Source organism: Ips typographus, linkage group LG13, assembly GCF_016097725.1.
Source record: "Ips typographus isolate SLU linkage group LG13, UJ_Ityp_2.0, whole genome shotgun sequence".
In the NCBI taxonomy this organism is placed as follows: Eukaryota; Metazoa; Arthropoda; class Insecta; order Coleoptera; family Curculionidae; genus Ips; species Ips typographus.
In genome coordinates, this window is record NC_138434.1 from 3,582,610 (window position 1) to 4,151,120 (window position 568,511).

At 35.7% G+C, this 568,511-nt stretch overlaps 14 protein-coding genes, 4 long non-coding RNA genes and 1 pseudogene across 32 annotated transcripts; 13 read left to right on the forward strand and 6 right to left on the reverse strand.

Annotated features, from left to right (window-relative positions):
- Positions 1–13,369: 13,369 nt before the first annotated feature.
- Positions 13,370–295,558, reverse strand: Taf1 (TATA-box binding protein associated factor 1). Of its 3 annotated transcripts, XM_081991790.1 has the most exons (23): positions 295,547–295,558; positions 120,711–120,768; positions 120,400–120,553; positions 120,130–120,340; positions 119,870–120,076; positions 118,954–119,163; positions 110,993–111,181; positions 110,631–110,941; positions 86,736–86,923; positions 86,482–86,680; positions 86,217–86,430; positions 81,625–81,988; positions 77,026–77,709; positions 70,453–70,746; positions 66,738–66,965; positions 66,187–66,684; positions 54,424–54,636; positions 54,141–54,363; positions 53,717–54,084; positions 53,518–53,660; positions 43,092–43,217; positions 38,678–39,059; positions 13,370–13,868 (listed from the first exon to the last, which is right to left on the reverse strand). In XM_081991790.1, exons 3-23 carry the CDS (start codon positions 120,543–120,545, stop codon positions 13,651–13,653), a joined length of 5,616 nt encoding a protein of 1,871 aa, XP_081847916.1. In that variant the 5' UTR covers positions 120,546–120,553; positions 120,711–120,768; positions 295,547–295,558; the 3' UTR covers positions 13,370–13,650. The 3 variants fall into 3 exon arrangements, with proteins under 3 accessions (XP_081847916.1, XP_081847915.1, XP_081847914.1); XM_081991789.1 differs by lacking the exon at positions 295,547–295,558 and having other exon boundaries at positions 54,141–54,372; positions 110,631–110,935; positions 120,711–120,774; XM_081991788.1 differs by lacking the exon at positions 295,547–295,558 and having other exon boundaries at positions 54,141–54,372; positions 120,711–120,774.
- Positions 121,134–134,132, forward strand: LOC145737196 (protein GPR107). The gene is made up of 7 exons (XM_081991797.1): positions 121,134–121,438; positions 121,496–121,606; positions 121,665–121,813; positions 127,285–127,444; positions 127,498–128,154; positions 133,484–133,761; positions 133,822–134,132. The coding sequence occupies exons 1-7, from the start codon at positions 121,358–121,360 to the stop codon at positions 133,967–133,969; spliced, it is 1,584 nt and encodes a 527-aa protein (XP_081847923.1). The 5' UTR covers positions 121,134–121,357; the 3' UTR covers positions 133,970–134,132.
- deltaCOP (coatomer subunit delta) lies at positions 146,362–163,900 on the reverse strand. Its single transcript, XM_081991867.1, has 10 exons — positions 163,786–163,900; positions 163,672–163,711; positions 158,658–158,881; positions 158,422–158,601; positions 158,151–158,362; positions 157,942–158,091; positions 157,670–157,880; positions 146,910–147,124; positions 146,652–146,856; positions 146,362–146,601 (listed from the first exon to the last, which is right to left on the reverse strand). Exons 1-10 carry the CDS (start codon positions 163,786–163,788, stop codon positions 146,512–146,514), a joined length of 1,530 nt encoding a protein of 509 aa, XP_081847993.1. The 5' UTR covers positions 163,789–163,900; the 3' UTR covers positions 146,362–146,511.
- Positions 162,728–163,498, forward strand: LOC145737213 (uncharacterized). Its single transcript, XR_014180321.1, has 2 exons — positions 162,728–163,048; positions 163,100–163,498. It is a non-coding gene; the product is annotated as an uncharacterized LOC145737213 (long non-coding RNA).
- Positions 164,294–210,948, forward strand: LOC145737250 (uncharacterized). Of its 5 annotated transcripts, none has more exons than XM_081991863.1 (10): positions 164,294–164,460; positions 164,512–164,796; positions 164,922–165,011; positions 165,068–165,247; positions 184,765–184,931; positions 193,981–194,203; positions 194,673–194,812; positions 194,869–195,150; positions 207,079–207,333; positions 210,231–210,948. In XM_081991863.1, the coding sequence occupies exons 2-10, from the start codon at positions 164,529–164,531 to the stop codon at positions 210,864–210,866; spliced, it is 2,241 nt and encodes a 746-aa protein (XP_081847989.1). In that variant the 5' UTR covers positions 164,294–164,460; positions 164,512–164,528; the 3' UTR covers positions 210,867–210,948. The 5 variants fall into 5 exon arrangements, with proteins under 5 accessions (XP_081847989.1, XP_081847988.1, XP_081847990.1 ...); XM_081991862.1 differs by having other exon boundaries at positions 164,517–164,796; XM_081991864.1 differs by having other exon boundaries at positions 164,517–164,748.
- Positions 216,030–250,106, reverse strand: LOC145737249 (N-acetylneuraminate (7)9-O-acetyltransferase). Its single transcript, XM_081991861.1, has 6 exons — positions 249,807–250,106; positions 249,657–249,753; positions 249,358–249,603; positions 237,583–237,835; positions 237,291–237,526; positions 216,030–217,531 (listed from the first exon to the last, which is right to left on the reverse strand). Exons 1-6 carry the CDS (start codon positions 249,943–249,945, stop codon positions 216,127–216,129), a joined length of 2,376 nt encoding a protein of 791 aa, XP_081847987.1. The 5' UTR covers positions 249,946–250,106; the 3' UTR covers positions 216,030–216,126.
- On the reverse strand, positions 257,990–344,593 carry LOC145737198 (putative G-protein coupled receptor B0563.6). Its single transcript, XM_081991799.1, has 7 exons — positions 344,510–344,593; positions 316,381–316,551; positions 310,554–310,718; positions 258,962–259,096; positions 258,559–258,910; positions 258,302–258,500; positions 257,990–258,245 (listed from the first exon to the last, which is right to left on the reverse strand). The coding sequence occupies exons 2-7, from the start codon at positions 316,496–316,498 to the stop codon at positions 258,042–258,044; spliced, it is 1,173 nt and encodes a 390-aa protein (XP_081847925.1). The 5' UTR covers positions 316,499–316,551; positions 344,510–344,593; the 3' UTR covers positions 257,990–258,041.
- Positions 262,974–264,002, forward strand: LOC145737199 (osteomodulin-like). The gene is made up of 2 exons (XM_081991800.1): positions 262,974–263,208; positions 263,259–264,002. Exons 1-2 carry the CDS (start codon positions 263,174–263,176, stop codon positions 263,956–263,958), a joined length of 735 nt encoding a protein of 244 aa, XP_081847926.1. The 5' UTR covers positions 262,974–263,173; the 3' UTR covers positions 263,959–264,002.
- LOC145737019 (uncharacterized) lies at positions 269,553–270,208 on the reverse strand. Of its 2 annotated transcripts, none has more exons than XR_014180191.1 (3): positions 270,066–270,208; positions 269,891–270,004; positions 269,553–269,800 (listed from the first exon to the last, which is right to left on the reverse strand). It is a non-coding gene; the product is annotated as an uncharacterized LOC145737019 (long non-coding RNA). The 2 variants fall into 2 exon arrangements; XR_014180192.1 differs by having other exon boundaries at positions 269,553–269,803.
- Positions 269,872–270,704, forward strand: LOC145737020 (uncharacterized). The gene is made up of 2 exons (XR_014180193.1): positions 269,872–270,012; positions 270,081–270,704. It is a non-coding gene; the product is annotated as an uncharacterized LOC145737020 (long non-coding RNA).
- On the forward strand, positions 281,616–294,845 carry LOC145737197 (COP9 signalosome complex subunit 2-like). Its single transcript, XM_081991798.1, has 4 exons — positions 281,616–282,248; positions 293,840–293,989; positions 294,047–294,327; positions 294,386–294,845. Exons 1-4 carry the CDS (start codon positions 281,690–281,692, stop codon positions 294,701–294,703), a joined length of 1,308 nt encoding a protein of 435 aa, XP_081847924.1. The 5' UTR covers positions 281,616–281,689; the 3' UTR covers positions 294,704–294,845.
- LOC145737279 (COP9 signalosome complex subunit 2 pseudogene) lies at positions 297,728–298,332 on the forward strand (annotated as a pseudogene). The gene is made up of 2 exons (XR_014180343.1): positions 297,728–297,877; positions 297,940–298,332. The product of XR_014180343.1 is annotated as a COP9 signalosome complex subunit 2 pseudogene (transcript).
- On the forward strand, positions 303,529–304,160 carry LOC145737200 (COP9 signalosome complex subunit 2-like). The gene is made up of 2 exons (XM_081991801.1): positions 303,529–303,699; positions 303,763–304,160. Exons 1-2 carry the CDS (start codon positions 303,550–303,552, stop codon positions 304,078–304,080), a joined length of 468 nt encoding a protein of 155 aa, XP_081847927.1. The 5' UTR covers positions 303,529–303,549; the 3' UTR covers positions 304,081–304,160.
- On the forward strand, positions 319,079–320,423 carry LOC145737302 (uncharacterized). Its single transcript, XM_081991935.1, has 2 exons — positions 319,079–319,706; positions 319,984–320,423. The coding sequence occupies exons 1-2, from the start codon at positions 319,079–319,081 to the stop codon at positions 320,421–320,423; spliced, it is 1,068 nt and encodes a 355-aa protein (XP_081848061.1).
- Positions 323,688–324,826, forward strand: LOC145737303 (uncharacterized). Its single transcript, XM_081991937.1, has 4 exons — positions 323,688–323,935; positions 323,977–324,145; positions 324,210–324,528; positions 324,774–324,826. Exons 1-4 carry the CDS (start codon positions 323,688–323,690, stop codon positions 324,824–324,826), a joined length of 789 nt encoding a protein of 262 aa, XP_081848063.1.
- Positions 344,594–390,773: 46,180 nt separating the features above from the next.
- Positions 390,774–420,984, forward strand: NaPi-T (Na[+]-dependent inorganic phosphate cotransporter). 2 transcript variants are annotated; one of them, XM_081991578.1, is made up of 11 exons: positions 390,774–391,118; positions 406,091–406,302; positions 406,356–406,437; positions 406,490–406,689; positions 409,338–409,422; positions 409,475–409,695; positions 409,809–409,955; positions 410,015–410,147; positions 415,076–415,231; positions 420,536–420,621; positions 420,680–420,984. In XM_081991578.1, exons 1-11 carry the CDS (start codon positions 391,082–391,084, stop codon positions 420,878–420,880), a joined length of 1,560 nt encoding a protein of 519 aa, XP_081847704.1. In that variant the 5' UTR covers positions 390,774–391,081; the 3' UTR covers positions 420,881–420,984. The 2 variants fall into 2 exon arrangements, with proteins under 2 accessions (XP_081847704.1, XP_081847705.1); XM_081991579.1 differs by lacking the exons at positions 406,091–406,302; positions 406,356–406,437 and having other exon boundaries at positions 390,775–391,118.
- A 21,857-nt stretch (positions 420,985–442,841) lies between these two features.
- On the forward strand, positions 442,842–551,134 carry LOC145737195 (vasoactive intestinal polypeptide receptor 2-like). 6 transcript variants are annotated; one of them, XM_081991794.1, is made up of 13 exons: positions 442,842–442,943; positions 532,423–532,574; positions 532,631–532,737; positions 539,847–540,008; positions 540,061–540,146; positions 540,220–540,385; positions 540,438–540,603; positions 546,500–546,630; positions 546,679–546,894; positions 546,949–547,091; positions 547,144–547,268; positions 550,688–550,812; positions 550,871–551,134. In XM_081991794.1, exons 2-13 carry the CDS (start codon positions 532,427–532,429, stop codon positions 550,994–550,996), a joined length of 1,701 nt encoding a protein of 566 aa, XP_081847920.1. In that variant the 5' UTR covers positions 442,842–442,943; positions 532,423–532,426; the 3' UTR covers positions 550,997–551,134. The 6 variants fall into 6 exon arrangements, 4 of the variants coding, with proteins under 4 accessions (XP_081847920.1, XP_081847918.1, XP_081847921.1 ...); XM_081991792.1 differs by lacking the exon at positions 442,842–442,943 and adding an exon at positions 519,711–519,972; XM_081991795.1 differs by lacking the exon at positions 442,842–442,943 and adding an exon at positions 519,711–519,972 and having other exon boundaries at positions 550,700–550,812.
- Positions 476,490–476,920, forward strand: LOC145737402 (uncharacterized). The gene is made up of 2 exons (XR_014180367.1): positions 476,490–476,658; positions 476,717–476,920. It is a non-coding gene; the product is annotated as an uncharacterized LOC145737402 (long non-coding RNA).
- On the reverse strand, positions 487,457–488,230 carry LOC145737304 (uncharacterized). The gene is made up of 2 exons (XM_081991938.1): positions 488,028–488,230; positions 487,457–487,694 (listed from the first exon to the last, which is right to left on the reverse strand). The coding sequence occupies exons 1-2, from the start codon at positions 488,228–488,230 to the stop codon at positions 487,457–487,459; spliced, it is 441 nt and encodes a 146-aa protein (XP_081848064.1).
- Positions 551,135–568,511: the final 17,377 nt, after the last annotated feature.

Here is a 568,511-nt window from a genome sequence, read left to right on the forward strand (position 1 = left end):
TGTTCGATTTTTGGTAAAAATGTAAATTTTCCACAAAAATGGTATTTTGTATCAGGATCACAGAAGTATTAAAGAGGTATTTTTTGTCTTCTTGACAATATGGCGAATGACGAGTGTATCGGGAGTAACTGAAGTTTACCTCTTTGCATTTTCTGCTCTCCTAATGAGATGTTCGATTTTTGGTAAAAATGTAAATTTTCCACAAAAATGGTATTTTGTATCAGGATCACAGAAGTATTAAGGAGGTATTTTTTGTTTTCTTGACAATATGGCGAATGACGAGTGTATCGGGAGTAACTGAAGTTTACCTCTTTGCATTTTCTGCTCTCCTAATGAGATGTTCGATTTTTGGTAAAAATGTAAATTTTATACAAAAATGGCATTTTGTATCAGGATCACAGAAGTATTAAAGAGGTATTTTTTGTCTTCTTGACAATATGGTGAATGAGAATGTATCGGGAGTAACTGAAGTTTACCTCTTTGCATTTTCTGCTCTCCTAATGAGATGTTCGATTTTTGGTAAAAATGTAAATTTTCCACAAAAATGGTATTTTGTATCAGGATCACAGAAGTATTAAAGAGGTATTTTTTGTCTTCTTGACAATATGGCGAATGACGAGTGTATCGGGAGTAACTGAAGTTTACCTCTTTGCATTTTCCGCTCTCCTAATGAGATGTTCGATTTTTGGTAAAAATGTAAATTTTATACAAAAATGGCATTTTGTATCAGGATCACAGAAGTATTAAAGAGGTATTTTTTGTCTTCTTGACAATATGGCGAATGAGAATGTATCGGGAGTAACTGAAGTTTACCTCTTTGCATTTTCCGCTCTCCTAATGAGATGTTCGATTTTTGGTAAAAATGTAAATTTTCCACAAAAATGGCATTTTGTATCAGGATCACAGAAGTATTAAGGAGGTATTTTTTGTCTTCTTGACAATATGGCGAATGAGAATGTATCGGGAGTAACTGAAGTTTACCTCTTTGCATTTTCTGCTCTCCTAATGAGATGTTCGATTTTTGGTAAAAATGTAAATTTTCCACAAAAATGGTATTTTGTATCAGGATCACAGAAGTATTAAAGAGGTATTTTTTGTCTTCTTGACAATATGGTGAATGACGAGTGTATCGGGAGTAACTGAAGTTTACCTCTTTGCATTTTCTGCTCTCCTAATGAGATGTTCGATTTTTGGTAAAAATGTAAATTTTCCATGGAAATGGCATATTGTATCAGGATCACAGAAGTATTAAAGAGGTATTTTTTGTCTTCTTGACAATATGGCGAATGACGAGTGTATCGGGAGTAACTGAGTTTACCTCTTTGCATTTTCCGCTCTCCTAATGAGATGTTCGATTTTTGATAAAAATGTAAATTTTCCACAAAAATGGCATTTTGTATCAGGATCACAGAAGTATTAAAGAGGTATTTTTTGTCTTCTTGACAATATGGCGAATGAGAATGTATCGGGAGTAACTGAAGTTTACCTCTTTGCATTTTCTGCTCTCCTAATGAGATGTTCGATTTTTGGTAAAAATGTAAATTTTATACAAAAATGGCATATTGTATCAGGATCACAGAAGTATTAAAGAGGTATTTTTTGTCTTCTTGACAATATGGCGAATGACGAGTGTATCGGGAGTAACTGAAGTTTACCTCTTTGCATTTTCCGCTCTCCTAATGAGATGTTCGATTTTTGGTAAAAATGTAAATTTTATACAAAAATGGCATTTTGTATCAGGATCACAGAAGTATTAAAGAGGTATTTTTTGTCTTCTTGACAATATGGCGAATGACGAGTGTATCGGGAGTAACTGAAGTTTACCTCTTTGCATTTTCTGCTCTCCTAATGAGATGTTCGATTTTTGGTAAAAATGTAAATTTTATACAAAAATGGCATTTTGTATCAGGATCACAGAAGTATTAAAGAGGTATTTTTTGTCTTCTTGACAATATGGTGAATGAGAATGTATCGGGAGTAACTGAAGTTTACCTCTTTGCATTTTCTGCTCTCCTAATGAGATGTTCGATTTTTGGTAAAAATGTAAATTTTCCACAAAAATGGCATTTTGTATCAGGATCACAGAAGTATTAAAGAGGTATTTTTTGTCTTCTTGACAATATGGTGAATAAGAATGTATCGGGAGTAACTGAAGTTTACCTCTTTGCATTTTCTGCTCTCCTAATGAGATGTTCGATTTTTGGTAAAAATGTAAATTTTCCACAAAAATGGCATTTTGTATCAGGATCACAGAAGTATTAAAGAGGTATTTTTTGTCTTCTTGACAATATGGTGAATGAGAATGTATCGGGAGTAACTGAAGTTTACCTCTTTGCATTTTCTGCTCTTCTAATGAGATGTTCGATTTTTGGTAAAAATGTAAATTTTATACAAAAATGGCATATTGTATCAGGATCACAGAAGTATTAAAGAGGTATTTTTTGTCTTCTTGACAATATGGCGAATGACGAGTGTATCGGGAGTAACTGAAGTTTACCTCTTTGCATTTTCTGCTCTTCTAATGAGATGTTCGATTTTTGGTAAAAATGTAAATTTTCCACAAAAATGGCATATTGTATCAGGATCACAGAAGTATTAAAGAGGTATTTTTTGTCTTCTTGACAATATGGCGAATGACGAGTGTATCGGGAGTAACTGAAGTTTACCTCTTTGCATTTTCTGCTCTTCTAATGAGATGTTCGATTTTTGGTAAAAATGTAAATTTTCCACAAAAATGGCATATTGTATCAGGATCACAGAAGTATTAAAGAGGTATTTTTTGTCTTCTTGACAATATGGTGAATGAGAATGTATCGGGAGTAACTGAAGTTTACCTCTTTGCATTTTCTGCTCTCCTAATGAGATGTTCGATTTTTGGTAAAAATGTAAATTTTATACAAAAATGGCATATTGTATCAGGATCACAGAAGTATTAAAGAGGTATTTTTTGTCTTCTTGACAATATGGTGAATAAGAATGTATCGGGAGTAACTAAAGTTTACCTCTTTGCATTTTCTGCTCTCCTAATGAGATGTTCGATTTTTGGTAAAAATGTAAATTTTCCACAAAAATGGCATATTGTATCAGGATCACAGAAGTATTAAAGAGGTATTTTTTGTCTTCTTGACAATATGGCGAATGACGAGTGTATCGGGAGTAACTGAAGTTTACCTCTTTGCATTTTCTGCTCTCCTAATGAGATGTTCGATTTTTGGTAAAAATGTAAATTTTCCACAAAAATGGCATATTGTATCAGGATCACAGAAGTATTAAAGAGGTATTTTTTGTCTTCTTGACAATATGGTGAATAAGAATGTATCGGGAGTAACTGAAGTTTACCTCTTTGCATTTTCTGCTCTCCTAATGAGATGTTCGATTTTTGGTAAAAATGTAAATTTTATACAAAAATGGCATATTGTATCAGGATCACAGAAGTATTAAAGAGGTATTTTTTGTCTTCTTGACAATATGGCGAATGACGAGTGTATCGGGAGTAACTGAAGTTTACCTCTTTGCATTTTCTGCTCTCCTAATGAGATGTTCGATTTTTGGTAAAAATGTAAATTTTCCACAAAAATGGCATTTTGTATCAGGATCACAGAAGTATTAAAGAGGTATTTTTTGTCTTCTTGACAATATGGTGAATAAGAATGTATCGGGAGTAACTGAAGTTTACCTCTTTGCATTTTCTGCTCTCCTAATGAGATGTTCGATTTTTGGTAAAAATGTAAATTTTCCACAAAAATGGCATTTTGTATCAGGATCACAGAAGTATTAAAGAGGTATTTTTTGTCTTCTTGACAATATGGTGAATAAGAATGTATCGGGAGTAACTGAAGTTTACCTCTTTGCATTTTCTGCTCTCCTAATGAGATGTTCGATTTTTGGTAAAAATGTAAATTTTCCACAAAAATGGCATTTTGTATCAGGATCACAGAAGTATTAAAGAGGTATTTTTTGCCTTCTTGACAATATGGTGAATAAGAATGTATCGGGAGTAACTAAAGTTTACCTCTTTGCATTTTCTGCTCTCCTAATGAGATGTTCGATTTTTGGTAAAAATGTAAATTTTCCACAAAAATGGCATTTTGTATCAGGATCACAGAAGTATTAAAGAGGTATTTTTTGCCTTCTTGACAATATGGTGAATAAGAATGTATCGGGAGTAACTAAAGTTTACCTCTTTGCATTTTCTGCTCTCCTAATGAGATGTTCGATTTTTGGTAAAAATGTAAATTTTCCACAAAAATGGCATTTTGTATCAGGATCACAGAAGTATTAAAGAGGTATTTTTTGTCTTCTTGACAATATGGTGAATAAGAATGTATCGGGAGTAACTGAAGTTTACCTCTTTGCATTTTCTGCTCTCCTAATGAGATGTTCGATTTTTGGTAAAAATGTAAATTTTCCACAAAAATGGCATTTTGTATCAGGATCACAGAAGTATTAAAGAGGTATTTTTTGTCTTCTTGACAATATGGTGAATAAGAATGTATCGGGAGTAACTGAAGTTTACCTCTTTGCATTTTCTGCTCTCCTAATGAGATGTTCGATTTTTGGTAAAAATGTAAATTTTCCACAAAAATGGCATTTTGTATCAGGATCACAGAAGTATTAAAGAGGTATTTTTTGTCTTCTTGACAATATGGTGAATGACGAGTGTATCGGGAGTAACTGAAGTTTACCTCTTTGCATTTTCCGCTCTCCTAATGAGATGTTCGATTTTTGGTAAAAATGTAAATTTTATACAAAAATGGCATTTTGTATCAGGATCACAGAAGTATTAAAGAGGTATTTTTTGTCTTCTTGACAATATGGTGAATGACGAGTGTATCGGGAGTAACTGAAGTTTACCTCTTTGCATTTTCTGCTCTCCTAATGAGATGTTCGATTTTTGGTAAAAATGTAAATTTTATACAAAAATGGCATTTTGTATCAGGATCACAGAAGTATTAAAGAGATATTTTTTGTCTTCTTGACAATATGGTGAATGACGAGTGTATCGGGAGTAACTGAAGTTTACCTCTTTGCATTTTCTGCTCTCCTAATGATATGTTCGATTTTTGGTAAAAATGTAAATTTTCCACAAAAATGCCATATTGTATCAGGATCACAGAAGTATTAAAGAGGTATTTTTTGTCTTCTTGACAATATGGTGAATGAGAATGTATCGGGAGTAACTGAAGTTTACCTCTTTGCATTTTCTGCTCTCCTAATGAGATGTTCGATTTTTGGTAAAAATGTAAATTTTCCACAAAAATGGCATTTTGTATCAGGATCACAGAAGTATTAAAGAGGTATTTTTTGTCTTCTTGACAATATGGTGAATGAGAATGTATCGGGAGTAACTGAAGTTTACCTCTTTGCATTTTCTGCTCTCCTAATGAGATGTTCGATTTTTGGTAAAAATGTAAATTTTCCACAAAAATGGCATTTTGTATCAGGATCACAGAAGTATTAAAGAGGTATTTTTTGTCTTCTTGACAATATGGTGAATGAGAATGTATCGGGAGTAACTGAAGTTTACCTCTTTGCATTTTCTGCTGTCCTAATGAGATGTTCGATTTTTGGTAAAAATGTAAATTTTATACAAAAATGGCATTTTGTATCAGGATCACAGAAGTATTAAAGAGGTATTTTTTGTCTTCTTGACGATATGGCGAATGACGAGTGTATCGGGAGTAACTGAAGTTTACCTCTTTGCATTTTCTGCTCTCCTAATGAGATGTTCGATTTTTGGTAAAAATGTAAATTTTCCACAAAAATGGCATATTGTATCAGGATCACAGAAGTATTAAAGAGGTATTTTTTGTCTTCTTGACAATATGGTGAATGACGAGTGTATCGGGAGTAACTGAAGTTTACCTCTTTGCATTTTCTGCTGTCCTAATGAGATGTTCGATTTTTGGTAAAAATGTAAATTTTATACAAAAATGGCATATTGTATCAGGATCACAGAAGTATTAAAGAGGTATTTTTTGTCTTCTTGACAATATGGTGAATGACGAGTGTATCGGGAGTAACTGAAGTTTACCTCTTTGCATTTTCTGCTCTCCTAATGAGATGTTCGATTTTTGGTAAAAATGTAAATTTTATACAAAAATGGCATATTGTATCAGGATCACAGAAGTATTAAAGAGGTATTTTTTGTCTTCTTGACAATATGGTGAATGACGAGTGTATCGGGAGTAACTGAAGTTTACCTCTTTGCATTTTCCGCTCTCCTAATGAGATGTTCGATTTTTGGTAAAAATGTAAATTTTCCACAAAAATGGCATTTTGTATCAGGATCACAGAAGTATTAAAGAGGTATTTTTTGTCTTCTTGACAATATGGTGAATGACGAGTGTATCGGGAGTAACTGAAGTTTACCTCTTTGCATTTTCTGCTCTCCTAATGAGATGTTCGATTTTTGGTAAAAATGTAAATTTTATACAAAAATGGCATTTTGTATCAGGATCACAGAAGTATTAAAGAGGTATTTTTTGTCTTCTTGACAATATGGTGAATGACGAGTGTATCGGGAGTAACTGAAGTTTACCTCTTTGCATTTTCCGCTCTCCTAATGAGATGTTCGATTTTTGGTAAAAATGTAAATTTTATACAAAAATGGCATTTTGTATCAGGATCACAGAAGTATTAAAGAGGTATTTTTTGTCTTCTTGACAATATGGTGAATGAGAATGTATCGGGAGTAACTGAAGTTTACCTCTTTGCATTTTCTGCTCTCCTAATGAGATGTTCGATTTTTGGTAAAAATGTAAATTTTCCACAAAAATGCCATATTGTATCAGGATCACAGAAGTATTAAAGAGGTATTTTTTGTCTTCTTGACGATATGGCGAATGACGAGTGTATCGGGAGTAACTGAAGTTTACCTCTTTGCATTTTCTGCTCTCCTAATGAGATGTTCGATTTTTGGTAAAAATGTAAATTTTCCACAAAAATGGCATTTTGTATCAGGATCACAGAAGTATTAAAGAGGTATTTTTTGTCTTCTTGACAATATGGTGAATGAGAATGTATCGGGAGTAACTGAAGTTTACCTCTTTGCATTTTCTGCTCTCCTAATGAGATGTTCGATTTTTGGTAAAAATGTAAATTTTCCACAAAAATGGCATTTTGTATCAGGATCACAGAAGTATTAAAGAGGTATTTTTTGTCTTCTTGACAATATGGTGAATGACGAGTGTATCGGGAGTAACTGAAGTTTACCTCTTTGCATTTTCTGCTCTCCTAATGAGATGTTCGATTTTTGGTAAAAATGTAAATTTTCCACAAAAATGGCATTTTGTATCAGGATCACAGAAGTATTAAAGAGGTATTTTTTGTCTTCTTGACAATATGGTGAATGAGAATGTATCGGGAGTAACTGAAGTTTACCTCTTTGCATTTTCTGCTGTCCTAATGAGATGTTCGATTTTTGGTAAAAATGTAAATTTTATACAAAAATGGCATTTTGTATCAGGATCACAGAAGTATTAAAGAGGTATTTTTTGTCTTCTTGACAATATGGTGAATGACGAGTGTATCGGGAGTAACTGAAGTTTACCTCTTTGCATTTTCCGCTCTCCTAATGAGATGTTCGATTTTTGGTAAAAATGTAAATTTTATACAAAAATGGCATTTTGTATCAGGATCACAGAAGTATTAAAGAGGTATTTTTTGTCTTCTTGACAATATGGTGAATGAGAATGTATCGGGAGTAACTGAAGTTTACCTCTTTGCATTTTCTGCTCTCCTAATGAGATGTTCGATTTTTGGTAAAAATGTAAATTTTCCACAAAAATGCCATATTGTATCAGGATCACAGAAGTATTAAAGAGGTATTTTTTGTCTTCTTGACGATATGGCGAATGACGAGTGTATCGGGAGTAACTGAAGTTTACCTCTTTGCATTTTCTGCTCTCCTAATGAGATGTTCGATTTTTGGTAAAAATGTAAATTTTCCACAAAAATGGCATTTTGTATCAGGATCACAGAAGTATTAAAGAGGTATTTTTTGTCTTCTTGACAATATGGTGAATGAGAATGTATCGGGAGTAACTGAAGTTTACCTCTTTGCATTTTCTGCTCTCCTAATGAGATGTTCGATTTTTGGTAAAAATGTAAATTTTATACAAAAATGGCATATTGTATCAGGATCACAGAAGTATTAAAGAGGTATTTTTTGTCTTCTTGACAATATGGTGAATGACGAGTGTATCGGGAGTAACTGAAGTTTACCTCTTTGCATTTTCTGCTCTCCTAATGATATGTTCGATTTTTGGTAAAAATGTAAATTTTCCACAAAAATGGCATTTTGTATCAGGATCACAGAAGTATTAAAGAGGTATTTTTTGTCTTCTTGACAATATGGTGAATGAGAATGTATCGGGAGTAACTGAAGTTTACCTCTTTGCATTTTCTGCTCTCCTAATGAGATGTTCGATTTTTGGTAAAAATGTAAATTTTATACAAAAATGGCATATTGTATCAGGATCACAGAAGTATTAAAGAGGTATTTTTTGTCTTCTTGACAATATGGTGAATGACGAGTGTATCGGGAGTAACTGAAGTTTACCTCTTTGCATTTTCTGCTCTCCTAATGAGATGTTCGATTTTTGGTAAAAATGTAAATTTTATACAAAAATGGCATATTGTATCAGGATCACAGAAGTATTAAAGAGGTATTTTTTGTCTTCTTGACAATATGGTGAATGAGAATGTATCGGGAGTAACTGAAGTTTACCTCTTTGCATTTTCTGCTCTCCTAATGAGATGTTCGATTTTTGGTAAAAATGTAAATTTTCCACAAAAATGGCATTTTGTATCAGGATCACAGAAGTATTAAAGAGGTATTTTTTGTCTTCTTGACAATATGGTGAATGACGAGTGTATCGGGAGTAACTGAAGTTTACCTCTTTGCATTTTCTGCTCTCCTAATGAGATGTTCGATTTTTGGTAAAAATGTAAATTTTCCACAAAAATGGCATTTTGTATCAGGATCACAGAAGTATTAAAGAGGTATTTTTTGTCTTCTTGACAATATGGTGAATGAGAATGTATCGGGAGTAACTGAAGTTTACCTCTTTGCATTTTCTGCTCTCCTAATGAGATGTTCGATTTTTGGTAAAAATGTAAATTTTATACAAAAATGGCATATTGTATCAGGATCACAGAAGTATTAAAGAGGTATTTTTTGTCTTCTTGACAATATGGTGAATGACGAGTGTATCGGGAGTAACTGAAGTTTACCTCTTTGCATTTTCTGCTCTCCTAATGAGATGTTCGATTTTTGGTAAAAATGTAAATTTTATACAAAAATGGCATATTGTATCAGGATCACAGAAGTATTAAAGAGGTATTTTTTGTCTTCTTGACAATATGGTGAATGAGAATGTATCGGGAGTAACTGAAGTTTACCTCTTTGCATTTTCTGCTCTCCTAATGAGATGTTCGATTTTTGGTAAAAATGTAAATTTTATACAAAAATGGCATATTGTATCAGGATCACAGAAGTATTAAAGAGGTATTTTTTGTCTTCTTGACAATATGGTGAATGACGAGTGTATCGGGAGTAACTGAAGTTTACCTCTTTGCATTTTCTGCTCTCCTAATGAGATGTTCGATTTTTGGTAAAAATGTAAATTTTATACAAAAATGGCATATTGTATCAGGATCACAGAAGTATTAAAGAGGTATTTTTTGTCTTCTTGACAATATGGTGAATGACGAGTGTATCGGGAGTAACTGAAGTTTACCTCTTTGCATTTTCTGCTCTCCTAATGAGATGTTCGATTTTTGGTAAAAATGTAAATTTTATACAAAAATGGCATATTGTATCAGGATCACAGAAGTATTAAAGAGGTATTTTTTGTCTTCTTGACAATATGGTGAATGAGAATGTATCGGGAGTAACTGAAGTTTACCTCTTTGCATTTTCTGCTCTCCTAATGAGATGTTCGATTTTTGGTAAAAATGTAAATTTTCCACAAAAATGGCATTTTGTATCAGGATCACAGAAGTATTAAAGAGGTATTTTTTGTCTTCTTGACAATATGGTGAATGACGAGTGTATCGGGAGTAACTGAAGTTTACCTCTTTGCATTTTCCGCTCTCCTAATGAGATGTTCGATTTTTGGTAAAAATGTAAATTTTATACAAAAATGGCATTTTGTATCAGGATCACAGAAGTATTAAAGAGGTATTTTTTGTCTTCTTGACAATATGGTGAATGAGAATGTATCGGGAGTAACTGAAGTTTACCTCTTTGCATTTTCTGCTCTCCTAATGAGATGTTCGATTTTTGGTAAAAATGTAAATTTTATACAAAAATGGCATATTGTATCAGGATCACAGAAGTATTAAAGAGGTATTTTTTGTCTTCTTGACAATATGGTGAATGACGAGTGTATCGGGAGTAACTGAAGTTTACCTCTTTGCATTTTCTGCTCTCCTAATGATATGTTCGATTTTTGGTAAAAATGTAAATTTTCCACAAAAATGCCATATTGTATCAGGATCACAGAAGTATTAAAGAGGTATTTTTTGTCTTCTTGACAATATGGTGAATGAGAATGTATCGGGAGTAACTGAAGTTTACCTCTTTGCATTTTCTGCTCTCCTAATGAGATGTTCGATTTTTGGTAAAAATGTAAATTTTCCACAAAAATGGCATTTTGTATCAGGATCACAGAAGTATTAAAGAGGTATTTTTTGTCTTCTTGACAATATGGTGAATGAGAATGTATCGGGAGTAACTGAAGTTTACCTCTTTGCATTTTCTGCTCTCCTAATGAGATGTTCGATTTTTGGTAAAAATGTAAATTTTATACAAAAATGGCATTTTGTATCAGGATCACAGAAGTATTAAAGAGATATTTTTTGTCTTCTTGACAATATGGTGAATGACGAGTGTATCGGGAGTAACTGAAGTTTACCTCTTTGCATTTTCTGCTCTCCTAATGATATGTTCGATTTTTGGTAAAAATGTAAATTTTCCACAAAAATGCCATATTGTATCAGGATCACAGAAGTATTAAAGAGGTATTTTTTGTCTTCTTGACAATATGGTGAATGAGAATGTATCGGGAGTAACTGAAGTTTACCTCTTTGCATTTTCTGCTCTCCTAATGAGATGTTCGATTTTTGGTAAAAATGTAAATTTTATACAAAAATGGCATATTGTATCAGGATCACAGAAGTATTAAAGAGGTATTTTTTGTCTTCTTGACAATATGGTGAATGACGAGTGTATCGGGAGTAACTGAAGTTTACCTCTTTGCATTTTCTGCTCTCCTAATGAGATGTTCGATTTTTGGTAAAAATGTAAATTTTCCACAAAAATGGCATTTTGTATCAGGATCACAGAAGTATTAAAGAGGTATTTTTTGTCTTCTTGACAATATGGTGAATGAGAATGTATCGGGAGTAACTGAAGTTTACCTCTTTGCATTTTCTGCTCTCCTAATGAGATGTTCGATTTTTGGTAAAAATGTAAATTTTCCACAAAAATGGCATTTTGTATCAGGATCACAGAAGTATTAAAGAGGTATTTTTTGTCTTCTTGACAATATGGTGAATGACGAGTGTATCGGGAGTAACTGAAGTTTACCTCTTTGCATTTTCTGCTCTCCTAATGAGATGTTCGATTTTTGGTAAAAATGTAAATTTTATACAAAAATGGCATATTGTATCAGGATCACAGAAGTATTAAAGAGGTATTTTTTGTCTTCTTGACAATATGGTGAATGACGAGTGTATCGGGAGTAACTGAAGTTTACCTCTTTGCATTTTCTGCTCTCCTAATGAGATGTTCGATTTTTGGTAAAAATGTAAATTTTCCACAAAAATGGCATTTTGTATCAGGATCACAGAAGTATTAAAGAGGTATTTTTTGTCTTCTTGACAATATGGTGAATGACGAGTGTATCGGGAGTAACTGAAGTTTACCTCTTTGCATTTTCCGCTCTCCTAATGAGATGTTCGATTTTTGGTAAAAATGTAAATTTTATACAAAAATGGCATTTTGTATCAGGATCACAGAAGTATTAAAGAGGTATTTTTTGTCTTCTTGACAATATGGTGAATGAGAATGTATCGGGAGTAACTGAAGTTTACCTCTTTGCATTTTCTGCTCTCCTAATGAGATGTTCGATTTTTGGTAAAAATGTAAATTTTCCACAAAAATGGCATTTTGTATCAGGATCACAGAAGTATTAAAGAGGTATTTTTTGTCTTCTTGACAATATGGTGAATAAGAATGTATCGGGAGTAACTGAAGTTTACCTCTTTGCATTTTCTGCTCTCCTAATGAGATGTTCGATTTTTGGTAAAAATGTAAATTTTCCACAAAAATGGCATTTTGTATCAGGATCACAGAAGTATTAAAGAGGTATTTTTTGTCTTCTTGACAATATGGTGAATAAGAATGTATCGGGAGTAACTGAAGTTTACCTCTTTGCATTTTCTGCTCTCCTAATGAGATGTTCGATTTTTGGTAAAAATGTAAATTTTCCACAAAAATGGCATTTTGTATCAGGATCACAGAAGTATTAAAGAGGTATTTTTTGTCTTCTTGACAATATGGCGAATGACGAGTGTATCGGGAGTAACTGAAGTTTACCTCTTTGCATTTTCTGCTCTCCTAATGAGATGTTCGATTTTTGGTAAAAATCCAAATATATATATGATCTCCTATAGCACGGCGGTCCGCTCAATAGAAGGCATGGCTGGAAAACCCTTCCAGCAACGCTGGGCTGCTCCTGGCATGAGACAGGCAAAGGACCTAATATCTGGTCCGTGCCCCAAACGAACTAAACTTCTGCTAAACCTAAACAGAGGCAAGCTACGAACTGGTCTAATGACGGGTCACTGTCACCTGGCGCGGCATATGCGCAGACTGGGAATTCACGAAGACCCGGCCTGCAGAGGCTGCTTGGAGGACGAAGAAACACCGGGGCATGTACTCAGTGACTGCCTTCGTCACACCTACCTGGGACAGCCAACACTGTGTCACAGGGAACTAAGGGAGCTGCATCCGACTAACAACACCCTATTTTGTACGATTCTAAGCACCCTCAACTAGACTGCAACCCTATTTTGTGGGATTCTAAGCACCCTCAACACAGGGATAATAATGCCTTGAGGAAGGCTTGGCTTGAGATTGCCAATCGAATGAAAACAACAGGTGATTAACACTGTGTCACTCGTCACTCGTCACATGTGAACGACAAGGAGTTTTCCGTGCGTAAAAAGCATTCATTCCGCACGTTCCGCACCCCGCGCTCCGTAATAATTCCAGGTACATGAGAACCGAGCTTAAAACGGCCTTAAGAAAATGTCGGTCAGTAATACGAAAATAACCGCTTTTATAAAAAATGCCAAATTACTATTTTCGCTTTATTAGGAGTAGAAGAGAGTAAGTGCAAGCACACCTATTCACTGAATGAATGCCGATTAAACTGAAGCTCTCATGATCGTGTGACATTTGTAGGTTAAAATTTGCGATCTAATTTCAGACATGCGTGTTTTTTCACCTGCTTGATTCTCAAAGGGTAAAATTTTGACTATATATCAAGAGAAAATTCAATAACCAAGTAAACACGTACACAATTATTGTTGAAAAATTAGTAAGTAAGGTTATATTTACTGAAACTCGGAACTAAACTAAAACCAGACTCCATCCTCGTCTTCCGGCATATTCTCGTAATCCTTTTGCATTTCCTGCGGTCGGTCGTTATCGTCGTCACTCTCGCTGACAGCCAAATCGTCGTGAATTTTAATATCCTGCCCTTGAATGGGATCGTTCACTTTCCGCACCGAAGCCAGACCGGACATGAGGAAATCGGACGGATCGTAATTCGGATCCACGTCCATACTTTCTTCTGTTCAACAAATTTAAATTGTACAAACTGTAGTGGGACTCCCGAAATCTCGAATGATCGAGATTTGGTATATTTTACAGTACTTTAGACAGTCAAAACATCAATATTATGACTGTAAAGGTACGGATAGACATGCTCTTTACTAGCACGAAAGCATGCCATTATTGAGCAGTTGCTGAACAAAATCACTTGCGTTAAAACTAAACAGAGCTCTATATGGTTTGAAAGAGTCGCCCAAAGTATGGAATGACACATTTCATAGCTTTTCTGAGGCAAATAATTTAAAAGGGTCTAAGTACGATTCATGCTTATATGTGGGAGAGAAAGTTTATCTTTTACTTTATGTTTAAAACTTTATGTTTATCTTAAAAATTCTTTCAATGCAAAAGAACTAGGAACACCAAGTTTTTTCGTAGGCATGGAAATTTTTAAATCAAATGGGGAATTAAAAATTACTCCGAGTAAATATATTCAGAAACTGTTAGTAAATTTCAGTATGGAAAACTGCAAACCCAAGTCTACACCAATGGATAAAGGATTTCAACTTGAGGAAAACAGTGTAATAATTGATGTTCCACTTAGACAACTTATCGGAGGACTTTTATATTTAAGCAAATGTACAAGGCCAGATATTACATATGTTGTTTCATATTTGAGTAGATTTTTGGACAAGCCTACTACACAAGTTTGGATTGGAGCCAAGCGTATTTTACGTTATTTACAGGGAAGTAAAGACAAGGATTCAGGATCTTTTTAGAGGTTTCTGGCAATTTTTTAAAATTTTTAGGCAATTCAGGATCTTTTTAGAGATTTCTGGCAATTTTTTAAAATTCTTAGGCAATTCAGGATCTTTTTAGAGGTTTCTGGCAATTTTAGAAAATTTTTTAGGCATTTCAGGACATTTTTAACTGTTTCTAACAATTTAAAGAAAAATTGTACACAGTTCAGAATCTTCTTAAAGGTTTTAGGCAATTTTTATAAATTCTTGGGCAATTCAGGACATTTTTAGAGGTTTCTGTCAATTTTTTAAAATTCTTACGCAATTCAGGATCTTTTTAGAGGTTTCTGGCAATTTTTTAAAATTCTTGGACAGTTCAGAACCTTCTTAAAGACTTCAGGCAATTTTAGAAAAATTCTTAGGCCGTTCAGGACATTTTTAGAGGTTTCTGGCAATTTTTGAAAATTCTTAGGCAATTCAGGATCTTTTTAGAGGTTTCTGGCAATTTTTTAAAATTCTTAGGCAATTCGGGACATTTTTAACGGTTTCTAACAATTTAAAGAAAAATTGTACATAATTCAGAACCTCCTTAAAAGTTTTAGGCAATTTTTTAGAATTCTTAGACAATTCAGAACATTTTTAGAAGTTTCTGGCAATTTTTGAAAATTCTTAGACAATTCAGGATCTTTTAAGAGGTTTCTGGCAATTTTTTGCAATTCTTAGGCAATTCGGGACATTTTTAACGGTTTCTAACAATTTAAAGAAAAATTGTACATAATTCAGAACCTCCTTAAAAGTTTTAGGCAATTTTTTAAAATTCTTAGACAATTCAGGACATTTTTAGAAGTTTCTGGCAATTTTTTAAAATTCTTAGGCAATTCAGGATCTTCTTAGAGGATTCAGGTAATTTTCAAAAAATTCTTAGACAGATTAAGACCTTTTTGACTTTAAATCACGTCACGTGATTGCCAGCATACTATTCTAACCTTAGCGAGAGTCACGTGAGATTGGTAAGTAAATTTCATAATTGAAAACAATCAAAATAGACATATCTTTGAAAGCATTCTCTGATTCTGATTGGGCTTCTGATCGTTTAGACAGAAAAAGTGTTAGTGGTTCAACAATTTTACGTGGTAAAAATCCTGTTGTTTGGTTTTCGAAGAAACAAGGATGTGTGGCACTATCAACAGTCGAAGCAGAATATGTGGCTGCTGCTGCCTGTGCACAAGACTAAAGTTTGGTTCACATGAATCCGGAACATTCGCGGAATGCGGACAGCGGAAAATCGTTCAGCCAATCAGCGTTCTTCCGTAAGCGTTCTGTCCGTCTATCCGGACCATATTTTGATATTTTCCGCGCATAAACGTCGTAATCATAACAAAGCAAATATGTCTGTGGAGATGAACGAAAACGATTTTAAGACTACGCTAATTGATTTTGTCCAAAGTTCCCTATTTTGTGGGATTCTAAGCACCCTCAACACAAGGATAATAATGCCTTGAAGAAGGCTTGGCTTCAGATTGCCAATCGAATGAAAACAATAGGTATTCGGTACAGCCAGAGAGAAAAGCTCTGTAAAAGTTTGAACTGCCAGAAACACAGTTTGAAAAGACAGTCAGCGACAAAATCGTCTGTTAAACTCACTTGGAGTGAGAAAATGACAGTTTTAAGCACATTTTTGGAATCCTCATTAAATTTCCTATCCACTAACCTCAAAAAACACTACCAAATTGAGTACAGTCAGAGAGAAAAACAGTGTCAAAGTTTGAACTGCCAGAAACATAGTTTGAAAGGACAGTCAGAGACAAAATCGCCTGTAAAACCCACTTGGAATGAGGAAATGACAGTTTTAAGCACATTTTTGGAATCCTCATTAAATTTCCTATCCACTAACTTCAAAAAACACTACCAAATTGAGTACAGTCAGAGAGAAAAACAGTGTCAAAGTTTGAACTGCCAGAAACACAGTTTGAAAGGATAGTCAGAGACAAAATCGCCTGTAAAACCCACTTGGAATGAGAAAATGACAGTTTTAAGCACATTTTTGGAATCCTCGTTAAATTTCCTATTCAGTTACTTGGAAAAACCGTATAAAATGTGGTACAGTCTGGGAGAAAAGCAGTGTCAAATTTTGAACTAAAAGAAACACAGTTCGGAAGGACAGTCACGGACAAAATCGCTGGTAAAACCCACTTCTAGTGATAAAATGTTTGTTTTAAGTACATTTTTGGAATCCTCATTAAATTTCCTATTCAATAGCAAAAAAAATCACAAAATTCGGTACAGTCAGGGAGAAACGTGCTGCCAAAGTTTGAACTGGCAGAAACACAGTTTGAAAAGACAGTCAGCGACAAAATCGTCTGTTAAACTCACTTGGAGTGAGAAAATGACAGTTTTATCCACATTTTTGGAATCCTCATTAAGTTTCCTATCCACAAACCTAAAAAAACACTAAAAAATCGAGTATAGTCAGTTAGAAAAACAGTGTCAAAGTTTGAACTGCCAGAAACACAGTTTGAAAGGACAGTCAGAGACAAAATCGCTTGTAAAACCCACTTGGAATGAGAAAATGACAGTTTTAAGCACATTTTTGGAATCCTCATTAAATTTCCTATCCACTAACCTAAAAAAACACTACCAAATTGAGTACAGTCAGAGAGAAAAACAGTGTCAAAGTTTGAACTAACAGAAACACAGTTTGAAAGGACAGTCAAGGACAAAATCGCCTGTAAAAATCACTTGGAATGAGAAAATGACAGTTTTAAGCACATTTTTGGAATCCTCATTAATTTCTTATCCACTAACCTAAAAAAACACTACCAAATTGAGTACAGTCAGAGAGAAAAACAGTGTCAAAGTTTGAACTAACAGAAACACAGTTTGAAAGGACAGTCAAGGACAAAATCGCCTGTAAAACCCATTTGTGGTGTGAAAATGACAGTTTTAAGCACATTTTTGGAATCCTCATTAAATTTCCTATCCACTAACCTAAAAAAACACTAAAAAATCGAGTATAGTCAGTTAGAAAAACAGTGTCAAAGTTTGAACTGCCAGAAACACAGTTTGAAAGGACAGTCAGAGACAAAATCGCCTGTAAAACCCACTTGGAATGAGAAAATGACAGTTTTAAGCACATTTTTGGAATCCTCATTAAATTTCCTATCCAATAGTCTAAAAAAACACTAAAAAATGGAGTATAGTCAGTTAGAAAAACAGTGTCAAAATTTGAACTGCTAGAAACACAGTTTGAAAGGACAGTCAAGGACAAAATCGCCTGTAAAACCCACTTGTAGTGTGAAAATGACAGTTTTAAGCACATTTTTGGAATCCTCATTAAGTTTCCTATCCACAAACCTAAAAAAACACTAAAAAATCGAGTATAGTCAGTTAGAAAAACAGTGTCAAAATTTGAACTGCTAGAAACCCAGTTTGAAAGGACAGTCAAGGACAAAATCGCCTGTAAAACCCACTTGTAGTGTGAAAATGACAGTTTTAAGCACATTTTTGGAATCCTCATTAAGTTTCCTATCCACAAACCTAAAAAAACACTAAAAAATGGAGTATAGTCAGTTAGAAAAACAGTGTCAAAATTTGAACTGCTAGAAACACAGTTTGAAAGGACAGTCAAGGACAAAATCGCCTGTAAAACCCACTTGTAGTGTGAAAATGACAGTTTTAAGCACATTTTTGGAATCCTCATTAAGTTTCCTATCCACAAACCTAAAAAAACACTAAAAAATGGAGTATAGTCAGTTAGAAAAACAGTGTCAAAATTTGAACTGCTAGAAACCCAGTTTGAAAGGACAGTCAAGGACAAAATCGCCTGTAAAACCCACTTGTAGTGTGAAAATGACAGTTTTAAGCACATTTTTGGAATCCTCATTAAGTTTCCTATCCACAAACCTAAAAAAACACTAAAAAATGGAGTATAGTCAGTTAGAAAAACAGTGTCAAAATTTGAACTGCTAGAAACACAGTTTGAAAGGACAGTCAAGGACAAAATCGCCTGTAAAACCCACTTGTAGTGTGAAAATGACAGTTGTAAGCACATTTTTGGAATCCTCATTAAGTTTCCTATCCACAAACCTAAAAAAACACTAAAAAATCGAGTATAGTCAGTTAGAAAAACAGTGTCAAAGTTTGAACTGCCAGAAACACAGTTTGAAAGGACAGTCAGAGACAAAATCGCCTGTAAAACCCACTTGGAATGAGAAAATGACAGTTTTAAGCACATTTTTGGAATCCTCATTAAATTTCTTATCCACTAACCTAAAAAAACACTACCAAATTGAGTACAGTCAGAGAGAAAAACAGTGTCAAAGTTTGAACTAACAGAAACACAGTTTGAAAGGACAGTCAAGGACAAAATCGCCTGTAAAAATCACTTGGAATGAGAAAATGACAGTTTTAAGCACATTTTTGGAATCCTCATTAAATTTCTTATCCACTAACCTAAAAAAACACTACCAAATTGAGTACAGTCAGAGAGAAAAACAGTGTCAAAGTTTGAACTGCTAGAAACACAGTTTGAAAGGACAGTCAAGGACAAAATCGCCTGTAAAACCCACTTGTAGTGTGAAAATGACAGTTTTAAGCACATTTTTGGAATCCTCATTAAATTTCCTATCCAATAGTCTAAAAAATCGAGTATAGTCAGTTAGAAAAACAGTGTCAAAATTTGAACTGCTAGAAACACAGATTGAAAGGACAGTCAAGGACAAAATCGCCTGTAAAACCCACTTGTAGTGTGAAAATGACAGTTTTAAGCACATTTTTGGAATCCTCATTAAATTTCCTATCCAATAGTCTAAAAAAACACTAAAAAATGGAGTATAGTCAGTTAGAAAAACAGTGTCAAAATTTGAACTGCTAGAAACACAGTTTGAAAGGACAGTCAAGGACAAAATCGCCTGTAAAACCCACTTGTAGTGTGAAAATGACAGTTTTAAGCACATTTTTGGAATCCTCATTAAATTTCTTATCCACTAACCTAAAAAAACACTACCAAATTGAGTACAGTCAGAGAGAAAAACAGTGTCAAAGTTTGAACTGCTAGAAACACAGTTTGAAAGGACAGTCAAGGACAAAATCGCCTGTAAAACCCACTTGTAGTGTGAAAATGACAGTTTTAAGCACATTTTTGGAATCCTCATTAAATTTCCTATCCAATAGTCTAAAAAATCGAGTATAGTCAGTTAGAAAAACAGTGTCAAAATTTGAACTGCTAGAAACACAGTTTGAAAGGACAGTCAAGGACAAAATCGCCTGTAAAACCCACTTGTAGTGTGAAAATGACAGTTTTAAGCACATTTTTGGAATCCTCATTAAGTTTCCTATCCACAAACCTAAAAAAACACTAAAAAATGGAGTATAGTCAGTTAGAAAAACAGTGTCAAAATTTGAACTGCTAGAAACCCAGTTTGAAAGGACAGTCAAGGACAAAATCGCCTGTAAAACCCACTTGTAGTGTGAAAATGACAGTTGTAAGCACATTTTTGGAATCCTCATTAAGTTTCCTATCCACAAACCTAAAAAAACACTAAAAAATCGAGTATAGTCAGTTAGAAAAACAGTGTCAAAGTTTGAACTGCCAGAAACACAGTTTGAAAGGACAGTCAGAGACAAAATCGCCTGTAAAACCCACTTGGAATGAGAAAATGACAGTTTTAAGCACATTTTTGGAATCCTCATTAAATTTCTTATCCACTAACCTAAAAAAACACTACCAAATTGAGTACAGTCAGAGAGAAAAACAGTGTCAAAGTTTGAACTAACAGAAACACAGTTTGAAAGGACAGTCAAGGACAAAATCGCCTGTAAAAATCACTTGGAATGAGAAAATGACAGTTTTAAGCACATTTTTGGAATCCTCATTAAATTTCTTATCCACTAACCTAAAAAAACACTACCAAATTGAGTACAGTCAGAGAGAAAAACAGTGTCAAAGTTTGAACTGCTAGAAACACAGTTTGAAAGGACAGTCAAGGACAAAATCGCCTGTAAAACCCACTTGTAGTGTGAAAATGACAGTTTTAAGCACATTTTTGGAATCCTCATTAAATTTCCTATCCAATAGTCTAAAAAATCGAGTATAGTCAGTTAGAAAAACAGTGTCAAAATTTGAACTGCTAGAAACACAGTTTGAAAGGACAGTCAAGGACAAAATCGCCTGTAAAACCCACTTGTAGTGTGAAAATGACAGTTTTAAGCACATTTTTGGAATCCTCATTAAGTTTCCTATCCACAAACCTAAAAAAACACTAAAAAATGGAGTATAGTCAGTTAGAAAAACAGTGTCAAAATTTGAACTGCTAGAAACCCAGTTTGAAAGGACAGTCAAGGACAAAATCGCCTGTAAAACCCACTTGTAGTGTGAAAATGACAGTTTTAAGCACATTTTTGGAATCCTCATTAAGTTTCCTATCCACAAACCTAAAAAAACACTAAAAAATGGAGTATAGTCAGTTAGAAAAACAGTGTCAAAATTTGAACTGCTAGAAACACAGTTTGAAAGGACAGTCAAGGACAAAATCGCCTGTAAAACCCACTTGTAGTGTGAAAATGACAGTTGTAAGCACATTTTTGGAATCCTCATTAAGTTTCCTATCCACAAACCTAAAAAAACACTAAAAAATCGAGTATAGTCAGTTAGAAAAACAGTGTCAAAGTTTGAACTGCCAGAAACACGGTTTGAAAGGACAGTCAGAGACAAAATCGCCTGTAAAACCCACTTGGAATGAGAAAATGACAGTTTTAAGCACATTTTTGGAATCCTCATTAAATTTCTTATCCACTAACCTAAAAAAACACTACCAAATTGAGTACAGTCAGAGAGAAAAACAGTGTCAAAGTTTGAACTAACAGAAACACAGTTTGAAAGGACAGTCAAGGACAAAATCGCCTGTAAAAATCACTTGGAATGAGAAAATGACAGTTTTAAGCACATTTTTGGAATCCTCATTAAATTTCTTATCCACTAACCTAAAAAAACACTACCAAATTGAGTACAGTCAGAGAGAAAAACAGTGTCAAAGTTTGAACTGCTAGAAACACAGTTTGAAAGGACAGTCAAGGACAAAATCGCCTGTAAAACCCACTTGTAGTGTGAAAATGACAGTTTTAAGCACATTTTTGGAATCCTCATTAAATTTCCTATCCAATAGTCTAAAAAATCGAGTATAGTCAGTTAGAAAAACAGTGTCAAAATTTGAACTGCTAGAAACACAGTTTGAAAGGACAGTCAAGGACAAAATCGCCTGTAAAACCCACTTGTAGTGTGAAAATGACAGTTTTAAGCACATTTTTGGAATCCTCATTAAATTTCCTATCCAATAGTCTAAAAAAACACTAAAAAATGGAGTATAGTCAGTTAGAAAAACAGTGTCAAAATTTGAACTGCTAGAAACACAGTTTGAAAGGACAGTCAAGGACAAAATCGCCTGTAAAACCCACTTGTAGTGTGAAAATGACAGTTTTAAGCACATTTTTGGAATCCTCATTAAGTTTCCTATCCACAAACCTAAAAAAACACTAAAAAATGGAGTATAGTCAGTTAGAAAAACAGTGTCAAAATTTGAACTGCTAGAAACCCAGTTTGAAAGGACAGTCAAGGACAAAATCGCCTGTAAAACCCACTTGTAGTGTGAAAATGACAGTTTTAAGCACATTTTTGGAATCCTCATTAAGTTTCCTATCCACAAACCTAAAAAAACACTAAAAAATGGAGTATAGTCAGTTAGAAAAACAGTGTCAAAATTTGAACTGCTAGAAACACAGTTTGAAAGGACAGTCAAGGACAAAATCGCCTGTAAAACCCACTTGTAGTGTGAAAATGACAGTTGTAAGCACATTTTTGGAATCCTCATTAAGTTTCCTATCCACAAACCTAAAAAAACACTAAAAAATCGAGTATAGTCAGTTAGAAAAACAGTGTCAAAGTTTGAACTGCCAGAAACACAGTTTGAAAGGACAGTCAGAGACAAAATCGCCTGTAAAACCCACTTGGAATGAGAAAATGACAGTTTTAAGCACATTTTTGGAATCCTCATTAAATTTCTTATCCACTAACCTAAAAAAACACTACCAAATTGAGTACAGTCAGAGAGAAAAACAGTGTCAAAGTTTGAACTAACAGAAACACAGTTTGAAAGGACAGTCAAGGACAAAATCGCCTGTAAAAATCACTTGGAATGAGAAAATGACAGTTTTAAGCACATTTTTGGAATCCTCATTAAATTTCTTATCCACTAACCTAAAAAAACACTACCAAATTGAGTACAGTCAGAGAGAAAAACAGTGTCAAAGTTTGAACTGCTAGAAACACAGTTTGAAAGGACAGTCAAGGACAAAATCGCCTGTAAAACCCACTTGTAGTGTGAAAATGACAGTTTTAAGCACATTTTTGGAATCCTCATTAAATTTCCTATCCAATAGTCTAAAAAATCGAGTATAGTCAGTTAGAAAAACAGTGTCAAAATTTGAACTGCTAGAAACACAGATTGAAAGGACAGTCAAGGACAAAATCGCCTGTAAAACCCACTTGTAGTGTGAAAATGACAGTTTTAAGCACATTTTTGGAATCCTCATTAAATTTCCTATCCAATAGTCTAAAAAAACACTAAAAAATGGAGTATAGTCAGTTAGAAAAACAGTGTCAAAATTTGAACTGCTAGAAACACAGTTTGAAAGGACAGTCAAGGACAAAATCGCCTGTAAAACCCACTTGTAGTGTGAAAATGACAGTTTTAAGCACATTTTTGGAATCCTCATTAAATTTCTTATCCACTAACCTAAAAAAACACTACCAAATTGAGTACAGTCAGAGAGAAAAACAGTGTCAAAGTTTGAACTGCTAGAAACACAGTTTGAAAGGACAGTCAAGGACAAAATCGCCTGTAAAACCCACTTGTAGTGTGAAAATGACAGTTTTAAGCACATTTTTGGAATCCTCATTAAATTTCCTATCCAATAGTCTAAAAAATCGAGTATAGTCAGTTAGAAAAACAGTGTCAAAATTTGAACTGCTAGAAACACAGTTTGAAAGGACAGTCAAGGACAAAATCGCCTGTAAAACCCACTTGTAGTGTGAAAATGACAGTTTTAAGCACATTTTTGGAATCCTCATTAAGTTTCCTATCCACAAACCTAAAAAAACACTAAAAAATGGAGTATAGTCAGTTAGAAAAACAGTGTCAAAATTTGAACTGCTAGAAACACAGTTTGAAAGGACAGTCAAGGACAAAATCGCCTGTAAAACCCACTTGTAGTGTGAAAATGACAGTTGTAAGCACATTTTTGGAATCCTCATTAAGTTTCCTATCCACAAACCTAAAAAAAACACTAAAAAATCGAGTATAGTCAGTTAGAAAAACAGTGTCAAAGTTTGAACTGCCAGAAACACAGTTTGAAAGGACAGTCAGAGACAAAATCGCCTGTAAAACCCACTTGGAATGAGAAAATGACAGTTTTAAGCACATTTTTGGAATCCTCATTAAATTTCTTATCCACTAACCTAAAAAAACACTACCAAATTGAGTACAGTCAGAGAGAAAAACAGTGTCAAAGTTTGAACTAACAGAAACACAGTTTGAAAGGACAGTCAAGGACAAAATCGCCTGTAAAAATCACTTGGAATGAGAAAATGACAGTTTTAAGCACATTTTTGGAATCCTCATTAAATTTCTTATCCACTAACCTAAAAAAACACTACCAAATTGAGTACAGTCAGAGAGAAAAACAGTGTCAAAGTTTGAACTGCTAGAAACACAGTTTGAAAGGACAGTCAAGGACAAAATCGCCTGTAAAACCCACTTGTAGTGTGAAAATGACAGTTTTAAGCACATTTTTGGAATCCTCATTAAATTTCCTATCCAATAGTCTAAAAAAACACTAAAAAATGGAGTATAGTCAGTTAGAAAAACAGTGTCAAAATTTGAACTGCTAGAAACACAGTTTGAAAGGACAGTCAAGGACAAAATCGCCTGTAAAACCCACTTGTAGTGTGAAAATGACAGTTTTAAGCACATTTTTGGAATCCTCATTAAGTTTCCTATCCACAAACCTAAAAAAACACTAAAAAATGGAGTATAGTCAGTTAGAAAAACAGTGTCAAAATTTGAACTGCTAGAAACCCAGTTTGAAAGGACAGTCAAGGACAAAATCGCCTGTAAAACCCACTTGTAGTGTGAAAATGACAGTTTTAAGCACATTTTTGGAATCCTCATTAAGTTTCCTATCCACAAACCTAAAAAAACACTAAAAAATGGAGTATAGTCAGTTAGAAAAACAGTGTCAAAATTTGAACTGCTAGAAACACAGTTTGAAAGGACAGTCAAGGACAAAATCGCCTGTAAAACCCACTTGTAGTGTGAAAATGACAGTTGTAAGCACATTTTTGGAATCCTCATTAAGTTTCCTATCCACAAACCTAAAAAAACACTAAAAAATCGAGTATAGTCAGTTAGAAAAACAGTGTCAAAGTTTGAACTGCCAGAAACACAGTTTGAAAGGACAGTCAGAGACAAAATCGCCTGTAAAACCCACTTGGAATGAGAAAATGACAGTTTTAAGCACATTTTTGGAATCCTCATTAAATTTCTTATCCACTAACCTAAAAAAACACTACCAAATTGAGTACAGTCAGAGAGAAAAACAGTGTCAAAGTTTGAACTAACAGAAACACAGTTTGAAAGGACAGTCAAGGACAAAATCGCCTGTAAAAATCACTTGGAATGAGAAAATGACAGTTTTAAGCACATTTTTGGAATCCTCATTAAATTTCTTATCCACTAACCTAAAAAAACACTACCAAATTGAGTACAGTCAGAGAGAAAAACAGTGTCAAAGTTTGAACTGCTAGAAACACAGTTTGAAAGGACAGTCAAGGACAAAATCGCCTGTAAAACCCACTTGTAGTGTGAAAATGACAGTTTTAAGCACATTTTTGGAATCCTCATTAAATTTCCTATCCAATAGTCTAAAAAATCGAGTATAGTCAGTTAGAAAAACAGTGTCAAAATTTGAACTGCTAGAAACACAGATTGAAAGGACAGTCAAGGACAAAATCGCCTGTAAAACCCACTTGTAGTGTGAAAATGACAGTTTTAAGCACATTTTTGGAATCCTCATTAAATTTCCTATCCAATAGTCTAAAAAAACACTAAAAAATGGAGTATAGTCAGTTAGAAAAACAGTGTCAAAATTTGAACTGCTAGAAACACAGTTTGAAAGGACAGTCAAGGACAAAATCGCCTGTAAAACCCACTTGTAGTGTGAAAATGACAGTTTTAAGCACATTTTTGGAATCCTCATTAAATTTCTTATCCACTAACCTAAAAAAACACTACCAAATTGAGTACAGTCAGAGAGAAAAACAGTGTCAAAGTTTGAACTGCTAGAAACACAGTTTGAAAGGACAGTCAAGGACAAAATCGCCTGTAAAACCCACTTGTAGTGTGAAAATGACAGTTTTAAGCACATTTTTGGAATCCTCATTAAATTTCCTATCCAATAGTCTAAAAAATCGAGTATAGTCAGTTAGAAAAACAGTGTCAAAATTTGAACTGCTAGAAACACAGTTTGAAAGGACAGTCAAGGACAAAATCGCCTGTAAAACCCACTTGTAGTGTGAAAATGACAGTTTTAAGCACATTTTTGGAATCCTCATTAAGTTTCCTATCCACAAACCTAAAAAAACACTAAAAAATGGAGTATAGTCAGTTAGAAAAACAGTGTCAAAATTTGAACTGCTAGAAACCCAGTTTGAAAGGACAGTCAAGGACAAAATCGCCTGTAAAACCCACTTGTAGTGTGAAAATGACAGTTTTAAGCACATTTTTGGAATCCTCATTAAGTTTCCTATCCACAAACCTAAAAAAACACTAAAAAATGGAGTATAGTCAGTTAGAAAAACAGTGTCAAAATTTGAACTGCTAGAAACACAGTTTGAAAGGACAGTCAAGGACAAAATCGCCTGTAAAACCCACTTGTAGTGTGAAAATGACAGTTGTAAGCACATTTTTGGAATCCTCATTAAGTTTCCTATCCACAAACCTAAAAAAACACTAAAAAATCGAGTATAGTCAGTTAGAAAAACAGTGTCAAAGTTTGAACTGCCAGAAACACAGTTTGAAAGGACAGTCAGAGACAAAATCGCCTGTAAAACCCACTTGGAATGAGAAAATGACAGTTTTAAGCACATTTTTGGAATCCTCATTAAATTTCTTATCCACTAACCTAAAAAAACACTACCAAATTGAGTACAGTCAGAGAGAAAAACAGTGTCAAAGTTTGAACTAACAGAAACACAGTTTGAAAGGACAGTCAAGGACAAAATCGCCTGTAAAAATCACTTGGAATGAGAAAATGACAGTTTTAAGCACATTTTTGGAATCCTCATTAAATTTCTTATCCACTAACCTAAAAAAACACTACCAAATTGAGTACAGTCAGAGAGAAAAACAGTGTCAAAGTTTGAACTGCTAGAAACACAGTTTGAAAGGACAGTCAAGGACAAAATCGCCTGTAAAACCCACTTGTAGTGTGAAAATGACAGTTTTAAGCACATTTTTGGAATCCTCATTAAATTTCCTATCCAATAGTCTAAAAAATCGAGTATAGTCAGTTAGAAAAACAGTGTCAAAATTTGAACTGCTAGAAACACAGTTTGAAAGGACAGTCAAGGACAAAATCGCCTGTAAAACCCACTTGTAGTGTGAAAATGACAGTTTTAAGCACATTTTTGGAATCCTCATTAAATTTCCTATCCAATAGTCTAAAAAAACACTAAAAAATGGAGTATAGTCAGTTAGAAAAACAGTGTCAAAATTTGAACTGCTAGAAACACAGTTTGAAAGGACAGTCAAGGACAAAATCGCCTGTAAAACCCACTTGTAGTGTGAAAATGACAGTTTTAAGCACATTTTTGGAATCCTCATTAAGTTTCCTATCCACAAACCTAAAAAAACACTAAAAAATGGAGTATAGTCAGTTAGAAAAACAGTGTCAAAATTTGAACTGCTAGAAACCCAGTTTGAAAGGACAGTCAAGGACAAAATCGCCTGTAAAACCCACTTGTAGTGTGAAAATGACAGTTTTAAGCACATTTTTGGAATCCTCATTAAGTTTCCTATCCACAAACCTAAAAAAACACTAAAAAATGGAGTATAGTCAGTTAGAAAAACAGTGTCAAAATTTGAACTGCTAGAAACACAGTTTGAAAGGACAGTCAAGGACAAAATCGCCTGTAAAACCCACTTGTAGTGTGAAAATGACAGTTGTAAGCACATTTTTGGAATCCTCATTAAGTTTCCTATCCACAAACCTAAAAAAACACTAAAAAATCGAGTATAGTCAGTTAGAAAAACAGTGTCAAAGTTTGAACTGCCAGAAACACAGTTTGAAAGGACAGTCAGAGACAAAATCGCCTGTAAAACCCACTTGGAATGAGAAAATGACAGTTTTAAGCACATTTTTGGAATCCTCATTAAATTTCTTATCCACTAACCTAAAAAAACACTACCAAATTGAGTACAGTCAGAGAGAAAAACAGTGTCAAAGTTTGAACTAACAGAAACACAGTTTGAAAGGACAGTCAAGGACAAAATCGCCTGTAAAAATCACTTGGAATGAGAAAATGACAGTTTTAAGCACATTTTTGGAATCCTCATTAAATTTCTTATCCACTAACCTAAAAAAACACTACCAAATTGAGTACAGTCAGAGAGAAAAACAGTGTCAAAGTTTGAACTGCTAGAAACACAGTTTGAAAGGACAGTCAAGGACAAAATCGCCTGTAAAACCCACTTGTAGTGTGAAAATGACAGTTTTAAGCACATTTTTGGAATCCTCATTAAATTTCCTATCCAATAGTCTAAAAAATCGAGTATAGTCAGTTAGAAAAACAGTGTCAAAATTTGAACTGCTAGAAACACAGTTTGAAAGGACAGTCAAGGACAAAATCGCCTGTAAAACCCACTTGTAGTGTGAAAATGACAGTTTTAAGCACATTTTTGGAATCCTCATTAAGTTTCCTATCCACAAACCTAAAAAAACACTAAAAAATGGAGTATAGTCAGTTAGAAAAACAGTGTCAAAATTTGAACTGCTAGAAACCCAGTTTGAAAGGACAGTCAAGGACAAAATCGCCTGTAAAACCCACTTGTAGTGTGAAAATGACAGTTTTAAGCACATTTTTGGAATCCTCATTAAGTTTCCTATCCACAAACCTAAAAAAACACTAAAAAATGGAGTATAGTCAGTTAGAAAAACAGTGTCAAAATTTGAACTGCTAGAAACACAGTTTGAAAGGACAGTCAAGGACAAAATCGCCTGTAAAACCCACTTGTAGTGTGAAAATGACAGTTGTAAGCACATTTTTGGAATCCTCATTAAGTTTCCTATCCACAAACCTAAAAAAACACTAAAAAATCGAGTATAGTCAGTTAGAAAAACAGTGTCAAAGTTTGAACTGCCAGAAACACAGTTTGAAAGGACAGTCAGAGACAAAATCGCCTGTAAAACCCACTTGGAATGAGAAAATGACAGTTTTAAGCACATTTTTGGAATCCTCATTAAATTTCTTATCCACTAACCTAAAAAAACACTACCAAATTGAGTACAGTCAGAGAGAAAAACAGTGTCAAAGTTTGAACTAACAGAAACACAGTTTGAAAGGACAGTCAAGGACAAAATCGCCTGTAAAAATCACTTGGAATGAGAAAATGACAGTTTTAAGCACATTTTTGGAATCCTCATTAAATTTCTTATCCACTAACCTAAAAAAACACTACCAAATTGAGTACAGTCAGAGAGAAAAACAGTGTCAAAGTTTGAACTGCTAGAAACACAGTTTGAAAGGACAGTCAAGGACAAAATCGCCTGTAAAACCCACTTGTAGTGTGAAAATGACAGTTTTAAGCACATTTTTGGAATCCTCATTAAATTTCCTATCCAATAGTCTAAAAAATCGAGTATAGTCAGTTAGAAAAACAGTGTCAAAATTTGAACTGCTAGAAACACAGTTTGAAAGGACAGTCAAGGACAAAATCGCCTGTAAAACCCACTTGTAGTGTGAAAATGACAGTTTTAAGCACATTTTTGGAATCCTCATTAAGTTTCCTATCCACAAACCTAAAAAAACACTAAAAAATGGAGTATAGTCAGTTAGAAAAACAGTGTCAAAATTTGAACTGCTAGAAACCCAGTTTGAAAGGACAGTCAAGGACAAAATCGCCTGTAAAACCCACTTGTAGTGTGAAAATGACAGTTTTAAGCACATTTTTGGAATCCTCATTAAGTTTCCTATCCACAAACCTAAAAAAACACTAAAAAATGGAGTATAGTCAGTTAGAAAAACAGTGTCAAAATTTGAACTGCTAGAAACACAGTTTGAAAGGACAGTCAAGGACAAAATCGCCTGTAAAACCCACTTGTAGTGTGAAAATGACAGTTGTAAGCACATTTTTGGAATCCTCATTAAGTTTCCTATCCACAAACCTAAAAAAACACTAAAAAATCGAGTATAGTCAGTTAGAAAAACAGTGTCAAAGTTTGAACTGCCAGAAACACGGTTTGAAAGGACAGTCAGAGACAAAATCGCCTGTAAAACCCACTTGGAATGAGAAAATGACAGTTTTAAGCACATTTTTGGAATCCTCATTAAATTTCTTATCCACTAACCTAAAAAAACACTACCAAATTGAGTACAGTCAGAGAGAAAAACAGTGTCAAAGTTTGAACTAACAGAAACACAGTTTGAAAGGACAGTCAAGGACAAAATCGCCTGTAAAAATCACTTGGAATGAGAAAATGACAGTTTTAAGCACATTTTTGGAATCCTCATTAAATTTCTTATCCACTAACCTAAAAAAACACTACCAAATTGAGTACAGTCAGAGAGAAAAACAGTGTCAAAGTTTGAACTGCTAGAAACACAGTTTGAAAGGACAGTCAAGGACAAAATCGCCTGTAAAACCCACTTGTAGTGTGAAAATGACAGTTTTAAGCACATTTTTGGAATCCTCATTAAATTTCCTATCCAATAGTCTAAAAAATCGAGTATAGTCAGTTAGAAAAACAGTGTCAAAATTTGAACTGCTAGAAACACAGATTGAAAGGACAGTCAAGGACAAAATCGCCTGTAAAACCCACTTGTAGTGTGAAAATGACAGTTTTAAGCACATTTTTGGAATCCTCATTAAATTTCCTATCCAATAGTCTAAAAAAACACTAAAAAATGGAGTATAGTCAGTTAGAAAAACAGTGTCAAAATTTGAACTGCTAGAAACACAGTTTGAAAGGACAGTCAAGGACAAAATCGCCTGTAAAACCCACTTGTAGTGTGAAAATGACAGTTTTAAGCACATTTTTGGAATCCTCATTAAATTTCTTATCCACTAACCTAAAAAAACACTACCAAATTGAGTACAGTCAGAGAGAAAAACAGTGTCAAAGTTTGAACTGCTAGAAACACAGTTTGAAAGGACAGTCAAGGACAAAATCGCCTGTAAAACCCACTTGTAGTGTGAAAATGACAGTTTTAAGCACATTTTTGGAATCCTCATTAAATTTCCTATCCAATAGTCTAAAAAATCGAGTATAGTCAGTTAGAAAAACAGTGTCAAAATTTGAACTGCTAGAAACACAGTTTGAAAGGACAGTCAAGGACAAAATCGCCTGTAAAACCCACTTGTAGTGTGAAAATGACAGTTTTAAGCACATTTTTGGAATCCTCATTAAGTTTCCTATCCACAAACCTAAAAAAACACTAAAAAATGGAGTATAGTCAGTTAGAAAAACAGTGTCAAAATTTGAACTGCTAGAAACCCAGTTTGAAAGGACAGTCAAGGACAAAATCGCCTGTAAAACCCACTTGTAGTGTGAAAATGACAGTTTTAAGCACATTTTTGGAATCCTCATTAAGTTTCCTATCCACAAACCTAAAAAAACACTAAAAAATGGAGTATAGTCAGTTAGAAAAACAGTGTCAAAATTTGAACTGCTAGAAACACAGTTTGAAAGGACAGTCAAGGACAAAATCGCCTGTAAAACCCACTTGTAGTGTGAAAATGACAGTTGTAAGCACATTTTTGGAATCCTCATTAAGTTTCCTATCCACAAACCTAAAAAAACACTAAAAAATCGAGTATAGTCAGTTAGAAAAACAGTGTCAAAGTTTGAACTGCCAGAAACACAGTTTGAAAGGACAGTCAGAGACAAAATCGCCTGTAAAACCCACTTGGAATGAGAAAATGACAGTTTTAAGCACATTTTTGGAATCCTCATTAAATTTCTTATCCACTAACCTAAAAAAACACTACCAAATTGAGTACAGTCAGAGAGAAAAACAGTGTCAAAGTTTGAACTAACAGAAACACAGTTTGAAAGGACAGTCAAGGACAAAATCGCCTGTAAAAATCACTTGGAATGAGAAAATGACAGTTTTAAGCACATTTTTGGAATCCTCATTAAATTTCTTATCCACTAACCTAAAAAAACACTACCAAATTGAGTACAGTCAGAGAGAAAAACAGTGTCAAAGTTTGAACTGCTAGAAACACAGTTTGAAAGGACAGTCAAGGACAAAATCGCCTGTAAAACCCACTTGTAGTGTGAAAATGACAGTTTTAAGCACATTTTTGGAATCCTCATTAAATTTCCTATCCAATAGTCTAAAAAATCGAGTATAGTCAGTTAGAAAAACAGTGTCAAAATTTGAACTGCTAGAAACACAGTTTGAAAGGACAGTCAAGGACAAAATCGCCTGTAAAACCCACTTGTAGTGTGAAAATGACAGTTTTAAGCACATTTTTGGAATCCTCATTAAATTTCCTATCCAATAGTCTAAAAAATCGAGTATAGTCAGTTAGAAAAACAGTGTCAAAATTTGAACTGCTAGAAACACAGTTTGAAAGGACAGTCAAGGACAAAATCGCCTGTAAAACCCACTTGTAGTGTGAAAATGACAGTTTTAAGCACATTTTTGGAATCCTCATTAAGTTTCCTATCCACAAACCTAAAAAAACACTAAAAAATGGAGTATAGTCAGTTAGAAAAACAGTGTCAAAATTTGAACTGCTAGAAACCCAGTTTGAAAGGACAGTCAAGGACAAAATCGCCTGTAAAACCCACTTGTAGTGTGAAAATGACAGTTTTAAGCACATTTTTGGAATCCTCATTAAGTTTCCTATCCACAAACCTAAAAAAACACTAAAAAATGGAGTATAGTCAGTTAGAAAAACAGTGTCAAAATTTGAACTGCTAGAAACACAGTTTGAAAGGACAGTCAAGGACAAAATCGCCTGTAAAACCCACTTGTAGTGTGAAAATGACAGTTGTAAGCACATTTTTGGAATCCTCATTAAGTTTCCTATCCACAAACCTAAAAAAACACTAAAAAATCGAGTATAGTCAGTTAGAAAAACAGTGTCAAAGTTTGAACTGCCAGAAACACGGTTTGAAAGGACAGTCAAGGACAAAATTGACTCTAAAACCCACTTGGAGTGACAAAATGACTGTTTTAAGCAGTACATCGAGTCTTGCGGTCAATATCTCTAAACATTTTCGCCAGTTTGGCGATTAAAGGCCGTTTACAAAATTTTTTAAATGTGGTTACTTTTGATTCTCTTGTTTAACATTAAACAATTTCTTTAGATCTTTTGTGGAAGAAGAGCGGGATTAGCAAGTTTACACTTAAAACTACCCAATTTAAGTAAAAAACATACACTGCAAGATACAGGGTGACCCAAAAAAAAATTTGAAAAGAAAATCATATGTTTTATCATAAATCTTAGCATGTTCAGTCATTTTAATGGAAAATAATGATATTGGATAGAGAAGCACACTATTTGTATAGTAATCCAATTCATATGTCTAGACGTTTTCGCCAGTTTGGCGATTAAGGGGCGTTTACGATATTAAAAAAATGGTTCTTTTTAATTCTCTTGTTTTAAATTCGAAATTATTGAATTTAAAACAAGATTAGCAAAATTACATTTCAATTCACCCATTATAGGTAAACATTTATAAACCGCGAACCTTTATAAACAGAGTGGGTTAAAAAATCAAACAAAAGATAAATCAAATGTTTTACCATACAAATAAAACATGTATCTTTATTCGGTAAATTTAATCGAAAATAATGGTTTTTAATTTAAAAAAAACGAAGTCCACAGCATTCATATCCGATGACTTTGCGGGCTACAAACCCATTTGTTCTTAATTCAACCGCAACCCTTCTTGGCATGCTATCCACCAAATTTGCAATAAAATTTTGGGGAACTACCCCCCCCATTCAACCCTCACCATTTATGTCAACTCATTCAAATTTTGAAATTCATGCTCTGCGCCATTTATTCTCAATTTCATTCTACTCCATACGTGCTCTATTACGTTCATATCCGGTGACCTTGCAGGCCACTCCATTCGTTCGATGTTGTTCTCTCTCAAAATTTCTTGTACGATTCTGGCTCTATGTTGACGAGCATTGTCGTCAATTAAGATAAAACCGTTCCCAAAGTTTCGAGAAAAGGGAACAACGATATCACGTATACATATATCCCTGTAGATTTAGATTTCTAAATCTAGATTTATTTTAGATTTATTTTATTTGACAACATTATACATGAAATGTATGTGCAGCAAGTCAACAATTACAATAGCCTAAAATATAACATTAGCACTCATAAAACTTATACATCACACATATACCAATACAGAACAATTCTCACTTTTTTTTAAAAAACATAATTAAAATATTCCTGTTCCGAATAAAACGAAGCGTCAATAAAAACCTGCTTGACCGCCCTCTCAAAAGCACAACCCTCCAAGGCTTTAAAGCGATCAGGAAGCTTATTGTAAAATTTCAAGTTAGGGGAATTTTTAGCAACAAACCAGCATTTCTGGTATTAAAGGAATGCACTTGAGAGTGCATAGTATAACGTGACTTATTCTTATGAATTTCAATTATACAGCCAAACATATATTCAGATGGAAATGATAAGATTTTTAAATCTTTAAAATGTTGTCTACAAGATTCTCTAGGTCCAAGCCTCAACACAGTTCGGATCGCTCTTTTTTGGAGCCGGAAAATTACAATAAAATGGGGAGAGCCACCCCAAAGAGTTATCCCATACTGCATTTTAGAGTGAAACAACGCGAAATATACACTTCTTAAAACATTTAGTTCCAATGTGTCCCTCAGACGTCGCAACATAAATATGACGGTAGAAAGCTTCTTGGAAAGGCATTCAATATGCACATTCCAACTCAAACGATCATCAATAGTGATTCCCAACAATGTAACGCTACTACCCTTAATCACGACGTCCGAAGTAGACACAATCAACTCTTGAGTTTTACTGTGATTCAAGAATAATTTATTATTAGAAAACCAAGACTCGACTCTTGTTTGCACCTCCCCAGAACGAGACAACAGCTCCGAGAGCGTAGCTCCGCCAGACATAACGGTCGTGTCGTCAGCGAACAGATAGCAGCTGGCTGGCCTGAAAATCATTGAAGTAGATTATGAAAAGAAGAGGACCTAAAACTGATCCTTGGGGAACACCTCGCTTCAACGGCAAGACAGAGGACAGTCTCCCATTTGCCTCAACGCACTGAGAGCGGTCCAGCAGATAAGATTCAAAAAACCTAAGACAAGCAGGACTAAAACCTCCTGTACCTCTGCGCATTCATACTATCCTCAATCAAAATGACTAAATCTGCTCTTCCATTCCTCATAATTCCGCCGCAAACTGTAATTCCACCTTCTCCAAAAGCAACCCTAGCATCCATGCATTCTTCCATATATCGTTCATTTCTTTCTCTCCATACCAATAATCGCCCGTCAGATTCATACAAATTGAACCGACATTCATTTGTGAACATACACTTACTCCATTCATCAATTCCCCATCATGACATCAATAATGTCATTCGATGCCAAAAATTCGAAGCGTCGAAATAAATTGTCACTATTGATAATAGCATGTTGCTATGGTACTCAACACACGTCTACAAATGCATGAACATAAGATTTTATTTTGATTTTTTTTAGTTCACTCTGTATGAATGCAGTGTATAAGTTTTTACTTAAATTGGGTAGTTTTAAGTGTAATTTTTCTAATCTCGTATTTCATCCGAAAAAGATCTAAAGAAATAAATTGTTAAATTTAAAACAAGGGAATTAAAAATAACCACATTTTAAAAAAAAAATCAATAAAACTGGCGAAAACGTCTAGAGATATGAATTGGATTACTAAACAAATAGTGTGCTTCTTTATCCAATATCATTATTTTCCATTAAAATGACTGAACATGCTAAGATTTATGATAAACATATGATTTTCTTTTCAAATTTTCTTTTGGGTCACCCTGTATCTCGCAGTGTATGTTTTTTACTTAAATTGGGTAGTTTTAAGTGTAAACTTGCTAATTCCGCTCTTCTTCCACAAAAGATCTAAATAAATTGTTTAATTTTAAACAAGAGAATCAAAAGTAACCACATTTTAAAAATTTTGCAATAAATTGTGTAAACGGCCTTTAATCGCCGATCTTTAAAGAGATATTGACCGTAAGTCTCGATTAAGGCTATTGTAAATCGTAAACATTTTTTTTGCGAGTAATGGCGTTAGACCGAATTTTTCATTTTTTAACTACACCTCAGTCACACCCTGTATACTCGGATCCGTGGCACCTTTCAAAAAGATCCTTTAGGTCAAAAGAAAGAGGAAGAAAATACCTTTTAATCCTCAAAATAATTATTAGAATCAAGTAAATCAATTTGAAGAAGCAGCCGCTCAAAAAAGAGCAAACATTTTGCTGTCTCATTCTTTTTGACGAGCAGTTTATATCACAAAACCAAGAAGCAAGTTCTTAAAACACCAACAATTCTGTTATAAGTTAAAACACTGCTTTAGGATTTAATAGTACCCAGGATACACACATTGCTTTTCCTTTCTTGCAAATTTTATGGAATAATTCTTGAAACGTTGGTATTGGGCTGTTAATGACTCGTTTGAATGCACCTATCTGTGATGTTCTTTCCAGATAATTTAAATTGAATGTGGTTGTTGTTCCCAAGCTAAAGTTTGATTGGAACTTTCCGTCTTTGTTTACCACCAAATGTTGCAAGTTTTCCAGTTTGGTAAAGAAAAATCTTAAATTCTACGAAGGTCTCGCAATAACAACACTAATTAATAAAATTAAACAACCCTAAATTAAGTTTTTATTTCTTCTGTATAGTAGAAGGCAATATATCGGCCGATGCACGTCATTGACGTTTAACGTGCACCGTTGCTAGATGTTTAGTTTTTTCATTAAAACACGAACTTTACATAAATTTTGTTTTTATTTACTTCTTATACAGGGTGATTCCAAAGTTGGTGCTTTCCTTTCACCTGCGAATAGTGCATAAAAAAATAAGGCTTTTTTTCCTTTGACGCTTTTTCGAAATATGAACAATAACGAAGATACAAGGTGTCAAAGTTTTACTGAGAAAATAAAAATTTAATGATTTCGGCCAAACCACTTGAAGTAATTAGACAAAATTTTGTAGGTGTCCGTAGCTACGTGGAAAGGAAATTTTCCAAGAAACAACAATTTTCTTGCGTTTACCAGTGGCGCCTGTATAATTTTTTTAAAACATTTTCGAAAAAAATTATTACCCTACTGGTTTTTTTTCAACATAAAATTTACTATTGAATTCCTTGTTCAATTCTAAAAATAAAACCCCTTTTATTAATTTTTGCTACGACGCACCGCTTTCGAGTAAAAAAATAAAAACCGTCTTAATGCGTGCCTAAAATTAAATGCTGTTTTAATTTAAAATGTCAAATTATTAAAACTTAGTTCAAAGGCGACTGAAATCTTTTGTTTTTGTTTATGTCGGTTGATAAGGAATAACTTGTAATTAGTTAAAGTAAAATTTAAGTTATTTTTTATTTTGTTTTTTTTTCAGTAAAACTTTGACACCCTGTATCTTGGTTATTGTTCATATTTCGAAAAAACGTCAAAAAAAAAAAAACCTTACTTTTTTGAAGCCCTATTCGCAGGTGAAAGGAAAGCACCAACTTTGGAATCACCCTATATAGAAGTTGACGCAGTTTTTTAACAGAGAATTTTGAATAACAATATTAGTCAATATTGAGTTTTTTTTGTCTCTCTCTGTAAGCAGTTTTTAGTCAAGTCATCAACAACAAAAACAAAAACAGGAAACGATCAACTAGCAATCTGGCAACAACGCACATAGCTCGTTTAACGTCAAGATCGAGAAGGTCACGTTTGTGTCAGAATTGCGTTCAGTTAATAAGCGCGTGTTAGAAAGAGAGCGCTACAGGTCGCAACTAATCGCTAAGCAATACGAATGCATTTTCAAAACGTCAAACTCACTGATGACGTGCATCGCTCCCATTAGTGCCCTGGACCATATGTAGTTTTTGGTGTTTTTCAACTTTTTAAAATTCCTAACCTTAAAATGTTTAGCCGACTGTCAGTTGGGACTATGCTCCATGTTGCCACATCTTCCACGAGCAGATGTGAACCTGGTGTATTGTTGGTTGCAGTAATAAACGGACCGATAAATTATACAGATCTCGAAAAAAAAAGCATTTATTGCATGCAAAACATGTGAGATTCTTCGAGAATGTTTTTTTTTTCAAAACAATATAGTTTTCTCATTTTCATTTATAATTGCTGAATGAAAGATACATATTGTGAGGTTCAAAGGAGGAATTTGTCAATACGGCAACGTCCAAACAGGTGATTAAAAAGATGGATAGCCTAGCTTGTAATAAACGACGTGCGTAAATTTCAATATGGCGGAGCACTTGATGACGTAACCGCCACGGAAAAAAAAATGAACCATATTTCTAGCACGGTAAGTACACACGTGCTATTAGGTAGCAACTGCTCAATAATGGCATGCTTTTGTGCTAGTAAAGAGCATGTCTGTCCGTACCTTTAGACAAAAAATTGGTGTTCAAAATGATTTCGTAGAACCTAAACTTCAATGAAGGAAAAAAGGGACAAACAGCTATATTAAGTGGATTTCGTAATATTTGTATCGAAATTTGAAGAATCCCACCCCAGGACTTACCTTTAAAAACTAAATTATCGGGGACAGCCAGATCGCCCGGTTGATAGAAACTCATCGAACCCAATTGCACCATCGCTTCGGCCGCTTGTTGACTGTCATCGTCCGCGCCCTCTACCGGCATTTCGGCGGAAATCAGAATGCCCTTTTGGTCCGGTTGGTCGGACTCGAATTCGGTCAGTGGCACCTCGTCCAGTTCGTCTTCGCTCGAAAATTGCAGGTCCAGTTCGAGCGTGGCGGCCCGTTCGGATTTCATGCGTTTTTTCGTCGTTTTTGGCACCAGCATGTCGTCGAATTGCACGTCACCCTCCACGTCCACAAAATCGTAGTCGTCTTCTTGGCTTTTGCCCGGCGACATTCCGTGTTCCGGAGAACTTAGCTGACTCTGAGTATTAAAGACAGAACGTTAGACTAGCAATGAAACTGGCTTAGAGAAGTCTTAATAAATGGCACCTCAATTTCGGAATTTTGCTTCTACAATCACGATTTATTGCAAAGTTAACTGATTTTTTTTATGTTTTTTAATGTTTTTTTTGGCTCAATTTGTGGACAGCGTTGCCAAAGCCAAATCGGGGTAGATCTATCTCATTTCCAATAACTTCAACCCGCTCGCTCCTCCCATGAAAATCTACCCCGTTATTATATGGAACAAACAAGAAACAAAAAAAAAACAAATAATATTGCATTTTCGCATTTTCTCCGACTTCGACCAATAACCAATGTTGCCAGGTCTACCGTTAAAACGGTATATCTACCGTTTTTTGTCGTTTTTCTACCGTTCTCCTGTTTTTTTGTATATTATCTACAGTTTTTAATTACGTTATTGCCATTAAGTTGGTTGTGAAACTTTTCATATACTTTTTCAATTTATTGAATAGGAACTTTATTAAGGATTCTAAAAATGCGCTTAAAACCGTCCTTGTCTTACTCCAAATTATTCTCTAAAACCACGTGATGTCTGTCACTATTGTTAGAACTGTCAAAATTTTACTAGAATTTGCAAGAATTACATTTTAACACAGTTTTCGAAACAAGACGATTTTCTGAGATTTAACAGTTATTTTGACAATTGTGACTTCCTAGTCTAGCTAAATATCCTTCTGAAACCACGTGACAACTATTAATAACGTCAAAACTGTCAAACTATGCTCTAAAGTTGCAAAAATCAGGGTTTAGAAACGTTTTCTTGTAGAACTTGGTATAAAACGTGTTTCTGAGAATTATGTCAGTTATTTTGATAATTGTCACGTGGCCATCTAGATAAATAGTATTCTACGATCACGTGACAACTGTCACTAACGTCAAAACTGTCAAACTATGCTCTAAAGTTGCAAAAATCAGGGTTTAGAAACGTTTTTTTGTAGAATTTGATATAAAACGTGTTTTTGAGATTGATGAACGTAATTTTGACAATTGTCACGTGGCCGTGTAGCTAAATAGTGTTCTACGATCACGTGACAACTATCACTAACGTCAAAACTGTCAAACCATACTCTAAAGTTGCAATAATCAGGGTTTAGAAACGTTCTCTTGCAGTGTTTGATAATAAAACGTATTTTTGAGATTTATGACAGTTATTTCGACAATTGTCACGTGACCGTCTAACTAAATAGTGTTCTACAATCACGTGACCTGCCACTAACGTCAAAACTGTCAAACTACGCTCTAAAGTTGCAAAAATCAGGGTTTAGAAACGTTTTCTTGTAGAATTTGATAAAAAACGTGTTTTTGAGATTGATGACCGTTATTTTGACAATTGTCACGTGGCCGTCTAGCTAAATAGTGTTCTACAATCACGTGACAACTGTCACTAACGTCAAAACTGTAAAACCATGCTCTAAAGTTGCAAAAATCAGGGTTTAGAAACGTTTTCTTGCAGTATTTGATATAAAACGTGTTTTTGAGATTGATGACCGTAATTTTGACAATTGTCACATGGCCGGATAGCTAAATAGTGTTCTACGATCACGTGACAACTGTCACTAATGTCAAAACTGTCAAACTGTGTTCAAAAGTTGCAAAAATCAGGGTTTAGAAACGTTTTCTTGTAGAATTTGATATAAAACGTGTTTCTGAGATTTATATCAGTTATTTTGACAATTATTACGTGGCCGACCAGCTAAATACTGTTCTACAATCACGTGACAACTGTCACTAACGTCAAAACTGTCAAACTATGCTCTAAAGTTGCAAAAATCACGATTTAGAAACGTTTTCTTGTAGAATTTGATATAAAACGTGTCTCTGAGATTTATGACAGATATTTTGACAATTATCACGTGGCCGTCTAGCTAAATAGTGTTCTACAACCGCGTGACACCATAGTATAGCTAAATAGTCTTCTGAAATCACCTGACAACTCTCACTAACGTCAAAACTGTCAAACCATGCTCTAAAGTTGCAAAAATCAGGGTTTAGGAACGTTTTCTTGCAGTGTTTGATAATAAAACGTATTTCTGAGATTTATGACAGTTATATTGACAATTGTCACGTGACCGTCTAACTAAATAGTGTTCTAAAATCACGTGACAACTGTCACTAACGTCAAAACTGTCAAACCATGCTCTAAAGTTGCAAAAATCAGGGTTTAGAAACTTTTTCCTGTAGAATTTGATATAAAACGTATTTTTGAGATTTATGACAGTTATATTGATAATTGTCACGTGGCCGTCTAGCTAAATAGTGTTCTATGATCACGTGACAACTGTCACTAATGTCGAAACTGTCAAATCATGCTCTAAAGTTGCAAAAATCAGGGTTTAGAAACGTTCTCTTGCAGTATTTGGCATAAAACGTGTTTCTGAGATTTATGACAGTTATTTCGACAATTGTCACGTGACCGTCTAGCTAAATAGTGTTCTACGAACACGTGACAACTCTCACTAACATCAAAACTGTCAAACTATGCTCTAAAGTTGCAAAAATCAGGGTTTAGAAACGTTTTCTTGTAGAATTTTATATAAAACGTGTTTTTGAGAATTATGTCAGTTATATTGACAATTGTCACGTGGCCGTCTAGCTAAATAGTGTTCTACAATCACGTGACAACTGTCACTAACGTCAAACCATGCTCTAAAGTTGCAAAAATCAGGGTTTAGAAACGTTTTCTTGCAGTATTTGATATAAAACGTGTTTTTGAGATTGATGACCGTAATTTTGACAATTGTCACATGGCCGGCTAGCTAAATAGTGTTCTACGATCACGTGACAACTGTCACTAACGTCAAAACTGTCAAACTATGCTCTAAAGTTGCAAAAATCAATGTTTAGAAACGTTTTCTTGTAGAATTTGATATAAAACGTGTCTGTGAGATTTATGACAGATATTTTGACAATTATCACGTGGCCGTCTAGCTAAATAGTGTTCTACAATCACGTGACAACTGTCACTAACGTCAAAACTGTCAAACTATGCTCTAAAGTTGCAAAAATCACGATTTAGAAACGTTTTCTTGTAGAATTTGATATAAAACGTGTCTCTGAGATTTTAGTTCCTCCTTAAGAGTAGAAACGGTTAAACTTGTGGATACCTAAAACAGGTTTCTGTAAATCAAAATTGACAATTAAGTTTTAAATCATGTCAATAAGAACGATTTTCCGATGAAACTACAATCTATTGCTTTTATCTTGAACATCTTAGATAATTAGCCAGCTTAATCATATCAACACACTCCTCTACGCTTTTCGTGAGAATTTTGGGCAACTAACCAGCACAATCATTTCAATATATTCTTCTGCTCTTTTTTCGAAAATTGTAGGCACTTTGCCAGCTGATTCAACAGATTCTTCTTCTCTTCTCTTGAAAGTTTTGGGCATTTTGCCAGCACATTCATTGCAACACATTTTTCGACTCTTCTCATAAAAAATGTTTGATAACTAACCAGCACAATCATTTCAACACATTCTTCCGCTCTTCTTTTAAAAATTATTTTAGGCACTTTGCCAGCTCAATCATTTCAACACATTCTTTTACTCTTCTCTTAAAACTTTTGGAAAATTAGCCAACTCAGCCATTTCCACACATTCTTCCTCTCTTCTTTTGAGAATTTTTGACACTTGGCCAGATCAGTTATTTGAATACATTCTTCCGATTTTCTTTTGAAAATCTTAAGCAATTAGCCAAAACATTCGTTTACTCTTCTCTTGAAAATTTCAGACAATTAACTAGCACGAACATATTTTAAGACATTCTTCTGCTCTTCTTTGGAAAATCTTAGAAATTTAGCCAGCTCAATAATTTCAAAATGACACTTTGAGCTATATTGTGTAGACATTTACCAGTATCATTTGAGAGTGGATTTGAACATAAAACACGCATTTAAATACATTTTGACCTCGTAGGTGCGGAAAAAGACATTGATACTTACCCCGCAAAGTGGACTTTTATTCGTAAATTTTAGAAAATAGTTTTACTTACGCCTCTGTCATGCTCACTGGTCGGATAACCGTCCTCCTCGCCTCCGATCCAAGATTCGTCGTCCTGAGCCGCCTTCTCTTGTTCCGACGCCAACTTGTTCTCCAAAACAGTGAGATGCTCGTCAAACTGTCAAAACAATGTTACTTATTAAGTCTGTTCGCAGAAATAATCTCCAACTAATAATCAGAGAAATATGTCCAGAAAATCTCAATGTCACGTGTGATTTGTTAAGTTTTGTTCTTATTCGTGTCAAGTCCCCAATTCAGTCATTTTGACAGTTACGTCACTCTAGTTTTCACTAAATTGTAGAATTTTGAATTGTCTTTTGACATCCGTAAAAAGTTCATATAGTCAACTGTCAAAATAACGTCAAAATTTAACAATAAAGACAACATTGCACTTATTGGTGTCACTCGACTTGGTTCATTTAGACAGCTCGTAATTCAGTCATTTTGACACTTACGTCACTCTAGTTTTCACCAAAGTGTAGGAATTTAAATTGTTCTTTGACAGCCGTAAAAAGTTCATATAGTCAACTGTCAAAATAACTGTAAAAATTTCGTACAGTCAGCGAGAAAAGGAGAGTCAAAGTTTGAACTGCCAAAAACACAGTTTGAAAGGACAGTCAGGGACAAAATCGCCTGTAAAACCTACTTGGAGTGAGAAAGTGACTGTTTTAAGTACATTTTTGGAATCCTCATTAAATTTCCTATCCAATAACCTGAAAAGACGTTAAAAAATTTGGTACAGTCAGCGAGAAGTGTCAAAGTTTGAACTGACAGAAACACAGTTTGAAAAGACAGTCAGGGACAAAATCGCCTATAAAACCTACTTGGAGTGAGAAAGTGACTGTTTTAAGTACATTTTTGGAATCCTCATTAAATTTCCTATCCAATAACGTGAAAAAACGTTAAAAAATTTGGTACAGTCAGCGAGAAAAGGAGTGTCAAAGTATGAACTGCCAGAAACACAGTTTGAAAGGACAGTCAGGGACAAAATCTCCTGTAAAACCTACTTGGAGTGAGAAAGTGACTGTTTTAAGTAAATTTTTGAAATCCTCATTAAATTTCCTATCCAATAACGTGAAAAAAACGTTAAAAAATTTGGTACAGTCAGCGAGAAAAGGAGTGTCAAAGTTTGAACTGCCAGAAACACAGTTTGAAAGAACAGTCAGGGACAAAAACGCCTATAAAACCTACCTGGAGTGAGAAAGTGACTGTTTTAAGAACATTTTTGGAATTCTCATTAAATTTCCTATCCAATAACGTGAAAAAACGTTAAAAAAATTGGTACAGTCAGCGAGAAAAGGAGTGTCAAAGTTTGAACTGCCAGAAACACAGTGTGAAAGGACAGTCAGTGACAAAATCGCCTGTAAAACCTACTTGGAGTGAGAAAGTGACTGTTTTAAGTACATTTTTGGAATCCTCATTAAATTTCCCATCCAATAACCTGAAAAAAACGTAAAAAAAATTGGTACAGTCAGCGAGAAAAGGAGTGTCAAAGTTTGAACTGCCAAAAACAGTTTGAAAGGACAGTCAGGGACAAAATCGCCTATAAAACCTACTTGGAGTGAGAAAGTGACTGTTTTAAGCACATTTTTGGAATCCTCATTAAATTTCCTATCCAATAACCAGAAAAAACGTAAAAAAATTTGGTACAGTCAGCGAGAAAAGGAGTGTCAAAATTTGAACTGCCAGAAACAGTTTGAAAGGACAGTCAGGGACAAAATCGCCTATAAAACCTACTTGGAGTGAGAAAGTGACTGTTTTAAGCACATTTTTGGTATTCTCATTAAATCTCCTATTCAATAACCTGTAAACACGCTAAAAAATTTGGTACAGTCAGCGAGAAAAGGAGTGTCAAAGTTTGAACTGCCAGAAATAGTTTAAAAGGACAGTCAGGGACAAAATCGCCTGTAAAACCTACTTGGAGTGAGAAAGTGACTGTTTTAAGCACATTTTTGGAATCCTCATTAAATTTCCTATCCAATAACCTGAAAAGACGTTAAAAAATTTGGTACAGTCAGCGAGAAGTGTCAAAGTTTGAACTGACAGAAACACAGTTTGAAAAGACAGTCAGGGACAAAATCGCCTATAAAACCTACTTGGAGTGAGAAAGTGACTGTTTTAAGCACATTTTTGGTATTCTCATTAAATCTCCTATTCAATAACCTGTAAACACGCTAAAAAATTTGGTACAGTCAGCGAGAAAAGGAGTGTCAAAGTTTGAACTGCCAGAAATAGTTTAAAAGGACAGTCAGGGACAAAATCGCCTGTAAAACCTACTTGGAGTGAGAAAGTGACTGTTTTAAGCACATTTTTGGAATCCTCATTAAATTTCCTATCCAATAACCTGAAAAGACGTTAAAAAATTTGGTACAGTCAGCGAGAAGTGTCAAAGTTTGAACTGACAGAAACACAGTTTGAAAAGACAGTCAGGGACAAAATCTCCTGTAAAACCTACTTGGAGTGAGAAAGTGACTGTTTTAAGTAAATTTTTGAAATCCTCATTAAATTTCCTATCCAATAACGTGAAAAAAACGTTAAAAAATTTGGTACAGTCAGCGAGAAAAGGAGTGTCAAAGTTTGAACTGCCAGAAACACAGTTTGAAAGAACAGTCAGGGACAAAAACGCCTATAAAACCTACCTGGAGTGAGAAAGTGACTGTTTTAAGAACATTTTTGGAATTCTCATTAAATTTCCTATCCAATAACCTAAAAAAAACGTTAAAAAAATTTGGTACAGTCAGCGAAAAAAGGAATGTCAACGTTTGAACTGCCAGAAACATAGTTTGAAAGGACAGTTAGTGACAAAATCTCCTGTAAAACCTACTTGGACTGAGAAAGTGACTGTTTTAAGTAAATTTTTGAAATCCTCATTAAATTTCCTATCCAATAACCTGAAAAAACGTTAAAAAATTTGGTACAGTCAACGAGAAAAGGAGTGTCAAAGTTTGAACTGCCAGAAATAGTTTAAAAGGACAGTCAGGGACAAAATCGCCTGTAAAACCTACTTGGAGTGAGAAAGTGACGGTTTTAAGTACATTTTTGGAATCCTCATTAAATTTCCTATCCAATAACCTGAAAAAACGTAAAAAAATTTGGTACAGTCAGCGAGAAAAGGAGTGTCAACATTTGAACTGCCAGAAACACAGTTTGAAAGGGCAGTCAGGAACAAAATCGCCTGTAAAACCCACTTGGAGTGAGAAAGTGACTGTTTTAAGCACATTTTCGGAATCCTCATTAAATTTCCTATCCAATAACCAGAAAAAACGTTAAAAAATTTGGTACAGTCAGCGAGAAAAAAGAATGTCAAAGTTTGAACTGCCAGAAACACAGTTTGAAAGGACAGTCAGGGACAAAATCGCCTATAAAACCTACTTGGAGTGAGAAAGTGACTGTTTTACGCACATTTTTGGAATCCTCATTAAATTTCCTATCCAATAACCAGAAAAAACGTTAAAAAATTTGGTACAGTCAGCGAGAAAAAAGAATGTCAAAGTTTGAACTGCCAGAAACACAGTTTGAAAGGACAGTCAGGGACAAAATCGCCTATAAAACCTACTTGGAGTGAGAAAGTGACTGTTTTACGCACATTTTTGGAATCCTCATTAAATTTCCTATCCAATAACCTGAAAAAACGTAAAAAAATTTGGTACAGTCAGCGAGAAAAGGAGTGCTAAAGTTTGAACTGCCAGAAACACAGTTTGAAAGGACAGTCAGGGACAAAATCGCCTGTAAAACCTACTTGGAGTGAGAAAGTGACTGTTTTAAGTACATTTTTGGAATCCTCATTAAATTTCCCATCCAATAACCTGAAAAAAACGTAAAAAAAATTGGTACAGTCAGCGAGAAAAAAGAATGTCAAAGTTTGAACTGCCAGAAACACAGTTTGAAAGGACAGTCAGGGACAAAATCGCCTATAAAACCTACTTGGAGTGAGAAAGTGACTGTTTTACGCACATTTTTGGAATCCTCATTAAATTTCCTATCCAATAACCTGAAAAAACGTAAAAAAATTTGGTACAGTCAGCGAGAAAAGGAGTGTCAACATTTGAACTGCCAGAAACACAGTTTGAAAGGGCAGTCAGGAACAAAATCGCCTGTAAAACCCACTTGGAGTGAGAAAGTGACTGTTTTAAGCACATTTTCGGAATCCTCATTAAATTTCCTATCCAATAACCAGAAAAAACGTTAAAAAATTTGGTACAGTCAGCGAGAAAAAAGAATGTCAAAGTTTGAACTGCCAGAAACACAGTTTGAAAGGACAGTCAGGGACAAAATCGCCTATAAAACCTACTTGGAGTGAGAAAGTGACTGTTTTACGCACATTTTTGGAATCCTCATTAAATTTCCTATCCAATAACCAGAAAAAAACGTTAAAAAATTTGGTACAGTCAGCGAGAAAAAAGAATGTCAAAGTTTGAACTGCCAGAAACACAGTTTGAAAGGACAGTCAGGGACAAAATCGCCTATAAAACCTACTTGGAGTGAGAAAGTGACTGTTTTACGCACATTTTTGGAATCCTCATTAAATTTCCTATCCAATAACCTGAAAAAACGTAAAAAAATTTGGTACAGTCAGCGAGAAAAGGAGTGCTAAAGTTTGAACTGCCAGAAACACAGTTTGAAAGGACAGTCAGGGACAAAATCGCCTGTAAAACCTACTTGGAGTGAGAAAGTGACTGTTTTAAGTACATTTTTGGAATCCTCATTAAATTTCCCATCCAATAACCTGAAAAAAACGTAAAAAAAATTGGTACAGTCAGCGAGAAAAAAGAATGTCAAAGTTTGAACTGCCAGAAACACAGTTTGAAAGGACAGTCAGGGACAAAATCGCCTATAAAACCTACTTGGAGTGAGAAAGTGACTGTTTTACGCACATTTTTGGAATCCTCATTAAATTTCCTATCCAATAACCTGAAAAAACGTAAAAAAATTTGGTACAGTCAGCGAGAAAAGGAGTGCTAAAGTTTGAACTGCCAGAAACACAGTTTGAAAGGACAGTCAGGGACAAAATCGCCTGTAAAACCTACTTGGAGTGAGAAAGTGACTGTTTTAAGTACATTTTTGGAATCCTCATTAAATTTCCCATCCAATAACCTGAAAAAAACGTAAAAAAAATTGGTACAGTCAGCGAGAAAAAAGAATGTCAAAGTTTGAACTGCCAGAAACACAGTTTGAAAGGACAGTCAGGGACAAAATCGCCTATAAAACCTACTTGGAGTGAGAAAGTGACTGTTTTACGCACATTTTTGGAATCCTCATTAAATTTCCTATCCAATAACCTGAAAAAAACGTAAAAAAATTTGGTACAGTCAGCGAGAAAAGGAGTGCTAAAGTTTGAACTGCCAGAAACACAGTTTGAAAGGACAGTCAGGGACAAAATCGCCTGTAAAACCTACTTGGAGTGAGAAAGTGACTGTTTTAAGTACATTTTTGGAATCCTCATTAAATTTCCCATCCAATAACCTGAAAAAAACGTAAAAAAAATTGGTACAGTCAGCGAGAAAAAAGAATGTCAAAGTTTGAACTGCCAGAAACACAGTTTGAAAGGACAGTCAGGGACAAAATCGCCTATAAAACCTACTTGGAGTGAGAAAGTGACTGTTTTACGCACATTTTTGGAATCCTCATTAAATTTCCTATCCAATAACCTGAAAAAACGTAAAAAAATTTGGTACAGTCAGCGAGAAAAGGAGTGCTAAAGTTTGAACTGCCAGAAACACAGTTTGAAAGGACAGTCAGGGACAAAATCGCCTGTAAAACCTACTTGGAGTGAGAAAGTGACTGTTTTAAGTACATTTTTGGAATCCTCATTAAATTTCCCATCCAATAACCTGAAAAAAACGTAAAAAAAATTGGTACAGTCAGCGAGAAAAAAGAATGTCAAAGTTTGAACTGCCAGAAACACAGTTTGAAAGGACAGTCAGGGACAAAATCGCCTGTAAAACCTACTTGGAGTGAGAAGGTGACTGTTTTAAGTACATTTTTGGAATCCTCATTAAATTTCCTATCCAATAACCTGAAAAAACGTAAAAAAATTTGGTACAGTCAGCGAGAAAAGGAGTGTCAAAGTTTGAACTGCCAGAAATAGTTTAAAAGGACAGTCAGGGACAAAATCGCCTGTAAAACTCACTTGGAGTGAGAAAATGACTGTTTTAAGAACATTTTTGGAATCCTCATTAAATTTCCTATCCAATAACGTGAAAAAACGTTAAAAAATTTGGTACAGTCAGCGAGAAAGGGAGAGTCAAAGTTTGAACTGCCAGAAATAGTTTAAAAGGACAGTCAGGGACAAAATCGCCTGTAAAACCTACTTGGAGTGAGAAAGTGACTGTTTTAAGCACATTTTTGGAATCCTCATTAAATTTCCTATCCAATAACCTGAAAAGACGTTAAAAAATTTGGTACAGTCAGCGAGAAGTGTCAAAGTTTGAACTGACAGAAACACAGTTTGAAAAGACAGTCAGGGACAAAATCGCCTATAAAACCTACTTGGAGTGAGAAAGTGACTGTTTTAAGTACATTTTTGGAGTCCTCATTAAATTTCCTATCCAATAACGTGAAAAAAACGTTAAAAAATTTGGTACAGTCAGCGAGAAAAGGAGTGTCAAAGTTTGAACTGCCAGAAACACAGTTTGAAAGGACAGTCAGGGACAAAATCTCCTGTAAAACCTACTTGGAGTGAGAAAGTGACTGTTTTAAGTAAATTTTTGAAATCCTCATTAAATTTCCTATCCAATAACGTGAAAAAAACGTTAAAAAATTTGGTACAGTCAGCGAGAAAAGGAGTGTCAAAGTTTGAACTGCCAGAAACACAGTTTGAAAGAACAGTCAGGGACAAAAACGCCTATAAAACCTACCTGGAGTGAGAAAGTGACTGTTTTAAGAACATTTTTGGAATTCTCATTAAATTTCCTATCCAATAACCTAAAAAAACGTTAAAAAAATTTGGTACAGTCAGCGAAAAAAGGAATGTCAACGTTTGAACTGCCAGAAACATAGTTTGAAAGGACAGTTAGTGACAAAATCTCCTGTAAAACCTACTTGGACTGAGAAAGTGACTGTTTTAAGTAAATTTTTGAAATCCTCATTAAATTTCCTATCCAATAACCTGAAAAAACGTAAAAAAATTTGGTACAGTCAGCGAGAAAAGGAGTGTCAACATTTGAACTGCCAGAAACACAGTTTGAAAGGGCAGTCAGGAACAAAATCGCCTGTAAAACCCACTTGGAGTGAGAAAGTGACTGTTTTAAGCACATTTTCGGAATCCTCATTAAATTTCCTATCCAATAACCAGAAAAAACGTTAAAAAATTTGGTACAGTCAGCGAGAAAAAAGAATGTCAAAGTTTGAACTGCCAGAAACACAGTTTGAAAGGACAGTCAGGGACAAAATCTCCTGTAAAACCTACTTGGAGTGAGAAAGTGACTGTTTTAAGTAAATTTTTGAAATCCTCATTAAATTTCCTATCCAATAACGTGAAAAAAACGTTAAAAAATTTGGTACAGTCAGCGAGAAAAGGAGTGTCAAAGTTTGAACTGCCAGAAACACAGTTTGAAAGAACAGTCAGGGACAAAAACGCCTATAAAACCTACCTGGAGTGAGAAAGTGACTGTTTTAAGAACATTTTTGGAATTCTCATTAAATTTCCTATCCAATAACCTGAAAAAACGTAAAAAAATTTGGTACAGTCAGCGAGAAAAGGAGTGCTAAAGTTTGAACTGCCAGAAACACAGTTTGAAAGGACAGTCAGGGACAAAATCGCCTGTAAAACCTACTTGGAGTGAGAAAGTGACTGTTTTAAGTACATTTTTGGAATCCTCATTAAATTTCCCATCCAATAACCTGAAAAAAAACGTAAAAAAAATTGGTACAGTCAGCGAGAAAAAAGAATGTCAAAGTTTGAACTGCCAGAAACACAGTTTGAAAGGACAGTCAGGGACAAAATCGCCTGTAAAACCTACTTGGAGTGAGAAAGTGACTGTTTTAAGTACATTTTTGGAATCCTCATTAAATTTCCTATCCAATAACCTGAAAAAACGTAAAAAAATTTGGTACAGTCAGCGAGAAAAGGAGTGTCAAAGTTTGAACTGCCAGAAATAGTTTAAAAGGACAGTCAGGGACAAAATCGCCTGTAAAACTCACTTGGAGTGAGAAAATGACTGTTTTAAGAACATTTTTGGAATCCTCATTAAATTTCCTATCCAATAACGTGAAAAAACGTTAAAAAATTTGGTACAGTCAGCGAGAAAGGGAGAGTCAAAGTTTGAACTGCCAGAAACACAGTTTGAAAGGACAGTCAGGGACAAAATCGCCTGTAAAACCTACTTGGAGTAAAAAAGTGACTGTTTTAAGCACATTTTTGGAATCCTCATTAAATTTCCTATCCAACAACCTGAAAAAACGTAAAAAAGTTTAGTATAGTCAGCGAGAAAGGGAGAGTCAAAGTTTGAACTGCCAGAAACACAGTTTGAAAGGACAGTCAGGGACAAAATCGCCTGTAAAACCTACTTGGAGTGAGAAAGTGACTGTTTTAAGTACATTTTTGGAATCCTCATTAAATTTCCCATCCAATAACCTGAAAAAAACGTAAAAAAAATTGGTACAGTCAGCGAGAAAAAAGAATGTCAAAGTTTGAACTGCCAGAAACACAGTTTGAAAGGACAGTCAGGGACAAAATCGCCTGTAAAACCTACTTGGAGTGAGAAAGTGACTGTTTTAAGTACATTTTTGGAATCCTCATTAAATTTCCTATCCAATAACCTGAAAAAACGTAAAAAAATTTGGTACAGTCAGCGAGAAAAGGAGTGTCAAAGTTTGAACTGCCAGAAATAGTTTAAAAGGACAGTCAGGGACAAAATCGCCTGTAAAACTCACTTGGAGTGAGAAAATGACTGTTTTAAGAACATTTTTGGAATCCTCATTAAATTTCCTATCCAATAACGTGAAAAAACGTTAAAAAATTTGGTACAGTCAGCGAGAAAGGGAGAGTCAAAGTTTGAACTGCCAGAAACACAGTTTGAAAGGACAGTCAGGGACAAAATCGCCTGTAAAACCTACTTGGAGTAAAAAAGTGACTGTTTTAAGCACATTTTTGGAATCCTCATTAAATTTCCTATCCAACAACCTGAAAAAACGTAAAAAAGTTTAGTATAGTCAGCGAGAAAGGGAGAGTCAAAGTTTGAACTGCCAGAAACACAGTTTGAAAGGACAGTCAGGGACAAAATCGCCTGTAAAACCTACTTGGAGTGAGAAAGTGACTGTTTTAAGTACATTTTTGGAATCCTCATTAAATTTCCCATCCAATAACCTGAAAAAAACGTAAAAAAAATTGGTACAGTCAGCGAGAAAAAAGAATGTCAAAGTTTGAACTGCCAGAAACACAGTTTGAAAGGACAGTCAGGGACAAAATCGCCTGTAAAACCTACTTGGAGTGAGAAAGTGACTGTTTTAAGCACATTTTTGGAATCCTCATTAAATTTCCTATCCAATAACCTGAAAAACGTTAATAAATTTGGTACAGTCAGCGAGAAAAGGAGTGTCAAACTTTGAACTGCCAGAAACAGTTTGAAAGGACAGTCAGGGACAAAATCGCCTATAAAACCTACTTGGAGTGAGAAAGTGACTGTTTTAAGCACATTTTTGGAATCCTCATTAAATTTCCCATCCAATAACCTGAAAAAAACGTAAAAAAAATTGGCACAGTCAGCGAGAAAAAAGAATGTCAAAGTTTGAACTGCCAGAAACACAGTTTGAAAGGACAGTCAGGGACAAAATCGCCTATAAAACCTACTTGGAGTGAGAAAGTGACTGTTTTAAGCACATTTTTGGAATCCTCATTAAATTTCCTATCCAATAACCAGAAAAAACGTAAAAAAATTTGGTACAGTCAGCGAGAAAAGGAGTGTCAAACTTTGAACTGCCAGTCAAGAACAAAATCCCACGTAAAACCCACTTGGAGTGAGAAAATGACTGTTTTAAGCACATTTTTGGAATCCTCATTCAATATCCTGTCTAATAACCTGAAAAAACGTTAAAAAATTTGGTACAGTCAGCGAAAAAAGGAGTGTCAAAGTTTGAACTGCCAGAAATAGTTTAAAAGGACAGTCAGGGACAAAATCGCCTGTAAAACCTACTTGGAGTGAGAAAGTGACTATTTTAAGAACATTTTTGGAATTCTCATTAAATTTCCTATCCAATAACCTGAAAAAACGAACCTGAAAGTTCGCTCTCACTGTATTGATTAGGACATTTTCGATTACCGAAACCACCAAAATATGAAAAACACAAATACAACTCACGCAAAATAATATCTTAATCGATAAATTCAAGTTGAAACGGGGAAAATTCGAAGAAATTGTCAACAAACAACCAGAATGATTCGTTTCGTTCAGTTCACAAGTAAAATAGACTTTACTTACCTCATCACAAGCAGCTTTGCAGGTCCTGACCAGCAATTCAGCCTTTTCGGTAAATGGCGAGTCTTTACCGTTGTACAGAATGCAATTTTCCAGTATTTGCTCCACGTCGACCATAAAATCGTGCCGGTTGTGGTAGCGATGTGCTGTAACCAACACCCAATAATTTCCACTCACTTTCGACAGTTCACCGAACTCTTACTTAAAATCCTTTTCGTGATTGTATCCAAATCCATAGGCCGTTTCACGATCGTGTAATAGTCCTTCACGTTTTTCTTATTCACCGGCTTGTGGAAAGGCCAGGACTCTGACAAAGCCTTCAGTTTGGTGTTCATGATGTTCTCCAGTAAATAAGTGAACGCCACTTGATCGTTATCCAGCAATGGATTAATAGCCTTTTCCAGACGCATCAATCTGTCTTCCTTCTCCCTCAACCTATCGACGCACTTGTTTAACATTCTAGTGGCTGCAATTGAAAAACTACTTTTAGAGCCGTTGTATATGTTGGAGTTTTCCACTATTTGATTCACGTCGGCCAGGAATTCTTCCCTGCTTTGATACTTCTTTTGCCTACAGGAGTAAAATTCCACTGTAACCACAATAAAAACTAAAATTAATCAGAGTACCGTAAATTCTCTCGAATTGTCTGCAAATCCATTGGTCGTGTAACAATGTTGTAGTAGTCGGTAACCTGTTTTTGGCTGACCGGAAAAATAAACGGTTGCACGTCCGGCATGTCCCGCATTTCGTTTAAAATCGCTTCTAAAATGCTGGACAGCACAACCACCGGATCTGTACGACGTCGATTAGCGGATTTGCTAGGTCTTTTCAGGTAGTCACAATGTACATCTGAAAGAGCTGTTTAACCTCGACTAGATTATGTTAATTTTTCGGTATGAATGAATGAACCTCGTTTCCGTTTTTTCCCCAGAGCATCACGAGGCACTTTCAGCAATAGACTGCGCCGTTTCATCTCTTCCGCGTGCTTAATCAACTTGCTGGACAGCTTGACTTTAGTCCCGTCCACATTAACTAAATCCTCGTCGTCTGTGTTTAGCTGCTTTTCGATTTCTTCTTCTTGTTCCTCGGTCAAAGCCACGTTCATTGCAGTTCCTGTACCGCCTAAATTCAGACAAACAACAAACAAATACCTTTATTTCCAAATTATGCAGGCATTACATACAAAAACAAGAAAAATATATTGTCACGAAATAGACTTTTAGTTATCTAGAAAACTCAAATTTTGCCATTCCTTTGTCGCTGACTGTACCAAATTTTTTAACGTTTTTTCAGGTTATCAGATAGGAAATTTAATGAGAATTCAAAAAATGTACGTAACAGTCACTTTCTCACTCCAAGTAGGTTTTACAGGCGATTTTGACCCTGACTGTCCTTTCAAACTGTGTTTCTGGCAGTTCAAACTTTGGCACTCCTTTTCTCGCTGACTGTACCAATTTTTTTAAAGTTTTTTTACGTTATCCGATAGGAAACTTAAAGAGGATTCCAAAAATGTTGCTAAAACAGTCATTTTCTCACTCCAAGTGGGTTTTGACCGCGATTTTTCCGTTGACTGTTCTTTCAAACTGTGTTTCTGGCAGTTCAAACTTTGACATTCCTTTTTTCGCTGACTGTACCAAATTTTTTAACGTTTTTTCAGGTTATTGGATAGGAAATTTAATGAGGATTCCAAAAATGTACATAAAACAGTCACTTTTTCACTCCAAGTAGGTTTTACAGGCGATTTTGTCCCTGACTGTCCTTTCAAACTGTGTTTCTGGCAGTTCAAACTTTGACATTCCTTTTCTCGCTGACTGTACTAAACTTTTTTACGTTTTTTCAGGTTGTTGGATAGGAAATTTAATGAGGATTCCAAAAATGTTCTTAAAACAGTCACTTTCTCACTCCAAGTGGGTTTTACAGGCGATTTGGTCCCTGACTGTCCTTTCAAACTGTGTTTCTGGCAGTTCAAACTTTGACATTCCTTTTTTCGCTGATAGTACCAAATTTTTTAACGTTTTTTCAGGTTATTGGATAGGAAATTTAATGAAAATTCCAAAAATGTGCTTAAAACAGTCATTTTCTCACTCCAAGTAGGTTTTACAGGCGATTTTGACCCTGACTGTCCTTTCAAACTGTGTTTCTGGCAGTTCAAACTTTGACATTCCTTTTTTCGCTGACAGTACCAAATTTTTTTACGTTTTTTCAGGTTATTGGATAGGAAATTTAATGAAAATTCCAAAAATGTGCTTAAAACAGTCATTTTCTCACTCCAAGTAGGTTTTACAGGCGATTTTGTCCCTGACTGTCCTTTCAAACTGTGTTTCTGGCAGTTCAAACTTTGACATTCCTTTTTTCGCTGACAGTACCAAATTTTTTTACGTTTTTTCAGGTTATTGGATAGGAAATTTAATGAGGATTCCAAAAATGTACATAAAACAGTCACTTTTTCACTCCAAGTAGGTTTTACAGGCGATTTTGTCCCTGACTGTCCTTTCAAACTGTGTTTCTGACAGTTCAAACTTTGACATTCCTTTTCTCGCTGACTGTACCAAATTTTTTTACGTTTTTTCAGGTTATTGGATAGGAAATTTAATGAGGATTCCAAAAATGTGCTTGAAACAGTCACTTTCTCACTCCAAGTAGGTTATATAGGCGATTTTGTCCCTGACCATCCTTTCAAAGTGTGTTTCTGGCAGTTCAAACTTTAACATTCCTTTTCTCGCTGACTGTACCAAATTTTTTTATGTTTTTTCAGGTTATTGGATAGGAAATTTAATGAGGATTCCAAAAATGTGCTTAAAACAGTCACTTTCTCACACCAAGTGGGTTTTACAGGCGATTTTGTCCCTGACTGTCCTTTCAAACTGTGTTTCTGGCAGTTCAAACTTTGACATTCCTTTTCTCGCTGACTGTACCAAATTTTTTAACGTTTTTTCAGGTTATTGGATAGGAAATTTAATGAGGATTCCAAAAATGTGCTTAAAACAGTCACTTTCTCACTCCAAGTGGGTTTTACAGGCGATTTTGTCACTGCCTGTCCTTTCAAACTGTGTTTCTGGCAGTTCAAACTTTGACATTCCTTTTCTCGCTGACTGTACCAAATTTTTTTACGTTTTTTCAGGTTATTGGATAGGAAATTGAATGAGGATTCCAAAAATGTGCTTAAAACAGTCATTTTCTCACTCCAAGTAGGTTTTATAGGCGATTTGGTCCCTGACTGCCCTTTCAAACTGTGTTTCTGGCAGCTCAAACTTTGACATTCCTTTGTTCGCTGACTGTACCAAATTTTTTAACGTTTTTTCAGGTTATTGGATAGGAAATTTAATGAGGATTCCAAAAATGTTCTTAAAACAGTCATTTTCTAACTCCAAGTAGGTTTTACAGGCGATTTTGTGCCTGACTGTCCTTTCAAACTGTGTTTCTGGCAGTTCAAACTTTGACATTACTTTTTTCGCTGACTGTACCAAATTTTTTAACGTTTTTTGCGTAGTCTTCATATAGAAAACATAAACATTAAAATCAACAACGACAGGTTAATACATGAAAGTAGAATTAAATATCTTGGAGTTATGTTGGATTCTGAACTAACTTTTCGTCCGCATGCTGACTATATCATGAGAAAATTTTCACAAAGAGTTGGATTTATTTATAGAGTTGGCAGAAATCTTTCTATGTATACCAAGTATCTTATGTATAACTGTCTGGCGGCACCGTATCTTAAATTTTGTTCTGCATTGTTGTACAATTTGCCAAACTACAAAATGAATGAATTTCAAGTAATTCAAAATAGAGCATTAAGAACAATTTTAAAATGTAACAGATACACTCCTGTAAAGTTGATGTTGAGTGTTGCCAATGTCATGTCGGTTGAACAAGGAATTATCTATGATGCCTATGTTTTTCTCTATAAATTAAGAAATAAATTACTACCTGCCTATATCTGTGATAGAGTAACATATTTTAAGGACGTTCATAATTATCAAACAAGAAATTGTAACGATTTTATCTTAGTTGATAGGTATCGCTCAAACAAAATGTCAAACTCCATCTTATGTAGAGGACTATCTGAGTACAATAAGCTACCAAATGATTTGAAAAACTGTGATAATTTTAAAAATTTTAGTACCATGTTGAGGAATTATGTGCTGTCCAACGTGTAAGGTAGTCGCCTCATGGATTTATCGGTTAAATTTTTTTAAAATGTATTGTATTGTAAATTGTATTTTAATTCTATTGAATATTTTGTACTATATGTTTACACTGTTTACTTTTTAATCGTTTTTTGTATATAGCATTTGGCTAAATAAATAAATATTATATTTTTTCAGGTTATTGGATAGGAAATTTAATGAGGGTTCCAAAAATGTGCTTAAAACAGTCACTTTCTCACTCCAAGTAGGTTCTCAGGCGATTTTGTCCCTGCCGGTCCTTTCAAACTGTGTTTCTGGCAGTTCAAACTTTGACATTCCTTTTCTCGCTGACTGTACCAAATTTTTAAACGTTTTTTCAGGTTATTGGATAGGAAATTTAATGAGGATTCCAAAAATGTTCTTAAAACAGTCATTTTCTCACTCCAAGTGGGTTTTACAGGGGATTTTCTCCCTGACTGCCCTTTCAAACTGTGTTTCTGACAGTTTAAACTTTGACATTCCTTTTTTCGCTGACTGTACCAAATTTTTTTACGTTTTTTTTACGTTATCAGATAGGAAATTTAATGAGAATTTCAAAAATGTACTTAAAACAGTCACTTTCTCACTCCAAGTAGGTTTTACAGGCGATTTTGTCCCTGACTGTCCTTTCAAACTGTGTTTCTGGCAGTTCAAACTTTGACATTCCTTTTCTCGCTGACTGTACCAATTTTTTTAAGTTTTTTCAGGTTATTGGATAGGATATTTAATGAGGATTCCAAAAATGTGCTTAAAACAGTCACTTTCTCACTGCAAGTAGGTTTTACAGGCGATTTTGTCCCTGACTGGCCTTTCAAACTGTGTTTCTGGCAGTTCAAACTTTGACATTCCTTTTTTCGCTGACTGTACCAAATTTTTTAACGTTTTTTCAGGTTATTGGATAGGAAATTTAATGAGGATTCCAAAAATGTGCTTAAAACAGTCACTTTCTCACTCCAAGTAGGTTTTACAGGCGATTTTGTCCCTGACTGTCCTTTTAAACTGTGTTTCTGGCAGTTCAAACTTTGACATTCCTTTTTTCGCTGACTGTAACAATTTTTTTAACGTTTTTTTCAGGTTATTGGATAGGAAATTTAATGAAGATTCCAAAAATGTACTTAAAACAGTCACTTTCTCACTCCAAGTAGGTTTTACAGGCGATTTTGTCCCTGACTGTCCTTTTAAACTGTGTTTCTGGCAGTTAAAACTTTGACACTCCTTTTCTCGCTGACTGTACCAAATTTTTTAACGTTTTTTTACGTTATCAGATAGGAAATTTAATGAGAATTCCAAAAATGTACTTAAAACAGTCACTTTCTCACTCCAAGTAGGGTTCACAGGCAATTTTGTCCCTGAGTGTCCTTTCAAACTGTGTTTCTGGCAGTTCAAACTTTGACATTCCTTTTTTCGCTGACTGTACCAAATTTTTTAACGTTTTTTTCAGGTTATTGGATAGGAAATTTAATGAGGATTCCAAAAATGTGCTTAAAACAGTCACTTTCTCACTCCAAGTAGGTTTTACAGGCGATTTTGTCCCTGACTGTCCTTTTAAACTGTGTTTCTGGCAGTTCAAACTTTGACATTCCTTTTTTCGCTGACTGTACCAAATTTTTTAAGGTTTTTTTTACGTTATCAGATAGGAAATTTAATGAGGATTTCAAAAATGTACTTAAATCAGTCATTTTCTCACTCCAAGTAGGTTTTACAGGCGATTTTGTCCCTGACTGCCCTTTCAAACTGTGTTTCTGGCAGTTCAAACTTTGACATTCCTTTTTTCGCTGACTGTACCAAATTTTTTAACGTTTTTTTCAGGTTATGGGATAGGAAATTTAATGAGGATTCCAAAAATGTGCTTAAAACAGTCACTTTCTCACTGCAAGTAGGTTTTACAAGCGATTTTGTCCCTGACTGTCCTTTCAAACTGTGTTTCTGACAGTTCAAACTTTGACATTCCTTTTTTCGCTGACTGTACCAAATTTTTTAACGTTTTTTCAGGTTATTGGATAGGAAATTTAATGAGGATTCCAAAAATGTGCTTAAAACAGTCATTTTCTCACTCTAAGTAGATTTACAGGCGATTTTGTCCCTGACTGTCCTTTCAAACTGTGTTTCTGGCAGTTCAAACTTTGGCACTCCTTTTCTCGCTGTCTGTACCAAATTTTTTAACGTTTTTTTACGTTATCAGATAGGAAATTTAATGAGAATTCCAAAAATGTGCTTAAAACAGTCACTTTCTCACTGCAAGTAGGTTTTACAGGCGATTTTGTCCCTGACTGGCCTTTCAAACTGTGTTTCTGGCAGTTCAAACTTTGACATTCCTTTTTTCGCTGACTGTACCAAATTTTTTAACGTTTTTTTCAGGTTATTGGATAGGAAATTTAATGAAGATTCCAAAAATGTGCTTAAAACAGTCATTTTCTCACTCCAAGGAGGTTTTACAGGCAATTTTGTCCCTGAATGTCCTTTCAAACTGTGTTTCTGGCAGTTCAAACTTTGACATTCCTTTTCTCGCTGACTGTACCAAATTTTTTAACGTTTTTTCAGGTTATTGGATAGGAAATTTAATGAGGATTCCAAAAATGTGCTTAAAACAGTCACTTTCTCACTCCAAGTGGGTTTTACAGGCGATTTTGTCCCTGACTGTCCTTTCAAAGTGTGTTTCTGACAGTTCAAACTTTGACATTCCTTTTTTCGCTGACTGTACAAAATTTTTTAACGTTTTTTCAGGTTATTGAATAGGAAATTTAATGAAGATTCCAAAAATGTGCTTAAAACAGTCACTTTCTCACTCCAAGTGGGTTTTACAGGCGATTTTGTCCCTGACTGTCCTTTTAAACTGTGTTTCTGGCAGTTCAAACTTTGACATTTCTTTTTTCGCTGACTGTACCAAATTTTTTAAGGTTTTTTTTTACGTTATCAGATAGGAAATTTAATGAGGATTTCAAAAATGTACTTAAAACAGTCATTTTCTCACTCCAAGTAGGTTTTACAGGCGATTTTGTCCCTGACTGCCCTTTCAAACTGTGTTTCTGGCAGTTCAAACTTTGACATTCCTTTTTTCGCTGACTGTACCAAATTTTTTAACGTTTTTTTCAGGTTATTGGATAGGAAATTTAATGAGGATTCCAAAAATGTACTTAAAACAGTCACTTTCTCGCTCCAAGTAGGTTTTACAGTCTCTATGATCAGCCGTTTTTGAGTTATTTAATTTGTTTCAAAGCAAACTTTGGACCATCCCCACCACTTTATATGAAGAGGTAGAAAAAAATGTTAAATAGCAAAATTGTTCGTTGAGAACAGACAATTTTTAGAGTTTTTGGACATTTTTCATTTTAGTGGTCCCTAACGGTGGATTTAGAAAGCTGAAAATTATTTTCTCGCGGCTAGACAGATTTTTTTCCCAAAGGGCTACTATGTCTAGTTTCCGAGAAAGAACGGCTTATTGGAACACCCAGGGTGCGTATTCTTGAAACGAGGGAAGGGAGTTATCAAGAGAGGTATTGTTAAATATGATATCCCATACCATAAGACTGCTAAATTTGAGAATAGCTTTGAGTATGTGTCCATTCAAATATTGAACTCAGCACTCTATCAGCCACTAATAAACTATTCCAGAACGGTACTTAGAAATAGATTAAAAAACATATTTCTTGAAGAAATGCGCAATGTTTGATTGTACTTACAAAACTGTAATCATTAAGATTATATGTAGTGGTTTGGGATATTTTGTTTTTTTCTGTATGTGAATTGTTATTGTAATGCTACTTACGGGCTCCATGGAAGAACGCTATTGCGAATGGCAGCCTTTTGTGTAAGATGTAGATATATTTTGCACAATAAAGATTAAAAAAAAAAAAGAGAAAGGCTTGTACAATGTGACAGGGACCCGTTATTGTCAGCTTCTTCTGACACATTCTATCAACACTTCTCCTGAGATTTCCGTTCCCTACTTTCAAGAATTAGACTCCTGTACTGGTGATTATTCAATACGTATATAATATTGTTACGATTTTCCCGTGGGTTCACACAAAGTCAGTTTAACTCAACAATCAATAAATTTATTACACTTCAAAACACTCCGTACAATAATTAACACAGCTACTAAAAACACTACTACAATTCCACAATTATTCCACTATTTAAACTTAACCGCGTTCCCAAATTCACTACTACACTACTCTCTCGTCGACGGTCGACGCCGCTTCTTTTATATTCACAAACCACGTTCTAGAATGACCGCGAAACGCTTCGCGATTTGCCTTGACCATTCAAGAATCTTCCAGGTAGCGTTTTCTAACTGTGGCCTACTTTAATACGCGCCCGGCCAGATATTGCGGCGCATCGATTTCATCCTGACTCGAGCATAGTAGGCCCAAACCGTAACACTGCCCCCCTCTTAAAGCTGATCGTCCCGATCCGCTTCATCTAATCCCTGGTATTTCTTGAGTCTGTCCAGATGGACAATTTTCATCTTGCCTTTGGGGCTGCGTTGAACTCTGTAGGCGACGTCGTTTAACCTTTTTACCACATTGTAAGGTCCCTCCCAGTGTCGTTGCCATCTTTGACTTAATCCTTTGCTCCTTCTGGGTTGAAACATCCACACAGCATCACCTTCCTTATAATTGCCACCAGTTGGTCTGTGGTCCAGCGTCATCTTCATACGGTCGTTGTTTGGTTTCATCTTCTCTGTCTCAAGTTCCCGAATTGTGATGGATCCCTTCTGTAACGAACACTGGTCACACCGTTTACACCATTCCTCAACGTCCTTTCTGAAGTTAATCCAGTAAAACCGATCTCTTATTCTAGCCAAAGTCTGGTTTACTCCAAAGTGTCCTCCTCCGCGACTGTCATGTAGTTCTCGCAGCACATTCTCTTTGCAGGAATTGGGCACTATTGTTTGGTAAACAAAGCGTTTTCCGTCTGGACTTTCCCATTTGCGAGTAATTAAGTCATCTCGCAGTCGAAGCGAATTCCACTGTAACCAGTAACCCCTTACTGTTGGTCCATATCTGGAAATCTGTTGCCAATCCGGTTTCAAATCCTTCTCCAACCATCTTCTGATTACTTTCAAATCAGAGTCTGAGCGCTGTCCTTTTATTATGACTTCCTTAGAAACGCTGCTCTTCATTCTTTTTGTAGCCTCTTTATCTGTCACCATCGCGATTTGACCAATCCTCCAACCATTATGAATTTGTCCTTTCCGATACCTTAAGTCACTATCCAAAGCTTGACGATCCTCTACATATCGCGGTAAATGTCCTTCCGGGTTCTTCATTTCCTGCTCCTGGTTACGCCAGTTCTGCGGGGTCGGTAAACGAGACTGCTGTCTGCAATTCCATTGGTAATGTCCTTTACGTCCACAAATATAACATGTAATGTTTCTTTTAGCAGAGGAGTTCCGGTGATTTGTTCTAATGTCCTGATTTCGTCGGCACTGTGGGTTTGGAGAACAAGACCGCTGTGTGCAATTCCTTCTAATGTGTCCCGTACGTCCGCATCGGTAACACTCCACTCTCGTGATCGGACGTGACCGTTCTAACTGTCTGGACTGACCATTTCCTAATGCTGCCATTTGTTGCACTAATTGGCCGAACAATGATTCAATTTTATTTATTGATGTAGCAACATGATCGGCTGACGGTACTCCTTCCTCTTGAATAGGCTCTGGCTTTAAATCATTGCACGCAGCTTCAATTTCCAGCGCTCGAATCAGTAATTCGCTGTTGTTGCTCCCTTTGAACATCTTCAGCCATTTCTTTACCTCCAGATCTCGAATCCCATCTACAAAATACTGTGCCACAAGTTCTACTTGGATTTCATCCGGGACGGCTGGGTAAGCCAGATGCACAAGGCGACGAATTTCGGTTTCAAACTCTTCTAGATTTTCACCAGTTTTCTGCTGTCTTGCCATTAATTGCGTTCGATACAGTCCTTTCTTATGTTGATCCCCATAACGACGTTCTAATGCAGCTACTAATGCTTCATAGTTGCTTCGTTGGGCGATAGGCAGAGTCTGTAACAGCTCCAATGCAGGTCCTCGTAATGCCACCACCAGTGCTACAGCCTTTTCCTCGTTACTCCATCTATTTGCATTTGCAGCGGCCTCAAATTGGAGTTGGTACGTTGCCCATGAAGTTTGACCGTCGTATGTGGGAGGCTTGATCTTGTTGAGCCCGTTTCCGGTGATCACTGTAGAGCTGGCTCCTCTGCTGTCAATTTTCTGCTCTAAGTCACGTAACTTTATCTCGACATCATTCTGGATTTTATTAATGTCGTCCCGAACATCATTAATGTCTTCCCGAACATCCTTTAATTTTTCCTCAACATCACACTCCATCTTTTTAAGACTATCGGATACATACTCTTGGATTTCTGTCTTGTTCCGTGCTAGAACGTTCAATATTTCTACGTTACGTTTTTCTTGCCGCTCTCTATCTTCTTGACGCATTTCTATATCTTGTTGTAGCATTCTTTCTTGTTGTTGTCGAATCCTTTCTTGTTCTTCCTTCTCTTGTTGTCGAATCTTTTCTGTTTGTTGTCGAATCCTTTCTTGTTCTTCTTTGTCTTGCTGTCGAATCTCTTCTTGTTTTCCAAGCATTGCCATAATAGCTGCAAGTTGGGCCTCCATGTTTGCACTTTGACGTCTTGTTATTGGCATAAAATAAATTTAACACACCACTGTTCCGAAAATCTCTAGTCCGGTTCTGAACACAAGTCTTTAACCCGAAGTTTAGTTCAAATTCACGTCGCACTAAAGTCTGATCGCACTTCTGACACCAATTGTTACGATTTTCCCGTGGGTTCACACAAAGTCAGTTTAACTCAACAATTAATAAATTTATTACACTTCAAAACACTCCGTACAATAATTAACACAGCTACTAAAAACACTACTACAATTCCACAATTACTCGCTATTTAAACTTTACCGCGTTCCCAAATTCACTACTACTCTACTACTCTCACACTCACTGTCGTCGACGACGAAGCCGCTTCTTTTATATTCGCAAACCACGTTCTAGAATGACCGCGAAACGCTTCGCGATTTGCTTCGAATCTTCCAGGTAGCGCTTCCTAACTGTGGCCTACTTTAATACGCGCCCGGCCAGATATTGCGGCGCATCGGTTTCATCTTGACTCGAGTATAGTAGGCCCAAACCGTAACATTATTATTAATATTTTTATTTTTTTTTATGTCGGCTGTCACGATCTAACCAAAATTGGACAATTACTAACCTGTTTTGAAAAAAAAGTGGGAGTGTCTATTATGGTTTTTATTTAGCCATTTGGTTTTTCCTAAATTCGGAATTACTTACTATTACAGTATTTTTTTAGAAAATGCCTGGAAAAATTCTCCACAGACAAGCCCAGCGGTTAATTCTTAACCTTTGTGAATATTTTGAATTGGAAAAAACCAATGGAGGATCTTTAGAAGCTTTATCATCTGTTCAGGAAGAAAATAAGAAATTTTAAGGCCTTACATATTCTTACTGATGTATTTTTTTTTGATACTAGAAGGTTGTAGCTGCTTTGAAAATTTCCCGCAAAACTGTTTATTCGATTCGGAAAAAACAAGCAAGTAATCTTATGATTTTCTCACCTAGAAAACGTAAATCGAGATGTTATCGACGGGCCAAGACCACTGATTTATCTGAAAGCATTAAAATGGATGTTCGAAATACATTATATGATATGTACAACGATAGCATGTTAATAATAGTAAAATATATCTACTTTTGTAAGAAACATCTATTAACATTTCATTGTTTCCAAAGACTGAGATTTTTGGGTTGCAATATAGATTTATCATACAAATTTCTTGAAACATATCAATAATAAAGTCACAGAAAAATAAAATAAGCGTCTAAAATGTTTTCCAGCGAGTTTAAAATAAAATAAGTGGATTGCAACCTGAAAATAAGATATGAGATACTACAGCATCACTCAGAATGTCTTATTGAATTTTTAATTTGTTGTATTTATTTTAGAGAAACATGTAACCATCCAGAACCTAAATCAAGAGCTTAAAGTTAAAAAAATACTACATATTGGTGATACATCTCTGCGAATTTTGGTAAATAAATTAGGTTTCAAATTTAGACGGAATTCTATGATTCAAGGAGACTTTTCATAAATAAAAAATGTTATTTCGGTTAAGATATTTTTGATTTGCTTTTATATGAGGTTGTTTTAGTGCAAATTTGGAGCCAAAGATCTCTACTTTCTGACTGACAATACACGAAAAATTTAAAACGTGACGAAGCTTTAGACACGCCCTTTTCTATAATATGAACACAACAGTTTTGTTGACGAAAACTTGATTTGATTCATATGATTATAAATGACGTAGCCTTCGTGACGCACGGGTAAACTCACTCCGCGAGAACTGTATAATATCTAATTAACCTCAGGATTAGAAACTTTAGGGGTATTTAGATTTTTTTAAATTTTCCTATTGGCAGAAAGTAATCAAACGAGAGTATTGAATAAAATTCCATTCACTTACCAGATCCCTGATACAAAGGACACGCCTTATTAGTCCTCATATGTCCAACCTGGCCGCATGCACCGCATTTCAGTTTCAAATCGGGTTTCAGTTTGGTTTTCCTGCGCGACTTGGACGGGCTTTGAGTGGCGTTTTTGGTAGGAGTGGAGGGCGAAGGGGCGGTGGGCGATTCGTTGGGATTGGGCAACTTTTCTGCGGTCACGTTGGGCGCGGACGCGAAACTAAGACTCGGCGAGTGCTGATGCGCCATGCTCATGCGTTCCTTTTCCTGGTTGCGTTTGATGCGTCGCAACTGTTCTTGGATGCGCCGTTTTTCGCGTTTCATCTCTTCTTTTTGGGCCTCGTCCAAAGTAGCGAACTGTCGTATGAAGCTTTCGTCCTTAGTGGTGCGGATTTTGACGTAGGCGTCGATTACTGCGGGTTTTCGAACGTATTCGACTCGAGTGAATTCCTTGCCTTCTGGATTCTTAAAAGTCCTGATTATTTTCAGAACTCGTCCTACACGAAAACTTGTTACATTCGATTTTTTTCAGGTTATTTAAAATAACAACCTTGAGCGTAGTTGCCTTGTTCCTGACTTTCGTCGTCTTCCTTCTTAGTCTTTTCTTTGTTTGATTTCTCCTTGTCCCCCTCCATTATCATCTTTCTCAACTCCTGTCTTTCCTGTTCTTCTCGCTCTAAAGACAACTGGGTGCTGGTTTTCTTGTTGGCCAACATATTTTCGATGTTCTTCCCCATTTCCTCAATATCTTCGTCGCTTTCGTCCTCCGAACTTTCACCTATCCCATTCCATTTTCAAACCATTCAAATATACAGGGTGGTCCAGTTTTAAATGTCAATAATTCACCAATCCATAGCCAATTAAAAAATAAGTTGACATTCATTATGTCATTTTCCTGAAAAGTGCTTCCTAAGGAAAATACAGTCCTTCAAATTTCTGTTTAAAAAATTGTTTTTTTTTTGTCATAACTGTCAGACCGTTGGAGCAATATTGATCAAATTTGGAACAAGCACTTTATTACACGTTATTACGGTCAAAGACCCAAAACTAACCCAACCCAACTTAAAAATTGTCTTGGAAACGGAAAATTCACTTAAAAAGTTTAAAAAATATTATTGTAGCCAGTTTTCATAGTTTCCAGACAAACTAAAAGACTTTAGTTTTGAAAAAGAAAAAAGAAAAGAAAAATCGAAATCATCATTTTGTATTGCTAGAAGCCTCTACAAGTCCTATTTAGTAGCCAGAAGTCTTTAAAATTTTCTTAAGCTTGTCAAGACAGTTTTTAAAGTGTCAGATGCCTCTAGAAGCCATTTTGTATTGCCAGAAGATTCTACAAGTCATTTTTAATATGCCAGACGCCTCTAGAAGCCATTTTGTATGGCCAGAAGCCTTTACAAATCATTTTTAGTCGCCAGAAGCATTTAAAGCTTTCTTAAGCTTGTCAAGACAGTTTTTAAAGTGCCAGAAGCCTCTAGAAGCCATTTTGTATTGTCAGAAGCCTTTAAAGTTTTCTTCAGCTTTCCAAAAGACATCTAAACGTGCCAGAAGCCTCTAAACAACCATTTTGCAGATGCCAGAAGCCTCTGAAACCTTCTTAAGGTTCTCAAAACTGTTTTCAATATGCCAGATGCTTCTAGAAGCCATTCTGTATGGCCAGAAGCCTCTACAAGTCATTTTTAGTGGCCAGAAGCTTCTGAAACATTCTTAAGCTTGTCAATACTGTTTTTAATGTGCCAAATGCCTCTAGAAGCCATTTTGTATTACCAGAATCCTCTAAAACTTACTAAAGCTTGTCAAGACGGTTTCTAAAGAGCCAGAAGCCTCTAGAAGCCATTTTGTATTGTCAGAAGCCTCTAAAATTTTCTTTAGCTTTCCAAGAGATTTCTAAATATTCCAGAAGCCTCTAAACAACCATTTTCAGTTGCCAGAAGCCTCTGAAACCTTCTTAAGGTTCTCAAAACTGTTTTCAATATGCCAGATGCTTTTAGAAGCCATTTTGTATGGCCAAAAGCCTCTACAAGTCATTTTTAGTGGCCAGAAGCTTCTGAAACATTCTTAAGCTTGTCAATACTGTTTTTAATGTGCCAAATGCCTCTAGAAGCCATTTTATATGGCCATAAGCCTCTACAAGTCATTTTTAGTGGCCAAAAGCCTCTAAAACCTTCTTGGGTGTGTGAACCTTTTTAAAGTGACTGAAAACACACTCATCTGACATGAAACACACTTTGGCTCATAATTTGGGTATTTGGGCCGTTACGGCCCAGAAATGTTTACTGAAGCCGGTAAATTGCACGTAAAACCCAGGGCTGTACTGGAAAATTTTTAGAAAAAATTATTCCGCTTTTTGCTGTGAAACGTAAAAGCAACTTTGTTCCTAAATATCTCAAAAATTGTACAATTTTTGTGAAGCACAAATGCATTGTGTAGGCTTTTCGAAGCAGAATCGAATGACCCTAAACTATACAGGGAGACCCATTTAAATTAAGAAAGTTTCCACGATCCATCCACTGCATTTTTTTTGATTGCTTAACGTTTTTACGGAAATTTGACAACCTGGCAAAAATTGATAATTAATAGTAATGAAATTCCTCGTACGAGGAAATAATGAATATTAAAGCGTTTTACTTGATCGGTCCGATTAATATTGTAATTTATTGACGTGGAATATCTCGAAATCGGTATGCGTTACAGAGTGTGGTTTGGCCATTTTTGAGACAACAAAGATAAATTATCACCCCGTAATAAGCTTTTGTGACAATGTAATAATTAGATATGCGCGAGAAAAGTGCATAACTTGTCCATAAATTACCTTGGGTGTTATTCTGACCTTCATCGAAAAGATGAAAATTTCAGAAGCTTAAAAATTGTGTTTGTAACCAGTTTTCATGCAAATCGAGAGACTTTAATACTGAAAATTAGGTACTTGTAGACATAAAAACTACTTTTCTCAAGAATTTGTTACTACAAATTCATACATTTAAACCTTAAAAATTGACTTGAACCCCAAAATGTGACTGAACTAATGAAAAGTGACATCAGAAGCTTAAAATTTGCATTTGAAGTAAGTTTTCATAATTTGAAGACAAATTTCAATATTTTAGTCTTGAAAATAGTCTTAGATGCAGGACATTAACATTAGATTCATGAAAATTGCCTTGAAAACGAACTTTTCGTGCTTTTTACTTTGCTTTTCATTTTCTTCGAATTCTGGACTATTTTTAGTGCTTCAAAACTGCTTTCAGCTTGGAAAATCGAGTTTCAAGACTATCTTCACCAAGTTATTGACATAGCAAACTTAAAAAACCAATTTTTACATTCTTCATAGACTTAAAATAGCATTCCAAGCTTTGTCACTATTAAATCGACTTCTAGACACCTCAGTGCTAAAAAATCGGGTATTTCTTAATAAACTAGACTGTTTTTAGTGTTTTAAGGCTGTTTTCAGTGCCTCAAATCGAGTTTCAAGACTATCTTTACAAAGTTTTTGACTTATCAGGCCTAAAAGCCAGTGTGTCCACTGACCTTAGTCTTGAAAATGATATTTCAAGCTTCTTCACTATTAAATTGACTTCTACACTCATAAGTGCAATAAATTGTAGAACCTCTAAGAAATTCAGACTGTTTTTAGTGCTTTTTAAGACTGAAAAATCGAGTTTAAGACTATTTCCAAAAGTCAAGTTTCTTCAGTAATAAAAGTAAAAAATGTTGGTACCAAATACTACAATAATAGTCTTGAGAACTAATTTCTAGAAATAAAATAGTCCGAAAATTTAATTTACTTCAAGACTTGTTGTCCAGTGCAGAAAATTGAGTTGTACACCAATTAAAGTCTTGAAAATATACTTTTGGACTCTCTTTAGTCCTAGTAAGGTCCGTTCTAACATTAAAAGTCAACTTTTATACTATTTTTAGTAGTAAAAAATGATTGCCTTGATTTCCGGACTTTTTTTAGTTCTTGAATGCCAGTTTCAGACACTCAACCAGGATGGCAGTCTGAGAAAGCGAATCATGAGACCATTCCTAGTAGTAAAAAAGTTTTTAGACTATTCAGTACAAATTTGGACTTTCACAAGTCTTGAATGTTCAGTTTCAAACTATAAAACGATTTTTTAAATGGAAATTTGGAGGACTGTATCTTCCTTAGGAAACATTTTTCAGAAAAATGACATAATGCAAGTCAACTTATTTTTTGATTAGCTATCAAATGGTGAATTATTGACACTTAAAACTGGACCACCCTGTATATATTTTTTTTTAAAACTTACCCTCGTCAGTACTCAAAACTTCAGCGCTAGCCAGGACGCGATTCTGTAAATCAAAGATTCGCTGACACTCTTCCTTGTAACGTTCTTGGTGTTCGGCGATCGAAAATCGATTTCCTCTGGAAAATTTGTCCATTCCTTCTTCACCTGCTTTGGCTTTTTCGGTGGACAATGTCCGCACCACGTCAATAACCTCCCAACGGGAGAGTTTCTTGATTTCCTCCTCGGGCACGCCGAATTTACGCAGCAACGCTTTAGCGTTGTTTAGGGAGAGTCGTCTTAAATCGGCATCCGTACCTGATCAAACATGTTAAGTCATTATAAATACAGTATCACATACATAATACCGTATTTTCAAAAATATACGTTTTCAGGAATTTTCATCCAATCAAGACAATTTACTACTAATAAAAGTGTTGTTGACATTGATAAAACCCATTGACATAGGGAAATATAACCACAGTTTCATTGTTACTGACCACCACACCCAAATTATTATGCTTTATTTCATAATTACATTGAGTTACACAAAGATGTATAAAACAAAAATAAAAAGAAATGACGTCACAAAAACATTACCCACACAAAAAAGAACTACCCCAATCTTATGTGCCTAACTAAAATAATCCTGAAGACTATATGGTTCGAGATCTATAAGAAACGTTTTTAATTTTCTTTTAAACATTTTTTCTACAGTAATCTTCTTAATATCAAGTTTTCGTTCAAAATTGGCTTGGGAACTGCTAAAATATCATGTTATATGATTCATGAGTGATCGCCTTAATGGATCTAGAAGCTTTTGACAATTTAGAACAAATGTTGGAAGGTTTGAGACACTCGTAGAAGCCTCTAGCAATTTTTTAGACCATTTGCACTATTATTTAGAGAGCTCTGGCACTTCCAAAATGGTTATAGAGGCATCTGACGATTCAAAACAATTCTAGGCAGGTTTGACACTTCTTGGCCTCCGGCATTTGTTAGAAAGTGGTCAGTAGCACTACTGGCAGATTCAAAATAGTCCTAGAGGCCTCTGGTACTTTTTACAAGGTTCTCAATAACATTTAGAAGTTTATCGAACTTTCTAAATGATTCCAGAGGTCTCTGACAATTTAAAACAACTCTGGGAAGGTTTAAAACACTTAGTAAAAGTGTCTGGCCCTTTTTAGAAGTTTCTCAATAGCATTTAGAGGTCTTTGGCACATTCAAAACTGTCTTAGAGGCTTTTGGCACTTTTTACAAGGTTCTCAATAGCATTTAGAGGTTTATCGAACTTTCAAAATGATTCCAGAGGGCTCTGACAATTTAAAACAACTCTGGGAAGGTTTAAAACACTTGTAAAAGTCTCTGGCACTTTTTAGAAGTTTCCCAATAGCATTTAGAGGTCTTTGACACATTCAAAACGGTCTTAGATGCCTCTGGAACTTTTCACAAGGTTCTCAATAGCATTTAGAGGCCTTTGGCACATTCAAAATGGTTCTAGAGGCTTCTGGAAATTTAAAGCAGTTCTGGGAAAGTCTAAGACAGTTGTAGAGGGTGCTGGCATTTTTAGAAGGTTCTCAATCGCATTTAGAGATCGTTGGCACATTCAAATCCGTTTTAGAGGCCTCTGACAATTTGAAACAAAGTTCTCAATAGCATTTAGAAGTTTATCGAACTTTCAAAATGATTCCAGAGGTCTCTGACAATTTAAAACAACTCTGGGAAGGTTTAAAACACTTGTAAAAGTGTCTGGCCCTTTTTAGAAGTTTCTCAATAGCATTTAGAGGTCTTTGACACATTCAAAACTGTCTAAGAGGCCTCTGGCACTTTTTACAAGGTTCTCAATAGCATTTGAAAGTTTATCAAACTTTAAAAACGATTCCAGAGGCCTCTGACAATTTAAAATAACTCTGGGAAGGTTTAAAATACTTGTAGAAGTCTCTGGCACTTTTTAGAAGTTCCTCAATAGCATTTAGAGGTTGTTGACACATTCAAAACGGTATTAGATGCCTCTGGAACTTTTTACAAGGTTCTCAATAGCATTTAGAGGTCTTTGACACATTCAAAACGGTCTTAGAGGCCTCCGGCACCTCTTACAATGTTCTCAATAGCATTTAGAGGTCTTTGACACATTCAAAACTGTCTAAGAGGCCTCTGGCACTTTTTACAAGGTTCTCAATAGCATTTGAAAGTTTATCAAACTTTAAAAACGATTCCAGAGGCCTCTGACAATTTAAAATAACTCTGGGAAGGTTTAAAATACTTGTAGAAGTCTCTGGCACTTTTTAGAAGTTCCTCAATAGCATTTAGAGGTTGTTGACACATTCAAAACGGTATTAGATGCCTCTGGAACTTTTTACAAGGTTCTCAATAGCATTTAGAGGTCTTTGACACATTCAAAACGGTCTTAGAGGCCTCCGGCACCTCTTACAATGTTCTCAATAGCATTTAGAGGACTTTGACACATTCAAAACAGTCTTAGAGGCCTCTGGCACTTTTTAGAAGGTTCTCAATAGCATTTAGAGGGCTTTGACACATTCAAAACAGTCTTAGAGGCCTCTGGCACTTTTTACAAGGTTCTCAATGGCATTTAGAGGTCTTTGGCACATTCAAAACAGTCTTAGAGGCCTCTGGCACTTTTTACAAGGTTCTCAATAGCATTTAGAGGTCTTTGGCACATTCAAAACAGTCTTAGAGGCCTCTGGCACTTTTTACAAGGTTCTCAATAGCATTTAGAGGGCTTTGACACATTCAAAACAGTCTTAGAGGCCTCTGGCACTTTTTACAAGGTTCTCAATAGCATTTAGAGGTCTTTGACACATTCAAAACAGTCTTAGAAGCCTCTGGCACTTTTTACAAGGTTCCCAATAGCATTTAGAGGTCTTTGACATATTCAAAACGGTCTTGAAGCCTCTGGCACTTTTTACAAGGTTCTCAATAACATTTAGAAAGTTTATCAAACTTTCAAAATGATTCCAGAGGCCTCTGACAATTTAAAACAACTCTGGGAAGGTTTAGAACACTTGTAGAGGTCTCTGGTACTTTTTAGTAGTTTCTCAATAGCATTTAGACGTCTTGGACACATTCAAAACGGTTTTAGAGGCCTCTGGCACTTTTTACAAGGTTCTCAATAGCATTTAGAGGTCTTTGACACATTCAAAACGGTCTTAGAGGCCTCCGGCACCTTTTACAAGGTTCTCAATAGCATTTAGAGATCTGTGACACATTCAAAACGGGCTTAGAGCCCTCTGGCATTTTCTACAATGTTCTCAATAGCATTTAGAGGGCTTTGACACATTCAAAACGGTCTTAGAGGCCTCTGGCACCTTTTACAAGGTTCTCAATAGCATTTAGAAGTTTATTGAACTTTCAAAATGGTTCTAGAGGCTTCTGGAAATTTAAAGCAGTTCTGGGAAAGTCTAAGACAGTTGTAGAGGGTGCTGGCATTTTTAGAAGGTTCTCAATCGCTTTTAGAGATATTTGGCACATTCAAAACCGTTCTAGAGGCTTCTGACAATTTGAAACAAGTCTGGGAGGGTTTTAGACACTTGTAGAGGCCTCTGGCACTTTTTGGAAGATTCTCAATAGCATTTAGAGGTCTATGGAGCTTCCAAACTGGTTGTATAGGCCTCTAGCAATTTAAAACAGTTCTGGGAAGGGTTAAGACACTTGTAGAAGCTTACAGGTACTTTTTAGAAAGCCTAAGAAACTTTAAAATGGCCCTAGAGATGTATGGTAACTTAAATCAATTCTAGGAACGTTTAAGTTTAAACTCTGCAGAAGCCATAGTATATGACCAACCAATCGAAGTGTATATACCGTTGGAAAGCCCATTTTGCTATTTAGTTTCTCAACACTTTCATCTTTATTTACACCGTTTAAGCTCAGACTTTGTACGTTAAATTTCGAAATGTTTAAAGCATCTGAAACCATTTTTAAATTCAGTTAACACATCAGTAGCAAACAAAAGAAGCGTTATTAGACAAAAACTTACACTAAAATTGCGTAATAATGATTTTCCAGACACATTTTTCTTAACAGCATTTTGAGCACAGAAGTACTTTATACAGGGTGTCTCTAAAAGGTCTGTACAAAATCCTAAGACATATTCCTGACAATTCTTCCGTTTTCGAGATACAGGGTGGTAAAGTTAAAAATTAAAAATCGATTTTTTTAAATAAAATGTATATTTTGTAACGTATTACTTTCAAATCTGGTACTCAGGGGTTTTTTTGAGATACGATACCCGAATTTGGACACATTTTTACTGCGGCCGTTAAAGGCCGCTTTACAGTGTACTTCTGATGGTTTTAAGTGACCATAACTTTTTTCTCGGTGTGATTTTGATGTTTTAAACATTGTAAAGCTAAAAAGGTACTCCTGCTAAGAACCGCAGGTTTGAAATTTGTTCAAATTGTCCAAATTTGGGTTTCGCATCTCAAAAAACCTCTGGCTAGCAGATTGGAAAGTAATATTCTACAAAATGTACAATAAATTAAAAAAGAAAATAGATTTTTATTTTTTAACTTTACCACCCTGTATCTCGAAAACGGAGCAATTTCGGACTAAGGTAAGTTGCTTTAAATCCGCTTATTTTGATGTCAGTAATATGTTATAGGATTTTGTACAGACCTTTTACGAAACTGATAAAAACATCAAATTAGTTGAAAAATCCAACTGACATGGCTGTTGTTATAAAACACAAATTTGTATTCGATCTTTGTCTAATGAAATGAGATAAAGGACGTGACGCAACAGTCAAATATACAGGGTGGTCCAGTTTTAAGTGTCAATAATTCACCATTCGATAGCCCATCAAAACATAAGTTAACATACATAGATGTCATTTTCCTGAAAAATGCTTCCCAAGGAAAAAATACAGTCCATAAAAGTTTAGTTTAAAAAATCGGTTACTTGTCATAACTGTCAGACCGCTGGAGCAATATTTTAATCAAATTTAGAACAAATATATGTGCAATTAATACTCATTATGTGATGTTAATGACGTTTGTCGAAACTGTCCAGTGATGTAAATACAGAAAGATGGTTTCCATTTTAAAAATTATTTTTTTACTTTACTTGTTCAATTTGACAAAATAAGTGTCTCTTAATATAAAATTCTGATTTCAAACTTGGTTTGCGAGATAATTGAGTTATTACGTTCAAAACAAACCCAACCCAACTTAAAAGTTTTCTTGAAAACAGTGAAGATTCACTTAAGAAGCTTAAAAAACGTCTTTGTAGATAGTTTTCATAGTTTTCAGACAACTTGAAGACTTTAGTTTAGAAAATTGACTTGGAAACTGTGAAAATTGACTTTAGAGGCTTAAAAACTGTCTTTGTAGTCAGTCGTTATAGTTTTCAGATAAGTTGAAACACTTTAGTAGGGAAAATTGACTTGTAGCCATGAAAAACTACTTATCTAGAAATTTTGACTACAAATTCACATATTTCAACCTAGAAAATTGACTTGGACACCAAAAAGAGACTCTGTATTAATGAAAAGTGACATACATAAAATGTGTTTTCATAGTTTTCAGACAAATTGAAGACTTTAGTTTTGAAAATTGACTTGGAAACTGTGAAAATTGACTTTAGAGGCTTAAAAACTGTCTTTGTAGTCAGTCGTTATAGTTTTCAGATAAGTTGAAACACTTTAGTAGGGAAAATTGACTTGTAGCCATGAAAAACTACTTATCTAGAAATTTTGACTACAAATTCACATATTTCAACCTAGAAAATTGACTTGGACACCAAAAAGTGACTCTGTACCAATGAAAAGTGACATAAAAAGCTTAAAATTTGCACTTAAAGCAAGTTTTCATAATTTGAAAATACATTTCAATATTTTAGTCTTGAAAATAGTCTTAATTACAGGATAATGACATTAGATTCATGAAAATTGACTTGAAGACTAACTTTTCAAGTTTTCTTACTTTGCTTTTTATTTTCTTAGAATTCTGGACTATTTTTAGGGCTTTAAAATTGCTTTCAGCTTGGAAAATCAAGTACCTATTAGGGCTATCTTCAACAAGTTTTTGACATAGCAGACTTGAAACACTATTTTAACATTTTCCATACGCTTAAACATGCCATTTCACGCTTTGTCAGTATTAAATTGACTTCTAGACGCTTCACTGTGATTTTAAGACTGAAAAACCGAATTTTAAACTATTTTTTATAGTAAAAGTTATGTTTCAGACTCTTCATTGATGAAAGTAAACAATTTTGGCATTAAATGCTACGATATTAGTCTTGAACGCTAATTTTTAAAATTAAACGCCAGTAAACATTAGTCCAAAAATCCCGTTTTTTGGCTATTGACTAATATTCAGTGTCAAAAATTAACTCGTAAACCTCACAGATGACCAGATTTGAATACTTTTGAACTATTTTAAAGTAAAAAACACAATAACCCAAATAGACATTTTTGTCAATTTTTTTTTTCAATTTTTTCAACTTTGGAGGTTTGTGTCTTCCTTAGGAAGCGTTCTTCAGGAAAATGACATAATGCATGTCAACTTATCGATTGGGGAGTTATTGACATTTAAAACTGGACCACCCTGTACACAAAATGTAGTTCAAATGCACCCTTACCTGTAACGGTACGTTTCGGTTGGGACTCTTGCTCCTCCTTGCTCTGAGTGGGTTTGTTCGGTACTCGGACGTAACTGAAACCTTCCCCGCACCCCGTAGGGTCCGCCGGCCCAGTCAATTGAAGCAAACATTTGCCCTTCATCGCTTGAATGTACGCCCTGGTCGTGTTCCACGGCGCCACTTTGACTTCATCGTCCATTTTCAGTTGCATCTCTTCGTCATCGTCCTCGGCCGGGGTGAGAATAAATTTCTCGCCGTAACCGGCATCTTTGAGACGTTGTTCCGCCGCCACCATGCTAAAGTAGCTGCAGCACTGTTCGGGAGAGACCATTGCTCTGATTTCTTCCTCGGTGGGCAGGCGAAATTCCGGCTTGATCACCCACCAATTCGAGTCCATGCCGGTTCGTTTAAAGTCTGCGCACAGTTTGAGACGTTTTCTGATGCTACTCTCCGAGTGCGAGGGAAAGGCGCGCTTAATATCGTCCATTTTAATACGTCTAGGATTGTCGCGGCTTTTCCAAAACAATCGGTAAATAAAAACTTGCAAAAAGTCTCGGACGAAGTTATTGGCTCTTTTGGAGTTAGGGCCGGGTACTTCGTACAAAGGACACTGTTGTCCCGCCACAAAAAGGGCGTCCACTTCCCTAATGTAGTATTGCTGTCTAGTCCGTATAACCAAAAAATCTAAAAAAAAAACACCAACACTAGCATACAACTAAATAAAGGAATGCACACACTGGCGCGAATAATTCGGTGCGACAGCGAAATTTTCGCCTCGCCAAATATTCGTCGACTCAAAGTCTTTGGCGTATAACGAGGAGCAACAAACTGGCGCGAAAATTTCGCCTGGCGACAACGAAACTCGAAGATTCAGTGACTTTTTCTTGTAACTATTCAAATAAGGGTGTAATTAACGGTTGAATGGAAAAGTGGACAAAATCACTTCTTTGTTCTGCATAGCTGAAGTTTAACGCCCTCTAGCGGAAAAACAGTTACAACTATGACATTATGTAGTCATATTTTTGGAAAGCTCACGATCTGGACTACAATTTACATTTAGTGACTTTTTCTTGTAACTATTCAAATAAGGGTGGAATTAAGGGTTGAAGGGAAAGTAGACATAATCACCTTTTTGCTTTGTCTAGCTGAACTTTAACGCCCTCTAGCGGGACAAACAATGACAACTATGACATTATGTAGTCACAGTTTTGGAAATCCCATAATCTAGACTACAATTTACATTCAGTGACTTTTTCTCGTAACTATTCAAATAAGGGTAGAATTAAGGGTTGAAGGGAAAGTAGACATAATCACCTTTTTGGTTTGTCTAGCTGAACTTTAACGCCCTCTAGCGGGACAAACAATGACAACTATGACATTATGTAGTCACAGTTTTGGAACTACACATAGTTTGGAACACTAACCTAAAAAAACGCTACCAAATTGAGTACAGCCAGAGAGAAAAAGTGTCAAAATTTGAACTGCTAGAAACACAGTTTGAAAGGACAGTCAAGGACAAAATCGCCTGTAAAACCCATTTGTGGTGTGAAAATGACAGTTTTAAGCACATTTTTGGAATCCTCATGAAATTTCCTATTCAACAGCAAAAAAAAAAACAAAAAACATATCGGTACAGTCATGGTGAAAAATGGTGTCAAAGTTTGAACTGCCAGAAACACAGTTTGAAAGGACAGTCAAGGACAAAATCGCTTGTAAAACCCACTTGGAATGAGAAAATGACAGTTTTAAGCACATTTTTGGAATCCTCATTAAATTTCCTATCCACTAACCTAAAAAAACACTACCAAATTGAGTACAGTCAGAGAGAAAAACAGTGTCAAAGTTTGAACTAACAGAAACACAGTTTCAAAGGACAGTCAAGGACAAAATCGCCTGTAAAACCCATTTGTGGTGTGAAAATGACAGTTTTAAGCACATTTTTGGAATCCTCATTAAATTTCCTATTCAACAGCAAAAAAAAACAAAAAACATATCGGTACAGTCATGGTGAAAAATGGTGTCAAAGTTTGAACTGCCAGAAACACAGTTTGAAAGGACAGTCAAGGACAAAATCGCTTGTAAAACCCACTTGGAATGAGAAAATGACAGTTTTAAGCACATTTTTGGAATCCTCATTAAATTTCCTATCCACTAACCTAAAAAAACACTACCAAATTGAGTACAGCCAGAGAGAAAAAGTGTCAAAATTTGAACTGCTAGAAAGACAGTTTGAAAGGACAGTCAAGGACAAAATCGCCTGTAAAACCCACTTGTAGTGTGAAAATGACAGTTTTAAGCACATTTTTGGAATCCTCATTAAATTTCCTATCTAATAACCTAAAAAAAACACTACAAAATTAAGTATAGTCAGAGAGAAAAACGCTGTCAAAGTTTGAATGGCCAAAAAGACACAGGGACAAAATTGCCTGTAAAACACACTTGTAGTGTGAAAATGACAGTTTTAAGAACATTTTTGGAATCCTCATTAAATTTCCTATCCAATAGCCTAAAAAAATATCACTAAATTCGGTACAGTCAGGGAGAAAAGTGCTGCCAAAGTTTGAAAACACAGTCAGCGCCAAAATCGTCTGTTAAACTCACTTGGAGTGAGAAAATGACAGTTTTAAGCACATTTTTGGAATCCTCATTAAATTTCCTATCCACTAACCTAAAAAAACACTACCAAATTGAGTACAGCCAGAGAGAAAAAGTGTCAAAATTTGAACTGCTAGAAACACAGTTTGAAAGGACAGTCAAGGACAAAATCGCCTGTAAAACCCATTTGTGGTGTGAAAATGACAGTTTTAAGCACATTTTTGGAATCCTCATTAAATTTCCTATCCACTAACCTAAAAAAACACTACCAAATTGAGTACAGCCAGAGAGAAAAAGTGTCAAAATTTGAACTGCTAGAAACACAGTTTGAAAGGACAGTCAAGGACAAAATCGCCTGTAAAACCCATTTGTGGTGCGAAAATGACAGTTTTAAGCACATTTTTGGAATCCTCATTAAATTTCCTATCCACTAACCTAAAAAAACACTACCAAATTGAGTACAGCCAGAGAGAAAAAGTGTCAAAATTTGAACTGCTAGAAACACAGTTTGAAAGGACAGTCAAGGACAAAATCGCCTGTAAAACACACTTGTAGTGTGAAAATGACAGTTTTAAGAACATTTTTGGAATCCTCATTAAATTTCCTATCCACTAACCTAAAAAAACACTACCAAATTGAGTACAGCCAGAGAGAAAAAGTGTCAAAATTTGAACTGCTAGAAAGACAGTTTGAAAGGACAGTCAAGGACAAAATCGCCTGTAAAACCCACTTGTAGTGTGAAAATGACAGTTTTAAGCACATTTTTGGAATCCTCATTAAATTTCCTATCTAATAACCTAAAAAAAACACTACAAAATTAAGTATAGTCAGAGAGAAAAACGCTGTCAAAGTTTGAATGGCCAAAAAGACACAGGGACAAAATCGCCTGTAAAACACACTTGTAGTGTGAAAATGACAGTTTTAAGAACATTTTTGGAATCCTCATTAAATTTCCTATCCAATAGCCTAAAAAAATATCACTAAATTCGGTACAGTCAGGGAGAAAAGTGCTGCCAAAGTTTGAAAACACAGTCAGCGCCAAAATCGTCTGTTAAACTCACTTGGAGTGAGAAAATGACAGTTTTAAGCACATTTTTGGAATCCTCATTAAATTTCCTATCTACTCACCTAAAAAAACTACCAAATTGAGTACAGTCAGACAGAAAAACAGTGTCAACGTTTGAACTAACAGAAACACAGTTTGAAAGGACAGTCAAGGACAAAATCGCCTGTAAAACCCATTTGTGGTGTGAAAATTACAGGTTTAGGCACATTTTTGGAATCTTCATTAAATTTCCTATCCAATAGTCTAAAAAAAACACTAAAAAATCGAGTATAGTCAGTTAAAAAAACAGTGTCAAAATTTGAACTGCTAGAAAGACAGTTTGAAAGGACAGTCAAGGACAAAATCGCCTGTAAAACCCACTTGTATTAACCCTATTCCGTCAACCATTCCGCAGCTGTGTCACTCGTCACATGTGAACGACAAGTAGTTTTCCGTGCGTAAAAAGCATTCATTCCGCACGTTCCGCACCCCGCGCTCCTTTATAATTCCGGATACATGAGAACCGAGCTTTAAGGCGCTACTGAATTTAAAGTTCCCACATAATTATATTTAATAAAAAATTGTTAGAATGCCTTACTTTTCACCTTCCTCATCTTCTAAAGCAGCCAATAATACTATTGCTTCTTCTTCAGAGCTTGAAGAATCCATCTTTATATATAATCAATAAAAAAATATGTCTTATGAAATTTTTGCGCAAGTGTACCCACATATTTTGACTTCCTACGTGTCGCAAAATATTCGCGCAAATGTGATAGGAGAGACGAATTTCTCTACCGCCTGTGTCGCGAAATATTCGCTTCGTTATCGCGGCGAATCAATTCGCGTCAATGTGTGCATTCCTTTAAGGAATAAAAAAAAAACACAAAAAAAAAACAAAAAACAAACAAAAACACTAAAACAAAAAATGTAAAAAAAAACAAAAAAAAAAACACTCAAACCTGTAGGTGGTAATTGATGGTCGTAGATTGGGGCCCTGTACATGTTATTCTCGATAGCCTGAATGGATTGACCGGGATGAAGAATGCCCAAAAATGGAGAGGTGTGCGCGTACGCCGTTTCACCGTATTTGTACGAGGGAGGGCCGCTATCTTTAGCGGCTTTGCGTTTGTAGTAATTTTTGATTTTCGAGCACATTCCCACTTGGTTCATTAACGGGGGATGTTCCTCGCAAAACTCAACCAGCACCACATCACCGTCGCGTCCGGTCAAATCTTCCGGTGTTCGCATGAAGAACACATCGCCGCCCCCAGAAGCCATACGTTCTTGTTCGCGTTGCTTTGCCTTCTTTTTGATGTGTTTGACCTGAATTTAAAAGCTCGCTTTACTGAATATTAAGCCAAATATTGCATGCAATCAAAGCTGAAAGGAGTTTTGACCGGCAACATTAAAACTGCTTGTCACAGTTATATTTACGGGCCACTGGCACTTTCTTGACGGATCTAGAAGCTTTTGACAATTTAAAACAATTCTTGGAAAGTTTAAGATACTTGTAGAAGACTCTGGCAAATTCTAGAAGGTTTGTAGTATTATTTAGTAACCTCTGACACTTCAAAAATTGTTCTGGAGGCATTTGACAATTTAAAATGGTTCTTGGAAGGTTTAAGACAGTTGTAGAAGGCTCTGGGACTTTTCAGAAAATTCTAAGAAGCATTTAGAGGTCTCTGGCAGATTCAAAATGATCCTAGAGGCTTCTGGCAATTTAAGATAGTTCTGGGAAAGTTTAAGGCAGTTCTAGAGGGCTCTGGGACTTTTCAGAAAGTTCTCAGTAGCATTTAGAGGTCTCTGGCAGATTCAAAATGATCTTAGAGGCTTCTGGCAATTTAAGATAGTTCTGGGAAAGTTTAAGGCAATTCTAGAGGGCTCTGGGACTTTCCAGAAAGTTCTAAGTAGCATTTAGAGGTCTCTGGCAGATTCAAAATGATCCTAGAGGCTTCTGGCAATTTAAGATAGTTCTGGGAAAGTTTAAGGCAATTCTAGAGGGCTCTGGGACTTTTCAGGAAGTTCTAAGTAGCATTTAGAGGTCTCTGGTAGATTCACAATGATCCTAGAGGCTTCTGGCAATTTAAGATAGTTCTGGGAAAGTTTAAGGCAGTTCTAGAGGGCTCTGGGACTTTTCAAAGAGTTCTCAGTAGCATTTAAAGGTCTCTGGCAGATTCAAAATGATCTTAGAGGCTTCTGGCAATTTAAGACAGTTCTGGGAAAGTTTAAGGCAATTCTAGAGGGCTCTGGGACTTTCCAGAAAGTTCTAAGTAGCATTTAGAGGTCTCTGGCTGATTCAAAATGATTCTAGAAGCTTCTGGCAATTTAAGATAGTTCTGGGAAAGTTTAAGGTAATTCTAGAGGGCTCTGGGACTTTCCAGAAAGTTCTAAGTAGCATTTAGAGGTCTCTGGCAGATTCAAAATGATTCTAGAAGCTTCTGGCAATTTAAGATAGTTCTGGGAAAGTTTAAGGCAGTTCTAGAGGGCTCTGGGACTTTTCAGGAAGTTCTCAGTAGCATTTAGAAGTCTCTGGCAGATGCAAAATGATCTTAGAGGCTTCTGGCAATTTAAGATAGTTCTGGAAAAGTTTAAAACAGTTCTAGAAGGCTCTGGGACTTTCCAGAAAGTTCTAAGTAGCATTTAGAGGTCTCTGGCAGATTCAAAATGATCCTAGAGGCTTCTGGCAATTTAAGATAGTTCTGGGAAAGTTTAAGGCAGTTCTAGAGGGCTCTGGGACTTCTCAGGAAGTTCTAAGTAGCATTTAGAGGTCTCTGGCAGATTCACAATGATCCTAGAGGCTTCTGGCAATTTAAGATAGTTCTGGGAAAGTTTAAGGCAGTTCTAGAGGCCTCTGGGACTTTTCAGGAAGTTCTCAGTAGCATTTAGAGGTCTCTGGCAGATTCACAATGATCCTAGAGGCTTCTGGGAATTTAAGATAGTTCTGGGAAAGTTTAAGGCAATTCTAGAGGGCTCTGGGACTTTTCAGGAAGTTCTCAGTAGCATTTAGAGGTCTCTGGTAGATTCACAATGATCCTAGAGGCTTCTGGCAATTTAAGATAGTTCTGGGAAAGTTTAAGGCAGTTCTAGAGGGCTCTGGGACTTTTCAAAGAGTTCTCAGTAGCATTTCGAGGTCTCTGGTAGATTCACAATGATCCTAGAGGCTTCTGGCAATTTAAAACAGTTCTGGGAAAGTTTAAGGCAGTTCTAGAGGCCTCTGGGACTTTTCAGGAAGTTCTCAGTAGCATTTAGAGGTCTCTGGCAGATTCACAATGATCCTAGAGGCTTCTGGGAATTTAAGATAGTTCTGGGAAAGTTTAAGGCAATTCTAGAGGGCTCTGGGACTTTTCAGGAAGTTCTCAGTAGCATTTAGAGGTCTCTGGTAGATTCACAATGATCCTAGAGGCTTCTGGCAATTTAAGATAGTTCTGGGAAAGTTTAAGGCAGTTCTAGAGGGCTCTGGGACTTTTCAAAGAGTTCTCAGTAGCATTTCGAGGTCTCTGGTAGATTCACAATGATCCTAGAGGCTTCTGGCAATTTAAAACAGTTCTGGGAAAGTTTAAGGCAGTTCTAGAGGGCTCTGGGACTTTTCAGAAAGTTCTCAGTAGCATTTAGAGGTCTCTGGCAGATTCAAAATGATCTTAGAGGCTTCTGGCAATTTAAGATAATTCTGGGAAAGTTTAAGGCAGTTCTAGAGGGCTCTGGGACTTTCCAGAAAGTTCTAAGTAGCATTTAGAGGTCTCTGGTAGATTCACAATGATCCTAGAGGCTTCTGGCAATTTAAGATAGTTCTGGGAAAGTTTAAGGCAGTTCTAGAGGGCTCTGGGACTTCTCAGGAAGTTCTAAGTAGCATTTAGAGGTCTCTGGCAGATTCACAATGATCCTAGAGGCTTCTGGCAATTTAAGATAGTTCTGGGAAAGTTTAAGGCAGTTCTAGAGGGCTCTGGGACTTTCCAGAAAGTTCTAAGTAGCATTTAGAGGTCTCTGGTAGATTCACAATGATCCTAGAGGCTTCTGGCAATTTAAGATAGTTCTGGGAAAGTTTAAGGCAGTTCTAGAGGCCTCTGGGACTTTTCAGGAAGTTCTCAGTAGCATTTAGAGGTCTCTGGCAGATTCACAATGATCCTAGAGGCTTCTGGGAATTTAAGATAGTTCTGGGAAAGTTTAAGGCAGTTCTAGAGGGCTCTGGGACTTCTCAGGAAGTTCTAAGTAGCATTTAGAGGTCTCTGGCAGATTCACAATGATCCTAGAGGCTTCTGGCAATTTAAGATAGTTCTGGGAAAGTTTAAGGCAGTTCTAGAGGCCTCTGGGACTTTTCAGAAAGTTCTCAGTAGCATTTAGAGGTCTGGTAGATTCACAATGATCCTAGAGGCTTCTGGCAATTTAAGATAGTTCTGGGAAAGTTTAAGGCAGTTCTAGAGGGCTCTGGGACTTTCCAGAAAGTTCTAAGTAGCATTTAGAGGTCTCTGGTAGATTCACAATGATCCTAGAGGCTTCTAGCAATTTAAAACAGTTCTGGGAAAGTTTAAGGCAATTCTAGAGGGCTCTGGGACTTTCCAGAAAGTTCTAAGTAGCATTTAGAGGTCTCTGGCAGATTCAAAATGATTCTAGAGGCTTCTGGCAATTTAAAATAGTTCTGGGAAAGTTTAAAACAGTTCTAGAAGGCTCTGGGACTTTTCAAAGAGTTTTAAGTAGCATTTAAAGGTCTTGCACACATTCAAAACGGTCATAGAGGCCTCTGCCACGGTTTACAAGATTCTGAATAGTATTTAGAGGTCTTTGGCACATTCAAAACGGTCTTAGAGGCATCTAGCACTTTTTACAAGGTTCTCAATGGCCTTTAGAGATCCATTGAACTTTCAAAATGGTCCTAGAGGCTTCAGCCAATTTAAAACAGTCCTGGGAAAGTTTAAGACAGTTCTAGAGAGTTCTGGAACTTTTCAGAAAGCTCTTAGTAGCACTTAGGCAGATTCAAAATGGTCCTAGATGCCTCTGACAATTTAAAAAGTGCAAATATTAGTGCATTAATGGTGTAGACATGGACAAAGTTAATTAAGGCCTTTACTGACCAAATTTACCAATAGAAAAGCCTCTACCACTCCTCATCACTTATTTTTAGTTATAACAGCCCAATGGACCTATCCCACATATCATAAATTTTTGTTTTAATGACTGGAATTCTTCTTGAAGAAAAAATTATGGTCGTAAATGTTCCTACATTAGTTTGAATTTGTCCATTAAATTTAAAATATCTGTTTTGGCGCGCATGTGACGTACGTAATTCTGGGCGATTTTATTGGCTGTTGCACGCCAACTGTTTCACTTCTTGTCGCTGATTGGTTGATAGTGTAGTACGTCACCGGCGGCGGGCGTTTAAAACATGAGATTAATGTAGTTTTTATCATCATTTTTTTTCTATTTAGACTTAATATTTTTGAAAACAAAAAAATACGGGTATAATATTTTCAATCAGTCTTTGTAGTTATGAAATAAAAAAAAAATTGTGGGACAGGCCCATTGCAACGTTGCCACATGTACAAAATTCATGACTCACCAAAGGTAAAGCGGGATGTGGACCAGGTTGGGCCAATGGTCCGTGCGAAAATCGTTTCATGGGAGGTCTATGGAAATTGCGTAAACGCATCGGACCCATGTGAGTTTGTATAAAGGGCACGCGCAGCTCGACGACCGGCGTCGAGTGTTGAATTAGATTGGCCCCGCCAACTTTAAGACGCAACGTCGATTCGGACGTTCTCGGTTGGTAAAAACTGCAATAAATTAGTCCATGAAATTCATTGGCAAACCACGCAAACGCTTACATGTCATTGGAAATGTTGAACGGATCCCGGTCGGGAGATTTCGGAGGTGGAGGAGGCGTGTCCTCCTGCAAGACGTTGATCACACCCGCTTTTCCTAACAGAATTTTGGATTTCTTTACGTGCGGATGAGGAATTTTAACTTTAACCGGTGTTGACTGTCCCGCCACTTGTTTTGACGGATCTATATCATCTGGAATACCTACAGAAAAAAACAAACAGAAAACCTCACCAATTAACTGACAAGCGTACAAAACCTAAAATAATGTTTTCGTCGTTCAAGTCCAGGGTTAGAATGGACGGTTTTGGAATTGTGTTCATGTTGTCCGTGTCCCAGATCACGTCGTCTTCCCATTTTCCATACACCAAGTCCTCGTTTTCGACCGGGAAAATCGAGTACCAAGTGTCGTCCTGTTCTTGATCCGGTCGCGGCTTTACCGGCACCCTATACAAAACAGGACAGGGTGTCCTGATTTAAAGTGTTTTTGACAGGAAAACACCCATTTCCCGGCTAGATAAGAAAAAACTTGTATACGTGGCACTTGAGGCACGTTTTTTGATGTGATTCCAGTGGCGTGCTTGGTTTTTTGCTTATGTCTTCCGTTTTCTCAAAAATTTACCTAACTTTTTATTTTAAATTGAAATGACAGTTGGCTATAACTTTAAAACAATGTCTGTATTGTTACGATTTTCCCGTGGGTTGACACAAAGTCAATTTAACTCAACAATTAATAAATTTATTCACACTTCAAAACACTCCGTACAATAATTAATTCAGCTACTAAAAACCCTACTACAATACCACAATTATTCCGCTATTTAAACTTTACCGCGTTCCCAAATTCACTACTACACTACTACGCCGTCGTCGACACCGCTTCTTTTATATTCGCAAACCACGTTCTAGAATGACCGCAAAACGCTTCGCGATTTGCCTCGAATATCAAAGATGCTTCGAGGTGTCGCTTCCTAACTGTGGCCTACTTTAATACGCGCCCGGTCAGATATTGCGGCGCTTCGATTCCATCCCGAATCGAGTGCTCGTTCAAAAGTATCGAGCATAGTAGGCCCAAACCGTAACACTGCCCCCCTCTTAAAGCTGATCGTCCCGATCCGCTTCATCTAATCCCTGGTATTTCTTGAGTCTGTCCAGATGGAGAATTTTCATCTTGCCTTTGGGACTGCGTTAGACTCTGTACACGACGTCGTTTAACCTTTTTACTACATTGTAAGGTCCTTCCCAGTGTCGTTGCCATCTTTGACTTAATCCTTTGCTCATCCTGGGTTGAAACATCCACACAGCATCACCTTCCTTATAATTGCCACCAGTTGGTCTGTGGTCCAGTGTCATCTTCATACGGTCGTTGTTTGGTTTCATCTTCTCTCTCTCAAGTTCCCGAATTGCGATGGATCCCTTCTGTAACGAACACTGGTCACACCGTTTACACCATTCCTCAACGTCCTTTCTGAAGTTAATCCAGTAAAATCGATCTCTTATCCTAGCCAAAGTCTGGTTTACTCCAAAGTGTCTTCCTCCGCGACTGTCATGTAGTTCTCGCAGCACATTCTCTTTGCAGGAATTGGGCACTATTGTTTGGTAAACAAAGCGTTTTCCGTCTGGACTTTCCCATTTGCGAGTAATTAAGTCATCTCGCAGTCAAAGCGAATTCCACTGCAACCAGTAAACCCTTACTGTTGGTCCATATCTGGAAATCTGTTGCCAAACCATCTTCTGATTACTTTCAAATCAGAGTCTGAGCGCTCCCCCTTTATTATGTCTTCCTTAGAAACGCTGCTCTTCATTCTTTTTGTAGCCTCTTTATTTGTCACCTTCGCGATTTGACCAATCCTCCAACCATTATGAATTTGTCCTTTCCGGTACCTTAAGTCACTATCAAAAGCTTGACGATCCTCCCGAACATCATTAATGTCTTCCCGAACATCGTTTAATTTTACCTGAACATCACACTCCATCTTTTTGAGACTATGAGTTACATACTCTTGGATTTCTGTTTTGGTCCCCGCTAGAACGTTCAATATTTCTACGTTACCCTTTTCTTACCGCTCTCTATCTTCTTGACGCATTTCTATATCTTGCTGTCTCATTCTTTCTTGTTCTTCTTTGTCTTGTTGTTAAATCCTTTCTTGTTCTTCCTTGTCTTGTTGTCGAATCCTTTCTTGTTCTTCCTTGTCTTGTTGTCGAATCCTTTCTTGTTCTTCTTTGTTCTGTTTAAGCATTGCCATAATAGCTGCAAGTTGGGCCTCCATGTTTGCACTTTGATGTCTTGTTACGTAACTTTACCGCGTTCCCAAATTCACTACTACACTACTACGCCGTCGTCGACACCGCTTCTTTTATATTCGCAAACCACGTTCTAGAATGACCGCAAAACATATTGCGACGCTTCGATTCCATCCCGAATCGAGTGCTCGTTCAAAAGTATCGAGCATAGTAGGCCCAAACCGTAACAATATGTCTATAGTTAATCTCTCTCTCTCTAAAATGGCGCTACAGCTCAAATTGAGCTTTGGCCTCCTTTATCTTCCGCCTCCAACACTGTCGATCCCAGGTTCTGACACCTATCAAGTTTTGCGCGTCTTCTGTCACTCCATCCTCCCATCTTTTCCGTGGTCTCCCTTTTGGTCTTCTGCCCTGCATCCTACTATTGAGGGCCCTTTTTGGTAGTCTGTTATCCGGCATTCTTACTACGGGGCCTGCCCATCGTGGCCTCTGTAGTCTGACGAATTCTGAGATAGGTGCCTCCTTGAACAGTTGGTAGATTTCATGAATCTTCTTTTCCATATCTCATTTTCATTTAGTGGCCCAAAGATCCGTCTTAGTGTTCTTCTTTTAAACACCTCCAGTTTCATGTCATTTTTCTGCAAAACGTTTCCTAAGGAAGATACAGTCCTCCAAATTTCAATTTAAAAAATCGTTTTATAGTTTAAAACTGAACATCCAAGACTTGTGAAAGTCCAAATTTGTGCTGAATAGTCTAAAAACTTTTTTACTACTAGGAATGGTCTTATGATTCGCTTTCTCAGACTGCCATCCTGGTTGAGTGTCTGAAACTGGCATTCAAGAACTAAAAAAAATCCGGAAATCAAGACAAAGATTGTATTGTGCATGAAACTCATTTTTTACTACTAAAAATAATATAAAAGTTGACTTTTAATGCTAGAACTGACTTTACTAGGACTAAAGAGAGTCCAAAAGTATATTTTCAAGACTTTAATTGGTGTACAACTCAATTTTCTTCAACTTTCAACAAGTAAAGAAGTAAATTAAATTTTCGGACTATTTTATTTCTAAAAATTAGTTCTCAAGACTATTATTGTAGCATTTGGTACCAAAATTTTTTACTTTTATTACTGAAGAAACTTGACTTTTGGAAATAGTCTTAAAACTCGATTTTTCAGTCTTAAAAAGCACTAAAAACAGTCTGAATTTCTTAGAGATGCTACAATTTACTGCACCTATGAGTGTAGAAGTCAATTTAATAGTGAAGAAGCTTGAAATAACATTTTCAAAACTATGGTCAGTGGACAAACTGGCTTTTAGGCCTGATAAGTCAAAAACTTTGTAAAGATAGTCTTGAAACTCGATTTGAGGCACTGAAAACAGCCTTAAAACACTAAAAACAGTCTAGTTTATTAAGAAATACCCGAATTTTTAGCACTGAAGTGTCTAGAAGTCGATTTAATAGTGACAAAGCTTGAAATGCTATTTTAAGTCTATGAAGAATGTAAAAATTGTTTTTTTAAGTTTGCTATGTCAATAACTTGGTGAAGATAGTCTTGAAACTCGATTTTCCAAGCTGAAAGCAGTTTTGAAGCACTAAAAATAGTCCAGAATTCGAAGAAAATGAAAAGCAAAGTAAAAAGCACGAAAAGTTCGTTTTCAAGGCAATTTTCATGAATCTAATGTTAATGTCCTGCATGTAAGACTATTTTCAAGACTAAAATATTGAAATTTGTCTTAAAATTATGAAAACTTACTCCAAATGCAAATTTTAAGCTTCTGATGTCACTTTTCATTAGTTCAGTCACATTTTGGGGTTCAAGTCAATTTTTAAGGTTTAAATGTATGAATTTGTTGTAACAAATTCTTGAAAAAGTAGTTTTTATGTCTACAAGTCAATTTTCAGTATTAAAGTCTCTCGATTTGCATGAAAACTGGAAACAAACACAATTTTTAAGCTTCTGAAATTTTTATCTTTTCTAATTCAATTTTCAAAACTGAAGTCGTTTTTTTATTTGGCCTGGAAACTCTTGTTCCTCTTGTTCTTGCCTGGGTTGAGTGAATCATTTTCTGCTCTAGAGCGTTTTCGCTTTCTACTACCAATCTACAAATTCAAATTTTCGATATTTTAATAAACAAAAAAGTTGTGAAGAGTTTTCAGAATGGACGAAATTCGAAAACCGCCCTCTAGCGCCGACAAAATATCGAAATACGGTTTTTCTACGAGCGTGCGCGAATGATAACATTTTCGCACTATTTTCGTTCTCGAAATATAGACTTTTCCGCACTAGTGCGTGAAGAGATCATTTTTCCACACTAGAGTTATTGAAAACGCTCCTGAAAAAAATGAGGTTCTTATCACGTGCGTAAAGTGCCTTTCCCGCACTTGTGTATACTAGTTTTTTCCTATCTGTCTGGGAAATGGGGTAAAACTTGTCAAAACACGCTAAATCCGGACAGCCTGTACAGGGTGTCACAAATTCGATGCATTAGCATCGCTATCTCAGAAACTAAAGTTGCGCACTTTATTGCTAAATAATTTGGTAAAAAAAATTCAAAAATTTGTTCATTACATCCGGAGATATCCGACAAAAGCCGAAAAAGTCAAATTTCTATTTTATTAATAATTATATTGGAAAAATCAATGACACCTTCTGGAGGCCCTTTTTAATGCTCTTCAAGAAAATTTTTTAGTTTTCACGACGTTTCGTTTTTTGAATACCATCATCAACGTTAATTTTTCAGATACGGAACTTTTTATTTCGTTTTTTTTTAGTAGTTACAGATAGAGTTGGGCAAATCTCACAATTTTCGTATTTCTTCCGAAACTTTCGAATTAGCCACTTTCCTTTGTGGTTGAATGACGTATGTGACATTGACAATATTGACATTTGGTCTCGTGTCGAACTGTCAATGTTGTCATTCAATTGCTTTTACGTGCAATTTATTTATCCTAACTAGGGTTGTTAGTTTGAAAATTTCAAATTGAATCAGAAATGTTGTGAAACTTCTGAATTTATCGGAATTTTATGAAATGTCTGAAATTTCAATAAAAAGTCAATAAAATTTAAGAAATTTCAAAAACTGTATGGTTTATGAAAGTTTCATTGAAATTTCAATTAAGGAAGAATTATTATTGACAAATGACAACACTCTAACCTCAAAACTCATAAGTATTTGAATTTTGTTAATTTGATTCTCAATCTCCAATTCTCCAACGACTCAAAGTAAACCCGTCCGAATTGATTCCATTAGCCGGATAGGCGCAGGTACGTAAATTAGTGTGGTGTCTTTTCCTACTAAACTAAACCCTACTTGGAATTGTAGTAAAATTTGAATTTGATAATGAAGCCCAAAGCAAAAGTGGGGGAGTATTCTAACAGCCACGAAAGTAACGTGAAATGCAAATTTTGCCAGAAGACATACCTAGAAATTTCCTGATTAGTATGAAATTATTGAAATTTCATGAATATTTATAATCAATCAATCAATCAATCAAAAAAGTAGCTTTACTGTTGGAAACTTAAAGTCATTGACAAATCCCTGAAAACAGCAAAAAAAGAACATACATAATTATGAAATACAATATGAATCACACATAATTACACCTTACCATTAATAAAAATAAAAACAAAACAAAAAAGCAGTTACCCTGTATAAGAGAGGAGAAAGAGGATCAAAAACTCAAACAGTGCTGCTTGGTCAATTTATGGCAGAACAAGGCGCCTCAAGAACTGGAGCAGAATTTGTCCAGAGAATAGTACAGTCAAGCAAAAACCTCTCAGCCTCAATCTATGCGCAGATGGCCGGCCTCTCACGTGGAGAGGAAGGTTATTGAAAAGTCCCTTGCCACCGTAAATAAGCGAGGAGTTAATGTTCTCCGTGTGAGGAATGGGAAGCCTCAAAACGAATCTACTGCGAGTCACCGAGCCGGAGCCCAGCGGAAGACAAATCGTCTCTAAGATCAAAATGCAGCACAAGGTGAGGAAACCATGTTCAATGAAGAGGGGTCTACATGAGGCCCTGTATCCAACACGACACAAGCACCTCAATGCTCGCTTCTGCAGGAGAAACACATAATTGAAGCGGCTTCGAGAACAAACTCCCCAGAAAGCTATGCCGTAGCGGAGATGACAGTCAATCAATGAGAGATGAGATTACCCTCAATGCATGGCAACCCGACGCCAGTCTAGAGCACAGAGACCAATAATAAGACCAAGAAACTTGTTCATTCCAGGGGCGCACCCTCAACAAAAATCTCCTGCAATGTGCATCCAAAATGTAGGATCTTGGTCTTACTGATATTTAATGACAGTAAGTTGGAATTGCACCAATGTTTGATTATGGATTCGGCACTTTTGCCGCTCCAAAGAATGGTCGCGTCATCAGCGAAAACAGTGAATTGTCCGTTAATAGGGAGCGAAGCATCATCATTGATGTATATCAAGACCAGCAAAGGTCCAAGAAGAGAGCCCTGAGGGACACCCGAAGTTAACATTAACTCTCCAGAACCATGGCCGCCGATGAAGACCTCCTGGCTCCGGACGGACAAGAAAGAGCGAAACCACAACAAAGAAGCGGCTCGGAAGCCATAAGCTTCAAGCTTCCAAAGCAAGATCTGGTGGTCTAAATATCGCCGCAATTCATGCGACCATACAGATCCTGAAGAAAAGAAAAAATTGCATCATTCGTGCCCATCGCCCAACTCAGATGGGCTGAGAAGCTCATGACGCTCCAGAAACGACATCATCCGCCTCTGGACCAGCTTCTCCAGCATCTTAGACAGTGCCGGAAGCAGGGCAATCGGCCGATAGTTAGCCGGGCAGGAACGGTCACCGGACTTGTAAAGAGGAATAACCTGAGCCCTCTTAAGACATGATGTATCTTCTTCTTCAGGTGCCGTCTCCGTTTCGAAGGTTGGCAATCATCACAGCGATTCTTATTTTTGAGACCGCAGCTCTAAATAGTTCGTTGTTATTGCAACCAAACCATTCTCTAAGGTTCTTCAGCCATGAATTACGTCTTCTCCCCACAGATCTCTTTCCTACGATTTTTCCTTGCATAATAAGTTGCAACACTCGATACTTTTCCCCCCTCATGACATGTCCCATATATTGCAATTTTCTGGCCTTAATTGTCGTAATAACTTCTCTCTCCTTATTCATACGTCTCATCACTTCCACGTTGGTTATTCTGTCCATCCATGAAATCCTCAGTATTCTTCGGTATACCCACATCTCAAACGCTTCCAGTCTCCTTACTTCGGTTACCTTCAGCGTCCAGGCTTCCATCCCATAATATAGTACGGACAGCACATAGCATCTCATTAGTCGTATTTTCAGTTCCAGGTTCAGATCCCGACAGCAGAAAAGCCTTTTCATTTTTATAAATGTGCTTCTGGCCTGTTCGATTCTGATTCGTATTTCTTGTGAGCTGTCGTTGTTTTCATTAATGGTCGTGCCCAGGTATTTGTATTCTCTTACTCTCTCAATAGGTTGATTTTATACGTATATCCTACGAATGTCCTGAGTTGTTTTTGTCATCAACATATATTTTGTTTTGTTTATGTTCAGTGATAGTCCATATTCTTCGCTTACCGTGACCATTCTATTAATTAGCGTCTGCAGATCTTTGTATGTTCCAGCCAGAATAACTGTATCGTCAGCATACCTCGTAGATTATTTATTGTCATGCCGTTGATCTTAATGCCTATGTTCTGATCATCAAGTGCCCTATTTATTATGTCCTCCGAGTACAGATTAAAAAGGATCGGTGATAGTATACACCCTTGACGAACACCTCTCTGTATTTTTATTTCTTCTGATGTCATGTCTTCCATTCATACTACTGCTTTTTGACCATAGTATAAGTTTGATATTATTCTTATGTCTCTGAGGTCTATTCTTCTCTTTATTAATGTTTCTATGAGCAAGTCATGCCTCACTTTATCGAAAGCTTTATTGTAGTCTATAAAGCATGTATATATGTCTTGATTTATATCTAGGCATCTTTGTGACAGGACATTGAGTGAAACTAGCGCTTCCCTTGTTCCTAGGCCTTTACGGAATCCAAATTGTGTACTGCTTGGCATTTTCCTTTTTTGAAAGAGTTATAAAACTTGATAGCAACCAGTCATTTGGTATTATTCCTGTTCTATATATGGTATTGATTAATTCTACCAAAATATGAACCCGGTCTTCCTCTATCAGCTTAAGAATCTCCACTGGCAGTTGGTCCGGACCTGCAGCTTTTCCGTTCTTCAGCATCTCCAGTGCATATGTCACTTCATCCTTAATTATGTCCGGGCCTAAATCCCCTTCTATATTATCAAGATTGGTTTGTCGTCTTTCATCTTCGAATAGTTGTGTAATGTAGTCTTTCCATATTTCTAGTTTTTGTACTGTTTCTGTGACTATTTTTCCGTTCTCGTTGTATATTATATTGAGTTGCTTTTGTTTATTGGTGCCGGCGAGTTCTTTGATCTTTTTGTGTATGTTGTAGCTATCATGTTTGGCTTGTAATTTCTCAATTTCTTCGCATTTTTGTTTATAGTAGTCTTCTTTTGCTTTCCTGATTTTTGAGCGGAGTATTCGTTGTGTTTCTTTATATCGTTGTTCATTTTTTCCTTTATAGCTTCTCCTCTTATCCATGAGATCAACGATTTCGCCAGTTATCCATTCTTTCCTTCCTGCGGGCTTCTCTTTCTTTAACATGTCTATTGAGGGTTCCAATACGGCTGATTTAATTCCGCACCATTTTTCATTTATGTTTCTGCAGATCCGGTATTCTTCCTTACGTTCGAGTTTTTCCAGATTTTTGTTTATTCTTGTTTGTAGCTCATTCCGTATTTCCTGGTTCTTTAAGTGTTCTATATTTAACCGGGTTTCTTTCTTCTTTATGATTCTATGAGTTTAACGTGCATTCGAGCGACTAGGGGATTATGGTCCGAGGAGACATCAGCACCCGGGTAAGTCTTAACTGCCTTAACTGTACTTAATTTTGTAGTATTTTTTTAGTGTATTAGATAGGAAATTTAATGAGGATTCCAAAAATGTTCTTAAAACTGTAATTTTCTCACTTCAAGTGTGTTTTACAGGCGATTTTGTCCCTGACTGTCATTTTAAACTGTGTTTTTGGAAATTCAAACTTTGACAGCGTTTTTCTCCCTGACTGTACTTGATTTCGTAGTGTTTTTTTAGTGTATTAGATAGGAAATTTAATGAGGATTCCAAAAATATTCTCAAAACTGTAATTTTCTTACTTTAAGTAAGTTTACAGGTGATTTTGTCCCTGACTGCCCTTTTAAACTGTGTTTTTGGAAATTCAAACTTTGACAGCGTTTTTCTCCCTGACTGTACTTGATTTTGTAGTGTTTTTTTAGTGTATTAGATAGGAAATTTAATGAGGATTCCAAAAATGTTCTTAAAACTGTAATTTTCTCACTTCAAGTGTGTTTTACAGACGATTTTGTCCCTGATTGTCCTTTTGATCTGTGTTTTTGGCAATTCAAATTTTAAGAGCGTTTTTCTCCCTGACTGTACTTGATTTCGTAGTGTTTTTTTGTGTATTAGATAGGAAATTTAATGAGGATTCCAAAAATATTCTTAAAACTGTAATTTTCTTACTTTAAGTAAGTTTACAGGTGATTTTGTCCCTGACTGCCCTTTTAAACTGTGTTTTTGGAAATTCAAACATTGACAGCGTTTTTCTCCCTGACTGTACTTGATTTTGTAGTGTTTTTTTGTGTATTAGATAGGAAATTTAATGAGAATTCCAAAAATATTCTTAAAACTGTCATTTTCTTACTTTAAGTAAGTTTACAGGTGATTTTGTCCCTGACTGCCCTTTTAAACTGTGTTTTTGGAAATTCAAACTTTGACAGCGTTTTTCTCCCTGACTGTACTTGATTTTGCAGTGTTTTTTTGTGTATTAGATAGGAAATTTAATGAGGATTCCAAAAATATTCTTAAAACTGTCATTTTCTCACTTTAAGTAAGTTTACAGGTGATTTTGGCCCTGACTGTCTTTTTAAACTGTGTTTTTGGAAATTCAAACTTTGACAGCGTTTTTCTCCCTGACTGTACTTGATTTTGTAGTGTTTTTTTAGTGTATTAGATAGGAAATTTAATGAGGATTCCAAAAATGTTCTTAAAACTGTAATTTTCTCACTTCAAGTGTGTTTTACAGACGATTTTGTCCCTGATTGTCCTTTTGATCTGTGTTTTTGGCAATTCAAATTTTAAGAGCGTTTTTCTCCCTGACTGTACTTGATTTCGTAGTGTTTTTTTGTGTATTAGATAGGAAATTTAATGAGGATTCCAAAAATATTCTTAAAACTGTAATTTTCTTACTTTAAGTAAGTTTACAGGTGATTTTGTCCCTGACTGCCCTTTTAAACTGTGTTTTTGGAAATTCAAACATTGACAGCGTTTTTCTCCCTGACTGTACTTGATTTTGTAGTGTTTTTTTGTGTATTAGATAGGAAATTTAATGAGAATTCCAAAAATATTCTTAAAACTGTCATTTTCTTACTTTAAGTAAGTTTACAGGTGATTTTGTCCCTGACTGCCCTTTTAAACTGTGTTTTTGGAAATTCAAACTTTGACAGCGTTTTTCTCCCTGACTGTACTTGATTTTGCAGTGTTTTTTTGTGTATTAGATAGGAAATTTAATGAGGATTCCAAAAATATTCTTAAAACTGTCATTTTCTCACTTTAAGTAAGTTTACAGGTGATTTTGGCCCTGACTGTCTTTTTAAACTGTGTTTTTGGAAATTCAAACTTTGACAGCGTTTTTCTCCCTGACTGTACTTGATTTTGTAGTGTTTTTTTGTGTATTAGATAGGAAATTTAATGAGGATTCCAAAAATATTCTTAAAACTGTCATTTTCTCACTTTAAGTAAGTTTACAGGTGATTTTGGCCCTGACTGTCCTTTTAAACTGTGTTTTTGGAAATTCAAACTTTGACAGCGTTTTTCTCCCTGACTGTACTTGATTTTGTAGTGTTTTTTTGTGTATTAGATAGGAAATTTAATGAGAATTCCAAAAATATTCTTAAAACTGTCATTTTCTTACTTTAAGTAAGTTTACAGGTGATTTTGTCCCTGACTGCCCTTTTAAACTGTGTTTTTGGAAATTCAAACTTTGACAGCGTTTTTCTCCCTGACTGTACTTGATTTTGTAGTGTTTTTTTGTGTATTAGATAGGAAATTTAATGAGAATTCCAAAAATATTCTTAAAACTGTCATTTTCTTACTTTAAGTAAGTTTACAGGTGATTTTGTCCCTGACTGCCCTTTTAAACTGAGTTTTTGGAAATTCAAACTTTGACAGCGTTTTTCTCCCTGACTGTACTTGATTTTGTAGTATTTTTTTGTGTATTAAATAGGAAATTTAATGAGGATTCCAAAAATGTTCTTAAAACTGTAATTTTCTCACTTCAAGTGTGTTTTACAGACGATTTTGTCCCTGATTGTCCTTTTGATCTGTGTTTTTGGCAATTCAAATTTTAAGAGCGTTTTTCTCTCTGACTGTACTTAACTTTGTAGTATTTTTTTAGTGTATTAGATAGGAAATTTAATGAGGATTCCAAAAATATTCTTAAAACTGTCATTTTCTTACTTTAAGTAAGTTTACAGGCGATTTTGTCCCTGATTGTCCTTTTAAACTGTGTTTTTGGAAATTCAAACTTTGACAGCGTTTTTCTCCCTGACTGTACTTGATTTTGTAGTGTTTTTTTGTGTATTAGATAGGAAATTTAATGAGAATTCCAAAAATATTCTTAAAACTGTCATTTTCTTACTTTAAGTAAGTTTACAGGCGATTTTGTCCCTGATTGTCCTTTTAAACTGTGTTTTTGGAAATTCAAACTTTGACAGCGTTTTTCTCCCTGACTGTACTTGATTTTGTAGTGTTTTTTTGTGTATTAGATAGGAAATTTAATGAGAATTCCAAAAATATTCTTAAAACTGTCATTTTCTTACTTTAAGTAAGTTTACAGGTGATTTTGTCCCTGACTGCCCTTTTAAACTGTGTTTTTGGAAATTCAAACTTTGACAGCGTTTTTCTCCCTGACTGTACTTGATTTCGTAGTGTTTTTTTGTGTATTAAATAGGAAATTTAATGAGAATTCCAAAAATATTCTTAAAACTGTCATTTTCTCACTTTAAGTAAGTTTACAGGTGATTTTGGCCCTGACTGCCCTTTTAAACTGTGTTTTTGGAAATTCAAACTTTGACAGCGTTTTTCTCCCTGACTGTACTTGATTTTGTAGTGTTTTTTTGTGTATTAAATAGGAAATTTAATGAGGATTCCAAAAATGTTCTTAAAACTGTAATTTTCTCACTTCAAGTGTGTTTTACAGACGATTTAGTCCCTGATTGTCCTTTTGATCTGTGTTTTTGGCAATTCAAATTTTAAGAGCGTTTTTCTCTCTGACTGTACTTAACTTTGTAGTATTTTTTTAGTGTATTAGATAGGAAATTTAATGAGGATTCCAAAAATATTCTTAAAACTGTCATTTTCTTACTTTAAGTAAGTTTACAGGCGATTTTGTCCCTGATTGTCCTTTTAAACTGTGTTTTTGGAAATTCAAACTTTGACAGCGTTTTTCTCCCTGACTGTACTTGATTTTGTAGTGTTTTTTTGTGTATTAGATAGGAAATTTAATGAGAATTCCAAAAATATTCTTAAAACTGTCATTTTCTTACTTTAAGTAAGTTTACAGGTGATTTTGTCCCTGACTTCCCTTTTAAACTGTGTTTTTGGAAATTCAAACTTTGACAGCGTTTCTCTCCCTGACTGTACTTGATTTCGTAGTGTTTTTTTGTGTATTAGATAGGAAATTTAATGAGAATTCCAAAAATATTCTTAAAACTGTCATTTTCTTACTTTAAGTAAGTTTACAGGTGATTTTGTCCCTGACTGCCCTTTTAAACTGTGTTTTTGGAAATTCAAACTTTGACAGCGTTTTTCTCCCTGACTGTACTTGATTTTGCAGTGTTTTTTTGTGTATTAGATAGGAAATTTAATGAGGATTCCAAAAATATTCTTAAAACTGTCATTTTCTCACTTTAAGTAAGTTTACAGGTGATTTTGGCCCTGACTGTCCTTTTAAACTGTGTTTTTGGAAATTCAAACTTTGACAGCGTTTTTCTCCCTGACTGTACTTGATTTTGTAGTGTTTTTTTGTGTATTAGATAGGAAATTTAATGAGAATTCCAAAAATATTCTTAAAACTGTCATTTTCTTACTTTAAGTAAGTTTACAGGCGATTTTGTCCCTGATTGTCCTTTTAAACTGTGTTTTTGGAAATTCAAACTTTGACAGCGTTTTTCTCCCTGACTGTACTTGATTTTGTAGTGTTTTTTTGTGTATTAGATAGGAAATTTAATGAGAATTCCAAAAATATTCTTAAAACTGTCATTTTCTTACTTTAAGTAAGTTTACAGGTGATTTTGTCCCTGACTGCCCTTTTAAACTGTGTTTTTGGAAATTCAAACTTTGACAGCGTTTTTCTCCCTGACTGTACTTGATTTCGTAGTGTTTTTTTGTGTATTAAATAGGAAATTTAATGAGAATTCCAAAAATATTCTTAAAACTGTCATTTTCTCACTTTAAGTAAGTTTACAGGTGATTTTGTCCCTGACTGCCCTTTTAAACTGTGTTTTTGGAAATTCAAACTTTGACAGCGTTTTTCTCCCTGACTGTACTTGATTTTGTAGTGTTTTTTTGTGTATTAGATAGGAAATTTAATGAGGATTCCAAAAATATTCTTAAAACTGTCATTTTCTCACTTTAAGTAAGTTTACAGGTGATTTTGGCCCTGACTGTCCTTTTAAACTGTGTTTTTGGAAATTCAAACTTTGACAGCGTTTTTCTCCCTGACTGTACTTGATTTTGTAGTGTTTTTTTGTGTATTAGATAGGAAATTTAATGAGAATTCCAAAAATATTCTTAAAACTGTCATTTTCTTACTTTAAGTAAGTTTACAGGTGATTTTGTCCCTGACTGCCCTTTTAAACTGTGTTTTTGGAAATTCAAACTTTGACAGCGTTTTTCTCCCTGACTGTACTTGATTTTGTAGTGTTTTTTTGTGTATTAGATAGGAAATTTAATGAGAATTCCAAAAATATTCTTAAAACTGTCATTTTCTTACTTTAAGTAAGTTTACAGGTGATTTTGTCCCTGACTGCCCTTTTAAACTGAGTTTTTGGAAATTCAAACTTTGACAGCGTTTTTCTCCCTGACTGTACTTGATTTTGTAGTATTTTTTTGTGTATTAAATAGGAAATTTAATGAGGATTCCAAAAATGTTCTTAAAACTGTAATTTTCTCACTTCAAGTGTGTTTTACAGACGATTTTGTCCCTGATTGTCCTTTTGATCTGTGTTTTTGGCAATTCAAATTTTAAGAGCGTTTTTCTCTCTGACTGTACTTAACTTTGTAGTATTTTTTTAGTGTATTAGATAGGAAATTTAATGAGGATTCCAAAAATATTCTTAAAACTGTCATTTTCTTACTTTAAGTAAGTTTACAGGCGATTTTGTCCCTGATTGTCCTTTTAAACTGTGTTTTTGGAAATTCAAACTTTGACAGCGTTTTTCTCCCTGACTGTACTTGATTTTGTAGTGTTTTTTTGTGTATTAGATAGGAAATTTAATGAGAATTCCAAAAATATTCTTAAAACTGTCATTTTCTTACTTTAAGTAAGTTTACAGGCGATTTTGTCCCTGATTGTCCTTTTAAACTGTGTTTTTGGAAATTCAAACTTTGACAGCGTTTTTCTCCCTGACTGTACTTGATTTTGTAGTGTTTTTTTGTGTATTAGATAGGAAATTTAATGAGAATTCCAAAAATATTCTTAAAACTGTCATTTTCTTACTTTAAGTAAGTTTACAGGTGATTTTGTCCCTGACTGCCCTTTTAAACTGTGTTTTTGGAAATTCAAACTTTGACAGCGTTTTTCTCCCTGACTGTACTTGATTTCGTAGTGTTTTTTTGTGTATTAAATAGGAAATTTAATGAGAATTCCAAAAATATTCTTAAAACTGTCATTTTCTCACTTTAAGTAAGTTTACAGGTGATTTTGGCCCTGACTGCCCTTTTAAACTGTGTTTTTGGAAATTCAAACTTTGACAGCGTTTTTCTCCCTGACTGTACTTGATTTTGTAGTGTTTTTTTGTGTATTAAATAGGAAATTTAATGAGGATTCCAAAAATGTTCTTAAAACTGTAATTTTCTCACTTCAAGTGTGTTTTACAGACGATTTAGTCCCTGATTGTCCTTTTGATCTGTGTTTTTGGCAATTCAAATTTTAAGAGCGTTTTTCTCTCTGACTGTACTTAACTTTGTAGTATTTTTTTAGTGTATTAGATAGGAAATTTAATGAGGATTCCAAAAATATTCTTAAAACTGTCATTTTCTTACTTTAAGTAAGTTTACAGGCGATTTTGTCCCTGATTGTCCTTTTAAACTGTGTTTTTGGAAATTCAAACTTTGACAGCGTTTTTCTCCCTGACTGTACTTGATTTTGTAGTGTTTTTTTGTGTATTAGATAGGAAATTTAATGAGAATTCCAAAAATATTCTTAAAACTGTCATTTTCTTACTTTAAGTAAGTTTACAGGTGATTTTGTCCCTGACTTCCCTTTTAAACTGTGTTTTTGGAAATTCAAACTTTGACAGCGTTTCTCTCCCTGACTGTACTTGATTTCGTAGTGTTTTTTTGTGTATTAGATAGGAAATTTAATGAGAATTCCAAAAATATTCTTAAAACTGTCATTTTCTTACTTTAAGTAAGTTTACAGGTGATTTTGTCCCTGACTGCCCTTTTAAACTGTGTTTTTGGAAATTCAAACTTTGACAGCGTTTTTCTCCCTGACTGTACTTGATTTTGCAGTGTTTTTTTGTGTATTAGATAGGAAATTTAATGAGGATTCCAAAAATATTCTTAAAACTGTCATTTTCTTACTTTAAGTAAGTTTACAGGCGATTTTGTCCCTGATTGTCCTTTTAAACTGTGTTTTTGGAAATTCAAACTTTGACAGCGTTTTTCTCCCTGACTGTACTTGATTTTGTAGTGTTTTTTTGTGTATTAGATAGGAAATTTAATGAGAATTCCAAAAATATTCTTAAAACTGTCATTTTCTTACTTTAAGTAAGTTTACAGGTGATTTTGTCCCTGACTTCCCTTTTAAACTGTGTTTTTGGAAATTCAAACTTTGACAGCGTTTCTCTCCCTGACTGTACTTGATTTCGTAGTGTTTTTTTGTGTATTAGATAGGAAATTTAATGAGAATTCCAAAAATATTCTTAAAACTGTCATTTTCTTACTTTAAGTAAGTTTACAGGTGATTTTGTCCCTGACTGCCCTTTTAAACTGTGTTTTTGGAAATTCAAACTTTGACAGCGTTTTTCTCCCTGACTGTACTTGATTTCGTAGTGTTTTTTTGTGTATTAAATAGGAAATTTAATGAGAATTCCAAAAATATTCTTAAAACTGTCATTTTCTCACTTTAAGTAAGTTTACAGGTGATTTTGGCCCTGACTGCCCTTTTAAACTGTGTTTTTGGAAATTCAAACTTTGACAGCGTTTTTCTCCCTGACTGTACTTGATTTTGTAGTGTTTTTTTGTGTATTAAATAGGAAATTTAATGAGGATTCCAAAAATGTTCTTAAAACTGTAATTTTCTCACTTCAAGTGTGTTTTACAGACGATTTAGTCCCTGATTGTCCTTTTGATCTGTGTTTTTGGCAATTCAAATTTTAAGAGCGTTTTTCTCTCTGACTGTACTTAACTTTGTAGTATTTTTTTAGTGTATTAGATAGGAAATTTAATGAGGATTCCAAAAATATTCTTAAAACTGTCATTTTCTTACTTTAAGTAAGTTTACAGGCGATTTTGTCCCTGATTGTCCTTTTAAACTGTGTTTTTGGAAATTCAAACTTTGACAGCGTTTTTCTCCCTGACTGTACTTGATTTTGTAGTGTTTTTTTGTGTATTAGATAGGAAATTTAATGAGAATTCCAAAAATATTCTTAAAACTGTCATTTTCTTACTTTAAGTAAGTTTACAGGTGATTTTGTCCCTGACTTCCCTTTTAAACTGTGTTTTTGGAAATTCAAACTTTGACAGCGTTTCTCTCCCTGACTGTACTTGATTTCGTAGTGTTTTTTTGTGTATTAGATAGGAAATTTAATGAGAATTCCAAAAATATTCTTAAAACTGTCATTTTCTTACTTTAAGTAAGTTTACAGGTGATTTTGTCCCTGACTGCCCTTTTAAACTGTGTTTTTGGAAATTCAAACTTTGACAGCGTTTTTCTCCCTGACTGTACTTGATTTTGCAGTGTTTTTTTGTGTATTAGATAGGAAATTTAATGAGGATTCCAAAAATATTCTTAAAACTGTCATTTTCTTACTTTAAGTAAGTTTACAGGCGATTTTGTCCCTGATTGTCCTTTTAAACTGTGTTTTTGGAAATTCAAACTTTGACAGCGTTTTTCTCCCTGACTGTACTTGATTTTGTAGTGTTTTTTTGTGTATTAGATAGGAAATTTAATGAGAATTCCAAAAATATTCTTAAAACTGTCATTTTCTTACTTTAAGTAAGTTTACAGGTGATTTTGTCCCTGACTTCCCTTTTAAACTGTGTTTTTGGAAATTCAAACTTTGACAGCGTTTCTCTCCCTGACTGTACTTGATTTCGTAGTGTTTTTTTGTGTATTAGATAGGAAATTTAATGAGAATTCCAAAAATATTCTTAAAACTGTCATTTTCTTACTTTAAGTAAGTTTACAGGTGATTTTGTCCCTGACTGCCCTTTTAAACTGTGTTTTTGGAAATTCAAACTTTGACAGCGTTTTTCTCCCTGACTGTACTTGATTTTGCAGTGTTTTTTTGTGTATTAGATAGGAAATTTAATGAGGATTCCAAAAATATTCTTAAAACTGTCATTTTCTTACTTTAAGTAAGTTTACAGGCGATTTTGTCCCTGATTGTCCTTTTAAACTGTGTTTTTGGAAATTCAAACTTTGACAGCGTTTTTCTCCCTGACTGTACTTGATTTTGTAGTGTTTTTTTGTGTATTAGATAGGAAATTTAATGAGAATTCCAAAAATATTCTTAAAACTGTCATTTTCTTACTTTAAGTAAGTTTACAGGTGATTTTGTCCCTGACTGCCCTTTTAAACTGTGTTTTTGGAAATTCAAACTTTGACAGCGTTTTTCTCCCTGACTGTACTTGATTTCGTAGTGTTTTTTTGTGTATTAAATAGGAAATTTAATGAGAATTCCAAAAATATTCTTAAAACTGTCATTTTCTCACTTTAAGTAAGTTTACAGGTGATTTTGTCCCTGACTGCCCTTTTAAACTGTGTTTTTGGAAATTCAAACTTTGACAGCGTTTTTCTCCCTGACTGTACTTGATTTTGTAGTGTTTTTTTGTGTATTAGATAGGAAATTTAATGAGGATTCCAAAAATATTCTTAAAACTGTCATTTTCTCACTTTAAGTAAGTTTACAGGTGATTTTGGCCCTGACTGTCCTTTTAAACTGTGTTTTTGGAAATTCAAACTTTGACAGCGTTTTTCTCCCTGACTGTACTTGATTTTGTAGTGTTTTTTTGTGTATTAGATAGGAAATTTAATGAGAATTCCAAAAATATTCTTAAAACTGTCATTTTCTTACTTTAAGTAAGTTTACAGGTGATTTTGTCCCTGACTGCCCTTTTAAACTGTGTTTTTGGAAATTCAAACTTTGACAGCGTTTTTCTCCCTGACTGTACTTGATTTTGTAGTGTTTTTTTGTGTATTAGATAGGAAATTTAATGAGAATTCCAAAAATATTCTTAAAACTGTCATTTTCTTACTTTAAGTAAGTTTACAGGTGATTTTGTCCCTGACTGCCCTTTTAAACTGAGTTTTTGGAAATTCAAACTTTGACAGCGTTTTTCTCCCTGACTGTACTTGATTTTGTAGTATTTTTTTGTGTATTAAATAGGAAATTTAATGAGGATTCCAAAAATGTTCTTAAAACTGTAATTTTCTCACTTCAAGTGTGTTTTACAGACGATTTTGTCCCTGATTGTCCTTTTGATCTGTGTTTTTGGCAATTCAAATTTTAAGAGCGTTTTTCTCTCTGACTGTACTTAACTTTGTAGTATTTTTTTAGTGTATTAGATAGGAAATTTAATGAGGATTCCAAAAATATTCTTAAAACTGTCATTTTCTTACTTTAAGTAAGTTTACAGGCGATTTTGTCCCTGATTGTCCTTTTAAACTGTGTTTTTGGAAATTCAAACTTTGACAGCGTTTTTCTCCCTGACTGTACTTGATTTTGTAGTGTTTTTTTGTGTATTAGATAGGAAATTTAATGAGAATTCCAAAAATATTCTTAAAACTGTCATTTTCTTACTTTAAGTAAGTTTACAGGCGATTTTGTCCCTGATTGTCCTTTTAAACTGTGTTTTTGGAAATTCAAACTTTGACAGCGTTTTTCTCCCTGACTGTACTTGATTTTGTAGTGTTTTTTTGTGTATTAGATAGGAAATTTAATGAGAATTCCAAAAATATTCTTAAAACTGTCATTTTCTTACTTTAAGTAAGTTTACAGGTGATTTTGTCCCTGACTGCCCTTTTAAACTGTGTTTTTGGAAATTCAAACTTTGACAGCGTTTTTCTCCCTGACTGTACTTGATTTCGTAGTGTTTTTTTGTGTATTAAATAGGAAATTTAATGAGAATTCCAAAAATATTCTTAAAACTGTCATTTTCTCACTTTAAGTAAGTTTACAGGTGATTTTGGCCCTGACTGCCCTTTTAAACTGTGTTTTTGGAAATTCAAACTTTGACAGCGTTTTTCTCCCTGACTGTACTTGATTTTGTAGTGTTTTTTTGTGTATTAAATAGGAAATTTAATGAGGATTCCAAAAATGTTCTTAAAACTGTAATTTTCTCACTTCAAGTGTGTTTTACAGACGATTTAGTCCCTGATTGTCCTTTTGATCTGTGTTTTTGGCAATTCAAATTTTAAGAGCGTTTTTCTCTCTGACTGTACTTAACTTTGTAGTATTTTTTTAGTGTATTAGATAGGAAATTTAATGAGGATTCCAAAAATATTCTTAAAACTGTCATTTTCTTACTTTAAGTAAGTTTACAGGCGATTTTGTCCCTGATTGTCCTTTTAAACTGTGTTTTTGGAAATTCAAACTTTGACAGCGTTTTTCTCCCTGACTGTACTTGATTTTGTAGTGTTTTTTTGTGTATTAGATAGGAAATTTAATGAGAATTCCAAAAATATTCTTAAAACTGTCATTTTCTTACTTTAAGTAAGTTTACAGGTGATTTTGTCCCTGACTTCCCTTTTAAACTGTGTTTTTGGAAATTCAAACTTTGACAGCGTTTCTCTCCCTGACTGTACTTGATTTCGTAGTGTTTTTTTGTGTATTAGATAGGAAATTTAATGAGAATTCCAAAAATATTCTTAAAACTGTCATTTTCTTACTTTAAGTAAGTTTACAGGTGATTTTGTCCCTGACTGCCCTTTTAAACTGTGTTTTTGGAAATTCAAACTTTGACAGCGTTTTTCTCCCTGACTGTACTTGATTTTGCAGTGTTTTTTTGTGTATTAGATAGGAAATTTAATGAGGATTCCAAAAATATTCTTAAAACTGTCATTTTCTTACTTTAAGTAAGTTTACAGGCGATTTTGTCCCTGATTGTCCTTTTAAACTGTGTTTTTGGAAATTCAAACTTTGACAGCGTTTTTCTCCCTGACTGTACTTGATTTTGTAGTGTTTTTTTGTGTATTAGATAGGAAATTTAATGAGAATTCCAAAAATATTCTTAAAACTGTCATTTTCTTACTTTAAGTAAGTTTACAGGTGATTTTGTCCCTGACTTCCCTTTTAAACTGTGTTTTTGGAAATTCAAACTTTGACAGCGTTTCTCTCCCTGACTGTACTTGATTTCGTAGTGTTTTTTTGTGTATTAGATAGGAAATTTAATGAGAATTCCAAAAATATTCTTAAAACTGTCATTTTCTTACTTTAAGTAAGTTTACAGGTGATTTTGTCCCTGACTGCCCTTTTAAACTGTGTTTTTGGAAATTCAAACTTTGACAGCGTTTTTCTCCCTGACTGTACTTGATTTTGCAGTGTTTTTTTGTGTATTAGATAGGAAATTTAATGAGGATTCCAAAAATGTTCTTAAAACTGTAATTTTCTCACTTCAAGTGTGTTTTACAGACGATTTTGTCCCTGATTGTCCTTTTGATCTGTGTTTTTGGCAATTCAAATTTTAAGAGCGTTTTTCTCTCTGACTGTACTTAACTTTGCAGTGTTTTTTTGTGTATTAGATAGGAAATTTAATGAGGATTCCAAAAATATTCTTAAATCTGTCATTTTCTCACTTCAAATGTGTTTTACAGGCGATTTTGTCCCTGACTGTCCTTTTGAACTGTGTTTTTGGCAATTCAAATTTTAAGAGCGTTTTTCTCTCTGACTGTATTTAACTTTGTAGTATTTTTTTAGTGTATTAAATAGGAAATTTAATGAGGATTCCAAAAATGTTCTTAAAACTGTCATCTTCTCACTTCAAGTGTGTTTTACAGGCGATTTTGTCCCTGACGGTCCTTTTAAACTGTGTTTTTGAAAATTCAAACTTTGACAGCGTTTTTCTCCCTGACTGTACTTGATTTTGCAGTGTTTTTTTGTGTATTAGATAGGAAATTTAATGAGGATTCCAAAAATATTCTTAAAACTGTCATTTTCTCACTTTAAGTAAGTTTACAGGTGATTTTGGCCCTGACTGTCCTTTTAAACTGTGTTTTTGAAAATTCAAACTTTGACAGCGTTTTTCTCCCTGACTGTACTTGATTTTGTAGTGTTTTTTTGTGTATTAGATAGGAAATTTAATGAGAATTCCAAAAATATTCTTAAAACTGTCATTTTCTTACTTTAAGTAAGTTTACAGGTGATTTTGTCCCTGACTGCCCTTTTAAACTGTGTTTTTGGAAATTCAAACTTTGACAGCGTTTTTCTCCCTGACTGTACTTGATTTTGTAGTGTTTTTTTGTGTATTAGATAGGAAATTTAATGAGAATTCCAAAAATATTCTTAAAACTGTAATTTTCTCACTTCAAGTGTGTTTTACAGACGATTTAGTCCCTGATTGTCCTTTTGATCTGTGTTTTTGGCAATTCAAATTTTAAGAGCGTTTTTCTCTCTGACTGTACTTAACTTTGTAGTATTTTTTTAGTGTATTAGATAGGAAATTTAATGAGGATTCCAAAAATATTCTTAAAACTGTCATTTTCTTACTTTAAGTAAGTTTACAGGCGATTTTGTCCCTGATTGTCCTTTTAAACTGTGTTTTTGGAAATTCAAACTTTGACAGCGTTTTTTTTCCCTGACTGTACTTGATTTTGTAGTGTTTTTTTCAGGTTATTAGATAGGAAATTTAATGAGAATTCCAAAAATATTCTTAAAACTGTCATTTTCTTACTTTAAGTAAGTTTACAGGTGATTTTGTCCCTGACTGCCCTTTTAAACTGTGTTTTTGGAAATTCAAACTTTGACAGCGTTTTTCTCCCTGACTGTACTTGATTTCGTAGTGTTTTTTTGTGTATTAGATAGGAAATTTAATGAGGATTCCAAAAATATTCTCAAAATTGTCATTTTCTTACTTTAAGTAAGTTTACAGGTGATTTTGTCCCTGACTGCCCTTTTAAACTGTGTTTTTGGAAATTCAAACTTTGACAGCGTTTTTCTCCCTGACTGTACTTGATTTCGTAGTGTTTTTTTGTGTATTACATAGGAAATTTAATGAGAATTCCAAAAATATTCTTAAAACTGTCATTTTCTTACTTTAAGTAAGTTTACAGGTGATTTTGGCCCTGACTGTCCTTTTAAACTGTGTTTTTGGAAATTCAAACTTTGACAGCGTTTTTCTCCCTGACTGTACTTAATTTTATAGTATTTTTTTAGTGTATTAGATAGGAAATTTAATGAGGATTCCAAAAATATTCTTAAAACTGTCATTTTCTTACTTTAAGTAAGTTTACAGGTGATTTTGTCCCTGACTGCCCTTTTAAACTGTGTTTTTGGAAATTCAAACTTTGACAGCGTTTTTCTCCCTGACTGTACTTAACTTTGTAGTATTTTTTTAGTGTATTAGATAGGAAATTTAATGAGGATTCCAAAAATGTTCTTAAAACTGTCATTTTCTCACTTTAAGTAAGTTTACAGGTGATTTTGGCCCTGACTGTCCTTTTAAACTGTGTTTTTGTCAATTCAAACTTTGACAGAATTTTTCACCCTGACTGTACTTAATTTTGTAGTATTTTTTTAGTGTATTAGATAGGAAATTTAATGAGGATTCCAAAAATGTTCTTAAAACTGTAATTTTCTCACTTCAAGTGTGTTTTACAGATGATTTTGTCCCTGATTGTCCTTTTGATCTGTGTTTTTGGCAATTCAAATTTTAAGAGCGTTTTTCTCTCTGACTGTACTTAACTTTGTAGTATTTTTTTAGTGTATTAGATAGGAAATTTAATGAGGATTGCAAAAATATTCTTAAAACTGTCATTTTCTTACTTTAAGTAAGTTTACAGGTGATTTTGGCCCTGACTGTCCTTTTAAACTGTGTTTTTGGAAATTCAAACTTTGACAGCGTTTTTCTCCCTGACTGTACTTAACTTTGTAGTATTTTTCAGGTTATTAAATAGGAAATTTAATGAGGATTGCAAAAATTTTCTTAAAACTGTCATTTTCCCAGTTCAAGTGTGTTTTACAGATGTTTTTGTCGGATGTAATGTTTGATTTTTTTTCCCAAATTATTTAACAATAAAATGCCTCCAATTTGTAACACCCTGTAGAAAAGAAGTCCCAAATAAAAACTTTTCAATTACTTACACTGAAGTTTTTTGTTTAAGTCCCGCCAATGCGGGATTGACAGCAGGTGGTAACCGAATGTTACTGCCCACTTTACCAGGCTGACTGAACGCTTGCGCGGTCCTATTTCCGCTGCTAGGCACCCAACCAGCTGCATTTGTTTTGCTATTCAATTTCTGCAACACTTTGTGTTTGATATCGTTGCCGTCCCAAACCACGTCATCCTCCCAGTGCAATTGGGTGACCATGAGAAAAGCATCGTCGGGGTAACCCTGGCCCTCTGGAGGTTGTTTTATTGTCTGGAAACTGAACTGGTCCTGGTCCTTCTGCGTCTACCAAAATGTTATTCGAAAACCGGACAAATTAAAAAAACTAGAATCAACCTCTTTTTCGTCCCTCATTTTGAAGCCGTAAGTGAAACCGTCGCCACTTTCCGGTACCTCGAGCATGTCATACCAAATTTGGGCGGGGCCGAACCGCCAATCGGCCGCTTTCGGTCCCGACTCGTCCTTTTTTTCCGCGTCCTCTTTATTTAATTCATTTTGCTGTTCAACAGGTTTCAAGAATTTTTCCTGAAAATAATTTCACTGAAACGCACATTTTCAAATAAGCACACAAACAAAATGTATTCGTTCTTACAACAAAAGGTTTACACACAAATAGTAACTGAATTTGACTATCCATTGAAACTACAATGCAATTTTCACTTTATTACAGCGACAATTGAGCTGAATTCATAGTTTGAATATACTTGTAGCACTTTCATTCTTAGTTTGACAAATAAACGGAAGCCGCATGAACCTCAAGCAGTAAGGCCGGGATTACCCAACTTCATAGTCGTAATCGTAAACATAATTTTTGTACATAACAACACATAGTAAACAAAATCGTCCTGTTACTTGTTTACCATGTGTTGTAATGGACAAAAATTAAGTTTATGATTACAACTATGACTAAGAAGTTGGGTAAACCCGGCCTAACCAGCAAGAAATGAATCATTTTAATTTCTTATCTTGCTTCTTACTGCTTCGTGCATCGTCGGCTGCCTGTTTCACCCATTCGTGGGTTTTCGAATTGTCACTTGTCAAGTATCCGATCTTTTCTGGTTTTCACTTGATGGCTTACTACTTCCGCCTTTTACTAATAGGGCGCGTAACACACATGCAGCTGCTCTGATAGAATAGTCATCGACAAAATCCATTTTCAGCAAACATTCCATGAATAGAATAGAAATAAAAAATTCTAACCAAATTTATATTGTAAACAAAATAATGTCAAATAATCTGTAACGTATTTTTTGTTTTCGGCTTTAGAAGCGTTTAAACCTAAGAAGTTGTTTCACCCTATATACATTGTACACAGTGTTTGCTGTTTTATCTGACTGTCCTTTTGAACTGTGTTTTTGGCAATTCAAACTTTGACAGCGTTTTTCTCCCTGACTGTACTTGATTTTGTAGTATTTTTTTAGTGTATTAGATAGGAAATTTAATGAGGATTCCAAAAATATTCTTAAAACTGTCATTTTCTCACTTCAAGTGTGTTTTACAGGCGATTTTGTCCCTGACTGTCCTTTTGAACTGTGTTTTTGGCAATTCAAATTTTAAGAGCGTTTTTCTCTCTGACTGTACCTAACTTTGTAGTATTTTTTTAGTGTATTAAATAGGAAATTTAATGAGGATTCCAAAAATGTTCTTAAAACTGTCATTTTCTCACTTCAAGTGTGTTTTACAGGTGATTATGTCCCTGACTGTCCTTTTGAACTGTGTTTTTGTCAATTCAAATTTTAAGAGCGTTTTTCTCTCTGACTGTACTTAATTTTGTAGTATTTTTTTAGTGTATTAGATAGGAAATTTAAGGATTCCAAAAATGTTCTTAAAACTGTCATTTTCTCACTTCAAGTGTGTTTTACAGGCGATTTTGTCCCTGACTGTCCTTTTGAACTGTGTTTTTGGCAATTCAAATTTTAAGAGCGTTTTTCTCTCTGACTGTATTTAACTTTGTAGTATTTTTTTAGTGTATTAAATAGGAAATTTAATGAGGATTCCAAAAATGTTCTTAAATCTGTCATTTTCTCACTTCAAATGTGTTTTACAGGCGATTTTGTCCCTGACTGTCCTTTTGAACTGTGTTTTTGGCAATTCAAATTTTAAGAGCGTTTTTCTCTCTGACTGTATTTAACTTTGTAGTATTTATTTAGTGTATTAGATAGGAAATTTAATGAGGATTCCACAAATGTTCTTAAAACTGTCATTTTCTCACTTCAAGTGTGTTTTACAGGCGATTTTGTCCCTGACTGTCCTTTTGAACTGTGGTTTTGGCAATTCAAATTTTAAGAGCGTTTATCTCTCTGACTGTACTTAATTTTGTAGTATTTTTTTAGTGTATTAGATAATAAATTTAAGGATTCCAAAAATGTTCTTAAAACTGTCATTTTCTCACTTCAAGTGTGTTTTACAGGTGATTTTGTCCCTGACTGTCCTTTTAAACTGTGTTTTTGAAAATTCAAACTTTGACAGCGTTTTTCTCCCTGACTGTACTTAATTTTGTAGTATTTTTTAGGTTATTAGATAGGAAATTTAATGAGGATTCCAAAAATGTTCTTAAAACTGTCATTTTCTCACTACAAGTGTGTTTTACGTCGTGTGATTTTGTCCCTGACTGTCCTTTTAAACTGTGTTTTTGGCCATTCAAACTCTAGCGTTTTTCTCTCTGACTGTACTTAATTTTGTAGTATTTTTTTAGTGTATTAGATAGGAAATTTAATGAGGATTCCAAAAATGTTCTTAAAACTGCAATTTTCTTACTTCAAGTGTGTTTTACAGGTGATTTTGTCGCCGACTGTCCTTTTAAACAGTGTTTTTGAAAATTCAAACTTTGACAGCATTTTTCTCCCTGACTGTACTTAATTTTGTAGTATTTTTCAGGTTATTAAATATGAAATTTAATGAGGATTCCAAAAATGTTCTTAAAACTGTCAATTTCTCACTTCAAGTGTGTTTTACAGGCGATTTTGTGCCTGACTGTCCTTTTAAACTGCGTTTTTGGCAATTCAAACTTTGACAGCATTTTTCTCCCTGACTGTACTTAATTTTGTAGTATTTTTCAGGTTATTAGATAGGAAATTTAATGAGGATTCCAAAAATGTTCTTAAAACTGTCATTTTCTCACTTCAAGTGTGTTTTACAGGTGATTTTGTCGCCGACTGTCCTTTTAAACTGTGTTTTTGTCAATTCAAACTTTGACAGCATTTTTCTCCCTGACTGTACTTAATTTTCTAGTATTTTTCAGGTTATTAGATAGTAAATTTAATGAGGATTCCAAAAATGTTCTTAAAACTGTCATTTTCTCACTTCAAGTGTTTTACACGCGATTTTGTCCCTGACTGTCCTTTTAAACTGTGTTTTTGGCCATTCAAACTTTGACACCATTTTTCTCCCTGACTGTACTTAATTTTGTAGTATTTTTCAGGTTATTAGATATGAAATTTAATGAGGATTCCAAAAATGTTCTTAAAACTGTCATTTTCTCACTTCAAGTGTGTTTTACAGGCGATTTTGTCCCTAACTGTCCTTTTGAACTGTCTTTTTGGCAATTCAAATTTTAAGAGCGTTTTTCTTTGACTGTACTTAACTTTATAGTATTTTTCAGGTTATTAGATAGGAAATTTAATGAAGATTCCAAAAATGTTCTTAAAACTGTCATTTTCTCACTTCAAGTGTGTTTTACAGCTGATTTTGTCCCTGACTGTCCTTTGAAACTGTGATTTTGAAAATTCAAACTTTGACAGCGTTTTTCTCCCTGACTGTACTTAACTTTGTAGTATTTTTTTAGTGTATCAGATAGGAAATTTAATGAGGATTCCAAAAATGTTCTAAAAACTGTCATTTTCTCACTTTAAGTGTGTTTTACAGGTGATTTTGTCCCTGACTGTCCTTTTAAACCGTGTTTTTGGAAAGTCAAACTTTGACAGCGTTTTTCTCCCTGACTGTACTTAATTTTGTAGTATTTTTTTAGTGTATTAGATAGGAAATTTAATGAGGATTCCAAAAATGTTCTTAAAACTGTCATTTTTTCACTACAAGTAATTTTTACAGACGATTTTGTCTCTGTCCTTTTAAACTGTGTTTTTTGGCCATTCAAACTTTGACAGCATTTTTCTCCCTGACTGTACTTATTTTGTAGTATTTTTCAGGTTATTAGATAGGAAATTTAATGAGGATTCCAAAAATGTTCTTAAAACTGTCATTTTCTCACTTCAAGTGTGTTTTACAGGTGATTTTGTCCCTGACTGTCCTTTTAAACCGTGTTTTTGGAAAGTCAAACTTTGACAGCGTTTTTCTCCCTGACTGTACTTAATTTTGTAGTATTTTTTTAGTGTATTAGATAGGAAATTTAATGAGGATTCCAAAAATGTTCTTAAAACTGTCATTTTCTCACTACAAGTAAGTTTCAAAGGCGATTTTGTCCCTGACTGTCTTTTTAAACTGTGTTTCTGGCCATTTAAACTTCGACAGCGTTTTTTCTCCCTGACTATACTTGTTTTTGAGGTTATTAAATAGGAAATTTAATGGCGATTCCAAAAATGTTCTTAAAACAGTCATTTTCTCAGTACAAGTGGGTTTTACACGCCATTTTGCCGCAGACTGATCGATGATGTGGCCGTTTTAAAAGTTAAAATGACATTCTGAACCTCACGTGACTATATTTACACTTAAATTTATATATTGAAGGTCCCTTAACTGTTATTAAGGTTAAACTGACATTTGGAATGTCACATGACTATTTTTAGGGTTAAATTGACATTCCTAGGATCTCGTGGCTACTTTTTAGGTGAAAATGACATATTGAATTGACAAATTGAAACAATGTAAGTGGTTACCCCCAGTCAATTTTGACAGGTGTCACGTGATTTCAGGACCAGATTGAAACTGTCAATAAACGTCATAATTGTCAAATATGGCCTGTCGACAACTGTCAAAATAGTCTAGTTGAGGGCTATCAAAGTAAGTAAGTTGAATTCGGGTTTCAATGTAGTCCACTCTGTATTTATCTTCAAATAACTCGGTTATCAGACATTTGCGCTGCATAACTATACAGGGTGGTCAAAAGTGAATTTCATCGTTTATATAATTGACAAGTCGAGCCACTCGTAACTGTCAAAATAACCGAGTTTCGGGCTGTCAAAAGTCATGAAACATCTTTATTATCATTGTCATTCTTGATCTGTCATTTGTCAAAACAGGTTTTTTAGGTTCTTTAAATCTGGATTTGTCCCAAATGTGGCGTGGCGCCAGATCGTCAAAAAAATGCAACTTGTCAATTTTAGAGCCAAATGTCAAAAAAGTCAACCTGTTCAAATCGAGGAGGACAAAAGGCTGGTGGCCTTTCAAAGCCACCAATAAGAAAACACAACAAATCGAATTAGGGGTATACAGTCTACCACTGTTAATTACAGGGTGTACAATTGTTAGGGAAAAATCGAGGCAGAACTGCAAATATTGAAAAAAGGAGGCAGAACTCAAAAACCTTTGAAAAACTCCCCTAAAATCATTGATTTACCCTTAATTTCTGGCTTCCTAAAATAACAAACTTAATTGAAAAAATGTCCGAAAATCGTCAAATACAGTCAATCACAGTTTTTCTGTTTTGGAGTTGTCAAAATTGACTTTTTAGGCATTTATGCTGTTTTAAAGTAGTCCAGCGACGTCACAGAGACTGTTTGTATCTAGAAATTGTCAGAAATTACGTCATAAGGAGTGAAAATTGTCCGAAAAATGTCAAATACAGTAAAAAATGTTTTTCTTTGTTAGAGTTGTCAAAATTGACTTTTTAGGCATTTCTGGTGTCTTAAAGTAGTCAAACGACGTCACAGAGACTGTTTTCATCTAGAAATTGTCAGAATTGACGTCATAAAGACTGAAAAATGTCCGAAAATCGTCAAATACAGTCAATTACAGTTTTTCTGTTTTGGAGTTGTCAAAATTGACTTTTTAAACATTTATGCTGTTTTAAAGTAGTCCAGCGACGTCACAGAGACTGTGTATCTAGAAATTGTCAGAAATTACGTCATAAGGAGTGAAAATTGTCCGAAAAATGTAAAATACAGTAAAAAAATTTTTTCTGTGTTAGAGTTGTTAAAATTGACTTTTTAGGCATTTCTGGTGTCTTAAAGTAGTCAAACGACGTCACAGAGACTGTTTTCTCTAGAAATTGTCAGAATTGACGTCATAAAGACTGAAAAATGTCCGAAAATCGTCAAATACAGTCAATTACAGTTTTTCTGTTTTGGAGTTGTCAAAATTGACTTTTTAGGTATTTCTGCTGTCTTAAAGTAGTCAAACGACATCACAGAGACCGTTTTCATCAAGCATTTGTCAGAAATGACGTCATAAGGACTAAAAATTGTCCGAAAAGTGTCCAATACTGTAAAACATGTTTTTCTGTGTTAGAGTTGTTAAAATTGACTTTTTAGGTATTTCTGGTGTCTTAAAGTAGTCAAACGACGTCACAGAGACTGTTTTCATCTAGAAATTGTCAGAATTGACGTCATAAATACTGAAAAATGTCCGAAAATCGTCAAATGCAGTCAATCACAGTTTTTCTGTTTTGGAGTTGTCAAAATTGACTTTTTAGGCATTTATGCTGTTTTAAAGTAGTCCAGCGACGTCACAGAGACTGTTTGTATCTAGAAATTGTCAGAAATTACGTCATAAGGAGTGAAAATTGTCCGAAAAATGTCAAATACAGTAAAAAATGTTTTTCTGTGTTAGAGTTGTCAAAATTTACTTTTTAGGCATTTCTGGTGTCTTAAAGTAGTCAAACCACGTCACAGAGACTGTTTTCTCTAGAAATTGTCAGAATTGACGTCATAAAGACTGAAAAATGTCCGAAAATCGTCAAATACAGTCAATCACAGTTTTTCTGTTTTGGAGTTGTCAAAATTGACTTTTTAGGAATTTCTGCTGTCTTTAAGTAGTCAAAGGACGTCACAGAGACTGTTTTCATCTAGAAATTGTCAGAATTGACGTCATAAATACTAAAAAATGTCCGAAAATCGTCAAATACATTCAATCACAGTTTTTCTGTTTTGGAGTTGTCAAAATTGACTTTTTAGGCATTTCTGCTGTCTTTAAGTAGTCAAACGACGTCACAGAGACTGTTTTCATCAAGAATTTGTCAGAAATGACGTCATAAGGACTGAAAATTGTCCGAAAAGTGTCCAATACAGTAAAAAATGTTTTTCTGTGTTAGAGTTGTTAAAATTGACTTTTTAGGCATTTCTGGTGTCTTAAAGTAGTCAAACGACGTCACAGAGACTGTTTTCATCTAGAAATTGTCAGAAATGACGTCATAAATACTGAAAAATGTCCGAAAATCGTCAAATGCAGTCAATCACAGTTTTTCTGTTTTGGAGTTGTCAAAATTGACTTTTTAAGCATTTATGCTGTTTTAAAGTAGTCCAGCGACGTCACAGAGACTGTTCTGTATCTAGAAATTGTCAGAAATTACGTCATAAGGAGTGAAAATTGTCCGAAAAATGTAAAATACAGTAAAAAATGTTTTTCTGTGTTAGAGTTGTCAAAATTTACTTTTTAGGCATTTCTGGTGTCTTAAAGTAGTCAAACGACGTCACAGAGACTGTTTTCATCTAGAAATTGTCAGAATTGACGTCATAAATACTGAAAAATGAACGAAAATCGTCAAATGCAGTCAATCACAGTTTTTCTGTTTTGGAGTTGTCAAAATTGACTTTTTAGGCATTTATGCTGTCTTAAAGTAGTCAAACATACAAAATAGAGACTTTCAGCTCAAATTTGGGAGACCCTAGAAGGTCGAAATTGCCATGAAACTTTCAAGCATTCAAACGGGTTTTCCGTTACAATTTAATTTAGTTTCATGCTATTTTCACCCTTAAACTGTCAATAACAAAGAGATTAAAACGGTCAGCTATCACTTTTTTTGTATTTTTAGGAGACCAGACACTTTGTTTACATGGTTTCGAAATCCATTAAAATCGTGTCAATACGTAGTTTGTTGTGCAGCATTTCCGTAAATATCAGCAAGATAGCCAATACTAAAAACGCATAAAAATTCCGCCATTTAAACAAAAAAATGTGTACTTTTTGGCATTGTTAAAAACCTTTTTAGAGATGTTATTTTCGACTATTAATATGTCAAAAATGACAAGTGACAGAAATAATCTGATTAGCTTATCTTGTTCAGATCACAAATATTTACAACTTTTATATGAACATCACTTTGTTACAAGCAATAATAAATCGGCTAAATTAAATAAAAGAAAACCTCACTCTGTACTTAATTGGACACACAATAACAATCTTACCTCGTCATCACTTTTAACAGCTTCGGGAGGCACATTAGTAGCGTAATCAAAGAACCAGCCCCTGTTTTTAGGTTTCTCCTCATCCGAAGAGTCAGAATCGGGCTGGCTGTCTTTTTGTTTCCTCTTGCGCCGCTTTTTTCTCACATTCTTCCAAATGTTCGGCAAACTGTTGGGTTTGCCCGGTCCGAAAAGTCTTGAAAACCTCAAAACCTACCCCCCACAAAAGTCTGTAAAATAAACTGCCACCTCAACCCGGACAGTCATTTTTAAAATGTTGCCATTTCTAAACGAAACGACAGATTTTAATGCGGTTTGGACCGGATTGAGCTTATTTTATCGGCTTTTGGTTGATGGAAAAAATTCGGACTTAAATGCACCGCCACTGTACTATACAGGGTGGAAAAGAAACGCGTGCAAAAAAGTGAAATTTTCAAGTAATCCCCAATTAATCAATATTTTTTTTTTGGTTTGTTTTAACATAAGGAAGTGTTGCTTAGGTCAAAATCTCGGGACGTTTTTGGCCTTTCTCCAATTAACATCCTGTGACTCAAGAAATATGGATTTATCCAAAAAGTGCTCAATCTCGAATTAATTTCTTGAGACATGGGACGTTAATTGGGAAACTCCCAAAATGTTGACCTAAATAACACTTCCTTACGTTAAAACAAGACCAAAAAAAAAATGATTGATTAATTGGGGACTTTTTTGCACCCACTTCTTATACACCCTGTATAAGTCAGTTAGAGTGCATTAAAGCAAAAGTTTTTTACATCAGTAAAGAGCCAATAAACCAAACCCAATAACAGTCCAAACTGCATTAAAATCTGTTGATTCCTTTGGAAATGGGGAGGTTTTAAAAATGACCCAAAAAATCACTGTCCCGGTTGACATGGCAAGCATTTTATGAAAAACTCACTTTTCCATGCCGAAAATCAGGAAATAATTCTGTAACATCAACGTTAGCATACTTTGAGGGTAGCATAGCAGCCAAGGGGGTGTCCAGACGGCGTTTTTCCGCCCCATCTTGATTAACTTCCACTTGTGATTGGATTGAAGGAGTAGGGGGCGGTGGCATAAGGTTTTTATCTTTGTGAGTCTCATCATCCGCATCATAGTTGTCGTTCTGTGCTCGTGAATATCTCGTCAAAACAATTTAAAAAATAAATTGTCAACTACCTCATCATCTGCATATTCATTTATGTCGAAAAAGTCAGTGGCCGAGGGTGACTTTTGATCTTCACTGTAAAACCCCTCAAAATCATTGTTGGGCTTGGATTCGGCCCTCAACCTTTCCGAGTCCTGACTCTGTGATTCATAATCACTGTCTGAATCTTTACGTATCACCTCCTCACCTATCACATCCTTTAAAATGGAACCAAAAGCCAATCTACAATTTTTCGCGCTCACAGTAAAACAGAATAGGTTTGGGGTTGCAAACTGACGTACCGGCCTAGCGATGCCAACTGTTTTTGTGACTCGGGGTCAAATACGTCACTTTCCAAATTGCCAGACTCATCAATGTTTCCAAACAAGAATCCAGTCAAGTTTACACCGCAAGAATCCTCAAAACCGTCCTCATCGCTATCAGTCATACTGTTTACTAAGGGAAATTGATTACACAATGTTTTAACTATGAAAACTGAAAAGTTCAGGTGCACAAGTTACCTACTTACAAAGGATAACAGAATTGAAAGTGAATTTGTTGATGCAGTAGCAAATGGAAAGTTGTGGTCTTAAGTTTTTCAATAAAAACTTACCCTAGTTTCCAAATAAGCCTTGAAAGTTTAGATAAACAAATAAATAATCACAACACAACTTCAACCACCAACACAAAATGGAGTATAAACTAACCTCAATTTAATAGTGATGTTGATGACAGTTGACAGTTGACAGAACATAGGCCATCTTATTTTATCAGAATGAGTTAGAAGAAGATAGACAGTGTAAACTTTCTAAAGTCACTTTGCGGTTATGTAGTTTGTAAAAAAAGTTTTCAAATAATTTATTCATTTAGTAAGTAATTATTTTACTTTATAATTATTCCTTCCCAATAAACCCATGTCCCAAGCACTCCAGGCAGTACTACAGTTCCAAAACTCAATAATTTTTCTGATATTTAAAAATGAAAAAAAAAAAATGACATTACTGACAGGACTGACAGGCAATTTTTAACCTAACTTTCTTATACGTCATTCAATAATCAAACATCTTGTGTGTACTCCCCTTTATGGGTGAATTAATGGCAAAAAAGTCTCAAAATGTTTTCCTATGGAGCCTCCTACTGCTAAATCAAGTTATTCTAGCAAGCTTTAACATTACTCTTTAAATACTAATTTAGTTTAGCGTGAACTAAAGTGATAAATCAAGTGTGTTTTTGTGTTCAGCGAAGCCCTACCACGGAATAATGAAGAACCTCGCTGTACGTTTGTGCGTTTTAACGTTCATTTCAATGTGTTCAGCCCGCATTCATCAGCTAGAAATTAAGGTATGTGTTTTAATAAACATTTTATATCACTCACTTATTGGACTATGCTTTTTCTAGAATGATGCCAGAAAGTACATAGGTTTGAGTACCTTTGGGTTCCTTCAAGGTGGTTTCCTAAGCGTGGTATTGACTAATTTCCACGCCAGTGCGGAAAATGAAAGCGCTCTGGTCGGTTGTGTTTAACATTAATTTTTATTAATTCAACTAACTTTGGTATTGGGGACAGTTTGGTTTCAGTTTGGATCGCAGTCTTAACGACGGCATGAACCCGTACCTGGACAGTCATCAAAATGTTTGCATCCTGCAAAGGAACATCACAAGCAGCAGTTTGAATGAAGATTATATCTTTGTTTTGTTGGATTTTAAGAATAACAGGTAACTACACCATTTATTATAATTAGAGTCCTGATTTCTAAGGTTTTTTTGCTTTTTTCTTCTTTTTGTGCTTATTTGCTGCTATTTTTTGTGCAGTTTTATTTTTAGGTTAATTTACAATTGCAATAGTTGTATTGAGATATTGAAGGCTTCTGAGAGACAAAAATATACCAATTATCTGTTGCAAAATGAGTAAATATTAATTTACAAATTTAAACTGACCAAATAATTTCAAAATGCTCCTGAAGTAGTCTAAAAAATGTAAACATTTTCCAGATTTCTATAGAAGCTCCAAAATGCCTTGCAAAAGCTTACAAAACAGCTTAAAAGCTTTTAGAGCAGTCTGAAAGCTTGTAGAGTAGTTTAACAACTTCCAAAAGTTTCTTGAACTTTCTACAAGGTTTCAAATGCCTTAAAAGCAGTCCAGAACCTTCAATGCTCTTTAAACTGTTCAAACACTTTCCAAATGCTCATAAAATCGTCTAAAAAGATTTTAAAACACTACAGAAACTCCAAAATGGTTCACAAGCAGTTGAAAGCCTTCCAAAACAGTCTAGAAGCTTTCAAAAGCTTTTATAACAGTCTGGAAGCTCTCAAAACATTTCAAGACAGGCCAAAAGTGTCAGAAGTCTTTAAATCAATCTAGAAGCTTCTGAAAGCTTTTAGAACCTCCTAAAAGATTCCAAATGCTCTTCACCTAGTTTAGAAGCTTCCAAAAAATTCTAAAACCGTCTAAGAATTTCCAAATGTCTCTTAAGCATTCCAGAACCTTCAATATGCTTTTTAAACTGTCCAAAAACCTTCCAAACACTCTTCAGGTAGTTAAAAAAAGTTTTCAAAACAGTTTTAAACCCTCTGTATGCTTCTAAAGCATTTTACCCCCCTATTGACCAGGATAGACTGATGTTTTTTTGCATTTGTATTATCTACAGACTCCAGGCTGTACACCCTAAAAAAAAATCAGGGCTGTAGCTGTCCTAGTTCAGGAGATTTGATTTTTTAAAGTTGTGCTTGTTGAAACTTGGATTTGTAATCAACAAGCATACATTTTACCCCCTACAGCCCTATTAACCAAAATTGACTAATGTTTTTTTTTGACGTCTGTATTATCTACAGACTCCAGGCTGTCCACCCTAAAAAATCAGGGCTGTAGCTGTCCTAGTTCAGGAGATATGATTTTTCAAAGTTGTGCTTGTTGAAACTTGGATTTGTAATCAACAAGCATACATTTTACCCCCTACAGTTCTGTTAACCACAATAAACGAATGCTTTTTTTTGCGTCTGTATTATCTACAGACTCCAGGCTGTACACACTAAAAAAAATCAAGGCTGTAGCTGTCCTAGTTTAGGAGATTTGATTTTTTAAAGTTGTACTTGTCGAAACTTGGATTTGTAATCAACAAGCATACATTTTACCCCCTACAGTTCTGTTAACCACAATAAACTAATGCTTTTTTTTGCGTCTGTATTATCTACAGACTCCACGCTGTACACACTAAAAAAAATCAGGGCTGTAGCTGTCCTAGTTTAGGAGATTTGATTTTTTAAAGTTGTGCTTGTAGAAACTTGGATTTGTATTCAACAAGCATACATTTTACCCCCTACAGTTCTGTTAACCACAATAAACTAATGTTTTTTTTTTGCGTCTGTATTATCTACAGACTCCAGGCTGTACACACTAAAAAAAATCAGGGCTGTAGCTGTCCTAGTTTAGGAGATTTGATTTTTCAAAGTAGTGCTTGTCAAAACTTGGATTTGTAATCAACAAGCATTCATTTTACCCCCTACAGTTCTGTTAACCACAATAAACTAATGTTTTTTTTGCGTCTGTATTCTCTACAGACTCCACGCTGTACACCCTAAAAAATTAGGGCTGTAGTTGTCCTAGTTCAGGAGATACGATTTTTCAAAGTTGTACTTGTCAAAACTTGGATTTGTAATCAACAAGCATACATTTTACCCCCTACAGCTCTGTTAACCACAATAAACTAATGCTTTTTTTTGCGTCTGTATTATCTACAGACTCCAAGCTGTACACACTAAAAAAATCAGGGCTGTAGCTGTCCTAGTTCAGGAGATATGATTTTTCAAAGTTGTGCTTGTTGAAACTTGGATTTGTAATCAACAAGCATACATTTTACCCCCTACAGTTCTGTTAACCAAAATAGACTAATGTTTTTTTTTGCGTCTGTATTATCTACAGACTCCAGGCTGTACACACTAAAAAAAATCAAGGCTGTAGCTGTCCTAGTTTAGGAGATTTGATTTTTTAAAGTTGTGCTTGTCGAAACTTGGATTTGTAATCAACAAGCATACATTTTACCCCCTACAGTTCGGTTAACCAAAATTGACTAATGTTTTTTTTGCGTCTGTATTATCTACAGACTCCAGGCTGTACACACTAAAAAAAATCAGGGCTGTAGCTGTCCTAGTTCAGGAGATATGATTTTTCAAAGTTGTGCTTGTCGAAACTTGGATTTGTAATCAACAAGCATACATTTTACCCCCTACAGCTCTGTTAACCACAACAGACTAATGTTTTTTTTGCGTTTGTATTATCTACAGACTCCAAGCTGTACACACTAAAAAAAAATAGGGCTGTAGCTGTCCTAGTTTAGGAGATTTGATTTTTTAAAGTTGTGCTTGTAGAAACTTGGATTTGTATTCAACAAGCATACATTTTACCCCCTACAGTTCTGTTAACCACAATAAACTAATGTTTTTTTTTGCGTCTGTATTATCTACAGACTCCACGCTGTACACACTAAAAAAAATCAGGGCTGTAGCTGTCCTAGTTTAGGAGATTTGATTTTTTAAAGTTGTGCTTGTTGAAACTTGGATTTGTAATCAACAAGCATACATTTTACCCCCTACAGTTCTGTTAACCACAATAAACTAATGCTTTTTTTTGCGTCTGTATTATCTACAGACTCCACGCTGTACACACTAAAAAAAATCAGGGCTGTAGCTGTCCTAGTTTAGGAGATTTGATTTTTTAAAGTTGTGCTTGTAGAAACTTGGATTTGTATTCAACAAGCATACATTTTACCCCCTACAGTTCTGTTAACCACAATAAACTAATGTTTTTTTTTTGCGTCTGTATTATCTACAGACTCCAGGCTGTACACACTAAAAAAAATCAGGGCTGTAGCTGTCCTAGTTTAGGAGATTTGATTTTTCAAAGTAGTGCTTGTCAAAACTTGGATTTGTAATCAACAAGCATTCATTTTACCCCCTACAGTTCTGTTAACCACAATAAACTAATGCTTTTTTTGCGTCTGTATTCTCTACAGACTCCACGCTGTACACCCTAAAAAATTAGGGCTGTAGTTGTCCTAGTTCAGGAGATACGATTTTTCAAAGTTGTACTTGTCAAAACTTGGATTTGTAATCAACAAGCATACATTTTACCCCCTACAGCTCTGTTAACCACAATAAACTAATGCTTTTTTTTGCGTCTGTATTATCTACAGACTCCAAGCTGTACACACTAAAAAAATCAGGGCTGTAGCTGTCCTAGTTCAGGAGATATGATTTTTCAAAGTTGTGCTTGTTGAAACTTGGATTTGTAATCAACAAGCATACATTTTACCCCCTACAGTTCTGTTAACCAAAATAGACTAATGTTTTTTTTTGCGTCTGTATTATCTACAGACTCCAGGCTGTACACACTAAAAAAAAATCAAGGCTGTAGCTGTCCTAGTTTAGGAGATTTGATTTTTTAAAGTTGTGCTTGTCGAAACTTGGATTTGTAATCAACAAGCATACATTTTACCCCCTACAGTTCGGTTAACCAAAATTGACTAATGTTTTTTTTGCGTCTGTATTATCTACAGACTCCAGGCTGTACACACTAAAAAAAATCAGGGCTGTAGCTGTCCTAGTTCAGGAGATATGATTTTTCAAAGTTGTGCTTGTCGAAACTTGGATTTGTAATCAACAAGCATACATTTTACCCCCTACAGCTCTGTTAACCACAACAGACTAATGTTTTTTTTGCGTTTGTATTATCTACAGACTCCAAGCTGTACACACTAAAAAAAAATAGGGCTGTAGCTGTCCTAGTTTAGGAGATTTGATTTTTTAAAGTTGTGCTTGTAGAAACTTGGATTTGTATTCAACAAGCATACATTTTACCCCCTACAGTTCTGTTAACCACAATAAACTAATGTTTTTTTTTGCGTCTGTATTATCTACAGACTCCACGCTGTACACACTAAAAAAAATCAGGGCTGTAGCTGTCCTAGTTTAGGAGATTTGATTTTTTAAAGTTGTGCTTGTTGAAACTTGGATTTGTAATCAACAAGCATACATTTTACCCCCTACAGTTCTGTTAACCACAATAAACTAATGCTTTTTTTTGCGTCTGTATTCTCTACAGACTCCACGCTGTACACCCTAAAAAATCAGGGCTGTAGCTGTCCTAGTTCAGGAGATATGATTTTTCAAAGTTGTGCTTGTCAAAACTTGGATTTGTAATCAACAAGCATACATTTTTACCCCCTACAGCTCTGTTCACCAAAATTGACTAATGTTTTTTTTTTGCGTCTGTATTATCTACAGACTCCAGGCTGTCCACCCTAAAAAATCAGGGCTGTAGCTGTCCTAGTTTAGGAGATTTGATTTTTTTAAAGTTGTGCTTGTCGAAACTTGGATTTGTAATCAACAAGCATTCATTTTACCCCCTACAGTTCTGTTAACCACAATAAACTAATGCTTTTTTTTGCGTCTGTATTATCTACAGACTCCAGGCTGTACACACTAAAAAAATCAAGGCTGTAGCTGTCCTAGTTTAGGAGATTTGATTTTTTAAAGTTGTGCTTGTCAAAACTTGGATTTGTAATCAACAAGCATACATTTTTACCCCCTACAGCCCTATTAACCGCAATAGATTAATGTTTTTTTTCGCGTTTGTATTATCTACAGACTCCAGGCTGTACACACTAAAAAAAATCAGGGCTGTAGCTGTCCTAGTTTAGGAGATTTGATTTTTCAAAGTTGTGCTTGTAGAAACTTGGATTTGTATTCAACAAGCATACATTTTCTGTTAACCACAATAAACTAATGTTTTTTTTTGCGTCTGTATTATCTACAGACTCCAAGCTGTACACCCTAAAAAAAATCAGGGCTGTAGCTGTCCTAGTTTAGGAGATTTGATTTTTCAAAGTTGTGCTTGTCAAAACTTGGATTTGTGACCAACAAACATACATTTTACTCCCTACTTTTGCTTTTTTTCACGATTTTAGTGTTTTTTAATCCAGTTTTGATTATTTTGTGTTGTTTCTGTAATTTCTAATTCAAGAGACTTTGTTGTAAATACAAACAGAGTGACACAAAGTAGCATTTTAGGTTAGGTTAGTATATTATTACTCTTCTGAAGATGCCCTAACAGGCAAAACTTAAGTAACTTTTCATTTGTAATTTCTGTTAAACTTATTTGTGTTCTCAGTTTCAATGTTTTTCTAATGCAGATTGCAAGTTAAATGCGCCGACTACCAGCCTATTCAAACCATTCACATCTATAAGAGTAAAGACGAGAAAAAGACCTCGTTTACAACCAACGGGTGCAAGGATGTTAACTTTGGTATGACCAGATTTGTGACCAATGGGAAGACTTTCTACAACGCCTCTGTAAATATGACTCCTAAAAGGGAGAAAGTAATATTTAAATCAAATTTTCACAGTTTTTCATGTCCGTGGAAACCATAAGAGAAGAAGGGTTGTACAACTTGTTCTTCCACAGTTGCCCCAACTACAACGCCAACACGGAAACTGTAGTAAACTTTGAAATTGAAATAACCGAACATAACGTCAACAGTTACTTGTCAGCGGGAGACATTCCCCTTCCGGCTCTGTTTTGTATGCTTTCCATTCTCTTTTTCCTCTCCGGGATGTTTTGGGTGTTTTTGTTGAAACAATCCAAACATCCCGTGTTCAAAATTCACTACATGATGGCCGTTTTGGTTTTCCTGAAAGCGTTCTCGTTGGCTTTTCACGGTATCAACTATCATTTCATCGAACAGCTCGGGTTTCACCTGACCACCTGGGCCATACTGTTCTACGTCGCTCATTTGCTAAAGGGGGCGCTGTTGTTTGTTGTTCTGGTGCTGGTCGGTACCGGTTGGACTTTTATCAAGCACGTGCTCACCCCCAAAGATAAAAAACTGTTTATGGTGGTGATTCCGTTGCAAGTTTTGGCCAATATTGCCGGAATTATTTTGGAGGAGAGCGAGGAGGGCGATCGGGAATATTTGGCCTGGAGAAACGTGGTCATTTTGGTTGATTTGTTGTGTTGCGGCTGTATTCTTTTTCCCGTGGTTTGGTCCATTAGGCATTTGCAGGTATTTTCAGTGTTAGAAAATCGTGGAATTAAATTGTTCTATACGCCAAAATAGTGGAGAAATTGAGCTAATGCCTTGATATTATATGGTCAGATAGGTATGATAAAAACCCGTATAATAGAATGAACACATACGGTTTTAAATGTCAATAATTAATTTTTTAGTTATTTTCCTGAAAAATACTAACTGTCATGTCACATTTGGAACACTTATTATGAAAGAGTCCGGATTTCTAGAAATTCTGCTGTTTTTCATCTTTCTGTCACTTATATTTTCATCGGAACGGAAGTTGATGTCAACTGGCTTAGTTTAGTTGGAACACCCTGTATATTGTATTTTAAAATAAAGCAAGCATAGATCTTGCTTCAAAAATTTCAAATTTCTACAGATTTTTGATCTTGATACGCTTTTAATGAGCGGTTTGGGTGGCTAACCCTGTACGATATACATTGTGGATTTAAACGTGTCAGGATGGCCATTTTAACTAATTGTGGCATGGAGAACACGAATCTGGTGTCCGTTTTAGTGTAACCGCCACCATTTTCTCACTGACTTTGAAATTAGGACATTTTTGACAGTTTTTAAGACAAATGACACTTTTCGTCACATTTCTACCATTAACCTAAACTAAGACAGTTAGTTAAAGACAACTTTCAATTTTTTTTTTTTCAAGGTCGCTTGGTGCGTTGTATCGGTTGTTGTTTTCCATTTTGTTCCTGACTGTCCTTTCAAACTGTGTTTCTGACATTCTGACAGTTCAAACTTTGACACCACTGACTGTACTAAGTTTTGTAGTGTTTTTTTAGGTTATTGAATAGGAAATTCAATAAGGATTCCAAAAATGCGCTTAAAACTGTCATTTTTGCACTCCAAGTGGGTTTACAGGTAGTTTTGTACCTGACTGTTCTTTCGAACTATCTTTCTGGTAGTTCAAACTTTGACACTGCTTTTCTCCCTGACTGTACTAAATTTTGTACTGTTTTGTTAGGTTATTGAATAGGAAATTTAATGAGAATTCCAAAACTGTGCTTAAAACAGACATTTTTTCACTCCAAGTGGGTTTTACAAGCGATTTTGTACCTGACTGTCCTTTCAAACTGTCTTTCTGGTAGTTCAAACTTTGATACCGTTTTTTTTCCCTGACTGTACTCAATTTTGTAGTGTTTTCTTAGGTTATTGAATCGGAAATTTAATGAGGATACCAAAAATTGGCTTAAAACAGTAATTTGCTCACTCCAAATGGGTTTTACAAGCGATTTTGTCCCTGACTGTCCTTTCAAACTGTTTTTCTGGTAGTTCAAACTTTGACACTACTTTTCTCCCTGACTGTACTAAACTTTGTAGTGTTTTCTTAGGTTATTGAATAGGAAATTTAATGAGGATTCCAAAAATATGCTTAAAACAGACATTTTTGCACTCCAACTAGGTTTACAGGCAGTTTTGTACTTGACTGTTCTTTCGAACTGTCTTTCTGATAGTTCAAAATTTGGCACCGTTTTTCTCCCTGACTGTACTAAACTTTATAGTGTTTTTTTAGGTTATTGAATAGGAAATTCAATAAGGATTCCAAAAATGCGCTTAAAACTGTCATTTTTGCTCTCCAAGTAGGTTTTACAGGCAATTTTGTACCTGACTGTCCTTTCAAACTGTCTTTCTGGTAGTTCAAACTTTGACACAGCTTTTCTCCCTGACTGTACCAAATTTTGTAGTGTTTTTTTAGGTTATGGAATAGGAAATTTAATGAGGATTCCAAAAATGTGCTTAAAACAGACATTTTTGCACTCCAAGTGGGGTTACAGGCAGTTTTGTACCTGACTGTTCTTTTGAACTGTCTTTCTGGTAGTTCAAACTTTGACACCGCTTTTCTCCCTGACTGTACCAAATTTTGTAGTGTTTTTTAGGTTATAGAATAGGAAATTTAATGAGGATTCCGAAAATGTGCTTTAAACAGACATTTTTGCACTCCAAGTGGATTTACAGGCAGTTTTGTACCTGACTGTCCTTTCAAACTGTCTTTCTGGTAGTTCAAACTTTGATACCGTTTTTTTCCCTGACTGTACTCAATTTTGTAGTGTTTTCTTAGGTTATTGAATAGGAAATTTAATGAGGATTCCAAAAATGTGCTTAAAACAGTAATTTTCTCACTCCAAATGGGTTTTACAAGCGATTTTGTCCCTGACTGTCCTTTCAAACTATGTTTCTGGTAGTTCAAACTTTGACACCACTTTTCTCCCTGACTGTACTAAACTTTGTAGTGTTTTGTTAGGTTATTGAATAGGAAATTTAATGAGGATTTCAAAAGTGTGCTTAAAACAGACATTTTTGCACTCCAAGTGGGGTTTACAAGTGATTTTGTCCCTGACTGTCCTTTCAAACTGTTTTTCTGGTAGTTCAAACTTTGACACTACTTTTCTCCCTGACTGTACTAAACTTTGTAGTGTTTTCTTAGGTTATTGAATAGGAAATTTAATGAGGATTCCAAAAATATGCTTAAAACAGACATTTTTGCACTCCAAGTGGGTGTTACAAGCGATTTTGTCCCTGACTGTCCTTTCAAACTGTCTTTCTGGTAGTTCAAACTTTTACACTGCTTTTCTCCCTGACTGTACTAAATTTTGTAGTGTTTTTTTAGGTTATTGAATAGGAGATTTAATGAGGATTCCAAAAATGTGCTTAAAACTGTCATTTTTGCACTCCAAGTGTGTTTTACAAGCGATTTTGTCCCTGATTGTCTTTTCAAACTATGTTTCTGGTAGTTCAAACTTTGACACCACTTTTCTCCCTGACTGTACTAAATTTTGTAGTGTTTTCTTAGTTTATTGAATAGGGCATTTAATGAGGATTCCAAAAATGTGCTTAAAACAGACATTTTTGCACTCCAAGCGGGGTTTACAGGTGATTTTATCCCTGACTGTCCTTTTAAACTGTCTTTCTGGTAGTTCAAACTTTGACACCACTTTTCTCCCTGACTGTACTAAACTTTGTAGTGTTTTGTTAGGTTATTGAATAGGAAATTTAATGAGGATTCCAAAAATGTGCTTAAAACAGTCATTTTCTCACTCCAAATGGGTTTTACAAGCGATTTTGTCCCTGACTGTCCTTTCAAACTATGTTTCTGGTAGTTCAAACTTTGACACCACTTTTCTCCCTGACTGTACTAAACTTTGTAGTATTTTGTTAGGTTATTGAATAGGAAATTTAATGAGGATTCCAAAAATGTGCTTAAAACAGTCATTTTCTCACTCCAAATGGGTTTTACAAGCGATTTTGTCCCTGACTGTCCTTTCAAACTATGTTTCTGGTAGTTCAAACTTTGACACCACTTTTCTCCCTGACTGTACTAAACTTTGTAGTGTTTTGTTAGGTTATTGAATAGGAAATTTAATGAGGATTCCAAAAATATGCTTAAAACAGACATTTTTGCATTCCAAGTGGGGTTTACAAGCGATTTTGTCCCTGACTGCCCTTTTAAACTGTCTTTCTGGTAGTTCAAACTTTGACACTACTTTTCTCCCTGACTGTACTAAACTTTGTAGTGTTTTCTTAGGTTATTGAATAGGAAATTTAATGAGGATTCCAAAAATATGCTTAAAACAGACATTTTTGCACTCCAAGTGGGTGTTACAAGCGATTTTGTCCCTGACTGTCCTTTCAAACTGTCTTTCTGGTAGTTCAAAATTTGGCACCGTTTTTCTCCCTGACTGTACTAAACTTTGTAGTCTTTTTTTAGGTTATTGAATAGGAAATTTAATGAGGATTCCAAAAATGTGCTTAAAACAGACATTTTTGCACTCCAAGTAGGTTTACAGGCAGTTTTGTACCTGACTGTTCTTTCGAACTGTCTTCCTGATAGTTCAAAATTTGGCACCGTTTTTCTCCCTGACTGTACTAAACTTTATAGTGTTTTTTTAGGTTATTGAATAGGGAATTTAATGAGGATTCCAAAAATGTGCTTAAAACAGACATTTTTGCAGTCCAAGTGGGGTTTACAAGCGATTTTGTCCCTGACTGTCCTTTCAAACTGTGTTTCTGACATTCTGACAGTTTAAACTTTGACACCGCTTTTCTCCTTGACTGTACTAAATTTTGTAGTGTTTTTTTAGGTTATTGAATAGGAAATTTAATGAGGATTCGAAAAATGTGCTTAAAACAGACATTTTTTCACTCCAAGTGGGGTTTACAAGCGATTTTGTCCCTGACTATCTTTCAAACTGTGTTTCTGACAGTTCAAACTTTGGCACCGCTTTTCTCCCTGACTGTACCAAATCTCATAGCGTTTTTTAGGCTACTGGATAGGAAATTTAATGAGGATTCCAAAAATGCGCTTTAAGCAGTCACTTTCTCACTCCAAATGGGTTTTACAAGCGATTTTGTCCCTGACTGTCCTTTCAAACCGCTTTTTTGGTAGTTCAAACTTTGACACCGCTTTTCTCCCTGAAAGAGAGCAAAAATATTCGTAAAGAACTGCTAAACTGATCCCTGGAAGTTTCACTTTGAGCTTTTGAAAAATGACACTTTCAGGTTTTCAAGTGTCATAACTCCTAACCAGAATGAGATGCAGCTAAACGGGTTGCAAGTTTAGATAAGACTTTTTGAGATTTATTGGCGTTTCAAGATAAGAAATGCTCCCTCTGGTGATCAGTTTTGAAAACAGTTTCGGGCATTCCAGCTGTCATTTCGCCCTTTTGTTCACATTGATTTTGGTTAGGAATTTATCACAGGTTTCATAAATATGAAGTGACAGTGTCGCATATTATTTATAATGTTAGGTTAGGAACGTGTTGCGCGATTTTAGTTCAACACTGGCGCTGCGATCTTCAGCTGCCTGGACTATAAGGCCCGCCAATAGTGATATTTTTAATTTTGACAGGTGTCAAGTGACAGCTGTCGTTTTGCTCTATCTTATCCAGTTTAAGAGGTATAGGACACTCCATAAACTAAAAATGTCACTATTTCAAACGTCAATATTTCGAAAACCGTCGCAAATAGGTTATGATAGATCAAAAATATTTGAAATCGATTATACAGGGTGTTCCATTTAAAATAAGCAAGTTGACATCTACTTCCGGTTAAACCGGAAGTGACAGAAAGATTCCATCCAAAATGTTCAAATTTCTACAAATATTTGATAGATAGATAATGGTTTGTCCATATTGTCTGTATACTTTAACGGATACAGGACAAGCTTATTTTATCTGTAAAGTAAAGAAAATAGTGTCATCAACTCAGTTTCCTTAAAAAATTGATATAGAACATTTTAATGCTACACTAACAAAAATTAATTAATAAATTAATATTGTAAAGCAATCATTGTTCTGGTGTATTCTAGGAAGCCTCTCAAACTGACGGTAAAGCCGCAATTAACTTGAGAAAACTACGTTTGTTCCGGCACTTTTACGTCATGGTCGTGTCCTACATTTACTCCACAAGGATTATTGTGTACCTACTGAAAATCACGTTGGCTTTCCAGTACGGCTGGTTGCACGAAATGTTCCGGGAAATGGCCACTTACGTGTTTTTCGTATTGACTGCGTACAAATTTAGACCGGCCTCGCAAAATCCTTACTTTGCTATCAGCGACGACGAGGACGATGACATGGACGAAGTGTTAGTTGTTCTATCTCACGCTTTTAAGCTTTTCCTTGACGGTTGACTTGTAAAATGTAGATTGACCGAGTCCGGAGCCACTGAAGGATTGAAAAAGGTCAATTCCAGGGTGACCAAAGTACCGTTACACATGGCAATGACTGAAGTAACCGAAGAGGAAAAAGACGCTCTTCTCAAACAGAATGAAAGCAGCCACGACTATGATTAAACCACTCAATTTCAGTTGATTCACTGTGATAGGGAATTTTTAGTTGTTTTTTTAATGTTTTGTGTGTTACTTAACTTTAACAATAAGAATAGTAAATTATACATGTTGAAGAACTGATGTATATAAGTTGATGTAATTTCAAATAAATTGCTCGCCAGGTCAACCGGGATAGTTCATTTTTGGGTCATTTTTATAACCTCACCATTTCGGAAACGATTGGACACATTTTAATGTCAGTCAATAAAGTTGATAGTTGAAAGCACAACATACTTTTATTAATAGTGTACCGTCGTACTCCTTAATGACACACTTCTTGTACAACACTGTATATTGTTTACAAAACAATAAACTGACACTGACACTTAACCTCGTTATCTGACAACTTCGACTTCACTACAACCATCAACTCAACAACTAACTAACCAGGCCTGGTTCAGCTGCTTATATAGGCTTCCATGGTTTCTAGAAAGTTCCCAAATATTCATGAAATTGACTTTCTCTCTCACACTCATTAAGCTGTAACATAAATCTCTCTCTCTATATAAGCAACGGAGCCAGGATTTTCTAGAACACAGACAAAAGAATGTAGAACGTAAACAAAGCAACGTAACATACAGGGGTAACAACAAATAACTAAAGAAATCCTAACTAATAGTCAAAAGTTCGCTTCGCAACACTGCCCCCCTCCTAGAGTTGATCGTCCCGATCATCAACTTCACCAGCTTTGGGTGGTCGGTAAGGTGCAAGTCGATCCAGGTGAACTATTTTCATTTTCGCCCGATGTCCTCGTTGTATTCTGTAGACGACGTCGTTCAGACGCTTTATAACGTCGTAGGGTCCCTCCCATGACCTCTGTAGCTTCGGTGACTTTCCTTTCTTTCGAGCAGGATTGTATAACCAGACCTGATCACCGGCTTGGAATCCGCTGCTGTTGGCCCTTTTGTCATATCTTGTCTTTAGTCGGTCGCTTGCAAATTTCAACTTCTGCCGGACTTCCTCATGGATCACGTGCAAGCGTTGCGCCAATTTTTCTGAATAGCTATCACAAGAGGCTGGGGGTTCTTCCGGTCGTCCAAAAAGAAGATCCATTGGCAAACGAAGCTCCCTTCCAAAGACAACACTAGCTGGTGTTTTGCCAGTGGAATCATGTACTGCCGATCGATAAGCCATCAGGAACAACGGAATGTGCTGATCCCAATCTGTCTGATTGTTATCGACGACTGTCCTTAAGTAGTTGTCTAGTGTCCGGTTGAAACGTTCCACCATTCCGTCTGACTGTGGGTGTAATGGAGTAGTTCTGGTTTTCCTAATTCCCAATCGGTCACACACTTCCGTGAATACTGCCGATTCGAAATTACGCCCTTGATCCGAATGCAGCTCCCTCGGTACTCCAAATCTGCAGAAGAAGTTGTCAACCAGAACTTCTGCTACAGTAGCGGCTTCCTGGTTTGGTATTGCGTACACTTCTGGCCATTTACTGAAGTAGTCCATTGCGACCAAGACATAGCGATTTCCGGAATTAGTTTTGGGAAAAGGTCCAGCTACATCAACGGCAATCCTCTCAAACGGAGCTCCGACAATATACTGCTTCATACATCCTCGGCTTCGAGTTTTGGGACCCTTGCTACTGAAACAGTCTGCGCAACGCCGACACCAATCTTCTACATCTGAGCGGCTTTGTAGCCAATAGAACCTTTCCCTAACTTTATTTAACGTTTTGTTGATGCCAAAGTGCCCTCCACCAATTCCATTATGGGCTTCTTTCAGTACGTCACTAACTCGGTTTCTTGGCAGAACTACCTGTAGTCGTTCTTCTTTCCCATTTTCTTTTTAGTAAATCTCCATCAATAATAAGGGACTCCCATAATGCCCAATATCCCTTTAATGTTGGAGACTTAGCGGAAATCTGCTCCCAATTTGGTCTTTCTCCACGCTCTTTCCAGTTAATTATCTGTCCTAAATCGGGGTCGTTGATCGGCAGCCAAGTTTTCCCAATCCCATGCGATGTCATTTATTGACTTGGAAAACCTGTCTTGTTTATTTAGACGACATCATTATTATGGGCAAAACATTTGAAGAACACCTGCAAAACGTTGAAGAAATCTTCAAGAAGTTCAGAGGGGCAAACCTGAAATTAAATCCGAATAAGTGCAGCTTTTTCCAAGAAGAAGTCGAATACTTGGGACACGTTATATCGTCAAAAGGAGTAAAAACCGACCCGAAGAAAACTGAAGCTGTAAAAAATTGGCCTGTTCCGAAAGACAAGCATGAATTAAGAAGTTTTCTGGGATTGTGTTCCTATTACAGAAGGTTTGTTCGTGGATTTGCTGATATAGCCAGACCCCTACACAAATTGACGGAGAATAACCAGCCCTTCGAATGGACTACAACATGTCAGGAAGCCATGGAAGAACTGAAAGTAACCCTTTGTTCTCCACCAGTTTTGGCTTTTCCACGACCTGGGCGAAGAGTTTATTGTGGCACGCAGATGCTAGTAATATTGGTTTAGGCGGAGTTTTATCTCAAACCCAAGACGGTGAAGAACGAGTGATCGCCTATTTCAGCAAATCACTATCAAAGCCAGAGAGAAATTATTGCGTAACCAGGAAGGAGCTGTTAGCCGTAGTGAAAACAGTCGAGCAGTTTCACAAATACCTGTACGGACAACGATTCAGACTAAGGACGGACCATGCCTCTCTGAAATGGCTATTTCAATAGTATATAGAACATCATTACATGGCGCTGCGGTAAAACAAGTGAGTTGACGAGGAAAAGTGATAAGATTGAGACTATAAACACATAGCACACAAAACATGGATCTAAAGCAACCAAATGAATTATGTTTGGATGGGGACATTGCAAATAATTTAAAAAAATGGAAGCAACGATTTGAAACCTTTATGGAAGCAACAGGTATTGATGGTAACAAAGATATAAGTGAAGAAAGAAAGGTTGCAATTCTACTACATATTGTTACGATTTTCCCGTGGGTTCACACAAAGTCAGTTTAACTCAACAATTAATACATTTATTTACACTTCAAAACACTCCGTACAATAATTAACTCAACTACTAAAAAAACACTACTACAATTCCACAATTATTCCACTATTTAAACTTTACCGCGTTCCCAAATTTACTACTACGCCGTCGTCGACACCGCTTCTTTTATATTCGCAAACCACGTTCTAGAATGACCGCAAAACGCTTCGCGATTTGCCTCGAATATTCAAGATGCTTCTAGGTGTCGCTTTCTAACGGCGGCCTACTTTAACACGCGCCCGGCCAGATATTGCGGCGCATCGGTTTTATCCCGAAGCGAGCGCTCGTTCAGAAGTATCGAGCATATAGTAGGCCCAAACCGTAACAATATTATTGGTGATGAAGTTCAAGAAATCTTTGCCACGTTTGAAGTTTCAGCAGAAATTAAAGGTGCTAGAGGTACTAGAAAAATATTTTATTCCAACAAGTAATGAGACCGTGAATCGACATGTTTTTAACACTAGAAATCAATTAGAAGGTGAGCCAATTGATGTGTTTATCACTGAGTTGAAAAAATTAAGCAAAAATTGTCATTTTTGCACTCCAAGTGGATTTTACAAGCGACTTTGTCCCTGACTGTCCTTTCAAACTGTCTTTCTGGTAGTTCAAACTTTGACACCGCTTTTCTCCCTGACTGTACCAAATCTCATAGCGTTTATTGAATAGGAAATTTAATGAGGATTCCAAAAATGTGCTTAAAACAGAAATTTTTTCACTCCAAGTGAGTTTTAGAGGCAATTTTGGCCTTGACTGTCCTTTCAAACTGTGTTTCTGACAGTTCAAACTTTGACACCGCTTTTCTCCCTGGCTGTACTAAATTTTGTAGTGTTTTCTTAGGTTATTGAATAGGAAATTTAATGAGGATTCCAAAAATGTGCTTAAAACAGTAATTTTCTCACTCCAAGTGGGTTTTACAAGCGATTTTGTCCCTGACTGTCCTTTCAAACTATGTTTCTGGTAGTTCAAACTTTGACACCACTTTTCTCCCTGACTGTACTAAATTTTGTAGTGTTTTTTTAGGTTATTGAATAGGAAATTTAATGAGAATTCCAAAACTGTGCTTAAAACAGACATTTTTTCACTCCACGTGGGGTTTACAAGCGATTTTGTACCTGACTGTCCTTTCAAACTGTCTTTCTGGTAGTTCAAACTTTGATACCGTTTTTTTCCCTGACTGTACTCAATTTTGTAGTGTTTTCTTAGGTTATTGAATAGGAAATTTAATGAGGATTCCAAAAATATGCTTAAAACAGACATTTTTGCACTCCAAGTGGGTGTTACAAGCGATTTTGTCCCTGACTGTCCTTTCAAACTGTCTTTCTGGTAGTTCAAACTTTTACACTGCTTTTCTCCCTGACTGTACTAAATTTTGTAGTGTTTTGTTAGGTTATTGAATAGGAAATTTAATGAGGATTCCAAAAATGTGCTTAAAACAGTCATTTTCTCACTCCAAATGGGTTTTACAAGCGATTTTGTCCCTGACTGTCCTTTCAAACTATGTTTCTGGTAGTTCAAACTTTGACACCACTTTTCTCCCTGACTGTACTAAACTTTGTAGTGTTTTGTTAGGTTATTGAATAGGAAATTTAATGAGGATTCCAAAAATGTGCTTAAAACAGTCACTTTCTCACTCCAAATGGGTTTTACAAGCGATTTTGTCCCTGACTGTCCTTTCAAACTATGTTTCAGGTAGTTCAAACTTTGACACCACTTTTCTCCCTGACTGTACTAAACTTTGTAGTGTTCTGTTAGGTTATTGAATAGGAAATTTAATGAGGATTCCAAAAATGTGCTTAAAACTGACATTTTTGCACTCCAAGTGGGGTTTACAAGCGATTTTGTCCCTGACTGTCCTTTTAAACTGTCTTTCTGGTAGTTCAAACTTTGACACTGCTTTTCTCCCTCTGTACTAAATTTTGTAGTGTTTTTTTAGGTTATTGAATAGGAAATTTCATGAGGATTTCAAAAGTGTGCTTAAAACAGACATTTTTGCACTCCAAGTGGGGTTTACAAGTGATTTTGTCCCTGACTGTCCTTTCAAACTGTTTTTCTGGTAGTTCAAACTTTGACACTACTTTTCTCCCTGACTGTACTAAACTTTGTAGTGTTTTCTTAGGTTATTGAATAGGAAATTTAATGAGGATTCCAAAAATATGCTTAAAACAGACATTTTTGCACTCCAAGTGGGTGTTACAAGCGATTTTGTCCCTGACTGTCCTTTCAAACTGTCTTTCTGGTAGTTCAAACTTTTACACTGCTTTTCTCCCTGACTGTACTAAATTTTGTAGTGTTTTTTTAGGTTATTGAATAGGAGATTTAATGAGGATTCCAAAAATGTGCTTAAAACTGTCATTTTTGCACTCCAAGTGTGTTTTACAAGCGATTTTGTCCCTGATTGTCTTTTCAAACTATGTTTCTGGTAGTTCAAACTTTGACACCACTTTTCTCCCTGACTGTACTAAACTTTGTAGTGTTCTGTTAGGTTATTGAATAGGAAATTTAATGAGGATTCCAAAAATGTGCTTAAAACTGTCATTTTTGCACTCCAAGTGTGTTTTACAAGCGATTTTGTCCCTGACTGTCCTTTCAAACTGTCTTTCTGGCAGTTCAAACTTTGACACCGTTTTTTTCCCTGACTACTAAACTTTGTAGTGTTTTTTTAGGTTATTGAATAGGAAATTCAATGAGGATTCCAAAAATGCGCTTAAAACTCTCAATTTTGCACTCCAAGTAGGTTTACAGCCAGTTTTGTACCTGACTGTTCTTTCAAACTGTCTTTCTGGTAGTTCAAAATTTGACATCACTTTTCTCCCTGACTGTACTAAACTTTGTAGTGTTTTTTTAGGTTATTGAATAGGAAAAACATTTTTATGATTTAAAAAATAAAGGTAAACCTCTTGATTTCGAGAAGGGAGAAAATGTATACGTTAAGGATCTTGTACATAACATGACTCCTGCAAAAGTAATTGGACCATCTCATAGACCTTCTTCACATAACCCTGTAAGTTCTGATGATGAACTAGATTTTGATGTGAACCAAGTTCCAGATAATCAACCTGATTTTGTAGAAAATTCTTTGCAGAATTTTAATAATGTTGGACCTTCAACTGAAAATAATCCTACAACTTCAAGGTCTGGACGGTTGATTAAAAAGCCGGAGTATCTTAAAGATTATGTTCCTTAAAATAACTAATTGTATTATATTTTTATTTTTTATAAGAAAAAAGGTATGTCAGGTATCATAGTAATAATAACTATGATAGGTAGTTGGTTGGTGGTGACAGAAAGAGGCAGTCAATAAAGTTGATAGTTGAAAGCACAACATACTTTTATTAATAGTATTTAGAACATCATTACAGTTTGGACTGTCATTGGGCTTGGTTTATTGGCTTTCTACTGATGTAAAAAACTGGCTTTTCTACTTCAATGTCGTGACAGCAAGACCACCTCAAAGTTTCTCAGGATTAAAAGCACGTTCCAACTCAACCACGGTCTGACCGAACAAGCTCTTTTACGTGAAAGAATACAGGACATTCGCCGGGACTGATTACCATAAACTTCTGGATATCAACAACAAGTGGACCGTTTAACACACCAACGCTGGAGTATAACTGAAGCCATATAGCGACAGACACAACAGAACCGGCAGTTGGTTGAATTACGGGTTTCCCACGGGAAACGCGCAAGAGGTCTAATCGTCAAGAGGTATAATCGAAACCGAACGCAACCGAATGTAGTCGGATGACGTCTTTGGTTGGATTGCACCAATTTAGAAAATTTGGAAGTAAACAAACTAATAATATAGAATACATTATTATGCAAGAAAAACATTAGAAATTGAGATGTTGAGAACAAGACAGTATTTATTTGATTACTATATGTGATCAGTCACTGGCTTAGCATAGGTTCACCTAGCATTTTTTTTTAATTTTAGTTAAAAAATAACCATTGCGATGTAACCACCTTACTGATACTTTATGTAATCGGCCACTGGGTTAGCATAGGTTCACATGAGCATTTTTTTAGTTATTACATTTAAAAAATAACACCTATCTTAAATACGATATGAAATTACTTTGGTGCGGGCAGTCATAAACTAGTCTACCGGCGCATCGACGAGTGTGCCCGATGTCGATTATACCAGCTGACGAGTGTGCCCAATGACGCCGTCCCATTTCCCACTACCCGAAAGTGGAGAATCGGACTGTCTATAAAACTGGCGTGCGCCGCCAGTTCGTGGTCTGTTGAGATCGCCAGCTCTCCCCGAGCAACATCTCAACCTCCCAGCAGCACCGCCGACCATAGTAAGTATACCTGTTTGGTGGCTAGCCCTCCTAGTGCACTGTGTACCTGTTATTTGAACACCGAGGCTCGCTAGACCGGGTGTTTGTTTACTCCAACCCTGTACCGCCGTTTGTTGTAGCGTCGTGGTTCGCTAGACCGGGCGCTACCTTAACGTTCACGTCCCAGTTTTCATTGCAAACGCTACATGGTTCGCTAGACCGGGCGTTTGCACCGTTAGTCCCAGCCCGGCCCTTTTACTTCAGTAGCATCGTGGCTCGCTAGACCCGGTGCTACGCCATAGATCAGGCATTGTAGGTTTCTATACAAACACTACATGGTTCGCTAGACCGGGTGTTTGTTTACTTTTCCCCGGTAGGCCAATTTCCGGCCCTAGTTCACTCTGTAGCGTCGAGGTTCGCTAGACCGGGCGCTACACGATAGTTCCACATTCAACACAAACGCTACATGGTTCGCTAGACCGGGCGTTGGTGTCATTTAGTAGTCCGGCCGCACGTCCTGGCCCTGTCTTTTGTTGACTACGCTACATGGTTCGCTAGACCGGGCGTAGGAAGCAAGTTTCTAAATCCTGTTGCCGACAAGAACCACTACAAGGCTCGTATAGACCGGGTGGTTCAGTAGTACCCTCTTCCGAGTCTTTTACCGACACCGTAACTTTATTTGCAGTAGGACGGTTAATTGCTTAGCTGTAAACGTAGACCTACGTTGTCCCCGTAATTAACTTTGAATCATCATTGTACCCGTAACATTCATTGCATTGCGTGGCCTTTAACTTTCTGCATTATACCGTTGACCTGTTGCACACTCCCACTCTCGTTCTTGTCTAATTAAGGGGAGGGGGGATTTAAGATACGTTTAATTAGATAATTAATTGGTTTAGTTAAGTTTGCTGGCGTTGTAGACTAAGCAAAGAGAATAGACGTTAGTCGATTGGTACTTTTGGCTTTTATTAGCGTTGACACCAACTGAACCACTGTTACCACAGATTGACGGGAACCTTGTCTCCAGCTGTTTAAAAGCTACCAAGGCATACGAATTGTGTTTCCTGGTTCACATTTCGAAAACTCTAAATTCTTGAAACCAGGTGACGCCCGAGGCAATTCTCATTAACTTTAGTTCTAGAACACACTTTATTAGAACTCTCGCATAAATAGCGTCACAAGTAGAAGCGCCACCTGAAGACAGATAACGTAGAACTATTATTAATCTTACTGAAAAAGAACTGTCTGCTGATGAACAGAGTGTTTTGAGCAAAAGAGGAAATTTAGCAATAGTACCTGCAAAGCTGCCGGTGGAGGAAATTATTGCAAATGTGGAGAGTGGGATACGGTTGTTGCCAATACATACCGCAGAGCACATAAGAGTAGAATTGCACGTATTCTGCAGCGAGCAAAGCCCCCAAAAAGCAATCTCACTTTTGGAGAAAGAACAGCTCTTAACACACTCAATCAAAAGACAGAGAGATCCTCGTTTTACCTGCTGATAAAGGAAATCAACAGTGATCATATCAACAACTGATTACGAACGGAAGATCGAAACCCTTCTGGATCCCTAACCTACCAGAAGTTGCCTTGAAAGATTCCACGACTGTCGCTGCTGAAAATATCTCGATACTCAAGAAGTCAGAGGACCTTTCACCCAGACTTTGTGGTTTACCTAAAATACACAAGCCTGTACCTCTGAGACCCTTCGTTAGTGCCATAGGAGGGCTTACGTATGAGATAGCAAAGTACTTTACAACACTCCTTCAATCAAAAATAGGAAATACTTGTACAGCTTCATAAAAGACACATTTTGTGGACTAATTGCATGCCTTAACTTTATCTCCAGGTGACGTCCTTGTGAGTTTTGATCTTGTTGCTTTATTATTATACTGTGGTACCCATCAAAACGGCTCTGGAGTAGATAGAACAAGATTTTCCACTGGACATCGCCAAATTGTTCAGACACTGCCTAACCACCACTTATTTCCAATGGTAGGGTGAATTCTTCTAACAGAATGATGGTGTAGCAATGGGTAGAAAACCGCGTCAAAATCGCGTCTAAAACCCACTTGCAGTGAGAAAATTACTGTTTTAAGCACATTTTTGGAATCTTCATTAAATTTCCTATCCAATAACCTGAAAAACCCAGTACAATGAGGAAGAAGAGCGGTGTTAAAGTTTGAACTGCCAGAAACACAGTTTGAAAAGACAGTCAGGGACAAAATTGCCTCTAAAACCCTCTTGGAGTGAGAAAATGACTGTTTTAAGCACATTTTTGGAATCCTCATTAAATTTCCTATCCAATAACCTGAAAAAACTTGTACAATGAGGAAGAAAAGCGGTGTTTAAGTTTAAACTGCCAGAAACACAGTTTGAAAAGACATTCAGTGACAAAATCGCTTCTAAAACCCACTTGGAGTGAGAAAATGACTGTTTTAAGCACATTTTTGGAATCCTCATTAAATTTCCTATCCAATAACCTGAAAAAACTTGTACAATGAGGAAGAAAAGCGGTGTTTAAGTTTAAACTGCCAGAAACACAGTTTGAAAAGACATTCAGTGACAAAATCGCTTCTAAAACCCACTTGGAGTGAGAAAATGACTGTTTTAAGCACATTTTTGGAATCCTCATTAAATTTCCTATCCAATAACCTGAAAAAACTAGTACAATGAGGAAGAAAAGTGGCTTTTAAGTTTGAACTGCCAGAAACACAGTTTGAAGACAGTCAAGGACAAAATTGCCTCTAAAACCTACTTGGAGTGAGAAAATGATTGTTTTAAGTACATTTTTGGAATCCTCATTAAATTTCCTATTCAATAACCTGATAAAACCAGTACAATGAGGAAGAAAAGCGGTGTTTAAGTTTGAACTGCCAGAAACACAGTTTGAAGACATTCAGGGACAAATTCGCCTCTAAAACCCACTTGGAGTGAGAAAATGACTGTTTTAAGCACATTTTTGGAATCCTCATTAAATTTCCTATCCAATAACTTAAAAAAACATTACAAAATTTAGTACAATCAGGGAGAAAAGTGTGTCAAAGTTTGAACTGTCAGAAACATAGTTTTGAAAGACAGTCAATTACAAAATTGCCTCTAAAACCCACTTGGATTGAGAAAATGACTGTTTTAAGCACATTTTTAAAATCCTCATTAAATTTCTTATCCAATAACCTGAAAAAACCAGTACAATGAGGAAGAAAAGCGGTGTTTAAGTTTGAACTGCCAAAAACACAGTTTGAAAAGACAGTCAGGGACAAAATTGCCTCTAAAACCAACTTGGAGTGAGAAAATGACTGTTTCAGGCACATTTTTAAAATCCTCATTAAATTTCCTATCCAATGACCTGAAAAAACTAGTAAATGAGGAAGAAAAGCGGTGTTTAGTTTAAACTGCCAGGAACACAGTTTGAAGACAGTCAAGGACAAAATTGCCTCTAAAACCTACTTGGAGTGAGAAAATGATTGTTTTAAGTACATTTTTGGAATCCTCATTAAATTTCCTATTCAATAACCTGATAAAACCAGTACAATGAGGAAGAAAAGCGGTGTTTAAGTTTGAACTGCCAGAAACACAGTTTGAAGACATTCAGGGACAAATTCGCCTCTAAAACCCACTTGGAGTGAGAAAATGACTGTTTTAAGCACATTTTTGGAATCCTCATTAAATTTCCTATCCAATAACTTAAAAAAACATTACAAAATTTAGTACAATCAGGGAGAAAAGTGTGTCAAAGTTTGAACTGTCAGAAACATAGTTTTGAAAGACAGTCAATTACAAAATTGCCTCTAAAACCCACTTGGATTGAGAAAATGACTGTTTTAAGCACATTTTTAAAATCCTCATTAAATTTCTTATCCAATAACCTGAAAAAACCAGTACAATGAGGAAGAAAAGCGGTGTTTAAGTTTGAACTGCCAAAAACACAGTTTGAAAAGACAGTCAGGGACAAAATTGCCTCTAAAACCAACTTGGAGTGAGAAAATGACTGTTTCAGGCACATTTTTAAAATCCTCATTAAATTTCCTATCCAATGACCTGAAAAAACTAGTAAATGAGGAAGAAAAGCGGTGTTTAGTTTAAACTGCCAGGAACACAGTTTGAAGACAGTCAAGGACAAAATTGCCTCTAAAACCTACTTGGAGTGAGAAAATGATTGTTTTAAGTACATTTTTGGAATCCTCATTAAATTTCCTATTCAATAACCTGATAAAACCAGTACAATGAGGAAGAAAAGCGGTGTTTAAGTTTGAACTGCCAGAAACACAGTTTGAAGACATTCAGGGACAAATTCGCCTCTAAAACCCACTTGGAGTGAGAAAATGACTGTTTTAAGCACATTTTTGGAATCCTCATTAAATTTCCTATCCAATAACTTAAAAAAACATTACAAAATTTAGTACAATCAGGGAGAAAAGTGTGTCAAAGTTTGAACTGTCAGAAACATAGTTTTGAAAGACAGTCAATTACAAAATTGCCTCTAAAACCCACTTGGATTGAGAAAATGACTGTTTTAAGCACATTTTTAAAATCCTCATTAAATTTCTTATCCAATAACCTGAAAAAACCAGTACAATGAGGAAGAAAAGCGGTGTTTAAGTTTGAACTGCCAAAAACACAGTTTGAAAAGACAGTCAGGGACAAAATTGCCTCTAAAACCAACTTGGAGTGAGAAAATGACTGTTTCAGGCACATTTTTAAAATCCTCATTAAATTTCCTATCCAATGACCTGAAAAAACTAGTAAATGAGGAAGAAAAGCGGTGTTTAGTTTAAACTGCCAGGAACACAGTTTGAAGACAGTCAAGGACAAAATTGCCTCTAAAACCCACTTGGAGTGAGAAAATTACTGTTTTAAGCATATTTTTGAAATCTTTATTAAATTTCCTATCCAATGTTCCAATTTGCAGTATATAAAACACTTCACAACCCAAATATACTGGCAATGTTAAAAGTAAAAACAGGAGAACGGTAAAAGAACCACGAAAACGGTAATATACTTACCCAGCCCCGGTTGAGATGGCGCGCAATTTAAATACGTCAGGTATAAGAAAACTCTACAAAAATCTCTTAATACTTTAATAGGAGAAATAAAATCAAAGATACTTGTATACAAAAGTAACATTTCAATATAATATGTAACGAATCCTTTTTTTAGTAGACATTTATCGTAAAACTAGTGTTTTAAAAAAAAAAAGGGAGCGGGGATTATTCATTAAACTATTTCATACTTATCAGGGTGCAGGACGCAGTCGACTGAATGTTTAACAGGAGCGTCATCGTCGATCGACAAAACGTCCACAATCTGCAAAAGAATGGTCAGGAAAAATCAAAAATTAAAAGCGAAATTAAGACCTTAATATTGGCGTAGGGAGTTTGCGAAGCAAACGTAACCTGAAGGGGGAAAAAGTCTCCTGGAATCGATCTTGGTGCGTTGAATTCCAAGGAACCGCTCTTGTTACTCGAATCAATGAAGGGTAAACTCCAAATCAGAAGGTTTTTCCTTGATTCGTGATTGTAGGTGCCGTCGCACTCGCCCACTGTAGGACTACACCCAATCCTGCAATTAACCCGCTTTACCGACATTCTTAGCAATCTGAAACGCCATCTTACGGCAACGGGATGGAAATATTGACGTCGGCCAGTTCCAAATTTGTGTGGGCCAGTTCGTACTCGATGTTGACGTCACAACTGCCGTCGCCCGCCTCTGACGGCCAGCAATTGATTAGCAAAGGCACGAAAGTGTCGTCGGTGCTTTGAAGTCGCCATTTTAGCACACCGACGTCGCAGTGTAAGGGAAAAGGCTTTGCCGATTGTTTCAGACCAATCTGTATTTAAGTTTTAATCAAATTTTCATCACTACAATCCGAGTTTCTTAATTTTTTTTTTTGCTTTTTATAAGTGATTTTTTTTCTGCTTAAAATGCTTATTTGCTGCTATTTTTTGTATGGTTTTTGGACGTCGCTCAACGAGAGCAGGTAAAGGCAGTTGCCCTTAATATAAATTCAAAAACTAGCATCAAAATGAAAACATACAGGATTTTCATAATAAAATGGTGGGAGAAATTTACGAAAAACCGAAGGAGATTACGTTTCAATTGATATAATCAAAAAGCAGTAGTTTTGCTTGACTCGTCTATCTGAGGCCGTATTCCCTGCCAACGAATATTGGCGCGCGGCGAAAACGGGGATTCTTCGATCACTAAAAGGTCGAAACCACTTGCCTAGCCGTTGGTATCCGTTATTCGAGCACCTAACCGAGGAAATCCGCAAGAAAAACGCTACAGTATTCAGTTCAACCTCGACAGGAAATTGCGATCCTTTCCGATAGCCAGCCATCAACTCTTTGAGCTCATCTAACATCAACTCGATGATGGTTCTGGAGAAGGAAAGTTCAATGATCTAGGAAGGAACAAGGTAACCCTCGTCTGAGTTCCGGGGCACGTCGGAGTAGAAGGTAACGAACAAGCAGATACTCTGGAGCATCAGCGCCACTGATCGGGTCAGACCCATTCAGCAGCCTTGGAAAGTATATGTCCAGGAAGTACTTAATAAAGCTGAAGAAGATCTGAAAGACTTCCAGGACTAAGGCAGGCCGAAGATCTCCTCGGCAATTTTAACGGAGCAAGATCAAAGACACTGATTAACCTCAGCAAAATTAGTCTCAAGGCATTAACGGGTCATTGTCGACTCAGAGAACACCTAAGCTAGGCCTAGAAGAGGACAGTGCCTGCAGGTTTTGCGGAAAAGAACCAGAAACACCCCACCACATTTTGCTGGAGTGTTATGCTGTACGCCACAGAAAATTAAAAGAAAATTAAGCTGGCTGTGGAAGAAATACCTGGAACAGACCCACTCAAGATCCTGAAATTCCTAAACGAACTAAATCTTGAGGGGCTGCTATGAACAAGGAAAACGTTAAAACGAAAACAAAAAACTAGAAAATGCTTCTAAAGCAGTCGAAAACCTTCCAAAAGCTTTTAAAACAGTCTAGAAGATATCAAAACATTCCAAAAGTTTCTGTATGCTTTTAGAGCAGTTTAAGAGCTTCCAAACGTATCTAGAACCGTCTACAAGTTTTCAAATGTCAGGAAACAGTCGGAATATCTATTATTTTTACGATTGATTTATTTTTTCTTTTTGCGCAAATTAAAATTTATAAGGGATGCCAGGGATATTCAGGTGGAGGTAGAGATGTCAATTTTTTGATAAGAATTTTTCAGAGATAGATATCGAATTTTCTTGCGAAGCTAAAGCTGCGGACTGATGGAAGAATAGCTTGTAGAAAGCTTAAAACAGTTAATACATCTTGCGTAAAAGGCTGGCCGGAAATACGATACTTTTCGCCCCGTCGCCCATTTGATGTTCGAGAACTAAAGCTAAAGGGGGTGTAATCTGCTTTGGGCAGTTCCAGTCAGGTACCAATTGGAAGCATTTGTTGCTTCTTAAGCAAACTAGTTGGGAACGCTGCTAAGAGATTTCATCTTAGAAGAGCTAGAGACTGAGCTGATTGCTGCTGTTCAAAAGCGATACTGATACCCCGACGATGTTGCGAGCGAATTCCAGAAAACGTGAAGTAGGAGTCATAGTGCGACACACCACGTGATCTGTAGACGTTTTGTTTCTTGGACTAATTCCGTAAACGTGTCAGAGACAGTAAGTAATTAGGTTAGTATAGACATGTCGTAAGGCTACAGACTTCTCCAGCCTTACGAGAAGTTAGTTTTTGCCATTTCCTCTAAGTTGTTTTAATTTTTTAGTTTATAGACTGTTTTAGGCCAGAAGCGTATAGGGTAGGTAAAATAGGTGTAACCGGTGGCGGCAGTAAGTTTTTGTTTAAAAAAAAATTGTTTAAAATTAATCAAAAACAATGTCAAAAAGACTAATACGTTTAGAAAGGCGATTTTATCAAAAAGTGAAATAACTAAGAAGACGATTTATTTTTTGATTTAATTTGCCAATTAACCGAGTTACAGAGGATTGAATTTTTGTAAATCAACATCAGGACATTTTGTTCCTACTAAACGTTCCCAGGCCAAAATCTATCTTCTGAGGTCCTTTAGAGCAAATTCCCATTCTGATGATTTGGTAGGAAATTAAATTTCCTACAATTTTTATTTCTTGACATTTCCTTGAAATTTGTCAATTATCCAAGTTACAGAGGGTTGAATTTTTGTAAATCAACATCAGGACATTTTATTCCTACTAAACGTTCCCAAGCAAATATCTATCTTCTGAGGCCCTTAAGGGCAAAATCCCATTTAGGCAATTTGGTAGGAAATTAAATTTCCTACAATTTTTATTTCTTGACATTTCATTGAAATTTGCCAATTAACCAAGTTACAGAGGGTTGAATTTTTGTAAATCAACATCAGGACATTTTGGACCTACTAAACGTTCCCAGGCCAAAATCTTTCTTCTGAGGCCCTTTAGGGCAAAATCCCATTCTGATGATTTAGTGGTAAATTAAATTTCCTACAATTTTTATTTCTTGACATTTCCTTGAAATTTGCCAATTAACCGAGTTACAGAGGGTTGAATTTTTGTAAATCAACATCAGGACATTTTGGTCCTACTAAACGTTCCCAGGCCAAAATCTTTCTTCTGAGGCCCTTTAGGGCAAAATCCCATTCTGATGATTTAGTGGTAAATTAAATTTCCTACAATTTTTATTTCTTGACATTTCCTTGAAATTTGCCAATTAACCGAGTTACAGAAGATTGAATTTTTGTAAATCTACATCAGGACATTTTGTTCAGAAAGGGTTCAGAAAAAATCCTGTTTTTTAAAACTTGGAAAACGAAACTAAAAATGACAGAAAACCTACTCAACTAACTTGAAACACAATTTGGGCCATAATTTGGGTATTTGGGCGGTTGCGGACCTGAAATTTTCACTGAATATACCAAATTGAACCAAAAAATCAGCGCCGTACTGGAATATATTCAGAAAAAATGCTGTTTTTTGTTAAACTTGGAAAACCAAACTGAAAATGACAGAAAACTCACTCAACTAACTTGAAACACAATTTGGGCCATAATTTGGGTAATTGGGCGGTTACGGAGCTGAAATTTTCAATGAATTTACTAAATTGTACCTACAAATCAGCGCCGTACTGGAACATTTTCAGAAAAATCCTGGTTTTTGTTAAACTTGGAAAACCAAACTGAAAATGACAGAAAACTCACTCAACTAACTTGAAACACAATTTGGGCCATAATTTGGGTATTTGGGCGGTTGCGGACCTGAAATTTTCACTGAATATACCAAATTGAACCAAAAAATCAGCGCCGTACTGGAATATATTCAGAAAAAATCCTGTTTTTTGTTAAACTTGGAAAATCAAACTGAAAATGACAGAAAACCTACTCAACTAACTTGAAACACAATTTGGGCCATAATTTGGGTAATTGGGCGGTTACGGAGCTGAAATTTTCAATGAATTTACTAAATTGTACCTACAAATCAGCGCCGTACTGGAACATTTTCAGAAAAATCCTGGCTTTTGTTAAACTTGGAAAACCAAACTGAAAATGACAGAAAACTCACTCAACTAACTTGAAACACAATTTGGGCCATAATTTGGGTATTTGGGCGGTTGCGGACCTGAAATTTTCACTGAATATACCAAATTGAACCAAAAAATCAGCGCCGTACTGGAATATATTCAGAAAAAATCCTGTTTTTTGTTAAACTTGGAAAACCAAACTGAAAATGACAGAAAACCTACTCAACTAACTTGAAACACAATTTGGGCCATAATTTGGGTAATTGGGCGGTTACGGAGCTGAAATTTTCAATGAATTTACTAAATTGTACCTACAAATCAGCGCCGTACTGGAACATTTTCAGAAAAATCCTGGCTTTTGTTAAACTTGGAAAACCAAACTGAAAATGACAGAAAACTCACTCAACTAACTTGAAACACAATTTGGGCCATAATTTGGGTATTTGGGCGGTTGCGGACCTGAAATTTTCACTGAATATACCAAATTGAACCAAAAAATCAGCGCCGTACTGGAATATATTCAGAAAAAATCCTGTTTTTTGTTAAACTTGGAAAACCAAACTGAAAATGACAGAAAACTCACTCAACTAACTTGAAACACAATTTGGGCCATAATTTGGGTATTTGGGCGGTTGCGGACCTGAAATTTTCACTGAATATACCAAATTGAACCAAAAAATCAGCGCCGTACTGGAATATATTCAGAAAAAATCCTGTTTTTTGTTAAACTTGGAAAACCAAACTGAAAATGACAGAAAACTCACTCAACTAACTTGAAACACAATTTGGGCCATAATTTGGGTAATTGGGCGGTTACGGAGCTGAAATTTTCAATGAATATACCAAATTGAACCAAAAAATCAGCGCCGTACTGGAATATATTCAGAAAAAATCCTGTTTTTGTTAAACTTGGAAAACCAAACTGAAAATGACAGAAAACTCACTCAACTAACTTGAAACACAATTTGGGCCATAATTTGGGTATTTGGGCGGTTGCGGACCTGAAATTTTCACTGAATATACCAAATTGAACCAAAAAATCAGCGCCGTACTGGAATATATTCAGAAAAAATCCTGTTTTTTGTTAAACTTGGAAAACCAAACTGAAAATGACAGAAAACTCACTCAACTAACTTGAAACACAATTTGGGTATTTGGGCGGTTGCGGACCTGAAATTTTCACTGAATATACCAAATTGAACCAAAAAATCAGCGCCGTACTGGAATATATTCAGAAAAAATGCTGTTTTTTGTTAAACTTGGAAAACCAAACTGAAAATGACAGAAAACTCACTCAACTAACTTGAAACACAATTTGGGCCATAATTTGGGTAATTGGGCGGTTACGGAGCTGAAATTTTCAATGAATTTACTAAATTGTACCTATAAATCAGCGCCGTACTGGAATATATTCAGAAAAAATCCTGTTTTTTGTTAAACTTGGAAAACCAAACTGAAAATGACAGAAAACTCACTCAACTAACTTGAAACACAATTTGGGTATTTGGGCGGTTGCGGACCTGAAATTTTCACTGAATATACCAAATTGAACCAAAAAATCAGCGCCGTACTGGAATATATTCAGAAAAAATGCTGTTTTTTGTTAAACTTGGAAAACCAAACTGAAAATGACAGAAAACTCACTCAACTAACTTGAAACACAATTTGGGCCATAATTTGGGTAATTGGGCGGTTACGGAGCTGAAATTTTCAATGAATTTACTAAATTGTACCTATAAATCAGCGCCGTACTGGAACATTTTCAGAAAAAATGCTGTTTTTTGTTAAACTTGGAAAACCAAACTGAAAATGACAGAAAACTCACTCAACTAACTTGAAACACAATTTGGGCCATAATTTGGGTATTTGGGCGGTTGCGGACCTGAAATTTTCACTGAATATACCAAATTGAACCAAAAAATCAGCGCCGTACTGGAATATATTCAGAAAAAATGCTGTTTTTTGTTAAACTTGGAAAACCAAACTGAAAATGACAGAAAACTCACTCAACTAACTTGAAACACAATTTGGGCCATAATTTGGGTAATTGGGCGGTTACGGAGCTGAAATTTTCAATGAATTTACTAAATTGTACCTACAAATCAGCGCCGTACTGGAACATTTTCAGAAAAATCCTGGTTTTTGTTAAACTTGGAAAACCAAACTAAAAATGACAGAAAACTCACTCAACTAACTTGAAACACAATTTGGGCCATAATTTGGGTATTTGGGCGGTTGCGGACCTGAAATTTTCACTGAATATACCAAATTGAACCAAAAAATCAGCGCCGTACTGGAATATATTCAGAAAAAATCCTGTTTTTTGTTAAACTTGGAAAACCAAACTGAAAATGACAGAAAACTCACTCAACTAACTTGAAACACAATTTGGGCCATAATTTGGGTAATTGGGCGGTTACGGAGCTGAAATTTTCAATGAATTTACTAAATTGTACCTACAAATCAGCGCCGTACTGGAACATTTTCAGAAAAATCCTGGTTTTTGTTAAACTTGGAAAACCAAACTGAAAATGACAGAAAACTCACTCAACTAACTTGAAACACAATTTGGGCCATAATTTGGGTAATTGGGCGGTTACGGAGCTGAAATTTTCAATGAATTTACTAAATTGTACCTACAAATCAGCGCCGTACTGGAACATTTTCAGAAAAATCCTGGTTTTTGTTAAACTTGGAAAACCAAACTGAAAATGACAGAAAACTCACTCGAACTAACTTGAAACACAATTTGGGCCATAATTTGGGTATTTAGGCGGTTGCGGACCTGAAATTTTCACTGAATATACCAAATTGAACCAAAAAATCAGCGCCGTACTGGAACATTTTCAGAAAAATCCTGGTTTTTGTTAAACTTGGAAAACCAAACTGAAAATGACAGAAAACTCACTCAACTAACTTGAAACACAATTTGGGCCATAATTTGGGTATTTGGGCGGTTGCGGACCTGAAATTTTCACTGAATATACCAAATTGAACCAAAAAATCAGCGCCGTACTGGAATATATTCAGAAAAAATCCTGTTTTTTGTTAAACTTGGAAAACCAAACTGAAAATGACAGAAAACTCACTCAACTAACTTGAAACACAATTTGGGCCATAATTTGGGTATTGGCGGTTGCGTTTTTGATTTAGTTTAAGTGCCTCTCATTTTGTACCGTTACAATATTTGACCAGCATTGAGAGAAATAGTCAAAGACTGCTCACGTCTGACGTAATTCCCCAAGTCCGGGAGAAATTTTGTGGTACTCCGTTGTTTGAAGCAAAGCCGATCGACTGCAACGATGGATGCCCAGATTGATGAGCCTATAAGAGGATCCATCAAACAGAAGAGGAAAGAACTCTACAGATAGTTCAACTGGAAGTGGAACGAAGGGGTAATCTACTGTGGTGGATGGAACTCTGAGTAAACCCGTACGGACATTCAAAAAGAAGAAACCAACGTTGAGGGAATAGGTTGCGCTTCTGGTTAGCAACTTTTCTTTTGTATTAATTTATGTAGATAGGTTTAGTGGTTGTTCAGTTTATTTTTAATTTTGGACAGTTCCGTTTTTTTTGTGGATTTTATCTAATTATTAGTTTGATTTCTAAGGGCAACCTTAGGGCCCTCATCTTGGGATACAGAGCCTCATATAAATCGAGGTTCCATTAATGAGAATAATGGGGATCACGATAAGACAGTAGTTCATATATCTGCAATCGTTTCTGGTATCCGATCTAATGATTTAGTAGTAGTGGTAGTCATGTATGTAAACATTGAGCGCCAAACAATTACCCTGTTAGTGTCTGAATAGAAGAGTTACTGTAGTAAAGTAGTTAGGTTAGTTTTGTTTTAGGTTTAGTTATTTCGCCATTTATAAAATAACTTGGCATCCCTGGGAACTTTATTTTTGTAGTTTTTATTTGAAATAATGGATATTAATCAAGATAATCACTCTCGAGAGAGAGTTGCGATGACATAATATTGCAATTAGACAAATCACTAGAATTGTGTCGTCCAAGGGTTCAAGAAAGGAAATCTTTGGAACGACCCAGTCCCGAGAGGGATTGTTTTAACAGGAAGCCTTTAAAAACGATCTAAAAGTTTCCAAAAGCTTTTAGAAAGATTCTAAATGCACTTTAACTAGTCTAGAAGCTCCCAAAAGCTATCAAAACAGTCTAAAAGCTTCCAAAAATGTTTAGAACCGTCTAAGAATTTCCAAATGCCTCGAAAGTATACCAGAACCTTCAATATGCTCTTTAAACTGTTCAAAAACCTTCCAAATACTCCTCGAGTAGTTTTAAAAAGGTTTTAAAACCCTACAGAATCTCCAAAATGCTTCTAAAGCAGTCAGAAGTCTTCCAAAACGGTCTAAAAGTTTCCAAGAGCATTTAGAACAGTATAAAAGGTTCTAAATGCACTTCAACTAGTCCAGAAGCTCCCAAAAGCTATCAAAACAGTTTAAAAGCTTCGAAACAATTTTAGAACGGTCTAAGAATTTCCAATTGCCTCTAAAATATTCCAGAACCTTCAATATGCTCTTTAAACTGTTCAAAAACCTTCCAAATACTTCTCAAGTAGTTTAAAACAATACAGGAACTCCAAAACGATTCCCACGCAGATAAAAGCCTTCCAAAATGGTCTAAAAGTTTCCAAAAGCTTTTAGAACAGTCTAAATAATTCCAAATGCTCTTCAATTAGTCTAGAAACTCCCAAACAATATCAAAACAGTGTAAAAGCTTTAAAAAAATTCGAGAACCGTCTAAGAATATCCAAATGCCTCTAAAGCATTCCAGAACCTTCAATATGCTCTTTAAACTGTCCAAGAACCTTCCAAATACTCCTCAAGTAGTTTAAAACACTACAGAAACTCCAAAATGTTTCCCAAGCAGTCAGAAACCTTCCAAAACAGTCTAAAAGTTTCCAAAAGCATTTAGAACAGTCTGAAAGATTACAAATGCACTTCAACTAGTCTAGAACCTCCCAAAAGATATCAAAACAGTCTGAAAGCTTCCAAAAAACTTTAGAACCGTCTAAGAATTTGCAAATGCCCCTAAAGCATTCAAAAACCTTCAATATGCTCTTTAAACTGTCCAAAAACCTTCCAAATACTCCTCAAGTAGTTTAAAAAGGTTTTAAAACACTACAGACACGCCAATATGCTTCTAAAGCAGTCAGAAGTCTTCCAAAACGGTTTGAAACTTTCCAAAAGCTTTTAGAATAGTTTACAAGATTCTAAATGCTCTTTAACTATTCTAGAAGCTCTCAAATAATATCAAAACAGTCTAAAAGCTTCAGAAAAATTCTAAAACCGTCTAAAAGTATCCAAATGCCTCTAAAGTATTCCTGAATCATCAATATGCTTTTTAAACCGTCCAAATACTCCTCAAGTAGTTTAAAACATTACGGGAACTCCAAAATGCTTTCCAAGCAGACGAAAGCCTTCCAAAACGGTCAAAAAGTTGCCAAAAGCTCTTAGAACAGTCTTAAAACTTCAGAGAATTCTAAAACCGTCTAAGAGTATCCAAATGCCTATAAAGCATTCCAGAACCTTCAATATGCTCTTTAAACTGTTCAAAAACCTTCCAAATACTTCTCAAGTAATTTAAAAAGGTTTTAAAACACTACAGAAACTGCAAAATGCTTCTAAAGCAGTCAGAAGCCTTTCAAAACGGTCTAAAAGTTTCCAAATGCACTTCAACTAGTCTAAAAGCTCCCAAAAGATACCAAACCGTCTAGAAGATTCAAAAAAAATTCTAGAACCGTCTAAGAATATCTAAATGCTTCTAAGGCATTCCAGAACTTTCAATATGCTCTTTAAACTGTCCAAAACCCTTTCAAATACTCCTCAAGTCCTTTAAAAAGGTTTTAAAACAGTACAGAAACTCCAAAATGCTTCTTAAACAGTAAGAAGTCTTCCAAAACGGTCTAAAAGTTTCCAAAAGCTTTCAGAACATTCTAAAAAATCCCAAATGCTCTTCAATTAGTCTAGAAGCTCCCAAAAGATATCAAAACAGTCTAGAAGCTTTCAATATGCTCTTTAAACTGTCCAAAAACCTTCCAAATACTCCTCAAGTAGTTTAAAAAGGTTTTAAAACACTACGGGAACTGCAAAATGCTTCCCAAGCATACGAATGTCTTCCAAAACAGTCTAAAAGTATCCAAAAGCTTTTAGAACAGTCTCAAAGCTTCCAAATTATCTTCAACTAGTCTAGAAGCTCCCAAAAGATATCAAAACAGCCTAGAAGCTTTCAATATGCTCTTTAAACTGTCCAAGAACCTTCCGAATACTCCTCAAGTCGTTTAAAAAGGTTTTAAAACACTACAGAATCTCCAAAATGCTTCTAAAGCAGTCAGAAGTCTTCCAAAACGGTCTAAAAGTTTCCAAGAGCATTTAGAACAGTCTAAAAGATCCCAAATGCTCTTCAATTAGTCTAGAAGCTCCCAAAAGATATCAAAACAGTCTAGAAGCTTTCAATATGATCTTTAAACGGTCCAAAACCCTTCCAAATACTCCTCAAGTAGTTTAAAACATTACGGGAACTGCAAAATGCTTCCCAAGCAGACAAAAGCCTTCCAAAACAGTCAAAAAGCTTTTAGAACAGTCTAAACGACTTCTAATGCATTTCAACTAGTCTAGAAGCTCCCAAAAGATCTCAAAACAGCCTAGAGGCTTCTAGAACCGTCTAAGAATATCAAAATGCCTCTAAAGCATTCCAGAACCACCAATATGCCCTTTAAAATATCTAAAAACCTTCCACACGCTAAAGTAACTCAAAAGAAAAGTCTAGAACTTGAATTAAAAAAAAGTTTTGTGCTTTTTTCATGATTTTAGTGCTTTTCAATCCGGACTCGTCACATAACTCACCTGAGAGCGTAGTTTGAACAGTTCTTTGTCCACTTGAGGGTGAGTCTGCAATTGCACCCCCCTAGTGTCCTTGTTTTCCAGTTGCACTCTAATTCGGCCCCATTTTTCGTTGCCAATATGTAACGTGACCAGTCCGAGAACCTCGAATTGTTGCACTCCACCGTCACGGCCCAGGCTTACTATCAGTTTTTCCTCAACTCTCAAGTGTACACTTGAAATAATTACGACAATTTAAATGGAACCGAATAATCCCGCCAATTTTCTAAACTTACTCGTCAATATCAGATTTGATTGTTAAAGATTTACTTTCCGAATTTACATTGCTAGACAAAGAGGTAATAATTTTCTCTCCTTCCGAATTGAGTTGGTCTACGAAAGTGTCCACGTCTTTGCCTTTACTACCCAATTTCATTCCTCGTTTTCTAGTCGACACAATTTATTTAAGTTGGAGGAAATACCAATTTTCGGAGTTTAAACTTACTGAGTTTGGACGTGTGAAGGTGGTTTAACCTCACTGGGAACGCTAACCATTTCAACAGAAGCCGAAGGCGTGTATGTGTTGTTTGAGCTAGTACCAAAACCACCACTATTACCAAAATTGGCTTTTATTCCCTTCTTCATTTGCTCCAACTTTTGTCTTTGCAGTTCCTTGGCTTTTTCGCGCATTTTCAATTTTGCCTCGCGCTCTTGAGTCTTTAATACACCATTTCAATTCCTCTGAACGCGAGAAGAATTAAACAAATGACACTCACCTGTCTGACAGCTTGATATACTTTCTCTTCGTGCGAGTCCATTTCGACAAAAGTGCGAATCTGCGACAAATTAACACTTTCCCTATAACCTAAAGCTACGATTTCGTCAAAAGCGAATATTAAATTGAACGCGTTATCCACAATTTCGCTCTCCTCGAGCGATCGACAGTATTCTGGAATCTATCACAGAAACCGTTAAGTTCAAATTGGAATAAGCGAACGCGGTGACAACTCACAACTCTGGCAAACAACCGGAGGGTTTCCAGGTCCTCCAGAATGTTGCTGGCCCTTGTGGTGATGAGCAGCATGTAGAGGCGCTCCAAGGGCTGATAGACGTACCGCACCGAGTCAGTTTCGACGAATGTGTGCTGCGTACCGGTCGGAATTAGTTTGGGAAAGGCCGCCAGGAGGCCTTCGATTCGCGCTTTTGTCATTTCGACAAACTGTCTCGAGACAATCGCTGAGAAAACAGAAAATTGTTGTTAAAACAAATTCTTTATTTGAATTGGTTAGTTAGTAGTAAAAGTGTTATGAAAGAACCTTCTAGCTGTCGTACAAACCAAGTTAGGAGCTGTCAAATTGTGACTCCTTCAATATTTATAGCACAGTTACAATGTTGTATTTCATATCAAAAATCTCAGTTATTTGTAATTTTGGACAAAAAATTGTATTCAAGTAAAAGAAAGCCAAAATTACGTGCTACATTTTGACATTTGAACAAACCTTCTAGCTGTCAGAGCAACCAAGTTAGGAGCTGTCAAATTGTTACACCTTCAATATTTCTAGTACAGTTACACTGTTTGGTTTCATGTCAAATATATTGGTTATTTGTAATTTTTCAAAGAAAATTGTTTTCAGGTAAAAGAAAGCCAAAATCATGTGCTACATTATGACATTTGAATGAACCTTCTAGCTTTCATAGTAACCAAGTTAGGAGCTGTCAAATTGTGACACCTTCAATATTTCTAGTACAGTTACACTGAGATATTTCATGTAAAATAATCTCGGTTATTTGTAATTTTAGAAAAAAAATTGTATTCAGATAAAAGAAAGCCAAAATAACGTGCTACATTTTGACGTTTGAACGAACCTTCTAGCTGTCATAGTAACCAATTTAAGAGCTGTCAAATTGTAACACCTTCAATATTTCTAGTACAGTTACACTGAGATATTCATGTAAAATATCTCGGTTATTTGTAATTTTTGAAAGAAAATTGTATTCAAGTAAAAGAAAGCCAAAATTACGTGCTACATTTTGACATTTGAACAAACCTTCTAGCTGTCATAGTAACCGAGTTAGGAGCTGTCAAAATGTGACACCTTCAATATTTCTAGTACAGTTACACTGTTGTATTTCATGTCAAATATCTCGGTTATTTGTAATTTTTGAAAGAAAATTGTATTTAGGTAAAAGAAAGCCAAAATTACATGCTACATTTTGACATTTGAATGAACCTTCTAGCCGTCATACTAACCAAGTTAAGAGCTGTCAAATTGTAACACCTTCAATATTTCTAGTACAGTTACACTGTTTGGTTTCATGTAAAATATCTTGGTTATTTGTAATTTTCAAAAGAAACTTGTATTCAGGTAAAAGAAAGCCAAAATTACATGCTACATTTTGACGTTTGAATGAACCTTTTAGCTGTCATAATAACCAAGTTAAAAGCTGTCAAATTGTGACACCTTCAATATTTCTAGTACAGTTACAATGTTGAATTTCATGTAAAATATCTCAGTTATTCGTAATTTCTGATAGAAAATTGTATTCAGGTAAAAGAAAGCCAAAATTACATGCTACATTTTGACATTTGAAAGAACCTTCTAGCTGTCATATTAACCAAGTTAGAAGCTGACGAATTGTGTCAACTTTGACATTTCTAGTACAGTTACACTGTTGTATTTCATGTCAAATATCTCGGTTATTTGTAATTTTTGAAAGAAAATTGTATTCAGGTAAAAGAAAGCCAAAATCACGTGCTACATTATGACGTTTGAATGAACCTTCTAGTTGTCATAGTAACCGAGTTAGGAGCTGTCAAATTGTGACACCTTCAATATTTCTAGTACAGTTACACTGAGATATTTCATGTAAAATATCTCGGTTATTTGTAATTTTTGAAAGAAACTTGTATTCAGGTAAAAGAAAGCCAAAATCACGTGCTACATTTTGACATTTGAATGAACCTTCTAGCCGTCATACTAACCAAGTTAAGAGCTGTCAAATTGTAACACCTTCAATATTTCTAGTACAGTTACACTGAGATATTTCATGTAAAATAATCTCGGTTATTTGTAATTTTAGAAAAAAAATTGTATTCAGATAAAAGAAAGCCAAAATAACGTGCTACATTTTGACGTTTGAACGAACCTTCTAGCTGTCATAGTAACCAATTTAAGAGCTGTCAAATTGTAACACCTTCAATATTTCTAGTACAGTTACACTGAGATATTCATGTAAAATATCTCGGTTATTTGTAATTTTTGAAAGAAAATTGTATTCAAGTAAAAGAAAGCCAAAATTACGTGCTACATTTTGACATTTGAACAAACCTTCTAGCTGTCATAGTAACCGAGTTAGGAGCTGTCAAAATGTGACACCTTCAATATTTCTAGTACAGTTACACTGTTGTATTTCATGTCAAATATCTCGGTTATTTGTAATTTTTGAAAGAAAATTGTATTTAGGTAAAAGAAAGCCAAAATTACATGCTACATTTTGACATTTGAATGAACCTTCTAGCCGTCATACTAACCAAGTTAAGAGCTGTCAAATTGTAACACCTTCAATATTTCTAGTACAGTTACACTGTTTGGTTTCATGTAAAATATCTTGGTTATTTGTAATTTTCAAAAGAAACTTGTATTCAGGTAAAAGAAAGCCAAAATTACATGCTACATTTTGACGTTTGAATGAACCTTTTAGCTGTCATAATAACCAAGTTAAAAGCTGTCAAATTGTGACACCTTCAATATTTCTAGTACAGTTACAATGTTGAATTTCATGTAAAATATCTCAGTTATTCGTAATTTCTGATAGAAAATTGTATTCAGGTAAAAGAAAGCCAAAATTACATGCTACATTTTGACATTTGAAAGAACCTTCTAGCTGTCATATTAACCAAGTTAGAAGCTGACGAATTGTGTCAACTTTGACATTTCTAGTACAGTTACACTGTTGTATTTCATGTCAAATATCTCGGTTATTTGTAATTTTTGAAAGAAAATTGTATTCAGGTAAAAGAAAGCCAAAATCACGTGCTACATTATGACGTTTGAATGAACCTTCTAGTTGTCATAGTAACCGAGTTAGGAGCTGTCAAATTGTGACACCTTCAATATTTCTAGTACAGTTACACTGAGATATTTCATGTAAAATATCTCGGTTATTTGTAATTTTTGAAAGAAACTTGTATTCAGGTAAAAGAAAGCCAAAATCGCGTGCTACATTTTGACGTTTGAACGAACCTTCTAGCTGTCATAGTAACCAAGTTAGGAGCTGTCAAATTGTGACACCTTCAATATTTCTAGTACAGTTACACCGTCGTATTTCATGTAAAATATCTCGGTTATTTATAATTTTTGAAAGAAAATTGTATTCAGGTAAAAAAAAGCCAAAATTAGGTGCTACATTTTGACATTTGAACAAACCTTCTAGTTGTCATAGTAACCGAGTTAGGAGCTGTCAAAATGTGACACCTTCAATATTTCTAGTACAGTTACACTGTTTGGTTTCATGTCAAATATATTGGTTATTTGTAATTTTTCAAAGAAAATTGTTTTCAGGTAAAAGAAAGCCAAAATTATGTGCAACATTTTGACATTTAAATGAACCTTCTAGCTGTCAGAGCAACCAAGTTAGGAGCTGTCAAAATGTGACACCTTCAATATTTCTAGTACAGTTACAATGTTGAATTTCATGTAAAATATCTCAGTTATTCGTAATTTATGATAGAAAATTGTATTCAGGTAAAAGAAAGCCAAAATTACATGCTACATTTTGACATTTGAAAGAACCTTCTAGCTGTCATATTAACCAAGTTAGAAGCTGACGAATTGTGTCAACTTTGACATTTCTAGTACAGTTACACTGTTGTATTTCATGTCAAATATCTCGGTTATTTGTAATTTTTGAAAGAAAATTGTATTCAGGTAAAAGAAAGCCAAAATCACGTGCTACATTTTGACGTTTGAACGAACCTTCTAGCTGTCATAGTAACCGAGTTAGGAGCTGTCAAAATGTGACACCTTCAATATTTCTAGTACAGTTACACTGTTGTATTTCATGTCAAATATCTCAGTTATTTGTAATTTTTGAAAGAAAATTGTATTTAAGCAAAAAAAAGCCAAAACCACGTCATACATTTTGACGTTTGAACAAACCTTCCAGCTGTCATAGTAACCGAGTTAGGAGCTGTCAAAATGTAACACCTTCAATATTTCTAGTACAGTTACACTGAGATATTCATGTCAAATATCTCGGTTATTTGTAATTTTTGAAAAAAACTTGTATTCAGGTAAAAGAAAGTCAAAATTACGTGCTACATTATGACATTTGAACTGAATTATTCTGTTATTTAGATCCAGCTGGGGTCATTAGTAACACAAACACTGTAGTGACAAAACTGTTAGTCATTTAATTGATTAATTCCACAGGCTAAAATTCTCCACATTCCAGTTGACACTCCATGGAGCCAGCAAAGCGAATGTGACATCACAATGACGTAATTTGACAGTCAAATCATGGGCATGGGTTTGCCAAATTAAGTCATCCTGACATTACACTGCATACTGGTTCCATGATAACCCCAAACGAAAAGAAAATGAGGACTGTATTACAAATGTCAGTTGTCAAATAATACTTAGCGAGTGTTAGCTTGGACATTTAAATGGAAATTATGAAACTGGTCCTAAAGTATGCTTACTTATATTGTAGTAATGTTGGCAAGGAAAGATATCAAATGCTGCTTAAATTTAAAAGCACAGTGATGTAACTTAATTTGCTGAGTTATTTTACCATATTGTAATTGTACAAAACAATTGGAAGCAAGAACAAACAATAAAGTTTTCTAGCCTGTTTTTCTGTTTAACATAAAATCATTCGAAACTACCTCAACCTATCAAAAAATCACACCAATTGCAGTTCTAATAGTTTAAAATTCAAGTATTATACTGAAAACAGTTAAAACAGTGCAGAAATTGATGAAATTTTAGTTTAACCAGACTGAAATATGCAGAATATGTACTTACTTTTGCCTGCCTTGGTACAGACCGCAGCCGCTATGAGCACCTGCAAACAAACCCCAATTAGCTCAAAACCCAATTGCCCGCACGGGCATTAACAGGAAAACGGGGTAAACGTACCATTTTGCCGTTAATTTAGGTGGAAAACTATAGCCAATATTTATTTAAAAAACATATTACACCTAAACTAAAAATGGACAAATTGGATGACGTTGACGACTGGGTTGACAAGTGACGTTTTGCGTACGCGTACTCCACAGGGTTGCCACATTTTGCGTTTAGTTGTTTTCTGTTTAGTTAGCCAAAAACTCCTAAAAGTAATATAAAATTCAATTATTATTAGTGTTTTTGCATTGGTTTTAGAACAGAAGCATTTAAAATTACTAACCTTACAGTTTCCAGGAATAAAATTATATTTAGCAACCATGCCACTTCATACTTCAACGTCAAAAGTGTTTTTAATAATTTTTATAACCACGTCCGATTTAAATAATTTTTAACTTAATAATTATTGTGTCAATACTACCAAGTGGCTTATATAATTTATTTTTACTCTGTGTGGTATTTATTTAATGGGGTTTTCAGTTAATTTTTTCTGGGATTGTAATAGTCGCCACGGGTTTTTAAGGTGATGAGGTGAAGCCGTAGTCACGTCCAAATATTAAAAGGGGGCGAAGCGTTTCCAGTGTTGATTTTCGGATTTTATTGTTTTTTTTTATGTTTTCACCCCCTTTTATCGTTTGGTTTCACCCTTGTTGAGTCCCTAAAAAGTTTGTGACGTCGGAAAGTGAGAAGGTAGTTAAAAAGTGCAAAAGTTTTATTTCCTTTCTACTACTTAAGGCAAAGCTTAGGTTGGGTTAAAAATGCCGTCAAATGTGAGGCCTAAAGGCACGGGCCCCAATACGCGGAACCCCCCAGCCACGCCAATGTCGGAGCGTCAGCAGATGGCGTTGTTAATGCAAATGACCTCTTCAGGGGAGTCAGGATCGCGGAGCCCCGGCAACTCTAAAACACGCGACCGCAATGAAAGAGGTGAAACCCCCTTGCATTTAGCGGCTATTAAGGGCGATGTAGAGCAAGTCAGTAGGTTGTTAGCTCACCGCGCTGATCCTAACGTAGCCGACTTTGCTGGTAATTTAATAACAGTTTTTCTCTCTGATTTGTTCGTGTTACTGGGTCAGTTAGGTCACTGTAATGTCCCTTTTTCTTTAGTTGGTAAGGTAATCGAATTGGGTGTGTTAAGTTGTGGCTTTTAGGCTGGACCCCTTTACATGAAGCATGCAACCATGGCTGGTACGAGGTTGCCTTAAGATTGATACAAGCTGGGGCTAATATCAATGCCAAAGGTAAACTTTAACTGCCCTAAATTTAAATAGTAATTGCTAGCAACATTGTCAAACAGGTTTGGATAACGACACACCCTTGCATGATGCAGTGGTTAATGGTCACTTGAGGTTGATTAAATTGTTAGTGGAAAAAGGGGCTGACATTCACGCTAAAAATGCCAAAGGAAAATCACCTTTGGAGTTGGCTTCCTCTACTGTACAGCCTTATTTGCTCAATACCAGTTTGCCTTTACCTGGTAAGTGTCAAGTTGATTAATTCATCATTAGAGTCCGGATTTCTAGAAATTTTGCTTTTTGTAAATAATAAAAGCAACCAACCTTTGACATCTAATATGTGAACGATTTATGCAAAAACACGTCATTTGACAGATTTTGTTAATGCTTTTTTTGCTTTTATCTTCTTTTTGTGCTTATTTTAGTTTTTTTTTTGTATGGTTTAGTTTTTTACAAAACAAGCTTTTCAAGTTTTTAAAAATAAACTAAACTAATAACTGCTTTGACAAAATAATTGCTATATTGAGATATTGAAAGCTTCTGAACAACAAAAGCATGTTGCAAAATGTATAAGTATCAATTTACAAATTTAAACTGACCAAAAAATTTCCAAATGCTCCTGAAGTAGTCTAAAAAAATGTAAAAACATTCCAAAACACTATAGAACCTCTAAAATGCCTTGCAAAGCTAACAAAGCAGGCTAGAAGCTTCTAAAAGCTTCCAAATGCTTTTAACACTTCCAAAAGTTTCTAAAACCGTCTACAAATGCCTTAAAGGCAGTCCAGAATTTTCAAGGCTCTTAAAACTGTCCAAATGCTCCTAAAGTAGTCCAAAAAGGTTTTAAAATTACTTCTCAAGCAGTCTAAAGCCTTCCAAACAGTCTAGAAACTTTCAAATGCTTTTCAATTTATCTAGAAGCTCTCAAAAGCTTCCGTATGCTTCTAAAGCAGTTTAGCAGCTTCCAAAAGTTTCTAAAACCGTCTACAAGGTTTCAAATGCCTTCCAAAACAGTCTAGAAGGTTCTAAAAGCTTCAATATAATCTTCAACTAGTCTAGAATCTGACAAAAAATTTCAAGGCAGTCTAAAAGCTTCCGTATGCTTCTAAAACAGTTTAACAGCTTTCAAAAGTTTCTAAAACTGTCTACAAGGTGGTTTCAAATGCCTTATAAAGGCAGTCCAGAACCTTCAAGGCTCTTTAAACTGTCGAAACACCTTCCAAATGCTCCTAAAGTAGTCTAAAAAGGTTTCAAAACACTACAGAAACTCCAAAATGCTTCTAAAGCAGTCAGAATTCTTTCAAAATAGTCTGGAAACTTCCAAAATCATTTATAATGGTCTAAAAGATACCAAATGCTCTTTCACTAGTCTAGAAGCTCCTAGAAGATATTAAAGCAGTTTAGAAGCTTCCAAAAACGTTTGTGAACCGTGTAAGAGATTCCAAATGCCTCTAAAGCATTCCGGAACCTTTAATATGCTGTTTAAACAGTCCAAAAACCTTTCAAATGCTCTCAAGTAGTTCAAAAAATTTCAAAACAGTCTAAAATCTTCCTTGCTGCTAAAGCATTTTGAAAAAAATGTTGCATCTCTGAAAGAGTTTTTTGGTTTTTTATGCCTTTTTGAGGAAAATGATTTTGCTTTTTAAGCGCTTTTTTTCACGATTTTTGTGCTTTTTAATCCGGACTCTATTCATCATACTCATATTAATAATCATTTGGTAGGCATAATACTATTTTTTCCTCTTTGAGGCAACCTTAAGTGAGTTTTCTGCTCTGTAATTTACAATTTAATTAGTGGCACAGATTTATTGATAGGAGTTCCCCTTTTATCTCTCTCTGTTGCACACATTTACATCAGCGCAAGCTGATAAACGCCTTGTATTCTGGGAGTAATGTGTTTAACCTTGTCGTTTGTTAAGCTTCGTGTTATTGTACTAACTTTAGTACAATTTAAGTTTTCTTTTATTCAATGGTTTCTACAAGGTAAGGCTTTAATGGGTTTGTGTAGGGTGTACCCAACTAGCAATTTGACATTTTTCTCACTTTCCATCTTTGTCTTTCAACTATGATTTAGTATAGTCAGTTCCTCTTTTAAAAGAATATGATAGGTGGGGAAGCCATCATTTTCGATTTCCTATGTTGCACCATATTTTCCTTACTTGATGTGTATATTTTGATATTAGGAAAGTAAAAAATGCAAATAATTACACTGTTCCTACAAAATAATCAAAATCTTGTAAAAAAATAAATAAAAAATCCGAGGGGTAGACCGGCGATAATTTTTTGTACACCAAAATGTCTTTTTGCATACAAAATACCTGGAAATGCCTTTAAAATACCTCACAATGCTTCATTATTGCTCAAAATGCCTCATATTAACTTGAAATACCTCGAAATGCCTTTAAATTATTTAAACTGCCTCAGAATGCCTTCAAATGTTTACCTACACATTTGTGGCCTTCTTAAATTGAGTTATGAGGCCCTTGGTATTGGGAAAATGATAAATCTTGAAGAAATGCATTGTTTTTTGGTCACGTGGCGTTTTTAGGTCAGATTTTTCAAAAACAATCACGTGACCTGCAAAATGCAGTTCAAACTTTGGAAAATTGATAAATTAAATTTAGACAGTTCTAAAAACTAAAATTGCAAAAATACATGTCACGTGACTTTGATAATCAGTTTTTCAATTTGCAACACTGTAAAGGCCAATTGACGTTGTCAAAAACCGTCACGTGACCTTCAAAATTCAATTCAAACTTTGGAAAATTGATAAATTAAATTAAGACAGTTGGAAAAACTGAAATTGCAAAAATACACGTCACGTGACTTTGATAATTCAATTTTTCAGTTTGCAACACTGTAAAGACTAATTGACATTGTCAAAAACGGTCACGTGACCTTCAAAATGCAGTATAAACTTTGAAAAATCGATAAACTAAATTTAGACAGTTGGAAAAACTAAAATTGCAAAAATACACGTCACGTGACTTTGATAATTCAATTTTTCAGTTTGCAACACTGTAAAGGCCAATTGACGTTGTCAAAAACAGTCACGTGACCTTCAAAACGCAGTTCAAACTTTGGAAAATTGATAAACTAAATTTAGACAGTTAGAAAAACTGAAATTGCAAAAATACATGTCACGTGACTGATAATTCAATTTTTCAGTTTGCAGCACTGTAAAGGTCAGTTAACATTGTCAAAAACAGTCACGTGACCTTCAAAACGCAATTCAAACTTTGGAAAATTGATAAACTAAATTTAGACAGTTGAAAAACTAAAATTGCAAAAATACACGTCACGTGACTTTGATAATTCAATTTTTAAGTTTGCAACACTGTAAAGGCCAATTGACGTTGTCAAAAACAGTCACGTGACCTTCAAAATGCAATTCAAACTTTGGAAAATTGATAAATTAAATTAAGACAGTTGAGAAAACTGAAATTGCAAAATACACGTCACGTGACTTTGATAATTCAATTTTTTAGTTTGCAACACTGTAAAGGCCAATTGACGTTGTCAAAAACAGTCACGTGACCTTCAAAATGCAGTTTAAACTTTGGAAAATTGATAAATTAAATTAAGACAGTTGAGAAAACTGAAATTGCAAAAATACACGTCACGTGACTTTGATAATTCAATTTTTTAGTTTGCAAAACTGTAAAGGTCAGTTAACATTGTCAAAAACAGTCACGTGACCTTCAAAATGCAATTCAAACTTTGGAAAATTGATAAATTAAATTAAGACAGTTGGAAAAACAGAAATTTCAAAAATACACGTCACGTGACTTTGATAAATCAATTTTTCAGTTTGCAACACTGTAAAGGCCAATTGACGTTGTCAAAAACAGTCACGTGACCTTCAAAATGCAGTTTAAACGTTGGAAAATTGATAAATTAAATTTAGACAGTTGAGAAAACTGAAATTGCAAAATACACGTCACGTGACTTTGATAATTCAATTTTTCAGTTTGCAACACTGTAAAGGCCAATTGACGTTGTCAAAAACAGTCACGTGACCTTTAGAATGCCATTTAAACATTGTAAAATTGATGAATTAAATTTAGACAGTTGTCAAAACTGAAATTGCAAATTATACGTCAAAGTCACTTGTCAAAAGTAAAATTTTCAACCTATTCCTAGGCCGCATTCGTTTTCAAGCTTCATGGAGCGAGCAGAGCGTTTTTGACGTCACGATGACGTAATTTGGCAAAACCATAATTTGACCAGTTGTCAAATTACGCAATTGTGACGTCAAAAAAGCTCCGCTCGCTCCATGGAGCGTGAAAACGGATGCAGCCTTTGTTTAAACTACATTTTTAAGGTCACATGACTGTTTTTGACAGATGTCAACTGGCTTTTACAGTGATGCAAGTTCAAAATTGTATTATTAACGTCGCATAACGTGTATTTTACAATTTCAGCTTTTACAACTGTCTAAATTTAATTTACCAAATGATCAACATTTAAATTATATTTTACATTTTGACACGTGTCAGTTGGCTTTGCCAGTGTTGCAAGCTCTAAAAGGGCATAATCAAAGTCACGTGATGTGTCTCTTGCAATTTTAGCTTTTACAACTGTCTAAAATAGTCTAAATTTAATTTACCACATTTTTGAATTTTAAACCACATTTTCAACGTCACGTGACTAATTTTGACAGATGTCAACTGGTCTTTACAGTGTTGCAAGCTCGAAAATTGAATTATCAAGTCACGTGACATAGTTCTTACAATTTTACTGCTGTCTAAATTTAAATTACCAATTTTTCAACTGTTTCTTTTAAATGATAAGTGTCTTTATTTGACACGTGCTAGCTTGGTTACTATGACAGTTAGAAAAATCGTTCAAATGTCAAAAAATATTTTTTGTTCGTCAGAATTTGGAAAAACAGTCATCTGACCTTAGAAAATCAATTTGAAGCTTTCGGCACAAGGTGAAATCAAGTGTCAAAAATTTGGTAAAACCTTTACGTTGTCACCTAACCTAACCTAAAAACTGTCACGTGACCTTTAAAAAAAATCAATTTAAAGCTTTTGGGTCTTTAAAATTTGGAAAAACAGTCACGTAACCTGAGGAAGTCATTTTTATTGAATCATTATGATATTTTGACAATAGTCATGTACAAATTGTAAAAGCAGACATGCTACTTAATCTAATCTAAAAACTGTCACGTGACCATAAAAAAAAATAATTTCAAGGGTGTATTTCATCAAGATTTATCATTATCTCAATGTGTAAACATTTAAAGGTATCCTGGGGCAGTTTAAATAATTTAAAGACATTTGGATGTATTTTGAGGCATTTTGAGCAATAATAGAAGCATTGTGAGGTATTTTAAAGGCATTTCAAGGTATTTTGTAGGCAAAAAGGCATTTTGAGGTACAAAAAATTATCGGCGGTCTACCCCTCGGATATTCCATAAGAATAGTAGATTTGTCAGCAAAACTGCAGTCTAAACATTAATTAAATTCTCAAGTCCTGAAAGGTTTGCTGATGTGACTTTTTGTTCTCAGTTAGTCAATATTGCATAGTTGAAAAGCCCAGAGATAGAAAATGAAAAAAAGTTATAGGGTGGTCAAAATTTACCTTTTAGTCGGACAGATAGAAAAACTGCCAAAAATCCGTTTCTTTTTAATGGATCTATCTGTGTTTTAATAAATATCATTAATTACTAAATTACTACAAAAGTTGGTGTTCTTTCCGACTGATCTGGCAACACCGCAAAGTCCAAAATATTTTAGATTGAATGAGTTTCAACAAAAAATATTGAGCCGTTCTCTAGATGCTTCTAATAGGTATATCACCCTGTATAGTGACCACTACTTTAAAGTAACTTCGGCGACATTCCAAGAAGTCACGCATTTGACTATAAAGTTGTAAGGTTCTTAAGGTAATCTCTATGGTAAATATTACCTCCCAATTACTACTAAATATGACTACAAATGAATGAATTCTTCCGAGTCACAGGGGTCGCCACATGTTCACATTTGACGGTCGTCAGATGTCATTTTTACGTCTCTATTGTCATGACAGATTTTTAAAAGCGCCATCTGTTGGTAGACTTGCATTAACTGGTATTGGCGGGCTTTTTGAATTAAATTAAGTCTTTCTTTCATGTTTTTTTTTTCAAGAAACAGGTAAATAAAACAAAGTCCAGTGTATGCAAAATATATTATATATATTTTAAGGAAATGAACATACAAAATAATATATATACTAATATTAATACTCTACAAAAATAATAAGCTTTTGGTTAGTAAGTTGGTGCAAAACCCAAGACCTTAAGACTATAGTTAAGAATAGATCATAAAGCTACACTTTATACATAAAACATTACTATTATAAATAACATGCACATGCAAATATCAACCATTGTATACCCATAGGTGTACCTCAAAGGTCTTTAAGAATGTTTCAGATATGTTTTTTTTTGGTTTTTGTTTTTTTTTGGTTGGTTTTTTATTTTGCTTCTTGAAACTAAAAAACGTGAAACTTACCAGAAGACAGGGATTCATTCTTGGAAAAGATGGAGGAAGTTGGAAGCACATCTTCATTAGGATTGCCTGTTGATGGATTACTTTGTGAAAATTTACTTAAAAAGAAATATATATAAACCTAGGAATACTTAACAGGTTTATAAATATTATTCTACTGGATATGCACAGATACCTGTATGAGAATTTGAGTTCATTTTTGCTTGTTTTTTTGGTGAATACGTGCCTAATAATTATAGATATATCAAATCAGTTCATTCAAACGTAATGTGGTGACGCGAGATATGATATAGCTAAACTTTTGAAAAAAACAAACTATAGCAAATAATTATATGTATTCATATTTACCAGAAGTTGGTGGTCTTTGATCTGGTAAGTTCTTTAATTTTTCATAGTCAATGGAGGGGATTTCAAGAGATTCTGTGAAACAAACATTTCAAATATTACAAGAACGAAAAGTATATAAGTCCATCTTCACATTTTTCACACAGTGGAGGTGTTAGGTAAGTGCAACGAAAGAGCACTCACTCAATCTCCACATTTTTTTTATTAGATTTTAAATGGTTATGCCCAACATGCTATCAGCAGTTTTTCCAGAAAACAAAACCTCAATTAAAAAAAAAATACTAATACTAACATGCGCGACATCACTGTATAGGTATATTTTGATTTGAATAAAATTACTTGGGGAATCTGGGTCCTTTGGTACTTGCTGGCAAGGACTTGGTAAGAACCTTGAAGAAATCACTCCCTTTTTTAGCATGCCTCTGTTATATGGGTTAAAGCTCGTACCTCATTTTGTAGTGTTTTTTATGTCATTAGATAGGAAATTTAGTAAGGATTCCAAAAATGTGCTTAAAACAGTAATTTTTCGACGACTTACTTTGAAAGTACCTCATGTACGCTTCCATTTAGAAGCAGAAAGGGGTTATTTGCCGCGCGCGAGCAGAAAGAGAGATTTTCTGCTCTAGAGCGTTTTCGCTTTCTACTAACAATCTACTCACCAACTTTTTTCGGCGTTTCCATAACAACGCTTGACATACCTGTTTGAAATAACCACATTCCGTCAAAGTGATTTATCGGTGACAATGAGTTCGAGCGACGAAAATGATGCGAGTTGTCCTTCTAATCCACCCCACAGCAGTCGTCGAAAAAATATCGTCTATATTTCGAGCCAAAAGTACTTTTGCCGCTTTTACATGATTGCAGCGTTCGGCTTCGCCTCAAGCTGCAAATTTCATGTGCAAGCGGCAAATATATACTTTCCGCTCTTAATATAGAATATACTATTTCTCACTCCAAGTGAGTTTGACAGGCGATTTTGTCCCTGACTGTCTTCAAACTGTGTTTCTGTCAGTTTAAACTTTAATTCAACTTTTCTCCCTGAGATTACCTCATTTTGTAGTGTTTTTTATGTCATTAGATAGGAAATTTAGTGAGGATTTCAAAAATGTGCTTAAAACAGTCATTTGTTCACTCCAAGTGAGTTTGACAGGCAATTTTGTTCCTGTCTGTCCTTTCGAACTGTGTTTCTGTCAGTTTAATATTTGATACCACTTTTCTCCCTGACATTACCTCATTTTGTAGTGTTTTTTATGTCATTAGATAGGAAATTTAGTGAGGATTCCAAAAATGTGCTTAAAACAGTAATTTAATCACTCCAAGTGAGTTTGACAAGCAATTTTGTTCCTGACTGTCCTTTCGAACTGTGTTTCTGTCAGTTTAATATTTGATACCACTTTTCTCCCTGACATTACCTCATTTTGTAGTGTTTTTTATGTCATTAGATAGGAAATTTAGTAAGGATTCCAAAAATGTGCTTAAAACAGTAATTTTCTCACTCCAAGTGAGTTTGACAGGCGATTTTGTCCCTGTCTGTCCTTTCAAACTGTGTTTCTGTCAGTTTAAACTTTAATTCAACTTTTCTCCCTGAGATTACCTCATTTTGTAGTGTTTTTTATGTCATTAGATAGGAAATTTAGTGAGGATTCCAAAAATGTGCTTAAAACAGTCATTTGTTCACTCCAAGTGAGTTTGACAAGCAATTTTGTTCCTGACTGTCCTTTCAAACTGTGTTTCTGTCAGTTTAATATTTGATACCACTTTTCTCCCTGACATTACCTCATTTTGTAGTGTTTTTTATGTCATTAGATAGGAAATTTAATAAGGATTCCAAAAATGTGCTTAAAACAGTAATTTTCTCACTCCAAGTGAGTTTGACAGGCAATTTTGTCCCTGTCTGTCCTTTCAAACTGTGTTTCTGTCAGTTTAAACTTTAATTCAACTTTTCTCCCTGACGATATCTCATTTTGTAGTGTTTTTTATATCATTAGATAGGAAATTTAGTGAGGATTTCAGAAATGTGCTTAAAACAGTCATTTGTTCACTCCAAGTGAGTTTGACAGGCAATTTTGTTCCTGTCTGTCTCTTCAAACTGTGTTTCTGTCAGTTCTAACTTTGACACCGCTTTTCTCCCTGACTGTACCAAATATTGTAGTGTTTTTTCAGAGTACTAGATAGGAAATTTAGTGAGGATTCCAAAAATGTGCTTAGAACAGTAATTTTCTCACACTAAATGAAGTTTACAGACGATTTTGTCTCTGTCTGTCCTTTCAAACTGTGTTTCTGTCAGTTTAATATTTGATACCACTTTTCTGCTGACTGTACCAAATATTGTAGTGTTTTTTCAGGGTATTAGATAGAAAATTTAGTGAGGATTCCAAACATGTGCTTAAAACAGTAATTTTCTCACTCCAAGTGAGTTTGACAGGCAATTTTGTCCCTGTCTGTCCTTTCAAACTGTGTTTCTGTCAGTTTAAACTTGAATTCAACTTTTCTCCCTGACAATACCTCATTTTGTAGTGTTTTTTATATCATTAGATAGGAAATTTAGTGAGGATTCCAAAAATGTGCTTAAAACAGTCATTTGTTCACTCCAAGTGAGTTTGACAAGCAATTTTGTTCCTGACTGTCCTTTCAAACTGTGTTTCTGTCAGTTTAATATTTGATACCACTTTTCTCCCTGACATTACCTCATTTTGTAGTGTTTTTTACTCGGGTTAAAGTCTTCAGGCAAAAAGTGCTTTTCACACACATAAGACCTGAAAATACATTTCAGTTTCATTTTTATCTACTGTACCTTATTTCTATTAAGTACTACTATTAGTAGTACCTAGGTATAGTGCAAAACTAGGGTATTAAAACAGATACATTTATTAGTCAGTGAGTCATAGTGCTGTTTAAACCCACTTTACGCAAAAGAATACATTAGTTTTCCACTATACTTACCAAAATAATCGTCATATACTAAGGAGCTATGTTGAGTTCTACAAATCATTAAACTTATTTTCTCTTTGCCTCCTTGAAAACCTCTAATAGTAATCCTCTTACTACCTTAACATTATAACGAATAAAAATGAACTTTACTTGAGAACTTATCTGCTATAAATTTTCATATTAGAACAAAGAAGTAAAATAAATAATCGTCCTAAAAATTGTTTCCACAGTGAAAAAGTAACACTGTCTTTTTCCGGGTTAGGAAAACGAAATCGTCGGGTATGTTTTGAAGGGCTGCACCCCTTTATGGTACATCCCGCCTTGCCCATAGTGACAAAATTCTTTGTAAAACCCAGCCCAGCCAAAAGCTAAAAAGAAAACTAAAAAAACCTATTGTGCAAAAATTGCACAAACGAAAGAAAACATTATAAAAACACCGCGCACGAATTAGCTAAGAGTATAAATCACAGCTATAAATTAAAAACTTCAACCGTAATATCAATATTTTAATAAATAGACTTGTCTAAAAAAATTTGAATTTGTCAAAAGTTGTTTACATCCATTTCATTTTGTTTTGCTTAACCACAAAAAACCATCTACAGGTAAAAACAATACAGTAGCTCCCCCTGGGTCTCGTAAGAATCCAAAACAAGGCTTCACATTGCCTATATGAGATTAGTGGGCCTGATGAAAAATGCAAGAATAGACCAGCGATATATTGACATTATACACACTAAATGACAACTCAAAAATGAAAGTAAGGCTATATGAAGACACCGAGGAAATCACAATTAAAAGAGGCGTTAGACAGGGAGACATTGACTTGACTTGTCTGTTAAATGGCTCTGCTCTCAGCAATTTGCCAGCACGATTACGTAAGAGGCTCAGAAAGTCGGGCCTGTGCCCCTGAACCTCTAGAATTTTCACAAAAGTTTACTTCACAAACACAAAAAGGTCTAAAAAACTGCTTAAGGGCACGATCCGAGTGAAAGATATAGTCATTCCTCGTGGAAACTATAACCGTCACTGTCACATCCACGTGGTCCTGACCTAGGTTTTCACCCTTTCCGCCTCTTGGAAGTGCACCGCACAAGACAATTCCCCGTAGACCTTTAGGAATCGACGTTTCCACTTAGAGGCCCCACATTTCCACTCGATCGGCTGCGGAATTCGGTCGTCAACTTCAAATTTCTCTGAACACCGTTTCAAGAAACGTGGTTTCTTAGCGACAAAAAATGGCGCCCACGAAACAGACGTGCGATGCGTTTCAAGTTGAAAATCGAATTGCAGGGAGACATTGTGTCACCCAAATTGTTTACACTGTTGCTAGAAGACGCCTTCAAGAGCCTACACTGGGAAGACAGAGGAATTAATATATCGGGAGAAAAACTAAGTAACCTAAGATTTGCTGACGACATTGCCATTTTTGCCCCAAACAATGAAGAATTACAACACATGCTTATAGAACTACAACAAGAAGCAAGAAAAGTAGGCCTAGAAATGAACATTTCTAAAACCAAATTCATGACAAACCAACGGACAAACATAGAGAGTATAAATGTGCTAGGACAACAGGTAAAGAAGGTGAACTCTTATGTCTACCTAGGTCAAGAGTTAACATTGGGTAAAGCTAATCAAGAACTTGAAATTAACCACAGAATACATCTAGGATGGGCAGCCTACGGGAAGATGCGTCACGTCTTCAGCTCCAACCTACCCCTCAAACTAAAAACCAAGGTTTACATGGAATGCATTCTCCCAGCAACAACCTACGGATGTGAAACATGGGTCCTAACAAAGAAAATCTTAAATAAATTAAAGATACACCAAAGATCAGTAGAACGAAAAATGATAGGAATAACGCTTAAAGACCATAAAACCAATGAGTGGATAAGAAATAGAACCAAGGTAGAGGACATAGTGAGGCGAATGGGCAGTCTTAAATGGAACTGGGCCGGACATGTTGCCCGAAACAAAAACAACTGGAGCGGAAAAATAACAAGATGGAGACCTTGGGGGGAGAAAAGAAGCACCGGCAGACCACAACAAAGATGGTATGATGACATCAAAAGAACAGCCGGACTTAACTGGAACCAAGTGGCACAGAACAGGGAAGACTGGAAAAATATGAGAGAGGCCTATATCCAAAGGATAGAAAACGGCTAGAAGAAGAAGAAGAAGAAGATGACTTTAAAGTCCCGTTAGCTCAAAGTTTCCTACTTTAGTAATTTCTACGTATGTCCTATCTTTGTACATCACTTTCTGGTAAATTTCACTCTCTATGGTTACATTTTGTAGTAACAATTACGGAGTTTTTACTAATTTTTAGTAATTTTCGACCATAAATGCTAGTTGGGTAGGCATGAGACTACTTAATACAAGCTGCCCTGCTGAATAACCAAGTGTGAGAGTAGGGATGTAAAATTTCCGGAGAAATAAAAAAATCTGAAAATTAAAAAAAAAAAATTGTTTTTCACATTTTTGGACTATTAACTTGACGGTATTCTGGTAGTTGAGGTTAATTTTGAAAATAAAAAATTTTTACTTGAAGTTTCTTGACAATTCTAGTTTTTAATTTTTCAAGATCACAGTGTATCGACGCCCTCTAGCTGCTAAACGGGGCAACTTAGAGGTGCCCGCTCAGCGTCACGTGAGAGCCCCGTTCATTAGCTTTCTTTTGTTATACGGTGGTTTTATACAGGGTGGTTCAAATAAGCGAGTTATGGACGATTTTCTTGAAAAGTGTTCGAAAACTTAATCTAAATTATTAGGGATTTTTTTGGGCCTACTACACTAACGGCGACCATTTTGGATTTTCCTTAATCAAACTGATTTTTTTTCAACTAATTTGAATCTGGAGAACACATATCTGACGTCCATTTTGCTCTAACTGGCACCGTTTCGGAGATGACCTTGAAATTATGTCAATTTTGACACTTTAGGGCGTGGCACCCTTGCAAAGTGACATTTAGACAAATGACACTTTACGTCATTTTTGTACTATTAACCTGAAGGTATTTAAGCAGTTGAGGTTAATTTTGAAAATAAAAAATTTTCTGAAAAAAATCAGAAGGTATCACCCTGGAAAATTCTTGACAATTCTAGTTTTTAATTTTTCAAGGTAAAACAGTGCATGATACCAAAAAAGTGTATAGAAGGTAAAAGTTGCATCCCATCGAGGTGCATTTGTGGTAACCATTTCAGACCTGTAACCTGAAACGTTCCTGAGATATTGAGCAAAAACGGCAAAAAACGAGAGTCAACTTTGACGCCCTCTAGCGGCTAAACGGAGCAACTTAGCCGTGCCCACTCAACGTCACGTGATAGCTCCATTCATTAGCTTTCTTTTGTAATATGACGTGTTTATACAGGGTGTTTCAAATAAGCGAGTTATGGACGATTTTCTGGAAAAGTGCATAAAAATTTAATCTAAATTAGGGATTTTTAGGCCTACTATACTAATGGCGACCGTTTTGGATTTTCTTTAATCAAAGTGATGTTTTTAACTAATTTGAAGCTGGGGAACACAAATCTGACGTCCATTTTGCTCTAACTGGCACCGTTTCGGAGATGACCTTGAAATTATGTCAATTTTGACACTTTAGGGCGTGGCACCCTTGCAAAGTGACATTTAGACAAATGACACTTTACGTCATTTTTGTACTATTAACCTGAAGGTATTTAAGCAGTTGAGGTTAATTTTGAAAATAAAAAATTTTCTGAAAAAAATCAGAAGGTATCACCCTGGAAAATTCTTGACAATTCTAGTTTTTAATTTTTCAAGGTAAAACAGTGCATGATACCAAAAAAGTGTATAGAAGGTAAAAGTTGCATCCCATCGAGGTGCATTTGTGGTAACCATTTCAGACCTGTAACCTGAAACGTTCCTGAGATATTGAGCAAAAACGGCAAAAAACGAGAGTCAACTTTGACGCCCTCTAGCGGCTAAACGGAGCAACTTAGCCGTGCCCACTCAACGTCACGTGATAGCTCCATTCATTAGCTTTCTTTTGTAATATGACGTGTTTATACAGGGTGTTTCAAATAAGCGAGTTATGGACGATTTTCTGGAAAAGTGCATAAAAATTTAATCTAAATTAGGGATTTTTAGGCCTACTATACTAATGGCGACCGTTTTGGATTTTCTTTAATCAAAGTGATGTTTTTAACTAATTTGAAGCTGGGGAACACAAATCTGACGTCCATTTTGCTCTAACTGGCACCGTTTCGGAGATGACCTTGAAATTATGTCAATTTTGACACTTTAGGGCGTGGCACCCTTGCAAAGTGACATTTAGACAAATGACACTTTACGTCATTTTTGTACTATTAACCTGAAGGTATTTAAGCAGTTGAGGTTAATTTTGAAAATAAAAAATTTTCTGAAAAAAATCAGAAGGTCACCCTGGAAAATTCTTGACAATTCTAGTTTTTAATTTTTCAAGGTAAAACAGTGCATGGTACCAAAAAAGTGTATAGAAGGTAAAAGTTGCATCCCATCGAGGTGCATTTGTGGTAACCATTTCAGAGCTGTAACCTGAAACGTTCCTGAGATATTGAGCAAAAACGGCAAAAAACGAGAGTCAACTTTGACGCCCTCTAGCGGCTAAACGGAGCAACTTAGCCGTGTCCGCTCAACGTCACGTGATAGCTCCATTCATTAGCTTTCTTTTGTTATACGATGTGTTTATACAGGGTGTTTCAAATAAGCGAGTTATGGACGATTTTCTGGAAAAGTGCATAAAATTTAATCTAAATTAGGGATTTTTGGGCCTACTATACTAACGGCGACCATGTTGGATTTTCCTGAATCAAAGTGATTTTTTTAACTAATTTGAACCTGGGGAACGCAAATCTGACGTCCATTTTGCTCTAACTGGCACCGTTTCGGAGATGACCTTGAAATTATGTCAATTTTGACACTTTAGGGCGTGGCACTCTTGAAAAAAAAAACATTTTGACAAATGACACTTTACATCATTTTTGTACTATTAACTTGCAGGTATTTAAGCAGTTGAGGTTAATTTTAAAAATAAAAAAATTTCTGAAAAAAATGCGAAGGTATCACCCTTGAAAATTCTTCACAATTCTAGTTTTTAATTTTTCAAGGTAAAACAGTGCATGGTACCAAAAAAGTGTATAGAAGGTAAAAGTTGCATCCCATCGAGGTGCATTTGTGGTAACAATTTCAGACCTGTAAACTGAAACGTTCCTGAGATATTGAGCAAAAACGGCAAAAAACGAGAGTCAACTTTGACGCCCTCTAGCGGCTAAACGGAGCAACTTAGCCGTGTCCGCTCAACGTCACGTGATAGCTCCATTCATTAGCTTTCTTTTGTTATACGATGTGTTTATACAGGGTGTTTCAAATAAGCGAGTTATGGACGATTTTCTGGAAAAGTGCATAAAATTTAATCTAAATTAGGGATTTTTGGGCCTACTATACTAACGGCGACCATTTTGGATTTTCCTTAATCAAAGTGATTTTTTTAACTAATCTGAACCTGGGGAACACAAATCTGTCGTCCATTTTGCTCTAACTGGCACCGTTTCGGAGATGACCTTTAAATTATGTCAATTTTGACACTTTAGGGCGTGGCACCCTTGAAAAAAAAACGATTTTGACAAATGACACTTTACATGATTTTTGTACCATTAACTTGCAGGTATTTAAGCAGTTGAGGTTAATTTTAAAAATAAAAAATTTTCTGAAAATAATCAGAAGGTATCACCCTTGAAAATTCTTGACAATTTTAGTTTTTAATTTTTCAAGGTAAAACAGTGCATGGTACCAAAAAAGTGTATAGAAGGTAAAAGTTGCATCCCATCGAGGTGCATTTGTGGTAACCATTTCAGAGCTGTAACCTGAAACGTTCCTGAGATATTGAGCAAAAACGGCAAAAAACCAGAGTCAACTTTGACGCCCTCTAGCGGCTAAACGGAGCAACTTAGCCGTGCCCGCTCAACGTCACGTGATAGCTCCATTCATTAGCTTTCTTTTGTTATACGATGTGTTTATACAGGGTGTTTCAATTAAGCGAGTTATGGACGATTTTCTGGAAAAGTGCACCAAAATTTCGCTCAAATTAGGAATTTCTGTATTCGAGGAGGGTGGCCAAAGAAGGCTTCTAGATCAAAAACAATCGAATATCGATACAAACATTTTACATGAAGTAGGCCTAGAATTTGACGTAGATTCCAAAAGTCGAATAAAAAATTTTAAGTTTGGTTTGTTGCTCAAATTCGGGACACCCTGTATACTGAAAATTCATATTTGGTATTTTTTTTCTAAAATGAAAATTAAACAAGTTACAAGGATGTTAAAAATTCATCGAATCACCCTGTAAACTACTCCATTATATTGTCAATAACTCGGTTATTTTGAGAATTATAGGGTGGTTCAATATACCAATTTGTAGCCCTTGAAATTCTCTTTTGTCCACCCTGTATAACTTTTTAACCTAAAACGTCGAATTAGTGAGTTATTTATTGTTAAACTGAGTTAAACAGAAAGTTTCCGGAAGAAATTGAAAAATCTGAAAATTCAAAAATAATTCGTGTTTTAATTAATTGTACCGGGTGACCCAATAAGACCATATTTCATAATCTCATTTTCTCAATATTTCAGGTTAGGAACGAGAATTTGAAAAACGGTTTTCACTGGCCTATTTGGAGGTTATTTGGCTTTCTCAAAAAGAAAAACTCATATCATTCCATTTGTTTTTTTTTATTTTTTATTTGGAATTTGAGTTATCAAAAGTAGCCCCCTGGCGCAGAAAGATTCAACTAAATTAACTATATTTTGGTTGATTCTTATTGCCCAAGAAATGCTCTTTTCAACAGTACCGAATTTGTTAAAATTTGAGACAGAAATTTGTTTTTTACAAAAATGATAGATAAATTGGTTTGCTTTAAAAATGAGGAAAAAAAACTAGTTTATTGTGCAAAATTTATAGAAAAAACAATTTAAAAATTTAAAATGGCAGTTACGGCCTCTGGTGGTCATTTTTAGAACTTGAAAATATTTTCCAGCGATTCTTCATAATCGATTTACCTTTTTTGACGTCACAATGACGTAATTGACAGTTGGTCAAATTATGGTCCAAATTACGTCATTGTGACGTCAAAAACGCTCCATAGAGCTTGAAAACGAATGCGGCCTGTGTGCGATAGTATCAGTGCATAGTACAATTAGCTAAGCGGCAGTACATTGGTAGCGGAAAAAAGGGGCCACATAATCCGTGCCCGATTTTCTGCGAAGCGGCCGCAAACGACCGATTTTCTTGCCTTTGCTCGACTGTTTGGAAAAACACAGATTTACTGCCGCAAAAACGACCGAGCAGTATGCGACGAGCCGCCCAGTCGTCTCACAAAGGTAAAACGAGCATGAATGCCCTTTGTTGATCGCGTTTGTTTCGTTTCAAGTCGATCGATTCGAGTGCCGCCGGCCATTTAGTCATTTCCTGCCCCTTATTTTCCTACAAGAAGAGCGGGTGATATCTGGGAGATTTACTGGGGGGCTTTAAATCAGTCGTACTACTAGTAGTACTGGTTCAATGTACTCATCATAGTGTCCGGACTAATTTACGCTCGTCCAATCTAATTTTTTATACTGGGGCAGAGTGTGTATAGTTCAAGTGCAACTCGATTTATTTTCGGTCGTGTTTACGTTGTGTGAGTAATTTCCCACTAATTCACTAGCAAAACAATTATTGATATAGTAGAGGCTAATTGCATTCAGAAGTTGCCTTTAATTATAAAAAAATTCCTGCTCCATAACCTTTTACCTAGAAAATTAATAAAGTATAGTAGTATCACCCATTACACAATGGAAACAACTTTGAGTGTAGAAAATTCTACTATGTTTACCCAAACATCCTTCCGTCCGAGTTTTCAGGCTTGATTACCACTAACAGACCGAATAAACGCAGTCAGAACAACATAAATGGGTTCAATTTGGTCGAATGTAAAAAATGCTAAAACTGCGCCAACCGGTTTATTATAAAACAATTAGCGATTCCACTATCAGTTTATTACATTTCCGTCGATCACACACACACACAATGGCGGTCATTTATCGTCGTTTTCTGTTTGTGTGTTCAAGGTAAGGTTGTCCTGATAAAGAAACGCGAGTTATATGTTACATACCTAACCCTTTTATTAGAAATACTTAAACTATGTTAATGTGTAGTCAGCAACTAATTTTATATAAAATAACTAGAATTGTAGTGCTCGGGTTCAGTTCCATATTATTAAGTTCACTTTGTAACTCGTCCGAAATAAATTTGTGTTTTTTAAAAATCATTATTTTTGGTTTTAAAATTTAACTGGCGCAGTCGGTAGGATTCTGATTGAACGGGTTCGACAAAAATCGCGAAATCCGGTCGGTTTTAACGGTTTGTCAACCGGAACCTAAAACCTTAAAAACACGTTTTGGAGAGTGAACGAGTGAGTGGAGAAAGTCCAACTTCGACTCAACTCCGGGAACTGTAGGATTAAGTACTTGGGATTCCTCCAACAAGGTTCCTTTAGGATTAGAAGTTAAGTGCCTGGGATTCCTCCAATAAGGTTCCTTTAGGATAGCAGTAAGCAACTACATATAGAAGACTAAGTATCCAGCATCCATTCGAGAATGATAAAGCTCATCATCACCGAAATCTTATTGTAAGTGACTTCCTTTTTTCCATTTTCTTTTTTTTCTCCCTATGATACAGCTCGAATTTAATTAATCTTTATAGTTTATGTCTGACGTTGAAGATATTGCTTCTGAATTATCACAACTAAGTTTAACAAGTAGAAACGTTTTATCTTCCACTCGTATTGAACAAGAACAATCTGAATATTTAACTATTTTAAGTAAAACACTTTCAAACATTCAAGAAGTAAGTGAATCTATAACTATAATACTAACTAATAATACTAGAACTTTGCAAAGATTTATCAGTTCTTGCGAAAATTTGTTACGTAATTTTCAAAATGCTGAAAACCCAGCAGATCCAATAAATGTTATATTGTTTGATACCATCTTAGGTAAATTACGTGGCAGGGCCGCTGATTTAATTGGTACTAGGTCCGAAATTAATTCATGGAATGCTTTAAAAAGAGGTTTAAATTTAACTTTTTCTGATCAACGTGGAATTGACTGTCTAATTCAAGATCTTATTACACTAAAACCACAAAAGAACGAACATCCTCTTCAGTTTGGTATGCGTATACAAGATGCTCGCAGTCTCCTTTTTGCAAAATTAAGCACAGAAGTGCATGATGAATTATTAAAATTGCACACTACGATGATTTTGCTTTAAAGACTTATCTAGCAGGGTTACCGTATCATTTACAATTAGTTGTAAGGTTGAAACACCCTGAAAATTTAGAGGAAGCATTAGCACATACATCTGAAGAAGAAAACTTTCTGCAGTTTAGTTTAGGAAGAAATAATGTTTCAAGTACTCTTCCAAATTTCAAACAACAAAAACCAGTAACAAGTAATTCTTTTCCAAATTTTCAAAGACCTCCTCAAATGCATCTTTCAAATTCTTCAATGCATCCATATAATCCATTTAATACTGCAAGATTACCATTTAACAATTTTTCAAAACCCTCTTCTAAGAAGGATGCCCCCAACCTCCGAAACCTCACATGATCCAGGAGCTTCAGATATTATAGTGTAGTTTCCAAATTTGACGTAGTCTCATTTCTAGGTCGGGAGGAGTTATATGTTACATACCTAACCCTTTTATTAGAAATACTTAAACTATGTTAATGTATAGTCAGCAACTATGTAATGTGTAGTCAGCAACTAATTTTATATAAAATAACTAGAATTGTAGTGCTCGGGTTCAGTTCCATATTATTAAGTTCACTTTGTAACTCGTCCGAAATAAATTTGTGTTTTTTAAAAATCATTATTTTTGGTTTTCAAATTTAACTCGCGTTAACATAGTAAAAACAGTAAAAATATCTGGAATTTTGTATGTTTTTGTTTGTAGAAACGAGTAGTTCCTCCGCCACTCGCACGCCACTGCGTTCGAGAGATGATAAAAAGCTCACCAGTGCCTCGAGCGATAAACAGAAAACCGCTAGTTCCGGACAGGACGCGATGATGGACGGCAAAACCGGTACAAACGATGACGTATATGAATTCAAATCTGTTAAGGTTAGTTTAGGTTTGTTGGGAGGTGTTACTCATTTTCTTGTTGCTAATTGGGTTTACGGTCTCACATTTTCCCCACAAACATTAACCTAGTCGTCCTAAAAAGAAGAGAATCTGAAAAAATTACACAATGGTAGAACACAAAAAACAACAACTTAATAAATATTAAACCTGACAATGTGCAATTTGGAACTCTGAGAAGGGTTTTTGTCAAAAAAATTTACATTAATTTTGACTCGTAGACAACCTAACATAAATAGAACTAAATCTGCAATACTAAGCGGTGAGTCACTGTTTTGTGTCACCGCTAGATGGCGCCAGCACCATACATATTGAAGAGCCATCTGCTGGCTGGTAAGGGATTTATAATGTGGCGGGAAATTTAAGCGATTCTCTTTATAATTTATGGCGTTAAATTTATAGTATGATTGACAGACATTGACTGCATTTTCTGTCACTTAACACTTCATTCAATAAGTCCCGGGACCAAATAAGAAAAACAATTATTTTTCATGAAATTCGTCTTTATTCATCAATATAGTTCCCTTTGTTATGATTCACACTGGATGACCTTCCTTGTCCTGACGTGAAGAGAAATGGGTTGGAAATATTAATTTGCATTATAATGTCCACCTCACTTTCCTGAACGGATTCTTGACTGCCATCCCGGTTCTCTCCAACAGTACAAGAAGGCCCGTTTGTTTTGAACATTTTTACCTCACAAAAAATCACTCCTAGTGTCGAACCACAAAATAAAATAACAAATGAATTTAGAATTTAAATTCAGCAAAACAAGAAATACCATACAGGGATGCCAAAACGTTGTGTTATTAGGACAACGAATAAACCTAAACTAACCTATTAAATAATTACCTTCTCTCACAAAATACAAAACTAAAAATTACTGCTACAATACTGTTATCTATGAGTTCGAAAGATTCTTAACTCTAAAAAGAAATTACTTTACTTACAGTCTGTTACTGTTCTTTTAATATCACCGCACGTCACGCCCTCTCTCCCCGCACTATAGAATAATCCTTTATCTGCTGTGATGCCAAAGGGTTTATCTCAAACCCGAGACGGTCTCGAAGAACGTGGAAACTTCTGGCTTTTTAGAATCTTCTTCCCCTGCTGCAGCAGGACGTCTTCCAAAGATAATGATAGCTCTTCCTGGTGAGATTTGTGGATTTAATGTCACACGCCTCGACCAATTCGCTTGATCTCCTCAAGGGAAGTAGCCTAATTAACCCGCCCGGTGTAGACCTCTCGAATTCCAGCGGAATACTCAAATCAATTCGAAGCTTATTATTTCTAATCTTCTTTCTTTTCTTGACTTCCAAAAAACCGCCAGTCAATCATTCAAAATTGATTAAATTCCCGAAAACAAAAACCGCTCAACAATTAACTACCTACAAACTATCTATTTTTTAACATCCCTGTAAAAAAAAAAAATACCAGGAGTGATTTGTGTGATAAAAAGATATCAATATCTTTTCACCTTCTAGAATGATACAATCATTCCAACCATTTTCCAACTTTTCTATACCATGTTTATAGAACGATTTTTCCTTGGCCTCAAAATACGCTTCAGTTTCAGCGATGACTTCCTCATTTGAATGATACTTCTTTCCCTGGAGCATTTTTTTGAGGTCTGAAAACAGCCAGTAGTCGCTGGGGGCCAGGTCTGGACTATACGGTGGGTGGGGAAGCAATTCGAAACCCAATTCGTTGAATTTGACCTTCGTTTTTATCTTGATGAAAGAGAATCTTTTTCTTCTTCATATGGGGCCGTTTTAGTGCGATTTCATCCTTCAATCGGTCCAATAATGCACAATAATAGTCGCTGTTGATTGTTTTTCCCTTTTCGAAATAGTCAATGAACAATATACCGTGTGTATCCCAGAATACAGAGGCCATAACCTTGCCAGCCGATTGTTGCGTTTTTGGTTGCTTCGGATGGCTTTCTCCGGGTCCAGTCCACTCAGATGACTGCCGTTTTGATTCAGGTGGTGGATCCAGGTTTCGTCCATGGTCACATATCGACGCAAAAAATCCTTTTTATTACGGTTAAACAGCTCCAAATCATCAATTCGTTGTTGTTTTGGGTCAATAGTGAGCACTCGCTGCACCCATTTCGAAAGCAGCTTTCGCATACCCAAATGTTCCTGCAAAATTGTTAACACACTACCTTCTGATATCTTTGAGGCCTCAGCATCTCACTCACTTTCAGTTTACGATCAAACAATATCATTTTGTGGATTTTTTTGATGTTTTCTGGAACAACAGCCGAATTTGGACGTCCAGACCGTTCAGCGTCATTTGTGTCTGTACGACCGCGTTTAAAATCAGCAAACCACCTACAAATCGTTGTTTTCGATGGAGAAGAGTCCCCGTAACATTTTTCAAGCCATTGTTCTGTTTGGACGGTGTTTTTTCCCATCGAAAATCACTTTTTTCCATGTTTTAAAAAAACTCAAAAGTTGTTCACTTTAAAAAATTCTCACAAACAAAATATTGGAGGGAATGAGCTCAGGATTTGACAGCTGTCGTTTGAAAGATGGTACTTCAAGGGAAAAATATAAAAATGCGATTTCTAGTGCCACCTGTGGGTTAGTCCCGGGACTTATTGAATGATGTGTTATGTAGCAACTAAAGATAGATATAAAAATATTTAGTAAAATAACAGGAAATAAATAAAGATAGCAGAGGATACTGCAACATAATATTGACATATTGATTAACATTCTTGTTTTAATAAAAAAAAATCTTAGTAACACTTAAATTAGGTATGTTGTATAAATGTTGCGAAAACACCTTAATTTGCCAACTTCTAATAATGACTAAACTTATGTGTGATACACTCTGTTCGTATTGTCCAGATCAACAAAAAGCTCAAAATACTTTTTCTACGGAGCAAAGAGGGTTTTTAGAAGGGTTGGGAAACGTAAAGTGGCTACTACCACTGTCTGGTGGTAGTCATGTTTTTAAAATAACCGATTAAGGAAACGCTCACAAAACAGAAAAAAATTACAACCAAAACAATAGATCATTTTGAGTCACCTGGTTTTGACACTGGCTTTCGACGGCAGTCATATTACCGGGGGGCCAGACAACTGAATTTAGCTGAATGGATTTTCATTGTTATTTGTGATCTCCTGGTGTTTAATAAACTGTTTAAAAAGAAGCAGAGTACATTTAGTTGATATGTAGGGAGAGACACTGTTAAACACTAAAAACATCATCTGTGCTTTTGGAAAGCCTGTAAAATATAATGTTTTTGAATCATTATCTTTAAATGACTCTTCTGACAAGCCAGACGATTTTAGTTTTTCTTGCAATGTATAATTTTTTGATTTGCAAAATTGAGATTTTCTGATAGACAATTTATACACAGCATTTTGTTCACTTTTCAGTTGGCTATTGTCATCAATTTGTTGAAGTTTTTCCAAGTAAGATACAGATACTTCTGTAGATGGACGATGGACCTGCAGTGGGTTCCCTGTCCATGTTCATAGCTAACGTGCTCTCTCACCTTCATGCTCATCTTCCTATATAAAGGTCTTATTACAGATATATTATAACTTTTGTACAAAAACTTACTATTATGAGACGTTTTGTTTAACGCTTAACTGCTTGAATTTGAGAAAAATAAAATCAGCAGTTTTCGAGATACTTGCAATATTCCAGACTTTTTAGACACCCTGTATATCCCATATTTACAGAAGTCCCAGTCAGGATTGTCCTTATCTTCCAATTTGGCTGGTTCGCCTAAAAAAAACAAACAAAACTGACACAATACATAAAAATTAAAACAATATTTTATTTAACCATACTTATAAATTAATATTAATAGATACCTGAGACAGTGATTTGCACAAATTCGTGCATTATTAAGGAAGGTTTTTACTTAAATCCCCACGTTTTGAAGCGACAACCCATTTAAGTCGACGTTCTTTTGACAAGGCGTTTAGTTGTTCTCCCCGATTCTTCAACGCTTTGGGAATCTTGAAAAATCAAACTTTATCCCTTTCTGCTCTATTTCCACAACGCACGACTGAACAAAACGACGGAATTTTTCTACAATCTTCTGAACTCAATCGAAAATTTCTATGGTTTACATTTAACTAGTGGGTCTGTATGCCCCCCCGGCAATATGGCTGACTTACGTTTGACGTTTGTGACGTCACCTCGAAATGGTCTATTGTTTCCCTTAGAAAGGTTAGAAATAGGAAATAGGGTTAGGATTTAGAAAAAAAAATTGAAACAGGTTGATCTTAAGGTCATGACAGTATTGACACAAAATCTGACTGGCCCTCTTGCGGTCATTTTTTCTTCAAAGAACCTTCATATGCCTGGCTTCAGGCTACTCTATCTCAGTTTAGTGTCTATTTTTAGGTTGTCTATGTTTTGACTTTTTGAATAGGCAAGATTATTGTTGGATTTTATAACGAATGAATGTATGTTTATTTACCAAATTACTATTAACACAAATTAGTTTACATAAGTTAAGTATAATATCCCATCCAAATCAATTAAATCCATAGAACACAACTATAATTCAATGATTTATGTGACTATGTAGGATTTGAATAATAATTTCTTAAAGATTTTGAAAATATGCTTAAATTAGTGTTATACAGGGTGTCCAAGTGTAAGCACATGATCAAAAGGGTACTGTTACACTTTACTTTAAGCACTTTAAGCACATTTTTAGAATTTCGAAATCTAAAAAAAACTAAATTTAGTACAGTCAGGGAGAAAAGTGGTTTCTGCCAAAAAATACAGTTTGTAGAAACAGTCAGGTACAAAATCGTCTGTAAAATCCACTTGGAGTGAGAAAATGACTGTTTTAAGCATATTTTTGGAATCCTTATTAAATTTCCTATTCAACACCATAAAAAACACTACAAAATTTAGTACAGTCAGGGCGAAAAGTGGTGTCAAAGTTTAAACTGCCAAATACACAGTTTGTAGACAGTCAGGTACAAAATCGCGTGTAAAGCCTACTTGGAGTGAGAAAATTACAGTTCTAAGCACATTTTTAGAATCCTCATTAAATTTCCTATTTAATACCATAAAAAACACTACAAAATTTAGTACAGTCAGGTAGAAAAGCGGTGTCAAAGTTTGAACTGCCAAAAACACAGTTTGAAAGGACAGTCAGGGACAAAATCGCCTGTAAAACCTACTTGGAGTGAGAAAATGACAGTTCTAAGCACATTTTTGGAATCCTCATTAAATTTCCTATTCAATAATCTAAAAAAACACTACAAAATTTAATACAGTCAGGGAGAAAAGTGGTATCAAAGTTTGAACTGCCAAAAACACAGTTTGAAAGGACAGTCAGGTACAAAATCGCGTGTAAAACCTACTTGGAGTGAGAAAATTACAGTTCTAAGCACATTTTTAGAATCCTCATTAAATTTCCTATTTAATACCATAAAAAACACTACAAAATTTAGTACAGTCAGGTAGAAAAGCGGTGTCAAAGTTTGAACTGCCAAAAACACAGTTTGAAAGGACAGTCAGGGACAAAATCGCCTGTAAAACCTAGTTGGAGTGAGAAAATTACAGTTCTAAGCACATTTTTGGAATCCTCATTAAATTTCCTATTCAATAATCTAAAAAAACACTACAAAATTTAATACAGTCAGGGAGAAAAGTGGTATCAAAGTTTGAACTGCCAAAAACACAGTTTGAAAGGACAGTCAGGTACAAAATCGCGTGTAAAACCTACTTGGAGTGAGAAAATTACAGTTCTAAGCACATTTTTAGAATCCTCATTAAATTTCCTATTCAATAATCTAAAAAAACACTACAAAATTTAATACAGTCAGGGAGAAAAGTGGTATCAAAGTTTGAACTGCCAAAAACACAGTTTGAAAGGACAGTCAGGTACAAAATCGCGTGTAAAACCTACTTGGAGTGAGAAAATTACAGTTCTAAGGACATTTTTGGAATCCTCATTAAATTTCCTATTCAACACCATAAAAAACACTACAAAATTTAGTACAGTCAGGGCGAAAAGTGGTGTCAAAGTTTGAACTGCCAAATACACAGTTTGTAGTCAGTCAGGTACAAAATTGCGTGTAAAACCTACGGGTTCTTTTGATAAGTGAGACTTCGTGTTAGGGGGGTAAGTTTGGGACACCCCTCGGATGCGGTGTTGCCAAGTTGTGCACTTTTTCCTTCAATCATGTGGTATTGTCTAACTGAGAACAAAAGGTCACACAAGCAAACCTTTCAGAACTTGAAAATTTAATTAATGAATAGACTACCGTTTTGCTGACAGATTTACCATTTTTATGAAATATCTAAGAAACGGTGCAAGATTTGTATAGGAAAGTATCAACGCTAATTACTAGCCTTCTTGCGAGGAATTCAAAAATTAGATTAAAAACAGGGTGTTTCATTTTAAAATCAAAAGTTGGTGATCTTTCCGACCGATCTGGCAACGTCGCAAAGTTCAAAATCTTTTAGATAAGAGAGTTTGGACCCAACCTAGGCCACACCAAATTTAAACGAAAAATATTATTATATCGTTCTCTGGAACCTTCGCTTTGGCAACGTTGCACATGTCCAGTAATAAGGGAGAGGAATTTTTCCTAGACTTGGTGTAACCTGACCATTTTCAAAGCCCCCTTCCCAAAAAACAGTATCATTTTTGTACTATTAATCTGAAGGTATTCAAGCAGTTGAGATTAACTTTGAAAATAAAAAATTTTCTGAAAGAGTTTTACTTTGATGTCTAATTTGAGGTTATGGCTTTTGAAGAGCTGAGACATTTTGATGAAGGCATCTCTTGCTTTTTCTATTCTACATCTGATCTCTTGTGAGTGGTCCCACTGTTCGTTTATTCCCAGGTAGACAAGTTTGGATACCCTTTCTCTAGGGTATATTTCGTTTTGTTGGTGTTCATTTTTAGCCCATATATCTCGCTAACTTCATTTACTTTGTTCATTAGCTGTTGTAGACCTATCTGCAAATATGACGGTATCATCCGCATATCGGATATTATTCAGCAGTTCACAGTTTACAAGAATTCCATTATCATCGTTTTCCAGAGCCTCTCTGAATATCTCTTCTGAATACAGATTGAATATCAGAGGGGAGATGATATTGTTTCATCTCCAGCGTTGATTGTTATGGTGGCTGTCTGGTTCCAGTACAGGTTTTGTATAATTCTGAGGTCATCCATTCCGGTGCCTTTCAGGACTTGTATCATCTTCTGGTGTTGGACTTTCGTCAAACGCCTTTTGGTAATCCACAAAGCAGATATAAATGTCGCATTTCATGTCCCTACATCGTTGGAATAATACTTGTATACTGAACAGTGCTTCTCTTGTTCCAACTCCTTTCATGTAGCCAAATTGTGTGTCTGCTACTCTCTCTTCGCATGTCTTGTATATTCTGCGATGAATATCCTTAAGGAAAAGCAGTCAGGAGAGTTTTTCATGTAAGAATCTGTGTTACTTACTAAAAGATTTAAAATGTTTAGCAAGAAGCCAGCTAATGAGTGAGAAGGCGAATTTATACCACTTAAAATTGGCCTTAATGGCATATTGTTTTTATGAATTTTAGGAACACCATAAAAATGTGGTGTTTTGCTGTTTTGTGGTGTGAGATTCCTCTCAAGATCAACGTACTAATCTGTAAGTAGTGTAAATTTGCCTTTCAATTTTTTCTGTCAGGTTTCTATGTAGTTTTGTTTAATTGTTTTTATTTAGAAGAGTCATGACTTGTAGTGTTAATAGTGCCTATTATGACTGTAGCGTTACCTATGTCTGCAGGAAGTATTTTTATGTTGTTCTTTTTGAGAGAGTATAATGCTTGTTCAGGTTTGGATCCTCCATAATCAAATATTGGTGCAATTCCAACTTACTGTCATTAAATATCAATAAAACCAAGATCCTACATTTTGGATGCTCATTGCAGGAGATTTTTGTTGAGGGTGAGCCCCTGGAATGAACAAGTTTCTTCGTCTTATTATTGACGACTCTCTGTGCTCTAGACTGGCGTCAGGTTGCCACGCATTGAGGGTAATCTCTGGCAATCTGGATTATCATGTAGCTAGGAGTGCATACTATGCACTGATTGACTGCCATCTCCGCTACGGCATAGCTTTCTGGGGAGTTTGTTCTCGAAGCCGCTTCAATTCTGTGTTTCTCCTGCAGAAGCGAGCATTGAGGTGCTTGTTATGTTGGATACAGAGCCTCATGTAGACCCCTCTTCATTGAACCTGGTATCCTCACCTTGTGCTGCATTTTCATCTTAGAGACGATTTGTCTTGTCCGTGGCAAGTTTGGGAGTCAGTTGTCCAAGGGCTCGATGACTCGCAGTAGATTCGTTTTGAGGCTTCCCATTCCTCACACGAAGAAGATTAACTCCTCGCTTATTTACGGTGGCAAGAGACTTTTCAATAACCTTCTTCTCCACGTGAGAGGCCAGCCATCTGCGCATAAATTTAGGCGTGAGGCTGAGAGGTTTTTGCTTGACTGTACTATTCTCTGGACGAATTCTACTCCAGTTCTAAAGGCGCCTTGTTCTGCCATAAATTGACCAAGCAGCACTGTTTGTGTTTTTGATCCTCTTTCTCCTCTCTTATACGGGGTAACTGCCTTTTTGTTTTGTTTTTATTTTTAATAATTGTAAGGTTTCCGACAATGAAGCTACTTTTTTGATTGATTTGATTGATTGATAGGTTTTGATAAAAAAGATAAGTTTCGACCTAATTTTAAATTCTTCTTGATGTTCTTCTGGCAAATTTTGAGTTGTCTCTTCAATTGCAGAAACAATAGATACATTTTTGCTAGAAACATTTATTACAGTTCTTTGAAGATTATTGACATGATTGTGACTATTTACGTGTTTTTTCTTACATTAAATTACTAAATTTATTGATATGAATTTGTTTATTACAATTTATTCAAGACCGAGCCTGTCAGTGGTTGGGAGGACTAGGTTAATGTTAATTTCACAGACAGTCAACCGAACTAGCAACGAAGCAATCTGTAAAGGTTAGTTTAAAATTAGTGCAACGTTGCCAATTTAGGAGACGGACTCGTCCTCTGAAAAAAATACGGAAGGTGGCGACCAGGAAACAGACGCCACCGACCCTCTATCGGTGCCGGCAACCTCCACGACCGAAGAAACCACAAACAAACGCAGCCACTCTGAGTTTGAAACAAACGAAGACAGTGAAAAGGAAGAGGAGAACAAAAAGAAGAAGCGGAAAGAAGATAATGGTAAAGAAGGTGGAAAAACCACGCTAAGAGGTACGTGACAATGTGACAATATTCACTTATCTCATACTCAGCCTAATCTGATTCAAAAACAAGTTACTTTTGAGTGAGGTTAACTTATATGACCCTAATAAGTGAGTTGATCACTAATCTGCAAAATAATTAGTAATATCTTTGGGGTTTTGTTATTATTTACGATATTTTGGTTTCCTAGTGTCTGCAAAATGTTCCTGGTGTACAAATATTTACAATTAAATTTACGGACTAGAATTCATAATCTGAACTGAAAAGTTAAATCAAATTGATACAGTTTTGGAATTTAAAAAAAACAGTATTTTGGAGTTGGAGAAGGAGCGAATCAATCCAAATGATTATTTCAAGTGAAAATTACCGTAATTGTAACATTTTTTTAATTGATAATCGTCTCAAAACAAGTTAACTCAAGTTAAGATGAGTGTAAATTTACAGTTTTAGTATCGATTTATTTAACGGTGGAATTTAGGTCAGAACAAAGGACAAAACAGCAAACAGTCTGCTGGTGGTTCAGGGAAGTCTGGATCAGCCAAAACTTCAGGCGGGGACAAAAAAAGTCCGGAAAACAGTCCCAAACCGTCAGCCAATAGCAACTCGAGTGATGCTGAGGTATTGGATAATCAAATTTTTTTGTCTGGGCTTTCGAGACTGAAAACAATTTTAAGGCTGAAGGGTCAGGCAATTCAGGGGACGGCAAAACGGATCTGAAGGTGCCCCCGCTGAAAATTGTAATCCCTCAAAGCAGTGCCAGCGAACAAGACGCTGGTACCAGCCGAAACGGTAAAAACAACTCGCAGAGGTCTCAGTTGCCGTACGTTGTTGCCAGTTCGAACAGCAACGATGCCACAGACAAAGACGCACCGACTGGGAGTCCTGCTGAGGTCGCACCTACTTCCAAAGATTCGGACAAGAAAGACGCGACCGGTGGTGCCCAAGGCGATGAACAGGTAATCTAATCGTATACAGGGTCGTCCAGTTTTAAATGTTGATAATTCATCCTTCGAAAGCCATGTCATTTTCCTGAAAAATGCTTCCTAAGGAAAATATGGTCCTTCGAAGTTCAGTTAAAAAAATCAGTTTCTTGTCAGAACTGTCAGACCGTTGGAGCATCAGTCATTTTCCTGAAAAATGCTTCCTAAGGAAAATATGGTCCTTCGAAGTTCAGTTAAAAAAATCAGTTTCTTGTCAGAACTGTCAGACCGTTGGAGCATCAGTCATTTTCCTGAAAAATGCTTCCTAAGGAAAATATGGTCCTTCGAAGTTCAGTTAAAAAATCAGTTTCTTGTCAGAACTGTCAGACCGTTGGAGCATCAGTCATTTTCCTGAAAAATGCTTCCTAAGGAAAATATGGTCCTTCGAAGTTCAGTTAAAAAAATCAGTTTCTTGTCAGAACTGTCAGACCGTTGGAGCATCAGTCATTTTCCTGAAAAATGCTTCCTAAGGAAAATATGGTCCTTCGAAGTTCAGTTAAAAAAATCAGTTTCTTGTCAGAACTGTCTTGGAGCAATTTTGATCAAATTTAGAACAAGAACTTAGAGATCTAATGTGAACAATTTACGCAAAAACACGTGTAGTTATTATCCATTTTTATTAGTGTTCATGACTCAATACAGTGAAGTATTTTTATCTGTGAACATATGATGACATTAATATCCTTCATTACATTAATTTTCTGAATGCATTGTGTAGGTGGTAACACAGTGTTTTAAAAGCAGCTTGAAATTAATAAAACCTCTCTATTTTACAGTTTTAGAAACGATTAACATAATAATAATAATAATAATCTTTTCTTTATTTCATATTGGTTATTTACAAAATAAATAACAAAATGAAACAGCGTCAGAAGAAACACAGACACAAATAACCTAAAAGTTTCAAAAAGAATTTGGTAATTACAGTCTAACATACTACATTTTCACTATCTACCTTACAATTAATGTTTACAAACTGATAATTTATCCACAGAGTTTCCCAAGGATTGCACGTTTTGATGGTTTATACTCGATAAAGACCGTCCTTTATTTTCCCTCGTTTGCGGTTTTAAGGTAAAAAACTATTCTCAGAGTAGGTAACTTGATTCTTGTACAGGGTGGTCCAGTTTTAAATGTCAATAATTCGCCAATCCACAGCCAATTAAAAAATAAGTTGACATTCATTATGTCATTTTCCTGAAAAGTGCTTTCTAACGAAAATACAGTTCTTCAAATTTCTGTTTAAAAAATCGTTTTTTTTTTGTCATAACTGTCAGACCGTTGGAGCAATATTGATCAAATTTGGAACAAGCACTTTATTACACGTTATTACGGTCAAAGACCCAAAACTAACCCAACCCAACTTAAAAATTGTCTCGGAAACGGAAAATTCACTTAAGAAGTTTAAAAAATATTATTGTAGCCAGTTTTCATAGTTTCCGGACAAACTGAAAGACTTTAGTTTTGAAAATTGACTTTTCATGCAAATCGAGAGACTTTAATACTGAAAATTGACCTGTAGACATAAAAACTAAGTACTTTTTCAAGAATTTGTTACTACAAATTCATACATTTAAACCTTAAAAATTAACTTGAACCCCAAAATGTGACTGAACTAATAAAAAGTGACATCAGAAGCTTAAAATTTGCATTTGAAGCAAGTTTTCATAATTTGAAGACAAATTTCAATATTTTAGTCTTGAAAATAGTCTTAGATGCAGGACATTAACATTAGATTATTGAAAATTGTCTTGAAAACGAACTTTTCGTGCTTTTTACTTTGCTTTTCATTTTCTTCGAATTCTGGACTATTTTTAGTGCTTCAAAACTGCTTTCAGCTTGGAAAATCGAGTTTCAAGACTATTTTCACCAAGTTATTGACATAGCAAACTTAAAAAACCAATTTTTACATTCTTCATAGACTTAAAATGGCATTCCAAGCTTTGTCACTATTAAATCGACTTCTAGACACCTCAGTGCTAAAAATTCGGGTATTTCTTAATAAACTAGACTGTTTTTAGTGTTTTAAGGCTGTTTTCAGTGCCTCAAATCGAGTTTCAAGACTATCTTTACAAAGTTTTTGACTTATCAGGCCTAAAAGCCAGTGTGTCCACTGACAGTCTTGAAAATGTTATTTCAAGCTTCTTCACTATTAAATTGACTTCTACACTCATAGGTGCAATAAATTGTAGCATCTCTAAGAAATTCAGACTGTTTTTAGTGCTTTTTAAGACTGAAAAATCGAGTTTAAGACTATTTTCAAAAGTCAAGTTTCTTCAGTAATAAAAGTAAAAAATGTTGGTATCAAATGCTACAATAATAGTCTTGAGAACTAATTTTTAGAAATAAAATAGTCCGAAAATTTAATTTACTTCTTGACTTGTTGAAAGTTGAAGAAAATTGAGTTGTACACCAATTAAAGTCTTGAAAATCTACTTTTGGACCTTTTGGAGTCCTAGTAAAGTCAGTTCTAGCATTAAAAGTCAACTTTTATATTATTTTTAGTAGTAAAAAATGAGTTTCATGCACAATACAATCTTTGTCTTGATTTCCGGACTTGTTTTAGTTTTTGAATGCCAGTTTCAGACACTCAACCAGGATGGCAGTCTGAGAAAGCGAATCATAAGACCATTCCTAGTAGTAAAAAAGTTTTTAGACTATTCAGCACAAATTTGGACTTTCACAAGTCTTGGATGTTCAGTTTTAAAATATAAAACGATTTTTTAAATTGAAATTTGGAGGACTGTATCTTCCTTAGGAAACGTTTTTCAGAAAAATGACATAATGCAAGTCAACTTATTTTTTGATTCGCTATCAAATGGTGAATTATTGACATTTAAAACTGGACCACCCTGTATATTTAGGCGCTTTTGGTACACTGGACAGTTTATATCCCTTGCTGAGTGTTTAATGACTTCTTCTTTGTATTTCATTTTGCAGCAGTTTGGACATTTTAGATCTAATGCTAATCTAAAGCATATCGCCAAGTTAAAATACTCGGTCACATATACTTTCATTAAATCAAAGAGTATAGTTGCTCTTTTTAAGAACCATTTAGCTACTGAAGGTGGAGCCTCTTGGATCCAATTTTCTTTACTGGGATTTCGGCAATTTCTTTTCGCTATTCATTCTTATTAATTCTTCTATAAATTCCTCGTTTGAGTATCCTTTAAAAATTCCCGATATTACAAACATTGGATTGAGAATCGAAGATTCTTTTAGCTTAATATTTAGTTTATTTCCAAGAACCTCTTTAATTTTGTTCGGTTGGGACTCGTTGAAGCTTTCCAGCACTATTGCTCCACTTTTCAGTGCTTTTATGTTTTTGATTCCTCCTTCTAAAACGCTGCTCTGCATTTGACTTTTAATTTGGCGTATGGTCTCCTTTGGAGCAGTAGTGTTTTCTAAGCTTACAACGGTTTCAAACCTCTTTGACGTTTTTGGTGTTAAGCTTGGTTCACATGAATCCGGAACATTCGCGGAATGCGGAGAGCGGAAAATCGTTCAGCCAATCAGCGTTCTTCCTTAAGCGTTCTGTCCGTCTATCCGGACCGGATTGCATATTTTGATATTTTCCGCGCGTAAACGTCGTAATCATGACATTCATGACAGGGACAGAAAACAAAACAGAAACTGCAAAGCAAATATGTCCGTGGAGATGAACGAAAACGATTTTAACACTACGCTAATTGATTTTGTCCAAAGTTCCCTATTTTGTCGGATTCTAAGCACTCTCAACACAAGGATAATAATGCCTTGAAGAAGGCTTGGCTTCAGATTGCCAATGGAATGAAAACAATAGGTATTCGGTACAGTCAGAGAGAAAAGCGCTGTCAAAGTTTGAACTGACAGAAACACAGTTTGAAAAAAGAGTCAGCAACAAAATCGTCTGTTAAACTCACTTGGAGTGAGAAAATGACAGTTTTAAGCACATTTTTGGAATCTTCATTAAATTTCCTATCCTATAGTCTAAAAAAACACTAAAAAATCAAGTATAGTCAGTTAGAAAAACAGTGTCAAAATTTGAACTGCTAGAAACACAGTTTGAAAGGACAGTAAAGGACAAAATCGCCAGTAAAACCCACTTGTAGTATGAAAATGACAGTTTTAAGCACATTTTTGGAATCCTCGTTAAATTTCCTATTCAGTTATTTGGAAAAACCGTATAAAATGTGGTACAGTCTGGGAGAAAAGCAGTGTCAAATTTTGAACTAAAAGAAACACAGTTTGGAAGGACAGTCAGGGACAAAATCGCTGGTGAAACCCACTTGTAGTAAAAAATGTTTGATTTAAGTACATTTTTGGAATCCTCAGTAAATTTCCTATTCAATAGCAAAAAAAAAAAAAAACAAAAAACATATCGGTACAATCATGGTGAAAAATGGTGTCAAAGTTTGAATTGTTAGAAACACAGTTTGAAAGGACAGTCAAGGACAAAATCGCCTGTAAAACCTATTTGTGGTGTGAAAATGACAGTTTTAAGCACATTTTTGGAATCCTCATTAAATTTCCTATCCAATAGTCTAAAAAAAACACTAAAAAATCGAGTATAGTCAGTTAGAAAAACAGTGTCAAAATTTGAACTAACAGAAACACAGTTTGAAAGAACAGTCAAGGACAAAATCGCCAGTAAAACCCACTTGTAGTATGAAAATGACAGTTTTAAGCACATTTTTGGAATCCTCGTTAAATTTCCTATTCAGTTATTTGGAAAAACCGTATAAAATGTGGTACAGTCTGGGAGAAAAGCAGTGTCAAATTTTGAACTAAAAGAAACACAGTTTGGAAGGACAGTCAGGGACAAAATCGCTGGTGAAACCCACTTGTAGTAAAAAATGTTTGATTTAAGTACATTTTTGGAATCCTCAGTAAATTTCCTATTCAATAGCAAAAAAAAAAAAACAAAAAACATATCGGTACAATCATGGTGAAAAATGGTGTCAAAGTTTGAATTGTTAGAAACACAGTTTGAAAGAACAGTCAAGGACAAAATCGCCAGTAAAACCCACTTGTAGTATGAAAATGACAGTTTTAAGCACATTTTTGGAATCCTCATTAAATTTCCTATCCAATAGTCTAAAAAACACTAAAAAATCGAGTATAGTCAGTTAGAAAAACAGTGTCAAAATTTGAACTGCTAGAAACACAGTTTGAAAGGACAGTCAAGGACAAAATCGCCAGTAAAACCCATTTGTAGTGTGAAAATGACAGTTTTAAACACATTTTTGGAATCCTCATTAAATTTCCTATCTACTAACCTAAAAAAACACTACCAAATTGAGTACAGTCAGAGAGAAAAACAGTGTCAAAGTTTGAACTAACAGAAACACAGTTTGAAGGACAGTCAAGGACAAAATCGCCTGTAAAACCCATTTGTGGTGTGAAAATGACAGTTTTAAGCACATTTTTGGAATCCTCATTAAATTTCCTATCCAATAGTCTAAAAAACACTAAAAAATCGAGTATAGTCAGTTAGAAAAACAGTGTCAAAATTTGAACTGCTAGAAACACAGTTTGAAAGGACAGTCAAGGACAAAATCGCCAGTAAAACCCATTTGTAGTGTGAAAATGACAGTTTTAAACACATTTTTGGAATCCTCATTAAATTTCCTATCTACTAACCTAAAAAAACACTACCAAATTGAGTACAGTCAGAGAGAAAAACAGTGTCAAAGTTTGAACTAACAGAAACACAGTTTGAAGGACAGTCAAGGACAAAATCGCCTGTAAAACCCATTTGTGGTGTGAAAATGACAGTTTTAAACACATTTTTGGAATCCTTATTAAATTTCCTATCCAATAGTCTAAAAAAAACACTAAAAAATCGAGTATAGTCAGTGAGAAAAACAGTGTCAAAATTTGAACTGCTAGAAACACAGTTTGAAAGGACAGTCAAGGACAAAATCGCCTGTAAAACCCACTTGTATTAACACTATTCCGTCAACCATTCCGCAACTGTGTCACTCGTCACATGTGAACGACAAGTAGTTTTCCGTGCGTAAAATGCATTCATTCCGCACCCCGCGCTCCGTTATAATTCCTGATACATGAGAACCGAGCTTTATCCAGCTTTCTATCGCGTCGTCGCTGTTTTTTTTTTGGATTCCTGTGCGGTTTTTGCTATGACGGAGGCATAAGTTTGTTGATATGGTGTATTGTCAAGCACTTTTCCCATAATTGAATTACTTTCTTTTTCTGGTAGCCGTTGAAATTCTTTTATTTGTATTTTATGTTCTAGGTTTATTTTTTTCTTGTTCCAACTGTCCCATTTTGTATATTAACAATGTTAAGTTTTTCTGAATATGGAATGTTGAGTTTTGAATAATTTCTCGGTTTTCTTGGTTTCTTCCAGTGATATGGTAATTTCTAATAGTAGATTATCCATATTTACGTGGTTTTGGTAGTTCGTTTTTGTTTGGGTTTCATATATTGTATTTGAAGAAGATTCAGAAAATCCGTCACTATTTAATGTGTTATCGGTAAATAACTGTCTGTAAAAATCTCGAGCTGTGTAAGAGGTATGTGAAATCTGACTGCAAATTTAGGATCAGCGACCCCAAATTAGTCGAAAACGAGTGGTCACTCAAGGGGTCCAAGTCAAAAAATAACAAAACTACAGTTTGTGCGACGTTGCCAAGTGATGAAACCTAACTTTTTTACTATTTAAGATAGAGCGTGCATCTCAACGTCATTTTATGCTAAAATTTCCTGGAAAACACTCTGGTGTAGTCAGTTTGACGATATCTCCAAAACTGACAGAGTTAACCATGTTTTAGCAAAAGACTCGAGCTGTGTGAGAGGTACGTGAAATCTGACTGCAAATTTAGGATCAGCGACCCCAAATTAGTCGAAAACGAGTAGTCACTCAAGGGGTCCAAGTCAAAAAATAACAAAACTACAGTTTGTGCGACGTTGCCAAGTGATGAAACCTAACTTTTTTACTATTTAAGATAGAGCGTGCATCTCAACGTCATTTTATGCTAAAATTTCCTGGAAAACACTCTGGTGTAGTCAGTTTCACGATATCTCCAAAACTGACAGAGTTAACCATGTTTTAGCAAAAAACTCGAGCTGTGTAAGAGGTACGTGAAATCTGACTGCAAATTTAGGATCAGCGACCCCAAATTAGTCGAAAACGAGTAGTCACTCAAGGGGTCCAAGTCAAAAAATAACAAAACTACAGTTTGTGCGACGTTGCCAAGTGATGAAACCTAACTTTTTTACTATTTAAGATAGAGCGTGCATCTCAACGTCATTTTATGCTAAAATTTCCTGGAAAACACTCTGGTGTAGTCAGTTTCACGATATCTCCAAAACTGACAGAGTTAACCATGTTTTAGCAAAAAACTCGAGCTGTGTAAGAGGTACGTGAAATCTGACTGCAAATTTAGGATCAGCGACCCCAAATTAGTCGAAAACGAGTAGTCACTCAAGGGGTCCAAGTCAAAAAATAACAAAACTACAGTTTGTGCGACGTTGCCAAGTGATGAAACCTAACTTTTTTACTATTTAAGATAGAGCGTGCATCTCAACGTCATTTTATGCTAAAATTTCCTGGAAAACACTCTGGTGTAGTCAGTTTGACGATATCTCCAAAACTGACAGAGTTAACCATGTTTTAGCAAAAGACTCGAGCTGTGTGAGAGGTACGTGAAATCTGACTGCAAATTTAGGATCAGCGACCCCAAATTAGTCGAAAACGAGTAGTCACTCAAGGGGTCCAAGTCAAAAAATAACAAAACTATAGTTTGTGCGACGTTGCCAAGCGAGAAACATAACTTTTTTGCTATTTAAGATAGAGCGTTGGTCTCAACGTCATTTTATGCTAAAATTTCCTGGAAAACACTTTGGTGTAGTCAGTTTGGCGATATCTCCAAAACTGACAGAGTTAACCATGTTTTAGCAACCATGTGTGTCTGGAACCATCACAAGGTTTTTTATGTTATTTTTGAATATCAGGAGATACTTCTTGCCTTTGGCGTTTTTTCGCATTTTCAGGCGCGACGGATGGTGGTAGCATACTGATTTCTGAGGCGTAAATACTGAATTGTAATCTTGTGACGCTGCATTTTGTGGATGCTGTTCAGATTTTGTTACGTTGACGTTTTCGACTTGCCCTGGTATATCATATTTATCATCAACGGTTGGCTTTATCAGTTTGCTGTTTTTTGCTGCCCGGGTTTCAGATTGTTTATTTACATCCTTATCTTGACCAGGTTGACTTTTTTCCAATTCTGACCTTACGGTTTGTTTCATTGCAGCTATTGTTAGTGAAGAAGATCTGGTTTTCCGGCAAGGCTTGTCAAAAAAATTTGAGTCAGAAGCAGTGACTTTTCCGGTGCCCCCACTATTTCCACTCATGTTCAAACAACCACACATTTAAGTGTAACTTTAAGCAGAAAACTAATGAGCAAACGCGAACGACTCCGAAACACGTCCTACCTCGACGACTATCCTATACCGATTTTAATATATTTTTTTTTAAATTTATTAAACATTTAGGTTTTCTTTCAAAGTCAAAAACCATTTCAGTAAATGTCTAATGTGTTTGTTAAAAAATATGCACGACAATCTGCAAATGCGCGTACAGCATTTCTTAAAAATGCAGCACTTTTTTGGATTGGAGCTTGTTGGGACTACACTGGTCGCTGAATTTGGCTCCGTGGTCAATTTGTGCCAAATTGTATTCTTTCGTCTCAAAACTGACAAAGATCGATTCCGTTGTTGTTCTAGTCTGAATATTTGTTACTTTTGAGCCATTCTACGTCTGTGGAACTACATTGGTCGCTGAATTTGGCTCGTTTGTGGTCAATCTGTGCCAAATTGTATTCTTTCGTCTCAAAACTGGCAAAGATCGATTCCGCTGCTGTTCTAGTCTGCAGAATTGTTACTTTTGAGCCATTCTACGTCTGTGGGACTACATTGGTCGCTGAATTTGGCTTGTTCGTGGTCAATCTGTGCCAAATTGTATTCTTTCGTCTCAAAACCAGCAAAGATCGATTCCGCTGTTGTTCTAGTCTGCATATTTGTTACCTTTGAGCCATTCTACGTCTGTGGGACTGCATTGGACGCTGAATTTGGCTCGTTTGTGGTCAATTTGTGGCAAATTGTATTCTTTCATCTCAAAACTGGCAAAGATTGATTCCGCTGCTGTTCTAGTCTGCAGAATTGTTACTTTTGAGCCATTCTACGTCTGTGGGACTAAATTGGTCGCTGAATTTGGCTCGTTCGTGGTCAATTTGTACCAAATTGTATTCTTTCGTCTCAAAACTGACAAAGATCGATTCCGTTGTTGTTCTAGTCTGAATATTTGTTACTTTTGAGCCATTCTACGTCTGTGGGACTGCATTGGACGCTGAATTTGGCTCGTTCGTGGTCAATTTGTGCCAAATTGTATTCTTTCATCTCAAAACTGGCAAAGATTGATTCCGCTGCTGTTCTAGTCTGCAGAATTGTTACTTTTGAGCCATTCTACGTCTGTGGGACTACATTGGTCGCTGAATTTGGCTCGTTCGTGGTCAATTTGTGCCAAATTGTATTCTTTCATCTCAAAACTGGCAAAGATCGATTCCGCTGATGTTCTAGTCTGCAGAATGGTTACGTTTGAGCCATTTTACGTCTGTGGGACTACATCGGACCCTGAATTTGACTCGTTCGTGGTCAATCTGTGCATTGCTGTAAAAACTTCAACTTCAAATAGCCCCAGAGAAAGAAAAAAAAATTGTGTAGAGATCAGGTAATTTAGGTCTCTAAGCTGTGGTCTTTTTTTTTTTTTTTAAATGACTTCCTCAGGTTTCATGACTGTTTTTCCAAATTTTAAATGCTCAAAAGCTGAAAATTGATTTTTATTAAAAGTCACGTGACAGTTTTTAGGTTAGGTTAAGTAACAACGTAAAGGTTTTTCCAAAATTGATTTTCTAAAGTCATGGGACTGTTTTTCCAAATTCTGACAAACAAAAAATGATCTCTAGCAAAAACTCCATAAAATGTTTAATTTGCCACAAAACTCAAATTTATCGGCCAAGAACAATTAACAACTATTTTGACTATAACATACTCAGTCGGTTTCGAAGTGCCCTCCTTGCGCGTCTCGACAGACTTCCAAACGCTTCCGAAAAATTTCTAACGCTCCACGCACCTTATCCGGCGACAATCGGTCCCATGCCCGACGCAGCGACCGCTTCAGCGACTCGCAAAGTTTTGTGACGTGTAGCACAGGTCCTGGTCTCCAAAATACACCACACACTGTATAGTCCATGGGATTTAGATCTGGCGAGTAGGGTGGCCATTCCTTCGACGAAATGAAATCCGGAAAATGGATCCGGCACCAGTCCTGAGTCGCTTTTGCTTTGTGGGCCGGAGCGGAGTCCTGTTGGAACGTCCAATCTGCATCGCCAAAGTGCTGCTGAGCCCCCGGAAGTACGACAGCATCAAGGATGTCACGGCGGTAGACGTCCTTGTTGATTTTGATCCCCTGTTCTACGAAAACGTGGGAGGTCTTGCCGCTGGCGCAATTTCCGGCACAAACCGAATGTTCGACGATGGCCGAAGTGCCCGAGGCCTCCACACAGCAGCTCCTATCGTTCTGGTGGTTGTGGGATTGTTCAACGGTGAACAGCTTCTCATCTGAGAAGGGGAGCGTGGCGACGAAGGAGTCGTTTGCGTCTTTCAAGCCGTACGCGCTTGTTATCGTCGGTGAGGAGCTGAACTTTTTGGAGCTTGTACGGCTTGAGATGTAGATCCTCTTTGGCGGATTGATTCCCGATTAATATCAGTCTCACGAGCGATTTTTCGCATGGAGACCCTCGGATTTCGTCTGACTCGTTCTCGGACCAGCTCCCGGTTCTAACGATGCGCTTTCTGCCACTTCCTGGACGGCGACCAGTATGGCCGAGCTCTTTCAACCACTTGATGGTTCGTCGGAAGTTAGATTTGTCGATGCCGAGCGTTCGCGCAATATCGAATTCTTCTGATTGCGTGAAACTGTCAGCTGTCAAATTTAATACGGTCATAACGGCGGGTCAGATTGACAGCTGTCAAAAAATCAGACATTCAACTTCTCTATAATGTCAAGTTTTTTGATATTTCTGGCTAGAGGACAGTGACAACTGTCAAATTTTGTTGTATTGTAGGTTAGAGTGACAGTTGTCGAAAATTTCAGTTTAGTTCAGAAGCTAGTTTCTGAGATAGCAGACATCAAAGCAGCCTAGTATCCAAATGTTTGATATTCTTTTGCGAGTCGTTGTTAATTTCAATTCTTTGCAGGAAACTGCAAGCTGTCAAAAGTGTCAAAATTTAATATAGTCATTACGGCGGGTTATATTAACAGCTGTCAAAAATGTCAACTGAGGTAGTTTCTAAGAAATCAAACTTTAAATCTCCCTATAATGTCCAGAATGTTTATATTTTCAATTATCGATACTGCGCCTGCGCAGTTTTCCTCTGATTCTAGTGTGCATCACGTGCTACGTTGCCTACCAATGAAATAAAACTTTATAATATGTCAAAACAATATGTTTCATCGGTGTTGCCAATAGTTGCGTTTGTTCCCTATTTTCCTACAATATTGTGGTTCAGTTCTAACTTGAAGGTTACAGCATTCATACTTTCATTAATAGTTTAGTACTAATTATCTTTTGTATTACAAAACTTAAAAAATTACAAAAAATATTAAGGTTGTTACGTGCTGGTTCATATTACATGTCAGGAAAATTTTTAAGATGCGACAACACGGTAGCGCCGCCTGCGCACTCCTACTTTTCAATCAGTAATTTTTATCGGCCAACTTTTTCGGAGAAAACTAACGGTATATTACTGTAATGTATTTGCCTGAACTCCACTTAAAACTGAACCACCCTGTACGACAACAGCCAGTCGAGATTGAGGGCAGTCCGTATGTTACAGGCAAGTAATGTGACGGAAACTGAACCTCCTGCACCAGCTCAAAACGCAGCACCACCACCACCACCTGCTCCCGCTCCAGTCGAATTGCACCCGCGCAAACGTAAAATGAAGCAAAGTCGCGAGCAGGCCAACGCGCAAGCACAACAACAAAACGCTGACAACGGCGATTCGTCGGCTGAAGCTCGTGGAGAGGTTCATCCGCACGATCAGCCAATCACCAACTGTTACAAGCTGTTTATGAACATTCGGCAGCAGGTGAGAGTTTCGTTATCCATGTTGACATTCACCCAGTGTATTGTACCGTCGTACTCCTTAATAACACACTTCTTCTACAACACTGTATATTGTTTACAAAACAATAAACTGACACTGACTTTTAACAACTAACTAACCAGGCCTGGTTCAGCTGCTTATATAGGCTTCCATGGTTTCTAGAAAGTTCCCAAATATTCATGAAATTGACTTTCTCTCTCACTCTCATTAAGCTATAACATAAATCTCTCTCTATATAAGCAACGGAGCCAGGATTTTCTAGAACACAGACAAAAGAATGTAGAACGTAAACAAAGCAGGGGTAACAACAAATAACTAAAGAAATCCTAACTAATAATCAAAAGTTCGCTTTGCAACACTGCCCCCCTCCTAGAGTTGATCGTCCCGATCATCAACTTCACCAGCTTTGAGTGGTCGGTAAGGTGCAAGTCGATCCAGGTGAACTATTTTCATTTTCGCCCGATGTCCTCGCTGTATTCTGTAGACGACGTCGTTCAGACGCTTTATAACGTCGTAGGGTCCCTCCCATGACCTTTGTAGCTTCGGCGACTTTCCTTTCTTTCGAGCAGGATTGTATAACCAGACCTGATCACCGGCTTGGAATCCGCTGCTGTTGGCCCTTTTGTCATATCTTGTCTTTAGTCGGTCGCTTGCAAATTTCAACTTCTGCCGGACTTCCTCATGGATCACGTGCAAGCGTTGCGCCAATTTTTCTGAATAGCTATCACAAGAGGCTGGGGGTTCTTCCGGTCGTCCAAAAAGAAGATCCATTGGCAAACGAAGCTCCCTTCCAAAGACAACACTAGCTGGTGTTTTGCCAGTGGAATCATGTACTGCCGATCGATAAGCCATCAGGAACAACGGAATGTGCTGATCCCAATCTGTCTGATTGTTATCGACGACTGTCCTTAGGTAGTTGTCTAGTGTCCGGTTGAAACGTTCCACCATTCCGTCTGACTGTGGGTGTAATGGAGTAGTTCTGGTTTTCTTAATTCCCAATCGGTCACACACTTCCGTGAATACTGCCGATTCGAAATTACGCCCTTGATCCGAATGCAGCTCTCTCGGTACTCCAAATCTGCAGAAGAAGTTGTCAACCAGAACTTCTGCTACAGTAGCGGCTTCCTGGTTTGGTATTGCGTACACTTCTGGCCATTTACTGAAGTAGTCCATTGCGACCAAGACATAGCGATTTCCGGAATTAGTTTTGGGAAAAGGTCCAGCTACATCAACGGCAATCTTCTCAAACGGAGCTCCGACATTATACTGCTTCATACATCCTCGGCTCCGAGTTTTGGGACCCTTGCTACTGAAACAGTCTGCGCAACGCCGACACCAATCTTCTACATCTGAGCGGCTTTGTAGCCAATAGAACCTTTCCCTAACTTTATTTAACGTTTTGTTGATGCCAAAGTGCCCTCCACCAATTCCATTATGGGCTTCTTTCAGTACGTCACTAACTCGGTTTCTTGGTAGAACTACCTGTAGTCGTTCTTCTTTCCCATCCGGACTTTCCCATTTTCTTTTCAGTAAATCTGCATCAATAATAAGGGACTCCCATAATGCCCAACATCCCTTTAATGTTGGAGACTTAGCGGAAATCTCCTCCCAATTTGGTCTTTCTCCACGCTCTTTCCAGTTAATTATCTGTCCTAAATCGGGGTCTTCTCGTTGATCGGCAGCCAAGTTTTCCCGATCCCATGCGATGTCATTTTTCAGAGCGATCCTTCGACAAAGCTTTCCAAATTCAGCTATCTCCAGGCGTTTACAGTGATTGCAACCTTCCACACAAGGTCTTCGTGACACTGCGTCCGCGTTTCCGTGCAAACGTCCCTTTCTGTGTTCAATCTGGAAGTCATATTCTTGAAGTCTTTGCAACCATCGAGCTATTTGTCCTTCTGGATTTTTGAATTGAAATAGCCATTTCAGAGAGGCATGGTCCGTCCTTAGTCTGAATCGTTGTCCGTACAGGTATTTGTGAAACTGCTCGACTGTTTTCACTACGGCTAACAGCTCCTTCCTGGTTACGCAATAATTTCTCTCTGGCTTTGATAGTGATTTGCTGAAATAGGCGATCACTCGTTCTTCACCATCTTGGATTTGAGATAAAACTCCGCCTAAACCAATATTACTAGCATCTGCGTGCCACAATAAACTCTTCCCCAGGTCGTGGAAAAGCCAAAACTGGTGGAGAACAAAGGGTTACTTTCAGTTCTTCCATGGCTTCCTGACATGTTGTAGTCCATTCGAAGGGCTGGTTATTCTCCGTCAATTTGTGTAGGGGTCTGGCTATATCAGCAAATCCACGAACAAACCTTCTGTAATAGGAACACAATCCCAGAAAACTTCTTAATTCGTGCTTGTCTTTCGGAACAAGCCAATTTTTTACAGCTTCAGTTTTCTTCGGGTCGGTTTATTCTGTCTTCCTCTGGATCTCTTCTTTGATTCTCCAATCCCACTTCTGACACCAAATGTACCGTCGAACTCCTTAATGACACACTTCTTGCACAACACTGTATATTGTTTACAAACAATAAACTGACACTGACTTTTAACCTCGTTATCTGACAACTTCGACTTCACTACAACCATCAACAACTAACTAACCAGGCCTGGTTCAGCTGCTTATATAGACTTCCATGGTTTCTAGAAAGTTCCCAAATATTCATGAAATTGACTTTCTCTCTCACACTCATTAAGCTGTAACATAAATCTCTCTCTATATAAGCAACGGAGCCAGGATTTTCTAGAACACAGACAAAAGAATGTAGAACGTAAACAAAGCAACGTAACATACAGGGGTAACAACAAATAACTAAAGAAATCCTAACTAATAATCAAAAGTTCGCTTCGAAACAGTATTGTTATGTTAATTGCAGATTGAAAAAAGACGTAAAGGTCTGTTTCTGGTGCAACCAAAGCCTCCTCAAGGTTTCAAGGACTACCTGATGAATCGTTGTACTTACGTGCTGGCTAACACTGCGCCCACCACCCCCAATATCAACTATCCCCCCACCCTTCCCGCACAACTCAAGGATTTATTCGCGGAACAGGAAAAGGAACGTTACAGATTGCGAATGCAACACGTCATCGAGAAGGAAAAACTCGTGTTGTCCGTTGAACAGGAAATCCTAAGAGTGCACGGTAGAGCTGCTCGGGCTTTGGCCAATCAATCGTTGCCATTCTCGGTTTGCACCATTCTGAGGGATGAAGAGGTGTACAATTTGATCACTCCCGAACAGGAGGAGAAGGACAGGAACGCGAGGTCCAGGTACAATGGCAGGCTGTTTTTGAGCTGGCTGCAGGACGTTGACGATAAATGGGAGAAAATCAAGGAGCACATGCTGTTGCGTCACCATCACGAAGCAGAGTCCCTTCACGCGGTCCAGAAAATGAACTGGGAGTGGAAATTGAAGGAGTTGAGTTTGTGCGATCGCAAGTCGACGCCGAAAATCGACGAGTTGCACGTGCCTGAAGTGCACGTTAGCGACGATTTTGATTTGTTGCCCGCCTAATTTTTCTTGGACGTTGTTTAGATTTAAGGTCTTTTAGTGTAATAATCCCTTAAAAATAATAAAAACTCAATCGGGAATAAAATGATTTTTTTTTACCGTTTTCAACAGTTCCCGGTGAATTATTCATGAACTAGCCTTCACGGAGCATGGTGGCAACAGCGGTCGAAAATAGGGTAGTTTCCAACCAATGTATATGAGGAAGCTTAACGGCGTTCCAGAAGATTTTGGTGTTTAGCTAGTGAACGAGAAACGTCGTGGAAACTTCAAAAATCTTCTGTAGGAGACCGTTTTAGGCATTGAGAGTCTCGTAAATTGAGGGAAAAGCGTCTGGGACATTTTCGCCGCCAATTAACGAGTTTTTTAAAGGAATTTTTTGCTATCTTCCGTCGTGGACGGAAATTCCGGAAAATGTACCAACCAACAGCCAACTTTTGAGTTTGGGAGTCTGAGGTTCGTCCAGTCGTTTGGGGACTTCAGGATTACCGGTGGAATTGGTGTTTGGATGTTTTTTTCTAGTGCTGTTGGTTGTGTGTGAGTGTTGTGCAATTCAGCAGGGAAATGGTAACTTTTGCCATTTATTTAAGTTTTAACTAAAGAGTTGAATGTTTTTTCATGTTCCAACTGTTTTTTTATCATTCTCAAAATCATAAATCTCAAAAACACGTTTTATATCAAATACTGCAAAAAAACGTTTAAAAATCCTGATTTTTGTAACTTTTGAGCATGGTTTGACGTTAGTGACAGTTGCCATGTGATTGTAGAACACTATTTAGTTAGACGGTCACGTGACAATTGGCAAAATAACTGTCATAAATCTCAGAAACATGTTTTATATCAAATACTGCAAAAAACGTTTGTAAACCCTGATGTTTGCAACTTTTGAGCATGGTTTGACAGTTTTGACGTTAGTGACAGTTGTCACGTGATTGTAGAACACTATTTAGATAGACGGTCGCGGGATAATTTTCAAAATAACTGTCATAATTTTTAGAAATACGTTTTATATGAAATACTGCTAGAAAACGTTTGTAAATCCTGATTTTTGTAACTTTTGAGCATGGTTTGACGTTAGTGACAGTTGCCATGTGATTGTAGAACACTATTTAGTTAGACGGTCACGTGACAATTGGCAAAATAACTGTCATAAATCTCAGAAACACGTTTTATATCAAATACTGCAAAAAACGTTTGTAAACCCTGATGTTTGCAACTTTTGAGCATGGTTTGACAGTTTTGACGTTAGTGACAGTTGCCATGTGATTGTAGAACACTATTTAGTTAGACGGTCGCGGGATAATTTTCAAAATAACTGTCATAATTTTCGGAAATACGTTTTATATGAAATACTGCTAGAAAACGTTTGTAAATCCTGATTTTTGTAACTTTTGAGCATGGTTTGACGTTAGTGACAGTTGTCATGTGAATGTAGAACACTATTTAGCTAGCCGATCACGTGGCAAATGTTAGAATAACTATCATAATTTTCAGAAAAACGTTTTGTATGAAATACTGCAAGAAAACCCTAAACCCTGATTTTTGCAACTTTTGAGCATGGTTTGACAGTTTTCTATTGACAGTTGTCACGTGATATAAGAAGACTATGAAGTGACAATTGTCAAAATAACTGTCATAAATCTCAGTAAATCGTCCAGTTTCGAAAACTGTGTTAAAATGTAATTCTTGCAAATTCTGGTAAAATTTTAACAATTTTGACATTAGTGACAGATATCGCGTGGTTTTAGAAAATAATTTGGAGTAAGAAAATGACTGTTTTAAGCGCATTTTTAGAATCTTTATTAAATTTCCTATTCAATAAACTGAAAAAGTATATAAAAAGTTTCACAACCAACATTATGGCAATGACGTAATAAAAAACGGTAGATTATATGCAAAAACATGAGACCGGTAGAAGAACCACAAAAACGGTAGATATACCGTTTTAACGGTAGACCTGGCAACATTGCTTGTACTGTTGTAAAGTAAAGATAATTTTATTACTGTAAGTAGTATATGATTGCTCAAGAGTACAAAGCGCATTTAAACACGGAAAGATTGAAAGAAAAAGTTCACAAAATAAAAACAATAATATTCAAATATCAATATTATTCAGGTTAAACTATGGTTAAACTATGGTTATACTGGTTATATTAAATAATTTCTTCTTTACTATGTCAATGTCAATATTGTTAATAAATCCATGTCTATTTCATGTATTGCCTCTCTTGCACTCACAAACTGATTAAAAGCGACATTGCCAAAAGTAAAAAACTGCACGTGACTTCACACGTATCTTTTCTAATTAATTACAAAAAAATGTGTTACATCACTTGATAAAATTTGTATTGATTTAGAGATGTTTCTTCATTAGCTTTAAGAAAAAACTAAACTTTTAATACAGTTTGATTACAGTAATCACATGATCGAAAGGGTACTGTGACATTCTTTAGATTGAAAGGTAGACTATTTGACGTAATGGTCATTAGAACTTGCTGCGGACTTGTCTCTAAGTAATGCTCATGGTTTGATGAAACACGTCCATTTGCCTTTGGCAAGTGCTAAGTTCCTCAGTGACTGGGTTCAAAAATTACCAGAACTTTTTATTTCGTCGTTAAAATTAATTTTTTATTATTTAATCTGATGTATTGGTCCTTTTTTAAGGCTTTACTACTCTTGGTAAAATCTTCTAGCAATCATAGTTCTTCCGCTATAAATGTTTTTTGTGTCCCCCTGCTATTTACCATTTTCCACATTTTTATTGCAAATAACGTAGCCACCAGTTAATTTGATAACTAACTATCAAAGTTTTGACTTAAAAAAAAATATAAAACATAATTTTCTATTGAAACTACCAGCCAGATCTCAAAAGCAGAAGATTCTCAAAAAAACAGAAATTGCAACAAATGTTCAATATGCCCACCATATTCTCGGATGCATAGCTGGATCCTTCGAATGAAATTGAATTGAACCTTCCTCAGCATTTCTGCATCATCCCGTTCTGCACCCTACGTATTAACTCTTCCTCGGACTCCACAGGAGTAGCGCAGACTTTATTTTTTAAGACACAAAAAAAATCTAATGGTGTTAAGTCGGGGGACCTAGGGGGCCATTCGACAGGAACATCTCTCCTTCCGATCCAATTGTGTGGGAAAGTGATGTTTAAATGTGAAGTTACATTTCTATTAATGTGTGGAGGAGCACCATCGTGCATGAACCACATCCGAGCACGCACATTGAGAGGGACATCCTCCATAAGAACAGGCAAAGTATTCACTAAGAATTCAAGATAATTTTCACCATTAAAGCGATGGCGCAGGATATAATAACCACACATTTAGCTGAAAGTGGTTAATACGCCTCACATTAGTAAATCCAGCTTAAAATCTGGGTCACATGCCCGCGCATCTTCAATAAAGTGGCAGAACCGAAGTCTTCTGTCAAAATCGGGTGGTAGAAGCTCCTGAACAGGCGTTGCATGATATGGATGAAGGAGCTGCCGTCTTGTGATGCAATTAACTGTACTTTTTGGTACGCCAAATTCCAGAGCTAAACGGCGATTACTAATACAGGGTGACAATAAAAAAATGACCTCTAGCAGAAACTCCATAAAATGTTTAATTTGCCAACAATTAACAACTATTTTTTTTGTAAAAATGGCGACTGACAGCTTGTAGTTTTTGTGTCATGTAAAAAACCAAATCCGTTAATACTCACCCTAACGTCAGTGCACTAATTAAAATTGGTTCAACTAAAACTTCAAGTATTGTAGGTCCGATTTTTCATTTTTTTATTAAAAACGATACAAATTGCAAGATGAGAACGATTAACAAATAGAGAAATGCCAGATATAGCCAATTAATATGCAAATTCTCAGATTTGTTTGATAGAGCACTTTTATCGACCACGCCTTGCATAAACTTCCTGTTTCATTACTTAGCAGCTGTCTCTTGGCGTATTGACTAGTTGATCATGCAGAAATACGACAATCAACAAACGGCTAATCGTTATTAGTAGAATGCAATTTCACGCTAGAGAAGAAAAAAAAAACAAAAATCATCGGTTTCGAAGTGCCCTCCTTGCGCGTCTCGACAGACTACCAAACGCTGCCGAAAATTTTCTACCGCGCCACGCACCTTATCCGGCGACAATCGGTCCCATGCCCGACGCAGCGACCGCTTCAGCGACTCCAAAGTTTTGTGACGTGTAGCACAGGTCCTGGTCTCCAAAATAGACCACACACTGTATAGTCCATCGGATTTAGATCTGGCGAGTAGGGTGGCCATTCCTTCGACGAAATGAAATGGATCCGGCACCAGTCCTGAGTCGCTTTTGCTTTGTGGACCAGAGCGGAGTCCTGTTGGAACGTCCAATCTGCATCGCCAAAGTGCTGCTGAGCCCACGGAAGTACGACAGCACCAAGGATGTCACGGCGGTAGACTTCCTTGTTGATTTTGATCCCCTGTTCCACGAAAACGTGGCAAATTCCGGCCCAAATCGGATGTTCGACGATGGCCGAAGTGCCCGAGGCTTCCACACACCAGCTCCTATCGTTCTGGTGGTTGTGGGCTTGTTCAACGGTGAACAGCTTCTCATCTAAGAAGAGGATTTTGTCCCACTGAAGGGAAGCGTGACGACAAAAGAGTCGTTTGCATCTTTTAATTCGTACGCGCTTGTTATCGTCGGTGAGGAGCTGAACTTTTTGGAGCCTTGTAAGGCTTGAGATGTAGATCCTCTTTGGCGGATTGATTCCCGATTAATACCAGTCTCACGAGCGATTTTTCGCATGGAGACCCTCGGATTTCGTCTGACTCGTTCTCGGACCAGCTCCCAGTTCTAACGGTGCGCTTTCTGCCACTTCCTGGACGGCGACCAGTATGGCCGAGCTCTTTCAACCACTTGATGGTTCGTCGGACGTTTCATTAAAATCCATCAAAACGTTCTCCGAATATTTCCGAAAATAGATTTTTTTTCAAAGAACTTTGACCATCAATAGCATTAGAACCATACAATTTTTTCTAATGTCACCTTTCGATCTAAAGAATGTCACAGTACCCTTTGATCATGTGCTTACTGGCCACATTGTATAGATTCCGGATTTTTAGGAATTTTGCTTTTTGTAAATAATAAAAGCAACCAACCAAGGTTGATGAAAATTAAAACAACAAATCGATTATAATACTATAATAATATCACAGCAAATTATTTACGTTGGATTATTTAGAATACATCCCACTCGATTCTAATAATAATTAACTCGTTAACATTAAAACATGCCATCATTGATACCAATAGGAACTAAAACCGCCATAAACAGGATCAAATTCCTGAGAACGTGTTTCCAATCATCCGGTACGGCGTACGGTAAAAGCGTTTTGGTAATTTGATGGATTTCATGCGAAACGCACACGAAAATGTACGTGGTCACGATAAGGTTCAAAACGGGAAATCCGGGCAATAAAACCAGCACCCCGTGTGTATCGGCAGCCAGCCAGATGTGGTACTGTGCCAGGAAGAGTTCCAAGTGAATTTCACCAAACCAAGCGAAAAACGTTGAATACCTGGTGCGCAACATTCCCGAAACGTTCCTCAAGAAAATATAACTTACAATCGGTATAAACACTACGTAGGAATGGATTTCCGAACATTCCAGTTCGGTTCTGCATAGAAATGTTATGGTGGTGTACGTACCCAAACCAAGAAAAGCAACAAGGGTTGCAGTGAGGGCTATTCGTTTTTGAAACAAGTTTGAATGGTTGTTGTCGTCAAAAATGTTGTACTTTTGCCCGGCAATCAACAGAACCGAGAAACACATACCGTAGATTGTTGAGTACCTGTCCAGCTTCCAACGGTACCACCATTCATGAATATCATCATCAGTGGTGACGAATAAAGCCTTCCAGGGCCGGGTGACGAAGATTTTTTCAAAGAAAACCTCCGATAAAAACAACACAGTGATGACGCTAAACAGGACAATGAATTTGATCAAAAGGTACGTAAATTGCACAATTTTTTCGGAATTTTGGGCGGTAATTTGCGGCGGAAAAGCCAAGAAACAGTAGATCATCAAATACCAAAATGAGAGCAAAGGCCCAAAGTAGTAAAACTGATAAGGACGGTTCATGCACAGGCACAAAGTCACTGTCATGAAATTCAACTTGACCAGATTCCGGAAAAACCCGACAATTCCTACATCGCCCCGATGCCAAACCAAAGCGAATTGCTCCCAACCGAGCAAAAACAAATAAGCTGAAATCAACACTTTGACGTGCATTTTAATCACCAAAATCCTGCTAGCACCAGTCACGTGATACACCAAAATCACCAACTGCATCCAACCTTTGCACTCGTTGAGTTGGTCCCGGTGTAGGATCTTCGTCAGTTTACTGTCCTCGGTGAAAAACAGCCCTAGAACCATCACGTACCCGATCGGCAACCAAAAACTAAACTCCGAGTAGTATTTGTTTTCTTTCATGAAAAAATTGGTGCGATCGCACACGAAGAAATAGACCATAATCAGGGACATTTTAGTCAACGACCAGAAGAGCATAAAGTAGTTTTTACCGGGCGAATGCAACACTTCGACGTCGGAATCGGGCACGCGCTGATATTCGCATCCGCGCAGTTTCCCCAGGAACCGGTACAGTCCCATACAGCTGGCTGTACATACGCTGTTGAAGAGATTAGATACAGAGTGTCCCATAACGCTACGTAACAAAATTTGGGTCGTGTTTCTTTTCGGGTTCCAAATAGTGGAAAACGGCCACATTCGGAAAATTGGCAGGAAAATCGCACTTTTTGAGTTTTTCACGAAATTTTCCCTATATTTTAGCATTGATCAGCTCTTTTTGCCCTTAAGAGGTTTAGTCCGTACAATAATTAACTCGGCTACTAAAAAAACACTACTACAATTCCACAACTATTCCACTATTTAAACTTTACCGCGTTCCCAAATTCACTACTACACTACTACGCCGTCGTCGACACCGCTTCTTTTATATTCGCAAACCACGTTCTAGAATGACCGCAAAACGCTTCGCGATTTGCCTCGAATATCAAAGATGCTTCCAGGTGTCGCTTCCTAAGTGTGGCCTACTTTAACACGCGCCCGGCCAGATATTGCGGCGCATCGGTTTCATCGAGTATCGAGCATAGTAGGCCCAAACCGTAACAATATTGTCACGGTTAGGAGTAGCTCAGAAGAAGTAAACCACAGGTGTATCGGTAATCCACTTTTATTCAAGATGATTGATACAATGGTCTAAAGCTCGGTTCTCATGTATCCGGAATTATAACGGAGCGCGGGATGCGGAACGTGCGGAATGAATGCTTTTTACGCACGGAAAACTCCTTGTCGTTCACATATGACGAGTGACACAGCTGCGGAATGGTTGACGGAATAGTGTTAATACAAGTGGGTTTTACAGGCGATTTTGTCCTTGACTGTCCTTTCAAACTGTGTTTCTAGCAGTTCAAATTTTGACACTGTTTTTCTAACTGACTATACTCGATTTTTTAGTGTTTTTTTAGACTATTGGATAGGAAATTTAATGAGGATTCCAAAAATGTGTTTAAAACTGTCATTTTCACACTACAAGTGGGTTTTACTGGCGATTTTGTCCTTGACTGTCCTTTCAAACTATGTTTCTAGCAGTTCAAATTTTGACACTGTTTTTCTCTCTGACTGTACTCAATTTGGTAGTGTTTTTTTAGGTTAGTAGATAGGAAATTTAATGAGGATTCCAAAAATGTGCTTAAAACTGTCATTTTCTCACTCCAAGTGAGTTTAACAGACAATTTTGTCGCTGACTGTGTTTTCAAACTTTGGCAGCACTTTTCTCCCTGACTGTACCGAATTTAGTGATATTTTTTTAGGCTATTGGATAGGCAATTTAATAAGGATTCCAAAAATATGCTTAAAACTGCCATTTTCACTCTACAATTGGTTTTTACAGGCGATTTTGTCCTTGACTGTCCTTTCAAACTGTGTTTCTAGCAGTTCAAATTTTGACACTGTTTTTCTAACTGACTATACTCGATTTTTTAGTGTTTTTTTAGACTATTGGATAGGAAATTTAATGAGGATTCCAAAAATGTGCTTAAAACTGTCATTTTCACACTACAAGTGGGTTTTACAGTCGATTTTGTCCTTGACTGTCCTTTCAAACTATGTTTCTGTTAGTTCAAACTTTGACTCTGTTTTTCTCTCTGACTGTACTCAATTTGGTAGTGTTTTTTTAGGTTAGTAGATAGGAAATTTAATGAGGATTCCAAAAATGTGCTTAAAACTGTCATTTTCTCACTCCAAGTGAGTTTAACAGACAATTTTGTCGCTGACTGTGTTTTCAAACTTTGGCAGCACTTTTCTCCCTGACTGTACCGAATTTAGTGATATTTTTTTAGGCTATTGGATAGGCAATTTAATAAGGATTCCAAAAATATGCTTAAAACTGCCATTTTCACTCTACAATTGGTTTTTACAGGCGATTTTGTCCTTGACTGTCCTTTCAAACTGTGTTTCTAGCAGTTCAAATTTTGACACTGTTTTTCTAACTGACTATACTCGATTTTTTAGTGTTTTTTTAGACTATTGGATAGGAAATTTAATGAGGATTCCAAAAATGTGCTTAAAACTGTCATTTTCACACCACAAATGGGTTTTACAGGCGATTTTGTCCTTGACTGTCCTTTCAAATTGTATTTCTGTTAGTTCAAACTTTGACACTGTTTTTCTCTCTGACTGTACTCAATTTGGTAGTGTTTTTTTAGAGTAGTAGATAGGAAATTTAATGAGGATTCCAAAAATGTGCTTAAAACTGTCATTTTCACACCACAAATTGGTTTTACAGGCGATTTTGTCCTTGACTGTCCTTTCAAACTGTGTTTCTAGCAGTTCAAATTTTGACACTGTTTTTCTAACTGACTATACTCGATTTTTTTGTGTTTTTCTTAGACTATGTGATAGGAAATTTAATGAGGATTCCAAAAATGTGCTTAAAACTGTCATTTTCACACCACAAATGGGTTTTACAGGCGATTTTGTGCTTGACTGTCTTTTCAAACTATGTTTCTGTTAGTTCAAATTTTGACACTTTTTTTTCTCTCTGACTGTACTCAATTTGGTAGTGTTTTTTAGGTTAGTGGATAGGAAATTTAATGAGGATTCCAAAAATGTGCTTAAAACTGTCATTTTCACACCACAAATGGGTTTTACAGGCGATTTTGTCCTTGACTGTCCTTTCAAACTGTGTTTCTGTTAGTTCAAACTTTGACACTGTTTTTCTCTCTGACTGTACTCAATTTGGTAGTGTTTTTTTAGGTTAGTGGATAGGAAATTTAATGAGGATTCCAAAAATGTGCTTAAAACTGTCATTTTCTCATTCCAAGTGGGTTTTACAGGCGATTTTGTCCTTGACTGTCCTTTCAAACTGTGTTTCTAACAATTCAAACTTTGACACCATTTTTCACCATGACTGTACCGATATGTTTTTTGTTTTTTTTGGCTATTGAATAGGAAATTTAATGAGGATTCCAAAAATGTACTTAAATCAAACATTTTCTTTCTAGAAGTGGGTTTCACCAGCGATTTTGTCCCTGACTGTCCTTCCAAACTGAGGTTTCTTTTAGTTCAAAATTTGACACTGCTTTTCTCCCAGACTGTACCACATTTTATATGGTTTTTCCAAGTACCTGAATAGGAAATTTAACGAGGATTCCAAAAATGTGCTTAAAACTGTCATTTTCTCATTCCAAGTGGGTTTTACAGGCGATTTTGTCTCTGACTGTCCTTTCAAACTGTGTTTCTAGCAGTTCAAACTTTGCTACTGTTTTTCTAACTGACTATACTCGATTCTTTAGTGTTTTTTTTAGGTTAGTAGATAGGAAACTTAATAAGGATTCCAAAAATGTGGATAAAACTGTCATTTTCTCACTCCAAGTGAGTTTAACAGACGATTTTGTTGCTGACTGTCTTTTCAAACTGTGTTTCTGGCAGTTCAAACTTTGACAGCGCTTTTCTCTCTGACTGTACCGAATACCTATTGTTTTCATTCGATTGGCAATCTGAAGCCAAGCCTTCTTCAAGGCATTATTATCCTTGTGCTGAGGGTGCTTAGAATCCCACAAAATGGGGTAACTTTGGACAAAATCAATTAGCGTAGTGTTAAAATCGTTTTCGTTCATCTCCACGGACATATTTGCTTTGCTGTTTCTGTTTTGTTTTCTGTCCCTGTCATGAATGTCATGATTACGACGTTTACGCGCGGAAAATATCAAAATATGCAATCCGGTCCGGATAGACGGACAGAACGCTGATTGGTTGAACAATTTTCCGCTGTCCGCATTCCGCGAATGTTCCGGATTCATGTGAACCGAGCTTTACTCCCAGATTGCCAAGATGGCGAGGATCATGATGTACGGTGTATCAGCGGGAGTGGTTACTGAGGTTCGCGGAGGGCACGCGCTTACCGGGGGTGAATAGAACCCTAGACTAGTGTCCCAGGGCATTCACCACGCCGAATAACGGCAACTAATGCTGCTCGCCCCTGCTATTTCCTTTAACAGGCTGATTCCTGGGTGCTTGCACTTGGTTACCACCTGCTCCACTAAAAGCTACACAGATGGTGAACCCAGACTATCCCAGAGATCAGTCAGTGACTTCCCTCTGGGGAAGACCCCAGAGTTCGGTGGTTAGTACGTGCTTTGAAGCTGTATTTATACTCACATCATGACCCCAATTCGCCGATCTTGTTTACATAAGTCTGGTATTGGGGGAGACCGAAGCAAATGCAGGTACGGAACATAGTGTAATTACTGTGTTACAATATTATTACGGTTTTCCCGTGGGTTTACACAAACTCAAGTTAACTCAACAAGAAATACATTTATTTACACTTCAAAACACTCCCTACAATAATTAATTCAGCTACCAAAAAGACTACTACAATTCCACAATTATTCCACTATTTAAACTTTACCGCGTTCCTAATGTCACGAAGGAATTAAATCAAATTCATTTCACTTGAGCGGAAACATTAAAATTGTGGAATGCGGTTAAAGTGCAACTGCACTTATGACGCAATAGCTAAACTATGCACCGGACGCTGGGTTGCGAAATGTTTCCCAAGTACCGAGGGTCGAAAGGTCGTCACGAGTTGTCGGCTAGAGGAGACCAAGTCTGGGAGTTTTTTGATTGGTGGAACCAGTGTTTGGAATGCTATAAGAAGGAAGTACCCTAGAGAAGGGTTCATTCCAGTCAGTCCAGTTTTGCTGTGCACCACGCCGGAAACCGAACCGCAAATGTCTATTAGACATGTCCGTAACTCTCAAGTAAAGTTATTCGTGAACGCGTTTCAAGTGACAAGCCTCTCTCCAAGATCCTGTCTTCATTAGAGGTGTAAGTAAGTATGTTGTGCAGTTCGGTTTTCAACTTGGAAGGTACCGCACGTCAGTTTCGTGAGTGCCTTTTTTGCCACTAAGAAACCACGTTTCTTGAAACGGTGTTCAGGGAAATTTGAAGTTGACGACCGAATTCTGCAGCCGGTCGAGTGGAGATGGTGGGAGCTCTAAGTGGAAACGTCGATTCCTAAAAGTCCACGCGGAATTGTCTTGTGCGGTGCACCTCCAAAAGGCGGAAAGGGTGAAAACCTAGGAGAAGACCACGTGGATGTGACAGTGACGGTTATAGTTTCCACGAGGAAGGACTACATCTTTTGCTCGGATCGTGCCCTTAAGCGATTTTTTAGAACTTTTAGTAGCTATCTGGGGCTCAGGGGCACAAGCCCGACTATCTGAGCCTTTTTCGTATCGAGCTGGCAAATACCCTAGTTGGTAACGCCATTAAACCGAGCAAAAAAAAAAAAAGTATGTTGTGTATTGATTTACGCCTGTTTGATTATGATCTTATTGGAAGTTAGCAACGTTCTCGTTGGTTTAGGAAACCGGTTATTTTATTAGTTAGTAAGTTAGGAGTTGTTAGGTTAAGGTACTTATCTAATAGAACTTGATGGTACTGGTAACTGTGTTTTATTTTCACGCTGAAACGAGATCTCAGGCAAATAAGTTGAATTAAATTCAACACGTCACGCTAGCGTGACACTATGCTCCAGATGATGAGATGCTTCTCGGTATATCGCTTTCTAACGGTGGCCTACTTTAACACGCGCCCGGCCAGATATTGCGGTGCATCGGATCCATCCCGAATCGAGTGCTCGTTCAGTAAGTATCGAGCATAGTAGGCTCAAACCGTAACACTGCCCCCCTTCTTAAAGCTGATCGTCCCGATCCGCTTCATCTAGTCTCTGGTATTTCTTGAGTCTGTCCAGATGGCGTCGACCACACGACGTCGTTTAACCTTTTTACCACACTGTAAGGTCCCTCCCGAACCGGTGTTAATTTCGGGCTCAATCCTTTCTTTCTTCTGGGTTGATACAACTCACACAGCAGTTCATCTTCTCTCTCTCAAGTTCCTGAATTGTGCCTGATCCCTTCTGTAACGAACACTGGTCACACCGTTTACACCATTCCCCAACGTCCTTCCGAAGTTAATCCAGTAAAATCAATCTCGTAGTCCAGCCAAAGTCTGGTTTACTCCAAAGTGTCCTCCTCCGCGACTGTCATGTAGTTCTCACAGCACATTCTCTTTGCAGGAATTGGGCACTATTGTTTGGTAAACAAAGCGTTTTCCGTCTGGACTTTTGCGAGTAATTAAGTCATCTCGCAGTCAAAGCGAATTCTACTGCACCAAGTAACCCGTTACTGTTGGTCCATATCTGGAAATCTGTTGCAACGGCTATAATTGCCGTTTGACACAGTTTAGTGCGCACTCTATCAAGAGGTGTTGGTGGTCGATAGGTTCAAGCAACCAGGGCGGATACGCCGAAGTTGATGAACAGATCGATGATGCCCTGGTTCGATTCTCGGTGCCAACCAGCTTTTTTTATTTTATTTTATTGCAATCCTAACGTTTTGGTATGCGGTACGGGTTAAGCAAAAAATAATCTAAACCCGAACTGCCTTGTCGGAAAACGGGTGAATTCGATCTTTTAAGCTGGAAGTTTGAACGACAATGGGTGTAATTTAAAGTGTGATTCCTACGCAGAATATTAGAAGGCTGAACAAAAGGACATTGTCGCTGTTTCAGGTTGAATTTACTTTAATAATTAATTTTAAGTATGTAGGGAAATGATGTGGGTATTTTAGCCAGCCGGTGTTAAAATCCAGCACCCGTACTAAGGCAGCCGTTAGCTAATCCCTCTGACGACCTGCATCATTAGTCGTGAGGATATAAGGAAGGAGTAATATCGATAGATGGGCTGTTGAATAAGAAACCCACTAATTTAAGTTAAGTGTACGTCTAAGGTTTTAAGTTATATAATACCCGTTGGTAAGTGGACAATTACGTAAGTTGCTGTGATCTTGTAAAGGACTTTAGGATAAGTAATTTTAGTTTCAGTGGTGAGTGTTAACTGTTTTTTTAAATAACACCTAGCCAATACATTTATATATTGTTACGATTTTCCCGTGGGTTCACACAAAGTCAATTTAACTCAACAATTAATAACTTTATTAATACTTCAAAACACTCCGTACAATAATTAACACAGCTACTAAAAACACTACTACAATTCCACAATTACTCCGCTATTTAAGCTTAACCGCGTTCCCAAATTCACTACTACACTACACTACTTCACTCTCTGCCGTCGTCGACGCCGCTTCTTTTATATTCGCAAACCACGTTCTAGAATGACGCTTCGCGATTCGCATCGAACGTCCAAGATTCTTCCAGGTGTGGCGCTTCCTAACTGTGGCCTACTTTAATACGCGCCCGGCCAGATATTGCGGCGCATCGGTTTCATCCTGACTCGAGTATAGTAGGCCCAAACCCTAACACTGCCCCCCTCTTAAAGCTGATCGTCCCGATCCGCTTCATCTAGTCCCTGGTATTTCTTGAGTCTGTCCAGATGGACAATTTTCATCTTGCCTTTGGGGCTGCGTTGGACTCTGTACGCGACGTCATTTAACCTTTTTACCACGTGGTAAGGTCCCTCCCAGTGTCGTTGCCATCTTTGACTTAATCCTTTGCTCCTCCTGGGTTGAAACATCCACACAGAATCACCTTCCTTATAATTGCCACCAGTTGATCTGTGGTCCAGTGTCATCTTCATACGGTCGTTGTTTGGTTTCATCTTCTCTCTCTCAAGTTCCCGAATTGTGATGGATCCCTTCTGTAACGAACACTGGTCACACCGTTTCCACCATTCCTCAACGTCCTTTCTGAAGTTAATCCAGTAAAATCGATCTCGTATTCCAACCAAAGTCTGGTTTACTCCAAAGTGTCCTCCTCCGCGACTGTCATGTAGTTCTCGCAGCACATTCTCTTTGCAGGAATTGGGCACTATTGTTTGGTAAACAAAGCGTTTTCCGTCTGGACTTTCCCATTTGCGAGTAATTAAGTCATCTCGCAGTCGAAGCGAATTCCACTGCAACCACTAAACTGTTGGTCCATATCTGGAAATCCGTTGCCCATCCGGTTTCAAATCCTTCTCCAACCATCTTCTGATAACTTTCAAATTAGAGTCTGAGCGCTGTCTTTTTATTATGTCCTTTTTAGAAACGCTGCTCTTCATTCTTTTTGTAGCCTCTTTATCTGTCACCATCGCGATTTGACCAATCCCCCAACCATTATGAATTTGGCCTTTCCGGTACCTTAAGTCACTATCAAAAGCTTGACGATCCTCTACATATCGCGGTAAATGTCCTTCCAGGTTCTTCATTTCCTCCTCCTGGTTCCGCCAGTTCTGCGAAGTCGGAAAACGAGACTGCGGTCTGCAATTCCAGCGGTAATGTCCTTTACGTCCACAATTATAACACGTAATGTTTCTTTTAGCAGAGAAGTTCCGGTGATTTGTTCTAATGTCCTGATTTCGTCGGCACTGTGGGTTTGGAGAACAAGACGGCTGTCTGCAATTCCTGCTATAGTGTCCTTTGCGTCCACATCGATAACATTCCACTCTAGTGATCGGGCGTGATCGTTCTAACTGTGTGGACTGACCATTTCCTGATTCTGCCATTTGTTGCACTATTTGGCCGAATATTGATTTAATCTCATTCATTGATGTAGCAACATGATCGGCTGGCGGTACTCTCTCCTCTTGAATAGTCTCTAGCTTTAAATCATTCAACTTCCAGCGCTCGAACCAGTAATTCGTTGCTGTTGCTCCCTTTGAACATCTTCAGCATTTTCTTTCTCTCCGGATCTCGAATCCCTTCTACAAAATACTGTGCCACAAATTCTTCTTGGATTTCCGCCGAGACGGCTGGATAAGCCAGATGCACAAGGCGACAAATTTCGGCTTCAAACTCTAGTAAATTTTCACCAGTTTTCTGCTGTCTTGCCTTTAATTGCGTTTGATACACTCCTTTCCTATGCTAATCTCCATAACGTGGTTCTAATGCAACTACTAATGCTTCATAGTTGCTTTGTTGGGCGATAGACAGAGTCTGTAACAGCTCCAATGCAGGTCCTCGTAGTGCTACAGCAATTTCCTCGTTACTCCATCGATTTTCATTTGCAGCGGCCTCAAATTGGAGTTGGTACGTGGCGCATAAAGTTTGACCGTCGTATGTGGGAGGCTTGATCTTGTTGAGCCCGTTTCCGGTGATCACTGCAGAGCTGGCTCCTCTGCTGTCAATTTTCCGCTCTAAGTCGCGTAGCTTTATCTCGACATCATTCTGAATTTTATTAATGTCCTCCCGAACATTATTTAATTTTACCTGAACATCACACTCCATCTTTTTGAGACTGGGAGTTACATACTCTCTTGGATTTCTGTCTTGTTCCCCGCTAGAACGTTCAATATTTCTACGTTACGCTTTTCTTGCCGCTCTCTGTCTTCTTCTTTGTCTTGTGGTCGAATCCTTTCTTGTTCTTCTTTGTTTTGTTTAAGCATTTCTATTATAGCTGCAAGTTGGGCCTCCATAATTGCACTTTGACGTCTTGTTATTGGCATAAAATAAATTTAACACACCACTGTTCCGAAAATCTCTAGTCCGGTTCTGAACACAAGTCTCTAACCCGAAGTTTAGTTCCAATTCACGTCGCACTAAAGTCTGATCGCACTTCTGACACCAATTGTTACGATTTTCCCGTGGGTTTTCACAAAGTCAGTTTAACTCAACAATTAATAAGTTCATTTACACTTCAAAACACTCCGTACAATAATTAATTCAGCTACTAAAAACACTACTACAATTCCGCTATTTAAACTTTACCGCGTTCCCAAATTCACTACTACACTACTACGCCGTCGTCGACACCGCTTCTTTTATATTCGCAAACCACGTTCTAGAAACGCTTCGCGATTTGCCTCGAATATCAAAGATGCTTCCAGGTGTCGCTTCTTCCTAACTGTGGCCTACTTTAAAACGCGCCCGGCCAGATATTGCGGCGCGTCGATTCCATCCCGAATCGAGTGCTCGTTCAGTAAGTATCGAGCATAAATAGCTTTAAGGGCCTCCTTAAGGAGTTACAAGGCCAAAAAGTGACCTGTTTTTTTAAAGTAACTTCATTTTGACTGAGCGTAGCTCTGTTATTTAAAGAGCTACAAAAAAGTGTAGAGAATGAAAGTTGCAGAGAATTTCATCCTCTATGAAACTGTATTAATATGTTTTTGCTCTTAAAGGCCTCCTTAAGGATATACAAGCCAACCCATGATTTTGGTTGAGTTACCTAACCCATAATCTATTTTAAGCCAACTTTTACCCATTTGAAGGATTTTTTCGATTTTTTTTTTAAAATACCTTCAAATTTTTATTTTTTGATCGGGCCTCGATAAAAGTACGAAGGAAGATTCATATTACATAGAAAAGAATTGCTCGACACCAATGAACCACAAAAAACATGGACTTTTTTACGATTTTTACCTATTTTGGAATTTTTGCTATAACAAAATTCGATGCTGCCTATTTTCAATAACTATATTAGTTTACATCAACAAAAGGAAAAATAAGAAATAAAAAATAAAGAAATTGCCACACAGGATCACTAATAACATTTACATTTACTGGCAATATATTAAGTTGCTGCAGTTAAAAATATTGCCAATAGTCCGTTTTTGGACTCGAATCAAAAATTTGCAATTTTCTTGTAGATTTTACGTTTGCTGAGTGTTATTCATTAACCTGTATTGTTTTTACTCTTGCAAAATTGACAACACAGCAATTTGTAATAAAAAAATCGCAAAATGTGCATGTTTTTAGTTGAATTTACGATAGTTTTTGATATTCTGGCCAAACCCATTGCGGTCGGGCAATTTTTTGTCCAGGCCCAGTCAAAAAATAAAATTATTAAATTGTCTTAAAAAAATCTCGAAAAAACGATTACAATGGGGACAAATTCAACTAAAGTAGACGAATTTAAGCAGATTATGGGTTAGGCAACCCAACCGAAAATATTGGGTTAGATTCTTTTAAGATCTTCTTTTCCTAGAAACTCACATTGACCAAAACACTGAAAATGTCTTCTTTTCGCTAAAATATAGGGTACATTTTTGACAAAAACTTAATAAATGCCATTTTCCAATTTTCCATATTCCAAAATCGAGTTATTTAAAAGAAAACAGTTTGGTGTAGAGGATAAAATTCCCTACAACTTTCATTCTCTACACTTTTTTGTAGCTTCTTAATTAACGGAGCTACGCTCAGTCTAAATGGAGTTATTTAAAAAAAAACAGTTTGGTGCATCCAGTCACTTTTTAACCTTGCAACTCCTTAAGGAGGCCCTTAAGGGCAAAAGCAAACTAATACAATCTTGTAGAGGATGAAATTCCCTACAACTTTCATTCTCTACACTTTTTTGTAACTCCTTGAATAAGGGAGCTACGCTCAGTCTAAATGGAGTTATTTTAAAAAAACAGTTTGGTGCATCCAGTCATTTTTTAACCTTGTAACTCCTTAAGGAGGCCCTTAAGGACAAAAGCAAATTATTACAATCTTGTAGAGGATGAAATTCCCTACAACTTTCATTCTTTACACTTTTTTGTAGCTTCTTGAATAACGGAGCTACTCTCAGTTAAAATAGAGTTATTTTAAAAAAAACAGTTTGGTGCATCCAGTCACTTTTTAACCTTGCAACTCCTTAAGGAGGCCCTTAAGGGCAAAAGCAAACTATTACAATCTTGTAGAGGATGAAATTCCCTACAACTTTCATTCTCTACACTTTTTTGTAGCTTCCTAAATAACGGAGCTACGCTCAGTCAAAATGGAGTTGTTTAAAAAAAAAAACAATAGTTTGGTCCATCCAGTCACTTTTTAACCTTGCAACTCCTTAAGGAGGCCCTTAAGGACAAAAGCAAATTAATACAATCCTGTAGAGGATGAAATTCCCTACAACTTTCATTCTCTACACTTTTTTGTAGCTTCTTAAATAACGGAGCTACGCTCAGTCTAAATGGAGTTATTTTAAAAAAACAGTTTGGTGCATCCAGTCACTTTTTAACCTTGCAACTCCTTAAGGAGGCCCTTAAGGGCAATAGCAAATTATTACAATCTTGTAGAGGATGAAATTCCCTACAACTTTCATTCTCTACACTTTTTTGTAGCTTCTTGAATAACGGAGCTACGCTCAATCAAAATGGAGTTATTAAAAAAAAAACAGTTTGGTGCATCCAGTCACTTTTTAACCTTGCAACTCCTTAAGGAGGCCCTTAAGGGCAAAAGCAAATTAATACAATCTTGTAGAGGATGAAATTCCCTACAACTTTCATTCTTTACACTTTTTTGTAGTTCCTTGAATAAGGGAGCTACGCTCAGTCAAAATGGAGTTATTTTAAAAAAACAGTTTGGTCCATCCAGTCACTTTTTAACCTTGCAACTCCTTAAGGAGGCCCTTAAGGGCAAAAGCAAATTAATACAATCTTGTAGAGGATAAAATTCCCTACAACTTTCATTCTTTACACTTTTTTGTAGCTTCATAAATAACGGAGCTTCGCTCAGTCTAAATGGAGTTATTTAAAAAAAAACAGTTTGGTGCATCCAGTCACTTTTTAACCTTGCAACTCCTTAAGGAGGCCCTTAAGGGCAAAAACAAATTATTACAATCTTCTAGAGAATGAAATTCCCTACAACTTTCATTCTTTACACTTTTTTGTAGCTTCTTAAATAACGGAGCTACGCTCAGTCTAAATGGAGTTATTTAAAAAAAAACAGTTTGGTGCATCCATTCACTTTTTAACCTTCCAACTCCTTAAGGAGGCCCTTAAGGGCAAAAGCAAATTAATACAATCTTGTAGAGGATGAAATTCCCTACAACTTTCATTCTTTACACTTTTTTGTAGCTTCTTAAATAACGGAGCTACGCTCAGTTAAAATGGAGTTATTTTAAAAAAACACTTTGGTGCATCCAGTCACTTTTTAACCTCGCAACTCCTTAAGGAGGCCCTTAAGGGCAAAAGCAAATTAGTACAATCTTGTAGAGGATGAAATTCCCTACAACTTTCATTCTTTACACTTTTTTGTAGCTCCTTAAATAAGGGAGCTACGCTCAGTCTAAATGGAGTTATTTTAAAAAAACAGTTTGGTCCATCCAGTCACTTTTTAACCTTGCAACTCCTTAAGGAGGCCCTTAAGGGCAAAAGCAAATTATTACAATCTTGTAGAGAATGAAATTCCCTACAACTTTCATTCTCTACATTTTTTTTGTAGCTCCTTAAATAACGGAGCTACGCTCAGTCTAAATGGAGTTATTTAAAAAAAAACAGTTTGGTGCATCCATTCACTTTTTAACCTTCCAACTCCTTAAGGAGGCCCTTAAGGGCAAAAGCAAATTAATACAATCTTGTAGAGGATGAAATTCCCTACAACTTTCATTCTTTACACTTTTTTGTAGCTTCTTAAATAACGGAGCTACGCTCAGTTAAAATGGAGTTATTTTAAAAAAACACTTTGGTGCATCCAGTCACTTTTTAACCTCGCAACTCCTTAAGGAGGCCCTTAAGGGCAAAAGCAAATTAATACAATCTTCTAGAGAATGAAATTCCCTACAACTTTCATTCTCTACACTTTTTTGTAGCTTCCTAAATAACGAAGCTACGCTCAGTCTAAATGGAGTTATTTTAAAAAAACAGTTTGGTGCATCCAGTCATTTTTTAACCTTGCAACTCCTTAAGGAGGCCCTTAAGGGCAAAAGCAAATTAATACAATCTTGTAGAGGATTAAATTCCCTACAACTTTCATTCTTTACACTTTTTTGTAGCTTCTTAAATAACGGAGCTACGCTCAGTTAAAATGGAGTTATTTTAAAAAAACACTTTGGTGCATCCAGTCACTTTTTAACCTCGCAACTCCTTAAGGAGGCCCTTAAGGGCAAAAGCAAATTAGTACAATCTTGTAGAGGATGAAATTCCCTACAACTTTCATTCTTTACACTTTTTTGTAGCTCCTTAAATAAGGGAGCTACGCTCAGTCTAAATGGAGTTATTTTAAAAAAACAGTTTGGTCCATCCAGTCACTTTTTAACCTTGCAACTCCTTAAGGAGGCCCTTAAGGGCAAAAGCAAATTATTACAATCTTGTAGAGAATGAAATTCCCTACAACTTTCATTCTCTACATTTTTTTTGTAGCTCCTTAAATAACGGAGCTACGCTCAGTCTAAATGGAGTTATTTAAAAAAAAACAGTTTGGTGCATCCATTCACTTTTTAACCTTCCAACTCCTTAAGGAGGCCCTTAAGGGCAAAAGCAAATTAATACAATCTTGTAGAGGATGAAATTCCCTACAACTTTCATTCTTTACACTTTTTTGTAGCTTCTTAAATAACGGAGCTACGCTCAGTTAAAATGGAGTTATTTTAAAAAAACACTTTGGTGCATCCAGTCACTTTTTAACCTCGCAACTCCTTAAGGAGGCCCTTAAGGGCAAAAGCAAATTAGTACAATCTTGTAGAGGATGAAATTCCCTACAACTTTCATTCTTTACACTTTTTTGTAGCTCCTTAAATAAGGGAGCTACGCTCAGTCTAAATGGAGTTATTTTAAAAAAACAGTTTGGTGCATCCATTCACTTTTTAACCTTCCAACTCCTTAAGGAGGCCCTTAAGGGCAAAAGCAAATTAATACAATCTTGTAGAGGATGAAATTCCCTACAACTTTCATTCTTTACACTTTTTTGTAGCTTCTTAAATAACGGAGCTACGCTCAGTTAAAATGGAGTTATTTTAAAAAAACACTTTGGTGCATCCAGTCACTTTTTAACCTCGCAACTCCTTAAGGAGGCCCTTAAGGGCAAAAGCAAATTAGTACAATCTTGTAGAGGATGAAATTCCCTACAACTTTCATTCTCTACACTTTTTTGTAACTCCTTGAATAAGGGAGCTACGCTCAGTCTAAATGGAGTTATTTTAAAAAAACAGTTTGGTGCATCCAGTCATTTTTTAACCTTGTAACTCCTTAAGGAGGCCCTTAAGGACAAAAGCAAATTATTACAATCTTGTAGAGGATGAAATTCCCTACAACTTTCATTCTTTACACTTTTTTGTAGCTTCTTGAATAACGGAGCTACTCTCAGTTAAAATAGAGTTATTTTAAAAAAAACAGTTTGGTGCATCCAGTCACTTTTTAACCTTGCAACTCCTTAAGGAGGCCCTTAAGGGCAAAAGCAAACTATTACAATCTTGTAGAGGATGAAATTCCCTACAACTTTCATTCTCTACACTTTTTTGTAGCTTCCTAAATAACGGAGCTACGCTCAGTCAAAATGGAGTTGTTTAAAAAAAAAAACAATAGTTTGGTCCATCCAGTCACTTTTTAACCTTGCAACTCCTTAAGGAGGCCCTTAAGGACAAAAGCAAATTAATACAATCCTGTAGAGGATGAAATTCCCTACAACTTTCATTCTCTACACTTTTTTGTAGCTTCTTAAATAACGGAGCTACGCTCAGTCTAAATGGAGTTATTTTAAAAAAACAGTTTGGTGCATCCAGTCACTTTTTAACCTTGCAACTCCTTAAGGAGGCCCTTAAGGGCAATAGCAAATTATTACAATCTTGTAGAGGATGAAATTCCCTACAACTTTCATTCTCTACACTTTTTTGTAGCTTCTTGAATAACGGAGCTACGCTCAATCAAAATGGAGTTATTAAAAAAAAAACAGTTTGGTGCATCCAGTCACTTTTTAACCTTGCAACTCCTTAAGGAGGCCCTTAAGGGCAAAAGCAAATTAATACAATCTTGTAGAGGATGAAATTCCCTACAACTTTCATTCTTTACACTTTTTTGTAGTTCCTTGAATAAGGGAGCTACGCTCAGTCAAAATGGAGTTATTTTAAAAAAACAGTTTGGTCCATCCAGTCACTTTTTAACCTTGCAACTCCTTAAGGAGGCCCTTAAGGGCAAAAGCAAATTAATACAATCTTGTAGAGGATAAAATTCCCTACAACTTTCATTCTTTACACTTTTTTGTAGCTTCATAAATAACGGAGCTTCGCTCAGTCTAAATGGAGTTATTTAAAAAAAAACAGTTTGGTGCATCCAGTCACTTTTTAACCTTGCAACTCCTTAAGGAGGCCCTTAAGGGCAAAAACAAATTATTACAATCTTCTAGAGAATGAAATTCCCTACAACTTTCATTCTTTACACTTTTTTGTAGCTTCTTAAATAACGGAGCTACGCTCAGTCTAAATGGAGTTATTTAAAAAAAAACAGTTTGGTGCATCCATTCACTTTTTAACCTTCCAACTCCTTAAGGAGGCCCTTAAGGGCAAAAGCAAATTAATACAATCTTGTAGAGGATGAAATTCCCTACAACTTTCATTCTTTACACTTTTTTGTAGCTTCTTAAATAACGGAGCTACGCTCAGTTAAAATGGAGTTATTTTAAAAAAACACTTTGGTGCATCCAGTCACTTTTTAACCTCGCAACTCCTTAAGGAGGCCCTTAAGGGCAAAAGCAAATTAGTACAATCTTGTAGAGGATGAAATTCCCTACAACTTTCATTCTTTACACTTTTTTGTAGCTCCTTAAATAAGGGAGCTACGCTCAGTCTAAATGGAGTTATTTTAAAAAAACAGTTTGGTCCATCCAGTCACTTTTTAACCTTGCAACTCCTTAAGGAGGCCCTTAAGGGCAAAAGCAAATTATTACAATCTTGTAGAGAATGAAATTCCCTACAACTTTCATTCTCTACATTTTTTTTGTAGCTCCTTAAATAACGGAGCTACGCTCAGTCTAAATGGAGTTATTTAAAAAAAAACAGTTTGGTGCATCCATTCACTTTTTAACCTTCCAACTCCTTAAGGAGGCCCTTAAGGGCAAAAGCAAATTAATACAATCTTGTAGAGGATGAAATTCCCTACAACTTTCATTCTTTACACTTTTTTGTAGCTTCTTAAATAACGGAGCTACGCTCAGTTAAAATGGAGTTATTTTAAAAAAACACTTTGGTGCATCCAGTCACTTTTTAACCTCGCAACTCCTTAAGGAGGCCCTTAAGGGCAAAAGCAAATTAATACAATCTTCTAGAGAATGAAATTCCCTACAACTTTCATTCTCTACACTTTTTTGTAGCTTCCTAAATAACGAAGCTACGCTCAGTCTAAATGGAGTTATTTTAAAAAAACAGTTTGGTGCATCCAGTCATTTTTTAACCTTGCAACTCCTTAAGGAGGCCCTTAAGGGCAAAAGCAAATTAATACAATCTTGTAGAGGATTAAATTCCCTACAACTTTCATTCTTTACACTTTTTTGTAGCTTCTTAAATAACGGAGCTACGCTCAGTTAAAATGGAGTTATTTTAAAAAAACACTTTGGTGCATCCAGTCACTTTTTAACCTCGCAACTCCTTAAGGAGGCCCTTAAGGGCAAAAGCAAATTAGTACAATCTTGTAGAGGATGAAATTCCCTACAACTTTCATTCTTTACACTTTTTTGTAGCTCCTTAAATAAGGGAGCTACGCTCAGTCTAAATGGAGTTATTTTAAAAAAACAGTTTGGTCCATCCAGTCACTTTTTAACCTTGCAACTCCTTAAGGAGGCCCTTAAGGGCAAAAGCAAATTATTACAATCTTGTAGAGAATGAAATTCCCTACAACTTTCATTCTCTACATTTTTTTTGTAGCTCCTTAAATAACGGAGCTACGCTCAGTCTAAATGGAGTTATTTAAAAAAAAACAGTTTGGTGCATCCATTCACTTTTTAACCTTCCAACTCCTTAAGGAGGCCCTTAAGGGCAAAAGCAAATTAATACAATCTTGTAGAGGATGAAATTCCCTACAACTTTCATTCTTTACACTTTTTTGTAGCTTCTTAAATAACGGAGCTACGCTCAGTTAAAATGGAGTTATTTTAAAAAAACACTTTGGTGCATCCAGTCACTTTTTAACCTCGCAACTCCTTAAGGAGGCCCTTAAGGGCAAAAGCAAATTAGTACAATCTTGTAGAGGATGAAATTCCCTACAACTTTCATTCTTTACACTTTTTTGTAGCTCCTTAAATAAGGGAGCTACGCTCAGTCTAAATGGAGTTATTTTAAAAAAACAGTTTGGTCCATCCAGTCACTTTTTAACCTTGCAACTCCTTAAGGAGGCCCTTAAGGGCAAAAGCAAATTATTACAATCTTGTAGAGAATGAAATTCCCTACAACTTTCATTCTCTACATTTTTTTTGTAGCTCCTTAAATAACGGAGCTACGCTCAGTCTAAATGGAGTTATTTAAAAAAAAACAGTTTGGTGCATCCATTCACTTTTTAACCTTCCAACTCCTTAAGGAGGCCCTTAAGGGCAAAAGCAAATTAATACAATCTTGTAGAGGATGAAATTCCCTACAACTTTCATTCTTTACACTTTTTTGTAGCTTCTTAAATAACGGAGCTACGCTCAGTTAAAATGGAGTTATTTTAAAAAAACACTTTGGTGCATCCAGTCACTTTTTAACCTCGCAACTCCTTAAGGAGGCCCTTAAGGGCAAAAGCAAATTAATACAATCTTCTAGAGAATGAAATTCCCTACAACTTTCATTCTCTACACTTTTTTGTAGCTTCCTAAATAACGAAGCTACGCTCAGTCTAAATGGAGTTATTTTAAAAAAACAGTTTGGTGCATCCAGTCATTTTTTAACCTTGCAACTCCTTAAGGAGGCCCTTAAGGGCAAAAGCAAATTAATACAATCTTGTAGAGGATTAAATTCCCTACAACTTTCATTCTCTACACTTTTTTGTAGCTCCTTAAATAACAGAGCTACGCTCAGTCTAAATGGAGTTATTTTAAAAAAACAATTTGGTGCATCCAGTCATTTTTTAACCTTGTAACTCCTTAAAGAGGCCCTTAAGGGCAAAAGCAAATTAATACAATCCTGTAGAGGATGAAATTCCCTACAACTTTCATTCTCTACACTTTTTTGTAGCTTCTTAAATAACGGAGCTACGCTCAGTCTGAATGGAGTTATTTTAAAAAAACAGTTTGGTCCATCCAGTCACTTTTTAACCTTGCAACTCCTTAAGGAGGCCCTTAAGGACAAAAGCAAATTAATACAATCCTGTAGAGGATGAAATTCCCTACAACTTTCATTCTCTACACTTTTTTGTAGCTTCTTAAATAACGGAGCTACGCTCAGTCTGAATGGAGTTATTTTAAAAAAACAGTTTGGTCCATCCAGTCACTTTTTAACCTTGCAACTCCTTAAGGAGGCCCTTAAGGGCAAAAGCAAATTAGTACAATCTTGTAGAGGATGAAATTCCCTACAACTTTCATTCTTTACACTTTTTTGTAGCTCCTTAAATAAGGGAGCTACGCTCAGTCTAAATGGAGTTATTTAAAAAAAAACAGTTTGGTGCATCCAGTCACTTTTTAACCTTGCAACTCCTTAAGGAGGCCCTTAAGGGCAAAAACATATTAATACAATCTTGTAGAGGATGAAATTCCCTACAACTTTCATTCTCTACACTTTTTTGTAGCTTCCTAAATAACGAAGCTACGCTCAGTCAAAATGGAGTTATTTTAAAAAAACAGTTTGGTGCATCCAGTCACTTTTTAACCTTGCAACTCCATAAGGAGGCCCTTAAGGGCAAAAGCAAATTATTACAATCTTGTAGAGGATGAAATTCCCTACAACTTTCATTCTTTACACTTTTTTGTAGCTCCTTAAATAAGGGAGCTACGCTCAGTCTAAATGGAGTTATTTAAAAAAAAACATTTTGGTGCATCCAGTTAGTTTCAACAGCTAAAATTTCTCCTCACTGCTAAAATATAGAGCAAATTTCGTCAAAAACTCAAAAAATGCGATTTTCCTGAGCTTATTCCAATTTTCGGAAAGCCCGCAATAGCCGCTTCCCACTATTTGGCACCCAAACAAATCAAAAAATCACTTTTAGTCCATTGGACCAAACACGACCCAAACTTTGTTACATAGTGTAATAATTAGTGCAGTATATAACTCACCAAACCGCCAAAATGACAAAAGTGACTATCTGTAAGGTGGTGTAATTCTCCATTGAACTGCAACAAGTCCCATCATTGAAATTCATATCCTCATTACAAAACATGTTCAATAAAATCTGGGTGCAGTGTCGTAAAGGTCTTTCAGCCAAATGGATCCCATCAGGGCTTTCCAAGACCATTCCCTGCCCAATCAAGCGCAAACTCCACCATAAATTCGCTTTGGAATGCGTTAAAACCTACAGTTGCAACACTGGTACAGTTTAAGTTAAAAAAATCCAAGATTAAACTTAACCTCAATCGCCGCATTGTTATACAAATCCAACAAGTTATTTTCGACACTTGTTTTGTCTTCGTTGACCGGGGGTTGTATGACCCACAAGGTTTTACTCTTACGTTCGTACAAACGGTCAATCGAATGCACCAAATTGGTGATGTTGCGCTTGTATTGGTCCAAAAAGGGCTGCGAGCCATTCGAGGTGGTGATTGGACCGAGGGCTGAGCCTACTACTATCACAGAGGGCGGATCTTCAGATGTTTCCAAGTTGCTGTCAGATTTTAAAAAAAGACAGTTCAATTTTCTATAAGGTCAAGTGGGGTAAGTCAGCAGATATGTAAAAGCGGTAATTTTCGAGTGGGAAACGTTTCAATTTTTGGAAATTTACCGGAAAATTACTTGATGTTTAAATAAAAAGTTTTCTTGATAGGGAAACTAACTGTCAAACTTCAGTCATCGTTATTGTAAATAATTGTTGCAAAGCGAACTTTTGATTATTAGTTAGGATTTCTTTAGTTATTTGTTGTTACCCCTGTATGTTACGTTGCTTTGTTTACGTTCTACATTGTTTTGTCTGTGTTCTAGAAAATCCTGGCTCCGTTGCTTATATAGAGAGAGATTTATGTTATGGCTTAATGAGTGTGAGAGAGAAAGTCAATTTCATGAATATTTGGGAATTTTCTAGAAACCATGGAAGCCTATATAAGCAGCTGAACCAGGCCTGGTTAGTTAGTTGTTGAGTTGATGGTTGTAGTGAAGTCGAAGTTGACAGTTAGCGAGGTTAAAAGTCAGTGTCAGTTTATTGTTTGTATTTTCGCACGCATATGAGTGCAGAAAGTTTGTCTTTTCCGCACTAGTGTAGTAAATTTCCTATTCAGTGACCTAAAAAACACTACAAAATTTGGTACAGTCAGGGAGAAAAGTGGTGTCAAAATTTGAACTGCTAGAAACACAGTTTGTAGAGACAGTCAGGTACAAAATCGCGTGTAACACCCACTTGGAGTGAGAAAATGACTGTTTTACGTACATTTTTAGAATCTTCATTAAATTTCCTATTCAATGACGTAAGAAACACTACAAAATTTGTTACAGTCAGGGAGAAAAGTGGTGTCAAAATTTGAACTGCTAGAAACACAGTTTGTAGAGACAGTCAGGTACAAAATCGCGTGTAACACCCACTTGGAGTGAGAAAATGACTGTTTTAAGTACATTTTTAGAATCTTCATTAAATTTCCTATTCAATGACGTAAAAAACACTACAAAATTTGTTACAGTCAGGGAGAAAAGCGGTGTCAAAATTTGAACTGCTAGAAACACAGTTTGTAGAGACAGTCAGGTACAAAATCGCGTGTAACACCCACTTGGAGTGAGAAAATGACTGTTTTAAGTACATTTTTAGAATCTTCATTAAATTTCCTATTCAATGACGTAAAAAACACTACAAAATTTGTTACAGTCAGGGAGAAAAGTGGTGTCAAAATTTGAACTGCTAGAAACACAGTTTGTAGAGACAGTCATGTACAAAATCGCGTGTAACACCCACTTGGAGTGAGAAAATGACTGTTTTAAGTACATTTTTAGAATCTTCATTAAATTTCCTATTCAATGACGTAAAAAACACTACAAAATTTGTTACAGTCAGTGAGAAAAGCGGTGTCAAAATTTGAACTGCTAGAAACACAGTTTGTAGAGACAGTCAGGTACAAAATCGCGTGTAACACCCACTTGGAGTGAGAAAATGACTGTTTTAAGTACATTTTTAGAATCTTCATTAAATTTCCTATTCAATGACGTAAAAAACACTACAAAATTTGTTACAGTCAGGGAGAAAAGTGGTGTCAAAATTTGAACTGCTAGAAACACAGTTTGTAGAGACAGTCAGGTACAAAATCGCGTGTAACACCCACTTGGAGTGAGAAAATGACTGTTTTAAGTACATTTTTAGAATCTTCATTAAATTTCCTATTCAATGACGTAAAAAACACTACAAAATTTGTTACAGTCAGGGAGAAAAGCGGTGTCAAAATTTGAACTGCTAGAAACACAGTTTGTAGAGACAGTCAGGTACAAAATCGCGTGTAACACCCACTTGGAGTGAGAAAATGACTGTTTTAAGTACATTTTTAGAATCTTTATTAAATTTCCTATTCAATGACGTAAAAAACACTACAAAATTTGTTACAGTCAGGGAGAAAAGCGGTGTCAAAATTTGAACTGCTAGAAACACAGTTTGTAGAGACAGTCATGTACAAAATCGCGTGTAACACCCACTTGGAGTGAGAAAATGACTGTTTTAAGTACATTTTTAGAATCTTCATTAAATTTCCTATTAAATGACGTAAAAAACACTACAAAATTTGTTACAGTCAGGGAGAAAAGTGGTGTCAAAATTTGAACTGCTAGAAACACAGTTTGTAGAGACAGTCAGGTACAAAATCGCGTGTAACACCCACTTGGAGTGAGAAAATGACTGTTTTAAGTACATTTTTAGAATCTTCATTAAATTTCCTATTAAATGACGTAAAAAACACTACAAAATTTGTTACAGTCAGGGAGAAAAGCGGTGTCAAAATTTGAACTGGTAGAAACACAGTTTGTAGAGACAGTCAGGTATCAAATCGCATTTAACACCCACTTGGAGTGAGAAAATGACTGTTTTAAGTACATTTTTAGAATCTTCATTAAATTTCCTATTAAACGACGTAAAAAACACTACAAAATTTGTTACAGTCAGGGAGAAAAGTGGTGTCAAAATTTGAACTGCTAGAAACACAGTTTGTAGAGACAGTCAGGTACAAAATCGCGTGTAACACCCACTTGGAGTGAGAAAATGACTGTTTTAAGTACATTTTTAGAATCTTCATTAAATTTCCTATTAAATGACGTAAAAAACACTACAAAATTTGTTACAGTCAGGGAGAAAAGTGGTGTCAAAATTTGAACTGCTAGAAACACAGTTTGTAGAGACAGTCAGGTACAAAATCGCGTGTAACACCCACTTGGAGTGAGAAAATGACTGTTTTAAGTACATTTTTAGAATCTTCATTAAATTTCCTATTAAATGACGTAAAAAACACTACAAAATTTGTTACAGTCAGGGAGAAAAGCGGTGTCAAAATTTGAACTGGTAGAAACACAGTTTGTAGAGACAGTCAGGTATCAAATCGCATTTAACACCCACTTGGAGTGAGAAAATGACTGTTTTAAGTACATTTTTAGAATCTTCATTAAATTTCCTATTCAATGACGTAAAAAACACTACAAAATTTGTTACAGTCAGGGAGAAAAGCGGTGTCAAAATTTGAACTGCTAGAAACACAGTTTGTAGAGACAGTCAGGTACAAAATCGCGTGTAACACCCACTTGGAGTGAGAAAATGACTGTTTTAAGTACATTTTTAGAATCTTCATTAAATTTCCTATTCAATGACGTAAAAAACACTACAAAATTTGTTACAGTCAGGGAGAAAAGCGGTGTCAAAATTTGAACTGCTAGAAACACAGTTTGTAGAGACAGTCAGGTACAAAATCGCGTGTAACACCCACTTGGAGTGAGAAAATGACTGTTTTAAGTACATTTTTAGAATCTTCATTAAATTTCCTATTCAATGACGTAAAAAACACTACAAAATTTGTTACAGTCAGTGAGAAAAGCGGTGTCAAAATTTGAACTGCTAGAAACACAGTTTGTAGAGACAGTCAGGTACAAAATCGCGTGTAACACCCACTTGGAGTGAGAAAATGACTGTTTTAAGTACATTTTTAGAATCTTCATTAAATTTCCTATTCAATGACGTAAAAAACACTACAAAATTTGTTACAGTCAGGGAGAAAAGTGGTGTCAAAATTTGAACTGCTAGAAACACAGTTTGTAGAGACAGTCAGGTACAAAATCGCGTGTAACACCCACTTGGAGTGAGAAAATGACTGTTTTAAGTACATTTTTAGAATCTTCATTAAATTTCCTATTCAACGACCTAAAAAACACTACAAAATTTGTTACAGTCAGGGAGAAAAGTGGTGTTAAAATTTGAACTGCTAGAAACACAGTTTGTAGAGACAGTCAGGTACAAAATCGCGTGTAACACCCACTTGGAGTGAGAAAATGACTGTTTTAAGTACATTTTTAGAATCTTCATTAAATTTCCTATTCAATGACGTAAAAAACACTACAAAATTTGTTACAGTCAGGGAGAAAAGTGGTGTCAAAATTTGAACTGCTAGAAACACAGTTTGTAGAGACAGTCAGGTACAAAATCGCGTGTAACACCCACTTGGAGTGAGAAAATGACTGTTTTAAGTACATTTTTAGAATCTTCATTAAATTTCCTATTCAACGACCTAAAAAACACTACAAAATTTGTTACAGTCAGGGAGAAAAGCGGTGTCAAAATTTGAACTGGTAGAAACACAGTTTGTAGAGACAGTCAGGTATCAAATCGCATTTAACACCCACTTGGAGTGAGAAAATGACTGTTTTAAGTACATTTTTAGAATCTTCATTAAATTTCCTATTAAACGACGTAAAAAACACTACAAAATTTGTTACAGTCAGGGAGAAAAGTGGTGTCAAAATTTGAACTGCTAGAAACACAGTTTGTAGAGACAGTCAGGTACAAAATCGCGTGTAACACCCACTTGGTGTGAGAAAATTACTGTTTTAAGTACATTTTTAGAATCTTCATTAAATTTCCTATTCAACGACCTAAAAAACACTACAAAATTTGTTACAGTCAGGGAGAAAAGTGGTGTTAAAATTTGAACTGCTAGAAACACAGTTTGTAGAGACAGTCAGGTACAAAATCGCGTGTAACACCCACTTGGAGTGAGAAAATGACTGTTTTAAGTACATTTTTAGAATCTTCATTAAATTTCCTATTCAACGACCTAAAAAACACTACAAAATTTGTTACAGTCAGGGAGAAAAGCGGTGTCAAAATTTGAACTGGTAGAAACACAGTTTGTAGAGACAGTCAGGTATCAAATCGCATTTAACACCCACTTGGAGTGAGAAAATGACTGTTTTAAGTACATTTTTAGAATCTTCATTAAATTTCCTATTAAACGACGTAAAAAACACTACAAAATTTGTTACAGTCAGGGAGAAAAGTGGTGTCAAAATTTGAACTGCTAGAAACACAGTTTGTAGAGACAGTCAGGTACAAAATCGCGTGTAGCACCCACTTGGAGTGAGAAAATGACTGTTTTAAGTACATTTTTAGAATCTTTATTAAATTTCCTATTCAATGACGTAAAAAACACTACAAAATTTGTTACAGTCAGGGAGAAAAGCGGTGTCAAAATTTGAACTGCTAGAAACACAGTTTGTAGAGACAGTCAGGTACAAAATCGCGTGTAACACCCACTTGGAGTGAGAAAATGACTGTTTTAAGTACATTTTTAGAATCTTCATTAAATTTTCTATTCAATGACGTAAAAAACACTACAAAATTTGTTACAGTCAGGGAGAAAAGTGGTGTCAAAATTTGAACTGCTAGAAACACAGTTTGTAGAGACAGTCAACAATATACAGTGTTGTGCAAGAAGTGTGTTATTAAGGAGTTCGACGGTACATTTGGTGTCAGAAGTGGGATTGGAGAATCAAAGAAGAGATCCAGAGGAAGACAGAATAAACCGACCCGAAGAAAACTGAAGCTGTAAAAAATTGGCCTGTTCCGAAAGACAAGCACGAATTAAGAAGTTTTCTGGGATTGTGTTCCTATTACAGAAGGTTTGTTCGTGGATTTGCTGATATAGCCAGACCCCTACACAAATTGACGGAGAATAACCAGCCCTTCGAATGGACTACAACATGTCAGGAAGCCATGGAAGAACTGACTAACCCTTTCTTCTCCACCAGTTTTGGCTTTTCCACGACCTGGGGAAGAGTTTATTGTGGCACGCAGATGCTAGTAATATTGGTTTAGGCGGAGTTTTATCTCAAACCCAAGATGGTGAAGAACGAGTGATCGCCTATTTCAGCAAATCACTATCAAAGCCAGAGAGAAATTATTGCGTAACCAGGAAGGAGCTGTTAGCCGTAGTGAAGACAGTCGAGCAGTTTCACAAATATCTGTAGGGACAACGATTCAGACTAAGGACGGACCATGCCTCTCTGAAATGGCTATTTCAATTCAAAAATCCAAAAGGACAAATAGCTCGATGGTTGCAAAGACTTCAAGAATATGACTTCCAGATTGAACACAGAAAGGGACGTTTGCACGGAAACGCGGACGCAGTGTCACGAAGACCTTGTGTGAAAGGTTGCAATCACTGTAAACGCCTGGAGATAGCTGAATTTGGAAAGCTTTGTCGAAGGATCGCTCTGAAAAATGACATCGCATGGGATCGGGAAAACTTGGCTGCCGATCAACGAGAAGACCCCGATTTAGAACAGATAATTAACTGGAAAGAGCGTGGAGAAAGACCAAATTGGGAGTCTCCAACATTAAAGGGATATTGGGCATTATGGGAGTCCCTTATTATTGATGGAGATTTACTAAAAAGAAAATGGGAAAGTCCGGATGGGAAAGAAGAACGACTACAGGTAGTTCTGCCAAGAAACCGAGTTAGTGACGTACTGAAAGAAGCCCATAGTGGAATTGGTGGAGGGCACTTTGGCATCAACAAAACGTTAAATAAAGTTAGGGAAAGGTTCTATTGGCTACAAAGCCGCTCAGATGTAGAAGATTGGTGTCGGCGTTGCGCAGACTGTTTCAGTAGCAAGGGTCCCAAAACTCGGAGCCGAGGATGTATGAAGCAGTATAATGTCGGAGCTCCGTTTGAGAGGATTGCCGTTGATGTAGCTGGACCTTTTCCCAAAACTAATTCCGGAAATCGCTATCTCTTGGTCGCAATGGACTACTTCAGTAAATGGCCAGAAGTGTACGCAATACTAAACCAGGAAGCCGCTACTGTACCAGAAGTTCTGGTTGACAACTTTTTCTGCAGATTTGGAGTACCGAGAGAGCTGCATTCGGATCAAGGGCGTAATTTCGAATCGGCAGTATTCACGGAAGTGTGTGACCGATTGGGAATTAAGAAAACCAGAACTACTCCATTACACCCACAGTCAGACGGAATGGTGGAACGTTTCAACCGGACACTAGACAACTACCTAAGGACAGTCGTCGATAACAATCAGACAGATTGGGATCAGCACATTCCGTTGTTCCTGATGGCTTATCGATCGGCAGTACATGATTCCACTGGCAAAACACCAGCTAGTGTTGTCTTTGGAAGGGAGCTTCGTTTGCCAATGGATCTTCTTTTTGGACGACCGGAAGAACCCCCAGCCTCTTGTGATAGCTATTCAGAAAAATTGGCGCAACGCTTGCACGTGATCCATGAGGAAGTCCGGCAGAAGTTGAAATTTGCAAGCGACCGACTAAAGACAAGATATGACAAAAGGGCCAACAGCAGCGGATTCCAAGCCGGTGATCAGGTCTGGTTATACAATCCTGCTCGAAAGAAAGGAAAGTCGCCGAAGCTACAAAGGTCATGGGAGGGACCCTACGACGTTATAAAGCGTCTGAACGACGTCGTCTACAGAATACAACGAGGACATCGGGCGAAAATGAAAATAGTTCACCTGGATCGACTTGCACCTTACCGACTCAAAGCTGGGGAAGTTGATGATCGGGACGATCAACTCTAGGAGGGGGGCAGTGTTGCGAAGCGAACTTTTGATTATTAGTTAGGATTTCTTTAGTTATTTGTTGTTACCCCTGTATGTTACGTTGCCTTGTTTACGTTCTACATTCTTTTGTCTGTGTTCTAGAAAATCCTGGCTCCGTTGCTTATATAGAGAGAGATTTATGTTATGGCTTAATGAGTGTGAGAGAGAAAGTCAATTTCATGAATATTTGGGAATTTTCTAGAAACCATGGAAGCCTATATAAGCAGCTGAACCAGGCCTGGTTAGTTAGTTGTTGAGTTGATGGTTGTAGTGAAGTTGAAGTTGACAGTTAGCGAGGTTAAAAGTCAGTGTCAGTTTATTGTTTTGTAAACAATATACAGTGTTGTACAAGAAGTGTGTCATTAAGGAGTACGACGGTACAATACGTATAATATCAGTATTATTTGGAATAATACAATAATATTGAATAATCCATAATAATCCTCATATTACCATATAATATCAATATTATTTGGAATAATGCAATAATACCGGTATAATACCAATATTATAAATAATATCGCATACCATTGAATAATCTATGATAATCCTCATATTATATAATATGGGCCCAAATTTAAGAGAGTGTCACACCCCTCGCCAGAAACCTTTAAAATAAATGATGCAAACATCACCCTATCCGAAAGTGTAAAATTCCTAGGTATTTACATTAATGAATTTTTAGATTGGTCAGTCCATATAAAAGACACTGTTAAAAACCTAAATTCAGTTTGTTATGGTATGCGGGTCATTGGCAAATACATGGAAGAGAAAATACTGAAAATGGTGTACCCGGCAAACTTTGAGTCTGTTATGAAGTATGGTATAATGTTTTGGGGACGACATTCATTGATACAAAACGTTTTTGTAGCACAAAAACGTGCTGTAAGAATAATTAAGAAAAAAAAGTTCCTGGAAAGCTGTAGGGGTGAGTTTAGGAGTCTGTGTTATTTATGTTTATGAATGTCTCCTATTTTACATTAAGCATAAGGATCGTTTTGACATACAATTCCAAAATAAGTATGAAACCAGACAATTAAAATTCCTCTATCCAGCTCACGGACTCAAGCTTACAGAAAAAAATGGTTAAAACAGTACCTGGTAGAATTGGAGCCATATAGCTTAGAAGACCTATGTAACCAGTTGTAAATTTGAAATAAATAAAAATAAAAAAATAATAATTAATAATTTAATTTTTTTTTTTTTTTTTTTTTTTTTTTTTTAATGTCAAAAAATCAGGTGGAAGCGGTAGAAATAACGTCGCTAGAGGGCGTCAAAATTGCTCAACCATTTTTAGTGCAAGTCTCAAATTGACAGTTTTTACTTTAACAGTCCGTAACTCTGTTAATTTGACAGATACGTCAAAATGACAGATACAGTTTTGTAGAGCAGATTTCTAGCTTTCTAAAAATGTCAAAAAATCAGGTGGAAGCGGTAGAAATAACGTCGCTAGAGGGCGTCAAAGTTGATCAACTATCTTTAGTGCAAGTCTCAAATTGACAGTTTTTACTTTAACAGTCCGTAACTCTGTTAATTTGACAGGTACGTCAAAATGACAGATACAGTTTTATAGAGCAGATTTCGAGCTTTCTAAAAATGTCAAAAAATCAGGTGGAAGCGGTAGAAATAACGTCGCTAGAGGGCGTCAAAGTTGATCAACTATCTTTAGTGCAACTCTCAAATTGACAGTTTTTACTTTAACAGTCCGTAACTCTGTTAATTTGACAGATACGTCAAAATGACAGATACAGTTTTATAGAGCAGATTCCGAGCTTTCTAAAAATGTCAAAAAATCAGGTGGAAGCGGTAGAAATAACGTCGCTAGAGGGCGTCAAAGTTGATCAACTATCTTTAGTGCAACTCTCAAATTGACAGTTTTTACTTTAACAGTCCGTAACTCTGTTAATTTGACAGATACGTCAAAATGACAGATACAGTTTTGTAGAGCAGATTTCTAGCTTTCTAAAAATGTCAAAAAATCAGGTGGAAGGGGTAGAAATAACGCCGCTAGAGAACGTCAAAATTGCTCAACCATTTTTAGTGCAAGTCTCAAATTGACAGTTTTTACTTTAACGAACCGTAACTCTGTTAATTTGACAGATACGTCAAAATGACAAATGAACAGTTTTATAGAGCAGATTTCGAGCTTTCTTAAAATGTCAAAAAATCAGGTGGAAGCGGTAGAAATAACGTCGCTAGAGGGCGTCAAAGTTGATCAACTATCTTTAGTGCAACTCTCAAATTGACAGTTTTTACTTTAACAGTCCGTAACTCTGTTAATTTGACAGATACGTCAAAATGACAGATACAGTTTTATAGAGCAGATTTCTAGCTTTCTAAAAATGTCAAAAAATCAGGTGGAAGCGGTAGAAATAACGTCGCTAGAGGGCGTCAAAGTTGATCAACTATCTTTAGTGCAACTCTCAAATTGACAGTTTTTACTTTAACAGTCCGTAACTCTGTTAATTTGACAGATACGTCAAAATGACAGATACAGTTTTATAGAGCAGATTTCGAGCTTTCTTAAAATGTCAAAAAATCAGGTGGAAGCGGTAGAAATAACGTCGCTAGAGGGCGTCAAAGTTGCTCAACCATTTTTAGTGCAAGTCTCAAATTGACAGTTTTTACTTTAACAGTTCGTAACTCTGTTAATTTGACAGATACGTCAAAATGACAGATACAGTTTTGTAGAGCAGATTTCGAGCTTTCTTAAAATGTCAAAAAATCAGGTGGAAGCGGTAGAAATAACGTCGCTAGAGGGCGTCAAAGTTGATCAACTATCTTTAGTGCAAGTCTCAAATTGACAGTTTTTACTTTAACGGTCCGTAACTCTGTTAATTTGACAGATACGTCAAAATGACAGATACAGTTTTGTAGAGCAGATTTCGAACTTTCTAAAAATGTCAAAAAATCAGATGGAAGCGGTAGAAATAACGCCGCTAGAGAACGTCAAAATTGCTCAACCATTTTTAGAGCGTCTCAAATTGACAGTTTTCACTTTAGTGGTCCGTAACTCTGTTAATTTGACAGATGCGTCAAAATACACAGACTTACCTTAACCAACAAGAGCTACCTCAATAACAGCATCAAACTGTACAACTCCCTGCCCAAATGAACTAAAAACTTTGCCCTATGCTACATTTAAAACAAAAATAAAACAATTACTTTTAGATCTGTGTCCTTACTCCTTAGATGAATTTTATATTAGCAATAGTTACACCATATAAGTAATGTTTTAGTTATGCTGTATATTGTGTAATTTGTAAAATATATGTACCTTTGACAATGCTAAACACTGCAATGCTGTGTACTTGAGCAAATAAAGCATTTATTATTATTATTATTATTAACTAAGGTTTTATGAAGGAATTAGTACATTTATGATGTTGATAATTATTAATAAAGATTTCATATAAAATCGTTTTAATCTTCAATGATATGATAAAAGAATTAATTTTAAGGATGTATTTCATCAAGGTTTATCATTATCTCAATACCAGGGGACATTTGAAGATATCCTGAGGCAGCTTAAATAATTTAAAGGCATTTCAATGTATTTCAAGACAATTTGTGGCATTTGCGGCAGTTATAAGGCATTTTGGGGGACAAAAAATGATCGGCGGACTATCAGACCTTTGCTGACAGATAGTTAGACAATTAAGACAGTAAAGCTTGGAGACCTGAATCACCTGATCTCTACACAAATTTTTTCTTTCTTTGGGGTTATTTGAAGTCAGTTTTTGCAACAATGCTCCAATCCAAAAAAGAGCTGCATTTTTAAGAAATGCTGTATGTGCATTTGCAGATTGTCATGCATATTTTTTAACAAACATATTAAACATTTACTGAAATTGTTTTTGACTTTAAAAGAAAACCTAAATGTGTAATAAATTTAAAAACTAATTATTTGGTTAATCATTTCTAAAACTGTGAAATAAAGATGTTAGAAATTAAGGTTTTATTAATTTCAAGCTGCTCTTAAAACACTGTGTTACCACCTACACAATGCATTTAGAAAATGAATGTAAGGAAGTTAATTTAGTGTCTCATCAAAAAACTTCACTGTATTGAGTCATAAACACTAATAAAAATGGATAATAACTACAAAAAACTTACTTGAAATAATCAATCATCCTCTGAGACACAAAGGGAGCCCATAGAAACTCCACTCTAACATTCAGCTTGTTATTGATGTAAGACAAATTGGTATTAACACTTTCAAGCTCAGTTATAGAGTTCTCATTTTTGGAAATGTGCTTGACAAAACCGTAATACAATTGCTGCACTCTACTGTCCCCTATAAAGGTAAAATATGTTTTGGAGCCGTAGTAGGCTTTGTAGCGCAAACATCTCTTGGTGTCTCTAAAATTATTACTTTAGTGGACAGAAATAAAAAATTGGGATAAATAAGTTACATGGCTACATAGGGGTGTAGCATGCACCCGTAAGGCTGCCATTGCTGGTCACCTTTATATCTACCATCAGACAATAACCAGCGGCAAGAATTAGTTCCTGTAATTTTACTAATGCTAGAATGAAACTGTGGTGGTGCAAGCAGGACTTACCGTATTTGACGTCGTATTTTACATGCAACAAAGCGTGGTAACAAGCAAAGCTCAGGATCATCAAAAAAGCAACTTTTTTTGCATTCTTTGAGTTGATTTCCTCAATGATTCTTTCTATCTTGGAGTTTTCGTTCGCCATTTATGTTCGTTTCTCTAAGTAATCCACACGCACACATTCACTAGTATTTGCACTCAGTTTTGATTTAATAGATTCAAGAATTTAAGGAATAAATTAACTTTATTTGGGTACTATTGGTAAACAAATATTCAGTCACCTAACCTCAAAATAGAACAACCGGTAAATGTCAAGTGTCAATTAGGCCTGTCAATGAAATGTCAAAAATAGTTGACTGAAACTTTTGGAAGGACAAACACGGCCATTAAAGGACACTTTCTTATGAATACTGATAGAGTTTTAGCTTAAATTTGGCGATTTTCTAAAGACTTTCAGTTGATATTTCCTAAAATGCCTGCCAAATTCATAAAAAAAGTGTGTTTTAATGGTCGTTTTTGCGCTTCCAAAAGTTTCAATCAGCTGTTTTTGACATTTCATTGGAGTGCCTACTGGGATGTAAAATTTCAGGAAAATTAAATTTATGGAAATTTTTCCAGAAAAATTGGAAAATCTGAAAATTCAAGATTAATTAGTTTTTTTACATTTTTGAACTATTAACTTGAAGGTATTCAGGCAGTTGAGGTTAATTTGGAAAATAAAAAAATTTTACTTAAAAATTTCTTGACAATTCTAGTTTTTAATTTTTTAAAGTCAAACGGTACCTTGTATCAAAAAAGTGTATAGAAGGTAAAAGTTGCATCCCATCTAGGTGCATTTGTGATAAAAACTTCAGAGTTCTAACCGGAAACGTTCCTGAGATATTGAGCAAAGACTGCAATAAAAAAGGAGAGTCAACTTTGACGCCCTCTAGCGGCTAAACAGGGAAACTTAGCCGTACCCCTTCAACGTCACGTGTTCATTAACTTTCTCAGCCATATTCTTTCGGTTTGTGATTTTGGAAAAAGTCACGTGGCCTCCGTATGGTTTTGTAATAATGGTGCCATGTGACTTTTAGGTCAATTCGAGTTTGGATCTGAAATCATGGGTCAAAAGAAAGCGTCTCTTGTTATATGGTGGTTTTATACAGGGTGTTTCAAATAAGCTGAAAAAATGCACGAAAATTTAATCTAAATTAGGGATTTTTGGGCCTATTATACTAACGGCGACCATTTTGGATTTTACTTAATCAAATAATTTTTTTTAATTAATTTGAACTTGGGGAACACAAATCTGACGTCCGTTTTACTCTAATTCACCGTTTCGGAAATGACCTTGAAATAATGTCAATTTTGACACTTTAGGACGTGGCACCCTTGCAAAATGACATTTTGACAATTGACACACTTACGTCATTTTTGTACTATTTAAGCAGTTAAGGTTAATTTTAAAAATTTCAAATCTCTATCCTCAAACTGACATATTTCACTTTAACGGTTTGTAACTCTGTTAATTTGACAGATACGTCAAAATGACAGATACAGTTTTGTAGAGCAAATTTTGAGCTTTCTAAAAATGTCAAAAAATCAGGTGGTATCTGTCAACCATTCTTAGTGCAAGTCTGAAATTGACAGTTTTTACTTTAACGGTCCGTAACTCTGTTCATTTGACAGATACGTCAAAATGACAGATACGGTTTTGTAGAGCTGATTTTGAGCTTTCTAAAAATGTAAAAATAACAGGTGGTAGCGGTACAAATAACGCCGCTAGAGGGCGTCAAAGTTGCTCAACCATTTTTAGTGCAAGTCTGAAATTGACAGTTTTCACTTTAACGGTCCGTAACTCTGTTAATTTGACAGATACGTCAAAATGACAAATAAACAGTTTTATAGAGCAGATTTTGAGTTTTCTAAAAATGTCAAAAAATCAGATGCTAGCGGTAGAAATAACGCCACTAGAGAGCGTCAAAGTTGCTCAACCATTTATAGTGCAAGTTTGAAATTGACAGTTTTTACTTTAACAGTCCGTAACTCTGTTAATTTGACAGATACGTCAAAATGACAAATTAACAGTTTTGAAGAGCAGAGTTCGAGCTTTCTAAAAATGTAAAAAAACAGGTTGTAGTGGTACAAATAACGCCGCTAGAGGGCATCAAATTTGCTCAACCATATTTAGTGCAAGTCTGAAATTAACACTTTTCTCTTTAACGGTCCGTAACTCTGTTAATTTGACAGAAATGTCAAAATGACAGATACAGTTTTGTAGAGCAGATTTCGAGCTTTCTAAAAATCATAAATAAACGTCGCTAGAGAGCGTCAAAGTTGCTCAACCATATTTAGTGCGTCTGAAATTGACAGTTTTTACTTTAACAGTCTGTAACTCTGTTAATTTGACAGATACGTCAAAATGACAAATGAACAGTTTTATAGAGCAGATTTTGAGCTTTCTAAAAATGTCAAAAAATCAGGTGGTAGCGGCAGAAATAACGTCGCTAGAGAGCGTCAAAGTTGCTCAACCATTTTTAGTGCGTCTCAAATTGACAGTTTTTACTTTAACAGTCCGTAACTCTGATAATTTGACAGATGCGTCAAAATGACAGATACAGTTTTGTAGAGAAGATTTCGAACTTTCTAAAAATGTAAAAAAATCAGGTGGAATCGGTAGAAATAACGCCGCTAGAAAGCGCCAAAGTTGCTCAACCATTCTTAGTGCAAGTCTGAAATTGACAGTTTTTACTTTAACGGTCCGTAACTCTGTTAATTTGACAGATACGTCAAAATGACAGATACAGTTTTGTAGAGCAGATTTCGAGCTTTCTAAAAATGTAAAAAAATCAGGTGGAATCGGTAGAAATAACGCCGCTAGAAAGCGCCAAAGTTGCTCAACCATTCTTAGTGCAAGTCTGAAATTGACAGTTTTTACTTTAACGGTCCGTAACTCTGTTAATTTGACAGATACGTCAAAATGACAAATTAACTGTTTGGTAGAGCAGATTTCCAGCTTTCTAAAAACGTAAAAAAAAACAGGTGGTAGCGGTACAAATAACGTCGCTAGAAAGCGTCAAATTTGCTCAACCATATTTAGTGCAAGTCTCAAATTGACAGTTTTCACTTTAACAGTCCGTAACTCAGTTAATTTGACAGATACGTCAAAATGACAAATTAACAGTTTGGTAGAGCAGATTTCGAGCTTTCTAAAAATGTCAAAAATCAGGTGGTAGCGGTAGAAATAACGCCGCTAGAGAACGTCAAAATTGCTCAACCATTTTTAGTGCGTCTCAATTTGACAGTTTTCACTTTAACGGACCGTAACTCTGTTAATTTGACAGATACGTCAAAACGACAGATACAGTTTTGTAGAGCAGATTTCGAGCTTTCTAAAAATGTCAAAAAATCAGGTGGTAGCGGTAGAAATAACGCCGCTAGAGGGCGTTAAAGTTGCTCAACCATCTTTAGTGCAAGTCTCAAATTAACAGTCCGTAACTCTGTTAATTTAACAGATACGTCAAAATGACAGATACAGTTTTGTAGAGAAGATTTCGAACTTTCTAAAAATGTCAAAAAATCAGGTGGTAGCGGTAGAAATAACGTCGCTAGAGAGCGTCAAAATTGCTCAACCATTTTCAGTGCGTCTCAAATTGACAGTTTTCACTTTAACAGTCCGTAACTCAGTTAGTTTGACAGATACGTCAAAATGACAAATTAACAGTTTGGTAGAGCAGATTTCGAGCTTTCTAAAAATGTCAAAAATCAGGTGGTAGCGGTAGAAATAACGCCGCTAGAGAACGTCAAAATTGCTCAACCATTTTTAGTGCGTCTCAATTTGACAGTTTTCACTTTAACGGTCTGTAACTCTGTTTAATTTAACAGATACGTCAAAATGACAAATGAACAGTTTTGTAGAGCAGATTTCGAGCTTTCTAAAAAATGCCAAAAAATCATGTAGTAGCGGTAGAAATAACGCCACTAGAAAGCGTCAAAGTTGCTCAACCATTTTTAGTGCAAGTTTGAAATTGACAGTTTTTACTTTAACAGTCCGTAACTCTGTTAATTTGACAGATACGTCAAAATGACAAATTAACAGTTTTGAAGAGCAGAGTTCGAGCTTTCTAAAAATGTAAAAAAATCAGGTGGGAGCAGTACAAATAACCCCGCTAGAGGGCGTCAAATTTGCTCAACCATTTTTAGTGCAAGTTTGAAATTGACAGTTTTCACTTTAGTAGTCTGTAACTCTGTTAATTTGACAGATACGTCAAAATGACAGATACAGTTTTGTAGAGCAGATTTTGAGCTTTCCAAAAATGTCAAAAAATCAGGTGGTAGCGGTAGAAATAACGCCGCTAGAGGGCGTCAAAGTTGCTCAACCATCTTTAGTGCAAGTCTCAAATTAACACTCCGTAACTTTGTTAATTTAACAGATACGTCAAAATGACAGATACAATTTTGTAGAGCAGATTTCGATCTTTCTAAAAATGTAAAAAAATCAGGTGGAATCGGTAGAAATAACGCCGCTAGAAAGCGCCAAAGTTGCTCAACCATTCTTAGTGCAAGTCTGAAATTGACAGTTTTTACTTTAACGGTCCGTAACTCTGTTAATTTGACAGATACGTTAAAATGACAAATAAACGGTTTTATAGAGCAGATTTAGAGCTTTCTAAAAATGTAAAAAAAAACAGGTGGTAGCGATACAAATAACGTCGCTAGAGAGCGTCAAAGTTGCTCAACCATTTTTAGTGCAAGTCTGAAATTGACAGTTTTCAATTTAACAGTCCGTAACTCTGTTAATTTGACAGATACGTCAAAATGACAGATAATCTTCACTTGAATAGGTCTGGAAGAAGGATGCCCCCGCTGACGGAGGGGCTCTTCTGGCGCTCTTCTTGTTCTCCATTTCTTCTTTCTTCGTCAGCTCGTCCATCTCTGGTGGTCCTGGCAAACTATAGGATGTCCAAACAACCGGATTTTACAGCATTTACAGCCTACAGTTTAGGGGAGTTAGGGTCTGGTGAGTGGGGGGCGGTTTTCCCCCTTTTGCGTAGGCAAAGCTGGGGAAAGTTAGCACCGGGATAACTGCGGAAAGGTTCTACCCAGATTTTGCGAATAAAATTCTTGCCACCGGGGGGGGGGAAGTTCTGGGAGGAATTGTAGTCCTCTTCTTGGCTGGTTGGTCCTGAATTCGTCCGAGATCGTCAATCGTTTCAGATTATATAGACGGTTTCAGCATCCAGGGAAGAGTTTTTCCATCTACCTTAAAGACATGCGACATTTAGTTGAAAAGTGCTTTGGGATAGCATTGTGGCTCTTTAGCGCCGCCTATTAGCACAGGACCAAATTACGCTGAAGCGGTCACAGGAAATGTGCTTAGCTCAAGAGGTGGCAGCACGTAGCGTGATAATCCAACAAGAAACGGCAACAGCGTCAAACAGTTCCGCTACGTCAAACGTCAATAGGAGAGGTGTGTGAGGACCAAGTCTGACATGACCTTAGACCATGAGAGTCAAAAGCAGCTAGACTATGAACCATCTATAAAGAATCTTCAAACTCATAAGGCTACAGGAAAATTTACAGTCACTGTAAAGCTGAACAATAAACCGCATACTATGGAAGTGGATTCAGGTGCAGCATTTGTTTGGTCTGTGCTAACGCCAGTGCGACATTTGACGTTGACGTATGTCATTTTTTGATGTTCGAAAATTTACCGCGATTTTGCAAGACGTTTTTTTGTTGTTTACTAACCTAACATTTTGGTAGAGAATTAAGTGTGCATATAGCACGTTGTACGTTTATATCATTAAGTTAAACCTGAATATATTACAACAGTTATTTCAAACAAATGCAGTCTATTGCTTTCATTGATGGTAGTGGTCAGTCAATCACTAATTGAGACCCCACGAAGTCGCACAGCATTCACTGTCATTGGACAATTTGATTTCCAAAGGCTATATTCGGGGAAGGCACCGGTTATTAAGCCCACCAAGACTATCAGAATGCTGTAATATCAACCAGTGGTGAGTGCATTCTGATTCTGGAAGATGACCAAAGTAGCTTGGTTGGACAAAATTGGTTTTGTCCTTTCTATAGCAGGTTTTCATCAAATTTCAAATACAATTGATTACATTAACGAGTTTCCAGAAGTATTCGAATCCAATTTGGGTTCATACAAGGGTCCACCAGTTTCCTTTGGTTTTGAAGCCAGGAAGGTTCCTTTTGCATTAAAGGATAAAATAGACAAGGAACTTGACAGACTTCTTGAAGAAGGAGTTTTGGAACCTGTAGCTTACCTGGATGGAAGCAGATGGATCAGATGGAAGCGTAGCTGGATGGAAGCAGCACAGGATCGGCAAGGATGGATGAAGCTACGGGAGACCTATGTCCAGCAGTGGACGCGATTGGTCGATTGATGATGATGATGATGAGCTTACCCAAAGTGGTGCACTCCCATTGTGGTGGTAGTAAAAGGTGATGGTCAAGTATGTATGGAGATTACAGAAGCACTATTAATCGTGCTTTGCGTGCAAATACATAGCAAGTACCACGCATTTAGGATATCTTGGCCACATTGGCTGGAGGAAGTGTCTATGCCAAGCTTGACATGGCTTAAGCTTATGCTACAACTAGTGATTTTGTCTTGTTTACCGCAATCGAGTGTCTCTGCAGCTCATCCTCGTTTTCTGATGTAATTACTGCGTCATCCTACCGGAAAAGATGTTCACCGCAAAGGAGTGGCTACCGAAACTCGTCAAGATCCAATTCTGGCCCAAATTTTGCGGTGGGTTCAGAAAGGTTGGCCAGATAAAAGCAACAAACTGTTATCCCATTTCATGCCATACTCTATGAGAAGAAATGAGATATGTTGTTACCAAGATTGTCTTCTGTGGAGCTCCAGGGTGATAATTCCACACCAGAGGCCTATTCTTGAAAGCAGGAAACGGAATTCTCAAGAGAAGTGTTGATAGAATGTGACAGAAGAAGCTGACAATGGCGGGTTCCTGTTACATTCTACAGGTCTTTCTCTTGATAATTCCCTTCCCTCGTTTCAAGAATACGCACCCAGGAAGGAGGAAAACTGTCCTAAAGGTTCTTCACTCTGCTCATCCAGGAATTGTAAAAATAAAAGCCTGACTCGTTCATATGTATGGTGGCCCAATTTGGATAAAGACATCGAGGAACTGGTGAGCACTTGCCTAGACTGTCAAATAAAGCACCAGTACATCCTGGGGAGTGGGCACGGGCGCCTTGGTCTGGGATTCACTTGGATTTTGCTGGTTCAATCTATTTTTTTATGGTTGCAAGTGGCTTGAGGTTAGACAGGTTCCAACTACATGGACAGTTGCTGCTTTAAGGGTTCTGCGGTGTCTGATAATGGGACAGCTCTTACATCCAAGGAATTTCAGAAGTTTCTGAAAGACAATGGCATACGTCAGGCACTGGTAGCGCCATACCACCCAAGCAGTAATGCTCAGGCTGAAAGGATGGTCCAAAACCTTAAGACAGCACTGAAGAAAATGCCAGAAAACGACGTCTCATTGAAATTGTCACGCTCTTGTGTCCCAACATGTAACTCCGCATTGTATGACTGGTAGTTCAGAGTTTACAGAGTTAGACAGAGTTTACCCCGATTTCTAAGGATAACGAAACAAGAGAGTTTTTTAGGATGAAGAAGCTCTTTCCTGCCGGACCAGAAGTGGATTCCATCAATAACCATTGTCAGTCAATCAGGACCAGTCAGTTACCATGCGAAGACCACAGAGGGAAAGATAATTAGAAGCCACACCGATCAACAACGAGCCAGGATGGAGAAAAAACAAGACCAAACTGAAGAACCAACTGAATGTTGAGATTTCCGTACCAGTTCCGATAACAGAACCTGAGGTAATGGTGACCGCATCTGATGGTATAGATGTTGAGGAAGATCAACTCCAGCGCGTCTAACATGGCTAAGAGCGCCTCCAAAGTGATTGAGCGATTTTGTATGCTCATAATCTTATTGTGATCTAAGGGGGAGGAGTGTTGTGTACTCGTGGCAACACTGTTTTTGTAGGTTAAGTTAGTTTTTTTTATGTCATAACCAGGAACACGTGGTTTCCTAGGGTTAACTTATGTCCAAGCGCCTTGAATAAGCCTACGAGCAGTATAATTACATAATACTAGTTGTAAGGTGTTTGCAATGATTGATTATGACAAAAAGACAATTTACTTACACTATTTTTTTAATAACAATTAGAATAATTACATTTGATTGAGTCACACACTTTTAGGCGTGTTGGGAGTGATGGTGGTGGTCGTAGGGGGTGGAGCACCTTTGCCGTAACGCCTACTAGGGGCGGGGTCGCCAATATTCAAGGTCCTCAGCAATGTGTTCCTAAAATCTTCGGAAAAGAGGCAGTAAATGTAGAATGTGATTGAGTAGTTGGTCACCTCCAAAAGATTGGCTATTGCTCGGAAAACCTATACGATTTACTTTGTACTAAACAGAGATAGTATTAACTGAACGTGACGCTTACTTGATAAGGGTAGTTGGATAGATTGTCGTCTGATAAAGTCACATTCAGTATAACCATTGGAGTCACGCACACCAAGAAGAGAATGCTGGTTGAACCTAGTAAAAGTACCAAACGACGTTCTTCCGCAAACTTCCTGGGGTCTTCCTCCCCTGATACGGTCCTGCTTAAGGTCATCCTACGACGCTTGTCACATGACCTCCTACAACACCCTGTGTCACTCTCTTTTAAAACTGTCAAATATCAAAGTGACAGAGTACCGATAAACTATTAAAATCCTCAAATTCAACGCGGCGAGCAACATCACCGGCACAACCTTGAAGATCACCTCCAATATAATTTTATACACGCTGTAGCACGGGTGCATTATATACAGGGTGTTTTCAGTCCGCTGGTAAATCAGCTGACCTTGGGGCAGGACAGTGCAGGTCCGCACGTAGCTCCGAAACATGACAGGAATGTAGGTCACAAAAGTGAGAATAGGGATAAGGGTGACCGCCCTTATAGGGGAGCCTAGTATAGGCCGGGCGTGGCCTGGGTGGCACACGCTCACATAACGCTCTAAAGTCAATGCTAGGAGCATCATTACCCCCACTCCAAGACAGCCATTACCTGATGGTTAAAATCAATTACAAATGTTTATTAAACAGGGAAAAAACCAACCTAGGAATAATTCAAGGTGGGCAAAGTAGTAAGCTGGAATTGGGCTGTCCCAGTGGCCTTTTTCCTTGTGAACTAGTACCCTCCAGGCGAATGGAAGGGCGAAGATAATGGCCAGAAGGGCTGCGGCCGAATAACCTGAAAAAGAAAGTAAATAAGTGATTTTTGAAACACCATTCATGCAAACTATCCCTATCCGTGTTAATGAACAGTGTTGCCAATGCCAAGTCAAAATATTTAATGGAGGAAGAAACAAAAAACGGTAGATCAAAACAAATTCACTGATTTTACATTATTATACAGGGTGTCTTTTAACGTGGTTTTAAAAACGTTTCTAAACCTAGATTTTTGCAATTTTAGAGCATAGTTTGACAGTTTTGACGTAAGTAACAGTTGTTACGCTATTGTAGAACACTATGTAGCTAGGCGGTCATGTGACAAATGTCAAAATAACGGTTATAAATCTCAGAGATACGTTTTATATCAAATACTGCAAAAAACGTTTCTAAACTATGATTTTTGCAACTTTAGAGCATAATTTGACAGTTTTGACGCAAGTGACACTTGTCACGTGATTGTAGAATATTTAGCTAGAAGGTCACGTGACAATTGTCAAAATGACTGTCATAATTCAAAGAAACACGTTTTATATCAAATACTGCAAGAAAATGTTTCTAAACTCTGATTTTTGCAACTTCAGAGCACAGTTTGACAGTTTTGACGTTAGTGACAGTTGTCACATGATTTTAGAACACTATTTAGCTAGGCGGTCACGTGACAAGTGTCAAAATAACTGTCATAAATCTCAGAAACACGTTTTATACCAAATACTGCAAAAAACGTTTCTAAATTATGATTTTTGCAACTCTAGAGCATAGTTTGACAGTTTTGACAAAAGTGACAGTTGTCACGTGATTGTAGAACACTATTTAGCTAGAAGGTCACGTGACAAATTGTCAAAATGACTGTCATAATTCAAAGAAACACGTTTTATACCAAATACTGCAAAAAACGTTTCTAAGCTATGATTTTTGCAACTTTAGAGCATAGTTTGACAGTTTTGACGCAAGTGACAGTTGTCACGTGATTGTAGAATATTATTTAGCTAGGCGGTCCCATGACAATGGTCAAAATAACTGTTATAAATCTCAGAGATACGTTTTATAGCAAATACTGCAAAAAACTGTTTCTAAACCTTGATTCTTGCAACTCTAGAGCATAGTTTGACAGTTTTAACGTTAGTGACAGTTGTCACGTGATTGTAAAACACTATTTAGCTAGAAGGTCACGTGACAAATTGTCAAAATGACTGTCATAATTCAAAGAAACTCGTTTTATATCAAATATTGCAAGAAAACGTTTCTAAACTCTGATTTTTGCAACTTTAGAGCATAGTTTGTCAGTTTTGACGTTAGTGACAGTGGTTACGTGATTGTAGAACACTATTCAGCTGGACGGTCACGTGACAATTGTCAAAATAACTGTCATAATTCTCAGAAGCACGTTTTATATCAAATACCGCAAGAAAACGTTTCTAATTCCTGATTTTTGCAACTTTAGAGCATAGTTTGACAGTTTTGACGTTAGTGACAGTTCTCACGTGATTGTAGAATACTACTTAGCCACACGGTCACGTGACAATTGTCAAAATAATTGTTACAAATCTCAGAGACACGTTTTATATCAAATACTGCAAGAAAAGTTTTGAACTCTGATTTTTGCAATGTTAGAGCACAGTTTGACAGTTTTTACGTTAGTGACAATTGTCACGTGATTACAGAACACTATTATAACTAGGCAATCACGTGACAATTGTCCAAATAATTGTCATAAATCTCAGATACACGTTTTATAACAAATACTGCAAGAAAACTTTAAAAACCCTGATTTTGGCCACTTTTGATCACAGTTTGTCAGTTTTAACGTTAGTGACAGTTGTCAGGTGATTGTAGAACACTATTTAGCTAGACGGTCACGTGACAATTGTCAAAATAACTGTCATAATTCTCAGAAGCACGTTTTATATCAAATACCGCAAGAAAACGTTTCTAATTCCTGATTTTTGCAACTTTAGAGCATAGTTTGACAGTTTTGACATAAGTGACAGTTGTCACGTGATTGTAGAACACTATTTAGCTAGACGGTCACGTGACATTTGTCAAAATAGCTGTCATAATTCTCAGAAACACGATTTATATCAAATACTGCAAGAAAACGTTTATAAACCCTGATTTCTACAACTTTTGACCACAGTTTGTTAGTTTTAACGTTAATGACAGAAATGATCTTAAAATGATGTCAATTTTGACACTTTACGTCATTTTTGTACTATTAACCTGAAAGTATTTAAGCAGTTCAGGTAAATTTTAAAAATAAAAAATTTTCTGAAAAAAATCAGAAGGTGTCAACCTCGTAAATTCCTGACAATTTTAGTTTTTAATTTTTCTAGGTAAAACAGTGCATTGTACCAAAAAAGTGTATATACGGTAAAAGTTGCATCCCATCGAGGTTCATTAGTGGTACAAATTTCAGATCTCTAACCTGAAACGTTTGTGAGATATTGAGCAAAAACTGCAAAAAACGAGAGTCAACTTTCACGTCCTCTAGCGGCTAAACGGGACATTTTAGCCGTGCCCACTCAACGTCACGTGATAGCCCCGTTCATTAGCTTTCTTTTGTTATTCAGTGGTTTTATACAGGGTGTTTCAAATAAGCGAGTTATGGACGATTTTCTGGAAAAGTGCACCAAAATTTCGCTCAAATTAAGAATTTCTGCTTTTGAGGAGGGTGGTCAAAGTAAGGCTGCTAGAGCGAAAACAATTGAATATTGTTACAAACATTTTACATCAAGTAGGCCTAGAATTTGACGTTGATTACAAAAATCGAATAAAAAATTATAAGTTTGGTTTGTTGCTCAAATTTGGGACACCCTGTATACTGATGGATCATTGAATCACCCTGTAAATTACTCCATTGTATTGACCATAACTCTGTTATTTTCACAGTTACAGGGTGGTTCCATATACCAATTTGTAGCCCTTGAAATTCTCTTTTGACCATCCTGTATAGTGTTTTTACTTAAAACCTCGAATAAGTGAGTAAACTGAGTTGTTTGATTTTTGTTGACAGTTTTTACTGTGACAGCCCAAAACATTGTAATTTTGACAGTTACAGGGTGGTTCAATATACCAATTTGAAGCCCTTGAAATTGTCTTTTGATCACCTTGTATGCCATATATAGTAGAAATGTCACGCTACCGAAAGATTGAAGCTTTTATACCGGGAATGTGTTGTCCAGAAGGGATAAATTTATAAATAATATTTTTTTTTAAAATTCGTATTACATACAACATTTTTCAGAAAGTTTCCGGTAATTTTCCGGAAAAAAGTGGTAAATCTAAAAATTCAAAAATAATTCGTTTTTTAATTAATTGTACAACAATCCAATATCAATTCAAATAAAGTTTAAAGTACTTTTAATCATTTACTCCCGTTTGCACCGTGGTTTTGTAAGCCGAGCTTAATTTAAGCGTGGGTCAGACTGTGACAGTACAGGTGAAAAAAGTCACACTCTAAACCACACTTAACTTAAGCTTAAAGTACGACCGTGAAAATGGCGGTTGGATGTCTTAAATTATCTCAGTAGAATGCTTGACAAGTTTGACAATGACAAGTTTGACAGTGGTTTTTCCTGTCAAGGAAAATTAGACATTTTCCGACTTGAAAGTTACCGCGAAAGCAAAAATGGTGTATTAGTGACCTATTGTTTCAATGACATTTGATAGAAAGACTAGAAACCCTAGTTTTGCACTAGTAGAGTATTGACTGACGTGACAAGCAAAAATGACAATTGACAGTAAACTTTCTGGGAAAGTTTCCGTTTTGGCAAAGTCGGGAAAGACCTGGCAACAATGTCAACGAATTCACTTTATGCGATTATGGATTGGCGTTACTAGAGATGGGTTTTGGATGTCATTTTAGTTTGCGCACAGTTCCTTAGGGAATTTAATAAGTAACTTTCACGAGTGTATTAAGTTGAAAACGCCCCCCTGTTTACGTTTCTATAACTTTTTTCGATAACTTTATTTATTTACGCGAATGTACACACCAGATATTGGCTGCTTTCACCTGGACTTTTGGGAAAGAGATTAAATTTAGAAAATGATATTTTAGTTCCGAGTGCAGTGTGTGTTATATTGGCGCCAGTTCCATAAAATGATTTTGGGTCGTTGGGTTTTAGTGATATTCAGGTGAGTCAATTTTTAATTATTTTCACCTTTTTAAGACTTTTTTCTTACAGTTTTGAGGTGCTGTTTTGCAGTACCTTAGCTTCGTTCCTGTATGGTGAACCTTGCAGTGAACGCAACACCGCCTACCTATACCCAAACGAGTTGGTACTCCCTGAAATGCACCCTACTTACTGTCTGGACTTAAGCAAAGCCAAGAAACCATCCAATATCAAGAAGTTAACCCGTGAGATAATAGGGAATATCAGAGAAGTGGACACTTTGTACGCAGACCGATTAAACCTCAATAAAGCACCTAAAGCTGTAATCCATGGACTACCAAACCTCACCATGATCGACTTAACTTTCAACAGAATCAAACACGTCCCATCTCTTCTGGACAATGTTGCTCCACAGCTTAAGACGCTTCTTCTAGATCACAACAAACTACTCGTACCCAAAAAACGCCCCTTATTCGTTTCCAAGACTCTTAAAACTCTATCGATAGCTTCCAACGGAATTGCCAATATATACCCGATGACATTTTCCAGGTTGCCCAACTTGAAAGTGCTCTACCTAAACAGAAACGAACTGAAAGTGATCAGTTCCAACGTTTTCCAGCCTTTGTTTGGCTTGTTGTACCTTAATTTGGAGGAAAATTACATTAGGAATGTACCTGCTAAAGATACGATGCCATTGTTGTTGCGCCACTACTTAACTGATGGTCAACGTGAGTCTGAAAACGAACCTAAAGTCCCTCTACCTATTAAGTGATTATTAAGTGTAATCGTAAAGAAATAAATTAGTTCTTAAATCAACAGAGTTTTCATGGTGTACAGCTTTCAGCTTGCTTCCGGATTAAAAATCACTAAAATGGTGAAAAAGGGCAAAAAGCATACAATTCTGTAAAAATGCACAAAACTCTTTCAGAAATGCAAATTTTTTTACTTTTTTCTAGTTTTTTGTATTAGACTTTTTTGAATTTTTTTTTAGCTACTTAAAGAGCATTTGGAATATTTTTGGACAGTTTAAAGAGCATATTGAAGGTTCTGGAATGCTTTGGATGCTTCTAGACTGTTTTGGTATCTTCTGGGAGCTTCTAGACTAGTTGAAAAGTATTTGGTATCTTTTAGACTGTTCTAAAAGCTTTTGGAAACTTCCAGACTGTTTTGGAAGACTTCCGACTGCTTTAGAAGCATTTTGGAGTTTCTGTACTGTTTTGAAACCTTTTCAGACTACTTTAGGAGCATTTGGAAGGTTTCTGGAGATTTTAAAAAGCATTGAAGGTTTTGGGCTGCTTTTAAAGCATTTAAAAATTTATGGACTGTTCTGGAAACTTATGGAAGCTTTTAGACTACATTTGAAAATTAACCACACAAAAAAATCGTATTGAACTGCTTTTTTCAATGATATAGGGCAAAAAATTGTATATAAAAAATTCTGTACAGAGTGAGCAAAAATAATGACTTACCAACAATTTTATGCACACCCTGTATACAGGCAACTGTATTGATATTCAAAAGGTACGTAGTTTGGTTTAGTGGTTCATTAGGAACAATTTTGCATTCTTGCAGTTTTTATATAAATCTAACCGTTTTTGAGATATTTTCCAAAAACTACTTTGATGCACTTTTTACAGTAAATTAGTTCAAAATTTTAACACACTGTATCTTGGTTATTTTTGGGAGTTCAGGGTGGTTCAACCACACAAAAAAATCGTATTGAACTGCTTTTTTCAATGGTGCAAAGCAAAAAATTGTATCTAAAAAAATTGTGTACAGAGTGAGCAAAAATAATGTCCCAGCAACAATTTTGTGCACACCCGGTATACAGGGAAATATAATGAGGTTCAAAGGTTACGTAGTTTGGTTTAGTGGTTCATTAGGAACAATTTTGCACTCTTGCAGTTTTTATGTAAAACTAACCGTTTTCGAGATATTTTCCAAAAACTACTTTGATGCACTTTTTACCGAAAATTAGTGCAAAATTTGAACACCCTGTATCTTGGTTATTTTTGGTAGTTCAGGGTGGTTCAACCACTCAAAAGAATCGTCTTAAACTGCTTTTTTCAGTGGTGTAGGGCAAAAAATTGTATATAAAAAATTGTGTACAGGGTGAGCAAAAATAATGACCCACTAATTATTTTGTGCACACCCTGTATACAGGGAACTGTAATTAGGTTCAAACGTTACGTAGTTTGGTTTTGTGGTTCATTAGGAACAATTTTGCACTCCTGTAGTTTTTATGTGAATCTAATCGTTTTCGAGATATTTTTCAAAAACTACTTTGATACACTTTTTACCGAAAATTAGTTCAAAACTTGAACACCCTATATCTTGGTTATTTTTGAGAGTTCAGGGTGGTTCGACCACTCGAAAGAATCGTCTTGAACTGCTTTTTTCAATGATGCAAAGCAAAAAATTGTATCTAAAAAATTGTGTACAGGGTGAGCAAAAATAATGACTTACCAACAATTTTATGCACACCCTGTATACAGGCAACTGTATTGATATTCAAAAGGTACGTAGTTTGGTTTAGTGGTTCATTCGGTACAATTTTACATTCTTGCAGTTTTTATATAAATCTAACCGTTTTTGAGATATTTTCCAAAAACTACTTTGATGCACTTTTTACCGAAAATTAGTGCAAAATTTGAACACCCTGTATCTTGGTTATTTTTGGGAGTTCAGGGTGATTCAACCACTCGAAAGAATCGTCTTAAACTGCTCTTTTCAGTGGTGTAGGGCAAAAAATTGTATATAAAAAATTATGTACAGAGTGAGCAAAAATAATGACCCACTAATAATTTTGTGCACACCTTGTATACAGGGAACTGTAATTAGGTTCAAACGTTACGCAGTTTAGTTTAGTGGTTCATTAGGAACAATTTTGCACTGTTGCAGTTTTCATGTAAAACTAACCGTTTTCGAGATATTTTCCAAAAACTACTTTGATACACTTTTTACCGAAAATTAGTGCAAAATTTGAACACCCTGTATCTTGGTTATTTTTGGGAGTTCAGGGTGGTTCAACCACTAAAAAGAATCGTCTTAAACTGCTCTTTTCAGTGGTGTAGGGCAAAAAATTGTATATAAAAAATTCTGTACAGAGTGAGCAAAAATAATGACCCATCAAGAATTTTGTGCACACCCTGTATACAGGGAACTGTATTGGAGTTCAAACGTTACGTAGTTTGGTTTAGTGGCTTATTAGGAATAATTTTGCATTCCTGCAGTATTTATGTAAATCTAACCGTTTTTGAGATATTTTACAAAAACTACTTTCATACAGTTTTTACCGAAAATTAGTTTAAAACTTGAACACCCTGTATCTTGGTTATTTTTGGGAGTTCAGGGTGGTTCAACCACTCCAAAGAATCGTCTTAAACTGCACTTTTCAGTAATGTAGAGCAAAAAATTGTATCTAAAAAATTGTGTACAGAGTGAGCAAAAATAATGACTGACCAATAATTTTGCGCACACCCTGTATACAGGCAACTGTATTGAAGTTCAAACGTTACGTAGTTTGGTTTAGTGGTTTATTAGGAACAATTTTGCACTCTTGCAGTTTTTTTGTAAATCTAACCGTTTTCGAGATATTTTTTAAAAACTAATTTGATGCACTTTTTACCGAAAATTAGTTCAAAATTTGAGCACCCTGTATCTTGGTTATTTTTTGGAGTTCAGGGTGGTTCAACCACTCAAAAGAATCGTCTTCAACTGCTCTTTTCAGTGGTGTAGGGCAAAAAATTGTATATAAAAAATTCTGTACAGAGTGAGCAAAAATAATGACCCATCAAGAATTTTGTGCACACCCTGTATACAGGGAACTGTATTGGAGTTCAAACGTTACGTAGTTTGGTTTAGTGGCTTATTAGGAATAATTTTGCATTCCTGCAGTATTTATGTAAATCTAACCGTTTTTGAGATATTTTACAAAAACTACTTTCATACAGTTTTTACCGAAAATTAGTTTAAAACTTGAACACCCTGTATCTTGGTTATTTTTGGGAGTTCAGGGTGGTTCAACCACTCCAAAGAATCGTCTTAAACTGCACTTTTCAGTAATGTAGAGCAAAAAATTGTATCTAAAAAATTGTGTACAGAGTGAGCAAAAATAATGACTGACCAATAATTTTGCGCACACCCTGTATACAGGCAACTGTATTGAAGTTCAAACGTTACGTAGTTTGGTTTAGTGGTTTATTAGGAACAATTTTGCACTCTTGCAGTTTTTTTGTAAATCTAACCGTTTTCGAGATATTTTCCAAAAACTACTTTGATGCACTTTTTACCGAAAATTAGTGCAAAACTTGAACACCCTGTATCTTGGTTATTTTTAGGAGTTCAGGGTGGTTCAACCACTCAAAAGGATCGTCTTAAACTGCTTTTTTCAGTGGTGTAGAGTAAAAAATTGTATCTAAAAAATTGTGTACAGGGTGAGCAAAAATAATGACTTACCAACAATTTTGTGCACACCCTGTATACAGGCAACTGTATTGAAGTTCAAACGTTACGTAGTTTGGTTTAGTGGTTTATTAGGAACAATTTTGCACTCTTGCAGTTTTTTTGTAAATCTAACCGTTTTCGAGATATTTTCCAAAAACTACTTTGATGCACTTTTTACCGAAAATTAGTGCAAAACTTGAACACCCTGTATCTTGGTTATTTTTAGGAGTTCAGGGTGGTTCAACCACTCAAAAGGATCGTCTTAAACTGCTTTTTTCAGTGGTGTAGAGTAAAAAATTGTATCTAAAAAATTGTGTACAGGGTGAGCAAAAATAATGACTTACCAACAATTTTGTGCACACCCTGTATACAGGCAACTGTATTGAAGTTCAAACGTTACGTAGTTTGGTTTAGTGGTTTATTAGGAACAATTTTGCACTCTTGCAGTTTTTTTGTAAATCTAACCGTTTTCGAGATATTTTCCAAAAACTACTTTGATGCACTTTTTACCGAAAATTAGTGCAAAACTTGAACACCCTGTATCTTGGTTATTTTTAGGAGTTCAGGGTGGTTCAACCACTCAAAAGGATCGTCTTAAACTGCTTTTTTCAGTGGTGTAGAGTAAAAAATTGTATCTAAAAAATTGTGTACAGGGTGAGCAAAAATAATGACTTACCAACAATTTTGTGCACACCCTGTATACAGGGAACTGTATTGAAGGTCAAACGTTACGTAGTTTGGTTTAGTGGTTCATTAGGAACAATTTTGCATTCCTGCAGTTTTTATGTAAATTTAACCGTTTTTGAGATATATTCCAAAAACTACTTTGATGCACATTTTACAGAAAATTATTTAAAAACTTGAACACCCTGTATCTTGGTTATTTTTGGGAGTTCAGGGTGGTTCAACCACTCCAAAGAATCGTCTTAAACTGCACTTTTCAGTAATGTATAGCAAAAAATTGTATCTAAAAAATTGTGTACAGGGTGAGCAAAAATAATGTCCCACCAACAATTTTGTGCACACCCTGTATACAGGGAAATATAATAAGGTTCAAAGGTTACGTAGTTTGGTTTAGTGGTTCATTAGGAACAATTTTACACTCTTGCAGTTTTTATGTAAATCTAACTGTTTTCGAGATATTTTTTAAAAACTAATTTGATGCACTTTTTACCGAAAATTAGTTCAAAATTTGAGCACCCTGTATCTTGGTTATTTTTTGGAGTTCAGGGTGGTTCAACCACTCAAAAGAATCGTCTTCAACTGCTCTTTTCAGTGGTGTAGGGCAAAAAATTGTATATAAAAAATTCTGTACAGAGTGAGCAAAAATAATGACCCATCAAGAATTTTGTGCACACCCTGTATACAGGGAACTGTATTGGAGTTCAAACGTTACGTAGTTTGGTTTAGTGGCTTATTAGGAATAATTTTGCATTCCTGCAGTTTTTATGTAAATCTAACCGTTTTTGAGATATTTTACAAAAACTACTTTCATACAGTTTTTACCGAAAATTAGTTTAAAACTTGAACACCCTGTATCTTGGTTATTTTTGGGAGTTCAGGGTGGTTCAACCACTCCAAAGAATCGTCTTAAACTGCACTTTTCAGTAATGTAGAGCAAAAAATTGTATCTAAAAAATTGTGTACAGAGTGAGCAAAAATAATGACTGACCAATAATTTTGCGCACACCCTGTATACAGGCAACTGTATTGAAGTTCAAACGTTACGTAGTTTGGTTTAGTGGTTTATTAGGAACAATTTTGCACTCTTGCAGTTTTTTTGTAAATCTAACCGTTTTCGAGATATTTTCCAAAAACTACTTTGATGCACTTGTGGCAGGAACTTTTTTTTTGGCTTGAATAAAAACAAAAAAAAATTTTGCAGATGTATAATAGGGTATTAACACAAACAAGTAGGACCTATCGACGATATAATAAGTATAATAAAATATATATATATATGTCTGTTCATTATGTTTTAAGCGATACATTATAATGGTAGTACATCTAAGCCTTCACAATGTTGCCAAATCTCAGAACGCTATTTCAGTGTGTTTCAAAGCCGCTTCTTTGAAACCCGGTATTTCATGCCCAATCAGAAAGCAGGGTTTTTGTCCTGTATGGGAAGATGAGGTCGCCATTTTCTTGAGTGAGCATTCCATTGCTCTCTGCTTTACCAGAACGTGTTATTTTGTTAGTTTTCGGATATTTTATCCAATTACCCGTCAAGGGGATTTAAAATTAAAATTAACAATCACCTGGTACTGCGAGACGCCCTGAAGAATAGGCTTATCGCTCTGTTAGCCCTGGAAACCCAGTTTCTTCAGCAGGAATCGGTTGGCTTCGGCCACGTTTTAGTTTTTTGTGCAGATCTGTTATGGTGAGTTTTCTATAGCAGTATATTAATTTTCTGAGTGGCACTGTGTAACTTACTTTGGTCTTTTGAAGATCTGAGGGAGTCGACTCCTACCCTGTTGTGTAACAGCCAGTTATACCCCCTGGAATGGTCGTACAAATCCAGTAGAGGTTGACCCGACCTGCACCATATTACGCCAAAAGTCTGACATCTTTGCGACCTTGCAATCATTTTCGCCAGCAGTACTCCAAGCATCCATTTGTAGAGATCTTCAGATGAAATAGAACTTCAAGAACCTTCGAAGACACCAGGTTCAAGCCTGTGTATTAAGGCCAGTTTACTCCAAATCTTTATTTTTATTTTCTTCACTGTTTTCACAAACAAACCACTAAACTCAGATTCAAAGAAACACATAACAAAGCTTCCCTTTATTAAAGTTTTGCTCACACTTAAAACTTTAAATCACTTTGATACTTCCGATCGGCGAAACATAACAAAGGTTGGTTTATCTTCTAATAGCAATTACATAAATGTGAACTATAGTCGACTATAGGGTGATACCATTTGTCAATTATAATTATACGCTATCTCAACGTTTTAACACCGAATAATGATTTACCTGCTATTTACATTATTATAAACTACTCATCTATTGAACTGTAATAACAACATGGTATGTTGAGCAAACCCAGTAAAGAGATTTCATAAAGGGAAAATTAATTTGTGTTTATTTAGTGTTCACTAGTTGCGTTGATACCCGTTCGTAAGATATTTTCTTTTCATTTATTTTCGCAGTTTCCTCATCATCAAAACTGCGTGGCGCCCATTTTAAATTTCTTTTTTTTTTTTTCTCTTTCTTTAATTATTATTGAAAAGCAAATACAGTCATTTTAGAAAATTGCCTTCGAACCCATAGTGCTCACCAGATGAAAAGCTGCCGTTTGCATTCCTTATTATTTTAGGCAAAATAAGGTTACATAATTTTGGCGCCCAACGTGGGGCCCGAAATAGCAAATAATTTATCTAACAGTCAATATCATTTTTAGATCTAAGTATAATTGCATAACTATTTTTTTTTTTGTCTATTTCGAATGATGGTAATATTCATATTGTGAGCAGTGTATTTGGATAAAACTGGTCTTGAGTTTGGTCACTTTTTAAATAGACGTTTTGTCGGATCCACCGAACAACCGGCCGTACAACAGGTTTTTATCCGTTATCGTACTTTCTTGGTATATACAGTATAATTGAAATCGATATATTTTTTTTTTTGAACGCTTTGTATTTTGGCCACAAAGTGTTAAAATACTTTTAGTTTGGTTATTTCGAGAATGTGTTGTTGCAGTTGAACTGAAAGGAGCGAGATTCGCTGTTGCCACTTTTAGTTGTTTTAAATCAAGATCCTCCGAAATATAACTAGCGCTTTAAACAAGTAATTGATTGAATTTTTTTTATCGTTAGACTTAACTGTTTGTGTTAAGGAAATCAATAGCAATATTTTTTTTATGGTTGAGTATAGACTTTGTTGTGATACTAAAGATATATTTTCAAAACTTTAAATTAGAAACCTAAAATCAAACATTAAATCTATTTTACCTTGTCCTTATTGATAAATTGCTTCATAGTTTTGCTTCCTTTATTAGGAGACAATGGATTCTCATTTTAGACCCAACTTGTTGCTTAGAGAAGAATTGGATTATGAGCTAAAAATACGCGGAGTTTTTACAGAAAGCCCCGTTATACAAAAACGGAAAATTCTTCTTAGAGCGTTAAATAAAGAAAGAGAAAGTAAGTTTGATGTTTTGAAATTGACAAACTCGGATTTTGATTTTCAAAAGGAAAAAGATGAAATAGAATCCACATTAGATTCAATTAAAGTTCTTATTAGTGATTTTGAGGGACCATCATCAGACTCGGTTTATCTTAGAGCTAGGACCAGACTTCTACACTTAACAAATCGTATTTTGCGGGTAGCTTTCGATGGGAATGAGGATAATTTTAGTGAGAAACAACGTCAAAAAAATGAGTGGTATGCATCGGCAATGCTATTAGATGCTGAGTTACACGAAAAGGTGAAGGAACCTAATCAATTTAGTTCTACTCCTGTTAGCCATCATGAAGGACAAATGGAGAGTTCTCAACTGTCCCAAACAGCTCACGAAAATACGCCTCTTAGCAATCAGTATTTCAAGCCCACTCCTGTACATAAATTAGGTATTTCATTTGGAGGCGATCCAAAACAAGTTATGTCTTTTATTGAACGCGTAGAGGAAACGGCTCGAGCTAGACATATTCCTAAAGCTGAGTTATTTGAGTCGGCTAGCGATTTGTTTTCTGAGAAAGCCATCTTTTGGTTGAGGTTAGTTAAGCCCGCTCTTCGTGATTGGGATTCTTTGGTAGAAAAGTTAAAAGCAGATTTTTTAAATTCCGACGTTGATGATGAAACATGGCGAGAAATCCGTATGAGGAAACAAGGTAGGAACGAACCAGTCGTGCTTTTCATAGCAACCGTGGAAGGTTTGTTTGGTCGTTTGTCATATAGTCCGGCTCCTGTTACCAAGGTCAAGTACATCAAAAGAGGTCTTCAAAAGGAATATCAACAACGTCTAGCTTTGCAAGATATAAGTTCTGTTGATGAGTTGGGTAGGTTGTGTAAACGTTTAGAGGAAGCAGATGTTTTAGGCCTTTGTTCAAGTTCACGTTCGCATCAAGTTTGTGAGGTGAATCTTGATGAACCCTCTTCGTCCAGAAGAAGTCCAAATGTTCGTGGTGGGGAACAGTCCAATCAAAGAAATCAGAAATATCTTTGGAATGGCAAGAAGAATAGGAGACTACCGAGGGAGAACAATCCTGAGGAAGGCGAAAAGGACAAGGCGGGCACTAAATACGTTTGTTGGAAGTGTAGCGGTCCAAACCACTTATTCAAAGACTGTAAATCGAACATTAAAAAGAGATTTTGCTTTAAATGTGGGACGCCAGATGTTACTTCTAAAACTTGTTCACATTGTTCGGGAAACGCGTAAGAGAGGAATGCGTGGTTGGTTCGCATAATCCTCTATATCAAGAAACCAACTCTCCATGTGCGAGTCATCTTTCCCACACTAACACAAGTCTTCAATTTAATGGCTCATCTAATAATAATGTGCTTCCGGTTTTTCTGAGCAAGAGTAATGACAACCGACCTTATATAAATGTAAAGCTTTTTGATCAAACTATTACTGCCCTGTTAGATAGCGGTGCTAATGTATCCATAGTAGGTGGATCCGGAGTGAGTTTAATTCGACGTTTAAAACTTAAAATTAACCCGATCACTAGCGACAGTGTTGTTACCGCTTGCGGAACCTCTCAAAAAGTTAAGGGTTCTGTTGAATTACCGATAGTTATTAAGAATTCAGTACGGATTTTAGTTGCATTGCTGGTTCCCTCTATTGTACATTCATTCATATTTGGTAGTGATTTCTGCAGAAGATTTCAAGTAGATATAGACTTTGCAAACAATAGATGGCTCATTCAAAGTAAAACTTCTGGCTTAATCACGGAGGCAAAACCTAATTCAGATAATCGAAATGTAATCTCCAATGTATGCACTCTCGAACCTCTATCCGATAGTCAATCAGAGCAAGTCAAATTAATTATAGATTCTTTTAATAAGTTGAATAGTGAGGAAAGATTGGGGCTCACTAATAAAATTTCAATGAGTATTGACACCGGCGAGGCCAAGCCGTTCAAACTAAGGCAATATTTAATGAGTCCATATATGTTAAAACTTCTCAATCAAGAGTTAGATGATATGCTAAAACTGGGTGTCGTAGAACCATCGCAGAGTCCCTGGAACAGTCCAGTGTTACTTGTTAAAAAGGCTAACGGAGAATATAGGTTTTGTTTCGATGGTCGAAAATTAAATGAAGTAACTCGCCATGACAGTTATCCGCTGCCGCGTGTAGACAGAATATTAAGCTCTCTGAGGGGAGCCAACTATATTTCTAGTATCGACCTACGTAAGGCTTTCTGGCAGATTCCTTTAGACCCAGCCTCGCGAGACAAAACAGCATTTACAGTTCCATCTCGTGGCCTTTTTCATTTCAAGGTTGTTCCTTTTGGTCTTTGTAACAGTGCTCAAACACAACAGCGATTAGTAGATAGTTTATTTGGCCCAAAGTACGAACCAAATATTTTTACTTACCTAGACGATATTATCATAACTTCGAAAACATTTGAGGATCATATTCGGTTGTTGGGTGAAGTTAGGGATATTCTATTTGAGGCTAATTTGACTATTAACTTAAGTAAGTGTGTTTTTTTTAAAACACAGTTGAAGTATTTGGGTTATATTGTCGAAGGTGGTCAGGGTATTCGTACCGACCCTGATAAGGTCTCCACAATGGTTAATTACCCCAGACCTACTACCACTACCGAAATTAAAAGATTTATAGGCTTGTGTAGTTGGTATCGTAGATTTATTGGTAATTTCTCTTCTTTGGTCTCTCCTATTAATGATCTCCTCAAGGGAAAGAAAAAGAAGTCTTCTATAGAATGGACCCCTGAGGCCCAAAGTTCCTTTGAAAATATTAAAAATGCCCTAATTGCAGCTCCGGTTCTGTGTTCGCCGGATTTTTCAAGACCGTTCACAATTCAATGCGATGCTAGTGATACGGGGTTGGGTGGTGTACTGTCGCAGGATCTCGATGGAGGAGAGCGTGTAATAGCATACTGCTCTCGGACGCTCTCTAGAGCCGAGCGTAATTACACTGTAACAGAACGCGAACTCTTGGCGTTGATATTTTGTTTGGAAAAATTCCGGATGTACGTAGAAGGTACGAGGTTTAAAGTAATAACAGACCATCACAGTCTGTTGTGGTTAAATAATTTAAAAGACCCTTGCGGACGTTTAGCCAGGTGGTCAGTAAAACTACGGCAATATAGCTTCGACTTAATTCACCGGAAAGGAATCTCACACAAGGTTCCTGATGCTCTCTCCCGAATATCTTCTGAGCCTCCTATTGATATGGAAGTATGCGTCATGGATGTTGCTTCTGGTGAATTAGACCCTTGGTATGAAGAACTTAGAAGTAAAATCCTTAAAAACCCAGAATCGTATCCTCAATGGAAAGTCGAACAGAATGTTATATTTAAGTATATCCCAAATAATCTCCCACTGTCGAGTAACCTTTTTGACTGGAAGACGGTCGTACCAAAAAACTGTCGTTTACAGGTGATGAAGGATTGTCATGACCCTCCTTCTTGTTCACATTTTGGAATTTTCAAAACCTTGTCCCGCGTCCAAGATTCTTATTATTGGCCTAAAATGCGAGTAGATATTCGAAGATATTGTAGAGCTTGTAAAGTTTGTCAAGCTCAAAAATTGTCTAACTCAGGTCCTCTAGGTAAAATGGGTGCTCAGAAATCAGTGCAGTTCCCTTTTCAGGTTATAGCCGTTGATTTAATGGGACCATTTCCCAGGTCTAAGAAAGGAAATTACTATTTGTTAGTCGTTACTTGTTGGTTTTCAAAGTATTCTTTACTTTTTCCTATACGTCAAGCAGTTGCTAAAAATATAGTTAAACTGTTGGAAAACAATGTATTTTTGGTTTTTGGAGTACCCCAAATCATAATTTGTGATAATGGCACTCAATTTGCTGGAAGAGTTTTCAAACATCTCGCTGAAACTTATCATGTAAAAATCTGGTTTACTCCTAGGTATTCGGCCCAATGTAATTTCGTAGAAAGAACTAACAAAACCGTTGGAACTGCCATCCGATGTTACATCAAGAATCATCAAGAATGGGATGCAGAACTAACAAAAATTCAGTTTGCTATGAACGCAGCAAAACACGAGGTGCATGACTTGGCTCCTGCATTCATAGTTTTTGGTCGAAATATTCCGCTATCAGGAAACTACTATAGCAAAATATCGGAAACTAAAGACATAGTCCTCAACCCATCAGATAGGAACGCATATATCGATGATATCTCCGGGTTGGCTGACATCTTCAAAGAGGTAGAGAAATGCCTTAGTGTCGCGCACAGTCGATATAAACGATCATATGATCTACGCAGACGAGAGATATCTTTTGCGGTTGGTGATAGAGTATGGAGGAAAAATAAAGTCCTTTCAGATGCTACATCTAAGTTTTCAGCTAAACTCGCACCTAAGTACATTCTTTGCAAAATTAAGGCAAAGAAGTCCCGACTTGTCTACATTTTGGAGAAAGCAGATGGAAGTTACGGAGGAGAATGGCATGTGAAAGATTTGAAACCTTATTTTGGATCAAATTCTGATGTTTCCGTTGGGTAATATTTTTTTTTTTTTGGTATTTGGTTAGTCGGTACTAACTGTTATCTGGTATTATGGTTTTTTTTTATGTCACGTTAAACGTTTAAAGTATGTCCGGACAATTTTTTTTAAAGTTTTGCAAGACTATTTTCAATTGTGCAACATTTGAAATGTATATAGTACAGATGGGATCCCGTAATTATGGTAAACTAGTTTAACTAGACAATGTTGTAAATATGCTTTTTACTTATAAGTTTTTTTTCTTGACTGAATTGTCATCATGGGCAAATTCTCAGTCTTAAGTTTGCTCTTTTCCTTGTTTAGAGACCTCCCCGTTTTTGTCTTTATTTCCTGATTTGTCAGTTCAATATTATGTCTTTACCGATTGAGTCGCCCCAAGGCCGTGTAGTACGCGAAGATACTGGACTAAACAAAAATCCCGAGAGCAAACTAATGTTAGTAGAATACTGTTGAGTTCTTTAATTTTCTTCTTTCTTTGTTAATTAACCTAGATAAATTTTTTTTTTTGGTACATAATCAAAAAAAAATATATAATGATATATTTTTTTTTGTTTTTTTTTGGAGGAGGATTGTGTGGCAGGAACTTTTTTTTTGGCTTGAATAAAAACAAAAAAAAATTTTGCAGATGTATAATAGGGTATTAACACAAACAAGTAGGACCTATCGACGATATAATAAGTATAATAAAATATATATATATATGTCTGTTCATTATGTTTTAAGCGATACATTATAATGGTAGTACATCTAAGCCTTCACAATGTTGCCAAATCTCAGAACGCTATTTCAGTGTGTTTCAAAGCCGCTTCTTTGAAACCCGGTATTTCATGCCCAATCAGAAAGCAGGGTTTTTGTCCTGTATGGGAAGATGAGGTCGCCATTTTCTTGAGTGAGCATTCCATTGCTCTCTGCTTTACCAGAACGTGTTATTTTGTTAGTTTTCGGATATTTTATCCAATTACCCGTCAAGGGGATTTAAAATTAAAATTAACAATCACCTGGTACTGCGAGACGCCCTGAAGAATAGGCTTATCGCTCTGTTAGCCCTGGAAACCCAGTTTCTTCAGCAGGAATCGGTTGGCTTCGGCCACGTTTTAGTTTTTTGTGCAGATCTGTTATGGTGAGTTTTCTATAGCAGTATATTAATTTTCTGAGTGGCACTGTGTAACTTACTTTGGTCTTTTGAAGATCTGAGGGAGTCGACTCCTACCCTGTTGTGTAACAGCCAGTTATACCCCCTGGAATGGTCGTACAAATCCAGTAGAGGTTGACCCGACCTGCACCATATTACGCCAAAAGTCTGACATCTTTGCGACCTTGCAATCATTTTCGCCAGCAGTACTCCAAGCATCCATTTGTAGAGATCTTCAGATGAAATAGAACTTCAAGAACCTTCGAAGACACCAGGTTCAAGCCTGTGTATTAAGGCCAGTTTACTCCAAATCTTTATTTTTATTTTCTTCACTGTTTTCACAAACAAACCACTAAACTCAGATTCAAAGAAACACATAACAAAGCTTCCCTTTATTAAAGTTTTGCTCACACTTAAAACTTTAAATCACTTTGATACTTCCGATCGGCGAAACATAACAAAGGTTGGTTTATCTTCTAATAGCAATTACATAAATGTGAACTATAGTCGACTATAGGGTGATACCATTTGTCAATTATAATTATACGCTATCTCAACGTTTTAACACCGAATAATGATTTACCTGCTATTTACATTATTATAAACTACTCATCTATTGAACTGTAATAACAACATGGTATGTTGAGCAAACCCAGTAAAGAGATTTCATAAAGGGAAAATTAATTTGTGTTTATTTAGTGTTCACTAGTTGCGTTGATACCCGTTCGTAAGATATTTTCTTTTCATTTATTTTCGCAGTTTCCTCATCATCAAAACTGCGTGGCGCCCATTTTAAATTTCTTTTTTTTTTTTTCTCTTTCTTTAATTATTATTGAAAAGCAAATACAGTCATTTTAGAAAATTGCCTTCGAACCCATAGTGCTCACCAGATGAAAAGCTGCCGTTTGCATTCCTTATTATTTTAGGCAAAATAAGGTTACACACTTTTTACCGAAAATTAGTGCAAAACTTGAACACCCTGTATCTTGGTTATTTTTGGGAGTTCAGGGTGGTTCAACCACTCCAAAGAATCGTCTTAAACTGCACTTTTCAATAATGTAGAGCAAAAAATTGTATCTAAAAAATTATGTACAGGGTGAGCAAAAATAATGACTGACCAACAATTTTGCGCACACCCTGTATACAAGCAACTGTATTGAAGTTCAAACGTTGCGTAGTTTGGTTTAGTGGTTCATTAGGAACAATTTTGCATTCTTGCAGTTTTTATATAAATCTAACCGTTTTTGAGATATTTTCCAAAAACTACTTTGATGCACTTTTTACCGAAAATTAGTGCAAAACTTGAACACCCTGTATCTTGGTTATTTTTGGGAGTTCAGGGTGGTTCAACCACTCCAAAGAATCGTCTTAAACTGCACTTTTCAGTAATGTAGAGCAAAAAATTGTATCTAAAAAATTATGTACAGGGTGAGCAAAAATAATGACTGACCAACAATTTTGCGCACACCCTGTATACAAGCAACTGTATTGAAGTTCAAACGTTGCGTAGTTTGGTTTAGTGGTTCATTAGGAACAATTTTGCATTCTTGCAGTTTTTATGTAAATCTAACCGTTTTTGAGATATTTTACAAAAACTACTTTCATACAGTTTTTACCGAAAATTAGTTTAAAACTTGAACACCCTGTATCTTGGTTATTTTTGGGAGTTCAGGGTGGTTCAACCACTCCAAAGAATCGTCTTAAACTGCACTTTTCAGTAATGTAGAGCAAAAAATTGTATCTAAAAAATTGTGTACAGGGTTAGCAAAAATATTGACTTACCAAGAACTTTGTGCACACCCTGTATACAGGCAACTGTATTGAAGTTCAAATGTTACGTAGTTTGGTTCAGTGGTTTATTAGGAACAATTTTACACTCTTGCAGTTTTTTTGTAAATCTAACCGTTTTCGAGATATTTTCCAAAAACTACTTTGATGCACTTTTTACCGAAAATTAATTAAAAATTTTAACACCCTGTATCTTGGTTATTTTTGGGAGTTCAGGGTGGTTCAACCACTCGAAAGAATCGTTTAAAACTGCACTTTTCAGTGATGTAGAGCAAAAAATTGTATCTAAAAAATTGTGTACAGGGTGAGCAAAAATAATGACTGACCAACAATTTTGTGCACACCCTGTATACAGGGAACTGTATTGAAGGTCAAACGTTACGTAGTTTGGTTTAGTGGTTCATTAGGTACAATTTTGCACTCTAGCAGTTTTTATGTAAAACTAACAGTTTTCGAGATATTTTTGAAAAACTACTTTGATGCACTTTTCACCGAAAATTAGTGCAAAACTTGAACACCCTGTATCTTGGTTATTTTTGGGAGTTCAGGGTGGTTCAACCACTCAAAAGAATCATCTTAAACTGATTTTTTCAGTGGTGTCAAGCAAAAAATTGTATCTAAAAAATTATGTACAGGGTGAGCAAAAATAATGACTGACCAACAATTTTTCGCACACCCTGTATACAAGTAACTGTATTGAATTTCAAAAACGTTACGCAATTTGGTTTAGTTGTTTATTAGGAACAATTTTACACTCTCGCAGTTTTTTTGTAAATCCAACCGTTTTCGAGATATTTATCAAAAACTACTTTGATGCACTTTTTACCGAAAATGAGTGCAAAACTTGAACACCCTGTATCTTGGTTATTTTTTGGAGTTCACGGTGGTTCAACCACTAGAAAGAATCGTCTTAAACTGCTCTTCTCAGTGGTGTAGGGCAAAAAATTGTATCTAAAAAATTCTGTACAGGGTGAGAAAAAATAAAGACCCACCAACAATATTGTGCACACCCTGTATACAGGCAACTGTATTGAATTTCAAACGTTACGTAGTTTGGTTCAGTGGTTTATTAGGAACAATTTTGCACTTTTGCGGTTTTTATGTAAATCTAACCGTTTTCGAGATATTTTACAAAAACTACTTTGATGGACTTTTTACCGAAAATTTGTTAAAATTTTGAACACCCTGTATCTTGCTTATTTTCGGGAATTCAGGGTGGTTCAACCACTCAAAAAAATCGTTTTGAACTGATTTTTTTCAATGGTGCAAAGCAAAAAATTTTATGAAAAAAATTGTGTACAGGGTGAGCAAAAATAATGACCCACTTACAATTTTGTACACATCCTGTATACAGGCAACTGTAATTAGGTTCAAACGTTACGTATTTTGGTTTAGTGGTTCATTAGGAACAATTTTGCACTTGCAGTTTTTATGTAAATCTAACCGTTTTTGAGATATTTTCCAAAAACTACTTTGATGTACTTTTTACCGAAAATTAGTTCAAAATTTGAACTCGCTGTATCTTGAGTGTGATGAGTTATTCAACACCAATTCAACGAGAAACCATTCTGCTTGAGTGAGAGTGAAAAAAAACTATTATACAGGGTGATTCCAAAGTTGGGGCTTTCCTTTCACTTACGAATAGGGCTTCAAAAAATAAGTTTTTTTTTCCTTTGACGGTTTTTCGAAATATGAACAATAACGAAGATACAGGGTGTCAAAGTTTTACTGAAAAAAAAAACAAAATAAAAAATAACTTAAATTTCATTTTAACTAACTACAGGTTATTCCTTATCAACAGACATAAACAAAAACAAAAGATTTCAGCCGCATTTGAACTAATTTTTAATAATTTGACATTTTAAATTAAAACAGCATTTAATTTTAGGCACGCATTAAGACGGTTTTTATTTTTTTACTGGGAAATGGTGCGTCGTAGCAAAAAATAATAAAAGGGGTTTTATTTTTAGAATTGAACAAGGAATTCAATAATAAATTTTATTTTGAAAAAAACCAGTAGGGTAATATTTTTTTTTTGAAAATGTTTTAAAAAAATTATACGCCCGCCACTGGTAAACGCAAGAAAATTGTTGTTTCATGGAAAATTTCCTTTCCACGTAGCTATTGACACCTACAAAATTGTGTTTAATTACTTCAAGTGGTTTGGCCAAAATCATTATTTTTTCAGTAAAACTTTGACACCCTGTATCTTCGTTATTGTTCATATTTCGAAAAAGTGTCAAAGAAAAAAAACCTTATTTTTTGAGGCCCTATTCGCAGGTGAAAGGAAAGCAGCAACTTTGGAATCACCCTGTATTTACAACCCAAGCTATTATTGCCAGTTTACCGTTTTTCATTAAAGTCGATTCTCAAGCCCATCCCTAGTAAACTTGACAATCTAAAGATTCTCGACGTCATTGTCAAATGTCATCAGTGTTAACGGTTAACGGATCCACGTGGTAAATCACCGATTTGGGGCCCAAAAAATGAGTGACGATTTTATTTTCGACACCGAATACGGCTTGGAGTACAGTGAGGACAGTACCTCGGAACCGGACGTGGACTTGGAGAACCAGTACTACCTGGCCAAAACCCTGAAAGAGGAGAGTCCCAAGAGTGCGGTCGAGGCGTTCCAGAAGGTGTTGGATCTCCAGGGAGACAGCAAAGGCGAGTGGGGCTTCAAAGCGCTCAAACAGCTGGTCAAGATCAATTTCCAGCTGGGCAACTACGAGGAAACGTTGAACAGGTACCGGGAATTGTTGGGGTACATTAATCAAGCGGTCACCAAAAACCACGGGGAAAAATCGATTAATTCGGTGCTGGACTACACGTCCGGATCGAAAGACGTCGACCTGTTGCAGAAATTTTACGAGACCACTTTGGACGCTTTGCGCAAATCTAAAAATGACAGATTGTGGTTTAAGACCAATACCAAGCTTGGGAAGGTTTTCTTGGAGAGGGGAGAGTTTTTTAAGCTGGCTGGTATAATTAAAGAGCTTAAACACAGCTTTAAAGAGGAGGAAAATGATCTGGATCCCCATCAAGGTTAGTTGGTCATGTTCTGAGTGCTTTTTTCTACATAACTATAATGTACAGGATCTTTCACTGGGGACTGATTAACCCCCTTTTTCTGACTTCCCTGTATCTAATTTAAAAAACTGAAATAGCCATTTAATGTAGTTTAAAAAGTTTAATCCAAAAATGACCACAAAATTTTCTTTTTTTTTCTTTTATTTCTTAATATTTTATTTTAGTTTAAAGAATGGTGAGGTTTTGTTTTTTGTTTATCAATCCCAATCCTCTGACCGGTTTCGCCGTATTACGGCTCATCAGAGAGGCTATAGGGCTTGATAACCAAAGAACAAAACCTTCGTTCCAGTATAGTCAACTGGATGCCAGAAATGATAGTTGTTGTGCAACATCTGGTGACATCTGTACTCAACTCTATGAGTTGATAATTACAGATTACTTTCTTACTTATAGAGTTGAGTACAGATGTCACCAGATGTTGCACAACAACTATTATTTTAGTTTGTTGTAAAATTGTAAAACATGTCTTATATTCTACCCTCATTGGTTCATGGCTATGATTCCAGAGTTATAATTAATGAATGGTCCTTTCTATAATTTATCAATATACAAGGTTTAAAAAATATTAAAATTTTATTTATTTTTTGTAAAAATATTTGCAGAATTTCGAGCACATTCCGAAAATAGTTAAATATACCGGGTGATCCATTAGAAAAAACACCATTATTGGCTGTAGCTCTTCCATATTTGAAGGTTAGGAATATTTTGGTACTCATTTTTTGATATTTTTAGACAATTTTCAATTTAGGTTATCTCAATTTCAATTTCATCGCTCTTTAGCGATTTCAAACGTCAATTTCAGTGACGATTTTAACTATCAATTTCCTCATATTGTAAGCAATCCGTCTCAATTCCATCAAAGTAATTATTCTGGCCTAGATTTCAGTAGTTTTAAACATAAACAAATTAAAATTTCAATATTCTAAGCAATTCTTATGTCGATTTTAGCATTATTATAAAAAAAAAACAAATTTTATCAAAATAAATTATCGAATTAGACTATAGTAGAAGAATATAGTGTCCAGAATCTTCTAGAAGCACCAAACAGCTTCTAAAAGAATCTAGAAACCTCCAAAAGCTTCCAACAGCTTTCGAAACTGTCTAGAAGCTTTCATAGACATTTTGAAACTCCCAAAAACTTCTAGAACAATCTAGAAATCTTCGAAAGTTTCCAGAACAATCTGAAAGCTTTTATAACTATTTAGAAGCGTTCAGAAACTTTCAAAAGCTTCTACAAATATCTAGAAAAATTCAAGTGCTTCCAGAACAATCTAGAAGCTTTGAAAACTGTCTAGCAGCTTCTATAAACATCTTTAAGCTTTCAAAAGCTTCTGGAACAATCTAGAAACTTCCAGAACAATCTGAAAGCTTTTAGAACTATCTAGAAACTTTCAAAAGCTTCTACAAAGATCTAGAAACCTTCAAGTGCTTCCACAACCATCTAGAAGCTTTGAAAACTGTCTAACAGCTTCTATAAACATCTTTTAACTCCCAAAAGTTTGTAGAACTATCTAAAAACTTTCAAAAGCTTCTACAAAGCTCTAGAAACCTTCAAGTGCTTCCAGAACAATCTAGAAGCTTTCAAAACTGTCTAGCAGCTTCTATAAACATACTGAAATTCCCAAAAACTTCTAGAATAATCTAGAAACCTTCAAAACTTCCAGATCAATCTAAAAACTGTCAAAAGCTTATACAAAGATCTAGAAACCTTCAAGTGCTTCAAGAACATTTTAGAAGCTTTCAAAACTGTCTAGCAGCTTCTATAAACATATTTAAACTCCCAAAAACTGCTAGAACAATCTAGAAAAGTTCAAAAGCTTCCAGAACAATCTGAAAAATTTTAGAACTATCTAAAAACTTTCAAAAGCTTCTACAAAGATCTAGAAACCTTCAAGTGCTTCCAGAACAATCTAGAAGATTTCAAAACTTTCTAGCAGCTTCTATAAACATCTTTAAACTTCCAAAAGCTTCTGGAACAATCTAGAAACTTCCAGAACAATCTGAAAGCTTCAAGAACTATCTAAAAACTTTCAATAGCTTCTACACAGATCTAGAAACCTTCAAGTGCTTCCACAACAATCTAGAAGCTTTGAAAACTGTCTAGCAGCTTCTATAAACATCTTTAAACTCCCAAAAGTTTGTAGAACTATCTAAAAACTTTCAAAAGCTTCTACAAAGCTCTAGAAACCTTCAAGTGCTTCCAGAACAATCTAGAAGCTTTCAAAACTGTCTAGCAGCTTCTATAAACATACTGAAACTCCCAAAAACTTCTAGAATAATATAGAAACCTTCAAAAGCTTCCAGATCAATCTAAAAACTTTCAAAAGCTTATACAAAGATTCAAGTGCTTCAAGAACAATTTAGAAGCTTTCAAAACTGTCTAGCAGCTTCTATGAATATCTTTAAACTCTAGAAGAATCTAGAAATTTCCAAATGCTTCCAGAACAATCTAAAAGTTTTCAGAACTATCTAGAAGTTTCCAGAAACTTTTAGAAACTTTAAAAAGCTTCCAGAACGATTTAAAAACTGTTTAGAAGCTTCCAAAAACTTCTGGAAATTGCCAATAGCTTCAAGAACAATCTAAAAACTTTTCAAAACTGTTTAGAAGCTTCCAAAAATTTCTAAAAACTCCCAGAAATTGCTTTTGAACAATCTAGGAAACTTCAACCATTTTCAGAACAATCTAAAAGTTTCCAAAACTCCTTAGAAGCTTCCAAGAACTTTCAAGAGCTTCATAACAGTCTAATAACTTTTCAAAACTGTTTAGAAGCTTCCAGAAAGTTCTATAAACTCCCAAAAGCTCCAAGAACAACCTAGAAGCCTTCAAAAGTACAGAACAATTTGAAAACTTTCAGAACTATCTAAAAGCTTCCAGAACAATCCAAAAACTCTCAAAACTATCTAGAAGCCTTCAGAAAGTTCCGAAAGCTTCTAGAACAATCTGGAAATCTCAAAATATAAGTTATTAATAAAATTCCCTACAACTATCTCCTCTTTAAACGTTTTCCCCAATTTTGCTAAATAACAGAGTTTCAGGGTGTTAAAATTTCCTCAGTTGCTTAAATGCCTCTAGAGTTTATTTAGCAAATATCTCCATTCTGGAGTGATTTAGGGCAAAATTTGCATCTTAGGTTATGGTAGATAATTAAATTTCCTACAACTTTGATTTCTAAAGTTTTTACTGATTTTTGCCAAATAACCGAGATAAAGAGAGTTGAATTTTTCTTAGTGTAGTAATTCAAATATGTAATGTTTATAAAGCTCATTTTTGCGTACTGTAATTGTAATTATTACGGCAGAGCCCATAAAGAGAGCGTTTTATTTCAAGCCAGTTTCAACTTTGTTAACAATTAAATAAAAAATGTCAACAAAGACCTTTTTCCTTTACCATTAATTGTAATTATAGCGACAAGTCCCGTTGAGATACCAATTTGGTACATGAAAATATCGTCTTTATGCATAAATATTAATACTGATTTTGGTAGAAAATTTTATAAAAGCTAAACAAATATGAATAGTACACCACCATGGTACAACTTTTTAAACTACATCAAATGGCTATCTCAGTTTCTTTAATTACATACAGGGAAGCCCAAAAAGGGGGGTTGGTCAATCCCCAGTGAAAGTCCCTGTACAGGGCGAGGGGTAGATCGCCGATAATTTTTTGTACACCAAAATGCCGTTTTGCATACAAAATACCTTGAAATGACTTTAAAATACCTCACAATGCTTCTATTATTGCTCAAAATGTCTCATAGTGATGATACCTTAAAAACTGCCTCAAACTGCCTTGAAATACATCAAAATGCCATTAAATTATTTTTTCTACTCCTACAGGGATATTGGTTCATTCCTTAACAGTTTAGAGAACGGATAAGTAGGCAATTGCCAACGGTTGAACGAATACAGAATCCTAGACAATCTTCAGCGTGCGTAAAGAGATAGACCAATCACAGACAATCTTCAGCGTTGCGTAAAGAAATAGACCAATCACAGACAATCTTCAGCGTTGCGTAAAGAAATAGACCAATCACAGACAATCTTCAGCGTGTGTAAAGAAATAGACCAATTACAGCTAATCTTGAACGTAAACAAAATAATTCTTCTGACTGTCATCCTCACTGACAGTTGGCATCAAAACATTGCATTTTGACTTATGTTTTGAGGCAATGAAAGAGCCGTTCAAGTTTCGGTTAGTGTTCAATTAAAGAGTAAAAACATCTAGTTTATGATATGATAAAGCAAATGATACAAACTTACAATTTAATGAATCAAATCCATTCAACATCTCAACCTAAAAGACGAAGTTAATCAGCTGTCATCCGGTGACAATCCGGGAAACCGGTCAAACAATATATTAACTCCCACATATCATGATATTTCAATGACAAGTTAATAAATGACTAGAAGAGAAATGCAGTAAACTGGAACTTTGTAACTGTCAAAATAACCAAGCTATGACACTAAGCAAATCCATGTTGAGTAGAGATAATAATAACAACAATTTAAGTAGACAGAATTTGCAAAATAAGAAAGAAGAATTAGAGTAAGAAGAGAGAAAGCTTGGCAACACTGCACGAACGTTGTCAAATTTAAGTAAAGAATTCTGAGTATTATGACCAGAAGAGACAATTAATAATTATCAACATCATAAATGTACTAACTCCTTCATAAAACCTTCTTTACTAATAATACGTTAGTTACAAAGGACAACAGGTTCGATAACAGAATAATATTACAACGACTTTTCATGAATATTCAAAACAATGTTTTGACAGTTTTCAAACTTGACGGATACTCCACTGCCTTTGGAGTCCACGATCATGTTTATGTCTTCTGAAGGCTGATTAATGGCCGAGTATGCATTCCTCTCCATTTCATCCGGTTCCCTAGGGCTTAATTCACTGCCGGAGACATCACCGATTCGAATTTTGCGAGCAATGGAAACTTTCTTGGACACACTTTCTTCTAGATACCCTCTAGCAAACTTCGTTGATTCCCATCCACCAAGTAAATCCAATATATCCCCTCCAGCATTAACAAGAAAATTTGCCAAAGATCTTCTAACTCAGTGACCAGTATACATATTAGGATTTTCAAGTGAAAGATACTCAGTTATTTTTTGAGGTAGTTTAGCGAAGAAATGAGTGCCGCAAGGCTGTACTGTACATTTTCCTGTTCTTATGATAGAAACAGTCTTCGGTGAGTAACATATGGGCTGGCCTTACCATTGCATACTTTTTAAATAAAAGAACAGGATTGACTTCGCCCTCATACTATCGCGAACGTTCGTTTCTTGTGGGTTTTGGAGTCGGGAATAGTAACAATCAGCTTCCGTCCTCTAAAACGTCAAACATCTTCCGTGGTCATCTTGGTTAGTTCATTGGTTCGGCAGGCACCTCCATTTCCAATTAGAAAGGCCACTTTTAACATCAAAAACTTCTTGTCTGGAGCAGAACGTACAAATTCGTTGATTTGTTCTCTTGTATTGAGAAGTCCCCTGGTATTGAGATAATGATAAATCTTGATGAAATACACTCTTAAATTTTTTTTTATTGCCACGTGACTGTTTTTAGGTTGAATTAAGTAGCATGCCTGCTTTTACAATTTGTACATGACTTTTGTCAAAATGTCGATAAGCATTAATGATTCAATAAATATGACTTTCTCAGGTTACGTGACTGTTTTTCCAAATTTTAAAGACCCAAAAGCTTAAGATTGATTTTTTAAAGGTACCGTCACAGTTCGTTTTCACTCCGAATCTAACAAGGTGGTCTCTTCCTTTCTGTTCATGATGTTCTCGTTCTCGTGTTTAAAGATCTCAATGGCTTCTCTAGATAATCTAGGATAGTAACGTGATGATCGATCCAAAACCTCCACCTCTTCAAAACGAATATCGTGTCCTCTAGAAAGTGCATGTTCTGCCAACGCCGATTTCTCGGTCTGTCCCAGTCTGCAACTTCTCTTGTGCTCTGCTATTCTCGTGTTGACACTACGTTTAGTCGTTCCAATATATACGGATCAACAGCTGCACGGGATCCTGTAAACTCCAGAAGCCGCTAAAGGATTCCGTTGTCCCATCTGAGACTCTGTTGTATCGTGCGGGTTGCTTTAAAGACCGTCTTGACCTTGTGCTTCTCTAAAATCCTTCCAATCCTATCCGTAACCTCGGATATGTATGGTAAGCAAGTCCAACCAACTTTCTCTTCAACTTCCCCCGTTTGTTGTCTACGTAGTTCGATGTTTCTTGGGCGAGTGGCTCTGTTGTATTGTTGTCTACTGTATCCGTTCCATCCGAAAACCAGAAGTTTAAGCTCCTTTTCTAACTCTGATGGTTCGTAAACCCTTCTTGCCCGCTCCGATACGGTTTTGATCACTCCTCTTTGGCTAGGGTGATGATTAGATCCACTATTGAGATAACGATCCGTGTGTGTTGGTTTTCGATACACCGTGTGAGCCAGTATTATTCCATTAGGTTTCCTTGTCACCATTACATCCAGGAAAGGTAGACGTCGTTCTTTTTCGGTCTCCATAGTAAATTGAATTCTTCATGGATTTATGGAGTTTAGATGTACCAAGAATCGCTGCAGTTCGTCTTCACCGTGGCTCCATACTACAAAGGTATCGTCAACGTATCGAAACCAGAACTTTGGTTTCTTTGGAGCGGAGCGGATTACTTCGAATGTTTCCATAAAATAGTTTGCTATTACCGAACTGAGAGGACTGCCCATTCGGTCTGACACACCATCATTCGGTTCGCAGAATTCACCCTGCCATAGGAAGTAAGTGGTGGTTAGGCAGTGTCTGAACAATTTGACGATTTCCAGTGGAAAATCTCGTTATATCTGCTCCATAAGAACGTAATGCCTGCTTTATACCTCCCATTTAAGAATTAAATTAAATTTAAATTTCCACTAAAATTAATATTTAAACTAAGAAATCTTGTTTAGGTTTATACTACAAATTAATAATTAGAAAAATAAATGACTGTTTTGACTTGCTGGACGTTCGACGTTGATGTTTGACGTTGACGTTTCTATTGTCATCGTCATTACGCGTGTTTTGTGGATAAAGAAAATTTTTATTAAAATAATTTAAAAAATTTGTTCTTGAACCACTGTTTCGGAAAAAAATCCAATTATGGAAATAGACGATTCAAGTCTAATAGACTACGTATCGCAATGGAAGACAGCAATTTACATCATGAGTGATGACAAGTATGACAGTGATAGTTCCGAAAGTCAACGAATTTAAACGAATTAAGCCGAACTTTAATAAAGTTGGTTTAACTTAAATTTAAAATTAATTTTAGTTTAGTGTAAATTGAAAGTATAAATGGGCTCGCTTGTAAGTTCACTTTCAGCTTTGATAAATTAATTTTAGTTTAAATGAAAGTTTAGTTTAATTGTTAATTGAGAGGTATAAAGCAGGCATAAGAGTTTTACCAAATTTTTGACACTTGATTTGAACTTGTGCCGGAAGCTTCAAATTGTCAGTGACAGGTGACTGTTTTTCCAAATTCCGACAAACTAAAAATATTTTTTGTACGGTTGCCTGGAATTACGGGTTATATTTTGACGTTTGCACGAATCTTCTAACTGTCATAGGAACCAAGTTGCACGTGTCAAATAAAGACACTTATCACTTAAATGAAAATTTAAAAAATTTAGACGTACAATTGTAAGTACTAGGTCATGTGACTTTATAATTCAATTTTTCCGTTTGCAACACTGTAAAGGCCAGTTGACATAGCGAAAAACAGTCACGTGAACTTCAAAATGCAGTTTAAACTTTGGAAAATTGATAAATTAAATTTAGACAGTTCTAAAAACTTAAATTGCAAAATACACGTCACGTGACTTTGATAATTCAATTTTTCAGTTTGCAACACTGTAAAGGCCAGTTGACATTGTCAAAAACAGTCACGTGACCTTCAAAACGCACTTTAAATTTTGGAAAATTGATAAATTAAATTAAGACAGCTGTAAAAACTTAAATTGCAAAATACACGTCACGTGACTCTGATGGCTCAATTTTTCAGTTTGCTACACTGTAAAGGCCAGTTGACATTGTCAAAAACAGTCACGTGGCCTTCAAAACGCAGTTTAAACTTTGGAAAATTAATAAATTAAATGTAGACAGTTGTAAAAACTTAAATTGCAAAATACACGTCACGTGACTTTAATAATTCAATTTTTCAATTTGCAACACTGTAAAGGCCAGTTGACATTGTCAAAAACTGTCACGTGACCTTCAAAATGCAGTGTAAAATTTGGAAAATTGGTAAATTAAATTTAGACAGTTGTAAAAACTTAAATTGCAAAATACACGTCACGTGACTTTGATAATTCAATTTTTCAGTTTGCTACACTGTAAAGGCCAGTTGACATTGTCAAAAATCGTCACGTGACCTTCAAAACGCAGTTTAAACTTTGGAAAATTGAGAAATTAAATTAAGACAGTTGTAAGAACTGAAATTGCAAAATACACGTCACGTGACTTTGATAATTCAATTTTTCAGTTTGCAACACTGTAAAGGCCGGTTGACATTGTCAAAAACAGTCACGTGGCCTTCAAAACGCAGTTTAAATTTTGGAAAATTGATAAATTACATTTAGACAGTTGTAAAAACTGAAACTGCAAAATACACGTCACGTGACTGGGATAATTCAATTTTTCAGTTTGCAACACTGTAAAGGCCAGTTGACATTGTCAAAAACAGTCACGTGACCTTCAAAACGCAGTTTAAATTTTGGAAAATTGATAAATTACATTTAGACAGTTGTTCAAACTTAAATTGCAAAATACACGTCACGTGACTTTGATAATTCAATTTTTCAGTTTGCAACACTGTAAAGGCCAGTTGACATTGTCAAAAATAGTCACGTGACCTTCAAAATGCAGTTCAAATTTTGGAAAATTGAGAAATTAAATTAAGACAGTTGTTCAAACTGAAATTGGAAAATACACGTCACGTGACTTTGACAATTCAATTTTTCAGTTTGCAACACTGTAAAGGCCAGTTGACATTGTCAAAAACAGTCACGTGACCTTCAAAACGCAGTTTAAACTTTGGAAAATTGAGAAATTAAATTAAGACAGTTGTACAAACTGAAATTGTAAAATACACGTCACGTGACTTTGATGGTTCAATTTTTCAGTTTGCAACACTGTAAAGGCCAGTTGACATTGTCAAAAATAGTCACGTGACCTTCAAAATGCAGTTCAAATTTTGGAAAATTGAGAAATTAAATTAAGACAGTTGTTCAAACTTAAATTGCAAAATACACGTCACGTGACTTTGATAATTCAATTTTTCAGTTTGCAACACTGTAAAGGCCAGTTGACATTGTCAAAAATAGTCACGTGACCTTCAAAATGCAGTTCAAATTTTGGAAAATTGAGAAATTAAATTAAGACAGTTGTTCAAACTGAAATTGGAAAATACACGTCACGTGACTTTGACAATTCAATTTTTCAGTTTGCAACACTGTAAAGGCCAGTTGACATTGTCAAAAACAGTCACGTGACCTTCAAAACGCAGTTTAAACTTTGGAAAATTAATAAATTAAATTTAGACAGTTCTAAAAACTTAAATTGCAAAATACACGTCACGTGACTTTGATAATTAAATTTTTCAATTGGCAACACTGTAAAGGCCAGTTGACATAGTCAAAAACAGTCACGTGACCTTCAAAATGCAGTGTAAAATTTGGAAAATTGGTAAATTAAATTTAGACAGTTGTAAAAACTGAAATTGCAAAATACACGTCACGTGACTGGGATATTTCAATTTTTCAGTTTGCCACACTGTAAAAGCCAGTTGACATTGTCAAAAACAGTCACGTGACCTTCAAAACGCAGTTTAAATTTTGGAAAATTGATAAATTACATTTAGACAGTTGTACAAACTGAAATTGCAAAATACACGTCACGTGACTGGGATATTTCAATTTTTCAGTTTGCCACACTGTAAAAGCCAGTTGACATTGTCAAAAACAGTCACGTGACCTTCAAAACGCAGTTTAAATTTTGGAAAATTGATAAATTACATTTAGACAGTTGTACAAACTGAAATTGCAAAATACACGTCACGTGACTGGGATATTTCAATTTTTCAGTTTGCCACACTGTAAAAGCCAGTTGACATTGTCAAAAACAGTCACGTGACCTTCAAAACGCAGTTTAAATTTTGGAAAATTGATAAATTACATTTAGACAGTTGTACAAACTGAAATTGCAAAATACACGTCACGTGACTGGGATATTTAAATTTTTCAGTTTGCCACACTGTAAAGGCCAGTTGACATTGTCAAAAACAGTCACGTGACCTTCAAAACGCAGTTTTAACTTTGGAAAATTGATAAATTCAATTTAGACAGTTGTAAAAACTGAAATTGCAAAATACACGTCACGTGACTTTGATAATTCAATTTTCAACACTGTAAAGGCCAGTTGACATTGTCAAAAACAGTCACGTGACCTTAAAAACGCAGTTTAAATTTTGGAAAATTGACAAATTCCATTTGCACAGTTGTACAAACTTAAATTGAAAATTACACGACACGTGACTTTGATAATTCAATTTTTGAGCTTGCAACACTGTAAAGGCCAGTTGACATTGTCAAAAACAGTCACGTGACCCTCAAAACTTTGGAAAATAAATCGCAATCGCAATCGACTATTAATATTAGGTATATGACACAAAGTTTCATAAAAGCTATCAGAAAAAATAATAATACACAGGGTGTTCCATTTAAAAAAGTCGAGAATTCTTAAGTTGAATTAGTCAAAGTAGATATTTAAAAAAATTGAACCTCCTGTAGCATTTAACGCTTAAATTTATTTGGATACTTTTTTTTGTCGTCCCTGTAGAACGTTTGCACAAAAAATCGAGTATTTTACTTTGAGAAACAAACAATTTTCCATCAAAGTAAAAATTTTATTTTTTTGCTAAAAAAATTGAAATATTAGAAAAACTATTAGGTTTAGGTATATGACATTATCAACCAAAAAGGTTTCATTTAAAAATAAAATTAATAAATTTTTATTAAGCCTTTATACACCCTGTATATCAAAAAAGTAATTTTAAACTATGCATCTTAATATTCTCTAAAAATTTTTTGTATTTTTCGGGGGTAATATCCCTAGTGCATTTAATTTTTCCGGAAAAACGAGTTTCTAAGTAATTTGTTTTAACAACAGTATTCCAATTTTTCCACAGGAAAAATTAGATGCACGAGGGATATTTGGTAAGATTATTTCCTGAGTTAAATAAACATTTTATTTTAATTAAAACAATAAGAACAGTAACTTTCAAGCTAGAAAGGGAACACTATTCTTTATGTTGCTGTGAGGAGTGTGAAATTTTTTCGAATTTTTTTCCGGAAATACTGCTAAGTTGACAGTTGTTAGGTGATTTTTCCACTTAAAACTAACATTTGTTATACTAATTCTTGATAGCGATTGGTCAAAATTGATATGAAGGAAATAATCGAACCTAACCAAATAACAAACTTGATCTAACGTTGTCTCACCCTGTACAGGCACACAAATGCTGGAAGTGTTATCCTTGGAAATCCAAATGTACACTGAACAAAAGAATGACAAAAAACTGAAGCAACTGTATGCAAAGTCTCTCAGAGTGCGTTCTGCAGTCCCTCACCCTTTAATAATGAGCCACATCAGAGAATGCGGTAAACCCTACAAGTTTTTAGTACCAAAAAACAAATTGTTTACTAGTAAGTTTACAGGGGGAAAAATGCATTTAAGGGCCGGGGAGTTTGACAAGGCTTACACGGATTTTTTTGAAGCATTCAAAAACTACGACGAGTCAGGAAGTCCGAGACGTTTGAACTGTTTGAAATACCTAATTTTAAACAGCATGTTAATGAAAAGCAACATAAATCCGTTTGATTCGCAAGAGGCAAAGCCCTACGCCAACGATCCGGAGATTAAGGCCCTCACTTTGTTGATTGACGCTTTTCAAAACAACAAAATGGAGGAATTCGTTCAGATTTTCGAGAAAAACAAGGTGCTCATTTACCATTCCGAACAACAAGAAAGTAATAAAAGTTTCTTTTTTTAAAAAGGGGTCCCTGATGGCGGATCCGTTTATCAGGGAACACCTGGAGCAGTTGCTCAAATTTGTAAGGGGAAACGCTTTACTCGGTCTTATTAAACCGTACAAAAACATCAAAATCTCGTTTATCAGCCACCAATTGCGGATTGAAGAAGAGGAGGTGGAGAATCTGCTGGTTTCCTACATTTTGGATGGTTGTATTCAGGGTAGGATCGATCAGGTCAATGGAATGCTAAAAATGACCCAAGTGGACACAGATAGACGTCACGTCGCTATGGAGAATTGGGCAGATAGTCTGGTTAAAGTGTTTTCAGCCATTTCCATTTGACTATAATGTAGTTACTTGTTAATTTGTATTTGTTTATAAGCACCCCAACTATTCGAAACAGGGATTATTATTATATGTTATTGAGATTGATTTATATGCTAAGAAGTAGTGATAAAGTAAATATTTTACTTTACCAGGAAAATTTTTGGTAAACTACTACCTTTTCTACTGTAAAATACCACACATTTTGTAATATTTTTTTCAGGTTATTGGATAGGAAATTTAATGAGGATTCCAAAAATGTGCTTAAAACAGTCATTTTCTCACTCGAAGTAGGTTGTACAGGCGATTTTGTTCCTAACTGTTTTTTTCAGACAGTTTTATAATTTGGCACCACTTTTCTCCAAGACTTTACCTGATTTTGAAATGTTTTTTATGTCATTAGATAGGAAATTTAATGGAGATTCCAAAAATGTGCTTAAAAACATGATTTGGTCACTCCAAGTGGGTTTTACAAGCGATTTTGTCGCTGACTGTCCTTAACAGTATTCAAATTTCAGACTACAATTTCACTGATTTGTAAATTTGTTGCACCAAACAGTTTTTCTTAAAAAACTCGAAAACGGTGAAAGTTACAAAAAATTTGCAAGAAAACAAAAATGTTCCTAATCACCTCCTTAATCCAACACCATAAATTTGCAGGAAAGTTTTTGCTTGCATTATACAGGGTGTGTATGAAAAGTATGGTGATTGCTTGTTTTTGGTCACCCTGTACGCAATTTTTCAGATAAAATTTTTTGCTTTACACCACTGTAAAGAGTAGCTCAAGACGGTTAATTCGAGTGGTTCAACCCCCCTGAACTCCCAAAAACAACCGAGTTACAGGGTGTTGAAATTTCAAACCACAACTTCAACTGATTAAAAATTGTTGCATTTAACTAGTTTTTTCGTAATAATTCCAAAACGGTGAAAGTTACAAAAAAATTGCAGGAAACCAAAAATGTTCCTAATCACCTCCTTAACCCAACACCGTAAATTTGCAGGACAGTTTTTGCTTGCAGTATACAGGGTGTGTATGAAAATTATGATGATTGACTGTTTTTGGTCACACTGAACGCAATTTTTTAGATAGAATTTTTTGCTTTACACCACTGGAAAGAGGAGCTCAAGACGGTTAATTTGAGTGGTTTAACCTCCATGAACTCCCAAAAACAACCGAGTTACAGGGTGTTGAAATTTCAAACCACAACTTCAACTGATTTCAAAATTTGTTGCACTAAACTAGTTTTTCGTAATAACTCAAAAACGGTAAAAGTTACAAAAAAATTGCAGGAAACCAAAAATGTTCCTAATCACCTCCCTAACGCAACACCGTAAATTTGCAGGACCATTTTTGCTTGCAGTATACAGGGTGTGTATGAAAAGTATGTTGATTGACTGTTTTTGGTCACCCTGCACCTAATTTTTCAGATAGAAATTTTTGCTTTACACCACTGGAAAGAGGAGCTTAAGACGGTTAATTTGAGTGGTTTAAGCTCTATGAACTCCCAAAAAGAACCGAGTTACAGGGTGTTGAAATTTCAAACCACAACTTCAACTGATTTCAAAATTTGTTGCATTAAATTAGTTTTTCCTAATAACTCGAAAACGGTGAAAGTTACAAAAAAATTGCAAGAAACCAAAAATGTTCCTAATCACCTCCTTAACCCAACACCGTAAATTTGTAGGACAGTTTTTGCTTGCAGTATACAGGGTGTGTATGAAAAGTATGATGATTGGCTGTTTTTGGTCATTCTGCACGCAATTTTTCAGATCGAATTTTTTGCTTTACACCACTGGAAAGAGGAACTCAAGGCAGTTAATTTGAGTGGTTTAAACTCCCTGAACTCCCAAAAACAACCGAGTTACAGGGTGTTAAAATTTCAAACCACAACTTCAACTGATTTCAATATTTGTTGCATTAAACTAGTTTTTCGTAATAACTCGAAAACGGTGAAAGTTACAAAAAAATTGCAAGAAACCAAAAATGTTCCTAATGAACTCCTTAACGCAACACCGTAAATCTGCAGGACCATTTTTGCTTGCAGTATACAGTGTGTGTATGAAAATTATGATGAGTGACTGTTTTTGGTCACACTGAACGCAATTTTTTAGATAGAATTTTTTGCTTTACACCACTGGAAAGAGGAGCTCAAGACGGTTAATTTGAGTGGTTTAACCTCCATGAACTCCCAAAAACAACCGAGTTACAGGGTGTTGAAATTTCAAACCACAACTTCAACTGATTTCAAAATTTGTTGCACTAAACTAGTTTTCTCGTAACAACTCGAAAACGGTGAAAGTTACAAAAAAATTGCAAGAAACCAAAAATGTTTCTAATCTACTCCTTAATCCAACACCGTAAATTTGCAGGACCATTTTTGCTTGCAGTATACAGGGTGTGTATGAAAAGTATGTTGATTGACTGTTTTTGGTCACCCTGCACCTAATTTTTCAGATAGAAATTTTTGCTTTACACCACTGGAAAGAGGAGCTTAAGACGGTTAATTTGAGTGGTTTAAGCTCTATGAACTCCCAAAAAGAACCGAGTTACAGGGTGTTGAAATTTCAAACCACAACTTCAACTGATTTCAAAATTTGTTGCATTAAATTAGTTTTTCCTAATAACTCGAAAACGGTGAAAGTTACAAAGAAATTGGAAGAGACCAAAAATGTTTCTAATCAACTCCTTAACTCAACACCGTAAATTTGCAGGACCATTTTTGCTTGCAGTATACAGGGTGTGTATGAAAAGTATGATGATTGACTGTTTTTGGTCACCCTGCACCTAATTTTTTAGATAGAATTTTTTGCTTTACACCACTGCAAAGAGGAGCTCAAGACGGTTAATTTGAGTGGTTTAACCTCCCTGAACTCAGAAAAACAACCGAGTTACAGGGTGTTGAAAGTTCAAACTACAACTTCAACTGATTTCAAAATTTGTTGCATTAAACTAGTTTTCCCTAGTAACTCAAAAACGGTGAAAGTTACAAAAAAATTGCAAGAAACCAAAAACAATGTTTGAAATACCTAATTTTAAATAGCATGTTAATGAAAAGCACCATAAATCCGTTTGATTCACAAGAGGCAAAGCCCTACGCCAACGATCCGGAGATTAAGGCCCTCACTTTGTTGATTGACGCTTTTCAAAACAACAAAATGGAGGAATTCGTTCAGATTTTCGAGAAAAACAAGGTGCTCATTTACCATTCCGAACAACAAGAAAGTAATAAAAGTTTCTTTTTTTTTAAAAAAAGGGGTCCCTGATGGCGGATCCGTTTATCAGGGAACACCTGGAGCAGTTGCTCAAATTTGTAAGGGGAAACGCTTTACTCGGTCTTATTAAACCGTACAAAAACATCAAAATCTCGTTTATCAGCCAACAATTGCGGATTGAAGAAGAGGAGGTGGAGAATCTGCTGGTTTCCTACATTTTGGATGGTTGTATTCATGGTAGGATCGATCAGGTCAATGGAATGCTAAAAATGACCCAAGTGGACACAGATCGACGTCACGTCGCTATGGAGAATTGGGCAGATAGTCTGGTTAAAGTGTTTTCAGCCATTACCATTTGACTATAATGTAGTTACTTGTTAATTTGTATTTGTTTATAAGCACCCCAACTATTCGAAACAGGGATTATTATTATATGTTATTGAGATTGATTTATATGCTAAGAAGTAGTGATAAAGTAAATATTTTACTTTACCAGGAAAATTTTTGGTAAACTACTACCTTTTCTACTGTAAAATACCACATTTTGTAATGTTTTCTCAGGTTATTGGATAGGAAATTTAATGAGGATTCCAAAAAAGTGCTTAAAACAGTCATTTTCTCACTCAAAGTAGGTTGTACAGGCGATTTGGTTCCTAACTGTTTTTTTCAGACAGTTTTATAATTTGGCACCACTTTTCTCCAAGACTTTACCTGATTTTGAAATGTTTTTTATGTCATTAGATAGGAAATTTAATGGAGATTCCAAAAATGTGCTTAAAAACATGATTTGGTCACTTCAAGTGGGTTTTACAAGCGATTTTGTCGCTGACTGTCCTTAACAGTATTCAAATTTCAGACTACAATTTCACTGATTTGTAAATTTGTTGCACCAAACAGTTTTTCTTAAAAAACTCGAAAACGGTGAAAGTTACAAAAAATTTGCAAGAAACTAAAAATGTTTCTAATCACCTCCTTAACGCAACACCGTAAATTTACAGGACAGTTTTTGCTTGCAGTATACAGGGTGTGTATGAAAAGTATGATGATTGCTTGTTTTTGGTCACCCTGTACGCAATTTTTCAGATAAAATTTTTTACTTTACACCACTGGAAAGAGGAGCTTAAGACGGTTAATTTGAGTGGTTTAACCTCCCTGAACTCCCAAAAACAACCGAGTTACAGGGTGTTGAAATTTCAAACCACAACTTCAACTGATTAAAAATTGTTGCATTTAACTAGTTTTTTCGTAATAATTCCAAAACGGTGAAAGTTACAAAAAAATTGCAGGAAACCAAAAATGTTCCTAATCACCTCCTTAACCCAACACCGTAAATTTGCAGGACAGTTTTTGCTTGCAGTATACAGGGTGTGTATGAAAATTATGATGATTGACTGTTTTTGGTCACACTGAACGCAATTTTTTAGATAGAATTTTTTGCTTTACACCACTGGAAAGAGGAGCTCAAGACGGTTAATTTGAGTGGTTTAACCTCCATGAACTCCCAAAAACAACCGAGTTACAGGGTGTTGAAATTTCAAACCACAACTTCAACTGATTTCAAAATTTGTTGCACTAAACTAGTTTTTCGTAATAACTCAAAAACGGTAAAAGTTACAAAAAAATTGCAGGAAACCAAAAATGTTCCTAATCACCTCCCTAACGCAACACCGTAAATTTACAGGACCATTTTTGCTTGCAGTATACAGGGTGTGTATGAAAAGTATGATGATTGACTGTTTTTGGTCATTCTGCACGCAATTTTTCAGATAGAATTTTTTGCTTTACACCACTGAAAATGGGAGCTCAAGACGGTTAATTTGAGTGGTTTAAACTCACTGAACTCCCAAAAACAACCGAGTTACAGGGTGTTGAAATTTCAAACCACAACTTCAACTGATTTCAAAATTTGTTGCACTAAACTAGTTTTTCGTAATAACTCAAAAACGGTGAAAGTTACAAAAAAATTGCAAGAAACCAAAAATGTTCCTAATCACCTCCTTAACCCAACACCGTAAATTTGTAGGACAGTTTTTGCTTGCAGTATACAGGGTGTGTATGAAAAGTATGATGATTGACTGTTTTTGGTCATTCTGCACGCAATTTTTCAGATCGAATTTTTTGCTTTACACCACTGGAAAGAGGAACTCAAGGCAGTTAATTTGAGTGGTTTAAACTCCCTGAACTCCCAAAAACAACCGAGTTACAGGGTGTTAAAATTTCAAACCACAACTTCAACTGATTTCAATATTTGTTGCATTAAACTAGTTTTTCGTAATAACTCGAAAACGGTGAAAGTTACAAAAAAATTGCAAGAAACCAAAAATGTTCCTAATGAACTCCTTAACGCAACACCGTAAATCTGCAGGACCATTTTTGCTTGCAGTATACAGTGTGTGTATGAAAATTATGATGAGTGACTGTTTTTGGTCACACTGAACGCAATTTTTTAGATAGAATTTTTTGCTTTACACCACTGGAAAGAGGAGCTCAAGACGGTTAATTTGAGTGGTTTAACCTCCATGAACTCCCAAAAACAACCGAGTTACAGGGTGTTGAAATTTCAAACCACAACTTCAACTGATTTCAAAATTTGTTGCACTAAACTAGTTTTCTCGTAACAACTCGAAAACGGTGAAAGTTACAAAAAAATTGCAAGAAACCAAAAATGTTTCTAATCTACTCCTTAATCCAACACCGTAAATTTGCAGGACCATTTTTGCTTGCAGTATACAGGGTGTGTATGAAAAGTATGTTGATTGACTGTTTTTGGTCACCCTGCACCTAATTTTTCAGATAGAAATTTTTGCTTTACACCACTGGAAAGAGGAGCTTAAGACGGTTAATTTGAGTGGTTTAAGCTCTATGAACTCCCAAAAAGAACCGAGTTACAGGGTGTTGAAATTTCAAACCACAACTTCAACTGATTTCAAAATTTGTTGCATTAAATTAGTTTTTCCTAATAACTCGAAAACGGTGAAAGTTACAAAGAAATTGGAAGAGACCAAAAATGTTTCTAATCAACTCCTTAACTCAACACCATAAATTTGAAAGACAGTTTTTGCTTGCAGTATACAGGGTGTGTATGAAAAGTATGTTGATTGACTGTTTTTGGTCACCCTGCACCTAATTTTTTAGATAGAATTTTTTGCTTTACACCACTGGAAAGAGGAGCTTAAGACGGTTAATTTGGGTGGTTTAACCTCCCTGAACTCCCAAAAACAACCGAGTTACAGGGTGTTGAAAGTTCAAACCACAACTTCAACTGATTTCAAAATTTGTTGCATTAAACTAGTTTTCCCTAGTAACTCAAAAACGGTAAAAGTTACAAAAAAATTACAAGAAAACAAAAATGTTTCTCATGAACTCCTTAATCCAACACCGTAAATTTGTAGCACCGTTTTTGCTTGCAGTATACAGGGTGTGTATGAAAAGTATGATGATTGACTGTTTTTGGTCATTCTGCACGCAATTTTTCAGATCGAATTTTTTGCTTTACACCACTGGAAAGAGGAACTCAAGGCAGTTAATTTGAGTGGTTTAAACTCCCTGAACTCCCAAAAACAACCGAGTTACAGGGTGTTAAAATTTCAAACCACAACTTCAACTGATTTCAATATTTGTTGCATTAAACTAGTTTTTCGTAATAACTCGAAAACGGTGAAAGTTACAAAAAAATTGCAAGAAACCAAAAATGTTCCTAATGAACTCCTTAACGCAACACCGTAAATCTGCAGGACCATTTTTGCTTGCAGTATACAGTGTGTGTATGAAAATTATGATGAGTGACTGTTTTTGGTCACACTGAACGCAATTTTTTAGATAGAATTTTTTGCTTTACACCACTGGAAAGAGGAGCTCAAGACGGTTAATTTGAGTGGTTTAACCTCCATGAACTCCCAAAAACAACCGAGTTACAGGGTGTTGAAATTTCAAACCACAACTTCAACTGATTTCAAAATTTGTTGCACTAAACTAGTTTTCTCGTAACAACTCGAAAACGGTGAAAGTTACAAAAAAATTGCAAGAAACCAAAAATGTTTCTAATCTACTCCTTAATCCAACACCGTAAATTTGCAGGACCATTTTTGCTTGCAGTATACAGGGTGTGTATGAAAAGTATGTTGATTGACTGTTTTTGGTCACCCTGCACCTAATTTTTCAGATAGAAATTTTTGCTTTACACCACTGGAAAGAGGAGCTTAAGACGGTTAATTTGAGTGGTTTAAGCTCTATGAACTCCCAAAAAGAACCGAGTTACAGGGTGTTGAAATTTCAAACCACAACTTCAACTGATTTCAAAATTTGTTGCATTAAATTAGTTTTTCCTAATAACTCGAAAACGGTGAAAGTTACAAAGAAATTGGAAGAGACCAAAAATGTTTCTAATCAACTCCTTAACTCAACACCATAAATTTGAAAGACAGTTTTTGCTTGCAGTATACAGGGTGTGTATGAAAAGTATGTTGATTGACTGTTTTTGGTCACCCTGCACCTAATTTTTTAGATAGAATTTTTTGCTTTACACCACTGGAAAGAGGAGCTTAAGACGGTTAATTTGGGTGGTTTAACCTCCCTGAACTCCCAAAAACAACCGAGTTACAGGGTGTTGAAAGTTCAAACCACAACTTCAACTGATTTCAAAATTTGTTGCATTAAACTAGTTTTCCCTAGTAACTCAAAAACGGTAAAAGTTACAAAAAAATTACAAGAAAACAAAAATGTTTCTCATGAACTCCTTAATCCAACACCGTAAATTTGTAGCACCGTTTTTGCTTGCAGTATACAGGGTGTGTATGAAAAGTATGATGATTGACTGTTTTTGGTCACCCTGCACGCAATTTTTCAGACAGAATTTTTTGCTTTACACCACTGGAAATGGGAACTCAAGACGGTTAATTTGAGTGGTTCAACCTCCCTGAACTCCCAAAAACAACCGAGTTACAGGGTGTTAAAATTTCAAACCACAACTTCAACTGATTTCAAAATTTGTTGCATTAAACTAGTTTTTTCGTAATAACTCAAAAACGGTGGAAGTTTTTGTCATTCTGCACGCAATTTTTCAGATAGAATTTTTTGCTTTACACCACTGCAAAGAGGAGCTCAAGACGGTTAATTTGAGTGGTTTAACCTCCCTGAACTCCCAAAAACAACCGAGTTACAGGGTGTTGAAATTTCAAACCACAAATTCAACTGATTTCAAAATTTGTTGCATTAAACTAGTTTTTCTTAAAAAACTCGAAAACGGTGAAAGTTACAAAAAAATTGCAGGAAACCAAAAATGTTCCTAATCAACTTCTTAACCCAACACCGTAAATTTGCAGGACAGTTTTTGCTTGCAGTATACAGGGTGTGTATGAAAAATATGATGATTGCTTGTTTTTGGTCATTCTGCACGAAATTTTTCAGATAGAATTTTTTGCTTTACACCACTGGAAAGAGGAGCTTAAGACGGTTAATTTGGGTGGTTTAACCTCCCTGAACTCCTAAAAACAACCGAGTTACAGGGTGTTGAAATTTCAAACCACAACTTCAAGTGATTTCAAAATTTGTTGCATTAAACTAGTTTTCCCTAGTAACTCAAAAACGGTGAAAGTTACAAAAAAATTGCAAGAAACCAAAAACAATGTTTGAAATACCTAATTTTAAATAGCATGTTAATGAAAAGCAACATAAATCCGTTTGATTCACAAGAGGCAAAGCCCTACGCCAACGATCCGGAGATTAAGGCCCTCACTTTGTTGATTGACGCTTTTCAAAACAACAAAATGGAGGAATTCGTTCAGATTTTCGAGAAAAACAAGGTGCTCATTTACCATTCCGAACAACAAGAAAGTAATAAAAGTTTCTTTTTTTTTAAAAAAAAGGGGTCCCTGATGGCGGATCCGTTTATCAGGGAACACCTGGAGCAGTTGCTCAAATTTGTAAGGGGAAACGCTTTACTCGGTCTTATTAAACCGTACAAAAACATCAAAATCTCGTTTATCAGCCAACAATTGCGGATTGAAGAAGAGGAGGTGGAGAATCTGCTGGTTTCCTACATTTTGGATGGTTGTATTCAGGGTAGGATCGATCAGGTCAATGGAATGCTAAAAATGACCCAAGTGGACACAGATCGACGTCACGTCGCTATGGAGAATTGGGCAGATAGTCTGGTTAAAGTGTTTTCAGCCATTACTATTTGACTATAATGTAGTTACTTGTTAATTTGTATTTGTTTATAAGCACCCCAACTATTCGAAACAGGGATTATTATTATATGTTATTGAGATTGATTTATATCCTAAGAAGTAGTGATAAAGTAAATATTTTACTTTACCAGGAAAATTTTTGGTAAACTACTACCTTTTCTACTGTAAAATACCACATTTTGTAATGTTTTCTCAGGTTATTGGATAGGAAATTTAATGAGGATTCCAAAAATGTGCTTAAAACAGTCATTTTCTCACTCTAAGTAGGTTGTACAGGCGATTTGGTTCCTAACTGTTTTTTTCAGACAGTTTTATAATTTGGCACCACTTTTCTCCAAGACTTTACCTGATTTTGAAATGTTTTTTATGTCATTAGATAGGAAATTTAATGGAGATTCCAAAAATGTGCTTAAAAACATGATTTGGTCACTCCAAGTGGGTTTTACAAGCGATTTTGTCGCTGACTGTCCTTAACAGTATTCAAATTTCAGACTACAATTTCACTGATTTGTAAATTTGTTGCACCAAACAGTTTTTCTTAAAAAACTCGAAAACGGTGAAGGTTACAAAAAATTTGCAAGAAACCAAAAATGTTTCTAATCACCTCCTTAACGCAACACCGTAAATTTACAGGACAGTTTTTGCTTGCAGTATACAGGGTGTGTATGAAAAGTATGGTATTTGACTGTTTTTAGTCACCCTGTACGCAATTTTTCAGATAGAATTTTTTGCTTTACACCACTGCAAAGAGGAGCTCAAGACGGTTAATTTGAGTGGTTTAACCTGCCTGATCTCCCAAAAACAACCGAGTTACAGGGTGTTGAAATTTCAAACCACAACTTCAACTGATTTCAAAATTTGTTGCATTAAACTAGTTTTTCGTAATAACTCGAAAACGGTGAAAGTTACAAAAAAATTGCAAGAAACCAAAAATGTTCCTAATGAACTCCTTAACGCAACACCGTAAATCTGCAGGACCATTTTTGCTTGCAGTATACAGGGTGTGTATGAAAATTATGATGAGTGACTGTTTTTGGTCACACTGAACGCAATTTTTTAGATAGAATTTTTTGCTTTACACCACTGGAAAGAGGAGCTTAAGACGGTTAATTCGAGTGGTTCAACCTCCCTGAACTCCCAAAAACAACGAAGTTACAGGGTGTTCAAATTTCAAATACAAACCAGATCAACAGTCGACTCAGACAAGGTCGTTTAGTCTGTATACTAGGTCTAGAATAGTATATTACATACTCAGGTGGAAAGTGTTTAATTTCTGTCGAGAAATTAGGTGGTTTATTAGAACTTTATTTCGAGACAGAAATTAAACTTTCCCGGGAAAGTGGGTACTTTCCACCCGAAATTAAAAAATCCGGGTGGGGGTGGAAAGTAAAAACAGGTAATTTTCATCTTTCCACCTGGTTTACACATAAGAAATAACGTTATTAATAATATAACTCAGGTGATGATGAGTAACATCTGCGTTTTCAGAAATCTCCATGTTAAAATAAAATAGTATACAAACCACGGTAGAAAGTTTAATTTCTCAAACAGGTGGAAATCAAACACTTTCCACCTGAGTATGCAATATACCATTAGAGTTTTTAACGAACTGTTGTAGTCCAGGCGCAGATATGGACACTTTTAGTTACCCCAGGCCGTGGAAAAATTGGAAAATGTATTATTTCCATATCGAGCGCCATTTCCATTAAGATGATTTACTCCCCATAGCCGTAAAGGCAATTGCGTAACGGTTTCTCTTGTAAAAGGTTTATTGGACTGCCGCCCCCGGGGGTTTTGCTGTTATTTCGTTCCGAGAGGCTCTTAATACCATTAGAATGTTTTATTTTCTCGTCCTGTTGATTTTAGTGTAAAATTGCGCAGACAGAGACGTTTTCAGCCTTCAACACTAGAACAATGAGGATTTTCTAATAAAGAAAATAAAAACTGTTTCAATTGATATTGGATTGTTATACAATTAATTAAAAAAGAAATTCTTTTTGAATTTTTTTATATTTTCGAATTTTTTCCGGAAAATTACCAGAAACTTTCTGAAAAATGTCGTATGTAATACGAATTTTTAAAAAAATATTATTTATAAATTTATCCCTTCTGGACAACACATTCCCGGTATAAAAGCCTTAATCTTTCGGTAGCGTGACATTTTTACTATATGTGGTATACAGGGTGATTAAAAGACAATTTCAAGGGCTACAAATTGGTATATTGAACCACCCTGTAACTGTAAAAATAGCAGAGTTATGGGCTGTTGCAGTAAAAACTGTCAACAAAAATCAAACAACTCAGTTTAACAGTAAATAACTCACTTATTCGACGTTTTAGGTAAAAATGCTATACAGGGTGGTCAAAAGAGAATTTCAAGGGCTACAAATTGGTATATTGAACCACCCTATAATTGTCAAAATAACCGAGTTATTGTCAATACAATAGAGTAGTTTACAGGGTGATTCAATGAATTTTTAACATCCATGTAACTTGATTAATTTTCATTTTATAAAAAAAAACCAAATATGAATCTTACAGTATATAGGTACTTAATGTATATAGGTACTATGTACTTAAAACAGTCATTTTCTCACCCCAAGTGGGTGTTACACGCGATTTTGTACCTGACTGTCTCTACAAACTGTGTTTCTAGCAGTTCAAATTTTGACACCACTTTTCTCCCTGACTGTAACAAATTTTGTAGTGTTTTTTACGTCATTGAATAGGAAATTTAATGAAGATTCTAAAAATGTACTTAAAACAGTCATTTTCGCACTCCAAGTGGGTGCTACACGCGATTTTGTACCTGACTGTCTCTACAAACTGTGTTTCTAGCAGTTCAAATTTTGACACCACTTTTCTCCCTGACTGTACCAAATTTTGTAGTGTTTTTTAGGTCGTTGAATAGGAAATTTAATGAAGATTCTAAAAATGTACTTAAAACAGTAATTTTCGCACTCCAAGTGGGTGCTACACGCGATTTTGTACCTGACAGTCTCTACAAACTGTGTTTCTAGCAGTTCAAATTTTGACACCACGTTTCTCCCTGACTGTACCAAAGTTTGTAGTGTTTTTTAGGTCATTGAATAGGAAATTTTATGAAGATTCTAAAAATGTACTTAAAACAGTCATTTTCTCACCCCAAGTGGGTGTTACACGCCATTTTGTACCTGACTGTCTCTACAAACTGTGTTTCTAGCAGTTCAAATTTTGACACCACTTTTCTCCCTGACTGTACCAAATTTTGTAGTGTTTTTTACGTCATTGAATAGGAAATTTTATGAAGATTCTAAAAATGTACTTAAAACAGTCATTTTCGCACTCCAAGTGGGTGTTACACGCCATTTTGTACCTGACTGTCTCTACAAACTGTGTTTCTAGCAGTTCAAATTTTGACACCACTTTTCTCCCTGACTGTAACAAATTTTGTAGTGTTTTTTACGTCATTGAATAGGAAATTTAATGAAGATTCTAAAAATGTACTTAAAACAGTCATTTTCTCACTCCAAGTGGGTGCTACACGCGATTTTGTACCTGACTGTCTCTACAAACTGTGTTTCTAGCAGTTCAAATTTTGACACCACTTTTCTCCCTGACTGTACCAAATTTTGTAGTGTTTTTTAGGTCGTTGAATAGGAAATTTAATGAAGATTCTAAAAATGTACTTAAAACAGTCATTTTCTCACACCAAGTGGGTGTTACACGCAATTTTGTACCTGACTATCTCTCCAAACTGTGTTTCTAGCAGTTCAAATTTTGACACCGCTTTTCTCCCTGACTGTAATAAATTTTGTAGTGTTTTTTAGGTCACTGAATAGGATATTTACTACACTAGTGCGGAAAAGACAAACTTTCTGCACTCATATGCGTGCGAAAAAGTATCAAATTATGCACGCGAGTAGAAAAATAATGTGATTACATACAGAGTTGAAAATAAAATCATTTTTCAAAGTTTTAACTGAATAGTACCATAATGGCCGGTAGTCCACGCAGAGAGAGTCTCAGAAAAACTAATTTTCAGGTAAATGTTTGTGGAATTTTCCAAAAAATCACACAAACTACGTCTAAGTATAAATACCATTTTGTTTTGTAGTTAAGTTAACAAATTGATTGAATAAATTAAACTTCAGACTGCATTAGACTTCTAATTATTAGAGCACCAGGTAAAACCACTCTTGTAAATAGGATGGAGACACTAAAGTGGACCGCAAACTCCCCGAGCTCGTTAAAATCTCGCTAAATTCTAATGAAAATTAAATCGAAAGAGACTGAACCCTAATACACCTAAAGGCCCTTAATCACAGCCCAGAAGAGGGTTGTTTTACTCATCTTTACAACATTGCCGAGGTCAATTTGAGCAACACATCTAGGATAGAGCGCCAAAAGGATCTTGGTTTACTTAATCTGGGATGTTAAACCCTTATCAGCGTGACGGAAAGTTTTAAATTGTTTTGTGTAATAAACTCCAGTTTTGCGGAGAAAAAGCGTTTTACGACCCATTTGGGAGGTGGGGGATGATGAAAGAACCCCCAAAAGAACAATACCAAGCAACTTTCAACTGATAGTTATGGGTAAATTACCGGTAAATTACATCAAATTTTGATACCGTTTTTCTCCCTGACTGTACCAAATTGTGTAGTGTTTTTTCAGGTTGTTGGATAGGAAATTTAATGAGGATTCCAAAAATGTGCTTAAAAATGTCATTTTCTCACTCCAAGTGGGTTTTACAGGAGATTTTGTCCCTGATTGTCCTTTAAACTGATATTAATGATAATATTTGTTGCACCAAACCAGTTTTTCCTCGAAAACTTGAAAACGGTAAAAGTTACAAAAAAACTGCAAGAGACCAAAAATGATCCTAATCAACTCCTTAACCCAACACTGTAAGTTTGCAGTGCCGTTTTTGCTTCCAGTATACAGGGTGTACAAGAAAATTATGGTGGTTCACTATTTTTGTCACCCTGTACACAATTTTTAAGATAGAATTTTTTGGTTTACACCACTGGAAAGAGGAGCTCAAGACGGTTAATTTGAGTGGTTCAACCTCCCTGAAGTCCACAAAATAATCAAGTTACAGGGTGCTCAAATTTTAAACCACTAATTTTACAATTTGTTGCATTAAACCAGTTTTTGCTAAATATCTCAGAAACGGTGAAAGTTACAAAAAAACTGCAAGAGACCAAAAATGATCCTAATCAACTCCTTAACCCAACACCGTAAGTTTGCAGTACCGTTTTTGCTGCCAGTATACAAGGTGTACAAGAAAATTACGGTGGTTCACTATTTTTGTCACCCTGTACACAATTTTTAAGATAGAATTTTTTGGTTTACACCACTGGAAAGAGGAGCTCAAGACGGTTAATTTGAGTGGTTCAACCTCCCTGAACTCCCAAAAATAATCAAGTTACAGGGTGCTCAATTTTTAAACCACTAATTTTACAATTTGTTGCATTAAACCAATTTTTGTTAAATATCTCAGAAACGGTGAAAGTTACGAAAAATTTGAAAGAGAGCAAAAATGTTTGTAAAGAACTTCTAAACTTATCCTTGGAAGTTTTACAGTCCGTCAGTGCTGCTACTATACAGGGGGTGCATGAAAATTGTTGTGATTCAGATTTTTTGCCACCCTGTATGCAATCTTTAAAATAGAATTTTTTGCTTTACACCGCTGGAAAGAGGAGCTCAAAACGGTTAATTTGAGTGGTTCAACCTCCCTGAAGTCCAAAAAATAATCAAGTTACAGGGTGCTCAATTTTTAAACCACTAATTTGTCAATTTGTTGCATCAAACCAGTTTTTGCTAAATAACTCAGAAACGGTGAAAGTTACGAAAAATTTGAAAGAGAGCAAAAATGTTTGTAAAGAACTTCTAAACTTATCCCTGGCAGTTTTACAGTCCGTCAGTGCTGCTACTATACAGGGGGTGCATGAAAATTGTAGTGATTCAGATGTTTTGGCCACCCTGTACGCAATCTTTAAGATACAATTTTTTGCTTTACACCACTGGAAAAAGGAGCTCAAGACGGTTAATTTGAGTGGTTCAACCTCCCTGAACTCCCAAAAATAATCAAGTTACAGGGTGCTCAATTTTTAAACCACTAATTTGTCAATTTGTTGCATCAAACTAGTTTTTGCTAAATATCTCAGAAACGGTGAAAGTTACGAAAAATTTGAAGGAGAACAAAAATGTTTGTAAAGAACTTCTAAACTCATCTCTGGAAGTTTTACAGTCCGTCAGTGCTGCTACTATACAGGGGGTGCATGAAAAGTGTAGTAGATTTATAACTTTTCAAATTAATGACAGAAAAATGATATCTTTTCTTCTGATTTTTTGATTCTTTCATTTCTCTTTTTTTACCTAACCGGTAAAAATCCAGTTACGTTAAATCATTACGCCCTTCAATGGTAATATTAATTAATTGGTAATTAATAAGCTCCTGGACTACCCATACAAATCTAGCTTACCTCTCATGTATATGTAGGCAGTTCCTCTCATATTCTTCCTGGTCAGGACCACCAAATTAAATATATTGCCTATAATGCCTAAAAGGCAAATACTGGGTAAGGCAATTCCATAGGAATACCTTCGTAGGACTTCGGTTCGAGGATCTTCGCTAGTCGAAATGGCATCTGTAACCAAATATCGGCTCGTAAATTCACTTTCAAGTTTTTCTCGTGTCGTCGAGAAAGTTTGGTCGTGAATCCCAATAGGGCTCGGGTTTATGAATGGGGCCCTAATTTTGCTCCCAAATTCTCGTGGAAGGCCTTTTCTATATGCCGCCCCCCACCCAAAAGCTAGACCGGATTGTCAGTTATGAATCTAGTCTTAGTTAAGGATTAATGAGTTGGATTTTGGGGTTAATTAGAAGGTTTGAAGGGTGAGAAAGGATGGGAGGAATTGAAAAGATATCACAACTGTCTGGATAAGTGATTTTAAACCATTTAAGAGACTTAAACATATACAGAATGGTCAAGACTAGAAGTTATATTTTTGTAATACTTTTGATGTGATTTTGGTTGAATTTGGAACTACTTCTCCCTAAGCGTTTTAGTGCTTTAAGACAGTTTTTGGCAAATGTTTCCCTTGGATTATCTAAGGATTTTGTAGGAATACAAGTTTTTTCTATTTTAACAAAAAAATCAGCAGTTTAAGCAGTAATTAAGTCAATTGCACCAATTATTAGTAGAATTGGCAACACTGCAATTTTCAAATTGAATTAACGTAATTTGCAAAGTTGCCACATTACCAAGAATTTTGGTATCCTTGAAAAGAACATTTCTGGGGCATAATAAGCATCCACCAAAATGTAGTTAATTTAGTTGAATACTTTACCGCCAGAGGGTTAGTTTTGACACCATGACACAAATTCAAAAAAAAAAACAAAAAACAAAAAATTAAATGGAATGATTGACTTTCTGTATGAGAAAATAACTTCCAAATAGGCCGGTGAGCAACTCAAATATTGGGAAAATCAGATTAATGGAATTTTGAAGGCCAAAAATCGCATGGTAAATTTCCTAGCAGTAAAAACTAATTTAGCTACAAGATGGATAAGATGTTGAGCGAATTGTGAGTCTAAATGTGCTTAAAACAGTCATTTTCTAACTCCAAGTGGGTTTTACAGGCGTTTTTATCCCTGACTGTCCTTTCGAGCTGTGTTTCTGGCAGATCAAATTTTGACACCATTTTTCTCCCTGATTTTACATCATTTTGTAGTTTTTTTTATGACATTAGATAGGAAATTTAGTGAGGATTCCAAAAATGTGCTTAAAACAGTTATTTTCTGACTTCAAGTGGGTTTTACAGGCGATTTTATCCCTGACTGTTCTTTCGAACTGTGTTTCTGGCAGATCAAATTTTGACACCATTTTTCTCCCTGATTTTACATAATTTTGTAGTTTTTTTATGTCATTAGATAGGAAATTTAGTGAGGATTCCAAAAACGTGCTTAAAACAGTCATTTTATTACTACAAGTGGGTTTTACAGGCGTTTTTATCCCTGACTGTCCTTTCGAACTGTGTTTCTGGCAGATCAAATTTTGACACCATTTTTCTCCCTGACTTTACATGATTTTCTAGTGTTTTTTTATGTCATTAGATAGGAAATTTAGTGAGGATTCCAAAAACGTGCTTAAAACAGTCATTTTCTTACTCCAAGTGGGTTTTACAGGCGTTTTTATCCCTGACTGTTCTTTCGAACTGTGTTTCTGGCAGATCAAATTTTGACACCATTTTTCTCCCTGATTTTACATAATTTTGTAGTTTTTTTATGTCGTTACATAGGAAATTTACTGAGGATTTCGAAAATGTGCTTAAAACAGTCATTTTCCGATTCCAAGTGGGGTTTACAAGCGTTTTTTCCCTGACTGTCTTTTCAAACTGTTTTTCTGGCAGATCAAAATTTTGACATCATTTTTCTCCCTGATTTTACATAATTTTGTAGTTTTTTTTATGTCGTTACATAGGAAATTTAGTGAGGATTTCGAAAATGTGCTTAAAACAGTCATTTTCCGATTCCAAGTGGGGTTTACAAGCGTTTTTTCCCTGACTGTCTTTTCAAACTGTTTTTCTGGCAGATCAAAATTTTGACATCATTTTTCTCCCTGATTTTACATAATTTTGTAGTTTTTTTTATGTCGTTACATAGGAAATTTAGTGAGGATTTCGAAAATGTGCTTAAAACAGTCATTTTCCGATTCCAAGTGGGGTTTACAACCGTTTTTTTTCCCTGACTGTCTTTGCAAACTGTTTTTCTGGCAGATCAAAATTTTCTACCATTTTTCTCCCTGACTTTACCTGATTTTGTAGTGTTTTTTTATGTCATTGGAAAGAAAATTTAATGAGGATTCCAAAAACGTACTTAAAACAGTCATTTTCTAACTCCAAGTGGGTTTTACAGGCGATTTTATCCCTGACTGTCCTTTCGAACTGTGTTTCTGGCAGATCAAATTTTGACACCATTTTTCTCCCTGACTTTACATGATTTTGTAAAGTTTTTTTATGTTATTAGATAGGAAATTTAGTGAGGATTCCAAAAACGTGCTTAAAACAGTTATTTTCTAACTCCAAGTGGGTTTTATAGGCGATTTTATCCCTAACTATTCTTTCAAACTGTGTTTCTGGCAGATCAAATTTTGACACCATTTTTCTCCCTGTTTTTACATAATTTTGTAGTTTTTTTTATGTCGTTACATAGGAAATTTAGTGAGGATTCCAAAAACGTGCTTAAAACAGTCATTTTCTAACTCCAAGTGGGTTTTACAGGCGATTTTATCCCTAACTGTTCTTTCAAACTGTGTTTCCGGCAGATCAAATTTTGACACCATTTTTCTCCCTAATTTTACATAATTTTGTAGTTTTTTTTATGTCGTTACATAGGAAATTTAGTGAGGATTCCAAAAATGTGCTTAAAACAGTAATTTTCTAACTCCAAGTGGGTTTTACAGGCGATTTTATCCCTAACTGTTCTTTCAGACTGTGTTTCTGGCAGATCAAATTTTGACACCATTTTTCTCCCTGACTTTACATGATTTTGTAATGTTTTTTTATGTCATTAGATAGGAAATTTAGTGAGGATTCCAAAAATGTGCTTAAAACAGTCATTTTCTAACTCCAAGTGGGTTTTACAGGCGATTTTATCCCTAACTGTTCTTTCAGACTGTGTTTCTGGCAGATCAAATTTTGACACCATTTTTCTCCCTGATTTTACATAATTTTGTAGTTTTTTTTAAGTCGTTACATAGGAAATTTAGTGAGGATTCCAAAACCGTGCTTAAAACAGTCATTTTCTAACTCCAAGTGGGTTTTACAGGCGTTTTTATCCCTGACTGTCCTTTCGAACTGTGTTTCTGGCAGATCAAATTTTGACACCATTTTTCTCCCTGATTTTACATCATTTTGTAGTTTTTTTTATGTCATTAGATAGGAAATTTAGTGAGAATTCCAAAAATGTGCTTAAAACAGTCATTTTCCGATTCCAGGTGGGGTTTACAAGCGTTTTTTTTTCCCTGACTGTCTTTTCAAACTGTTTTTCTGGCAGATCAAAATTTTCTACCATTTTCTCCCTGACTTTACCTGATTTTGTAGTGTTTTTTTATGTCATTGGAAAGAAAATTTAATGAGGATTCCAAAAACGTACTTAAAACAGTCATTTTCTAACTGCAAGTGGGTTTTACATGAATTTTTATCACTGTCTCTCCTTTCAAACTGCTTTTCTGGAAGATCAAATTTTGACACTATTTCTCTCTCTGACTACATCATTTTGTAGTGTTCTTTTATTTCATTAAATAGAAAATTTAGTGAGGATTCCAAAAACGTGCTTAAAACAGTCATTTTCTAACTCCAAGTGGGTTTTACAGGCGATTTTATCCCTGACTGTCCTTTCGAACTGTGTTTCTGGCAGATCAAATTTTGACACCATTTTTCTCCCTGACTTTACATGATTTTGTAAAGTTTTTTTATGTTATTAGATAGGAAATTTAGTGAGGATTCCAAAAACGTGCTTAAAACAGTTATTTTCTAACTCCAAGTGGGTTTTACAGGCGATTTTATCCCTGTCTGTCCTTTCGAGCTGTGTTTCTGGCAGATCAAATTTTGACACCATTTTTCTCCCTGTTTTTACATAATTTTGTAGTTTTTTTTATGTCGTTACATAGGAAATTTAGTGAGGATTCCAAAAACGTGCTTAAAACAGTCATTTTCTAACTCCAAGTGGGTTTTACAGGCGATTTTATCCCTAACTATTCTTTCAAACTGTGTTTCTGGCAGATCAAATTTTGACACCATTTTTCTCCCTGTTTTTACATAATTTTGTAGTTTTTTTTATGTCGTTACATAGGAAATTTAGTGAGGATTCCAAAAATGTGCTTAAAACAGTTATTTTCTAACTCCAAGTGGGTTTTACATGCAATTTTATCCCTGTCTGTCCTTTCGAGCTGTGTTTCTGGCAGATCAAATTTTGACACCATTTTTCTCCCTGATTTTACATAATTTTGTAGTTTTTTTTATGCCATTAGATAGGAAATTTAATGATGATTACAAAAATGTGCTTAAAATAGCCATTTTCTAACTCCAAGTGGGTTTTACAGTCGTTTTTATCCATGACTGTCCTTCGAACTGTGTTTCTGGCAGATCAAATTTTGCCACAATTTTTCTCCCTGACTTTACATAATTTTGTAGTTTTTTTATGTCATTAGATAGGAAATTTAGTGGGGATTCCAAAAACGTACTTAAAACAGTCAATTTCTAACTCCAAGTGGGTTTTACATGCAATTTAACATTACTCTCGGAATTCTTACCTTTACTTTAAAAAAAGTAAGCCTAAAAACCCAAATAAGTATATTATATCCAAAATAAACATTTTTCGTATTTTTTTAAATTTTTTTGAAGCAGTTGCTAGATTTGAGGCACCAAATTTTACAAAAAACCTTTGTAAATGATTCAAAATATGTAGAAATTAGATATAGTATGCCTATTTGGGGTTTTAGACTTACTTTTTATACTAAAAGTAGGAATTTCGAGAGTAATATTACAGTGGTAAGTTTGCGTTTAGTCCCTTTTGAGCAACATGAATCTCCTGACGATATAATTTGTTTTAAATAAATTTTAAATAAATTCTAGACTTAGACATTTGCGTTTTTTACATCTTATTCATTTTGTAAATTTTTATTAGTTTTAGGAAATTTACCGAGCGATTCTTGGCCTTCAAAAAAGATCCATTAATCCAAAATTTTCCCAATATTTGAGGTTAGGAACGAGATTTTAAAAAACGGTTTTCACTAGCCTATTTGGATTTCACTTGAGTCGTTTTTCATAAAGAAAAAGTCATATATCATTCAATTTGATTTATTTGGAATTTGGGTGATGGTGTCAAAACTAGCCCCCTGGCGGAGTAAGATTCAACTAAATCAACTATATTTTAGTTGATTCTTATTGCCCAAGGAACGCACTTTTCAACGATACCAAATTTGTTAAAATCGGTCAAACCGTTAAGAAGTTATTGCAAAACCAATTAAACACCTCCCACCATTTTTGTTTTCAAACTAACTGAAATTTTTCTTTTACAAAAATGATTAATAAGCTGGTTCTCTTTAAAAATATATGAAAAACCCTTTTTAGTCTATTATGCAAGAAAATGCAATTTTAAAATTTTAGTTGGCAGTGGCGCCCTGAGTTGTGGTCATTTTTAGAACTTAACATTTACCACCCCAAAGCCATATGAACAATCTTATTGGGTCACCCGGTACTGATTTGATGTAACTTACGTTAAATAATACAAAATGCAAAACTCACCTATGACGTCGATGGGTAGGTCGCTCAAATTGGTCAATATACAGGGCGTGCAAACTGTCGTAGTGGTATTAGAACACAAAAAACTGTCGGAAGTGTCCTTGGAATACAACATGGACATTTCAACGTGTTTCAGATTAGTCGTGAAACGTGAACATTGCTATATTTTTTAATCTGCAACATAAAGTCAAAATTAGGAGTTATTTAGATAAGTTTAGTATAGGAGAGTTACCCAAAGAAAATTATTGAGGGTATTTAATTCCCAAATAGATGGGAGCTCTAGGAAAATTGGAATAAGTTCAGGAAAATTTAAAAATGTTTTTGCCAAAATTTTAGGGAGGAGAAGACATTTTTGGTGTTTTGGTCAATGTGAGGTTCTATAGTCTATCCGGCGAACCTACGGAGTAATAAAATTCGATGGACGGCAACTTTGGTCGGTCCGCATTACACTGTAAAACAGGTACGTAAAAGTGAATCGAGACATAACTCCTTATATTAGAGAGAGAAGAAGATATTATATTGTAAAACGGACCGGATATAGACCAATACTCCCCTCCCCTTCTAATTTTCGCTTTTATTACTCCGTAGGTTCGCCGGATAGACTATAGGAGGGTCAGGAGACTTAAAAAGAAGTTAACCCAATATTTAGGGGTAGGGTTGCCTAACCTTAACCTACTTAAATTAATCCATTTTAGACCAATTATTTAAGCCTTTTTCGAGATTTTTTTAATATAACTTGTTGGGTTATGTCAGCAAGTTCTGTGAGGTAGAAAAATGTGTGGTGTGGTGTGGAGTAATTTTGTTTGTACTGGACCCATTATTGGCGCAGTCATTCAAATTTTTACAATGGATTCCGATACTAAAACTACGATGGACGGTTTTGTAAGCCCAACAGCTAGAAGTGCAACAACAGGCACAGACATACCAAAGTCAGATAAGGGAGCAGTCCATTACATGTCTTGAAGAGAAGGGAAGAAACACACCTGCGTACTTTAGTTTGCAAAGCGTTTAAGAAAATTTCTTTACGACCCTACTTTCTGTCACTTATTTTAATTGGAACACCCTGTATATTATTGTATTTTTGTATAGTCCTATCGATTTCAAATATGTTTCATGTGTCCTCGCGGTTGACCAATTTGTTTTTGGTAATTACTATACTCATCTGTCATGTGATAAGACGCTTGCATTTTTGAAGAATATCACGTGCCAAATGACAGTCGTATTTACCAACGATGAATTGGTCAACCGGCAAAGATATCTCTTATATCTATCTACAACGGTTTTTGAGATATTGACATTTAAAAAATGACACTTTCCAGTTTTCCAGTGTAATAACTCCTAACCAGAATGAGCTCACTTGTTCTTATTTATCTTAACATTTTGAGATCCATCGTTTGGTAATATTTTTAATTTTGACAGGTGTCATAAATTTCATGACATCTGTCAAATTTTATGATAAGACCACGCAATAAATCTTAATAAGTTAAGATGCAAGACGTTTCTTCTCAGATCTTATTCAGATTAGGAGGTATGACCACCAAATTAACATTTTGGACTTAAATAATGTCAGAATAGTCATCTAGAGCCTAGAATCTAGTTATTCAGACTCTTCTCTTAAGTCTTCTAGGATCTGGAATGACTGAAAACTCGAAAAGTACTTAGATTAGCAGTTTTGCCAAAATATATTTATTTAGACTGTCTTCTAGTATGTAGAATGACTGAAAAGTGCTTAGATTAGTAGTTTTGTCCAGCCAGAATAATTTTCATGGCAAATCTGTTTGAAATTAACATTTTGGACCTAATTAATACCAGAATAGTCATCTAGAGCCTAGAATCTAGTTATTCAGACTCTTCTCTTAAGTCTTCTAGGATCTGGAATGACTGAAAACTCGAAAAGTGCTTAGAGTAGCAGTTTTGCCCAGCCAGAATAATTTTCATGGTAAATTTGCTTGAAATTGACATTTTTGACTTAAATAGTTCTAGAATAGTCTTCTAAGGCGTAAAATCTATTTATTCAGACTGTCTTCTAGTATGTAGAATGACTGAAAACTCGAAAAGTACTTAGATTCGTAGTTTTGCCCAGCCAGAATAATTTTCCTGACAAATTTGCTTGAAATTGACATTTTGATCTTAAATAATTCTGGTTGCACGTTTCCAGAATGGTTTGCCAGACACAAGACTACGTTCGACGGAGCGAAGAAAGTCCTCTCGGAACGTAGAGTTATTGCCACAAGCCTTTGTGAGTTCAATCGCCCCTACGGATATAAGCACAGCTAATGTTATTGATCTTGCAAACCTCAATGGTGATCTAAAGAGTGATAGAGTCATGCATGTCCGGATTGGAAGGCGTCATTGTATATTTAGATGTTATTTTGGTTATGGCACCGGATGAAGAGATTCATGATCATCGACTGTTGGAGAAGCTGAATGATTGGGGTTTCCGTCTTCAAGTGGGAAAGTGCATCATCAAAACCAAAAATGTCAAATATTTAGGATTCATAGTGGTATCACCAAAATCTACCGTTGCTAAAGCCGAACTAATAATATTGCGAATAACTAACCTAACCTAACCTAACCTAAACATGAACTTTCTCTTATATGGATGGAAGATTTTAACGCAAAACTAGGTAAAGGAAGGGAAGAACATCATGTTGGATCACATGGGCTCGGAGAGAGAAACGACAGAGGAGAAACTCTGAGTATGTTTGCGGCGGAACACAACTTAATTACCTTTTTCAAACTCCCACCTAGACGCCTGCATACGTGGAAGTCGCCTAGAGATAATGGTAAAGACGTTATCATCATAAGGAATCAAAGAGATTATATCCTGGTAAACGCAAGGTGTAGAAACAGCTTCACAAGTGTAAAAACCTACCCAGGCGCCGACATCCAGTTCGATCATAACCCTCTAGTGGGAGAATACAAAACCAGGTATAAGAAAATACAACGAAGAATTCCTAAGAAACAGGACATCCGAAAAGTGAAGGACAAAATGAATGAAAACTGTAGGGAGATCGAAGAAAAAGCCGGAAACACGGAAGAGAAAATACGTTCACTTAACAGAGTGGTAGAGGAGATCAAGGACAGATTTCTGAAGAATGAAGGAAGACGAAACAAGACGTGGATGACAGAGGAAATATTACAGATGATGGAAGAGAGGAGAAAACGCAAGAATGACATAACCACATACAGGGAGATACACCGTGAAATAGAAAGAAGGATCAGAGAAGCCAAGCAGAAAGAAATGGAAGAAAAATGCCATGAAATAGAAGCACTGCACCGGAGGTTTGATGATTTCGATGTACATCAAACAGTGAGAGAAATAACTGGCAAGTACATAAAGTAGGAAAACTTATTGTGGACCAAGAAAGCATTAAAGACACTTGGAAGGAATACATTGTTCTTTGATGAGAGAGGAGATTCCCCCTCCTTATCAACAGAAACTGGACCACCAATACTAACAAGTGAGATAGAAGCAGCCATAAGATCGCTGAGAGAAGGCAAAGCTCCAGGACCGGACGGAATGCAGACAGAGTTCCTTAAGCTTTTGGATGAAGAATCAATGAAAAATTATCTGCAAAATACTTAACAATATCTATGACACAGGCAACATCCCGAAAGAATGGCTCATCTGTGAATTTATATTGCTGCCCAAGAAACAAGGAGCAAAGAAATGCAGAGAATACCGAAAGCTTTTCCTTAAAGTTATCCATCGCAGAATATACAAGATATGCGAAGAGAGAGTAGCAGACACACAATTTGGCTACATGAAAGGAGTTGGAACAACAGAAGCACTGTTCAGTGTACAAGTATTATTCCAACGGTGTAGGAACATGAATTGCGACATTTATACCTGCTTTGTGGACTACCAAAAGGCGTTTGACAAAGTCCAACTCCAGAAGATGATACAAGTGCTGAAAGGCACCGGAATGGATGATAAAGACCACAGAATTATACAAAACCTGTACTGGAACCAGACAGCCACCATAAAAATCAACGCTGGAGATGAAACAACAGAAGCAGTTAACATTCTGCGGGGCGTATGACAAGGCTGTATCATCTCCCTTCTGATATTCAATCTGTATTCAGAAGAGATATTTAGAGAGGCTCTGGAAAACGGTGATAATGGAATTCTTGTAAACGGTGAACTGCTGAATAATATCCGATATGCGGATGATACCGTCATATTTGCAGATAGGTCTACAACAGCTAATGAACAAAGTAAATGAAGTTAGCGAACGATATGGGCTAAAAATGGACATCAACAAAACGAAATATACCAATAGAACGGGTATCCAAACTTGTCTACCTGGGAATAAACGAACAGTGGGACCACTCACAAGAGATCAGATGTAGAATAGAAAAAGCAAGAGATGCCTTCATCAAAATGTCTAAGCTCTTCAAAAGCAATAACCTCAAATTAGACATGAAAGTAAAACTCTTGCGCTGCTATGTGTTCTCCATATTGTACTATGGCATGGAATCCTGGACATTGACCGAAGCTACACAAAAGAAGCTCGAAGCCTTCGAGATGTGGCTATACAGAAGGATCCTTAGAATGGGTAGATAGAGTGACCAACGAAACAATACTGGAAAGAATGGAGAAGGAAAAAGAGGTGATTAAGAGAAGGAAACTGGAATATCTCGGACATATAATGAGAAATAATAATACAAACTCTTAAAATCCATCCTCCAAGGAGAAGTGTTTGGAAAGACAGGACTCGGAAGAAGAAAGATATCCTGGCTCAAGAACCTAAGGACATGGTATTCAAAAACAACCACAGAACTGTTTAAAGCAGCAATCAACCAGGTCATCATAGCCAGGATGGTAGCCAATATTCGAAACTAATAGGCACTAGAAGAAGAAGATTTTTTATACAGGGTGGTCGAAAGAGAATTTCAAGGGCTACAAATTGGTGTATTGAACCACCCTGTAATTGTCCAAATAACCGAGTTATTGACAATATAATGGAGTAGTTTACAGGGTGAGTCAATGAATTTGTAACATCCTTGTAACTTGTTTAATTTTTATTTTATAAAAACAAATACCAAATATGAATCTTGTATATATTTGCATATACTTTATTCCTAGATAATCCATCAGTATACAGGGTGTCCCAAATTTGAGCAAACATAATTTTTTATTCGATTTTTGGAATCTACGTCAAATTCTAGGCCTACTTGATGTAAAATGTTTGTATCGACATTCAATTGCTTTTGCTCTAGCAGCCTTACTTTGACCACCCTCCTCGAAAGCAGAAATTCCCAATTTGAGCGAAATTTTGGTGCACATTTCCAGAAAATCGTCCATAACTCGCTTATTTAAAACACCCTGTATAAAACTATCGTACAACAAAAGAAAGCTAATAAATGGGGCTATCACGTGACGTTAAGCGGGCACGGCTAAGTTGCCCCGTTTAGCTGCTAGAGGGCGTCAAAGTTGACTCTCGTTTTGTGCAGTTTTTGTTCAATATCTCAGGAACGTTTCAGGCTAGAGGTCTGAAGTTTTTACCACAAATGCACCTCGATGGGACGCAACTTTTACCTTCTATATACTTTTTTGGTGCCATGCACTGTTTTACCTTGAAAAATTAAAAACTAGAATTGTCAAGAATTTTCCAGGGTGATACCTTCTGATTTTTTTCAGAAAATTTTTTATTTTTAAAATTTACCTCAACTGCTTAAATACCTTCAGGTTAATAGTACAAAAATGACGTAAAGTGTCATTTGTCTAAATGTCATTTTGCAAGGGTGCCACGCCCTAAAGTGTCAAAATTGACATAATTTCAAGGTCATCTCCGAAACGGTGCAAGTTAAAGCAAAATGGACGTCAGATTTGTGTTTCCCAGGTTCAAATTAGTTAAAAAAATCACTTTGATTAAGGAAAATCCAAAATGGTCGCCGTTAGTATAATAGGCCCAAAAAATCTCTAATTTAGATTAAAATTCCGTGTACTTTTCTAGAAAATCGTCCATAACTCGCTTATTTAAGACACACTGTATAAAACCACCGTACAACAAAAGAAAGCTAATAAATGGGGCTATCACGTGACGTTAAGCGGGTTCGGCTAAGTTGCCCCGTTTAGATGCTAGAGGGCGTCAAAGTTGACTCTCGTTTTTTGCAGTTTTTGCTCAATATCTCAGGAACGTTTCAGGTTAGAGGTCTGAAATTTTTACCACAAAATGCACCTCGACGTGATGCAACTTTTACCTTCTATACACTTTTTTGGTACATCGCACCGTTTGACTTTGAAAAATTAAAAACTAGAATTGTCAAGAATTTTCAAGGGTGATTAAAAGCAAAAATTAAAAGTATATTCTTAATTGAGAAATCATATATACACTTACGATTTTTTGATTTAAATATTTTTTTTTTTGAAAAATAAATTGAGTGCGGAAAAGTAACTTTTCCACACTAGTGCGGTAAAGTTGTTACTTCGATTAAATATTAATAATAACAGATAGAAATCTTGCAATGCGGAAAAGTAACTTTACCGCAAATGACAATCAGTGTGCTGAAATAATTACACTAAACATTTCTGGGATTTGTATAATAATACTGGAATAATAATTTAGAATCTAATACATGATTTTCCCGCACTACATAGTTTTTCCACCCTAGTGCGGGAAAAATCTATCTTTTGAGAATGAAAATAGTGCGAGAATGTTATAATTCGCGCACGCTCGTAGAAAAAGGTACATTTTCTCGACAATGAATCAAACAAAGCGGAAAAATAGACAGTTTTCAGAGTCGTATAATGGAAAACTTGTACAAATTTGTACTGCTTTTAACCTAATAAGTATAATTCCTAACTAAAGATTTAAAAAAAAACAAGTTTACTCAACATACACATATCTTCTCGTAAAAGCTTCATCTGGAGTTGTTAACCTCAATCATTTTCTTATAACACACGCAAAAATACCTTTTGGCCTCAAAGGGCCTACGTAAACTGGCTAACAAAAGTACCTTCCCACATTTTGCCCTTTTTTACATGCCGGAAAAAAGGGAATAACAGAAAATGACAAAAAGCGACAGTCAATCATTTCGTTTGAGAGAGGGTCGGCAAATAAAATGTGTTTCGTATACTCGTAAATTATGGAAGATTTAATAATACGAAAATGTTCTTTTATACACGGTGCCCGTTTCATCATGGGAATCTCGGGTATTTCAAGAGATAACTGGGCAATTGGGAGTCGAATAAAATGCCGCTTTAAAAATTCTTAGTACCTCTTTCTTAGATTTTGTTTCCAAAACCAGGAAAAGATCAACAATTTCCCCAGAACTACAGACCAATCAGTTTACTTCCAAGCATGGGGAAATTAGAGGAAGAAATCATCCTGAAGAGGCTCAAAGAAACCGAAGAAGAGCTGAACATCATTCCTGATGAGCAGTTTGGACACTCGACAGAACAACAGATCCTCCGAATGGTAGAATTCATCGCAAGTGGATTGAATCACAAAGAAGCAACCGGAGCAGTCTTGCTGGACGTATCTTTGATCGCGTTTGGCATCAAGTACTGCTTATCAAGATGCTGGATACCAGATTCTCAATCAGCCAAGTGAATTTAGTGAGATCTTTCCTGCCAGCACGAAATTTCAGAGTGAAGACGGAAGGAGTTTGTTCGACGTACAGGGATATGGAAGCAGGGGGCAGTCCTCTCACAAATCCTGTACAACATCTACACCAGCGACATACCGCGCGCAGCAGGATGGAACCTGGCGCTATACGCAGACGACACCGCACTACTGGCAAAATCCAGGAACGTCAGGCTATTCACACGAAGACTCCATGACGAACTGAAGACACTGGAAAAGTGGTGAACGAAATGGAAGATCCAACTGAACGCCGCCAAAACTCAAGCTATTCTATTTAGCAAGCAGCGCAAATTCAGAACGGAAACCAACCTCCGAGTTGAAGTTGAAGATATTCCATGGAGTATCAGCCCGGACGAAAGCAAAGCTTGCCAGATGACTCAACTCTATCCAGTCATCGGTAGAAACGCCAAAACCAGCGTCAAGACCAAGCTGACTCTTATCAGGGCCATCATCCAAGCACACCTGACATACGCCTCAGCAGCCTGGGGATATGCAGCGAAGACACACTTGAAGCGCCTTAAAGCAGTGGAAAACATAGCGCTATCGTCGCCCCGTGGTATGTCAGAAACGACACCATCACCAGAGATCTTCAATACAAGACAGCGACAGAGAAGATCAAAGAACACGCACGCAAGTCCTTTGACAGGATGGCGGAATGTCATGTTCGGGTGGACAGCTCCTGGACGATAGATAACAGCGCTGAACACCCGAACATGACAACCACCCGGATTAGACAAACTCACCATATTGACCTAACTTCTTTTGAGGTAAAGTTAATATTAATGTTTTTCTGTTTTTTAGTTTCAGATGACAGCCAGGACCAACAAACCAAGAAGAAGACTTCCCCTCACTGATTTATTCTTCCATGGTTGGCGAGAATTTATTCTCAAAACTTGGGAAGAACCTATCCGTAGCTAACTCGGTGCTAACTGGGCTCTAGCTACACCTCCCACATTTCCCCCCGCCTGCCCAAAAGGCTACAGGGTAAGGAAATCAACCTCCGATCCAACTCCTCACAAATATTCTTGGATGCAAAAATGGTTAGCCAACTAACCATTTGAACATCCAAGAACATTTGTGAGGAGTGCAATAAAATCAACCAACAATTGATTAGAAATTCAGAGGGAATTCCGTGATTTAACAGTGTCACATGTTCATTGGTTTGAAAATGTCAATAATGTCACGTGAAGAAATGTCAAGTGACTTAACAGAAATCAGAAAAAATAGCTTCTTCTTCTCTTCTTCTTCTTGAAATAGGCTTTCAGCCTGTTTTTCCAGCTTTAAGGGGTTCCTTGCAACGTCGACATTCAGCTATCCCTCCACCTCTTTGGTGGTCTGTCCGGCGGTCTTCTAGAGTGTGGTTTTCCGTCTTTCATTCTGTTGATGTGTTGATTCCACTCTTGCCGTCTCTGTCTCGTCAATCTCTGTATGTCGCAGATTTGTCTTATTTCTTGGTTGGGTATTCTGTCACGTAGCGTTCTCATCTCTGCCGTTCGGGTTGGTTCTCTTGGTTCTGTTGGTGTCTGCCGTGGTTTTACGCATGAGGTATACATATTCTGGTCTTTGCTCCTATTTTTAGGAACTGGTTTTTCCATATAATGTTTTTCACACTCCGGCTATTCTAGAGGCCTTATTTATTTGATTCTTTACCACAGATCTCCTCGTTTGATGAGCGGTTACCACTAAGTATCTGAAGGACCTGTTCTACTATTTCGTCGTTAACAGCTAGTTTGCATCTTCTAGGTTCCTTTGCTACAACTAGTGATTTTGTCCTATTTATTTTTTTTCGCTGTCAGGTAGAATTGATGAAGCAGTCTCTGCAGCTCATCTTCCTTTTCTGATATAATTGCTGCGTCATCCGCGTAGCACAGTATTGTTATTTCTCCTTTATTAGTTCTGTAACCATGTCCAGCGTTTAGGATTGTTCATGATTAGGTTGAGGAGTACCGGGCTTAGAGAGTCTTCCTGTCTTATTCCTGTTGATATGAGCACTTCTTGGGTCAGGCAGTTGTTCACAAGTATTCTGGTACCTGTATTGGTGTTCATGTTTTCAATAGTTCTAACTATTTCTTCCGGAGTGCTGCCCCGTCTCAATATGGTTCTGATGTCATTTAGCCTCACTCGATCAAATGCTTTGCTTAGATCTATGAAGCACATATACGCCGGTGTCTCGTATTCGATTGATGGTAGACCTGTTCGTCTGTGGTAGACTTGTTTTTCCTGAATCCCTGCTGTTCTTCCATTTTGAGTATTTGTTCTGAGATGATACCGCATATGATTTTCGTGAATAGTTTCATCACGGCGTTTAGGAGAGTTATTCCTCTGTAGTTTCCTGGTTGTTTTTGTCGCCTATTTTGAAGATAGGGATAGTAATGCTTTTCTTCCAGTCGTTTGGTATAGTTGTTTCATTTAAGATCTTCTGGTAAAGACTGGATAGTTCTTCGCTTAGTGGTTTACCTCCGTACTTTATCAGTTCGTTGTTCAATTCGTCGATTCCTGGGGCTTTTCTGTGATCTGAATTCTGGGTGATATGGGTAGTTGCTTCTGCCATTGCTGGCTTATCCTGGTGTTGAGTCTCATCTTCTCCAAACAGTTGTTTGAAGTAATTTATCCATGCCTCACCGGGGATAGTTGTTACTGTAACATATTCGTTGACTTCGCGTTTCCTTCGTCTTATCAATCTTCTTCTGGCTGCCATAGAGGTCGTGTTCCATATCCGCAGTGAAGGTTTCCCAATATTCGGTCTTTATTCGTCGTATTTCTGCCTTCACTCTTTATTTCCTTGTATCGTATCCACTCTTCACAGAAAAAATAGCCCATTTCAAAAATTTGATATTGTCACGTTGTAGAGGAGAAAAAGTGGCACTGGTAAAGTGTCTTTTGTATTCAGTTATCTTATCAAATAAATTAGTATAAAAATAAACAAAAAAATTAATAAATATTCTGATAAAAAATATGAATTTTGGATATCTCCGGAAGTACTAAAAATTTTTAAATTTTTAAAGGGGCATTTTAATCGACTCCTCAAATTCCTCAAATTTGTGGATTACTTACACATTTTTACTTATGTAATATAAAAAAATCTACAGTCGAACATGGAAAGTTATAGAAAATGGCCCATATAATATGAAAACACGTCGACAGCAAGAGAAACCACGAAAAAGGCTCCGGGGGCTCGTAAAAACATCACTTTATAGAGTTTTACTACTTTTCTCGCCTTCCGCGGTTACAAAACAGCATTTTCGTCATGTTGCTCTTTTTTACTGAAATAATATCAGGAAAAGTATTTGGACTCACTGGATTTATGATTTCAGGCATTTTAGGCTAATTTTTGGCATTTTAGTATTCTTGACGTAACTTTGACAATTTTAGGCTAATTTTCAATATTTTAGCCTAAATAATTAAATTTTGGGGTAATTTTCAGCATTTTAACCAAATCGACCAATTTAAGACATTTTAGGCTGATTTACAGCATTTTAACCTAAATTAATGCGTTTTAGGCTTTTCGAAATCGTTTTGACATTTATAGGCTAATCTTTAGGCATTTTAGGCTTTTGGAGATAGTTTTAACAATTTTCGGATAATTTTTTGCATTTTAGCCCAAATCAGGCCATTTTAAGCTAATTTATGGCATTTTAGTATTCTTGACGTCACTTTGACAATTTTAGGCTGATTTACAGCATTTTAACCTAAATTAATGGGTTTTAGGCCTTTCGAAATCGTTTTGTCATTTATAGGCTAATCTTTAGGCATTTTAGGCTTTTCGAGTTGGTTTTGACAATTTCAGTGACCCAAATCAGTGCATTTGAAGCTTATTTAAAGCATTTTAGTCAAATTTATGGCATTTTTGTATTCTTGACGTAACTTTGACAATTTTAGGCTAATTTTCAATATTTTAGCCTAAATTATTAAATTTTAGGAACATTTTTGGTATTGTCAGATTTTTCAACAAATTTAGGCTAATTTTCAGTTTTTTGCCTAAATTAGTGCATTTTACGCTAATTTAAGACTTTTTGAGATAGGTTTGACTATTCTAAGCTAATTTTCAATTCAAATTTAAGTGATTTTCAGTAATTTCTGGCTATTTCTAATTAACTTTGGTAATTTTAGGCTAATTTTCAGTTTTGTAAGCCTAAATTAGTGTATTTTAGGCTAATTTAAAGCATTTTAGAGTTTCCTGTTTCATGGAGTTATAAAAAACTTTTAAATTTAATTTTAACTGATTGTACTAGTTTTAGTAAAGTTTTGTCATTTTATAGCTTCACGGAGAAGATTTTGATAGTTTTGATATATGCTTCAAATACACGTCACAACGATCCAATTTTTATTCATAGACCTATAAACCAGCATTTACTATAATGTTCAACTGTATGAACTGTAACAGTGCTTTTAAGCTGGTTTTTGTGGTTTTATAGCTTTATGGAGTGGTGTTTGACAGATGTAAACTGTGACAGATGTAAATATGTCAAAAACGGACGTATTGCCTATCAAAATTTGACTTCTGAAGCTATAAAGTACATTTAACGTAGTTTAACATTAATATTTAAACGTTTTTCAAGTGATTGCTTTAGTTGCGTGATTTACAGCTTTATGGTAATTATTTTGATAGTTGTCACGTGAATGTTTAAGTAAGTAGGGTTCTAGTGTCACGTGACAACTGTCTGATACGTCAAAATCTGGTCTGTAAAGCTCAAACACTCGAAATACAGTTTTCTTGCAGTTGCATGACAATTATTCAATTGGTCACGTGACAATAATTTTGATAATTGTCACGTGACCGCCTTAGTAACTGATGATCTAGCGTCACGTGACAACTGCCTATTATGTAAAACAGTCAAAATCTGCTCTGAAGAGCTCAAAAAGTCAAAATACCGTTGTCTTGTGCTTGAAGAGATATGACGTGTTTTACAGCTTCATGGTAATTATTTTGATAGTTGTCACGTGACTGTTTAGGTAAATAATGCTCTATTGTCACGTGACAACTGTCTGATACGTCAAAACAGTCAAATTATGGTATGTAGAGCTCAAACACTTAAAATACTGTTTTCTTGCAGTTGCGGCTACATGACGTGCTTTACAGCACCATGGTAATTATTTTGATAGTTGTCACGTGACTGTTCAAATAAATAGAGTTCTAGTGTCACGTGACAACTGTCTGATACGTCAAAATCTGGTCTGTAAAGCTCAAACACTAGAAAGACAGTTTTCTTGCAGTTGCAGTTACTTGACATGCTTTGCAGCTTTATGGTAATTATTTTGATAGTTGTCACGTGACTGTTTAAATAAATAGTGTTTTAGTGTCACGTGGCAACTGTCTGAAATGTCAAAACAGTCAAATTATGGTATGTAGAGCTCAAACACTTAAAACACTGTTTTCTTGCAGTTGCGGCTACATGACGTGCTTCACAGCTCCATGGTAACTATTTTGATAGTTGTCACGTGACTGTTCAAGTAAATAGAGTTCTAGTCTCACGTGATAACTGTCTGATACGTTAAAATCTGGTCTGTTGTCAAGTGACTTTTTACGTAAAGAGTGTACTATCGTCACGTGACAACTGTTTGATGCGATCAAAATCTGGTTTGAAAAAATTAATGTGTTAAAATACAGTTGTCTTGCAGTTGCAAAAACTTTACCTGCTTTACAGCTTCAGGGTAATTATTTTGATAAACGTCACGTGACTGTTTAGGTAACTAGTGTTCTAGTGTCACGTGACAACTGTCCAATACGTCAATACAGTCAAAATCTGCTCTGAAGAGCTCAACCATCAAAATACGGTTTTCTTGTGGTTGGAGAGGCATGACGTGTTTTGCGCTTGCAAGACTGTAAATGCCAATTGACATCTGTCAAAAACACAAAAACAATCACGTGATAATTAAAATGTAGTTTATTTGTCTAAAATGTGCTAAATTAAATGTCTACAATTGTAAAAGCTGAAATTCTAAAATACAAGTCATGGGACGTTGATAATAAAATTTTTGAGTTTGCAACAGTGTAAATGTCAATTGACATCTGTCAAAAACAGTCACGTGACCTTCAAAATGTAGTTTATTCGTTAAAAATATGCTAAATTAAATTTACAGAGTTGTAAAAGCTGAAATTGTAAAATACACCTCACGTGATGGTAATAATGCAATTTTTGAGTTTGCAACAGTGTAAATGTCAATTGACATCTGTCAAAAACAGTCACGTGACCTTAAAAATTTAGTTTATTCTTCAAAACTTTGCTAAATTAAATTTCTACAGTTGAAGAAGCTGAAATTGTAAAATACACGTTACGTGACGTTAGTAATGCAATTTTTGAGTTTGCAACAGTGTAAATATCAATTGACATCTGTCAAAAACAGTCACGTGACCTTCAAAATGTAGTTTATTCGTTAAAAATTTGGTAAATTAAATTTCTACAGTTGTAAAAGCTGAAATTGTACAATACACGTCACGTGACGTTAATAATGCAATTTTTGAGTTTGCAACAATGTAAATGTCAATTGACATCTGTCAAAAACAGTCACGTGATTTTAAAAATTTAGTTTATTCTTCAAAACTTTGCTAAATTAAATTTCTACAGTTGAAGAAGCTGAAATTGTAAAATACACGTTACGTGACGTGAATAATGCAATTTTTGAGTTTTCAACAGTGTAAATGTCAATTGACTTCTGTCAAAAACAGTCACGTGACCTTCAAAATGTAGTTTATTCGTTAAAAATTTGCTAAATTAAATTTCTACAGATGTAAAAGCTGAAATTGTACAATACACGTCACGTGACGTTGGTAATGCAATTTTGAGCTTGCAACACTGTAAAGGTTAGTTGACATCTGTCAAAATTAGTCACGTGACCTTTAAAATGTGGTTTACACATTGGAAAACTGGTAAATCAAATTTAGACAAACAGTTTATTTAAATGCAACTTTATTTTTATAAACCTTAGAGCGACAGAAGCTGGAATAATAAAAAATAATATAAATAATAATAAATATATAATATTTTATAATAATATAAATTATGACAAATTTTAGTTTAGTGTCAATTTTAAGTATAGAATGTCATATACAAACGTGTAGCTTTAACGTTTGTTGAAAAAAATGTCGTTAAATTGTTCGTTGTCATTGTCATTCGACGCCATCTTGAACGTCAGTTTATAGTTGATGATTTTTGACAGTTGACAGCTGTCACTCCATCGATCTATAAACTACTCATTGAAGTAATAGATTGTCAGGTTTTTGTGCAGAACCAAACGCTATCGCTCCTATCATCATTGGATATGACGTCGTTGCAGCATAAGCGGCTTGTTTTTTTTTTGATTATTCGTAAATTGGTGATTAAAAGCACGTATTATTTATTGTTTCGCCCGTAATTTAGATAAACACGTGACAGTTTGATTAGTTTTACCCTCACCGAGATTGGATTATCGCGGGCCGATCCGGCATTATGTTTGCCATTGAATTATTCTAATATAAAAGGGAATTTTACTATATAAAGTTGGAATTGATTGACTCTGGTGGTTTTAGTATTAAATTGAACTTCTATCGACCTAGAATGGTCTTTTTCTATTCCTACAGGGATATTGGTTCATTCCTTAACAGTTTAGAGAACGGATAAGTAGGCAATTGCCAACGGTTGAACGAATACCGAATCCTAGACAATCTTCAGCGTGCGTAAAGAAATAGATAGACCAATTACAGCTAATCTTGAACGTAAACAAAATAATTCTTTTTCACTTGTTGTACAATATATTATACGACATAGGCCCATTGTTGTTGAGAAAGGAACAAAGCGAGCCAAGACCGACATGGCAACATTTTGCCGTAGTTTTGGCATGAACTATGAGTGCAGTGTCGTCAGCATATGGTAGAATGTAATCATGTTTGCTTATGTAGTTTTATGTCAAGTAGATTGTGGTTGTATACGTCATTGTCGAAGTCGAATTTCTTGGGCATTTGGTGTCGGTCGACGGAATTCGGACGATCCAAGCAATCAGAGAATGGCCAATACCGAAGGATAAACACGAACTGAGAAGTTTTCTAAGATTTTGTATTACCAGAATTATCTATTAGTCATTTTTACTTGTCAAAAGCTTCTAAAACCTTTCGAAGCTAGTTAAGACTATTTTTAATGTACCAGAAGTTTCTAGAAGCCATTTTTAGTTGCCAGAAGACTTTTAAACCTTCTTAAGCATTCCAAGAGACTTCCAAAAGTGCCACAGGGCCTCTAAACAGCGCTTTTGTCTTACCAGAAGCATCTACAAGTCATTTTTACTTGCCAGAAGACTTTTAAACATTTTGAAGCTTCCCAAGGGACTTCCAAGAGTGCCAGAGGCTTCTAAACGGCAATCTTTAGTTGCCAGAAGGGTTTTAAACCTTCTGAAGATAGCTAAAAGTGTTTTTAATGTTCCAGAGAAATCTGGCGGCCATTTTAAGATTCCAAAAGCCTCTGAAACCTTCTTAAGCTTGTTTAGACTGTTTTAAAGCTGCCAGATGCCTCTAGAAGTCATTTTTAGATTCCATAAGCCTCTGAAACGTTCTTATGCTTTCCAAGAGACTTCCAAATGTGCCATGGGCCTTTAAACGGCCATTTTTGGTTTCCAGAAGGGTTTGAAACCTTCTTAAGCTTGCTAAAACTGTTTGTAATGTTCCAGAGGCCTCTGGCAGCCATTTTTAGTTGCCAGAAGCCTCTGAAACCTTCTTAATCTTTCCGAGAGACTTCCAAAAGTGCCAGAGGCCTCTAAACGGCCATTTTTAGTTTCCAGAAGGGTTTGAAACCTTCTTAAGCTTGCTAAAACTGTTTTTAATGTTCCAGAGGCCTCTGGCAGCCATTTTTAGATTCCAGAAGCCTCTGAAACCTTCTTAAGCATTCCAAGAGACTTCCAAAAGTGCCACAGGGCCTCTAAACAGCGATTTTGTCTTACCAGAAGCATCTACAAGTCATTTTTACTTGCCAGAAGACTTTTAAACATTTTGAAGCTTCCGAAGGGACTTCCAAGAGTGCCAGAGGCCTCTAAACTGCCATCTTTAGTTGCCAGAAGGGTTTTAAACCTTCTGAAGATAGCTAAAAGTGTTTTTAATGTTCCAGAGAAATCTGGCGGCCATTTTAAGATTCCAAAAGCCTCTGAAACCTTCTTAAGCTTGTTTAGACTGTTTTAAAGCTGCCAGATGCCTCTAGAAGTCATTTTTAGATTCCATAAGCCTCTGAAACGTTCTTATGCTTTCCAAGAGACTTCCAAATGTGCCATGGGCCTTTAAACGGCCATTTTTGGTTTCCAGAAGGGTTTGAAACCTTCTTAAGCTTGCTAAAACTGTTTGTAATGTTCCAGAGGCCTCTGGCAGCCATTTTTAGTTGCCAGAAGCCTCTGAAACCTTCTTAATCTTTCCGAGAGACTTCCAAAAGTGCCAGAGGCCTCTAAACGGCCATTTTTAGTTTCCAGAAGGGTTTGAAACCTTCTTAAGCTTGCTAAAACTGTTTTTAATGTTCCAGAGGCCTCTGGCAGCCATTTTTAGATTCCAGAAGCCTCTGAAACCTTCTTAAGCTTGTTTAGACTGTTTTAAAGCTGCCAGATGCCTCTAGAAGTCATTTTTAGATTCCATAAGCCTCTGAAACGTTCTTAAGCTTCCCAAGGGACTTCCAACAGTGCCAGAGGCCTCTAAACGGCCATTTTTAGTTTCCAGAAGGGTTTGAAACCTTCTTAAGCTTGCTAAAACTGTTTTTAATGTTCCAGAGGCCTCTGGCAGCCATTTTTAGTTGCCAGAAGCCTCTCAAACCTTCTTAAGCTTTCCAAGAGACTTCCAAATGTGCCAGAGGCCTTTAAACGGCCATTTTAGGTTTCCAGAAGGGTTTGAAACCTTCTTAAGCTTGCTAAAACTGTTTTTAATGTTCCAGAGGCCTCTGGCAGCCATTTTTAGTTGCCAGAAGCCTCTGAAACCTTCTTAAGCTTGTTTAGACTGTTTTAAAGCTGCCAGATGCCTCTAGAAGTCATTTTTAGATTCCAAAAGCCTCTGAAACGTTCTTAAGCTTCCCAAGGGACTTCCAACAGTGCCAGAGGCCTCTAAACGGCCATTTTTAGTTTCCAGAAGGGTTTGAAACCTTCTTAAGCTTGCTAAAACTGTTTTTAATGTTCCAGAGGCCTCTGGTAGCCATTTTTAGATTCCAGAAGCCTCTGAAACCTTCTTAAGCTTGTTTAGACTGTTTTAAAGCTGCCAGATGCCTCTAGAAGTCATTTTTAGATTCCAAAAGCCTCTGAAACGTTCTTAAGCTTCCCAAGGGACTTCCAACAGTGCCAGAGGCCTCTAAACGGCCATTTTTAGTTTCCAGAAGGGTTTGAAACCTTCTTAAGCTTGCTAAAACTGTTTTTAATGTTCCAGAGGCCTCTGGCAGCCATTTTTAGATTCCAGAAGCCTCTGAAACCTTCTTAAGCGTTCCGAGAGACTTCCAAAAGTGCCAGAGGCCTCTAAACAACCATTTTTAGTTTCCAGAATGGTTTGAAACCTTCTTAAGCTTGCTAAAACTGTTTGTAATGTTCCAGAAGCCTCTGGCAGCCATTTTTAGATTCCAGAAGCCTCTGAAACCTTCTTAAGCTTGTTTAGACTGTTTTAAAGCTGCCAGATGCCTCTAGAAGTCATTTTTAGATTCCATAAGCCTCTGAAACGTTCTTAAGCTTTCCAAGAGACTTCCACAAGTGCCAGAGGCCTTTAAACGGCCGTTTTTGGTTTTCAGAAGGGTTTGAAACCTTCTTAAGCTTGCTAAAACTGTTTTTAATGTTCCAGAGGCCTCTGGCAGCCATTTTTAGATTCCAGAAGCCTCTGAAACCTTCTTAAGCTTGTTTAGACTGTTTTAAAGCTGCCAGATGCCTCTAGAAGTCATTTTTAGATTCCATAAGCCTCTGAAACGTTCTTAAGCTTTCCAAGAGACTTCCAAATGTGCCAGAGGCCTTTAAACGGCCGTTTTTGGTTTCCAGAAGGGTTTGAAACCTTCTTAAGCTTACTAAAACTGTTTTTAATGTTCCAGAGGCCTCTGGCAGCCATTTTTAGATTCCAGAAGCCTCTGAAACCTTCTCAAGCTTGTTTAGACTGTTTTAAAGCTGCCAGATGCCTCTAGAAGTCATTTTTAGATTCCATAAGCCTCTGAAACGTTCTTAAGCTTTCCAAGAGACTTCCAAATGTGCCAGAGGCCTTTAAACGGCCGTTTTTGGTTTCCAGAAGGGTTTGAAACCTTCTTAAGCTTGCTAAAAAACTGTTTTTAATGTTCCAGAGGCCTCTGGCAGCCATTTTTAGATTCCAGAAGCCTCTGAAACCTTCTTAAGCTTTCCAAGAGACTTCCAAATTTGCCATGGGCCTTTAAACGGCCATTTTTAGTTTCCAGAAGGGTTTGAAACCTTCTTAAGCTTGCTAAAAAACTGTTTTTAATGTTCCAGAGGCCTATGGCAGCCATTTTTAGATTCCAGAAGCCTCTGAAACCTTCTCAAGCTTGTTTAGACTGTTTTAAAGCTGCCAGATGCCTCTAGAAGTCATTTTTAGATTCCATAAGCCTCTGAAACGTTCTTAAGCTTTCCAAGAGACTTCCAAATGTGCCAGAGGCCTTTAAACGGCCGTTTTTGGTTTCCAGAAGGGTTTGAAACCTTCTTAAGCTTACTAAAACTGTTTTTAATGTTCCAGAGGCCTCTGGCAGCCATTTTTAGATTCCAGAAGCCTCTGAAACCTTCTCAAGCTTGTTTAGACTGTTTTAAAGCTGCCAGATGCCTCTAGAAGTCATTTTTAGATTCCATAAGCCTCTGAAACGTTCTTAAGCTTTCCAAGAGACTTCCAAATGTGCCAGAGGCCTTTAAACGGCCGTTTTTGGTTTCCAGAAGGGTTTGAAACCTTCTTAAGCTTGCTAAAACTGTTTTTAATGTTCCAGAGGCCTCTAGAAGCCATTTTTAGTTTCCAGAAGCCTCTGAAACTTTCTTAAGCTTCCCAAGAGACTTCTAATAGTGCCAGAGGCCTCTAAACCGCCATTTTGTATTACCAGAAGCATCTACAAGTCAGTTTTAGTTGCCACAAACTTTTTCACGCTTGCAAAAACGGGTTTTAATGTGCCAGAGGCCTTTGGCAGCCATTTTTAGATTCCAGAAGCCTCTGAAACCTTCTTAAGCTTGTTTAGACTGTTTTAAAGCTGCCAGATGCCTCTAGAAGTCATTTTTAGATTCCATAAGCCTCTGAAACGTTCTTAAGCTTTCCAAGAGACTTCCACAAGTGCCAGAGGCCTTTAAACGGCCATTTTTAGTTTCCAGAAGGGTTTGAAACCTTCTTAAGCTTGCTAAAACTGTTTGTAATGTTCCAGAGGCCTCTGGCAGCTATTTTTAGATTCCAGAAGCCTCTGAAACCTTCTTAAGCTTGTTTAGACTGTTTTAAAGCTGCCAGATGCCTCTAGAAGTCATTTTTAGATTCCATAAGCCTCTGAAACGTTCTTAAGCTTTCCAAGAGACTTCCACAAGTGCCAGAGGCCTTTAAAGGGCCGTTTTTAGTTTCCAGAAGGGTTTGAAACCTTCTTAAGCTTGCTAAAACTGTTTTTAATGTTCCAGAGGCCTCTGGCAGCCATTTTAAGACTCCAGAAGCCCCTGAAACCTTCTTAAGCTTGTTTAGACTATTTTAAAGCTGCCAGATGCCTCTAGAAGTCATTTTTTGATTCCATAAGCCTCTGAAACGTTCTTAAGCTTTCCAAGAGACTTCCACAAGTGCCAGAGGCCTTTAAACGGCCGTTTTTGGTTTCCAGAAGGGTTTGAAACCTTCTTAAGCTTGCTAAAACTGTTTTTAATGTTCCAGAGGCCTCTGGCAGCCATTTTTAGTTGCCAGAAGCCTCTGAAACCTTCTTAAGCTTTCCGAGAGACTTCCAAAAGTGTCAGAGGCCTCTAAACGGCCATTTTTAGTTTCCAGAAGGGTTTGAAACCTTCTTAAGCTTGCTAAAACTGTTTTTAATGTTCCAGAGGCCTCTGGCAGCCATTTTAAGATTCCAGAAGCCCCTGAAACCTTCTTAAGCTTGTTTAGACTGTTTTAAAGCTGACAGATGCCTCTAGAAGTCATTTTTAGATTCCAAAAGCCTCTGAAACGTTCTTAAGCTTCCCAAGGGACTTCCAACAGTGCCAGAGGCCTCTAAACGGCCATTTTTAGTTTCCAGAAGGGTTTGAAACCTTCTTAAGCTTGCTAAAACTGTTTTTAATGTTCCAGAGGCCTCTGGCAGCCATTTTTAGATTCCAGAAGCCTCTGAAACCTTCTTAAGCTTGTTTAGACTGTTTTAAAGCTGACAGATGCCTCTAGAAGTCATTTTTAGATTCCATAAGCCTCTGAAACGTTCTTAAGCTTTCCAAGAGACTTCCAAAAGTGCCATGGGCCTTTAAACGGCCATTTTTAGGTTTCCAGAAGGGTTTGAAACTTTCTTAAGCTTGATAAAACTGTTTTTAATGTTCCAGAGGCCTCTGGCAACCATTTTTAGATTCTATAAGCCTCTGAAACGTTCTTAAGCTTTCCAAGAGACTTCCAAATGTGCCAGAGTCCTTTAAACGGCAGTTTTTAATGTACCAGAAGTTTCTAGAAGCCATTTTTAGTTGCCAGAAGCCTCTGAAACCTTCTTAAGCATTCCAAGAGACTTCCAAAAGTGCCACAGGCCTCTAAACAGCGATTTTGTCTTACCAGAAGTATCTACAAGTCATTTTTACTTGCCAGAAGCCTTTTAAACATTTTGAAGCTTCCCAAGGAACTTCCAACAGTGCCAGAGGCCTCTAAACGGCCATCTTTAGTTGCCAGAAGGGTTTTAAACCTTCTGAAGATTGCTAAAACTGTTTTTAATGTTCCAGAGAAATCTGCCGGCCATTTTTAGATTCCATAAGCCTCTGAAACGTTCTTAAGCTTTCCAAGAGACTTCCAAATGTGCCAGAGGCCTTTAAACGGCCGTTTTTGGTTTCCAGAAGGGTTTGAAACCTTCTTAAGCTTGCTAAAACTGTTTTTAATGTTCCAGAGGCCTCTGGTAGCCATTTTTAGATTCCAGAAGCCTCTGAAACCTTCTTAAGCTTGTTTAGACTGTTTTAAAGCTGCCAGATGCCTCTAGAAGTCATTTTTAGATTCCATAAGCCATTTTTAGTTGCCAGAAGCCTCTGAAACCTTCTTAAGCTTTCCGAGAGACTTCCAAAAGTGCCAGAGGCCTCTAAACAACCATTTTTAGTTTCCAGAAGGGTTTGCAACCTTCTTAAGCTTGCTAAAACTGTTTTTAATGTTCCAGAGGCCTCTGGCAGCCATTTTAAGATTCCAGAAACCTCTGAAACCTTCTTAAGCTTTCCAACAGACTTCTAATGGTGCCAGAGGCCTCTAAACCGCCATTTTGCATTATCAGAATTATCTATTAGTCATTTTTACTTGTCAAAAGCCTCTAAAACCTTTCGAAGCTAGTTAAGACTATTTTTAATGTACCAGAAGTTTCTAGAAGCCATTTTTAGTTGCCAGAAGCCTCTGAAACCTTCTTAAGCATTCCAAGAGACTTCCAAAAGTGCCAGAGGCCTCTAAACAGCGATTTTGTCTTACCAGAAGCATCTACAAGTCATTTTTACTTGCCAGAAGCCTTTTAAACATTTTGAAGCTTCCCAAGGGACTTCCAAGAGTGCCAGAGGCCTCTCAACGGCCATCTTTAGTTGCCAGAAGGGTTTTAAACCTTCTGAAAATAGCTAAAAGTGTTTTTAATGTTCCAGAGAAACCTGGCGGCCATTTTAAGATTCCAAAAGCCTCTGAAACCTTCTTAAGCTTGTTTAGACTGTTTTAAAGCTGCCAGATGCCTCTAGAAGTCATTTTTAGATTCCATAAGCCTCTGAAACCTTCTTAATCTTTCCGAGAGACTTCGAAAAGTGCCAGAGGCCTCTAAACAACCATTTTTAGTTTCCAGAATGGTTTGAAACCTTCTTAAGCTTGCTAAAACTGTTTTTAATGTTCCAGCGGCCTCTGGCAGCCATTTTTAGATTCCAGAAGCCTCTGAAACCTTCTTAAGCTTGTTTAGACTGTTTTAAAGCTGCCAGATGCCTCTAGAAGTCATTTTTAGATTCCATAAGCCTCTGAAACGTTCTTAAGCTTTCCAAGAGACTTCCAAATGTGCCAGAGGCCTTTAAACGGCCGTTTTAGGTTTCCAGAAGGGTTTGAAACCTTCTTAAGCTTGCTAAAACTGTTTGTAATGTTCCAGAGGCCTCTGGCAGCCATTTTTAGTTGCCAGAAGCCTCTGAAACCTTCTTAATCTTTCCGAGAGACTTCCAAAAGTGCCAGAGGCCTCTAAACAACCATTTTTAGTTTCCAGAATGGTTTGAAACCTTCTTAAGCTTGCTAAAACTGTTTGTAATGTTCCAGAGGCCTCTGGCAGCCATTTTTAGTTGCCAGAAGCCTCTGAAACCTTCTTAATCTTTCCGAGAGACTTCGAAAAGTGCCAGAGGCCTCTAAACAACCATTTTTAGTTTCCAGAATGGTTTGAAACCTTCTTAAGCTTGCTAAAACTGTTTGTAATGTTCCAGAGGCCTCTGGCAGCCATTTTTAGTTGCCAGAAGCCTCTGAAACCTTCTTAATCTTTCCGAGAGACTTCCAAAAGTGCCAGAGGCCTCTAAACAACCATTTTTAGTTTCCAGAATGGTTTGAAACCTTCTTAAGCTTGCTAAAACTGTTTGTAATGTTCCAGAGGCCTCTGGCAGCCATTTTTAGTTGCCAGAAGCCTCTGAAACCTTCTTAATCTTTCCGAGAGACTTCGAAAAGTGCCAGAGGCCTCTAAACAACCATTTTTAGTTTCCAGAATGGTTTGAAACCTTCTTAAGCTTGCTAAAACTGTTTTTAATGTTCCAGCGGCCTCTGGCAGCCATTTTTAGATTCCAGAAGCCTCTGAAACCTTCTTAAGCTTGTTTAGACTGTTTTAAAGCTGCCAGATGCCTCTAGAAGTCATTTTTAGATTCCATAAGCCTCTGAAACGTTCTTAAGCTTTCCAAGAGACTTCCAAATGTGCCAGAGGCCTTTAAACGGCCGTTTTAGGTTTCCAGAAGGGTTTGAAACCTTCTTAAGCTTGCTAAAACTGTTTGTAATGTTCCAGAGGCCTCTGGCAGCCATTTTTAGTTGCCAGAAGCCTCTGAAACCTTCTTAATCTTTCCGAGAGACTTCCAAAAGTGCCAGAGGCCTCTAAACAACCATTTTTAGTTTCCAGAATGGTTTGAAACCTTCTTAAGCTTGCTAAAACTGTTTGTAATGTTCCAGAAGCCTCTGGCAGCCATTTTAAGATTCCAGAAACCTCTGAAACCTTCCTAAGCCTTCCAACAGATTTCTAATGGTTTCAGAGGCCTCTAAACCGCCATTTTGCATTATTAGAAGCATCTACTAATCATGTTTACTTGTCAAAACCCTCTAAAACTTTTCGAAGCTAGTCAAGACTGTTTTTTAAGTTCCCGAAGCTTCTAAAAGCCATTTTTAGTTTCCAGAAGCCTCTGAAACTTTCTTAAGCTTCCCAAGAGACTTCTAATAGTGCCAGAGGCCTCTAAACCGCCATTTTGTATTACCAGAAGCATCTACAAGTCAGTTTTAGTTGCCACAAGCCTCTCAAACCTTTTCACGCTTGCAAAAACGGTTTTTAATGTACCAGAGGCCTCTGGCAGCCATTTTTAGATTCAAGAAGCCTCTGAAACCTCCTTAAGCTTGTATAGACTGTTTTAAAGCTGCGAGATGCCTCTAGAAGCCATGTAGTCATGTTTGCTTATGTAGTTTCTGTCAAGTAGATTGTGGTTGTGTATGTCATGGCAGTAGATATTGTAGAGGAAGGGTGATAAAGGCGACCCTTGTGGTAGTCCTTAGGAATAAAAGGAAAGGAAAGCTGTTTTCCAGTAAGTTTCTAATAAGGTGGATTAGTATTTAGGTGTGTTCAGTTTGTGTAGTTTGTATAGTAGTCCTTTGTGCCAAACGCTGTCAAATGCTTTATTGATGTCCATAAAGGCACATGCTGATTTCTTGTTTTCAAGATAAGTAGTTTGAATGTTGTTAGTTTGTATGAACAAGGGATGAACAGTTGTAGTAGTATGTACTTGTGTGTTGTTTAGTCCCGTTTTTGGCTCGGGAATTGCTATTCCCGTTTTCAAAGTCTCTGGTATTAGGTAACTTTTTATGCATTTATTGAATTGAAGTTAAGTATAATTTTGTGCGTTTGTGGTTAAGTTCCTTCCTGGTGCTGATTGAACTGTATTAACTCCCACAAAGTCGTTTGGCATGTAAATTTGAAACCAATTAAGGATTTTACGTTAAAGAGAAGAGTGTGTGGGAGAGAAAAAAAGTGAATATAAACGTGCCTGAAATAAATAAAGCCGATTCCAGAGGATTTTCTCGTAAAAATAATATCGGTTGAATATGAATGTTTTATTTGAAAAAAATCGAAAGGAGGCTGATGTATTTATGTGTACATTTCCGGTTCGATTTTGGGTAAATCAAAGAGAAACTAATTCATATATCTTCAAATTAAACCTTTCAAGCTCTTATTGCTAGTAAAATTTAAAAAAATTACAACTCCTTGACCTGCATTATTACATTGTAAGTCTGGTTGCATACCCATTCAAACTGTGTCATCAGTAGAGTCCGGATTTCAAGGAATTTAGCTTTTTGAAAATAATAAAAGCAACTTTGACAACTAATGTGTCTCTCTAAAAGTTTCTAGAATCGTCTACAAGGTTTCAAATGCCTTAAAAGCAGTCCAGAGCTTCAGAGTGCTCTTTAAACTGTTCAACCACCTTCCAAATGCTCCTAAAGTAGTCTAAAAAGACCATTTTAACTAATTATGGCATGGAGAATACGAATTTGGTGTCCGTTTGGCTATAACTGCCGCCATTTTGACACTGACTTGGAAATTAGGAGATATTTACAGTTTTCAAGGCACCCTTAAAAATTATATTTTGACAAATGACACTTTACGTCACATTTCTACCATTAACCTAAACTAACTAAGGCAGTTAAAGACAAATTTCAAAAAGTCAAAAATTTCCCAAAAAAATTCATATGGTCCCCTTTTAAAAATGTCGAAAATCTACTTTTTTATTTTTCAAGGTCAACTGGTGCGTTGTACGGTAAAATGTTGTATTTAATGAAAGTTGCGTCTCTTTGAGGGACATACATGGTAAAAATGTCACACTGCTGACTCAAACCGTTTTCGAGATATTTAGAAAAATGTCCGAATATAGGTAATCAAGTCTGACGCCCTCTAGCGGCCAGACGTGGCAAGTTAGCGGGGTCTGCTTAACGTCACGTGATAGCTCCAATCATTAGCTAGTTACGATCATTTAATGTGTCTATACGGAACGTTTCAAATAATCAAGTTATTCGGGATTTTTTGAAAAAATGCACCGAAATTTTGACTAAATGAAGGTTTTTCCTGGCCTACTATACTGACCGTCTGAATTAAAGTGGTTTTTAGTAAATATTTCGAAAACGGTTAGATTTACAAAAAAACTACAAAAGTACAAAATTGTCCCTAATGGATCACTAAACCAAATTACGTAACATTTGAACTTCAACACAGTTGCCTGTATACAGGGTATGCACGAAATTGTTAGTGAGTCATTATTTTTGATCACCCTGTGCACAATTATTTAGATAGAATTTTTTTCTCTAGACCACTTAAAAGAGCAGTTTAAAACGATTCTTTTGAGTGGTTTAATCACCCTAAACTCCCAAAAATAACCAAGATACCGGGTGTTAAAATTTTGAACTAATTTTCTGTAAAAAGTGCCTCAAAGTAGTTTTTGGAAAATATCTCGAAAACGGTTAGATTTACAAAAAAACTACAAAAGTGCAAAATTGTCCCTAATGGATCACTAAACCAAATTACGTAACATTTGAACTTCAACACAGTTGCCTATATACAGGGTGTGCACGAAATTGTTAGTGGGTCATTATTTTTGATCACCCTGTGCACAATTATTTAGATAGATTTTTTTTCTCTAGACTACTTAAAAGAGCAGTTTAAGACGATTCTTTTGAGTGGTTGAAACACCTTGAACTCCTAAAAATAACCAAGATACAGGGTGTTAAAATTTTGAACTAATTTTCTGTAAAAAGTGCATTTAATTAGTTTTTGGAAAATATCTCAAAAACTGTTAGATTTACAAAAAAACTACTAAAGTGCAAAATTGTTCCTAATAGACCCCTAAACCAAACTACGTAACGTTTGAACTTCAATACAGTTGCCTTTATACAGGGTGTGCACGAAATTTTGAGTGGTCATTATTTTTGCTCACCCTGTACACAATTTTTTAGATACTGTTTTTTGCTCTACACTACTAAGAAGAGCAGTTCAGGACGATTCTTTTGAGTGGTTGAACCACCTTGAACTCCCAAAAACAACCAAGATACAGAGTGTTAAATTTATGAACTAATTTTCGGTAAAAAGTGCGTCAAAGTAGTTTTTGGAAAATATCTCGAAAACGGTTAGATTTGCAAAAAAACTACAAAAGTGCAAAATTGTCCCTAATGAACCACTTAACCGAATTACGTAACGTTTGAACTTCAATACAGTTGCCTGTATACAGGGTGTGTACGAAATTCGTAGTGGGTCATTGTTTTTGTTCGTCCTGTACTTAATTTTTTAGATACAACTTTTTGCTCTACACCACTAAAAAGGGCAGTTCAAGGCGATTCTTTGGAGTGGTTGAACCACCCTGAACTCCCAAAAACAACCAAGATACAGGGTGTTAAAATTTTGATCTAATTTAATCTGAAAAACGGTTAGATTTACACAAAAAAAAAACACTACAGAAACTCAAAAATGCTCCTCAAGCAGTCGAAAGCCTTGCAAAACCATTTAGAAGTTTCCAAAAGCTTTTAGAACGTTCTAAAGGCTTTCAACTAATCTTCAACTAGTATAGAAGCTCTCAAAAAATTTCAAGGCAGTCTAAAAGCTTCCAAATGCTCCTAAAGTAGTCTAAAAAGATTTCAAATGCTCTTTAACTAGTCTAAATTTTCCAAAACATTCTAGAACCGTCTAAAAGTTTCCAAATGCCTCTAAATCATTCCAGAACCTTAACCAATATGCTCTTTTAATTTTCCAAAACCAAATGCTCCTCAAGTAGTTCAAAAAAACTGAAAATTTACAAAACAATATCCAGTATTTCGTATGCTACTAAAGCAGTTTAAAAAGCTTCAATTCTAGAATTTGATTTCAAAAAAAGTAAAATATTTTGGATCTCTGAAAGAGTGATTTTTGTGCTTTTTTGAGGAAAATAATTTTGCTTTTTCCACGATTTTAGTGCTTTTGTGTGTAAGTCTGGTTGCATATACCCATTCAAACCGTGTCATCAAAATTACACTTTTATAAAGGTTTGTACGATTCTAGTTTTTATGATTAAATTCGTAAAATAAAAAATATCTAAAAGTAACCCTTCTCCTAATTAAAAAAAATACGAACTCAGTGAGAAGAAGACACGAAAAATTTGAGGAAATTTTACGAAATACTAATTGAATCAATTAACTTTCTTCCCTTGTTTGCCCACTTTGTCCCTTAAAAAAAAATTGATTATGCATGACTTACCGAATGGAAAAACTTGACGAAACTTCAGGAACATGGAACGATGCTGTTCAACGTACTAACTTCGGCAATAAACTGGAAAGTTGTGAAAGGGAATCGCGACTTTCTCAACCACGCGTTTTTCGTAACAAACGCAAGCGCGTAAGTAGCCCTTTAATGGAAATAAGGGCCCTGAAAATATATAGTGTAAAGGAAAGATTGATTGTTTTGTTACCACTTAATGTGGGTTTGTTTATTGTTAATTAGTGATCGATATTTGTGTAATACGTGCCTGGATTTTTGATAGTTTAAGTGGTCGTTTCATTAAGGGTCCCAATTATCTATCCAATTGGAAACTTGTCAACCACTGATGCACCAATAATAGTGAAAGAGGGTGGAATGCTGGAAGGAATTCCATTAAAAGGGTGCAAGGGCCATTGACACTTTGGCTGCCAAGCATTTTTCTAGCATTTCCGAACATATTTTCGCACTTAACCTCTCGTCTCTCGGATAATAAATCAAATCCACCACGTACGTGTTATGTTTTATTCTGATTTTTAATACCGACCCAACTTTCTCAAAAATTCCCAAAATACCAAACAATCAGTATGAGACAAGTAAAATTTACTTCCAAGCGTTAGGAATTTGTCCAATGAGAAAATGTACGCTAAAAATGTACGTCAAATTCATGGAAATTAACTTCGAAATTCGAATTGACATCAAATTTATGAAATTCAGATCAAAATTATGAAATTGACATCAAAATTCAAAACTGACATCAAAATTATGAAAAATTTACGAATTTTGATCTAAATTTCATAAATTTGATGTCAATTTCATAAAATTTATGTTTATTTCGTATCATCAAACATTGAAATTTATATCAATTTTATGAAATTTAGATAAAAATTATGAAAAATTCGTGAACTCGATGTTCGTGACATCAAATTTATGAAATTAACATCAATTTCATGTAATTGACATTAAAACCATGAAACTGACATTGAAACGGAAATTCAGACCAAAATTTTGAAAAATTCATGAATTTAATGCTATTTTCATAATTTTGATTTGAATATCAAGAACATGATGTCAAATTTACGGAATAATACTTAAAAATTCAAAATTAACGTCAAAATCATAAAACTGACATCATATTCATAAATTTGATGATTTTCGTTAGATTGCTATACATTTTTTGGTTTTAATGTGAATTTCATAGTTTTGATCTAAATTTTATGAAATTGATGTTAATTTCGTAATTTTTATCTGAATTTCATGATTTTCATGTAAATTTCATAAAAGTGACATGTAAATTTTATGGTTTTGATAAAATTTACATCAATTTACACTTTTAGACAGTTGAATCTTTTTTAAAGCTTCTAGACTAGATGAAAAGCATTTGGAAGCTTCTGGACACTGTTTTGCAAGCATTTGAAGTTTCTATAGTGTTTTGGAAGCTTCCGAAATCTGTTTAGACTTCAGGAGCATTTAAGAGGTTTAAGGACAGTTTAAACAACATATTGAAGGTTGTGGACTGCTTTGGAGTAATGAAATTCATGAAAATTGAATTAAAAACTGAAAATTGACGTCAATTTCCGGATAATTTACTTAAAAATTGCTAATTGACGTCAAATACATAAAAATTGGCTTAAAAAGTGTAAATTGACATCAAATTCATGAACATTTACTTGGAAAATGGAAATTGTCATTAAATTATTGAAAATTGACTTGAAAGCTACAAATGTACGTCAAATTCATAAAAATTGACTTCGAAATTGAAATTGACATCAAATTTATGAAATTCAGATCAAAACCATGAAATTGATAAATTTTATGAAATTGAGATCAAAATTATGAAATTGACATCAAAATTCAAAACTCACATCAAAATTATGAAAAATTTACGAATTTGATGTCAATTTCTGGATTTTAATCTAAATTTCATGAATTTGATGTCAATTTCATAAAATTTATGTTTATTTTGTATCATCAAAACATTGAAATTAATATCAATTTTATGAAATTTAGATCAAAATTATGAAAAATTCGTGAAGTCGATGTTCGTGACATCAAATTTATGAAATTAATATCAATTTCATGTAATTGACATTAAAACCATGAAACTGAAATTCAGACCAAAATTTTGAAAAATGCATGAATTTAATACTTTTTTCATAATTTTGATTTGAATTTCATGAACATGATGTCAAGTTAACGAAATAATACTTAAAAATTTAAAATTGACGTCAAAGTCATAAAACTGACATCAAATTCATAAATTTAATCTGATTTTCGTAAAATTGCTATTAATTTCTTGGTTTTGATGTGAATTTCATAATTTTGATCTAAATTTTATGAAACTGATGTTAATTTCGTAATTTTTATCTGAATTTCATGTAAATTTCATGGTTTTGATGAAATTTACATCAATTTACACTTTTAGACAGTTGAATCTTTTTTAAAGCTTCTAGACTAGATGAAAAGCATTTGGAAGCTTCTGGACACTGTTTTGCAAGCATTTGAAGTTTCTATAGTGTTTTGGAAGCTTCCGAAATCTGTTTAGACTTCAGGAGCATTTAAGAGGTTTTAGGATAGTTTAAACAACATATTGAAGGTTGTGGACTGCTTTAGAGTCATGAAATTCATGAAAATTGAATTGAAAACTGAAAATTAACGTCAATTTCCGGAAAATGTACTTAAAAATTGCTAATTGACGTCACATACATAAAAATTGGCTTAAAAAGTGTAAATTGACATCAAATTCATGAAAATGGAAATTGTCATTAAATTCTTGAAAATTGACTTGAAAGCTAAAAATGTACGTCAAATTCATGGAAATTGACTTCGAAATTCAAATTGACATCAAATTTATGATACTTAGATCAAAACGATGAAATTGACATCAAAATTCAAAACTGACATCAAAATTATGAAAAAATTATGAATTTGATCTGAATTTCATAAAATTTCAAAATTTTCTTGCATTTCCGAACATATTTGCGCACTTAACCCCTCGTCTCTCGGTTAATAAATCAAATCCACCACGTACGTGTTATGTTTTATTCTGATTTTTAATACCGACCCAACTTTCTCAAAAATTCCCAAAATTTTACCTTAACAATCAGTATGAGACAAGTAAAATTTACTTCCAAGCGTTAGGAATTTGTCCAATGAGAAAATGTACGTCAAATTTATGGAAATTAACTTCGAAATTCAAATTGACATCAAATTTATGAAATTCAGATCAAAATTATGAAATTGACATCAAAATTCAAAACTGACATCAAAATTATGAAAAATTTACGAATTTTGATCTAAATTTCATAAATTTGATGTCAATTTCATAAAATTTATGTTTATTTCGTATCATCAAACATTTAAATTTATATCAATTTTATGAAATTTAGATCAAAACTATGAAAAATTCGTGAACTCGATGTTCGTGACATCAAATTTATGAAATTAACATCAATTTCATGTAATTGACATTAAAACCATGAAACTGACATTGAAACGGAAATTCAGACCAAAATGTTGAAAAATTCATGAATTTAATGTTATTTTCATAATTTTGATTTGAATATCAAGAACATGATGTCAAATTTACGGAATAATACTTAAAAATTCAAAATTGACGTCAAAATCATAAAACTGACATCATATTCATAAATTTGATGATTTTCGTTAGATTGCTATACATTTTTTGGTTTTAATGTGAATTTCATAATTTAGATCTAAATTTTATGAAATTGATGTTAATTTCGTAATTTTTATCTGAATTTCATGATTTTCATGTAAATTTCATAAAAGTGATGAAATTGACATCAAATCTATGAAATTCCGGTCATAATTATGAAATTGACATCAAAATTCAAAACTGACATCAAAATTATGAAAAATTTACGAATTTGATGTCAATTTCTGGATTTTGATCTAAATTTCATAAATTTGATGTCAATTTTGAATTTCGAAGTCAATTTTCAGAAATTTGATGTCAATTTCATAAAATTTATGTTTATTTCGTATCATCAAACATTTAAATTTATATCAATTTCATGAAATTTAGATCAAAACTATGAAAAATTCGTGAACTCGATGTTCGTGACATCAAATTTATGAAATTAACATCAATTTCATGTAATTGACATTGAAACTGAAATTCAGACCAAAATTTTGAAAAATTCATGATATTAATGTTATTTTCATAATTTTGATTTGAATATCAAGAACATGATGTCAAATTTACGGAATAATACTTAAAAATTCAAAATTGACGTCAAAATCATAAAACTGACATCATATTCATAAATTTGACGATTTTCGTTAGATTGCTATACATTTTTTGGTTTTAATGTGAATTTCATAATTTTGACCTAAATGTTATGAAATTGATGTTAATTTCGTAATTTTTACCTGAATTTCATGATTTTCATGTAAATTTCATAAAAGTGATGATACTTTCATGATTTTACATCAATTTACACTTTTAGACAGTTAAATTTTTTTAAAGCTTCCAGACTAGATGAAAAGCATTTGGAAGCTTCTGGACACTGTTTTGCAAGCATTTGGAGTTTCTATAGTGTTTTAGACTTTGGAGTTTTTTTAGACTTCAGGAGGATTTAACAGGTTTTAGGACAGTTTAAACAACATATTGAAGGTTGTGGACAGCTTTAGAGTCATGAAATTCATGAAAATTGAATTGAAAACTGAAAATTAACGTCAATTTCCGGATAATTTACTTAAAAATTGCTAATTTACGTCAAATATATAAAAATTGGCTTAAAAAGTGTAAATTGACATCAAATTCATGAACATTTACTTGCAAAATAGAAGTTGTCATTAAATTATTAAAAATTGACTTGAAAGCTAAAAATGTACGTCAAATTCATAAAAATTCGAAATTCAAATTGACATCAAATTTATGAAATTCAGATCAAAACCATGAAATTGATAAATTTTATGAAATTCAGATCAAAATTATGAAATTGACATCAAAATTCAAAACTCACATCAAAATTATGAAACTTCATGAATTTGATGTCAATTTCATAATTTTGATCTGAATTTCATAAATTTGATGTCAATTTTGAATTTCGAAGTCAACTGTTATAAATTTGATGTCAATTTCATAAAATTTGTGTTTATTTTGTATCATCAAAACATTGAAATTCATATAAATTTTATGAAATTTAGATCAAAATTATGAAAAATTCGTGAATTTGACATTCGTGACATCAAATGTATGAAATTAACATCAATTTCATGTAGGTAATTGACATTAAAACTATGAAACTGACATTGAAACTAAAATTCAGACCAAAATTTTGAAAAATTTACGAATTTAATGTTGTTTTGTTATGTTTTCATAATTTTGATTTAAATTTCATGAACATGATGTCAAATTCACGAAATAATACTTAAAAATTAAAAATTGACGTCAAAGTTATAAAACTGACATCATATTCATAAATTTGATCTAATTTTCGTAAAATTGCTATTAATTTCTTGGTTTTGATGTGAATTTCATAATTTTGATCTAAATTTTATGAAACTGATGTTAATTTCGTAATTTTTATCTGAATTTCATGTAAATTTCATGGTTTTGATGAAATTTACATCAATTTACACTTTTAGACAGTTGAATCTTTTTTAAAGCTTCTAGACTAGATGAAAAGCATTTAGAAGCTTCTGGACACTGTTTTGCAAGCATTTGAAGTTTCTATAGTGTTTTGGAAGCTTCCGAAATCTGTTTAGACTTCAGGAGCATTTAAGAGGTTTTAGGACAGTTTAAACAACATATTGAAGGTTGTGGACTGCTTTGGAATAATGAAATTCATGAAAATTGAATTAAAAACTGAAAATTGACGTCAATTTCCAGATAATTTACTTAAAAATTGCTAATTGACGTCAAATACATAAAAATTGGCTTAAAAATTGTAAATTGACATCAAATTCATGAACATTTACTTGGAAAATAGAAATTGTCATTAAATTATTGAAAATTGACTTGAAAGCTACAAATGTACGTCAAATTCATAAAAATTTACTTCGAAATTGAAATTGACATCAAATTTATGAAATTCAGATCAAAACCATGAAATTGATAAATTTTATGAAATTCAGATCAAAATTATGAAATTGACATCAAAATTATGAAAAATTCATGAATTTAATGTCAATTTCATAATTTTGATCTGAATTTCATAAATTTGATGTGAATTTTGAATTTCGAAGTCAACTGTCATAAATTTGATGTCATCTTCATAAAATTTATATTTATTTTGTATCATCAAAACATTGAAATTCATATAAATTTTATGAAATTTAGATCAAAATTATGAAAAATTCGTGAATTTGATGTTCGTGACATCAAATGTATGAAATTAACATCAATTTCATGTAGGTAATTGACATTAAAACTATGAAACTGACATTGAAACTAAAATTCAGACCAAAATTTTGAAAAATTTACGAATTTAATGTGGTTTTGTTATGTTTTCATAATTTTGATTTAAATTTCATGAACATGATGTCAAATTTACGAAATAATACTTAAAAATTCAAAATTGACGTCAAAGTCATAAAACTGACATCATATTCGTAAATTTGATGATTTTCGTTAGATTGCTATACATTTTTTGGTTTTAATGTGAATTTCATAATTTTGATCTAAATTTTATGAAATTGATGTTAATTTCGTAATTTTTATCTGAATTTCATGATCTTCATGTAAATTTCATAAAATGAATGTTAATTTCATGATTTTGATGTAAATTTTATGGTTTTGATGAAATTTACATCAATTTACACTTTTAGACAGTTAAATCTTTTTTAAAGGTTCCAGACTAGATGAAAAGCATTTGGAAGCTTCTGCACATGGTTTCTATAGTGTTTTGGAAGCTTCCGAAATCTTTTTTGACTTCAGGAGCTTTTAAGAGGTTTTAGGACAGTTTAAACAACATATTGAAGGTTCTGTTTCTGGGACTGGAAATCCTAAACGGTTCTAGAAATTATTGGAGGTTTTTAAACTGCTTAAGAATCGCTTTCAGACTGTTTTGAAGTCTGTTGAATGCTTCTCGACTAGTTAAAGAGCATTTAGAAACTTTCAGACTGTCCCAAACACCTTTGGAAGCTTTTAATACTGCTTCAGAGGCATTTGGAAGCTGCTAGATACTGTTTTTGGAGAGTTTTTATAGTGTTTTGAAAGTTCTGAAATTTTTTAGACTGGTTTAGGAGCATTTGGAATGTTTTTGGACAGTTTAAAGAGTATATTAAAGGTTCAGGACTGCTTCAGAGGCATTATAAAATCTTAGAAACTGTTGAAAGCTTTAAAACTGCTCTAAAATCATACAGAAGCTTTCAGAGTGTTCCAAAGGCTTTTGGAGGCTTTTTATACTGCTTCAGAGGCATTTGGAAGCTGCTACACTGTTTGTTTTTTTTAATGCTTCTAGACTAAACTGACATCACATTTATGAAAAATGTGAATTCAAGAAAATTGACTTGAAAGCTAAAAATGTACGTCAAATTCATGGAAATTGACTTCGAAATTCAAATTGACATCTCAAATTTATGCAATTCAGATCAAAACAATGAAATTGATCAGTTTTATGAAATTCAGATCAAAATTATGAAATTGACATCAAAATTCAAAACTGACATCAAAATTATGAAAAATTCGTGAATTTGATGTAAATTTCATGATTTTGATCTAAATTTCATAAATTTGATGTCAATTTTGAATTTCGAAGTCAACTTTCATAAATTTGATGTCAATTTCATAAAATTTGTGTTTATTTTGTACCATCAAAACATTGAAATTTAGATCAAAATTATGAAAAATTCGTGAATATGAGGTTCGTGACATCAAATGTATGAAATAACATCAATTTCATGTAGGTAATTGACATTAAAACCATGAAACTGACATTGAAACTGAAATTCAGACCAAAATTTTGAAAAATGTATGCATTTAATGTTATTTTTATAATTTTGATTTGAATTTCATGAACTTAATGGCAAATTCACGAAATAATACTTAAAAATTAAAAATTGACGTCAAAGTCATAAAACCGACATCATATTCATAAATTTGATCTGATTTTCGTTAGATTGCTATTAATTTTTTCGTTTTAATGTGAGTGTCATAATTTTGATCTAAATTTTATGAAATTGATGTAAATTTCATAAAATTGATGTTAATTTCATGATTTTGATGTAAATTTTATGGTTTTGATGAAATTTACCTCAATTTACACTTTTAGACAGTTGAATCTTTTTTAAAGCTTCTAGACTAGATAAAAAGCATTTGGAAGCTTCTGGAGGACACTGTTTTGCAAGCATTTGAAGTTTCTATAGTGTTTTGGAAGCTTCCGAAATCTGTTTAGACTTCAGGAGCATTTAAGAGGTTTAAGGACAGTTTAAACAACATATTGAAGGTTGTGGACTGCTTTAGAGTCATTAAATTCATGAAAATTTAATTGAAAACTGAAAATTGACGTCAATTTCCGGATAATTTACTTAAAAATTGCTAACTGACGTCAAATACATAAAAATTGGCTTAAAAAGTGTAAGCTGACGTCAAATTCATGAAAATGGAAATTGTCATTAAATTCTTGAAAATGGACTTGAAAGCTAAAAATGTACGTCAAATTCATGGAAATTGACTTCGAAATTCAAATTGACATCAAATTTATGAGATCCAGATCAAAACCATGAAATTGATCAATTTTATGAAATTAACATCAAAATTCAAAACTGACATCAAAATTATGAATTTGATCTGAATTTCATAAAATTGATGTCAATTTCATGATTTTGATCTGAATTTCATAAATTTGATGTCAATTTTGAATTTCGAAGTCAATTTCATAAAATTTATGTTTATTTAGTATCATCAAACATTGAAATTTATATCAATTTTATGAAACTTAGATCAAATTGATGTTAATTTCGTAATTTTTGTCTGAATTCCATGATCTTCATGTAAATTTCATAAAATGAATGTTAATTTCATGATTTTGATGTAAATTTTATGGTTTTGATGAAATTTACATCAATTTACACTTTTAGACAGTTAAATCTTTTTTAAAGCTTCCAGGCTAGATGAAAAGCATTTGGAAGCTTCTGCACATGGTTTCTATAGTGTTTTGGAAGCTTCCGAAATCTTTTTTGACTTCAGGAGCTTTTAAGAGGTTTTAGGACAGTTTAAACAACATATTGAAGGTTCTGTTTCTGGGACTGCTTTAGAGCCAATTGGAAATCCTAAACGGTTCTAGAAATTATTGGAGGCTTTTAAACTGCTTAAGAATCGCTTTCAGACTGTTTTGAAGTCTGTTGAATGCTTCTAGACTAGTTAAAGAGCATTTAGAAACTTTCAGACTGTCCCAAACACCTTTGGAAGCTTTTAATACTGCTTCAGAGGCATTTGGAAGCTGCTAGATACTGTTTTGAAAGCTTTTGGAGTTTTTATAGTGTTTTGAAAGTTCTGAAATTTTTTAGACTGGTTTAGGAGCATTTGGAATGTTTTTGGACAGTTTAAAGAGTATATTAAAGGTTCAGGACTGCTTCAGAGGCATTATAAAATCTTAGAAACTGTTGAAAGCTTTAAAACTGCTCTAAAATCATACAGAAGCTTTCAGACTGTTCCAAAGGCTTTTGGAGGCTTTTTATACTGCTTCAGAGGCATTTGGAAGCTGCTACACTGTTTGTTTTTTTTAAAGCTTCTAGACTAAACTGACATCACATTTATGAAAATTGTGAATTCAAGAAAATTGACTTGAAAGCTAAAAATGTACGTCAAATTCATGGAAATTGACTTCGAAATTCAAATTGACATCTCAAATTTATGCAATTCAGATCAAAACAATGAAATTGATCAGTTTTATGAAATTCAGATCAAAATTATGAAATTGACATCAAAATTCAAAACTGACATCAAAATTATGAAAAATTTATGAATTTGATGTCAATTTCATAATTTTTATCTGAGTTTCATAAAAGTGATGTCAATTTCATGATTTTGATCTCAATTTCATAAACTTGATGTCAATTGTGAATTTCGAAGTCAACTTTCATAATTTTGATGTCAATTTCCGGAAAATTTACGTAAAAATTGCTAATTGACGTCAAATACATAAAAATTGGCTTAAAAAGTGTAAATTGACGTCAAATTCATGAACATTTACTTGGAAAATGGAAATTGTCATTAAATTGTTGAAAATTGACTTGAAAGCTAAATGTGCGTCAAATTCATGGAAATTGACTTCGAAATTCAAATTTTTATATGAATTTCATAAATTTAAGAAAGCTTTTCGAATATTGTGTAATATTTTCATAAATCTCCCTACTTAAATATGGAAATTACAGAGACAAACCATTCTCACTTTCTTTTTGGCAACACTTTGCCTTAAATTGCTCAAAATGTACTCCTTTTCCTGACCTGAGGTTCGAGGATGTTGACTGGAACTGTCGTGCACCAAAAATACCACCAAGCCAAAAACCACAGAGTACCAAAAGTGGTACTATCTCATCGAAAACGTACTTCCAACCCCAATAATTATGGATTGTAAACCATTTCATCATGTTTTCTTTTATAGGAGGAATGGCCGTTTGCGGATCATTAAGACCGCATTTCGGCAACGGAAACTACTGGAAAAGGAAGAAAGTCGTATTTTTGTGTGAAAAATTTATCTCGTTTTTTGCCGTTAAGCCAGCTAATGACTGGATGGTGGAAAAACCGGCAAACAAAGCAAGCAAAATGATTCGTCTCCATTATTTGTGTAGATGACAGTGACCGTATTTTCAGTTCAATGATCTCCAAACTAACCGATTTTTCATTTACCATTCATAATAACCCCATTAATTCAATTAGGTCATCCCAAATCTCCTTGTAACTATAATTTATCATTTTTTTTTAAAAGGTAAAGTGCTGCCTGTCCTTTACTTATAAGGGCCGAAAGATAAACAAAATTGACATTATTAATGAACCCTTTACAGCCCTAAACCGTACCGTATCGTAGGATTACGACTAGTAGGGTCTTTTTTTACTAGTTTTTGAAATTCAATATCTCGGTAACATGAAGAGCTAGAGAGGCCAGTTTTAGCTCATTTTGTAGTATTTTTTATCCTTTTTCTTTTGGCGTTTTAGTGAAATTTATAAGAGTTCAGATAAAAAACAAACAATCATTCAAAAATTGAAAAAATGCGATTTTTGCAAAAAGTGCAATTTTGGCAATTTTTTATTTTGCTCCAGGAGGGTTTCAATGCACAGCAAAGGGCATATTAATAATGAAAAACCTTAAATTAGGTAAAATAAGTACAAAAAAAGCATTTTAAAATTATTCGCTTTTCAAAAAAATTAAAAGAATTTGAAGTTATTTTTTACTACTTTTTGAAATTCAATATCTCGGTAACATGGAGAGCTAGAGAGGCCAGTTTTAGCTCATTTTGTAGTATTTTTTATCCTCCTTCTAATGGCGTTTTACTGAAATCTATAAGAGTTCAAATAAAAAAGTTACAATCATTCAAAAATTGAAAAAATGCGATTTTTGCAAAAAGTACAATTTTGGCAATTTTTTATTTTGCTTCAGGAGAATTCCAATGCACAGCAAAGGGCATATTAATACTGAAAAACCTTAAATTAGGTAAAATAAGTACAAAAAAAGGATTTTAAAATTTTTCATTTTTCAAAAAAAATTTAAAGATTTTGAAGTTATTTTTTACTACTTTTTGAAATTCAATATCTCGGTAACATGGAGAGCTAGAGAGGCCAGTTTTTGCTATTTTTGTAGTATTTTTTTATCCTTTTTCTAATGGCGTTTTAGCAAAATCTATAAGAGTTCAAATAAAAAAGTTACAATCATTAAAAAATTGAAAAAATGCGATTTTTGCAAATAGTGCAATTCTGTCAATTTTTTATTTTGCTCCAGGAGGGTTCCAATGTATAAGGGCATATTTATACCAAAAGACCTTAAATTAAGTTAACCAAGTACAGAAAAAGCGTTTTAAAATTTTTCACTTTTCAAAAAAATTAAAAGAATTTGAAGTTATTTTTTACTACTTTTTGAAATTCAATATCTCAGTAACATGAAGAGCTAGAGAGGCCAGTTTTGGCTCATTTTGTAGTACTTTTAATCCTTTTTATTTTGACATTTTAATGAAATCTATAAGAGTTCAAATAAAAAAGTTATAATCATTCAAAAATGTAAAAAATGCGAGTTTTGCAAAAAGTGCAATTTTGGCAATTTTTTATTTTGCTTCAGGAGGGTTCCAATGCACAGCCAAGGGCATATTAATACTAAAGGACCTTAAATTAGGTGAAATAAGTATTAAAAAAAGCACTTTAAAATTTTTCATTTTTCAAAAAAATTAAAAGAATTTGAAGTTATTTTTTACTACTTTTTGAAATTCAATATCTCGGTAACATGAAGAGCTAGAGAGGCCAGTGTTGGCTCATTTTGTAGTATTTTTTATCCTCTTTCTAATGGCGTTTTAGTGAAATCTATAAGAGTTAAAATAAAAAAGTTACAATCATTCAAAAATGGAAAAAATGCGATTTTTGCAGAAGGTGCAATTTTGGCAATTTTTTATGGAAGTTTCCAATGCATAAAGGAATATTTATACCAAAATACCTTAAATTAAGTGAAACAAGTACAAAAATCGTGTTCTAAAAATTTTCATTTTTCAAAATTTTTTTTTTATTATTCCACTTATTTTCAGTGGTGTGACGAATAACATTTTCAATAATACATATAATTTTAGTAATATTTAGAAAAATTCCGGTATATGATCAATAATATTGAATAATCTATGATAATCCTCAGATTATATAATATGGTCCCAAATTTAAAACGGTATCACACCCCTCGAGGTAAAGTGCTGCCTGTCCTTTTCTTAAGTAAGGGCGGAAAGATAAACAAAATTGACATTATTAATGAACCCTTTACAGCCCTAAATCGTATCGTAGGATTACGTTAAACTCCGAATCTAGAAGGAACTCCCTATAAAGGGGTTTTATATCAAAATAATGTCTAAACTTGTATCGGAAGTTTCTGTGGAAATAACAAACAGCTGCTAATGATTGGCTTTTAATTCCGGCATTTTATGGCCAATAATTTCCTAATTTATCAAGAACTTTTATTGACAATCAATAATTTCACAAGTTATTGGCACCGTACGAGTTCCAGTGTGTCTAAATCGCCGAAACAAGCAACATTTTTCCCACAATCTGAGAATTTAAGCCCGAAAAACATTAAAATTACGCCGAGAAATAAATTTATCCCGTCACTTTACCCTGAATGAATTCATTCAGTCCAATTCACCTTTACAATCATTTTTAGCACAAAAAACATCCCCCTAATTTGAGCGGAAAGTTCGTTAACCTGACATAAAGACGATCTTCATTTTTCATTAGGAAATTGGTTGGAAAATTACGTGAAAACCCTATTGTTTGGGGAAAACTTAAACGGTTGATTGAAATTCAATTTTCTTTGGGTTTTGTTTAGGTTGATTGAGAAAACGGATCTTTGCTCTGTTCTAGGCAGCAAGCATCGTGACCTATCTAAGTCACATATCTGTGTCATTGTTTGTTTTCTATTGGCGTTTCAAGTTCCTAACCTAACATTATAAATAATATGACACACTGTCACTTCATGTGCTAAATTCCTAACCAAAATCAACGTAAACAGAGTTTTGTTTAGGTTGATTGAGAAAACGAATCTTTGCTCTGTCGCTTCTAGGCAGCAAGCATCGTGACCTATCTAAGTCACATATCTGTGTCATTGTTTGTTTTCTATTGGCGTTTCAAGTTCCTAACCTGACATTATAAATAATATGACACACTGTCACTTCATGTGCTAAATTCCTAACCAAAATCAACGTAAACAGAGTTTTGTTTAGGTTGATTGAGAAAACGAATCTTTGCTCTGTCGCTTCTAGGCAGCAAGCATCGTGACCTATCTAAGTTACATATCTGTGTCATTGTTTGTTTTCTATTGGTGTTTCAAGTTCCTAACCTAACATTATAAATAATATGACACACTGTCACTTCATGGGCTAAATTCCTAACCAAAATCAATGTAAACAGAGTTTTGTTTAGGTTGATTGAGAAAACGAATCTTTGCTCTGTCGCTTCTAGGCAGCAAGCATCGTGACCTATCTAAGTCACATATCTGTGTCATTGTTTGTTTTCTATTGGTGTTTCAAGTTCCTAACCTAACATTATAAATAATATGACACACTGTCACTTCATGTGCTAAATTCCTAACCAAAATCAATGTAAACAGAGTTTTGTTTAGGTTGATTGAGAAAACGAATCTTTGCTCTGTCGCTTCTAGGCAGCAAGCATCGTGACCTATCTAAGTCACATATCTGTGTCATTGTTTGTTTTCTATTGGCGTTTCAAGTTCCTAACCTAGCATTATAAATAATATGACACACTGTCACTTCATGTGCTAAATTCCTAACCAAAATCAACGTAAACAGAGTTTTGTTTAGGTTGATTGAGAAAACGAATCTTTGCTCTGTCGCTTCTAGGCAGCAAGCATCGTGACCTATCTAAGTCACATATCTGTGTCATTGTTTGTTTTCTATTGGTGTTTCAAGTTCCTAACCTAACATTATAAATAATATGACACACTGTCACTTCATGTGCTAAATTCCTAACCAAAATCAATGTAAACAGAGTTTTGTTTAGGTTGATTGAGAAAACGAATCTTTGCTCTGTCGCTTCTAGGCAGCAAGCATCGTGACCTATCTAAGTCACATATCTGTGTCATTGTTTGTTTTCTATTGGTGTTTCAAGTTCCTAACCTAACATTATAAATAATATGACACACTGTCACTTCATGTGCTAAATTCCTAACCAAAATCAACGTAAACAGAGTTTTGTTTAGGTTGATTGAGAAAACGAATCTTTGCTCTGTCGCTTCTAGCCAGCAAGCATCGTGACCTATCTAAGTCACATATCTGTGTCATTGTTTGTTTTCTATTGGCGTTTCAAGTTCCTAACCTAACATTATAAATAATATGACACACTGTCACTTCATGTGCTAAATTCCTAACCAAAATCAATGTAAACAGAGTTTTGTTTAGGTTGATTGAGAAAACGAATCTTTGCTCTGTCGCTTCTAGGCAGCAAGCATCGTGACCTATCTAAGTCACATATCTGTGTCATTGTTTGTTTTCTATTGGCGTTTCAAGTTCCTAACCTAGCATTATAAATAATATGACACACTGTCACTTCATGTGCTAAATTCCTAACCAAAATCAACGTAAACAGAGTTTTGTTTAGGTTGATTGAGAAAACGAATCTTTGCTCTGTCGCTTCTAGGCAGCAAGCATCGTGACCTATCTAAGTCACATATCTGTGTCATTGTTTGTTTTCTATTGGTGTTTCAAGTTCCTAACCTAACATTATAAATAATATGACACACTGTCACTTCATGTGCTAAATTCCTAACCAAAATCAATGTAAACAGAGTTTTGTTTAGGTTGATTGAGAAAACGAATCTTTGCTCTGTCGCTTCTAGGCAGCAAGCATCGTGACCTATCTAAGTTACATATCTGTGTCATTGTTTGTTTTCTATTGGCGTTTCAAGTTCCTAACCTAACATTATAAATAATATGACACACTGTCACTTCATGTGCTAAATTCCTAACCAAAATCAACGTAAACAGAGTTTTGTTTAGGTTGATTGAGAAAACGAATCTTTGCTCTGTCGCTTCTAGCCAGCAAGCATCGTGACCTATCTAAGTCACATATCTGTGTCATTGTTTGTTTTCTATTGGCGTTTCAAGTTCCTAACCTAACATTATAAATAATATGACACACTGTCACTTCATGTGCTAAATTCCTAACCAAAATCAATGTAAACAGAGTTTTGTTTAGGTTGATTGAGAAAACGAATCTTTGCTCTGTCGCTTCTAGGCAGCAAGCATCGTGACCTATCTAAGTCACATATCTGTGTCATTGTTTGTTTTCTATTGGCGTTTCAAGTTCCTAACCTAGCATTATAAATAATATGACACACTGTCACTTCATGTGCTAAATTCCTAACCAAAATCAACGTAAACAGAGTTTTGTTTAGGTTGATTGAGAAAACGAATCTTTGCTCTGTCGCTTCTAGGCAGCAAGCATCGTGACCTATCTAAGTCACATATCTGTGTCATTGTTTGTTTTCTATTGGTGTTTCAAGTTCCTAACCTAACATTATAAATAATATGACACACTGTCACTTCATGTGCTAAATTCCTAACCAAAATCAATGTAAACAGAGTTTTGTTTAGGTTGATTGAGAAAACGAATCTTTGCTCTGTCGCTTCTAGGCAGCAAGCATCGTGACCTATCTAAGTTACATATCTGTGTCATTGTTTGTTTCCTATTGGTGTTTCAAGTTCCTAACCTAACATTATAAATAATATGACACACTGTCACTTCATGTGCTAAATTCCTAACCAAAATCAACGTAAACAGAGTTTTGTTTAGGTTGATTGAGAAAACGAATCTTTGCTCTGTCGCTTCTAGGCAGCAAGCATCGTGACCTATCTAAGTCACATATCTGTGTCATTGTTTGTTTTCTATTGGTGTTTCAAGTTCCTAACCTAACATTATAAATAATATGACACACTGTCACTTCATGTGCTAAATTCCTAACCAAAATCAACGTAAACAGAGTTTTGTTTAGGTTGATTGAGAAAACGAATCTTTGCTCTGTCGCTTCTAGGCAGCAAGCATCGTGACCTATCTAAGTTACATATCTGTGTCATTGTTTGTTTCCTATTGGTGTTTCAAGTTCCTAACCTAACATTATAAATAATATGACACACTGTCACTTCATGTGCTAAATTCCTAACCAAAATCAACGTAAACAGAGTTTTGTTTAGGTTGATTGAGAAAACGAATCTTTGCTCTGTCGCTTCTAGGCAGCAAGCATCGTGACCTATCTAAGTTACATATCTGTGTCATTGTTTGTTTCCTATTGGTGTTTCAAGTTCCTAACCTAACATTATAAATAATATGACACACTGTCACTTCATGGGCTAAATTCCTAACCAAAATCAACGTAAACAGAGTTTTGTTTAGGTTGATTGAGAAAACGAATCTTTGCTCTGTCGCTTCTAGGCAGCAAACATCGTGACCTATCTAAGTTACATATCTGTGTCATTGTTTGTTTCCTATTGGTGTTTCAAGTTCCTAACCTAACATTATAAATAATATGACACACTGTCACTTCATGTGCTAAATTCCTAACCAAAATCAATGTAAACAGAGTTTTGTTTAGGTTGATTGAGAAAACGAATCTTTGCTCTGTCGCTTCTAGGCAGCAAGCATCGTGACCTATCTAAGTTACATATCTGTGTCATTGTTTGTTTTCTATTGGTGTTTCAAGTTCCTAACCTAACATTATAAATAATATGACACACTGTCACTTCATGTGCTAAATTCCTAACCAAAATCAACGTAAACAGAGTTTTGTTTAGGTTGATTGAGAAATCGAATCTTTGCTCTGTCGCTTCTAGGCAGCAAGCATCGTGACCTATCTAAGTTACATATCTGTGTCATTGTTTGTTTTCTATTGGTGTTTCAAGTTCCTAACCTAACATTATAAATAATATGACACACTGTCACTTCATGGGCTAAATTCCTAACCAAAATCAACGTAAACAGAGTTTTGTTTAGGTTGATTGAGAAATCGAATCTTTGCTCTGTCGCTTCTAGGCAGCAAGCATCGTGACCTATCTAAGTTACATATCTGTGTCATTGTTTGTTTTCTATTGGCGTTTCAAGTTCCTAACCTAACATTATAAATAATATGACACACTGTCACTTCATGTGCTAAATTCCTAACCATTCCTAACCTAACATTATAAATAATATGACACACTGTCACTTCATGTGCTAAATTCCTAACCAAAATCAACGTAAACAGAGTTTTGTTTAGGTTGATTGAGAAAACGAATCTTTGCTCTGTCGCTTCTAGGCAGCAAGCATCGTGACCTATCTAAGTCACATATCTGTGTCATTGTTTGTTTTCTATTGGCGTTTCAAGTTCCTAACCTAACATTATAAATAATATGACACACTGTCACTTCATGGGCTAAATTCCTAACCAAAATCAACGTAAACAGAGTTTTGTTTAGGTTGATTGAGAAAACGAATCTTTGCTCTGTCGCTTCTAGGCAGCAAGCATCGTGACCTATCTAAGTTACATATCTGTGTCATTGTTTGTTTTCTATTGGTGTTTCAAGTTCCTAACCTAACATTATAAATAATATGACACACTGTCACTTCATGGGCTAAATTCCTAACCAAAATCAATGTAAACAGAGTTTTGTTTAGGTTGATTGAGAAAACGAATCTTTGCTCTGTCGCTTCTAGGCAGCAAGCATCGTGACCTATCTAAGTCACATATCTGTGTCATTGTTTGTTTTCTATTGGCGTTTCAAGTTCCTAACCTAACATTATAAATAATATGACACACTGTCACTTCATGGGCTAAATTCCTAACCAAAATCAACGTAAACAGAGTTTTGTTTAGGTTGATTGAGAAAACGAATCTTTGCTCTGTCGCTTCTAGGCAGCAAGCATCGTGACCTATCTAAGTTACATATCTGTGTCATTGTTTGTTTTCTATTGGCGTTTCATGTTCCTAACCTAACATTATAAATAATATGACACACTGTCACTTCATGGGCTAAATTCCTAACCAAAATCAACGTAAACAGAGTTTTGTTTAGGTTGATTGAGAAAACGAATCTTTGCTCTGTCGCTTCTAGGCAGCAAGCATCGTGACCTATCTAAGTTACATATCTGTGTCATTGTTTGTTTTCTATTGGTGTTTCAAGTTCCTAACCTAACATTATAAATAATATGACACACTGTCACTTCATGTGCTAAATTCCTAACCAAAATCAATGTAAACAGAGTTTTGTTTAGGTTGATTGAGAAAACGAATCTTTGCTCTGTCGCTTCTAGGCAGCAAGCATCGTGACCTATCTAAGTCACATATCTGTGTCATTGTTTGTTTTCTATTGGCGTTTCAAGTTCCTAACCTAACATTATAAATAATATGACACACTGTCACTTCATGGGCTAAATTCCTAACCAAAATCAACGTAAACAGAGTTTTGTTTAGGTTGATTGAGAAAACGAATCTTTGCTCTGTCGCTTCTAGGCAGCAAGCATCGTGACCTATCTAAGTTACATATCTGTGTCATTGTTTGTTTTCTATTGGCGTTTCATGTTCCTAACCTAACATTATAAATAATATGACACACTGTCACTTCATGGGCTAAATTCCTAACCAAAATCAACGTAAACAGAGTTTTGTTTAGGTTGATTGAGAAAACGAATCTTTGCTCTGTCGCTTCTAGGCAGCAAGCATCGTGACCTATCTAAGTTACATATCTGTGTCATTGTTTGTTTTCTATTGGTGTTTCAAGTTCCTAACCTAACATTATAAATAATATGACACACTGTCACTTCATGTGCTAAATTCCTAACCAAAATCAATGTAAACAGAGTTTTGTTTAGGTTGATTGAGAAAACGAATCTTTGCTCTGTCGCTTTTAGGCAGCAAGCATCGTGACCTATCTAAGTTACATATCTGTGTCATTGTTTGTTTTCTATTGGCGTTTCAAGTTCCTAACCTAACATTATAAATAATATGACACACTGTCACTTCATGTGCTAAATTCCTAACCAAAATCAATGTAAACAGAGTTTTGTTTAGGTTGATTGAGAAAACGAATCTTTGCTCTGTCGCTTCTAGGCAGCAAGCATCGTGACCTATCTAAGTTACATATCTGTGTCATTGTTTGTTTTCTATTGGTGTTTCAAGTTCCTAACCTAACATTATAAATAATATGACACACTGTCACTTCATGGGCTAAATTCCTAACCAAAATCAACGTAAACAGAGTTTTGTTTAGGTTGATTGAGAAAACGAATCTTTGCTCTGTCGCTTCTAGGCAGCAAGCATCGTGACCTATCTAAGTCACATATCTGTGTCATTGTTTGTTTTCTATTGGCGTTTCATGTTCCTAACCTAACATTATAAATAATATGACACACTGTCACTTCATGTGCTAAATTCCTAACCAAAATCAACGTAAACAGAGTTTTGTTTAGGTTGATTGAGAAAACGAATCTTTGCTCTGTCGCTTTTAGGCAGCAAGCATCGTGACCTATCTAAGTTACATATCTGTGTCATTGTTTGTTTTCTATTGGCGTTTCAAGTTCCTAACCTAACATTATAAATAATATGACACACTGTCACTTCATGTGCTAAATTCCTAACCAAAATCAATGTAAACAGAGTTTTGTTTAGGTTGATTGAGAAAACGAATCTTTGCTCTGTCGCTTCTAGGCAGCAAGCATCGTGACCTATCTAAGTTACATATCTGTGTCATTGTTTGTTTTCTATTGGTGTTTCAAGTTCCTAACCTAACATTATAAATAATATGACACACTGTCACTTCATGGGCTAAATTCCTAACCAAAATCAACGTAAACAGAGTTTTGTTTAGGTTGATTGAGAAAACGAATCTTTGCTCTGTCGCTTCTAGGCAGCAAGCATCGTGACCTATCTAAGTTACATATCTGTGTCATTGTTTGTTTTCTATTGGCGTTTCAAGTTCCTAACCTAACATTATAAATATTATGACACACTGTCACTTCATGTGCTAAATTCCTAACCAAAATCAATGTAAACAGAGTTTTGTTTAGGTTGATTGAGAAAACGAATCTTTGCTCTGTCGCTTCTAGGCAGCAAGCATCGTGACCTATCTAAGTTACATATCTGTGTCATTGTTTGTTTTCTATTAGCGTTTCAAGTTCCTAACCTAACATTATAAATAATATGACACACTGTCACTTCATGGGCTAAATTCCTAACCAAAATCAACGTAAACAGAGTTTTGTTTAGGTTGATTGAGAAAACGAATCTTTGCTCTGTCGCTTCTAGGCAGCAAGCATCGTGACCTATCTAAGTTACATATCTGTGTCATTGTTTGTTTTCTATTGGCGTTTCAAGTTCCTAACCTAACATTATAAATAATATGACACACTGTCACTTCATGTGCTAAATTCCTAACCAAAATCAATGTAAACAGAGTTTTGTTTAGGTTGATTGAGAAAACGAATCTTTGCTCTGTCGCTTCTAGGCAGCAAGCATCGTGACCTATCTAAGTCACATATCTGTGTCATTGTTTGTTTTCTATTGGCGTTTCAAGTTCCTAACCTAACATTATAAATAATATGACACACTGTCACTTCATCTTCATTCCCGAAACTGTTTTCAAAACTGATCACCAGAGGGAGTGCCTCTTATCTCGAAACGCCAATAGTTACATTTTGGACAAGTGAAGGGATGAGATGCACGTTTGTCAGGTAGAGATGGGATCGTAATAACACCACATTCATATCAAAGAATAGATATTTAACAAGAAGGGACAGAAAATCTACTACTACTTTTTACCCTTCCATCGCTGTAGACCAAAAGGAAAGGTCCGGAAGAAGGACTCCGTTAATAGACACTGGCCCTTTTGGGAATTACCAGTGTTGCAACGGCGTCCCCTGTCCTGGGTGAGAATGCCCCGGCTGACAACGGGGCTCTTCTTATCTTGAATTTCATCATGGTCATCCTGGTGGAGGCATATTTTTCGATGATCAAGAGAGTTAGTGGGCTAATCAATTAATCATCCAAGAATATTTGTGGGGAGTTTGGGTAGCCTATAGTAGTAGCCCAACCAACTTTCTCTTCAACATCCCCAGTATGTTGGTTACGTAGTTCGATGTTTCTTGGGCGAGTGGCTCTGTTGAATTGTTGTCTACTGTATCCGTTCCATCCGAAAACCGGAAGTTTAAGCTCCTTTTGAGGTTCGCAAACCCTTTTGATGGTTCGCAAACCCTTCTTGCCCGCTCCGATAGGGTTTCAAGATATCTTCAGCAGCGACAGTCGTGGAATCTTTAATAAGTTGGTTTGTGGTTCTAAGTATTCGACCTGTTGGATCACGTGGCAACTTCTTGTAGGTTATGGGATCCAGAAGGGTTTCGATCTTCCGTTCGTAGTCAGTTGTTGATATGATCACTGTTGCGTTTCCTTTATCAGCCGGTAAAACGAGGATCTCTCTGTCTTGATTGGGTGTTTTAAGAGCTGTTCTTTCTCCAAAAGTGAGATTGCTTTTCGGGGGCTTTGCTCGCTGCAGAATCCGTGACGTTTCTGCTCTTATGTGCTCTGCAGTATGTATTGACAACGACCGTATTCCACTCTCCACATTTGCAATGATTTTGCAAAGGTTTTTGGATGTGAAGCTTTTTCACACATTCCCAAAGAAAAATGGAACACATTGGAGCCTAAAGGTAAGAAATACGTTTTTGTAGCTTACTGTGAGGACAGTAAAGCTTACCGTTTGTTCGATCCGTTGACAAAGAACATAGTTAAGTCCAGAGATGTAGTTTTTATGGAAAATAGTACTGCAGAGGGTGATATTTTGCAAACAAAAGATTGTGAAGAACCCATTCTTTCTTCTTCTTCTTCTTCTTTCTAGCCTGTCTCTGTCCACTGCTGGATATAGGCCTCTTCCATCATTTTCCATCGGTTCCTGTCTTGGGCCGCCAGGATCCAGTTTCTTCCAGCAATCTTCTGGATGTCGTCACGCCACCTTGCTTGCGGTCTTCCGATGTTTCTCTTTGACTCTCGCGGCCTCCATTCCATGAGTATTTTGGTCCATTTATTGTTGTCTCTAGCCACATGACCTGCCCAGCGCCATTTTAACCTTGTCGCCCGTACTACAACATCATCGACTTTTGTTCTCTGCCGAATGTCTTTATTTCGCACCCGATCTCTGAGGCTAATACCAAGCATTGTTCTTTCCATGGCGCGTTGACAGACCCTTAACTTGTTAGCATTTGCGTGTGTCATAGTGACTGTCTCTAACCCGTAGGTCGCTACTGGCAGAATACATGTGTTGTAGATCTTACGTTTTAGACTAATCGGGACATCGTGATTTTTAAGAATATAGGCCATCCTAGAGAAAGCAGCCCAGACAAGACCTGTTCGACGATTTATTTCAGCAGTTTGATTTTCCTTGCCGAGCTTAATGATATGGCCGAGATAGTTATATTCGTTCACCACTTCGATAGGCTGATTTTCAATAATTACGTCGATATTGTCTGTGCTCATTATTTTGGTCTTTCGGATATTCATTGTCAGTCCTACTGTTTTGGATGTTTGTTGTAGTTCTTTTATCATTGTGGATAATTCTTCAGAATCTTTACTGATGAGCACGATGTCGTCGGCAAATCTCAGATGGTGCAAGTGTTTTCCATCGATTGAGATGCCCCTATCCAGCCATGGTAGCTTTCTGAATAAGTTCTCTAGGGCCAATGTAAACAGCTTAGGAGAGATCGTGTCCCCCTGTCTGACTCCCCTATTTATTGGAATTTTATCAGTGGTCAATTCATACCTATTATTTCAGTGTATCTAGAGTCGATCCTCGCATCATGCATAGCGTCCAAAACAGCCCATGTCTCAATAGAGTCAAACGCCTTGTGGTAATCGACAAATGCCAGATGTAAAGGAATGTTGTATTCTGTGCACTTCTCGATCAATGTCCGTACAGGAAATACCGATAATGTCCCATTCAGAAAAAAAAGAATCTGTAGGTTTGGAAATTACAGAATACAACCAAAATGATAATGAATTAGTAGAGGAAATTGAGTCAGAAATTGAGAGTCCTGTTCTAGATCATTTGGATGTACAGACTGCTTTTCTGAATGGGGATCTTGAATAAGGCTATTTACGGTCTAAAGCAATCTTCTCGTGTATGGAATTTAAAGGTCAAAGGGGTTGTAGAAGAGTGTGGATATAAGCAATGCGAAACGGACTCTTGTTTATTTCTGTTCGAATCAGGGAAAAGTAGGGTGTATCTTGCCTTTTTTATAATGATAAAGATACTGTCAACATATTAGAAGATAAAGAAGAATAATTAAAAGACAAATTTAAAAATTTAAGGCCCGTTTCATAAATCGAGAAATCGAGAAGCTGGTATCATTGAATTAAGCCAAAAGCAATATATTTTGTCAGTTTTGGAAAGGTTTGGTATGTTAGAGCCAAAACCAGTAGGTACACCATTAGATAAAAATGTTAAATTCTCAGAAGATTTTGGCCCAATTGATAATGTGCCATATCAGGAACTTATAGGTTCACTTATGTACTTAGCTGTCTGTACAAGACCTGATATATCTTTTGCAGTGTCATTTCTAAGTCAGTTCAATAACAGTCACACTGCTGAACATTATTAGTATTTAAAAGGTACTATTGACTTAGATCTGACATATAAGTAAGAGACAAAGTGTTTCTTGTTGGTTATGCTGATGCTGATTGGGGTAATGGTGTATCGAATCGGAGGTCTTTCAGTGGTTTTGTGTTTAAGTTGTCTGGTGGCTCCATAACATGGGGTTGTCGAAAACAAACTGAATATACAGGGTGGTCCAGTTTTAAATGTCAATAATTCACCAACCCATAGCCAATTAAAAAATAAGTTGACTTTTATTATGTCATTTTCCTGAAAAGTGCTTCCTAAGGAAAATACAGTCTTTCAAATTTCTGTTTAAAAAATCGTTTTTTTTGTCATAACTGTCAGACCGTTGTGGCAATATTGATCAAATTTGGAACAAGCACTTTATTACACGTTATTACGGTCAAAGACTCAAAACTAACCTAACCCAACTTAAAAATTGTCTTGGAAACGGAAAATTCACTTAAGAAGTTTAAAAAATATTATTGTAGCCAGTTTTCATAGTTTCCGGACAAACTAAAAGACTTTAGTTTTGAAAATTGAATTAGAAAAGATAAAAATTTCAGAAGCTTAAAAAAATTGTGTTTGTAACCAGTTTTCATGCAAATCGAGAGACTTTAATACTAAAAATTGACTTGTAGACATAAAAACTACTTTTCTCAAGAATTTGTTACTACAAATTCATACATTTAAACCTTAAAAATTGACTTGAACCCCAAAATGTGACTGAACTAATGAAAAGTGACATCAGAAGCTTAAAATTTGCATTTGAAGTAAGTTTTCATAATTTGAAGACAAATTTCCAATATTTTAGTCTTGAAAATAGTCTTAGATGCAGGACATTGACATTAGATTCATGAAATTTGTCTTGAAAACGAACTTTTCGTGCTTTTTACTTTGCTTTTCATTTTCTTCGAATTCTGGACTATTTTTAGTGCTTCAAAACTGCTTTCAGCTTGGAAAATCGAGTTTCAAGACTATCTTCACCAAGTTATTGACATAGCAAACTTAAAAAACAATTTTTACATTCTTCATAGACTTAAAATGGCATTCCAAGCTTTGTCACTATTAAATCGACTTCTAGACACCTCAGTGCTAAAAAATCGGGTGTATTTCTTAATAAACTAGACTGTTTTTAGTGTTTTAAGGCTGTTTTCAGTGCCTCAAATCGAGTTTCAAGACTATCTTTACAAAGTTTTTGACTTATCAGGCCTAAAAGCTAGTTTGTCCACTGACCATAATCTTGAAAATGTTATTTCAAGCTTCTTCACTATTAAATTGACTTCTACACTCATAGGTGCAATAAATTGTAGTATCTCTAAGAAATTCAGACTGTTTTTAGTGCTTTTTAAGACTGAAAAATCGAGTTTAAGACTATTTCCAAAAGTCAAGTTTCTTCAGTAATAAAAGTAAAAAACGTTGGTACCAAATGCTACAATAATAGTCTTAAGAACTAATTTTTAGAAATAAAATGTCCGAAAATTTAATTTATTTCTAGACTTGTTGTCCAGTCCAGAAAATTCAGTTGTACACCAATTAAAGTCTTGAAAATATACTTTTGGACTCTCTTTAGTCCTAGTAAGGTCCGTTCTCACATTAAAAGTCAACTTTTCTACTATTTTTAGTAGTAAAAAATGAGTTGCATGCACAATACAATCTTTGTCTTGATTTCCGGACTTTTTTTAGTTCTTGAATGCCAGTTTCAGACACTCAACCAGGATGGCAGTCTGAGAAAGCGTACCATAAGACCATTCCTAGTAGTAAAAAAGTTTTTAGACTATTCAGCACAAATTTGGACTTTCACAAGTCTTGGATGTTCAGTTTTAAACTATAAAACGATTTTTTAAATTTAAATTTGAAGGACTGTATTTTCCTTAGGAAGCGTTTTTCAGAAAAATGACACAATGCAAGTCAACTTATTTTTTGATTAGCTATCAAATGGTGAATTATTGACACTTAAAACTGGACCACCCTGTATAGTAATATCAGAAGCTGGCAAAGAAGCTGTATATTTGCGTGCTTTATAATGACAATCAGTCTGCTCAAAAACTTGTAAGCAATCATCGTGAACAGACACTGGCGTTTCCCTTTCGGGAATTACCAGTGTTGCAACGACGTCCCCTGTCCTGGGTGAGAGTGCCCCGGCTGACAACGGGGCTCTTCTGCGCTCTTCTTATCTTGAATTTTTCTTTCTTCGTCCGCTGGTCATCCTGGTGGAGGTCTTGGCATATTTTTGGATGATCAAGAGAGTTAGTGGGCTAATCAATTAATCATCCAAGAATATTTGTGGGGAGTTTGGATCGGAGGTTAGGAGGTTGATTTCCTTACCATATAGCCTGTATAGGCAAGCGAGGGGAAATCTGGGAGGTGTAGCCAGAGCCCGATTAGCACCGAGTTAGCTACGGCAGGGTTTTACCCAAGTTTTGAGAATAAATTCTCGCCACCCGGGGAGAAAGTCGTTGGTGGACGGGGTGGTCTTCTTCATCTTGGTTGGATTGGTCATGGCTGTTACCTGAAACAAAAAACAGAAAACATTATTAATAACTTACTCCAAAAATGAAGTCATGATCGGGTGTTGTCATAGTCGGGTGTTCAGTGCTATGTAGTAGTAGTAAAAGTACTTTATTGTTCAAGACGTCACGACAACAATCTTATTGACAAAGCATTCAAAAACAAACAAACAAAAAAACACAAAGTTACGCAAATTACAACATACTGCTGGACTTAAAAAGCCCGCTACAAACCTTATTTACTAATGTAAAATATAAAAATATACTAGAATATAAAATATAAAAACTAAACCTAAATGACAACTTCACACTCAGACATTTAAAAAGAATTCGTCTACTCTATAAAGAGCCTTTTCACGTAGTACCCCTCCCAGCACTCGCCGGAACTCTCTCATATCTATCATGCTTTTGAGGTTGTCATCTATGTGATTGTAAATTCTAATGCCCTTGTATATGAGAGAATCCCTTACAAGACTGGAGTGTGGAATGGGAGGAAGCATGCTGTCTCCAATACAAAGAGTGAAGGCAAAGTCAGCAAGCCGTACTTGACAAAGATGTCCCTGCATGGAGCTCTTGGACGAGCACCGCATAAGTTTCTAACAGCTCTTTTCTGGAGCACAAAAACGGCATTAAACAAATACAGCGGGCAAGCCCCCCAGAAGGGTAGAGCATATCTTAGGTGGGACTCCACAAGCGCGAAGTACACACTACGAGCCATCTCCAGACCTAGCTCCAAAAAAGTGGCCCGTACCGAAAAGCATCCAGAGGCCAACCTCCTACACAAATCAGCCAGATGATGATGAAACTTGAGGTTTGCATCAATAGTTAAACCCAGAAACTTGGAGTCCTCGACAATGGGTGTAGAGCAATTATTGCCATATCTCTCTCAATATCACCAGCCAGCCGGTCAGCACTCCCATTATGCCAAAATATAGTCGTGTCATCCGCAAACATAGCAAAACTTCCAGCAATATCCAAGGCAGCCAGATCGTTAATATATAATAGGAAAAGAATAGGACCCAGGACAGAACCCTGAGAACCCTGCCTACCGGAAGACACCCCACCCAAGAAAACCGACTGCAGTCGACTCGTCAAATAACTCTCAAGCCACCGGAGAGCATCTCCGCGTATCCTATAAGTATAAAGCTTCCGCAACAGTATCTCGTGGCTGACACAGTCGAAATCCTTCGACAGATCGTAAAACACCGCCGCGAAGGTCTCACGCTCATTAATGGAACGGAAAGCGCCAGAAAGCAACTCGAGCATCGCGTCCAACGTGTTCCTACCAGACAGAAAGCCAAACTGACAGTCAGCCAATACAGTATTTCGCTCAAGAAAGGAAACAACACGGCTCTTTATCAGACATTCAATCAGCTTTGACAGAGTTGGTAGTAAAGATATAGGGCGATAATTAGATAAGGATGACCGATCTCCACCTTTATGCAGTGGGAGTATCTTGGCTTCCTTGAACGATGAAGGGAAAGATGCTGTCAAAAAGGACATGTTAATTACGTCGGATAATGTTAAAATGGCGTTGTGGGGGGAGACCCTCCAATACCCTAAGGGAAATCCCGTCATCAGTTGATGCCGTTTTATTTTTCATAGTTCTTATGGTTTTACGAATTTCATATGGAGAAGTGGGCTGAAACGAATCGATAATACCGGAGACATTGACGTGTTCTAAGTATGACAAGCAACTGATGTCTTGGCCGTTTATGTGGGGCTTCCATTTCTGGGTCATAGTCGATGGCGTTCCTTATGAGTGGATTCTGGTGTTCCGCCATCTTGCCAAAGAACTTGTGTGCATGTTTTTTGATCTTCTCTGTCGCTGTCTTGTATTGGAGATCTCTGGTGATGGTGTCGTTTAAACGTGGACAAGGTGATCTCTTCCTTTCTGTTGATGATGTTCTCGTGCTTACAGATCTCAATGGCTTCTCTAGTTAATCTAGGATAGTAACGCTGTGATCGATCTAAAACCTCCACCTCTTCAAAACGAATATCATGTCCTTTAGAAAGTGTCCTAGTCTGCAACTTCTCTTGTGCTCTGCTATTCTTGTGTTGACACTACGTTTAGTCGTTCCAATGTATGAGGATCCACAGCTGCAAGGGATCCTGTAAACTCCAGAAGCCGATGAAGGATCCTGTTTGCCCTTGGCCGATCTGAGACTCTGTTGTATCGTGCGGGTTGGTTTAAAGACCGTCCTGACCTTGTGCTTCTCTAAAATCCTTCCAATCCTATCCGTGACTTTGTGTATGTATGTTAAGCAAGTCCAACTAACTTTCTCTCTCATTCACATCCCCAGTTTCTTGGTTACGTAGTTCGATGTTTCTTGGGCGAGTGGCTCTGTTGTCTACTGTATCCGTTCCATCCGAAAACCCTTTCCAGATGTTTAAGCTCCTTTTCTAACTCTGATGGTTCGCAAACCCTTCTTGCCCGCTCCGATAGTGTTTTGATCACTCCTCTTTTTTGGCTAGGGTGATGATTAGATCCACTATTGAGATAACGATCCGTGTGTGTTGGTTTCCGATACACCGTGTGAGCCAGCAATCGGCCGTGAAAGCCTTCATAGTCTAAAGCTCGGTTCACATGAATCCGGAACATTCGCGGAATGCGGACAGCGGAAAATCGTTCAACCAATCAGCGTTCTTCCGTAAGCGTTCTGTCCGTCTATCCGGACCAGATTGCATATTTTGATATTTTCCGCGCGTAAACGTCGCAATCATGACATTCATGACAGGGACAGAAAACAAAACAGAAACAGCAAAGCAAATATGTCCGTGGAGATGAACGAAAACGATTTTAACACTACGCTAATTGATTTTGTCCAAAGTTACCCCATTTTGTGGGATTCTAAGCACCATCAGCACAAGGATAATAATGCCTTGAAGAAGGCTTGCCTTCAGATTGCCAATCGAATGAAAACAATAGGTATTCGGTACAGTCAGAGAGAAAAGCGCTGTCAAAGTTTGAACTGCCAGAAACACAGTTTGAAAAGACAGTCAGCAACAAAATCGTCTGTTAAACTCACTTGGAGTGAGAAAATGACAGTTTTATCCACATTTTTGGAATCCTTATTAAGTTTCCTATCGACTAACCTAAAAAAAACACTAAAGAATCGAGTATAGTCAGTTAGAAAAACAGTAGCAAAGTTTGAACTGCTAGAAACACAGTTTGAAAGGACAGTCAGAGACAAAATCGCCTGTAAAACCCACTTGGAATGAGAAAATGACAGTTTTAAGCACATTTTTGGAATCCTCGTTAAATTTCCTATTCAGGTACTTGGAAAAACCATATAAAATGTGGTACAGTCTGGGAGAAAAGCAGTGTCAAATTTTGAACTAAAAGAAACCTCAGTTTGGAAGGACAGTCAGGGACAAAATCGCTGGTGAAACCCACTTCTAGAAAGAAAATGTTTGATTTAAGTACATTTTTGGAATCCTCATTAAATTTCCTATTCAATAGCCAAAAAAAACAAAAAACATATCGGTACAGTCATGGTGAAAAATGGTGTCAAAGTTTGAATTGTTAGAAACACAGTTTGAAAGGACAGTCAAGGACAAAATCGCCTGTAAAACCCACTTGGAATGAGAAAATGACAGTTTTAAGCACATTTTTGGAATCCTCATTAAATTTCCTATCCACTAACCTAAAAAAACACTACCAAATTGAGTACAGTCAGAGAGAAAAATAGTGTCAAAGTTTGAACTAACAGAAACACAGTTTGAAAGGACAGTCAAGGACAAAATCGCCTGTAAAACCCATTTGTGGTGTGAAAATGACAGTTTTAAGCACATTTTTGGAATCCTCATTAAATTTCCTATCCACTAACCTAAAAAACACTACCAAATTGAGTACAGTCAGAGAGAAAAAAAAGTGTCAAAATTTGAACTAACAGAAACATAGTTTGAAAAGACAGTCAAGCACAAAATCGCCTGTAAAACCCATTTGTGGTGTGAAAATGACAGTTTTAAGTACATTTTTGGAATCCTCATTAAATTTCCTATCACATAGTCTAAGAAAAACACTAAAAAATCGAGTATAGTCAGTTAGAAAAACAGTGTCAAAATTTGAACTGCTAGAAACACAGTTTGAAAGGACAGTCAAGGACAAAATCGCCTGTAAAACCAATTTGTGGTGTGAAAATGACAGTTTTAAGCACATTTTTGGAATCCTCATTAAATTTCCTATCTACTACTCTAAAAAAACACTACCAAATTGAGTACAGTCAGAGAGAAAAACAGTGTCAAAATTTGAACTGCTAGAAACACAGTTTGAAAGGACAGTCAAGGACAAAATCGCCTGTAAAACCAATTTGTGGTGTGAAAATGACAGTTTTAAGCACATTTTTGGAATCCTCATTAAATTTCCTATCCACTAACCTAAAAAACACTACCAAATTGAGTACAGTCAGAGAGAAAAAAAAGTGTCAAAATTTGAACTAACAGAAACATAGTTTGAAAGGACAGTCAAGCACAAAATCGCCTGTAAAACCCATTTGTGGTGTGAAAATGACAGTTTTAAGCACATTTTTGGAATCCTCATTAAATTTCCTATCCAATAGTCTAAAAAAACACTAAAAAATCGAGTATAGTCAGTTAGAAAAACAGTGTCAAAATTTGAACTGCTAGAAACACAGTTTGAAAGGACAGTCAAGGACAAAATCGCCTGTAAAACCAATTTGTGGTGTGAAAATGACAGATTTAAGCACATTTTTGGAATCCTCATTAAATTTCCTATCTACTACTCTAAAAAAACACTACCAAATTGAGTACAGTCAGAGAGAAAAACAGTGTCAAAGTTTGAACTAACAGAAATACAATTTGAAAGGACAGTCAAGGACAAAATCGCCTGTAAAACCCATTTGTGGTGTGAAAATGACAGTTTTAAGCACATTTTTGGAATCCTCATTAAATTTCCTATCTACTAACCTAAAAAAACACTACCAAATTGAGTACAGTCAGAGAGAAAAACAGAGTCAAAGTTTGAACTAACCGAAACATAGTTTGAAAGGACAGTCAAGGACAAAATCGCCTGTAAAACCCATTTGTGGTGTGAAAATGACAGTTTTAAGCACATTTTTGGAATTCTCATTAAATTTCCTATCCAATAGTCTAAAAAAACACTAAAAAATCGAGTATAGTCAGTTAGAAAAACAGTGTCAAAATTTGAACTGCTAGAAACACAGTTTGAAAGGACAGTCAAGGACAAAATCGCCTGTAAAAACCAATTGTAGTGTGAAAATGACAGTTTTAAGCACATTTTTGGAATCCTTATTAAATTGCCTATCCAATAGCCTAAAAAAATATCACTAAATTCGGTACAGTCAGGGAGAAAAGTGCTGCCAAAGTTTGAAAACACAGTCAGCGACAAAATTGTCTGTTAAACTCACTTGGAGTGAGAAAATTACAGTTTTAAGCACATTTTTGGAATCCTCATTAAATTTCCTATCTACTAACCTAAAAAAACACTACCAAATTGAGTACAGTCAGAGAGAAAAACAGAGTCAAAGTTTGAACTAACAGAAACATAGTTTGAAAGGACAGTCAAGGACAAAATCGGCTGTAAAACCCACTTGTAGTGTGAAAATGATAGTTTTAAGCACATTTTTGGAATTCTCATTAAATTTCCTTTCCAATAGTCTAAAAATACACTAAAAAATCGAGTATAGTCAGTTAGAAAAACAGTGTCAAAATTTGAACTGCTAGAAACACAGTTTGAAAGGACAGTCAAGGACAAAATCGCCTGTAAAACCCACTTGTATTAACACTATTCCGTCAACCATTCCGCAGCTGTGTCACTCGTCATATGTCAACGACAAGGAGTTTTCCGTGCGTAAAAAGCATTCATTCCGCACGTTCCGCATCCCGCGCTCCGTTATAATTCCGGATACATGAGAACCGAGCTTAAGAATATTTGAACTTTGACAGTTCCAAAATTAATGAGAGAGATTTATGAAAATTCTACACAATATCCAAGACATTAAACAAACACGAAAAAGCTAAAAAGATTTATTCCCCATCCAAAACCATTGTATGATCATTGGCAACTGCCACTTTTTAATCACCATCGTATTTGTTGCCGCAGTGGTGATTAATCGGCTTTTGTTCCTTCGTCCTGTAATTCGGCCCTTTAATTATTAAAGTGGTGACAATGAAATATATGGGGTAGCCCAATTAATTTTGCTCCTACGAAAAGGTCAATTACCCTATAAACAGGGCCACGGACACGATTTGCGGCGTGGCCTATCCAAGCAACTGTAATACGTCAACGCTAACGTGACAAGATTGACGTTGTTGACAGTCCGGTGGGTCTGAATTTAATTCGGAAACTCAAAACCCCTCGGGGACGTTATGCAAAACCGTAGTGACCCGATATCCACTTCAAGTCGATTCCAGTCTAGACGTCGTAGCCATAAATCGTCTTAAAGCGGTATTTACTCTCTTTTCATTCGCTCTCCGAGGCTTCATTTTTCCAGCAGCATTTGACACGGAATCGGTCCGTTGCACTACTGACCCAAACCAGAAATCATTCAGTCAACAGCTCAGTTTACGCGTTTGTAAACAATTTTATGTTAAACTGGAGAAGTGAGGTTAAGTGCGTTTACGACGTGACAGAGTGGGGCTCACGTGACCCATGACGTACGATCTTGGCCATCTTGGTTTTAGCGCTTTAAGCACCGAGTTAAAGAAAACACAAAATCCATTACGCTGAAGTGTTTCAATAAATGACTTTTCCCAATTTCGTTCCTTTATATTTTCTTAACGGATAATTCCTTTCAAAGCATATTTGCCCTTCTTTCCTGTAATTTGTTTTAGTCGTCTGGTGTTTGAGAGATTGCTATAACCTCAATCCGGTCACTTTAATATTGGTGTAGCAGTGAATTACTGGTAAATTACAAATACTGGGTTTCTGGCAGTTCACTATTTTTGTTACCCTGTACGCAATTTTTAAGATAGAATTTTTTGCTTTACCTCACTGGAAAGAGGAGCTCAAAATGGTTTTTTTAAGTGGTTGAATCACCCTGAAATCCCAACAATAACTGAGTTACAGGGTGTTCAAGTTTGAAATCACAATTTCAACTAATTTGAAAATTTGTTGCACCAAACCAGTTTTTGCTAAATATCTCAGAACCGGTAAAAGTAACGAGAAATTTGAAAGATAGCAAAAATGTTCGTAAGGAACTGCTAAACTCTCCCTGGAAGTTTTACAGTCCGTCAGTGCTGCTACTATACAGGGGGTGCATGAAAATTGTAGTGATTCCAATTTTTTGGCCACCCTGTACGCAATTTTTAAGATAGAATTTTTTACTTTACAGCACTGGAAAGAGGAGTTCAAGACGGTTCTTTTAAGTGGTTGAATGACCCTGAAATCCCAAAAATAACTAAGTTACAGGGTGTTCAAATTTTAAAGCACTATTTCAACTAATTTGAAAATTTGTTGCATTCTACTAAATATCTCAGAAACGGTGAAAGTTACGAAAAATTTGAAAGAAAGCAAAAATGTTTGTAAAGAACTGCTAAACTTATCCCTGGAAGTTTTACAGTCCGTCAGTGCTGCTACTATACAGGGGTTGCATGAAAATTGTAATGATTCCGATTTTTTGGCCACCCTGTACGCAATTTTTAAGATATAATTTTTTACTTTACCTTACTGGAAAGAGGAGCTCAAAACGGTTCTTTTAAGTGGTTGAACCACCCTACACTCCTAAAAATAACTGAGTTACAGGGTGTTCAAATTTGAAATCACAATTTCAACTAATTTGAAAATTTGTTGCACCAAACCAGTTTTTGCTAAATATCTCAGAAACAGTGAAAGTAACGAGAAATTTGAAAGATAGCAAAAATGTTCGTAAAGAACTGCTAAACTCATCCCTGGAAGTTTCACAGTCCGTCAGTGCTGCTCCTATACAGGGGGTGCATGAAAATTGTAATGATTCCGATTTTTTGGCCACCCTGTACGCAATTTTTAAGATAGAATTTTTTACTTTACCTTACTGGAAAGAGGAGCTCAAAACGGTTCTCTTAAGTGGTTGAACCACCCTAAATTCCCAAAAATAACTGAGTTACAGGGTGTTCAAGTTTAAAACCAAAAATTTAACTAAGAATTTGTTGCATCAAACCAGTTTTTACTAAATATCTCAGAAACGGTAAAAGTAACGAGAAATTTGAAAGATAGCAAAAATGTTCGTAAGGAACTGCCAAACTCATCCCTGGAAGTTTTACAGTCCGTCAGTGGTGCTCCTATACAGGGGGTGCATGAAAATTGTAGTGATTCCGATTTTTTGGCCACCCTGTAAGCAATTTTCAAGATAGAATTTTTTACTTTACCTTACTGGAAAGAGGAGCTTGAAACGGTTCTTTTAAGTGGTTGAACCACCCTGAAATCCCAAAAATAACTAAGTTACAGGGTGTTCAAATTTAAATCCACAATTTCAACTAATTTGAAAATTTGTTGCATTAAACCCGTTTTTACTAAATATCTCAGAAACGGTAAAAGTAACGAGAAATTTGAAAGAAAGGAAAAATATTTGTGAGGAACTGCCAAACTCATCCGTGGAAGTTTTACAGTCCGTCAGTGCTGCTACTATACAGGGGTTGCATGAAAATTGTAATGATTCCGATTTTTTGGCCACCCTGTACGCAATTTTTAAGATAGAATTTTTTACTTTACAGCACTGGAAAGAGGAGTTCAAGACGGTTCTTTTAAGTGGTTGAATGACCCTGAAATCCCAAAAATAACTAAGTTACAGGGTGTTCAAATTTTAAAGCACTATTTCAACTAATTTGAAAATTTGTTGCATTCTACTAAATATCTCAGAAACGGTGAAAGTTACGAAAAATTTGAAAGAAAGCAAAAATGTTTGTAAAGAACTGCTAAACTTATCCCTGGAAGTTTTACAGTCCGTCAGTGCTGCTACTATACAGGGGGTGCATGAAAATTGTAGTAATTCCGATTTTTTGGCCACCCTGTACGCAATTTTTAAGATAGAATTTTTTACTTTACCTTACTGAAAAGAGGAGTTCAAAACGGTTCTTTTAAGTGGTTGAACCACCCTAAATTCCCAAAAATAACAGAGCTACAGGGTGTTCAAATTTAAATCCACAATTTTAACTAATTTGAAAATTTGTTGCATCAAACCAGTTTTTAATAAATATCTCATAAACAGTAAAAGTTACGAAAAATTTGAATAAAAGCAAAAATGTTTGTAAGGAACTGCTAAACTCATCCCTGGAAGTTTTACAGTCCGTCAGTACTGCCACTATACAGGGGGTGCATGAAAATTGTAGTGATTCCGATTTTTTGGCCACTCTGTACGTAATTTTTAAGATAGAATTTTTTACTCTACACTACTGGAAAGAGGAGCTCAAAACGGTTCTCTTAAGTGGTTGAACCACCCTGAAATCCCAAAAATAACTGAGTTACAGGGTGTTCAAATTTGAAATCACAATTTCAACTAATTTGAAAATTTGTTGCACCAAACCAGTTTTTGCTAAATATTTCAGAAACAGTGAAAGGTACGAAAAATTTCAAAGAAAGCAAAAATTTTCGTAAGGAACTGCTAAACTCATCCTTGGAAGTTTTACAGTCCGTCAGTGCTGCTACTATACAGGGGGTGCATGAAAATTGTAGTGATTCCGATTTTTTGGTCACCCTGTACGCAATTTTTAAGATAGAATTTTTTACTTTACCTTACTGGAAAGAGGAGCTCAAAACGGTTCTCTTAAGTGGTTGAACCACACTGAAATCCCAACAATAACTAAGTTACAGGGTGTTCAAATTTTAAAGCACTATTTCAACTAATTTGAAAATTTGTTGCATTCTACTAAATATCTCAGAAACGGTGAAAGTTACGAAAAATTTGAAAGAAAGCAAAAATGTTTGTAAAGAACTGCTAAACTTATCCCTGGAAGTTTTATAGTCCGTCAGTGCTGCTACTATACAGGGGGTGCATAAAAATTGTAGTGATTCAGATTTTTTGGCCACCCTGTACGCAATTTTTAAGATATAATTTTTTACTTTACCTTACTGGAAAGAGGAGCTCAAAACGGTTCTCTTAAGTGGTTGAACCACCCTAAATTCCCAAAAATAACTGAGTTACAAGGTGTTCAAGTTTAAAACCAAAAATTCAACTGAAAATTTGTTGCTCAAACCAGTTTTTACTAAATATCTCAGAAACGGTGAAAGTTACGAAAAATTTGAAAGAAAGCAAAAATGTTCGTAAAGAACTGCTAAACTCATCCCTGGAAGTTTCACAGTCCGTCAGTGCTGCTACTATACAGGGGGTGCATGAAAAGTGTAGTAATTCAGATTTGCTGTCAACATGACAGGAAAATGATATCTTTTCAGCTAATTTAAATTAGCCCATAAATCTACTGGTCAAATTGGAATTTACTGGTAAAATTACCGGTAAATAACCGGTCAGGGTAAATTTACCTCCCATAATTAAATACAGGAAAAAAAGATTAGAAAGAAACCAATATCTGGGTGAACATACAATAGCGATATGCGCCGACAAACAAGGTATTTTTCTTTCGCGGTCATCAATAACCATCCGGTAATCCTTCAATCGTTCAATCAAATCAAAAATAAGGGCAGCAAACACATTTATCAAATTAGCACACACCGGTCGCTTCTCTTTTCTTGTCAATTCGTAGGTAAACCACATTAATAGAGCGTGTCCCATCCATACCAAGTTACACAGTTCAGTGGTTTGGGACAGTGACAAGCGTTTGACAATAGCCGTTTTCTTCCTTCTTTAAGCGAATTTCCTCGACTAAACCACTCAAACCAGGTTAAAATTAAACTTAACCACTGAATTTTCCATGACTTATGGTTTAAACCATGACGTCAAACTTAACCAGACGACCTAACCTGCCTTGGAGGATGGTTTGCCCGCATAGTTAGGATTGTTAGGTTAAATTCGTGTCAACAGGAGCTGTTAAAAGTGTAAAAGTTGTTTGTTTTGATTAGTATTAGTATTATTAATAATTTAAATTCATAATGGAGTGTTCAGTTTTCGTAAATGGCGAAGTTTTTACAATACATATGAAGCAGCTGAAATAGCTTAACAGTTAAAAACATGTCTGAACACTTCACCTAATTAAAATTCAGATTTTAATGATTACCTATTTGTGTAATCTTTTTCTTTTGTCCATGAGTTTAATTTTTGAGAAATACCCTAGCCTAGAGTTTTTATTTTTGTTATTTTGTGATCTGTTGATTTATTTTGTAAAATTGTAATTTGATACAAAGTATAAAAACTTTTCTGTTAGTAGATGTTGCTGTTCTGTTAGTAAACAAATCAAATTTCAAATAATTCAAACCACTTTTTATTGATGTTTCACGTTGACAGAAGACAGAGTTAACTATGACGTCACAAAAGTTAACTACTGTGAATGTGTGTCGTCACGACTTAAACTTAACCACTCCAAACAGTTTGATCGAGGAAATTGGCTTTTTGTGATTTTGGATCTAAAAGTGTCTAATATTGATAGATGACATTACACATTTACGTATTGAATTTAATATAAGGGATTAAATTAATTTTCAATTCAAGAAAGATTAGATTGCTGCATAAATGAAGGTAAAAGTAAAGTCCGTCCCGGAGCTTGTGGTACTGACGTAATAGTTGTCGGTCCTTTTCTATTAAATGTAAACTGAGCGAGAAGGAAATGTGACGTCATTGACGTAGGTTATTTATGAATTTTTATATTCGTAAATGTTTGTGCTGGTTCGGGGCTGGGGCCACATTCAAAACCGGTGTCACGTGACAAACTGTCAAATGACTTCACAAAGTGTGGTCTGCAAAATGGATAGGTCTGGAAGAGGAAGTGGCTACAAGTCCAGGAATTTTGCCTTTCGGGAAGTTCCCAGAATTCAATCGGCATCCTCTGTCCTGGAAGAAGGATGCCCCCACTGACGAAGAGGCTCTTCTTGTCGCGCTCTTCTTTATTCGTCAGCTCGTCCATCTCTGGTGGTCCTGGCAAACTATAGGACGTCCAGACCGCCGGCTTTCGTCCGCCTGTTTTTACATCCTAAAGTTGTGGGGAGGGTCTGGTGAGTGGGGGATGGTTTGTGCCAGGAGTGCAGTCAGAGCCCAGTTAGCACCGGGATAACTGCGGAAAGGTTCTACCCAGACTTTGAGGATTAAATTCTCGCCACCCGGGGGAAAGGTCTGGGGGGAATTGTGGTCCTCTTCTTGGCTGGTTGGTCCTGAATTGTCGTCTATCTGAATGTGCTCTGCGTGATCCTTTTCGTTGCGGTCGTGAAAATCTCGCTGGATGTCCACGTTTCTGACGTACCATGGGGCGTCTACCGCTGTCTTGAGCTCAATGTTTTCCACAGCTTGAAGTTTCTTCAGATGCGATTTGGCCGCGTACCCCCACCAGTGTCAGCTTCGATGTCCTGCTTGTCATGGGGTACAGTTTTGCTCTGGTCGCTCTGGCATTCTGTCTGGCGTATTCTATGTGGCTTCCCCACGTGAGTTTCTTGTCCATCTTGACCCCAAGATACGTCTGGGGTATAATCTGACGTTGCCTTCTATCCTCATCTTTGGAAGACTATGGCCTGCGTTTTCTCCGCGTTCAGATCGATCTACCATTTGTTGCACCAGTTCTCCAATGCTGTGGTCTCCTCTTGCCGCTCCTGCTCCGGACCATGATAGCAGTGTCATCCGCGTAGAGCGCTAAGCTGGTCCGCTGCGTTCTAAGTGGATCTGAAACATAAATGTTATAGAGCAGCCTTGCGGCACTTCTGCTTCCATTTCCCTATAACTTGAATAGACGCTGTCGATTATGACTCGAAAGCGACGAACTGAAAGTAAATATCTAATTTGTTCTACCAGGCCAACATCCAGCATCTTGATTAGAAGTCCTCTGTGCCAAACCCTGTCAAAGGCCCTGGAGACGTCTAGCAGCACGGCTCCTGTCGCCTCTGCACTGTTGAACCCTTCCGTGATGTACTCGATCATCCTCAGGACTTGGAGTTCCGTTTATAGTGTCCTCCGGAATCCAAATTGCTCATCGGGGATGACGTGCAGGTCCTCTTCTTGCTCCTTTAGCCTCCTGAGGATGGCAGGAGGCTGATGAGCCGATAATTCTAAGGGAACAACGGGTACTTTTGTGGTTTCGTGAACAGGATAACATCGGCCCTCTTCCAGTCAGCAGGAAAGTGCCTCAGCCGAAGTATGGCGTTAACAATATTCAACAGTTCAGCTATCCCGCGTCTCAGAAGTTTTCTGAGCGCAATGTTTCCTATCTCCTCCCATCCTGGTGCCTTTCTGATGTTAGCTCCTCTGACGTCGCATGCAGGTGGTCGTCCGGCAGGGTGTTGATTCGTCTGGCACGTCCGGTCACGATGTTTTCCCAGGCGTCATCGTCTTCGATGTCGTTCTCCTGAAATTGTCTCTCTAGTGTGTCAGCAAAGGGTTCTGCTTTGTCCCTCTTCTCGTTTACAATCCCGTTGTTGCCGTGAATGGCTGGAATTGCCTTCCTCTTTTGTCGCAGCGCTCTGCACGTTTTCCACATGCTTCTCTCTTCGGGATTTAGACTCTCTAAATGTTCCTGCCATTGGTTTTCTCTATGGTCGTCCAGTGCAGCCTTAACTCGCTGGTTAAGCCTGTTCTTGTCTGCAGGAGCTCCTGTCCTCATGGCGCGTCTTCTGTACCTTATTAACTGTTTGGTTTCCTCCGGAATACCTGAAACATAATAAGGGGTATAAGGTTTTCTGGTTACCTTGGTAGTCGCTCTTTCCGGTGGGGATGGGAAAGAATATTTTGAGAACTAATCTAAGACATAAGTAAATTTCAATATGACGTCACAGTTAATGTCGTCACTGCCACTTCTCCTGGGATAGAAGGTAAGTTCAAATGCGTAAGACACACCACTGTTTGTAATTTGTGGTCAAAGAAATATAAGCTGCTTTTTTTGACCAATCACAAGCTGTACCAAGATTTACGCAAACTCAGCATATGTGTTCATTTTCAGGTCACGTGACATCCCTTAGGCTAGTTTTATTGCATTTTAGTGCCATCTGGTAGATGATCGATAAACCCTTTTAACTCAATCATTGTTCAGTTAAAGATAACTTTAACAAGCAATCAATGCATTACCGGTAAGCTCGTCATGTGATACTACTACGTAGGATGGACGCCAGGTAGCTTTTTAGGGTACTTGTCAACCATTATCTTGAAGTTCAGACTTCAGGGCCCTAATTCTTGAACGCAGCGAGTAGAATGTGACAGAACTGGTTGGGACAAAAGCAGCTTTCTGTCAAATTATGTGTTCCTTTCTCTTGATAACTCCCTTCCATTTAAGATTCTTAAGACCAGACCGCCATTTTTAACAAAACTTTTATTTCATCTGTCAAAATTTATGACATTTGGCAAGTAATGCTGTTCTCTGTAAGGCAAAAATCAAACTTATTTTCGATTGGTAAAACGTTGTATCTGGGACACCATCTGGTTAAAAGTATGGGAAACTTAGCTTGGAATAACTTTCAAGGAAATCAATGGCTCTGGATATGTTTCTTCGAGTTGTTGCTAGATGGCATTGGCACTCGTTTCATTTTTTGATAGAGTTTTGGGGAAAAGTCTCCCTTAAATGACCTTTAACGGAAAAAGTGCTCTAATGTAGTCTTGTAGAGAATATAATTCCCTACAACTTTCCCTTATTACACTTTCTTGAATTTTTTTTTTCAAATAAGCGCAATATGCACTAGTTTCATTACTAAAAATAGTTTTAGGAGAATATCTTCGTTAAATGACCTTTTACGGCAAAAGTGCCATAATGTAGTCTTGTAGAGAATATAATTCCCTACAACTTTCCCTTATTACACTTTTTTGATTTTTTTTTCAAATAACTGAGTTATGCAGTCGTTTCTTTTTTTAAAACAGTTTTGGAAAAATATCTCCCTTCAATGACGTTTTAGGGCAAAAATGCCCTTATGTAGTCTTGTAGAGAATATAATTCCCTACAATTTTTCCTTATAACACTTTTTTCATATTTTTTCAAATAACCGAGTTATGCAGTCGTTTCTTTTTTTAAAAGAGATTTAGGGAAATATCTCCATTAAATTATCTTTTAAGGCAAAAGTGCCCTAATGTAGTCTTGTAGAGAATATAATTCCCTACAATTTTTCCTTATAACACTTTTTTCATATTTTTTCAAATAAGCGAGTTATGCACTTGTTTCATTTTTTAAAACAGTTTTGGGAGAATAATTCCCTAAAATGACCTTTTATGGCAAAAGTGCCCTAATGTAGTCTTGTAGAGAATATAATTCCCTTCAACTTTCCCTTATTACACATTTTTGATATTTTTTTAAATAACCGAATTATGCAGTCGTTTCTTTTTTTTAAAGAGTTTTAAGGAAATATCTCCCTTAAATGACCTGTTAGGGCAAAAGTGCCCTAATGTAGTCTTGTAGAGAATATAATTCCCAACAATTTTTCCTTATAACACTTTTTTCATATTTTTTCAAATACGCGTTATGCACTTGTTTCATTTTTTAAAACAGTTTTGGGGGAATAATTCCCTAAAATGACCTTTTATGGCAAAAGTGCCCTAATGTAGTCTTGTAGAGAGTATAATTCCCTACAACTTTCCCTTATTACACTTTTTTGAAATTTTTTTTCAAATAACCGAGTTATCCTGTCGTTTCCTTTTTTAAAAGAGTTTTAGGGAAATATCTCCCTTAAATGATCTTTTATGACAAAAATGCCCTAATGTAGTCTTGTAGAGAATATAATTCCCTACAATTTTTCCTTATAACACTTTTTTCATATTTTTTCAAATAAGCGAGTTATGCACTTGTTTCATTTTTTAAAACAGTTTTGGGAGAATAATTCCCTAAAATGACCTTTTATGGCAAAAGTGCCCTAATGTAGTCTTGTAGAGAATATAATTCCCTACACTTTTTCCTTATAACACTTTTTTCATATTTTTTCAAATAAGCGAGTTATGCACTTGTTTCATTTTTTAAAACAGTTTTGGGGGAATAATTCCCTAAAATGACCTTTTACGGCAAAAGTGCACTAATGTAGTCTTGTAGAGAGTATAATTCCCTACAACTTTCCCATATTACACTTTTTTGAATTTTTTTTTCAAATAACCGAGTTATCCAGTGGTTTCCTTTTTTAAAAGAGTTTTAGGGAAATATCTCCCTTAAATGATCTTTTATGACAAAAATGCCCTAATGTAGTCTTGTAGAGAATATAATTCCCTACACTTTTTCCTTATAACACTTTTTTCATATTTTTTCAAATAACGGAGTTATGCACTTGTTTCATTTTTTAAAACAGTTTTAGGGGAATAATTTCCTAAAATGACCTTTTATGGCAAAAGTGCCCTAATGTAGTCTTGTAGAGAGTATAATTCCCTACAACTTTTCCTTATAACACTTTTTTCATATTTTTTCAAATAAGCGAGTTATGCACTTGTTTCATTTTTTAAAACAGTTTTGGGAGAATAATTCCCTAAAATGACCTTTTATGGCAAAAGTGCCCTAATGTAGTCTTGTAGAGAATATAATTCCCTACACTTTTTCCTTATAACACTTTTTTGAAATTTTTTTTCAAATAACCGAATTATCCAGTCGTTTCCTTTTTTAAAAGAGTTTTAGGGAAATATCTCCCTTAAATGATATTTTATGACAAAAATGCTCTAATGTAGTCTTGTAGAGAATATAATTCCCTACACTTTTTCCTTATAACACTTTTTTCATATTTTTTCAAATAAGCGAGTTATGCACTTGTTTCATTTTTTAAAACAGTTTTGGGGGAATAATTCCCTAAAATGACCTTTTACGGCAAAAGTGCCCTAATGCAGTCTTGTAGAGAATATAATTCCCTACAACTTTTCCTTATAACATTTTTTTGATATTTTTTCAAATAACCGAGTTATGCACTCGTTTCATTACTAAAAATAGTTTTAGGAGAATATCTTCGTTAAATGATCTTTTATGGCAAAAATGCCCTAATGTAGTCTTGTAGAGAATATAATTCTCTACAATTTTTCCTTATAACACTTTTTTGAAATTTTTTTTCAAATAACTGAGTTATGCAGTCGTTTCTTTTTTTAAAAGAGTTTTAGGAAAATATCTCCATTAAATGATCTTTTATGGCAAAAATGCCCTTATGTAGTCTTGTAGAGAATATAATTCCCTACAATTTTTCCTTATAACACTTTTTTCATATTTTTTCAAATAAGCGAGTTATGCACTTGTTTCATTTTTTAAAACAGTTTTGGGGGAATAATTCCCTAAAATGACCTTTTATGGCAAAAGTGCCCTAATGTAGTCTTGTAGAGAATATAATTCCCTACATTTTTTCCTTATAACACTTTTTTCATATTTTTTCAAATACGCGAGTTATGCACTTGTTTCATTTTTTAAAACAGTTTTGGGGAAATAATTCCCTAAAATGACCTTTTATGGCAAAAGTGCCCTAATGTAGTCTTCTAGAGAGTATAATTCCCTACAACTTTCCCTTATTACACTTTTTTGAATTTTTTTTCAAATAACTGAGTTATGCAGTCGTTTCTTTTTTTAAAAGAGTTTTAGGAAAATATCTCCATTAAATGATCTTTTATGGCAAAAATGCCCTAATGTAGTCTTGTAGATAATATAATTCCCTACAATTTTTCCTTATAACACTTTTTTCATATTTTTTCAAATAAGCGAGTTATGCACTTGTTTCATTTTTTAAAACAGTTTTGGGTGAATAATTCCCTAAAATGACCTTTTATGGCAAAAGTGCCCTAATGTAGTCTTGTAGAGAGTATAATTCCCTACAACTTTCCCTTATTACCCTTTTTTGAATTTTTTTTCCAAATAACCGAGTTATGCAGTCGTTTCTTTTTTTAAAAGAGATTTAGGGAAATATCTCCATTAAATGATCTTTTATGACAAAAATGCCCTTATGTAGTCTTGTAGAGAATATAATTCCCTACACTTTTTCCTTATAACACTTTTTTCATATTTTTTCAAATAAGCGAGTTATGCACTTGTTTCATTTTTTAAAACAGTTTTGGGGGAATAATTCCCTAAAATGACCTTTTATGGCAAAAGTGCCCTAATGTAGTCTTGTAGAGAGTATAATTCCCTACAACTTTCCCTTATTACACTTTTTTTAAATTTTTTTTCAAATAACCGAATTATCCAGTCGTTTCCTTTTTTAAAAGAGTTTTAGGGAAATATCTCCCTTAAATGATATTTTATGACAAAAATGCTCTAATGTAGTCTTGTAGAGAATATAATTCCCTACACTTTTTCCTTATAACACTTTTTTCATATTTTTTCAAATAAGCGAGTTATGCACTTGTTTCATTTTTTAAAACAGTTTTGGGGGAATAATTCCCTAAAATGACCTTTTATGGCAAAAGTGCCCTAATGTAGTCTTGTAGAGAGTATAATTCCCTACAACTTTCCCATATTACACTTTTTTGATTTTTTTTTTCAAATAACCGAATTATCCAGTCGTTTCCTTTTTTAAAAGAGTTTTAGGGAAATATCTCCCTTAAATGATCTTCTATGACAAAAATACCCTAATGTAGTCTTGTAGATAATATAATTCCCTACAATTTTTCCTTATAACACTTTTTTCATATTTTTTCAAATAACGGAGTTATGCACTTGTTTCATTTTTTAAAACAGTTTTAGGGGAATAATTTCCTAAAATGACCTTTTATGGCAAAAGTGCCCTAATGTAGTCTTGTAGAGAATATAATTCCCTACACTTTTTCCTTATAACACTTTTTTCATATTTTTTCAAATAAGCGAGTTATGCACTTGTTTCATTTTTTAAAACAGTTTTGGGGGAATAATTCCCTAAAATGACCTTTTACGGCAAAAGTGCACTAATGTAGTCTTGTAGAGAGTATAATTCCCTACAACTTTCCCATATTACACTTTTTTGAATTTTTTTTTCAAATAACCGAGTTATCCAGTGGTTTCCTTTTTTAAAAGAGTTTTAGGGAAATATCTCCCTTAAATGATCTTTTATGACAAAAATGCCCTAATGTAGTCTTGTAGAGAATATAATTCCCTACACTTTTTCCTTATAACACTTTTTTCATATTTTTTCAAATAACGGAGTTATGCACTTGTTTCATTTTTTAAAACAGTTTTAGGGGAATAATTTCCTAAAATGACCTTTTATGGCAAAAGTGCCCTAATGTAGTCTTGTAGAGAGTATAATTCCCTACAACTTTCCCTTATTACAATTTTTTAATATTTTAAGACTGTTGCACTCAAAACAATAAAAAAAAAGAGTAAAAGAACCTTGATAGAGATTTATTTAACTTTATTATTTATTAAGAACATCAACATATCTCAAAAACAATAGAATGGTAAATATCGAAAATACAAACAGTCTTATCGAAAATAGGGACGTGTTTTGCAAATGATAAGTCGATAATTAGTTTACATTAACTGTATACTTTACAAGCAAATTAAAGCGATTACAAGACAACACGTGATTGGTATTTATAACAAATCACGTGCTTGTTTGACCGCAAACAGACCACAACAAAAATTCGAGATAAAACAAAAAAAACGAAAATATGAGGCAATAATTTCTGGATCGGTGTCAAAAATCTATAAATTCCCAGGACTCTGAAGTGTTAACTGAAAAATCGGGTGATGCAGGCGGATTTTTCCATCTAGTGCGCGATAGCACCCTAATTAAACTCTTTCAACACGTTATTTACCTTATTCGGCGTGTGAAAATGCTAAATCATCAGGTGGTTTCCAGCTGGAAGTGAAAGTGTGGACCTGAAAGAAGAAAATGGAAAACAAAAATTCCGTATCTCGTAAAAGCCACCGTAAGTTTAACGTTTATTTTGGTACACAATTTTATAAATATAGTTTTGTCTGTTGCAACTTAAAGTTCAAAGTGCTTTTAAATGTGGCAATTTCGGTTTTTGTGTTTTGCAACGTTGCCAGTTTGAAACGTGGTAAAGTAGTTGTTTTGAAAGTTTGGCAACGAGCTTGTCAAGTTAGGTCACGCCTCCTTGACTTATTAGACCACGCCAAGTGACTCTAATTTTTACACCAGTGAAATTTAATGAGGAATCCAAAAATGTGCTTAAAACTGTCATTTTGTCACTCCAAGTAAGTTTTACAAGCGATTTTGTTCCTGACTGTCCTTTCAAATTGTGTTTCTGGCATTTCAAATTTTGACACTGCTTTTCTTTCTGACTGTACCAAATTTTGTAGTGTTTTTTAGGTTATTGAATGGGAAATTTAATGCAGATTCCAAAAATGTGCTTAAAACTGTCATTTTCTCACTCCAAGAGGGTTTTACAAGCGATTTTGTCCCTGACTGTCCTTTAAAAATGTTTTTTAGCATTTCAAACTTTAACACTACTTTTCTTTCTGACTATACCAAATTTTGTAGTATTTTTCAGGTTATTGAATAGGAAATTTAATGAGGATTCCAAAAATGTGCTTAAAACTGTAATTTTCTCACTCCAAGTGGGTTTTACAAGCGATTTTGTCCCTGACTGTCCTTTAAAAATGTTTTTTAGCATTTCAAACTTTAACACTACTTTTCTTTCTGACTGTACCAAATTTTGTAGTGTTTTTTAGGTTATCGAATGGGAAATTTAATGAGGATTCCAAAAATGTGCTTAAAACTGTCATTTTGTCACTCCAAGTGTGTTTTTTCAGCGATCTTGTTCCTTACTGTCCTTTCAAATTGTGTTTCTAGCATTTCAAACTTTGCCACCGCTTTTCTTTCTGACTGTATCAAATTTTGTAGTGTTTTTAAGGTTATTGAATAGGAAATTTAATGAGGATTCCAAAAATGTGCTTAAAACTGTCATTTTGTCACTCCCAGTGTGTTTTTTCAGCGATCTTGTTCCTTACTGTCCTTTCAAATTGTATTTCTGGCATTTCAAACTTTGACACTGCTTTTTTATGTCTGTACCAAATTTTGTAGTGTTTTTTAGGTTATCGAATGGGAAATTTAATGAGGATTCCAAAAATGTGCTTAAAACTGTCATTTTGTCACTCCAAGTGTGTTTTTTCAGCGATCTTGTTCCTGACTGTCCTTTCAAACTGTGTTTCTAGCATTTCAAACTTTGCCACTGCTTTTCTTTCTGACTATCAAATTTTGTAATGTTTTTTAGGTTATCGAATGTGAAATTTAATGGAGATTCCAAAAATGTGCTTAAAACTGTCATTTTGTCACTCCAAGTGGGTTTTACAAGCGATTTTGTCCCTGACTGTCTTTTGAAACTGTGTTTCTGGCATTTCAATCTTTGACACTGCGTTTCTTTCTGACTATACCAAATTTTGTAGTCTTTTTTAGGTTATCCAATGGGAAATTTAATGAGGAATCCAAAAATGTGCTTAAAACTGTCATTTTGTCACTCCAAGTAAGTTTTACAAGCGATTTTGTTCCTGACTGTCCTTTCAAATTGTGTTTCTGGCATTTCAAACTTTGACACTGCTTTTCTTTCTGACTGTACCAAATTTTGTAGTGTTTTTTAGGTTATTGAATGGGAAATTTAATGCAGATTCCAAAAATGTGCTTAAAACTGTCATTTTCTCACTCCAAGAGGGTTTTACAAGCGATTTTGTCCCTGACTGTCCTTTAAAAATGTTTTTTAGCATTTCAAACTTTAACACTACTTTTCTTTCTGACTATACCAAATTTTGTAGTATTTTTCAGGTTATTGAATAGGAAATTTAATGAGGATTCCAAAAATGTGCTTAAAACTGTAATTTTCTCACTCCAAGTGGGTTTTACAAGCGATTTTGTCCCTGACTGTCCTTTAAAAATGTTTTTTAGCATTTCAAACTTTAACACTACTTTTCTTTCTGACTGTACCAAATTTTATAGTTTTTTTCAGGTTATTGAATAGGAAATAAAGAGGATTCCAAAAATGTGCTTAAAACTGTCATTTTGTCACCCCAAGTGTGTTTTACAAGCGATTTTGTCCTTGACTGTCCTTTCAAACTGTGTTTTTAGCATTTCAAACTTTGACACTGCTTTTCTTTCTGACTGTACCAAATTTTGCAGTGTTTTTTGGGTTTTTGAATGGGAAAATTAATGAGGATTCCAAAAATGTGCTTAAAACTGTAATTTTCTCACTCCAAGTGGGTTTTACAAGCGATTTTGTCCCTGACTGTCCTTTAAAAATGTTTTTTAGCATTTCAAACTTTAACACTACTTTTCTTTCTGACTGTACCAAATTTTGTAGTTTTTTTCAGGTTATTGAATAGGAAATAAAGAGGATTCCAAAAATGTGCTTAAAACTGTCATTTTGTCACCCCAAGTGTGTTTTACAAGCGATTTTGTCCTTGACTGTCGCTTCAAACTGTGTTTCTGACATTTCAAACTTGGACACTGCTTTTTTATGACTGTACCAAATTCTGCAGTATTTTTTTAGGTTTTTGAATGGCAAATTTAATAGTGATTCCAAAAATGTGCTTAAAACTATCATTTTGTCACTTCAAGTGGGTTTTACAAGCGATTTTGTCCCTGATTGTCCTTTCAAATTGTGTTTCTGGCATTTCAAACTTTGACACTGCTTTTATTTCTGACTATACCAAATTTTGTAGTGTTTTTTAGGTTATCGAATGGGAAATTTAATGAGGAATCCAAAAATGTGCTTAAAACTGTAATTTTGTCACTTCAAGTGGGTTTTACAAGCATTTTTGTGCCTGACTGTCCTTTCAAACTGTGTTTCTAGCATTTCAAACTTTGCCACTGCTTTTCTTTCTGACTGTATCAAATTTTGTAGTGTTTTTTAGGTCATTGAATAGGAAATTTAATGGTGATTCCAAAAATGTGCTTAAAACTGTCATTTTGTCACTCCAAGTGGGTTTTACAAGCGATTTTGTCCCTGACTGTCCTTTAAAAATGTTTTTTGGCATTTCAAACTTTAACACTACTTTTCTTTCTGACTGTACCAAATTTTGGTAGTGTTTTTCAAGTTATTGAATAGGAAATTTAATGAGGAATCCAAAAATGTGCTTAAAACTGTCATTTTGTCACCCCAAGTGTGTTTTACAAGCGATTTTGTCCTTGACTGTCGCTTCAAACTGTGTTTCTGACATTTCAAACTTGGACACTGCTTTTTTATGACTGTACCAAATTCTGTAGTATTTTTTTAGGTTTTTGAATGGCAAATTTAATAGTGATTCCAAAAATGTGCTTAAAACTATCATTTTGTCACTTCAAGTGGGTTTTACAAGCGATTTTGTCCCTGATTGTCCTTTCAAATTGTGTTTCTGGCATTTCAAACTTTGACACTGCTTTTATTTCTGACTATACCAAATTTTGTAGTGTTTTTTAGGTTATCGAATGGGAAATTTAATGAGGAATCCAAAAATGTGCTTAAAACTGTAATTTTGTCACTTCAAGTGGGTTTTACAAGCATTTTTGTGCCTGACTGTCCTTTCAAACTGTGTTTCTAGCATTTCAAACTTTGCCACTGCTTTTCTTTCTGACTGTATCAAATTTTGTAGTGTTTTTTAGGTCATTGAATAGGAAATTTAATGGTGATTCCAAAAATGTGCTTAAAACTGTCATTTTGTCACTCCAAGTGGGTTTTACAAGCGATTTTGTCCCTGACTGTCCTTTAAAAATGTTTTTTGGCATTTCAAACTTTAACACTACTTTTCTTTCTGACTGTACCAAATTTTGGTAGTGTTTTTCAGGTTATTGAATAGGAAATTTAATGAGGAATCCAAAAATGTGCTTAAAACTGTCATTTTGTCACTCCAAGTGTGTTTTTTCAGCGATCTTGTTCCTGACTGTCCTTTCAAATTGTGTTTCTGGAATTTCAAACTTTGACACTGCTTTTCTTTCTGACTGTACAAAATTTTGTAGTGTTTTTTAGGTTATTGAATGGGAAATTTAATGGAGATTCCAAAAATGTGCTTAAAACTGTAATTTTGTTACTTCAAGTGGGTTTTACAAGAATTTTTGTCCCTGACTGTCCTTTCAAACTGTGTTTTTAGCATTTCAAACTTTGACACTGCTTTTATTTCTGACTGTACCAAATTTTGTAGTGTTTTTTAGGTTATTGAATGGGAAATTTAATGGAGATTCCAAAAATGTGCTTAAAACTGTCATTTTCTCACTTCAAGTGGATTTTACAAGCGATTTTGTCCCTGACTGTCCCTTAAAAATGTTTTTTGACATTTCAAACTTTAACACTACTTTTCTTTCTGACTGTACCAAATTTTTTAACGTTGTTTCAGGTTATTGAATAGAAAATTTAATGAGGATTCCAAAAATGTGCTTAAAACTGTCATTTTGTCACCCCAAAAGTGTTTTACAAGCGACTTTGTCCTTGACTGTCGCTTCAAACTGTGTTTCTGACATTTCAAACTTTGACACTGCTTTTTTATGACTGTACCAAATTCTGTAGTATTTTTTTAGGTTTTTGAATGGGAAATTTAATGAGGATTCCAAAAATGTGCTTAAAACTGTCATTTTGTCTCCCCAAGTGAATTTTACAAGCGATTTTGTCCCTGACTGTCTTTTGAAACTGTGTTTCTGGCATTTCAAACTTTGACACTGCTTTTCTTTCTGACTGTACCAAATTTTGTAGGGTTTTTTTCAAATTATTGGATAGGAAATTTAATGAGGATTCCAAAAATGTGCTTAAAACTGTCATTTTGTCACCCCAAGTGTGTTTTACAAGCGATTTTGTCCTTGACTGTCGCTTAAAACTGTGTTTCTGACATTTCAAACTTTGACACTGCTTTTTTTATGACTGTATCAAATTCTGTAGTATTTTTTTTGGGTTATTGAATGGGAAATTTAATGGTGATTCGAAAAATGTGCTTAAAACTGTCATTTTGTCACTCCAAGTGGGTTTTACAAGCGATTTTGTCCCTGACTGTCCTTTCAAATTGTGTTTCTGGCATTTCAAATTTTGACACTGCTTTTCTTTCTGACTATACCAAATTTTGTAGTATTTTTTTGGTTATCGAATGGGAATATCCAAAAATGTGCTTAAAACTGTCATTTTTTCACTCCAAGTGTGTTTTTTCAGCGATTTTGCCCCTGTCTGTCCTTTGTGTTTCTGCCATTTCAAACCTTGACCACTCTGTATAATGCAATTAAAGGGCAAACACTAGTACCAATTATCATAAGTACACAAGCAAATCTTGTACTTCAAACCACTTTATCTACTTATATCATATATAAATAGTACGTGTGCCAAAATTTTTCAAAAAAATTAACCTTAAAACCTGGTACTCCTGGTACACTATGGTACCCACTTTGGGCTAAACTGTGTAAAAAAATGAAGCCTGTAACTTAAAAACTGATGTTATGGTAAATTTTTAAAGCTTATAAAACCCAACAAAAAATAGCAGCAAATAGGTACAAAAAAAAACGAAAAAAGCCAAAAAAAACTGTCAAATGACGTATTTTTTCATAAATCGTTCACATTAATATTGGTTGCTTTTATTATTAACAAAAAGCAAAATTCCTAGCAATCCAGACTACTGTGTTATAAAACATTTTAATGTCGTTAGAGTTCAAATTTGCTTCAAACTATTTACTAGCCTAATGAGATTTACCGTAAGCATTGAAAGTCACGGCAAGCTGAGAAACACCTTATTGACTAGCTTTTTTATTAAATGAATGATAAAAATCCTTTACGTTGTCTTTGCGTTCAAAAGCACTATTTCAAATAAGACTCCCTTTTTCGTAACTCTACTTGTTTCTGAGATACTGAATGAACAATTTTTTCTTTACAAAATAATGTCAAAATTTCAAATCACCATATCTCGCTAAGTTTTTGGTCTACGACAACCACCAACCACTCAAAATGTAGCATAAAATCTAGTCTTTGTAACCATAACCTTGAAATTGTTCAAAGTCTTTAGTAATGTATGGGCCGTTTCCAAATTCAAAACCATAACATTTTGGGACACTCTGTATAGTATAAACTTAATCTGAGCTCATTCAAACTTGTAGGTTTGGGTTAACAAGGTTTTTGGAGTATTTTTGTATTCTTGCACTTTTTTTGTAACTCTACTTGTTTCTGAGATACTGAATAAAACATAGTTTAGTGTCAAAAATGATTTTTTCTTTACAAAATGGTGTCAAAATTCAAATCACTATATCTCGCTTAGTTTTTGCTCTACGACAACCACCAACCACTCAAAATGTAGCTTACAGTGTAGTCTTTGTAACCGTGACCTTGAAATTTTTCAAAATCTTAAGTAATGTACAGGGTGTATACAATTTAAAACCATAAAATTTTGGAGCACTCTGTATAGTATAAACTGTATTTATAAGCCTTCAAACTTCTGGGGTTAGATTGAGGAAGCTTTTTTGAGTAATTTTCTACTATTGCACTTTTTTTCGTAACTTTAGTTGATTTTGAGATATTAATAGAAACTTTTCAAGGCATTTTTTTTTTTCAAAATTAAGTCAAAATTTCAAATTACCATATCTCGCTTAGTTTTTGGTCTACGACAACCATCAACCACTCAAAATGTAGCTTACAGTGTAGTCTTTGTAACCGTGACCTTGAAATTGTTCAAAATCTTAAGTAATGTACAGGGTGTATACAATTTAAAACCATAAAATTTTGGAACACTCTGTATAGTATAAACTGTATTTATAAGCCTTCAAACTGTTGGGGTTAAATTGAGGAAGCTTTTTTGAGTAATTTTCTACTATTGCACTTTTTGCATAACTTTACTCTATTTTGAGATATTGATGGAAACTTGTCAAGACATTTTTTTTTCAAAATTAAGTCAAAATTTGGAATCACTGTATCTCGCTTAGTTTTTGGTCTACGACAACCATCAACCACTCAAAATGTAGCTTACAGTGTAGTCTTTGTAACCGTGACCTTGAAACTGTTCAAAATCTTAAGTAATGTATAGGGTGTGTACAAATTTAAAACCGTAACATTTTGGGACACTCTGTATAGTATAAACTTTATCTGAGCTGGTTCAAATTTGTAGAGTTGAATTTGACAAGGTTTTTCGAGTATTTTTGTATTCTTGCACTTTTTTTGTAACTCTACTTGTTTCTGAGATACTGAATAAAAAATAGTTTAGTGTCAAAAGTGATTTTTTCTTTACAAAATAATGTCAAAATTTCAAATCACCACATCTCGCTTAGTTTTTGGTCTACGACAACCATCAACCACTCAAAATGTAGCTTACAGTGTAGTCTTTGTAACCGTGGCCTTGAAACTGTTCAAAATCTTAAGTAATGCACAGGGTGTATACAATTTAAAACCATAAAATTTTGGAACACTCTGTATAGTATAAACTGTATTTATAAGCCTTCAAACTTCTGGGGTTAAATTGAGGAAGCTTTTTTGAGTAATTTTCTACTATTGCACTTTTTGCATAACTTTAGTCGATTTTGAGATATTGATGGAAACTTGTCAAGACATTTTTTTTTTCAAAATTAAGTCAAAATTTGGAATCACTGTATCTCGCTTAGTTTTTGGTCTACGGCAACCATCAACCACTCAAAATGTAGCTTACAATCCAGTCTTTGTAACCGTGGCCCTGAAATTGTTCAAAGTCTTTAGTAATATATAGGGTGTGTCCAAATTCAAAACCATAACATTTTGGGACACTGTGTATAGTATAAACTTTTTCTCAGCGCATTCAAACTTGTAGGGTTGGGTTAACAAGATTTTTGGAGTATTTTTGTATTCTTGCCCTTTTTTTGTAACTCTACTTGTTTCTGAGATACTGAATAAAACATAGTTTAGTGTCAAAAATGATTTTTTCTTCACAAAATGATGTCAAAATTTCAAATCACTATATCTCGCTTGGTTTTTGGTCTACGACAACCACCAACCACTCAAAATGTAGCTTACAGTGTAGTATTTGTAACCGTGGCCTTGAAATTTTTCAAAATCTTAAGTAATGTACAGGGTGTATACAATTTAAAACCATAAAATTTTGGAACACTCTGTATAGTATAAACTGTATTTATAAGCCTTCAAACTTCTGGGGTTAGATTGAGGAAGCTTTTTTGAGTAATTTTCTGCTATTGCACTTTTTTCGTAACTTTACTCGATTTTGAGATATTGATGGAAACTTGTCAAGACATTTTTTTTTCAAAATTAAGTCAAAATTTGGAATTACTGTATCTCGCTTAGTTTTTGGTCTACGACAACCATCAACCACTCAAAATGTAGCTTACAATCCAGTCTTTGTAACCGTGGCCCTGAAATTGTTCAAAGTCTTTAGTAATATATAGGGTGTGTCCAAATTCAAAACCATAACATTTTGGGACACTCTGTATAGTATAAACTTAATCTGAGCTCATTCAAACTTGTAGGTTTGGGTTAACAAGATTTTTGGAACATTTTTGTATTCTTGCACTTTTTTTGTAACTCTACTTGTTTCTGAGATACTGAATAAAAAGTAGGTTAGTGTCAAAAATGATTTTTTCTTTACAAAATAATGTCAAAATTTCAAATCACCATATCTCGCTTAGTTTTTGGTCTACGAGAACCATCAACCACTCAAAATGTAGCTTAAAGTTTAAAATTGTTCAAAATCTTTAGTATAGGGTGTGTACATGTACATAAATATTTGAATCACTCTGTATAGTTTACAGTTTACTTAAGTACCTTCAATCTTGTGGGGTTAGGTTAACAAGGCTTTTTTGAGTATTTGTTTATTCCTGCATTTTTTTCGCAACTCTACCTTTTCTCCAGATATTAAAGAAAATGTAGTTTAGTGTCAAAAGTCAATTTTTCTTTGACAATTATGTACTGTACAGAAAGCGTACAGTTTTTCAGAGCTACAACTTAAAAAAAAAAAAATTGTACGAAACTGTTTTTAAACTGGTTTGCCAAATTTCGTTTTAGATTTACCATGTGGCTATTATTACATTACATTTTTGCAGTGTTTTGCCAAACTGAGAATAATTCTAATATAGTATGAAATGTTTTCAATGTTGCCAAATTGGCGTGCTTTAGTCAATAATATTGACATTTATACAGTTTTGCAAAACTGATAAAAGTCTGGTCAAAAGTGCACTTTTGACAACGGTAATTTCAGCTTAAGTTTAAACTAAATTATGTTGGTCACGTGACTGGTATTGACAGGTGTCTCCTGGTTTTACAATTTTTGCCATCGCCACTGTTTTAAATCGGAATTTGCACTTTTTTCCAGTTTCACTTCTTTTTGCTTTGCCTTTACAGTGTTGCCAGCTTGAATATAATAATTTTTACATCGATACATCGTCTTTAAAAACTGATTTTACGGTAATTTCCACATTCTTCAGTCAAATTAAAGCTTTAGAAGACTATTTAACAGCCTTTTTGATTTTCTGAACCTTTTCATGTAGTTCAAATTCTGACAAAGTCAATTTTGAAACTTCTGATGCCAAATTAATTTCCTTAAGTCTTTTTAACTGTCATCCTGATAATTTTCAATGTAAATCAAAGCATTTTAGGTCAATTTTGAGGCTTCTTAAGTCAAATTAAAGCTTCAGAGAACTATTTAACAGCCTTTTTGACTTTCTGAACGTTTTCATGGAGTTTAAAGTCTGAGAAAGTCAATTTTGAAACTTCTGATGCCAAATTAAGTTTCTTAAGTCTTTTTAATTGTCATCCTGATCATTTTTAATGAGAATCAAAGCATTTTAGGTCAATTTTGAGGCTTCTTAAGTCAAATTAAAGCTTCAGAGAACTATTTAACAGCCTTTTTGACTTTCTGAACCTTTTCATGTAGTTCAAACTCTGACAAAGTCAATTTTGAAACTTCTGATGCCAAATTAATTTCCTTAAGTCTTTTTAATTGTCATCCTGATCATTTTTAATGTGAATCAAAGCATTTTAGGTCAATTTTGAGGCTTCTTCAGTCAAATTAAAGCTTCAGAGAACTATTTAACAGCCTTTTTGACTTTCTGAACGTTTTCATGTAGTTTAAAGTCTGACAATGTCAATTTTGAAACTTCTGATGCCAAATTAAGTTCCTTAAGTCTTTTTAGCTGTCATCCTGATCATTTTCAATGTGAATCAAAGCATTTTAGGTCAATTTTGAAGCTTCTTAAGTCAAATTAAAGCTTTAGAGAACTATTTAACAGCCTTTTTGATTTTCTGAACGTTTTCATGTAGTTGAAACCCTGACAAAGCCAATTTTGAAACTTCTGATGCCAAATTAATTTCCTTAAATCTTTTAGCTGTCATCCTGATCATTTTCAATGTGAATCGAAGCATTTTAAATCAATTTTGAATGCTTCTTAAGTAAAATTAAAGCTTCAGAGAACTATTTAACAGCCTATTTGACTTTCTGAACGTATTCATGTAGTTGAAACTCTGAAAAAGTCAATTTTGAAACTTCTGATGCCAAATTAAGTTTCTTAAGTCTTTTTAATTGTCATCCTGATCATTTTTAATGTGAATCAAAGCATTTTAAGTTAATTTTGAGGCTTCTTTAGTCAAATTAATGCTTCAGAGAACTATTTAACAGCCTTTTTGACTTTCTGAACCTTTTCATGAAGTTTAAAGTCTGAGAAAGTCAATTTTGAAACTTCTGATGCCAAATTAAGTTTCTTAAGTCTTTTTAATTGTCATCCTGATCATTTTTAATGAGAATCAAAGCATTTTAGGTCAATTTTGAGGCTTCTTAAGTCAAATTAAAGCTTCAGAGAACTATTTAACAGCCTTTTTGACTTTCTGAACCTTTTCATGTAGTTCAAACTCTGACAAAGTCAATTTTGAAACTTCTGATGCCAAATTAATTTCCTTAAGTCTTTTTAATTGTCATCCTGATCATTTTTAATGTGAATCAAAGCATTTTAGGTCAATTTTGAGGCTTCTTCAGTCAAATTAAAGCTTCAGAGAACTATTTAACAGCCTTTTTGATTTTCTGAACCTTTTCATGTGGTTTAAAGTCAATTTTGAAACTTCTGATGCCAAATTAATCTCCTTATGTCTTTTTAATTGTCATCCTGATCGTTTTCAATGTGAATCAAAGCATTTTAGGTGAATTTGGAAGCTTCTTAAGTCAAATTAAAGCTTCAGAGAACTATTTAACAGCCTTTTTGACTTTCTGAACGTTTTCATGTAGTTTAAAGTCTGAGAAAGTCAATTTTGAAACTTCTGATGCCAAATTAATTTCCTTAAGTCTTTTTAACTGTCATCCTGATAATTTTCAATGTGAATCAAAGCATTTTAAGTAAATTTTGAAGCTTCTTAAGTCAAATTAAAGCTTCAGAGAACTATTTAACAGCCTTTTTGATTTTCTGAACGTTTTCATGTAGTTTAAAGTCTTCTGATACCAAATTAATTTCCTTAAGTCTTTTTAACTGTCATCCTGATAATTTTCAATGTTAATCAAAGCATTTTAAGTCAATTTTGAAGCTTCTTCAGTCAAATTAAAGCTTCAGAGAACTATTTAACAGCCTTGTTGACTTTCTGAACGTTTTCATGTAGTTTAAAGTCTGACAAAGTCAATTTTGAAACTTCTAATGCCAAATTAATCTCCTTAAGTCTTTTTACCTGTCATCCTGATCATTTTTAATGTTAATCAAAGCATTTTAGGTCAATTTGGAAGCTTCTTAAGTCAAATTAAAGCTTCAGAGAACTATTTAACAGCCTTTTTGACTTTCTGAACGTTTTCATGTAGTTTAAAGTCTGAGAAAGTCAATTTTGAAACTTCTGATGCCAAATTAATTTCCTTAAGTCTTTTTAACTGTCATCCTGATAATTTTCAATGTGAATCAAAGCATTTTAAGTAAATTTTGAAGCTTCTTAAGTCAAATTAAAGCTTCAGAGAACTATTTAACAGCCTTTTTGACTTTCTGAACCTTTTCATGTAGTTCAAACTCTGACAAAGTCAATTTTGAAACTTCTGATGCCAAATTAATTTCCTTAAGTCTTTTTAATTGTCATCCTGATCATTTTTAATGTTAATCAAAGCATTTTAGGTCAATTTTGAAGCTCCTTAAGTCAAATTAAAGCTTCAGAGAACTATTTAACAGCCTTTTTGACTTTCTGAACGTTTTCATGGAGTTTAAAGTCTGAGAAAGTCAATTTTGAAACTTCTGATGCCAAATTAAGTTTCTTAAGTCTTTTTAATTGTCATCCTGATCATTTTTAATGAGAATCAAAGCATTTTAGGTCAATTTTGAGGCTTCTTAAGTCAAATTAAAGCTTCAGAGAACTATTTAACAGCCTTTTTGACTTTCTGAACCTTTTCATGTAGTTCAAACTCTGACAAAGTCAATTTTGAAACTTCTGATGCCAAATTAATTTCCTTAAGTCTTTTTAATTGTCATCCTGATCATTTTTAATGTGAATCAAAGCATTTTAGGTCAATTTTGAGGCTTCTTCAGTCAAATTAAAGCTTCAGAGAACTATTTAACAGCCTTTTTGATTTTCTGAACCTTTTCATGTGGTTTAAAGTCAATTTTGAAACTTCTGATGCCAAATTAATCTCCTTATGTCTTTTTAATTGTCATCCTGATCGTTTTCAATGTGAATCAAAGCATTTTAGGTGAATTTGGAAGCTTCTTAAGTCAAATTAAAGCTTTAGAGAACTATTTAACAGCCTTTTTGATTTTCTGAACGTTTTCATGTAGTTGAAACTCTGACAAAGTCAATTTTGATACTTCTGATGCCAAATTAATCTCCTCATGTCTTTTTAACTGTCATCCTGATCATTTTTAATGTGAATCAAAGCATTTTAGGTCAATTTTGAAACTTCTGATGCCAAATTAAGTTCCTTAAGTCTTTTTAGCTGTCATCCTGATCATTTTCAATGTGAATCAAAGCATTTTAGGTCAATTTTGAAGCTTCTTAAGTCAAATTAAAGCTTCAGAGAACTATTTAACAGCCTTTTTGATTTTCTGAACGTTTTCATGTAGTTGAAACCCTGACAAAGCCAATTTTGAAACTTCTGATGCCAAATTAATTTCCTTAAATCTTTTAGCTGTCATCCTGATCATTTTCAATGTGAATCGAAGCATTTTAAATCAATTTTGAATGCTTCTTAAGTAAAATTAAAGCTTCAGAGAACTATTTAACAGCCTTTTTGACTTTCTGAACCTTTTCATGTAGTTTAAACTCTGAGAAAGTCAATTTTGAAACTTCTGATGCCAAATTAATTTCCTTAAGTCTTTTTAATTGTCATCCTGATCATTTTTAATGTAAATCAAAGCATTTTAAGTCAATTTTGAAGCTTCTCAAGTCAAATGAAAGCTTTAGAGAACTATTTAATAGCCTTTTTGACTTTCTGAACCTTTTCATATAGTTTAAACTCTGACAAAGTCAATTTTGAAACTTCTGAAGCCAAATTAAGTTCCTTAAGTCTTTTTGATTGTCATCCTGATCATTTTTAATGAGAATCAAAGCATTTTAGGTCAATTTTGAGGCTTCTTCAGTCAAATTAAAGCTTCAGAGAACTATTTAACAGCCTTTTTGACTTTCTGAACGTTTTCATGTAGTTTAAAGTCTGACAATGTCAATTTTGAAACTTCTGATGCCAAATTAAGTTCCTTAAGTCTTTTTAGCTGTCATCCTGATCATTTTCAATGTGAATCAAAGCATTTTAGGTCAATTTTGAGGCTTCTTCAGTCAAATTAAAGCTTCAGAGAACTATTTAACAGCCTTGTTGACTTTCTGTACGTTTTCATGTAGTTTAAAGTCTGAGAAAGTCAATTTTGAAACTTCTGAAGCCAAAGTAATTTCCGTAAGTCTTTTTAATTGTCATCCTGATCATTTTTAATGTGAATCAAAGCATTTTAAGTAAATTTTGAAGCTTCTTAAGTAAAATTAAAGCTTCAGAGAACTATTTAACAGCCTTTTTGACTTTCTAAACCTTTTCATGTAGTTGAAACTCTGACAAAGTCAATTTTGAAACTTCTGATGCCAAATGAATTTCCTTAGCTGTCATCCTAATCATTTTCAATGTAAATCAAAGCATTTTAGGTCAATTTTGAAGCTTATTAAGTCAAATTAAAGCTTCAGAGAACTATTTAACAGCCTTTTTGACTTTCTGAACGTTTTCATGGAGTTTAAAGTCTGAGAAAGTCAATTTTGAAACTTCTGATGCCAAATTAAGTTTCTTAAGTCTTTTTAATTGTCATCCTGATCATTTTTAATGAGAATCAAAGCATTTTAGGTCAATTTTGAAGCTTCTTAAGTCAAATTAAAGCTTCAGAGGACTATTTAACAGCCTTTTTGACTTTCTGAACCTTTTCATGTAGTTCAAACTCTGACAAAGTCAATTTTGAAACTTCTGATGCCAAATTAAGTTTCTTAAGTCTTTTTAATTGTCATCCTGATCATTTTTAATGAGAATCAAAGCATTTTAGGTAAATTTTAAGGCTTCTTCAGTCAATTTAAAGCTTCAGAGAACTATTTAACAGCCTATTTGAATTTCTGAACGTATTCATGTAGTTGTAACTCTGAAAAAGCCAATTTTGAAACTTCTGATGACAAATTAATTTCCTTAATAAAGCTTGTAACTTAAAAACCTAATTTACAATGCATTTTCATAAAGTTTCTGTTCAAATTATAAACTTTGTTTTGGTGCAGTCACTTGGTTAATGCTACGTAATTTCCATGTTTAAATAGGGAGACTCATGAAGATTTTACAAAACATTCTAAACACATTAAGCTATATTGTGTAACTTTAACCACTCTGTATAATGCAATTAAAGGGCAAACACTTGTACCAATTATTATCATAAGTACACAAGGAAATCTTGTCCTTCAAACCACTTTATAGGCTTATCATACGTTTGGTAGTACAGAGAATGTTTAAAAACCATATTAAGAACGTGTGTCAAAATTTTTCAAGAAACTTAACCTAAAAACCTTCTCAGAGATGCGGGAATGCTGTACGGCCCGTGGGGTACTATGGTACCTGGTGTTTTTCGGGTTCGCTGTCAACTACATGATCCGGATCAATCTGAACATTGCTATTGTTGCTATGATCCAACCTAAACCGAGCAGTAACGTTTCATTGACTAGTGAGTGTTTGGCTAGGGATTTGGAGGTGGTACCCTCACCACAAAACAACTCACCACTTAATGTGGTAAGTCCACTGCACTATTTACATTTCTTTGTGCTCAAATTAGTTGGTTTAAGGTACCAAACTTGGTGAGCACCACCTCTATTCCTTTAAACTTGAATGAGCAAAGCAGGTTCGTTTGGAACGAAAAAGTTCAAGGTACCACCGGTCAGTTACCAATTTATCACCATTAAGATATTGCCTATTCCAGGTTATGTGCTTGGAAGCTTCTTTTGGTTGCACTGGGTCACCCAAGTACCAGGAGGTTTACTGGCCAGCAAATATGGTACTAAAAGGGTGTTTGGATTTTCCAATTTTTCTGGTGTGGTACTGTGCTTTTTTATACCGTATTTCGCCAAGTTGGGTTCCATGTACCTTATGGCACTAAGGCTGGTGCAAGGACTATTATTGGTAGGTACAGGGTGTCTCATTATAAATGGTCCCCCCCCCCCTTTAACTTTATGGTTTTAGAAAAAAATCATTTTTATACAAAAGTTTTAGAATTTGTTCTCAATATTTGAACGCAACTTACTTGAATTATACAGGATGTTCTAAAAAATTGTGACAGAACAAACTTATGTTTTTTTTAAATGGATCACCCTGTATATTATTCAACAGTTAAATAGGGCACATCGAGACAATTTCAACGATATATGGTATGTTGGATTTATCTGTAATACTTTTCTCAAAAAATAAGAAAAACTTCTTTTTTTTTCAAACCACCCTGTGATTGTTAATTCAAAATCAGTTTGCGCAGCATTCAGTTTAAACGTCAATAACTCGGTTATTTGACAAGTGACAGTAAAAGTGATTAGAAATAAAATTGTAGAGGATATTCCGAGGTTTCCAAAAATACCATTAAATCAGGTGATCGATTTTACCGTTTGGCCGCTAGAGGACGTCAAAGTTGACCGTTAATTCAAAACCAATCAGCTGCGCAGCACTCAGTTTAAACGTCAATAACTCGGTTATTTGACCAGTGACTGTAAAAGTGATTAGGAATAAAATTGTAGAGAACATTCCGAGGTTTCCAAAAATATCATAAAATCAGGTGATCGAGTTTACCCCGTTTGGCCGCTAGGGGGCGTCAAAGTTGACCGTTAATTCAAAACTAATCAGCTGTGCAGCACTCAGTTTAAACGTCAATAACTCGGTTATTTGACAAGTGACAATTAAAGTAATTAGAAATAAAATTGTAGAGGGCATTCCGAGGGCTCCAAAAATATCATAAAATCAGGTGATCGAGTTTACCGTTTGGCCGCTAGAGGGCGTCAAATTTGACCGTTAATTCAAAACCAATCAGCTGCCCAGCACTCAGTTTAAACTCGGTTATTTGACAAATGACAGTAAAAGTGATTAGAAACGAAAATGTACAGGGCATTCCGAGGGTTCCAAAAATATCATTAAATCAGGTGATCGAGTTTACCGTTTGGCCGCTAGAGGGCGTCAAATTTGACCGTTAATTCAAAACTAATCAGCTGTGCAGCATTCAGTTTAAACGTCAATAACTCGGTTATTTGACAAGCGACAGTAAAAGTGATTAGAAATAAAATTGTAGAGACCATTTCACGGTTTCCAAAAATACCATCAAATCAATTTATAGAGTTCACCGTTTAGCCGCTAGAGGACGTCAAAATTGACCGTTAATTCAAAACCAATCAGTTGCGCAGCACTCAGTTTAAACGTCAATAACTCGGTTACTTGACACGTGACAATTAAAGTAGAAATAAAATTGTAGAGGGCATTCCGAGGGCTCCAAAAATATCATAAAATCAGGTGATTGAGTTTACCGTTTGGCCGCTAGAGGGCGTCAAAGTTGACCGTTAATTCAAAACCAATCAGCTGCGCAGCACTCAGTTTAAACGTCAATAACTCGGTTATTTGACAAGTGACAATTAAAGTAATTAGAAACGAAATTGTAGAGGGCATTCCGAGGGCTCCAAAAATATCATTAAATCAGGTGATCGAGTTTACCCCGTTTGGCCGCTAGGGGGCGTCAAAGTTGACCGTTAATTCAAAACTAGTCAGCTGTGCAGCACTCAGTTTAAACGTCAATAACTCGGTTATTTGACAAGTGACAATTAAAGTAATTAGAAATAAAAATGTAGAGGATATTCCGAGGTTTCCAAAAATACCATTAATTCAGGTGATCGATTTTACCGTTTGGCCGCTAGAGGACGTCAAAATTGACCGTTAATTCAAAACCAATCAGCTGCGCAGCACTCAGTTTAAACGTCAATAACTCGGTTATTTGACAAGTGACAGTAAAAGTGATTAGAAATAAAATTGTAGAGAACATTCCGAGGTTTCCAAAAATATCTCAAATCAGGTGATAAAGTTCACCGTTTGGCCGCTAGGGGGCGTCAAAGCTGACCGTTAATTCAAAACCAATCAACTACGCAGCACTTAGCTTAAACGTCAATAACTCGGTTATTGTGACACGTGACAGTAAAAGTGATTTAGAAATAAAATTGTAGAGAATACTCCGAAATTTCCAAAAAGACCGTTCAATCAGGTGATCGAGTTCACCGTTTGGCCGCTAGAGCCCGTCAAATTTGACCGATAATTCAAAACCAATCAGCTGCGCAGCACTCAGTTTAAACGTCAATAACTCGGTTATTTGAGAAGTGACAGTAAAAATGATTAGAAATAAAATTGTAGACAACATTCCGAGGTTTCCAAAAATATCATCTAATCAGTTGATCGAGTTCACCGTTTATCCGCTAGAGAGCGTCAAATTTGACCGTTAATTCAAAACCAATCAGTTGCGCAGCACTGTTTAAACGTCAATAACTCGGTTATTTGACAAGTGGCAGTAAATGTGATTAGAAATAAAATTGTAGAGGACATTCCGAGGTTTCCAAGTTTGGTCTGTAATACTTTTTTGGGACATCTTGTATAATTCATGTAAGTTACCTTCAAATCTTTAAAACAAATTCTAGAAATTTTGTATAAAATTTTGTTTTCTAAAATCATAATCAAAAAAGTTAAAAGGGTATAATGAGACACCCTGTATGAAAAATCATTTAATGGAAATACCATAAAAGTTTTTTGAATAGGGTTTCTGTTGGCCTTCAATGCACGACATGACAGCGCGATGGATCCCCCCAAACGAGCGTAGCAAATTCGTCACCGCCTACTTAGGTTGAACCCCAGTGATATACAGGGTGGTCACACTATTAGCTCTATTTTGCAGGTAGTTCAGTGGGTACCGCCATCACTTACCCGATTTGTGGGTTTATAATCCACAATTGGGGTTGGGAGTACGTTTTCTACGCGAGTACCATTTTTGGTACTCTGTGGTTTGTGGCTTGGTGGTGTTTGGTGCACGACAGTCCCAGTCAACATCCTCGAATCTCGGATCAGGAAAAGGAGTACATTTTGAGCAGTTTAGGGCAAAGTGTTGCCAAAAAAAAGGTGAGAATGGTTTGTCTCTGTAATTTCCATATTTAAGTAGGGAGTGAGTGAACATTTTACACTTTAGTGTTAAAAAGTGAATCTAAGGGTAAATTTTTAAAGTTATTTTCCAGGCTCCCGTACCATGGTCGGCCATTTTGTCGAATTGTACCGTTTGGATGAACGTTCTGGCACAATGGGGCGGTTTATGGGGTATGTTTACCCTAATGACCCAGGCACCCACCTACTTTAAGTTTATTCACGGCTGGAATATACGGGCTGTAAGTGGTCCCTAGTTTCGATCTTGCTTGCATCATCCAGGTTGTGGTGTATTTTTCAGACTGGAGTGCTGTCCGGACTGCCCCACATCCTGAGAATGCTATTTGCTTTCGTCTTCTCCCAGATCGGGGATTATTTGCTGAGATCGAACAAAATGTCCAGGACGAATGTCAGGAAATTGGCAACGGCTTTTTGTGAGTAATCTACCCCGTTTCCCTCCCCGGGCAGAATATAATCCCATTTTCCCGTTTTCCAATGCATATTTTATGAAGTTCTCCAGGGTTTTATACCGCTTTGATTTTCTGAGTAAGATGTTTTAAGGGCGTAAGCCGATTTGTTTCGGTTTAAAAGCTTCACAAAATGGTTCCTTAGACGTAAATTAGGTTATCAAGGACCGATTACATAAACATTCTCAGCCCTTCGTGCACCGTGGTAAACATGTTTGACCAGTGGCGGCTCGTAGTAAATTTGAAAGGTAGTGCACAAAACTAGGGGCAATTAGTGAAAATTTTTTTGAGACCATGTCCAAACTACCTTTTCATAATTTTGCTAATTTTTTAGTTTTTGAACCAATTTTCATGATTTTGATCAATTTTCATAATTTTGCAAATTTTTTAGTTTTAGAACCAATTTTCATGTTTTGATCAATTTTCATGATTTTGCTCATTTTTTAGTTTTTAAACCAATTTTCATGTTTTGATCAATTTTCATGATTTTGCTCATTTTTTAGTTTTTGAACCAATTTTCATATTTTGATCAATTTTCATGATTTTGCTAATTTTTTAGTTTTTGAACCAATTTTCATGATTTTGATCAATTTTCATAATTTTGCTCATTTTTTAGTTTTTAAACCAATTTTCATGTTTTGATCAATTTTCATGATTTTGCTCATTTTTTAGTTTTTAAACCAATTTTCACGATTTTTATCAATTTTCATAATTTTGCTCATTTTTTAGTTTTTAAACCAATTTTCATGTTTTGATCAATTTTCTTGATTTTGCTCATTTTTTAGTTTTTGAACCAATTTTCATATTTTGATCAATTTTCATGATTTTGCTCATTTTTTAGTTTTTGAACCAATTTTCATGATTTTGATCAATTTTCATAATTTTGCTAATTTTTTAGTTTTTAAACCAATTTTCATGTTTTGATCAATTTTCATGATATTGCTCATTTTTTAGTTTTTGAACCAATTTTCATGATTTTCAATTTTTTTGAAAAGTGAAAAATTGAAAAATTGCTTTTTTTGTGCTTATTTCACCTAATTTAAGGTTCTTTTGCCTAAATATGCCCTTTGCTGTGCACTGGAACCCTTATAAAGCAATATAAAAATTTGCCAAAATTGCACTTTTGACAAAAATTTAATTTTTTTACTTTTTGAAAAATCGTAGCTTTTTTATTTAAATGCGCAGAAAATTCGTTCCTACACCATTCGAAAAAGCATAAAAAATACCACAAGGACGAAACTGACAGTTGCAATGGATTCCTTGACCCCAAATTAGTCGAAAACGAGTACCATCAACCCTATGCTATTTCGATCCAAAATTGCAAATGCGCAAATTGCAAATGGCCTCCACAAGCGTCATTTTGACATTTTCGTAAAAAATCAAGTTTGTACTCGTTTTCTACTATATCGAGGATGAGGAATTCAGTGGTGACGTTCATTTTTTCACAATTTGTATTTGAACCCATTTTTTTAATAAAAAGACAATCTTTTTAAACTGAGTGACAGATACAGATTGAATGCCTGCAGAAATGGATTCCTTGACCCCAAATTAGTCGAAAACGAGTACCATCAACCCTATGCTATTTCGATCCAAAATGGCGGAAATTGCAAATGGCCTGCACAAGCGTCATTTTGACATTTTCGTAAAAAATCAAGTTTGTACTCGTTTCCTACTAAATCGAGGATGGGGAATTCAGTGGTGACGTTAATTTTTGCGTAACTCTCCCCCAAACCCAGATTTTTACGAAAATTTAAGTTTCCCGAACTGAGTAACATATACGGACAAACTGACTGCAGAAATGGATTCCTTGACCCCGAATTAGTCGAAAACGAGTACCATCAACCCTATGCTATTTCGATCCAAAATGGCGGAAATTGCAAATGGCCTGCACAAGCGTCATTTTGACATTTTCGTAAAAAATCAAGTTTGTACTCGTTTTCTACTAAATCGAGGATGGGGAATTCAGTGGTGACGTTAATTTTTGCGTAACTCTCCCCCAAACCCAGATTTTTACGAAAATTTAAGTTTCCCGAACTGAGTAACATATACGGACAAACTGACTGCAGAAATGGATTCCTTGACCCCGAATTAGTCGAAAACGAGTACCATCAACCCTATGCTATTTCGATCCAAAATGGCGGAAATTGCAAATGGCCTGCACAAGCGTCATTTTGACATTTTCGTAAAAAATCAAGTTTGTACTCGTTTTCTACTAAATCGAGGATGGGGAATTCAGTGGTGACGTTAATTTTTGCGTAACTCTCCCCCAAACCCAGATTTTTACGAAAATTTAAGTTTCCCGAACTGAGTAACATATACGGACAAACTGACTGCAGAAATGGATTCCTTGACCCCAAATTAGTCGAAAACGAGTACCATCAACCCTATGCTATTTCGATCCAAAATGGCGGAAATTGCAAATGGCCTGCACAAGCGTCATTTTGACATTTTCGTAAAAAATCAAGTTTGTACTCGTTTTCTACTAAATCGAGGATGGGGAATTCAGTGGTGACGTTAATTTTTGCGTAACTCTCCCCCAAACCCAGATTTTTACGAAAATTTAAGTTTCCCGAACTGAGTAACATATACGGACAAACTGACTGCAGAAATGGATTCCTTGACCCCAAATTAGTCGAAAACGAGTACCATCAACCCTATGCTATTTCGATCCAAAATGGCGGAAATTGCAAATGGCCTGCACAAGCGTCATTTTGACATTTTCGTAAAAAATCAAGTTTGTACTCGTTTTCTACTAAATCGAGGATGGGGAATTCAGTGGTGACGTTAATTTTTGCGTAACTCTCCCCCAAACCCAGATTTTTACGAAAATTTAAGTTTCCCGAACTGAGTAACATATACGGACAAACTGACTGCAGAAATGGATTCCTTGACCCCGAATTAGTCGAAAACGAGTACCATCAACCCTATGCTATTTCGATCCAAAATGGCGGAAATTGCAAATGGCCTGCACAAGCGTCATTTTGACATTTTCGTAAAAAATCAAGTTTGTACTCGTTTTCTACTAAATCGAGGATGGGGAATTCAGTGGTGACGTTAATTTTTGCGTAACTCTCCCCCAAACCCAGATTTTTACGAAAATTTAAGTTTCCCGAACTGAGTAACATATACGGACAAACTGACTGCAGAAATGGATTCCTTGACCCCAAATTAGTCGAAAACGAGTACCATCAACCCTATGCTATTTCGATCCAAAATGGCGGAAATTGCAAATGGCCTGCACAAGCGTCATTTTGACATTTTCGTAAAAAATCAAGTTTGTACTCGTTTTCTACTAAATCGAGGATGGGGAATTCAGTGGTGACGTTAATTTTTGCGTAACTCTCCCCCAAACCCAGATTTTTACGAAAATTTAAGTTTCCCGAACTGAGTAACATATACGGACAAACTGACTGCAGAAATGGATTCCTTGACCCCAAATTAGTCGAAAACGAGTACCATCAACCCTATGCTATTTCGATCCAAAATGGCGGAAATTGCAAATGGCCTGCACAAGCGTCATTTTGACATTTTCGTAAAAAATCAAGTTTGTACTCGTTTCCTACTAAATCGAGGATGGGGAATTCAGTGGTGGCGTTAATTTTTGCGTAACTCTCCCCCAAACCCAGATTTTTACGAAAATTTAAGTTTCCCGAACTGAGTAACATATACGGACAAACTGACTGCAGAAATGGATTCCTTGACCCCGAATTAGTCGAAAACGAGTACCATCAACCCTATGCTATTTCGATCCAAAATGGCGGAAATTGCAAATGGCCTGCACAAGCGTCATTTTGACCTTGTCATTTTCGTAAAAAATCAAGTTTGTACTCGTTTTCTACTAAATCGAGGATGGGGAATTCAGTGGTGACGTTAATTTTTGCGTAACTCTCCCCCAAACCCAGATTTTTACGAAAATTTAAGTTTCCCGAACTGAGTAACATATACGGACAAACTGACTGCAGAAATGGATTCCTTGACCCCAAATTAGTCGAAAACGAGTACCATCAACCCTATGCTATTTCGATCCAAAATGGCGGAAATTGCAAATGGCCTGCACAAGCGTCATTTTGACATTTTCGTAAAAAATCAAGTTTGTACTCGTTTCCTACTAAATCGAGGATGGGGAATTCAGTGGTGACGTTAATTTTTGCGTAACTCTCCCCCAAACCCAGATTTTTACGAAAATTTAAGTTTCCCGAACTGAGTAACATATACGGACAAACTGACTGCAGAAATGGATTCCTTGACCCCGAATTAGTCGAAAACGAGTACCATCAACCCTAACCAAAATGGCGGCCATTTTGATTTTTTTTTTTATAATGTCTTTACGGCTTAGGTTTGATCGAATTTTTGGATGTGAACGAGGAAAACGACAGTTTATCATTCAATTTTTTTGAAAAATTTTAAAGTGCTTTTTTTCTACTTATTTCACCTAATTTAAGGTTCTTGTGTATAAATATGCCCCTCGCTGTGCATTGGAACCCTTATAGAGCAAAATAAAAAATTGCACTTTTGACAAAAATTGCATTTTTTTACTTTTTGAAAAATCGTAGCTCTTTTATTTAAATTCGCAGGAAATTCGTTCCTACGCCATTCGAAAAAGCATAAAAAATACTACAAAATGGGTTAAAAATGGCCTCTGTAGCTCCTCATGTTACCGAGATATTGAATTTCAAATAGGACCGAAAAAAATTTAGGTAGGAAATACCGGAGGCATTTTAAAAAATCGCGAAGAAAAAGAACACGTGACTGATAAGAAAAACCCCGAGTGCACAATCTAATTGTGCCGGAGCCGCCCCTGTGTTTGACCCCTTTAAGTTTCGGTAACTAAGGGCAATTTTGTCAAGTTCAGTTAACTCGTAACTTTTAATTTAACTACTAGTTTTTCCTTTTAGGTTGCATAGGTCAAGGCATCTTTATGATGGCCTTGTCCTACTCAGGCTGTGACGCAATGGCCGCCATTGTTTTTTTGACTTTGGCCGTGGCCATGAACGGTTCAGTGTCCACTGGCCCTTTAGCCAGTGTTGTCGATATTAGTCCCAATTATGCAGGTAAAGTTTAAAAATTTGTTAAACTATTAAAAAATGTTGTCCAGTACAAGTCTGTTTAGAGCAATTAATTATGAGTCTGGATTGAAAAGCACTAAAATCGTGAAAAAAAGCGATTGAAAAGCAAAATTATTTTCCTTAAAAAAGCATCAAAACCTGTAAAAAAAAGCTTTAAAAAAGCACTCTTTCAGAGATGCAATTTTTTTTACTTTTTTGAGTTCAATTTCTCGAATTCAAGCTTTTAAACTGCTTTAGAAGTATACAGAAGATTTTAAACTGTTTTGAAAACTTTCAACTACTTGATGAGCCTTTGGAAGGTTTTGGACAACATAAAGAGCATATTGAAAATTCTGGAATGATTTAGAGACATTTGGAAACTCTTAGACGGTTCTAGAATTTTTTGGAAAATATAGACTGTTTTGAAATTTTTTGGGAGCTTCTTGACTAGTTGAAGAGCATTTGGAATCTTTTAGACTGTTCTAAAAGCTTTTGGAAGCTTCTAGATTGTTTTAGAAAGACTGCTTCAGAAGCATTTTGGAGTTTCTGTAGTGTTTTGAAATCTTTTTAGATTACTTTAGGAGCATAGAAGGTTCTGGACTGCTTTTAAAGCATTTGAAACCTTGTAGAAGGTTCTAGAATTTTTTGGAAGCTTTTCAACTGCTTTAAAATCATACGGAAACTTTTAGACTGTCTTGAAATGATTTTAAAGCTTCTAAACTAGATAACAAGCATTTGAAAGGTTTGAGACTGCTTTGGAAGCATTTTAGAGTTATTTTTGTAGTATTTTGAAATCTTTTTAGACTACTTTAGGAGCTTTTTAGATCTGGAGAGTTTAAAAAGCATTGCAAATTTTGGACTGCTTTAAAAGCATTTGAAAACTTAAACACGAAACATGCGCTACGGACGCTTTAAGACTTCCTTGACATTTTTTTAGAGCTTCTAGACTAGTTGAAGATCTCTTGGAAGCCTTTAGAAGATTCTATAAGCTTCTGGAAGCTTCTAGACTATTTTGGAAGGATTTCGATTGCTTAAGAAGCATTTTAGAGTTTCTGTAGTGTTTGTTCATTTGTTTGTAAATCTAACAGTTTTCGAGACATTTTCCAAAAACTACTTTAATGCACTTTTTACCGAAAATTAGTTCAAAAATCTTACACCCTGTATCTTGGTTATTTTTGGAAGAACAGGATGGTTCAATCACTCTAAACAATCGTCTTAAACTGCTCTTTTCAGTGGTGTAGATCAAAAAGTGGTATCTAAAAAATTGTGTACAGGGTGAGCAAAAATATTTATTCACTAACAATTTTGTGCACACCATGTATACAGGCAACAGCATTCAAGTTTAAACGTTCCGTAGTTTGCTTTAGTGGTTAATTAGGAACAATTTTGCACTATTTCAGTTTTTTTTTAAATCTAACCGTTTTCGAGATATTTTTCAAAAACTACTTTGATGCACTTTTTAACGAAAATTAATGCAAAATTTGAACACCCTGTATCTTGGTTATTTTTCGGAGTTCAGGGTGGTTCAACCACTAAAAAGAATCGTCTTGGACTGCTCTTTTCAGTGGGGTAGAGCAAAAAATTGTATCTAAAAAATTGTGTACAGGGTGAGCAAAAATAATTGCCCACTAACAATTTTGTGCACACCCTGTATACAGGCAACGGTATTCAAGTTTAAACGTTACGCAGTTTGGTTTAGTGGTTCATTAGGAACAATTTTGCACCTTTTCCGTTTTTTTGTAAATTTAACCGTTTTCGAGATATTCTTCAAAAACTACTTTGATGCACTTTTTACCGAAAATTAGTTCAAAATTTGAACACCCTGTATCTTGGTTATTTTTCGGAGTTCAGGGTGGTTCAACCACTAAAAAGAATCGTCTTGGACTGCTCTTTTCAGTGGGGTAGAGCAAAAAATTGTATCTAAAAAATTGTGTACAGGGTGAGCAAAAATAATTGCACACTAACAATTTTCTGCACACCCTGTATACAGGCAACGGTATTCAGGTTTAAACGTTACGCAGTTTGGTTTAGTGGTTCATTAGGAACAATTTTGCACCTTTTCCGTTTTTTTGTAAATTTAACCGTTTTCGAGATATTCTTCAAAAACTACTTTGATGCACTTTTTATCGAAAATTAGTTCAAAATTTGAACACACTGTATCTTGGTTATTTTTCAGAGTTCAGGGTGGTTCAACCACTAAAAAGAATCGTCTTGGACTGCTCTTTTCAGTGGGGTAGAGCAAAAAATTGTATCTAAAAAATTGTGTACAGGGTGAGCAAAAATAATTGCCCACTAACAATTTTCTGCACACCCTGTATACAGGCAACGGTATTCAGGTTTAAACGTTACGCAGTTTGGTTTAGTGGTTCATTAGGAACAATTTTGCACCTTTTCCGTTTTTTTGTAAATTTAACCGTTTTCGAGATATTCTTCAAAAACTACTTTGATGCACTTTTTACCGAAAATTAGTTCAAAATTTGAACACCCTGTATCTTGGTTATTTTTCGGAGTTCAGGGTGGTTCAACCACTAAAAAGAATCGTCTTGGACTGCTCTTTTCAGTGGGGTAGAGCAAAAAATTGTATCTAAAAAATTGTGTACAGGGTGAGCAAAAATAATTGCCCACTAACAATTTTGTGCACACCCTGTATACAGGCAACGGTATTCAAGTTTAAACGTTACGCAGTTTGGTTTAGTGGTTCATTAGGAACAATTTTGCACCTTTTCCGTTTTTTTGTAAATTTAACCGTTTTCGAGATATTCTTCAAAAACTACTTTGATGCACTTTTTACCGAAAATTAGTTCAAAATTTGAACACCCTGTATCTTGGTTATTTTTCGGAGTTCAGGGTAGTTCAACCATTAAAAAGAATCGTCTTGGACTGCTCTTTTCAGTGGGGTAGAGCAAAAAATTGTATCTAAAAAATTGTGTACAGGGTGAGCAAAAATAATTGCCCACTAACAATTTTGTGCACACCCTGTATACAGGCAACGGTATTCAGGTTTAAACGTTACGCAGTTTGGTTTAGTGGTTCATTAGGAACAATTTTGCACCTTTTCCGTTTTTTTTGTAAATTTAACCGTTTTCGAGATATTCTTCAAAAACTACTTTGATGCACTTTTTACCGAAAATTAGTTCAAAATTTGAACACCCTGTATCTTGGTTATTTTTTGGAGTTCAGGGTGGTTCAACCACTAAAAAGAATCGTCTTGGACTGCTCTTTTCAGTGGGGTAGAGCAAAAAATGGTATCTAAAAAATTGTGTACAGGGTGAGCAAAAATATTTATCCACTAACAATTTTCTGCACACCCTGTATACAGGCAACGGTATTCAAGTTTAAACGTTACGCAGTTTGGTTTAGTGGTTCATTAGGAACAATTTTGCACCTTTTCCGTTTTTTTGTAAATTTAACCGTTTTCGAGATATTCTTCAAAAACTACTTTGATGCACTTTTTATCGAAAATTAGTTCAAAATTTGAACACACTGTATCTTGGTTATTTTTCGGAGTTCAGGGTGGTTTTACCACTCAAATGAATCGTCTTGGACTGCTCTTTTCAGTGGGGTAGAGCAAAAAATTGTATCTAAAAAATTGTGTACAGGGTGAGCAAAAATAATTGCCCACTAACAATTTTGTGCACACCCTGTATACAGGCAACGGTATTCAAGTTTAAACGTTACGCAGTTTGGTTTAGTGGTTCATTAGGAACAATTTTGCACATTTTCCGTTTTTTTGTAAATTTAACCGTTTTCGAGATATTCTTCAAAAACTACTTTAATGCACTTTTTACCGAAAATTAGTTCAAAATTTGAACACCCTGTATCTTGGTTATTTTTCGGAGTTCAGGGTGGTTCTACCACTCAAATGAATCGTCTTAAACTGCCCTTTTCAGTGGTGTACAGCAAAAAATGGTATCTAAAAAATTGTGTACAGGGTGAGCAAAAATATTTATCCACTAACAATTTTGTGCACACCCCGTATACAGGCAACAGCATTTAAGTTTAAACGTTCCGTAGTTTGCTTTAGTGGTTAATTAGGAACAATTTTGCACTATTTCAGTTTTTTTTAAAATCTAACCGTTTTCGAGATATTCTTCAAAAACTACTTTGATGCACTTTTTACCGAAAATTAGTGCAAAACTTGAACACCCTGTACCTTTGTTATTTTTGGAAGTTCAGGGTAGTTCAACCACTCATAAGAATTGTCTTAAATTGCTCTTTTCAGTGGTGTAGAGCAAAAAATTGCATCTAAAAAATTGTGTACAGGGTGAGCAAAAATAATGACCCACTAACAATTTTCTGCACACCCTGTATACAGGAAAGTGTATTGAAATTCAAACGTTCCGTAGTCTAGTTTAATGGACCATTAGGAAAAATTTTGTTCTCTTGCAGTTTTTTTCTAAATCTCACCGTTTTCGAGATATTTACTAAAAACCACTTTAATTCAGGCGGTCAGTATAGTAGGCCAAGAAAAACCTTCATTTGGACAAAATTTCGGTGCATTTTCCCAGAAAATCGCGAATAACTTGATTATTTGAAAAGTTCCGTATAGACACATTAAATGATCGTAAGTAGGTAATCTTTGGAGCTATCACGTGACGTTGAGCGGGCACCGCTAACTTGCCACGTCTGGCCGCTAGAGGGCGTCAGACTTGATTACCTTTTTTCGGACATTTTTCTAAATATCTCGAAAACGGTATGAGATAGCAGTGCGAAATTTTTACCATGTATACCCCTCAAAGAGACGCAACTTTCATAAAATATAACATTTTACCGTACAACGCACGGGTCGCCCTTGAAAAATAAAAAACTAGATTTTTGTCATTTTTAAATGGGTATCCCTATAAATTTTTTGGAAAATTTTTGAATTTTGAAAATGTTCTTTAACTGTCTTAGTTAGTTTAGGTTAATGGTAGTAATGTGACGTAAAGTGTCATTTGTCAAAATATAATTTTTTAAGAGTGCCATGTCTTGAAAACTGTCAAAAATATCCTAATTTCAAAGTCAGTGACAAAATGGCGACAGTTGCATCAAAAAAGACACCAGATTCGTGTTCTGCATGCCATAATTAGTTAAAATGGTCTTTTTAGACTACTTTAGGAGAATTTGGAAACACTTCTAAAATCTATTGGAAGCTTCTAGGCTGTTTTGTTAGCTTTTGAAAAGCAAAATGGCTAAAAATCCGGATTCTAAGTAAAAAAAAAATTATTTAACAAAAAATGCAGCTAGCTCGGTCATTTTTTTGAAATAATCTGTAAAAAACTGTAACACATTATGTATTTGTTATTTATTGTTTTATTTAAACTCTTTAAGCGGTCCTTATGGGATTCCTCAACACAGCAGCCGCCATTGTAGGGTTTTTCACTCCCGCAGTCGTGGGGTACCTAACTTTCCAAAACGTAAGTACCCTTCACCCCCCAGAAAAACCAGGAAATTGGAGTTTGACGAAATTTCCAGCAAACTACACCGCAATGGCAAAAAGTCTTCTGGATATCCAGTGGCTGGCTGTTTTTCAGCGGTACCATGTACCTGATTTTTGCCAAATCCGAACTCCAACCGTGGAATTCGCCAGAGAAACGGAACCAACCTGAAGAACAGTCCCTCGTGGATGTTACCAGCCAAAAAGTTGACTCGACAAGTGTTAGTGATAAAATCTAGCTTTAATAACTTAACCGGAGGTTATGTTAACCTGACGGTGGTCAATTAGGGCCTGATCAGTCCTGGAAAATTGTAAACTTACTGAATTAAAACTTTTAGCACTTTTTGGTATTCTGGAAACCCAGGAAAGTTTTTTTTACAGATCTGCTTAGCAGTTCCTTCAAATAGGTTATAATACCTCAAATGACAACTGACATTCCAAAATTCTAACATAAAACCCGAATTTGTGGTGAAGTTTCAAATTTCCGGTTCAAACTATGAACTTTGTTTGATTTTTTTCTTAAATTCCTCAAATTTTGTAAAAAAATTTTGAAATTTAATTTTTGATTTCAACCAAGCAAATATCTTAGAAGCAATAGTCAAAATATGATGTAGGGTGCCAAAAGGTCATACTGGCCCTTATAAGTGAGTTGCACCCTATAAAGTCTTACCTTTTGCCCGCTAGAGGACGCCAAATTTGATTGATTTTTTTCGTACATTTTTGTCAATATCTCGGAAACAATACAATGTAGAGGTGTGAAATTTTTTCACAATTCACAACTGGACAGGATCCAACTTTTACTGTTCTTACACTTTTTTGATATTATGCACTGTTTGCCTGTAAAAAAATAAAAACTGAAATTTTGGATTTTTTTAGAGTCCACTTTTTTTTCAAAAAAATTTTCAAATTTTAATTTTGATTTTGACAGCGCAAATACTTTAAAAGCAATAGTGAAAATATGATGCATGGTGCCAAAGGACCTTATTGGCCCTTATAAGTGAGTTGCGCCCTATAAAGTGCGCAAAAATGTGAAAAATCGTGGTTTTTCAAAAATAGTGCCAAAACGGCACCACCTGGAGCTAATTTAACACAAGATTTGAGTTTCTGAGGTTCAAATTAGTCCAGAAAGTTAGTTTTGCTAAGATGGTACCAGTATGGCAACACCGCCTCAAATGGTACCCAAAAAGTTCGTTAAAATCCTGATTTTGACTAGTTTTTGGTACATCTTTCCATTAAATCCGAAATAACTCGCTTATTTGAAACAGTATGTATAAACACATTAGAGAACCGTAGATAGCTAATGAATGGAGCTATCACGTGACGTGGAGTGGACGGTTCTAAGTCTTACCCTTTGCCCGCTAGGGGGCGCCAAAGTTGACTGACTTTTTTGGTACTTTTTTGTCAATATCTCGGAAACAGTTCAATGTGGAGGTCTGAAATTTTTGTCAAATATACAGCACGACAGTATGCAACTTTTATGATTCTTATACTTTTTTGATACTATGCACTGTTTGGCTGTAAAAAAATAAAAACTGAAATTTTGAAATTTTTTATAGAGTGCACCCTTCAAATTTTTTTTTAAAAATTTCGAAATTTTAATTTTGATTTTGACTGAGCAAATTCTTTAAAAGCAATAGTGAAAATATGATGCAGGGCGCCAAAGGACCTTACTGGCCCTTATAAGTGAGTTGCGCCCTATAAAGTGCGCAAAAATGTCAAAAATCGTGGTTTTTCAAAAATAGTGCCAAAACGGTACCACCTGGAGCTAATTTAAGACCGGATTTGAGTTTCTGAGGTTCAAATTAGTCTATAAAGTTTGTTTTGCTAAGATGGTACCAGTATGGCAACACCACCTCAAATGCTACCCAAAAAGCTTGTTAAAATCCTTATTTTGACTAGTTTTTGGTACATCTTTCCATTCAATCCTAAATAACTCGCTTATTTGAAACATTATGTATAAACACATTATATAACCGTAGATAGCCAATGAATGGAGCTATCACGTGACGTGGAGCGGACGGTTTTAAGTCTTACCGTTTGCCCGCTAGGGGGCGCCAAAGTTGACTGACTTTTTTGGTACTTTTTTGTCAATATCTCGGAAACAGTTCAATGTGGAGGTCTGAAATTTTTGTCAAATATACAGCTCGACAGTATGCAACTTTTATGATTCTTATACCTTTTTGATACTATGCACTGTTTGGCTGTAAAAAAATAAAAACTGAAATTTTGAAAATTTTTATAGAGTGCACCCTTCAAATTTTTTTTGAAAAATTTTGAAATTTTAATTTTGATTTTGACTGAGCAAATTCTTTAAAAGCAATGGTGAAAATATGATGCAGGGCGCGAAAGGACCTTACTGGCCCTTATAAGTGAGTTGCGCCCTATAAAGTGCGCAAAAATGTCAAAAATCGTGGTTTTTCAAAAATAGTGCCAAAACGGCACCACCTGGAGCTAATTTAAGACCGGATTTGAGTTTCTGAGGTTCAAATTAGTCCAGAAAGTTAGTTTTGCTAAGATGGTACCAGTATGGCAACACCGCCTCAAATGGTACCCAAAAAGTTCGTTAAAATCCTGATTTTGACTAGTTTTTGGTACATCTTCCCATTCAATCCTAAATAACTCGCTTATTTGAAACATTATGTAGAAACACATTAGAAAACCGCAGATAGCTAATGAATGGAGCTATCACGTGACGTGGAGCGGACGGTTTTAAGTCTTACCGTTTGCCCGCTAGGGAGCGCCAAAGTTGACTGACTTTTTTGGTACATATTTGTCAATATCTCGGAATCAGTTTAATCTGAAAGTCTACAATTTTTGTCAGATATACAACACGATAGTATGCAACTTTTATGATTCTTACACTTTTTTGATACTATCCACTGTTTGGCTGTAAAAAAATAAAAACTGAAATTTTGAAATTTTTTATAGAGTTCACCTTTCGATTTTTTTTGAAAATTTTTAAAATTTAATTTTGACTTTGGCCGCGCAAATACTTTAAAAGCAATGTTGGAAATATGATTCAGGGTGCCAAAGGACCTTACTGGCCTTTATAAGTGAATTGCGCCCTATAAAGTGCGCAAAAATGTCAAAAATCGTGATTTTTCAAAAATAGTGCCAAAACGGTACCACCTAGAGCTAATTTAAGACCAGATTTGAGTTTCTGAGGTTCAAATTAGTCTATAAAGTTAGTTTTGCTAAAATGGTACCAGTATGGCAACACCGCCTCAAATAGTACCCAAAAAGCTTGTTAAAATCCTGATTTTGACTAGTTTTTGGTACATCTTCCCATTCAATCCTAAATAACTCGCTTATTTGAAACAGTATGTATAAACACATTAGAAAACCGTAGATAGCCAATGAACGGAGCTATCACGTGACGTGGAGCGGACGGTTCTAAGTCTTACCCTTTGCCCGCTAGGGGGCGCCAAAGTTGACTGACTTTTTTGGTACTTTTTTGTCAATATCTCGGAAACAGTTCAATGTGGAGGTCTGCAATTTTTGTCAGATATACACCAGGACAGGACCCAACTTTTATTATTCATACACTTTTTTGATACTATTCACTGTTTGGCTGTAAAAAAATAAAAACCAAAATTTCGATTTTTTCAATGGACCATTCCTCAAATTTTGAAAAAAAAAATTAGAAATTTTATTTCTGATATTGACCAAGCAAATACATAAGAAGCAATAGTAAAAATATGATTCAGGATGCCAAAAGGTCATACTGTCCTTTATAGGGGAATTACGCCCTAAAAAGTGTGTAAAAATGTCAAAAAAAACGATTTTTTTAAAGATAGTACCAAAACGGTACCACTTAGAGCTAATTTAATACCGGATTTGAGTTTCTGAGGTTCAAATTAGTACAAGAAAGATAGTTTTGCTAAGATGGTACCAGTATGGCAGCACCGCCTCAAATGGTACCCAAAAAGTTCGTTAAAATTCTTATTTTGACTAGTTTTTGGTACATCTTTCCATTAAATCCGAAATAACTCGCTTATTTGAAACAGTATGTATAAACACATTAGGAAACCGTAGATAGCCAATGAATGGAGCTATCACGTGACGTGGAGTGGACGGTTCTAAGTCTTACCCTTTGCCCGCTAGGGGGCGCCAAAGTTGACTGACTTTTTTGGTACATATTTGTCAATATCTCGGAAACAGTTCAATCTGGAGGTCTACAATTTTTGTCAAATATACAGCACGACAGTATGCAACTTTTATGATTCTTATACTTTTTTGATACTATGCACTGTTTGGCTGTAAAAAAATAAAAACTGAAATTTTGAAATATTTTATAGAGTTCACCTTTCGATTTTTTTTGAAAATTTTTGCAAATTTAATTTTGACTTTGGCCGCGCAAATATTTTAAAAGCAATGGTGGAAACATGATTCAGGGTGCCAAAGGACCTTACTGGCCCTTATAAGTGAGTTACGCCCTATAAAGTGCGCAAAAATGTCAAAAATCGTGATTTTTCAAAAATAGTGCCAAAACGGTACCACCTGGAGCTAATTTAACACAAGATTTGAGTTTCTAAGGTTCAAATTAGTCTATAAAGTTAGTTTTGCTAAGATGGTACCAGTATGGCAACACCGCCTCAAATGGTACCCAAAAAGTTCGTTAAAATCCTGATTTTGACTAGTTTTTGGTACATCTTTCCATTCAATCATAAATAACTCGCTTATTTGAAACAGTATGTATAAACACATTAGAAAACCGTAGATAGCCAATGAACGGAGCTATCACGTGACGTGGAGCGAACGGTTCTAAGTCTTTCCGTTTGCCCGCTAGAGGGCGCCAAAGTTGATTCAATTTTTTTGACCAGTTGAAATGCAAAATTAATGTAAATGTGTCCTGCTCATGGCAATACACTAGTTTTGTCTAATACAAATCGAAAACGTCATTAGCAAAATTGGTCAATAAATGAAATAAGATGTTTCTTTTCTAAACTTGCCAACTGCAGTAAAAGGGTTTAAAGGACACTTCCAACTTGGACCCTAAAGTAAACAAAACTAAAAGACCAACGCAAATAAAAGTCACAAGAGAAAACTTTAGTTGTTGCTGTTGTTGGTTTTGGTCGCTGAAACTTATTGACGTTGGATGCAATTGAATTTAAAATTTACCTAAAAAAGTGCAAAAAAATGAACAAAAATAGTTCGTATTTTTATTCGGTTCTATCCAGTTTTCCAAAGGAATTGAAAGAAAATAAAAGGACTGGTAAGTGCAAATTTGGGGTAAAAGCGTGGTTTATATGTAAGGTGGAGTTTTGAGCCTGTACCACCAGCAAAGTTGAGGTAAAAATAACGTAAATTGGTGCAAAAATTCAACTTTGAGGTCAACTAAATTCCTGGTAGAAAGTCTCAACTTTAAAAGAAAAATGGAATTTTTGATTTTAAATTTTTCATCGAGTTGCTTCGAGTTCGGTGCAAATAAATAATTCAATTTTCTCTTAAATCGATAACTTTCACGCAGCCCTATTAAACTTTGACAGACTGTCATTGTAGTAATTCTGACGTTTTACGTCCAACTATAGTCTATCCGGCGAACCTACGGAGTAATAAAAACGAAAATTAGGAGGGGTTGGCCCGTTTTACAATATAATATCTTCTTCTCTCTCTAATATAAGGACTTTTCGGGTTCACTTTTACGTACCTGTTTTACAGTGTAATGCGGGTCGACCAAAGTTGCTGCCCATCGAATTTTATTACTCCGAAGGTTCGCCGGATAGACTATAGGTTATGTTTACCACTTCAATATAAAATCGACTAGTTTTAAAAAAATAAATAAATAAAAGCAATTTGTAGAGTTGTTTGAGGCAATTTTTACGAAGCCCCAATAAAGAAAAAGGTCCTGTTTACATTTACTAAACTTCGTCGTAGAGTAAAAGGGCTGAAAAGAGGGTTTCAGCAAATACCGTTTCCGCTAGTTCCCCGAAGAGTTTTTAGAAACCGTCTTTGAATAACGTTTCTCTTTTCAATTATACAGTGCGTTTATTATTCGAAATATAATTTGGATTTTCCAGTTTCTGTGCCTAATTTCGAGCAGCCGTCACCGGAATATCGAATTAACTGGCGAGGTTGTTGTTAATTAAGGACGCGAAACAATGTTTTCCCTTGGGACCCTTCAAAGTCAAATTAATTAATTCTACCTCAGGAAGTAACACTGGTTTTGAAATATACTGTACAGGACATTTCAAGATTGTGTAATTGCAACTAGCTTCGCATAATTTAAGCGATTACTACACACATTTATTTAAAAAATACACTTTGATGCACTTTTTACTGAAAATTAGTGAAAAACTTGAACACCTTGTATTTTGGACATTTTTTAGAGTTCAGGGTGATTCGACCACTCTCAAAAGAATCGTATTTAACGGCACTTTTCAATGGTGTAGAGCAAAATGTTGTATCTAAAAAATTGTGTACAGGGTGAGCAAAAATAATGACCCACTAACAATTTTGTGCACACCCTGTATACAGGCAGCTGTATTGAAGTTCAAACGTTACGCAGTTTGGTTTAGTGGTCCATTAGGAACAATTTTGCACTCTTGCAGTTTTTTTGTAAATCTAACCGTTTTCGAGGTATTTTCCAAAAACTACTTTGATGCATTTTTTACCGAAAATTAGTTCAAAAATCTAACACCCTGTATCTTGGTTGTTTTTGGCAGTTCAGGATAGTTCAACCACTCAAAATAATCGTTATAAACTGCTCTTTTCAGTGGTATAGAGCAAAATATTGAGTCTTAAAAATTGTGTACAGAGTGAGCAAAAATAATGACCCACTAAAAATTTTGTGCACACCCTGTATACAGGCAGTTGTATTAAAGTTCAAGCGTTACGTAGTTTGGTTTAATGGTCCATTAGGAACAATTTTGCACTGTTTCAGTTTTTATGTAAATTTAACCGTTTTCGAGATATTTTCCAAAAACTACTTTGATGCACTTTTTACCGAAAATTAGTTCAAAACTTGAACACCCTGTATCTTGGTTATTTTTGGCAGTTCAGGATAGTTCAACCACTCAAAATAATCGTTTTAAACTGCTCTTTTCAGTGGTTTAGAGCAAAATATTGAGTCTTAAAAATTGTGTACAGGGTGAGCAAAAATAATGACCCAGTAACAATTTTGTGCACACCCTATATACAGGCAGCTGTATTAAAGTTCAAACGTTACGTAGTTTGGTTTAGTGGTCCAATAGGAACAATTTTGCACTTCTGCAGTTTTTATGTAAATATAACCGTTTTCGAGATATTTTCCAAAACCTACTTTGATGCACTTTTTACTGAAAATTAGTTCAAAATTTTAACACCCTGTATCTTGGTTGTTTTTGGCAGTTCAGGATAGTTCAACCACTCAAAATAATCGTTTTAAACTGATCGTTTCAGTGGTGTAGCGCAAAATATTGAGTCTTAAAAATTGTGTACAGGGTGAGCAAAAATAATGACCCAGTAACAATTTTGTGCACACCCTGTATACAGGCAGCTGTATTGAAGTTCAAACGTTACGCAGTTTGGTTTAGTGGTCCATTAGGAACAATTTTGCACTCTTTCAGTTTTTTTGTAAATCTAACCGTTTTCGAGATATTTTCCAAAAACTACTTTGATGCACTTTTTACCGAAAATTAGTTCAAAAATCTAACACCCTGTATCTTGGTTGTTTTTGGCAGTTCAGGATAGTTCAACCACTCAAAATAATCGTTATAAACTGCTCTTTTCAGTGGTATAGAGCAAAATATTGAGTCTTAAAAATTGTGTACAGGGTGAGCAAAAATAATGACCCACTAACAATTTTCTGCACACCCTATATACAGGCAGCTGTATTAAAGTTCAAAGGTTACTTAGTTTGATTTAGTGGTCCATTAGGAACAATTTTGCACTCTTTCAGTTTTTTTGTAAATCTAACCGTTTTCGAGATATTTTCCAAAAACTACTTTGATGCACTTTTTACCGAAAATTAGTTCAAAACTTGAACACCCTGTATCTTGATTGTTTCTGAGAGTACAGGGAGGGTCAACAGCTCAAAAGAATCGCATTGAACTCCTGTTTTCAGTGGTGTAGAGCAAACAATTTAATCTTAAAAAGTGTGTACAGGGTGAGCAAAAATAATGACCCACTAACAATTTTGTGCACACCCTATATACAGGCAGCTGTATTAAAGTTCAAAGGTTACTTAGTTTGATTTAGTGGTCCATTAGGAACAATTTTGCACTCTTTCAGTTTTTTTGTAAATCTAACCGTTTTCGAGATATTTTCCAAAAACTACTTTGATGCACTTTTTACCGAAAATTAGTTCAAAAATCTAACACCCTGTATCTTGGTTGTTTTTGGCAGTTCAGGATAGTTCAACCACTCAAAATAATCGTTATAAACTGCTCTTTTCAGTGGTATAGAGCAAAATATTGAGTCTTAAAAATTGTGTACAGGGTGAGCAAAAATAATGACCCACTAACAATTTTCTGCACACCCTATATACAGGCAGCTGTATTAAAGTTCAAAGGTTACTTAGTTTGATTTAGTGGTCCATTAGGAACAATTTTGCACTCTTTCAGTTTTTTTGTAAATCTAACCGTTTTCGAGATATTTTCCAAAAACTACTTTGATGCACTTTTTACCGAAAATTAGTTCAAAACTTGAACACCCTGTATCTTGATTGTTTCTGAGAGTACAGGGAGGGTCAACAGCTCAAAAGAATCGCATTGAACTCCTGTTTTCAGTGGTGTAGAGCAAACAATTTAATCTTAAAAAGTGTGTACAGGGTGAGCAAAAATAATGACCCACTAACAATTTTGTGCACACCCTATATACAGGCAGCTGTATTAAAGTTCAAAGGTTACTTAGTTTGATTTAGTGGTCCATTAGGAACAATTTTGCACTCTTTCAGTTTTTTTTGTAAATCTAACCGTTTTCGAGATATTTTCCAAAAACTACTTTGATGCACTTTTTACCGAAAATTAGTTCAAAAATCTAACACCCTGTATCTTGATTGTTTCTGAGAGTACAGGGAGGTTCAACAGCTCAAAAGAATCGCATTGAACTCCTGTTTTCAGTGGTGTAGAGCAAACAATTTAATCTTAAAAAGTGTGTACAGGGTGAGCAAAAATAATGACCCACTAACAATTTTGTGCACACCCTATATACAGGCAGCTGTATTAAAGTTCAAAGGTTACTTAGTTTGATTTAGTGGTCCATTAGGAACAATTTTGCACTCTTTCAGTTTTTTTGTAAATCTAACCGTTTTCGAGATATTTTCCAAAAACTACTTTGATGCACTTTTTACCGAAAATTAGTTCAAAAATCTAACACCCTGTATCTTGGTTGTTTTTGGCAGTTCAGGATAGTTCAACCACTCAAAATAATCGTTATAAACTGCTCTTTTCAGTGGTATAGAGCAAAATATTGAGTCTTAAAAATTGTGTACAGGGTGAGCAAAAATAATGACCCACTAACAATTTTCTGCACACCCTATATACAGGCAGCTGTATTAAAGTTCAAAGGTTACTTAGTTTGATTTAGTGGTCCATTAGGAACAATTTTGCACTCTTTCAGTTTTTTTGTAAATCTAACCGTTTTCGAGATATTTTCCAAAAACTACTTTGATGCACTTTTTACCGAAAATTAGTTCAAAACTTGAACACCCTGTATCTTGATTGTTTCTGAGAGTACAGGGAGGGTCAACAGCTCAAAAGAATCGCATTGAACTCCTGTTTTCAGTGGTGTAGAGCAAACAATTTAATCTTAAAAAGTGTGTACAGGGTGAGCAAAAATAATGACCCACTAACAATTTTGTGCACACCCTATATACAGGCAGCTGTATTAAAGTTCAAAGGTTACTTAGTTTGATTTAGTGGTCCATTAGGAACAATTTTGCACTCTTTCAGTTTTTTTTGTAAATCTAACCGTTTTCGAGATATTTTCCAAAAACTACTTTGATGCACTTTTTACCGAAAATTAGTTCAAAAATCTAACACCCTGTATCTTGATTGTTTCTGAGAGTACAGGGAGGTTCAACAGCTCAAAAGAATCGCATTGAACTCCTGTTTTCAGTGGTGTAGAGCAAACAATTTAATCTTAAAAAGTGTGTACAGGGTGAGCAAAAATAATGACCCACTAAAATTTTGTGCACACCCTGTATACAGGCAGCTGTATTGAAGTTCAAACGTTACGTAGTTTGGTTTAGTGGTCCATTAGGAACAATTTTGCACTCTTGCAGTTTTTATGTAAATCTAACCGTTTTCGAGATATTTTCCAAAATCCAGTTTGATGCACTTTTTACCGAAAATTCGTTCAAAATTTGAACACCCTGTATCTCGGTTATTTTTGGACTGTATACAGGCAGCTGTATTGAAGTTTAAACGTTACGTAGCTTGGTTTAGTGGTCTATTAGGAACAATTTTGCACTGTTTCAGTTTTTATGTAAATTTAACCGTTTTCGAGATATTTTCCAAAAACTACTTTAATGCACTTTTTACCGAAAATTAGTTTAAAATTTGAACACCCTGTATCTTGGTTATTTTTGCCAGTTCAGGATAGTTGAACCACTCAAAATAATCGTCTTAAACTGCTCTTTTCAGTGGTATAGAGCTAAATATTGTTTATAAAAAACTGTGTACAGGGTAAGCAAAAATAATGACCCCCTACCAATTTTAAGCTTTTAAGGCATTTGAAACCTTGTAGACGGTTCTAGAAACTTTTGAAAGCTGTTAAACTGCTCTAAAAGCATACGGAAACTTCTAGACTGTCTTGAAATCATTTGAGAGGTTCTATAGATAAGTTGAAAAGTATTTGAAAGCTTTTGGACTGTTCTAAAAGCTTTTGGAAGCTTCTAGGCTGTTTTGTAAGCTTTTGCAAGGCATTTTAGAGCTTCTATAGTGTTTTGGAATGTTTTTACATTTTTTAGACTACTTCAGGAGCATTTGGACATTTTTTGGTCCGTTTAAATTTGTAAAATGACACTTTTTACCCATTTTGCATCAGATAATTGGTAAGTTTTTGTCTCTCAGAAGTCTTCAATCTCAATATAGCAAAAGTCATTATTATACCGTTTAGGTCCCAATGACCCACTGTGCGACGTTACAGAACCAATAAGATTACGTAAAACTCCCGCGTTTTTTGGTCAAAAACTAGCTAAATACAAAAAATAGCAGCGAACAAGCACAAAAAACTAAAATAAGTAAGAAAAAATCTGTCAAATGACGTTTTTTTTGCATGAATTGTTCACATTAGATGTCAAAAGTTGGTCGTTTTCATTATTTACAAAAACAACTCTAATTATTGTTACTTTGACTCTAATTATTACAAAAAAAGTAAGATAAATTGAAACAAAACCATCATTTGTTTTAATTTCGAAACGATAATTAAAAGGATGAACAGTATCAAAGGGCGCTTAGAGAACTAGGGCTGAATATTTATAAATTTGCTGGGAATTCGGCCCTTTTCTCCAGGAATGATGAATTACGAAAGTATCGATTTAAAGGCGGTTTTATTTTAACATTTAGAAGCGAAGAAAACGAAAAATTATACAGCAAACCGTCAAACAACACCTTAAGGGTGGGGAAAATCCCTTTAATTTACTTCTGAAAGGACAATGCCAGATTTCAATTGCGCGGAACGACCTCAAATCGGATTTAGCGGTTTCTGCTTGATAAATAATGTAAAAATCGATTAGTTCGGCGAAAATCCCTTATTAGACCGACTATAAAGAAAACAGTTAAATGTAGCACAGCCCTATAGTTTACAGCGTCGATAATAATGGCCCATTACTACTCGCATCACAACTGTCACTTGCAAAAATATTGCCTGTCAATTTTGTTATTTTCGGAATAGTTATTTACCTAACAAGTGCGGAAAGTGGTACTGACTGCAGTTAAAGGGCGGAAAAGACGCTTTCCGCATGTGTTAGGTACACAATTTTTCCTACGAGTATCAATTTTCATTAAATTGGAGTAGATTTATTGTAAATTGACTAAAAATAACTTTACCGCAGTCAGTGCGGAAAAGTAACTTTACCGCATCCGAGTAGAAAAAGAAAATTTCACTACAAAGTGCTTGTTTACCAAAATTGCTTTAAAAATTTAGAAAAATTGCCACAAATTGTTCAAATTAGCCTGACCGGTTATAGGGCGGAAAAGACGCTTTCCGCATGTGTTAGGTACACAATTTTTCCTACGAGTATCAATTTTCATTAAATTAAAGTACATTTATTGTAAATTGACTAAAAATAACTTTACCGCAGTCAGTGCGGAAAAGTAACTTTACCGCATCCGAGTAGAAAAAGAAAATTTCACTACAAAGTGCTTGTTTACCAAAATTGCTTTAAAAATTTAGAAAAATTGCCACGAATTGTTCAAATTAGCCTGACAGGTTAAAGGGCGGAAAAGACGCTTTCCGCATGTGTTAGGTACACAATTTTTCCTACGAGTATCAATTTTCATTAAATTAAAGTACATTTATTGTAAATTGACTAAAAATAACTTACCGCAGTCAGTGCGGAAAAGTAACTTTACCGCATCCGAGTAGAAAAAGAAAATTTTACTACAAAGGGCTTGTTTACCAAAATTGCTTTAAAAATTTAGAAAAATTGCCACAAATTGTTCAAATTAGCTTGACAGGTTAAAGGGCGGAAAAGACGCTTTCCGCATGTGTTAGGTACACAATTTTTCCTAAGAGTATCAATTTTCATTAAATTAAAGTACATTTATTGTAAATTGACTAAAAATAACTTTACCGCAGTCAGTGCGGAAAAGTAACTTTACCGCATCAGAGTAGAAAAAGAAAATTTCCTAACAACAAAGTGCTTGTTTACCAAAATTGCTTTAAAAATTTAGAAAAATTGCCACAAATTGTTCAAATTAGCTTGACAGGTTAAAGGGCGGAAAAGACGCTTTCCGCATGTGTTAGGTACACAATTTTTCCTACGAGTATCAATTTTCATTAAATTAAAGTACATTTATTGTAAATTGACTAAAAATAACTTTACCGCAGTCAGTGCGGAAAAGTAACTTTACCGCATCCGAGTAGAAAAAGAAAATTTCACTACAACAAAGTGCTTGTTTACCAAAATTGCTTTAAAAATTTAGAAAAATTGCCACAAATTGTTCAAATTAGCTTGACAGGTTAAAGGGCGGAAAAGACGCTTTCCGCATGTGTTAGGTACACAATTTTTCCTACGAGTATCAATTTTCATTAAATTAAAGTACATTTATTGTAAATTGACTAAAAGTAACTTTACCGCAGTCAGTGCGGAAAAGTAACTTTACCGCATCCGAGTAGAAAAAGAAAATTTCACTACAAAGTGCTTGTTTACCAAAATTGCTTTAAAAATTTAGAAAAATTGCCACAAATTGTTCAAATTAGCCTGACCGGTTATAGGGCGGAAAAGACGCTTTCCGCATGTGTTAGGTACACAATTTTTCCTACGAGTATCAATTTTCATTAAATTAAAGTACATTTATTGTAAATTGACTAAAAATAACTTTACCGCAGTCAGTGCGGAAAAGTAACTTTACCGCATCCGAGTAGAAAAAGAAAATTTTACTACAAAGGGCTTGTTTACCAAAATTGCTTTAAAAATTTAGAAAAATTGCCACAAATTGTTCAAATTAGCTTGACAGGTTAAAGGGCGGAAAAGACGCTTTCCGCATGTGTTAGGTACACAATTTTTCCTACGAGTATCAATTTTCATTAAATTAAAGTACATTTATTGTAAATTGACTAAAAATAACTTTACCGCAGTCAGTGCGGAAAAGTAACTTTACCGCATCCGAGTAGAAAAAGAAAATTTCACTACAACAAAGTGCTTGTTTACCAAAATTGCTTTAAAAATTTAGAAAAATTGCCACAAATTGTTCAAATTAGCCTGACAGGTTAAAGGGCGGAAAAGACGCTTTCCGCATGTGTTAGGTACACAATTTTTCCTACGAGTATCAATTTTCATTAAATTAAAGTACATTTATTGTAAATTGACTAAAAATAACTTTACCGCAGTCAGTGCGGAAAAGTAACTTTACCGCATCCGAGTAGAAAAAGAAAATTTTACTACAAAGGGCTTGTTTACCAAAATTGCTTTAAAAATTTAGAAAAATTGCCACAAATTGTTCAAATTAGCTTGACAGGTTAAAGGGCGGAAAAGACGCTTTCCGCATGTGTTAGGTACACAATTTTTCCTAAGAGTATCAATTTTCATTAAATTAAAGTACATTTATTGTAAATTGACTAAAAATATCTTTACCGCAGTCAGTGCGGAAAAGTAACTTTACCGCATCCGAGTAGAAAAAGAAAATTTCACTACAAAGGGCTTGTTTACCAAAATTGCTTTAAAAATTTAGAAAAATTGCCACAAATTGTTCAAATTAGCCTGACCGGTTATAGGGCGGAAAAGACGCTTTCCGCATGTGTTAGGTACACAATTTTTCTTACGAGTATCAATTTTCATTAAATTAAAGTACATTTATTGTAAATTGACTAAAAGTAACTTTACCGCAGTCAGTGCGGAAAAGTAACTTTACCTCACCCGAGTAGAAAAAGAAAATTTCACTACAAAGTGCTTGTTTACCAAAATTGCTTTAAAAATTTAGAAAAATTGCTACAAATTGTTCAAATTAGCCTGACAGGTTAAAGGGCGGAAAAGACGCTTTCCGCATGTGTTAGGTACACAATTTTTCCTACGAGTATCAATTTTCATTAAATTAAAGTACATTTATTGTAAATTGACTAAAAATAACTTTACCGCAGTCAGTGCGGAAAAGTAACTTTACCGCATCCGAGTAGAAAAAGAAAATTTTACTACAAAGGGCTTGTTTACCAAAATTGCTTTAAAAATTTAGAAAAATTGCCACAAATTGTTCAAATTAGCTTGACAGGTTAAAGGGCGGAAAAGACGCTTTCCGCATGTGTTAGGTACACAATTTTTCCTACGAGTATCAATTTTCATTAAATTAAAGTACATTTATTGTAAATTGACTAAAAATAACTTTACCGCAGTCAGTGCGGAAAAGTAACTTTACCGCATCCGAGTAGAAAAAGAAAATTTCACTACAAAGGACTTGTTTACCAAAATTGCTTTAAAAATTTAGAAAAATTGCCACAAATTGTTCAAATTAGCTTGACAGGTTAAAGGGCGGAAAAGACGCTTTCCGCATGTGTTAGGTACACAATTTTTCCTACGAGTATCAATTTTCATTAAATTAAAGTACATTTATTGTAAATTGACTAAAAATAACTTTACCGCAGTCAGTGCGGAAAAGTAACTTTACCGCATCCGAGTAGAAAAAGAAAATTTTACTACAAAGGGCTTGTTTACCAAAATTGCTTTAAAAATTTAGAAAAATTGCCACAAATTGTTCAAATTAGCTTGACAGGTTAAAGGGCGGAAAAGACGCTTTCCGCATGTGTTAGGTACACAATTTTTCCTGAGAGTATCAATTTTCATTAAATTAAAGTACATTTATTGTAAATTGACTAAAAATAACTTTACCGCAGTCAGTGCGGAAAAGTAATTTTACCGCATCCGAGTAGAAAAAGAAAATTTCACTACAAAGGACTTGTTTACCAAAATTGCTTTAAAAATTTAGAAAAATTGCCACAAATTGTTCAAATTAGCTTGACAGGTTAAAGGGCGGAAAAGACGCTTTCCGCATGTGTTAGGTACACAATTTTTCCTACGAGTATCAATTTTCATTAAATTAAAGTACATTTATTGTAAATTGACTAAAAATAACTTTACCGCAGTCAGTGCGGAAAAGTAACTTTACCGCATCCGAGTAGAAAAAGAAAATTTTACTACAAAGGGCTTGTTTACCAAAATTGCTTTAAAAATTTAGAAAAATTGCCACAAATTGTTCAAATTAGCCTGACCGGTTATAGGGCGGAAAAGACGCTTTCCGCATGTGTTAGGTACACAATTTTTCCTACGAGTATCAATTTTCATTAAATTAAAGTACATTTATTGTAAATTGACTAAAAGTAACTTTACCGCAGTCAGTGCGGAAAAGTAACTTTACCGCATCCGAGTAGAAAAAGAAAATTTCACTACAACAAAGTGCTTGTTTACCAAAATTGCTTTAAAAATTTAGAAAAATTGCCACAAATTGTTCAAATTAGCCTGACAGGTTAAAGGGCGGAAAAGACGCTTTCCGCATGTGTTAGGTACACAATTTTTCCTACGAGTATCAATTTTCATTAAATTAAAGTACATTTATTGTAAATTGACTAAAAGTAACTTTACCGCAGTCAGTGCGGAAAAGTAACTTTACCTCACCCGAGTAGAAAAAGAAAATTTCACTACAAAGTGCTTGTTTACCAAAATTGCTTTAAAAATTTAGAAAAATTGCCACAAATTGTTCAAATTAGCTTGACAGGTTAAAGGGCGGAAAAGACGCTTTCCGCATGTGTTAGGTACACAATTTTTCCTAAGAGTATCAATTTTCATTAAATTAAAGTACATTTATTGTAAATTGACTAAAAATAACTTTACCGCAGTCAGTGCGGAAAAGTAACTTTACCGCATCCGAGTAGAAAAAGAAAATTTCACTACAACAAAGTGCTTGTTTACCAAAATTGCTTTAAAAATTTGGAGAAATTGCTACAAATTGTTCAAATTAGCCTGACAGGTTAGTTCAGCCACAGTTTTAAGTTTGTGACAGATGATAAGTTACGGTGTTGCCACACTTGTCTCAACTACTACAAAAACTAAGCTGGAAAATTGTTTTTAGGGCTGCGCTTGCCCTTTGATGAACTTTCAGTTCAAACTAATAACTTTTGCTTTGGTGTCCCTTGGTTATAGCTTTGTCATTTCCAATATTAATAAGGGAGATTTATGAACATTTTACACAATATTCTAGACACTTTGGTCTATCCATCCATCCAATGGCGCTACAGCCCAAATCGGGCCTTGGCCTCCTCTATTTTCTTCCTCTAACCATCTCTGTCCTCCACCGCCTTTCTCCAGTTTGGAGTTCCAAGCGTCCCCCTGGATTTTGTCTGTCCATCTCGCCCCTGGTCTCCCAACCGGTCTTTTACCTTCCAGTTTTTGGTTGAAAATCCTCTTGACTCTTCCATCCTCTGTAAATGCCCAGCCCATTTAAGTCTTTGTATTCTTATTGTTTGAAATGTATCTTATTGAAGAAAAAGTAGAGGGAAAGCGTCTGCGCGGAAGGTCACCGAAAAGATGGGTGGACCAAACGAAAGATCGAATCGGCCAAGGCCTTCATCAAACTGTAAACATGGCCCAGAATAGAACGGAGTGGCAAAATACCATAAATACTGCTACAGGAGCATCATAGTCACTAATCCCTTCCAAGGGAAATGGACCAGAGAGAGAGATACTTATTGTTGTTGCTAGGTTGCGTATTCTTGAAACGAGGGAAGGGAATTATCAAGAGAAAGGCCTGTCGAATGTGACAGAAACTCCCCATTGTCAGCTTCTTCTCTCACATTCTATCAACACTTCTCTTGAGAATTCCGTTCCCTGCTTTCAAGAATTAGGCCCCTGGTCTGCTTCTGCGAAGAGCTGGTAGATCTCGTGGTTGTATCTTATTCTCCACTGTTCATTTTTTTGGACCGGTCCATATATTCTACGTAAGATCTTTCTTTCGAATGAGTTCACCATTGTTTCCGCTCTTTGTGAGAGCGTCCAGGTCTCGCTTCCATAACATAACACTGGGCGTATTATTGTTTCAGTTTTGTTTTCCTGATCTGATTATGGCCGAAATCTGGTAGTATACTTTAATGGCATTACTGATTCTTCGTTGGATTTCCTTCATCTTGTCCCGTTTCCTGGATATGTTACAGCCTAGGTAGGCAAAGTCATTGACCACCTCAAAGTATGCCTATTGTCATGTTCTGGGTTCTCCTCCTATTGCTTCGGGTCTGTAATAGTACTTTGGTCTTATCTTCATTCACTTTAAGCCCACTTCTTCAGCCTCGCCTTCTAGTTGTATGTAGGTTTCTTCCAAGTAGGTTTATCTCATCTGCATATCCTGCTAGTTTGGTGGATTTGTGTAGCAGCGACGCGTTGGTGTCTACCGTGGTTTTCCTTACTGCTTATTCTAATGCAAGATTAAAGAGCATTGGGGGGAGTCCATCTCCCTGCTTGAAGCCTTGGTTTATTTTAAATGCGTCTGTTAGGTTTCCTTGTATCTTCATCCGGCTTTCAGAGTTCTCCCTTGTTATTCTTGTTAGCCTTACTACATGATGCTGTAGAGAATTTCTCTGTCTATGCTGTCGTATGCCTGTCTGAAGTCCACGTAGAGTTGATACACATCAATGTCATATTCCCAGCATTTCTCCAGAACTTGTTTTACTGCGCATAATTGGTCTGTGGTCGGAGGATGTGGAGTGTGGAGTTTCGGAGGATGGTTGTGAAGACTTTATATGTTGTGTTTAGTAGGGATATTCCCCTATAATTTTTCTCTTCATTCTAGCCTTTTGTGGATTGGACAGATGATGCTGGTTCTCTCATCTCTTTGATTAGGTCTGTTACCGCTTTTGCTAGTTGTGGTCCTCCATATTTTATTAATTCTGACGGAATGTTGTCCATACCTGGTGATTTGTTGTGGTTTAGCGACTTGATTGCTTTCCTCACCTCTTCTTCAGTTGGGGGGTCGTTGTTCTCCTCTCGCTCGTCTGCTGTGAGTTCGAGTGCTCTCTGGTCTTTGTTGGTTGGGTTCTGGTTGCTGCTTGGATTTAGGAGTTCCTCGAAATATTGTTTCCACCTCCCTTGTATTTCTGTTTTGTTTCCGATGATTGGTCCTGTCTCACCTCGGCATAGGCAAGCGCTTGGCTGGGAACCTTTCTTGAATATATTTATTTGCCTGTATGCTTTTCTGGTGTCGTAGTTCTTAAAGTCCTCCTCTATTTCTTTCTTCGTAGCAGTTTATGAGTTGCTTTTCTAGCATCATCGTATTTGGCCCTCTGTAGTCGGGTGGGTTTCTATGTAATGTATGTAGCATATGCTTCCTTCTTGTCGTTTATGGCTTTCTTGCAATCCTCCTCAAACCATTATCTTTTGTTTTCCCTTGGTTTGGGGCCTATTGTGTTCTTGGCAGCTTCTGTGACCGCTTCCTTGATTTCTTTCCATTTCTCCTCAACTATGTGGCCTTCTTCCTGGTTTTCTGTTTCTGCCGTACTTCTGCTATGTTATTTTGGAACGCTGTTAGCGTTGTTTCTAGGTGATATTTTGTTTGGGATATTTATGCGCCGTTTGCTATTCGTTCTTTGTACGTAGCTTTAACTAAGTGGTGGTCAGAGTCGATATTTGCTCCTCTGTAGGTTGTGATATCACGTGCGCTGGATTCGTTTCTTTGACCGATGATCAGGTGGTCGATTTGGTTGGCCGTCCTGCCCTCCGGGGCTATCCATCGTCGAGTATCATGTTGCGAAATCTATTATCCTTTTTCCGTTGGCATTTCATTCGTCGTGGAGGTTGGTTTCCTATGGTTGGTTCGTATTCCACTTCCTTCCCTATTCTGGCGTTCAGGTCTCCGAGGACCATTTTGATGTCGTTTCTTGGTATTTTGTCATAGGTTCTTTCTAATGTTTGGTAGAGTTCGTCTTTGACCATTTCTTTCTTCTCATCCGTTTCCGCTTGGATATTTATTATTGACTTTTGATTTTGATTTGATTGGTTTTTAGATCTACTATAATGCTACTTCGGGTTCGTGGGCGCCATCTCCCTTTCCACTGTATAAGATCGAGTGTGTCTTTGTATCCATTACTCCCTTCCCCAACCATCTGGTCTCCTGTATGGCGGTTACTTGTATTTTATATTTTTCTAGTATGAGGAGTAGTTGTTCTAGCGTTCCTGTTTTGTATAGGATTCGCACGTTCCAAGTTCCCATACTCATTTCCATGTCTCGCTTGAGTCGTCTTCTCAAAGTTTGTCATGTCTGAGGATTCTTTAGAGGTTTCGTAACAAAAGTTTGGTTTTTTCCGTGGTGGGGTTGTTAGCCATTTCTCCCGCTCTCGTCAGCCCTGCCCTTTCTTTCCACCGGGGTTGGTTACCCGATCTCCAGTAAGATTGCTCAGATTGCCCGGGGTTCCCTACCTTTATACTCATATAAAGCCTACTAGGAGGAGAGAGTCGGAATTGGGTAGGAGAGGCTATGCTAACCTCTTTTGGTCTATACAGGGTGGTCCAGTTTTAAATGTCAATAATTCACCAATCCATAGCCAACTAAAAAGCAAGTTGAAATTCATTATGTCATTTTCCTGAAAAGTGCTTCCTAAGGAAAACACAGCCCTTTAAATTTCTGTTTAAAAAATTGTTTTTTTTTGTCATAACTGTCCGACCGTTGGAGCAATACCATATTGATCAAATTTGGAACAAGCACTTTATTACACGTTATTACGGTCAAAGACCCAAAACTAACCTAACCCAACTTAAAAATTGGAAACGGAAAATTCACTTAAAAAGTTTAAAAAATATTATTGTAGCCAGTTTTCATAGTTTCCAGACAAACTAAAAGACTTTAGTTTTGAAAATTGAATTAGAAAAGATAAAAATTTCAGAAGCTTAAAAATTGTGTTTGTAACCAGTTTTCATGCAAATCGAGAGACTTTAATACTAAAAATTGACTTGTAGACATAAAAACTACTTTTTCAAGAATTTGTTACTACAAATTCATGCATTAAAACCTTAAAAATTGACTTGAACCCCAAAATGTGACTGAACTAATGAAAAGTGACATCAGAAGCTTAAAATTTGCATTTGAAGTAAGTTTTCATAATTTGAAGACAAATTTCAATATTTTAGTCTTGAAAATAGTCTTAGATGCAGGACATTGACATTAGATTCATGAAAATTGTCTTGAAAACTAACTTTTCGTGCTTTTTACTTTGCTTTTCATTTTCTTCGAATTCTGGACTATTTTTAGTGCTTCAAAACTGCTTTCAGCTTGGAAAATCGAGTTTCAAGACTATCTTCACCAAGTTATTGACATAGCAAACTTAAAAAACAATTTTTACTTTCTTCATAGACTTAAAATAGCATTCCAAGCTTTGTCACTATTAAATCGACTTCTAGACACCTCAGTGCTAAAAATTCGGGTATTTCTTAATAAACTAGACTGTTTTTAGTGTTTTAAGGCTGTTTTCAGTGCCTCAAATCGAGTTTCAAGACTATCTTTACAAAGTTTTTGACTTATCAGGCCTAAAAGCCAGCTTGTCCACTGACCATAGTCTTGAAAATGTTATTTCAAGCTTCTTCACTATTAAATTGACTTCTACACTCATAGGTGCAATAAATTGTAGCATCTCTAAGAAATTCAGACTGTTTTTAGTGCTTTTTAAGACTGAAAAATCGAGTTTAAGACTATTTCCAAAAGTCAAGTTTCTTCAGTAATAAAAGTAAAAAATTTTGGTACCAAATGCTACAATAATAGTCTTGAGAACTAATTTTTAGAAATAAAATAGTCCGAAAATTTAATTTACTTCTAGACTTGCTGTCCAGTCCAGAAAATTGAGTTGTACACCAATTAAAGTCTTGAAAATATACTTTTGGACTCTCTTTAGTCCTAGTAAGGTTAGTTCTAGCATTAAAAGTCAACTTTTATATTATTTTTAGTAGTAAAAAATGAGTTTCATGCACAATACAATCTTTGTCTTGATTTCCGGACGTTTTTTACTTCTTGAATGCCAGTTTCAGACACTCAACCAGGATGGCAGTCTGAGAAAGCGAATCATAAGACCATTCCTAGTAGTAAAAAAGTTTTTGGACTATTCAGTACAAATTTGGACTTTCACAAGTCTTGGATGTTCAGTTTTAAACTATAAAACGATTTTTTAAATTGAAATTTGGAGAACTGTATCTTCCTTAGGAAACGTTTTTCAGAAAAATGACACAATGCAAGTCAACTTATTTTTTGATTGGCTATCAAATGGTGAATTATTGACACTTAAAACTGGACCACCCTGTATTGTGTAAAAAAGTGGAGCTTCTATCATAAAAGCTGAATTTGTGGTGAAATTTCAAAATTTCAATTCAAACTATTAACTTTCCTTTGGTGCAGCCACTTGGTTAAAGCTCTGTAACTTCCAATATAAATGAGGGAGTTTTATGAAAACTTGACTCAATATTCTAGACACTTTGGACTATATTGTCTTGCCACACCACAATTACTAGAAAAATTGTTTTTAGTGTTGCGCTTGCGCTTCCTCTCCACTCCTCCTCCTGTTTGTTATACGGGCCGCAACTCAACAGTGCGATTTGTCCTTCCCCCACGTGAAGATCCTCCAAGTTTGGCGGCTCAAAAGCGCGCCAAACTTTCACGAAAGTTTAGTGCTGTCGATTAATCCCTGAGTTTCTTGCTAAAGGTAAGTTGCCTTAGGCCCTATATTAACTCTGTACAGTTTACTTTAAGGGCTGCGCCCTTTTTTAATGTTCCACGAGTTCAAAGTTATTAGACATAAAATTAGGAGTGAAGTTTGGTTACAGTTTTATGTCGGAAGCAATTTGGTTTTTTGATTGTAAAGCAGGCACTTAGTAAGGCCCTTTACAGGCTATAAAGCTACGAATTTTGAAGGGCATGACAAAATACAGTTTTGCCACTTTATATGGATTGAAAAAAAAATGTACAGGGTGACGTAGCTTCCAAAAATCAAATAAAAAATTGGTCATCCCATTTGAAAAATTACAAGATTGGTTTGTTGCTTAAATTTGAGACACCCTGTATACTGATGGATTATCTGGAAATGTCAAATACGAAAGTTATAGTCTACGACCTGAAGGTTTGGCAGGATTTACTTTTTAATATACCGGATGGATAAAAAATGCTATATGACACAAGTTATGTTTTTTTTTAAATTAATACTCCACCAAATTATTTGATATTCTGATTTTTTGATTTTTGACTCTAGCGGCTAAACGGGTCAATTTAGCCGTGCCCGATCAACGTCACGTGATAGCCCCATTTATTAGCTTTCTTTTGTTATACGGTGGTTTTATACAGGGTGTTTCAAATAAGCGAGTTATGGACGATTTTCTGGAAAAGTGCACGGAAATTTAGTCTAAATTAGGAACTTTTTGGGTCTACTATACTAACGGCGACCATTTTGGATTTTGTTCAATCAAAGTGACTTTTTCAACTAATTTCAACCTGGAGAACACAAATATAACGTCCATTTTGCTCTAACTAGCACCGTTTCGGAGATGACCTTGAAATTATGTCAATTTCGACACTTTTTAGGGCGTGGCATCCTTGCAAAATGACATTAATACAAATGACAATCGACGTTTCGAAGTTTGAATTTGACAGCCCATAACTCTGCTATTTTGATAGTTACAGGGTGGTTCAATATACCAGTTTGTAGCCCTTGAAATTTTCTTTTAATCACCCTGTATAGCGTTTTCAGCTAAAATGTCGAATAACTGAGTTATTAACTGTTAAAAATGAGTTGTTTGCTGTAAAGTTTGAATTTGACAGTTTTTAATTTGACAGTCTATAACTCTGTTATTTTGATAGTAACAGGGTGGTTTAATATACCAATTTGTAGCACTTGAAATCGTCTTTTGACCACCCTGTATAGTGTTTTTACCTAAAACGTCGTTTAACGGAGTTATTTACTATTAAATCTGAGTTGTTTGCTGTAAAGTTTGAATCTAACAGTTTTCACTTTGACAGCCCATAACTCTGCTACTTTGACAGTTACAGGGTGGTTAGATACACCAATTTGTAACCTTAGAAATTTTCTTTTAACCACCCTGTATAGTGTTTTTACCTAAAACGTCGATTAACTGAGTTATTTACTGTTAAAACTGATTTGTTTGCTGTAAAGTTTGATTTTGACAGTTTTCATTTTGACAGCCTATAACTCTGTTATTTTGGCAGATACAGGGTGGTTCAACATTCCAATTTGTTGCTCTTGAAATCGTCATTTGACCACCCTGTATAGCGTTCTTTCCTAAAACGTCGATTAACTGAGTTATTTACTGTTAAATCTGAGTTATTTGCTGAATGGTTTGAATTTGAAAGTTTTTAATTTGACAGCCCATAACTCTGTTATTTTGGCAGTTACAGGGTGGTTCAATATACCAGCTTGTAGGCATTGAAATCCTCTTTTAACCACCCTGTATAGCTTTTTTACCTGAAACGTCGAATAACAGTTATTTATTGTTAAAATTTAGTTGTTTGCTGTAAAGTTTGAATTTGACAGTTTTTAATTTGAAAGTCCATAACTCTGTTATTTTGTCAGTTACAGGGTGGTTCAATACACTAATTTGTAGCCTTTGAAATTTTCTTTTACCCACACTGTATAGCGTTTTTACTTATAATGTCGAATAACTGAGTTATTTACTGTCAAATCTGAGTTGTTTGCTGTAAAGTTTGAATTTGACAGTTTTCACTTTGACAGCCAACAACTCTGCTATTCTGACAGTTACAGGATGGTTCAATATATCAATTTGTAGCCATTGAATTTTTTTTACCACTCTGTATCTTGTTTTTACCTAAAACGTCGAATAACTGGTTTATTTACAGTTAAAACTGATTTGTTTGTTGTAATTTTGATTTTGACAGTTTTTACTGTGACAGCCCATAACTCTCTTATTTTGGCAGATACAGGGTGGTTCAACATTCCAATTTGTTGCTCTTGCAATCGACATTTGACCACCCTGTATAGCGTTCTTACCTAAAACGTCGATTAACTGAGTTATTTACTGTTAAAACTGAGTTGTTTCCTGTAAAGTTTGAATCTAACAGTTTTCAGTTTGACAGCCCGTAACTCTGTTATTTTGACAGTTACAGGGTGGCTCAATATACCAATTTGTAGCTCTTGAAGTCATCTTTTGACCACCCTGTATAGCGTTCTTACCTAAAACGTCGATTAACGGAGTTATTTACTGTTAAAACTGATTTGTTTGCTGTAAAGTTTGAATTTGACAGTTTTTACTGTGACAGCCCATAACTCTCTTATTTTGGCATTTAGAGGGTGGTTCAATATACCAATTTTTAGTCCTTGAAATTGTCTTTTGACCACCCTGTATAGCGTTTTTACCTAAAACGTCGAATAATCGAGGTATTTACTGTTTTAACCGAGTTGTTGGTTGTAAAGTTTGATTTTGACAGTTTTTACTGTGACACCCTATAACTCTCTTATTTTGGCAGATACACGGTGGTTCAATACACCAATTTGTAGCCCTTGAAATTTTCTTTTTACCACTCTGTATCTTGTTTTTACCTAAAACGTCGAATAACTGAGTTATTTACTTTTAAAACTGAATTTTTTGCTGTAAAGTTTGAATTTGACAGTTTTCATTTTGACCGCCTATAACTCTGTTATTCTGGCAGATACAGGGTGGTTCAATATTCCAATTTGTAGCTCTTGAAGTCATCTTTTGACCACCCTGTATAGCGTTCTTACCTAAAACGTCGATTAACTGAGTTATTTACTGTTAAAACTGAGTTGTTTAGTGTAAAGTTTGAATTTGACAGTTTTCAATTTGACAGCCCATAACTCTGTTATTTTGACAGCTATAGGGTGGTTCAATACACCAATTTGTCGCCCTTGAAATTGTCTTTTGACCACCCTGTATAGCGTTCTTACCTAAAACGTCGATTAACTGAGTTATTTACTGTTAAAACTGAGTTGTTTAGTGTAAAGTTTGAATTTGACAGTTTTTAATTTGAAAGTCCATAACTCTGTTCTTTTGGCAGTTACAGGGTGGTTCAATACACTAGTTTGTAGCCCTTGAAATTTTCTTTTAACCACCCTGTATAGCGTTTTTACCTAAAACGTCGATTAACTGAGTTATTTACTGTTAAAACTGAGTTGTTTAGTGTAAAGTTTGAATTTGACAGTTTTCAATTTGACAGCCCATAACTCTGTTATTTTGGCAGTTACAGGGTGGTTCAATATACCAGCTTGTAGGCATTGAAATTTTCTTCTAACCACCCTGTATAGTGTTTTTACCTAAAACGTCGTTTAACAGAGTTATTTACTGTTAAATCTGAGTTGTTTGCTGTACAGTTTGAATTTGACAGTTTTCAATTTGACAGCCCATAACTCTGTTATTTTGACAGCTATAGGGTGGTTCAATACACCAATTTGTAGCCCTTGAAATTTTCTTTTTACCACTCTGTATCTTGTTTTTACCTAAAACGTCGAATAACTGAGTTATTTACTTTTAAAACTGAATTTTTTGCTGTAAAGTTTGAATTTGACAGTTTTCATTTTGACCGCCTATAACTCTGTTATTCTGGCAGATACAGGGTGGTTCAATATTCCAATTTGTAGCTCTTGAAGTCATCTTTTGACCACCCTGTAGAGCGTTCTTACCTAAAACGTCGATTAACGGAGTTATTTACTGTTAAAACTGAGTTGTTTAGTATAAAGTTTGAATTTGACAGTTTTCAATTTGACAGCCCATAACTCTGTTATTTTGACAGTTACAAGGTGGTTCAATATACCAACTTGTAGGCCTTGAAATCCTCTTTTAATCACCCTGTATAGCGTTCTTACCTAAAACGTCGAATAACCGAGTTATTTACTGTTAAAACTGAGTTGTTTGCTGTAAAGTTTGAATTTGACAGTTTTCACTTTGACAGTCCGTAACTCTGTTATTTTGACAGCTATAGGGTAGTTCAATACACCAATTTGTAGCCATTGAAATTGTCTTTTGACCACCCTGTATAGCGTTTTTACCTAAAACGTCGAATAACTGAGTTATTTACTGTTAAAACTGAGTTGTTTGCTGTAAAGTTTGGATTTGACAGTTTTTACTTTAAGAGCCTATAACTCTGTTATTTTGACAGCTACAGGGTGGTTCAATATACCAATTTGTAGCCCTTGAAATTGTCTTTTGACCACCCTGTATATCATGTATAGTGGAAATGTCAGGCTACCGATAAATTGAAGCATTTATACCGGAAATGTGTTGTCCAGAAGGGAGGACATATAGAAAATCTGTTCAATTAAATCAGATTACTATACCGCTTCATAAACTTATAAAAATAATAGTTTCTTAAAGTCCTAATTATTTTAAAAAGTGTTGAGGTTAGGTATATAACATTAAATATGGAAAATATTGCAAATAATAGTTGGAATGAGAATATCAAATAATTCGATGAGATATTCATTAAAAAAAAACATAATTTTGTGTCGTATGGCTTTTTTGACCCACCCGGTATATTAAAAAGTGTATTCTGCAAAACCTTCAGGTCGTGGACTATAACTTTCGTATTTGACATTTTTTGAAAAAGTCAATAATTCAAGAGAAAAGGATAAGAGCAAATCACCTTGTAAGTAAGGGCTATTTTTGCATAGTTTAACTCACATTACTTTCGACAACTTTCATTATAATAGTGATTTGGTTTCAAGCGAATTTCAACGTTAAATACAATTCTCTCTCTGTAAATTGAATTTATCTTCTTGATTTTTATTTCAGTTGAAATTAGATTAAATAAAAGCAAAACAGTTTTCTGATATAAACCAATTTTGTTTCTAGGCGAAGGAAGGTAGTAAATTAAAAATCCAAGCTTGAGGCAATTGATACTGGCCAAATACCACGAATTATCCTGAAGGAAAAAATCCTATTAATCTTTCCAGAAAATGCCCTTTTGACCCTTCCACTCATCACTCAGTTGTTCTGTTACTCCCTCCTCTTCCAATCAATCGTTCAAATTGGAAATTAGCCCTTAAACCCTCCGGAATTACCAAATTAAGGTACTTTGATGTTGCGACAAAACTTTCCTAGAAAAGACTCCATTATTCTATTTTATAACTAGTTTTCTAGTTCAATTGAGACTTTTTCTATTGTCAAGAATATAAATAACGAGGTCAGGGCTTCCAGGGCAAAAAAATTAATGATGTTTCTAGTTTAAATGTTCCTGAACAAAAATCTCATAACTTGTACATTTTCTATTAATTATGCTCTATCCATTAACGTAAAAAAAAGTTTATAAAAAAAGTATCACAAATAAGCGAGTTATTTAGGATTAAATGAAAGAGTGCATAGAAAATGTTCAAATTCAAGTCAAGTTTAACGCCCTCTGGCGCCAAAACCGTATAACATATTAACCAGTGTAGCCATATTTTTGGAAATCCCATTTCATTAGCTATCCATTGACGTATAAATTTCTATAAAAGTATCCCAAATAAGGGAGTAATTAACAATTGAATGATAAAGTGAATTAAAAAAACTGACAATTTCTTAGGTTATCTTTGACACCCTCTAGCGACCAAACCGTACAACCAATCTATCAATGTTGCCATATCGTTTGAAAGCCCATTCAATTAGCTATCCATTGACGTATAAATTTCTATACAAAGTATCCCAAATAAGGGAGTAATTAACAATTGAATGATAACGTGAACTAAAAAAACTGAACATTTCTTAGGTCTTCTTTGACGCCCTCTAGCGACCAAACCCCACATCCAATCTATCAATGTTGCCATATCGTTTGAAAGCCCATTCAATTAGCTATCCATTGACGTATAAAGTTCTATACAAAGTATCCCAAATAAGGGAGTAATTAACAATTGAATGATAAAGTGAACTAAAAAAACTGACAATTTCTTTGGTCATCTTTGACGCCCTCTAGCGACCAAACCCCACAACCAATCTATCAATGTTGCCATATCGTTTGAAAGCCCATTCAATTAGCTATCCATTGACGTATAAATTTCTATACAAAATATCCCAAATAAGGGAGTAATTAACAATTGAATGATAAAGTGAACTAAAAAAACTGAAAATTTATTAGGTCATCTTTGACGCCCTCTAGCGACCAAACCGTACAACCAATCTATCAATGTTGCCATATCGTTTGAAAGCCCATTCAATTAGCTATCCATTGACGTATAAATTTGTATACAAAGTGTCCCAAATAAGGGAGTAATTAACAATTGAATGATAACGTGAACTAAAAAAACTGAGCATTCCTTAGGTTTTCTTTGACGCCCTCTAGCGACCAAACCGCACAACCAATCAATCAATGTTGACATATCGTTTGAAAGCCCATTCAATTAGCTATCCATTGACGTATAAATTTATATACAAAGTATCCTAAATAAAGAAGTAATTAACAATTGAATGATGACGTGAACTAAAAAAACTGAGCATTCCTTAGGTTTTCTTTGACGCCCTCTAGCGACCAAACCGCACAACCAATCTATCAATGTTGCCATATCGTTTGAAAGCCCATTCAATTAGCTATCCATTGACGTATAAATTTCTATACAAAGTGTCCCAAATAAGGGAGTAATTAACAATTGAATGATAACGTGAACTAAAAAAACTGAGCAATCCTTAGGTTTTCTTTGATGCCCTCTAGCGGACAAACCGTACAACCAATCTATCAACGTTGCCATATCGTTTGAAAGCCCTTTCAATTAGCTATCCATTGACGTATAAATTTCTATAAAAGTATCCCAAATAAGGGAGTAATTAACAATTGAATGATAAAGTGAATTAAAAAAACTGACAATTTCTTAGGTTATCTTTGACGCCCTCTAGCGACCAAACCGCATAACCAATCTATCAATGTTGCCATATCGTTTGAAAGCCCATTCAATTAGCTATCCATTGACGTATAAATGTCTATACAAAGTATCCCAAATAAGGGAGTAATTAACAATTCAATGATAAAGTAAATTAAAAAACTGACAATTTCTTAGGTTATCTTTGACGCCCTCTAGCGACCAAACCGCATAACCAATCTATCAACGTTGCCATATCGTTTGAAAGCCCATTCAATTAGCTATCCATTGACGTATAAATGTCTATACAAAGTATCCCAAATAAGGGAGTAATTAACAATTGAATGATAACGTGAACTAAAAAAACTGAGCATTCCTTAGGTTTTCTTTGACGCCCTCTAGCGACCAAACCCCACAACCAATCTATCAATGTTGCCATATCGTTTGAAAGCCCATTCAATTAGCTATCCATTGACATATAAAACTTCCTACAAAATATTTTAAACAAGCGAGAAGATTGGTTTTGAATAAACGGTCAATTTTGACGTCCTCTAGCGGTCAAACGGTAAACTCGATCACCTGATTTAATGGTATTTTTGGAAACCTCGGATTGACCTCTACGATTTTGTTTCTAATTACTTTAATTGTCACGTGTCAATTAACCGAGTTATTGACGTTTAAACTGAGTGCTGCGCAGCTGATTGGTTTTGAATTAACGGTCAACTTTGACGTCCTCTAGCGGTCAAACGGTAAACTCGATCTCCTGATTTAATGGTATTTTTGGAAACCTCGGAATGTCCTCTACAATTTTATATCTAATTACTTTAATTGTCACGTGTCAAGTAACCGAGTTATTGACGTTTAAACTGAGTGCTGCGCAGCTGATTGGATTTGAATTAACGGTCAACTTTGACGCCCTCTAGCGACCAAACCGCACAACCAATCAATCATTGTTGTCATATCGTTTAAAAGCCCATTCAATTAGCTATCCATTGACATATAAAACTCCCTACAAAATATTTCAAATAAGCTTCTGATTTGAAGTTTCCCTCAAACTGACACAAACTCAATCAGTATGACAGTTTTTCAATCATCACGTCAAAACGGTGACAGTTACGTCAAAAGTCAATAGGGTACGAAAGTGTCGTTTTTCATCTTCAGTAAAAATTTCAAAACCTCTAACTGTTTCGGAGATATTTCAATAAGAATGTGTTGCACTGAAAATGCCACATTCAAACGTGTTTCACCCTGTATTTAACCGATTCACCCTGTAGCAAAAATTGTAATGTTGGTTTTTAATCTTACCAGGCACTGTACAGTCCACTCCTGTCCCAAGTGACGTCACAGCCAATTTAAGTGGATTTCAGTGTATGTTACAGGATGTCATAAAAACATTTTTTTTTTTAAACACTAAATTATTTTACAACTTCCGGTTTAACGAAAAAGCAACATTTTATGGCGTGGGTGGTGGTGACGTCACAGCCCTGACACTTGATTTCGACTGTGTATCACTTAAACGGCTGTAAAACTGTCAATTTGACAGCTAAAATTCTGAAAAAAGTTACACAAATAAGTTAGGAGGGGCTAATCAACTCACCCAAGTTTCAAGGTCATAACTTCAAAACTGTAATTTTGAGGTTAGCTCAAACTTTCTTTGTCTTGGTTTAGTGGTGGTTTCACTCAAACGGCTGTAAAACTGTCAATTTGACAAATACACTTTTGAAAAAATTTGTCAAAGATCCCAAAGGGGTGCTAGTCAACTGTGCCAAGTTTCAAGGTCATAACCTCAAAAACTAAAATTTTGAGGTTAGTTCAAACTTTCTATTGCAATGTTAAGTGTGGTTTTCGAGTAAAGTTCACTTAAAAAGCTGTAAAATTGTCAATTTGACTGGTAAAATTCTGAAAAAACGTATAAAAGGGTGCTAGTCAATTGCGACAAGTTTAAAGGTCATAACCTCAAAAGTCAAAACTCAAATTTTGAGGTAAAAAGGTCTTTGTTTTGGTTTAGTGGTCAAGATCACTGAAAAGGCTGTAAAACTGTCAATTTGACAGCTAAAATTCTTTAAAAAAAATTGTCAAAGACTTTGAAAGGGTGCTAGTCAACTGTGCCGAGTTTCAAGGTCATAACCTTAAAACTAAGATTTTGAGGTTAGTTCAAACTTTATTTTGCAGTGTTAAGTGTGGTTATTGAGTGAAGTTTACTTAAAAAGCTGTAAAACTGTCAATTTGACTGGTAAAATTCTGAAAAATGTTTTTCAAAAACCCTAAAAGGGTGCTAGTCAATTGTGCCAAGTTTCAAGGTCATAACCTCAAAACTAAAATTTTGAGGTTAGTTCAAACTTTCTTTGGTTGATTTGGTGGTGTTTTTTAAGTCAAGATCACTGAAAAGGCTGTGAAACTGTCAATTTGACAGCTAAAATTCTTGAAAAAAAAATTTTCAAAGACTTTGAAAGGGTGATAGTCAACTCAGCCAAGTTTCAAGGTCGTAACCTCAAAACTAAATTTTTGAGGTTAGTTCAAACTTTCTTTTGCAGTGTTAAGTGTGATTATCGAATAAAGTTCACTTAAAAAGCTGTAAAACTGTCAATTTGACTGGTAAAATTCTGAAAAATAAATTTTCAAAGACTTTGATAGGGTGATAGTCAACTAAGCCAAGTTTCAAGGTCATAACCTTAAAACTGAAATTTTGAGGTTAGTTCAAACTTTCTTTAGCAGTGTTAAGTTGGTTATCGAGTGAAGTTCACTTAAAAAGCTGTAAAACTGTCAATTTGACAGCTAATTCTGAAAAAATGTGAAAAAGGGTGCTAGTCAACTGTGACAAGTTTCAAGGGCATAACCTCAAAAGTCAAAACTCAAATTTTGAGGTAAAAAAGTCTTTGTCTTGGTTTAGTGGTGCTTTTAAGTCAAGATCACTGAAAAGGCTGTGAAACTGTCAATTTGACAGCTAAAATTCTTAAAAAAAATTGTCAAGGACTTTGAAAGGGTGATAGTCAACTCAGCCAAGTTTCAAAGTTGTAACTTTAAAACTGAAATTTTGAGGTTAGTTTAAACTTTCTTTTGCAGTGTTAATTAGGGTTTTCGAGTAAAGTTCACTTAAACAGCTGTAAAATTGTCAATTTGACAGCTAAAATTCTGAAAAATGTCTCAAAAACTCCAAAAGAAGGGTGCTAGTCAACTGTGCCAAGTTTCAAGGTCACAACCTCAAAACTAAAATTTTGAGGTTAGTTCAAACTTTCTTTTGCAATGTTAAGTGTGGTTTTAGAGTGAAGTTCACTTAAACAGCTGTAAAACTGTCAATTTGACATCTAAAATTCTGAAAAAAGATATTCAAAAGCTCCAAAAGGGTGCTAGTCAACTGTGCCAAGTTTCAAGGTCATAACCTCAAAAGTCAAAACTCAAATTTTGACGTAAAAATGTCTTTGTCTTGGTTTAGTTGTGCTTTTAAGTGAAAATTACAAAAAAGGCTGTAAAACAGTCAATTTGACAGCTAAAATTCTGAAAAAAAATTGTCAAAGACTTTGAAAAGGTCATAACTTCAAAACTGTAATTTTGAGGTTAGCTCAAACTTTCTTTGTCTTGGTTTAGTGGTGGTTTCACTCAAACGGCTGTAAAACTGTCAATTTGACAAAAACACTTTTGAAAAAAATTGTCAAAGACCCCAAAGGGGTGCTAGTCAACTGTGCCAAGTTTCAAGGTCATAACCTCAAAACTAAAATTTTGAGGTTAGTTCAAACTTTCTTTGGTTGATTTGGTGGTGTTTTTTAAGTCAAGATCACTGAAAAGGCTGTGAAACTGTCAATTTGACAGCTAAAATTCTTAAAAAAAAATTGTCAAAGACTTTGAAAGGGTGCTAGTCAACTGTGCCAAGTTTCAAGGTCATAACCTTAAAACTAAGATTTTGAGGTTAGTTCAAACTTTATTTTGCAGTGTTAAGTGTGGTTTTCGAGTAAAGTTCACTTAAAAAGCTGTAAAATTGTCAATTTGAGAGCTAAAATTCTAAAAAAATGTTTCAAAAACTGCAAAAGAAGGGTGCTAGTCAACTGTGCCAAGTTTCAAGGTCATATATATAACCTCAAAGCTAAAATTTTGAGGTTAGTTCCAATATTCTTTGTCTTGGTTTAATGGTGTTTTTAAGTCAAGGTCACTGAAAAGGCTGTGAAACTGTCAATTTGACAGCTAAAATTCTTAAAAAAAATTGTCAAAGACCTTGAAAGGGTGATAGTCAACTGTGCCAAGTTTCAAGGTCATAACCTTAAAACTAAGATTTTGAGGTTAGTTCAAACTTTATTTTGCAGTGTTAAGTGTGGTTATCGAGTGAAGTTCACTTAAAAAGCTGTAAAACTGTCAATTTGACAGGTCAAATTCTGAAAAAACGAGTAAAAGGGTGCTAGTCAACTGCGACAAGTTTAAAGGTCATAACCTCAAAAGTCAAAACTCAAATTTTGAGGTCAAAAAGTCTTTGTTTTGGTTTAGTGGTCAAGATCACTGAAAAGGCTGTAAAACTGTCAATTTGACAGCTAAAATTCTTAAAAAAAATTGTCAAAGACTTTGAAAGGGTGCTAGTCAACTGTGCCAAGTTTCAAGGTCAACCTTAAAACTAAGATTTTGAGGGTAGTTCAAACTTTCTTTGTCTTAGTATGTGGTGTTTTTAAGTCAAGATCACTGAAAAGGCTGTGAAACTGTCAATTTGACAGCTAAAATTTTTTAAAAAAAATTGTCAAGGACTTTGAAAGGGTGATAGTCAACTCAGCCAAGTTTCAAGGTCATAACCTTAAAGCTGAAACTTTGAGGTTAGTTTAAACTTTCTTTTGCAGTGTTAAATGTGGTTTTCGAGTAAAGTTCACTTAAAAAGCTGTAAAACTGTCAATTTGACTGGTAAAATTCTGAAAAAATCTTTTTCAAGAACTCTAAAAGGGTGCTAGTCAATTGTGCTAAGTTTCAAGGTCATAACCTCAAAACTGAAATTTTGAGGTTAGTTCAAACTTTCTTTTGCAATGTTAAGTGTGGTTTTAGAGTGAAGTTCACTTAAAAAGCTGTAAAACTGTCAATTTGACAGGTCAAATTCTGAATTTTTTTTTCAAAAACTCTAGAAGGGTGTTAGTCAACTGTGCCAAGTTTGGCCATAACCTCAAAACTCAAATTTTCAGGATAGTTCAAACTTTCTTTGTCTTAGTATGTGGTGTTTTTAAGTCAAGATCACTGAAAAGGCTGTAAAATTGTCAATTTGGCAGCTAAAATTCTGAAAAAAAAATTGTCAAAGACTTTGAAAGGGTGATAGTAAACTCAGCCAAGTTTCAAGGTCATAACCTCAAAACTAAAATTTTGATGTTAGTTCAAACTTTCCTTTGTCATGATTCAAGGGTGATTTCTGAACTGTAAACTGTAAAACTGTCAAGTTGACAGCTTCTCAAATTTTGATTTTTTTTTCAAAGACCTCAAAGTGTCAATCAACTCTGCCAAGTTTTCCCTTCCCCTTAACCTTCAAACTCAAATTTTGAGGTTAGTTCAAACTAACTTTATCTGAGTTTAGTAGAGTGATCAGTTCAAAGGACTCTAACTCGGTCAATTTACTACATAAAATTCTGAAAATTTGAGGTTATGACCCCAAATAAGTGCTACTCAATTGACCCAAGTGTCACTGCTCTAACCTTTAAACTGTAATTTTGGCAGCATTTTGAACAAAGGCTATTTGGATACAGTTGTAAACCTACTAATGGGAAATTTTATCAAGTGATTGAAATTTTCTAGTTTTAATTTCCCCCGTGACCGTTTCACTTTCTTTATTTTTTCCAACATCAATTAAAACGTATGAAAACCTACTTTCGATAATATTTGCGTCGATCCGTTTTCCTCTATTAGTCTGGATGGTGTTTGTCTTCATTACTCGATTTGGATAGGATTTTACTGTTTACAGTCTCATCCATTTTCCTTTCCCTCCCCCCCTGAAAACCGTAAACAGACATGAAAATTGAAATTACATCAGCGTTTCTCTATTATCTATGCACGTTACAGTTTAATATTATGATTGAACAAAGATTGAACAATTTCACTATCCTGTATGGTCCTTCCCAGGGTCGTTGTAATTTTGGGCTCAATCCTTTCTTTCTTCTGGGTTGATACAACTATACAGCATCCCCTTCCTTATAATTGCCAACAGCTGGTCTGTGGTCCAGTCTCATCTTCATACGGTCGCTGATCAGTTTTAACTTATTTCTGACAAGTTCATGAACGATTTGGAACTTTTCCTCTAGGTTGGCCACATAGTCAGGAAGATGAACCGTTGGCTGATCTGGATCATCTTCTGGTTTGCCAAACATGAGATCTATGGTGTATAGCCTGTAGACTCATGCTGTGAACTCCGATAAGCCAAGAGGAAGAGCGGTATCAGCTTGTCCCAATTTCGTTGATTATCGCTCACAAACATGGAAAGGTTGCAGTGGTGTCGTTCAAGTTTTTCTTATTCCCAGAACAGTCATTACTTCCAAATATCTGATTCAAAGTTCCTGCCTTGGTCCGTGTGAATCTCCAAAGGTTTGCAATTACGTTGGTTATCAAGGCTTTCGCTACGGTGACTGCTTCCTGATTTGGCAAAGACACCACTTCTGGCCATTTTGTTCAATTTGCAGTTATAAGTTGTAAAGTCAATTTCCATGATTATGATGTTAATAATTGGAAGTTTTCAAGCTAATTATCCAGTCTCACACACCAAAATAAGTTTGATTAGTAAAATTTCAATATTTGACGTTAATTTGCAGTTGCCAAGTCAATTTTCGTGATTTTGATATCAACTTTCAGTTTCAAATCAATTATTAAGTTTCAAACACTAAAATTAGTTTGAGGAAGTTTGAAAATTCACTTGACTGGTAAAACTGCAATGTTTAAGCTAGTTTTCATGAATTTGACGTTAATTTGCTGTTTTTAAGTCAATTATCAATTTCTAAGACATGTGTTCAGATTTTTATGTCAGTTTTCACATTTTAAAGTCAATTATCAAGTGTTTAGGTCAATTTCTATGTTTTCAAGTCAATTTTTAGGTTTCCTAGACAATTTTCTTAGTAAAAATATAAGAATTATCATCAGAAATTTTAAATTTATTTTTTTAAATCAATTCTCAGTTTCTAAGCTGTGTTTTCAAATTTTTAAGTCAATTTTCAAGTTTTCTAGTTAATCTCCCTATTAAAAACCTAAAATACAGAGTAAAAAAAAATGAAAATTGACTTTTAAGTTAATTCTCAGTTTCTAAGACGTGTTTTCAAATTTGTAGGTCAATTTTTAAGTTTTCTAGTTAATCTCCCTATTAAAAACCTAAAATACAGAGTAAAAAAAATGAAAATTGACTTTTAAGTTAATTCTCAGTTTCTAAGAAGTGTTTTCAAATTTTTAGGTCAATTTTCAAGTTTTCTAGTTAATCTCCCTATTAAAAACCTAAAATACAGAGTAAAAAATTTGAAAATTGACTTTTAAGTTAATTCTCAGTTTCTAAGACGTATTTTCAAATTTTTAGGTCATTTTTCACATTTTAAAGTCAATTTTTAAGTGTTTAGGTCAATTTCCATGTTTTCAAGTCAATTTTTAAGTTTCGTAGACAATTTTCTTAGTAAAAATCTAAGAATTAGCGTCAGAAATTTGAAATTAAAAACTTTTTAAGTCAATTCTCAGTTTCTAAGACGTGTTTTCAAATTTTTAGGTCATTTTTCACATTTTAAAGTAAATTTCCAAGTGTTTTGGTAAATTTTCATGTTTTTAATTCAATTTTCAATTTTTCTAGACAATTTTTTTAGTAAATATTATAACATTGACTTTTTAAGTCAATTCTCAATTTCTAAGATGTATTTTCAAATTTTTAGGTCATTTTTCACATTTTAAAGTAAATTTCCAAGTGTTTTGGTAATATTTCATGTTTTCAAGTCAATTTTTAGGTTTCCTAGACAATTTTCTTAGTAAAAATATAAGAATTATCGTCAGATATTTGAAATTTATTTTTTTAAGTCAATTCTCAGTTTCAAAGACGTGTTTTCAAATTTTTAGGTCATTTTTCACATTTTAAAGTCAATTATCAAGTGTTTAGGTCAATTTTCAGGTTTTCAAGTCAATTTTCAAGTTTCCTAGACAATTTTCTTAGTAAAAATATAAGAATTATCGTCAGAAATTTGAAATTATTTTTTTTAAGTCAATTCTCAGTTTCTAAGAAGTGTTTTCAAATTTTTAGGTCAATTTTCAAGTTTTCTAGTTAATCTCCCTATTAAAAACTTAAAATACAGAGTAAACAATTTGAAAATTGACTTTTAAGTTAATTCTGAGTTTCTAAGACGTGTTTCCAAATTTTTAGGTCAATTTTCACATTTTAAAGTCAATTTTTAAGTGTTTAGGTCAATTTTCAGGTTTTCAAGTAAAGTTTCAAGCTTCCTAGACACTTTTCTTAGTAAAAATCTAAGAATTAGCGTCAGAAATTTGAAATTAAAAACTTTTTAAGTCAATTCTCGGTTTGTTACCCCTGTTTTAAAATTTTTAGGTCAATTTTCAAGTTTTCTAGTTAATCTCCCTATTAAAAACCTAAAATACAGAGTAAAAAATTTTAAAATTGACTTTTAAGTTAATTCTCAGTTTCTAAGACGTGTTTTCAAATTTTTAGGTCATTTTTCACATTTTAAAGTAAATTTCCAAGTGTTTTGGTAATATTTCATGTTTTCAAGTCAATTTTTAAGTTTCCTAGACAATTTTCTTAGTAAAAATATAAGAATTATCGTCAGAAATTTGAAATTAATTTTTTTAAGTCAATTCTCAGTTTCTAAGAAGTGTTTTCAAATTTTTAGGTCAATTTTCAAGTTTTCTAGTTAATCTCCCTATTAAAAACCTAAAATACAGAGTAAAAAATTTGAAAATTTACTTTTAAGTTAATTATCAGTTTCTAAGACATGTTTTCGAATTTTTAAGTCAGTTTTTACATTTTAAAGTCAATTTTCAAGTGTTTACGTCAATCTCCCTATTAAAAACCTAAAAATCAGAGTCAGAAATTTGTAAATTGACTTTTAAGTTAATTCTCAGCCTCTAAGGCATGTTTTAAAATTTTTAGGTCAGTTTTCAAGTAATTAGGTCAATTTTCATGTTTTCAAGTCAATTTTCAAGTATCCTAGAAATTTTTTTAGTAAAAATCTAAGAATGAGCGTCAGAAATTTTAAATTGAAAACTTTTTAAGTCAATTGTCAATTTCTAAGACGTGTTTTCAAATTTTCACATTTTATAATCAATTTTCAAGTTGTCTAGTCAATCTCCCTATTAAAAACCTAAAAAACAGTGTCAGAAATTTGAAAATTAACTTCTCGTTATTTCTCAGTTTCCAAGACGTGTTTTCAAATTTTTAGGTCAATTTTCACATTTTAAAGTCAAGTAATAATAATAATAATAATGATTTATTTAGCATAATGCTATATACAAAAACAATTACATAAGGGTATAAAAAATAAATTTAAAAATACATAGGCATCACAATATAAAATGTTAAAAACTACAAAAAGTGTTCTCTAATTAATTTTTTAAAATTCACGAGGTTGCTACAATCTTTAATATGATTCGGCAACATATTAAATTCCTGCAGTCCTTTATATAACATGGAATTATACAATTGACCAGTTTTACACGAATCAGACAATATAAAATCCGCAGAACCTCTAGTATCATACCGGTGAACATCTTTAAAAAACTTAAATCTTTCACAAATATACATCTTATAACATCTTATTTTTAATTTTAAACATAAAAACATGCACATCATATAAAATTTTTTGTCTCACCGGTAAGATATTCAAAACGCCGAGCATCGTCGAAATGGGTGTATATCTGTTGCACTTTAATATTGTCCTCATTGCACGATTTTGAACAATCTGGATCGCACTAATCTTAAAAGCAGGTAAACCATACAACAGGGTCGAACAAAACTGTAGGTGTGGTGCCGCCAGGCTATTATACAAAAGAAGCTTAGTTTCGAGTGAGAACTGTCTGCCCATCCTTGAAATAAAACCAACTTTTCTTGAAAATTTTCGCGTTATGTAATCTGCATGGTGGTGAAATTTCTCGTCTCGTGAAAAGTCTCACGTGTTTAGGTCAATTTTCAATTTTTCTAGTCAACTTCCTTAGAGAAATTCCAAATTGACGTTTTTAGGTACATTTTCAAACTTGTAGGTCAGCCTTTACGTTTTTAAGTATATTTTCAAATTTCCTAGTCAATTTTATTAGTGAAAACCTAAAAACAAGCGCCGGAAATTTAAAAATTGACTTATCAAGTCAATTCTTAGTTGCTACGGCATTTTCTCATTACAAAATCAGACAAAGTCAAAGAGAAAAGTAGTGTCAAAGTTTGATCTGCCAGAAACACAGTTTGAAAGGACAGTCGGGGACAAAATCTATGTCCACTGCTACTCTTTCCCAGGGACTGCCGGAGATATACTGCATCATTGCTCCTTTCGATCGTGTTCTTGGATCTTTCTTTGATGAACACAGGTCATTTACCACCATTTCTCCGTCCTTTCTACAGTTGATCCAGTAAAAGCGCTCTCTCACTCTGGCTAAAGTCCGGTTCACTCCAAAGTGTCCTCCTCCGCGACTGTCATGTAGTTCTTGCAACACACTCTCCTTGCAGGAATTGGGCACTATGGTTTGATAAACAAGGGATTTCCCATCTGGACTTTCCCATTTGCGAGTAATTAAGTCATCTCGCTCTGCTCTTCACTCTTTTTGTAGCCTCTTTGTCCGTCACCTTCGCAATTTGTCCAATCCTCCAACCACCATGGAATGTGTCCTTTCCTGGGCCTTAAGTCACTATCAAAAGCTTGACGATCCTCTACATATCGTGATAATTGTCCTTCCGGGTTCTTCATTTCCTGCTCCTGGTTACGCCAGACTGCTGTCTGCAATTCTAGCGGCAATGTCCTTTACATCCACAATGATAACAGGTAATGTTTCTTTTAGCAGAGGAGTAACGGTGATTTGTTCTGATGTTCTGGTTAAGACGATGAGAAAGTTCATCTAACTTCTTTCCAATTAACTCCATAACAGCTACATCCCCCGTCTGGTACTGATCTTCCGGTAATTTGGCATCTTGCACACTATCTGCGCCTCTGACACCATTAATGAAGGTTTGCACAGCAATCTGATTCAGACACTCTTCAGGTGCTTGTGGATATGCCAGTAGAGTTAAGCTCGGTTCTCATGTATCCGGAATTATAACGGAGCGCGGGATGCGGAACGTGCGGAATGAATGCTTTTTACGCACGGAAAACTCCTTGTCGTTCACATATGACGAATGACACAGCTGCGGAATGGTTGACGGAATAGTGTTAATACAAGTGGGTTTTACAGGCGATTTTGTCCTTGACTGTCCTTTCAAACTGTGTTTCTAGCAGTTCAAATTTTGACACTGTTTTTCTAACTGACTATACTCGATTTTTTAGTGTTTTTTTAGACTATTGGATAGGAAATTTAATGAGGATTCCAAAAATGTGCTTAAAACTGTCATTTTCACACTACAAGTGGGTTTTACAGCCGATTTTGTCCTTGACTGTCCTTTCAAACTATGTTTCTGTTAGTTCAAACTTTGACTCTGTTTTTCTCTCCGACTGTACTCAATTTGGTAGTGTTTTTTTAGGTTAGTAGATAGGAAATTTAATGAGGATTCCAAAAATGTGCTTAAAACTGTCATTTTCTCACTCCAAGTGAGTTTAACAGACAATTTTGACGCTGACTGTGTTTTCAAATTTTGGCAGCACTTTTCTCCCTGACTGTACCGAATTTAGTGATATTTTTTTAGGCTATTGGATAGGCAATTTAATAAGGATTCCAAAAATGTGCTTAAAACTGTCATTTTCACACTACAATTGGTTTTTACAGGCGATTTTGTCCTTGACTGTCCTTTCAAACTGTGTTTCTAGCAGTTCAAATTTTGACACTGTTTTTCTAACTGACTATACTCGATTTTTTAGTGTTTTTTTAGACTATTGGATAGGAAATTTAATGAGGATTCCAAAAATGTGCTTAAAACTGTCATTTTCACACTACAAGTGGGTTTTACAGCCGATTTTGTCCTTGACTGTCCTTTCAAACTATGTTTCTGTTAGTTCAAACTTTGACTCTGTTTTTCTCTCCGACTGTACTCAATTTGGTAGTGTTTTTTTAGGTTAGTAGATAGGAAATTTAATGAGGATTCCAAAAATGTGCTTAAAACTGTCATTTTCTCACTCCAAGTGAGTTTAACAGACAATTTTGACGCTGACTGTGTTTTCAAATTTTGGCAGCACTTTTCTCCCTGACTGTACCGAATTTAGTGATATTTTTTTAGGCTATTGGATAGGCAATTTAATAAGGATTCCAAAAATGTGCTTAAAACTGTCATTTTCACACTACAATTGGTTTTTACAGGCGATTTTGTCCTTGACTGTCCTTTCAAACTGTGTTTCTAGCAGTTCAAATTTTGACACTGTTTTTCTAACTGACTATACTCGATTTTTTAGTGTTTTTTTAGACTATTGGATAGGAAATTTAATGAGGATTCCAAAAATGTGCTTAAAACTGTCATTTTCACACTACAAGTGGGTTTTACAGCCGATTTTGTCCTTGACTGTCCTTTCAAACTATGTTTCTGTTAGTTCAAACTTTGACTCTGTTTTTCTCTCTGACTGTACTCAATTTGGTAGTGTTTTTTTAGGTTAGTAGATAGGAAATTTAATGAGGATTCCAAAAATGTGCTTAAAACTGTCATTTTCTCACTCCAAGTGAGTTTAACAGACAATTTTGACGCTGACTGTGTTTTCAAATTTTGGCAGCACTTTTCTCCCTGACTGTACCGAATTTAGTGATATTTTTTTAGGCTATTGGATAGGCAATTTAATGAGGATTCCAAAAATGTGCTTAAAACTGTCATTTTCACACCACAAATGGGTTTTACAGGCGATTTTGTCCTTGACTGTCCTTTCAAATTGTATTTCTGTTAGTTCAAACTTTGACACTGTTTTTCTCTCTGACTGTACTCAATTTGGTAGTATTTTTTTAGAGCAGTAGATAGGAAATTTAATGAGGATTCCAAAAATGTGCTTAAAACTGTCATTTTCACACCACAAATGGGTTTTACAGGCGGTTTTGTCCTTGACTATCCTTTCAAATTGTATTTCTGTTAGTTCAAACTTTGACACTGTTTTTCTCTCTGACTGAACACAATTTGGTAGTGTTTTTTTAGAGTAGTAGATAGGAAATTTAATGAGGATTCCAAAAATGTGCTTAAAACTGTCATTTTCACACCACAAATGGGTTTTACAGGCGATTTTGTCCTTGACTGTCCTTTCAAACTGTGTTTCTGTTAGTTCAAACTTTGACACTGTTTTTCTCTCTGACTGTACACAATTTGGTAGTGTTTTTTTAGAGTAGTAGATAGGAAATTTAATGAGGATTCCAAAAATGTGCTTAAAACTGTCATTTTCACACCACAAATTGGTTTTACAGGCGATTTTGTCCTTGACTGTCCTTTCAAACTGTGTTTCTATCAATTCAAATTTTGACACTGTTTTTCTAACTGACTATACTCGATTTTTTAGTGTTTTTTTAGACTATTGGATAGGAAATTTAATGAGGATTCCAAAAATGTGCTTAAAACTGTCATTTTCACACTACAAGTGGGTTTTACAGCCGATTTTGTCCTTGACTGTCCTTTCAAACTATGTTTCTGTTAGTTCAAACTTTGACTCTGTTTTTCTCTCTGACTGTACTCAATTTGGTAGTGTTTTTTTAGGTTAGTAGATAGGAAATTTAATGAGGATTCCAAAAATTTGCTTAAAACTGTCATTTTCTCACTCCAAGTGAGTTTAACAGACAATTTTGTCGCTGACTGTGTTTTCAAATTTTGGCAGCACTTTTCTCCCTGACTGTACCGAATTTAGTGATATTTTTTTAGGCTATTGGATAGGCAATTTAATAAGGATTCCAAAAATGTGCTTAAAACTGTCATTTTCACACTACAATTGGTTTTTACAGGCGATTTTGTCCTTGACTGTCCTTTCAAACTGTGTTTCTAGCAGTTCAAATTTTGACACTGTTTTTCTAACTGACTATACTCGATTTTTTAGTGTTTTTTTAGACTATTGGATAGGAAATTTAATGAGGATTCCAAAAATGTGCTTAAAACTGTCATTTTCACACCACAAATGGGTTTTACAGGCGATTTTGTCCTTGACTGTCCTTTCAAATTGTATTTCTGTTAGTTCAAACTTTGACACTGTTTTTCTCTCTGACTGTACTCAATTTGGTAGTATTTTTTTAGAGCAGTAGATAGGAAATTTAATGAGGATTCCAAAAATGTGCTTAAAACTGTCATTTTCACACCACAAATGGGTTTTACAGGCGGTTTTGTCCTTGACTATCCTTTCAAATTGTATTTCTGTTAGTTCAAACTTTGACACTGTTTTTCTCTCTGACTGTACACAATTTGGTAGTGTTTTTTTAGAGTAGTAGATAGGAAATTTAATGAGGATTCCAAAAATGTGCTTAAAACTGTCATTTTCACACCACAAATTGGTTTTACAGGCGATTTTGTCCTTGACTGTCCTTTCAAACTGTGTTTCTAGCAGTTCAAATTTTGACACTGTTTTTCTAACTGACTATACTCGATTTTTTAGTGTTTTTCTTAGACTATGTGATAGGAAATTTAATGAGGATTCCAAAAATGTGCTTAAAACTGTCATTTTCACACCACAAATGGGTTTTACAGGCGATTTTGTGCTTGACTGTCTTTTCAAACTGTGTTTCTGTTAGTTCAAATTTTGACACTTTTTTTTCTCTCTGACTGTACTCAATTTGGTAGTGTTTTTTAGGTTAGTGGATAGGAAATTTAATGAGGATTCCAAAAATGTGCTTAAAACTGTCATTTTCACACCACAAATGGGTTTTACAGGCGATTTTGTCCTTGACTGTCCTTTCAAACTGTGTTTCTGTTAGTTCAAACTTTGACACTGTTTTTCTCTCTGACTGTACTCAATTTGGTAGTGTTTTTTTAGGTTAGTGGATAGGAAATTTAATGAGGATTCCAAAAATGTGCTTAAAACTGTCATTTTCTCATTCCAAGTGGGTTTTACAGGCGATTTTGTCCTTGACTGTCCTTTCAAACTGTGTTTCTAACAATTCAAACTTTGACACCATTTTTCACCATGACTGTACCGATATGTTTTTTGTTTTTTTTGGCTATTGAATAGGAAATTTAATGAGGATTCCAAAAATGTACTTAAATCAAACATTTTCTTTCTAGAAGTGGGTTTCACCAGCGATTTTGTCCCTGACTGTCCTTCCAAACTGAGGTTTCTTTTAGTTCAAAATTTGACACTGCTTTTCTCCCAGACTGTACCACATTTTATATGGTTTTTCCAAGTACCTGAATAGGAAATTTAACGAGGATTCCAAAAATGTGCTTAAAACTGTCATTTTCTCATTCCAAGTGGGTTTTACAGGCGATTTTGTCCTTGACTGTCCTTTCAAACTGTGTTTCTAACAATTCAAACTTTGACACCATTTTTCACCATGACTGTACCGATATGTTTTTTGTTTTTTTTGGCTATTGAATAGGAAATTTAATGAGGATTCCAAAAATGTGCTTAAAACTGTCATTTTCTCATTCCAAGTGGGTTTTACAGGCGATTTTGTCCTTGACTGTCCTTTCAAACTGTGTTTCTAACGATTCAAACTTTGACACCATTTTTCACCATGACTGTACCGATATGTTTTTTGTTTTTTTTGGCTATTGAATAGGAAATTTAATGAGGATTCCAAAAATGTACTTAAATCAAACATTTTCTTTCTAGAAGTGGGTTTCACCAGCGATTTTGTCCCTGACTGTCCTTCCAAACTGAGGTTTCTTTTAGTTCAAAATTTGACACTGCTTTTCTCCCAGACTGTACCACATTTTATATGGTTTTTCCAAGTACCTGAATAGGAAATTTAACGAGGATTCCAAAAATGTGCTTAAAACTGTCATTTTCTCATTCCAAGTGGGTTTTACAGGCGATTTTGTCTCTGACTGTCCTTTCAAACTGTGTTTCTAGCAGTTCAAACTTTGCTACTGTTTTTCTAACTGACTATACTCGATTCTTTAGTGTTTTTTTTAGGTTAGTAGATAGGAAACTTAATAAGGATTCCAAAAATGTGGATAAAACTGTCATTTTCTCACTCCAAGTGAGTTTAACAGACGATTTTGTCGCTGACTGTCTTTTCAAACTGTGTTTCTGGCAGTTCAAACTTTGACAGCGCTTTTCTCTCTGACTGTACCGAATACCTATTGTTTTCATTCGATTGGCAATCTGAAGCCAAGCCTTCTTCAAGGCATTATTATCCTTGTGCTGAGGGTGCTTAGAATCCCACAAAATGGGGTAACTTTGGACAAAATCAATTAGCGTAGTGTTAAAATCGTTTTCGTTCATCTCCACGGACATATTTGCTTTGCTGTTTCTGTTTTGTTTTCTGTCCCTGTCATGATTACGACGTTTACGCGCGGAAAATATCAAAATATGCAATCCGGTCCGGATAGACGGACAGAACGCTTACGGAAGAACGCTCATTGGTTGAACGATTTTCCGCTGTCCGCATTCCGCGAATGTTCCGGATTCATGTGAACCAAGCTTTAGCCGTCCAACTTGAGTCCCAAGTTCTTGTAGGGTCTCTGATGGTTCTTGCAATCTACTTTTCAGTTGGCTTTGGTACACCGGCGTCAAGTGTTTGGTCCCATAACTTAGCTCCAGCGCATTTGTAAGGGAGTATTGGTCTCCTTGTTTACTCTCCGGGATGTTCTGAAGTATTTCGAGAGCTTTACCTTGCAGCGCCAGTACCAACTCGGTGGCTTTTTGATGTTCAGTCAAACTGTCTTTCTCTTTCAGTATCGCATTCGGTTGAACTTTCAAGCAGTTTCCTATCGGAGATAACTTCCTCGATTCCTCGCGAATACTCATGATTTCCTTCCGTAAAGTTGCAAGCTCTTGTCCAAATTGAGTCTCCACTCGTCCAAATTTGTTACCAAACTCAGTTTGAACCTCGTCGACTTTATGGTCTACCTTTTCTAGTTGGTGGTTGATATAGGCTGGCAACTTTGCTCGGTTATTATCCATAGCTTGTTCTATCCAGATAAATCTGGCTATGAGGCCTTTGTAACACTTGTGTACAGAACAATCCAGTTTTGACAGATGACACTACCACCTTGATAGTGGACAAACTAGGAATGGGAGAATAAAGCACAAATTTAGTTTTAGGATACAGAAATTTAATTAAAATGTGTGTCATACCTTAACAAGTTGTGACAGACGTATATTCGGAATATAAAGAGTTTCCAATTAGCGCTGCCACAATAATAATCACTAAACTAACTTAAAATGGGGTTTTATACAACATTTTTAAGTTTTGCAAACTGGGACAAGTCACCACTCAACTTTCCTAGTTAAAACAACAAGCTGTGGCAATTTCCCCAACTTAAGCAACAATTAACAAGACAAACTGGACCAAGAGGGGTTATTATACTTCCTAATCTCGGTCTAGTTTGACGTCAAGGGTTGTTAGGGAAACTTGCTAGTTGTTCAACTAAATTCTGGCTTAAAATGGAGATTTTTTGTTGTTTGGGCGTCCCAAAAACACGTCAATTACTATCAATATCGTCCAATTAGGTGTTGAGGAAGAGGGTAATTAAGAGTCGATTTCTGTTCGCCCTACAAGTGTAAATTAACGAGTTTATATTTAGACTAAAGTGGAATTATGATTCTTCAAGAATACACGAACTACTAAGGAAATTTTCTTCTCGTCTGTTCACTTAACTGGTTATTTTTAAGGTTATTAGGTTGGCAGCCTGCACCCGATTTAGTTACCATATCACGCAGTGTTGTCATATCTTTAGAAAGCCCAGTTCATTAGCTATTCACTGATGTACAAATTTATATATCGGGTGTCCCAAATAAGTGAGTTATTTAAGGTTAAACGAACTTGTGCATTGATATTTTGTAGAAAAAAATTGGTCAACTTTGACGCTCTCCAGCGGCCAAAGTTGACAACATATCACGCAGTGTTGTCATATCTTTAGAAAACCCATTTCATTAGCTATGGATTGACGTATAAATTTATATACTGGGTGTCCCAAATAAGCGAGTTAGTTCAGAAATAATGAACTAGTGCATGGAAATTTTGAACGAACAAATTGGTTAATTTTGACGCTCTCTAGCGGCCAAACTTGACAACATATCACGCAGTGTTGTCATATATATAGAAAGCTCATTTCATTAGCTATCCACTGATGTCTAAATTTATGTACAGGGTGTCCCAAATAAGCCAGTTATTTCAGGTTAAGCGAACTAGTGGATAGAAATTTTGAACGAAAAAATTGGTTAATTTTGACGCTCTCTAGCGGCTAAAGTTGACAACATATCACCTAGTTATACCATATCTTTAGAAAGCCCATTTCATCAGCTATCCACTGACGTATAAATTTATATAACGGGTGTCCCAAATAAGTGAGTTATTTAAGGAACTAGTGCATTGATATTTTGAACACAAATATTGGTCAACTTTGAGGCTCTCTAGCGGCCAAAGTTGACAACATATCACGCAGTGTTGTCATATCTTTGGCAAACAGATTTTATTAGCTATCCACTGATGAATACATTTATATAACGGGTGTCCCAAATAAGCGAGTTACTTCAGGAAAAATTAACTAGTGCATTGAAATTTTGAACAAAAAAATTGGTCAACTTTAACGCTCTCTAGCGGCCAAAATTGACAACATATCAAGCAGTGTTGTTATATTTTTAGAAAGCCCATTTCATTAGCTACCCACTGATGTGTAAATTTATATACCGGGTGTCCCAAATAAGCAAGTTATTTCAGGTTAAAGGAACTAGTGCATGGAAATTTTGAAAAAAAAAATTGGTCAAATTCGACGCTCTCTAGCGGCCAAAGTTGAAATTTTTGTGCACTTTTTCCAAAAATGCTTCATAACTTGCTTATTTGACAGTTGACGAACAAAAGTGATTGAAGTGAAAAGATAGCTCAGGTCGTAAGCTTTCCAAAAATGTGCTCGTTTAAGTTAATCGGTTGCACCGTTTGGCCGCTAGAGGGCGTCAAAGTCAAGGTTCACAAACCTTCAAAGTGATTAATTTAACCTAAAATAATTCAGTTATTTGAACAGTTACGACAAAAGGTCGCTGAAGGTAAAATATAGTCCAGACCAAAGGCTTTACAAGGGTGTATTCAAAAAAGGTCAGTGGCGTGATAGTTTGACCGATAGAGGGCGTCAAAGTCAAGCTTTTTGATCATTTTTGCTTTTTACACAGTTTTTGAGATATTTCCCCCCCCAACTTTAATGCTCATAGTTGACAAAATATCACCCAGTGTTGTCACATATTTAGAAATCCCATTTTGGTCTAAATTTATATACCGTGTGTCCCAAATAAGTGAGTTATTTCAGGATAAATGAACTAGTGTATGGAAATTCTGAACAAAAAAAAATTGGTTAAATTTAACGCTCTCTAGCGACCAAAGTTGACAATATATCACACAGTTTTGTCATATATTTAGAAAGTCCATTTCATTAGCTATCCACTGATGTGTAAATTTATATACCGGGTGTCCCAAATAAGCGAGTTATTTCAGGATAAATGAACTAGTGTATGGAAATTCTGAACAAAAAAAATTGGTTAAATTTAACGCTCTCTAGCGGCCAAAGTTGACAATATATCACACAGTTTTGTCATATATTTAGAAAGTCCATTTCATTAGCTATCCACTGATGTGTAAATTTATATACCGGGTGTCCCAAATAAGTGAGTTATTTCAGGATAAATGAACTAGTGTATGGAAATTTTGAAAAAAAAATTGGTCAAATTTGACGCTCTCTAGCGGCCAAAGTTAACAACATATCATGCAGTGTTGTCATATCCTCGGAAGGCCCATTTCATTAGCTATTCATTGATGTATAAATGTATATACCGCGTGTCCCAAATAAGTGAGTTATTTCAAGTTAAAGGAACTAGTGCATAGAAATTTTGAACAAGAAATTGGTGAAATTTGACGCTCTCTAGCGATCAAATTTGACAACATATCGCCCAGTGTGGTGACATATTTAGAAATCCCATTTTATTAGCTATCCACTGATGTGTAAATTTATATATAATGTGTCCCAAATAAGCGAGTTATTTCAGGTTAAAAAAACTAGTGCATGGAAATTTTGAACAAATAAATTGGTTAATTTTGACTCCCTCTAGCGGCCACAGTTGACAATATATCCCGCAGTATTGTCATATCTTTAGAAAGCCCTATTCATTAGCTATCCACTGATGTATAAATTTATATACCGGGTGTCCCAAATAAGCGAGTTATTTTAGGTTAAAGAAACTAGTTCATGGAAATTTTGAACGAAAAAATTACACTCTCTAACGGCCAAAGTTGACAACATATCACGCAGTGTTGTCATATCTTTAGAAAGCCCACTTCATTAGCTATCCGCTCATGTAGAAATGTACGTACCGGGTGTCCCAAATAAGCGATTTATTTCAGATTAAATGGAACAACAAAAAAATGAAAAAAATAGCTGAAATTGTAAGATTACGTCACGTGATCGTGACAATTTAAATTTACAGCTGGCAGCACTGTATGGTTAAATTGACAACTGTCAAAAACAGTCACGTGCCCCGGAAAAGGTCATTTTTTAACATTGAAAAGTCTGTAGTTAGAACAGTACACAAAGCTTAAATGATGTGGCAAATCGATTCCAGAGAGAGTTTTTACGTAAAATATCATTTTATTCGGATGAACTGGGATCGAAACAGGCAAATCTAATAAAATATAAATCATTCACCCCAGGGCATTCCTCACCGGTCTATATTCCAAACACAAAATTGGCATTGAGGGGAAAGTCTAAAAATATCAAAACCAATTTTCAGAGAACAGTACAATTTGAATTTTTAGTTTGAAACATTTATTGCCTAATGTATCCATATATGGGCCCATTCCTAGTTTAAGTGACACCTGTCACTTATTGAACATGGCCGATCCAAGTTTAATATGTCAATGGTAATGGACAGGTAACGCAACTTTGCTCTTTGATTGGTCAAATTTATCAACCTCAATTTATCATCAGCCTATTCGGCGCTGTGTCGGTTTCGATGTTGCCAAATGATCTACATAATACCTATATGCCAATATTTGTTTATTGCAAATTTAGGAAAAAAATATGCATTAATAACTGACCTAGACTAACCAAGTGCGAAAGTGATTCAATTCTTGTAAACACTGGAAAAAGGCGGCAACTATGCTTTAACCTCATAATTGAAGGAACATTGAATGACATGTGAAGTTGACGTACATACTGTCAAGTGTCAGTTATCCTCTGTGAATTATGCGACGTTGCCAGATGATGGTTTTTCCTTATTAATATTTAATACTTCAACTGATTTTTATTGTTTTTATTCATAAAAATATGTTTAGTGGCCTAAATATCCGATTAGTATAGGTGGCAAAGCTTGTTTTGTACAACTTTTTGTGTAACAGTGACATAACATTTATATACCGGTTGTCCCAAATAAGCGAGTTACTTTAGGTTAAAGAAAATAGTGCATGGAATTGTTGAACAAAAAAAATTGTCAAGTTGGACGCTCTCTAGCGGCCAAATTTGACAACATATCAAGCAGTGTTGTCATATCTTTAGAAAGCGCATTTCATCAGCTATCCACTGACGTATAAATTTATATAACGGGTGTCCCAAATAAGCGAGTTATTTTAGGTTAAAGGTACTAGTGCATGGAAATTTTGAACAAAAAAATTGGTGAACTTTGATACTCCCTAGCGGCCAAAGTTGACAATATATCACGCCGAGTTGTCATATCTTTAAAAAGCCCATTTCATTAGCTATCCACTCATGTGTAAATGTACCTACCGGGTGTCCCAAATAAGTGAGTTATTTTAGGTTAATTAAACTAGTGCATGGAAATTTTGAACAAAAAAATTGGTCAACTTTGACGCTCTCTGGCGGCCAAACTTGACAACATATCACTCAGTGTTGTCATATCTTTAGAAAGCCCATTTCATTAGCTATCCACTGACGTATAAATTTATATACCGAGTGTCCCCAATAAGCGAGTTATTTTAGGTTAAAGAAACTAGTGCATGGAAATTTTGAACGAAAAATTGATCAAATTTGACGCTCTCTAGCGGCCAAAGTTGGCAACATATTCTAAAGGTTTTGCAATATCTTTGGAAAGCCCATTTCATTAGCTTTCCACTGGGGTATAAATTTATATACCAGGTGTCCCAAATAAGCGAGTTATTTTAGGTTAAAGAAACTAGTGCATGGAAATTTTGAACGAAAAATTGATCAAATTTGACGCTCTCTAGCGGCCAAAGTTGGCAACATATTCTAAACGTTTTGCAATATCTTTGGAAAGCCCATTTCATTAGCTATCCACTGACGTCTAAATTTATATACCTTGTGTCCCAAATAAGCGAGTTATTTTAGGTTAAATAAACTAGTGCATGGAAATTTTGAACGAAAAATTGGTCAAATTTGACGCTCTCTAGCGGCCAAAGTTGGCAACATATTCTAAAGGTTTTGCAATATCTTTGGAAAGCCCATTTCCTTAGCTATCCATTGATGTATAAATTTCCTACCGGATGTCCCAAATAAGTGAGTTATTTCAGGTTAAAGGAACTAGGGCATGGAAATTTTTAACAAAAAAATTGGTCAAATTTGACGCTCTCTAGCGGCGAAAGTTGACAACATATTACGCAGAGTTGTCATATCTTTATAAATCCCATTTCATTAGCTATACACTGATGTGTAAATTTACATAACGGGTGTCCCAAATAAGCGATTTATTTTAGGTTAAAGGAACTAGGGCATGGAAATTTTGAACGAAAAAATTGGTCAATTTTGACGCTCTCTAGCGGCCAAAATTGACAACATATTACGCAGTGTTGTCATATATTTAGAAAGCCCATTTCATTAGCTATGCGCTGACGTATAAATTTATATACCGGGTGACCCAAATAAGCGAGTTATTTCAGAAATAATTAACTAGTGCATGGAAATTTTGAACCAACAAATTGGTTTATTTTGACGCTCTCTAGCGGCCAAAGTTGACAACATATCACGCAGTGTTGTAATATCTTTAGAAAGCCCATTTCATTAGCTATCCATTCATGTGTAAATGTATCTATCAGGTGTCCCAAATAAGTGAGTTATTTTAGGTTAAAGAAACTAGTGCATGGAAATTTTGAACGAAAAAATTGGTTAATTTTGACGCTCTCTAGCGGCTAAAGTTGACAACATATCACGCAATGTTGTCGTATCTTTATAATTCCTATTTCATTAGCTATGCACTGATGTGTAAATGTATCTATCGGGTGTCTCAAATAAGTGAGTTATTTTAGGTTAAAGAAACTAGTGCATGGAAATTTTTAACGAAAAAATTGGTTAATTTTGACGCTCTCTAGCGGCCAAAGTTGACAACATATCACGCAGTGTTGTCATATCTTTAGAAAGCAGATTTCATTAGCTATCTACTCATGTATAAATTTGTATACCGGGTGTCCCAAATAAGCGAGTTACTTCAGGAAAAATTAACTAGTGCATTGAAATTTTGAACAAAAAAATTGGTCAACTTTAACGCTCTCTAGCGGCCAAAGTGGCAACATATCAAGCAGTGTTGTTATATTTTTAGAAAGCCCATTTTATTAGCAATCCAGTGACGTATAAATTTATATACCGGGTGTCCCAAATAAGCGATTTATTTAAGGTTAAAGGAACTAGTGCATGGAAATTTTGAACGAACAAATTGGTCAAATTTGACATTCTCTAGCGGCCAAAATTGACAACATATCACGCAGTGTTGTCATATCTTTAGAAAGCCCATTTCATTAGCTATCCACTGACGTATAAATTTATATACCGGGTGACCCAAATAAGCGAGTTATTTCAGAAATAATTAACTAGTGCACGGAAATTTTGAACCAACAAATTGGTTTATTTTGACGCTCTCTAGCGGCCAAAGTTGACAACATATCACGCAGTGTTGTAATATCTTTAGAAAGCCCATTTCATTAACTATCCATTCATGTGTAAATGTATCTATCGGGTGTCCCAAATAAGTGAGTTATTTTAGGTTAAAGAAACTAGTGCATGGAAATTTTGAACGAAAAAATTGGTTAATTTTGACGCTCTCTAGCGGCTAAAGTTGACAACATATCACGCAATGTTGTCGTATCTTTATAACTCCTATTTCATTAGCTATGCACTGATGTGTAAATTTATATACCGGGTGTCTCAAATAAGTGAGTTATTTTAGGTTAAAGAAACTAGTGCATGGAAATTTTGAACGAAAAAATTGGTTAATTTTGACGCTCTCTAGCGGCTAAAGTTGACAACATATCACGCAATGTTGTCATATCTTTAGAAAGCCCATTTCATTAGCTATCCGCTGACGTATAAATTTATATACCGGGTGACCCAAATAAGCGAGTTATTTCAGAAATAATTAACTAGTGCATGGAAATTTTGAACCAACAAATTGGTTTATTTTGACGCTCTCTAGCGGCCAAAGTTGACAACATATCACGCAGTGTTGTAATATCTTTAGAAAGCCCATTTCATTAACTATCCATTCATGTGTAAATGTATCTATCGGGTGTCCCAAATAAGCGATTTATTTTAGGTTAAAGGAACTAGGGCATGGAAATTTTGAACGAAAAAATTGGTCAATTTTGACGCTCTCTAGCGGCCAAAATTGACAACATATTACGCAGTGTTGTCATATATTTAGAAAGCCCATTTCATTAGCTATACACTGATGTGTAAATTTATATGCCGGGTGTCTCAAATAAGCAAGTTATTTCAGATTAAAGGAAATAGTGCATAGAAATTTTGAAAAAAAAAATTGGTCAACTTTGACGCTCTCTAGCGGCCAAAGTTTACACCATATCACGCAGAGTTGTCATATCCTTAGAAAGCCCATTTCATTAGCTATCCATTCATATGTAAATGTACCTATCGGGTGTCCCAAATAAGTGAGTTATTTTAGGTTAAAGAAACTAGTGCATGGAAATTTTGAAAAAAAAAATTGGTCAAATTCGACGCTCTCTAGCGGCCAAAGTTGAAATTTTTGTGCACTTTTTCCAAAAATGCTTCATAACTTGCGTATTTGACAGTTGACGAACAAAAGTGATTGAAGCGAAAAGATAGCTCAGGTCGTAAGCTTTCCAAAAATGTGCTCGTTTAAGTTAATCGGTTGCACCGTTTGGCCGCTAGAGGGCGTCAAAGTCAAGGTTCACAAACCTTCAAAGTGATTAATTTAACCTAAAATAATTCAGTTATTTGAACAGTTACGACAAAAGGTCGCTGAAGGTAAAATATAGTCCAGACCAAAGGCTTTACAAGGGTGTATTCAAAAAAGGTCAGTGGCGTGATAGTTTGACCGCTAGAGGGCGTCAAAGTCAAGCTTTTTGATCATTTTTGCTTTTTACACAGTTTTTGAGATATTTCCCGGGAACTAAAAATTGTTTTTAATTTTTTTGGGAAATCCTGTACTCAGCCGCTAATTTGAGACACCCTGTATCACTCTGACATCCATTTTGCCCCAACTGTCACGGTTTTGGGGATGACCTGGAAATTATGTCAATTTAGACGGTTTTCAGTGCGTGGCACCCTTAAAAAATTATATTTTCACCAATTACACTTTACGTCATTTTTGTATCATTAACCTGAAGAAATGGAGGCAGTGAAACTTTATTTTAAAAATTCAAACTTTTCTTCTAAGTAAATTCACCACCCTATACATTTTTTCACAATTTTGGTTTTTAATTTTTGAAGGACAAACGGTACCTGATACCCAAAAAGAGCACTGAAGGTAAAGGTTGCACTCTCTAGGTACGTTTGTGGTAAAAATTTCACACCTGTAACTTGAAGCGTTCCTGAGATATTTAGCAAAAACTACAAAAAAGCAAGGTTAATTTTGACGCCCTCTAGCGGCCGAACCGGGAAACTTAGCCGTGTTTGCTCAACGTCACGTGAGAGCACCGTTCATTAGCTTTCTTTTGTTATACGGCTCGTATATACAGTATGGTTCAAATAAGCGAGTTATTCACGATTTTCTGGATAAGTGCATTAAAAATTCATTACGTAACGGAAAACTATGCGTAATTAGCTATTTACACTGAGAACAATGATAACTAAAATCTACCTTGTCAAAAAAATAGAAAAAGGGTATTTTCTTAAGTGGAAACTCCACTAAAACACTTTATAATACACTTCCCCTTTAGGTTTTTAAGAGCAAGCAACTTCCGGAAAACAATGAAAACTACCCTCGACTTCCGGACTGAAAGAAGTGCGCCCTTCAAACAATTACACGTACTTTTGTTATGACATTGTCCTACTGAAATTTCAACTGACTTTGATATGCCTCATTTATGTCACGAGATCCTCAAGGGCACTAATGGGCCCTACTTCGTGTCTGGAGGTTGTAAAAGTAGTCCAAATCTAATCTCGCCAGTGTTGATCGTTATCTTTTCATGGGAAAATTGAATTTTCGACGCACAAGGGCCATTCTGCTTCGACAGTTGATGTGTTAGAGAAAAATGTAAAAATATTTTACTTAAAGTAATTTATTTTCGATTTAAACTAGTTTAACAACGTGCAGACATCCCTGCGGGGGAAACACGACCAGTCCATTACCTGTCTCGCTATGAAATTAAGGGACATGTGTAACAGGCCCTTCGTCAAAGGGTCTACCGCTCCTCGAGATTGCCCTTAAATGGATTTCACGGTAGGACCAAAAAAACATGCTAGGGAATTTGATTATCTTTTACAATAAAGCCACAAAACTGTCGTTTTTGTCACTAGTTGACCAATTGGTGGGGGTTTAGTTTACATAACTAAAGTTCGGATTAAAAAGCACAAAAATCGTGAAAAAAAGCGCTTAAAGAGCAAAATTATTTTCCTCAAAAAAGCATAAAACTGTTTTATGTTTAACGTGTTATGTTGTTTTGCCAAACGGTGCAACCAAACCAGTCACGTGATCATATTTTTGGAAAGCTTAAAGTCCTGGCTATATTTTGTTTTCTATGACATTTTGACGTCACCTGTCAAATAAGGGAGTTATTGAAGGTTAAAGCAACGAGTGTCAAAACAGAATCACCGGTTTGGCTGTGTAGAACTAGTGTGACTTTGACGTCCTCTAGCGGCCAAACCGTGCAACCAAACCAGTCACGTGATCATATTTTTGGAAAGCTTAAAGTCCTGTCTATATTTTGTTTTCTATGACATTTTGACGTCACCTGTCAAATAACGGAGTTATTGACAGTTAAAGCAACAAGTGTCAAATTAAGATCACCAGTTTGGCTTTGTAGTTCTAGTTTGATTTTAACGTCCTCTAGCGGCCAAACCGCGCAACCAAACCAGTCACGTGATCATATTTTTGGAAAGCTTAAAGTCCTGGCTATATTTTGTTTTCTATGACATTTTAACGTCATCTGTCAAATAAAGAAGTTATTGACGGTTAAAGCAACGAGTGTCAAATTAAGATCACCAGTTTGGCTTTGTAGAACTAGTTTGATTTTAACGTCCTCTAGCGGCCAAACCGTGCAACCAAACCAGTCACGTGATCATATTTTTGGAAAGCTTAAAGTCCTGGCTATCTTTTGTTTTCTATGACATTTTGACGTCACCTGTCAAATAACGGAGTTATTGACAGTTAAAGCAACAAGTGTCAAATTAAGATCACCAGTTTGGCTTTGTAGAACTAGTGTGACTTTGACGTCCTCTAGCGGCCAAACCGTGCAACCAAACCAGTCACGTGATCATATTTTTGGAAAGCTTAAAGTCCTGGCTATATTTTGTTTTCTATGACATTTTGACGTCACCTGTCAAATAAGGGAGTTATTGAAGGTTAAAGCAACGAGTGTCAAAACAGAATCACCGGTTTGGCTGTGTAGAACTAGTGTGACTTTGACGTCCTCTAGCGGCTAAACGATGCATCCAAACCAGTCACGTGATCATATTTTTGGAAAGCTTAAAGTCCTGGCTATATTTTGTTTTCTATGACATTTTGACGTCACCTGTCAAATAACGGAGTTATTGACAGTTAAAGCAACAAGTGTCAAATTAAGATCACCAGTTTAGCTTTGTAGAACTAGTTTGATTTTAACGTCCTCTAGCGGCCAAACGGTGCAACCAAACCAGTCACGTGATCATATTTTTGGAAAGCTTAAAGTCCTGGCTATATTTTGTTTTCTATGACATTTTGACGTCACCTGTCAAATAAGGGAGTTATTGAAGGTTAAAGCAACAAGTGTCAAAACAGAATCACCGGTTTGGCTGTGTAGAACTAGTGTGACTTTGACGTCCTCTAGCGGCCAAACCGTGCAACCAAACCAGTCACGTGATCATATTTTTGGAAAGCTTAAAGTCCTGGCTATATTTTGTTTTCTATGACATTTTAACGTCACCTGTCAAATAAGGAAGTTATTGACAGTTAAAGCAACAAGTGTCAAATTAAGATCACCAGTTTGGCTTTGTAGAACTAGTTTGATTTTAACGTCCTCTAGCGGCCAAACCGTGCAACCAAACCAGTCACGTGATCATATTTTTGGAAAGCTTAAAGTCCTGGCTATATTTTGTTTTCTATGACATTTTAACGTCACCTGTCAAATAAGGAAGTTATTGACAGTTAAAGCAACGAGTGTCAAATTAAGATCACCAGTTTGGCTTTGTAGAACTAGTTTGATTTTAACGTCCTCTAGCGGCCAAACCGTGCAACCAAACCAGTCACGTGATCATATTTTTGGAAAGCTTAAAGTCTTGGCTATCTTTTGTTTTCTATGACATTTTAACGTCACCTGTCAAATAAGGAAGTTATTGACAGTTAAAGCAACAAGTGTCAAATTAAGATCACCAGTTTGGCTTTGTAGAACTAGTTTGATTTTAACGTCCTCTAGCGGCCAAACCGTGCAACCAAACCAGTCACGTAATCATATTTTTGGAAAGCTTAAAGTCCTGGCTATCTTTTGTTTTCTATGACATTTTGCCGTCACCTGTCAAATAAGGGAGTTATTGAAGGTTAAAGCAACGAGTGTCAAAACAGAATCACCGGTTTGGCTGTGTAGAACTAGTGTGACTTTGACGTCCTCTAGCGGCTAAACGATGCATTCAAACCAGTCACGTGATCATATTTTTGGAAAGCTTAAAGTCCTGGCTATATTTTGTTTTCTATGACATTTTAACGTCACCTGTCAAATAAGGAAGTTATTGACAGTTAAAGCAACAAGTGTCAAATTAAGATCACCAGTTTGGCTTTGTAGAACTAGTTTGATTTTAACGTCCTCTAGCGGCCAAACCGTGCAACCAAACCAGTCACGTAATCATATTTTTGGAAAGCTTAAAGTCCTGGCTATCTTTTGTTTTCTATGACATTTTGCCGTCACCTGTCAAATAAGGGAGTTATTGAAGGTTAAAGCAACGAGTGTCAAAACAGAATCACCGGTTTGGCTGTGTAGAACTAGTGTGACTTTGACGTCCTCTAGCGGCTAAACGATGCATTAAAACCAGTCACGTGATCATATTTTTGGAAAGCTTAAAGTCCTGGCTATATTTTGTTTTCTATGACATTTTAACGTCATCTGTCAAATAAAGAAGTCATTGACGGTCAAAGCAACGAGTGTCAAATTAAGATCACCAGTTTGGCTTTGTAGAACTAGTGTGACTTTGACGTCCTCTAGCGGCCAAACCGTGCAACCAAACCAGTCACGTGATCATATTTTTGGAAAGCTTAAAGTCCTGGCTATCTTTTGTTTTCTATGACATTTTGACGTCACCTGTCAAATAACGGAGTTATTGACAGTTAAAGCAACAAGTGTCAAATTAAGATCACCAGTTTGGCTTTGTAGAACTAGTTTGATTTTAACGTCCTCTAGCGGCCAAACCGTGCAACCAAACCAGTCACGTGATCATATTTTTGGAAAGCTTAAAGTCCTGGCTATATTTTGTTTTCTATGACATTTTAACGTCACCTGTCAAATAAGGAAGTTATTGACAGTTAAAGCAACAAGTGTCAAATTAAGATCACCAGTTTGGCTTTGTAGAACTAGTTTGATTTTAACGTCCTCTAGCGGCCAAACCGTGCAACCAAACCAGCCACGTGATCATATTTTTGGAAAGCTTAAAGTCCTGGCTATCTTTTGTTCTCTATGACATTTTGACGTCACCTGTCAAATAACGGAGTTATTGACAGTTAAAGCAACAAGTGTCAAATTAAGATCACCAGTTTGGCTTTGTAGAACTAGTTTGATTTTAACGTCCTCTAGCGGCCAAACCGTGCAACCAAACCAGTCACGTGATCATATTTTTGGAAAGCTTAAAGTCCTGGCTATCTTTTGTTTTCTATGACATTTTGACGTCACCTGTCAAATAAGGGAGTTATTGAAGGTTAAAGCAACGAGTGTCAAAACAGAATCACCGGTTTGGCTGTGTAGAACTAGTGTGACTTTGACGTCCTCTAGCGGCTAAACGATGCATCCAAACCAGTCACGTGATCATATTTTTGGAAAGCTTAAAGTCCTGGCTATATTTTGTTTTCTATGACATTTTAACGACACCTGTCAAATAAGGAAGTTATTGACAGTTAAAGCAACGAGTGTCAAATTAAGATCACCAGTTTGGCTTTGTAGAACTAGTGTGACTTTGACGTCCTCTAGCGGCCAAACCGTGCAATCAAACCAGTCACGTGATCATATTTTTGGAAAGCTTAAAGTCCTGGCTATATTTTGTTTTCTATGACATTTTGACGTCACCTGTCAAATAAGGGAGTTATTGAAGGTTAAAGCAACGAGTGTCAAAACAGAATCACCGGTTTGGCTGTGTAGAACTAGTGTGACTTTGACGTCCTCTAGCGGCTAAACGATGCATCCAAACCAGTCACGTGATCATATTTTTGGAAAGCTTAAAGTCCTGGCTATATTTTGTTTTCTATGACATTTTAACGACACCTGTCAAATAAGGAAGTTATTGACAGTTAAAGCAACGAGTGTCAAATTAAGATCACCAGTTTGGCTTTGTAGAACTAGTGTGACTTTGACGTCCTCTAGCGGCCAAACCGTGCAATCAAACCAGTCACGTTATCATATTTTTGGAAAGCTTAAAGTCCTGGCTATATTTTGTTTTCTATGACATTTTGACGTCACCTGTCAAATAAGGGAGTTATTGAAGGTTAAAGCAACGAGTGTCAAAACAGAATCACCGGTTTGGCTGTGTAGAACTAGTGTGACTTTGACGTCCTCTAGCGGCTAAACGATGCAACCAAACCAGTCACGTGATCATATTTTTGGAAAGCTTAAAGTCCTGGCTATATTTTGTTTTCTATGACATTTTAACGTCACCTGTCAAATAACGGAGTTATTGACAGTTAAAGCAACAAGTGTCAAATTAAGATCACCAGTTTGGCTTTGTAGAACTAGTTTGATTTTAACGTCCTCTAGCGGCCAAACCGTGCAACCAAACCAGTCACGTGATCATATTTTTGGAAAGCTTAAAGTCCTGGCTATCTTTTGTTCTCTATGACATTTTGACGTCACCTGTCAAATAACGGAGTTATTGACAGTTAAAGCAACAAGTGTCAAATTAAGATCTCCAGTTTGGCTTTGTAGAACTAGTTTGATTTTAACGTCCTCTAGCGGCCAAACCGTGCAACCAAACCAGTCACGGGATCATATTTTTGGAAAGCTTAAAGTCCTGGCTATATTTTGTTTTCTATGACATTTTGACGTCACCTGTCAAATAAGGGAGTTATTGAAGGTTAAAGCAACGAGTGTCAAAACAGAATCACCGGTTTGGCTGTGTAGAACTAGTGTGACTTTGACGTCCTCTAGCGGCTAAACGATGCATCCAAACCAGTCACGTGATCATATTTTTGGAAAGCTTAAAGTCCTGGCTATATTTTGTTTTCTATGATATTTTAACGTCACCTGTCAAATAACGGAGTTATTGACAGTTAAAGCAACAAGTGTCAAATTAAGATCACCAGTTTGGCTTTGTAGAACTAGTTTGATTTTAACGTCCTCTAGCGGCCAAACCGTGCAACCAAACCAGTCACGTGATCATATTTTTGGAAAGCTTAAAGTCCTGGCTATATTTTGTTTTCTATGACATTTTAACGTCACCTCTCAAATAAGGAAGTTATTGACAGTTAAAGCAATAAGTGTCAAATTAAGATCACCAGTTTGGCTTTGTAGAACTAGTTTGATTTTAACGTCCTCTAGCGGCCAAACCGTGCAACCAAACCAGTCACGTGATCATATTTTTGGAAAGCTTAAAGTCCTGTCTATATTTTGTTTTCTATGACATTTTAACGTCATCTGTCAAATAAAGAAGTTATTGACGGTTAAAGCAACGAGTGTCAAATTAAGATCACCAGTTTGGCTTTGTAGAACTAGTTTGATTTTAACGTCCTCTAGCGGCCAAACCGTGCAACCAAACCAGCCACGTGATCATATTTTTGGAAAGCTTAAAGTCCTGGCTATCTTTTGTTCTCTATGACATTTTGACGTCACCTGTCAAATAACGGAGTTATTGACAGTTAAAGCAACAAGTGTCAAATTAAGATCACCAGTTTGGCTTTGTAGAACTAGTTTGATTTTAACGTCCTCTAGCGGCCAAACCGTGCAACCAAACCAGTCACGTGATCATATTTTTGGAAAGCTTAAAGTCCTGGCTATCTTTTGTTTTCTATGACATTTTGACGTCACCTGTCAAATAAGGGAGTTATTGAAGGTTAAAGCAACGAGTGTCAAAACAGAATCACCGGTTTGGCTGTGTAGAACTAGTGTGACTTTGACGTCCTCTAGCGGCTAAACGATGCATCCAAACCAGTCACGTGATCATATTTTTGGAAAGCTTAAAGTCCTGGCTATATTTTGTTTTCTATGACATTTTAACGACACCTGTCAAATAAGGAAGTTATTGACAGTTAAAGCAACGAGTGTCAAATTAAGATCACCAGTTTGGCTTTGTAGAACTAGTGTGACTTTGACGTCCTCTAGCGGCCAAACCGTGCAATCAAACCAGTCACGTGATCATATTTTTGGAAAGCTTAAAGTCCTGGCTATATTTTGTTTTCTATGACATTTTGACGTCACCTGTCAAATAAGGGAGTTATTGAAGGTTAAAGCAACGAGTGTCAAAACAGAATCACCGGTTTGGCTGTGTAGAACTAGTGTGACTTTGACGTCCTCTAGCGGCTAAACGATGCATCCAAACCAGTCACGTGATCATATTTTTGGAAAGCTTAAAGTCCTGGCTATATTTTGTTTTCTATGATATTTTAACGTCACCTGTCAAATAACGGAGTTATTGACAGTTAAAGCAACAAGTGTCAAATTAAGATCACCAGTTTGGCTTTGTAGAACTAGTTTGATTTTAACGTCCTCTAGCGGCCAAACCGTGCAACCAAACCAGTCACGTGATCATATTTTTGGAAAGCTTAAAGTCCTGGCTATATTTTGTTTTCTATGACATTTTAACGTCACCTCTCAAATAAGGAAGTTATTGACAGTTAAAGCAATAAGTGTCAAATTAAGATCACCAGTTTGGCTTTGTAGAACTAGTTTGATTTTAACGTCCTCTAGCGGCCAAACCGTGCAACCAAACCAGTCACGTGATCATATTTTTGGAAAGCTTAAAGTCCTGTCTATATTTTGTTTTCTATGACATTTTAACGTCATCTGTCAAATAAAGAAGTTATTGACGGTTAAAGCAACGAGTGTCAAATTAAGATCACCAGTTTGGCTTTGTAGAACTAGTTTGATTTTAACGTCCTCTAGCGGCCAAACCGTGCAACCAAACCAGTCACGTGATCATATTTTTGGAAAGCTTAAAGTCCTGGCTATCTTTTGTTTTCTATGACATTTTGACGTCACCTGTCAAATAACGGAGTTATTGACAGTTAAAGCAACAAGTGTCAAATTAAGATCACCAGTTTGGCTTTGTAGAACTAGTGTGACTTTGACGTCCTCTAGCGGCCAAACCGTGCAACCAAACCAGTCACGTGATCATATTTTTGGAAAGCTTAAAGTCCTGGCTATATTTTGTTTTCTATGACATTTTGACGTCACCTGTCAAATAAGGGAGTTATTGAAGGTTAAAGCAACAAGTGTCAAAACAGAATCACCGGTTTGGCTGTGTAGAACTAGTGTGACTTTGACGTCCTCTAGCGGCTAAACGATGCATTCAAACCAGTCACGTGATCATATTTTTGGAAAGCTTAAAGTCCTGGCTATATTTTGTTTTCTATGACATTTTGACGTCACCTGTCAAATAAGGAAGTTATTGACAGTTAAAGCAACAAGTGTCAAATTAAGATCACCAGTTTGGCTTTGTAGAACTAGTTTGAATTTAACGTCCTCTAGCGGCCAAACCGTGCAACCAAACCATTCACGTGATCACATTTTTGGAAAGCTTAAAGTCCTGTCTATATTTTGTTTTCTATGACATTTTAACGTCATCTGTCAAATAAAGAAGTTATTGACGGTTAAAGCAACGAGTGTCAAATTAAGATCACCAGTTTGGCTTTGTAGAACTAGTGTGACTTTGACGTCCTCTAGCGGCCAAACCGTGCAACCAAACCAGTCACGTGATCATATTTTTGGAAAGCTTAAAGTCCTGGCTATCTTTTGTTTTCTTTGACATTTTGACGTCACCTGTCAAATAACGGAGTTATTGACAGTTAAAGCAACAAGTGTCAAATTAAGATCACCAGTTTGGCTTTGTAGAACTAGTTTGATTTTAACGTCCTCTAGCGGCCAAACCGTGCAACCAAACCAGTCACGTGATCATATTTTTGGAAAGCTTAAAGTCTTGGCTATCTTTTGTTCTCTATGACATTTTGACGTCATCTGCCAAATAAAGAAGTTATTGACGGTTAAAGCAACGAGTGTCAAATTAAGATCACCAGTTTGGCTTTGTAGAACTAGTTTGAATTTAACGTCCTCTAGCGGCCAAACTAGTTCTCTATGACAATAACGGAGTTATTGACAGTTAAAGCAACATTTGTCAAATTAAGATCACCAGTTTGGCTTTGTAGAACTAGTTTGATTTTAACGTCCTCTAGCGGCCAAACCGTGCAACCAAACCAGTCACGTGATCATATTTTTGGAAAGCTTAAAGTCCTGGCTATATTTTGTTTTCTATGACATTTTAACGTCATCTGTCAAATAAAGAAGTTATTGACGGTTAAAGCAACGAGTGTCAAATTAAGATCACCAGTTTGTCTTTGTAGAACTAGTGTGACTTTGACGTCCTCTAGCGGCCAAACCGTGCAACCAAACCAGTCACGTGTCATATTTTTGGAAAGCTTAAAGTCCTGGCTATATTTTGTTTTCTATGACATTTTGACGTCACCTGTCAAATAAGGGAGTTATTGAAGGTTAAAGCAACGAGTGTCAAAACAGAATCACCGGTTTGGCTGTGTAGAACTAGTGTGACTTTGACGTCCTCTAGCGGCTAAACGATGCATCGAAACCAGTCACGTGATCATATTTTTGGAAAGCTTAAAGTCCTGGCTATATTTTGTTTTCTATGACATTTTAACGTCACCTGTCAAATAAGGAAGTTATTGACAGTTAAAGCAACAAGTGTCAAATTAAGATCACCAGTTTGGCTTTGTAGAACTAGTTTGATTTTAACGTCCTCTAGCGGCCAAACCGTGCAACCAAACCAGTCACGTGATCATATTTTTGGAAAGCTTAAAGTCCTGGCTATCTTTTGTTTTCTATGACATTTTGACGTCACCTGTCAAATAACGGAGTTATTGACAGTTAAAGCAACAAGTGTCAAATTAAGATCACCAGTTTGGCTTTGTAGAACTAGTTTGATTTTAACGTCCTCTAGCGGCCAAACCGTGCAACCAAACCAGTCACGTGATCATATTTTTGGAAAGCTTAAAGTCCTGGCTATATTTTGTTTTCTATGACATTTTGACGTCACCTGTCAAATAAGGAAGTTATTGACAGTTAAAGCAACAAGTGTCAAATTAAGATCTCCAGTTTGGCTTTGTAGTTCTAGTTTGATTTTAACGTCCTCTAGCGGCCAAACCGTGCAACCAAACCAGTCACGTGATCATATTTTTGGAAAGCTTAAAGTCCTGGCTATATTTTGTTTTCTATGACATTTTGACGTCACCTGTCAAATAACGGAGTTATTGACAGTTAAAGCAACAAGTGTCAAATTAAGATCACCAGTTTGGCTTTGTAGAACTAGTTTGATTTTAACGTCCTCTAGCGGCCAAACCGTGCAACCAAACCAGTCACGTGATCATATTTTTGGAAAGCTTAAAGTCCTGGCGATATTTTGTTTTCTATGGCATTTTGACGTCACCTGTCAAATAAGGGAGTTATTGAAGGTTAAAGCAACGAGTGTCAAAACAGAATCACCGGTTTGGCTGTGTAGAACTAGTGTGACTTTGACGTCCTCTAGCGACTAAACGATGCATCCAAACCAGTCACGTGATCATATTTTTGGAAAGCTTAAAGTCCTGGCTATATTTTGTTTTCTATGACATTTTGACGTCACCTGTCAAATAAGGAAGTTATTGACAGTTAAAGCAACAAGTGTCAAATTAAGACCACCAGTTTGGCTTTGTAGTTCTAGTTTGATTTTAACGTCCTCTAGCGGCCAAACCGCGCAACCAAACCAGTCACGTGATCATATTTTTGGAAAGCTTAAAGTCCTGGCTATATTTTGTTTTCTATGACATTTTAACGTCACCTGTCAAATAAGGAAGTTATTGACAGTTAAAGCAACAAGTGTCAAATTAAGATCACCAGTTTGGCTTTGTAGTTCTAGTTTGATTTTAACGTCCTCTAGCGGCCAAACCGTGCAACCAAACCAGTCACGTGATTATATTTTTGGAAAGCTTAAAGTCCTGGCTATATTTTGTTTTCTATGACATTTTAACGTCACCTGTCAAATAAGGAAGTTATTGACAGTTAAAGCAACAAGTGTCAAATTAAGATCACCAGTTTGGCTTTGTAGAACTAGTTTGATTTTAACGTCCTCTAGCGGCCAAACCGTGCAACCAAACCAGTCACGTGATCATATTTTTGGAAAGCTTAAAGTCCTGGCTATCTTTTGTTTTCTATGACATTTTGACGTCACCTGTCAAATAGGGGAGTTATTAAGGGTCAAAGCAACAAGTGTCAAAATAAGTCTCCTCTCTTTCCCCTCTCCAAGGAAAGACGTTCCACGTCTGCGGCGGACATTATCAAAGGCGATGACGTAACGGCCGAAGTGCTCTTCCGCACCTCTCGACGATGACTGGCTCGACTGCTGGAGCGTCGGTCGTATTTATACCCGTGGGGGCAGCACCTGCGCATAACGGCTACGCATCGGCACCCGCAAAGTTCTGTTTAAAGTTTCTGTTGATGATGTTATCGTGCTTAAAGATCTCAATGGCTTCTCTAGTTAATCTAGGATAGTAACGTTGTGATCGATCCAAAACCTCCACATCTTCAAAACGCATATCGTGTCCTCTGGAAAGTGCATGTTCTGCCACCGCTAATTTCTCGGTCTGTCCCAGTCTGCAACTTCTCTTGTGCTCTGCTATTCTCGTGTTGACACTACGTTTAGTCGTTCCAATATATACGGATCCACAACTGCACGGGATCCTGTAAACTCCAGAAACCGCTAAGGGATTCCGTTGTCCCATCTGAGACTCTGTTGTATCGTGCAGGTTGGTTTAAAGACCGTCTTGACCTTGTGCTTCTCTAAAATCCTTCCAATCCTATCCCTGACCTTGTGTATGTATGGTATGCAAGTCCAACCAACTTTCTCTTCAACTTCCTCCATTTGTTGTCTACGTAGTTTGATGTTTCTTGGGCGAGTGTCTGTTGAATTGTTGTCTACTGTATCCGTTCCATCCGAAAACCAGATGTTTAACCTCCTTTTCTAACTATGATGGTTCGCAAACCCTTCTTGCCCGCTCCGATAGGGTTTTGATCACTCCTCTTTGCCTAAGGTGATGATTAGATCCACTATTGAGATTACTATCCGTGTCTGTTGGTTTTCGATACACCGTGTGAGCCAGTGTTCCATTAGGTTTCCTTGTCACCATTACATCCAGGAAAGGTAGACGTCCTCCTTTTTCGGTCTCCATAGTAAATTGAATTCTGGAGCGAGGCAGTGGAGAGCTGGGGTTCGCTTAGGGGTGCGGAATCGTTCGTAGAGGGTTACTCACTTAGAAAAGCTCAAAAACTAAGGGCTGAACATAAAATAACATTTATTGTAGCCATAAACTAACACACGTCATCTAGTCTCTAACTAATCTAAAATTCTTCAACCTAACCTAAGTCTTCTCTCTTCTCTCTTTGTTTTCTTGGCGGTCGGCCTCTTCTACCGGCAACCAAGATAATAGAGATGTGGGGATTATTTTCGTTACAATTCTTGGATTTATGGAGTTTAGATGCTTTTGGAGTTTAGAGCTTTTGGAAGCTTCTAGACCATTTTGAAAAACTTCCGACTGCTTTAGAAGCATTTTGGAGTTTCTGTAGTGTTTTGAAAACTTTTCAGACTACTTTAGGAGACTGCTGGAGACTTTTAAACCTTGTAGACGCTTCTAGAAACTTTTGGAAGCTGAAACTGCTCTAAAAGCATACGGAAACTTGAAGACTGTCTTGAAAAGATTTTAGAGCTTCTAAACTAGAAGAAGAGCATTTGGAAGCTTCCAGACTGTTCTAAAAACTTTTGGAAGGCTTTAGTTTGCTTTAGAAGCATTTTGGAATTAATTCTGTAGTGTTTTAAAATCTTTTTCAACTACTTTAAGATCATTTGGAAGGTTTCTGGAGAGTTTAAAAAGTAGTGAATGTTTTGGACTGCTTTTAAAGCATTTGAAAACTTATGAACTGTTCTAGAAAGTTATGAAAGCTTTTAAACTGCTTTAGAAGCATACAGAAGCTTTTAGATTGCCTTGAAATTTTTGGAGAGCTTCTAGAAGATCATTTGGAAGCCTTTAGAGCGTTCTAAGTACAGCTTTTGAAAACTTCTAGACTGTTTTGGAAGGCTTGAGAAGCATTTTGGAGTGTCTGTATTGTTTTGAAACCTTTTTAGACTACTTTAGGACCATTGAAATTTTAGGACTGCTCTTAAGACTGTAGTGTTTTTTTTGTAAATCTTACCGTTTTCCAAATACTACTTTGATGCACTTTTTACCCAAAAATTAGTTCAAAATTTGAGTACTCTGTATCTTGGTTATTTTTCGGAGGGCAGGGTGGTTCAACCACTCAAAAAAATCGTCTTGAACTGCACTTTTCAGTGGAATAGAGCAAAAAATTGTATCTAATAAATTCTGTACAGGGTGAACAAAAATAATGATCCACCAACAATTTCGTGCAGACCCTGTATACAGGTAACTGTATTGAAGTTCAAACGTTACGTAGTTTGGTTTAGTGGCCCATTAGGCACAATTTTGCACTCTAGTAGTTTTTATGTAAATCGAACCGTTTTCGAAATATTTACTTTAAATCTGGCGGCGGTCAGTATAGTAGGCCAGGAAAAACCTTCATTTGAACAAAATTTTGGTGCATCTTCCCAAAAAATCGCGAATAACTTTATTATTTGAAAAGTTCCGTCTAAACACATTAAATGATCGTAAGTAGCTAATGATTGAAGGAATCACGTGACGTTGAGCGGACACCGCTAACTTGCACCGTCTGGCCGCTAGAGGGCATCAAACTTGATTACTTTTTTCCGGACATTTTTCTAAATATCTCGAAAACGGTCTGAGTTAGCAGTGTGAAATTGTTATCATATATGCCTCTCAAAAAGACGCAACTTTTATTAAATATAACATTTTACCGTACAACGCACCGGTCGACCTTGAAAAGTAAAAAACTAGATTTTTGACATTTTTAAAGGAAGTCACCCTATACATTTTTTTGGACAATTTTTGAGTTTTGAAAATTGTCTTTAACTGCCTTAGTTAGTTTAGGTTAATGGTAGAAATGTGACGTAAAGTGTCATTTGTCAAAATATAATTTTCAAGGATGCCATGTCTTGAAAACTGTCAAAAATGTCCTAATTTGTGAAGTGAAAAAATGACGGCAGTTACAGCAAGACGGACACCTGATTCGTGTTCTCCATGCCATAATTCATTAAAGTGGCCTTTTTAGACTACTTTAAGAGCATTTGGAAAGTGTTTACAGTTTAAAGAAGCACTGAAGATTCTGAACTGCTTTTAAGGCATTTGAAACCTTGATAGATGGTTCTAGAAACTTTAGGAAGCTATTGAACTAGCTCTAGAAGCAAACGGAAGCTTTTAGATTGTCTTTAAATCTTCTGAGAGCTTCTATAGATAAGTAGAAAAGCTTTTGGAAGCTTCTAGGCTGTTTTGTAAGCTTTTACAAGTAATTTTGAAGCTTCTATACTGTTTGGAAATGCTTTTACATTTTTTTTAGACTACTTTGGATCATTTTTGCGTTTTTTTTTTACGTTTTTTAATATGGCGTTTAGTTTTAATTTAAGTAATAAACTATTATAAAACTGTGTGTAATGAAAGGTTTGAAAAAACTTCTGAAAACTTCTATTAAAATATGTGAGGATAAAAAACCGCCACAAATGAAAAGAGGAACTTTATGACTATTATAACTTAATTTATTACCGAAAAAACGTCAATTTGTAAATAGTTTTCATGACGACATTAGTCAAACGTCAATATCACGTCAATTTTTGGTCAGATCACCTTTTATGACGACTAATCACCAGATATTGACGACATTATCACGTAGCTCTGCTAGCTGGGTAGTGACAGATATCACGTGGTTATAGGTGGTAATTTAGCTAGACAGTCACGTGACCACTGGAAAAATATGGGTCATAAATGTCAGAAACACGTTTTATAACGAAGACTGTAAGAAAACTTTTCAAAACCCTGATTTTTGAAACTTTTAACTACAGTCTGACAGTTTTGACGTTAGTGACAGTTGTCACGTGATTTTAGAATACTAATTGGCTAGACGGTCACATTGACTACTGTCATAAATCTCAGAAACACGTTTCGTTTTGAAATCTGTGTTGAACACTAAAATGTTGACAATTTTGATATTAGTGACAGATATCTCGTGATTATCAAACACTGCAAGAAAACTTTTCCAAACCCTGATTTTTCAACTTTTGACTACTACTTTTTTGACAGTTTTGACGTTAGTAATAGTTGTAACGTAATTTTCGAACACTATTTAGCTATAGGGTCACGTGAGAACTGGCAAAATAACTGTCATAAGTCACAGAAACACGTCTTGTATCCAAACTAATTTTTGTCATTTTTAGCTAAGTTCAATTAGTTTAACAGTTTTCAGTCAGGGATCAAATCGTCTGTAAAACCCCCTTGCAATTAGAAAATGACTGTTTTAAGCACATTTTTGGAATCCTCATTAAATTTTCTATTCAACAACCTGAAGAAAACACTACAAAATTTGGTACAGTCAAGTAGAAAAGCGGTGTCAAAGTTTTAACTGCCAGAAGCACCGTTTGAAGAGACAGTCAAGGATCAAATCTCCTGTAAAACCCACTTGTAATAAGAAAATGACAGTTTTAAGCACATTTTTGGAATCCTTATTAAATTTCCAATACAAAAAACTTGAAAAAATTACTACAAAATTTGGTACAGTCAGGTAGAAAAGCGGTGTCAAAGTTTTAACTGCCAGAAGCACTGTTTGAAGAGACAGTCAGGAATCAAATCTCTTGAAAAACCCACTTGGAGAAAGAAAATGACTCTTTTAAGCACATATCTGAAATCCTCATTAAATTTCCTATTCAACAACCTGAAAAAAAACACTACTAAATTTGGTACAATCAAGTAGAAAAGTGGTGTCAAAACTGCCAGAAACACTGTTTGTAAAGACAGTCAGGGATCAAATCGTCTGTAAAACCCACTTGTAATAAGAAAATAACTATTTTAATCACATTTTTGAAATCCTTATTCAATTTTCTATATAAAAACTTTAAAAAATCACTACAAAATTTGGTACAGTCAGGGATCAAATCGTCTGTAAAACCCAGTTGAAATAAGAAAATTACTATTTTAAGCACATTTTTAAAATCCGCATTATATTTCCTATTCAACAAGCTGGAAAAAACACTACAAAAATTGGTACAGTCAGATAGAAAAGCAGTGCCAAAATTTGAAATGCCAGAAACACAGTTTGAAAGGACAGTCAGGGACAAAATCGACTGTAAAACCCACTTGGAGTGAGAAAATGAATGTTTTAAGCACATATCTGAAATCCTCATTAAATTTCCTATTCAATAACCTGAAAAAAACACTACAAAATTTGGTACAGCCAGGTAGAAAAGCGGTGTCAAAATTTGAACTGCCAGAAACACTATTTGTAAAGACAGTCAGGTATCAAATCGTCTGTAAAACCCAGTTGAAATAAAAAATTACTATTTTAAGCACATTTTTGAAATCCTCATTATATTTCTTATTCAACAAGCTGAAAAAACCACCAAAAAATTTGGTACAGTCAGATAGAAAAGCGGTGTCAAAATTTGAACTGCCAGAAACACAGTTTGAAAGGACAGTCTGGGACAAAATCGCCTGTAAAACCCACTTGGACTGAGAAAATGACTGTTTTAAGCACATTTTTGGAATCCTCATTAAACTTCCAATACAAAAACTTGAAAAAATCACTACAAAATTTGGTACAGTCAGGTAGAAAAGCGGTGTCAAAGTTTTAACTGCCAGAAGCACCGTTTGAAGAGACAGTCAGGGAGGAAATCGCCTGTAAAACCCACTTGGAGTGAGAAAATGACTGTTTTAAGCACATTTTTGAAATCCTTATTAAATTTCCTATTCAACAACCTGAAAAAAACACTATAAAATTTGGTAGTCAAGTACAAAAGCGGTGTCAAAATTTGAACTGCCAGAAACACTGTTTGTAAAGACAGTCAGGGAACAAATCGTCTGTAAAACCCATTTGTAATAAGAAAATTACTGTTTTAAGCATATTTTTGAAATCCTCATTAAATTTCCTATTCAATAACCTGAAAAAAACACTACAAAATTTGGTACAGCCAGGTAGAAAAGCGGTGTCAAAATTTGAACTGCCAGAAACACTGTTTGTAAAGACAGTCAGGGATCAAATAGTCTGTAAAACCCACTTGCAATAAGTAAATGACTGTTTTAAGCACATTTTTGAAATCCTCATTATATTTCTTATTCAACAAGCTGAAAAAAACACCAAAAAATTTGGTACAGTCAGATAGAAAAGCGGTGTCAAAATCTGAACTGCCAGAAACACAGTTTGAAAGGACAGTCTGGGACAAAATCGCCTGTAAAAGCCACTTGGACTGAGAAAATGACTGTTTTAAGCACATTTTTGGAATCCTCATTAAACTTCCTATTCAATAACCTGAACAACCCTCCTCGATTTGGTACTGTCAGATAGAAAAGCGGTGTCAAAATTTGAACTGCCAGAAACACAGTTTAAAGAGACAGTCAGGGATCAAATCTTCTGTAAAACCCACTTGGGGCAAGAAAATGACTGTTTCAAGCACATTTTTGAAATCCTTATTAAATTTCCTATTTAACAACCTGAAAAAACACTACAAAATTTGGTACAGTCAGGTAGAAAAGCGGTGTCAAAATTTGAACTACCAGAAACACTGTTTGTAAAGACAGTCAGGGATTAAATAGTCTGTAAAACCCACTTGCAATAAGAAAATGACTGTTTTAAGCACATTTTTGGAATCCTCATTAAATTTCCTATTCAATAACCTGGAAAACCTGGAAAATTTGGTACAGTCAGGTAGAAAAACGGTGTTAAAGTTTTAACTGCCAGAAGCACTGTTTGAATAGACAGTCAGTGATCAAATGGTCTGTAAAACCCACTTGGGGCAAGAAAATGACTCTTTCAAGCACATTTTTGAAATCCTTATTAAATTTCCTATTTAACAACCTGAAAAAACACTACAAAATTTGGTACGGTCAGGTAGAAAAGCGGTGTCAAAATTTGAACTGCCAGAAACACTGTTTGTAAAGACAGTCAGGGATCAAATAGTCTGTAAAACCCACTTGCAATAAGAAAATGACTGTTTTAAGCACATTTTTGGAATCCTCATTATATTTCTTATTCAACAAGCTGAAAAAAACACCAAAAAATTTGGTACAGTCAGATAGAAAAGCGGTGTCAAAATTTGAACTGCCAGAAACACAGTTTGAAAGGACAGTCTGGGACAAAATCGCCTGTAAAACCCACTTGGACTGAGAAAATGACTGTTTTAAGCACATTTTTGGAATCCTCATTAAACTTCCTATTCAATAACCTGGAAAACCTGGAAGCTTTGGTACAGTAAGGTAGAAAAGCGGTGTCAAAATTTGAACTGCCAGAAACACAGTTTAAAGAGATAGTCAGTGATCAAATCTTCTGTAAAACCCACTTGGGGCAAGAAAATGACTGTTTTAAGCACATTTTTGAAATCCTTATTAAATTTCCAATACAAAAACTTGAAAAAATCACTACAAAATTTGGTACAGTCAGGTAGAAAAGCGGTGTCAAAGTTTTAACTGCCAGAAGCACCGTTTGAAGAGACAGTCAGGGAGGAAATCGCCTGTAAAACCCACTTGGAGTGAGAAAATGACTGTTTTAAGCACATTTTTGAAATCCTTATTAAATTTCCTATTCAACAACCTGAAAAAAACACTATAAAATTTGGTAGTCAAGTACAAAAGCGGTGTCAAAATTTGAACTGCCAGAAACACTGTTTGTAAAGACAGTCAGGGAACAAATCGTCTGTAAAACCCATTTGTAATAAGAAAATGACTGTTTTAAGCATATTTTTGAAATCCTCATTAAATTTCCTATTCAATAACCTGAAAAAAACACTACAAAATTTGGTACAGCCAGGTAGAAAAGCGGTGTCAAAATTTGAACTGCCAGAAACACTATTTGTAAAGACAGTCAGGTATCAAATCGTCTGTAAAACCCAGTTGAAATAAAAAATGACTATTTTAAGCACATTTTTGAAATCCTCATTATATTTCTTATTCAACAAGCTGAAAAAAACACCAACAAATTTGGTACAGTCAGATAGAAAAGCGGTGTCAAAATTTGAACTGCCAGAAACACAGTTTGAAAGGACAGTCTGGGACAAAATCGCCTGTAAAACCCACTTGGACTGAGAAAATGACTGTTTTAAGCACATTTTTGGAATCCTCATTAAACTTCCTATTCAATAACCTGGAAAACCTGGAAGCTTTGGTACAGTCAGTTAGAAAAGCGGTGTCAAAATTTGAACTGCCAGAAACACAGTTTAAAGAGACAGTCAGTGATCAAATCTTTTGTAAAACCCACTTGGGGCAAGAAAATGACTGTTTTAAGCACATTTTTGAAATCCTTATTAAATTTCCTATTCAACAATCTGAAAAAACACTACAAAATTTGGTACAGTCAGGTAGAAAAGCGGTGTCAAAATTTGAACTGCCAGAAACACTGTTTGTAAAGACAGTCAGGGATCAAATAGTCTGTAAAACCCACTTGCAATAAGAAAATGACTGTTTTCAAATATTTCATTATATTTCCTATTCAACAAGCTGAAAAAAATACTACAAAATTTGGTACAGTCAGGTTAAAAAACGGTGTCAACATTTTAACTGCCAGAAGCACAGTTTGAAGAGACAGTCAGGGATCATCAAATCTCCTGTAAAACCCACTTGGGGCAAGAAAATGACTTTTTTAAGCACATTTTTGGAATCCCCATTAAATTTCCTATTCAACAATCTAAAAAAAAACACTACAATATTTGGTACAGTCAGGTAGAAAAGCGGTGTCAAAATTTGATCTGCCAGAAACACTGAAAAGACAGTCAGGAATCAAATCTCCTGTAAAACCCACTTGGGGCAAGAAAATTACTGTTTTAAGCACATTTTTGGAATCCTCATTAAATTTCCTATCTAATAACCTGAAAAAACATGTGGATATTTCACCCACATAATGGCATTGTTATTAAGAACGGTTGATTATATAAAAAAATATAAACAGAAGAAGGGTACAAGAACCTCAAGAACGGTAGATATACCGTTTTACCGGTAGACCTGGCAACATTGTTGGTAAGATACCAGCAAGAAGCATCGTTTGACGCCATTACTGAAAGTTAAACGCACAGACTACTTTGATTATAAGGTTGAACACAATTTCGACCAATCAGAGGACGCCATGGTGCGTTTCTAGCACTGTCACCTGTCACTCCAAAAAATCATTGATGTATAAAGTTAGACAGGCTACGCTTGTACATACAACTAGCAACTCTAAGTGAGCACTTTTCACCCGGTTGAATGTCAATATGGTTTTTATCATATCTTGGCTTACTTTTTACAGTTTTTCGGAAACGGAGAAAGATAATTTAATTTCGAAAGCGGGAATAAGTTTTACACAAAATTCTCTAAAACTTTACCCATTTAGCCGACTCTGTAGCTCTTACGGCTACCGAGATCCCAATACATGTAGAACCAATTTGGGACACCCTGTATACAAAAAGTGGACGTTCTAGGGTTTTATGGTCATTTTTTCTATTACTAGAATGGCGTATGCACTGTAGTATTAATGGTCTGAATGGTGTAACAAGAATTGTGTCGGTTGAGTACACTAATACATAGAAAATTGGATTTTGGATATGGTGACAAGGGTGGAAATTTCCATATCCTCTTTAGTAACTATGAATAATCCCTTTCCCTTTCGGATTTTCTACGAGAAAAATAATGTTAAGGTCGTGCTGTACCGTACGTTTCAGACTTTTTAGCTTCACTAGTTGTTGACATGGAAATCAATTTTTCATCCACCGTTTTTCTGCTCAGAGGATTACGTTTGGCCTGCATCCAGAAAAGCCAGATTAACGGTGGATGTTTCAGTAAAATTGCCGTGTAAAACCAGCCACACTAAAAGGCGGTAAAACATTTAAGGATAAAGTTGTTAATGCTGATCTTTTTACTTAAATCACCAGTCACTTTAAAACCCATTTTGGCCCTTAATACTAAAGTGCAGCTATTTAGTCGATAACACTCGAATGTCTGCATCAAAATATCAATTCTACTTCAAATAGAAGTAGATATTTGATTTTGTGTTGATAAAATGTGAAAAAATCAGTTTTGGCAGCATTTGAAGAGAGTTGCTACTTGTACGTACAAGCGTGGCCTGTCTAACTTTATACATCAATGATTTTTTAAAGTGACAGATGACACTGAAACGCACAATGGTGTCCTCTGATTGGTCGATATTGTGTTCAATCTTATAATCAAAGTAGTCTGTGCTACTAACTTTTAGTTTAAAAACTACCGTTTTTGAGGTTCTTCTACCGTTCTTCTCCTTATATTTTTGTATATAATCTGCCGATCTTAATACCATTGTCATTATGTGGGTTGTGAAACATTTTACATACTTTATATTGCCAAATCCACATGTTTTATTTGGTAGTGTGTTTTTCAGGTTATTAGATTGGAAATTTAATGAGGATTCCAAAAATGTGCTTAAATCTGACATTTTTGCACTCCAAGTGGGTTTTACAGTCCATTTTGTCCCTGACTGTCCATTCAAACCTGTGTTTCTGGCAGAAAATTTTGACACCGCTTCTCTACTTGACTGTACAATATTTTGTAGTGTTTTTTAAGGTTATTTGATAGAAAATTTAATGAGGATCACAGGCAATTTTATCCTTGACTGTCTTTTCAAACAGTGTTTCTGGCAGTTTAAACTTTGACACCGCTTTTCTACCTGACTGTACCAACGACTGCAGTGTTTTTTTAGGTTATTAAATAGGAAATTTAATGACGATTTCAAAAATATGCTTAAAAATAACATTTTTTGATTTCAAGTGGATTTGACACTCGATTTTATCCTTGACTGTCTTTTCGATCAGCGTTTCTGGCAGTTCAAATTTTGACACCGCTTTTCAACCTTACTGTACCAAATTTTGTAGTGTGTTTTTATGGTTTTGAATAGGAAATTTAATGAGGATTTCAAAAATATGCTTAAAAATAACATTTTCTGATTTCAAGTAGGTTTTACAGACGATTTGATGCCTGACTGTCTTTTCAAACAGTGTTTCTGGCAGTTCAAATCTTGACACCGCTTTTCTACTTGGCTGTACCAACGTTTGTAGTGTTTTTTTAGGTTATTGAATAGGAAATTTAATGAGGATTTCAAAAATATGCTTAAAAATGTCATTTTCTTATTTAAAGTGGATTTTACATTCGATTTTATCATTGACTGTCTTTTCGATCAGTGTTTCTGGCAGTTCAAATTTTGACACCGCTTTTCTACCTGACTGTACTAACGACTGCAGTGTTTTTTATGTTATTGAATAGGAAATTTAATTAGGATTTCAAAAATATGCTTAGAAATGTAATTTTCTTATTTCAAGTGAGTCTTACATTCGATTTTATCCTTGACTGTCTTTTCGATCAGTGTTTCTGACAGTTCAAATTTTGACACAGCTTTTTTACCTGACTGTACCAAATTTTGTAGTGTTTTTTCAGGTTATTGAATAGGAAATTTAATAAGGACTTCAAAAATATGCTTAAAAATGCCATTTTCTTATTTCAAGTGGGTTTTACACTCGATTTTATCCTTGACTGTCTTTTCGATCAGTGTTTCTGGCAGTTCAAATTTTGAAATTTTGACACCGCTTTTCTACCTGACTGTACCAACGACTGCAGTGTTTTTTAGGTTATTAAATAGGAAATTTAATGAGGATTTCAAAAATATGCTTAAAAATAACATTTTCTGATTTCAAGTGGATTTGACACTCGATTTTATCCTTGACTGTCTTTTCGATCAGCGTTTCTGACAGTTCAAATTTTGACACCGCTTTTCAACCTTACTGTACCAAATTTTGTAGTGTGTTTTTATGGTTTTGAATAGGAAATTTAATGAGGATTTCAAAAATATGCTTAGAAATGTCATTTTCTTATTTCAAGTGGATTTTACATTCGATTTTATCCTTGACTGTCTTTTCGATCAGTGTTTCTGGCAGTTCAAATTTTGACACCGTTTTTCTATCTGACTGTACCAAATTTTGTAGTGTGTTTTCAGCGTTTTGAATAGGAAATTTAATGAGGATTTCAAAAATATGCTTAAAAATAACATTTTCTGATTTCAAGTGGATTTGACACTCGATTTTATCCTTGACTGTCTTTTCGATCAGCGTTTCTGACAGTTCAAATTTTGACACCGCTTTTCTACCTGACTGTACCAAATTTTGTAGTGTGTTTTCAGGGTTTTGAATAGGAAATTTAATGAGGATTTCAAAAATATGCTTAAAAATAACATTTTCTGATTTCAAGTGGATTTGACACTCGATTTTATCCTTGACTGTCTTTTCGATCAGTGTTTCTGGCAGTTCAAATTTTGACACAGCTTTTCTACCTGACTGTACCAAATTTTGTAGTGCGTTTTCAGGGTTTTGAATAGGAAATTTAATGAGGATTTCAAAAATATGCTTAAAAATAACATTTTCTGATTTCAAGTGGATTTGACACTCGATTTTATCCTTGACTGTCTTTTCGATCAGTGTTTCTGGCAGTTCAAATTTTGACACAGCTTTTCTACCTGACTGTACCAAATTTGTAGTGTTTTTTCAGGGTTTTGAATAAGAAATTTAATGAGGATTTCAAAAATATGCTTAGAAATGTAATTTTCTTATTTCAAGTGAGTCTTACATTCGATTTTATCCTTGACTGTCTTTTCGATCAGTGTTTCTGGCAGTTCAAATTTTGACACCGCTTTTTTACCTGACTGTACCAAATTTTGTAGTGTTTTTTCAGGTTATTGAATAGGAAATTTAATAAGGATTTCAAAAATATGCTAAAAATGTCATTTTCTTATTTCAAGTGGGTTTTACACTCGATTTTATCCTTGACTGTATTTTCGACCAGTGTTTCTGGCAGTTCAAATTTTAACACAGCTTTTCTACCTGACTGTACCAAATTTGTAGTGTTTTTTCAGGGTTTTGAATAGGAAATTTAATGAGGATTCAAAAAATATACTTGAAACAGTAATTTTCTTACCACAAGTGGGTTTTACAGGCGATTTTGTCCCTGACTGTCCTTTCAAACTGTGTTTCTGGCAGTTCAAACTATGACACGTTTCTTTCTTCCCTGACTGTACCAAATTTTGTGTTTTTTAAGTTATTCGATAGGAAATTAAATGAGAATTAAAAAAATGTATTTAAAACAGTCATTTTCTTATTTTAAGTGGGTTTTACAGGCGATTTTATCCTTGAGTGCCTTTTCACACAGTGTTTCTGGCAGTTAAAATTCTGACACCGCTTTTCTACCTGACTGTACCAAATTTTGTAGTGTTTTTCTATGTTATTAGATAGGAAATTTAATGAGGATTCCAAAAATGTTGTTAGAACAGTCATTTTCTCACTCCAAGTGGGTTTTACAGGCGATTTTGTCTCTGACTGTTCCTTCATATTTTAACTTCACTTTTCTATCTCACTGTACCAAATTTTGTTGTATTTTTTCAGGTTAATGAATAAGAAATTTAATGAGGGTCCCTAAAATGTGGTTAACTAAGTGGGTCACGTCATTACTTAGTGCCTAGTTAAATTATACTCAAAAACCAAATTTGTCTAGAGTATGCAAGAATTTAAGTTTTCGAAACGAGACGTGTTTCTGAGATTGATTACAGTTATTTTAACAATTATCACGTGACCGTTTAGCTAAATATTGTTTGGAAATCACGTAACAACTGTCACTAACGTCAAAAATGTCAAACTGGGCTCAAAAGTTGCAAAAATCAGTGTTCAGAAAAGTTGTCTTGTAGTATTTGATATAAAACGTGTTTCTGATAATTATGACACTTGTCACGTGACTGTCTAACTGAATTATCTTCTATAACCACGTGATGTCTGCCTCGAATATAAAAAAAAATTTTTTTGCAATTATTAAAAAAACATCCTGTATAATAATATAAAATGAATTTTGTTTTTTTTATGTAAATTGTTTGTTAATTGATGTACCGTTATCTACCGTTTTTTGACAGATTATTCTACCGCCATTAAGAATTCTGGCTTGGCAACACTGCCTACCAATTTTAGTAAAAAAACAAAACATTTTTAGGTTGTTGCTAAAGTGGAAAATGTGTCTCAAACCGGAGATTTTACATTTTTAGTGTTCAGGTTTCGGTGCCAGCAAAAACTAGTAAGTCATAATGGAGGACCTTTCTCAAGTGAGTAACTTTGGCAACTTATATGATGAAACAAGTAATTCTGGAGTACTTAAAACCAGTAAAACAAAAAGAATACAGAACCATCATTTCAGGTTAGGGTACTTTGCAAAAAACCATATTCGTCACCTGACATGCTGTCAAATATCAATAAACCACGTCAACGTCATCAAACTAGGATTGGGCTGAAGAATCGTCACCGTTTACAGTATTTACAGTATCGTTTTCCTTTTAAGTATTTTCAGGGAAATAGCAAAACTGAAATATCTCACTCACTCATCTACCTTTTGGTACGGACAGAAAAGAGCTTTCCAAGACTTGGGGTTCACAAATTCTGATAAGGGTTAGACGACTCGTATAAAAGGGTTTTGATGTTGCTGCCGCTTTCAGGAACTTCAGACTTAATTAATAAAACATAATTTAAACAGAAAAATTTGCGACATAACTTAAGCGGCTACGACACACGTTTTAGAAAAAAAATTACTTGAATTTTACAATCAGCTTGCTTTAAATTATAACCGAGATAAATCAGTTTCACGTTGTAATTGGGCGGAAAAATCGCTTAAAGCAAGATTTACGGCCTTAGTGGGATTTGTATAGCGGTGACATTATGACCAAATAATATATGACTCTGTTGTTTAAAGGATTATGGGCCGGATTTTCTATTGTTTGCAGTGATATTGTTTAAAATCTCTTAACTGAATTCGTTATTCTCTACAAGGTTAGCCACCCAAACCGTTGATGTGGATGGCAAATGGAACATCCTGTATATTATTGTCCCTTACCTAGGAATACGGGTGAAACCCACACGGGCAGCAAAGGCGGAGAAGATGCGGAGACTTCGGTACATGCTTTTAGGGACAGTATCTTCTTTCTGACTTCGATCTTGATTTGAGACTAAGATTCCTGAAGTGCTACGTCTGATCGGTGCTTCTTTATGGGATGGAAGGTTGGACCCTCAAAGTAAACACCATCAACAAATTAGAAGCGTTCGAGATGTGGTTGTACCGCAGAATCCTCAAAATACCCTGGACAGCAAGAATAACAAATGAAGATGTGCTAGCATCTGTAAACAAAGAGCGAGAGTTGTTCACCACCATCAAAAAGAGGAAAACTGCATACCTAGGGCACGTCATGAGGAACGAAAAATATAAATACTTGCAATTGATAATTGAGGGTAAGATAGAGGGTCGGAGAGGAGTAGGAAGGAAAAAGATGTCTTGGCTACGGAATATTAGACATTGGACGGGAATGCACAACATACAGACACTGATTCACACCGCTGGGAACAGGGATGAAATGAAGAATTTAGTCGCAAACATCCGTTAACGGATAGCATGACAAGAAGAAGAAGAATCAAGCTTCGGGTGGATGAGTTGGTAAGAGAAAGAGTACCTTCTTACCCTTGGAAGAACTTGGAAGATATTCCCAGGATATCCATCCGATTAACTCTTATCATGTTGGAAGCTCAAATACAAATGGCCTCTAGTCCTGGGCAGCCCTTAAGTGGTCAAGAGAGTAGAGAACTAGATAAGATATCAAAAGTAGCTACTTCTCCTCTCTTTCTAACATGGGTGTCCACATGGATAGGCTAATGCCTGTTTTGTCTTATTATGCCTCTTCCAGCACTCATTCCAGTGGTTTGTGGAGATCTACCTTGGGTTCGTTTTCGGACAAGGTTGTTTGTTTTTGCGATTTTTACAAGTCTGTTGTCTTCCATTCTGTTTACGTGTTCATTCCAGTATTTTCTTCTCTGCCTTACCCACCTTCCTATGTCCTGTATCTCGCTCTGTTGTCTAAGGTCTTCGCTTCTGATTCTGTCGTGTAGTGTTTTCCGTCTATACTTCGGCTGCATACATTATGACAGGTCTAGTGACTATTCGAAATGTCAAAACCTTGTTTGCAGCTGGAAAGTTGAAGAATGGAGATACTACGCCCCAACGTCGAACAAATCAGAAGATTTTTACAGACAGCTTGATAATGCCCTAAGTCTTACAAAAACGAACGAAATCAATATAATTCTAGATTTTTTACTGAATGTACTAAATTGAACATAAAAATCTGCGCCGTACTGGAAAAATGTCAGAAAAAATCGTGTTTTTTGTTAAACTTGGAAAACCAAACTGAAAATTACAGAAAACTCACTCAACTAACTTGAAACACAATTTGGGCCATAATTTGGGTAATTGGGCAGTTACGGACCTGAAATTTTCACTGAATATACTAAATTGAACCGAAAAATTAGCGCCGTCCTGGAAAATTTTCAGAAAAAATCCTGTTTTTTTTTTAAACTTGGAACAGAAAACCCACTCAACTAACTTGAAACACAATTTGGGACATAATTTGGGTATTTGGGCGGTTGCGGACCTGAAATTTTCACTGAATATACTAAATTAAACCTAAAAACCAGCGCCGTACTGGAAAATTTTCAGAAAAAATCCTGTTTTTTGTTAAACTTGGAAAACCAAACTGAAAATGACAGAAAACCCACTCAACTAACTTGAAACACAATTTGGTTCATAATTTGGGTAATTGGGCAGTTGCGGACCTGAAATGTTCACTGAATTAACTAAATTGTACCTAAAAACCTGCGCCGTACTGGAAAATTTTCGGAAAAAATCCTGTTTTTTTTTAAACTTGGAAATCCAAACTGAAAATGACAGAAAACTCACTCAACTAATTTGAAACCCAATTTGGGCCATAATTTGAGTAATTGGGCGGTTACGGACCTGAAAGTTTCAATGAATTTTCCAAATTGTACCTAAAAACCCGTGCTGTACTGGAACATTTTCAGAAAAAATCCTGCTTTTGTTAAACTTGGAAAACCAAACTGAAAATGACAGAAAACCCACTCAACTAACTTGAAACACAATTTGGTTCATAATTTGGGTAATTGGGCAGTTGCGAACCTGAAGTTTTTACTGAATATACTAATTTAACCCAAAAATCAGCGCCGTAGTGGAACATTTTCAGAAAAAATCCTGGTTTTTGTTAAACTTGGAAAACCAAACTGAAAATGACAGAAAACCCACTCAACTAACTTGAAACACAATTTGGGACATAATTTGGGTATTTGGGCGGTTGCGGACCTGAAATTTTCACTGAATATACTAAATTAAACCTAAAAACCAGCGCCGTACTGGAAAATTTTCAGAAAAAATCCTGTTTTTTGTTAAACTTGGAAAACCAAACTGAAAATGACAGAAAACCCACTCAACTAACTTGAAACACAATTTGGTTCATAATTTGGGTAATTGGGCAGTTGCGGACCTGAAATGTTCACTGAAATAACTAAATTGTACCTAAAAACCAGCGCCGTACTGGAACATTTTCAGAAAAAATTCTGTTTTTTGTTAAACTTCGAAAACCAAACAGAAAATGACAGAAAACCCACTCAACTAACTTGAAACACAATTTGGTTCATAATTTGGGTAATTGGGCAGTTGCGGACCTGAAATGTTCACTGAATTAACTAAATTGTACCTAAAAACCAGCGCCGTACTGGAACATTTTCAGAAAAAATTCTGTTTTTTGTTAAACTTGGAAGTCCAAACTGAAAATGACAGAAAACTCACTCAACTAATTTGAAACCTAATTTGGGCCATAATTTGGGTATTTGGGCGGTTACGGACCTGAAATTTTCACTGAATATATTAAATTGAACCAAAAAACCAGCGCCGTACTGTAAAAATTTCAGAAAAAATCATGTTTTTTTAAACTTGGAAAACCAAACTGAAAATGACAGAAATCTCACTCAACTAACTTGAAACACAATTTGGGCCATAATTTGGGTATTTGGGCGGTTGCGGACCTGAAATTTTCACTGAGTATACTAAATTGAACCGAAAAATTAGCGCCGTACTGGAAAAATTTCAGAAAAAATCATGTTTTTTCTAAACTTCGAAAACCAAACTGAAAATGACAGAAAACCTACTCAACTAACTTGAAACACAATTTGAACCATAATTTGAGTAACTGGGCGATTACGGACCTAAAATTTTCAATGGATTTTCCAAATTGTACCTAAAAACCCGTGCTGGACTGGAACATTTTCAGAAAAAATCCTGGTTTTTGTGAAACTTGGAAAACCAAACTGAAAATGACAGAAATCTCACTCAACTAACTTGAAACACAATTTGGGCCATAATTTGGGTATTTGGGCGGTTGCGGACCTGAAATTTTCACTGAGTATACTAAATTGAACCGAAAAATTAGCGCCGTACTGGAAAAATTTCAGAAAAAATCATGTTTTTTCTAAACTTCGAAAACCAAACTGAAAATGACAGAAAACCTACTCAACTAACTTGAAACACAATTTGGACCATAATTTGAGTAACTGGGCGATTACGGACCTAAAATTTTCAATGGATTTTCCAAATTGTACCTAAAAACCCGTGCTGGACTGGAACATTTTCAGAAAAAATCCTGGTTTTTGTGAAACTTGGAAAACCAAACTGAAAATGACAGAAAACCCACTCTAACTTGAAACACAATTTGGGCCATAATTTGGCTATTTGGGCTGCTACGCACCTGAAATTTTCACTGAATGTACTAAATTGAACCTAAAAACCTGCGCCGTACTGGAAAATTTTCAGAAAAAAATCCTGTTTTTTTTTTAAACTTGGAACAGACAACCCACTCAACTAACTTGAAACACAATTTGGGCCATAATTTGGGTATTTGGGCAGTTACGGACCTGAAATTTTCACTGAGTGTACTAAATTGAACCTAAAAGCCAGCGCCGTACTGGAAAATTTTCAGAAAAAATCCTGTTATTTGTTAAAATTGGAAAACCAAACTGAAAATGACAGAAAACCCACTCAACTAACTTGAAACACAATTTGGGCCATATTTTGGGTAAGGTAAGGGGCAGTTGCGGACCTGAAATTTTTACGGAATGTACTAAATTGAACATAAAAATCTGCGCCGTACTGGAAAAATTTCAGAAAAAATCGTGCTAAAGCTTCAATGCTAAAGCTGGTATGGGTTGAGTGGGATCAGTGATTACGGCCTGATGATGATGTTGTTAGATGGGCTCCTTTCGGAGAAGACATTTAGGCTGCTAGCCGGGCCCATTGTGACCCATCGCAAGCTAGTACCTCTCCAGTTCGTTGGCCCTGAAAAAGCCTCCTTCGCCGGGTACTTTGAATATCTAAGGGGTTGATTACACTCTTACCCCAAAGCTCTTTTCTGATCGTGGCAAGTGCCGGGCACTGTATGAGAACGTGTATCGGAGTTTCCTCGTCTTCCAGACACAAGCGACATTTCGGATCCTGTGACAGACCCAGAATGTGCTTGTGTCTTTTCATCTGACAACTCCTGTCACACATCTGAAGTCCTTTCTGCATAATTCCATCAGGGACTTGTTCCTCCCAAGCAATATCGGATCTTTGCCAGAAGATACGGTCCATCCGACCGCGCCGGCTAGTCCTACAATAGGTTCAGGCCCTACGGGTTTCTCTTTGGAGCCACAAAGGGCCAACCTCTCCGCCTCCTCGTTTCCCCTAACATCGGAGAGCCCTGGAACCCAAGTTAGACGTACCTTAGCCACCCGCGTGAGCGACAAGAGTGTTTTCTTATACTCCAGCACTAGCTCAGACGTCGTTGAATGAAGTTTTAAGGTAGCCATTGCTGCCTTGCTGTCCGTACAGATAAATATATCCTTCCGACGTAGCGATGAGTTGAAAATGAACTCCCCGCATCGGATGATCGCGAAGATCTCGGCTTGGAAGATGGTACAGTAGCAGCCTAGAGGGAAGCTAAGCCTCATCCTCGAAGTCCGTCACGGTTTTGAATCCATATGTAAACCAGAAGTCTCCATGTGACGGGACAAAAGAGGGGAAAGGTTAATTCAATACTGCGAAGATAATGATCTTGTAATTACAAATACATGGTTCCTTCCTTTCTTCCTGAAACCCCTATCTAACTAGGGGAATATGGCTTCTGCTCCCTTTATGGGGCAATTTGCTAAAATACATGCTTCACACTCCCACCAAGGCGTTGATACACCAGGAAATCTCGGCAGGACAATGACCATCACATTGTTCGTAACCAAATAGATTACATTATCATTAATCAAATGCCAGGTGCCGATATTGAATCTGACCACAACCTACTGCGCCTGTCCAGACCTAAAAAAAAACCGCTAATAAGATATCAGAAACAAGACTACTTAAAGATGAGGAAAGAAGATCGTTATATGAAGACCTCGATCGTTATAAGAAGATCTTAATAAAGAATTGGAAAGTATTGCCAATACAAATGATACGAACTGGCTTGAACTGAAAGAAGCTTTTGCCCACCAAAGGGCACAAGAACAACAAATGGATGACTGATGATATTCTGGATTTAATGAAAAAACGAAGACAATGGAAAGTAAACAAGAACTGTACAGCAAAAGAAAATTGGCTGAAGGATGTCTGGAGGCAGAAAATCTGAGCAAACTGGGGACAGTTTCCATCTCCATAAAAAAGTCAAAGAAATCGCCGGAATATACAACAATCCGAAGATACGTTTCATTAAGGATGTTAACAATCAAATAATATTGGACACCAAAAAACTACTAATAACATGGAGAGAATACCTTCTGTTCCACGATGACAAACCAGGGAACCCCGAAAATGATATAACAACCCTATCAGGACCAAGTATATTAAAGAGTGAAATTAAACATGCCATAACTGGGCTGGATATCATTTTGCGACTCTTTAACTATATTGTCAAGTTAAGGGATAGCTCAGAGGGAGGACAACTCAGGATTTCATAGGCAATCCATTTTATTAGAGAAATTAAATCAACAGTTACAGTATTTGCCAAGACGGCGTAGATCATTGATGGGGGATGTTTCGTTACACAAGAGGCGTACCCAGACTAACCCAGAGATCAGTCAGTGGCCACCTTCTGGGGAAACCCCAGAGTTCGGTGGTTTAGTCGAGCTACGGTGCATCTTTTATATTCGTCAGCGACCTCATTATGCTAACCTTGCTGACTATGCTAGTTACTTGGTGTGCACCGTAACTATTAACACGGATGTGACAATATTCATGACACTGGACAAATTCTTGAGGATTGGCTCCGTTTTACATTTGTCGCTCTTCTGGAATCAAACAACGCAACCGTATGTAGGAAGCCATTTCCTTAAACTCTTTCTTCGAGTTTTACACACCAGACTATAGAGGAGGTGCGGGGAAATAAGTGGTGCTAGTTAAAATTTGGATTTAAGAGAACGGTTTTGGAACAAGAGAAGCCAAATTCAGTCTCCAAGCATTGGTGCAGAATGGCCAGAATCAGAGAATGGACGTCTTCGATCTCCTCATATATCATATCTTAGAGACCTGGGACTGGATGGAAAAGATATATAGTAGATTTGTATTGTAACCAAATGTTGATGTTGTTTAACTTGTGGAAAGAGCTTTCGCCGAGTCAATCTCCGACAGTTCCATGGGCTTTAAAGCATTCCCATTAACCATATTCGATATGCGGATGATACCGTGATATTAGCGGATAGTGCAAATGATCTACAAAACTCTACTAGATAGCTTTGGACTGCGATGGCTTTCCATTTCTGGATCTCCTCTGTCATCTTGGATGTTTGGGTGAAGTTTTTGCCGATTAGAACGATCATAAGATCCACGTATGTTGTAGGTGGCCTTTCTCTTGATTTTTTGCTAGGAAAAGTTCCTTCCAAAGTGAGTTTCTCAAAACCAACATGACCAAAGAATTTAGCTGTCTTATCCTCTACTACAATGCTCAATCTCTTCTTAACTCTGAGTTGGTCCAGAATGCATTGGTTGGTTCTTTTCTCAGTCCAGGACACTGTATTCTGCGCCAGCAAAACATTTTGACCGTCTATATCTTCCTCCTCTAAGTCCAGCATTCTGCCCTATATGGTAAGACTGAAAACACCAAGCTCCTGATGAATTTCACTTTGGTGTTAAGGGATATGTGATGGCTTTTCCATACTTTGGTTAGTCTGGTCATGGCTTCTTTCGTTATTATAAGCTTCTTTTTATCTCTTTGCTAGAGATTGTTGCACCGAGATATATAAAAGCTGTCTCAGGACTGTCTCAATGTTCTAAACATCGAGAAATCCATAATTTGTATAGAACCTGTAAAGATTTTTACGTTTTTAACAGAAAAATACTTGAATTTTAGTCTCATATGTAGGATGGTAACTACATCTGGTCCGTTCTCTTCTTCTTTTGTCCAGATATGGACGTTGAAGGAAGCAACTATCTACAGGGTTGAGGTATTCGAGATGTGGACCCTGCGACGGATGCTGAAAGTGTCGTGGGTTGATCATGTAACGAACGAGGACTGGAAGAGCTGGTTTGGTGGACCTTAAACTTTTCGAAAATATCAAAAGAATAGAAACTGGCTACCTTGGACACTTACTAAGCTGAAAACGTTATCATTTCCAACGTCTTATTCTCCAGGGTAATGTAGAGGGGGGTTTGCTTTACATATCTAGGTGTTGAACTCAACAGGAGGAGAGGATCAGAGGAATCGGAGATACAACATCGAATAATATCGGCGAATAAAGCCTAATTCGCTCTGTCCCACATATTCCGCTCCAAAATCATACACAGAAAATGAAAAATCAGGATATACAAAGCCATCATCAGGCCGATACTATGCTATGGATGCGAGACACGGGTCATGACAAAGAACTCACAGAACAAACTGGAGGTGTTTGAAAGAAGAATACTAAGACGGATCTTTGGGTCACTAAATGAAAATGAGATATGGAGAAGAAGATATAATCGTGAAATCTACCAACTTTTCAAGGAGGCACTTATCTTAGATTTCGTCAGACTACAGAGGCTACAATGGCAGGCCACTTAGTAAGAATGCCGGATAACAAAAAGGGCCCTCAATAGTAGGATGCAGGGCAGAAGACCAAAAGGGAGACCACGGAAAAGATGGGAGGATGGAGTGATAGAACCTGGAGGAGAGCGGCGTTGGATCGACAGTGTTGGAGGCGATAGATAGAGGAGGCCAAGGCTCAATTTGGGCTGTAGCGCCATTGGAGAGAGAGAGAAAGTAGAGGGAGGAAAGAGAGGAATAGGTAGAAGGAAACTATCCTGGCTGCAAAACCTACGATAATGGAGAGGAATACGGGACATCCAGGTACAATAAAATGCTGCATTTAATAGAATTATATGAGGAGGTAAACGATGGACGCCTACAAAGGAATCTGCATGCCACTTTAAGAAGAAGAAGAAGTATATTACTGTACTTTTGAATAGTCCTATTGATTTCACATATTTTTGATGTACCTACAGCTATCTGCAACGGTTTTTGAGATATTGACGTTTGAAAAATGACTTTTTGGAGTGTCATACCTCCTAATCTGAATAAGATGGCTTGCATGATCTTATCTTAACTTTTTGAGATCTATTGCGTGGTCTAAAATTTTCAAATGATAGCAAGGATTATAAGCAAGTTGACATCAACTTCCGGTTAAAAAAATATCACAAAAGGGTAATAAAGGAAAGTTGTAGGGAATTAAATTCTCTACAAGGCAAATCAAATGAATCAAGGCACTTTTGCCCTAAAAGGTCATTTAAGGAAGATATTCCCTCAAAACGAGTGAATAACTATGTTATTTAATTTGAAATCCAAAATTTAGTATTTCATTTGATTTCCCAGTCAAATTTTGGTATTTAAATTTTTTTAAGTCTAATAGTATCTGAATTACTTGAAAATTGACTTACCAGTCAAATTTTAGAGTTTCAATGAAACTTTTAGATCCAGAAGTATCTGATTACTGGAAAATTGACTTTCCAATCAAATTTTTAAATTTCAATTCAATTTTCAAGTCCAATAGTATATGAATTACTTAAAAATTGACTTGCCTGTCAAATTTTTGAGCCTAAAATCAATTTTCGGACGCAAAAGTGTCTAAATTACTTGAAAATCGACATTCCAGTTAAATTTTGGAGCCAATTTTAAAGCCCAAAAGTGTATGAATCACTTGAAAACTAAATATGTCTGAATTACTTGAAAATTGAATTTTCAATCAAATTTTGAAGTTTTAAGCCAACTTTCAAGCCAAAAAGTATTTGAAATGTCTAAATTGACATTGCAATAAACTTTTGTAGTTTCAAGCCAATTTTTAAGTCAAAAAGTGTTTGAATTACTTGAAAATTTACTTTCTAGTCAAATTTTAGAGTTTCAATTCAATTTTCAAGTCCAATAGTATCTGAATTACTTAAAAATTGAATTTCCTGTCAAATTTTGAAGCCTAAAATCAATTTTCGGACGTAAAAGTGTCTGAATTACTTGAAAATCGACATTCCAGTTAAATTTTGGAGCCAATTTTAAAGCCCAAAAGTGTATAAATCACTTGAAAACTAAATATGTCTCAATTACTTGAAAATTGAATTTTCAATCGAATTTTGAAGTTTTAAGCCAACTTTCAAGCCAAAAAGTATTTGAAATGTCTCAATTGACTTTGCAATAAACTTTTGTAGTTTCAAGTCCAAAAGTGTCTGAATTACTTGAAAATTGACTTTCTAGTCAAATTTTAGAGTTTCAATTCAATTTTCAAGTCCAATAGTATCTGAATTACTTAAAAATTGAGTTTCCTGTCAAATTTTGGAGCCCTAAATCAATTTTCGGACGCAAAAGTGTCTAAATTACTTGAAAATCGACATTCCAGTTAAATTTTGGAGCCAATTTTAAAGCCCAAAAGTGTATAAATCACGTGAAAACTAAATATGTCTGAATTACTTGAAAATTGAATTTTCAATCGAATTTTGAAGTTTTAAGCCAACTTTCAAGCCAAAAAGTATTTGAAATGTCTAAATTGACTTTGCAATAAACTATTGTAGTTTCAAGTCAATTTTTAAGTCAAAAAGTGTCTGAATTACTTGAAAATTGACTTTCTAGTCAAATTTTAGAGTTTCAATTCAATTTTCAAGTCCAATAGTATCTGAATTACTTAAAAATTGAATTTCCTGTCAAATTTTGGAGCCTAAAATCAATTTTCGGACGCAAAAGTGTCTGAATTACTTGAAAATCGACATTCCAGTTAAATTTTGGAGCCAATTTTAAAGCCCAAAAGTGTATAAATCACTTGAAAACTAAATATGTCTGAATTACTTGAAAATTGAATTTTCAATCGAATTTTGAAGTTTTAAGCCAACTTTCAAGCCAAAAAGTATTTGAAATGTCTAAATTGACTTTGCAATAAACTTTTGTAGTTTCAAGTCAATTTTTAAGTCAAAAAGTGTCTGAATTACTTGAAAATTGACTTTCTAGTCAAATTTTAGAGTTTCAATTCAATTTTCAAGTCCAATAGTATCTGAATTACTTAAAAATTGAATTTCCTGTCAAATTTTGGAGCCTAAAATCAATTTTCGGACGCAAAAGTGTCTAAATTACTTGAAAATCGACATTCCAGTTAAATTTTGGAGCCAATTTTAAAGCCCAAAAGTGTATAAATCACGTGAAAACTAAATATGTCTGAATTACTTGAAAATTGAATTTTCAATCGAATTTTGAAGTTTTAAGCCAACTTTCAAGCCAAAAAGTATTTGAAATGTCTAAATTCACTTTGCAATAAAGTATTGTAGTTTCAAGTCAATTTTCAAGTTCAAAAGTGTCTGAATTACTTGAAAATTGATTTGTCAGTCAAATTTTAAAGTTTCAATTCAATTTTCAAGTCCAATAGTATCTGAATTACTTAAAAATTGACTTCCCTGTCAAATTTTGGAGCCTAAAATCAATTTTCGGACGCAAAAGTGTCTGAATTACTTGAAAATCAACATTCCAGTTAAATTTTGGAGCGAATTTTAAAGCCCAAAAGTGTATGAATCACTTGAACACTAAATATGTCTGAATTACTTGAAAATTGAATTTTCAATCGAATTTTGAAGTTTTAAGCCAACTTTCAAGATAAAAAGTGGTTGAAATGTCTAAATTGACTTTGCAATAAACTTTTGTAGTTTCAAGTCAATTTTTAAGTCAAAAAGTGTCTGAATTACTTGAAAATTGACTTTCTAGTCAAATTTTAGAGTTTCAATTCAATTTTCAAGTCCAATAGTATCTGAATTACTTAAAAATTGAATTTCCTGTCAAATTTTGGAGCCTAAAATCAATTTTCGGACGCAAAAGTGTCTGAATTACTTGAAAATCGACATTCCAGTTAAATTTTGGAGCCAATTTTAAATCCCAAAAGTGTATGAATCACTTGAAAACTACATATGTCTGAATTACTTGAAAATTGAATTTTCAATCGAATTTTGAAGTTTTAAGCCAACTTTCAAGCCGAAAAGTATTTGAAATGTCTAAATTGACTTTGCAATAAACTTTTGCAGTTTTAAGTCAATTTTCAAGTCCAAAAGTGTCTGAATTACTTGAAAATTGATTTGTCAGTCAAATTTTAGAGTTTCAAATTAATTTTTAAACGCAAAATTGTCTAAATTACTTTAAAATCGACATTCCAGTTAAATTTTGGTGCCAATTTTAAAGCCCAAAAATGTATGAATCACTTGAAAACTAAAAATTGACTTTGCAATAAACTTTTGTAGTTTCAAGTCAATTTTCAAGTTCAAAAGTTTCTGAATTACTTGAAAATTGATTTGTCAGTCAAATTTTAAAGTTTCAATTCAATTTTCAAGTCCAATAGTATCTGAATTACTTAAAAATTGAATTTCCTGTCAAATTTTGGAGCCTAAAATCAATTTTCGGACGCAAAAGTGTCTGAATTACTTGAAAATCGACATTCCAGTTAAATTTTGGAGTCAATTTTAAAGCCCAAAAGTGTATGATTCACTTGAAAACTAAATATGTCTGAATTGCTTGAAAATAGAATTTTCAATAGGATTTTGAAGTTTTAAGCCAACTTTCAAGCCAAAAAGTATTTGAAATGTCTAAATTGACTTTGCAATAAACTTTTGTAGTTTCAAGTCACTTTTCAAGTCCAAAAGTGTCTGAATTACTTGAAAATTGACTTTCTAGTCAAATTTTAGAGTTTCAAGGAAATTTTTAGGTCCAATAGTATCTGAATTACTTAAAAATTGAATTTCCTGTCAAATTTTGGAGCCTAAAATCAATTTTCGGACGCAAAAGTGTCTGAATTACTTGAAAATCAACATTCCAGTTAAATTTTGGAGCCAATTTTAAAGCCCAAAAGTGTATGAATCACTTGAACACTAAATATGTCTGAATTACTTGAAAATTGAATTTTCAATCGAATTTTGAAGTTTTAAGCCAACTTTCAAGATAAAAAGTGGTTGAAATGTCTAAATTGACTTTGCAATAAACTTTTGTAGTTTAAAGTCAATTTTCAAGTCCAAAAGTGTCTAAATTACTTGAAAATTGATTTGTCAGTCAAATTTTAGAGTTTCAAATTAATTTTTAAACGCAAAAGTGTCTAAATTACTTGGAAATTGACATTCCAGAGTTTCAAGTCAATTTTCAATCCAAATTTCAGTAATTTATTTAATTCCAAAATTTCAAATTTCTATTAATATTTGATCTTAATAAACTTTTAATGAACAGTTTAGGTGGATAATCCTCTGTATATGACTCTTATTAAAGGATTGTGGGCCGGATTTTGTGATTTGTTTAAACTAAAAAAAAGTATTGTTTGCAGTAATATTATATACCATAAAATCTCTTAACTGAATTCGTTATTCAGACTGATAAAATCCGCTTTTCCTGGTTGTTTGCAGCATTCAAATATGCTTCAGGTCCGTTCAAAATTTAATTTCAACTCAAATTATTCGAGTTTTGTGCACATTATAGTCGGACTGAACGTGTTTTAATTTTCCAATTAACCTGAAAACTGTTTTGTGCTGACAACCTGGCTTTTTAGCTTATTATACTGTACTGAGAAACTTTAATATATTTACTTTAAAATTCGCATTGCAGTTTGGATGGATTTTTCCAATTTTCCTTTCACGCATCATTCCAATCCCGGAAGTTTTCGTACAATTTGCTAGGCAACTCACGTTTAGCCAACATTGGAAAAACAAACTTCCGCCATCCAGTTCGAACTGGCTAATTTTTCCACAGGAAGTCAGTATTTTCGTAAATTACTGCAGTTTTAGTGGTTTGTGATTGGTCAAAAAAATCAGGAGCTGGAAGCTGCATTTTTGACCAATTAATAACATCTGGCAACACTGCCTGGTAGAAACCATTATTAAGATGTCTTAAACGAATCTATGGGGATGTGACCCACCCTTGGATAGGCTAATGAATAAATGTATGGAATGACGATCCATCATGGTGAAAGTTTGTCAAAAGTGGCTTTTATATTCCATTCCAGCATCTCAAATATACCGGACGCTTACTGGAATAAATTGAGGTTTAACCAATGTTGCCGTTTCTACCGTTATATCGGTATATCTACCGTCTTTTTCTATGATCGTCTAAACCCTGACTGTGTTAAATTTTGTTCTGTTTTTTCAAGCTTCAGAATAGGAAATTTAATGAGGATTCTGAAAATGGATATAAAACAGTAAAATTCTAAATCCAAATAGGATTTACAGGCGATTTCGTTACTGACTGTTCTTTCAAACTGTGTTTTTGGCAGTCTAACTTTTGACACTGCTTTTTTCCTTGACTGTACCAAGTTTTGTAGTGTTTTTTTAGGTTATTAGATAGGAAATTTAACGAGGATTCTAAAAATGAACTTAAAACAGTCAAATTCTAATTTCAAGAAGGTTTTACAGGGGATTTTGTCCCTGACTGTTCTTTCGAACTGTGTTTTTGGCAGTTTAACTTTTGACACTGCTTTTTCCCTTGACTGTACCAATTTTTGTACTGTTTTTTGAGGTTATTGGATAGGAAATTTAATGAGGATCTCAAGAATGTGCTTAAAACAGTCATTTTCTCACTCCAAGCTGCTTTTACCAGCGATTTTGTCCTTGACTGTTCTTTCAAACTGTGTTTTAGACCGTTTAACTTTGACACTGTTTTTCTCCCTGACTGTATCAATTTTGGTGCTGTTTTTGTCAGGTTATTGAATAGGAAATTTAACGAGGATTCCAAAAATGGATGTAAAACAGTCAAATTCTAAATCCAAGTTGGTTTTACAGGCGATTTTGTTCCTGACTGTTCTTTCAAACTGTGTTTTTGGCAGTTTAACTTTTGACACTGCTTTTTTCCTTGACTGTACCAAGTTTTGTAGTGTTTTTTTAAGTTATTAAATAGAAAATTTAACGAGGATTCTAAAAATGTACTTAAAACAGTCAAATTCCAAATCCATGTAGGTTTAACAGGCAACTTTGTCCCTGACTGTTCTTTTAAACTGTGTTTGTGGCAGTTTAATTTTGACACTGCTTTTTTCCTTGACTGTACCAAGTTTTGAAATGTTTTTTGAGGTTATTGGATAAGAAATTTAATGAGGATTCTAAAAATGGACTTAAAACAGTCAAATTTCAAATTCAAGTAGGTTTTACAGGCGATTTTGTCCCTGACTGTTCTTTCAAACTGTGTTTTTGGCAATTTAACTTTTGACACTGCTTTTCTCTCGGACTGTATCAATTTTTGTACTGTTTTTGTCAGGTTATTGAATAGGAAATTTAACGAGGATTCTAAAAATGTACTTAAAACAGTCAAATTCCAAATCCAAGTAGGTTTAACAGGCAATTTTGTCCCTGACTGTTCTTTCAAACTGTGTTTTTGGCGGTTTAACTTTTGACACTGCTTTTTTCCTTGACTGTAACAAGTTTTGAAATGTTTTTTGAGGTTATTGGATAGGAAATTTAATGAGGATTCTAAAAATGGACTTAAAACAGTCAAATTTCAAATTCAAGTAGGTTTTACAGGCGATTTTGTCCCTGACTGTTCTTTCAAACTGTGTTTTTGGCAATTTAACTTTTGACACTGCTTTTCTCTCGGACTGTATCAATTTTTGTACTGTTTTTGTCAGGTTATTGAATAGGAAATTTAACGAGGATTCTAAAAATGTACTTAAAACAGTCAAATTCCAAATCCAAGTAGGTTTAACAGGCAATTTTGTCCCTGACTGTTCTTTCAAACTGTGTTTTTGGCGGTTTAACTTTTGACACTGCTTTTTTCCTTGACTGTAACAAGTTTTGAAATGTTTTTTGAGGTTATTGGATAGGAAATTTAATGAGGATTCTAAAAATGGACTTAAAACAGTCATTTTCTAAATCGAACTAGGTTTTACAGGCGATTTTGTCCCTGACTGTTCTTTCAAACTGTGTTTTTAGTAGTTTAAGCTTTGACACTGCTTTTTTCTTTGACTTTACCAAGTTTTGTAGAGTTTTTTGAGGTTATTGAATAGGAAATTTAACGAGGATTCTAAAAATGGATATAAAACAGTCAAATTCTAAATCCAAGTAGGTTTTACAGGCGATTTTGTTCCTGACTGTTCTATCAAACTGTGTTTTTGGCAGTTTAACTTTTGACACTGCTTTTCTCCCTGACTGTATCAATTTTGGTACTGTTTTTGTCAGGTTATTGAATAGGAAATTTAATGAGGATTCTAAAAATGGACTTAAAACAGTCATTTTCTCACTCCAAGCTGCTTTTACCAGCGATTTTGTCCTTGACTGTTCTTTCAAACTGTGTTTTATACCGTTTAACTTTGACACTGTTTTTCTCCCTGACTGTATCAATTTTGGTGCTGTTTTTGTCAGGTTATTGAATAGGAAATTTAACGAGGATTCCAAAAATGGATGTAAAACAGTCAAATTCTAAATCCAAGTTGGTTTTACAGGCGATTTTGTTCCTGACTGTTCTTTCAATTTTTTTTTTTGGCAGTTTAACTTTTGACACTGCTTTTTTCCTTGAGTGTACCAAGTTTTGAAGAGTTTTTTGAGGTTATTGGATAAGAAATTTAATGAGGATTCTAAAAATAAATATAAAACAGTCAAATTCTAAATCCAAGTAGGTTTTACAGGCGATTTTGTCCCTGACTGTTCTTTCAAACTGTGTTTTTGGCAGTTTAACTTTTGACACTGCTTTTCTCCCTGACTGTATCAATTTTGGTACTGTTTTTTTAAGTTATTGAATAGAAAATTTAACGAGGATTCTAAAAATGTACTTAAAACAGTCAAATTCCAAATCCAAGTAGGTTTAACAGGCAACTTTGTCCCTGACTGTTCTTTCAAACTGTGTTTGTGGCAGTTTAATTTTGACACTGCTTTTTTCCTTGACTGTACCAAGTTTTGAAATGTTTTTTTGAGGTTATTGGATAGGAAATTTAATGAGGATTCTAAAAATGGACTTAAAACAGTCAAATTTCAAATTCAAGTAGGTTTTACAGGCGATTTTGTCCCTGACTGTTCTTTCAAACTGTGTTTTTGGCAATTTAACTTTTGACACTGCATTTTTCCTTGACTGTACCAAGTTTTGTAGTGTTTTTTTTACGTTATTGGATAGGAAATTTAATGAGGATTCTAAAAATAGATATAAAACAGTCAAATTCTAAATCCAAGTGGGTTTTACAGGGGATTTTGTCCTTGACTGTTCTTTCAAACTGTGTTTTTGGCACTGCTTTTTTCCTTGACTGTACCAAATTTGTAGTGTTTTTTGAGGTTGTAGGATATGAAACTTAATGAGGATTTCAAGAATGTGCTTAAAACAGTCATTTTTTCACTCTAAGCTGCTTTTACCAGCGATTTTGTCTCTGACTGTTCTTTCAAACTGTGTTTCTAGCAGTTCAAACGTTGACACCGCTTTTCTCCCTGACTGTACCAAATTTTGTACTGTTTTTGTCAGATTATTGATTAGGAAATTTTATGAGGATTCTAGAAATGTGTATAAAACATTTTCTTGATCCCAGTGGGTCACGTGACTGCCTAGCTCAATTACCCTCTAAAACCACGTGATATCTTTCACTAATGTAATAACGGTCAAAATTGGCCTGGAATATGCAAGAATTACAGTTTCACACATTTTTCTTACAGTTTTTTAAACAAAACGTGTTTGAAAGTGCTTAAAAAAATGAAAATCTGCATTTATATAGCAAACTAGCATTATTTTTTGATCTACTGTTATCTACCGTTTTTTGACCGATGATTCTACCGCCATTAAATATTTTGACTTGGCAACACTGGTATTAACACAGAAAATGTGGACTGATTAACACTTATCCAGTAGTCCTGATGGTAACTGGGAGTTTATTTTCCTGGAAGTTTACTGAAATGCAAATTTCTGTTCGAATGCGGACAGCAAGAGTTGGAAATAAACTTTTTTGACTTGGAAAATGTTCAGGACTTTTATGACGGTTTATGGTTGGTAAAAACAAAAAAAGAACTAGTTTCTGTCCAATTTTGTTAATGCAGACAAAAATGGAAAATTCCATTTTTTAGGCTTGAAACAGGTTCGTTATGGAAAAAAAAAAACCGAAAAGTGACAGTGAATGAAATTACACATTTTCATTCTCTGCAAAAGCAAAAATCAAGTGAAAGTTTATCTACCACCGTAAATACTTAGCCAGTCAATCAATCTTATCGCTAACAGCACAGTGGCGTTACCACACATACAAGTCAAACGGAAATCAATTCATTCTGGGATTAATTAAACCAGCCAGGTACGCCACTGTCCTGTTTAGCTAAATTAAGAAGCACTCCACTATTTTGTGTATTACAAGTGCAAAGATAAATACAAAATATCGAAACAATTTTTCGTTTACAAACCGGACTGAACCGAGTCAAAACATACTTGTCGAGAGTGTCAATTTTACTTAATTAAGGTAAGTCGCCCCCCTAAAAATTTGGTACTTTTTCCAGTTCGGTCCTGTATGGTTGTAAATTTAGGCAAAAAGATAATTGGGACAAAATAGTTTGCATGGATAAATTCAATTTTAAACATCGCCTTAATACATTTTCCAAAGACAATAAAAGTATAACAGGAATTAGCTTGAAATGTTTATTTTACAATCCGATGGATTAATTAAATTTATTTAGTTCTGCAAATCCGGACTCTCCCCGTTTCAACTTATTAATTTTAGCGGATTTCAAGTAAACTTTCTCAGTTTTATCTCTCCTTTTATGGAACTTTTAAAAAATTTAAGAGGAACTATAAAATGTTGGTATTAAACTTTTAATGAAATCCAGTGATACACTTTTATACCTCTATACTTTTGGCTAGTGATGGAACCGGTCATTATCGGTCAGTACACTTCAGGGTGACAGGAGATTTTACCAATTTTACCAGTAAATTATAATTTGACCAGAATATTCTTGAAAAATATCATTTTACTTCCATGACTGTCATTTCCGTAATTTACTTATAATTGTCAAAATAGTGTCCTAGATCTCAGAAACACGTCTTGTTTCGAAACTGTCGTAAACTGTAATTCTTGCAAATTCTTGGCAAATTTTGACAGTTTTGATATTAATTACAGTTATCACGTGGTTTTTGGACGATATTTAGCTAGGCAGTCAGGTGACTACTGTCAAAATTACGATAATACATTTCAGAAACACGTTTAGTATTGAATGCCACAAGAAAACTTTTCTAAACCCTGATTTTTGCAACTTTTGAACACAGTTTGACAGTCAGGGAAGAAACTGCTTGTCAAAGCCACTTGTAGTGAGAAAATGACTGTTTTAAGCACATTTTTGGAATCCTAACTAAATTTCCTACCCAATAATATGAAAAAACCCTACAAAATTTGGTACGGTCAGTGAAAAAATCGGTGTCAGAAACACAGTTTGAAAAGTCAGTCAGATGGTCAAAATTTCCTGTAAACCCCACTTGTAGTGAGAAAATGTGTGTTTTAAGCACATTTTTGGAATCCTCAACAAATTTTCTATCCAACAACATGAAAAAGCACTTCAAAATTTGGTACAGTCAGGGAAAAAAGCAGTGTCAAAATTTGAACTGTCAGAAACACAGTTTGAAAAGTCAGGGACAAAATTGCTTGTAAAACCCACTTGTAGTAAGAAAATATCTGTTTTAAGCACATTTTCGGAATCTTTATCAAATTTCCTATCCAATAATTTGAAAAAACCCTACAAAATTTGGTTCAGTCAGGGAGAAAAGCAGTGTCAAAATGTCAAAATTTAAACTGCCAGAAACACAGTTTGAAATGTCAGGGACAAAATTGCCAGTAAAACCCACTTGAAGTGGAAAAATGTCTGTTTTAAGCACATTTTTGAAATCCTCATCAAATTTCCTATCCAAAAACATGAAAAAGCACTACAAAATTTGGTAGAGTCAGGGAGAAAAACAGTGTCAAAATTTGAACTGGCAGAAACACAGTTTGAAATGTCAGGGACAAAATTGCCGGTAAAACTCACTTGGAGTGAGAAAATGTCTATTTTAAGCACATTTTTAAAATCCTCATGAAATTTCCTATCCAACAACATGAAAAATCCCTACAAAATTTGGTACAGTCAGGGAGAAAAGCAGTGCCAAAATTTTAACTGGCAGAAACACACTTTGAAATGTCAGCGACAAAATTGCCTGTAAAACCCACTTGAAGTGGAAAAATGTCTGTTTTAAGCACATTTTTGAAATCCTCATCAAATTTCCTATCCAAAAACATGAAAAAGCACTACAAAATTTGGTACAGTCAGGGAGAAAAGCGGTGTCAAACTTTGAACTGCCAGAAACACAGTTTGAAAGAACAGTCAGCGACAAAATCGCCTGTAAAACCCACTTGGAGTGAGAAAATGTCTGTTTTAAGCACATTTTTGGAATCCTCATCAAATTTTCTATACAACAACATGAAAAAACACTACAACATTTGATACAGTCAGGAAGAAAAGCAGTGTCAAAGTTTAAACTGCCAGAATCACAGTTTGAAAAGTCAGTCAGAGGGTAAAAATTTCTTGTAAACCCCACTTGTAGTGAGAAAATGTCTGTTTTAAGCAAATTTTTCGAATCTTTATCAAGTTTCCTATCCAGTAATCTGAAAAAACCCTACAAAATTTGGTACAGTCAGTCAGAAAAACGGTGTCAAAGTTAAAACTGCCAAAAATACAGTTTGGACGGACAGTCCAGGAGAAAATCGCCTATAACCCACTTGCAGTAAGAAAATGTCTGTCTTAAGCACATTTTTGAAATCCTCATCAAATTTCCTATACAATAATCTGCAAAAACTACAGATTTTGGTAATCAGGCAGCAAATTGTTGTCAAAATTTGAACTGTCAGAAACACAGTTTGAAATGTCAGGAACAAAATTTGTCTTTAAAACTCACTTGCAGTGAGAAAATGTCTGTTTTAAGCACATTTTTAGAATCCTCGTCAAATTTCCTATGCAACAACATAAAAAAACACTACAAAATTTGGTACAGTCAGGGAGAAAAGCAGTGTCAAAATATAAATTGTCAGAAACACAGTTTGAAAAGTCAGGGACAAAATTGCCTGTAAAACCCACTTGTAGTGAGAAAATGTCTGTTTAAGCACATTTTTGGAATCCTCATCAAATTTCCTATCCAATGACATGAAAAACACTACAAAATTTGGTACAGTCAGTGAGAAAAGCTGTGTCAAAGTTTAAACTGCCAAAAACAGTTTGAAAAGTCAGAGGGTCAAAATTGCCTGTAAAACCCACTTAGAGTAAGAAAATGTCTGTTTTAAGCACATTTTTTGAATCCTCATCAAATTTCCTATCCAATGACATGAAAAACACTACAAAATTTGGTACAGTCAGTGAGAAAAGCTGTGTCAAAGTTTAAACTGCCAAAAACACAGTTTGAAAATTCAGAGGGTCAAAATTGCCTGTAAAACCCACTTAGAGTGAGAAAATTTCTGTTTTAAGTACAGTTTTGGAATCCTCATCAAATTTTCTATCCAACAACATGAAAAAACACTACAAAATTTGGTACAGTCCGGGAGAAAAGCAGTGCCAAAGTTTAAACTGCCAGAAACACAGTTTGAAACGTCAGCCAGGGTCAAAATTGCCTGTAAACTCCACTTGTAGAGAGAAAGTGACTGTTTTAATCACATTTTTGGGATTCTCATCAAATTTCCTATCCACCAACATGAAAAAACACTACAAAATTTGGTACAGTCAGGGAGAAAAGCAGTGTCAAAATATAAATTGTCAGAAACACAGTTTGAAAAGTCAGGGACAAAATTGCCTGTAAAACCCACTTGTAGTGAGAAAATGTCTGTTTAAGCACATTTTTGGAATCCTCATCAAATTTCCTATCCAATGACATGAAAAACACTACAAAATTTGGTACAGTCAGTGAGAAAAGCTGTGTCAAAGTTTAAACTGCCAAAAACAGTTTGAAAAGTCAGAGGGTCAAAATTGCCTGTAAAACCCACTTAGAGTAAGAAAATGTCTGTTTTAAGCACATTTTTTGAATCCTCATCAAATTTCCTATCCAATGACATGAAAAACACTACAAAATTTGGTACAGTCAGTGAGAAAAGCTGTGTCAAAGTTTAAACTGCCAAAAACACAGTTTGAAAATTCAGAGGGTCAAAATTGCCTGTAAAACCCACTTAGAGTGAGAAAATGTCTGTTTTAAGCACATTTTTGGAATCCTCATCAAATTTTCTATCCAACAACATGAAAAAACACTACAAAATTTGGTACAGTCCGGGAGAAAAGCAGTGCCAAAGTTTAAACTGCCAGAAACACAGTTTGAAAGGTCAGCCAGGGCCAAAATTGCCTGTAAACTCCACTTGTAGAGAGAAAGTGACTGTTTTAATCACATTTTTGGAATTCTCATCAAATTTCCTATCCACCAACATGAAAAAACACTACAAAATTTTGTAGTCAGGGAGAAGAGCTGCGTCAAAGTTTAAACTGCCAGAAACACAGTTTGAAAGAACAGTCAGATACATAATCGACTGCAAACCCAACTTGTAGTGCAAAAATTACTGTTTCAAGCACATTTCTGGAATCCTCGTTAAATTTCCTATCCAATAACCTGAAAAAACACTACAAAAATTGGGTACAGACAGGAAGAAATACGTGTGTCAAAATTTGAAGAAACAATGTTTTTTATTTACCAGTTACTGGTCCATTTTACCATCTCCTGGTCAAATTTTCCTGGTAAAGTAAAATATTTACTTCACCGGCATTTAACCCATTACAACTTTTGGCATCAGTCTGCTGGTCGCGTGACCAACTGTCACAAAGTTGTTTCCATCTGTCCTATAATTTAGAAATTTCCATACCTGATGTATAAGTAATCTCATCAAGCCACGTAAATTATTCAAATTCAGACTAAAAATAAGGATTTGTTTCGACAGTTTCTTGGGAGTTTTCCCATGAAAAGTGGAAACTCGGAGACTAATTAAAAGTTTCCAATTAGCGGAAATCGAAACTTGAGGTTTACGACATTCCTTTGTCGCCTGAGGGATTGGTTTACACCTTTGTAGAAGTTTATAGTTTCCATTTCCCCGGAGATTTTCTTTAGTTTTATTCCAAACTATACGACTCAAGAGTTTCCATTTTCTTTTAAAGCTGGAAAGGCTCGCCATAGGTTTGACGTGACATTTATGGGATAAAACTAGGTTCGTGAAAGTGTGTAATTTCCATATTATTTAAGTAGGGAAAATGTATGAAAATTTTACACAAAATTCTAGGCACTTTGGGCTATATTGCGTAAAAAAATTGAACTTTCTAACATAAAAACTCCATTTGTGGTGAATTTTCAAACTTTGTTTTGATGCAGTCACTTGGTTAACGCTCTATAACTACTAAGATTAGCGAGGGAGAGCAAGTTTTAGGAAACCTCCTGCGGGAACTGTGTTAGTGCGTGGCAGGGTTAGTTGACGTAAATCTTTTGCATTTCAGTGCACTAAAATATGTGTAAAAAGAGGGAACTATTGCAAATCAAAATGCTTTAGACAAAGATGGAATTAAACTGTGTAAGTGTGCCTAAAACCAACAGTTGGGATATTAATTAGGAAGTCTGTTAAAAGCCACCAAACTTAACTTTAAGTTTAAGTCCATCTTTGTTTAGAGGATTGTTTTGCCCTTTAGAGGATCTTTCCCAAAAAATAAGACAATTTTTTCTTTTGGGTATTTTTTAGGGATGTTTTTTCTTGAGAATTTCTTCCTGGGGGAAAAATATTTACCAGAGGACTATCTAGGCAAACCACCCCTTTTGGGATAGTTTGAGTTTATAAGCCATATAAGCCAAACCGTAACACTACCCCCCTCTTAAAGCTGATCGTCCCGATCCGCTTCATCTAGTCCCTGGTACTTCTTGAGTCTGTCCAGATGGACAATTTTCATCTTGCCTTTGGGGCTGCGTTGGACTCAATACACGACGTTGTTTAACCTTTTTACTACATTGTAAGGTCCCTCCCAAACCGGTGTTAATTTCGGTGATTTGCCTTTCTTCCTCTGAGGGTTAAACAACCAAACTTTATCGTCCTTCTGGAACCATCCCGAATTGGCCCTAAGATCGTAACGAGCTTTCATCTTGTCGCTAGCTAGATTCAAACTTTCCCTGACAAGACCATGGATGTTCAGTAATCTTTCTTGCAACTCGTCAACGTAGTCCTCAATGTTTGGCCTGTTGGAGATCCCAACACAACATCACATGGAAGTCGAAGTTCTCGACCAAACAGAACTTTGGATGGTTACTGTCCCGTTGAGTTGTGGACTACTACTCTATACGCCATCAAGAAGAGCGGAATATGCTGGTCCCAATCTATCTGATGCTGATCAACAACCTTTGAGAGATGTTGCTCTATGGTCTCATTAAATCTCTCGACCATTCCATCCGAGTGAGGTTGAAGCGGGGTTGTTCGGGTCTTCCTAACGCCTAGCAGGTCACAGAGCCTCTGAAGGAGCTTGGACTCAAAGTGTCGTCTCTGGTCACAGTGTAACTCCAACGGCACACCAAATCTACTGAAGACATTTTCGACGAGAATATCAGCGACTGTGCTGGCTTCTTGGTTTGGAATCGCAAACACTTCAGGCCATTTGCTAAAGTAGTCCATAGCAACAAGAATGTACTTGTTGGTCTCAGGAAAAGACCCAGCCACGGTTATGGCAGTCCTGCGTTTTACTGCTTCATAGGTCCTCGGGATCTTGTCTGTAGTCTAGTTCACCCAGTAAAAGCGTTGCCGGATTTTGTCCAAAGCCTTATTTCCTGCCAAATGAGCACCAGTCTTTCCATTGTGCATTTCCTCCAGTACGTTGTCGACCCTTCCTCTGGGAACTACCAGCTGCTTCCTTATCTCTTTTTCATCGGCACTCTCCCAAGCTCTTTTTAGCAAGCCGCCTTCAACAACAAGCGAGTCCCACTGAGCCCAAAGTGCTTTGAACGTCAGGCCTTTGCTAGAGATTTCTTGCCATGTTGGTCTTGGCTCGCTTTGTTTCTTTCTCTACAACAATGGGCCTATATCGCTGTCTTCTAATTGATCCTCCCTAATTTCATCCATTCATCATCGGTCTTCAGCTGAACCATTCTGACGGACACAACTCCTTCACGTTGTTCCGCTTTCTGGCAATTGTTTGCATTATTCGGCGCAAGGTCTTCTTGATAGAGCATCTGCGTTATTATGCAGCTTTCCGGGTAGATGCTTGATGTTGAAATTACACTGCTGGAGTTTTTCCTGGTCCCTTCTGGATGGTTGTACGTTCCTCGTTGGAGAGCGTACGTCCGTATCGATAACACTCTAGTGAACGGGCGTGATCGTTCCAACTGTGTGGACTGAACATTTCCTGATGCTGCCATTTGTTGCACTAATTGGCCGATTGTTGATTTAATTTCATTTATTGATGTAGCAACATGATCGGCTGGCGGTACTTCCTCCTCTTGAATAGTCACGGCTCTGATCTTTGGCTTTAAGTCATTCGCTGCTGTTGCTTCCTTTGAACATCTTCAGCATTTTCTTTACCTCCGGATCTCAAATCCCTTCTACAAAATACTGTGCCACAAATTCTTCTTGGATTTCCTCCGGGACGGTTGGGTAAGCCAGATGCACAAGGCGACGAATTTCGGCTTCAAACTCTTGTAAATTTTCACCAGTTTTCTGCTGTCTTCCCTTTAATTGTGTTCGATACACTCCTTTCCTATGCTGATCCCCATAACGTCGTTCTAATGCAGCTACTAATGCTTCATAGTTGCTTCGTTGGGCGATAGGTAGAGTCTGTAACAGCTCCAATGCAGGTCCTCGTAGTGCTACAGCCATTTCCTCGTTACTCCATCCATTTGCATTTGCAGCGTCCTCAAATTGGAGTTGGTACGTTGCCCATGAAGTTTGACCGTTTCAATTATTGGTGTTATTCAATAAAAACTCTGACTTGACAATAGAAAGTTTGAACAAACCTTCTAGCTGTCATAGGAATCCAGTTAACACGTGTCAAATAAGGACACCTGTCATCTTAAAAAAAATAGAAGAAACATTACAGTTTGGAGATTTCAATTGGGGGATCGAGTTGAAAGATGTGGCAACCCTGTATTTCGCTAAAGTTTTCTCTTTGCATTATTCATGTACACTCTCGTGTTATTTAATAAATATTAATTAGAAATTAGTTATTAAAAAAACTGAGTCAGCATAGCAAAGCACTATTTTTGCATTCAAACTAGCTGAACAATGAAAAGCGTGTTTAACCCTCCATTTTATGATGATAAACTCGTCAATCACCCCAAATTCAAAGCGTCGAAAGCACAAAAGAGAACCGGAAGCAGGAAACAGAGGAAAAACACAAAATTAGCCCCCATTCACGTAATTTAATAACCAATAACCTGTTGAAGGGTTTTACAGGACTTGTAGGGACAATATTTTGTTTTTGGTGGCACACACCTCGAGGGACTGAGTAAAATATTGTGCACTAATTCCTATTATGCCAATAATGTCCATTAATTCCTTGTAATGCCCGGTAATTCCTAATAATTTCCAATAACTAAGAAAGAAGTAGATAACAACTCTGCTTAGTTTAATTGGGACACTGTGTATAATGTAGCATTTTTGGATTCTACGTCAAATTCAAGACGTATTAATGTCATACACTTATCTATATCCGTTTCTGAGATATTTACCGTGTTTTTTCAATTTTTAGGGTCTAACCTAACCAGTCAAAAGTGTGTCTGAGTCAACTTGTCTGTAAAACGTAAATAATACTCGTATTTGTAACATTTTGTATGATGAAGTGAGCTTTCCTATGACGTAGAAAAATGGGTTGGTTAGTAGTACCGTTTGGCCACTAGAGGGCGTCAACTTTGATACATTTTTTTGGTGTATCCTTTTGTTTAATATTTAAAAACCCGCTTAATTGCACTATTTTTGGTAGAGTTTTATACGTTAATGGATAGCCAATAGAATGAGCTTTCTAACGGTCTCCTAATTTGAATTAATAGGTTAGACGGTTTGTCCGCTAGAGGGCATCAAAATTGACTAATCTTTTTATAACTTTTTTCGTGCATTCTTTTGTTCAATCTTCAACAACTCGTTTATTTGCATCATTTTTAGTAGAGCTTTATACGTCAATGGATAGCCAATAAAATGATATTTCTAACAATCTCCTAATTTGAATTGATAGGTTAGACGGTTTGTCCGCTAGAGGGCATCAAAATTGACTAATCTTTTTATGACTTTTTTCGTGCATTCTTTTGTTCAATCTTCAACAACTCATTTATTTACACCATTTTTAGTAGAGTTTTATACGTCAACGGATAGCCAATAAAATGAGCTTTCTAACAATCTCTTAATTTGAATTGATAGGTTAGACGGTTTGTCCGCTAGAGGGAATCAAAATTGAGTTATCTTTTGGTGACTTTTTTCGTGCATTCTTTTGTTCAATCTTCCACAACTCATTTATTTGCACCATTTTTAGCAGAGTTTTATACGTCAATGGATAGCCAATAAAATGAGCTTTCTAACAGTCTCGCAATTTGTATTGATAGGTTAGACGGTTTGTCCGCTAGAGGGCATCAAAATTGACTAATCTTTTTATGACTTTTTTCGTGCATTCTTTTGTTCAATCTTCAACAACTCATTTATTTACACCATTTTTAGTAGAGTTTTATACGTCAACGGATAGCCAATAAAATGAGCTTTCTAACAATCTCTTAATTTGAATTGATAGGTTAGACGGTTTGTCCGCTAGAGGGAATCAAAATTGAGTTATCTTTTGGTGACTTTTTTCGTGCATTCTTTTGTTCAATCTTCCACAACTCATTTATTTGCACCATTTTTAGCAGAGTTTTATACGTCAATGGATAGCCAATAAAATGAGCTTTCTAACAGTCTCGCAATTTGTATTGATAGGTTAGACGGTTTGTCCTCTAAAGGGCATCAAAATTGAATAATCTTTTTATGACTTTTTTTGTGCATTCTTTTGTTCAATCTTCAACAACTCGTTTATTTGCATCATTTTTAGTAGAGTTTTATATGTCAATGGATAGCCAATGAATTGAGCTTTCTAACAGTCTCCAAATTTGAATTGATAGGTTAGACGGTTTGTCCGCTAGAGGGAATCAAAATTGAGTTATCTTTTGGTGACTTTTTTCGTGCATTCTTTTGTTCAATCTTCAACAACTCGTTTATTTGCACCATTTTTAGTAGAGTTTTATAGGTCAATGGATAGCCAATGAATTGAGCTTTCTAACAGTCTCTCAATTTGAATTGATAGAGGACATCAAAATTTACTAATCTTTTTATGACTGTTTTCGTGCATTCTTTTGTTCAATCTTCAACAACTCATTTATTTGCACCACTTTTAGTACAGTTTTATATGTCAATGGATAGCCAATGAAATGAGCTTTCTAACAGTCTCCAAATTTGAATTGATAGGTTACACGGTTTGTCCGCTAGAGGGCATCAAAATTGACTAATCTTTTTATGACTTTTTTCGTGCATTCTTTTGTTCAATCTTCAACAACTCGTTTATTTGTACCATTTTTAGTAGAGTTTTATACGTCAATGGATAGCCAATGAAATGAGCTTTCTAACAATCTCCTAATTTGAATTGATATGTTAGACGATTTGTCCGCTAGAGGGCATCAAAATTGAATAATCTTTTTATGACTTTTTTTGTGCATTCTTTTGTTCAATCTTCCACAACTCATTTATTTGCACCATTTTTAGCAGAGTTTTATACGTCAATGGATAGCCAATGAAATGAGCTTTCTAGTAATCTCCTAATTTGAATTGATAGGTTAGACGATTTGTCCGCTAGAGGGCATCAAAATTGAATAATCGTTTTATGACTTTTTTCGTGCATTCGTTTGTTCAATCTTCAACAACTCGTTTATTTGTACCATTTTTAGTAAAGTTTTATACGTCAATGGATAGCCAATAAAATGAGCTTTCTAACAGTCTCGCAATTTGTATTGATAGGTTAGACGGTTTGTCCTCTAGAGGGCATCAAAATTGACTCATCTTTTTGTGACTTTTTTCGTGCATTCTTTCGTTTAATCTTCAATAACTCGTTTATTTGCAAGACTTTTAGTAGAGTTTTATACGTCAATGGATAGCCAATAAAAAGAACTTTCTAACAGTCTCTTAATTTGAATTGATAGGTTAGATGGTTTGTCCGCTAGAGGGCATCAAATTTGACTAATCTTTTTATGACTTTTTTCGTGCATTCTTTTGTTCAATCTTCCACAACTTATTTATTTGCACCATTTTTCGTAGAGTTTTATACGTCAATCTATAGCCAATAAAAAGAGCTTTCTAACAGTCTCCCAATTTGAATTGATAGGTTAGACGGTTTGTCCGCTAGATGGCATCAAAATTGACTAATTATTTTATGACTTTTTTCGTGCATTCTTTTGTTCAATCTTCAACAACTCGTTTATTTGTACCATTTTTAGTAGAGTTTTATACGTCAATGGATAGCCAATGAAAAGAGCTTTCTAACAGTCTTACAACTTGTATTGATAGGTTAGACTGTTTGTCCGCTAGAGGGCATCAAAATTGACTTAACTTTTTATGACTTTTTTCGTGCATTCCTTTGTTCAATCGTCAGTAGCGCGCTTATTTACAACACTATCTATAAACTTTTATATGCCAGTGGATAGCCAATGAAATAAGCTTCCTATTGACGTATAAAAGTTGATTGTTTAGTGGTACGGTTTTGCCGCTAGAGAGCGTCAAAATTTGTAAAAGTAAAATTACAAAATTCATAATTTTTCATTATTTCCCAACTGAAATCATTGAAATACCAAACTTTTTTTATTTTATTTATGTTTAAATTTGAATGGTAGATGACTAGAAAAAATTATTTTATAATTTTTTTTATAATATAATTTAGACTTTCCCAATTCTATTATTAGTTTTCAAAATACTAATATCTCCCAGTAACCAGTGATACACATTAATTCCTAAAGTTTGTACACACATAATGCTCCAGCGGTTCGCAACCTTTAAACTTGATCCCTTTTCCTGTTTTTATTATTTGTGTGCGTTTTTATTAATCCAATTTGAACCAATTAACAATTTAACGCCAAAACAAAGCGGAACAATCCACGCCGAGCTGCACAAACAACCTTCAATTTAGTCAATCTAAATTTGTGGAAATTTACCAGTAAATGTTGAAAAGTGTTAGTAAACAAGTGTTCTGTTTCTTAGCGTATTTTTAACACCGTACTGGATAGTTTTAGTGAGTATCTCATAACGCAAACTACTGTCCAGATCTTTCTCCTTCAGAAGCTGTTTACTGTTTTATGTTTACTATCTCAGACAAACAAATCAGTTCAATCTGTAAAAACCAGTACAACTTAGCTGTTAAAAATATCTAGCTACATAAGACTGTCGTGTAAAAAGCAATTATTTATGGGGGTGTAATGACGTTTTTAATGTTACAGAATGAACCACATAAAAATAATTTAATTTCCTTAATTGACTCGATGTTGGCAACTTGATCTGGCTTTATCAATAACGCCTTTAAGTAATTTATTAGGAAAAATAATAATTTCTTTAAGTGGGATGTAACCTAATCACCATAACAATTACTGAAAAATGTAGCAAGTATTCAATTTAATAAGTTAATTTGTCTGATACGTTGACTAAGATGGCAACAGTGAAATTGTAACTAAGAATTCAAAAAATTGGGTTATTTGCGAATAAAACACACTTGAAGAAGCTTTTGAAAACTTTACTTTACTTTAATTTACTTTACTTTACTTTACTTTACTTTATTTAACTTTACTTTACTTTACTTTACTATACTTTACTTTACATTACTTCACTTTACTTTACTTCACTTTACTTTACTTTACTTTACTTTGGTGTGAAGGGAAAAACAATAACACAGTATTATTGTTGCAGGATTATGGGTAACTTACACATAGAGGAAGCTATTGCTAATCAGCAAAGAGCCATAAACCAGGTCCATTTGGATTGCTTTAACCGGTATGGAATGAACATGAGCACTCCTGATTTCAATCCCTTTGCAACTTACAGTGACCCTGGAACTCATGGTAGTTTTGTTTCTATTTTATTTGGTTTGAGTGTTGATTTTAAAAAAAATTTTCAGAAACTTTGTGTCCACCATTTTTTGATACAATTTATTGCTGGCCTCCACAACAACCAAACACCACGGCTTCGGTGCAGTGTCCTTCTTACATAATAGGGTTTCCACAAGTAAGTCAAAAAAGTTTATTTACAATAGTAAAAATACAGTTACAGTGAGTAGACTAAGTCCATCTCCTCCTCATATGGCACTTCTTCATCAGAAGAAGAGCAAACACTGACACATCCATTTGATAACGAATTAACAACACAAACACAGAAACTTACTAGAACTTAGCTAACATAGTTTGATAGTTTTAACATTAATGACAGTTGTCACGTGATTTTAGAACACTATTTAGTTAGACGGTCACGTGTCAATTGTCAAAATAAAGGTCATAAACCTCAAAAACTTGTTTTATATCAAATACTACAAGAAAACGTTTCTAAACCCTGATTTTTGCAACTTTAGAGCATGGTTTGACAATTTTGACGTTATTGACAGTTGTCACGTGATTTCAGAAGACTATTTAGCTAGACGGTTACGTGACAATTGTCAAAATAACTATCATAAATCTCAGAAACACGTTTTATTATCAAAATATGCAAGAAAACGTATCTAAACCCTGATTTTTGCAACTTTAGAGCATGGTTTGACAATTTTGACGTTAGTGACAGTTGTCACGTGGTTGCAGAACACTACTTAGACGGTCTCGTGACAATTGTCAAAATAACTGTCAAATCTCAGAAACACGTTTTATTATCAAATTCTGCAAGAAACGTTTCTAAACCCTGATTTTTGCTACTTTAAAGCATAGTTTGACAGTTTTAACGGTAGTGACAGTTGTCACGTGATTGTAGAACACTATTTAGCTAGACGGTCTCGTAACAATTGTCAAAATAAGGGTCACAAATCTCAAAAACTTGTTTTATATCAAATACTACAAGAAAACGTTTCTAAACCCTGATTTTTGCTACTTTAAAGCATGGTTTGACAGTTTTGACGTTAGTGACAGTTGTCACGTGATTGTAGAATACTATTTAGTTAGACGGTCACGTGACAATTGTCAAAATAACTGTCATAAATCTCAGAAACACGTTTTATTATCAAATCCTGCAAGAAAACGTTTCTAAACCCTGATTTTTGCAGCTTTAAAGCATAGTTTGACAGTTTTGACGTTAGGGATAGTTGTCACGTGATCGTAGAATACTATTTAGCGAGACGGTCTATTGGGGTGGTTGGATCTTGGACAGTAAAACACGTTTATTTAACTAACTAATAAACTTGTATTAATACTAAAAGAGAGGTGAACATTATTGTAATACAACCGACCGACCGACAGACGTATTCTAGAACATTCGAACGTCAATTATTTTAGGTGGCGTTGCTTGTCAACCTGTACAATGTTGCCACTGTTACAACAGGTTATTTTATAAACCCAACACTCCCACGTAAAATAAACAGTTGTAACATACTACTTAATTTTTAGTAAATCTAAGAAGCACTTAATACCTAACTGACTTACAAATCTCTTAAATTTGATTACTGACAATGCTTTGGTGAAACCATCTGCTGTTTGATCATTGGTAGAAACATATTGAAAATTAATTAAACCTAAAACATATTGATCCCGAACAAAATGAAATTTTATGTCGATATGTTTTGTGCGTGGATGAAACACTGGATTTTTAATAAGTTTTAGAGCACTTTGATTGTCGACGTACATATTAACGGGCAAAATTATGTTTTCACCGAGGGCTTCTAGTAGATTTTTCAACCATATGGCTTCTCTGGAGGCTGTTGAGGCTGCCACATACTCAGCTTCTGTAGTGGACAAGCTCACACACTTCTGCTTCTGGCTTTTCCATGTTACAGCACTGTTGTTGATTAAGAAAACATAGCCTGTTGTAGAACGTCTTGTGTCTATATCACCTGCAAAATCAGAATCACAGTAGCCACTTAGATTAATGCCACAAGGGTCACTTTTATAGTGAATGCCAATGTTTAAGGTGCCCTTTAAGTACTTGAAAATTCGTTTAACAGCATTCCAATGAGCTGTGGTGGGATTTTGCAGATAACGACTTACTAGTCCAATCGAATACATAATGTCTGGCCGACTTACAATTGCCAAAAACATCAGTGATCCTACTGCTTCTCTATAAGGAATATTTTCTATTGGTTTGCCAAGATCCTTGCTTAAACTGGAATTAGGATCTGCAGGTACCGAGACAGGATTTGAATCTTCTTGTCCAAATTTATGAACAATTTGATGAATGTACTTTGACTGATGGATGAATATTGAGTCATCTTTAAGTCGCTCAATTTGCAAGCCCACAAAGTACTTTGGATCTTCAATTATGGTAATTTGAAACCTCTTCTGTAACTGAACAAGCACTAAGTCCAATTCTTCATCACTGTCAGATAGTAGAAGACCATCATCAACATATAATGCTAGAAAAACTTTTCTGTCAGTCTTAATGTAGACACAATTGTCAGAAGTACATTGATAAAAACCAATGCTTTGACAAAATTCCTTGAAAGTCTCATTCCATACTCGAGGAGCTTGTTTTAGGCCATAAAGGGCTTTATTTAGTTTGCACACTTTTTGTTTATTATTGTTTAATCCCTCAGGTAAGTCTATATACAATTCTTCACTTAGTATGCCGTAAAGGAAAGCAGTTTTGATATCAAACTGCCTCATTTTCATTTTCTGTTGTGCTGAAAGGGCTAAAAGTACTCTTAGTGTGTCATACCTTGTCGTGGGGGAAAAAGTCTCCTGAAAATCTACACCCTTTACTTGACTAAACCCTTTTGCACATAGGCGAGCCTTAAAACGAGGTTTGTGACCATTTTCAGCTTCCTTAACTCGGAAAACCCATTTCGTCCCAATTGTACTTCTGTTTGGTGGCAAATTAACTAACTCCCACGTTTTGTTGACTTCCAAAGCTTGTAGTTCTTCTTGTATGGCTGCCTTCCATTCCTGCTTGTTTGGACAACTAATGGCTTCTTGGTAACTGGAAGGAACACTTATTTCTGTAAAATTAATCTCAGAAAAGTCAAGATCAAAGTTTTGACACAAATATTCAGGTGGATGTATATCTTTTCTAGCTCTTAAGTTGTAAGGTGATACTTGTTCATTGTCAGTGTCATTTCGTCCTTGTATATCAGGTTCCTCAAAATAGTTTGGGTCAAGGTCATCTTGAGCATCTAAATTGTCAGATCTGTTATTTTCTATTGGAAGTAGAACACAGTTTTGTCTTGGGGTTTTAAATTCACTATCTTCATTAAAAATAACATGACGAGAAACTTTTATTTTATGTGTCACAGGATCATACAACCTGTAATTCGTTGAATCCCCTTCATAACCTACAAAAACATACCTCTCGCTTTTCTTATCCAGTTTGGTTCTTAAAGTGCCTGGTGTTAACAAATAGGCTTCACAACCAAAAACTTTGGTGTGTTGTAAGTTGGGCCTTTTACCAGTCCAGTGTTCATAAGGAGTGGTTTCAGACTGCTTTGTAGGTGTCCGGTTCAGCAAATACACAGAAGTATTTACTGCTTCTGCCCATAAAGTTTTAGGCAAATCCTTGTCAAATAACAGAGCTCTTGCAGACTCCATTATGGTCCTGTTGTCTCTCTCACAGCGACCATTTTGCTCCGGTGTTTAAATACCTGTAGTTTCTAAAACTATACCACTTTCAGATAAATACTGTTTTAGTGACTCATTTACATATTCTCGCCCATTGTCTACACGCACTCTTTGAACTTTGTGCCCAAATTTAGTGTTGCACAAGGAAATAAAGTTCTTAAAACATTGGGTTACATCACTTTTATGTCTAATAAAATTTACTGACCTGTAGCCTGTATAATTGTCTTTAAAAAGAACATAGTATTTGGATCCTCCAATACTATCTTCACTCATCGGTCCACAGACATCGCTGGAAATTAACTCACCTGGTTTTGATACATGTTTTCAGTGTTTTGGAATTTAAGTTTGTGTTGCTTGGCATATACACAGCTTTCACAGAAGAAATTGTCATTTATGTCTGTTATACTTATTCCACTTACAAGATTCTTTGTGAATAGTTCCTTAATGTACTTGATATTTAAATGTCCGAGTCTTTCATGCCATTGTTTTAAAGTCCCTGTAGAAACTACATTTACCTCAGTAATTGCATTTTTGTTCTGTAGGCGAATCAACACTCTATAAAGGTTGTTTTCGTAAGGTACTGCAGTAGCCACCACTTGGCCACTTTCAAAAATTTCGGCCTTCTGGTTGTCCTTAAAAATAGTAAAACCTTTATTTGTTACTGCACCTTCTGAAAACAGATTTCTCCTTAAGCCGGGTACAAGCCATACGTCTGTCATAACGCCTTTACACCAAGTCCCATTTACAAACTTCTCTATCAAAATTTCTCCGATTCCTTGAACTGGAAGTTCTTTATTATCGCCGAGTTTTACGAATAAGTTTTGAACTTTTCGAACTGATGTAAACATACTTTCCGAGTGACACATGTGTCTACTAGCGCCACTGTCTAAAATCCAAATGTCACTACAGTCAATGTCAACTTCAGGCACACTGTCATCACTGTCTTCAATGTTGAAAGCTCTTCCATTTGCAGTGTTGCCAGAGTTACCACTTCCACTTTGATGTCTAGCTCGACCACTTTCATGTCCACTATATCCAGATCCAGGAAAAACTGTCCCGCGCTCTCGTTCATTGTCATTTTGTCCACCGCTGCTGCTTCTATGAGTGTTACCTCCTAATTGTTGCCTTTTCGGACATCGGCAATCCTTTGCAAAATGTCCCCTTTTTCCACAATTATAACACTTCACATTTGTTGACGGTTTTCTTTGTGGAGGCCCTGTGTTTCTAAAATTTCTATTGCCAAACTTGTTCATTTGTGTGGCAGCTAAAGCATAATCTTCATTATGTTCGCTTGTACTTAAATTTCTTTCTTCATCAAGTAATCTCGAGGTCAAGTTTTCAATAGTCTGTCTAGCTTCATCCATGGACAACCAAGCTTGTCGGAATGGACCATATTTTGGTGGAAGAGTGCTCATTATTTTTGTAATAACAGCAGTGTCACTCAACTGGTCTCCTGAATTTTTAATTTGCATTGCTAGATTTTCAACCTTTGAAATATGCTGAGCCATTGAATCTGTGGGTAGCATTTTGTACTGATAAAATTGTTCGTGTACCAACATTTTATTTGTCTCCGTTTTTACGTCATAGATCGAGTTTAACTTGTCTAAAACTTGTTTACTGGTCTCACAGTTTTCTATTAGTGAAATTTGATTTAGCCCCATTGCTGCAGTTATTATACACATTGCCTGAGCATCTTTTTTTATTCCACAATTCACCCTCTGCAAATACTTCTGGTTTCGGGGTACTGCCATCTGCAATTCCATACAGGCCTTTAGCTCGTAGGGCGCACTTAACTTGGAATTTCCACTGTTGATAATTTTTGCCTTCAAATTTAGCTATTTGAGCAATATTTCCCAGATCGACGTTACTCATCTTAATGGATTCTTCTTCAGAAAATCAGGTCCAACTAGTTTTAACCTCGACTTCTCTTCTCGATCCGTTCAGTTGATTCACGATCCTTTGCTGCCTCAAGCTTTTATTGACGCCTTTTTTATTTTATCTTATCGATCGATACGTCCGACACACGGGTTGCTTCACTTTTTCTTCGATACGTCCGACACACGGGTTGCTTCACTTTTTCTTTTACTTCACTGTCCAAACCACTCTGGGCCCATAACCTATTGGGGTGGTTGGATCTTGGACAGTAAAACACGTTTATTTAACTAACTAATAAACTTGTATTAATACTAAAAGAGAGGTGAACATTATTGTAATACAACCGACCGACCGACAGACGTATTCTAGAACATTCGAACGTCAATTATTTTAGGTGGCGTTGCTTGTCAACCTGTACAATGTTGCCACTGTTACAACAGGTTATTTTATAAACCCAACACGGTCCCGTGACAATTGTCAAAATAACGATCATAAATCTCAAAAACACGTTTTATATCAAATACTGCAAGAAAACGTTTCTAAACCCTGATTTTTGCAACTTTAGAGCATAGTTTGACAGTTTTGACGTTAGTGACAGTTGTCGCGTGATACTAGAATACTATTTATTTAGACGGTAACGTGACAATTGTCAAAATAACGATAATAAATCTCAAAAACTTGTTTTATATCAAATACTACAAGAAAACGTTTCTAAACCCTGATTTTTGCTACTTTAAAGCATGGTTTGACAGTTTTGACGTTAGTGACAGTTGTCACGTGATCGTAGAATACTATTTAGCTAGACGGTCACGTGACAATTGTCAAAATAACGATAATAAATCTCAAAAACATGTTTTATATCAAATACTGCAAGAACACATTTCTAAACCCTGATTTTTGTAACTTTAGAGCATAGTTTGACAGTTTTGACGTTAGTGACAGTTGTCACGTGATTGTCAAACACTATTTAGCTAGACGGTCATCTGACAATTGTCAAAATAACGATCATAAATCTGAAAAACACGTTTTATATCAAATACTGCAAGAAAACTTTTCTAAACCCTGAGTTTTGCAACTTTAGAGCATAGTTTGACAGTTTTGACGTTAGTGACAGTTGTCACGTGATTTCAGAACACTATTTAGCTAGACTATAAAGTTACAATTGGCAAAATAACTGTTAAATCTCAGAAAATTGTCTTGTTTCGAAAACTGTGTTAAAATGTAATTCTTGCAAATTCTAGTAAAATTTTGACAATTCTTATATTAGTGACAGATATCACGTGGTTTTAGAGAATAATTTGGAGTAAGAAAATGACTGTTTTAAGCACATTTTCAGATTTCTTATTAAATTTCCTATTAGAAAAAGAATACGAAAAGTTTCACAACCAACATAATGGCAATAACGTGATTAAAAACGGTACATTATATACAAAAAGCAGGAGAACGGTAGAACTACCAAAACGGTAGATATACCGTTTTAACGGTAGACCTGGCAACATTGGTTATTGGTCAAAGTCGGAGTGTGGTTCATTTATATCAACGCATGAGTGAAGTTATTGGAAATGGGATAGATCTACCCCGATAGCTTTGGCAACGCTGGTTACGGTACACCACATCAAAAAAGCACGCGTTCTACTGTCATACTATCGAATATCAATATCATCTATGGTTTAATTAAAAGTTAGGCAACCAGCAATATAGGCCAAACTGTTTCAGGACGAATTTCTTACCAGACATTGCGATTCAAACGGAAAATGGGCTACGGTCGATAACCATACTTACAGCAATTATACAGCGTGTTCCAAAGAAAAAACAGTTACGGTGTTTACCAATTTGACTGCAGAAAACAACGAGATACTGCTATCCACCGAAGCTGTGGTAAGTTCAGTCTCCAAACCTAGTACCAGTACTATAGTTGTTATTTTTGTAGAAACTAGTTAAATTAATCAGCGAAATTGGGTATGGTGTATCACTGGCGTCGCTGATTATTGCCTTCACCATAATGTTCAAAATTAAGTACGTTAAAATATCGAATAAGAAAAATTTCAATTAAATCACTAAGAAAGGAATTAAAATAATCAATTTTCAGGAAACTGCACTGCGCTAGAAATATTCTGCATATGAACCTGTTTGCTTCGTTCATTCTTAGGGCGTTCATAGTAATTCTAAAAGGATTATTATTCGAGGATGGTTTAGGCCTGGCACAGGATTTTATAGAGGAAAACGGAGAGGTTTTCTTTCATGTGGACGCCACTGTATTTTTTCCTAAAACTTCTACTCTTCCCTAATAAAAAGATTACATTGCAGAAAAACAACTTTGAATGCAAACTAATCGTCAGTATCGGGCAGTACTTTACTGCCGCTAATTATTCCTGGATTCTGATGGAAGGGCTTTACCTGAATAATCTCGTTTTAAGGGCATTATTTACTGACACTAACAGGAACTTGATTTATTACATTTTGTTTGGATGGGGTAAGTAAACATCAGAATCAGTTGGGTTAAATGTTTCTGATGTGAGCTTAGCAGCTAGTTTGGCGGAAACACACGAATGACCAGTTTTTGCATACATAAACTATCATGTTACTTCAACCAACTTGTGCACGTAAACTCAAATCTACACATATCAACACTTTCAAAACTTCAGTATTAGTGCACTAAAATTTGAAGTAACAGAATCTGTAGGGAACAGCCCTTTGGTCTTCCACCCGGTCTTTTACCTTCCAGTTTTTGGTTGAAAATCCTCTAGACTACTCTTCCATCCTCTGCAAATGCCCGGCCCAAACAAAAAAAAGCCGGCAGGTCATCTCGGGGGCTGGGGGGAGGCGTTGAGGGAGTGCCCGGAACTGTTGATGAAGCAGGATCAGGTGAAATCGGGTGAAACTCTAAAGTTTGTAGTACCCATTCTCTCGAAACTCTATCCTCCCGTCGCATGGAGACGTCTGGTTTACAGATGGATATCTGTACGGACAGCAAGGCAGCAACGGCTGCCTTAAAATCTGATTCAACAACGTCTATCCTGGTGCTGGAGTGTAAGAAGACACTCTTGTCGCTCGCGCGGATGGCCAGGGTACGTCTAACTTGGATTCCAGGGCACTCCGGTGTTAGGTGGAACGAGGAGGCGGACAGGTTGGCCCTTCGTGGCTCCAAAGAGAGACCCGTAGGACCCGAACCTGTTGTAGGACTAACCGGCGCGGTCGGATCCGCCATTGTGGACCGTATCTTCTGGTAAAAATCCGATATTGCTTGGAAGGAGGCCGGAGGCATTCGGCAGTCGCGATGTCTCATGGGCTTCTTTCCAAGAAACAAGTCCCTGATGGAATAATCCAGAAAGGACCTCAGATGTGTGACAGGACTTCTCACGGGTCACTGTCAGATGAGAAGACACATTCTGGGTCTGTCACAGGATCCGGAATGTCGCTTTTGTCTGGAAGACGAGGAAACTCCGATACACGTTCTCACACAGTGCCCGGCACTTGCGACGATCAGAAAAGAGCTTTGGAGTAAGAGTGTAATCAACTCCTTAGATATTCAAGATATCCGACCAAAGAGGCTTTGTCATATCCACCGAACTGGAGGGGTACTAGCTTGTGATTGGTCACAATCTGCTAGCGGCATCATCAATATCATCATCATGCCCGGCCCATTTAAGTCTTTGAAATCTTATTGTTGTTATCAGGTCTGCTTCTGCGAAGAGCTGGTAGATCTCGTGGTTGTATCTTATTCTCCACTGTTCGTTTTCTTGGACCTGTCCATATATTCTGCGTAAGATCTTTCTTTGTTTCCGCTCTTTGTGAGAGCGTCCATGTCTCGCTTCCATAGCATAACACTGGGCGTATTATTGTTTTATAAAAATTCAGTTTTGTTTTCCTGTGGACATTCCCTGATCCGATTATGGCCGAAATGTGGTAGTATACTTTAATGGCATTACTTATTCTTTGTTGGATCTCCTTTATCTCCTCCCGTTTCCTTCATCTCGTCACCTCAAAGTTTTGGTCGCCTATTGTCATGTTCTGGCCTCTCCTCCTATTGCTTCGGGTCTATCTATTAATACTATCTTCATTCACTTTCAGCCGCGCCTTCTAGTTGTATGTAGGTTTCTTTCATTGATGTTAGGTTTCTTCCAAGTATGTTTATGTCATCTGCATATCCTCCTAGTTAGGTGGATTTGTGTAGCAGCGACGCGTTGGTGTCTACCGTGATGTTCCTTACTGCGTATTCAAATGCTAGATTAAAGAGCAATTGGGCGAGTCCATCTCCCTGCTTGAGGCCTTGGTTTATTTTAAATGGGTCTGTTAGGTTTCCTTGTATCTTCACCCGGCTTTCAAGTTCTCCATTGTTAGTCTTGTTAGCCTTACTAATTTTCGTGGTATGTTAAAGTCTAGCATGATGCTGTCAAGCTTGTCTCTGTCGGTGCTGTCGTATGCCTGTCTGAAGTTCACGTAGAGTTGATACACATCAATGTCGGAATTTCTCCAGAGCTTGGTTTACTGAGCATAATTGGTCTGTGGTCGATCTTCCTGGTCTAAAACCCGCTTGGTATTCGCCAATGATGTTTTCGGCTAGTGGTTCTAGTTTGTTTCGGAGGATGGTTGTGAAGACTTTATATGTTGTGTTTAGTAGGGATATTCCCCTATAATTTTTACATTCTAGCTTGTCTCCGTTTTTGTTGATTGGACAGATGATGGATGGTCTGTTACCGCTTTCGCTAGTTGTGGTCCTCCATATTTTATTAATTCTGACGGAATGTTGTCCATACTTGGTGATTTGTTGTTGTTTACCGACTTGATTGCTTTTCTCACCTTTTCTTCAGTTGGGGGGTCGTTGTTCTCCTCTCGTTCATCTGTTGTGAGTTCGAGTGCTCTCTGGTCTTTGGTGGTTGGGTTCTGGTTGCTGCTTGGGTTTAGGAGTTCAGTGGTTTAGGAGTGGATCAATTGGCAAATTCAGGGAGAAACCTTAATGTTCCTAAGCAACTAGATCTGGACATAAGACATACACAAGGCAAGAATTGATGGATAGAGAAAGGAATGAGATGCAAAGTGTCTTTAAAATAAAAGAGATACATTATGTGGGAAAGAAGGATGCCTTAAACCGAGTGGCTTGGTTCAAAAAAATAAAATATAAAAACTGAAAAATTATCACAACCATTATAAGAATGCGAACAGGACATTGCCTGACTATGGAACATCATCAATTTAGAATTGGGGTGGCAGATTCTGCATTCTGTGAATGCGGAGCAATCGAGGACTTGAATCACATATTTTTCCAATGCCCTATCAACTATTATGGAGTCTGCATAGGGGTGTATTATCATCCCCCATGGGTTTTCCTAGTTTGATGGACTCTCACAACAAACATGTCAATAAACCGACTAAATAAATACATACATTACTTAATTAAAGGGATTTGATTGTTATAGAGACCTAAGGATTAAGATAATCTGATTGTAAAGAACTGATCTTAAATGCCTTTCCTATATTGTTTGTAGATAAGGCTCCTGGACACATTTTGTTCTCATCCAGTAGTTGTGTTGTCTTTCTAACGCTCAGCACCCCATATCGAGGAGGAAACAAAGCTCAGAAACCCCACAAAACAACCAATTGATTTGTATACTGAGGCACCAAAAGACCTGCCTGGGGATGGCCTAGAGTCAGACAAATCCTGGGCAGTAAGAAAACCCCTGGCAAATTGCCCCATAAAGGAGCAGAAGCCAAATTCCCCTAGTTAGATAGGGGATTCAGGAAGGAAGAGCTAAATGAGCAAAAATCATACAGTCCATTCTTTATTTTAATAAAAAACGGAGAGAAAATACTACTGAGTCCAGTACTAACGGAGAGTCCAGCCCTTGGATTCAACAATAGCCGTTAATAGAATAAGCAGGTTCCACCGTTTTCATTATTATTATGTTGGTCAGTTTGGGCTTTAATTAACAATACCCGATATTAGATAATTCTTCTTCTTTCAGCAGCCTTTTTGCATCCACTCCTGGACATAGGCCTCCTCTTGCTGCTTCCATTCGGATCGGTTCATTGCCATCTGCTGCCATTTTCTTCTCGCTATTTCTTTTATATCCTCGATCCATCGTTTCTGTGGACGACCAGCACTTCTTTTATGTTGCCTTGGACGCCACTGTACTATACGTCTTGTCCATCTGTCACTGTCTTGTCGTGCCACATGCCCCAACCAACGCCATTTCTGACGTGAGATGTGCTCTATAACATCGTCGACTATTGTTCTTTTTCTAATTTCCTCGTTCTGTATATGATCCCTTAGGCTCACCCCCAACATAAACGACATAGTCATTATGGCCAAAGGCAAACCTCGACAGGAAATACCGGAAGAAGGAAATTGCGATTCTGATAACCAAGCAGTCATCAAAGCGATGAGCTCAAGGTGCTTAGGAAAGCTGAATGATCTAGGAAGGAACAACAAGGTAACCCTCCTCTGAGTTCCGGGGCACGTTGGAGTAGAGGGTAACGAACAAGCAGATATTCTGGCACGAAAAGGAGCATCAGCGCCACTGATCGAGCCAGAACCATATGTCCAGGAAGTACTTAATAAAGCTGAAGAAGAACTGAGAGCAACGCACTTCCAGGACTGAGGCAGGCCAAAGATCTCCTAGGCTATTTTAACCGAGCAAGGTAGAAGACACTGATTAACCTCAGCAAAATTAGTCTCAAGGCATTAACGGGTTATTGTCGACTCAGAGAACACCTAAGGAAGCTATAGGCCTAGAAGAGGACAGTACCTGTAGGTTTTGCGCAGAAGAACCAGAAACACCCCACCACATCTTGCTGGAGTGTTATGCTGTACGCCACAGAAGATTAAACACACTGGGATTACCCCAGCTGGCTGGGGAAGAAATACCACGAACAGACCCACTCAAGATCCTGAAATTCCTAAAGGAACTAAATATTGAGGGGCTGCTATAAACAAGGAAACCTTGAGATAGCAGAAGAAGATGGGATACAATAGATCTAATCAGGTCGCAGTACATCTGTCACCATCCACACCTACCATTACCATTACCCCCAATATAGTTCTTTCGATTGCTCGTTGTGTTGTTTTTAGTAGCAAAACATATGTGTTGAAAACCTTCTTTTTTAGGTTGATAGGAAGTGTTGGCTTTCTTAATGTCGTTCCCAATTTTCCTACAGCAGCCCATGTTAGTCAAATGCGCCTTGTTATTTTGGCTGTTTGATTTTCTTTACCCAATGTTATGGTGTGTCCTAAATATATGTATTCGTTGACTTTCTCTATTTGTTGTCCTTCTCCGTCGTCGGGATATGGAGTCAACAGATTGGTTTTATCGATGTTCATGTTTAAACCGATTTTTCCCGACTCTCTCTTTAAGTCTGCCAACATTTCGTAAGTTCTTCCTTCATACTGCTGATTAAAACTATGTCGTCGGCAAAGGGTAAATTGCTCAGATATCCACCATCCATGCGCAGGCCCTTTTTGTCCCAATCTAGTCTTCTAAATACGTCCTCCAATGGAAGGGTATATAACTTAGGGGATATTGTGTCTCCTTGTCGGACGCCTTTGTTAATTGGTATTCGATTGGTTGTTACATCTTCATGCACTTTAACTGTGATGGTCGCCTCTTTGTATGGAGCGGCGTATTATACTCGGTACACTTTTCTATAAGAGTCCGTAGCGTTTGAAGATGCTCTACGGAGCTATGTCCCTTGCGAAAACCAACCTGATCACTCGACTGATATTCATCTAGTTTGCGCATAAGCCTGTTTGTAAGGATCTTGGAAAGGAGCTTATAAAGATGGGGCAATAAAAGCTTATTGACCGAAAGTTGCTGAGATTTAATTTGTCTCCCTTTCTGTGTAACAAGATGATTTGGGCATTTTGCCATGTTCTTGGAATATTACCGATGTGAAGACATTTGTTCATTAAGATTTTCGTGGATTCCATTGTGGTTGTGCCTCCCAGTTTTATCATTGCACTAGTGATTTCATCTTCACCAGGAGCTCGACCATTTTTTAGTTGGCTTAGGGCTTCCTCAATTTCGGTGGAGTTTATGGCAGGGATTTCTTCTGATCCGACGTTCATGATCTTACATTGAGTATTAGCGTTATCTGGTGCCGGTGCAATTGATGAATATAGGTCTTTATTAGATAATTAGCCGTTGTTAATGACAAGACATTTAGTTAAGTTTATCATCCTTTGACGCAATTAGTTAGTTGATGATTCGCAAAAATACCCGACGCCACTGGTCAATCGGGTGTTTCCGCAAAACTGGCTGCTAGTTTAGTAGTAACCTAACACATATGCGGAAAGCGTCTTTCCTTCCCTTTAACTGCTTGTCCTGCTGTGAGAGTATCACTTTCCGCACTTGTACGGTAAATAACTATTCTAGGCCTTCCTGTGTTGGTGGTGGTACCGTGGGTAATCGCTAGGATTTTGGTGGAAGACCGATTTTGTTGGACGACACACGACAACCCCAACGTGTTTGCCATTATTTTAGTACCCACATTCGCTTCCTGTTTGGTACCTTTTTCAGAAACAACAGATTTTATATTAATAACAAATTTGTAGCTAAACCTGATACTGTTTATAATCATTTCGGCGGTACTGTACAAAAAACTAAAGTCTCCAGTATGCGAGGATTCGAGGAGGTACCTTAAATGGGCCAAGTCAACTCTGGTACTAGTACCATTATTTGGAGTTAATTATGGAGTATTACTAATTTTGTACTTCCTGAACGAGAAGTCTATTTGGATGATTTGCAACTCGATTTTTGGAAGTTTCCAGGTAATAGACATATTTTAGTTTTTACAGAGGGTTGTTCAAAAGTACTGCTTCAAGGGATTTTTTGTGGCGGTACTGTACTGCTTCCTGAACGGGGAAGTAAAGGCGGAAATTAAACCTTACATTAGCAGCGTGTTGATTTTCCTGGCAACTAATAACGTCACAAAGTACTGCTTTCCTAAACGGGAAAAGTACCTGAGGTTCGTACTTAATTGCGAGTTTAAGCGAATAAACTATAGAGGGCGCTTGTAGCTCAGCCGTCGGAAGACAGTCAGTTTGTACGACGATGTCGTGTAGCTCCCTCTACAACAATGTGGTGAGCTCGCACCGAAACAGCAGGACCAAATTCGAGCAGTTGACCAAACCCAAATGCACAGGTATCCATAAAGTATGAAATAAATTCTATTAAAATTCAGGAAGCGTTCCTGAGATATTTACAAAAAGGCAAGGTTAGTTTTGACGCCCTCTAGCGGCCGAACCGGGAAACTCAGCTCTGTTTGCTCAACGTCACGTGAGAGCACCATTCATTAGATTTTTTTTGCTATGATGTCTCGTATATACAGGATGGTTCAAATAAGCGAGTTATTCACGATTTTCTGGATACGTGCACGAAAATTTTGCTCAAATTAGGAATTTCTGTTCGATTTGAAGGACGGCCAATCAAGACTGCTAGAGCAAAAACAGTTGAGGATCGATACAGGCATTTAACATCAAGTAGGCCTCGAATTTGAGTTAACAAGTCATCAAATTCTAATTTTGTCAACCTAACCTTAGTCTTCGTTTTTTTTTTGGCGGCCGGCCTTTTCTCCCGGCAACCAAAATAATAAAGATGTGGGAATTATTCTCGTTACAGACTCCCCCTTTGCACCACACTATCGTCCTAGGGTGTGGTGCAATTGCAGGTAATAGCCCATGAACAACAGGCACATGTCCTTGGAGCAAGTCGTCGTCGGGGTCGTCTGTTCTCCTCGATATCGATATTTTGGCTATCCTATGCCATTAGGCTGTCACTGGTAGTGAAAAGGTCGTCATCGGTAAGTCCATTTGAGTGATCTACATTCCGAGAGGTATCAGGGTCTTCTTCGTCCCCACGTGCGTCTGTTTCTTCCAACCTGGTGTTCTCTGTATAGTCAGTCTTGGTCAATGGTGACAGTCTACTCCATCGAGAACGCAATGGCCTCTCGGGTTTGCGGTCTCCTCCTTCTGGTTTCTTGTACGGTACCAAATCACTTGTATGGTATTTTCCCAGCATAATTTCAGGAGCATCAAGTGATGAAATGCAGTAAGTGGTAGGGGTGACCGTCTTCTGTATCAGATCCTTCTGTTTTCTCCTTCTCTGAAGCTGCATGGTCGTCTTGTCTCATATTTATAGCTATTTCTTGTAGCTTGATGTCTTTTGTGCTGGTCTTGTAATGTAAGGCTCAAGGTCCGTAGGTATGGTGTGATTTGCGGGACGAAGCTGTCGTTTTGGATCACTGCACGTACATCTCGATGTACATCATCTGGTGGGGCGAAACCGGTGCTCTTACACCGAGCAGTGTTCATGGAGAATCTGACGGCCGGCAGTTTGGTCACCCACTGGGTGTGGTCCAAGGAGGTAAGCATTGCTAGTTGTGCTTTCAAGGATCTGTTCTTTCGTTCAACTGGGTCTCTGGATGGTAAACAAGAATCAGATTTTATTGGAAACCCAGGCAGAAGGCTACTTGCTGCCTCACTGATCCAACAAATTGAGTTCCATTATCACTAATGACTCTTCTTGGGACGCCAAATCTGAGTATAACTTCGTCCATGAAGCTTCGGGCAACAGCTTCTGCAGAAACAACCTTGAGAGGAATTAGCTCCACCCAGCGTGAAGCAATATCTTCGACGACGAAAATCCAGCGGTATCCTTCTTCAGTCTCCGGCAGTGGGTGGGCCAAAGAGGTCTATTGACATTACCTCAAATTTGCGAGCCATGGCACACGATGCAATGTCCAACATAATCAGTAATAGTCCTCCTCATACTATTCCAATAGTAGCTTGCTGCTACTCTTTGGTAAGTACGTCCAATTCCTAGGTGTCCAGCAAGTTCAGAATCATGATATTCCTTGAGTACATCCGGGATTTGTGTCTTTGGTACAACTTGTTGTGGTTCTTCCTCATCGATCTCTGGGGCGTAGCGGTGCAAAATGCCATTTACCACAATGTAACCACGTTCACACCAAGTTATAAGGTCAACACCTTATTCTAAGGCTTCTAATCCGAGGATAATCTTTCCTAGGTCTGGGTCTGCTAGTTGTTCTCTTCTGATGTCGCTAGCTGCTTTGGTTGGAAAGTCCGTAGACAGCATGTTCACTAACTCCGTTTCTTCTATGCCAGAGAGTGGAGACCTCTATAACGTGTCAGCTATGATATTTATTTTCCCTGGGCTAAGGGCCCACCTGGCAAGATGGTTGTGTGGTGTGTGTGGACAGAGTGGTTGATGATCGATTTGAATTTTCACCATAGAGTTTTCGATATAGCCACGGAACTTCTGTACTGCCCAGACAACTGCTAATGCCTCACGTTCCGTGGCACTGTAGTTACGTTCGTTAGGTCGTTCGTCCGTGCCCTCTCCCTGGAGCAGACAAGCACCAAGAGCGTAGTTGCTTGCATCTGTCCGGAGTGTGAATGGCAGGTTTGATCTCAAAAGCAGCTTCTTGGCTAGGACCCCACTGCCATTTAGCATTTTTCTTAGTTAGACATGTGAGAGCTGTGCTAAGTTCTCAATAAAGCGGCGAAACCACGAGCAGGTCTGCACAAAACTCAATAACTGTTTGACGTTTCTTGGAGGTGGCATGTTCTTAATGGCAGGTACTTTTTCTTCATCCGGTCGTATTCCTTATGGGGTTATTAGATGTCCAAGATATCGCACTGAATCACAGCAAAAAGAGCATTTGGATCGATTAAGTTTAAGCTTAAACTTGTAGAAACGTTGAAACACTGCCTCGAGGTCCTTCAAATACGTTTCAAAGCTTGGCGATATTACTATTAAATCGTCTTGGTACACCAACATGAAAACCTCAGGAAGTCCTGATCGGAACCTGTCCATCATCCTCTGGAACGTAGCTTGGGCTGTAGTTAGACCAAAGGGCATGCGTGTGTACCTCAACATGCCAAATGGTTTGGTGGTATCCACTTCGTAGGTCCAAAGTACTCACTTCTGTTGGCCTCATGAAGAAGATCGTCTATTCTGGGTCGGACGCATCAGTCAGCTCTGGTCACAGCATTAAGCTTTCTATAGTCAACTGTGAGTCTTATACCTCCATCCTTTTTTGGTACACAACAGGTGCTGCATATGGGGACTCGCATTCTCTCTTCGCAACTCGGTGCGAATCACAAAAACTAAAGTTTTTGGACACTTTAAAAGTTCATATCCCACTACAAGTTGTTCTGATTCCGGTTCGAAAGTTGTAGCGATGCAGTGGAGAGCTGGGGGTGGCTTAGGTGCGGAATCGTTCATAGAGGGTTATTCGCTTGGAATCAAAAAACTAAGGGGCTGAACATAAAAATAATGTTTATTGTAGAAAGTAATTTTTTTAAGCTGAAAACATCTGCAACAAAAACAAAACAAAAAAATAAAGATTCTCATTTGAAAATGTCAACTGGAAGGTCGTATCTCAATTTTGGGACACCCTGTATATCTAATTTTTTTCTCAAAATACGGGACCGAGCATTTTTCTGAAAGATAATTTCCTGAATTTTAATCGAATTTATTCCATATTTTATGAACACACTGTATAGTACCACCAGTGAAATTATAGTAAGTAAAAAATAGTGAAATCTACAGATAACATTAATTATGGAGCAAGGCACAGCAAATGTGGTACCAATGGACATTACGTTCCTAATCTCAGTTTTGTCCATGGACGGTACCCTAATATGAACACGGCCACTACTAATGTAAGCACCTTATCCTATAGTGCAGTGCGTTTGTGAAACACCCTGTATAACTCTACAGGTCGACTTGCCAATGATGAATGACGCAAAACCGCACTACTACTCCCAAAACTTACCCACGTGCGAGGAAGAAGTGTCCATGTTAGAGCAGGACGACACTACATTGAAACGTCCAATAAACGTTTAGTTTTGTATACATATCACTTGTTTTAAGCAGGTCGTGGCTAAAAAGGTCAGATACAGGACACGTGTAAGTATACAAATTAATATTTTTGTAATTTAAACCTGAAAAAGTGTCCATAAGTACAAAAGTGTGAGGAAGTTAGCCTGGCAGATATTGATTTCCTAATTGTAATCACTATGTGATACACACCTTATTCCTTATACTACTAACTTACTAGAGTCCGGATTTAAAAGCACTAAAAACAAAAAAAAACTTGTAAACAAAGCCATACTAATTTCCATACGGTTGTTAAAGCTTCCTTTCACATATCAAGAGAGTTATCAATAGATCTGAAATTTCAGAGCTGGTATTGCTAGTCATAGAGACTTTAGACAAATTTTACCTGCCATCCCTGCCAATATGCATATTATAGTAGTTTTTGGACACTCCCCATTGCTTTGGGTCTTGTTGCTCTGCTATCTGTTCAATAAGGTATAGCTTCTGAGGTTTGTTCCCATAAATACTTATTTTACGCAACTAAACAGGTGAATGATGGTTATTAACATCTCACCGCTTTACCAGTCCTAATAATTCATTTTTAAAGGCATCTGGGATAAAGTTGACCTTCCCATATTGGAATATCCAGGTCTCAGCTGTAAAAACACATTAATAGAGATTTTGTTGCTTTATTTCTACATACCTGCGTAAGAATTGAATTCTTTTAAAAGCTGTATCAGGAAGTTTTACCAGAGGAGAGGAAAAAATACCAATAAGATGGAAAGAAAGCATCATCATACCAATCTACAAAAAAGGGGACAAATCAAAATGCTTCAACATTCTACTAAGTAGAATAACCCCATATACAGAAAACCTCCTGGGAGAGTACCAAGCCGGATTTAGGACAACCAGATCAACAATAGACCAACTCTTTACACTGAGGCAGCTCATAGAAATAGGATGGAAATATAATAGAACAGTACATAACCTCTGCATAGACTTCCGACAGACATACGATAGCATAGAAAGAAGCCAAACATGGAACGCGATGCCTATACCAAAGAAGCTCATTTAGATGACTAAAGTTTGTATGAAGGGCGGAATATCCAAGGTAAGAGTAAATAACAGTCTATCCAGCAGTTTAAAAATACATGGTGGGCTTAAACAAGGCGACGCTCTATTACCGCTACTTTTTAACCTCGTCTTAGAGAAAGCCGTGAGATCAGCAGAAATAAAAACCGAATTGCTAACAGCTAAAGGCCCCAACCTACTACTAGCATACGCAGATGATATTGATCTCATTGGAGACTCCGTCATAACCGTTAAAGACATTTTCGATAAGATCGAAAAAAGAGCAAGTGAGGGGATTAAAAGTGAACGAAGAAAAAACCAACTACATGTGTATTAACAGAATGGGACGGAGAGATAGAATAGGACAAAACGTCACAGTCAACACTTAATTAATTTTGAAAGGGTAGAACGTTTCAAATACCTTGGAGCCACAATCACTGCGGATAACGACGTCACTGAAGAAATCAAGGACAGAATCCATTCTGCAAACCGCTGCCTATACGCACTAAACAATCTTATGAAATCAAAAAAACATAACAAGAACCGTTGTCAGGCCGATAATAACATATGGATGCGAAACGTGGACAATGACCAAAGCAAACGAAGAATAACTTTGAACGATAAATCCTCAGAAAAACCTTTGAACCCCATCATGATCCAACCACAAATCGATATCGCACACGAATGCCGAAGTGCAGGAGCTCTACAACGATAGTGATATTGTCCAAGAGATTAAGTCCCAACGGCTAAGTTGAGCAGGTCACGTACACAAGCTGGATGACGAAATATTTGTAAGACTGGTGTGGGAGAAAGTTCCAACAGGAAACGACCACTCGGACGTCCCAGAATGCGTTGGAGAGACAACATTAAATCAGGCCTCCAAAAAAAAAGGAAATCCCTTTTGACCATAGAATGATGGAAAACCGATCTGAGTGGAAGAGAGTGGTGCAGTCAGCCAAGACCCACCCAGGGATGTAGCGCTAAAGGATGCTTGACATAAGACATACGAACATTTTATATAGGCACTGTAAAAGTAATGAAAACTATTTGAAATAACTTGAAAATATTTACTTTTGGAGGAGCATCAAAAACTCTGCGCACGAAATAAAGTGTCACGCCCTGGTGTTGGATGTATTAACTAACGATCCTAATTGGAACGCGATTTGGGCGGTGAATGTTGAATGTTGAAGTTAATGGGCCAAGGTACGTGGGTCAAGGTACAAATAAAAATTTAAAACCGTTCCGCATAATATTTGCCAACATTATAGTAGGCTCTCTCAACGAGCAACATCTTGACCTCCTTTCTAAATGTGCCTCCCTCAGAAATCTTTCTGATGCCAGTAGGCAAATGATTGATTGAATACACAAATGAGTTAAGCACCTGAGAGGTCACCGGAATAGGTAATGGCAATACATATGACTGATGACATAAGTAGATAAACTCTCACACAGGATCGTGCTGTACTTTTTATGCACCAGGGACACTGATTTCCAAAATAAAGAAAGCTGGCAACGACAAAATTCTGTTTGCAACAATGAGCGGAATGTTGAAGTTCAGCATGAAGCTGAAGTTGAAGAGAAAGTTGGTTGGACTTGCTTACCATACATACACAAGGTCACGGACAGGATTGGAAGGATTTTAGAGAAGCACAAGGTCAAGACGGTCTTTAAACCAACCCGCACGATACAACAGAGTCTCAGATCGGCCAAGGACAAACGGAATTCTTTAGCGGCTTCTGGAGTTTACAGGATCCCGTGCAGCTGTTGATCCGTATATATTGGAACGACTAAACGTAGTGTAAACACGAGAATAGCAGAGCACAAGAACAGTTGCAGACTGGGACAGATCGAGAAATCAGCGGTGGCAGAACATGATAGAACATGATTCCAGAGGACACGATATTCGTTTTGAAGAGGTGGAGGTTTTGGATCGATCACAACGTTACTATCCTAGATTAACTAGAGAAGCCATTGAGATCGTTAAGCACGAGAACATCATCAACAGAAAGGAAGAGATCACCTTGTTAGATTCGGAGTGGAAACGAACCTTGTGCCAGACATCGTGCGTGCCGATGCGTAGCCGTTATACGCAGGTGCAGCCCCCCACTGGTGTAGATGTCTTGTGCCAGACACCGTGCGTACCGACGCCTAACAGTTGTGCGCATATCCAGCCCCCCGCGGGTATTAATACGACCAACGCTCCAGCAGTCGAGCCAGTCATCGTCGAAAGGTACGGAAGAGCACTTCGACCGTTACGTCATCGCCTTTGATAATGTCCGCCCCAGATGTGGACGAAACGTCAGGAAGAAATTCCATTGGACCACGGCTTATAAGCACGGATAACTTTCATATTTCAGATGTTGGTATGTTTTTCTCTCTCAAAAGCCCTCAATATAGGTATCTGTAAATTAACTCATACAAAAAATAGCAGCAAATAAGCACAAAAAGAAGAAAAAAGCCAATAAAGCATGAAAAAAATCTGTGAAATGACGTGTTTTTGCGTAAATCGTTCACATTAGATGTCAAAGGTTGATTGCTTTTAAGTTTTAAGTTTACAAAAAGCAAATTTCCTACAAATCCGGACTCTAGATATACCAAATTCAAAGTTTTACATTATCTCTGTTAAGTGACTTCTGACTGTTCATGATTCATTTTATTAGACAAAGATCGACAACAAAATGTGTCGATCTTCTTATAACATCGTACTGCGTGACGTACTACGTGATCAGTTTTGAAAACAGTTTCGAGCATTCCAGCTGTCATTTCTCCGTTTGTTTACGTTGATTTTGGCATATTTTGGTTAGGAATTCAGCACCCAGTTTCATAAATGTGAAATGACAGTGTCATATTATTTATAATGTTAGGTTAGGAACGGGTTGCCCGATTTTAGTTCAAATGGCGCTGCGATCTTAACTTGAAACGCCAATATAGAGTGCCACAAATTTGTGTCTTAGTATGGGGATCTCGAAAACGGTAAGAAATACAGAGTTGGTTAATTAAAAAAATCCGATCACTCCCGAAAATATCCGAAAAAATATGAAATTTTTTAAAAACGTTTTTATTTTATTGTAAGCTTTTTGATGAGATAATTTTAATTTATTGACACAATTTTTTTCCTTCTACAACCTGACGTCGTTTTAAATGCGACCCTGTTTTTTTTTTAAAGCAGATTTTGAAAGTGCTTTGTTTTCTGATTTAAATGACGTGCTACACTCATAGACAACCTAAAAATAGACACTAAACTGAGATAGAGTAGCCTGAAGCCAAGCATACGAAGGTTCTTTGAAGAAAACATGACCGCAAGAGGGCCAGGTAGATTTTACTTGTGTCAATACTGTCATGACATCAAGATCAACCTGTTTAATTTTTTTTTCTAAATCCTAACCCTGTTTCCTATTTCTAACCTGCGTTTCTAAGGGAAACAATTGTTTTGGTTGTAATTTTTTTGTTTTGTGAGTGTTCCGTTATTCGGTTATTTTAAAAACTTGGGAAAAGCTGATTCTGTGATTCCTGGTTGCAAACCAGACCTTGGTGGTAGCCGCTTTACGTTTCCCAACCCCTCTAAAAACCCTCTCCGCTTTGCTCCGTGGAAAAGGATTTTGAGCTTTTTGTTGATCTGGATTCTGGAAGTTTAGTCGTTATTAGAAGTGCGAATTTTTTTAATTAAAACAAGATGTCAATATTATGTTGCAGTATCCTGCTATCTTTATTTATTTCCTGTTATTTTACTAAATCAATTTATATTTATCTTTATAGGCTACATATGTGACAGAAAATGCAGTCACATACCTACTAAAGTATGATTTTGTAACTTTTATACCTCGATGCTATAGATTTGTGTTGATTTACCTTATAGTTATTTAACTGTAAGATCGACATCGACGTAAGAAAGTCGCAAAATCATACCATAAATTTAACGCCATAAATTATAAAGAAAATCGTTTAAATTTCCCGCCACATTATAAATCGCTTACCAGCCAGTAGAAGGCTCTTCAATCAATGTGTGTGGTGCTGGCGCCATCTAGCGGCGATAAATTCTTCAAAGAACTGGCAAAACAGTGACTCTTAGTAATGCAGATTTAGTTCTGTTTATGTTAGGTTTTCTATGGCAACACTTGAATAATCTTGTGGCTGGCAGTGATGCCAACCTGTAGGGAATTTCCCTATTCGTAGGGAATATTGCTTATAAATTAGGTGCGTAGGGAAAAAGGGGCAGAAAATTACACGTATGTAGGGAAATTTGAAGTGATTACTAAAAAAAGTTTAAAAATCCAATAAAAAATTTAAAAAAAACGGTCTCGGCGGCACTTACCATACCAGTTATGACCTTAAGCGCTTAAGCCTTAAGTTCCAACCTTAAAAATACATATAAGAAAATAATTTTGAAATTTTCATACCTGTACAAGTATACAAATAAGACTTAATTTGTTTGGATTTTTTGTTAGTTTCTTGAGTTTAATAAATTCACAATTATGTGTCCTAATTTATTTCGTTTTTTTTTTTCATTTTATTTGTTTAAGGTTTGTGTTGTTTGTTTTTATTAATATTGTCTCTGTTAATACCATATATGATATTCAAAAATAAATTAAATTTTTATTTTTTATGATTGTGAAATGTTCACCTGAGTTTTAAGATGTAACATCATAGGCCATCTTGTTTTATCAGAATGAGTTAAAATGAGACAGACATTATAAACACTCTAGTAAATACTGACGCCAAAATACATCTAATACCCCACTGGGCCACTGTACAACAGCGTAGGGAAAAGTAGGGAAATTTCTGGTTGACGGTTGGGGAAATTTGTTCTGAAAGGTTGCCGGGAAGCATCAAAATAAGCCACTCTGGTAATTCTCAACACAAACAGTTTATTACTGAACTACCAGTACAAAAATTAAAGAAATTCGTATTTACAAAGAGAAATCATTCCGATGATTATTGATTTAAATTTGTGGGTCGAAAACGAGTCGGTCATCTTCGGATCGCGGTCGGGAGAATCTGTCCCCTCACTTTCTTTCTGTCAACTCACTTGACGTCCGGGGTCTGTCTGCTGTCATCTGCCGACAAGATCAGCGGTGTTGCCAATGTGACCAGCTGATCTGGGGTGGATGGCAATTCACCACAATCTTTTGAACTTTAGGTTAGAATTTGATGAATTATTAATTAGTAATGATGATTGCTCTTGAAAAAGTAAAATAAATAAAATAGGAGAAATAAAATAGGAGTAATTAAAAAAATTAAATAGGAGATACCCACTTCATAATTTTATGTCCAATAAAAGGGTTTCTTATATCGAAAAGAGCTTAGAAGGTATTTCCGAAGATTGAAGCAAAAAAAAAAACAATTTCCGATTTATTTTTTAACTAAAACTTTGAGTAACAATCACAGTTTTTTCACTCTTCAGATGTTGCATAAAACTCCTGCGAAGTTTCTCATTAAATTTGAAATTTACACAGAATTTCTGTGTAAAACATGTACCTATCTCTGTATACTGTACTGCTACTAATTTTAGGTTAAAAACACTTTTATCAAAGTTTTCTAACCTAAAATTCAAGTGTAGCACGTCGTTTGAAGCAGAAAACAAAGCACTTTCAAAATCTGCCTTAAAAAAATAACGTTGATGATGGCTGTCAAAAACCGAAACGTCTGATTTGTGACGACGTCAGGTTTTAGAGGGAAAAAAGGTTTTTCCGAAATTTCGTATTTTTTCGGATATTTCCAGAAAAATTCGGTTCAAACTACATAAGATTGAATTCCAAATTGGGCAACTTTGCCTTCATTTGCCCAACTCTGTATCTTTTACCGTTTTTGAGATCCCCATACTTAGAACGAATTTGTGGCACCCTGTATAGAGTAGTTCTGTGTTCAAAATACCTTTCACAGGGTGTCCGGATTTAGAGTGTTTGGACAGGAAAACCCAATTCCCCGACTAGATAGGAAAAAACATGTCTATAGAGGTTGATTTTTGAGAAATGAGATTGTCAGATTGCGGCGCTAGAGGGCGTTTTTCAAATTTCAGAAAACTCTTTACAACTTTTTTGTTTATTAAAATATCAAAGTGGAACAAAAACATTCTTAAGGCACTTTTTGGATGCGAGTCCAGTGCCATCTTGGTCTTCCGTTCTCTCAAAAAATTACCTAACTGTATTATTTCGAATTGAAATGACAGTTGGCTATTATAGTATTATTCCTTTATTTTATTTTTAATTATTTTCTACCGTTAATTTAAAAATTAGTTACTTTAATATGTGTGAAAATACTGAAAAATTAATTTGATTTTGGGGTCTATATCTGTTACTCAGCACAGTCAGAAGTCGCTGAACAGAGAGTAGCAAACCAATAGGAGAGAGAATCTTTCTATTGGATTAGACAAGGACGGCAAAAAAAATTATTCGTAAGCGGATGTGACGTAATTACGCCATCTTTGTCTTGCTCATTGATTTCTAAGGGTTCTCTCTTCTTATCACTGGTTTTCATACCTGTTTAATATTTTGTCTGTCTCTAGACTAACACGGCAAATTGTACAATTTAGTGTTAGTACTACTTATATTTATATATTATTGTTGTCATGAAACATAATGTGAAAGTAGAGGTAGTTTGAGAGTATTATCGTTCTAATCGTCTATTTTGCTGTAACTATACAAACTAATATTAAAGTGGCAGGTTTTACTTATAAAAATGAGTAGTGACCAACCAAAATCAATCTTGGAACGTCTTTGATTCCTGCTTGTCTTTTCCAGGTTAACCAAACATTTTAATTCAAGTTTTCTAAACTAATAACAAGTCCTAGTTGTATATGACTAACCTACAAAGTATTATCGAAAATATAAAATACAGATGACTAAACAGACATAGAAATGGACTACTAAAAGAAAAAAAACATTTCGTAGAAACAGGTCCAAGCCTATTACAACTGATTGAAATTTGAATTAAAATACTCTTCAGGGGAGTAGAAAGCTTGACTAGTAAGGAACCTTTTTATTCGAATTTTAAACACACATAGTAGCATTTTTCTCATCCTAACATGCCGAGAAAGGTGAAGCCTCCTGACTCTTACTGACTCACTAAACCAGCAAAACCACTCCCGAGGGAACCCACCAACCTCCCCGTCTCCTAAAATTCCAGGGGAAAGATAAACCCTGTTTTTCCATTTCCCTTTTTTTTCTATTTTAAATACTTTTGGCTATTTTTTCCTTTTTCTATTTTCTTATTTTCTTTTTGTTTTCCTCATCTTTTTTTCTTTTAAACTTTTTTCCTCTTTTAATTTCATAAATTTAGTCTTAGCCTATACATTTCTACAATCTAATACATTTCCTAACCTAATTCGTTATTATCTATCTTACATCCCTAACGCGTTCTCTTCAGTCCTAGTTTTGATTACTTTTTACTTCCTTTTTTACATTTGTTTTTACTCTAATTACAAGTTTTACATTCCTTCACATATTTCCTTACTGAACTTAACCTAACTAATAACTCTATATTAATTTTGCTTTCCCCTTTTTTTTCTCTTTTTCTGTCCTGTTCTTTTTCTTTTTTCCCCCTTTTTTTTTGTACTCACAATTCTTTACACTTAATCTTATGCTACACATTGTTTTGGTTCATTTACAGTCCTTAACCTACATACTGACTAATATTCACGGAAATTACACAACTTGCATCTCCCCCATCTTCATTTCCTTTTCCTATTCGTAACTTAGCCTATTCTATGTACAAAAATATACAGCTACGCATCTTGCTGATCTGGTATTTACCGCATTTTTAATCCTCGTCCTGCTGAACTGCCCCTGCGCCCCACCTATTCACAATCTCTATGCAAAATGCGTCCAACTTCCCTTCTTTCCTTAGTTGCAAGTCCTCCCACCTAATCGACTCTGTTCGCATCCTCTCCCTCACATCCTGCCTGAATCTCAACATGCACCCATTCCTCACATGCTCCGTCGTCTCGTCCTCGACCCCACATACACACCTCCCACTCTCCCGAATCCCAGTACGATGCCAGGTTGCCATGCCCTGTCAATAACTGGCAACCCAGAAATGACAACGGCAACCTGTCTCGCCCCACCTCCATATACACCTCGTAAACACCCCTTCCCTTCTCAGAATTATCCCATTCTCTCTACCATTCACTCCTCCTTTTTTTCCGTCCACTCCTTTCTCCCCCACAACTTGATCCCGCCCCAATCAGCAGCGGCGCCCATCCACCTCGCCTCATTTGCCACTTTGTCGGCCCTCATAATCCCCTGCGAGTCCCTTTTTGTTCACTGCAGCCCAAATCTATAGCGGATAGAGACCCCACCTTGTTCCTCACCATCTCCACCACCCTGTGAAGACTGGGGTGGCGAAGCAATTCCACCGCCACCACAGCAGATAACTCCCGCTATCCCTCTGCTCAGCCAATCTCATCCCCTCCCATATCGCCAATATCTCAGACTATCCCTCTTTATACCCTCGTACCAACCCCTCTTTGTCCCATCTTCTGCGACAACGTCCATGCCCGCTCCCCATTCACCCACATTTGCGTCCACCCAAATATTCACACCATCGTCTCCACCAGTGAGCCCCTCGTTCTTCACCCCGGGAATGGTCTGTCTTCCTCGTTCGCCGCGTTCCTCATCCTCTCTCTATCACTCGCTTTCCGAAATCTGTGGGCTGCGGCGGCCACCAGATGCCACGGTGGTGTGCCATTGATGACCCTGAGGGTATCCGTAGCGACAGTCCGGTAACACTTGACCGATGCCAACAGAAACTTCCTCTCCGCAACCCCCAAATGTCTTTTCACTCTCATCCTATCAGGCAAAGCATTGAAATATTTAATCGCCAAATACCCTGGTCCTTCCCGACACCTTTGCAGGCGCCTACAAGCCGCAACCAGATCATCCCCGGCACGAGTGCTATAGATATGCATTTCCCGATGAGTTGATGGAAAAAGGTCTAGGTTTTCCCTCACATACACCAGGCACCCAAACAAACACAAGCCACAGTCAAAACCATCAAATCAATGAAGACACTTTTGCCATGCTCTCTATAACTCAAACCAGACACGACCCTCACAGCCCTCCTCTACAATCCGAAACCCCTATGCCTCCACGCCAAATGTCCTCCTGCTCTTGGTAAGTTCCCTTGCAAGGGCATCAACATGCTCACACTACTGTAGTTTGGATCACCCAAAAATGTCACTGCCGGGACATTTGGAGTGTCCAGCAGTTCTCTAAGGAAGAAAACTACCATCTGCGTCTTCTCTGCATTCAGCAGCATCCTATTAGAGCAGAACCAGTCCTCTGTCCTCTCCCGTGCCATCCTGGCAGCCCTCAACCGGCATCAGCAGAAAGAGAAACAGTGATGTCATCGGCAAACAGGGTGAATTTAACCCTTTGGTCATTATAAGTGGCCTAACCTAACCTAACCTAACCTAACCTAATCAAGTTCACACTCGTGCTTCAAAATTGTAATATTTAAGTTTGAGAAGGAGGATACCATGATCGACACAGTCAAAGGTCTTGCTCAAATCCACAAAAAACTACTGCTTATTGTGGAAGGCGTCCAAAATGGCAGATACAAGATTTACTATGCCCTGGACTGTACTTCTCTTTTTTTCTGAAACCAAAGTGACATGGAGAAAAAGTATTTTCAGTATTGAAGAAATCCACTATTTGAATGACCATATATTTCTCCAGAACTTTTGAAACCAGAGGAAGAAGAGATATTGGCCTGTAGTTTTCAGGTTGATCCGGATCCCCCTTCTTAAAGATTGGAACCACACGCGCAACCTTAAGGACATACGGAAACACACCTCTTTCCAAACATAGATTTATTAATTTGGTCAAAGGAACAAGTATTTCATTTTTGACTGATCTCAAAAGGCGCACTTTAAGGCCATATCTGTCTCGACTGTGTTTGTTGCTCAGCTGGTTTAAAACCTCCTTTACATTATTAAAACTCACCTCCTTAAAGAAAATACATAATTAGGCAGAATAATGACATTGTTTAAATATGTTAAGGGATCTGTATCCGAATTTGCAAACTATATGATCACTTATATTAGAAAAAAGTCATTAAAATGATTAGAACCGGGGAAGGATTCTTCCTGATGGATATCCTGGATCATACACAGGGCGGCCCAAAAATAAGTTACTACCATCAACTCAATTTACCTAACCTATTTTTAATTTTATTTTTGAATTCTGCATCAAATTCTAAGTAGGAAAAAAAATCTTTGGGGTTAGATCTGGAGACCTAGCTGGCCATTCGATGAAACCTCCCCTTCCGATCCATCTATTTGGGAAAATATTTTGAAGGTCGTACTCGGAATCTCGTACTATTCGCGAATAGTGTCCATCCTGCTGGAACCATAACGAATCTGCCGGTGTATTTGGGTTTTCACCATACGGATTAAGTGCAATTAAACTGGGTATTATGTAATTTTGTAGAAGGTTCTAAATATTTGTCACAGTTAAGTATTCCCTCAATAAAAAAGTTACCCACAATTCCGGCTCATACATTTAGTTTCTGTGGGAATCGCGTACGACTTTCCACACACCAGTGTGGGTTTTCGAAGACCCCATATGGACAATTTTGTCCATATTTTTTTTCAAAATCATATTCAATAAATTCCTGAACTAAATGTACCTTATATGGATGTCATCTGTTCTTATGTAAATATTTATTTTTGAACATTGCTTACTGAATGTTCTGCAGCTACTTGTCGAGTTGATTTATGTGAATTTTCTTGTAAATCGAGCAAAACACTCAATTGTGTGTTTTCTGGAACTGTAGGATGGTTGGTTTTGTAATTGTCTCTAACGTGGCCAAGGAGTAAGTTGTAATAATGCGGGGAGACCCTAAAAGGTCTGGCAAGTAGGCCTTAAGGTCCTTTTCGCCGTTTCCCCTCAAACGCCCCCTCCTTACCACCCCTGACCTACGCCACCCAGACGTCCCGTCTCCCTGACGAAGGCAGGGATCCGTCCCCACTCCAAGGAAGACAGTTCCCTGCAGAAGAATGTGGATGTCCCAAGAAAGCGCCTCCTGATAGACAACCAGCGATGCCAGACTCCTAATAGGTGATATAATGTTTCCTCCGCTGTTCCACATTGTGAAGAAACAGGGCTATCACCAATTCCTTGTAGATGCAAATGTCTATTTAGGCCACAGTGGCCTGCCAGAACCGAAACCAAGGTTTTTAAGGCCCAGCGACTCCTTAACATCAACCATCTGGATTTTGCCTTGGCGTTGCTGGGATTCCAATCGATTCCTTGGTTTGTGTGCACCCTTCCGCCTTTCTCCACGTCTTTGTGGTACCTTCAAGCGCCCAGTCACTTAGTGCGCTTGCTACCTTTCTGTTGCTTAATTTTATGTGAGGTTCGGCAGTTATTGAACTCTCAGTAAACCCGAGCAGGGCTAATGCTTCGGCCCGCTCGTTTCCCGCAAACCCCATATGTGCCGAAATCCACACTAGGTTTACCTGTTTCTGCTCTGCCACTTTGTTCAGGGCATCCCAGCATTCCTGGCACTGCAAAGTGCCTTTAGGACAGTCTGACTGTCGGAGTAGATCTCGATTACTCCCTCTCGTCCTTCTGTAACTTCCTTGCTCGTGTCGACCTCGAGGATTGCAGACAATTCCACCTGAAAGATGATTGTCCACTCTCCCAGTGAAAAATATGCCCCCTAGTTGGTGTATATCTACAACGCTCTCAAATCGAAAAAGGCGCATATTTCCTGTTATAAATTGGGTCCGGAGTGCGATAAGGAGGCGCACGGCCAGTGCCTGGGGGGAGAACGGCTGGAGATCGAGGTACGTGGGGGCTGTCCATAGGGCAGTTACCCTTCCCCCCCCCCACTGTGGTGTCTGGTTATGGACGAACTCCTGAGTCCGTGGAAATTATCTCACCGCTCAGTACGCTAACCCTGATGAAGAACCCTGAAGATCCACCGAGTCAGCACTGTCAGCAGATCCCCTCCACAGTCAGTGTGGAAATTGGTGATTTCAACATTTTTTCTAGTTAGTCGGTAAAACTTATTAATCTAGTTAAGACACTTTAACTGTATCTTTTGGTATTAATAAAGTTTTTAAAAAGAAGTATTCTGGTGCGTGACAGTTATTTGACGCAGTCGGTAGGACGTGTGGGGTCGATCGTATCGAACAAGGTTAATGAAGGATATTTATAAAAATTTTACACAATATTCTAGAGTTTATGGACTATATTGTGTGAAAAATGAAGCTTAATTGCCGTTTTAAACACATTTTTGGACTTCTTATTAAATTTCCTATCTACTGACATAAAAAACACTACAAAATGAAGTACAGTCAAAGAGAAAAGCGGTGTAAAAACAGTTTGAAAGGACAATCAGGGATAAACCGCCCGTAAAACCCACTGAAAGTGAGAAAATGTCTCACCTCATTAAATTTTCTATTTGATAATCAGAAAAAACAATACAAAATTTAGTACCGTCAGGCAGAAAAGGGGTGTCAAAATTTGAACTGCAAGAAACACAGTTTTGAAAGGACAGTCAACGACAAAATCTCTGGTAAAACCCACTTGTAGTTAGAAAATGACTGTTTTAAGCACATTTTTGGAATCCTCATTAAATTTTCTATTTGATAATCAAAAAAAAAACAATACAAAATTTAGTACCATCAGGCAGAAAAGCGGTGTCAAAATTTGAACTGCAAGAAACACAGTTTTGAAAGGACAGTCAACGACAAAATCTCTGGTAAAACCCACTTGTAGTTAGAAAATGACTGTTTTAAGCACATTTTTGGAATCCTCATTAAATTTTCTATTTGATAATCAGAAAAAACAATACAAAATTTAGTACCGCCAGGCAGAAAAGCGGTGTAAAAATTTGAACTGCTAGAAACACAGTTTGAAAGGACAGTCAACGACAAAATCGCTGGTAAAACCCACTTGTAGTTAGAAAATGACTGTTTTAAGCACATTTTTGGAATCCTCATTAAATTTTCTATTTGATAATCAGAAAAAACAATACAAAATTTAGTACCGTCAGGGAGAAAAGCGGTGTCAAAATTTGAACTGCAAGAAACACAGTTTTGAAAGGACAGTCAACGACAAAATCGCTGGTAAAACCCACTTTTAGTTAGAAAATGACTGTTTTAAGCACATTTTTGGAATCGTCATTAAATTTTCTATTCGACAATCAGAAAAAACAATACAAAATTTAGTACCGTCAGGGAGAAAAGCGGTGTCAAAATTTGAACTGCAAGAAACACAGTTTTGAAAGGACAGTCAACGACAAAATCTTTGGTAAAACCCACTTTTAGTTAGAAAATGACTGTTTTAAGCACATTTTTGGAATCGTCATTAAATTTTCTATTCGACAATCAGAAAAAACAATACAAAATTTAGTACCGTCAGGGAGAAAAGCGGTGTCAAAATTTGAACTGCAAGAAACACAGTTTTGAAAGGACAGTCAACGACAAAATCTTTGGTAAAACCCACTTGTAGTTAGAAAATGACTGTTTTAAGCACATTTTTGGAATCCTCAATAAATTTTCTATTTGACAATCAGAAAAAACAATACAAAATTTAGTACCGTCAGGGAGAAAAGCGGTGTCAAAATTTGAACTGCCAGAAACACAGTTTTGAAAGGACAGTCAACGACAAAATCGCTGGTAAAACCCACTTGTAGTTAGAAAATGACTGTTTTAAGCACATTTTTGGAATCCTCATTAAATTTTCTATTTGATAATCAGAAAAAACAATACAAAATTTAGTACCGTCAGGGAGAAAAGCGGTGTCAAAATTTGAACTGCAAGAAACACAGTTTTGAAAGGACAGTCAACGACAAAATCTCTGGTAAAGCCCATTTGTAGTTAGAAAATGACTGTTTTAAGCACATTTTTGGAATCCTCATTAAATTTTCTATTTGATAATCAGAAAAAACAATACAAAATTTAGTACCGCCAGGCAGAAAAGCGGTGTAAAAATTTGAACTGCTAGAAACACAGTTTGAAAGGACAGTCAACGACAAAATCGCTGGTAAAACCCACTTGTAGTTAGAAAATGACTGTTTTAAGCACATTTTTGGAATCCTCATTAAATTTTCTATTTGATAATCAGAAAAAACAATACAAAATTTAGTACCGTCAGGGAGAAAAGCGGTGTCAAAATTTGAACTGCAAGAAACACAGTTTTGAAAGGACAGTCAACGACAAAATCGCTGGTAAAACCCACTTTTAGTTAGAAAATGACTGTTTTAAGCACATTTTTGGAATCGTCATTAAATTTTCTATTCGACAATCAGAAAAAACAATACAAAATTTAGTACCGTCAGGGAGAAAAGCGGTGTCAAAATTTGAACTGCAAGAAACACAGTTTTGAAAGGACAGTCAACGACAAAATCTTTGGTAAAACCCACTTTTAGTTAGAAAATGACTGTTTTAAGCACATTTTTGGAATCGTCATTAAATTTTCTATTCGACAATCAGAAAAAACAATACAAAATTTAGTACCGTCAGGGAGAAAAGCGGTGTCAAAATTTGAACTGCAAGAAACACAGTTTTGAAAGGACAGTCAACGACAAAATCTTTGGTAAAACCCACTTGTAGTTAGAAAATGACTGTTTTAAGCACATTTTTGGAATCCTCAATAAATTTTCTATTTGACAATCAGAAAAAACAATACAAAATTTAGTACCGTCAGGGAGAAAAGCGGTGTCAAAATTTGAACTGCCAGAAACACAGTTTTGAAAGGACAGTCAACGACAAAATCGCTGGTAAAACCCACTTGTAGTTAGAAAATGACTGTTTTAAGCACATTTTTGGAATCCTCATTAAATTTTCTATTTGATAATCAGAAAAAACAATACAAAATTTAGTACCGTCAGGGAGAAAAGCGGTGTCAAAATTTGAACTGCAAGAAACACAGTTTTGAAAGGACAGTCAACGACAAAATCTCTGGTAAAGCCCATTTGTAGTTAGAAAATGACTGTTTTAAGCACATTTTTGGAATCCTCATTAAATTTTCTATTTGATAATCAGAAAAAACAATACAAAATTTAGTACCGCCAGGCAGAAAAGCGGTGTAAAAATTTGAACTGCTAGAAACACAGTTTGAAAGGACAGTCAACGACAAAATCGCTGGTAAAACCCACTTGTAGTTAGAAAATGACTGTTTTAAGCACATTTTTGGAATCCTCATTAAATTTTCTATTTGATAATCAGAAAAAACAATACAAAATTTAGTACCGTCAGGGAGAAAAGCGGTGTCAAAATTTGAACTGCAAGAAACACAGTTTTGAAAGGACAGTCAACGACAAAATCTCTGGTAAAGCCCATTTGTAGTTAGAAAATGACTGTTTTAAGCACATTTTTGGAATCCTCATTAAATTTTCTATTTGATAATCAGAAAAAACAATACAAAATTTAGTACCGCCAGGCAGAAAAGCGGTGTAAAAATTTGAACTGCTAGAAACACAGTTTGAAAGGACAGTCAACGACAAAATCGCTGGTAAAACCCACTTGTAGTTAGAAAATGACTGTTTTAAGCACATTTTTGGAATCCTCATTAAATTTTCTATTTGATAATCAGAAAAAACAATACAAAATTTAGTACCGTCAGGGAGAAAAGCGGTGTCAAAATTTGAACTGCAAGAAACACAGTTTTGAAAGGACAGTCAACGACAAAATCTCTGGTAAAGCCCATTTGTAGTTAGAAAATGACTGTTTTAAGCACATTTTTGGAATCCTCATTAAATTTTCTATTTGATAATCAGAAAAAACAATACAAAATTTAGTACCGTCAGGCAGAAAAGCGGTGTAAAAATTTGAACTGCTAGAAACACAGTTTGAAAGGACAGTCAAGGACAAAATCGCTGGTAAAACCCACTTTTAGTAAAAAAATGACTGTTTTAAGCTCATTTTTGGAATCCTCATTAAATTTTCTATTTGACAATCAGAAAAAACAATACAAAATTTAGTACCGTCAGGGAGAAAAGCGGTGTCAAAATTTGAACTGCAAGAAACACAGTTTTGAAAGGACAGTCAACGACAAAATCGCTGGTAAAACCCACTTGTAGTTAGAAAATGACTGCTTTAAGCACATTTTTGGAATCCTCATTAAATTTTCTATTTGATAATCAGAAAAAACAATACAAAATTTAGTACCGTCAGGGAGAAAAGCGGTGTCAAAATTTGAACTGCAAGAAACACAGTTTTGAAAGGACAGTCAAGGACAAAATCGCTGGTAAAACCCACTTTTAGTAAAAATATGACTGTTTTAAGCTCATTTTTGGAATCCTCATTAAATTTTCTATTTGATAATCAGAAAAAACAATACAAAATTTAGTACCGCCAGGGAGAAAAGCGGTGTCAAAATTTGAACTGCAAGAAACACAGTTTTGAAAGGACAGTCAACGACAAAATCTCTGGTAAAACCCACTTGTAGTTAGAAAATGACTGTTTTAAGCACATTTTTGGAATCCTCATTAAATTTTCTATTTGACAATCAGAAAAAACAAT

Bases quoted from the DNA above. Each gene is read 5' to 3' on its own strand.
- LOC145737250 (XM_081991863.1), top strand. From the start codon at position 164,529: ATGCCGTCAAATGTGAGGCCTAAAGGCACGGGCCCCAATACGCGGAAC. The intron at 184,932-193,980 runs GTTAGTTTAGGT...TTGCCAATTTAG, and splicing joins ATGAATTCAAATCTGTTAAG to GAGACGGACTCGTCCTCTGA. The intron at 194,204-194,672 runs GTACGTGACAAT...GGTGGAATTTAG, and splicing joins TGGAAAAACCACGCTAAGAG to GTCAGAACAAAGGACAAAAC.
- Taf1 (XM_081991788.1), bottom strand. From the start codon at position 120,545: ATGACTGATAGCGATGAGGACGGTTTTGAGGATTCTTGCGGTGTAAAC. The intron at 66,966-70,452 runs GTAAGTTTTAAA...GGAATGGGATAG, and splicing joins AGTTTTGAGTACTGACGAGG to GTGAAAGTTCGGAGGACGAA. The intron at 43,218-53,517 runs GTAAGTAAAGTC...TTGTTTTGACAG, and splicing joins GCAAAGCTGCTTGTGATGAG to TTTGACGAGCATCTCACTGT.
- NaPi-T (XM_081991578.1), top strand. From the start codon at position 391,082: ATGGAAAACAAAAATTCCGTATCTCGTAAAAGCCACC. The intron at 409,696-409,808 runs GTGAGAATGGTT...GTTATTTTCCAG, and splicing joins AAAGTGTTGCCAAAAAAAAG to GCTCCCGTACCATGGTCGGC. The intron at 409,956-410,014 runs GTAAGTGGTCCC...TGTATTTTTCAG, and splicing joins ACGGCTGGAATATACGGGCT to ACTGGAGTGCTGTCCGGACT.
- LOC145737249 (XM_081991861.1), bottom strand. From the start codon at position 249,945: ATGGCGAACGAAAACTCCAAGATAGAAAGAATCATTGAGGAAATCAAC. The intron at 237,836-249,357 runs GTAAGTTTTTTG...AAAATCTGACAG, and splicing joins AGGATGATTGATTATTTCAA to CAACTTGGAAACATCTGAAG. The intron at 237,527-237,582 runs GTTAAGTTTAAT...TTGCAACTGTAG, and splicing joins ATAACAATGCGGCGATTGAG to GTTTTAACGCATTCCAAAGC.
- LOC145737198 (XM_081991799.1), bottom strand. From the start codon at position 316,498: ATGTCCATGTTGTATTCCAAGGACACTTCCGACAGTTTTTTGTGTTCT. The intron at 258,911-258,961 runs GTTGGTTTTTTC...TTTAACCATCAG, and splicing joins CCACCTTGAATTATTCCTAG to GTAATGGCTGTCTTGGAGTG. The intron at 258,501-258,558 runs GTACTCTGTCAC...AGGGTGTTGTAG, and splicing joins AGGATTTTAATAGTTTATCG to GAGGTCATGTGACAAGCGTC.
- LOC145737304 (XM_081991938.1), bottom strand. From the start codon at position 488,230: ATGGAGACCGAAAAAGGAGGACGTCTACCTTTCCTGGATGTAATGGTG. The intron at 487,695-488,027 runs GTTAGAAAAGGA...GACTAAACGTAG, and splicing joins AGGGTTTGCGAACCATCATA to TGTCAACACGAGAATAGCAG.
- LOC145737303 (XM_081991937.1), top strand. From the start codon at position 323,688: ATGGGGAAATTAGAGGAAGAAATCATCCTGAAGAGGCTCAAAGAAACC. The intron at 323,936-323,976 runs GTGAATTTAGTG...ACGAAATTTCAG, and splicing joins CCAGATTCTCAATCAGCCAA to AGTGAAGACGGAAGGAGTTT. The intron at 324,146-324,209 runs GCTATTCACACG...ACGAAATGGAAG, and splicing joins GCAAAATCCAGGAACGTCAG to ATCCAACTGAACGCCGCCAA.
- LOC145737196 (XM_081991797.1), top strand. From the start codon at position 121,358: ATGAAGAACCTCGCTGTACGTTTGTGCGTTTTAACGTTCATTTCAATG. The intron at 121,814-127,284 runs GTAACTACACCA...TTTCTAATGCAG, and splicing joins TTGGATTTTAAGAATAACAG to ATTGCAAGTTAAATGCGCCG. The intron at 128,155-133,483 runs GTATTTTCAGTG...GGTGTATTCTAG, and splicing joins GGTCCATTAGGCATTTGCAG to GAAGCCTCTCAAACTGACGG.
- LOC145737195 (XM_081991794.1), top strand. From the start codon at position 532,427: ATGGGTAACTTACACATAGAGGAAGCTATTGCTAATCAGCAAAGAGCC. The intron at 532,575-532,630 runs GTAGTTTTGTTT...AAAAATTTTCAG, and splicing joins CAGTGACCCTGGAACTCATG to AAACTTTGTGTCCACCATTT. The intron at 546,895-546,948 runs GTAATAGACATA...TACTGCTTCAAG, and splicing joins CGATTTTTGGAAGTTTCCAG to GGATTTTTTGTGGCGGTACT.
- LOC145737199 (XM_081991800.1), top strand. From the start codon at position 263,174: ATGATTTTGGGTCGTTGGGTTTTAGTGATATTCAG. The intron at 263,209-263,258 runs GTGAGTCAATTT...TTTTTCTTACAG, and splicing joins TGGGTTTTAGTGATATTCAG to TTTTGAGGTGCTGTTTTGCA.
- deltaCOP (XM_081991867.1), bottom strand. The intron at 158,092-158,150 runs GTAAGTTTAAAC...TGTGTCGACTAG, and splicing joins CCTTCACACGTCCAAACTCA to AAAACGAGGAATGAAATTGG. The intron at 147,125-157,669 runs GTGAGTTATGTG...ACTTAAATACAG, and splicing joins TGTTCAAACTACGCTCTCAG to ATTGGTCTGAAACAATCGGC.
- LOC145737200 (XM_081991801.1), top strand. From the start codon at position 303,550: ATGTTAATGAAAAGCAACATAAATCCGTTTGATTCACAAGAGGCAAAG. The intron at 303,700-303,762 runs GTGCTCATTTAC...TTTAAAAAAAAG, and splicing joins AGATTTTCGAGAAAAACAAG to GGGTCCCTGATGGCGGATCC.
- LOC145737302 (XM_081991935.1), top strand. From the start codon at position 319,079: ATGTTTGCGGCGGAACACAACTTAATTACCTTTTTCAAACTCCCACCT. The intron at 319,707-319,983 runs GCAAGTACATAA...TCTATGACACAG, and splicing joins AACAGTGAGAGAAATAACTG to GCAACATCCCGAAAGAATGG.
- LOC145737197 (XM_081991798.1), top strand. From the start codon at position 281,690: ATGAGTGACGATTTTATTTTCGACACCGAATACGGCTTGGAGTACAGT. The intron at 282,249-293,839 runs GTTAGTTGGTCA...CACCCTGTACAG, and splicing joins TGATCTGGATCCCCATCAAG to GCACACAAATGCTGGAAGTG. The intron at 293,990-294,046 runs GTAAACCCTACA...GTAAGTTTACAG, and splicing joins GAGCCACATCAGAGAATGCG to GGGGAAAAATGCATTTAAGG.